This window comes from Bubalus bubalis, chromosome 11 (genome assembly GCF_019923935.1).
Source record: "Bubalus bubalis isolate 160015118507 breed Murrah chromosome 11, NDDB_SH_1, whole genome shotgun sequence".
Classification (NCBI taxonomy): Eukaryota; Metazoa; Chordata; class Mammalia; order Artiodactyla; family Bovidae; genus Bubalus; species Bubalus bubalis.
Genome location: NC_059167.1, coordinates 49,813,759 through 50,363,450, shown reverse-complemented (window position 1 = coordinate 50,363,450; position 549,692 = coordinate 49,813,759). Strand labels below are relative to the sequence as shown.

Below are 549,692 nucleotides of genomic sequence, written 5' to 3'. Positions count from 1 at the left end.
GAGACTTACTAGGAGCAGGGTGCAGAAACCATTCAAAGAGAAATAAGAAAAAAAATGAATGTAAGGGTCACTCCTGGGGACTTCAGGGCACACCACGGAGCCAGGCAGCCTCCACACCAGCCTGCCTCCCAGACTTGCCAGCTGCCCTACCCTCTGGGTGGGCGTGAAGCTGCCATTCCTCCACAGTCAGCCCTTTGCCTGGTGACCACCCAGGAGGGGGATACCCACTCTTGCCAGAGACTTTGTGCATTCCCCTTCTCTTTATCCTGAGTGCTCCACTCCCACTGTAAAATAATCTAGGGACTTCCCTAGTGGTCCAGTGGCTAAAACTCTGAGCGCCCAATGGAGGGGGCCTGGGATCGATTCCTGGTCAGGGAACTAGATCCCGCGTGCCACAAGTAAGAACTGATGCGGCCAAGTAAATAAAAATAGTTTGCTATTGCTAAGTCACTTCAGTCGTGTCCAACTCTGTGCGACCCCATAGACAGCAGCCCATCAGGCTCTCCCATCCCTGGGATTCTCCAGGCAAGAACACTGGAGTGGTTTGCCATTTCCTTCTCCAATGCATGAAGTGAAAAGTGAAAGTGAAGTCGCTCAGTCATGTCCGCTCTTAGCGACCCCATGGACTGCAGCCTTCCAGGCTCCTCCATCCATGGGATTTTCTCAAGAGTGCTGGAGTGGGGTGCCATTGCCGTCTACGAAAAATAATTTAGAACATTGTTAAGCCCCAAGAAGAAGGATGAAATTTAGGACACCACTCTAACAAGACGTCCTGGATATTTTCCTGGAATTACAAAATTCTTAGAAAATATAGAAGTGAAAGATGACTCTCACAAATCATTTCATCGCTTTCATACTCACACTTAATATCAGAAAAAGATCTCTCCAGTCAGCACTAAAATTCAGACACCTTAGAATTATAACTTCCTTAATGGTTGCAACAAAGGTTGAAAACATTTTAGGAAGGAAGTGACCTACACTTGATATTTTGTAGACTGCTAAGTATGACATTAAGGGACATAAAAAAGAACTGTGTAATGTAACAAACTGAATTTGGCCAGAACATTCTCCAGTAAGGGAGCTCTTAGGATCACACACCATCTATCTTAATTACATGCCTATCCAAAAGATAGAACACAACAGGAAGGCTGTTGTTTTAGCCAGCCTGGAGGGCTATAAATTAGTTACCTTGTTAATGTTATATATCATCAGGGGACAAGGCATTTATTTTCTGTTTTAAATTTTGTTTTCATAAGGCAACATTACTATGGACTTTGCAAGGAATGATAAAATGGGAAGAGATTTTTCAAAAAAGGATACTTTATTGCTTCTGAAATACAGTAGCATTGAGTGCCAATGTTGCCAAAGTCTACATTTCTTTCTTTAGCTGTTACAATTTGAAGGAAAGTTTCTTAATAAAATTGACAGTTTTCAAACATTGTGTTTTGGTGAAAATTTTCTGCAGATGGATGGTGGCGATAGTACAACAGTGTAAATGTACATGATGCCACTGAACTATATACTTAAAAATAGTGCACATAAATTTTGTTTTGTGAAAAAAAAAAAATTTTGTTTTGTGGATTTCATTACAATTAAAAAAAAAAAAAGAATAAAGAGAACGTGGGTCCAGATTGCAAGAGGAAAAAAACACAAAAGCATTGTGTTTGTGGTTTTATGTGTTGTGTGTGAGTGTGTATGTACATACATATGAAAAAAGGAAGAGAGATTATATTTACATTAAAAAATAGTTTTCTGATTATTTGTATCTGGCTGATGGAAATGTACAATATGAGCATCGGTGCATATTCACAAGACCTTGTGAGCTTGTGAAAGCACCTGAGAAATGTAGGAAATCTGAACCTTATTTTATAAAATATTACAGGCTAATTATACTAAGAAAAAGGAATCACAGAATCATTTATAACATTTAGCATCTTGTTCAAGACCCACCTACTCATGCTTTCCTCCAGTCTTATACCTGGTCCCTGCCATTCAAAGCACCCACACCCAAAACTCATCTTATGAACCCTCCAAAAGTTAACAACATATTTTAAAATTGTTTGCTATTCAGTTGAACTATTGGAAGGGACTCAACAAAGCAGTGTTAAGACACATAATACAATCTGTACATAGACCTGGATATTGTAACACAGTTTGTTGAGATGGGATTGATGATGGCATGAGGCATCATTTTCTGGAAGGATATCTATTACCTAATATTCCTATTCCCCAGCAACTCCACCAATAATAAAAATGCCAGTTCCGTCTTCTCTGCCTGATTCTGCTCTCTGTTCCAATAGGTAAAGACCTGGGAGGTGCGGGGGGCGGAGCTTCTCTGTGTCAGGCCCTGTCCAGGGCTTTACTTTCATTATTTCATTCAGTCTTAACAATAACCCAGACAATATTGTTATACTCCTTGTGCAAGGAGGAAAGTGGAATGCACAGTTTAGGGTAATTTATTCAAGATTGCACAGCTAGCAAGTGGCTGGAATAGGATCCCAAAGTAGGTCAGACCAACTCCAGAGGCTGTGAGTTTAATCTCTATAATACACCATATGTCTATATCACTAGACTGTCTTATACATAATGTCTATATTACAATGTATTTTCTTTTCCATGATAAAAGTAACTCAGAGCTTCCAGGTCAAGATGGCTGAATAAGCACAGACTGAAACATTCCCTTTTACTACAAACACAGAAATAAATGAAAGACAAAACCCCCAAATGGAATGGAAACTTGTAGCTATAATAGTTGCTACTGAGAACTCATAGGGAGCTAAGGGTGGCGCTAATGGTAAAGAACCCACCTGCCAATACAGGAGATGTAAGAGATGCAGGTTCAATTCCTGGGTCAGAAGATCCCCTAGAGAAGGGAATGGCACCCACTCCAGTATTCTTGCCTGGAGAATCCCATGGACAGAGAAGTCTGGCAGGCTACAGTCCATGGGGTCACAAAGAGTTGGACACAAATGAAGTGACTTAGCACACAAGGTCAGGTATGTGCTAAACTATGTGTAAAGCCCACAGCTAACATCATACTCAATGGTAGAAGATTGAAAGCTTTTCCTCTAATATTAGGAACAAGACAAGGGTGGCCACTCTTACCACTCCTATTCAACATACTACTAAAAGTCCTAGTGAGAGCAATTAGGCAAGAAAAAGAAACAAAAAGCATTCATATTGGAAAGAAAGACATAGAACTGTCTCTGCTTATAGATGACATGAACTTATATATAGAAAATCCTAAAGAATCTACCCAAAAAAGAGTTGAACTAATCATCGAACTCAGCAAAGTTTCAGTGTACAAAATCAACACACAAAAATCAGTTTTGTTTCTATACACCAATGATGAAATACCTGGAAAATACAGAAAAAACATTTAGAATAGCATCAAAAAAGAATAACGTGCTTAGGAATAACTTTAACCAAGAAGGTGAAAGATCTTTTCCCTAAAAACTATAAGAGTTTGAAGAAAGAAATTAATGAAGACACACATAAATGGAAAAATATCTCTGGTTCATGGGTCAGAAGAATTAAAGTTAAAATGTCCATACTTCCCAAAGGCATACATGGATTCAATGTAATCTGTATCAAAATTTCAATGGCATTTTTTACAGAAATACAAAAATCAATCCTACAGTCAGTGTGGAAACACAAAAGACTCTGAATAGCCATTCTGAAAGGAGCTGGAGGCACCACACTCCCTGATTTCATACTATTCTAGAAAACTCTATTCTAGAAAACTGTATTAACCAAAACAGTGGTATGAAAACAAACTCATAGACCAATGCAACAGAATTGTGAGCCAGAAGTAAACTTTCAAATATACAACATCTAATATTTGACAAGAAAACCAAGAATACTCAATAGGGAAAGGATAGTATCTTCAATAAATAGTGTTAGGAAAACTAGATAATCACAGGCAGAAAAATGAAATTGAATTCCTATCCTGCTGCTGCTAAGTCACTTCAGTCGTGTCCGACCCTGTGCGACCCCATAGACAGAAGCCCACCAGGCTCCCCCGTCCCTGGGATTCTCCAGGCAAGAACACTGGAATGGGTTGCCATTTCCTTCTCCAGTGCATGAAAGTGAAAAGTGAAAGGGAAGTCACTCAGTCATGTCCAACTCTTAGCGACCTCATGGACTGCAGCCTACCAGGCCCCTCCATCCATGGGATTTTCCAGGCAAGAGTACTGGAGTGGGGTGCCATTGCCTTCTCTGAATTCCTACCCTGCATGACTCACAAAAATTAAGTCAAAATGGATTAAATACTTAAAATTAAGACCTGAAACCTGAGAGTCCCAGAACAAAACATAGGTGAAAATATCCTTAAGATGGGTCTTAGCAATGATTTTTTTGGGATATGACAACAAAATCACAAGTAACAAAGGCAAAAATCAATAAGTGAGCTGTATCAAACTAAAAACTTCCAACTAGTAAAAGAAACTATCAATACAGTGAAAAGGCAACTTATAGAATGAGAGAAAATGTTCGTAAGCCATATATTAGATAAGGGGTTAATGTCCAAAATATATTGAAAACTCATACAACTCAATAACAAAAAACAACAATTCAGTTAAAAATGGGCAGGGGACCTGAACAGGCATTTTCCCAAAGAAGACATAAAAATGGCCAACAGATGCAGAAAAAGTTACTCAACATTACTAATATTCAGAAAGATCCAATTCAAATCTACAGTGAGATACAGAAAACAGTGTGGCCATTCCTCAGAAAACTAAAAACAGAATTAGCATGTGGTCCAGCAGTCCCACTCTTGATCACAGACTTCAATGAAACTGTAACTCAAAACGATACCTCTGTGTTCACAGCAGGCTTCCCAGGAGGCGCTAGTGGCAAAGAACCCGCCCTCTAATGCAGGAGATGTAAGAGATGCAGGTCGATCCTTGGGTCAAGAATATCCCCAGAGGAGGGCATGGCAACCCACTCCAGTGTTCTTGCCTGGAGAAAACCATGGACAGAGGAGCCTGGCGGGCTATAGTCCATAGGGTCGCAAAGAGTTGGACAAGACTGAAGCGACTTAGCATGCATGCACATGTGTTCATAGCAGCACTATTCACAATAGTCAAAACACAGAAGCAATCTCAATGTCAACTGACAGATTAATGGATAAAAAAGATGAGGTACATATATACAATGTAATACTGCTCAATCGTAAAGAAGAATGAAATAATGCCATTTGCAGCAATTGGAGCCCAAAAATACAAAAATACTAGAGATTATCACACTAAATGAAGTAAGACAATGCAGGCAGATTTTTTACCATCTGAGCCACCAGGAAAGCCCTCACATATATACAATACAATACTAGTCAGCCATAAAAAAGAATGAAATAATACCATTTCCAGCAACATGGATGCAACTAAAGATTATCATACTAAGGTGAAGTATGTCAGAAAAACAAATACCATATGATGTCACTTATGTGTGAAATCTAACATATGGCAGAAATGAACCTATCTACAAAACAGAAACAGACTCACAGACACAGAGAACAGACTTGCAGCTGCCAAGTGGGAGGGGGTAGGGAAGGGATGGAGTGGGAGGTTGGGGATCAAGATGCAAACTACTGTATATTGGATGGATAAACAAGGTTCTACTTCCCTGGTGGCTCAGACGGTAAAGCATCTGTCTACAATGTGAGAGATCTGGGTTCGATCCCTGGGTTGGGAAGATTCCCTGGAGAAGGAAATGGCAGTACTCTTGCCTTGAAAATCCCATGGACAGAGGAGCTTGGTGCAGGCTACTATGCATGGGGTTGCAAAGAGTTGGGCACGACTGAGCGACTTCACTTCACTTCACTGTATAGCAGAGGGAACTACATTCAGTATTCTGTAATAAAACATAATGGAAAAGAATATTGGCAAAACTAATACAGTTATGTAAAGTTTAAAAATAAAATAAAATTAAAAAAAACAACAACAATGTCTATATGTGTATAATCAGTCACTATATTGTACAGCAGAGATTGGTACAATGTTGTAAATCTACTATACTTCAATAAAAAACAAATTTTTTTTTTAAAGTATGAGGAACGTCCCTGGTTGAGAATCCACCTTACAATTCAGGAGATGTGGGTTTGATCCCTGGTTAGGGAACTAGATCCCACACGCCACAGGGCAACTAAGCCACACACCACAACTAGAGTCCACATGATCCCTCATGACACAGTGTATATCCCATGTGCTGCACCTGAGGTCCAATGCAGCCAGATAAATAAATAAGCATTTAAAAAAAAAAAAAAACTATGAGATATCGTCTCATGCCTATTAGAATGGTTATGCTCAAAAAGAAAAGATTTGGAGAGGATTTCAGTTCAGTTCAGTTCACTTCAGTTCAGTCACTCAGTCGTGTCGGACTCTTTGCAACCCCATGAATCGCAGCATGCCAGGCCTCCCAGTCCATCACCAACTCCCAAAGTTTACTCAAACTCATGTCCATCAAGTCGGTGATGCCATCCAGCCATCTCATCCTCTGTCGTCCCCTTCTCCTCCTGCCCCCAAAACCTCCCAGCATCAGGGTCTTTTCCAATGAGTTAACTCTTCACATGAGGTGGCCAAAGTATTGGAGTTTCAGCTTTAGCATCAGTCCTTCCAATGAACACCCAGGACTGATCTCCTTTAGAATGGACTGGTTGGATCTCCTTGCAGTCCAAGGGACTCTCAAGAGTCTTCTCCACACCACAGTTCAAAAGCATCAATTCTTTGGGGCTCAGCTTTCTTCACAGTCCAACTCTCACATCCATACATGACCACAGGAAAAACCATAGCCTTGACTAGATGGACCTTTGTTGGCAAAGTAATATCCCTGCTTTTGAATATGCTATCTAGGTTGGTCATGACTTTCCTTCCAAGGAGTAAGCAGCTTTTAATTTCATGGCTGCAGTCACCATCTGCAGTGATTTTGGAGCCCAAAAATACAAAGTCTGACACTGTTTCTACTGTTTCCTCATCTATTTCCCATGAAGTGATGGGACCAGATGCCATGATCTTAGTTTTCTGAACGTTGAGCTTTAAGCCAATGTTTTCACTCTCCACTTTCACTTTCATCAAGAGGCTTTTGAGTTCCTCTTCACTTTCTGCCATAAGGATGGTGTCATCTGCATATCTGAGGTTATTGGTATTCCTCCCGGCAATCTTGATTCCAGCTTGTGCTTCCTCCAGCCTAGCGTTTCTCATGATGTACTCTGCATAGAAGTTAAATAAGTAGGGTGACAATATATAGCCTTGATGTACTCCTTTCCCAATTTGGAACCAGTCTGTTGTGACATGTCCAGTTCTAATTGTTGCTTCTTGACCTGCATACAGGTTTCTCAAGAGGCAGGCAGGTGGTCTGGTATTCCCATCTCTACCAGAATTTTCCACAGTTTATTGTGATCCACACAGTCAAAGGCTTTGGCATAGTCAATAAAGCAGAAATACATGTTTTTCTGGAACTCTCTTGCTTTTTCGAAGATCCAGCGGATGTTGGCAATTTGATCTCTGGTTCCTCTGCCTCTTCTAAAACCAGCTTGGACATCTGGAAGTTCACGGTTCACATATTGCTGAAGCCTGGCTTGGAGAATTTTGAGCATTACTTTACTAGCATGTGAGATGAGAGGATTTAGGGAAAAGGAAATATTTGTGCACTGTTGGTGGGAATGGAAATTAGTGAAGCCTCAAAAAATTATAAGTAGAACTACCATATGATCCAGCAATTCCATTTCTAGGTATATATCTAAAGGAAATGAAATCAGGATCTCAAAGAAATAAACTCCCACATTCATCGCAGTATTATTCACAATCGGAGAACAACTTAAGGGTCTGTTGATGGATGAAAGGATACAGAAGATATGGTATATGTGTTTGTGGGTATATATACATATTTTTATATATATACACACATGATGGAATATCATTCAGTCATGAGAACAAAGGAAATCTTGCCCTTTGCCATAACATGAGTGGACCTTGAGGGGAATATGCGAAGTGAAATGTCAGACAGAGAAAGAGAAATACTATACAATCTCGCTTATATCTATAATCTTAACAAACCAAAGTCATAGCAACAGAAGGTGGTATGGTGGCTGCTAGGGGCTGGGCATTGGGGGAAGGGGGAGATGTCAGTGGAAGGCTATAAATTTCCAGTTAGAAAATCAGTTCTGGGGGTCTAAGATGTACAACATAATGACTATCATTATCAATTTTTTTTTTGCAAGTCACTCAGTCATGCCCAACTCTTTGTGACCCCATGGACTATACAGTCCATGGAATTCTCCAGGCCAAAATACTGGAGTGGGTAGCCTTTCCGTTCTCCAGGGGATCTTCCCAACTCAGGGATCAAACCCAGATCTCCCACACTGCGGGAAGAATCTTTACCAGCTGAGCCTCAAGGGAAGCCCAAGAATACTGGAGAGGATAGCCTATCCCTTCTCCAGAAGATCTTCCTGACCCAGGAATCGAACTGGGGTCTCCTGCATTGCAAGCAGATTCTTCACCAACTGAGCTATCAGGGAAGACCATAGTTATCAATACTGTATTATATACTTGAAAGTTGCAAGAGAGTAGATAAGTCCCAGCCAAACAAAAAGGTGTAATTATGCGAGGTAATGGATTACCCACCCTATTGTGTTAATCATTTTGTGATACATAAGTGCATCAAATCATCACAGGGTATACCTTCAGTTCAGTTCAGTTCAGTCGCTCAGTTGTGTCCGACTCTTTGCAACCCCATGAATTGCAGCACGCCAGGCCTCCCTGTGCATCACCAACTCCTGGAGTTCACTCAAACTCATGTCCATCAAGTCGGTGATGCTATCCAGCCATCTCATCCTCTGTCGTCCCCTTCTCCTCCTGCCCCCAATCCCTCCCATCATCAGAGTCTTTTCCAATGAGTCAACTATTCGCATGAGGTGGCCAAAGTATTGGAGTTTCAGCTTTAGCATCATTCCTTCCAAAGAAATCCCAGGGCTGATCTTCTTTAGAATGGACTGGTTGGATCTCCTTGCAATACAAGGGACTCTCAAGAGTCTTCTCCAACACCACAGTTCAAAAGCATCAATTCTTTGGCGCTCAGCTTTCTTCACAGTCCAACCTACACATCCATACATGACCACTGGAAAAACCATAGCCTTGACTAGATGGACCTTTGTTGGCAAAGTAATGTCTCTGCTTTTGAATATGCTATCTAGGTTGGTCATAACTTTCCTTCCAAGGAGTAAGCATCTTTTAATTTCATGGCTGCAATCATTAAACATACACAATAAGTCAATTGTAACAATAAGGCTGAGGGTGGGGGGAAGAATTTCCAAAATTCCTCACCCAAATCTCTCAAATGTTAACATCTCACTTCACCTATGGTACATCTATGAAAATCAGATAATTAACATGGATACAATACCACTATAGTCTACAGACATTATTACATTTTCATGAGTTGTCTCTAGTTATCCACTGTCCTTCTTCCTCTTAAGGATCCTTCAGGATGTCACGCTGCATTTGTCTCCTTGGTCTCTTCCAGTCTTGGATGGATCCTCAATCTTTCCCTGTCTTATAATCTTGAGACTTTTGAATAATATTAGTCAGTTATTGTATATATTGTCCCCCTTTGGTGTTTATCTGATGTTTTCTCGTGGTTAGACTATAGTTCTCCATTTTTGCCAACAACAATACAAAGGAAATGGGCCCTCAGTACATCATGTCAGGGGGTTATGATATTTCCATGTCTTATTGCTAGTGATATTAACCCTGACCATTTGGTTAAGGTGGTGCCTGCTGGGCTTTTTCACTCTAAAGTTACTATTTTTCTTTTTGTAGTTAATAAATAACTTAAAGGAGCTACTTTGAGGCTATGCAGATAACCTGTTGTTTCCCTTCAAATTTTGCCCACCAATTTTAATTTCTATGAATCATGCCTACATTAAACTTTTACTAATGTGTTTGTCTAATGATTTTATATGCACCTCATTAAATAATAATAATTATTGGTATTATGCTATTCTCTTATCATTAATGATTGTAAGAATTGAAACTCTCTCAACAGAAGAGTTGTCATTTCTCATCCATTTGCTTATTTGCTTATGAGTATGAACTCATGTATATTGATTTTATTCTATGGCTTATACTCCAGTGTTGTCATTATTTTGTCACTCTAATTGCTTCTGCCTTGGTCATTGGGAGCTCCTTCAGGCTGTCTTCTGCTCCCTTTTAACGTGTCCCTGACCTTTTTTGAGCATTTACTTACTTTCTGCCACAGGTGGTGCAGTGGTAAAGCCTCCAGCTACCAATGCAGGAGACGCAAGAGATGTGGGTTTGATCCCTGGATTGGGAAGATGCACTGGAGAAGGAAATGACAACCCACTGCAGTATTCTTGCCTGGAAATCCCATGAACAGGGGAGCCTGGGGGGACTACTCCATGGGTCGTAAAAGAGTCGGACACAACCGAGTGACTGAGCACGAACGCAAGATGCTCTAGGCTCTTCTTATATTTTCCCTGCCCAAGACCAGGAACCAACCACACCACAAAACACCTGGCTCCTTTTAGAAATGAAGACCTGAGCATCAGGTGAACTCATTCTCACCGGTGTCATGCTTCTAGGCCCTCTGAGTGACCGGAACATGTTATATATTAGCCCATACAGTCACACCATCCATATTCCTGTATCTACCTACCTGTCTGTATACGTATGATGTATGCTATATATATGACACACATATATGTATAATACATTCATACTGGTAACTCAGATTTCAATCCAATACCACAGGGTTCATTCTAGCCTCCCCCTTTTCTTACCTGTAATTTCCTTCTCTGTCAGTGAGAAACCTGGCTCTCATTATCTATCATGTATTTACTTAGCTGTTCAAGGCTCCCCAGGTGGCCTTGTAGTAAAGAATCTGCTTGCCAATTCAGGAGACGCAAATTAGATCCCTGGGTCAGGAAGATCTTCTTGAGGAGGAGATGGCAACCCATTCCAGTATTCTTGCCAGGAGAATCCCTTGGACAAAGGAGCCTGGTGGGCTACAGTCCATGGGGTCACAAAAGAGTTGGACACAACTTAATGAATTAGCACACACCGTCTACACCTAAGGTAGTTTCAGAATTACTAACACATACTCCTGTGAAAAATATATCCCAGGTGGCGCTAGTGGTAAAGAACCCACTTACCAACGTAGGAAGATACCCTGGAGGAGTGCCAGCCAACCCACTCCAGTAGTCTTTCCTGGAGAGTCCCATGGACAGAGGAGCCTAGCAGGCTACAGTCCATAGAGTCGCAAAGAGTCAGACACGACTGAAGCAACTTAGCACATGCGCACAAGGTACAAATACTAGAAATACAGTGTTTGCGTGCATTCTTTTTACCTTTAGATACCTATCTGATGGTAGTAAGTCAAAACCCCTGTTTTCCCAAGACACTTAGGTTGGTTCTTTTCTTCCCTACTCCCTTCAGTGTGGTCACATTATACATTGTATCATGATTAGGTTCATTTGTAGCAACCTACCTCCTATTCCAACAGACTGGTTCCAAACAGGAAAAGGAGTACGTCAAGACTGTATATTGTCACCCTGCTTATTTAATTTCTATGCAGAGTACATCATGAGAAAGGCTGGGCTGGAAGAAGCACAAGCTGGAATCAAGATTGCCGGGAGAAATATCAATAACCTCAGATATGCAGATGACACCACCCTTATGGCAGAAAGTGAAGAGGAACTAAAAAGCCTGTTGGTGAAAGTGAAAGAGGAGAGTGAAAAAGTTGGCTTAAAGCTCAACATTCAGAAAACGAAGATCATGGCATCTGGTCCCATCACTTCATGGGAAATAGATGAGGAAACAGTAGAAACAGTGTCAGACTTTGTACTTTTGGGCTCTAAAATCACTGCAGATGGTGATTGCAGCCATGAAATTAAAAGATGCTTACTCCTTGGAAGGAAGGTTATGACCAACCTAGATAGCATATTCAAAAGCAGAGACATTACTTTGCCAACAAAGGTCCGTCTAGTCAAGGCTATGCTTTTTCCAGTAGTCATGTATGGATGTGAGAGTTGGACTGTGAAGAAAGCTGAGCGCTGAAGAATGGATGCTTTTGAAGTGTGGTATTGGAGAAGACTCTTGAGAGGCCCTTGGACTGCAAGGAAATCCAACCAGTCCATTCTAAAGAAGATCAGTCCTGGGTGTTCTTTGGAAGGACTGATGCTAAAGCTGAAACTCCAATACTTTGGCCACCTCATGTGAAGAGTTGACTCATTGGAAAAGACTCTGATGCTGGGAGGTTTTGGGGGCAGGAAAAGGGGACGACAGAGGATGAGATGGCTGGGTGGCATCATTGACTCGATGGACATGAGTTTGAGTGAACTCCGGGAGTTGGTGATGGACAGGGAGGCCTGGCGTGCTGCAAATTCATGGGGTCGCAAAGAGTCGGACACGACTGAGCAACTGAAATTAAGTGAACCTCCAATTCAGGAAAACACACATCATCCCAGTTATTTATTTTTTTAATTTACACACAGTAAAGTTCACTCTTTGAAGCCTGCAGCTCTGTGGGTTTTCACAAACGTATAGCCTCATATGCCTACCATCACAGCCACGAAACAGTGTCATCACCCTCCAAAATCCCCTCATGCTGTCCTTTCATGATCAACCCCTATTTCTGGCAAATACTGATGTGTTTTCCATCCCTATGATTTTGCCTTTTCCATGATGTCATATAAGTAGATTCATGCAATATGTAGTTTTGGGGAATCTGGCTTCTTTCACTTAGCAAAATACACTCATTTGACTCTAGGGGTCATGATCCACTGTTATCCTTATTTACTTTGTTGCTCAGATTCCCCAGTTCTGGCTGTTCAGAGTCCTTGCAAGTTGGCTCCTGTGATCTTTGGATATGTCATCATGTTCCCAGCACTTCTCTATCTTCTGGCACCACAAGCAAGTCCTGGCTTATCTGTTCTTTCCCTTTCTCAATCTTGAAATCCCAGCCTGTTTCTCTAAGAAGCCTGTGTGCCTGGAGAATCCATGCCAGGGGTCAAGACAACCTGTTCTCAGAGAAGAAGGCCTGGGGAGAATCTTAACTCACCCACTGCAGTGCCCAAGAGAGGGCAGAGGAGAGGGCTGTCCTCATCAGAAGGCGCTGATGTGGCCAAATCGAGCAGCTAAGTGCAGACGTGGGTTCGCTGAATCATACAGGCTGGTGGAGGGCTCACCCCAGTGCTGCCATCATCACGCACCTGTGGCTCCTCTGATTCCGGGCATCATTTCCAAACAGCACTGTGCACAGAAGGCTGTCCAAGGATTTCAAACATGATGCTAAGTCTCAGAGGTTCCCTTCATCACAGGATAGAGTCTTAGTGCCTTTACACCGACTGCCCTACTGCTCCCAGCCACTGATCATCACACCAGAGTGCCTGTTTTCATGGAGTGAACCAACCAGCGACTTTCTCATCAAATTACTTGAGGTAAGGAACCCCTTGATGTCTACCTAAAAACTGGGTTTAAAACTCATGTCTAAAATATTTGATTCTTTCAAAACCCCTTGCTAAAGCCACATGTATCAAGGGCAGGCTGTGATAGTGCCCTGGGGTTGCTATGGGAACTGGTGTCTAGGGATTTCAAGTGACACCTAGTTAGCAGCTGGCTCTTAGCGGCTCTTTGGAAGAAGGGATGTTTCTCTTTACTTTGAGAATGGAACGTTTCTCTCTTCAGACTGTGAACAGCTAGCTGTGGGGGATTTTACTGAGGAGAGACAAGCCGTTGTGTGACAGGATTCCTGCTCACTGAAGGAGGGAGGGGCACCAGCAGGAACTGGCTCCCACGTGCTCGCTGAGGAGCACACACAAGCCAAGTTCGCCCTTCCCTGTCTGAGCTTGCATCTCTGCCTGAGGCAGGGAAGCCACGTGGAGCCTGCCGTGAATGACTGTCACGGGAGTGGGTGTGGGGGAGCTGTGGGTAGCAGTAACCACCTCAGTGCCGTGGCGCCTGCTGGGGTCCCCTTCCTGCCCAGGTCCCAGTACCAAAGATCAGCCTCTTGACCCTTCCCCCTTATACCCTGGGCTGCAGTCCCACCGCCTGTCTCTCCGGCAGCCTTTCAGCCATCAATAGTCACTTCAGATGAGTCGCATTTGTTGGCTGACTGATGTCAGCATGTTCCCACGATCCAGGTGTGACCCAGAAGCCCTGGCTCCCAAGAGCCTGCTGCTCGAGGGCCTCTCAGGTCCAGATGAGACCTGTAACCATCAGGCCTCCTTGCCCCCGACACATCAGGGATCAGGGCAGGACATGGACGTCTTGGGGCCACTCTTCTGCCCGCCATTCTCCCCAGGAGTTCTGTGAAAACCCGCTTGTGGCGAGAGACGGGCAGGGGCTCTGAAAGCTCAGGAACTGAAATAGGTGTCAGCAGAGGAAAACTTCCCCCGCAGTTCTCCCAAAATGGAGCTTGAGTAGAATCAATGCAGAGAAGGGAGGTTTGAGACATAGAGGATTTGCGTGCACCTCTCTCACCTGATCATGCATAAGCTGCATTTCCCAGAAAGTGGAAATGTTATGCAGGGTCAGGGAGGGTAAGTTCTCTCCCAGGGCCCAAGGCACAGTGTCTGGAATGAGCCAGAAGTTTAAAGGCTAACCTATTACGAAGTCAGCCAAGAGCAGAGAAGGGCAAAGCTTCCCAGCCCTGCCCCCACCGCACACAGACTTATGTACTTCTGAGCTGTGGCGGAGAGGCTCTGCACATCAGCCAGCAGGTGGACCTCAGAGAAACGTCAACTTGGAAGGACAGTCATGGAATGGAAATAGCCTCCCAGCCAGTCTCCCTGTCTTCCGCTGTCACTCCACCTTTCTGCTGTCCGAGGGCTCAGCAGCTCAGTTGCGCCCAACTCCTTTGCAATCCCACAGACTGCAGTCCTCCAGGCTCCTCTGCCCATGGAATTTTCCAGGCAAGAGTGCTAGGATGGGTTGCCATTTCCTCCTCCAGGGGATCTTCCCGACGTAGGGGTCGAACCCGCGTCTCTTGCGTCTCCTGCATTGGCAGGCGTGTTCTTTACCACTACTGCCATCTAGGAAGCCCCCTGCTGCCCCAGAGATATTTCCAAAAGCAAACCCGGGCACAGGAGTTCAGCTCAAGCCCTGCAGTGACTTCATGTATCCTTCAGAACCCATGCCTGCCCTTCCCTACAAGCAGCTCTCTTTCCTGAAAACACGACCATCTTTACTTCAAGATCTCTGGGATACACCCCGCTTCCTTCTCTTTCTGTAAACTTTAACTTGAGACCAAATATCACTTCCCCCAGGAATTCCCATAGGCGCTCAGTGACCCCTCCCCTCCCTGTTCTGGGCTGAGCACCTGGGCTACAGAGTGCGGTGATTTCCCTGCATCCCCCAGGACCTACTGAGTGAGGGGCTGGCACGGTGGGTGCTCTGGAAATGTTTGTCACTTGAAGAAGGGTTACAGAAGGCTGCATGCTCTGCTTTCCCAGTTCCCTAGGAATTAGGAATTTGGAAGTAGAATCTGAATGTTTCATTAATGTATGAAGTTCGACTAAGTCCACAACTAAAAGAAAAATTATGTTGGCAGTTCTGACAGATTGCTGGCATTCATGGGCACAGTTAATGACCCCCCTGTAGCAATCCCCCTGCCTACTGACTTCACGACTCCACCCATTAAGAGGCGGAGTGTGTGCTCTCCCCGCCGGAATTGGAGCTGACCTTGTGACTTGCTTTGGCCAACAGAATGGAGCAGAAGTGTGATGTGCCATTTCAAGTCAAGGACTCTGGTGATCTTGAATGCTTCTGCTCTTCTCTTAGGATCCCTTGCCTCAGCCATGGGAGCAAGACTGCTACAGGAAGAGAGAATAAGCCCAGGCTAGTCTGCAGAGGAAAACCGATTCATCCCATCTGAGGCCACACTGGATCCACCAGCCCCTAGCTCAGCCACCAGCTGCCCCTAGAGTAAGCCCAGCTGAGTTCAAAAAAGACTGGCCTAAGTCATCAGAATTCCCCATTTAACCTACAGACACATGAGCAATAAGAAACAGTTGTTGTTTGAAGCTTCTAAAACTGGGAGATTTACACAGCATTACTGTTGCAATAGATAACTGATATGGACAGTTGGCTCAGATGGCTGAGAAACAAATGAGAGATGAACAAATGAATAGGAACTCATCTATGCTATGGGAGTGGAAAGGAGGGAGTCAAGAGAGTCTATCCTCCTCATTAAAGTTTCATGTGAGGGAAAACAAGGCCCTTTCCTCTTTTGATTTACACGCACTAAAACTGCTTTTCATTTGTTTCTTACTGGAGTTCACTTGGGGACTAGAAGCAGGAATGGACTCCAGCATAATATTTTCCTGAGTGGAAATAATTAATCCAATGCTTCCCGAAATAAGGAAGCCATCCGAGACCTATTTTTTGAACCTGCTTGATGGATCTGATATTTGTATTCTGGATGCTAGTTTCAGGAAGAAGTTATGGGCCTGGTGGAAAAGATCACTTGAGGAAGCCTGTATTTGGAACATCATAACAAAAACAAAGATAAGAGCCAATCTGACCCTGCAGTTTTGACAGAAGTGGAAGTGAGAAACCAGGTCAGGAACTGCAGACTGGAATCTGACGGAGGAGGAGCATGGGGCCACAATGATCAGCTGGAGGCACCCTGAAGGCCTGGAGGCAGGGCTGTCATTCAGCACATTCTGAGCACATTTTTGTCTCCCTCTGATGGATCTGGCTTTAGTCCTGGCACTTCCTCGTAATCAGGCTTCATCCCTGGGCCTGATTCAGGCTAATATGAGAATTGCCCCAAAGCACACTTGAGAATTATCCTTAACAAAGATGAGGAAGGTGGCTTTCCTGGTAGTCCAGTAGTTAAGAATTCACCTTGCAATGCTGGGGACATTGGTTTGATCCCTGGTCTGGGAAGATTCCGTGTGCTACAGGGCAACTAAACCCATGTGCTACAACTACTGAGCCCACACGCCCTACAGCCTGTTCTCTGCAACTAGAGAAAGCCCCTTGCGCAGCAACAAAGACCCAGCACAGCCAAAAATAAATAAATAAATAAATAATTTAAAACAACATGAGGAAGGAGGTCAGAGGGATTGCTCCGCCCCTGAAACGTATCCACCACTCTAAGTCCAGCTCAAATCTCACTGCTACCCTGGCTTCCTAACTGGAAGGACTCGCTCCCTCCTCTGAATCTCACTGACAGTCCCCGAGGGCTTCCGGGCACACATCTCTGCTAGCCTGACAGGTAACACAGGCGTTCTCTAACTTCCCAAAGCTTGAAAATTGTCTTTGTTACTTCAGGTGCAAATGCTCAGCATTTAAACTGGCTGCATAAACTTTCTTTTTTATTTGAAGTCAATTTTCTTCAATAAGGAAAAAATTAATTTTCCTTCAGTTGATAAGATGATTTCATTGAAGATTCACAAATAACACTCAGATGAAACAAAATAATTGTAACTTTTTTTTTGTTAAATAATTGAATAGCTTTTCCTTGTAAACTCTGATTCTATGTATGGTAAAGAGGTAACATAAATCCATTTTTTTTTAAGGATAAATGTCTAGTCTTTCAGATTTCTTATCTTTTTTAAAATTGAGGTATAGTTGATCTATTGGGGCTTCCCAGGTAGTGCCAGTGCCAAAGAACCTGCCTCCCAATGCAAGAGATATAAGAGACACAGGTTTGATCCCTGGGTCAGGAAGATCCCCTGGAGGAGAAAATGGCAACCCACTCCAGTATTCTTACTTGGGAAATCCCATGAACAGAGGGGCCTGGAGGGCTACAGTCCATAGCGTGGCAAAGAGTCAGACACAATTGAAGCAACCTAGGACACACAGACACATGTCCACATGAAGTCATTGTGGTAAGTGCCACAGTGAATGTCAAATTTGCAGTATAGCACTAGGGTCATACCTAAGAGTCAGTGGTGTCTTTCAGCTAGATAAGTGTCTAGTCTTTCAGATTTCTTGTCTTTTTCTTATTGAGGTATAATTGATTTATAATAGTATATACATTTCAGGTGTACAATAAAGTGATTCACAATTTTTTGGGGGGACCACACCTTGAGGCATGCAGGATCCCAGTTCCTTGACCAGGGATTGAACCTGTACCCCCTGCAATGGAAGCACCGAGCCTCAACCACTGGACCTCCAAGAAAGTCCCTAGTGATTCACAATTTTCAAAGATTATATACAATTTTAAAGATTGATGGAGAGCTTAGAAACCCAACACCACATGTAGCATTGCTTCTGTGGGAAATGTGTTCTTTATCCTGAAACAGCCAGCTTGCCACTGATCTTCCACTGAGCCTCCAGTCATTTCTAAAGTGCATCTTCAAGCAAAGAAGAAGCATGTCTGCCTGTAGGGCTTTTTAATTTTCATAAAGAAATGAACTCAAAGATGGTTTGCATGATTTATCTGTCACTCTAGTTCAATTCACTCCTTAGACCAGAATTTTCCCCAACCTTTGACCTAAAAAGCACTTCTGCCTTCCCTAAACTGCAGGAGGTTCCTGGTCAAGAAGTTTCCTCCCTTTTCTCCTCACATGTCTCAACTCTTTGCTTTCGAGAGTGCTCTGATTATGGGAGGGCCACACTGTAAACTCATTCATCGTTCCATAACAGTGGTAGCCTCACATGGTCACATGTGCTCATCCTACCTTGGTCCATGGGAGTCCACAGGTCCAGAAGGGCATGGCCACTGAGAGAGTTCCCTTCTGGGAAAGGGCCCTTGGGGGCAGTGAGGGAGGGAGGGTGGAGACAGACACTTGGGTGCAGTCAGAGACCAGACAAGGCAAGCCTGGCAGTCAGCGGTTGACAAATGTCTGCCCCAGCACCCCACCTCAACAGCTACTTCATCACAACTTGTCTCTTTCAACACTTCTTCTTTTCTTCTAAATAATAAATTAACACGGAAATATGGAAATTTTCAAACAATTTCAAAATTTTTGAAAAAAATTTCAAAAAGTAGGAATATATAATGAGCACTCATATACTCATCACTCAGTTTCAGTAATTGTCTACTTATGGCCAATCCTATTTTATCAATACCTCCACTTATTTCCCTCCCTCTTAATTATTTGGTAATAAATCCCAAGTATCATATCATTTTTTATAAATATCTCAGTAATTCTAAAAGATAAGGATTCTTTAAAGAAACAAGAACTGACCACACACACAAAACCTAAAATACTATTATCAAATCTGAAAAGATTCACTAGAATCTATATCAAAATTCAAATGGCATTTTTTCACAAAAATGTTTAAAAATCTTAAAATTGCATAGAATTATAAAAAACAGAATATCCAAAACAATTCTGACCAAGAAGAACAAAGCTAGAGATACCAAACCTCCTGATTTCAAACTATATTACAAAGCTATATTAATCAGAGCAGTATGATACTGGCATAAAAATAGACACATAGAGCAATGGAACAGAATCAGGAGCCTGGAAATAAACTCACACACATACAGTAAACTAATATTTGACAAGGCAGCCAAGAATACTCAATGGGGAAATGAGAATTTCTTCAATTAAAATAGGTTACAGGCTTAAATGTAAGACCTGAAACTGTGAAACTTCTAGAAGAAAATGGAGGGAGAAAGCTTCTTGACATGTCTCTTAGCAACAATTTTTTGTATATAACATGAAAAGTACAAACAACAAAAACCAACATCAATACATGGGATTCCATCAAACTAAAAAGTTCTAATCAGCAAAAGAAACTATCAACAAAATGAAAGACAGCCTATGGAATGGGAGAAAGTGTTTATAAATCATATATCAGATAATGGGTTAATATCTGAAATATACAAAGAACATACAACTCATACAACTCAATATCCAAAGAACAATATGATTTTTAAAATTGCAGAGGATTTAAGTAGACAGTTTTCCAAAGAAGATATGCAAATACCAACAGGTACATGAAAAGATGCTCAACACTTCTAATTTTTAGAGAAATGCAAATCAAAACCACAAAAAGATATCATCTCATGCTGGTCAGATTGGCTTTTATCAAAAAGACAAGAGCTTAAGTGTTAGAGAAGGTGTGGAAAAAAGACCTTGTGCACTGTTGGTGAGAATGTAAATTGGTGTAGCCACTATGGACGACAGTATGGAGGTTGCTCAAAAGATTAAAAATAGAACCACCATAAGATGCAGCAGTCCCACTTCTGGCTTAATGTGCAAAGGGAATGAAAATCTCAGAAGTATCTACACTTCCATGTTTGGTATTACTAATAGCTAAGGGCAAACACACTGAAACCATACTCACAGAAAACTAGTCAATCTAATCACACTAGGACCACAGCCTTGTCTAACTCAATGAAACTAAGCCATGCCTGTGGGGCAACCCAAGACGGGCAGGTCATGGTGGAGAGATTTGACAGAATGTGGTCCACTGGAGAAGGGAATGGCAAACCACTTCATTATTCTTTCCTTGAGAACCCCATGAACAGTACGAAAAGGCAAAATGATAGGATACTGAAAGAGAAACTCCCCAGGTCAGTAGGTGCCCAATATGCTACTGGAGATCAATGGAGAAATAACTCCAGATGGAGCCAAAGGAAAAACAATACCCAGCTGTGGATGTGACTGGTGATAGAAGCAAGGTCCGATGCTGTAAAGAGCAATATTGCATAGGAACCTGGAATGTCAGGTCCATGAATCAAGGCAAATTGGAAGTGGTCAAACAAGAGATGGCAAGAGTGAATGTCGACATTCTAGGAATCAGAGAACTCAAATGGACTGGAATGGGTGAATTTAACTCAGATGACCATTATATCTACTACTGCGGGCAGGAATCCCTCAGAAGAAATGGAGTGGCCATCATGGTCAACAAAAGAGTCCAAAATGCAGTACTTGGATGCAATCTCAAAAATGACAGAATGATCTCTGTTCATTTCCAAGGCAAACCATTCAATATCACAGTAATCCAAGTCTATGCCCCAACCAGTAATGCTGAAGAAGCTGAAGTTGAACGGTTCTATGAAGACCTACAAGACCTTTTAGAACTAACACCCAAAAAAGATGTCCTTTTCATTATAGGGGACTGGAATGCAAAAGTAGGAAGTCAAGAAACACCTGGAGTAACAGGCAAATTTGGCCTTGGAATACGGAATGAAGCAGGGCAAAGACTAATAGAGTTTTGCCAAGAAAATGCACTGGTCATAACAAACACCCTCTTCCAACAACACAAGAGAAGACTCTACACATGGACATCACCAGATGGTCAACACCAAAATCAGATTGATTATATTCTTTGCAGCCAAAGATGAAGAAGCTCTATACAGTCAGCAAAAACAAGACCAGGAGCTGACTGTGGCTCAGACCATGAACTCCTTATTGCCAAATCAGACTTAAATTGAAGAAAGTAGGGAAAACCACTAGACCATTCAGGTATGACCTAAATCAAATCCCTTATGATTATACAGTGGAAGTGAGAAATAGATTTAAGGGCCTAGATCTGATAGATAGAGTGCCTGATAATCTATGGAATGAGGTTTGTGACATTGTACAGGAGACAGGGATCAAGACCATTCCCATAGAAAAGAAATGCAAAAAAGCAAAATGGCTGTCTGGGGAGGCCTTACAAATAGCTGTGAAAAGAAGAGAAGTGAAAAGCAAAGGAGAAAAGGAAAGATATAAACATCTGAATGCAGAGTTCCAAAGAATAGCAAGAAGAGATAAGAAAGCCTTCTTCAGCGATCAGTGCAAAGAAATAGAGGAAAACAACAGAATGGGAAAGACTAGGAATCTCTTCAAGAAAATCAGAGATACCAAGGGAACATTTCATGCAAAGATGAGCTTGATAAAGGACAGAAATGGTATGGACCTAACAGAAGCAGAAGATATTAAGAAGAGATGGCAAGAATACACAGAAGAACTGTACAAAAAAGATCTTCACGACCCAGATAATCACGATGGTGTGATCACTGACCTAGAGCCAGACATCCTGGAATGTGAAGTCAAGTGGGCCTTAGAAAACATCACTACGAACAAAGCTAGTGGAGGTGATGGAATTCCAGTTGAGCTATTCCAAATCCTGAAAGATGATGCTGTGAAAGTGCTGCACTCAAGATGCCAGCAAATTTGGAAAACTCAGCAGTGGCCACAGGACTGGAAAAGGTCAGTTTTCATTCTAATCCCAAAGAAAGGCAATGCCAGAGAATGCTCAAACTACCGCACAATTGCACTCATCTCACACGCTAGTAAAGTCATGCTCAAAATTCTCCAAGCCAGGCTTCAGCAATATGTGAACCGTGAACTTCCTGATGTTCAAGCTGGTCTTAGAAAAGGCAGAGGAACCAGAGATCAAATTGCCAACATCCACTGGATCATAGAAAAAGCAAGAGAGTTCCAGAAAAACATGTATTTCTGCTTTATTGACTATGCCAAAGCCTTTGACTGTGTGGATCACAATAAACTGTGGAAAATTCTGAAAGAGATGGGGATACCAGACCACCTGATCTGCCTCTTGAGAAATCTGTATGCAGGTCAGGAAGCAACAGTTAGAACTGGACATGGACCAACAGACTGGTTCCAAATAGGAAAAGGAGTTCGTCAAGGCTGTATATTGTCACCCTGTTTATTTAACTTATATGCAGAGTACATCATGAGAAATGCTGGACTGGAAGAAACACAAACTGGAATCAAGATTGCCGGGAGAAATATCAATAACCTCAGATATGCAGATGACACTACCCTTATGGCAGAAAGGGAAGAGGAACTCAAAAGCCTCTTGATGAAAGTTAAAGTGGAGAGTGAAAAAGTTGGGTTAAAGCTCAACATTCAGAAAACGAAGATCATGGCATCTGGTCCCACCACTTAATGGGAAATAGATGGGGAGACAGTGGAAACAGTGCCAGACTTTATTTTTCTGGGCTCCAAAATCACTGCAGATGGTGACTGCAGCCATGAAATTAAAAGATGCTTACTCCTTGGAAGGAAAGTTATGACCAACCTAGATAGCATATTCAAAAGCAGAGACATTACTTTGCCAACAAAGGTTTGTCTAGTCAAGGCTATGGTTTTTCCTGTGGTCATGTATGGATGTGAGAGTTGGACTGTGAAGAAGGCTGAGCGCTGAAGAATTGATGCTTTTGAACTGTGGTGTTGGAGAAGACTCTTGAGAGTCCCTTGGACTGCAAGGAGATCCAACCAGTCCATTCGGAAGGAGATCAGCCCTGGGATTTCTTTGGAAGAAATGATGCTAAAGCTGAAACTCCAGTACTTTGGCCACCTCATGCGAAGAGTTGACTCATTGGAAAAGACTCTGATGCTGGGAGGTTTTGGGGGCAGGAGGAGAAGGGGACGACAGAGGATGAGATGGCTGGATGGCATCACTGACTCAATGGACGTTAGTTTGAGTGAACTCCAGGAGTTGGTGATGGACAGGGAGGCCTGGCCTGCTGCGATTCATGGGGTCGCAAAGAGTCGGACATGACTGAGCGTCTGAACTGAACTGAATTGAATCATAGTGCAATATGTAAGTGTATCAAACCAAGACTGCACACCTTAAACTTACGCAATGTTACACGCCAATGTAACAACTTATACAATGTTATATGCTAATTATATATCAATAAAGCTGGGGGGGGATCTGAAAATAATTAACAATGTTGCATCAATATTATCAAATATCTAGTCAGTCTTCACATTTACAAAGTGTCAAATGCCCTAATTTTTGAAAACAGGTCATTTGACTCAGAATCAGGTAACTTTCACATATAGCAATTGGCTGTTCCCTTATCCCCCACGTTCTCTTTTTCTTTTTTCTTTTGGAATTTGTTTGTTGAAGTAACTGAGTCATTTTTCCAATTTAGTTTCCTGAAGTCTGGACTACTTCCCCATGATGTCATTTTACATGTTTCCCTGCCTCTCTGTTTTCTGTAAATTTGTGTTGGAGGTATGGGCTTGCCTGGACTCAGGTTCACCTGTTTTTTTCCTTTGGCAAAGCTCCTTCATAGGTGATGGAATCTCTTTCTTTCAAAGGAAGCTCATAATATCTGGTTGTCTCTCTTTTTACCATATCAGACATCATTGCTGCTTGGTGTTTAGATACTCAATCATTAGGGGAGCCCATTTTTTAAAATTGAGATATAATTCACACCCTATAAAATTCACCATTTTAAAGTGTACAATTCAGTGGGTTTCTAGTATAGTCTCAAGATTACGTAAACATCATCACTATCTAATTTCAGAACATTTTCATCACCTTCCCAAAAAAGTCTATTCCCATTAGCAGTCACTTGCTGTTTTCCCTTCTGCCCAGGTCCTGTTGACCACTCATATATTTTCTATAGATCTCTATGGATTTTCCTATTCTGGACATTTCATATAAATGGATTCATGTGTGGTCTTCCATGACCACATGGAAACACATGGAAGCTAAGCACATTCACTTAGCTCAGGGTTTTCAAGGTCCACCCATGTTACAGTATATCTCAGTACTTCATCTCTTTATTCTCAAGTAATAAACCATTGTATGGACAAACCACATTTTGTTTATTCATTCATCAGCTGATGGGGATATTTGGGTGGTTTCCTGCTTTTTGGCTATTATGAACATTGGTGCTTTGGGCATCTATGTGCAAGTTTTTGGGTGGATGTGTGTTTTTATTTTTCTTGGGTACAGACCTAGGAGTGGAATTGCTGGATCAAGGCAATGGCACCCCACTCCAGTACTCTTGCCTGGAAAATCCCATGGATGGAGGAGCCTGGTAGGCTGCAATCCATGGGATCGCGAAGAGTCGGACACGACTGAATGACTTCACTTTCACTTTTCACTTTCATGCATTGGAGAAGGAAATGGCAACCCACTCCAGTGTTCTTGCCTGGAGAATCCCAGGGACAGGGGAGCCTGGTGGGCTTCCATCTGTGGGGTCGCACAGAGTCGGACATGACTGAAGCGACTTAGCAGCGGCAGCAGCAGCAGCAGCAGAATGACTCTATGTCTAACCTTTTGAGGAACTGCCAAACTGTTTCCCACAGCAGCTGCGCCATCTTACACTCCTGCCAGCAGCATATGAGGGTTCTGCTTTCTCCACATCCTTGAGAATGCTCCTTACTGTCATCTTTTCAATTATGGCCCTCCTGGTGGGTGGTCAGTACCCATGGTTCGGAATCACTCCCTACCCAAGTTTGGGTTGCATACACTCAGCATTAAAGCGCAAACATACTGTGTTTCTGAGGCAGGCAAGTGGGTTAGGTTCCTACACGCCCACTCTGACATGCTCCTGTGGTGTGGGCTTCAGGGGATAAAAGCTGAATGAGATGAAGTTCTGCCCTGAGGCGCTCAAGTCCAGGGGATGTGAGCTAGCTTCTCTGTGGGCAGGAGCAGAGGCCCCTGCAAGTGGACTCCAGCAAGGGGCAGGTTGCTACAAGACCTCCCCGAGGGTCTCACAAATGAGGACAAGAATTGGTGTCTCTCTCTCTAGTCACTCCCATCCATCCATCCTCCTCTCTCTCCTGCCTCTGCTGACTACCTTTCTCCATTTGCCCACAGCCTGCACCCCCACTCCCAATTTTGATTGACAAGTCGCTCCTGACGCCATGTGGTCCCTCCGTGTGGCATCAGCCACGGTCACCTAATGGCTCAGTCTCCATTCTCCAGCTCAGATTCTCCAGTGGGCGTGGTTTCTGCGCCAGGACACAGAAGGCCATGAAGGGTCCCCTGGTCCATCCAGCTGTGGCCAGTGAGAGGAGCAGGGGCCTGCAAAGTGAGAGAGAGCCTTCCAGCCCCAATGGTCAGGGCACACACAGCCACATCAGGGCAGGTAGGCCTTCAGTAACTGGGAATTGGACTCCAGTGGTTAAAACTTCACCTTACAATGCACGGGGTGTGGATTCAATCCCTGGTGGGAGGGCTAAGATCTCATATTACATGCTTCCACAAAATTTAAAAAAAAAAACATAAAATAGAAACAATATTGTAACAAGTACAATAAAGGCTTTAAAAATTGTCTACATTTTAAAAATCTAAAAATAATAATAATAATAACTGGGAATTAGAAAGACAGAAAAGAGGGGCCAGGCAAAAAGGTGTGAAATGATAAGATGTTCTGAAGCCCCAAGGGGTGAATGGTTGAAGAGAGTGAGGAACGAAGGAAAACAGAGAAGCAGCTTTGTTCCCTGGCTCTGGGTCATAACTGCGAAGCTGGAGGGCGTGGTCCTATTGCACAGATCAGTGGTTTCTAACTTACTTTTATCAACAGACACCTTTTGTTGCCACATCAAATATTACCCAGAAGCTTCATGCATGAATTCAAGGAGAAGGCCGGGCCACTCTGGTCAGAGCAGAGGTGGGGAGAACAAAGTGACTTGTCCAGGTCCCCTCTGTCCCCTCATTCTTACCTCAAGGCCCCCTCATCAATTTCTGGAGCTCAGCAGAGCAAGGACAATTCTCAGTGAGAGCTGGGGGGCTGTGGGAGGGTTGTCACAGAAGAATGAGAGCGTCATTTGAAAAGGGAATGGATCGAGCAGGCTAAGAAGAAGGGCAGGGAGCCAAGGACCATGGATGGGGGCGACCAGAGGCAGACAGGCTTTGAGAAGGAAGATGGCTGGCTTCCCTGGTGGTCCAGTGGTTAAGAATCTGCCCTGTAATGCAGGAGACACAGGTTCGATCCCTGGTCTGGGAAGATCTCACATGCCCCGGGGCAACTAAGCCCATGGACCACAACTAGTAAGCCTGTGCTCTGGAGACTGTGCTCAACAATGAAAGAAGCCACCACATTGAGAGGCCCAAGCCCCACAAGGAAGAGTAGCCCCTGCTCACCACTACTAGAGAAAGCCCATGTGCAGCAACGAAGACCCAGTGTAGCCAATAAATAACAAATAAATTTTTTTTTAAAAAAGGAAGCTAGTGCAGGATTTGGTACAGTCTGAGGGAAAAGGAGAAGCCTTGTTAAGGGTGGTTCCAAGCCTGGAAGCCTGTGGATGGACGACGTGTGGTGGGGACCCAGGACAAAAAGAAGGTGACAAGCCTTCAGACACGTTGAGTTGGCAGCAACGGCAAATAAAAACAGAAAAACAGGTTACTCCATAAGCTGCTGAGCAAAAGTGGGGTTCCCACTGCTGTGCTGATGGGCAGAACAAGACCAGCCTTCTGAGAGGCCCCACTGCTATGTGAAACACCTAACCTGAGCCATTGACCAAGGACTTTTTGGTTTTAAGGAGGTTTAAGGCCTGACATGAAGTTAATTAAATCATACCAAATTACAGTAAAACCAGATTTCAGTGTTGGTTAATTAAAAATAGTGACTATTTCAAAGCCACTGCTAGTCCCCAACCCCAACAAGACGCCTTTTATTACTGTTTAATGAAAGTGCTGAGATAAGCTGAACCTGGTAAATGCAAAATCCAGTAGGGGATGGAGAATTTTTCTTTTTGTTCTTTGGATTTCAAATTAATATGGTGTTATTGTAGAAAAAGTTAAGGCACCTGTCTGCAGCGATGCCAGCAGGATGCCGACTCCCAAGCAACAAAGCTCTATAATAATTAATTTTTCTCCTTGGCCTGTCAACCTCATACACCGAGAGCTACCCATTCTGGAGATTTCTCTCCCAGAAAATTTCCTTTGCGTGTTAGGAAAACCCAGCCCATCCACACAAAACCGAATTTTGAAAAGCACTATTCAATCCATCAACTAATTATTTTAAAAACACTCAGCCAGTAGTTAGCCACTGCCTTAGAAACAGAGCACTGGCCAGGTGTGGCCCCCAGCCCAGTTCCGAGTGGGAGACCTTGGCTGGCACCAGGCACTCCTACATGGCCAGTGCTTCCTGACCAGCTTTGGTCTCCTGCCTGCCGCTCAGGGGCCTCGCCAAGTTTACTGCAGCTGGTCTCGGGGCCTGGAAGTCACATCGCCGTCTGGCTGGCCCTGCCCAAGTCCCAGGGCTCCCTGTGCCAGTTCCTGACACCTACCTCAGAGCTCCACAGGGCACAGGACCTGAGGAGTCTGTTCAGTTATCTTCCCAAACAGGAGCCACAGCCTCAACCCAGCACAGCCCTAACTCCTTAGAAGACAGGGGACTTGCTCACAAGGATGACGCCACTGTCAAACCATATACAGTGACATAGATACAAATGAACATGTTTGAAATTCGAAAATGCATGGTTTTCTCTTTGGTGAAAATAGCTACTTTAAGAAGACATGTACAGACTATTCTGTGAAAAGGAATTTATCACTGAAAGAAGCAGTCTTAGCTTCCTCTACCTTACTGCTCTTCCCTGTTAGTCTGTGTAACTCAGTGTATCCGTTTGCTAGGGCTGTTACAACAAAGGACGGCAGACTGGGGGGCTTAAACAACGGAAAGTTCTCTTCTCACTGTTCTGGAGACTAGACGCCCAAGATCAAGGTGTCAACAGGGCTGGTTTCTCCTGAGGCCTCTTTCCTGGGTTTGCAGATGGCTGTCTTCTCCCTGAGACTTCACAGACTCTTCCCTCTGTGTATTTGTCCAGACTCCCTCGTCTTATAAGGACACCAGTCATAAGAGATTGGGGTCTGAGCTAATGACCTCATTTTATCCTAATTACCTCTGGTAAAGAACCCAGAATGGATAAAGAAAATGTGGGATGTGTGTGTGTGTGTGTGTGTGTGTGTGTATAAGTAGCTCAGATGGTAAAGCATCCGACTGCAATGCAGGAGACTCGGGTTCAATCCCTGGGTCGGAAAGATCCCCTGGAGAAGGAAATGGCAACCCATTCCAGTAACCTTGCCTGGAAAATCCCATGGACAGAAGACCCTGGCAGGCTGGCTGTACAGTCCATGGGGTTGCAAAGAATCAGACACGACTGAGCAACTAACACACACACACACACACACACACACATATATATACACTGTAAAACAACTATACCCCAATTAAAAAAAAAAAAAAGGTTGGGAAAAAAAAGAACATATCTCCAAATACAGGTACATTCCAGGGTGCCGGGGACTGAGATTTCAACATATGAATTTTGCAGGGGTGGGGTGGGGGGAGGAACATTTCAACCCTTAATACTTGGAAGATGGCATCACCTCTACACAGACTAGAATTTTAGATTTAACAGCCTGAATGTACTTTGAGTTAGCAATGATATACAAGATACATAAAAATATTCAAAGTCCTTTAAATCCCAATTAAGTAAAAATAAGTATTTCTACAGTGTATAGAGGTTATGCTGTGTTTCTTAATCTTATTTGTTGATAATTTACTTTTATGTTTTCTTACAGAACAATTGTTTATGATATTTTATGCTTCCACATAAGCGAGGGTACACAGAAGGAAAAATTATCTGAGTTACACAATAAAAATACTTGAATGCAAATTCTGTTATAAACTTCCTTTGTAACTATATTTAAATAAGTGACAGCAATTATTTTTCTATGACAATTTAAATTACTCATTTTCATTCTTCATAGATTTTGTGTGGTAGTTTTAAAAATAATTGGACAGAAATGTAAATTGAGGAGATTTCCCTGGTGGTCTTATGTGTAAGACTCCACACTCCCAATGCAGGGCCCTGGGTTCCATCCCTGGGCAGGGAACTATGTCCCATATACTGTAAGTAAGATCCCAAAAGCTACAATGAAGATCAGAGATTCCAAGTGCCACAGCTAAGACCCAGCTTTTTAATTAAAACAAAACAAAACAAAAAAACCCATAATCTTTTAAAAGACGCAAATTGATACAACCACTATGGAGAACAAAACGAAGATTTCTTAAATAATTCAAAATAGAACTACCATATGGCCCAACAATCCCGCACCTGGGCATATACCTGGAGAAAACCATCATTCAGAAAGATACACATACCCCAGTGTTCACCACAGCACTATTTACAATAGCCAGGACATGGAAGCAACTTAAATGTCCATTGACAGAGGAATGGATAAAGATGTGGTACATGTAGACAATGGAATATTAGTCTTAAAAAGGAACACAATTGTGCCATTTGCAAAAGACTGTCATTCAAAGTGCAGTCAGAAAGAGAAAAACGAATACCGTATAATGCTGCTTATATGTGAAATCTAAAAAAATGGTATGTGTGCGTGCTCAGTTGCTCAGTCCTGCCGACTCTCTGCAACTCCATGACTGTAGCCCACCAGGCTCCTCTGTCCATGGAATTTTCCAGAAGAAATACTGGAGTAAGTTGCCATTTCCTCCTCCAAGGGATCTTCCCAACCCAGGGATGAAACCCCCGTCTCCTGCATTTCAGGTGGATTCTTTACTGCTGAGCCACCTGGGAACCCAAGATAAACTTATTTGCAAGGCAGAAACAGAGATACAGACATAGAGAATAAACGAATGGGAAAAGGTTGGATGAACTGGGAGTTTGGGATTGACATATACACACTGCTATGTGTAAAACAGATAACTAATGAGAATCTATGATATAGCACAAGGAAATCTACTCAGTGCTCTGTGGTGACCTAAATGGGAAGGAAATCCAAAAAAGAGGGCATATGTGTATACGTACAGCTGATTCACATTGGTGTACAGCAGAAACTAACACAACACTGTAAAGCAGTTATACTCCAATAAAAATTAATTTAAAAAATTAGACACCTGTCAGCATAAGACAATATGTTAGCTTAAAGAAGAAGAAAGAAAGAAAGGGCATCTCAAGCTGCAATTCAGTTTGTCACATCGCTTTACAACTTTATTCAACACAGCTTAGAATCTCTGCCCAGAACCCCACATTCCATCCAGCAAATTCTCCAATGCTGACTATTCATTGTACCAAGGGTTAAGGTTTCAGAGAAAATAAAAACTAAAAAATTCTGTTTGAGAGCCTTGGGCCCTCCTTCACTAAGACAGTTCCTCCCCAACAGGTCAGAGTTCAGCACTCAGCATTCCGAGGTGCACTGAGCACTCACCCCAAGGCCCTGCCTGGCCCCTCACTGGGAAGCTGGTCTCCATCCTGCCTCTGGCTCTGCTCCTTGGGCTACAGGCGCCTGCACTGCCCTACACTTGGTGCCCCTCTGACTCCTCTCCCGACCCCTTACCCTAGTTCTGACTTTTTTGGAGGTTGTTTAGTAGAATCTCCTTCTATTTCACCTGCTGTTTGAAGGTAACCCTGGGATTGTGTGTTCCTATGTGGACATCACCACTAAGGGTTCTGATTGCTCCATTATTTCTCTCCATCAGAAAAGACTCATCTCTTCACATTTAGTATCTGGAGCTGGGCTTCCCTGGGGATCAAGTGGTTAAGAGTTTGCCTGACAGTGCAGGGGACACAGGTTCGATCCCTGATCCAGGAAGATCCCACGTGCCTCAAAGCAACTAAGCCCGGGCACCACAGCTACTGACGCTCGTGTGCCCTACAGCCTGTGCTCCACAAGAGAAACCACTACAATGAGAAGCCCGCGCACCCCAACTAGAGAGTGGCCCCTGCTTGCCACAACTAGAGAAAGCCCATGCACAGCAATGAAGATGCAGTGCAGCTAAAGATAAATAAATAAGTAAATTTTTTTAAATGCCTGGAGCCTTGGTTTGACTTCCTATTTCTCCCAAGTGTCAGGGTCCTAACACTGCCTGTATTTGCAGCGTGTGTGACAGACACTCTTGAAGCCAGGGTGGAGCCCACCTGGAGACTTCCCTGGGCTCCTGCCCCCCCACACTCTCCCTAGGAATGTCCAAAATCCAAGAACCAGCTTAGCAATAGAGATGACACTGTCCATTAACAGTGTGAGAAGTTGTTTACTACCCACTTCACCCCGCTCCTCTCTCCAGTGCCAAAGCTTTCCAAGTCCCTGACCCTTTACAGAGGCCATGGGTAGACTGTGCAAAGCTTCCTGCCTGGCCCTCAATCTGGTCAAACCCTGCCTCTGCCCTTGCATGACCTCTGACCCCTTCACCTTCAACCCAGATCCAATACTTCTCCCTACCATCTTCTCAGGCTAAAAGGGAACTTTATTAAAGTTGCTCCCTGGACCTCCAGACAAAGAAGCATAACCTTTTCAGAAACAGATCAGGTTATAGTAAAGATCTAACATAGTCAAGATATTTTAAATAGCTACAAGGTACAAAGCACATGTTTGCTAAGTAGATGGGTTAGTAAAGGGACAGGAGCTGACTGAGCTCCTTATTCGCAGAGCAGCTCTGGACATCAGGGGAGCATGAGCTATGACGGGCCATGGACACGGCCTCATTAGACTTCCAGGTCATTCCAGTGACTTTCAATGAAAAGCAGGCCACTACCCTGGGTGGCGTCTTCCGGGTTTGGTGTGCTGAGCAGTTGGGTATGCAGCTGTTGTACAATGGTGCCACCAGGTGGTCCTTTGTGGAATGACCGCTGTGGTGGCTGCTTTCCCATCGTGGAGCCCCTGACAGATGGGAATGTCTGGTTGCCTTCCCTGTGGTCTACTGTTGGCTGGTGTGTCACCACAAATGAAAGCAGCAGACACTGGCATTGCCCTCCTTGCTTTTGTCGCTCTGAAAAATGAAATCGCCCAGTTATCTTGACTGATATATTATGGGAAGAACACGGGACTAAAATTGGGAAATTCACGGACTTCCCTGGTGGTCTAGGGGTTAAGAACCGTCCTGTCAATGCAGTGGACATGGGTTCAATCCCTGATTCAGGAAGATCTCACATCCCTTGGGACAACTAAGCCCATGCACCACAACTCCTGAACCCGAGTGCTGCAACTCCTGAAGCCCGTGCACCTGGAGTCCTTGCTCCGCAACAAGAGAAGCCACTGCCATGAGAAACTCACGCACTGCAACTACAGAGTAGCCCCTGCTCGCCGCAACTGGAGAAAGCCCCCCCGCAGCAGTGAAGTCCCAGCAGCCATAAATAAGTAAGTAATATATTAAATAGTTAGGGGTTTTTTTTGTTGTTGTTACGAGCTTCACTCTCATATTCTACACTGTCAACCTTCTTTTTAACTACAGGACTTGGGAAAGTGACTTAGCACTCTTAGCAAACTTTTTCTTATCTGGAGCAGGAAAGTAATAGTTGGATTCTTGTGGGGGGTGATGTGAGACAGTACACATACAACGGTGAGGATGGTGCGTGGGCCAAGAGAGGTGATCAGAATCAATCAAGCACTCCTAGGCTATAGAGTCCTCAGCGGTGATGCGTTCCTGAAGATGACTTAGCCTCCGTCTTCAGTGGCTGAATCGTCTCTTGGTCATGTCCTACCTGCTCACTGACCGTGGCTAAGGTTGTGACAGACGTGTGTCTCAGCAGGTGGGTGACTGCTTGGAGCTCTGTGGCCACAGGTCAGAGCAGTGCCCACCATCTGACACTGGTCCCACTGAGTAGTAAATGGTGGGGCCAGTATCTCTGCAAACTCTGATGTGAGGCCAAACGGCAGCTGAAGTAACTAACCCCTCTAAGCCTTGGTTTCCTCATCTGTAAAATGAGGTTACTGTAACAAGGTGAGCTATTTAGTAAAACAAAACAAACTGGTCTTTGGGATTTGGTTTTGTTTCAGGGGTGTGGGCAGAGGATGGGAGTGTCATTTGCTAAAGCTTTTGTTCTGAATTCTCAAAGGAAGAGTCAAGTGTCTTTTTTCCCTTGCCCTGTCTCCATTCTGGGAAGAAGAGGCCATTTTTGTGTTCATGAAAGGCTGAGCTCTCTCATCTACTCATCCCAGCTCTGCAAGTTAAGAACTGTTGTATTTTAGGTCCATGGGGAGAAGGTAGAGAGAGGAATCTGTGTGGTCCCAGAGGGAAGAGGGATGAGATTGGACTCGAGTTGAAGAGGGGTGTTGGGCATGCCAGGATGAGGGGGGAACAGAGGTTGTGGTCTCAGCAAATGGGGAGGAGTCCAGTGGGGCCGGGGTGGCCATGGTTGTTCACAGGGACGGGGCCTGAGGACCCCGGGGCTGAGCCAGGGACGAAAATGTCTGAAGAGCCAGACTCTCGGCCGTGCCATGGCGACCGGAGTCCCAGAGCTCCACTTTCTTGGACCTGAGGAGCAGAAAAGCTCCCCACACCCAACAGAAGGGGTTTCCTTTCAAGCCCGGGGGCTAGAAAACAAAAGGAAACTGCTCACTTTCGCACCTGAAGGTCACAGAGCGGATCCACAGCCCCTGCCACCAGGAGGGCCTAGTGCCCGCAACACGGCTCGGTGACCGCGGCTCCTTTCCTGGCCACGACGGGTTCGTGTTACAGACTCTGAACATGGAGGCCCCACATACAAGAAGACGCGCACTCAGAGAAGAATTTTTACAATCCACTTACTGAGGCACTGCCAGCAGAAGGCACTTTTTCAGAATCAAGAAATTCTGGCCCCAGGGCCCACATTTTTGGTGAGAATGTGGCCAGTCAACATGCATCCTCTGGACTGCTCTGGATCAGGATTTTCTCCTACCAAGGAGAAAAATGCCCTCCTAGTCAGAGAGAGGAGCTGGAGCCATGTCTGGGGACTCAGCTCACAACAGAGGTGTCTGTCACTCCTCGGGGAAGCCGCCTCCCCCTGACGTCAGTCAGAAGGGTCAGTGCCACCCGCCCCTCCAGGACTCAAGAGAACTGTGGAGATGGGCCCTGGATGGTGGGGCTTCCCTCCTCGCGGTAGAGGGGCTTGAGGCATCTCCTGGGGGCTTGGGCCAGCCCTCCTGCCCTTTTACTCTCAGAGCCTCAGCCGCACACCCCCATCCTAGCCCAGAGCTCTCTGAGTCCCTCCACTCTAGTAGGAAGTGTGCTGTGGTGGGGGGAGGGGCAACGGCCTCCACCAGCTCCCCAGCCCCTAATGTCCCCCACTAAGGCCCCAGGGCACCCCAAAGTGTCCCAGAAGAAAAGTGAACTCTATCTCAGAAACACTGAAAAAGCACTCAAGAATGTGAACTCACCTTTGTAACTTGGTAAACAAGCATCAATAACCTCAGATATGCAGATGACACCACCTTTATGGCAGAAAGTGAAGAGGAAGTAAAAAGCCTCTTGAGGAAAGTGAAACAGGAGAGTGAAAAAGTTGGCTTAAAGCTCAACATTCAGAAAACGAAGATCATGGCATCTGATGGGGAATAGATGGGGAATATAGATGGGGAAACAGTGGAAACAGTGTCAGACTTTATTTTTGGGGGGCTTCAAAATCACCGCAGATGGTGATTGCAGCATCTTTTTGACGCTTACTCCTTGGAAGGAAGTTATGACCAACCTAGATAGCATATTCAAAAGCAGAGACATTACTTTGCCAACAAAGGTCCGTCTAGTCAAGGCTATGGTTTTCCAGTGGTCATGTATGGATGTGAGAGTTGGACTGTGAAGAAAGCTGAGCATCGAAGAGTTGATGCTTTTGAAGTGTGGTGTTGGAAAAGACTCTTGAGAGTCCCTTGGAGTGCAAGGAGATCCAACCAGTCCTTTCTGAGGGAGATCAGCCCTGGGATTACTTTGGAAGGAATGATGCTAAAGCTGAAACTCCAGTACTTTGGCCACCTCATGCGAAGAGTTGACTCATTGGAAAAGACTCTGATGCTGGGAGGGATTGGGGGCAGGAAGAAAAGGGGATGACAGAGGATGAGATGGCTGGATGGCATCACCAACTCGATGGATGTGAGTTTGAGTGAACTCCGGGAGTTGGTGATGGACAGGGAGGCCTGGCGTGCTGCGATTCATGGGGTTGCAAAGAGTCGAAAAGGACTGAGTGACTGAACTGAACTGAACTGAAACAAGCATAGCTCTGTTTTTTCTGCAACACATTTTTTACCCCCAGGAACTGAGAACAAAGGATAGTTGTGAGAATCATGTTAGGAGAGGATCCCCACTCTCCCCACTTATCTCGGGCAGGCTGGGTTCTTGTCTGAATTCCCATGGCCAGGCCAGCCCTTCCTGGGGCTGCTGAACTTGCAGGACTAGACATGGCCCCTCTCCTTGCTCCAGGCCTAGCCCTGGAGATGCACAGGCCTCAGTCCCGTGGGGTCCTACAGTCCCTGTGGGGGCTGAGCGCCACAAGGAAGGTATGGACCTGGCAGGCCTCCCCTGGATGACTCCCAAACCCCAGCCCACCCCGCAGACTGCAGGGTGGGGAGGAGAGGGACAGCCCTGCCATTTGCTGGGCCTGTTCTCCCTCCAGTCTGATGCCAGGAGGGCCAGGATCCCAAGCCCTTCCCCACAGTGGCCCTCCCTGAGGGCTTCTAGCATCGTCCCATTATCCCATGACTCACAGATTACGTGTGAGACAGACTCTGAAAGAGAGCTCCCTTTTGACAAATGAAGAAACTGAAGAACAGAGAGGTTATGGGATTTGCTTCAAATCACACAGCAAGTTAGCGGCAGAACTGGGATGGTTCCTCTGCCCCCCGGACCACAGGCTCCGGCACAGTGATTCTTAGCTCCTGTACCTCTTAGAATCACCTGGGGGTGCTCTAACCTTCCCCTGCCTCTGCCAAGGCCCTGCCCATGAAATCGGACCATCTGGGGCAGCTGCGGGGGGGTTGGTAGTTGTAAAATTGCCCCTAGTGTTTTCCTGTGCATCTGGAGTCGAGACCCCTCTAGATCCAGGCATAGGCTTCCATCCTGGCTCCAGGTTGTGTGGCTGTGATCCTAAGAAAGTAACTTACCGTTCTGAGTCCTCTGAGCAAATTGCTATAGAATGACGCCCATCTTCCTGAGGAAGGGCAAACAGATGGCTCAGGATGCTGGAGCTCCCCTGGAGACCAAAAAACAGGCGCTGTGAGATATGATAGAATATGGAGAGATTTTTTACAAGCTTGGTGGACTGCGGTTATAAGATTCAAAAGAATGGTTTTCTGGGACTTCCCTGGTTAAGAATTTGCCTGCCGAAGAGCGGATATGGGTTCGATCCCTGCTCTAGGAAAATTCCACATGCTGCAGGGCAACTAAGCCCATGTGCCACAACTACTGAACCTGTGCTCTAGAGCCTGCGCGCTGCAACTACCGAAGCACACACGCCTAGAGCCCGTGCTCCACAGCAAGAGAAGCCACTGCGATGAGAAGTCTGCGCACCACAACAAAGAGTAGCCCCCACTGCTGCAACTAGAGAAAAGTCCACACAGCTACAAAGACCCAATGGAGCCAAACTTAAAGAATGGTTTTTGTTTGTACAGGAATCATTTAAAAGAGGGGTGATGGCCCTTCTTTACTAGAAACATATTTGGAATAAGCCTGTCCCCACAGAAACCAATTTTGAACAGTCTGGCCACAGCACAGAGGCAGGCACACAGTAGGTCCTCAGTGAATGTTGGCTTAGTGGGTGCAGATGGGGAGGGAGGCTGGTGGTCTTTGAACACACCCTGCTATGTTAACAGCCATTAGGCCTCCCGTGGAGGGCCACTAAGTCCAGACCAGGTCGGTGAGCACAGCCACGCTCACAGAACCGCAGTCTCTCGGGCCTGCCGCTCCCCGTGGGACAGGGAAGCGTCTCCACGTGCTGGGACAGCTAAGGCAGCATTGACTTTGTGGCTCAGAGAAGGTCAGAGGATCATTTTCTTGGGGAAAAATTATTCATTAAAGCAGGTCTTTCCCTCTTAGCAAAAAATAAACAAGTAATTTCCTCCAGCAGTCTTAGCCAACATTTTTTGGCAAATCATCACTGGACAGGGAGACCTGAGGGGCATGAGTGATCGCTGTGGCAAAGGGTCAGCTGAAGAGCAAAACAGCAGGCAGTACGGAGTCGCTGTGGGCTCTTGAGTAAAGGAGGGGCCTGGTAAACCAGGGCAAGAGAGCGGATGGGAGAGCCTGGGAAAGCAGAACCTCAGTAAGCCACTAGGGCCTTGGCTCCCTGACTGTAGGAAATCACGAGCCTGTCATCATGTGGGCCTCTGGCCCCTCTGACAGCTCCAGACTTCCACCCCAAGACCCCACCACCCCATTCCCAGTGCCTCGCCTCATGGTTTCTCTTACAGACAAGTTGCTGAGCATAAGACAGTGTGTGCCTACCCAGCCATGGGCTATCCCATTTCTTGTGCATCATGCCTTGGGGCCACCTCCAATATGAGGCACCTCCTCATCTTGGAAGACCCTGTGAATAGTGGCAATTGTCATCTTTCTAGGAAACCTGTTCTCCCCTCTGGTACTCTACCAGTACTAGAACACTGGTAATAATACAGAAAGCCATCACCCACATGACTCCGAGTCCATCCAGGTCCTCACCCTGACCTTACCTTGGTCACTCTCCCCTTGCCTACCCTTCCCCAGTGCACTGGCCTGATGTCGTCCTTGAAATTGAGAGGCAGGTTCCTACCTCAGGACATTTGCACATGCTATTCCAAGTCCCTGGGACTCTCCTCCCCTGGTGTCCTCAGAGCTCCCTCCCTGATTTCATTCAGGTCACTGATGAAACAGCGCCCAGCTCCCACCGCCCTCTCTTCCTCTTGATTTGTTCACCTACCGCTCCTGACATAGATGTTTCTTTGTCTTTTTTTTTTATCTCCAGCCACCCCTCTCTCTGCCTTGTTTATGAGCTTGTGGGAGCAGGAACTTGGTTTTGTCACCATTTCCTCTCCAGAGCTGATTGCTAGCTGGATCAAAGGCACACAGAGGACCTTCTGTGGAGTGACTGCCACCAGGGCAGGCACCGGGGAGTCACCCAGCCCTACATGAGGACCTTGGTAAACACCAACCCTCTAAAACCCAGAGGCGGAGGTGGTGACCTTGAGGGTCCTTGCAGCTCCAGGCCTCATGGCTCAGTGGGAGTCTGTCCAGCCCCCTGGATCTTTGCACGACGAGTCCTTTCTTCAGGACACAGGCCCTGGTACCTCTGCAGTGTGGAAAACGCCTTATTCTCATGGTTATAAGGGCTTTCTGCCTCTCCTTATTTGCTGCTCATGACCCAAGGTCCTGGTCGCCTGTGTCTACCTGCTGGCCCCTCTCAGCACACCACTTGCGTTATTTCTCCTCCAGCACTTTCCTCTCCCCCAAGTCGCCCCTCTTCTATATTTGTTTACTTGCTGAGAGTCTGCTCTTTCTATCCAGAGCAGAGCTGCTCCTCAGAAATATAATACAAGCCACACATATGAGCCATGTAATTGATTTTACATGTTTCAACAGCTATATTAAAAAAAGAAAAAATGGGAAATGCTATTTTTAAAAACATTTTTTCTTTAATCTACTATATCCCCAAAATACACAATCTCAACATGTGATCCACATAAAGTATAGGGTATTTTACATTCCTTGTTTCTTATGAAGTCTTGGGAATTCTGTGTGTATTTTACACTCACGGCACATCTCTACTCAGATTTAGCCACACTTCCGGTGCTCAGAGGCACACCCAGGGGGCAGGGACCTGAGCTCTCCTGCTTGCACTGGGCCCCCAGGCCCAGGGAGGAGCTCACAGGATGCAGAGCAGGTGCTCAGAACATTCCTACCGATGAGGGAAAGTAAATGTCAGTGTGCGGGTCAGTCACTGGGTGTCCCCAGAGCAGGGGCCAGTGGAACAGATGCATCTGTTCATGTGTGTGTGTGTGACCTGGGTGTGTGCGCCTGTGCCAGAGAGACTTTGGGGCTCTGGGATCAGACCTAGCTCGGGTCAATCCCTCCTCTGGCACTTCCTTTGGGCTTTGGCTTTCTTTTCTGTGAAAGTGAGAACAGAGGTATCCCCTTACCACATAGTATAGTTGGAAGGATTAAACGGATAAAAAGGACCTCCCTGGTGGCTCAGTAGTAAAGAATCTGCCTGCCAAGCAGGAGATGCAGGTTCAATCCCTGATCTGGGGAGAGCCCACATGGCACAGAGCAATGAAGCCCCATGCGCCACAACTACTGAGGCTGTGCTCTAGAGCCTGGGAGCCGCAACCACTGAGCCCATGTGCCCTAAAGCTTGTGCTCCACCGCAATAGAAGCCACTGCAGTGAAAAGCCCACACAATTCAGCTAGAGAGTAGCCCCTGATCACCGCAATAGGAGAAAGCCTGCACACAGCAATGAAGACCTAGTACAGTCAAAAATAAATAAAAGTATATAAAAAAAGATAAATAGTGTATGTAAAAGCATAGGCCACTGACCCATCACTTCATGGAAAACAGGTGGGAAAAAATGTTTCAGTGGCATGTTTTATTTTCTTGGGCTCCAAAATCACTGAGGACGGTGATTGCAGTCATGAAATTAAAAGATGCTCCTTGAAAAAAAGGTTTGACAAACCTAGACAGCATATTAAAAGATAGAGACATCACTTTGCCAACAAAGGTCCATATAGTCAAAGCTATGGTTTTTCTAGTAGTCATGTATGGATGTGAAATGAGAGTTGGACTGTAAAGAAGGCTGAGCACCAAAGAATTGATGCTTTCAAACTGTGGTGCTGGAGAAGACTCTTGAGAGTCCCTTGGACTGCAAGATCAAACCAGTCAATCCTAAAGGAAATCAACCTTGAATATTCACTGATGCTGAAGCTGAAGCTCCAATAGTTTGGCCACCTGATGTGAAGAACTGACTCACTGGGAAAGACCCTGATGCTGGGCAAGATAGAAGGCAGGAGAAGAAGGGGTTGGCAGAGGCTGAGATGACTGGATGACATCACCGACTCAATGGACATTAGTTTGATCAAGCTCTGGGAGATGGTGAAGGACAGGGAAGCCTGAAGTGCTATAGTCCATGGAGTTGCAAAGAGTCAGATACAACTTAGGGACTGAACAACTGACCCGGTAAACAGAAACTTCCTTTTCTTCCTTTCTTTTCCTTTCTTCCTTCTTTCCCAGCTCACAGGGCTGTTGTGAAAATCAAATGAGATAATACCCTGATGAAGCACAGAGAACTCCAGTGATGCTCTCTGTGTGATCATCACTGCAGTGACGCCCACATCACTCAGTCATTCAGTGGTTGCCTCACAGACGTGGGGCCTTAGCACACATTCCCTGCTGAATCGCAGCCCCTAGCATGCCACCTATACTGACTTAACAGGTGCTCAGTGTAAATATCTAATACAAGAATGGATGGATGGTGGGAGGTTGCAACTTCTGCAGCTTCCAGAAGCCACAGGAAGGCTCCACCTGTGGGGGACCCTGGGCCACGAGGCTACACCATCCTGGGGCCCCGGTCTGTGAGCTCCACCCCACCTGTGTCCCCAGACCTGGGCAGTGGTTTGGGGGAGTACAATTGCCAGGGAAGCTCACCCTCCCTGCTTGAAGGGAGGCAGAGCCTGTCCTTCATTCTTGGAACATTTCTGAGGGGAGAGAGGCCTCGGGCGTTGGCTGTTTGTCTTTGGAAATGAGTAAAAGGCATCACCCAGATTTGTTTCTAAAATGGGCCTGGAAAATGTTCAGGGGAAGATTTATTTTTGCAAGCAGGCTTCTGCCAGACAGAGATTGTATCTTCTGGGAAAATGTCCTGGCTGATGAGAGAAGAGCCGAGAAGCAAGGCTGGGTGTTGAGGTCCAGGCTGTGTCTGGACAGGGTTGGGGACCCAGCCTAGGGATGGTGGTTCGGGCTGTACAGGGCTTGGCCCGAGCACTTCCTTCCCATGGAGGAGCCCCCTCTCACTGCAGGGAATGGGGCCACCCCTGCTGCTCCCATAGCTGCTCCCACAGCTCTTCTGCGAAGTCCAGTGGAGCCTGGATCACAGGGCGCCTGGTCTCAAAACATACTAGGAGAGTCTCTATCAAGACCCCATGGTCCCTGCTGTCTGAGGCTGAGCTCCACGACACCCACAGTCTCCCAGAGGATCTAGAGGGGGACCGCTAGGCCGGGATGAGCTCCTTGGGCAGAGGCTCTTCCTTCTGTGTTAGGAGGGAGCCAGCTATAGAATAGAAGGTGGTACCTAGGGGTTGCAAGTCTCCAAGGGCTCCATCAATACCCACGGGGGTGACCAGATTGAGTTCAGGCACCTCCTAGTAGCTCCAAATGAAAACTACCTATGTCAGGGCGGCCCGGGGAGAGGAGCCTGGCAGAGCAGCCAGCAGCCCCGTGAAACACTCCTTTCCCATGCCCCACCTCCCTGGGCCTGCCATCTTCCTCAGCCCTTCTGGATATGGGGGTGTAGGGAGTGCATGGAGGGGAGAGGCTTTACCCAGGTTCTTGCCCACATCTGGGGAGCCTGATGTGTGTGTGTACCTTTGGCCAGGGGCTTCTCATCTGTTCATCAGGATCTGGACCCCATAATCCATGGACCCTCGGGCTTCACAGAGGCTGCAGAGGCTCCCCAACCCCCACGCTGCGGTCCTCACTACCCCTGGGCAAACCCTATAACCTCCGCTTCCCTCCCTTCCTCCCAACCATGTGTCCTCCTTGGCTTTTCACACAGTCCTGCTTCCCACCCACCCTTTGCTCTGGGAAGGCAGGGAGGGGGGTCTGTAAGCTATTTTCAAGATTTCAAAAAAGCCCAAAGGAAATCATACATTTACCTCAATGAGGTTCCCAGACTAAATAAAACATTAAGTTTATTTGCTTTGGGCTGGAGTCATATCAACTCAGTGTGGTAACAGTGGTTATCTTGACTGATCAGAAGCACTAATTGGCAGTTATATGTCTTTGATGAATAAAACTCAAAGGAACAAATTATTATTCAATAAATGTAGTTTGTTGGGTAGATAAAAGCTTTCAAAGCACGGAATCCCTTGAGGAAATAACTAAAAAGGATCTTTCTGGTGAAAGGGGTGAGGACCTCTGATCTACATGAATGTCATATTTTCATTAAAGCACAGCACACACATTTTCCCATAGGCCTTTGATGCCAGAGTTCTCATTAGTGAATTTTGACTCCACAGAATTTCTACAAATAGTACATTGTTCATGCCAGCTTTTCCCAAAGCGTAGTTCCCCAGACCCTGCTAATAGGTATTCCTTGGGAGTTCATAGGAAAGGGTCCATGATCAAAAAGGTTTTGGGGAAAACTAGCTAAGCAATGTTAAGCTATTTATTATGGAATTTTTCAGAGCTCTCAATAGATAATATGAACAGATAATCTCTGAGAGGAACCCAGAGTATGGTGCATTCCTGGTCATTGGCCAGGAATCTGATTTTTTAAAGATTTTTTAGAATTTTTTAAATTTATTGTAATTGGAGGATAATTACTGTACAATATTGTGTTGGCCTCTGCCATACATCAGCATGAATCAGCCACAGGCATACAGGTGTCCCCTCCCTCCTGAATCCTCCTCCCCACCCCATCCCTCCAGGATGTCACAGAGCACCAACTTTGGGTTCCCTGCGTCATATTGCACCTATGGTAATGTATGTGTTTCAACGCTATTCTCTCAAATCATCCCATCTTCTCTTTCCCCCAATGTGTCCAAAATTTTGTTCTTTATGTCTCTGTCTCCTTTGTTGCCTTGCACATAGGATCATGGGTACCATCTTTCTGGATTCCATGTACATGCATTAATAAATGGTATTTGTCTTTTTCCTTCTGACTTACGTTTTTCTGTATAATAGGCTCTAGGTAGGATCTGCTTTTTTGAGGTACATTCTCAAGTAAGTGTTCCACAGAGCACACTTTGGAACCCAGGAGTTTATGATGACAAAGGTGACCCAAGAGCCCCCTGACAGCCACAGGGACAGACAAAAATAAAGAGACACGTGGATGGAGAGACACTGGAGGTGGACTTGCTTGGTGGTCTAGTGGTTAAGAATCTGCCTTCCAATGCAAGGAATCTGAGTTCAAGCCCTGGTCAGGGAGCTAAGATGCCACATGAATCACGGCCAAAAAAATCAAAACATAAAACAAGCAACATTGTAACAAATTCAATCAAGTCTTAAAAAAAAAAAAAAGAAAGACCTGCTAGAAGAGCTGGACACGACTGAGCGACTTCACTTTCAATTTTCACTTTCATGCACTGGAGAAGGAAATGGCAACCCACTCCAGTGTTCTTGCCTGGAGAATCCCAGGGACGGGGGAGCCTGGTGGGCTGCCGTCTATGGGGTCGCACAGAGTTGGACACGACTGAAGCAACTTAGCAGCAGCAGCAGCAGAGAAAATATGGTTTTATCAGTTTATCAAAATAATGCAAATTCTTTGTAGTAAAACCAGGAAAATGCACAAAATTATGAAAGTTTATTTAAAATTTAATTCCTCATACTTCCACCATTGAAAGATGCTCATTACCTTAATATTTTGTTAATTTTCCTTGTAACTTTTTCTTAAAATATACATGTGTGTATATTATACATAGTGAAGTAAAAGTGAAAGTGAAGTCTCTCAGTCGTGTTTAACTCTTTGCGATCCCGTGGACTGTAGCCCACTAGGCTCCTGCTGCTGCTGCTGCTGCTGCTGCTAAGTCACTTCAGTCATGTCTGACTCTGTGCGACCCCATAGACGGCAGCCCACCAGGCTCCGCCATCCCTGGGATTCTCCAGGCAAGAACACTGGAGTGGGTTGCCATTCCCCTCTACAGGGGATCTTCCTGATCCAGGGATAGAACCCAGGTCTCCTGCATTGCAGGCAGATTCTTGTGTATACATAGAGTGAACATTCCATCTTACATACACAGCAATAAAAAGAAAAAAAAGAGAGAGAAAGAGACAGTGGAGGGCAGGAGATGGGGAGTGGACATCATGGTGGGTGGGATGCAGATGTCAAGGGCAGCACTTCTGTGATCATCCCTCTGCTCTCCTCCTGCTCCCTCTGCAGAATGGAGATGGGCGACAAGGACAAAACAGGGGTGGCTGATGGGCTGTGCTACCCCAGGGCCCTGGATTCAAAGGAAGAGCAAAAGTGGCTTGGGAAAACTTTGCTTAGCTTGATTTCCAGCCCTTATCATCTTTTCTCTTGTGAAAGCAGCAGGAAGTGGGGAGTTTTTGAGAAGTATGTCAACAGCCTTCAGTGAATGATCCTATCTGACGCCTCATCTCTGCAGGCGCTCAGCGTTCCCTCTTGCTTCCTCTGGGCCCACCCTCAGCACCTCCCAGCATAGAACACGAAGCCACCTCTAGGCTTGTCGGCAGCACACATGACGTGATGCTCAGTGCGCAGTCACAGTGTGGCTGGGTGACACGTCCAGACGCAACTGGAGAATTAGGGGCCACAGCCAGATGTTCCCCCCACCCCACAACTCCAAATGTGAAGACTCTAGAACCACACAGAGAAAGCCAGTGTGGATGGGAAGACTTAGCCTTGTGAAGGCTGCTCCAGGAAAATCCACAGACAGGTGGCTAAATCTGCTTTTTGCACCTCTTTTGCAAAGATGGTAAACAGAGCACCTAATCAAGAGAGAGGAGACAGTGACTTGCAGGCAGCTGAGTGGGGAAGGAACGCGGAAAGAAGGAAAAAGGAAAATAATCCATTTTCAGCTCCTACAATATGCCAAGTCTGAACTTCCCTGGTGGTCCAGTGATTAAGAATCCACCTGCCAATGCAGGGAACTTGGATTCAATCATCCCTGGTCCGGGAAGATTCCACGTGCCTTGGGGCAACTAAGCCCATGCACCACAACTACTGAGCCCATGCACCCTAAAGCCATGCTCTGCAAGAAAAGAAGCCACCGCAATGAGAAGCCTGCACACCACAAATAGAGAGTAGCCTCCACTCGCCACAACTAGAGAAAGCCCTCACACAGCAACGAAGACAACACAGCCCAAAATAAATAAATTAAATGCCATGTTCTTTCACCTATGTTCTTTTATTTCATCCTCACAGATTCCTGATAAAGTAGATTTATTACCTCCATTTTACAAATAAGAAAGCCAAAGCTCAGTAAGACTGCGGGATAATTAATAAATGATCTGTAACCCAAAGTCCCACAAGCTGCCCCATGCTCGGCTGCCTCTAGGAATTCAGGAGACTTGACTTGGTTTAAGGAAAGTGGTTGCCCAGCCAAGAATTCAAAAAGAAGATTCTGGAAGACACACTGAGAAACTGTGAGGAAGACAGTTTCAGGAGGAAGCCGAGAGGTTCATCCCTGTTTCTTGCTTCCCCAGTGTCAGGGGCAGAGAGTGTGAGGCAGTGACGAACCAGCAAGAAGGCCAGGCCGACCCCCAAGGAGCTGGCCAGAGAAGAGACCATTGGCCACTGGGCTGTGACGTTTGAACCGCTACAGGCTCAACAGCAAGAACATGCAGGATGAATTCCTAAATCTGTGATTGGAAATGACTGAAAAGTTTCATCAGAATCTAGAAATGATCTCCATTTGTGCTTTCTGTTTGTGTAGAACTTTGAATTTTTCATGGAAATTTCAAATCTATGTTCTCTTTTTACTCATGTTAACAGAGTAAAAAAGAGTACACTGGGAGGTAAGCAAGTAATTAGTGTTTCCATCTGACAGATAAGGAAAGGAGGGCTCGGAGAAGTAGGAGGGGGAAGGCACCCTTTATGCCTGACGACTGGTGAATGTGAACTCCTTACTTTTCTACACCTCTAGATTCAGTACAATGTCTAACCAAGAAACACCTCTAAGATGAGCCATTCAGCGACTTGAACTGCAGCTATTAATCACATCTGTTGTTATTAATGAGCACAAGAACCAGACTTTGAGCCTCCTGGCACCAAGAGTCACATGCGCCCTTCCTGCCATCCCTTTTCTAGATTTAACATAAGGAGTCACAGTCTACAGATTTCCAAGGTTTTACACACCAAAATGGCACCCTGTTTCTGCAAATACTTTCTGGTGTACTTCGAGGTGGTCACCAAAAGTCACACAGGCCAGGGTGCAGTGACTTCATGGCCAAGCTATCTGCAGCCCAGGCAGTGTCTGGAAATTACCCAGCGGTCTTCTGGAACCAGAAGCAGATAACTGTTTAGTAAATGAGCCCCCAGCATTAACGGGAAATTTAATGCCACTCCTTCTTCCCAGTGACCTCATTTGTTGAGTCAGACTTAATTCTATCACAATCCTCTGAGCTTGAGGATCCAAGTCACTGCCTGGCGTGCTTCAGAGGCATTCTCAGGCTGGGTACTGCACTTCATCGTCTTAAGGGATGGGAAAAAATTCTGTCAATCAACACTTGCAGGGTTTCAATGCTATATCCATTTGGCTGTGCCTCTTGCCCTTGTTTTTTACACAGCAAATTTAGCCAGGTACTTTGGAATGTAGGCATTAATTCATCATTAATTTTTAGATAATGTTGTCATCAAATGTTGGTAGGGTTGAGTGAAACTGAAATATTATTCTTAGAAGACCATTCTAAAATCTCTGCTAGGGATAGGAAGCCAATTTTGGGCAGCTGAATTCAGGGGCTCAGGGCTTTCTGCTTGTTATAGACATGGTTTCCATGCCATGGGAACAGAGATGGGCTGATTATGAAGTTCATTATTATGTTCCCTTGGCGACAGAGACAATGGAGATTTTGAGACAGGAATAGAGAGTTATGGAGTTATCAAGTCATGGGTTAAGATAAGGAAAAAAAAAAAACAAGAAGAGTGTTAAAATAAATATGCCCGGTGGAGCCCACATCAGGTAAACAATTCTTTGTAATTAAGGAAGAAATTTAAAGCACAAGAGAAGAGAAAGGGGGCTTAGAGACAATTTCTGTCAGTGTGAGGTATTTCCAGGAAAGAATTAGGACAACCAGGGATTATTATTTTCTTAAGCGTTTGATTGAAATCTCGGGACTTTTTATCCATCCTGCAGTTAGAAAATCAAGAGACGGGAGGCTCAACCTCCAGAGGGGGAAACCAAAGGCCAAAAATAAGCTGGAGGGACTGAAATTCCAGGGCAAAGTCAGTGGGAAGGAGGGGGCTATTCAGCCAACACAGTGAATAATCCTCTTTCTCCTTCTTAGCTTCATGTCTTGGCCACAGGGCACATCAGATTATATATATATATATATATATATATATATATATATATATATTTTGGCTGCACCTCGTGGCTTGTAGGATCTTAGTTGTCAGACCAGGGATTGAACTCCAGCCCTGGCAGTGAAAGCGCTGAGTCCTAACCCCTGGACTACCAGGGAATATCTGACTTGGTAATTTCTGACATCAGATAATTTCTGACTCTGCAGTTTCCTTCTAGATTGCCCTCTCACAGGGGGTTAAGTTGAGCCTTGGCTCCTGCAGGCATGAGTTTCAGGGACCACTGTCTAAGGACAGGGCTCCATCTCTGCATCATAACAGAGTGAACGCCTCAGAACAAAGCCCATTCTTTGTCTTTACCAACAAACTCACACACAGTGGGTGCCAGTCTAGGTTCTTGAACCATACAGGCAGTTTAGCTCCCTGCCAGGTAAACAGACCTCACTAAAGTCTCCAGCACTTAAAAAACAAAAACAAAAACAAAACTCTATTTTATCGTTGGGAAGAAAAATATCTTGTCTATGTAGGAGTGTTCTCTTAAGCCCATATCATGGAGTATAACATACCATTAAAAAGAAAAAGGTCTTTATTTGCTCATGCAGAGGGAGTTTCAGGATGTATTTATGGCTCAGGGAGCCAGACAAGTGGCAGAGAACTGTATACGGTGTGATGCAACTTTTGTAAAACAGTGTGAATGTGTTTGAATGTGGCTTCCTAAGTGGCGCTAGTGGCAAAGAACCCGCCTGCCAATGCAGGAGACATAAGAGACACAGGTTCAACCCCTAGGTCAGGAAGATCCCCTGGAGGAGGGCAGGGAAACCCACTCCAGTATTCTCGCCTGGAGAATCCCATAGACAGAGGAGCCTGGCGGGCTACCGTCCACAGCGTCGCAAAGAGTCGGGGACAACTGAAGCAATTTAGCACACAGGCACACATGTTTGAAGGCACAAGGAGAAAAGGGTGGGTTTTCAGACTGTTACCTAGAGTTACAGGTATAGTCTAGATAAAGGGACTGAGGGACATGAGAAAACATGTTTTGGGGAAAGCGCTAATCAACAAACACAAAAAGTGTATGTATTAGAGTAGTCATTACGGGTGTTCGTGTAGGAAGTAAAATGACAAATGAAAACAACTGGAAGTTCAACCTTGGAGTTTCACTCTAGCAGACACACCTACAATCTATGAGATAAACAACAGGGCTTGCTGTACAGCACAGGGAACCACATTCAATATCCTGTGATAAACCGTACGGAAAAGAACATGTATACAGACGTGTAACTGAATCACTTTGCTGTACACCAGGCACCAACACAATACTGTAAATCAACTATGCTTCAGTTAAAAAAAAGAAAAAGACAAAAGATAGTCATTGTGGTAACTACAATCCCTCCTGCCCACAGGTGCAGTGCGGGGTGGGGCGGGGGAGGCAGGCTTTCTCCTCCTCCCTCTCTTCCTGGCCTCCCCCACCTCTCCCTCTCCCTCCAGGAAACATGGCCAGGTTGCTCTTTGCCCGGAGTCTGTCACACTGCTAGAGAGCCGGGGAGCCTTCAGAGAGGGCCAGTCCGAGTCTTCCTCCTGCATCCGTCCCTCCCGGGATCTTGTGAGCTAAGTGACTTCCCCAAGGTCACAAAATCTGTCACCATCTCCCCCCACCCCAAACAAGCCTCGCACCCAGTTCCCTCAACTCCGACTGCATTAAGTAGCTGGAGGAAATGAAGGTGGACAGGTTTTCCAACTACTCTGCCATCCCTGCAGAGGGAACCCGAGTGAGCTGATGGCCGTGTCTGCCTGTCTGATATGAGGGGAGGCGCCTGCGGGTTCCCATCACCCTGTGGAGCTGGTTACAGGGAGCTTACTGCCTCTTCACTTTCCTGCCTGAAGAAGCCCCCGATCCAGAGGCAGCTAAAGCCCCGCTGACACCCACTCCTGGCCTGGGGATCACTTAGTACCATTACTCTTTCCAAATGTGCTGGAAAACTGGGCTGCCTGGGCTATGCTAGCCTGAGTGCTACTGGCCTCCAGGCCTCCCTCTTATCTCCACCCCCCAAGCCTCTCTGACCCACTCCGACTCCTGAGGGCAAGTGCTCCTAGGGGCTGTGGGGGGCCCAGCTAGGCACGGCCTCCAGCCCTGTGCAGGCACAGAGTATGGGAAGACGCCGTCCAGGCTAGGGTAGGAGGCTGGCATCTGCGATTCACTCCCTTGCCCCCCCAATACCCTATCGTTGCCCACATTCTCATCTCAAAATGCCACCCTTTCCATCTGCTTGCACATGTCGGGAATTCAGGGCTCAATCTTGACACCTCCTCCATCTCCAGGGGAGTCAACTGCCAGCCCCTGTCCATTCCAGCCTCCGTCCATTCCGGCCCCTGTCAATTCCGGCCCCCGCCCATTCCAGGCCCTGCCCAAGGTGCCCTCATCTCCCGGGTGCACACTGCAGGGTCTCCTACCGGGCCCCTTCTTTCCTTTTGCCTCCCTCCAGAATAACTGAATGGGGATGTCAGGAGGGGAGGCCATGCTGTGGGTCCTTCTCAAGCTTCTCTATGCTTCCAACACATCTGGGGCTACAAAGCACCACTCCAGGCCACCTTGCGCAGCAGCCAAGATAGCTGTTCTGAAACACATATTTGATCTGTCACTCCCGTCTTTAAACCCCTCCTAGGCTTTCCAGATGGTTCCCCTGATCAAGACAACACTCTCCACCCAGCCCTCTAACAGCCAACCCCTGTCCCCTCACGCTCCCCACCCCCACCACCCCACCCCTGATGTCTCTGGAAGTCCTCCCCTCACCCTGGCCTTCTTCCAGCCCCCTCATCCTTTACACTCCCTTCAGCCAGAATCAGCACGTGGTCTTCCCTCCAGAGAACATCTCCTTCTGTCTCCCACCCTCTCCTCCTCCCAGAACATCAGACAAGATCTCTGGAAACTCTTTCTTCTTCCTCTTCACACCTCTGTTTGCAGTTACGCACGCCTCAGCTCGATTCGTTGATTAATGTCTCCCTTTCTGCACCATGAAGGCAGAACTATGTCCAAATCTGTCATTGTCAGAGCACATGCTAATCATTCAGGAATATCTGATGGACTGAATGACTAAATAATTACAACACTCATTCAGGTGAAGGCAGCAATGGTGGATACAGACTTGGAAAGATTACGAGGCCAAGCTCAGAATTTTAGGAGGGGTGCCTGAAGAACGAGGCATCTTAACTGAGAGCTAAAGTACTAGCTGGACTTTCTCTGGCCAGGGTACTGGGGCAGGTGGAGGTGACCTCTGCATACAGGGTGCAGACAAGGCTGTGGAACAGGTAATCCATAGGAAGTAGCGAATGGGAGACCAGACTGGGAAGATGAGCTATGACAGATCACACAGAGCCTTGAGCTCCAAGCTAAGGGGTGTGGGCTTGATGCTGTGGGCCACGAGGAATCTTTGAACAGAAAGTTTAGCATGGAGAGGCCCTCACTAGTATTTCCAGCACAGGGGCAGTATACAAGCATGTCATCATGGGAAGGGATCTGAGCTCATTCAAGCTCAGCCCTTTTATTTAGCAGGTGAGAAAGCTGAAGCCCTGGGCTTCCCTGATGGCTCAGATCATAAAGAATCTGCCTGTAATGCAGAGACCTGGGTTCGATTCCTGGGTTGGGAAGATCCCCTGGAGAAGGGAATGGTTACCCACTGCAGTATACTTGCCTGGAGAATCCCATGGACAGAGGAGCCTGGAGAGCTACCATCTGTGAGGTGACAATGGAGTTGCACACAACTGAGCAACTAACAGCTGAAGCCCAGAGAGGGAAAGCGACTTCCTCAAGGTCACACAGCTGACTCCCAGTGGAATGCTTTTTCAAAAAGAAAAGAAGGATTGTTTCCAAAAGGATTATATAAAACAATGTTATACGAAAACAATGTTGTATGAAAACTTTTTGAACTTTTTGTCCTTCAGTTCAGTCCAGTCACTCAGTCATGTCCGACTCTTTGTGACCTAATGAACTGCAGCACACCAGGCCTCCCTGTCCATCACCAGCTCCCAGAGCTTACTCAAACTCATGTCCATTGAGTCGGTGATGCCATCCAACCATCTCATCCTCTGTCGTCTCCTTCTCTTCCCACCTTCAATCTTTCCCAGCACCAAGGTCTTCTCAGATGAGTTAGTTCTTCGCATCAGGTGGCCAAAGTATTGGAGTTTCAGCCTCAGCATCAGTTCTTCCAATGAACACCCAAGACTGATCTCCTTTAGGATGGACTGGTTGGATTTCCTTGCAGTCCAAGGGACTTTCAAGAGTCTTATCCAACACCACAGTTCAAAAGCATCAATTCTTCAGCACTCAGCTTTCTTTATAGTCCAGCTCTCATGACTACTGGAAAAGACTGGAAAAGAAAAGACTGAAGAAAGTATAATTTCAGCCCCTTATTATTTCTTTACTTGGTTCCACCAACCAATCTCCTTTCCTTTGTCAATTATCAGACAATGTATGTGTTCATAAAAGCATTCCTCCCAGTTCCTGCTCTGCTGGCCACAGCTTAGAAAGCCTGGCTTCTGGGACTAGCTCTGCCACTTACACACGGTGGGGCCTTGGGTCATTCCCTCCCCTCTTGTGGACACTTAGTTTCCAGTTGGCGCTGTTAACGGCAGACTTTTCAGAGTCAGTACAGGAAAGGCCCTCTGCTGGGCCAGTTAGATGGGGATGAAAGTTCAAGGGCCCTGTGGCACCCTCAAGCTAATAACTTTGTCCAGCCAGCAAGGCCCAGAAATGGCCATGAAGACACTTTCTGAGACCCTGACAGTAACTCCCTGGTGAGCCCAGCTGGGTATTTCTAACATTCTTTTTTAACACCTGCCCTTAGATGTTTCGAAGAGGCAAATGAGGTGTGGGGCACCAGCTAGAACTCTGTGTGCAGAATGAGGTTCTCTGAGGGAGTGGCTGGCGGGCCCCGAGCCTGCACAAGGATCCAAGAGGAAAGAGAAAAAGTACAGAAACTGAAGCCAGTCATCATTCCTCTTCTAAACCCTGTTACATCATACCTCCCCAAGGACCAACTCTGTTCCTCCTCAAAGAACTTGTGAATCATCCTTTTTTTCTGAAAACAGTTCCTCTACAAATTCAGGAATCCCCATAGCAACCACTTTATGTCCTTGGAGCCCTAGGAAGGAAGTAGAGAGGGAGCCCTCTCTACTATATAAGTAGGCCTATATATAGACGAGGCCTCTCATCTATATAAGCCTGAGAGACCAAGAAATTGGCTTAATCTTCAGCCTTCAGCTTAGGTGAAGGCTGAGCGGAGCCTCTGAGAGGAAACAATAATCAGAGCTGTCCAAGTGCAAGCCAGACCCACAGGCATCTGAGGAAATGTGGGAAGCACTGAGTGGGGCGGGCTTCTCCGAGGGCTGCAGGCGGGGGAGCCCAGGCCATCTGCTGTCCTTGGCGGCGGGGCCTTGGCTGCCACTCAGGCCTTTTCCCCAAACTATGCTGGGGGGACCTTCCCTTTCCATCCCTCCTCCCCACCCCTTCCCCCCATGTCAGAAAGCATCTCCTTTCCTCTGGACAAGATGGGAAAAGAAAGAGGAGAGCCGCCTCTGGTCAGACTCGGCCTCTAACACTCCATTGGCAGAGGAGAAATGGGGCCGGGCGCCCTGGTCCGGTGGGCAAGGATGTGTGGGCACTGGCCCAGGGGGAGTGGAGGGGAAGTGAGGGACCCTGCCACGGTGGCGACTGCCTGGAGCTTCTCTCTCAATCCCCTGTGGCTGTCCCCCTCGTTCTTCCTATCCACAGGGCATTCTGCTGGAATGACCTGGACCCATTTATAGCTGCAGGGGCTTCTAAGGCAAGTAGCTGAGGTGGGGTGCATCTGACTCGAGACTATCAGCGCCTCCCCCCATCCCCAGGCCCTCCCTGGACCGCGCAGCAGAGAGAGACAGGAAAGGCTTGGGGCATGCAAGGGCTGAGTCTGCACCAGCCAGAGGCCCATGGAGCTTCTCCAAAGCCGGGGACCTCTCTTGCCTCCTGAAACCCGGGACACTTCTGTCTCTTTCTGTCTGTCTGTCTGTCTCTCTCTCCTGTTCGGCTCAGAGCCTTCACCTCCATACCACCCACCTCAGCGTCCCATTCGGGCTGCCCTACTCACCATGTGCAGGACTCGAGAACCTTCTCTCTCCTCATTGGGAAGCTCTTTGCTTTAGAGCTTCATGTTAGGAATGCAGTGAAGCAAAACGACCTGATGACAGGTGGTCTGGGGCATGGGCTTCCCCGTCACAGCACGAGGGGCCACCGGCTGCTTCCCTCTCCGAGAGGCTCACCACAGCCAGATGGTCTACCTGGGGCGCTGGGTTTGCCCACCCTGGGGGCTCTGGGGAGCAGAGGGAGGGGAAAGGTGACCATCTCCAGTTTAAGGATAAAGCCAGTGGCTCCCTCGACCTCCTTCCGGCCAGACACCAAGAGGTCTGGGCTGCTGGCCATGCCCAGGTACACAGGGCGCAGGTCAGGTGGGTTCCGCTAAAGGCGAATCAGGTGCCCTTGGGCTTCGGCGTTAGTGTCTCGTGGCACGCACAATTCACTACTCACCGCCCGGAATAAAAAGAAAAATGAGACACCCTCACTCACCTTTGCCTCCACTTCAAACTCTTGAGATTGCCACCCTTCTTCCTCCCGATATCTGGATAACTGATGTCTGGGGCTTCGCAGGTGGCTCCAAGGAAGAGATTCTTCAGTCCATGAACATTTTTTGAGCACCTCTGTGCTAGGTACTGGGTCACCAATGAGTGCTTGGTGGGGCAGGGAACAGGGAACAGTGATGGAGAGGCAGAGAAGGAGGTGAACAGAAATGGGTGGGCACGAGCTGGACAGACAGGATCCAGAGGGGTCAGACGAGCAGCCAGGGCTGCGGCTACCCAGCCAGCATCTTCCCTGGGCCTGGGCACAGGAGAATCATGGGGAGCAGCATCTTCTCTGCCCTCAGGTGGGGATGGTTGGGGCACAAGGGTCATGTGGAGAGTCACCGATGGGCTGAGCCTAAGAGGATGAGTTCAGCCCCCTTGTCTGCCAGAATGGTGGCTCTGACTTCAAGCCAAGGAGGGTGGGTCTGAGACTTGAAGGGAAAAGACTCTGTCGGCCTTGGGAGATGGAAAGGGGGCCTGAGCCAAGGGCTGGGGCTGCTTCCCTGGAGCAGAGGGGAGTGAGAGCAAGCAGCATGCCCAGACCTGGCTCAGTGTGGCCTGAACAAGGTAAGACTGGGTTGAGATCACCCTGGCATGGCAGGAGAGCGGGGGCACGTGTGAAGTGGTGCTGTCAGGCCCCGCAAGGCCAGCAGGTGCTGGACTCGCTATGGAGCAGAAACCTCTCCTCGCATGTAAATTCATACTATGTCCCTTCCACACAGCAAGCCTGGGGGGCTTTTCCTGATTTCAAATGAAATGAAGTCATATCTTTGACAATCAAGAACTTCCACACTGATCCTCAGTTCCCTATATAAAAGATGCTACAATTCAAACATCCATCAGTGGCTGAATGGATAAATGAAATATGGTATATCCATACTATGGAGTATTATTTGGCTATTAAAAGGAATTTAAAGTACTGACACATACTGTGACATGGCCTAATCTTGAAAATCTTATTCCAAGTGATATAAGCCTGACACAAAAGTTCACATATGATTCCATTTATATGAAATGTCCAGGATAGGTAAATCCGTAGAGACAGGAAGCAGACTGGTGCTTGCCCAGGGCTGGTGGGGGTGGGGGTGGAGGGCAAGGTAGTGACTGCTGAATGTGTAGGGGGGTTCATTTGTGGTAATGAAAGTACTTTGGAAAAGACTCTGATGTTGGGGAAGATTGAGGGCAGGAGGAAAAGGGGGTGACAGAAGATGAGATGGTTGGATGGCATCACCAACTCAATGGACATGAATTTGAGCAAACTACGGGAGATAGTGAAGGACAGGGAAGCCTGGCATGCTGCAGTCCATGGGTCACAAAGAGCTGGACATGACTAAGCGGCTGAACAACAACAAGTACTTTGAAACTTGATATAGGAGGTAGTTGTACAACACTGTGAATGTAATAAGTGCCGCTGGATCGTACATTTTTAAATGATTTTCATTTTATGTTTTTGTGGGATGTGAAATTTGCCTCCATTAAAAAAAAATTGCAGAAGAAAGAAGATAAATGAAATGCTTCCACGGGTGCTCTGACGCAGGCAGGGCCCACTTCGGGAAGCTACATTGACTTACCTCCCCTTCCTGCCTCCTGGGATGCTGTCCATACACAGGCCTGGGCTGTCAGCCCCTCACAGGGCATCCCCACAACACCCCTGCTTCCAGGGGCCACTCTAATGCCGGACTGCCCTGGGGTATAAAGTTCTGACCCCCTCGGCCCCTGTGCTGCTCTGAGGGGTCACCCAGCTTCAGAGCACCCGAAGGTCTGCTGAGACGCACCCCAGCTTGATTCCTTCCTCCACCCACACCTGCCCCCTCCCAGATGACATCCCAAGAATCCCCCTAACGCCCCCAGCCGTTCCCCTCCAGAGCCCACCTCCTTCCTGGGCTGGCTCCCTGGGGACCATGGCGGTAGACTCCTGCGTGGGAAAGCATTGCGTGGCCACGCACAGCAGCCAGGTGACAGCCTAGACCACCTAGGGACCTGGGGCCAGAGCGTCCTCTTTGTGGCCATGTAAGACAGACCGTGGGGGTCTGGGAGCTTCTGGCATTTCTGTTTTTATCATGAGGAGCAGGACTGCAGAGCCAGCCTGCCCTGGCATTTTGGTTTCACAGTTGTGTTGGGACCCCTGCCAGGACAGGGAGAACTTTGGAAAGACATTCATCCAGCCACCCTGATCTCCCAGGTGACTTGTTCCCAAGGCTTTTAAAATAGAAGTGTGAAAACCATATCATTGCCAGGAAGCTGTGGGGTTCTGCACTTCTGTGGCCACGGTCGTGTTGGCACGCAGCCTCGGGATGCAGGAGGAAAACAAGTGACTCAGACAGCGCAGGCACACGTGGTCGGGTGCCAGGCCATGAGGCCTGCGCAAGCAGTGGCCATGGCCAAGCTGAGCTTGTGCTGTGATCACACAGGGCGGTGGAGGTGTCGGGCAGCCTCCTGCCACCCTGGCCTCTCCCTCAAGCCCAGGACTGTGAGCAGAGGCCACTCTTGCCCAGTAAACGAGGAGATGAGCGATGGGGTGTCTGGGAACTCAGGCAGGTCATGAAGTCACAGCCTTCACATTTCTGCCACTTTTATCTTCAAAAAGAAACATATCAGAACCACCTATTTCCACAGATCCAAGCAGTTTTCTTTAAAAAGCATGTTAAGAGCCTGGAATAAGGCAGGATAACATATCAAGAATTTACTTAAATGCAGCAATTTGAAATGTGTGATGTTTTGCAGAATCGGGGCTGACGTTTACTTTGGTGGAAATGATGAGGGTGGAGTGGGCTGAACGAACGATGGTGTAAACAAGATATCACTACAGCCTTTTCCAGAATGAAGAAATCTTCCATTTCCATGCACTAACTGATAAGCCAGTGATAAACCACTTTCCAGTCTTCATTAATGATCCCAAAGGAGTCTTCCCCCCTGAGATTTAACTTGCCTAAGCTTCTGCATGCTCTTGGAGCAATAAAGCTGTTTAGTTTAAAAGATGGAATTCAGATTTCATTTTACTAAGTTGCTGAGACTTCCTCCACTCAAGTGGGGCAGTAAGTAGTTGGTAAAATGCTACACCAATTATTTAAAATATTAATACATTGGTGATTTTGAAAATGATGTCAAATAACATGCGATGCTAATTCAGATAAGGGGTTGGGTCCGTTTTGTGGATGAAATGCAATCCCAACACTAGGCTCTGTGCCTGTGGCCATCGATTTGGAGGGCCACACTGTGTGATGAGTTACCACTTGCACACACATATATTGTGCCCAGCTCCTTGTCAAGGATAAATTGTAGTGTCTCCCAGGAAGATGATGGAGACCAAACATGCTGACTGCCTCCCTGACACCACCTCTCTGGGGTTTTGGACCTGATTTTCTTCTGGGGTTTCAGGAACTATATGTATTTTTGCTCCTTTTTGGAAGCCACTGGGGATATATTTTCTGGGCTTGTGACTTAGAAATAATCTTTTTCTTCCTCTCTCCATGGTTCCTACTGGAAGCGTTCAGGTCATGCCGACATTTTCACACCTTGAAAATGATTTTCCCATTGTCCTATTCTCATTAGGGAAGTGTACTTAGCCTTTTCCTTGGCTTTGAAAAAATGCTTTAAAAGAAAATCAGAAAGCCTCTGATTTGAGGAAAGACTGAGAAGTTTTCTTGATGTGTTCTGGAAAAATAGCCTCTTCCTGGAGAGGAGTGTCAGGACCTGTGACCTGTGCAGCCACAGGGGGCCCAGTGCCCATAAGGCCCCCATACTTGGTTTACTACTCAGCTGTCACATTGACAAGCCTTGGCACATTAAGTTCAGTGGAAGAAGGACAAGTACTGCATGATGCCACTTATCCAAGGCATGTAGAAGAGTCAAATTCATTGACAGAAAATAGAATGGTGGCTGCCAGGGGCCGGGAGGACCGGTAATGAGGAGCTATTGTTTAAGGGAAATAGTTTCCATTTGGGAAGATGGAAAAGTTCTGAAGATGGATCGTGATGGTGGTTTTACGACAGTGTGGATATACTTAACACCACCAAATTGTACATTCTGAAAGGGCTCACATGGCGACTGTTATGATGTAGAGATGCTACCACAATAAAAACAGAATTCTGCTGCTGCTGCTGTCTTGAAATGGTTAGTTTTTTAACGAGTCCCCTATTTTTGTTTTGTGTTGGGCCTCATGAATTATGTAGCCAGAACTGAGCAGTGTTTCTGGACCTGAACGGATACAGGTGTCCTCGGATCAGAAGATACAGGTTCTGAGTCAGTCTCTAGGACGAGGCCCAGGAGTCTGTATTTCTAACAAGCTCCCAGGTGCTGCCGATGCTGTGGTTCATGGACCACGCTTTGTAGCCAAGACAGACCGGTGAGATCTGGTGCAGGTCTGAGAAAAGTTCCGGGCGTAGTTCCTAAGCAGCTGAGTCATTTTGAGGAGGGCATGACTTTCTTGGTCCTTTGGGCCGCCACAGGATACAATGAAGTTTGAGCAAAACCTTCTGCCACACAGCCCCCATGCCACACACACACACACATATACACACACACATGTTAAGCAGCCAACTCACCAAGTCTGCTTGTCCTCTGGGGCTCCCTTTCTAGCTGGGTTAATGGCATCCCCATTACACTTCCAGCTCAAATCCAGTTCTTTTGTTGCCTCTGGTGAAACAGAACACTGGCCCCAAGGCAGGTTTGCCTTGGCTCTCTGCATCTTCCACAGGCCCCCAGCCCTCATAAGCCAGGCCTTCAGAAGCATCCAGGACCCGGGGCTTGGCTGGTACTAGGTGTCTCTTGTCCTGCTCTATCCCCTACTCCAGCTCTTGGGACATCGAAGCCATGTTCTGGTGTTTGGTTTCCCTAGACAATGGACTAAGGAGGGCATGACTTTCCATTGTCCATTATCTGTGCCCCTCAAACCCTGGGTCAGAGTTGGAATAGCAACTTCAGAGTTTCTTCCTACTTCGAGATCTCTTGGCCCATTTGACATGTATGCCTGAGTCCCTTTGCTGTTCACCTGAAACCATCACAACATTGTTAATCAGCTACACTCCCATATGGGCTCCCCCGTGGCTCAGCAGTAAAGAATCCACCTGCAGCACAGGAGACCAGGTTTGATCCCTGGATCAGGGAGATTCCCCGGGAAGAGGAAATGGCAACCCACTCCAGTATTCTGGCCTGGAGACTCCCACGGACTGAGGAGCTTGGAGGGCTATAGTTCACAGGATCAGAGTCAGACATGACTGAAGCAACTGAGCATGCACTCCAATATAAAATAAAAAGTAAAAAAAAAAGATTTCAAGAGTCATGGAAATTGAAAGCATTTGCATGCTAATATAATGGAGGGCATTGGTGTGGGGAGAGGGGGACTTGGGGCACTCAAGAAGTGATCCCTGCTGTTGAGACCACAAAGAACCCAGGCGGAGGTCAACTTACCAGTAGGCACAATGGTGAGATCCCTGGACAGAGGGACCTCCAGAGATGGAAGGGTCTCTAGCAGAACTAATTGGGGGGAGCCCCAGATGAGCCTAACCTGGGTTCCAGCATAAGTGCATCTGATGAATCTGTCAGCCCTTGGGGCTCATACCATCTACCATCTGTGTGAGGAAGGAAGCAAGAAGTGTGTTTGGATGAAGGTGCCTGGGAGCAGAGCTGGGAGAAGCAGGGAGTAAAAGAACAGCGTGGGAGCTGCTCAAGAACTAAGTCTGAGATTTCATGGGGGTCTCTGTGGGGCCCAGAGCACAGTTAGAGGGCGGCTGCCTCTGGGTTCAAACTCCATGTGCAGAGTAGTTTGGGGGATGTTGTTATTCTGCACAAGGGACTCTGGGCTGAGTGGCAATCAGGATGGGATTTAGTGTTCCTCCAAGGCCTGGTCAGCATCTGGAGACGTAAGCAGAGGGCTTTGCTTTGAAGGCGATGACACAGCTGCAAAAACGTCCCCCTCCCCCGTCTCTCTGTCTCCCACCGCCAGGAAAAATGTGGTCTGGTGAAGGGAGGCCAGAGAGGATTGCTGCCAGAGTGGGTAAAATTAAAAAGTGATCCTCCAGCTCGTTCTTATTTTACTAGCAGGAGAACTGATGGGCTCCGAACAGAGACCAGGAACTGTAATAATTAAGAGGAGCACCAGGCCTGGAATACACTGAGCAGCATTTTATCTCAGAAAATAGCATTTTAATTTGCATTTGGCTTTGGAATACAGGGAATTACCCTCTTTGGAAAAGATTAATCTTCCCCATAGTGTTCCTCTGTGGATGAACTTGACTCCTTGCGCATGCACCAGTCAGATGGGTGGGGTCAGGATTCTGGGGGTGGGGGGGCATGATGGGGGAAGCTGGTTGGAAGTTAGCATCCTTCCAGGAATGTTCTACCCAAGTACAGGATAGGTGCAGATTGGGTTCATGCCAGGTTCCCCTAGAAAAAAGAACCCTCTAGGAGGTTCTTCATAAACTCAATTTATGAATTTGGAGATATCACTGTTGAGTTACTGGACCAGAAATTCAGACTGGATCAGACCTTTTGGTTAAAAAGACAGATAATGTCTGGGCCGAGGCACCATGGACTAGGAAGGCCTAGGGGAGGGGGTGCTACTGGTCTTTACGATAGGCCTGGAATAAAGAATACTCACACATTTAGACTAAGAAGTACCAAATCCTTCCCATTTTAATTATGATTGCACGGCCATCAAGAGGCAGTCTTCTCCAGGGCTGGCCAGGTGGACACCCTCGCCTCAGCACGGAGAGCCTGCTGCGCCCTGGGCATGGTGTCCCCTCTAGGCCCGGATGCTGGCGGCCTCGGCAGCGCTTGGCCTGTTGCCAACCATGCTTCCCATCACCGTGGCCCACAGCCCGCAAAACTGTCTTTCTTATGACTTCTCAGACTGTCACCCTTCACACACGCATGTTCCGTAGCTCTGGCCACCATTTCTGTGTGGAAGGAGAGGTGGTGGTGGGTGTCGCAGGCTGAATGAACTGTGGCCCCATAAATCCCCACGTTGAGGTCCAGTCCCTCAGAATGTGACTGGAGCATGGGTCTTTCAAGAGACGATGAAGCTAAAATGAGGTCATAGGGCTAGTCCTAATCCAAAGACTGGGCTCCCTCTAAGGAGAGATGAGGACACAAGGAAAAATGGAAGGCCAGGTGAGAACACAGGGGCAGCCTGGCCGCCTACAGCCACGGTACTGGGCTGTCAGACTCTGAGCTTCAAGAGCTGCAGAAGGAGGCACTGCTGTGGTTGAGCTGCACGGCCTGCGTGCTTTGTTCTGGCAGCCCTGGCAAACTAACACAGTGGGAGAAATCATGAAATAGATACAGAAGAGGTTTCTGGAACCCCTGAGAGGACTCGTAGGAGGGGGTGGCCCGTGGGAAGAAGAAAGGCCACTTGGGCGTGGAACTGGGAATCATCGGATGCCCGAGGGCAGATGTGGGAACTGGAGGAGGGCCAGCCTGGAAGGCAAAGCCGGGATTCCAGGGCCATTAGTCGAGGTGAGGGGCTGGCAGGGGGACCTGCCTGCCCTCTGCACCCATTGCTGGGGGTTACCAGTGCCTATCCTAAAGGCTTCACACTGTGGGAATAGCTCTACTAAAGCTGACTTCTGGATACATGTTTTATTATTGGGGGGGGAGGGGATTGTTATATTTTAAGTGGCCTTTTGATTTTATTTATTTTTATGTCTTGACAGTACCTCACCAGCATCCTGAGGTACTGTCCCTCCGTTCCAAAGGGGCCGGATTATAACTACCAGGAACATGAGGGAACAGCCAAAAGTACACGAGACCCATTTCCTAAGACTGAAACACAAGCCAAGGTTCTGTTTGTTCTGCGACAATGTAAACATCACACATTTTTATTAAGAGAGAAAATAAAAAGCCAAGAATCCACATGAGGCCCTTTAAAGAGAATCCCGTCACTGCCACGAACGAGGAATCTGGCCTTCCCCAGCATCAGAACCTGGATGGGCCCTTTTCACTCTCAAAATAGTATTTGGAGTTATATTTTACGAGTGAGTTGGTATAAAGATGAAAATGTTAATATTTTATACCAAAATGTTTTCTTCAACCTAAAAGTTTATTTCTGCCTTCTGATTTTACAAGACATGGAAACATTCCCACAGGCTCTTGAGGTACGGAGGGCCTCTTTGGGGTTTCGTGGGTGAGTGGGCCCTGGTCCTGGCCTTGAGGCCACACAGGCTGGGGACAGAGCTTTGGTCCCTGGAAGGTGGAAAAACTGACTCAGTTCTGAAGCTGGGCAGGGAGCAGGGCCAGAATAGGGGGTCATCACTGGCCCTGATGGCCCGTAGGGAAGGAGCGTCTGGGAGGCGGGAGGGCAGGGTCTGCTAGGATGGGACCCTGATGCTGTCTCACTGGTCCTCCTCACCCAGGGGTCTCAGATTTCTCTTCTGCAGTGGCCAGGCTGGTGCGGAGCCTGGGGTCTTGCTGAAAGCTGGGTCAGGTGGCCTGGGGTGGGCCTTCCAGGCAGGAGGAGGGCAGGGTGCAGGCGACACCCCAGGTTGGAGTCCGGCAGCCATGGCCCCCGTCTTACCCTAGTTCCTCCACAATCCCCGCTAGCGTGCAGCCCTGCAGATAACCCAGGTTCTTTTCGGCTAACTGTTGGCCATTGCTTGCTGCCCCGTGGGGTGAACCCAAGCAGCCCCTAACTGAACCCTCTGCCCAGTGGTCACAATAATTTGTAGCAGCAGGGGGAGCCCCAGTGCTGAAGTTAAAGGTTGGCTGGGCCAGGTGTGCTAGCCCCAGGCTGGGCTTGGGTGACCAGGGGGCGGGCAGGGACTCGGCAGGGACTCCTGGGAAACTGGGTGGGGAGGAAAAGCCTGAGGGCGGGGCAGCTGGACTACACCCCAGCACTAAGGCAGCCCTGACAGAGGCAGCTTAGGGCTAGAAAGAGCCCCGCGTGGGAAGGAGAATCCAGTTCGAAAAGTAAATCAAATACGAAGAATAACTCCTCAAACGCACTCCAACTCCACCTCTGAAAAGTCCTTTTTTTGTCTCATGATCTTCCTCCATGGAGGGCAAGGAGATCATCTGGGCTTTGGTCTAGGAATATACATGTTCAGGTTGTGAGTGACAAACTCCCCACAAGGCCAGGAGCCCCTTCAATTGCATCTTTGTCTAAAAAGAAACATGGAGGAAATGGAAGGATACGATCGCCATTCAGAGAGCTGGTGGGGACCCTCTGAGAATGGGACAGGCCTGCCCCCACCTCAAGGATCTTATTGTAATTAAAACAAACACGGCCCTTTCAGCAGCTGAGGACAAACAGGAGACTAGACCAGTCAGGGCAGATGAAGAGCAACCTAGGGAGCGCGTGCAGGAAGCACAGAGCAAAAACAGGCAGAACAGGGACAGCAGCCTTCACCATCCCGCACATGCTGGCAAGCTTCCAACAATGCCCTGGGTCTTCAACACGTGCCAAGATTTCCTTATTTGCTTTGAAAGCACAGTAAGGAGTCCCACAGTTAGGCGGGATCACAGAAAGTGGGGTGACAGAGGAAGAGGAGGGGCTGAGTGCTTTGCTTCTACAGCCTGGGCCTAGTCCCCATCTCTCCACAATTTCCTCACGATTCACACAGATGAAATATGAAGCCCAGACAAGTCAGGAGACTGACTCAGGGTCACACAGCAAATTGGCAAAAAAAAAAAAAAAAAAAAAAAAACCAAGCCAAAAAACCCGGACTGAAAGATTCAAGTAACAGGAATCCCAGTCCAGTGTTGTTTAGCTCCCATTGAGCCATTCAGCCGATGACTAATAACTGAGAGCTCACTATGTGTTAGGCTCTACTCTGGTCTCAGTCTCCTGAGTGGTTTCTCAGTTGTCTGGTTCTTACCATATTTTTGATTTCCCTGGTGGCTTAGACAATAAAGAATCCACCTATAATGCAGGAGACCCAGGTTCGATTCTAGGGTCGGGGAGATCCCCTGGAGAAGGGCATGGCAACCCACTCCAGTATTCTTGCCTGGAGAATCCCATGGATGGAGGAACCATGGGTTGCAAAGAGTCGGACACGACTGAGTGACTAACACTTTCACTTACCACATTTTTATCATCTTTCACCAACATCTAATCCACACGCCAACCACATCTCTGGTTCTCTCTGACCAGCACCCTCTTGGCCAACAGGGCTGTATCTTCAGTGGCTCTGGGCATCCTGTCTCTGGACCTCGCCTCTCATTTGAGGGGCTCAAAGGAGGAGTAGAAAGCAGCCCAACACCATCCTGACCCCAAACTGCCCCTTGGAGGGGCCTTCACTGACCGTGTCTGGAGACCAATACTGACAGCTGCAAAATGGGCCAAGTTAAATGACTCCTGCAAATAGTTTGATGTGTCTTTGGATCATTCCTGATCATAATATTTATCCTTAATGTGGGAGACCTGGATTCAATCCCTGGGTTGGGAAGATCCCCTGGAGAAGGGAAAGGCTACCCATGCCAGTATTCTGGCCTAGAGAATTCCATGGACTGTGTAGTCCATGGGGTCACAAGGAGTTGGACATGACTGAGCGACTTTCACTTTCAGTGCTTACCTTGTAGCTCAGTGGTAAAGAATCCACCTGCCAATGCAGGAGACTAGGGTTCAATCCCTGGATTGGGAAGATCCCCTGGAGTAGGAAATGGCCCAGTACTCTTGCCTGGGAAATCCTATGGACAGAGGAGCCTGGCGGGCTACAGTCCATGGGGTTGCAAAAGAGTTGGACATGACTTAGCAACTAAACCCCACATTCCTCCCTGGTGGTCCAGTGATTAAAAATCCACCTTCCAATGCAGGGGACACTGGTTCCATCACTGGTCTGGGAAGATCCCACAGGCTGTGAGGCAACTAAACCCCTGTGCCGCAATTTCTGAAGTCTGAGAGCCCCAGAGCCTGTGCTCCACCACAAGCGAAGCCATTACGAGGAGAAGCCCACACACCACAGCTAGAGAGTAGCCCCTGCTCACTGCAACTAGAGAAAGCCTGCAGGCAGGAACAAAGACCAAGCACAACCAAAAAATAAATTAAAAAGTAACTTTTTTTTTTAGGATTCGCTCTCTCAGCAGGAGAAAAGAGAGAATGCCTGCGATCTGGAATAAAGAGCTGTCTGTGGACCCCAGATATTTCTGGAGGACTCCCCATTGAGAGGATAAATAAAACACCCCTCCCCTATTCCAGGCCCTCCATTGTTTTGAGCTCCCTCATTTTATCTGACCCACTCAAGTATTCTTGCCTAGAGAATCCCATGGACAGAGGAGCCTGGTGGGCTGTTGTCCATGGGGTCGCACAGAATCAGACATGACTAAAGTGCCTTAGCATGCATGCATGCATTGGAGAAGGAAATGGCAACTCACTCCAGTATTCTTGCCTAGAGAATCCCGTGGACAGAGGAGCCTGGTGGGCTGCCATCTGTGGGGTCGCACAGAGTCGGACATGACTTAGCAGCAGCAGCAGCAGCAGCATTTTATCTGACTTTGCTCACCCTCAATGGAGAAGCACTCACCGTTTCTAGACCCTGGGTTGGCAGTTCTCAGTGGCTATGCTCCTTTTCTCAGGGAATCAGCCAGCCAGTGCTTTTCACTAGGCACATTCAAAGATCCTCCCCTACACCTTTCTTGCTTTCTATAGGCCTTTCAGTCTGGATAAAGTTGAGACATTAAACATTTTGAAAAATGAATCTATGTGGTAAAAAATAGTGTAACATATCTAATTAGTCTAAATAACTAAATCCTTTATTCAATGATTGAGAAAATTTCCTGGCCCCAATCCACATCCCCATCCACCTGACGCACTGCCACCAAACTCTAGACAAGGGACTGAGCCACGCATCCTCGTTGCTCTAGAAAGGAGTGTGGGGGAGGGTGTGGGGGGGGTGGCGGGAGATGGGATTTCTCCCTCCAGGATAAGTAGGATCAGGTTGCCAGGCAGCAAATAGGAGCTGAGAGCCAGGCAAGGAAGCAGCCCAGTTGAAAACCCCACGGGGCTACTGGGTAAAGCCCACCACGAAGGGTTACCTGGTTGCAGGTTCCCGTGGTTCCTTCCACTGAGATATCCCCAAACTAGCTTAGAGAGACCAGCCTGTCCCAGAGGGCTGCCCGGCATTAATGGAAGACCCGAGAGTGTCTGCCGGGGCCTGGGAACCCCTCCTCTGCCCAGGCCTGGAGAGAGAGGGTGGGACAAGAATTCCTGAGCCACAGAATCATGAGAAACACAACTGCACTTTTAACTGTGGGGTTGCCTGCACCCTGAGTCACCTGATCCTCAAAGGACTGCCTTCCCTCCTCTCCCCTGAGTCTCACTGAGTACCTAGGGAGGGGAGCTGGCCCAGAGCCCTGTTTCCTTGGGCTGCCCCCCATTTTTTATAACCAGTGGAGGGGCTGGGGTGTGAATTCCAGACATCCCCATCTCCCCTCAAATCCTCAGCCTTTCCTGTCCACGCCCACCCCAAAGCTAGGACAGTGCAGGGGCCTCTAGTTACGCTGAGTGAAGTCTTGGCACCTGATCCCACCAGGGAGATGCACTGTGGGAGCCTTGACTTGGCCATCTCCCAGACACCCGCCTCCAGGATGTGATGGCCCTTCTCCTCTGTCCACCCACAACGGTCCTGGATGATTGGATCAGCTCTGGTCGGATACAAAGAGGAAGACACACGGGAAGAAGAGGAGGCAGGGAAGAGAGTCAGGAAGGAGAAGGGGCAGGGTGCCTATAACCAGGCTAGCTGCGGAATCATTGAGTCAGTCCAGTGGGCGGAGGTCCCAGGACTCCCAGCCCTGCATAGGCAGAGTAGGAGGCAGGGGTTACCTCCACACACACCTCGCCCTGCCCTGTGCCATCTGCATGTTGTAGAGGATATGACTTGAACTAGGAGTAAAGTACTGCACTGTGCATTCTCCAGACTCCATGTGGACTTAGCTGGCTAACACAGTAATATTGTTTAACTTGGAATCCTTTCATCCACTAGAAAGAACTCCTACCCATGAAGTTGGAAGGTGTGAACATTTCTTGAACTTGGTGTTAACCTATCTGACACCCCAACTAGACTGGAGCTCCCCCCAAGGATAGGGTGATCCCAGCCAGTGCCATGTGGAACAAAGGAACTGCCCAGCTGACCCCCGCCTGATTCCCTGACCCACGGAGTTGTAAGAAATTTAAAAAAAAATTATTTGTAACTGAAAAATTATATGAATGGGGGAATGGGAATGAGGTTTGCCCAGGAAACCTAATTTATTTCTAAGAGGACCCAAGGTCAATGGCTGGACTGAGCTTTGAACTTCCTGCCGGCTCAATGGCACGTCTGACTCCTCAATTATGGGTCAATCCGAATGTATTCAGTTAGAATTCAGCTCAGCTTAGCAAGTTTAAGAGACGCCGCAATATAGTGAACGGGCCTGTGCTCTAACCCCCCGTCACGTGAGGCCCACAGCCCCCTAGCAGCCAGCGTTTGCTGCCGCTGCTGCTATTACTTTGTCACTGTGGGCAGTCCTCCCTGACGTGCTCTCTTGTCTGAGTTAACTGTTCCCTTCTCAGATTCCAGAGCCCTGGGTCCACACCCTGGTGGGCCCTTACTATCTTATTGTTTCTCATTAATGGCTCAGCCTCTTCTGCGGGTCTGCATCATGGTCATCTCTGTGCTTCCCTCAGCATCAAGGGCAGGACCTGGCACTTCAGGAGACCCTGAATTTTGTGGGGAGAACGGGAGGGAGGAGCAGGGAGTCCCATCAACTCAGCTTCAGTCCCAACCGGCACGGAACTGGAGCTACGAGAACCTGAAATGCACTTTTGTAACTTTAACTTTTTCTTATGAAGAATGTCAAATGTACACAAAAGTAAGGGAGAATAAAATAAGAAGCCTTCATCTAATTTCAAAAATTATCAATATTCTGACATTCTTATTTGATCTACCCTGTACTTATTTTGTTGTTGTTGTTGAAATATCTTAAAACCCAGATATCATTTCACCCAAAAACACTTCAAAATGTGAGATCAAGAATGTAGCATCACTGGGGACTTCCCTAGTGGTCCAGAGGTTAAGATCTACCTTCCAATGCTGGGACGTGGGTTTGATCTCTGGCCAGGGAACTAAGATCCCACATGCTGCTGGGCAACTATGCTTACTCACTACAACTAAAGAAAGCCCTCACGGCACAAGAAGACCCAGCAAAGAAAAAATGAAAAAAAAAAAGTAGCATCACTGAATTTGGGGCTTAAATGAACCTCAAAAGTCATCCTGTGTTCTAACAAGCCAGCCAGAGCTGGCAGGCTGTGCAGTAGGTACCTGGCCCCTACTGGGTACCCAGGAGGGGCCCAGGAGGATGCAGGGTACTTCGTGGAGACAATAATCAGCTCTCTTCTAGAGTTCTGGGGAAGGTCCCCTGGGGTGACAGATTTAGTTCTTGTGCTCATCAGAGTTCATCCAAAGGAGCCTTTTCCCTTTCTCCAGCTTCCTTTCTCAACACTGTGCCCTTGTGACTTAAGGGTTACTGTTTCATCTTATAGGCAGTTAATGCTTAGCGAGGCTGAATGACTTGCTCAGGTTACCCAGTCAGTGGAGGCAGAGGCAGGATTCACCCAGTTCAGCTGAATCCCAGAGCTCCACCAGCTGGGCAGGCCCTCGTCCTGTTTATCTTCAAGAAAGAACCCTTTGTGAGCACCCTTTGGTAAACAGCGGAGGTCAGGCTCCTGTGTTTCTCTTGGTTGGTGGTAAACATTGCTTTTGAAAAGGTAGTTTTGGGGGAGGTTTTAGGAAGTGTGTTAACTGAGTGGGAGAAAGTCTTAGTGGGGAGGAGGCTTCAAAGCGATCCTCAAACACACACTATAGACAGCTCTCCTCCTCTACACCCAAGTCTCTGCTCTGCCCTGCCCACGCTGCCCATGGGCCTCATTCCCCATTGTGTCTCCTGTCCTTTGATGTCGGATAAACCCAATTCATCTCTTTCATATCACTACAAAGGAGCGTCCTAATTGCTTTGTTTAGACAGTCTCTTTTCCAAATATTAAATATTTGGTCTTCTCAGGCCGCCCTCACCCAAGCTTTTAACATCATTGAGCTTGTTGCAAAATCCACTTTTCCTCAAACTGGTTGGCAGAGTCATCTCTCCCCATTACCAGCCTCCCCGAGCAGATCTGGACACGTTACCCCAACACATTCTTTCCCCCATGCCAGCTGCTCCGGGACACGACCCTTCCTTGAGGAAGGGTCATTGCAGGACGCTTCTCAGTCCTGTGGGGACCTCAGGGAAACGGGGCTGCTCCAGTCCTCTGAGGGCTCGGGGTGCCTGTCTTCCCCAGGCAGGCATGTGGGGGAACTCTGCCCCCGATGGTGGCAGGCCCAGAGCCTAGAACCGGCGCCATCTGTCAGTTGGTGGGAGCATGGAGGGGTTGGGGTGGGGTGGGGGGTGCAGACATATCCAATTTCCAGACCACGAACTATTTTGAGTGGCCTGTGTCTCTCCAGATATATCCGCCTAGGGGTACAGTTGCCTCTCTTCCTCCTTCAGAAGGACCACATTAATCCTGGAGCACCCCACCCCGACCTTGCCACCCCCCGCCCCTTTCTTTCGGTAGGATGCTGACTTCATTGCTTCCTTCTCCACAGCTGTCGGTGTTCTCCCCTCTAATGCACCTTTTCTGATCCCGTGACCCTTAAGCCCCGTGTCATGGGCACCACCCGTGCTAGGCTCCACTGTCCATTGTCACCCTGTCCTACTGTTTCCAAGGCCCCCGCAGGGACTTTGCAGTTTGGGGCTGCTCTCTGGACGTCCCTCCTGTCTTCTCAGGGACCTCACTGCTCCGGATAAGCAGAAAACACACTCCGTCCCTGCCAGTGTGGGGATCAGGGAAGCTTTTGGAAGGGACACTCGGGCAGAATCTTTCCTCGCCCACTCCCTTCCCCCCTCTTCCTCCCTTCCTCCTCTCTTTCAACTTAAGAAAAATGTCAAACATCTCTACAAAATAAAGAGCATAACGAACCCCTGTGTATCTGTCACCCAGTTTTAACAATTACAACTCACAATCTTGTTTCAACTAAACCCTCTCATCCCATCCCACCCCCACTGCCTACCTTATAGTTAAGCTTATTCCAGACACCTCATCATTCCCTCTGTAAACACTGCAATATATGCATCTCTGATGACTCATTAGAAAAGACCCTGATGCTGGGAAAGACTGAAAGCAGGAGGAGAAGGGGACGACAGAGGATGAGATGGTTGGATGGCATCACCGACTAAATGAACGTGAGTTTGAGCGAGCTCCAGGAGATAGTAAAGGACAGGTGCCGGGGTCCAGCCCCGGCTGATCCAGGGTATTCGAAGGAGAGACGGCGTAGGCGAGGGTCAGCAAACAACTGCTTAATTAAACGTTAATTAAGGATATAAAGAGTAATAGAATGAGGATAGCTCAGTAGGAAAATTCAGTGGCAAAAAGAGGCTGAGTAGCTTGGTTTACGCGGGGGACCAATAAAACTTCAAGACAAGAAGTTTGCACCACTTACGTAGGCCACAGGCGTCCTTCCGTTCTCCCGAAGGAGAGGAGACACTGAGGCCTCCCCGGTCAGATCTTAGAAGCCCAGGCATAATTAGTAAGCATGGTGGGTTCCGCGCTCCAGATGGAGACTCAGCCAGAGTGAGAGAGAGACATGGGGAGACCAGTCTTTCGAGGAACTGATCCCAATTCTTTATTTTCCATGGTCTACTTTTATACACTGAGATATTATGCAAAAGTCGCGCGGGGTCAGCAGTCCTGACTTTTATCAAAGTCAGGTGCTTCATACAAATGTATACAGAGGTCTTAGGGATGTTACATCATCTTCTGGCCAGGGGGGCCTGCTGACAATTTATGACCCTCTCCTTGTGACAGCAGTCAGTCAACCAGGACACTTATTTCTCCAGGGGTGATTATTATTTTTTTTTTTTTTTTGTGATTATTCTTAAAACAGACACCACCCAAATAAAGTTACATTCCTATAGGGTGAGGGTGTAGTGGGTTTTAGTTAAGGAAAGAATTTACTTAGCCTAAGGTCTAACATGATTAATATCAAAGGTTAATACTTATTTCTTCTATATATTTATTAATGTGTGTAAGGGCAGGGGATATGGAGACTTAGCAGTAAACACTGGCTCAACAAATGAAAAAAGCCTTAACCAATACAATTTTGAATCAGCCCATTATACTTATACTAATAATTTTCTAACTTCTCTAAAGAACCTGTTTTTAGAAGGTTTAAAGCATCTCGTGCCTCTCACAGTTGGGAGGCTGTGAGCAATCACATGTGGCCGGACAAGCCTGTCAGGCAGGCTAGAGAACCTTCAGAGGAGTTTATAGGTTAAAACACTCTTGTCACGCCCAGGAGTTTTTATTAACTGGAGCTCTAGGTTAACTCCTTCTCCGAAAGAGGTGGTAGGGGACAGCCCCCTGTAAAGTCAGAGGTGTAGGTGAGAGCACAAAGTAGTAAAGTAGGCAGGCTCTGGTTATGGGGGTAGATGCTCGAGGATTTCCAGGGGGACTCCTGAGGCTCGATCCCGCCTTTGCGTATGTCAAGCCTCCTTCCTCATGACCTTTGCCATGGGCGGAGTGCCTCACGCAGGCCCCCAACAGACAGGGAGGCCTGGTGTGCTGCAGTCCATGGGGTCACAAAGAGTCGGACACGACTTAGCAACTGAACAACAACATATGCATCTCTAAAAGATGCATATGTTTAGAAAAACAATCACATCTAAAAATATAAACAACTATTTTCTTAACAGTTACATCATTTTCTGATTTGCTGTTCCCTTGGTTTGCTTTTGTTAGGTGGGTTAGAAAGTGCCTACTTGCGGCATGCACATGCACCGCTGAATCCCTCAGTTAATTCTCATAACCATCACACGAGCTAGTATTATAAATTACCCTCATTTTATAGAAGAGGAAACTGAAGCTCTGAGGGGTTAAGTTTTGATAGGGCAAATCCCACGGCTATTCAGTGAAGTCCCTCCTTCTTCCCATTACCCTCTCTACCCTCATTAGTCCTGGTTGGAAAGTTCTAGAAAATGCTAGTAGGGCTTTCTCTGGTGGTCCAGTGGTTAGAGCTTCCCTCGTGGCTCATACGGTAAAGAATCCGCCTGCAATGTGGGAGACCTGGGTTTGATTCCTGGGCTGGGAGGACTCCCTGGAGGAAGGTTTGGTAACCCACTCCAGTATTGTAGCCTGGAGAACTTCCACGGACAGAGAAGCCTGGCCGGCTACAGCCCATGGGGTTGCACAGTCGGAAAGAATGGAGCAACTAAGTACTGATATACCAGTGGTAAGGACTCCAAGCTTACCCGCCTGCTCTCTGCCCAGGCACCCCTTCCCAATATAGTCTCTTGCTTTGTCAGCACGTGTGTCTTCTCAGACAATTCACTTTTGAGTGTTAGAGCCCACTCTTGGGCCCTGGAAGGGGTCCCCCTTCCTGTAACAATAGAACAAGATGGCTCCTCCTTCACTGCTGCAGGAAATGGTTCCTTTCACTATTTCTACTTGGGTCTCAGGGTGATTTCCATCTCCCTAGTCAACCTTTCTCTTCCAGCCCAGTGGAGCTGTTCTCCCCTGCAGCATCCTCAGCTCCTGAAGGCTGAGCAAGCCTAGGGCAGTTATTTCAAAGCGTCCGGTTTGATCGCACCTTCCTGTGTGTGGTTAGGCAGGGAGCAAAGCAAAGAAACTAAACACACATTTTCATATGCAATCCTTGCAGGAAGACACCCCCTCCTCAGCACTGTTTGTGCTCTTCGGCGGGCTGGGAGTGGGCAGGAGGCACAGGGGTGCTGGGACATGTTTACCTGTTTCTTCCTTGGTTTCCTGCTCCTCCCCCTCCAGCTCTGGACAGAATAGTTCCTTTGTGCTTTCTTTCCTTTCTTCTTGTGCCTAATTAGGGATTATGCTAGGGAATCAGGCTAATTAATCTCTGCCAGTCTGGGGTGAGATCAAGCTCCTCGCACTATCAGGGTTGATCAATACCTCCCTGCCTGAGAAAGAGTCTGAAAAACAACCTGGCTCCTTTCAGCACAGGCTTTAATGAGGGCAAGGTGGGATGGCCTGGGGGTGCCCTGGAGTGAGTGGGTCTGGTGGTTTAGCCCCACAGGACAGAGGTGTCAGGAGAGGCTCCAGGGGCTGCAGCTTGAGTGTGGGGCGGCCCCACGGGAGGACCTCCCAGTTCCCACAGCCCTGCAAGGGAGGGGCCAGAGCTTCTCCACTGCGCTGCTTTGGAACACCATCCAGCTTCCCTAGCTGCAAGGGTGGCCACTGGGAGTACTCAGACAGACACTGTATGTATTTCAGGACAAGGTGATCCCTCCAGCTTGCAGACCAGACATCCTGTCCTGGACCAGCTCCCAACCTGAGCTACCACCTCAGTCCAACGAGGAAAACCAAGGCTTGTAAGACGGCTGAAGAGGGCCAGAGCAATGAGACAAAGCAAAGAATCTCAAAGGGCTGCACGGGACAGAGGAAGAAAGGCCTCACCGTGGGAGGAAGGGAGGTGCTTCTAAAGAACTCTGGCTCTCTGGAGGTCCTCATGGCCTAGGCACATTAGATCTTCAGAGGCACACTGGTGGCCCTCACCTCCAGAGGGGAAGACATGGCTGTATGTCTTCCCGGGACTATTAAGAAGCCAAAGACAAAAGTATTAAATGAGAGAGACTGGAATTGAAGGAACTGAGGATGTCAGGTCTTCGGAAGGTCTTTAAGTCCTTTCCATCATATTCTTTGCTCAGCCGCTCAGTTTGTGTCTGAGTCTTCAGACACAACCCCGAGGACTGTAGCCTACTAGGCTCCTCTGTACATGGGATTTTACAGGCAAGAATACCAAGTATATTAAATGAGCTCAAATCCAACATTAAATATTTGTTTGCTATAAAAATTTGAAATGATTTTTGTAATTGTTTTTAAAATTAATTTCATTTTTGCAGTTTTTTAAACTTTCAGCTTATTTTTAATCTTTCAGAACTTTTTCGGGTTGCATTTTCACAGGCTTTAACAGGCTCGGAGACCTTGGTCATTGTGCCTGCAGTGCCCAAGGATAAAAATGTCCAGAGCCTGAGAGACCACACAGCCAGGCACCCTGTCCAGGGGGGCACCCGCTGTCAGGAGTGAGAAAGGAGAAACTGGGCGCATACAGCAGTGCTCCGCATCAGTTCTAGATTAGCAGTCTAGACCAAAGGCAACAGAAAAGCCTTTTAAGGGTGTCTTTTCGAATGACTGGTTAAAGAAGGAAAGAAAAAGACAAGAAATTTCCACTTACACGAACATGCCCCAAGTACAGAGCAGAGATAAACACCTTAAAACAATGAGGACATTGTGGCCTTCCAAACCCAGGTGGTCATAAAGACCCCGTGGACCATTCACTGACCCAGAAGGCAGAGACCATCACAGTGTCCAGTGAAGAACAGCAGATTAACACAGCAACTTCAGGGACTCAGACCCAGATTATACCAGTCCACATCATGGCCCATGGAGACAGAGGAGCGGGATTATTCTTCTTGATGACACATGTAGGTTTCTTTGACTGCATAATGCCAGGGGAGAAAGAACTGCAGTTTTGGAAATTCTGATCAGGCTGTTGAGGTCAGCTGTGGTCCCAATGATTGCAGAAGACCCTCTTGTTTTGTTCTGCCATTTCTGTAGGAAGTAGTAATGAAGTCTTGTGGAAGCTATGGAGGTTCACCTCTGAGATCTCCCTTTAAGGGGTAACCTGTCAGGGGAGGGCAGTTAGCTGCCAGCCTCCAGGTGCAGCACCTTTGGAATGTTCAAACCGAGGCCTGTCTCCCCAGGTTACTCCCAGGTGACTGCTCAACTCAGGGACCCTGGCGCCATACCAAGTCCAACACAAAACTCAATGGGCAATCTTCCTGGCCCTCAGGACTGCCCAGGACTTTCTCTAGAGCTACAGAATCATGGTTCTCCCTACCTAATCCTCCTTCCTCTCTCCTTTCACAGATGTCAGATCCGCATTATGGTCTGAAGCCCATCCTTATTACTCCTGATTTTCTCACCACAGGTACTACTTCCAATAAACCCCCGCACTTCTAATTCCATCTTGGTATCTCCTTCCTGAAGACCCAAAGTGACATAGCTGTCAGCCCATGAAGTGTGACCGGGCAAAGCTTACTGACTCATTCTTTCAAATTGTGAAGTTTTTTTTTTTTTAAATAAAATGTACCCATTGGAGGGCATGGAATATAAATGTTTCATTGAATTGCCCCCAAAGAATGCAGACTCCTGCAAAGATGGGCTGACATTACCTTGCAGTTGATTTTACCCTTTATATTTCTTCACAAGATGGTTGGAGAAGAATCTTCCTGGGAGCTGGTTACAAGGAAAGCTACTATTTATTTTAAAAATATTAATCATTTATTGAGTACTTATGTGACAGGAACCAAGGTAAGAGCTTTCCATACATTGTTTCATTCAATACTTACACAATTCTAATAGGATCTCCGTTTTTCAGATAAGGAAATGGAGCTAATTAGATGTTGAGCTCAGACTGAATTGAAGACTGATGACAAAGCTAATACTCTTTAACCTTAAACACACATACACACATGCGCGCGCACACACACACACACAATGTGATGTACATTTAAATTTTTTGCGTTTCCGTGGAAGAAAAAGTAAATGAACTAGAAGAGAGAAAAAGAAAGAAAAAATGCAGTAGAGGAAAGAAAGTGAAGCTACTGAATAGAACTGGCCTAAAGATCTATCAAGACAAAGAACAGAAAGGCAAGGAGCCTATACAGGACACATTTTAAGTATCTTGGTCTGTTACTAGCTATGTGCTCTTGGAGACATACAACACCTCTAGGCCTCAGTTTTTAGAAATCTATTAACGAGGAACTGACGAGACAGTCTCGAGATTTAATTTCAGCTCTGACATTCCATATTTTATTCTGAGATGGAGCTTTTTATATTATCAATTTGTATAAAGAGAAATCAGACTAAAATGTTTCTTTTCATTAACTCCCACAGGTGAACTGATCCATTGGGTCTACAATATGAACAGCAGATTTTGTAATTCACCAAGAAAAGCAATTTGGCAGGATTCCAAGCGGGTGTGAGGATGACCTGGGTGTCTCACATATAGACCCTACAAATGTTTGTCCAAAAAAGTTTATCCATTGTTTCTTTTAGGCTCTTGCTTGGCATGAGGTCCTTGTGGATAATCATTATGCATATTTTTGGTGGGGGAGTGTTAGTGGGGGTTTATGTGGAAACTGGGATAAACGCAGAGCTTCTAATCTGAAAACAGTAAAATACCATCCCTTAATACACAGGCTTTTTGTGAAGAAGGGGGCATAAAACATATGAAAGTGCTTCAAAGAATGTTAATTTGAAAAGCTTCATCTGTGTCTTTTTCTATCTTCATTTTTGCTCTAAATCTGTAAATAAGTACATTTTAACTACTAATCACCGTTTGGTCAGCCTTCAGGAAAAGGCTAAGTGGCCACTATAATCAGTAGAGAGGGTTAAGAGGAGAAATATATAACCCAGAGAAGCTACAGACTTACATTATCAGCTTAGTTCTACAAACCTGATTCTGTCTTGATAGGTTTTCCAGATAAGGTCACAGACAATGCACAAAAGAAAAACAGTGTGGTCCTTAAAAATTCTTGCCCCCGCCCCCACACACAAGAACTACATTAAGCTAATGCATATGTTAACTAAACTTACTGTGGTAACTGTTTTGCAATATATACATATATCAATCATGAAGTTGTACACCCTAAACATTCACAATATCATATGTCAATTATATCTCAAGAAAGCTAGGAGAAAAGAAAAAAAATGCAGTATGGGCATTCCTGGGAGCAATGAGATGGTGGGGGAAAAAAAACCAACCAGAATGCATTACTGTTTGAGAGAGGAATGTAAAAAACTCACTAGTTTACTATGTTAAAAAAAAGATGGCACATTTATTGCTACATAAATGTTATATACATAATGTGTTTTCTGTTACAGTGACAGAAAAAATTTTGAACTTCTTGCTGCTGGTTGAAAAGGTTTATCAATAATACCTTGAATTTGACACAGGATACAAATCTGCAATAAACCAACAATGGAAACTGGAGAACAAGATGAGAAGCAATTCATCTCGAACAATTAGCTCTTACAATACTCCATAGGTACTACACGGTATGCTAGAATCCTACTATGGTCTTAAAATGCTATTGTAAATTTCTGATATTAATGAACAGGTTATGGTAAATAACCCTACATTTTTACTACCTAATATAATAAAATAAAGTAAGAAACTTTTTACTGAAAACTTTTCGATTTCAAAAATCTAGAAAGAGTAATATTTAGAATTCAAGAAATTTTCTTACAAGATTATTGTATAAAAGACTAGCTACAGTGAAAAATAAGCCAAATGTTTTTTTCTTTCTATTTTATGAAGGAAAGCTTCTGGGCATACTGCAGAGTCTAATATAGCGAAAAAGACAACAAGCTCCGAAGAAAAAGGCCAGGCAGTGGCATATGTTCACTCACACATCATAAGCAACAACTTCTGTTTAGCTGATTAACACTGAAATGAAGAACAAGGCCACAGATAAGAGTCTGATGTAATCGGAGAATACAGGCAAATTAAAGTAACCAAAATGTCCACTACATTTACAAAAGAATGATTTGTTAGGAACCATCCTGATCGGAGGATCTGAAGTTCTGTCTTAATTGTTTTTGTTCTTTCAAATTAACAGAAATCTTTAAGTTACATAGTGATTTGGGTCCTTTCTTCTGTGTGCTGATTGCCACTGTTGATATTGGCTATGAGGAATTATTAAGCCAAGACAACCTTGTTCAGCATGTTTTTCTCTCCCAGGGTTGTTGTGGTGGAAGACAGGTTTCATGGAAGTTCAAAGTGATTATTATGTCTTAAAAAACAACTCTTAAGGATTAGAGACAGAGGGGTGCCTTAATGCACAGTATTAAGATGGACTGACTAGGACTGGTTTGATGCTGATCTGGCTCATCTTCTTGGGACGGGGCAGACGATTTGCAGTTGATTACATCACCCGTCCAATTCCTCCCCACTGACCAGCCATCCAAATGACAGAGAAGTAAAGGTGAGGAGGAGGACACACGTGTGACCATTGCTCTTATATTCCATTAGGTAATTAGCCTCAGAGTGGTGTGTTCATTTATCACACTACCTGCCTTATTGACTACTGGGTTGTTATGTTCAACATAATCACAGCCTGAAAAATCTTCTTTGTATTTTAAATCCATTTTGTGCTTACTTATAGCTAACACTTTACAAGTACTATATGTAGTACTTACTGCTTGGAAAACAAAGCAATTTCTAAAAAGTAAATTCTTCACTTGTAATTTACACTTCTTGCTATTACAAGCTTTACTATGAAAACCTAGAAGCTTGAAAAGTCTTGGTTATTATTGGAAATAAAGCAAATATTTATTTTGGGGAAAATCTAGGGGACAAAATTTCCCCTTTTAAAATCTTAGCTAGGCTATGGTCACAGATCGTCTCTGCTTATCTTTGTAAGGTAAATATGCAAAGCACATAGAGCTACGTGGAGGACTCTGGACTGTGACCATAATCTATTCAGATTCAGAGACCAAATACAACAGCCACAACAAAAAAATAAAAACGAATGAAAAAATGAACACGAGAGAAATGCTATACCAAGTAATATTTTCCTATTTCATGGAAAACACTATTCATATGGCAAAAGGACAGGAGAGGGCAACAAAAGACTTTTCCCTTCCTTTTTAAGACACTAATAGGTATGCCGGGAATGCTAAGGGCCAATGGTTGTCACTGCTTTGTTCTCTGCACGTGAACAGCTTTAACTAATGCTGGCATCAGCTGAGTGGAGATCAGCTTTCCACATTAACTTTTTCCCTTTATATGTAGACCTTACAGTTCCATAACAATAAATAAAATTTGTAGTTACAATGCATTTGTCAATTCAGTTTAGGCACAAGGCAACTTCCACGGTGAGTGGAGAGATCGAGACAGTCTCTGATTGTGCAGAAGCGACACATGGCTTGCAACAAAATGATCTGTTGCAAACATCTCATGGGTTGACGTTCTATCTGATGAGCTTCCTATCTTCACTTCTGATGGAAGTGTTGACCAGTTGCTTTGATCGTAGGATTACATTTGCATTTCTTGCTTCAAGTGTTTTTTTTCTTCTCCCTCCTATCAGGTTTGTGTCTTCAGATAATCTGAGTTGTCCAAGTCCTTATGAGGAGAGGTCACCTTCTATCTAGCCTATTGATAACTCTGGAACTGTGGTAGGGAGAGCCAAGGGAGAGAAGAGAACCAATTAGGACATCACTGGTAAAAATAAACACCTTCCCAGAAACAAAACAACTTGGTATTCCTCATTTATGCCCAGGTTGACAAAAAATTCAGTTACATAACTTATAAATGTTCTTTCTTTAAAGGTATAACCAAAATGGTTTGTCTTGATGTGTGTGGTAAGTTTTTTAAAGGAACTCATGTAAGTATAGAATTCCAAAATATGGGATTCTGTAACAGCTGTGGTAATTATGCGAACCTTAGTTTTGGCAACATGCAGGTTGGCAATACCTGAGCTCTGAGGTTCTGCTTGTCCAGTTCTCAGTGGGGAGACACCGTTAAAACATATATTTATTGCTACATCTAGTTCACTGTACTGTGTTAATTGTTTACATATCTCTCATTTAAACTGAAAGTTTCTGAGGGCAGGGACCTCAGAAAACAAAAGTTTTGAATAAAAAGACTTTCACTTTGAACTCATTTTCACATTGGTTTCAGTTCCTGGTCCACAGTAGGTCCTCAAATAAATGTTTGTTCAACAAATTTATTAAGAGAATTTTACTCTATTAGTACAATTTTATATTTATATTCTTAATATAATATATATAGTAGTAGCTCTGAAATTTCCCATTTCACCCATTTTGGATGGAAACAGCTTTAGGAAGAATCATACCTTTCACTTTTTTATTAAACAAGGAGCACAGAATGGTTTTATATTAGAGTGATGCTCTTAGGGATGGATAACTGCCACAGTCAAAGCTACTTCGCCTTATATTACGTGGTGGCAAATTCTTGCACTTTTTAGTCAGTCATTCTGCTGTCATCCATTTTTATCAATCATTTTGATTCTAGTAGTTGATTATCTCTTACTGGTTTTAATCCGCTATCCAGTTCTATAAAGAACTGAAAGTTATCAGGTGAAACCAGAAAACTGACTTCATGAAATTAGCTAACTTTAAAACATATTTTAATTTCATCCACATGAGGCCTTTGAAACCTTACGGAACAAAGTGCATTTACTACATTTCTTATAACCTTGAACAACTCCCACCCCTCTCCCTCATACTTTTTTAAAAAAGGATTCTTTTTGATAGGTGACAATGCTCAAGGCTTACTTTTAACCTAAAGTTGGGGAATTTCCTCATAAAAGAGATAAAAATAGAACTACGAAAGCAGTAGGAGATACAGAAGCAATGAAAGAACAGGAAGTAAACAGTAGGAGAGAAGAGAGATGTGAGGTAGGGAAAGCTGACTGAGAAAGAGCTAGAGAATAAGAGGAAATGTGTGCAGCAAACGAGAGAGACACAAGAAAAGACAAAGCCTTTGAGGCAGGCGATGTGACACTGAATGTCAAATGCTCTTCTCACAAGAAGCAGGTTACCTGGTACCAGGTTACCTAGTACCTGACCACAGGAAGGTACCTCTACATAAGCTGCCAACTTACAAAGTCACTTTTGCACAGAAAAACACTGGCTTGTTTTTATTTTAAAGACCTTAAAACATATTTTTGAATAAAAATATTTTTTCATGATATTCTATAGTCTCCACAGGACATGAAGCAATGGCATGGGTTTTAGAGGATCTGTAATTCAACTAGCTCTTCTCTTGGACAAGCATAGTCTGTTATATTGCTGATTTTCTTTTTTTTTTTTGGTGGGAAAGGTGATTGAGAGCTTTTTCCAGTGTGCTAATGTTAGAATTATAGTTGACACCTAAATAATTACATCAAGACTTTCCTTTCTTTGTACCCAAATGAAATCATCCATTTCTGTCTAGTTTAATCCTAAGAAGGATACATGAAGAGGTGGTAGGAAATCAATTTCTTCAAGTAAAGTTGGTTTATTAACTAACATTTGTAGTTTACAAAATATTCTATCAAATTCCAAATGAAATGAAATTCAAAATGAGATACCCACAAAGTTAACAAAATGAAATTGCACTGAATATATTTTTCCTGCTCCAAATCTCACATCCATTTACTTTTACTTATTGCTTTTACTCTGCTGATTAAACTAGGAAAATAACTATACACTGGTGAAGGCAGGTTATAAAAATGAAGTTCCCATCTCTATACCTATTCCATGCTGCAAGCTGTATTTTGTTACTGATCCAAATATTTAATTATGTTCTATATTAATTTCTGTCACAGCAAACATTAACCTTACAACTTACAGATAAAATGAATGTATATATTTTAAGAAAAAGACGGTTCACATTATCCAACTACTTGGACAACAACCTGCTACCACTGTTGTCACTTTGTTAAAAAAAAAAAAATCACAAAGAAGCAAACTGTATTTAATTCATGAAGAGGAAGATAAAAAACCCAGTCTTTTAACAAGTAAATTCCCAAGAGAAGGATGCTCTGTTTCTGTTGTACACAACACCTTTACATTCCTGAATAGATTCCAGAAGGTGTAACTGATATTCTTACAGGAGAAGGAATATGAGTATTACAGAGTTGCATTAATGATTCAAGTGGAAGAAAGCACTGTTTTATGTATGAAGATCTCATGATAAAGAAGAGGCAGATGGCTAACAAAAAAACTGGTTGATGATGCCACCAAGTACTTCTGGGTAGGGGAATGAGGACCACCAGTGGTAGCAAAAGTATTATTTGACAGATATATCATAGTACTGTCTTTTTCTTGGATCAGAATAATATTCACGTGAGGGAGTATACATGATGATCTAGAACATAACAGTCCCAAATTCTTTATAAATCAAAGTATACTTCCCTGGTGGCTCAGATGGTAAGGAATCCGCCTGCAATGCAGGACCCCAGTTTTGATCCCTGGGTTGGGAAGATCCCCTGGAGAAGGGAATGGCAACCTACTCCAGTATTCTTGTCTGGAGAATTCCATGGGCAGAGGAGCCTGGCAGGTCACAGCCCATGGGGTTGCAAAGAGTTAGACATGACTGAGCCACTAACACACACACACACAGTATCACATTTTGAAGAGAACAGTAATTTGGTACAAAATGGCACAGCAGAAAAATAAGCTGCTGGATTCCAAATTACATGTGACCTTTATCATGACCAGTGCCACCAGAGAACATACAGGTTAGAATTCAAAGGTTCTAACTCAACTTTGAGATGAACTGGGGGACTTCCATGTACTTTTTCACACACATACTTACCTGGCTGCTGTTTACATATGACCCATAGGGTTGGTAGTTTCACTAAGCCCAGGATGGGTTCCTGGCAGTGTGGTTGGTGGCTCTGCCGATACGGCAGAAACTTTTTCTTCTTCCCTTCGCTTAAGGCAGGCTGCTTTGGGGTTAAGGTTCCTCTCTGAAATAAGGAAAAATAATTTTCTCATTAGAGTCACAAGTTATGAATCATGGACTCTTGGGTCTTAAACTGAACAAACTGCTGCTATTTTTTCTTTCTGTGGGGATTAGCAATCTCTCTGTAATTTCATTCCCATGATAAGTAACACTGCAGAGGCAACAATGATATGCTTACAAAACACCTCAGCATTAAATGAGCCTTGAAACTTATACCTCTTACTGATCATATTGTGTATTCTTCTCATGACTCGGGTTTCCAGGATTTGACTTGATCTACATTGGTATCTAAAAGCCGTTCTTCTACTGTTTCATCCAAACACTGTAGCAAGTGCTGTTATTAGACTACTGAATCTCCTCAATGTCCTGCAAAGGTATGATACTCTGAAGTGCTATGAATGTTGACACTCTCTATGTACTGGAGAGGGACATCTGTGCTTTATCCAGAATTCTGCCAGTTCAGAAAATGATAAACTAAGAGATACTCTCAGCCATTCCTCTATAGGAAAGTGTGCCAATTCCTCCAGGAAGAGAGGTAGCCTGAGTATATCTGTTTTTCTTCTTTGATTTATATGTAGGACGAGATGACTGAGATGTTCTTTCTACAGTTGGGGTTGTGACTGAGAAGGTTATAAAAACCTTTACCGCTTTGTATATAAATTAGATAGCAGAGAAGACCAAATGGAACTTCTGATGCGGGCATTTTCAAAGGCGCTTATAGTATGGGATATTACCATATAAAATAAAGGTAAAGAAAATCCACTGAACTAAAGACCCACTGGATGAAAACCTACTTAGGAACAACAGTTCCTCTGTAATTTCTTTAAATGAGTTGTAAGTACAAGATATTTAACTCATGGTGCCTCCTGGTATAGTTTTTTGTTTCAGTTTATAATATACAGTATAAAAGTTGCTACATTTATTCTTATAAACTGATTAAAATGTCTTAATGAATATAATATAAAAAGATCACTTAGTCTGTAATGAAAACAATACTTTGTATAATTTGTGGTTTTTTTTTTTTACATATTAGATTTTCTTAAAATGATGGCTCAGCTGAATGCAACATAGCAGAGTTTTTTTTTAAAGGCATCTCCTCTTTCAGGGAAAGTGAAAACATATTTGAATATGCATATATCAAGATGCATTTATAGTTCACTTCTGAGTTTAAAAAAGTAGATAAAAGACTTTACTATATGGTAAACCTACTGACTCTATTGACTATTACTCATACATGATAACACTTCATCATCTAGGCCCCTGCATTTAGGAAAAGACACGAAGCCTATACAACTCTGGGGAGGCAATGAAAGAAGGAAGGTACTTAATTTGTCAGGATAACTTATAGTAGAAATTGGCATGTCCATCATTATGTAAAAATACTAGGAGCTGCTTTCTTAACAAGTGATTGTACACCTCTGACTAACGAGAAGCTTGTCTTTTATGAGGTGTCACATCCCCTTTATTGTGTAGGCAAGAGTCTCATACCATGACCAGAGAGACTGAAAAGAGGGCACAAATTAACATGTAAAATCCAAACAGGATTTGAACATTTCCTAATCGAAACATTCTCACATTTCTCTTACCATGGAACATCACTCTTAGCTAACTATGACTCTGTGTCACACTTGATCTAGGAGGTATGATTAAGATAGCTGGAAAGGAAAGGACATGAGCCCAAAACTCAACTTAGACAAGATATTGTCGACTCCTACAATGAGTCAGACAACACTTAGGACTGGAAGAACCAAGAGAATATGCTACAGTAAGCTCTACTAGTAGCTCAGACAGTAAAGCATCTACCTGCAATGCAGGAGACCTGGGCTCGATCCCTGGGTCAGGAAAATCCCCTAGAGAAGGAAATGGCAACCCACTCTAGTATCCTTGCCTAGAAAATTTCATGGACAGAGGAGAATGGTGGGCTATAGTCCATGGGGTCCCAAAGGGTCAGACATGACTGAGTGACTACACACACAAGCTCTACTAAATGTGAAGTAAAGTGAACTTTGATTCAAAAAAAAGCAAAAGCTGGTGCTGTTGCTTCATACTTCCTGGTCTGTGTGAACAGCCCATGGCAAACATGTCATGTAGTCAAGAAGGCCTGATGTAAAGCTAAGAAGACTCTTTGTGACCCCATGGACTGTAGCCTGCCAGACTCCTCTGTCCATGGAATTTTCAGAAGTCAGACATTCCCTGTGGGGCATGAGAAGTGATTGTCATTCTCACATTTCTATCAGGTGTCTCTCTCTTACCCTCTGGTGGATGGCTGAGAATTTGCCTCTTTTATAATACCATCTTCTTCTTAACATGTCTATTAGCACAGTTTTTGGCTAATTCAATAGTTACTTCTTATCATGGTTAGGTAAATATGTGTCATTACATCTATGTGGACATACATATAAGTTAATGATTTTATATTTGTTTCCTTGTTCATATGACTGTTTTTCCTGTAGCTTATAGTTGCTTTGCTTTTCATTTGTTAATAATGCTAATTTTCCCCCTTAAAATGATCTAATAGATCTAGCAAATGCCTCTCAACATTTCTTCCTAAAATCTCAAACACATCATTATATTATTTATTAATTCTATCTTATTTCCAGGGAAACCTTTCTTCTAACAGTATTCTATTTTCACTATGGACTGGTTCTTTTCTAGGCCTAGCAGTTCTTGTTACAGGATTTTCTTCTGCTACTCCTATGTGGTAGATCTGTTCTTTCCCAGGTGCTATGCCCTTGGCTTTGCTGATTATGTCCTTACTTGGTTTAAGCCTATGTTCCAGACGCTCTTTCAGGAGGCAAAATTTTAAAGCCTTTGTATATCTGAAATATATTTATCTTTACATTTTAATAAATGGTTTGGGTAGGTACAGAATACTAGGTTGAATATGATTTTTCCTCAGAATTTTGGAGGTATTGCTCCACTATCTCCTGGAATCCAGCACTACTTCAGAACTCTGATGACATTTTGACTCTTGTTCCTTTTTCTGTGAGCTATTTAAATGTTGTCTCTAAAAGCTTTAGGATATTCTTTTGTAACTCTGATGCTCTGAAATTTCATAATGATATACTTTAGCTTGAGGTAATTTTTAAAATCATTATTCTTTTTTTTTTTTTGATTTTTTATTTAAAAAAAAATTTTTTTTTTATTTTATTTTTTATTTTATTTTATTTTTAAACTTTACATAATTCTATTAGTTTTGCCAAATATCAAAATGAATCCGCCACAGGTATACATGTGTTCCCCATCCTGAACCCTCCTCCCTCCTCCCTCCCCATTCCATCTAGGTTGTCCCAGTGAATCTTGAGACATGTATTCTTCAGTACTTATAAATTTTCTGTATTATTACCATGATAATCCCCTTCATTCCTTTCTGCTCTTACACTATAAATCCTATTGGTTAGATGCTGCTGCTGCTGCTGCTGCTGCTGCTGAGTCGCTTCAGTCGTGTCTGACTCTGTGCGACCCCATAGACAGCAGCCCACCTGACTCCGCCATCCCTGGGATTTTCCAGGCAAGAATACTGGAGTGGGCTGCCATTTCCTTCTCCAATGCATGAAAGTGAAAAGTGAAAGTGAAGTCGCTCAGTCGTGTCCAACTCTTAGTGACCCCACAGACTGCACCCTACCAGGCTCCTGTGTCCATGGGATTCTCCAGACAAGAGTACTGGAGTGGGTTGCCATTGCCTTTTATCCTCTCTAATTTTACTAGTTCTTCTCTTCTATTTTTCATCTCTTTCTAGGAGATTTTTTCAGCTTTATCAGCTAACCTCTCTACTATATTTTTTCTGCTATCATATTACCTGAATATTCCTTTTTCACGGTTTCTCTTTTATGCATAGCTTTTCTCTTAGAAGATATTTAGTTTTCAAAAAAGTTTCCTAATGCGTTTTGTATGTTTTTGTTTTCTTCTGAGTTTCTCTTTGGTTTGATCTCAAATTTTTCTTTTTCATGCTGGTTTTTCTTAAATCTTTGGTTGTCCTTTAACATTAAAGTAAGACAGTAACCCGTGTGGGCTTTACTCTACAGTAATCTAAAAGTGAGTCATTATTACTCAGGAACTCCTAAACCTGGAAGTCTTTTCTCTAGAGTATTTTATTTTTTCTGGAAAAGAGTTACCCCATTTCCTTGAGGACAGCATTAATATACTCTGCTGCTGGCATTAGGGAAGCAAGGCAGAATACAGGGCTAGGGGTCCCACTGTTCAGCTTCACGCTTCACCCATTCCCTGTTATTCTTCATGTTCCAGATCTGCAGTCTTTTCAGATTTCACTTTTTACAGAAAATAATCCCCCTGACTTCTATGGTAGAAGGGAAGAGAGGGCAGAAGTAATATGTAGTACAGAGGAGACTTAGGGATCCAGCCTTACACAGCAAGCTCCAATGAATCTTTGTTTTGGTGTCTGATGCCTGACTTCTGCTTTTTCCCAATAATTAGTACCTCTAAAGTCCAGAGGCTTTCAGGGGATGGGCTATCTGCTTCTTGTTGGTATTCCTCTCTGCTCCACTTAATTTCTTTTAAGTCAGTCAGTTATCTACTCTATCTACAATCTTACACATATTTTTTACTCTCTTACTGGCTATTATCTCCCCTTTATCCTTGTGGGTTAATGCCATTTTTATTTATTTCAGTGGTGTATTATCAATGAATATTTTTGACCACTTATTACTATGTTTGACCATCTCACTGCAACTGAATTAAATCTACTGAGGGTAGGAAATTTGTCTGGGAAAAGGAAAAGCCTCAGGTGATTCTGAGACCAGTGAGATTTGAGAATCACTGTCTTAGTTTATTCATCTTCAGATTCACTAAGAGACCGGGGAACTAAAATTCTAATGGTTCTATTGTCCCTAAATTATCACAAGAAGAGAAATGAGTTTATCAAGCTGATCTATGAAAGAGTTTGAGGAGGAAGTGTTTGACCACTAATTTAATCTTTAGTAAAACTGAGAGGACAAACTTGAAGGTAGTCTGTGAAATCTGCTGAGGAAAACAGTAATGATAAAATTATAGTCATGATGATGAAGAGGTTTAAACTGCCAATGACAGACCAGATGGGATTCTGATATATGGGGCACCAAGGCACAAAACGTGCTCTGGGAAAATCTGAGGCTTGGACGGGAAGCCACTTCCTGTTTTTAAGGATGCACTTAGACCCAGGTCTGGTTGCCCTCCTGGTATAACTACTTGTCTAAGGATGACAGGATGTGCATAGCTAGATGTGGTCTTGGAACACCACCCCATACCAAAGCAGGTATTCAGAGAGCCTAGAGGATGTCCAAAGTAGGTCATGTACATCTTTATAGAAATTGCTGGGTCCAGGGGCCACTGGGTGGGGCTCCTGCAGCGATGAAGAGACTTTCAAAAGTGAACATGTTACCAAAAGAAGTCAAAACTGCTGCAGATAAAGTGCAGAGAAAGAAAGCAATTACACCAAACTCTAGAGTGCTTCTGTAGACAAGGAACAGGCATTATGGGCTACATGAAGGGTTCAAACTCTGTGAGACAGCCAGCAGTGTTTTCCAAGGAGTCTTACATGGATCTCATGGTTTTTACATAAACCTGTAAAATAAGCGCTCTGGGTTTTGAAGTCCAGAGTTTAAGGGTAGGAGGAAGATAGGCTTTTATAAATATTAAAGGAGTCCCTAATGAAGTTACAGTTCAGTGTACTTAAGTTTTATTCATTCTAATCAGTCAATGGCTCCTTATATAGTTTTCCAGAATAGTGTGGAAAAAGTCAGTACCCATAACAATGACCAGGAAGTTAGCAGGCAGCTGGATAAGTCGAGATATTAGATACTCTTTCAGACTAAGGTTTTCTATTGTAGGGGCTTGCATGGAATTAAGACAAGGTCAGATCTTACAAATGATTGCGTAAGATCAGGTTTCACTAACATCTACACTCTACAGATACTTCAAAAGTCTTAAGACAAGAGCAAGCATCTGGTTTTAGTGGTAGGTGTGTTACTTATTGATCTTTCTTATTTATTAAAAACACTGGAGGAAAAAATAGATGAATTACTACTGTATGTTTTTCTGAAAATGTGTTCAAATTCTCTAACTCTGGTTTCCTTAGAAAGAGTATTCCTTCTATGATCAGTGTTGAGAGTTCCTGTTGTAGTTATCAAGCATCTGTCCATTCCTACTCTTTTTTCTTTTCCAACTTTCTTTAAATAAAGTATCATAAATAGCCAATAAATAAGGAAGAAAAGTTGCTCTCAATGAGAGAGGTTAGCGATGGGGTCTGGAACCAAATGCCACAATCCATAAATTTTTTGCAAAGAAGCCTAGGATGAGGCATTTGTAGCTTCAAATAAGATATATACATATATGCAAAAAAGCAAGCTTGATGATAGAACTGCTCAAAGGCTGGAAGCTTGTACTAATTGATAACCCATGGTCTAGAACATAGCTGCCTGTGACAGAGGAGATGTGCAATAAATACTTTGTTAAAAAAAAAGTTTCAAAGCTTCTTTAAGAATCCATTAAGGGAGTGCCTGGTGGGTTAGCGATTAGGGTTCTGGACTTTTCACTGTCATGGCCTGGGCTCAATTTCTGGTTAGGGAACCAAGAACTTACAAGGCATGCCGTGTGCCGCACCCCCCGCCCTCCTCCCAAAAAGATTCTATCAGAATAATAGTTGGGAGAGTTGTCTGAGTCAATCAGTTGGGAGAGTTGTCTGAGTCAACAATGGATAAGTCTGTGTAAAGCACACTTTTGTCCTTAGGGACATAAAGGCATGCCAGTACACATTCATCCAAGAAGCTTATGGCATTCCTGATGAGGGATCAATAAAGCAACTCTTGACACCTTACTGACATGCATACAAAGGACATTCATAGGAAGCAAAGTGAAGAGAGGCCATGACCAAACATCCTATTAACCAGCAGGGCCTCACAGATGCCCCAGGGGAAAGCAGGCAAGAAACTGACTACAGAAAAGTAGGGAAGACAGGAAGGAGCAGGGAGAAGGACAAGTGTAGGCAGGTAAATTCAACAGCATGGGATTCCAGAGTCAATAAAAACTAAGAGGCACAAAACACTAATGCTGAGCAGCAGGCTGGCTGTTCACTGCATTGTTTCATAGCTTTGCTCTCTACTGGTTTGTGGGAAGCACTGAACCTACAGATACTGACCAACATAGTGAGACATATAGGTGAGAGAACCAGGGAAAACCTGATCTAGATGATGCGGTGGCAGGAGTACTAGGAGAGCACATAAACAACTTGCCCAAGCGGAAGAGTGAACAGACACACAAATGTCTGCCCACCAGAAGCAGAACAGTTCATGTCTCTGCTGAACCTACTTACCTCTGACTTGCTGTTCTAGACTAAGGATAACTGCCACGGCCTGATGAAGAATAAGGAGTTTTGTTTGGGGTTTTTCACTCTTTAAATGAAGCTGACACATTCGACCAAGCTCCTTGAATGCCTCATTAATATCTCGTACACGCAAGCGTTCTCTGGCATTGTTGGCCATCCGCCTTTCTTTCTCCCTTTCTATCTTCTGTTCTGGGTTCAAATCCTCATCTTCATTAGTACTGCTGGAAATGAAAGTAACAACAATGTCCATTAGGTTCCCTATAAAGTAAGATATGCTAATTGCACGAAATTATGAAGTATAAAAATTAAAATGACCTTACATTTTATCAAATGGTAACAGCTACACTTAAAGAATGTGTATTAATTTTCAATCTTTCCTTGATGTAAATATATAGCTATATAGTTGAAATTATACCACACACACATTTAAATGCATTTCCACTGTACATTACTGCATAAAGACTTCAAACTAGTGAAACACTTCATAAATATAATTTGAATGACCACATATTATAGCACCCTGCTTTTCCAAATATGATTAGCAGCATCAGCATTATTGTTTAAAAACTTTACTTTTTACTTCACTGTAAAAACAGTGTTGCATTACTGTTAAAAATATAACATCTCAGGTTCTACTGAAAACCTACTGAATCAGAAGCTTCATTTTAACAAGATTCATATGTACATTAATGTCTGAGAAACACTGTCCTATTATAGTAATGTATTATAGTTTATGTTCTTATGTTCTTCTCCCCAGTCCACTGAGGAGGAGGAAGAAAAGCTTAAGATACGGCATGAAAGAAGTATCTCAGAAAATTACTAATTTTGTTCCAGAAAAAAATATTACCATCAATGGTGATGATTTTAAAACATGGTTGAACTAGAACAACCATGGAAGGTTGTTTGCTTATTCCTTGGAAGGAAAGTTATGACCAAACTAGACAGCAGAGTAAAAAGCAGAGACATTACTTTGTCAACAAAGGTCTGTCTAGTCAAGGCTATGGTTTTTCCAGTAGTCATGTATGGATATGAGAATTGGACTATAAAGAAAGCTGAGTGCCAAAGAATTGATGCTTTTTAACTGTGGTGTTGGAGAAGACTCTTGAGAGTCCGTTGGACTGCAAGGAGATTCAGCCAGTCCATCCTAAAGGAGATCAGTCCTGGGTGTTCATTGGAAGGACTGATGTTGAAGCTGAAACTCCAATACTTTGGCCACCTGATGTGAAGAGCTGACTCATTTGAAAAGACCCTGATGCTGGGAAAGATTGAGGGCAGGAGGAGAAGGCGACAACAGAGGATGAGATGGCTGGATGGCATCACTGACTCAATGGACATGAGTTTGGGTAAACGCCAGGAGCTGGTGATGGACAGGGAGGCCTGGCATGCAGGGTTCATGGGGTCGCAAAGAGTCAGACACGTCTGAGCAACTGAACTGAACTGAATTGATACAGCCTCTAAAAAGAAAGCTGAAGATTTTGCAGCAAAAGACTATATGTGCTGTATGATTCCATTTACAGAAGCTTCTAGAAAACACAAAACTAAAGTAAGGGAAAGCAGATCAATGTCTGCCAGAGGATGACAGAGATGACTGATTATAAATGGGTATGAGTATGGGTATGAGGAAACTTTCTATGCTGGTAGAAATATTCTACATTATTAATATCTATGTATATATTGATATCTATGATATCTATGTATATCACCATATACATTTGCCAAAGGACAAAAATTGTGCACTTAAAATTGATATATTTTACTATATTTTGAATTAAACCTCAATAAAGCTGCCTAAAAGCAAAAAAAACAAAAAGAAAAAAAGATGTTGCAGAAAATACTCATGGATAGATGAAAAGGTTAAAAATACATTATTAAATTTAAAAAGCTGAAATTATAAAACTTATATCCAGTTTATTTCCAATTTAAACTGTATTTATGGAAAAAACATATTCCTTGAAAAGTAAACAACAGTTAATTCAAGTGTTTTTTTGTGTTTTCTTGGTGTGCTTTTCTATAATTTTCAAATTTCTGTAATGAAAATGGACTAATTAATTGGAAAAATATAGAGAAAAATGCTTTGGAATAACTTATAGAAAATTCTATTTATATTCAACATTTCAGTAAATTACTGGGTAGAGTCTCTTAGAATCTGGAAAATCTGTGCACAAAGAATAGATGTTCCACCTCTTCTCTAATACCTTGAGTACTTTAATAATTAAAGAACAAGTAGACAACAGACTTTTACTCCTAATTGTCAAGAAATACGTAAAAGTATTCTTTTGATAATAGAGAATCACCAGCTCGTTGACTTCAAAGGAACCTTTCCAGATTATCTAGTCGAGAGGTTTCCAAATGTGGCCACTCATCAGCATCTTTAGGAGTTCTTCTACAGTCTTCAAAGGCCCCACTGCTGGGGATGCTTGGGCAGTGAGCTTGGGTGAGAAATGCACCTGCATTTCTAAAATGTTATACAGGTCTGCGGCGCAGGGTTGAGAACCAGTACAACATCAGTGACCTCCCTAGGGTTACACTGCTAATTGGTTGTAGAGTGGAGAAAAGAACCCAGGTAGTGCTTCGTGGAAGAAAACCAAGAACACGTATATAAAATTATCATCACCATAAATTATTATAGTACCTTTACTGATATTTACAGCATGGGAGACAGTATGAAAAGAGCTTTATATGTATAATTTTCAGTTTATTCCCACAAGAATCCTAAATAGAAAATTTCCTTTAAGATGGAACCAAACCTCAGCAAATTTTACTAACCTGCCATGGTCATTTGACAAAATGTAGTGAAGCCATGATTCAAGTCCAGGTTAGCCTTATTTTGTTCAAAGCCATGTTTTAAATTTACTATTATTAACTATCAAGTATAGTTCTTGCTAACCCATTATACTGCATTCTCAGTTTCTGATGACCTATAACAGAGCTCAGCAAACTGGCTCAAGAGCCAGCTACCTGTTTTTGTAAATAAAATTTTATTGGAAGATCTGTTATGTATTTGGCTGCTTTCATGCAACAATGGCAATGTTCAATAGTTGCAACAGACCTGCATGACCCATAAAGACTAAAATATGTACTATCTGGCCCTTCACACAGGAAGTTTGCTGACTGACCTGTATGATGAAAGGATGAATGATGAGGAGAGGTGTAAATTATTCCCCTAAAGTTCTATTTGAATCATGAAACTGAAAGAATTAAGATGCCTCAAAGGAGTGGCCTTGGGATTCCCTGAGCCAGTTTTGTCTTCTTCATACCCTTGCACAACTGAATACAATGCATATTAAAATGATAGAATTATTTTAAAAAATAGGTAGTATTAGGTTGTAAGATTTAATTTTCCCAAGAGAAACGTTAAAGTATTGAAAATAGTGAAACTATCAAATATAAAAAGACAACTTTTAAATATATGAATGACAGAAAGGACCATGCTGGTTTTTTGTTTTTATTTTTTAATTAATTAAAAAAATTTTTTTTGGCTGTGCTGGGTTTTTGTTGCTGGGCAGGCTTTTCTACAGCTGTGGGAAGCAAAGGCTACTCTAGTTGCAGTACACGGGCTTCTCATTGTAGTGGCTTTTCTTGGCACATGGGCTTAGTTGTTCCACAGCATGTGGGATCTTCCCGGATCAGGCATCGAACCCATGTTTCCGGCATTGACAGGTGGATTCTTTATGGCTGAGCCAATAGAGAAGCCCTACGCTGGTTCTTTTAGTTAACCTAGCATACTTATTGAACTTTCCTTTGTACCATACTTCCACACAAAGAACAATTAAAATTTTTTTTTATTTATTTGGCTGTGGTAGGCCTTAGTTGCACCATATGGGATCTTAGTTTCCCAACCAGAGATCAAACCCGTATCCCCTATACTGGAAGGCAGATTCTTAACCACTGACCAAGAGGGAAGTCCCAAAGAACAATGTTTTAAATATAAATATATGTGATATATACTTATTACTGATAAATAGATATATATCAAGAAACAGAATGTACCACGTGCATGAGTGCTCAGCTGTGTCCGATTCTTTTGTGACCCCATAGACTGTAGCCTATTAGGTTCTTCTGTCCATGGGATTTCCCAGGCAAGAATACTGGAGTGGGTAGCCATTTCCTCCTCCAGGGAATCTTCTGACCCAGGGACTGAACCTGTGTCTCCTGCATTGGCAGGTGGATTCTCTACCACTGAGCCACCAGCAGAAAAAAAAAAAAAAAAGACTAGGAGGAGGATGTATCACAAATAAATTCTCTCTTTTCATGTAGAACTAAAAGAAAAATCTGATGGAAGAATTTAGAAATCATTTGAAACTAATCTCATTATGTGTTCAATATCCATATTTCAAAGCAGTCAAGTCCAGTTTCTAGAACTCATTGCCCAACAACAGTGCATGTGGAGTACTTCCTTTTCCATACTCTTTTCAAATTATTGTTTAAAACATGAATTCACAAATTTCTTTTATAAAGAGCCAGGCAGTAAATATTTTCAACTTTGTGGGCCATCTCTCAGATCTACTCAAATCTGCCACTGCACTATGAGAACAGCCACAGACAATATGTAAATGAATGGTGCATGGCGGTGTTCCAATAAAACTTTATTTATAAAAAAGGCAATAAACTAGATTTGGCCCCTGAGCTATAGTTTGCCAGTCCCAGGTTTAAATCATAGAAGAGGTCTTAATTTAAAATAATATGCTTAATAATATATAATGTATTATATATTAATATATAATAATATACTTAAAATAATATATTCAAATAATTATTGACAGATTGCATCTACCTGTACTTGTACAATTTAACTTGCTTTAGCTATTTTGTTCTCTAGCTGTTGTACAGACTATAAGCACTGAGGGGAGAAAAGTAATTATTTTTTATATGCAGACCCTAAAATATTGTTGGAAACATGGAAAACAAACTTAGAATCAGCCTCATATGTCTCCTGTTTAGGGATGCTGTGAGGATTAAATGAGATGACAGACATAAAAGTCCCAACACAGTATCTACAACACAGCTGACACTTTTCACCCATGGCAAGTGAGTGAAATATGACCTGGATGGTAACAAATACCTTGTTCTGCCTCTAGATGAAACTTTGATATCTTTTTGGGAGGATTCATCATCTGATTTCATGTCATCTGATGAAGGAGGTTCATGAAGGTTTTCATCTTTCTCTTTATTTTCAGTCTTGATTTCTGTTGGAACAACAGTTCCAGACTGACTTTGCAAGCCACCTAACAAAGAGGCAAAGAACAAAATAAACATCCAGACTCATTTGTGAATTAGAATTAAGACAGTAAAAAACTTTCTTGATGGCAAATATCCTTAGTTGTTTTAGAGCTATAATGGAAATCTGAAGATTTAAAAGGGTAAGCTATTCAGAGTTGCACAGAGCATGTCCACAAACTTTAGAAAAAAAATGCTTTCTAAAGCATCTGTATTAAAAAAAACAAACAAACAAGGTTGACCCCGATGGTGAGTGCAATGTTCACTTTCAGGTACCATTTAAAAATTAAACAAGGTATGAGAAACATGATGCATTTTAGAAACCAACTTTTAAGATGCTGCCAAGGTAAAGGAAATAAGCTTTAACATTTTCCTGGACAAACACAATAAAACAGGTATCATGGTTAAATATAATTGGGAAAACTTTACTTTGATGGTCTTTTATTACCTATATATTTGTACTTATTTATAAGGTCTACTATAACATTGGCCACAGTTTGCTTTTTACAAGAATTATCTGTCTCTCCAATTAAATTATAATCTTCTAAACAACAGCTATTATCATTCAGAACTCTAAACATACCCAGAAATATCTTTCTCACTGCCTCTAGGGACCATGAAGACTCATCCATGAGGGGAAGTGATTTAAAAAGAGACAGGACAGGGTCTTTCCTGGCGATGCAGAGGTTAAGACTCCGTGCCTCCACTGCAGGGGGTATGGGTTCAATCCCTGGTTAGGGAACTAAGATTCTGCACGCCTTGCAGTGCGACCAAAAAAGGGGGGAAAAAAAAAGAACAGAAGCTAAGAAGATGGCCAGTAAACACTGAACAACAGTTTGTACAGGGTTCCATCCATCAATAAACATCTATAATTGGATCAGCTAAACCGATCAAAGTACTGAACCCTAAATGTCTACCCTGCACATTCATGCAGTAGTACCATTGTTTGGAATTCTAAGATGACTTTTGATGAACAGATGTCAATTTGACTGTGAAAAAGGTGACAGAGCTCCAAATGATACCTCTGTCTGCACTACTGCTGAAAACCAACAATACAGTTACCTCTATAATTCTCCTGTGTTTTATGGTTCAAGTCTGTGCTTGAAGCAGTGACTGTACTAGACAGGACTGAATGATTGCCATTGAGACTGACAGAGTCTTCTCGATGAGTTCCAACCTAAAGTAAACAAACAAACAAAAAAGTTCATGGGGCAGTAACTGTTCAAATTCTTTCACTGAGTTTAATAGAGAAAACAGTATCACTTATCTAAATTTAGCAACTGTTTTTGGATGTCACTTTTCTGGGTTTTGAACTGTAAAAGACTTGATAGTAGTAGTACTGTTTCTGAGCAAAAATATTAAAAAAAAATTTTAACTTTCAAAGTTTATATTCCACAGAGGGTTGCTGTGAGAAGCAAATGAGCTAACAGAGATAAAGCACTCTATATGCTATGTGCGGTGCTGTGCTTAGTCACTCAGTCATGCCCAGCTCTTTGTGCGAGCACAGCATATTATAAGCTCTATTCTGTATCAATCTGAAAACCTATTCTACATACTACTTAAATATGTTAAAGTATCCATGAATTTGTATTTCTTCTCAAAAAAAATTAAAAGAGCAACAAAAGCAATACAAAATTAAAGTAGCTTAGAAGTTCTACATTTCCAGGAACCAAAATTGCCATATATTTTTATTCTCAGTTTTAATCAGATTTAGACAAGTCACAGTTGACTTAAACTGAGAAGCTATGGCATGTAATTTTAGCTAATGCAGTATTTTTAGAAAAACTGTTACAAATGAAGCTTTTTATTAGAACAATAGCAGACGAGTCAACTAGAAGATTAAGCTTTTGATTAAATAGATTTATTGCCTGGAGTTATACATGAGAACCACTGTTTTTCAACAAATCCTTCAATCCCAGTAAAACACCATGCTTTGAATCCCTCTTGAGTAATTAATATAGCTTTTATCTTTTATGACTTTGTATGGATTTTACCCTAATATAAATACCCCTATGCAGGTTTTTCCTTTGGTTTCCTGTGAGCCAAACAAAAGACACAAAAATTTCAGGCAATGCAGGCTATTGGTACTGGATCTGATCAGAACATACCAGGTCTTCCACCTTACTTTTGAAGAAATGTCTGTCCTCGGCCTTTATTCTTACCTTTAATGTAGTTAAACAACAAAACAACAACAAAAACCATTTAATGTATTCCACAGCTACTTTTAAAATTATTTGAAGATTAGGTGTGTCACTGCTCCCCTGGATGATCAAGCATTGACTACATCCTTTTTCTAACCCACACAAATTCATCACTCATTAGAATCATAAAATCTTAAAGCTGGGAAGGGACCACAGAAATCAAAGTAGCCTTCTACACCCTTACTACTTAGGAAATCTTTCTTTATCCCTTAACCTTTACTTCTACACTGAACTTCAACACACCCCCAATAAAAACATCTTGAGAAAAACCTGAAGAACTAAACCTAATAACAAGTGAAGTAGACAGTGAAAATTACTTTCAAGAGAGGAAATCATTTTTTAAAAAGTTTATGATATCCTATCTCTAGGGAATCCTAGTCATGTTTATTCTTAACACATAGGTTGCTTTCAAGCTAGCTATAACTACTTGTGATTTGAGGGGAAAGTTGGTTCAAAATTCCTTTTTATAAGAATAGACAATATAGATATAACACGTAGCTAAAAATTCTTTGGGAACTTAGGAGCCTCAGCCTATTTTAAAGATAATGTATTTAAAGATAATGTAGAATAATGTATTCTAACGATAGAATAATTTTTGACTGGCTGAGGAAGTCATTGCAGGATAAAGCAAAAGCTAAAAGATTCTATGTTTGTATTTATAACGTGGACTTAAAACTTCCTATGTTCTTTGGTAATATGTGTTAATTTTGCTCTTCTATAGTATTTTGAGTTATCATACCAAGTATTTTTATTATTTAATTTAATTTTATTTTATTTTATTTATTTATTTATTTATTTATTTTTTAACTTTACATAACTGTATTAGTTTTGCCAAATATCAAAATGAATCCGCCAGAGGTATTTTTAAAAATAGGCTTTTAAAATTTAAACATAAGTATATTTACTATGTATTTTATCTGTGAAACCTATTTTAGAGCTTCAGAAGACAATACCATTGAACAAACTGAATTTCACTCAGTTGGTAAGTGATGATACATTTGTGAAATTCTTATTTTTTTTACTTCATTAGTATAAATAATTCTTTGATTTTCTAAATCTCAACTAATAAAAATGTTCTATCACCTCCTTTCTGATGAAAGGATTGGCAGACAAAGGATCATTACCTAAACAATAAACCTTGGGGATTTTGCTTTTCCCTGAAGGAAAATCAGAAAGGTTACTCAATTTGTTTTGTGATATAAAATGCCGGTAAATATCTTTGTCTCTATGGAATACTATAAACTCAATATTCTCTCACACCAACCTTGAAAAAATTGAACCTTTAAAAAATGGTCTCAGACTAGCAAAAACTTTTAAGTCTGGAGTTTTTCATATTAATGAAGTTAGCAGGAACTTTTTGTTTGTAACTTGATTCCCCTTGCAAATGGGCCTCATATATTTTCTGGAGAATTTGACTTTCACAGTTCTTACAGTTTTCTTTAACCAATGCTCACCCTGGCTCCCATGTCCTCCCTTTAATCTGCAGCTACACATTCAAATGGCTCTGTCCACACATGCAACAGGTGTATAAACAGTTCTTTGTCTGAGCTCAGAGTCTGTGGGGCCAGCCAGATAGGACCTTGTTTAATTGTTCATCTCGTTAGCATACAGCTGACAGGCTGCTTCTCTTGGGGGACTAGCAGGGGAAGGAAAACTTCTAGGCCTGCTATGCTCTAAATCTCGATTATTATGAAGAGCTCCATTTCAGAATAAAAGGCCCATTCCATTAAATGACGTCATCTTGCATTCTGAACCTTTACAATCTATGTATGGCCTTATTTTTGTGGGAGCATCCGACAGGGACTTGTTTTCATTTAATTTGGCCAATGGCTTCAACACCCACAATGGAAAGATGTTAAATCTAATTAGTTGATGAATAAGAGGTCTTGTGAATTAAGGGACAGACTGAAAAATACTCAGCATGAACTCCTCTCTGATTCTGAATTCTATTCTAATAATTTTCTCACTTTGTACCATTCACTGAATACTAGTGATTTGACTTAAATCACTATTAATCTACAGAATGGTTAAAGGATCTTTATGTACTGTATGTATTTTGTTTTACCTGAAGAGGGTTTTATGCTAAAACTTGGAAGAATTCTATTTGTTATGGTTCCTTTTGCATAATATTTCCATAAATATATAAGCTGTCTGATTTTCAAGCTTAAAAGTTGACATTTAAACAATTCTGAGTTAAAAAAAATGGCATCAAAATGCTTTAAAAGCACTATAATGTGTTCTTAATGAAAATAAAAAAAATTAAGATGCCCATTTAGGAAAAAATTGGTTAGAAAAAGTAAAGTACAGTTAAAAACCAAACTCCTTTAGTTTAGCTGAAACCTACACACACAATTTCTACTGTATATAAATCCTTACTAATAAAATTAAATACTGTTCAAACATATGGCTAAAATGATTCCAAATTTACTCTGATATGTGACAAAAAGTGCTTAAAATCTTGAATAAAATATTACTCTTTGTTAGTCTTTAATAACAATCTTAAATCTTTTAAAACTAGGAAAAATATAGTTTAATTGCTTTAGGATTTAGAAATCAGATATGATTTATATTTTAAAATCATTATGTAAGGTAGCTGTAAGTTCTACAATTGAACATTGTTTGCTTTCATACAAGACACACATTTCTAACTATAGCTTAAGCAACAAAAACTCAAGCAATACAAAAAAAAAAAAGACATGCCAGAGTTAAATTTCCTTATAACAAAATCAAAAGATCTCATGGATGTAATTTCATCTGGTATCATAAATAAGGAACTTTTAAAGATTTGCATCAACCTTCCATTAATATAAAGCTTTTAATCCAACTTAGTTTGAAGTTGAAATCATGGTCTGAACAATAACTGGGTACTTTGTGTTAAAGATAAAAGAGCTACAGAGCTATCTCATTGGGCCTTGGTATTTTAGATATTACAGCCATAAACAGATGTGATGTACGATAACTTTATATTGCTGAAACCTCTTTGCAATGCCTAAATGAAATCAATGAGTCTTATTCCTTTTTAGTTTTCCACTTATTAACATTATTTTTTCCAGTCAGCAGTTTATTCCAAGAGCTCATTCTTAGACTAAGTAAATGAGAGCAAAACTATAGTCTGTACAGTGCTCACATTTCAGTAGTTCTAAAAATCCTGATTTTGTGTTTTAAATGATACATCACATTGATTAAGAGGATATGGAGAATCTGTCAAAAATACTAAAAGGGAATAAGAAATTAAGTAAATGAAAATGTTAACCGTATTCAAAAGTAAGAGGAAATGTTGAAACTAGGGCAGACAGGCTACACTAATTATATGAGAAGAAGTAGGAATTATCCACTTACTAGCTTTTTTTTCCTGATATAATAATCGTCAGGAAATTTAATTATTGTGTATATTGATACCTAAAATATGTTATTTCTGTGGTTGGAATCTCTTTTAATCCTAACCTTTTGTGCTAGTGAAGTTTGTTCAGTTAAAAGAAACAACAATCAGGGGGCTTCTCTGGTGGCTCAGTGGTAAAGAATCCGCCTGCCAATGCAGGACACAGGTTCGATTCCTGATCCAGGAAGGTCCCACAATGCTGTGGAGCAACTAAGGCTGTGCGCCACAAGTACTGTGCTTTGGAGCCTGAGAGCTGCAACTACTAAAGCCCACACACCCTAGAGCCTGTACTCCACAAGAGAAGCCACACAGTGGGAAGCCCCCGCACTCAGAGTAGCCCCCACTTTCCGCAACTAATGAAAAAAGCCCGCATAGACTTGCTGCAACTAAAGAAAAAGCCCGCACAGCAACGAAGACCCAGCACAGCCATAAATAAATGAACAAATAAATAAACAACAAAGTTAGGTCTTCTGATATTGAGCCCTATTAATATTTTTGGCAGGTAGTCGTCTTATTATCTTTGTGTGAAATAAAAAAAATAGTAATAAAAATAGTAATTATTTCATCTATGAAAGACAAATGTATCTACAAATCATTACTACAAGCTGCAGATGATCTTACTGCTTTTGTTATAACTGATAATAATGTCAGGATAGGTTCCCAGGAACAAAGCTACTTCTTTGATCAAGGAGACTATTTGGTTAACCTGCCCATGTAGAATTCATACCACTAGTAATCTTGGAAGCACTTGGAAGGTTGAGAGCAGAACTTTCTGTATTACTTTTATCCTGCCATCAAGTCTTCTTCTTCTACTCTCAGTTAATTCTGGCTCACCTCAAATATTTCAACTACTTCACAAAACTCCCAAACTACTGATTGAAATGAAAGATGAAAAAAGCGATAGGTGCCAAGAAAAAGAAAAATAAACAAAAAACCTGCTAATTCTTACTTCCTACATTGGGAAGCTAATTTATGTTCTAAACTAGGGACTGGCAAAGTATGTCTGTGGTCCAAAGCTGGTCCTGTGTTTTTTTGTTTTTTTTTTTTTAAACTAATAAAGGAGGCCCTTTCTATAAATAAAGCTTTATCAAAGCACAGACACACCCATTTGTTTTTGTAACACCTATGGGTGCTTTCATGTTACTGAATCAGAGTTAAGTAATTGTGATACAGAGCATATATCCTGCAAAGCTGAAAATCTTTACTATCTGACCTTTTACAGAAAAAGTTTCTGGCTCTTCTCATCTATAACGATAGGAGAGAAAGTAACATCATATTCAAAACCTGGAATTAAAATGGTGACCTCTAATAAATGCCCAGGAGAACAAGAATCCATTACATCAAAAATTTTATTTGCATTTTCTATGGAGTTCCTAGAAAGGTTTAGCAGACTAGTTCTACTCTCTACAGAAAAATAAATGGAATGATGAAAATTAAATATTGAGGGAAGCTGACTTTACAGATTCTAAATGGTGATACAGAATTGCTGATAAACTGCTATTTCTGTGGTTACTTTGTAATTGGGGCCATGTAAACCTCCATTTTTAGGGGTCTAAGAAATATTAACTTAGGTTAATAGAGAGGAAAAGTATCTTTGCGACCCCATGGACTGTAGCCCACCAGGCTCCTCTGTCCATGGAACTCTCCAGGCAAGACACTGCAGTGGGTAGCCATTCCCTTCTCCAGGGGATCTTCCCAACCCAGGGACTGAATCCAGGTCTCTTGCACTACAGGCAGATTCTTAACTGTCTGAGTCACCAGGGAAGCCTCTCAAATAATAATTTATGTTAATACAGAGGAAAAATACATAAACTACCAGAAAGTTAAGCAAGACAAAAAAAAAAGTGCTTCCAGAATGTAAAATTTTGTCATTTCTTAGTCATGAACAGTTAGAATACATGAAGGTGAGATACATACAGGCAGGAGATTAATTCTTGGAGATCGCTGGCAATAGTTACAACAATATGTTCTCCAAATCACACACTCTCTCAGAACATGAAAAAAGCTGTCAGGCATGTAAGCAAGGCTCCTGGTAGTACTGATGGAAGCCCTCAGACACGAATAACAGCCACCAGGATAAATTTTCCTCAACAATGTGCCTAACACTTAGCTGGGACAGTAGATGGCTGACTGTGATTTTAATTTCATTCCATCCTTTGGTCTTTTGCTGAAACTGAGAAATGAGTATTCACAGCTAAAAAGTTCATTTCAGACGGATGGGAATTTAATACTGACTCACTTGACACTGTCAGATCTTGCCAGTTAATAATATTTGAGGGTAAGCCTGGCAGAAACATCTGCATCTCCATCTCATTAGTGATTACATCTGGATGGGGTGGATATAGCAGATCCTGGTCGATTTTCCCCAGCTCTGTGTTCTCTAAGAAGGTTGTAAAAACTGAAAGAAGACCTTGATAGATAAACTAAGCAACTAAGTTGCTGCAGCACTGGTGCTGCTTCTCAGACTATGTCAGACTCACCTCATGTTTCAGAACTCTATTTTTTCTATATTACCTTCAGTTTTTTTCCTTTTTAAAGAATATCTCTGGCAACTCTGAAACAGGCAGCATATTCCTAGTGGATATAATGGAAGCTACTTTCTTAATTACAAGTTTCAGGGCAATATCTAATGAAACAAATTTCCCCTCTACAAGTCCTTTTAAATACTAGGTTTTTATATGGCTTTGGAAGAATGGATTTTGAAAAATTTCTTTTCCAACTTGTATCCAAAGTTGATAAAAACAACCTCCCAAAGACAGAAGTTCCATTTCATACAAACTCTACATTTATTTAAGAGGATCCAGAGATATAGCTGGTAGGCTGCAGTCCATGGTGTCGCTAAGAGAGGGAGACGACTGAGCGACTTCACTTTCACTTTTCACTTTCATGCATTGGAGAAGGAAATGGCAACCCATTCCAGTGTTCTTGCCTGGAGAATCCCAGGAACGGGGGAGCCTGGTGGGCTGCCGTCTATGGGGTCACACAGAGTCGGACACGACTGAAGCGACTTAGCAGCAGCAGAGATATATCAAATGTTGTAGCAGATAAATTGAAGTAGGAGCAATGAGCTATTAACAATGAAGAATTAAAAATGATTAAGAGGTGAGGATTTGCAAGTCCTTCTTCTGAATAAGGATAGATGGTATTTCAGCAAAGTAATAATTTATATTTGCAACAAATGCTACCTTATTATAATATTAAAAATTTTTTGCTACTATCACTAGTAGTGATAAAAATACTGCCTTAAATTTCTATGAATTCAGTAATTTATAAATGTTTTTGCATTTATTAGTTTATCAACAGCAACAAAAGTTAATTTTAAAAAAGCCTGAGAGTCCCTTGGACTGCAAGGAGATCCAACCAGTCCATTCTGAAGGAGATCAGCCCTGGGATTTCTTTGGAAGGACTGATGCTAAAGCTGAAACTCCAGTACTTTGGCCACCTCATGCGAAGAGTTGACTCAATGGAAAAGACTCTGATGCTGGGAGGGATTGGGGGCAGGAGGAGAAGGGGATGACAGAGCATGAGATGACTGGATGGCATCACTGACTCGATGGATGTGAGTCTGAGTGAACTCCAGGAGTTGGTGATGGACAGGGAGGCCTGGCATGCTGCAATTCATGGGGTCGCAAAGAGTCGGACACGACTGAGCGACTGAACTGAACTGAAATTTTAAGATCTTTTGACATTAAAAAACAAAAACACAGTTGTTAAGATATGCAGGCATCTAATGTCACCCATGTCGCTGAAAACATTGTTCTTAGGAAACCAGGCGGCCTTGTTTGATGTTTACTTCAGCAGCTCCAGAATGAATATAAATGGCTCCCTGACATGTGAATGCAAAAATCTGGAACCAATCCTATTTTACAGAAAACAAGACTTCAGCATTTGGGGCGCCTAATTATTTCGATGATAGCTGAGTGTTAGCCTTGATCACATGGCTTACAGTCAGAAATCTGTTTCATAGGAGAATATTTCACAGCATGCAATGAATCTTAAGAACCATGACATAAACATGCAAACACATGGTTTCAATTAAATAGCAGGTTCAAAAAAAGCTTCATTACTTTAAAACATAACTTATATAAAAAATAATGTAAGACATTCAACACAGAATTTTCGATTTGCATGGCTGCAGAATGCTACTTTTCCCTACTTTAAAGAATTACCATGCTTTTAAAAAGATGGAATGAATGATTTTATTCTCTTCAGGCGTTAATCTAAAATTGTTTCCTTTCATTGTCACTTAAATTACAGCCATTCTCAAAATTACCTCACATTTTTTTCTTTGGGAAAAAAAACTTAAATTTGGACCTGTACAAATACTATTGTGTTCCGTTCTACTGAAGGCTGGTTCCAAATTTATTAAACAGTTTTTCTAGACCAGAACCCGTGAAAATCAGTCTTGCTTTCTTGCTTTTGCTATTAAGACTTTCTACACATTGTTTCAATGTTCCATCAATTATTATACATCTGAAAAAAAAAATTCAAGTTTAAGCTAATATGATCTCTGTATAAAGTTTCTGTTTTTTGCACATAATCATAGCAGGATTTTAAGGTCAAATGCTCAGCCAATGACCCTGTCCAAAACAGTAAAGAAATTCTTAAAAACCACTCTACCTTGTTTATAAAAAGAAGGACCCTCTCCCTTAAAGATTTCACGAGAAACATTTAGGAAAACAGGCTTCAGGGGTTATTTCAAAAAGCATGAGCACTATTTTACCATTGAAGCAGATCGACTGCTTGTAACAAGGCTTGATCCACCGTAGTTTGAATTGAGGCTTCCGATTGGTGCATTATGCGATGGTCCCAATAAACTGTGTATATCACTGTGACCAGCAGGCAAACTGGTAGAAGGTCCCACGGCATGGTTCCTCAGCACATGGATAGCATCATCCAGTCTGTCCAAACGATCCTCCATCCGAGATTGCTGTAGGGATTGAAAGAAGACATGGAGGTTACTGCTTTTATCTGTTGCATGCATTAAATTGCTATGATTTCTACTTTGGGATATATAGAAGACAGCAAGTGAATATGCAACATCAAGTAGCTTCAAAAGAAACTACCTGTATTATAAATAAACAATCAAAGAAAGGATATTTTTAAACTATGCTAAATTACCAAAGCTTCAGAAGCAAATCACTGCTTCATAAAAATCTATTTATCAATCTAGCATGAGGTTATTTCTTTTAGCATCTACAAAAGCTGAAGGCTACTCTACAGTATCTGGCACTCAATTATCATTGATAAAAAAGATAACCTGTATTTTAACATCAAAACAAGGGCAACTTGGGGAAGGGTCTTCAAATCCATCAGATTTAAGTTGTAATTCTGTTTTAAGTGAATATTTAATACCTATCTGAAATGGTGACCATATCCAAATGTGTTCTTTTCACAAAACTGATGAAATGGTATCTGTCTGTGGATATATACATGCCCCATACACAAACATATTAGAATTAAAAAAACCAAAAGCACATGCCAGTAGAGCTCTTTTAAAAAGAATCATAGTCAACAATATATGAGAACAAAGGCCTATTCTTACATATTGTTACAAAAACGAAAATAGTCATTGTTTGATTTTAAAAGACTCTGGAGTCTGCACAGGCTTGAAGATTTTAAATGGATAATAGGAAGTATAATTAATTGAAACACAAAAAAGGCACCATCTAAAAGAAATAGTACCTCACAGACATCCTTTAAGAAGGACATTGCATCTTGCAAATGCTCGTGAAGTTGCTGCTCAACTCGATTTTTCTGGCAAAGTCAAGACAGAACAGGAGGCAAAGCACAGGTTAAGATTAACTCCAAAAGAGATGAGGAAATAGCTGATGTGCATGTCAGCATAACATGTTAGTAAAGTTAACGCGGAGACCTGCAAGATCTACTTTGTATTAAGGTATGAGAAGGCTGGGATTTAACAGCAAAGTTATAAGGTTAGCATCTAAATAGCACACATTGCTTATATTTGCTTAAATGTGAGAAGAAAACTTTCCTTTAATTTAAAATGTTCTGTTAGTCACAGAAAAAGAACTTTTCTATTTGCAACCTGGAATTACTGAATAGCATGACTTAGCATTCCATCAAGTCATCCTTAGTTTGTTTTTATAATGCTTCGTAATTCTGTGGTAAGCATAGAAAGGCAACAGTAGTTAACATCCTACCACAAATTCTTCATGCTCAATACCTAGACAGGCTCCTTTATTCTACTGCCTTGTTTATCTATGGTTCTATCAATACAATTTACACATTTTTTAATAAAAAGAGAATGTGGAAAATAATACTCTTCATGACAAAAATAACTGATGTTGCATTTAAAACTTTTAATAGAAATGTAATCAACTATACGCAGTATCATATGAGAAAGTAAAATACAATCATTTTGCATTGCTCAACTAATTTTCTCTTACTTGGTCTCTGGGTTTTTTTCCCTTTAAATTTCCTTTACATATAAACATAAAATTACAGTAAAATTAAACCCTAGATCTGTCAAAGAAATAAGAATCCTATAACACTATTTTAAAACCAGCTGTCCTAAAACCAATGTCCCAAAGAACAGATGGCAAAAGGCACACCCGATGTGTCTCATATTGTTCAGCTAAATCAGGCCATTTGTTAGCAAAGAATTCGTGTGTAATGCTATCCTACTGTTTTTTCATTGTTACTCAAGATTTTCTGGGGAAAAAAAAAAACAAAAAACAACTCCATACTATTAGATGAAATAGATCTTGTATGTTTCTCAGAGGCTCTTACCAGGGAGTGGAGTGAGTTTTCATAGCTTGGGGATGAAGGAGCTTGACCTCCAGGTCTGGGCCACTGACTGGTTCCTGTTAAAACAAAACCCCAAAGCACCCACACACCTTGGTTAACTCAGTGATCTTGATAATGTTCTGAAGGAAAGGGCAAAGATATACTATTGCTAAGTGTGTACAAATTTATGTGAAAATTTTTGTTCAGTCTTCAGCATGGTATTGGCTACTGATAAGCCCAACGCATTAAAATTTTTTTCATTATTAAAATAATGGAGGGAGTTGAGGGAAAAAACTAGACTTTAACGTGTAACTACTTTTATGTTTACATGTTCTTCACACTTTGTCCACATGCACATGAATCTTGAGAAAATGTACTTAAAATATACATAATTTAAATTCTGCCCTTCCATCATATTTTACAGTCTTTATGATAATGCTATTAATGACTTACATTAATATTCACCTGATTCTCTACATCATAATTTGCTTCACCACCATTACCTCACTGCTAGACACTTTGGTTCCTTTCATTTGGCTATTATGAATAGTAATTGAGTATCACTATATTATGAATGATAAAAAGTGCTGTGTTTTCCTTTTGGGGAACATGTCTAAGGATAAATAGCATTTCTAAGTTAAAAGGTACGAACATATTTATGATCCTTAATTCGTTAAGGCCAAAACTACTTTCTAAAGGGTTATACTGATTTGTGCCTTTAGTAACACACAAATGCACCAATTTCAAAAGACCGCAAACACATTTAGGTTTTTTTGCTAAAAATTTTCCCAACATAATTTATATAAAAACATATTATTTAGGTTGGAAAATATTATCATGAAAATTTTGTTAAACATTTACTCTTCAACTTCAGAAAAGCAGCAATATTATTAAAAAGGGATACAAAAAGAAAGGATACAAGTTTAGAACAGAAAAAATAAAAAGAAAAAAAACACAAGAAAAAAAAAAAGACTAATTTATGTACTGGGGAGAATGCAGTGTCTTAAAATAGCTTTAAAAAGAAAAAGATAAAACAGCTGATCAAAAATCTTTACTATTTCATAACTGCATTTGAAAATAAATTATTTATAGAAAATAATGAAGACCATTCAATTAAATACATAGTATTGTTCTTAACCAAAGCTTCAGTAACAAACTGAATTATATTAGAAATCTAAAGTTAGAAAAGTTGAATGTTTACTTAATCTGTCTCAGTTCAGTTCTGCTCAGCCCTGTCCAACTCTTTGGGACCCCATGAATCGCAGCAACTAAGTTGCACCACAGCTTGTTGTTTTAGCTTAATTTGCCACATTTAGGAAACTAAAAACTTAAGGTAAATTAGAACTATTATAGTTCACTTTAGCTGAACAATCTAGTATTTGTATTCCTATTAATCATTTATATTTTAAGTTGAAAAGTTGGATACACAGGATTCCTAATAACTTGATTATATTTTCTAATCATATGGATATTACTAAATATGATTTACATATTTAGTAAATATGTAAATTATAAATGCGATTATACAAAACTTTTTAAATATTAAAATTATAAGAAAAATATATGCTATATATACGTCATCGACTAACAATTTTTTTTACTTGGAAGCAAATTACAAATTATTCTGTCCATTAAAGGTAACCTGCTAGACATACAAATATAATCATAATTTAACTACACAAATTATGGACAGTCTAAAATTGCTCATTGAAACAGAAGCATGTGGGCTAATTTTACATTTAGCAAATAGAATTTAGCAATCAGAAAAATCCAGTAACTGACTACATGAAGAATTCATATAAAAAGAACCAGGAACTTTCTTGGTGGTCCAGTGGTTAAGAATCCACCTTTTCAGGCTGGGGATGAAGGTTCGATCCCTGGTCAGGGAACTTAGACCCCACATGCTGCGGGGCAACAAGGCCTGACTGCCACAAGTAGGGAAGTCAGTGCACCACAACTACTAAGCCCGTGTGCTTTAGAGCCTGTGCTCCGTATCAAGAGAAGCCCGAGTGAGTACTGCAACTAGAGAAAGTCCTCTTGCCACATCAAAGAGCCAGCAGAGCCAAAGACAAAATCTTTTAAATAAAATAACACTTTACCATTGATTTCAGTATATCGGCTCAGTTCAGTTAGTCGTGTCCGACTCTTTGTGACCCCGTGGACAGCAGCACGCCAGGCCTCCCTGTCCATTACCAACTCCTGGAGCTTGCTCAAACTCATGTCCATCGAGTTGGTGATGCTTTCCAAAACTAATGTAGGATTTTGAATTTTTATATAGATAAGAGGTTAATCAATCTATTTTTAAAAAGAACTGAAATTATTTTAAAAAGTTTCCCTTAATGTTTACTATATAAATATATATATATATATTTAAACAAGGGACCGCAAGACTAAAAGAGTTTCCCTTAATGTTTTTTTTATATATATATATATATATATATATTTTTTTTTTTTTTTTTTTAAAGAAGGGACCGCAAGACCTTTTTTTTTAAAAAAAAAAAAAAAAATTTATCTGTTTATTTTTGACTGCACTGGGTCTCTGTTGCCGGGTGCAGGCTTTCTCTAGTTATGGTGAGCAGGAGCTACTCTTCATTGTGGTGCACAGGCTTCTCAACATGTGGTTTCTCTTGTTATGGAGCCCAGGCTCTGCAGTTGTGACACACGGGCTTACAGCATGTGGGGTCTCCCTAGACCAGGGATCAAAACTGTGTCCGTTGCTTTAGCAGGTGGATTCTTAACCACTAGACCACCAGGAAAGCCCTATAATATTTTACTTTCAATCATTTTGCTCCATTTTGCCCAACATCCTTGGGTGATCAGCCTGTGATAGGACATTTAATCTGTGTGGATCATTAATGCAAGTTTTATGTTTAAATACTCAGAACTGTTAGCACACATTTGCTTTGCAAAACGCAATTTTTGTGGTTCTTTGGTAGCTTAGTATTGAGGAATGAGATGTGTGCACAGAATTACTCAGGTAAGAAATCACCTATATTCACTATTTTTTGATAGTGACATGAAGTATCTATGCTATGGTCTACTTCCAAATGTTAATTTATTAAACTGGAAAAACATACACATACTCAAACCTTTTTAAAAAAATTATAGATTAGGCTGCCCCACTTGAGACAAACTTGATTAAAGTAGAATACTAACATGGTTAAATCATCTATATCTGTTTGAATTTTATACAAATGCCAAGCTGTATTTCATGAACTGAGCTCTTTAAAGCTCAGTCATTAAAAAAATTCACGCTATTGGTCACAAAGGGGATGGCTGGATAGTTAAGATAAGACTGCATTAGTTCAACAAAGGCCATCCTATGTCTGGTAAAGCTCAAAAAAGAGCATGGAAGTTTAATGGATACTGAGAATCAGTGGACCTGCATTCTGGTTGATCTGTATTATCAATTAGTTTAGAATACTCACCATAAAATAGGTACTCAGTTTTTTTTAGTTTTTGTTTTTAATCTGCCTTTACAAGGCCAATGAGGTAAAAGATATGAACACACAGGGTTTGTGAGCCTAAAAGATCTTTCTGACAATGAAATATTATTATTTCTTTGTGATGAAGAAACCAATCATGTAACCAATGATGAAAAAAGACACACAGACTTGTAATTCTGGCCTGCTGCTGCTGCTGCTAAGTCACTTCAGTCGTGTCCAACTCTGTGCGACCCCATAGACGGTAGCCCACCAGGCTCCTCCGTCCCTGGGATTCTCCAGGCCAGAACACTGGAGTGGGTTGCCATTTCCTTCTCCAATGCATGAAAGTGAAAAATGAAAGTAAAGTCGCTCAGTCGTGCCCGACTCTTAGCGACCCCTGGACTGCAGCCTACCAGGCTCCTCTGTTCATGAGATTTTCCAGGCAAGAGTACTGGAGTGGGTTGCCATTGCCTTCTCCAAATTCTGGCCTACTGATGGCTTATTAGTCATGGATAAGAACTGTGGGGTTGTGAAAGGAATTCAAGTTCTACACAGAGACCACAATGCTACAGAATACTTTTGACACTAGACAGATCTGGATCATTGTCTTTTTAAAAACTACTGGATGAATAAAATATACAGATCGATTTAGAATCATTTTGATATCATTATCTTTAGTTTGTACTCACCAGCTGTAGCACTGTTACACAAATAATGGAAAAAAAGTGCAAAGGGCCGAAACCTAAGGGGTTTCCCAGAGAATAGGATTTTTGCTTCCTTCCTTCCCTGCCACGTGATACCTGGCTGTAGACATATGTAGAGGTTTTGGGCTTATACATTCTTCTATTAGATAAGGGCAGGCTTTCAACTGTTTATATAGTTAACAGATTTTGTAATTGTCCCGGGCTTTGCCCTGAGCTTTATATTAGTGACCACCCCCAAAAGTTAGCTGTTATCCAAGAAGGATTATAATAAACTTATTACCTAGCACTGAAATTTATTATTTTCAGAAAACAAGTTAGCTGACAAGGATAAGAGAATCGAATTATTTGGTTAGAAAATATGGAAATGCTTTGTGTAATCACTAAATCTAAAATTCACCTAGTATTTTGGATCTGTTTTTGCTCTGACTGGGATTTAGTAATACACCACCCTAATAAAATTGGTTAATAAATTTAAAGAATAGATAACATCATTTTGTGTGGCCGAGAGAAATTCTGATGACTATTTACCATGCGTTTTCTTATTTTGTTAGTTGTTTCTCTTTGTAATCTCACCCTAAACTCAAATTTTCATGATACACTGCAACCTTAGAAAAGGTTGAACAATCCTCAGTGCAGCACTGAATGCTCTGCTTTCTGCGATCTGGCCCCAGCCAACCTTCCCATTTGAGGCAAAGCTCTTCATATATGAAGAGCTCATGATCAGTCATCTCAGTAACTCTGAATGAACAGGTCATACACTTTCCACATCTTGACCTCTGTAGTACTTCTTCTTTTAAACTCAGAAAGTTCTTTCTCCTTTATACTCTCTTTATGAAATGTATCTGGATAACTGTAGTTTAGAGTGAATTCTGATGGTTCTATTTTCATGTGTTTATTTCTTATTTTCTCAACTAAACTGAAAACTTGCTGAAGTCAGGTTAACTGCTTTAAAAATAGGCACACTGACAGATGACAAAAATAAGTATCTCATTGATGAAATGAGTCCAAACTGAGGAATCTTCCCTATCTCCCCCCGCCCCCATCCTCTTTGCTTTTATTGCGGATGTTCCAAAGATTGCTACTGAGTGCTGCAGTTACTAGACTTTTATTGACTGATATTCCAGAATTAGGTAAAGAATGGTTTTGTCTGCTTTCCAAGTTTCTTTAGTAAACACATTCTCTTAATTGAAATACTCATGTCTTTTCTCAAATGACAACTGTATTAGACACAGCCAGACTTCTCTTATACCTTGCTGCTAGAGCCCAGATTTTGTTCAGAAGGTGGCGGGGTGTCTATCCTTTCCTACTGTGAACCTGCAAAGAGTAATTCTATTCTCAGCTCTTGGGATAACTCCTAACAACTAAGACAAATATGGTGGTCTCATTTCTGTTAAGTAACTGTTAGGCCCAGTACTGATCAATGAATCATGAGGGAAAACCTGTTGAAGAGGCTTCCAGAAAAAGATTCTGACAAGACATATAACAGATGGTCCTTTGACTTCCCTGGTGGCTCAGACAGTAAAGCGTCTGCCTACAATGTGGGAGACCTGGGTTCAATCCCTGAGTCGGGAAGATCTCCTGGAGAAGGGAATGGCAACCCACTCCAGTATTCTTGCCCCATCCCCCAAAAAAGGGGCTCAAAGAAATATTGTAGAAGGAAATAGCAACCCACTCTAGTATCCTTGCCTGGAGAATCCCATAAACACAGGAGTCTGGTAGGCTACAGTCCATAGGGTCACAAAGAGTTGGACACAACTGAGCGACTTGACTTCACTTTTCACTTTTCTTACAGGAGACATGGTTATGTCTACATGTAGTACCTTTAACTGCTGTCTTGCCACCATCTTGAGAAAGAATTTCAAAGAAATAGAGCAGGAGTCCAGACTGGTCCAGGAACTTGCCCTGCTATAGGCTTTATACAAGATACCCCAAATCTCCTTACTATGTAATCCACTCCAGACAAGAGTTTGTCTTTCTTTCAGCCTGAAGTATCTTAACTAAAATATTATAATCATCTTAGATGTTTTTTTCTCATAAGCATTTTCTATTATTACTACTACTGAAAAGTTCCCAAGGAACATGGGCAGGATTTAAACAAGAATGATGAATGCCTTAGAAACTGCCTATGTTGTAACTATTCTTACATGGTCTGTGTTGAGTTGGACTGATGTTCAAGCACAAGAAATAGGGCAAGTGTAGAGAGCACATGAGGAGAAGGCAATGGCATCCTACTCTAGTACTCTTGCCTGGAAAATCCCAGGGACGGAGGAGACTTGGGGGCTGCAGTCCATGGGGTCGCTAAGAGTCGGACATGACTGAGTGACTTCACTTTCACTTTCATGCACTGGAGAAGGAAATGGCAACCCACTCCAGTGTTCTTGCCTGGAGAATCCCAGGGATGGGGGAGCCTGGGGGGCTGCCCTCTATGGGGTCAAGCAGAGTCAGACACAACTGAAGTGACTTAGCAGCAGCAGAGAGCACACGGGGTGGGATGTTTTACTCTCAACAATGGGCCACTGCCACACAAGGTACAAAATAATTTGCACATATTATATAGGAGCTCTGGTTTGCTCTGTCTTACTCATTTTTCCTTCAACTGCGAAAACTTTATTACACAGTGCTTTCCCTTTTTCCTCCTCCCTTTCCATGTCTGCTCTGTCAATCCAGGATATGTGTGTGGGAATATGTGTGTGGGGATATGTGTGTGTATATGGTTATAAGAAGAAAACACTAGATAGGAGATGAGAGAGAGATGCACCTGTATAAAATTAGTCTTTGATTTGCCACTTCAACATGAATATATAAAAATATTTTTCAAGTATGACAACTGAGTTGAAAAAGAAATCTATTATTACCTTCACTACATAATCCAACAGTTCACAGATTTTCATTTATCAGCTGAATTAAAGGCAGAAAGAGGATACCATTCATTAAACATCAAATAAAAATGAAGGCAGAAATGTGAGATTTTACTTTGGATCATTAGTTTTTGAAACATGTCTAAGTCTCTGATTCCTCATTTTTCTGATATTCCTTCACAGATGCTGAGCATCTCTGCTGCCTGCCTTCCCAACCAATGTTCAGGAAAACCAAAGGACACTTCTATAGCTATCTTACTGGGCAGAGGAGAAGAGGCAGTGGGAACATATAGTAAGGGCCAACATAGCTACCTGAGACGAAAAAGTGGAATGGGCTGTGGCAAAAATAACACTGATAACTTCAGTAAAACTCTGCCATGGTTGAATGGTGAATGGTTGATGGTGAATATGGTTCAAGTTACATCATTGTTCCTGTAATTTCATCCCTCTGTTAAACAACAACTCTAAGTCAATGGGTCTTTCATAGTCCTGTCTATACGGGGAACAGCTGTTCTACTTTTACTAGACAGCTGAAGCCATGGTGTCTGAGAAAGTGGCAGAACCACTAATAGCTGAAAGCAGCTGCCAGCAGTTCATCATTTCCACACTGGAATGCTTCTTAGCAGAGTCACAAGGCTAACTCACAGAGCACAGGTGATAGCCAGAGCCCTGATATATCAGAGCCCTGAATTTCAGAAATCCTGAACAATGCAAGAAGGCTTGACAACAACAACAATGCCACATGGCCTGAATTAGTGACCTGATCAGGAATACAGAATTGTTTCTGAGGTCAACTGTTGGAGGAAAATGGCAATTTTTACCCAGTTGTCTAATGTCTTTTCCTTAGAATGAATACATTTCTTCTTCAGCATGCTTTTTCTCCAAACAATGCTCAGGAAAATATATTCCAAGTTTTATAGCTTAACAAATGCAAGCATTTCCCTGTAATTTTATTTCTAATAAATTGAAGTATTCCTATTTGCATGAATAACAATTGTATCTCAACAAATTTATACTGTAGGATACTATCTGGAACTTGTTAAAGCTGCTGTTTAAAAAAAAAAAAGGAAAGCACAATACAAGACTGAACATTTATTTAACTCTACTAACAATATTCACCCACATTCACGAGTTATTTTCTTCAGCAAAAAACAAACGAACAAACAAAAAACAACCCTCCAATATTCCAAATAATATATATATATATATGTGAAATATAACTCAGTGGACTTAAAAATAAGGAATAAGTCATATGTACTTCTAAATAGATTATTTTATTTTCTATGCTAGCTTATCAAAATTTTAAATTTATCTCCTTCTCTATATTTTACTTTCATCTCAATTGCCTGGCCTTATTTTTTATCCTGTTGCAATAATTTAATTATTGCAAATTATTTTAAGAACCAAAGGAGATACAAACAAATAATTCAAATAGCAAATATTTGAACATTCTCCAAAATGAACTCAGGAGAAGGCTCTGTTTACATGCTTTCTCAAAACAAATGATTTTTTTGTGTGTGAGTCTTTACTATATTTTATTGAAAAGTAAACTTCAAATATTTTCAAGTAGCCCCACATATGTTATCAAGTAGTTATATAAAACAAAAGCTTACCTGTGAGAGGTGAGGGTGATCCAACTGGTGTTGATGGATTTGATGGAAAACTACTGCTGGTATGGTCAGGAGAATAAATCTAACCAGAAAACAAAGACAAACACATCAATATGTGACAAAAGCAAAAATGTAAATCCACTGGCACAGAGATATTTTTGTAGTCTAAGATGCCACCCTTAAGACTCATGAGTGAGAAATTGTTTAATAAATTTTAGGACTACTCCATTACATAAAAAGTATAGAAGTCTCAGTTTTAAAACTAGGATTAAAGAGTATCATAAATATTCTAAAACAAGAGGAATAAATAGATCATAGCTACTTCTTTATTATCCTAGTTGAAAATAATTTAAATTTCCAATTGCTAGAACAAAAAAGAAGTGACTATAAATATAAAATCAACAAGTTTGATAAACAATCTTTCTAGAATATACTATCTAAATAAATTTTATCTATTAGAAATAATCTTTGTTGTTGCTGTTTAGTCAGTAAGTAGTATCTGACTCTTTCATGAACCCATGGATTGTAGCCCTCCAGGCTCCTTTGTCCATTGGATTCTCTAGGCACCGCCATTCCTTCTCCAGGGGATCTTCCCGACCCAGGGATCAAACCTGCATCTCCTGCACTGACAGGCAGATTCTTTACTACTGAGCCACCAGGGAAGCCCCAAAAATAATTTTAGGAAACTGTTCTTTTTTGAAGGGACTAGTTCTTGCTTGGAGAATCCCAGGGACAGGGGAGCCTGGTGGCTGCCGTCTATGGGGTCACACAGAGTCGGACACGACTGAAGCGACTTAGCAGCAGTAGCAGTCCTTGAAAACAGTTTTAAAGGCCAAAAAAAAAAAAAAAAAAAAAAAAGATTTAAAAAAAGTTACCCCTTATTTCTTTTAAAAAGTTCTGTTTGATTAACATTTTTGCTAAATTTAGCTCCTAATGATGTGGATTGTAAAAAAAAAAAAATTAAACTTGCTTTTAAAGGATATTTTGTCACCTTTGATGAAAGTGAAAAAACGCTGGAAGTTCTTCAAAAAATGTTCCCCAAGTAATTTATAGACTTTACCACCTAAGACTTTAACATATAGGGATGCATATATTTTTGTATTTTGGCTAAAGGTTTTGTTGCAATACTTTATTTCACATTGCTGAAAAAAAAACAGTAACAGAAATTCATTCAAGCTACATAATTAGCCATAAACATTTTAAAATGCCTCCCTAATCCATATACCAACAATTCCCAGGAGCTCTTCTCTAGGACAGTCCCATTACTATAATAGGAATCCTAAATCATCTCAGCACTTAGGGCAGATAAATCAACTTCTTTGGAGAATCTGTGGCCAAATATTTTAAAAAGGAAAACTACTTGTGGATGCAAAGTGTCATCCAATAGAAATAATCTTGCTCTGAATAAGTTGAGAGCTCTAATAAATTTAAAGATGCCCAAATTACAGCATATAAGAGGTCTCAGCACTGGTTTTAAAGACAGTGTAATACGCTGAAAAAGCCAGATACTATGAAAGGCTCATGTAAAACAAAATTCCACAGGCCATAATCATCAAACACTAGCACTAATTAAATTGTTAAGCACTGATTATAAATTAGTATTTCTATATCAATTTGCTTGATGTTATTAAATTGTAATTGGAAATCTCTTTTACACACCAACTCTTTCTGAAGAGCCAATCTAGAAGTCATATATACAGATTGGAAAGTAGTTTTATTTTTTTGCCACACCATGCAGCTTGCAGTTCCCTGACCAGGGGTTGAACCCAAGCCCCCAGGAGTGGAAGTGCTGAGTTCTAACAACTGGACTGCCAGGGAATTCTTCAGGTTGCAAAGTCATTTTAGAAGAACACAGTTATCAAGAAGACATCAAAAGACTTTGTAGGAAGACTTAGTAATAAGGAAGTGGTATGCTATAAGATCAGTGTTGTTGGTTTTAAGCTGTCAAAGTGGTCACCTTTTAAAAGTTGTTACTTTTCACACATGTGAAAATTAACAAAAAGGTTATACTTTGGTTCCTAATACATACAGTGATTTATTTCAACCATAAGTAAATTAGGTGAGGTTACCAACTCCAACAAAAACATCTCAACATATCCCTTTATTTTTGTAAATCATTATTTCCTGTATTTAAGATGCATATAATTACAACTTTTATGAACAACTGATGCTGACTACTATGAAATATGTCTTGACTATAATATTGGTAAGGGAGGGAAGGATTGAGAGCACTGATGGTGGGTGGCTGAGGAGTGAGTGAAGTTCCAGTTCCATGCAAAACTCTGACTATCATAAACTAGACCTACTTGCTGACTTTCAATTTCCTTGTCTGTATGAATTAACTGCATGAAAGCACCGGAGAAATAGCATTCCCTCTGCGTCATACCTCCCCGCTTTGTTTTCTTCACACTGCTTACATTAATCCCTAATTGTCTAAACTTGTTTTCTTGTTTATCATCTCTTTTACCCTTTTCCCTAATAAAACGTATGTTCCAGAGAGTAAGGACTTCTCTATCTTATTCAGACAAATGTGAATTACACAGCCTTCTGCACTAGCTTCTGATTCTAAAATGGTGCTGGTAAACAAACACTTGCTAAAAGAATGAATGGTATCTTCCGCTTAACAAGTTGCCATTTGAGTACCTCTTAAACCCTTGGATGTATTTACCTAGGGTCCTTCTTGCTTTTACTCTTGCAGTTCACTTAATGTATGTTTTCTGAGCACTCCAGGCTCAGTTTCCTTTTCTATTTACCTGTGTTTTATCTCTTGGTAATACCATTCTTTATAAAGCATCAACTATGACATCTCTGTGAACGATTCCAAAATGAACACCTCTATCTTAGCTGCTGTACAGCTCCATCTAGGCCTATCTTTCTTTCATCTCAAGCTCAGTATGTCCAAATGCAAACTTTGCATCACTGCCGCAAGCTTCCCCAACTTTCCATCTCTACTCTTCTGTTTTCTCCATCTCAGTGAGCACCAGCATTCTCACGGTCACCAAAACCACTCTCACTACCCTCTCCCTTCTCCTGCCCCTCTGCGCTTCACACCAGACACCAATGCCCACAACTCTCTATAGTGTTTTTGGGAGAAGCATAAACATTCTCATCGCCGTGACACTACTTCAAACTTTTACTAGAACTTGTAGCCCTAGTAAAAGAAGCGGCTGAGCTATTCAATATTCAAGCCTTTACATTTTCAGTTACTCCCTCTCTTTCAGCCACACACAGTTCACTGAGCTACTGCCCTCAGCCAGTTTTGAACAAACCCCACATAGCAATTCCCGTTGCTGACGACAGAAAACAGAGTGACATTTGTCGTATTTCACAATCTGGTCATAAAAAGCCTTTCTACCTTATAATTTACATAAAGCATTATATACAACGTATTTTTTTCATTTTTTGAGCACAGTTTGTCCTTTCAAAAGGCCTGTTTCTTAACTTTTCCCTGATGGATTCTAAAACACGTCAAGGCCCAACTTAACTATAATGTTCCCATTTACACTCACTTTTACCTCCCTTAATATTCTTAGAGTAACTTGTTGTTATTGTTTTAGTCACTAAGTTGTATACAACTCTTTGGTGATCCCATGGACTGCAGCCCACTAGGCTCCTCTGTCCACTGGATTTCCCAGGTTAGAATACTGGAGTGGATTGCCATTTCCTTCTCCAGGGGATCTTCCTGACCCAGGGATCAAACTGGCGTCTCCTGCATTGCAGGTAGATTCTTCACCACTGACCTAGCAGGGAAGCAATCCGTTACCTCTCTGGTCTTTTGCTTCACAGTATGCTTTGTATTACCATTTTTGTATCTCTCTCCTCAACTACAAAGTCTTTGAAGGCAGGGACCTTACACTGTTCAACACTGAATCCATCACTGTCTGTCACTATCTTGCACAAGTAGGTGCTCAACATTTAAACAACAAAAACCCAAAAACTTGAGCGATTAAATCGCACTTGGAATTTGCTACAATACTTTTCGATAAAAAGCTGGATTCAGCAAACAGTAGTATTTATTTCAGCATTTATATAGTGGGGTTCAGTAATAGGAATACCTAAGAGGAGAAACAAGTACTATTACAAAGATGAATTCACTTACATATTAGTTTTATGGTATAAGCTTTGAGAACAACAATACAGTAAGGTTCCAATATTTTGGAGAACTAGTGTTGATGTACTAAGCTGTCCATACCACATCATTAGGCAGGTATGGGCTTTTGAGGGTATAAACAGACTATTAACCCTTATTTTCCCTGATAACTTTGCCATTACAGCTAAATAATCCCTAAGCATGTGAAGAACTGGTTTCTTCAAAGAAGGAAGTTTATATTTTAGAGTTATTTATCACCATCTTGCAATGACTAAACAAAATGATATTACATATAAAATGGGTGTGAGCTTTAAAAAAAAAAAATCACTGTGAAAACAGGAGAAGCAGGACCAAAAACATTATCAACATATAATTTCTGATATTTTTATCAAAAACATTCTCCATTTGTATAATAAAAGCCATTCTCTCCACTCACTCATCACACTCCCTGGTTCTACTTTGCCCTAAATTAAAGTGATGACAGACAATTATTATTAATACTTTTCCTGAACTGACAGATAGCCTGGAAAATTACAGGACTTTTTCTTGTCCCTTTTACTTTCATAAAAGGAATGTGTACGTGAGCAACGATATTAAAACAGCAGAATAACACAGTCTTATAGATCAGAGATGATTTCATTAAACTTAACCTCTGTATATTTATTCTATTACCAAATCACATACAGACTATACAGATTCCACAGAAACTGTTGTGCTACTTTAAGAAATTCTAAACCTAGGCTTTTCTTGATGAAGAGCATTCTAAATCAGGAATACATTACTTTTTGTACTTTCTGACCTTGAAGAACTCCTACATAGATGTTTCAAAAGAAAATAAAAAGAGAGAAGAAAAAAGTCAGTTCACTTAAAAAACGGGGATGGGAGTGATTTAGAATCTGGAGCATAAACACAAATAAGAACTCATTCTGCATGCAGTCCATGGTCCTCATACTGTTAAATGACCAATGATGAATAACTCCCAATACCTTCTGCCAGGCTTAAACGGTAATATGCCTCATTTTACTACAACAAATGAGGCTCCTCCTCCTATCAGTCATGGTCTATTCCAATCAGCAGGGTGCCAATAAGCCAGAGGCTAATGAAAAGGGCCCCAGACAAAAAAGAAACAATGGAGTGCTCCCAAGCCCAACCCTGGAACTGTGAGCCCAATTTTTTAAGCACTACAGTGCACATTTCAGTTAATCTTTATTATGCTAATGTTATTGAGTCTAAGGAACAAAGAAACTTATTTCATGAATAACTTTTAAACGTCAACTTCCCTGAATTTTCTTTTCTTTTGTTAGAGACTACTGAGCATTTAACTATCCAGATTAAAATACACCCACACACACATACACACTCTCTATCTCATTTCTCTCTCTCTCTCTTTCCTTTGCTCTGAGGTAGAAATCAAAACATAAATTATCACAGAGAAGTCTGATATAATCAACAAAGTTAAACAGTCCTCTTGTTTGATCTCCTCTAAATTAAAGACCAAGTGTTTTGATATGGTATTAGGCACTGAAATAAACCAGATGTTTCTTCCTCCATATAACTCTCCATGGGCACAATCTTAAAGGGTTATTGTCTGGCAAACGTTCAGGGAAACACTGAAATGGCACGAATATCCAGATTTTCCTTCCCTTCTATCTACCCTAGTTTATTATCTAAACTAATGCATAATCCATAGGGCTTTGGGAACTTTGTGTAAATACTTTCATGTACAATTCTCTTTCTAGCTATCCTGAGATTAAGACCACAATTATCCAGGCTTAAACCTAAAATAAAGGAACCTTTGCAAATGTATTATCTGGCCTTCCATGTTTAATCACACAGTATTCTGTGTGCTCTTTAATACCTAAACTGAAGAACAAAGGTTGTACCCTCTGATGTTTCACACATGAAAGACCATCTAAGACATACATCAGACATTCAGGGAGCTAGAAATAAGTACTAAAGACAATAGCATAGCATTTCTCCATCTAAACCTGGATGTTGTATTTAAAACATCACTTTCTAAAGAACTTAAAATTTCAAATACTCATGGTCACAATTTCCAAAGATCTGTAATACCTAACATCAAAAATTCTGATATGAATGTCAGACTTTCAACTGTAATTCTCATAAAATTCCTTCTCCTCATCTCTTCTAATCCTTCCTATCCCCAATGTAATGCTTTTGTTTTTCAGGACATTTTGACAGCACTAAAGCGAATATGAGTTTGCAATGGAAGTTAGGGAAAGAATACGTTGGGGGGAGGTGTCTGGTGTGGAGCAGGGAAGGAGATGGATTGAAGGAAAGGATTTGAAGTGTGCAGACTATGGCATGCAGTGATGGAGCAGATGGAATGCATCACCGTCAGCTATGACAGAAATGATTTATGGAATGACCTGGCTGCTCCTGCCTAGTAACAACACAGGATGACAGAGCTGAGTTTCCATGACAACCAAAGCCCACCCACTAACTAGATTAAACATTCTTCCCTATCTTCCACTTACACTGGATTTAGATTTTCTTTTCCAAATGCCAACTGGTTCAGCTAGTATATTGGTTATAATATAGGAGAATAGTCAAGGACTTCAAGGGTAACTGAAAAGGAGCTTGAAGGACCACTAAGAACATCACAAATTCCTGCCTGTCTATCTGCCAAGGACCCTTTAAAGAAGTTTTCCTTGAATAAAGTGAACAAAATAATTTTGAGAAAAAAGCCCCTGAAATGTAGGTTGTATTTTTTTTAAGTTGCCTAATATTAAAGGTTCAGATGTTATTTGTCTTTCTACATGTGAAATATTTGCTACTGAATTCTTACAAATCAGAGGAAGAAATTAGCAAGTAAATTAAATACCCGAGAGGCACTCATTTAATATTACAGAATAATTTTCTTTCCAAGTAGGTAGTTTTCACCATGTGGGATAAGTTCAGAAAAAGTGAGACAACTCCCTTTAACCTTCATCAACACCTTATAAAATAACAGTCACTGTAGCACTGGTCTTTCTGGAAGTACAGAGTAAGTGAAGCTAGCCAGAGCAGATCTAATCTAATACTAGGCCTTACCCTTCCTAGCTAGGTGATCCCGAGAGCAAGTTATTTAATCTTTCTGAGCCAAAGTTACTTAACCTTTTAAACCTTAGTTCCTCATCTGTAACATGGGAATAGTAATGCCAACCTCACAGCGCTTTCCTGAGGATTAAATGAAATGAAGCATGTAAATGCTTAGTGTAGTGCCAAGCACCTAGTAAACATACAAATTACAGATGATATTTTTGTGGGTTTTGTTATCATCATCATTTTTCTCATATGATGCAAGAATGAATTCAATGAACATTTACTGAGCTCTATTTTGTGTGGGCCACCAGTATGTGGGAGATGAATCTGACCTGGCTTCATTTCTCAAGAAAAACTTGTAGTGCTGTGGACAGAGAATATTTACATAAAACCATACCCAAAGAGGTTTATCTCCTTAAATGTTCAACAGCTGCTTCCTACTATCCACACATTAGGTTCCCTATGAACAGCAGCAAATATGTTTGACAGAGTTAACTGCATTTGATAGTAGAACATAAGTAAGACAACTCTGAGAAACCTGAGAGCCATATCACTCAGGAGGAAACAAGAAAGAAAACGCCTTAGGAGAAAGTTTGGAAAATACAAAGCAGAAGTGCCTCTTAAAAAATTAGATTTGGAATCTTTATGGATTACTAGTAAACATTCTCCCAAAAGAATAGATTTCAGTTTAATGTTTTAAGGATCAGATATTAAAACCAATCACTGCCTTTATTAAAGCAAATCACTGCTTTGTCATTAACATTCTGGTTGTGATGTAAACTAGTCGCTGAGGAAAATATTATGGGGCTCCTTCAAACCAGTTCTACTCATTTTAGCATGGGCTCCTCAGTGAATCTGTTTTTTTGCTTTTAGGAAAGGCTCTCATCTCCTATGCCTTGAATGAATCAGCAGGAGATGATTATTTTTTCCTTTTAAAAAATATTAAAATACATTCCATCTTAGGAAAAAAATCCTTATAAAAGCACTTCCTTCTCTGGATCAGAAGAATAACTGAGCTACGTTTCTTGGCTCCACTTGGCTTATTTTAACGCGCAACTCACAAAGTATATGTTTAAAACTAATAAACAGATTTAACAATTAATCTCAGTAATCTGTCCTTTAGGCTTTAAAATGACTGAGTTTTTAAAATTTTCCCTACATCTGTTCCATTAAGACAAAAACAGATATTTAAATTGAAATTAGAAGGACAGTTCTTGTGGGAATCAGGTGGGAAGTATTCTCATGAGTTATTATAAGGGCAGTACAAATCAATACAAACTGAGAATAGCTCTAAATGAGTAATGAAATGGTCCTGTTATAACTATACCCTTTAACTATGACACACACTGCCCACAAAATCAAATCACTGCAATTCAGCAGTGTAAAAATCATTCAGCAAAATACGTAAAATCAATACTCACAGATGCCAAAGCTTTTCCAAGTGCATCACCTGTCTGTGAGCTTCCAGCAGCATTTCCTCTGGTTCCTGAGTATTTCAAATAGGAAAACAAATCAAGAAGTTTAGCAAGTGAGCAGGCATGCTTTGTAGCACTCTGGCATTTTTTCAATGGTTTTCTCCATTGTTATTGCACATCTGTCACAATAAACCAGCAAACAGTAAACTAAAGGAAAGATGGATTCCTTACCAGTTTCTGCATTAATGAAAATCAGAAACTTTCTTTTCTTCCTTTCTTTCACACTTAAACTCAATACTAAAAAATATGTTGAGTCAAAAGGTACAAATTTCCAGTTATAAGTAAGTACTGGGGCTGTAATACACAATATGATGACTATAACTAACACTGTTGTATGTCATATAGGCAAGTTGTTGAGAGTAAATCCTGAGTTATCATCACAAAGAAAAAAATTTTTTTCTATTGCTTTTATTTTATATCTATATAAGATGATGAATGCTCACTAAACTTACTGTGATAATCATTTCAAGATGTCTGTAAGTCAAATCATTACGCTGTACACCTTAAACTTATACAGTGTTATATGTCAATGATATCTTGATAAGTTGGGGAAAAACATGAAAAGAACAAGTGTGTGTGTGTGTGTATATATATATATCATATATTAAAAAATGGGATTCACTAAAAATGCCTAAGTTCAGTTTTAGGGAGTTCTGCCAACCCAAAAGAGCTCACCTAGAATGCTATCTGATCCATTGATGGGAGGAGTGTGTGAGGCAGCAACGTAAGGTGAACTGCTGGTACTGGCGCGGTGGAAGCTGGACATTGGTGGAAGACTTGTGTTTATGTCTGTTGGTGAAACTGAGTGTGGAGGATAACTCTAAGAAAGAGGAAAAGAGATATGATCTAATAAATACATTTTCTCAATAATAAGCACACAACTGGGCAACTGCTATAATAGCTTATAAAGAACATCATAAATTAGTAGCTGAAGACACCTACTATTGTCATTTACTTTTTTCAAAAGGCATGAAGTAAGCCTAGAAGTATTTCAACACTCAGAAGTTTTGGCAGAATCAAATCTTACACTTGTAATCCAAAAAGAAACACAAGCAAGGACAAAGTATTGCTGCACCCTAGTCATGTGTTAAGGCCTACCAAGCGGTCATGTGAATGAAGGCTGCCATAACTACTGGATTGAGACATGTGGGAAGTGGAGGTCCCCAGAATTCCACCAAAACCAGGCTGGCTCATCCCATTTGATGAACTCCAAAGGTCAGAAGAATTGTGGGTCCCATCTAAGACAAAAAAGAGAAATATAGAACTTTCCTTAGCCAAAATTTTTTCTTTTATTTTGATGATACAAAAAAACTTCAAAGGGTACTCTCTGGATATGTCTTTCCTCCTTTTTTCAATCTAGTCTTCCATATAGTTTTCTTCTCTCCAAACTGTACAGTTACTATTTTAAATGAAGGAATAAAGCTTTATAGTTGGGGAGGTGGGGAAGAAATCTAAACTGTAGGCAGGTCATTATAAAAATCCTCACAAGATCTGAATTCATATCAGGGAGGATAATACAAATCCAAAATTTGGGGAGAGGCTGGATTAAACTTTTGCTTAAATGGTATATCCATAAATATACAAAAAAGTTCTTAATCTATAACAAGCAATGTATATTTTATCAAACATTCTCAAACTAGAATAAAGAAGTTTCTCTTATAGAGAAACTAAGTAATTGATAATGACTCTATTATAGTCAGCCTTCAAATGAAGTGTGCTGGCAATGACTTCACTCACCAATATAAAGTCAAGGACCAATTTATGTAGCAATTTATTGTTCTCTATAGTCTAAAATCACAGATCAAATAAAAATGATTTGCTAGGCATGAACTAAAAGAATTACAACACTTTTTCTCTCTTAAAAGTCTTAATTCTGTTCTATGATATTCACCTTTTTATTTGCACTGATAATTCTAGGAGTGTTATGAATCTGTCATTTAAACAAGAAACTAAAATTGTTTATAGCTTTTATACATTTAAAAATCCTAAAAAAAGAAAGAGCAGCTCTACGCACTTTTTTCAACTGAAGTCCTTTTTAAATTCAATTAATACTAGATGAGCATGCCAAAGCTTTGCTGAATAATTCAACTACATTGCACTCAACAATAATTAGCAATAGAAAATTTTAAAATTAAATTTTAACTTGCTTCAGCCAAACATATCTAGATAAAAATGTCTGAACTTCTATATAGATATTCTCCTTCTTCACAACTTAAAAATATTAGCTAATATATAATAGATAACTGTTGTAATATTTGACAACTAGTTGGTAGTACTTACCTTGCATAAAGAAAGTGCTAGCAAACATACTGGTTGGTGGCTTGGGAGATGGATAACTAGGAGATTCACGGTTGAAGTCATCTGAATTTGGGGATGGTGCATATACCTTAAAATTAAACAGGAAATTTAATTAAAATGTAAATTACTCTCATACCACTTATGTAAAATGAGTGCTACACTTCCAGAAAGGCCTAAAAAGGCCTATCTCATATCTAAAAAGGCCTATGACAAATTCAAAGAAACTGCTTAAATCATCATAAATTATGTCTAACTTGGATATTATCTACACGTTTGTTTTTAGCTGGTTACTAGAGAAAAAAACCATTCTAAATATCCCTGGAATGAATCTTCGTGTAACAATTATACCAAGTGACTAAATAAAGTCTCAAATGTTGACTCTGCTCACAAAACATAAATTCATATAGGCTCATGATTCAAAACCTAGTGGAAACAAAAGTCTTTTGACTATAGCATGAAATAAAATTTGGGTTCATAAAATTCATTCTTTCCACAAGAGTTATCAAAATCAAAATGAACTGGATTAAATGTTATTATTCTTTACTATTATTAAAAGTTAACTGTGAAAAGCACAATGTAATTGTTCAGAAACTTCCTGAACTTAGTAGGGTTGGCTAAAGTCTGAGCAGTTTTAACTCTTTAATTTCTAGTAAATTTTCAACTCTGGCACAGCTTTCAGAAAAATGTCATTTAATCTGTCAGAGCAGTATTAATTTCCTTTGGTAAACCTGTGCTTCAGATAAGCAAAGCATAAACATTTTGAATTGGCAAATGGCCAACACTGTCATTTCTCTGAAAAACTAAATGGGCAGCCAAATAACTATAATGATCAAAACATGATCAAACCACTTTTATGACGACTACTGAAATCAAGAAGAACAAATATGTAACACTTAAGGTGATGATGATCTGTAAAAGTGAACCAGAAATCCAGAATGGAAAGGAGTCCTATTTTGAGCAGTGGATGAAACATTTCTTTTGTTTAGTCTGATAAGGGTACATCTATTTAATTTTTAGCCCCAAATAAAAATTCAAAGTGTTCATTTAATGTGGAAAAAGCAATTAGCTCAGTAAAATTACGGGAGCATGTGTGAAAAAAGCATACACATTTATTTCATTTCATTTATATTCATTTATTCTTTCTCTGAGACATTAACTAACTGCAAAGATTTCTGGCAAATTGTCTAACCGTCTGAAACTCCATTTCCTCATTTGTAAGACAGTGCTAACAGTACCTGCATTGAGGGTTGGATTTATGGGAAGATCAGATGAGATAGCACATACAAAACCTTTAGTGAATCCCTGGCAGTCCAGTGGTTAGGACTCTGCGTACTCACTGCTGAAGGCCCAGGATTGATCTTTGGTCAGGGAACTAAAATCCCACAAGCCACACAGTATGGCCAACAAACAAACAAACAAAAAACCCTGCCTGGATTCCTCAAGATAGCTAAGGGACTCAGAAAGCTCTAAAATGTTTAGCAGATAAGCACTCGCTAAGTATTAGCTTACAATATCATCTTTCTAATTCTTAGAGGCATAGTTATACTGCTACATATTGTCCCTGTTCAGTACTGAACTACTATTTCTTACAGTTTTGGTCCAATATCATCCTTACATGTACAGTTCACTCTAAATAAAAGGTTGAAAAGTTCATTTTTAGTCTTCTGTCTAGCCATGCTATTACTAGCGCAGGTGTGTCTTTTTAATGAACTGGCATTCAGGTTAGTTTCCTTCTTCTTATATCCCAGAGGGAAAAACACACATCTGTGGTATCTGAGAAGTTGGGGATAAGATATATTTCTAAGAATTACCCATAAAGGATTCTAGATAGGAGATTATACATTACACATATTAAACATTTTTCTATGCTTAATGTGCTACTACATAAAGAGCTATTATGTAAAGACAGAGTTAGGAAGAAAGACTTGGGTATACATAAATGTATTTGCAATGTATGAGGTACACTGACAGGCACGTTATCAGGAAAGGAATTTTGTACTTTTTTCTTTTAATCCAGTTTCAGCATCTAAATTTAGCTTTAGCTAGATATCCTCTGTCCCCCTAATATATAGATTTTCTCAAACTAGGCTGAAACCACAAATAACAAAAAGAGAGTATATCCACAGATGTAGAAAGAAAATATAAATGAGAGTAAAATTTAGAAGACACAGTTAGAACATGCTTTTTCATAAATGCTTATCTACTATGTATACCATCACTGACCTGAAAGTATAAAATATAAAATTCTCTAATTCCATCTAGGCTATAGGTTAAGACAGTATGTAAATCTCACAATGATAACTATGAAAAACTCCACTTTTGATGTGTCATTTCACACAAAAAAAATCTATTCAGTTTGTCAGTTTAAATTTATATATAATCTCTTAATATATATCTTTATTATTTAATTAACTGTATTCCATAAAGGTAAACTTACACTTCAAAAAATTTTTAATGTATATAATTATAAAAGCAAAGAAAGGGATAAACCTGACTTTACTGATTTACAAATCGCTATAAATAAAGGAGAATATGTTGATGAGACAATGGTTATTGATAACTATCATGGAAAGCAACAAAACCAAGATAAACCACACAAAGCAGAAGAGGCTTGCCTCCTCATACATAAAACTTTTGAAGCTGTATTGGGAACACAGGGCTCATTTTGGAGTCAAAGTTTTTTTTAATGTTGTTATTGTTGTTCAGTTGCTAAGTTTTTAATGTTAGTCTTTACAGACTTCCAAAAAATAAATGGGCTTTTAAAGAATAGATCTTATAAGTGAAAATGGTAAAGACTCTAAAAATACTATAACTTTATCATTTATTTATTAACATAAATTCAAAGTTTTTATCATAATACAGATGTTTTGAAAATCATGGTTCTAAAAGAGGCCCATCTAACAGCATTTCTAACACAGGCCAAAAAACTTTACTTTTGGTATCCTAACTGTGGCTTGCAGAAACATAGATGCAATGTTATGAAGCAGCAGTTGTGCCAGTTTCGATTTTTCAGATCAAAGAGTTCTTGCGGCAAAGCACAACTGATGTGGTCTTAAAGACTTTATTAACTCCAGATGTAGGGAAATAGTCAGCCAATTCCACAAAAAGAGCAAGTCTCTTTCAGTTACAATCAGTACTGGCCGCAAATGAAAACCAGACTGCTTATGTCATCTGATCACCTGCACATAGATGCCAGTTTTTTTCTAGTTAATGATCTAATCATACATTTAAATCTTAAGTATGATTTTGTATCACAACAAACCATCTTAAAATTAAGAAAAAGAAATATGTGTGCTTAAGCTGATTAAAAATCTACCAGGAGTCACACTATTTTAAAGAGGAATAGGAAAAGTATAATTAAGTAATTTGAGAAGTTCTATTGAAATGTGGTCATTGGAAATTTTCTTTAAAATTCTAGTCTCCATTTCAGAATGTCAGGCTCAAAGGTGTTATCATGGGAATGTCCTTCTTTCTCAGGTACTTACACATTTTCTCCTCTAGGAATGGCAATGAGAGAAATTTTTGAGTCTTGAGTGAATAGAACCATAACATGTATCCAGAATTAAATGAATGTAACTGAAAATCTAACAAGATACCTCCCTTTCATTGTTAAGACTGGTTGAAAAGAATAAATTCACAGTAATATCTTTACTGTCCTCATTCCATCAACCCAAATTTACTTTTTAAGAGTGACAGAGTACTTCGAGCATGAATATTTACATTACCCTATACAATGATTACACAATTATCCTTGGAATGTCTTAGCTCAAACAACCAATTGGAGTCAAGTTAGCAAAAACATTCCTTTTTTCCTGTTTGGATGATTCAGTTTAGTCATATGGATCATCCCAATTCAGGGCAGTCCACTTTCTGTTTAGCTTTAGAGGCTGGAGTTGTGTACTGTGTTCTTACTTCAGAGCATTCTTCTTGTAATTAATATCAGAAACATCTCTGAAAGGCAGAAAGGCATCATTTTCTTATAGTTACTCAGAAAAGATCCAAAAGTGTCTAAGTTTTTGCTAAAAAGATAGTTTATCTTTTTATCTTGTCACATCCAGTGATGAGTTAAAAGATGATGCCATTTCCTATGCTTTTAAAAATAGATCCAAAACCTATGTCGTAGCTGGTATCTTTAAATGTTTTAAGTGATGAGGAGACGAATTGAGAATTTTCTTTAGAATGTGAGAATAGCTAGCTATATACGTTAATGAAGATAGCCTTCCACAGAAAATGAGAGTAAAGCTTTAGACAAGCACTGTTCAGTGAGTTTCAGTGATGATGGAAATGTTCCATATCTGAAAGGATGGTAATGTATGTATGTCTGTACAATACAGTAGCTACTCGTTACATCTGAATATTGAACACCTGAGATGTGGATAGTACAACTGAGGGACTGAATTTTAAATTTTAATTTAAATAGTCATTGTGGCTACTGGTTATTACTGAACAATACAGGATGAAATCACTTTTCCTTACCTAGCAGTTTAAAATTACAAAAACTATTTTGAAAGAAATATTCTAGAAGCCTCATAAACTCCAAAGCCTATGAAAACCCAAACTCTCAAACATTTTGGGAATACCTTTATCTAATTTGGAAAGAAGACACAGAAGCTTATCAATATTTCTGAACATGCTCTAACACAGAAATTATTACCAATATTTCATTATGTTTAGGCTTCTATTAGCACTTTTGTCAAGATGGTTTTACTAGCAGTTTTCCTTAAGTTCTAATATGTTAAATACCATTAAAACAGTTTACTGTTAAGATTAAACTTCCAATGTTTGAAAAGTTTATGCTAATAGCAGAAATCACCTCCATCAAAATCTTTATCAACTTACCAAAATAGCAAAGCAAAACAAAATTATTTGGCTAACTTACCCTATCATCATGATTTTAAAATAAAAATGTAATATTATATTCAGGAAAACTAAACTTAATTTATCTTGTATTTTAAGAACTATATTTTGTATTAAGCAATAAAAATTTTACAAGATCTAGCTGAGCATCTAAAATCTGAAAACAAACAAAAAAACCAAAACAGTCTAGGTCACTGGGAAAAAAGAAAACCTCAACCCAACTCAAATTCTGGCTTTCAAAACTGTAATTAAACCACTGGGCCATCAATTTAAAAAACTGGGCACATTTAAGGGTCAACACTCAAAAACTAAGAAAGAAAAACTAGGTAAATATTATAAGAAGTTTTTAGTTACTGTTGATCAACCTATGAAGTCCCATATCCAGTAATACACCCAAAGTTTCCTTCTAATTCTGTATTTTGAGGGATCTGAATTTAGTAAAAAGAGGTTGTTTTAAAACAAGTAAAATTTTTGCTTTAATAATTGGACTCAATGATAAGAGTGGTAGAATTTAAGAAAGAAATTTTTAAAAAACGATTTACTATTAATTTTTCTGATCATTTTGGATCCATTGTTTTCTATGCATACTGACCTTATATATAAACTCAGACAAAGAGCATATCTTTAACATAAATTTTAAAATCTTAAAGTTCCTGAAATTCAGGTCTTCCCACTTTCTTGGTTCTTTCTTTAATCTAAATTAAAACAAGTATAACCTCAGTGAAGAAGACATTAAAAAAAGTAAGTACATGAAACAGCAATTTAAGAATTTCCTAAAATCCAAGAATATTTAAACAAATGACAAATTTGATAAATATCTCAATATTTTTAGTATTTTAATATTACATAAAAGTATCAAATTTTGCCATAAAATCCAATCTAGTACTTAAGTTTTTATGGTAATAATTCCAAACCTAAGGTGCGGGACACACACACACACACACACACATATATGTAGTTTCAGTACTAAATATTGTAAGAACTGAAACCAAAAAGCAACATAAAGCAAAATAAAGTAGAAGGACTAACTCAGGGACACATAAGCTATCTATGGAAGATTCTTTTCATCTAATTAGTTAGCCTAATAAAATAACATGAAATTTCTGTAAAAAGCATACATGTTTATATTTTCAAAGTATCACCAATAAAAGGATCAATATCTTTCCAAGAATTTCCAGAGGATGTTTAGGGGTGAAATACTGTAAAATTTCCTTTCTAACAAACAATAAGAAAAAAATTCTAGCTTTCAGTACAAAGTAGCTTAAAATCGATTACTACTTCCACTGTCTAAAAAGTATAGTTGAGTAACAGTGGTTTTCAAATGCGAGAATTTCTTCTTAGGTAAGTCAAACACATTTTAATTAATCTTAAGTTAACATCACTAGGTTTGTCTCATCAGTTCTTTATTGTAACCAGTATCATTTTTGCAATAGGTACAATTTTTTTTCCCAAAGAGATAAACCATGAAATTTTTAAGGGACTGGGTTTGAAATTCACATGCTAGGAAGATATACTGAGCACATCAATGAGTGTCACTTCTTAGCTATCTACATTTTAAAAATATTTAGACATAACAATAAAGTACCTGATCCCTTTCTTTAACATGTTCATAAGCTAGTGGAAAAGGACATAAATTTCTTTAAAACATTAACAAACCTGACCAGTGACAACATACTCTCCTGGCAGGGGTTTTAGTATTAACTTCCTGTTATTTGTGCTCACTTGAATCAAAAAAAAAAAAAAAAAAAAAAGACCTTCTTGGATTCATACCTAGAATACAGTCTCAGATAATCTTGGTAAAGGAAAAAAAAAAATCAAAGCAGATGGAAGCTAAACTTGTCATTTAATGTCTCTAAGCATTGTAACTTTAGAGAATTCTTAAATGACTTCATGTTTTCCTCATCATACAAATGTAGATTTAACTCTACTGGGTCCACAGATAGCTTGGAAATTTGAATTAATTTAATTAAACTTTCCTCTCTCATGTTAATTAGAAGTAAATCCCCAAAAGAACAGAACTGTGGCTCTATATGGTCTCATACTGGTTTCTGTGCTTTTATCAACTGAAAATGTTTATTTGAAAAATAAGTCTTAGAAGTATTCATAAGGCAATTTTAGCTCCATGCTACTCTAATTCTTATGAAAATATAAATTATGTGGAGAGGCAGGTGCCAAAACCATGGCTAAACCAATTTTCAATACTATGAGTTCTATTAGAAGAGACCTGCTAATTTCCTGCATTTAAAATCATATCTAGGATAGTTTTAAGTTCAGTTTAAAAAGAAACTAGTAAAAAGCTGCTTGACAGACTATATCAAGTAGCATTCATAAAACTGTAAATCTGATCAAATATGTGAAACATATTTATTTGTAAGAATAGCCTACTACTTTTCTCAGTGACATTTTCTTTCCAATGTAGTACTTTGATACGACCAAGAGTAAGGATTAGTGAGATCTGGCTCTCTGCTATGGAGACCAGTTTACTTGTCCTTGGATAATATCAGAGGAAAAGTTGCTACTGGGAGAGAGACCTGGGTTCAGGTCTAGCCTCAAAGCTTACTAATTGGGGGGGGGGGGGTTGGGGGTTGGGGAAGATTATACAAGTTACTTAACTACTCAGCACCTCATTTTCCTTACTTAGAAAAGGAGGCTAGTAACAGCTAAATGACAGAGTGGTTGGGAGAATTAAATGAGGTAAACATAAAGTTCCCAGCAGAGTTCCTGAAACAGAGTAGTTAGTTCCTATCTCTTCTTCCCCAGATTCCATACAAAGAAGCTGAATGTTCAAAATGCGTTTCTAAGCTTTGGTTTTAAAACTTGGATTTCTGTGTTGTCTCTAAAAGATTAAAATAATTCCCTGATATAATGAAAACAGCATCATGTCTGTACTTGCTGCAATTTTTGTACCTGGAACACTTTGTAGCATCTTCAGTTCAAGGTCTAGAAAATGGAGGCTGATCAGATCAAAGGAAGGCTAAAACTCCAGAATACCAAGGTGAAGAGAGCAGGAATCCTCTCTTCCCCAAACTTTCCTTTCTTTACCTCTACCATTCTCTACCTTTCTGCATAAAGGACATAATTTAGTCATATCTATGAGAAAACTGAGTGCAGGCCCTCAGAAACTCATTATTTTTTCTTGCTATTTTTCAAAGTTCAGAAAACAGATAATATTCAAAGTGATTTTAAGTCCTCTATTTATCATGAACACATATTAATATCTTACAGCATGGTATATAATACTTCCACACAAAAATTATGATACAGAACATTAACCCTTTCTTTTTTCAAACAGTGAGGAAAATAGGGTTAACATTTTTGCCTTTTCTGCACAAAGATGCCCAAGCCTCTTATATTTCCAGCAATACAATATGGCCACATAATCTTAAATATACCAAAATATGAAAAGGCTCTTCTCTGATTAATCTAGCATTTTTCCTAGAGTCTGTTCAGTCTATTTATTAAATTATCCCAAGCATCCTTAATTACAGGGAATCAGTTTGAAAATGTAAAAATAAAAATCAGAAAAAGAGCAAAGTATTTTCCTGAAGCTCAGTATCACTCAGGATTTTTCACTCTATCATTATAATATCCATAAAAGGATTTTAAAAATGAAATCAATGTGAACTTACTAGCATTTCAAAATATTAATGCCCTATCATCTTAAAATAAATTGATTAAATGGAGTTATTAATAAAAAGTGGGCTTAAACTTAACTGGCTCATAATGAGAATTATATAAAAAAATTTCATAACTCAAGTGAAGAAATATTATTTCAGACTCTGGCAATATTAAAGTGCTAGCTTTTATTATGAAGCATTGATGGGTAGATATTTCCCAATATATAAAAAGATGAGATTTTTAACACAGTCTTTGGATAATAAATTGTATACTATATGATTTTCTTATTGAAGAATAATAATCGTAATAATAATAATAATAAAAAAAATAAATTAGATGTGGTAAAAATAAAATACAGAGAGGAAAACACATGTAAGAAAGACTAAGGCCTTATGATAGAGAGGACTAAGAAAATATACCATTCTTTATGCATTTTTTAAGAACACAGAAGTCACCTTTGACCCATATCAAACACAGGCTATCAACTTTCAGGCTACACTTCTCTAACATACCAGCCATGTCATCCACCGTAAGCCTGGAAATACTTAATACGATCAAAGCTGTTACCCACCCCCGCAATGTAGAACAAAGAGAAATGCTGTAATAGAGTGATCTGTGCTCGCAAAAGAATAAAATCTAAACTCAATTTGAGTTATAGTCTATCTGCTTCAGGGGTCCTGTATATATACTATTTTCAAACAGACTATTTTACTTAAAATTGGACACAGAAGAAAAATATTTTCATACTTGAAAGACAGTTGGCAAGGAAATTATATAGACATCAAATTATTTCACCTATACTATGCATCTAAATCTACCTCTTACATTCTCCAAAGTTCTGTTTACATGGGTAGTGTGAACACATACTTTTTAACGAGTTTATGAAATTTTGGCTTGACTGTCATCTATTAAGAAAGCTTAGTCAAAAGTTAAGAACCAAATGCTAACAAAGTCCAAAGAGGCCTTACCAAAGCAGTCAGAGAATGAAAAAGTACTTTCTTTAGTTCTCATATACCATGGTTAAAGCCATATGCTACTTTAAAACATTTTCAAGGGGTAAAAAGGAAGGGACGAACATAAATGTGATTAATTTTTTGGTAACTTCAAAGATTAACACTGAAAATGTCTACATTAATGATAAAAAAAATCACTGAAGTCATTTATGATTTTAATAAAACACCTGAGATCAAACATTGTTTTGGGATGTCTAAGGAGGAAAAAACCAAATTCCTGACATAAACTCAAGACCGTTATTCACTAATAACATTTTTATGTTTATCAACTATTTTAAAAGATAACTTCTACTGAATATTCCAGAGAAGTTTACTTTCTTTTTAGAATATACAAAATCCTCTAAGATACTGCCTGTGGAAACAGTATACTATATAATTAATACTGAGAAATTAAAAAGTAGAAAAGTTTTACTTAGCAACACAGAAAGGTATTATTTTAAAACACTGAAGCATGTGCTATAAATTGGCTAGAAATAAATTCTTTGGAAGATGTATAAATGCATTCTTTGAAAAACAGTGATTTATTTTATGAATCTGTACAGGGTCAAAATTCTAGTCTGATTGGAAACAGATGGTATCCGAGTAAAGTCAGGCTCTGGACCCGAAACTCCAAACAGGAAATACGGACCTCACTAGCTGACTGCTTCCCTAATCATTCCCAGAGCTTCATACTTGTTATTTTTATGAATATCCAAGATGACTTTCATCTTTTCCTGCTATCTACAAAGCATCAAGCAATCTTCCTTTTTTCTCTTTCTGCGTTAAATATGTATTTTACATACAAATTATATGTTTACAACATAAGAAAACATTGAAACTAATGTACTTTGAAGCTCACTGCTAGTAAAGACATCAGGCATTAACAATAATATAAAAAATAAACTTGAATTTGTCAGATATTATTTTAAAAATAAAAGTAAGAAACTATTGTAACTGTGTCAAAGACAACTTTCTAACCTTACTTACAAAGAAACATAGGTTGTTAAGGTACTGTAGAAAATGATAAAAACAAACCTCACAGGTTTTAGTAAAAAGTAATCAATCTACCCTGCTTTCCCTTAAACAAGCCACTAAGAAGCTATCGGAACAAAGAAAAAGACTTACCGTTTTCCCATTGTAGTAATACATCAAAGAACTGCTGCCCATTCCAGGGACAGGATAGGCACAATACATGTTGATTTTGAAAATGTTATTATTTGCAGCTAACACACACAGCTTCTCTCCAACACATACATCCACACAGCCCAACAGAGTTAAGTCTTCAGCACTATGCATCCACACATGGATCTACTCAAAAGGAACTTATGCAAAATAGGACTGAACCAACTCACAGAGCAGAGAGGGAGGGTTTATGCTGTAAGTAACCTCTTTCAATATCTATCAAGTTCTTGCATGGGTGGTGGACACCGATAAAACAAGTTTTGGAATTTAAAAAAATACAAGTCACAAGTGCTAAATAATAAAAGCAATATAATGTCCTGGAGGCATACAGACCAAGGAATTATTAATATTGTCATATTATGGTATATATGTCTCTCTCAAAGAAAGGCAAACTGACAGATACGCTAATTTGTTTTTAGTTTTAATTAAATTAGAGCACTTCTAGCAGGGAAACCTAGCCTGCTACACTTCTAAAGACATTACCATCTGGCATGGCCTAAAGTTGCTTCCAACTTTGATAAACCATGATCAAGCAATCAGGATTTGGAAACACTGAATCATGTGTAACAAGAAGGATCTAAACAGTTAAGCCATGTACAAAGTCACTTCCTGGAGAAAGCAGACCTGACATGTAAGTACCTCTCAACTAGCTAGAACCATGATTTTTTATGTTATAAAAATTCTATGGAAAAAATTTGAGAGGAACACATTTCATGAAAAAGCTCATTCCAACAATTCAAAAAATTATTTTGAAAATAAATGATCTGTTTTTAAAACATAAATATTTAATACAGGTTTTCAGTTCTAAAGCTCCTTAAATTCCTTACTCATAATACCAAATAAAAGTTTATAATGGATTACACTGTTCTAGGATATGTACGAAGCAAATGAATAATTAAAAAGAAAAAACAAACCAGGTTCTGTTTTTCCTTACATAAAAAGATGAAAGGCTGGTATGTATACACAAAATGTTCACTGTTGCTAATAAACTAAAACGGATTTTTCAGAAGTCTTTCCTCCAAGTTTACTATCATTCTTAACTAATATTTAATATATTCAAACTTTTATGCTAATGCTCAAATTTCTCAAAAAGGAAAAATAATCAGTGTGGTAATAAATGTCTCATAGATTTTTAAAATTCATTATACTTAGAAGTCAAAAGGTCTTAAACATTTTTTTTGTAGATACTTTGTTTCTTACACACAAACATATCTTATTTAAAAAGTTTTCAATTTGTCTTTTGGTGTGCACGCTAACCCAGAAAAACAGAAAACAACTTTTCTTTCCTCTCATCCTGCGTTGCTGCCCCCCATCCCCTCCATCAAAACCTCTTTGTACTATCTTTTCTCCCTGAGCCTAGGAGGTTCTCCCAGAACTGTGTTAATTACAGGAGGGCTCACAAGCTGCAAAAAGGGGACACATCACTTTTTTTAAGGCACCTTTCATGAAGCAGAATTCCTCTAAAGGAATATTCCAGAAATATTTTGTGAGGGGCTGCCAAACTCTCCATTCTTATGAAAAATATTGATTAAAATATAACAATAAAACCGAATAAGATAATAAGGCCAGCTAAGTTCATAATGTTTTAAAAGCTGATGGTGTCGGAATAACAATAAAACCTCCCTACACTCTCCAGATATAGAATAGGCTAAGCAGCAGCTGCAAAAGAACATCACTGTACAACAGACCATTAAAATGCCAGTCTGCAGAGTGGTCTGCAACTTCCTCCCTCCTGAGAGACCACAAAGACTCATTTCAATCCTCAGAGAGCTGTGTAAAAAGCATTGACTTACAATTAACAATGTCATGCCTTAAAACCATTCAAGTAAGTTTTCATCTTTTATAGACATAGTCTCTCTCTGACAGAGCTTAAAAAAAAAAAGGACAATCAACCATCCAAAATAAAATTTCCTTTTTTTCCCTGAATGATTAAAAATGTAAAAAATCCTATTCTTAACTAAAAATGTAGAGAACTGGGGCAAAGGGGGAGCCACAAGGCACTTTCAACAGTCTCTTCCTACAACCAGTGCTCCAAACAGAAAACTTACGTCGATTAAAAAAAAAGAAATCCACCTAGAGTAGTTAGGCTCATTTCTTTGGGGCTTGCCAAAAAAGAGAGACAGTACTATGATGTTTGTTAAACAAACAGCATAATAATAAATCCAACTATGCAATCTTTACTATTAAAGCACATTGAAAATTTGAGTATTTCATTAAAAACAGTTCCTTTATTTTAGAGGCAACTATAAGGTATAGAAAGCAGAAACAAATATCTAAGTTAAAAAAGATCAGAGTTAAGGTCAGACAGTATAATACTCTTTTGCTGGTCTAAAGCAGTTTATTAAGAACTGGCTAAGATCTGTTGTTAAATATGAAACCTGAAGGTTGAAACATAATAGTTTCTAAGCAGAGCTGAGTAATTAATTTTTTGCTTCTAACTGAAATTTTCATTCCTCTCAAAAACACAGATACAAAATACATATATTAAATTAACCCCCCATAACACAATCACTCCTATATACTACTGTCTAAATTGAGAGTGGATGTAGAAACTTCAGAAAAGAGAGACAAGGGAGTTTACATACACATGGCATTAAATTTATTCCTCAAAAACAGCAAATCATCAAGAAAACTGGCAGTAATTTAAATAAAATGTTCCTGTGTTTTACTTGTATGCTATGGTAAGGTCTTCTAACTTTGTTACTCCAAAATATTATCTTTTTTAAGTCTGCCTCACCCAAAGGAAACTAAAACTGGTTGATGGAAACAGTCATTTTTCTTATCACAATTACAAATTATCTTCCATGATAAAGTCCTTTGTTGCTTCCTCAAAAATATTTCTTGAAAAAAAATCTAATTTAATCTATGTAACAGCTGCAGCACAATTTTTTTCCTAGGCAGAATCATATTACAGGAAAAAATGCATATAGATGGATCAAGTGCTGCTCTAGTCAATGCAGTTGTTTAATCTTTGCCTGTTTTTTTTTTTGAAGGAACATGTCAAGGGTTAATCCTATGACTCAGTCTGACAAAACGAGTCAGCTGGAGACAGGGCCACTTTTTAAACCTGATTTCAGACAGACGTGCAGTCTGCACAGGAGCTCTGAACTGTCTTATTTCCACCCACAATTCTATGTAATCACTTATGTGTTCTTCTAAGATTATGTGACTCAACATTCATACACCAAGGCCAACAATCTAAAAAAAAAAATCACCAACTTTTATAGCAAAACAGGCATTACTGTACACACTGGCAACATGATTAATGAAAACATCAAGAGAACCCTGAAAAAAGTATGACTTGGAGCCATACATCTTTTATTAGTAAACTGATGATTCCTGGTTTGAGGATTACTGCATTTCACTGACTTTTTAAATACACTTCCCCACCCTCAGTAGTTCAGGATGTGATGTTTATTTACCATTCCAATAATCATCAAGTACAGACCTAAACTAGATAAGAAAAAGCTATTATGTGTTTTGCTTATGCAATTTACTTCTTCCCTGAAGATTTAGGGGAAAATGTTTCCAAAAAACCTACTAGGTAGAGACTTTCTGGCAACATCAGATTAAAATCCAGGCCTCCATTTCCTTCTTACTTTTATGTTGACTGGGAAATAAATCTTCCTTAGAGAGCTATGCAATATCTCCTGGGATTACACACCCAATATTTTAATTTATTTTATTAGCTCTTCTTTATCCCTGATATTCCTGATCACTGTAACTCTCAAATCTGTTTGTTAAACTATCCACAGCAAGAATGTTTCCAGAGTGACCTAAAATTCTAAAAAGTTTTTAAACAAAATTTTCAATTTAACTTTATTACATATCTTGAATTAATTAATTAATAAAGGCCAGTTAGCGGTCAATCTTACTGTACATTTTTCTAATACAAGCAGGCAACATTTCAGTGTAACAAAAGGCCAGAAGATCTGGCGAGAAAAGTAAATCTAAAACCCACTCACAGGATTCCTCATGAAAAGTCTCAACATTATTTCTAAGGGAATTAATTCCTGGAAAACAAGACTTCCAGAGTCAAAAACAAAGCCAAACAAAGTTTACAAGTGAATAATCCCACAGATGAACTCAATATATTCCTACTTTATGAAAACTCAGTAAAATACTAATACATTATTGGCTGTAAGGAAGATGGGAGGGGTGGAGTGAAGACAGGTTTAAAAGGACAATAAATAAGAGAATCTACAAGTGGGCAGATACAAAAGCAAAACACCCTTCCCTAGTGTCTCCTCTTTCTTATTTAGCATGTAGAAATATGACTGGTGAATGAATGCTCTCTCCTACATGTGCAGTATTTCAGCGGGCCTGGTTAACTAAATCGGATGCCAAATCAGATACCCAAAGAGTCCAGGCTTTTCTATCTGAACATTATATTGCAAATTTTTCTAGTATATGCTGTTTTGTAAATAAAATGATTCCCAAGGGTCAGGAAATTGGTCTTCTGGTTTTTTCTAATGTTCTCACAATATAGAAAATTTACTTTTGCAAAAAACAAAGAACATAAAACTCTAGCGAAATAATGCATCTCTTTCAGACCAATCCACTGACAATCAGTACCTATTATTTAAATATAATAATGCTATTTATCTGGAATCATATAATGCCTCTTCTAATTCAATAATATTACTCTCATCTTGCTGGTGCTAATCCATCAGTAAAAAGGCTCCTAAATTCTGTCTTTCCACTGTATGAAAAGATTAAACATCAAAGACCTGATTTTGTGATCTTTCCTCAGATGATATTTTCAAACATTTGCTTCAATTATGACTTAATTTTGAGTACCTAAATCTCAGTCAAACCAATCATCAGTTGCAACTGACACATACACATACACCAACTTCTGAGAGCAGAGTAAAATTCATGCTATAGTTCACAAATCACATCATCTGTCTCGGACACAGAACATCAGATTTCTGATCATCTCTTTACAAAAATCTCTAATATGAGTATTAGAAATGCGTAATGATTAACAAAATAGAAAACACTTATATGTATAACCAATGTAAACAATCAGCTATATAAACTGTGCTTATAGGGCAAAAGAACACTTGTTTAATTCCTCTTTTGACAACCATATGACCAAAATGAGGATGTGTAAAAAAGAGTTATACCTCCTGGAAGAGAAAAGAAAATACATGTCCTTTTGAGCTAAATAAATAGTATCCCTCTGTCATTAACATGAACAGAACTAATAGATCATACAAAGCTTCTAAAATGCAATCACTAAATACCTTTCAACAAGACAGAACTACAACTAGTGAGAATATGTAAAACCTGAAGCAAACTGCATGTTTCTTTTGATCATGAACTCACTATGACAAAGCAGTTTTCTTTGAAAAATTAAAGTGGGGAGTCCCCCTACCTAGTAATTCCTGCATCTCTTGGCTGTCCATTTCTTTCCCCACAGGAACTGCAGTTCGTCACTTCTCGTTTACCAATTGAAATAACATGGTAAGAGAATCATTAACCATGTTGCAACTTGGTAATTTTCCTGCAGATGGCTCTATAATCACAGCACTGCCTAATGACATGTGTGAGGGTAAAAAAAAAAAAAAAATTGAGGAGAGTATCCTGGTTTTAAAATTCTTTAATAAACCAGCACTTTTGAAGCACTTTCAAGACTGGGACAGGGTACTGCAGCACTACTGACTGGTCAGGTAACAACAAAAAAACTAGGAGCAAATAAAGCTATTGTTTGAAACCATACATAATTTGATCTTGGGTCCAGTTAGCTCTCCATTAAAGAAAGTGCTACCTTTTTTTTTTTTTTGGTTTCTTCTTCGACCTGTGTAATTTTTTTCTTCTGAGCAGGAATGCACCACTTCCTTTCAATTTTTGAGAAATGAAACAGTACCATGATAGTCTAGTCTAGTCTATTTTATTTTTAAAGAGACCAGAAGTAACATCTGCATCTTAGCCCAAAACCATTTCAAGACTCTGCAACTGGAAACTTTAAGTACCTTATACATTAAGTTATTTCTGGCCCCTAATCTTTGTTTTGTTCCAATAAAAATTCTTGCTAGTGGTAGTAATTTTTTAATACTTCATACCTGTAATTAGTTAAGTACTGAGAATCCACCAAATCACTCTGCCTCATATACTGAATGATTAAGTAGAGTTCATTTTGGCTATAATCACTGGAAGAACTCATGCAGACTCTGAATTTATGAAAAGATCTATCCTAAAAATAATAATTTCTTACCACTAAATTCAGGTGACCATTCTCAACAAAAACCAAACAATACTTCAGTTTGAAAATACATCTGAGGAGGGTATAATAAACAAGGGAGGAGGTGGGAGATGGTGTTAGTTCAAAGCAAAATCAATTAAAAGTTTCAGTAATGCTTAGTATGCTTCACTGGTAAAGGCAATACACCACCCCAACAAGTGGCCCTTACCAGAAAGATTGAGAACCAGTCATAAAACTTTGAAAGAAAAAAAATGCATTAAGCTACTTGTTCTATATATCTTTCTCCCTACCATTTATTAGTCCTCTGTAACATGAGATAGGCTGCTTAGGTTCCAGACACTGAGTCATACCATATGATGAAAAAGAGCACTGGACTGGGAGTCAGAAGACAGGGACTTAGGTTTTAGCTCTGCCTCTGAGGAGGCATGAGAGTATAGGCGAGGTCACTGAATTTCCCTGAGTCTAAGTTTCCATTTCTGGAAAACTCAGGCATTAAACTAGGCCAAAGATTTCCTAGCCATTTCACCACCAATAAAACCTTTTATTATCTACTCCACCCCAAAGCACTGAATTTTTATTTTGAAAGATTTTTTTTCTCCCCAATTTTTTTTTATTGAGTTATAATAAATATTTTTCCCTGTTTAAAAAAAAAAACAAACATGCAACTTCCATTCAGAACTTCTGATTAAAACGAAGCATTGCCATGCTGGGCTGAAAGAATTTTAGTGAAAGAAATCTGATGTTTTCAACAGCATGGATAATTTATTTCAGTAAGTTACACAATTCGTTAGGTTTTTGAAAGATTTACATCTTCTATTATTAACTTTGAAAACTCAGATTAAGACTCACTGGCATAGATGATAACTAAATGTTAACACGCCAATTTTAAATTGTATTTTTATAATCATACCTTTGAGTGGCACAGTTAAAAGCCTACAGTCTCACATAAAATGAAAGACTGATCAGGAAGGGAATCAAAAAACATTACAACTTCTCAATTCTAATCTAAGAATCCAAATGCTTTTTGTCTTCTAACAACATTTATACACTTGCAAATAAATTATCTTTACAAGGGGTTTATATATTTCCACTAATAATATTTTCATTTAAAACTAAAATCTTTTTAAACAGTTCTATAGTGTCTGTAAAACAAAACAAAACAATTAAGAAGAGCTGACATCTTACCAACAGGTAACAACTCCTACCTAACTCTGTCATCTAATCAGCTCAATAACAATTCTGATTTCTTAATAATGTGCAGTTTGATCTACAGGTCATTTTATGTTTACTACAGCATCACAACAAAAATTTAAGATTTTTGGCCATATTCTTCAAATAAACATGTAAGCCTCTACAGAGATGGCTTTGTTATAATTTCAGCAGGCAACAGAGTTAAGGAGTCAATCCTTAATTCAAGAGAGCCCATCTTAACTAAGCAGGCTGTGGCCTCTGCACTCTTCTGTAATAAAGAACTTGGGCCTGTTATTTGCTACTTTGTGCCTTTTGGCTGGAGAACATTGTAGATCATAACAGAGACTGTTCTGTGGGTTATGAACAAAGGTGGCTGTAATGAATGTGCAACGTGGACAGTTGACAGGGTGTAACAGGAGAACACAGAGTGAAAAGCAGGTAGAGGGCCACAGCACCTTCACAGCTGTGTGATCTTGAGGAACACTGGACTGCTGTTAACACTGATTATTTCAGACTGAAATGACTGATATCTATAAAAAATTTAAACTGTGTTACTATTACTAAAATTGGAATAAAGGTAATATGAATACAGGATCACAAGTATTAAATGCTAAATGCTTAGACCACATATGAACAACCAAATGCAGGTCTTCCTAGCTGTGATGTATCTAACTGAGAGAAAGACTAGGTCTATGTAAATGGGAAGAATTTCAGTGATCTTTGCCACAGAAAAGACTTCCACCTTTCTGATGAAAAACCTGGAGCTTTTTCTTCCATCACTCCCTGAAAAGCTTTTACAAAGTCTAAGTATGCTAAACATTTTATAGTATATAGCTAAAATATATCTAGTTCTTCTGAAGGATATTTCAGATTTTCCAGTATGTTGTTTATACCTCCTGAGTCAAATGTGTATGATTCAGGAAGAAAGAACTATGGCTGTATTGCTAATCATCTGAGTTTGTTTATTTATTCAACAAATATTCACTGAGCATCTATTATGCACCTAGGAGTTGCTGATAAAGCAATAAACAACATAAGTATTCTGATAAAGCAGTAAACCATGTAAGTACCAAGATTCTCCTGGGTGAGACAGATAAAGAATAAACAAACTACAGTACATCAGATGGCAGTAAATGTTTCCGAGAAAAACATATCAGGAAAGGAAAGAGGGGAATATGGGGCGTGTTGCCATTTTATACAAGATGGTCAGGAAAGATTCTCCACTGATAAATTGATAGGTGATCAAAGAAAAAAATATTAAGGAATATAGCTATATAGGTACTAGCTATATAGGTACTATGGAGAAGGCAATGGCACCCCACTCCAGGATTCTTGCCTGGAAAACTCCATGGACGGAGGAGCCTGGAAGGCTGAGGTCCATGGGGTCGCTGAGGGTCGGACACGACTGAGTGACTTCACTTTCACTTTTCATTTTCATGCACTGGAGAAGGAAATGGCAACCCACTCCAGTGTTCTTGCCTGGAGAATCCCAGGGACAGGGGAGACTGGTGGGCTGCCATCTGTGGGGTCGCACAGAGTTGGACACGACTGAAGTGACTTAGCAGCAGCAGCAACATATAGGTACTAAGGGAGGGAAGGCTAGAGGGATAAATTAGTGGAAGATGAAGTCTGGGGGGATAGCAGGGAACAGATAACAAGGGTCTTGAAAGCCATTTTAAGGACTTTGGTTTTACAGTGATAAGAGATGCTCCTGGAGAATTCTGAACAGAAGGATATCATCTGACTTAAATGTTAAAAGGATTGGCCTGTGCTAAAAAAAAAAAAATGATTTAAGAAAAACTGGGAGGCCAATTGGGAAGTGCGTATGTGCTTGCTCAGTCACTCAGTCGAGTCTGACTCTTTGCGACCCCATGGACTGTATGTAGCCTGCCAGGCTCCTCTGTCCATGGAATTTTCTTTTGCCTCTCTCCAGACAAGAATACTGGAGTGGGTTTCCATTTCCTCCCCAACCCAAGGATCAAACACAGGTCTCCTGCACCTTCTACACTGGCAGGTAAATTCTTCACCACTGAGCTACCTGGAAAGCCCCACTTGGGAAGATGCTTCCTTAATTCAGCAGAGATAAAAGTGATTTGGATAATGAAGATAGCAACAGGTGGTAACAAATGATCATTCTTGAAGCTAATTTTAGTATGGGAAAATAACAACTGTTTTACTTTTATATCAATGAAACTGTAACTTTTTTTCCTTTAGAGAAAGGTTTCCTGTATTATGGTTTTCCATAGTGATCTGTCATATGAAGATCATGATCATGCGTTGTTAATTACATCAGTCCTTGCACACTGCAGAGTTAAGAGCTGAATTACTGTTAATTTACCATTTGGGGCACAAATTTATTCCTATTATTTTGTGTAACTAGGAGTTAACTGCACAACTGAGGGAAAGTGAAAGTCACTCACTCCGACTCTTTGAGACCCCACGGACTATACAGTCCATGAAATTCTCCAGACCAGAATACTGGAGTGGGTTGCCTTTCCCTTCTCCAGGGGATCTTCCCAACCCAGAGATCAAGCCCAGGTCTCCTGCATTGCAGGCAGATCCTTTACCAGCTAAGCCACAAGGGAAGCCCAAGAATACTGGAGTGGTTAGCCTATCCCTTCTCCAGGGGATCTTCCCAACTCAGGAACTGAACTGGGGTCTCCTGCTTTGCAGGTGGATTCTTTACCAACTGAGCTATGGGGAAGCCACAACTAAGGGAAAAATATAGGACAAATAGTTCAGTGTTTTGTACCAAAAAACAAATTAACTTATTTTTGATGATCTGAATAGTCAGAGTAGGAGGAAGCTGAAAGGTACAGCTTAGAGCAGAAAGTTGTTAACAGATGATGTTCCCTGTTATAGATAACATAAAATAATTGCGTCGCAGTATTTATTTTTATCCTCTTAATTTAATTCAAAAAGCATGTCCTGGATACTCCACTACATTCCCAGAGGGTAGTAATTTCTCAAATGAAATAAATTTTAAAGTTAGCTTATTTCCAAAGGTCAAAGTTATCTTTTGACTATAAGCATCTTGAAGACAGAGTATGAGATCCATGGTTTATTGTTACTTAAATATCTAAAGCCCAGAAGAATTTTTAATTCACGATAAGCACGCTATAGTCACTAGCTTTAATAGAATGAATTCATTTGAATGAATTTGAATGAATTAAATTTCTCAGTGGAGATTTACTAAACACATTCCACTCTAGTAGTAATGAATTTCTAATTCTCATTCAAATGACTGATTTTAAAAATTTACAAATATCTTTTGGTGATATTGAAAAGATATTGATAGACTGATTTCAAATAATGTCAAGTTTTACATTTAAAAAATTATCAAGTTCAAGTCAGAAAACTTGAGCTTTATTCAGTTCACTACAGTTGCTGAGTCGTGTCCGACTCTTTGCGACCCCATGGACTGCAGCACGCCAGGCTTCCCTGTCCATCACCGACTCCCAGAGACTGCTCAAACTCATGCCCATTGAGTCAGTGATGCCATCCAACTATCTCATCCTCTGTCGTCCCCTTCTCCTCCTGCCTTAAGTTTTATTACTTATTATTATTTCTTATTAATACTAGCCATCAATAAACTAAAAAACAAATAAGAACTATAAATATTCACTCAAATTATAGAAGTTAACAACAAAAAAGTTAGTTTTCTAGTCATCTAAGTACAGACTCTCAAGTTTTGAATGCAGCTTTTATGTTTAGAGAGAGACACGTCTTGTTTGAACGCAATCTGTTTCACAAGCACATGTGGGTTCAAATTGATTCTCAAGCTGCCAGGAACTACCTTTTTAGCTTTGGGTTCTATGAGGAAGTTGAACCAGGATAAAAAATATGGTGACTGGGGACATGTATATGTAAGTTCAAGGAAAAAATTATAGTAGTTTATATAAAAGTTAAATTAGTTTTTGAACTTAACTGTTTCAAATAAACATTTAATAATGTATCTCTACGTGGACTTATTTTTGATGCCATTAACTATTCTGTATATTATTACCTAAAATGACATTTAAATTCTAGAAAAATTATGACATCATAGGACCTACTTTATATATGAAGGTTCTTCAACTATCCTAATCAGGTACATTTTAGGGCAAATAACTGTCCTGGAAAGTTTGTATGTGCCCAGGAACTTAAGCAAATGATGACGGGACTAATGAGTATTAAGTAATGGATCTGCTGCTGCTGCTAAGTCATGTCAGTCATGTCTGACTCTGTGTGACCCCAAAGACATCAGCCCACCAGGCTCTCCTGCCCCTGGGATTCTCCAGGCAAGAACACTGGAGTGGGTTGCCATTTCCTTCTCCAATGCATGAAAGAGAAAAAGTGAAAGTGAAGTCGCTCAGTCGTGTCCGACTCTTAGCAACCCCATGGACTGCAGCCTACCAGGCTCCTCTGCCCATGGGATTTTCCAGGCAAGAGTACTGGAGTGGGGTGCCACTGCCTTCTCCGAAGTAATGGATCTAAAAGCAAGCAAACAAAAAACACGGTATATGTCTAAAAAAAATACTTAATTTTATTTATTTTCTCTTTGGGTCTGCTTTTCATAGGAAGTAGATTTATGACGGTAAGACTATATCTACTCTAGGCATATACTTGACTTATGTTCTTTAAGTCTAATGCAGGGGTTCACAAATCATAGTTGCGGCCAAATATGGTTCACCACCTGATTTTACAAGTGAAGTTTTACTTTCTAAGTTTTGGTCGTGCAAAATTTCCAGAAACAACTTCAAGAACCAAATTATTTTTGAAAATTAATAAAATATTCCCATATTATAGATATATTGGGTCATTCAGTTCAGTTCAGTCACTCAGTCATGTCCGATTCTTTGTGACCCCATGGACTGTAGCATGCCAGGCTTCCCTGTCCATCACCAACTCCCAGAGCTTCTTCAAACTCATGTTCATGGAGTCAGTGATACCATCCAACCATCTCATCCTCTGTCACCCCCTTCTCCCATATTGGGCTATATATTTTATTTAATTCAGTTCAGTTCAGTTCAGTTCAGTTCAGTTGCTCAGTTGTGCCCGACTCTTTGCAACCCCATGAATCGAAGCACACCAGGCCTCCCTGTCCATTGAGTCAGTGATGCCATCCAGCCATCTCATCCTCTGTTGTCCCCTTCTCCTCCTGCCCTCAATCCCTCCCAGCATCAGAGTCTTTTCCAATGAGTCAACTCTTCACATGAGGTGGCCAAAGTACTGGAGTTTCAGCTTTAGCATCATTCCTTCCAAAGAAAGCCCAGGGCTGATCTCCTTCAGAATGGACTGGTTGGATCTCCTTGCAGTCCAAGGGACTCTCTATCTTACATCTGGTTTGTAATGTCTCAAAAATCTAAAATATAGCAGCTGAGGAGTTCAATACATTGCAAAAACTGGTGAAATTCAGCATGTTCTTTCTTCTTAACAAAGAAAGGTCAGAAAACAACAAATATCAATGTGGCTGTACCATCAAATCAGTACAAACAACTGGATCACTGGACTCACTAGCTAGTAAGTTTTCATTCTTTTTTTTAAAATTTTATTTAAAATCATATCAAATACGGGCTGGCTTGTCACAAAAATGAACATCTTAGAAATATGGATTAAAAGCCTGTTATCTACACTGATACAAGTCTGACACTGTTCTGAACAGTAGTTACTGTCAGTATAAACAGTGGCTATTTTTTCTCACTAATGTATGAAGAAAATCTTTCATTCAATGACTAAACTGAATACAAGTTTGGAATGGATTATAGAACCATTCCCTTTAGATACTAAGATTTTTCTGCTCGAAGGATCTATGAGGTCAGAGAATCAGCCACTTGAAAATTTTATATAGAGGTAGCCTTCAAATAGAGACAGATTATCTAACAGTCTGAAATAAGACTCTTAAGTACCTAGTTGTGTATCCTACAGGATTGTCAGCTAAAGGAGCTAAGCAAACAGCTATTCCAACACGTGTTCAGAAACTGGAGTGTTCACTTTATGAAGTTCAGCTGAAGCTGGTGCTGCCTGTAAATACTATTTATTCTAGAATCACTAGGATTCTTGCTAGTTGGGACTCAATCAACTGTCTACACTGTTACTCTAGCTTCCTAGTGACTTCCAGAGAACATTCTCTTTTAAAAGTATAGTACTTGCTGCTCATCTCACTATTTTTGTGGATAAACTGGAGGTAACAATATCTCTGTAGTTCTCTAACCCTTGATCTTTTTCTTACTGGTTCAGATAAACACCAATCTTTTAAATGGTGATTTTCTAAGTTATTAATTTCTATCAGCTCCAGCGAGTTGTATTTGTTCTCTTTCCTATTAAAATTCTCACTTTAGCCACCCTCAGAATTTAATATTCTGACTTTATCTAATATTTTTACTAATTATATTTAATATGTACATGCAAATGCTAGATCTTTAGACATGTTTAGTGGTCTCTGAGATTTAGAAACAACTCAGAACACCTCCAGTTCATCTCAAGGGGTATCCCTAAAAGAGAAAATTCAGTATTAAAAATGACAAAATATCCACATTAATTTAAAAAAGCCATTCCTAACAAAATTAATTCCCACAAAAGTTTGGGAGAAAGGAAGGCATCATTTCCTAAACTACATTCAATGACCAATCCAAAAGTTATAGAACTCTACACCTGTCCACGGCAAAGCAAAAAAAAGTGGTGTTTAAGTTACTTTATCTAAGAAACAAAAATTTCTTATGAGGTAAGTATCATAAAATTTTTTTTTCATAATGGCAGGGGAGATAAAATACACTTTGGAGTTTAACTCTCAAAAAAATTAAAGCAAAGAAATTATTTGATAAACTGTTATACCTTTTGTTGAATAATATATACATACTTACAGACAGAGGACAAAGACTAGCATATTTGACCAAGAAACAAATAGTCATCAGTCTATGCATGGGACTCTAAACCAGGGAGAAATGGGGTATTTCCTGCCAAATCAGTAAACAAGGATGTCACAGTCATTGAAGTCCTAAAAATCTCTACCAAATAAAAAATAATTCTTAAATTTTAGGTTGTGACTACTTTTTAAGTCAACATCAATTACAGTGAAAATGAATTAAGATTTGCCATTTTGATGCAGGGCATGACAAGTTGTTCAAAAGATGTTTTCAAATGCTATTGAACAAGATCACAATTTGGGTTTAAAGGCATTCTGAAATATGACTAGGTGTTTACTTTCTGGTGATAAAAATCTGCAAAGTGTATCACACCTTTCTTATTTCAGGATTCTGCATTTTCTGCAGCATATTAAAAAAAAATCTGTTTGGAAATACTAATATCAAGTCAAGAAATAAAGAACAAATAAACTTCCCTCCATCTGAAAAATGCTTCAGAGGACCATAAAGATGTTCAACCAATGACAGAATAAAGGGAAGAAGAAAGTACAGACTCTTGATATTTCAGAAAAGAAAAAATAATTAGCATGAATTCTAAGCAGGTATTGATTCAACAAATTTTCCCTCCTTTTATGGGTTTCTTTTCTGAAAAGAAATACTTTCTTAACAACAGCGGCTGCAATTTACTACCCATAATGTTCCAAGTACATATATTGCTTTTTTTTTTTTAATAATCATAATATTTATGTTTTCACTTTTCCTTGCTTTTCAACAAAGTATGGTATGGGAATGCCCTGGAGGTCCAGTGGTTAGGACTCTGTGCTCTCACTTCTGAAGGTTCAATCCCTGGTTGAGGAACTAAAATCCCATAAGCCTCATGAAGCAGTCAAAAAAAAAAAAAAGAGGGGTAGGTAACATGAAATGGTAAAAATTCCTTTAAACTTCTGGCTGTAGTGGTAGGAACTAGAAAAAAAAAAAAGGAACATTTACTGAGTGTCTACTATATACCAGGCACATGTTAGGCACATAATACCCTTGTACTAACATTTGAGATAAGCATTACTATCTCCTTTCACAAACAGAAACTTGGTGTTCAGGGAACTTAAAAGCATTCTCTAAGACTACAAAACAAAAAGCAGCTAAGGCCAGACAAAACCCATCTGCTTGAGGAGGAAGTATGTGCTAGTTTTCTATATCATCTTTTCAGATGGTGATAGGTCTTTAAATAAGAAAGCAATGAATAAATTTGATCAAGAAAAACATAACTGACAGAATAAACAGTTTTAAATTTAATATACCAAGGCATATTATGAGTATGCCAAAATACACAATATGCTTTAACATTCAAATTAAAAAGAAAATGGTCTTTGATATTAAGTTTGGTTGTAATTTTTGGCTGTATGTGTAATCTTGGACAAGTTAATATCTAAGTCTCAATTTCCTCATTTGTAAGAAGAGGATATTAGTTACATATTTGTGTGACAAAGTTAAAGATTAAGATGACACAGATAATGGTTAGCACAGAACCGCACACATGTAAGATAAACTTATTCTAACAAAGTGACATTGAGACTGTAAAGGATGGTAACAAATACAATGCAAATGTTTCAACTTTTCCCACAAATTATTAGGAAACAAACCACAATTGCCTTCAATCCCTATCCAGTGTTTCAAAATTTCCTCAAATGTTTAATTTCAGTAAAGATCTGATACAGATGAAAAACAGCTTAGGTACATACAAAGAACAAAGACTAAAGTTAGTGGTTAGAGGAGGAGAGGGTAGGTTCAGGAGCCCTAAAAAGGAAGGATGACATCCTGCAAAGTCAAAGCACACCCATGCCTTCAGAAAGACTCCCAGATAACCTTAACAACTACAAATGCCTCCTATTATCTATTGGCCAGGAGGCTTTACGCTTTTATCCAAGCTAGACTACGATAACAATTTATCCCTTTTCATATCTGAGTTGGTCTTACGTATTATTCCTCAATCATCTCTAGATGGGAGAGTGGGCCTGCCTTATAGGAAATGCATGAAGGCTGTATCAGGTATAGAACTCAGTTAAGGCTGTACTTCTAGATGTGGCTTCAGAATGTGTTTATTTTTTTCACATGTCTATGCTTTTTATCTGTATCAACTGCTGCTAATCTTGTCAGACAGAGTTCAAATGTCAACTCTTGATGCCATTAGTACTTCCTAAGGCAGGGTTAATTCTACTTACTGTTTCCAGAGTACTTGGTCCACACTTTTACTTGACTCACTGAAATATATACAATTAATTCACTAAATGCTTGTTTGTCATACTAGTTCCCTGCAGGCAATGATGGTGTGTGTATAATCAAATTCAATTTCCAGGTATCACTCCACAGTTTCTGCTGCAAAAGTTCACTTTGTTCAATATTTCAACCTGTCTAGAGAAACAAGTGGAAAACTTACATGCTTAATTTAAGAATACCATTTTTTTCATTGGTAAGAAGAAAACTATGCCCATTATGCCTTTTGGTTATGTACTGAGCATATTAATTTTAAAACCCTAAGAATGTAACACTTTAGACCTGAAAGAAACTTAGTCCAAACTTCTCAAGGGCTAACTGACAAGTCCAGGGTCACACAACCAATCAATAACTCAGACAGCAGATCCGAACATACTGTTTTCTTAACCTCACTGACCATATTGCTTTAATAATGTCAATACACAGTTAACAGACCTTTATCCACAGACAGAAATTACCATTCAGTTGTTCTGCGGAGAGGAACAGAAGAGCTAAGGTTTGTAACTATGATACTCAAATATGTAGCATGGCTTACAAAAAGAAAAGGCCTCTAGCCAACGGTCTGTGGTCAAATTATGTAGTTATCCAACATTGGCATGTTAAGTAACCCTGCCTGCTTTTTCCAGAGCTGTGTGAGCGATGCAGTACTAACCTAGCTCTTCTACTTTCTTTGGTAAAGGTAACATGCATTTTACAGATGACTAAAGAAAGAATGGACCAGCAGCAAACCGGGACATCAGAAATATCATGGTGAAGTTTCTAGTTTGGGAAGTAAGATCTACAAATGACCATGAAATAAAATATACGTAGTCCATTTTCATTTTTATACCCATTTTAAAACAATTCACACTGTAAAAGGCCTATGAATTAAATATATTCAGTAAAAGCATCCAAATAGAAAACCAATATTTTAAATCCCCTTTGTTTTAAACATTGAAAAGGTAAGCAGTGTAGCCATAAGTGTTCTTAGTTTGTTATTTTAGTATTTATCAAAGTACTAGTTTTTAGTTTAAAAAAATTCTTTTTTTAAAACTTGAGATTTAACACAGCATTTAATCTAAAATATATTTTCAATTAAAATTCATTTATTATTTATATATTCTTAATAACTTTTAATATGCTTGAAAAACTATTTTCAGCATGGTTTCAAAGCAATATGATCATGTTCAATGCTGATGTTAAATATAGAACTGAAAATAATAATTTCTAATCTTTTTTATAGAAACATATCTAATAAATCCTAAATAAAGCAGCTAGTAATACAATATATATAAGTAGGCTTGACTTGTGAAATTGCCTAGTGGTTCTCAAAGAAATCAAACTTTCATCACAATTCATTCACTTTCTCTCTCTCGGTGGCTCATCCTTAAGACCTGAGACAATATAGAGAGCTACCTCCAGGTAGAGAATGCAGTTACTATTAGGACATAAAGAACACTGGTGACCTCCAGTGTCTATTCTCTTTCCAGGCTGCTCTGTCCTTTTTGCCTTTTTGTTTTAAAAATGAAAGAACTATGAAACAGCAAAAAGATAATGTTTCTTAAAATATTATAAGGCAAAGAAATGAGATGAATTTTTCATCTACTAATTTGGTATTTTTTAAAACCTGTATAGTTCTACCAAATATTAATATGTAATTTAACTTGTTACTCTTATAGAATTATAGTAACAAATTACCAGAAAGACTGCATACTTTCTTCCATGTTTTAGCAGTTCTGTCAGATTTAAATATGACTTCTGTTTATCTAGCAGAAATCATGTTCTACTGTGGAACCACCTACCCCTGCAAAGCACACAACTGTTAAAATGTAAATTGCCCAACTATTTTTAGCTGTTGCGGAAAAAAAAAATCCTGTCTTCGGGAATAATGATTTGAGGCATTGTGTTCATTTTGTTTATCAAGCAGCTATTCAGCCTCCAGTGGGTCCAAGTGCTTATGCAAGCAAAAGCTTTTAAGAATGCCTGCAGCTGCAATGCAACCTTCCAGGTAGGCTGCAGGTTCAGAGCACAGCTGCCCTAGGCTGCATAAAACTCAGATCCATCTGGAAGTGAATTTCAAAGAGGATTTCAAATTTGAGTTTTCATGTATCATACAGAAGAGAAGGCGGGGGAAGAACATAGGAAAGAAGGAAGGCAAACAACCAAAAAGATGATATCTCTACTTCAGCCTTAATAAAAACTAAAAAGCTCAGACCCATGCTGCTCCTTCTAGATTACTACTTGCCAAGGCGGATATTCCATTCAGTGTATACTTGGATGAGCTGTGACTCACCCAGCAGCACCTGCGCTCATGTGTTAAGTACTGCCAAATAAAAGGCCAACATCCATTTACACAACAAAGAGATGTACCCTACAAGGCATGTGGCCTCAATCCAAAAGCCCCACTCCCCATTTGTTCTAAGCAAAGGGAGAGGAAGAAAATCTCCCTGGGATTTTTAAATTGTAGGTGGATTTATGATGCAGGTTCATTTACAAATACTTTTACTCTTTAAGAGAATAAAGTATATTTAACAGTGCAAACATCCCTACAGCATCAGATTATCATGGCCATTAATGATTGTTCACCAAACCTTTCCAATCTTTTTATTCTCATGAAGCTCTTTATTCTCAGAGGATACATTTTTGAGCAAAGAGGGATCAACAAACTAGTTGCTCGAAAGCTTTCCTGATGCTAGGCTGAAGTTAGGAAAGGCTTAATGAAGGCTTTAAAATCCACAAGAGATTCACAATGAACATCTGACTTGGTGATTTATGCATATTAATAACCTCAGTCCTACTGAGGCAAGCTGAGCCGAACATGTCCGTCGAATCCTAATGTCTTTAGCTCCATTGGGATTATTACAAATGTAAATTTCTAAGATTCTCAGCTATTAATCTCTGTCTGTCCTCCTGTTCAGCAACATAATGACTAATTAAACATCAAAAGACCTGTACAGGAGATATTCTTTGACAGCTACCGGCCTAGTCCTCTTCCCAAGAGGGGAATTCAAATGACAGGGACACGGAGTGAAAGCATATGAGTAAGCTACAAATCATTGCAGAGAAATCTAAAAACCTAACACTGAATTCAGATTTAACTCAATCAATGATTCTGTGAAGCAGAGAACAATTACTATGTGAAGTATGCCTACTGACACCAACTGAATGTATCCTGACAGTCTGCAGATACTGAATACCTGAAATTAATTTGCTTACCACAAAGTAAAAAAAAAAAGAAGTGGTACTTACAGAAGAAGGCAAACCAGGAGGTACTTTTCTGACTTTCTTTGCTTGCAAAGGATCTGTACATGGGAAACAGTATATTTCATCAGCATTTATTTTAGAAAAGTTCAGACTTCAAATGAGCAGGAAAGGATTTTCCCTCCTAGTACCTTCCTCGTTTTCCAGGATTTAGGAATAAGTAAGGGAATACAGGGACAGGAGTTCCATTCTTCCTAACCAGTTCTAGTGTAAAACACGTACTCCTAATGAAGTGATGTACTCTGAAATACATATCCTGTAAGTCTGGGAAGATGGCAGCAAACAAAGTAAAACAAGAGAGAAAACAACAAACCAATAAGCATATTTGAGAAAAGGGAATAATATTTCTTAAGTACCTATTATGTACAAGGCTTCATACTAGGCACTTTTCATCATTTATCTCAGTTTCATCTGCAGATGGGCATCTGGTGCAACAGGTCAGTTTAGTAATATGACTCCTTAAGGGAGACACAAATCTAGTGTTCATATCACACTGAGAATTAGGTTTAAAAGCATATTAGACTAAAAGCTAACGTTATGCTACAAATTATGTTAAAAATTTGAAATATTTAATAACTGAAAAGTAAAGGTTATACTAATACCTGAAATATATTACATAAACTATTAAACACAAGCATTGTCATATATGATATCATCCTATAAGTATTCTACAAGAATATTTCCTGTAACAATATGTGGTTAAAATGGAAACTTCAGCACTAATTTCTATACAATTTATTCTTGAATGTTTATATTTATTTCCAAGAAACAATTAAAGTATATTTCTTTCTAAGATACAGATTATTTATTAAAGGATAACATGTATATTTTCACATGCCTACCCAGCCTCACTTGGTACTATTTGTAAAATTTAAAATTTAATACTTGTTCATTTTATTGTAAAAACGGTGTTAAATGCAGCCTTCCAATCATACACAAATAATGGATCAAATTCAGGATCTCTCAGATGGGTTTGCTATTAAAAAGAGAAAATACGTAAGAAGGCTAACATTAACTACAATGCTTTTGAAAACTATAAAAGTTAGAACTGCAAAAATGGTATTTTCCTGGGTCATAAGTAATATGACAGTAAAACATGCAATTGTTTAAGAAAGAATGAAATTCATTTAAATTAGGGCTGGGATTCTTAGTAAATATACCAGGAGGCTGCAAAGCTAAAAAAGCAACTTCATAAGTAGTATGCGGAAAAATTATGTACAATAAAGAGAGGAAAAAAACACTCATTAGCATCTGGTTCCTACCAAGAGGCAGCCTATATTTCCTTAAAATAAAAGTGCCAAAGATAAACAACATCTGGCACACTCTTTATTTATAAAACTTACTAGCAAAATTTTTGTTCTTTGGGAGGCTTTTTCTAAAACCCAACTCTTCACAACTAATACAGTATCCCTTGAGCAAAAGACACAGTCCATATAAATAGAGACAGTCAACTGAACTGTTCCTATAAATCTAGAGCCCATCACTCTACTTTGGGATAACTAGAAGTAGAATACATTGCTCTTTAGATTAGGTCAGTTTTTTCCCTGCCCTAGGAATGGAAATTCTTTTATATTTTTAATCTAATCATTAGTTGCCATTATACAATTACATGCATCAATGTTGGATTCAAAATCATGAATTTAGAATACAAAGTTCACTTTTGGGAGGTTTCAAAGTGTAACAGTTAAGAGAGTAAGCTGATTGGATTCAAATTTCAGCTCCATCATATAGCAGCTGTGTGAGCTTGGGCAAGTTACTTAACTTCTTTTAACTTCAGTTATCTACAATAACTTCCTGGACCTGTTGCAATAAAGGGAATACAGAAAGATGCTCAGGGCAGTACCTAACAGAAAGTGACATAATAAATTTTAGCCATTATTATTAGGTTTATATTAAAATTTGTGGCAAAACTATTATCAATTGTTAAGTTAGTGTTTTGTAGAATGTTGATTTTCTAAAGCATCTAAATATCTTGAAAAGATGCTAAAATTGGTATAGATTATCTCTGAAATCCTTCCAGAGATTTTATGAGTAACTGCAATACCAAGACAGAGTGTCTAAGACTGAGAAATAACAACGAAGAGTGGAATAATAATTTACTAGATGGTATTTACACAGGAGATGAGTGGGCCTCCTTGAATACCAAGCTTTGGCTAAGTTGCTTACTTTCCTGCATATTGGTTCCTCATTTGTTACACGTGAAGTGCAAGTAGGTCAGTCCACCTCTGCGACCCGCTGGACTATACAGAGCATGGAATTCTCCAGGCCAGAATACTGGAGTGGGTAGCCTTTCCCTTCTCCAGGGGATCTTCCCAACCCAGGGATTGAACCCAGATGTCCTGCATTGCAGGCGGATTCTTTACCAGCTTAGCCACAAAGGAAGCCCATGTAACATGACGTTAATATTATAACTTACTAGAATTTTTATAAAGATATAGTATGTATAACACTGTACCTGGCATAAAAGAGAGAATCCATAGTATCTAACATCATAATCAAAATAAAAATGAATATACAAGCCTTAATTTCTGGGAAGCTTGAGTTTTTAATGAAATCAACTCCCTCCCCTCACCCTCAATATTCCAGTGGTTCATTTCCTCCCTGAACTTTTAGTAGTAGTGTACTAGTCTATATTAGTGCTTTTTGTCATAGTGTGTGCTCACACAGCATTCTAACAAGGTATTTTTCTAGAGTGACACTAACACATCTAGAGTCAAAAGAACATTTTTACCCTAACTGATTTGGTGGGAAACAAAAGCGGAGATGGAGAAAAGATACTATATCTTACCATTTCCTTAATAAGTATATTGGTCTAAATCACAGGGGCTTGTTTCAACAGCACAAATACTCAATTACCTATAAGCAGAGGTGGGCACATCTAACCAGAGATCTCTATGACTAATATGACAATCCATCACTGTGCCCTTTTATACCTTTAAGCATATTCTAGACTCAAAGGCTAGGAATATTTTACCAAATTTTGGGTTTGACAGAGGTGCCTGTGTGCTAAGTCGCTCCAGTTGTGTCTGACTCTTTGCGACACTATGAATTGTAGCCCGCCAGGCTCCTCGTCCATGGGATTCTCTAGGGAAGAATAATAGAGTGGGCTGTCATGCTCTTCTCTAGAAGATCTTCCTGATAGAGGGATTCAAACCCATATCTCTTATGTCTCCTGCATTGGCAGACAGATTCTTTACCACTACTGCCACCTGGAGAAGCCCTTGACAGAGGTAGATATAACAAATTAGAAGCATAACAAGTATTTGAGGAATAAATAGCTAGGACCTATTTTCTTTTGGTTTATTTTAGAGGGTGGCCTATCCTCAATATAAACATGCTTTACAGTTTCAATTTTCTCATATAAAGGATTCTTTGTAAGACTAATCCAAAATTCTCACATTTAAACATTGACTGGATAGGGTGTCTGAGTATACCTGAGGCTTGCTGTAGGCAGCAACATGAAAACAGACTGGCCTGGTTAGGCTACACACAAGACATGAAGGAAAGAAGTAAGGAAAATGAGAGGTGTATGCTTGATAGTTACTGAGTTGCCTTTTGAGGTAGTGTTTTGGAACTAGATAGAGAAAATGGTTGTACAGCATTGCGAATATACTAAATGTCACTGAATTGTACAGTTTAATAAAGATAATTTTATGTTAATTTTACTTCGATTTTTAAAAATTGAGCAATAGATGCAATGAATGCAAAGAACATTGGAATTGGAGCCAGAAAGTCTGCATAAACCACCTACTAGGTATACGAATATGCTGTCCTTTGAGCCTCAGTTTTATGTTAAAGCCTGTATTACGCCCACTGACTAGTAGGACTGCTATATGAATGAAATGAGAATGTATATTATAAAACCATTTTGCAGACTGTTCAGCATTATATCAATTGTAGTCAAGAATAAGGTATTAATATTAGTACATGACATTTTTATTACAAGAGGGAAAACCAGTCCCATTTTTAAAGCTCAATTTTCCACTATTCAGTTCCTCTTAAGGTGATGACCAAATAAAAATATTAAACTGTTTATTAAGTATATACTGCTTTATGCAAATAAGCCCTAATATCATCATGACACCCAAGAAATCAAATTTCTTCTAATTAGAAGTGTAGCCAGAAGCATAAACTAATGGGGGTGATGGTGGGGAAGAAACATTTTTAAAATGGGATTTGTTGTGTGATACACTTACCAAGTGCTGCAGAGTCATGGAGTGGTCTTCTCCTGGAACTTGTGGCAGAAAATGAGTAGTAGGGTGTCCCAGGTTTTCCTGAAGAAGAGAGTTGTGCTGGGCTTCCAAGCCCTAGATCTTGTCTCAGGAGACTAGACTATAAAACAAGGCCAAGGAAACGAGTTATCTTCTCATTGATTATGGACCCAAATCTGAAAAATACATCACTTTCAAATTATTTATGGTAACTTGAACAATGCTTTGAATTTAGGAAGTATCTAAGTACTTGTTTGAATTTTATTAGTTTAAACCTGTGTTTTCTCTTTTTGCCCATCCTCATGTACTCATGTTGCTTGCTTTTTAGAAATTATGTAGATTCATACAATCTTAGAGTTGAAAGAATATTTTAGTTGGCATGTAGTTCCACTCTTTTTAAAAAATAATTATTATTTATCTGGCTATGTTGGGTCTTGGTTGCATCATGTGGGATCTTTTATTGTAGGACACAAATTCTCTAGTTGTGGCATAAGAACTTAGTTGCTCAGTGGCATGCGGGATCTTAGTTACCCGACCTGGGATTGAACCTGTTGTCTTCTGCACTGCAAGGTGGATTCTTAATCACGGGACCACCAGGGAAATCTCCTGTAGTTCCACTCTAATCATCAAGATCATTTTTGAAAAATGTCCACCCAGTCTTTGCTTGAATGCTTTCATGAGCACACAAGGGAGTCAATTCTGTTCTTTTTTCCATTTCTTTTTTCTTTATGGAGAGCTCTCATTGTTTAAAAGAGTACCAATATTTTCAAGACTAGCCATTCCCGTTTTCATCAACTGTGTCTCATGACATAGTTTGAATGTCCTCCCCACCATTCCTGACACAGACCTCCAAATTTATTTTCCATTTGTCAAAGTCTCTTGGAAAAGCGAATGGAGAACAATGCCCCAGATGTAGTCTTATTAATGTAGAGGAGTTTCTGAGACTACATTTTAAAACACATTTGTGCTATGTAGCTCATATTGAGAGGTCAAGAGAGATCACACCCTGTTACTCTTTATTATATAAGTTGCGATTAAGTAACATCCCTCCAATGGTTTCCTTGTTCAGTTTGTGTTCTTTGGTTCCAAGTGCAAGACTTAACATTTATCTCTAATAAAATCCATCTTGCTATATTTGATCCATAATAAGCATCTGTCCAGGATGACAAGGCTGAGGAGAGAGCTCTAACATATGCTGCAGAGACATCATGAGATTCTATTGAGTACTGCACCGAAATCCAGAGATTTAGCAGCCCTGACCTGCTAATCAACTGACCCTATCATAAAGCAAATGAAGTCAATGCAGCAGAATTTGTTTTCAAGCTTTCTGAAAGCTGAGGGAAAAAGAAGACCTCAACTGGAAAGCGTGTTAGATGCAAGTGAGGTTCTCAAATGAAAACAATTGTGATTTCGCTAACATATTTAGTATTCTCCCACCCCATATTTAATAACCTTTACAATTATCACCACACTCTGGGTGGCTGTCATTCTGGCTACGAAGTATCATAAAGACATGGAGAAATAAATCTCAGCTCTGGTGAGAAAGAATCAGTAGAAGTTTATAACACTAGTCATGGTAGTCCAGTCCATGCCTCCAGAAAAACTTTCATTTTCAGTTTATCACACTACTTAATAATCTTAAATAATATTTATGTTTCAGATTAAAACTCTGAGATGGAATTAATATAACATAAAATTAATAATTATATTTCCAACCAGTGACATTTCAGTTCAGTTCAGTCGCTCAGTCGTGTCCAACTCTTTGTGACCCCCTGAATCACAGCACGCCAGGCCTCCCTGTCCATCACCAACTCCCGGAGTTCACTCAGACTCACGTCCATCGAGTCAGTGATGCCATCCAGCCATCTTATCCTCTGTCGTCCCCTTCTCCTCCTGCCCCCAATCCCTCCCAGCATCAGAGTCTTTTCCAATAAGTCAACTCTTCGCATGAGGTGGCCAAAGTACTGGAGTTTCAGCTTTAGCATCATTCCTTCCAAAGCAAGCCCAGGGCTGATCTCCTTCAGAATGGACTGGTTGGATCTCCTTGCAGTCCAAGAGACTCTCAGGAGTCTTCTCCAACACCACAGCTCAAAATCATCAATTCTTCAGCGCTCAGCTTTCTTCACAGTCCAACTCTCACATCCATACATAACCACAGGAAAAACCACAGCCTTGACTAGACAGACCTTTGTTGGCAAAGTAATGTTTCTGCTTTTCAATATGCTATCTAGGTTGGTCATAACTTTCCTTCCAAGGAGTAAGCGTCTTTTAATTTCATGGCTGCAGTCACATCCGCGGTGATTTTGGAGCCCCCCAAAAATAAAGTCTGACACTGTTTCAACTGTTTCCCCATCTATTTCCCATGAAGTGATGGGACCGGATGCCATGATCTTCGTTTTCTGAATGTTGAGCTTTAAGCCAACTTTTTCACTTTCCACTTTCACTTTCATCAAGAGGCTTTTAGTTCCTCTTCACTTTCTGCCATAAGGATGGTGTCATCTGCATAACTGAGGTTATTGATATTTCTCCTGGCAATCTTGATTCCAGCTTGTGCTTCCTCCAGCCAGGTGTTTCTTATGATGTACTCTGCATATAAGTTAAATAAGCAGGGTGACAATATACAGCCTTGACGTACTCCTTTTCCTATTTGGAACCAGTCTGTTGGTCCATGTCCAGTTCTAACTGTTGCTTCCTGACCTGCATACAGGTTTCTCAAGAGGCAGGTCAGGTGGTCTGGTATTCCCATCTCTTGAAGAATTTTCCACCGTTTATTGTGATCCATACAGTCAAATGCTTTGGCATAGTCAATAAAGCAGAAATAGATGTTTTTCTGGAACTCTCTTGCTTTGTCCATGATCCAGCGGATGTTGGTAATTTGATCTCTGGTTCCTCTGCCTTTTCTAAAACCAGCTTGAACATATGGAAGTTCACAGTTCATGTATAGCTGAAGCCTGGCTTGGAGAATTTTGAGCATTACTTTACTAGCATGTGAGATGACTGCAATTGTGCGGTAGTTTGAGCATTCTTTGGCATTGCCTTTCTTTGGGATTGGGATGAAAACTGACATTTTCCAGTCCTGTGGCCACTGCTGAGTTTTCCAAATTGCTGGCATATTGAGTGCAGTACTTTCACAGCATCATCTTTCAGGACTGAAATAGCTCAACTGGAATTCCATCACTTCCACTAGCTTTGTTCGTAATGATGCTTTCTAAGGTCCACTTGACTTCACATTCCAGGATGTCTGGCTCTAGGTCAGTGATCACACCATCGTGATTATCTGGGTCGTGAAGATCTTTTTTGTACAGTTCTTCTGTGTATTCTTGCCACCCCTTCTTAATATCTTCTGCTTCTGTTAGGTCCATACCATTTCTGTCCTTTATCGAGCCCATCTTTGCATGAAATGTTCCCTTGGTATCTCTAATTTTCTTGAAGAGATCTCTAGTCTTTCCCATTCTGTTGTTTTCCTATTTCTTTGCACTGATCACTGAGGAAGGCTTTCTTATCTCTTCTTGCTATTCTTTGGAACTCTGCATTCAGATGTTTATATCTTTCCTTTTCTCCTTTGCTTTTCGCTCCTCTTCTTTTCACAGCTATTTGTAAGGCCTCCCCAGACAGCCATTTTGCTTTTTTGCATTTCTTTTCCATGGGGATGGTCTTGATCCCTGTCTCCTGTACAATGTCACGAACCTCATTCCATAGTTCATCAGGCACTCTCTCTATCAGATCTAGGCCCTTAAATCTATTTCTCACATCCACTGTATAATCATAAGGGATTTGATTTAGGTCATACCTGAATGGTCTAGTGGTTTTCCCTACTTTCTTCAATTTAAGTCTGAATTTGGCAATAAGGAGTTCATGGTCTGAGACACAGTCAGTTCTCGGTCTTGTTTTTGTTGACTGTATAGAGCTTCTGCATCTTTGGCTGCAAAGAACATAATCAATCTGATTTTGGTGCTGACCATCTGGTGATGTCCATGTGTTGAGTCTTCTCTTGTGTTGTTGGAAGAGGGTGTTTGCTATGACCAGTGCATTTTCTTGGCAAAACTCTATTAGTCTTTGCCCTGCTTCGTTCTGTATTCCAAGGCCAAATTTGCCTGTTACGCCAGGTGTTTCTTGACTTCCTACTTTTAATGACATTTAGTACATTCTTAATATTGTGCCACCATCACCATCTAGTTTCAGAACACTTCATCACCCCAAAAGGCAATTCCATACCCATTCAACAGTCATTTCCATTCATTTTTTTTTGCTCGAGCTCCTGAAAACAACTAATTTGCTTCTGTCTCTCTGGACTTATTTTGAATATTTCAAATAAATGGAATAATGCAGTTTGTGACCTTTTGTGTCTGGCTTCTCTCAGTATAACGTTTTTGAAGTTCATCTTGTTGTAGCATGTATCAGAACTTCATCCCTTTGTACAGATATACTGTAATTTGTTTATGCATTTATCCACTGATGGAACATTCTGGCTTTATCCAGCTTCAGACTATTGTGAATAGAGTTGCTATGAACATTTGTGTGCAAGTATTTATTTGAGTAACTCTTTTCAATTCTTTTGGGAGACACTTAAGAGATGAATTGCTGGGTCACACAGTAAATCTATGTCTAACTTTTAGAGAAACTGCCAAACTACTTGTTTTAATTCTATTCAGATTTTGCTATTTCTTCAGTTTTCCTGGTGTACATATTTCTAGGAATTTGTCCATTTCATCTAGAGTGTCAAATTTTTAGCATAAATTGTTCACTGTATTCTTTTATAATTCCTTTTATTTTTGTACGATTAGTAGTAACACCCCTATTTTCATTTCTGATTTTTGTAATTAGACTCTTCTTTTTTTCATAGTCAATTTAGCTAAAGATCTGTAAATTTTGTTGATCTTTTCAGAGAACCAACTTCGGATTTTGTTGGTTCTATAGTTTTCCTATTCTCTGTTTTAAAAAATTTCTGCTCTAATCTTTACTACTTCCTTCCTCCTGCTAGTCCTGGGTTTGGTTTTCTTTTTCTATGTTCTTACAGTATAAGTTAGATTACTGGTTTAAGATCTTTCTAAATGTAGGCATTTACAACTATAAACTTTCTTCTGATCACGGCATCTCATGTTTTGCTATATATTCTCTTTTTCAGTTTGTTTTGTTTTGTTTTAAAGAAAAAAGCCTATTCAACAATGCTGGGGTACACATGAAGTAATCAGTGTACTAAATGAGCCAGAGATCACTGCATCTTTTCAGAAATGTTTATAGTTAAGAAGACAACTTTCTCAGACTTCTTGAAAGATAAGTGATTCTTTGAATGGAGTTGATATCTTCTTTTACAAGAGAAAAAGTGAGGAAAGGAGAGTTTCAAACAACAGATAATATGATGTATATATGAAAAAACTGCATAATATCAATGTAATTACTTAGAATTAATCACACAAATTTCAACAGATACAAGATTCAACAGATAAGGAAAGAAAGGTGTTGACTAACAGGCATAAAGGAGAAATAGTTCCCCTTAAGATAACTAGGAGAAATGATAAAAATGAGGAAACAATAAATATAAATAACACATGCATCCTTTCTATTTCTATAACAAACCATTAGAAATGGATCTCCTGATTACGTTATTGTGTGAGAATAGTGTGACCCAGGAATCATCAAGTCTCCCGCATGTATTATACTAAAATTTCCATTGTCACATCTGTTTTGTGTTTCTGTTTTTTTGCCTGTGCTAGGCACATTCAACATTCCTCAAATAGCAATCAGAATATGGCTAGAATATGGTAGATGGAACATATTATTACCACATGTTTTAGGGCAGGGGTCATGTACCTTGAAATTTTTCTTTTAAGAAATCACTAGTCTTTTAATAGGATGTTCTCTGTTCACTACAAAACTGACTTTCATGATACAATGTTTTAAGGTGCCTGATATATTTATTGCTTCATCTGTGTTTTCTAATGCAGAAGGTACATATGAAACTGGTCGCTGCATTCACATAAACAAGTAAATACATGAGAGGAGATGGGTATTCATATGTCACTTAACAATGTTCCTTTCAACATTTCCCTGGCATATAAATTCTAATGGGCATATAAGATGATGATGATTAATACCATGGTCAACAAACCATGGCCTACAGGTCAAATAGGACCTGTTGGAAAATACTTTTATTGGGACACAGTCTCACTCATTTGTTTATGTATTTGTTATGGTGTTTTTGTGCTACAATGGAAGAGCTGAGTAGTTGCAACAGAGTCTGTAAAGTCTAAATTATTTACTATGTAGCCTTTCTCAGAAAATAATAATAGACCCCTTATGCAATGTATTGATGGAGAAACCAAGGACTGTGTTTGGAGTATGGTAAAGAAGTCTGTGTGCTTAAGTTGTAAGATAACAATAGGTACTTACAGGTGAATGAAATGTAGCTAGTGAGTTGTTTCTTCCAAGAATTCCAGTAACAGTCATAACAAAGACTAAAAGAGGCATAACTTAATCTAAAAGGTGAACAGGAAATGTATTTCTTATATTCCTAAAAGTAAATGTCTGTAAATGCTCGGATGTCCTGGAGGCAGCATGAGCTTTGAAGTTAGGTACCTGAGTTCAAATCCTCACTATAAGATCCTAGGCAAATTATCTAACATTAATGCATCTGCTTTGTTTTCTATATATGGTTATATTACTAACTAGTTCAGAGGGTTACTGGAGAAGTAAGCAAGGCTTAAGTAAAAGTAAGTGGCATGGTTGTAGCCCCTTGTGAAAAATAAAAACTTAATTTCATTTTTCTTTCCCCATAGGTTACCACATTCTAAGTATCATAAAAGAATGAAAATAAGATGAAGGGCATTTTTTATTGTTTCCTGGGTACAAAGTAAGGAGACCTCAGCTGCCCTGAATCCAAGATGGCTGAGTTTTAACTCTCAATGGTGAAGGTAAGATAGGATGTTGGAAATAGAAGAGAGAATAAACAAGCCCTTAGAGAAAGGGCTGACAATTAGAGGCTAAATCCAAAGAGCAAAGTGACTAAAGAGGAAAGATTTAAACTGTATCAACCTAGATTAATAAGCAGAGAAATGCCAACTTATTCTCAGAATGATTCAGCAGAAGTATGTATGTTTATGTGCACAAACCCATATACAGCTTATAGACCAACAAATATAGGCATATATCGAGTGAAAGAAAAGCAATGCATGTGCACTAATATGGTGAAATGTTAAATGAAAGGCACTGGCACCCCAGTCCAGTACTCTTGCCTGGAAAATCCCATGGACGGAGGAGCCTGGTAGGCTGCAGTCCATGGGGTCGCTAAGAGTCGGGCATGACTGAGCGACTTCACTTTCACTTTCCACTTTCATGCATTGGAGAAGGAAATGGCAACCCACTCCAGTGTTCTTGCCTGGAGAATCCCAGGGACAGAGGAGCCTGATGGGCTGCCGTCTGTGGGGTCGCACAGAGTTGGACACGACTGAAGTGATTTAGCAGCAGCAGCAGATAATATTTACTGGAACCGTATTAAGCATTCAGTTCAGTTCAGTCCAGTCGCTCAGTCGTGTCCGACTCTTCGCGACCCCATGAATCGCAGCAAGCCAGGCCTCCCTGTCCATCACCGACTCCCGGAGTTCACTCAGACTCACTCACGTCCATCGAGTCAGTGAATGCCATCCAGCCATCTCATCCTCTGTCGTCCCCTTCTCTTCCTGCCCCCAATCCCTCCCAGCATCAAAGTCTTTCCCAATGAGTCAACTCTTTGCATGCATAGAGATATTATACAGATAGCAAGCAGTGGGACCCAATTTAAATCTATTTCTGTTGAAGAGGCTCTTTCCTCAGTACAACAAAATTTCTGTAGCAGTCTAGGAGTCCAATTACCATTTTTAAAGGTAACTTGAAAAAATGTTAAGTGACGTATAAATGAATTTGTGAATTACAATCCTAAAGTTGAGTCACCTATAAAATACATACTGTAGATTTTTGTACATATGCATGAAATAGAGGAAGAAAAAGAACAAGTTTTTTTTAGGGAAAAAAGTTTACTTGTTACCAATTTTACCGATGATATACTTTTCTCCTTCCTCTTAGACAAATCTGAAGATGTGGTTGGGAAATACCCTATCTTCTTTTTCTCCAGTTAATTTCAAGAAAGCCACAGAAGTTGTTCTTCACCCTGCTGTCCTTCACCCAGTTGTCCTAATCACAGAAATAATCAGTTCCCCTGTTTTATCTGTACCATGATCGAAATGATTAGGCAAAGTAAAGGAAGGAGAAATTGTTTCTTCTTACGAATACAAGATGATATTTCATCCTGCCAACTAAAATGAAATGTTTATTACTGTAAGAAACACAAAAGAAGTTTAAGACAAAGTTTTCTCTACAAGGACTTGATACACTAACTAAATCATATATTTTTTTCCTTTATTTGATTCTTAAACATTTTGGTAAAGCTAAAGTGCACATAATAATCTATTGAATTTTTTCCTAAAATAAAATTACATATCAGCTCATACTATTGATTTTTCTGCCTGCCTATAACAAATGAGAAGCATTATTGATCTTGTCCTGAAGGTATCTCAGGCAAAAAGAATACCCAAGTATCCCAGAGGATATAGAACCAGACAAAGCAGCTTTATTCTGCTGTCTTATGCAAGGCAGAATTAGTATTCTGAAACAGCATTGCACTAAATTTCTTAACACATGCTTCAAGAAAAAGAACCTTTTTCATAGTCATCTAGAAACTCCATCTGTGAAAAATCAATCTAATTACCAAGGAATAATTAATAAAGGGTTATTCCTAAAACACTAAGATAGCATAGATTATTATCATAAAAACCTACAGTAAGTTTCATTTTAAATTACATATGACATACTTTTAGCCTAAATAAAAATTCCCATTTCTTTACATGGAACTTTAATAGCCTGTGCAGTACTTTTTAAGTTCCCTCTTCCTCTTCATGTGCATGAGAAACTCGGGGGACTCTAAAATGTGAACTGAAAAGACTATTTAGTGTTCTTCATAGTGATCAGACAGGAAGTCCGCCTGCAGTGTAGGAGACCTGGGTTGGATCCCTGGGTAGGGAAGATTCCCTGGAAAAGACAATGGCTACCCACTCCAGTATTCTTACCTGGAGAATTCCATGGACAGAGGAGCCTGGTCAGCTACTACAGTCCATGGGGTTGCAAAGAGGTGGACATGACTGACTGACTAACAACAACAACACACTTCATGTTGATACTGACCAAAAATGTAAAGAAGAGGTATAAAGTAGTGGGCAAGGCCAGCATCATTTACTAATGCAACTTCTTCATAATTACATTGGAACATACTGTGAATGTAATTTAATAGGACCACAGGAAAACATAATATATAAAAATGGTACTGATAAGTAGCCAGGAGGATTCAAAATCACACTGTAATAATTTGGATACTCTTTACTCTTAAGAGGGAAGAATCTGAAATCTTGATAAACAGACTTCCTTCCTCAAAACTACTTTTTACCATTAAATGGCTTAGTCCAAATGCTGTACTACATATATTTTCACATCTATTCACAATCAGATTAAATAAGCCTCATTTTATGATTAAAAATTTGAAGCACGAACTTAACAATAATTTGCTTTCTAGAAAAGTAAGATGGGAGTATCTAATGTTATAGTTACATATGTCAAAAAATTTAAATACTTAATATGGACTGTTGGAACCTTTGCTCTTTGTTCATTCTACAGTACTCCTTAATTTCATGCCTATATTACACCCCTGAAATAGTATGCAGTTTTAATATATTATGTATTAAAAGCAAGCAGCTGTTCCCAAATTCGCCCTTTTGAGAGGGGACATGTTAAAGACACAGAAAGATATAAAACAAAAATCATGATAAAACAGAATATATACATTGTTGAAATGTCCCAGATGAATTTTTTTTTGGGGGGGCTGTGCTGTGTGGCTTGCAGGATCTTAGTTCCCGACCAGGGATTGAGCCTGTGTACTCGGCAGTGAAAGCAAAGAGTTCTAACCACTGGATCTTCAGGGAATTCCCTCAGATGATTTTTTTAGACTATACTATGTGCTTCTTTTGTTACTCAGAAATAAAGAAACAAAACTGTTTTAAAAGCAAAATTAGTACAGTATTGTTATATTTGCAATTGTTCTTTAATTTAGAAACATCACAGTACATTTCAGCTGTTGAGTCCATTTGAAGTTTCAGAGACAGGACAACTCAAGAGTGACAAAGTGGCATCTCACCTCATGTCATAACCAAATCAAAATCTCAGAGAGTGAAGAGGAACTCAGCAAAATATAAATGCTGGGCTTTAATAATATATCAGTCTTCTGTTAACTTTCTACAAATGATTTAAGGAAGGGCTGTAATAAAACTCAAATTTGGACAACACCGACATTTGCAAAATAATTGTATTATGATGCAAATTCATTTACATTGAAATTCCAGGGATATGTTAGCAATTATCAGTAAGTTGTTAAAGAATTCTATCCTGAGAATCTCATTAGATAGCAATGCAAACTACAGTTGTTATCATTCTGAGAACAAAGGGATCTTGAATGAGTAATCAATAGCAACTGGCAGAAAATGAGACATTAATTATGATCCTCTCCAGTGTTTTGTCTAAGACAAGATTTCATTAAATGCTTTGTGCAACCTGAATAGTTCCAAGTCATTACCAACATTTTGGACAATATATTAATTGGGGAGGGAGCAGGAGGGGTGTACAAGGAAACAAAGTAAAAGAAAACCTGAGATGCCTCTATTTCTTTCCTGGGTCAATAAAAACACACTGGTCACCACTAGCCAACTGTTATGCTCATTCTTTTACAAGTCCCAAATCTTATAAACTCAACATGGTCTCTTGAAAATTTAATTATCATTTTCGATACTTAAAGTGTTGTGCAGGTTTGATAGGATAATGACAGTCATCCATCAAATGCATCCTGCCAACACAATCAGCCCAATCTTTCTGCCTTAAAAAGAGAAAAAACAAAGATGAGAAGAAGCTACCTATGTACTATTAAGTTACTAAAACATGGCAATCTTAGCAGTTTAAGTTTCTTAATCTTCTTTAACAGTAAACTAAAGGAAAATTTACCATCTTAATATTTCATTTTCACTATTTTTTTTCCTCTGAAGTTTTCTCCTGAATCCTGCACCAGCTGACAGATAACAAAGAAGGAAGCTCTGGGAGGTAAACTGATAAAGACAGACCTACCAGAAATAAAAGAACTATTAAAACACAAACAGCTAAAATTAAAGCTATTTTAGTACATTCACTATTCAAATAATTGTAAACATGAAATAAGAATGACTTTATGATTTTACAGGTTCCCATAAAGAGACTCCCCCCCCCTTTCAAAAAATGCTATTAGGGATGTTCTGAAGGCAGACTCTCAGGACGTTAGTAGTGAGCATACTCTGAGCAAGTCTTCATCTAAGTGAGCAGCTTTTCCGACTGTCTGAATCTAGAAACTTCCTTGATAAATAGGGCCCTCTGGAAGACTTCCTATAAAGATACCAGTATGCCTTTGGGCCTTTTCCTTCATGAACACAAAGAAGGCAGCTATATGAGATGCTAGCTAACATTAGAAGAACAAGATAGAAGGAAATATCATTTCTCTTTTGCTTCTGTGGAAATGGTGTGACGTAATCCTAAGATTTTCAGCAGACTTCTAATACTCTGAAGCCACTCTTCTTTCCCTTTAATGTTAGGCTTTCATATCCAGTAAATGAGTGCACCCTCTTCCCCATCCCATGTATTTCCAAGAATACAATTAAGAGTAACACAAAACCCAATAAAGCACTAAGCTATTACTTAGGTATATAATATTTTTTGACCTAAAACATTCTATACTGGACATCTTTTTAAAAATTAAAACTTTCTTTTTTGGAATTTTCAAATATAAACAAAAATAGAACAAAATATAATGAACCATTTTTTATATATCTTTTACTCAGTTTCAACAACTTTCAGCATTCTGCTGTTTCTGTTTCATTTATTCTACTTCCTCTCAGTTACAATCCCCAAACTGACAACAATCCCTTATTATCATGTAATACCCAGCCTGTGTTCACCTCTTTCTTCACTTTTTCCCCCAGGATAGTGTCTAATCTTTAGTCATTATTTAACAGACTCCTTTCTACTGAAATAAGTTTACAAAAGAATAAAATGATTTTTTGAAACAATATTCTGAAACAGCACCATATTCTGAGTAGCACCAAAACTTAGCAAGTTTTACAGCGGGAATAGAAACAAAGAAAACAATGACTTTTCCCTCTGCCAAATTACCTCTACATACTCTAACTCTCTGTGGCCTTTTAAAAGAAGCAGGAAATTAAAACTGCCTACTGTTCATACTTCAGGATATTCCTCCCACAAAACAGTTTATTTTACCTCTGTTCCAAACAACTCACAAAGCCCAGCTCACCCTGAAGGCACCTGATGGCTTTTTACCTTCACCAAATTGCTCTTTCCTGGATTACAGGATTTTGATTCAAACATTTTTTGAATGCCTACTGTGTGCCAGCCACTGTGCATGCCCCTTTCACATGCTCCTTCATTAGTGAATCTTCTCCTGAATAGCTTCAACAGTTCATCCATCAGCCACTTTTATGTCTTAACATTCTTAATTCCAAGAATGCTCCATCACCATCAAATATCTACTCCTGAAAAGGTGTTGGTGTGAGGAACCACTTGACTTCTAAAATCTTTAAGTTCAATATTCAGTTCTGACATAACCTATTCTTAAAGCACCATCACTTCCCTATTACAGAACCTGTAAAACATTTATAAACAAAAACCTCAATTAACAAGAGTTGAGAAATGACATGGGAGGGCTCTCACAATCTGTGATGATAACAGAGAACCCAAGAGGAAGAAGAAAGATTCTTCTTTCCTAACAAGGACTCAGCCAATGAAAAGCCATGAACTCTTATTTACTTTTTAGCCCTCCCAATTTCCTTTTCTCCCTCGATAAAAGCATTTTCCTTCCCTGCTGTGGAAGACTTGCATACAGCTAACCATGGTTATAGACCTAGAACTACAGTTCTTTGCTGATCCCAAATAAATCCATCTTTGTTGGAGAAATATGTGGTACTTTATTTGTTTTGGGCCAACATTTTGATGGCCCATGGAGGATCACAAAAGACCTCCAACGACTTGGGCTGATAAGCGAACAGGTATGGTACCCACAACTGAATCCATTGTGATGATTTTCTTGCTGACCCTGAGGTCTGAAGCTATGTCTTTCTCCTGGATCCATGTCTTTACCCTCTTTGTATTTGAAGGTCTCCTGGCTTTATCTGGGATCTATTTTAAGGTTTTACTTTTATGGTTAAGGCTTTGCTCTGTATATGAGTACTTGTTTGGCACTTCAGTCTGATTTTGAGAACAGACTGATTCAACTAAAGCTGGCTGAGAAGCCGTCCACCCACTGCTTTGGTAAGAGGAGCTGCTTCACTGAAACCACATCAGTTCAGCCACTGGCCCCTTCCTATGAGTACACAATTGCACTCATCTCACATGCTAGTAAAGTAATGCTCAAAATTCTCCAAGCCAGGTTTCAGCAATACGTGAACTGTGAACTTCCAGATGTTCAAGTTGGTTTTAGAAAAGGCAGAAGAACCAGAGATCAAATTGCCAACATCTGCTGGATCATCAAAAAAGCAAGAGAGTTCCAGAAAAACATATATTTCTGCTTTATTGACTATGCCAAAGCCTTTGACTGTGTGGATCACAATAAACTGTGGAAAATTCTGAAAGAGATGGGAATATCAGACCACCTGACCTGCCTCTTGAGAAACCTATATGCAGGTCAGGAAGCAACAGTTAGAACTGGACATGGAACAACAGACTGGTTCCATATAGGAAAAGGAGTACGTCAAGGCTGTATATCATCACCCTGCTTATTTAACTTATATGTAGAGTACATCAAGAGAAACACTGGGCTGGAAGAAGCACAAGCTGGAATCAAGATTGCTGGGAGAAATATCAGTAACCTCAGATATGCAGATGACACCACCCTTATGGCAGAAAGTGAAGAAGAACTCAAGAGCCTCTTGAAGAAAGAGGAGAGTGAAAAAGTTGGCTTAAAGTTCAACATTCAGAAAACGAAGATCATGGCATCTGGTCCCATCACTTCATGGCAAATAGATGGGAAAACAGTGGAAACAGGGGCTGGCTTTATTTTTTTGGGCTCCCAAATCACTGCAGATGGTGACTGCAGCCATGAAATTAAAAGACGCTTACTCCTTGGAAGGAAAGTTATGACCAACCTAGACAGCATATTCAAAAGCAGAGACATTACTTTGTCAACAAAGGCCAGTCTAGTCAAGGCTATGGTTTTTCCAATAGTCATGTATGGATGTGAGAGTTGGACTATAAAGAAAGCTGAGTACCGAAGAATTGATGCTTTTAAACTGGGGTGTTGGAGAAGACTCTTGAGAGTTCCTTGGACTGCAAGGAGATCCAACCAGTCCATCCTAAAGGAGATCAGTCCTGGGTATTCATTGGAATGACTGATGTTGAAGCTGAAACTCCAATACTTTGGCCACCTGATGCGAACAGCTGACTCATTTGAAGAGACTCTGATGCTGGGAAAGATTGAGTGCAGGAGGAGAAGGGGACGATGGAAGATGAGATGGTTGGATGGCATCACTGACTCAACAGACATGAGTTTGGGTAAACCCTGGGAGTTGGTGACAGACAGGGAGGCCTGGCGTGCTGCAGTTCATGGGGTCGCAAAGAATTGGACACGACTGAGCGACTGAATTGACTGACTGACTGGGCTCCTCCAGGATAAAGCTGTTTCCTTAGAACTGGATGATATAAGTTTGCTTGGTGTTTGGGCAGTGTGAAAATTATTCTTTTACCTCAGAGAAAAACCTGAGGAATGGTATCCCAGTTACTTAAATATTTTTATAATATTTAGATTACCACCTCATCTTATAAGAAATCCAGAGATTTTATGTTTAAAAAACCTCCTCAGGCACATTTTAAACTAAATGGACCTATCTGACCAAATGTTATTATGGAAAACATATGAAATCCCCAACTTTAATTTCCTTAAAACTGAATTTGACAACAGCTCAAAAATTTTGAGAACTGAATGGAAAACCTGTTTTAATTGGTATTCTGAGGCTTCCCACTATGATCAGAAGTCTGAAACTGCCTCTCTGCAAAATAAGATTTTAAGGTAATATTTGTCAAATTTCCCTTTTTCTCAGAAACTCTCCCTACTCCCTTTTCTTCTGAACTTGTCGGAACTTACCCCTTTAAAATTAAGCCTTCTGAGGTCCAGAGGCTAATTTCTTATATTCCCTGGACCAAAGCTGAATTGGGAGCCACCACCAAATGCTTTTCCAAAGTAACTAAAGATCTTCACAGGTTTGCAGAGGAATTTAATATAGTCAATCAAACTTATCAACCTGGTTTCTGTAATTATATCAGCTAGTTTTTATACTTGTCACTGAAGGCCAGACTCAGTACTGAAAACTATTAATTGGGAAAATCTTAAAAGGTCTCTGGAATTATAAAAAGGTCTCTGGAAGTCCAGGCCACTAACTCATTTATTAAATCATAAGGCTAAGGCAATCTCTAAGTGACTTCATCAAGCAATTCCTGAAGCTTTTCCAAATCCTGTTGACTAGAATAAAATTCAGATTTGTATACAAAAATATGATGAACCTCTTTATGACCATTACAACTGACTTCAAATTGTTTAAAAAGACAATTCTAGTTTTCCTTCATATGTTGATTCCACCTAAGGAGCTTTTAACTCTAACACAGGCTAAAGCAGGACCTTTTCCTTCTACTAAAAGAGGCCAGAATAGAATGGGAAACTATGTCCACTCCAGATTTAGATAATCTGATAAACCAGCTCTCTTGCACTCTAGACAAACCACATAAAAGGAAAACCAACAAAATTACTGATCTTCAAGTGTAGCGAATCAAAGTTCCTAAATAAAAGCCCTCCTAGTTTTTGTTATTATTATAAAAAGGAAGAACACTGAAAAAGACATTAAGTACTTTTATCACCTTTAGCTCTCTAATGAGCTTTTCCAACATCCTGCCAATTCTCAATGGGAGGAACTACAGGGGCTTCCCCCAATTCTCCCCTCTAATCATCTTGGGAGAAATGTTTCTCAATATTTGGGCTGAATCTCTTCCAGTACTGACACTAGAGCCACACTCTCAGTGCTCAACTCAACTACTATAAAGCAGCCTGTGCTTCAGAATACTGAGACAGCTCAAACAGTGAAGCTCTCTAGTGAACCTCAAGAGTTACTGTCTTTCAACCTATTCCCATTTGTCCAGGCCCAACAGAGTTACATGCTCTTACCTGGCCTTGTACTTTAGCCAAGGACAGAGTTGCCAATATTTGTAATGACAGCAGACATGCGTTCAGAGTACCTCATGATTTTCAAATGCAGAAGCAACATGGCTTTCTTACTTTAACCAGAAATAACATTTAAAATGTCCCCTAGGTTTAGGGATTACTGGATGCAATGGTTTTACCTGCCACTTTAGTTTCATCAAGATTATGGGGCATTCTAAACTGGATTTGCTGGAAGCTGAGGGAAATCACCTTGCTGATATTTCCAAAAGAAATGCTGCCCTCAAAGGTACCAGCAGAAGCCAAATCTCTGTTATGGTCCAAAGGGATACTCCCCCAAATGAGTTAGGAGTTCAGAAAAACCTCAGAAAAACTGGTTAAGAAAACTCAAAAAATGGCCTCAGAAAAGGAAAAACAAGTTTAGAAATTCAGTAATTGTTAGTCTGATAAAAAGAGAAAGCTCTGATTTGGACCAAAAAACATCCCAGTCCTAGTGGAAAATCTATTAATAAAATTCCCATTCCTTACCACTGTACATGCATTAAGTCAGTCTACTGACAAAATGATAGCATTCCTCAATCAATACTGGTAGGGAAATTAGAACATGTATTGATATAAAATCATATAGATGAATGTTGGTAGTAATTTCTGGTCTCCAACCTCAGAGGGATCATCAATGCCACTTGGAAAGCTTTTCACTTGTCACTAGAGAGCTCATGGAATTAGAAGAAAATTTTAAAGTCTTTTATTTCAATCAAACAACAGATGCTCTAATCCCTCTAGCTTAAAATTTTCAGTAAAGCAAATGTCTAGCTTCTGCTTAAATACAGCCACTGAGAGGGAAGTCATTATTTACCAAGGTTGAATATTCCATCCTCTATGACTGGGTTCTTTGGTAGCTCAGATGGTCAAGAATTTGCCTGCAATGCAGGAGACCCAGGTTCAATCCCTGGCTCAGGAAGATCCCCTGGAGAAGGGAATGGCTATCCACCCCAGCATTCCTGCCTGGAGAATTCCATAGACAGAGAAGCCTGGCAGGCTACAGTCCATGGGTTCCCAAAGAGTCAGACAGGACTGAGCAAGTTTCATTTCATTTCATTCTAGGAGGACATTCCTTCTCATACTAAGTTAAAAATCAGAATTACTTTGTCCAAAGTTTTAACCTTAAAAATTACAGAACAAGCCAAATTATGCTTCAAATATCTGAAGATGCTTTTCAAATTACTGGTGTCGTCTCTTCTTAAAACTAAATAGCTTTCTGTCCTTCAATCATTCTCTATATGCTAGAGTTGCAAGTTACTTTAATATTTGCAAATTCTTCTCTGAATAGGTATGTTTACTTATGCCTATTTAGAAATAATTTGCTCAGAATGGTATACAATATCAACTTCCTTGTTCTAAACATGTTCTAATAATTTAGCCTAAAGCTAAGGTCCCTATAATTAGGTTTGTTGTTATATTAAAAAACATCCAACATGCCCTTTGAAACAACTAGCTTTAATTAATCCTCTAGGGGAAACAGTAGGCTTGGCTCTATATATTTGGCTCTATAGGATTGGCTCTATATGAAAACCCTGATTTGCTTCATTGTCAGAAACATATACCTTTGAGGAATATTATGCATTATCTGTAGTACGGTCAGTTCAGTTAAGGACTGGATAGAAAACATTTAACTTTTGTGGGCCATACTGTCTCTGTTCTAACTACTCAACTCCACTTTAGAAGCCAAAAAGAAACCATAGCCAATGCATAAATGAATAAACATGGTATGTTCTGATAAAACCATCCATAAAAAATCAAAGTGGTAGAGATTTTGGCTGGAAGCTGTAGTTTGTTGGTCCCTGGTCTAGAGTATACCTATCTAGGTTATCTGACTCTCATTCTATGGGAGCTATTTTACAACTCTCTAAATTGTAGATAACTTGTAGCAATGAAAAATAATTCTTATATGTATATCTGAAAAAAATCCTGTCCAGTAAAGAGATGAATAACATTTCTCCACCCTCAACAGCTCTACCACCCTACTCCAAAGGAAAAAAAAAAGTTTTTCCTCTATTTGAATATTAATTTCCATAATTATGGTCAATGAATGTGTCTGTTTTTGGATTTTCCTTTGAACTGGTTCTAATACCTTACAGATTTCTTCACCGATGAGATAAAATCTGTATACCTGTTCATTTTTATATCTACACAAAAGTCATGATTTTATTTTTAAAAAATTATCTCTTAACACCTGCAATGTGCTGTTGTAATGTAACTAAGATCTATCTAAACTACCCATCCCACTGTTCTTGATATGTAGCCTACTGCTGCTGCTACTGCTAAGTCGCTTCAGTCGTGTCCGACTCTGTGCGACCCCATAGACGGCAGCCCACCAGGCCCCCCCATCCCTGGGATTCTCCAGGCAAGAACACTGGAGTGGGTTGCCATTTCCTTCTCCAATGCATGAAAGTGAAAAGTGAAAGTGAAGTCACTCAGTCATGTCCGACTCTCAGTGACCCCATGGACTGCAGCCTACCAGGCTCCTCCGTCCATGGGATTTTCCAGGCAAGAGTACTGGAGTGGGGTGCCATTGCCTTCTCTGGATATGTAGCCTAGAGTAATATAATTTCAAATAGTTTCCTTGTTGCCATTTTATAAATTCTCTTGTAAATCGTAAACCCACAGCTTAACTTTTCTAAGAAACACCTGTATTTTTTTAATCGTGCCATGTGTCCAATCCCAAACCCTTAATCTTTGTTTAGGTATTCAAGCATCATCCTTTTAGTTAAAACATCTTACACCTTTTCCCTAAATAAACATTCCATTCAAGCCAAGCTAAAATGCTACTATTCTGAGAAAACACACTCTCTTCTTTTTTCATTCCAAATACATTTGTTCAAAAGGTATTCACTGATAGCTTCTTGTGTATCAGGAACAGAGGGAGGACCTGGAAGTAATAAACAAGAAGCCACTGACTGCCTTCACAAAGTGGATAGTTTTTCCGGGAGAAAATCAAGGAAAACAATATAATGTGTAGAATACTACTGTCTCTATTTTGTAAGTCATATTTTCTCTTTGCCCAAGATGTTCTCCTGTTAACCCTGTCAAATTGTATCCAACGAAGATCTTAAGAGTTTTATACTTTCTTTGCAAAATCTTCTCTGTATCAATATCACATTCCTTTCTCTTCTAACTTTTATCTATGCTACTTGAGATTTAATATGGATCTTTTTAGTTAATTTTGTGTGTATACAGTTGGTCTTCGCAATTAGTTTGTAAGCTTCCTGAAGATTAATACCAATTCTTTTATTCTATTGCCTGGCCCAGTTCCCTTCATATGAAAAAATAAGCAAATACTTATTGATAAGATTCTGTATCTTTTACACAAGTTTTGTAATGTGTGAAGTTGTCTTTTTTTTTTTTTTTGACATTTTTAACCCAGTAAGAAAGAAGTATGAGAAAAAAAGATGAAGTATTTAAATTGTAAGTGAATCTGGTCTGCATAAAACAGAAGTGGTAATAAATTTTTGTGAATTGGAAATCTATAATTTCTAAGGACACAATAGTCCTTAGAGAATAAGAGATTATTTTCATTAAAAAAAAAAAAAGACAAATAAACATTGAAAAAAAAAACTGGTCAATAAATGTTAAAATATAATGAACACATTACTGCTGTGGGATATAGATCTGTATAACAGGTCCTATTAAATCAGTGAAAACTCCTATTATTTGATTAAAAGCACATTTGAAATAAAGCAATTCATCTAAATACTTAAGGAATTTATTTTAAATTCATAGAAATCTATAAAAGAACTACCCCAAACCAAACTATATCTAGAGATTAAACAATTAAGGACACTAAAATAATTTAAAATGCATTAAAAATTCCATCTTAACAACTTAAAAACCTAATTTTAGGAATAAAAGAAAGAAGGAGTTCAGGATTGTCATTGTTGTTTAGTCACTAAGTCATGTCTGACTCTTTTGTGACCCCATGAACTATACCCTTCAGGCTCCTCTGTCCATGGGATTTCCCAGGCAAGAATACTGCAGTGGGTTGCCATTTCCTTCTTCAGGGGATCTTCCTGACCCAGGGATCGAAACTGTGCTTCCTGCATTGCAGGTGGGTTATTTACCAATCGGCCACGAGGGAAGCCAGAGTTCAGGATCCAACACCCCCAAATACGGTACTATGACATACTGAGTATTTTAAGCTGAGGAGTTTGGGAAACTGAAGCAGGAAGGTCATTCTGATGCCCTCATCCTGACCCCAACCCGATATTCCTGAAACAGTCTCTCCTCATGTGAGATGTGTACTCCCTACAACCAGAGAAAAGAAGCATCCTTATGTTCAAAAAATAGGGATGTCAAGAAGAATCCTAACAAACAGGCTTTACTAAGTTTCTCCCAGTTTACAATTACCTCATACTCCTTAATATATATCATATTAATCCATAATCGCCTATTCTTCGTCAGTCCTAGCATGAAAAGAAAGTACATAGGTCTGTTTCTTTTAGTTTTCATCCCTTATAAAGGCTCCCATTTATGCAGAACTTATATTAAATAAATTTGTAAGCTCTTCTCCTGTTAATCTTTGTCAGTTTGCTTTTCAGATCCAATCAGGAACCTTAAGAGGATTGAAAAAAACTTTCCTCCCCTACAGAATTAAGACTTTAAAAAATATACTTATGGATATCTTAGGCTAGATAATTACTCCATTGGTCTCATTCTTTAGGGATTTTCTATAACTGTGCTGTCAGAAATCATCTCATAAAGTAACTGTTCAGTCTCCAAAACTGTCAGTTGTCATGGGCAAAGGAAACCTGTCCTTAAAAAAAAAGTTACTAGGGAAGCGAGGGGAGGAAGGAAGAAAGAAAAAGAAAGAAGTAGCTACAACACAGGTATATTTTATATAACAGCTTATAGTCATGTCACCAACTAAAATGATTCCATTAATTACCATAGACTTACTGATCTAGAAGGGACTGGAAATTTGTTTGACTGTAGTTAACCCTGTCATAAAAAGAAAAACTGTAGAAGCCTTCGAAAGCCTTATAGAGTTGTAGGAGTCCTTTTTATATCCTGGATACCCATCCTTTGTTACATGTACAGTCTTCTTTTTTTAAACCTATGCTTTTTAAAAAGCAGAAGTCTTTAATTTTGATGAAGTTTATCATTTTCTTTCTTTGTAGTTTTCTGTGTATTCTATGGAAGAAAGTTTTGCTTACCCCCTAATTGAAGAGAGATTCTCTTCTGTTTTTCTCTTAAAGCTTTGTAATTTTAGCTTTTACATTTAGGTCTAGATCCACCTTGTAAAACTTCTGCTTTTAGTGTAGGAGAAAGACTAACATTCGTAATTATCCATAGGAATATCCATTTGTTAGTGCACCCTTTTAAAAAAAATCTTTCCTTTTTCCACTGGAATACTTTGGCAAACACTGTTAAAAATCAAAAGAACTGCGTTAAGTGTGGGTGCATTGCTGGGCTTTACTCTGCTCCAGTGTAACATTTCTCAGTCACAGCAGTATGGTGCTATTTAATTATGATAGCTTTGTGCTGCTGCTGCTGCTAAATCACTTCAGTCGTGTCCGACTCTGTGCAACCCCAGAGACGGCAGCCCACCAGGCTCCCCTGTCCCTGGAATTCTCCAGGCAAGAACACTGGAGTGGGTTGCCATTTCCTTCTCCAATGCATGAAAGTGAAAAGTGAAAGTGAAGTCGCTCAGTTGTGTCTGACTCTTAGCGACCCCATGGACTGCAGCCTACCAGGCTCCTCCATCCATGGGATTCTCCAGGCAAGAGTACTGGAGTGGGGTGCCATTGCCTTCTCCGGCTTTGTGCTAAGTCTTATGTTAAATAGAGTCCAGCAGCATAAATTCTCCAGCTTTGTTCTTCACTTTTCCACACTGCTTTGGGTACTCTAGGTCATTTGTATTTCCAAACAATTTAAAAATTAGCTTGTAAATACCTATGCAAACACAAAAAATCTTGGTGGGGTTTTCAGTTCAGTCTAGTTGCTCTTTGCGGACAAAGAGTCTTGTTCGACTCTTTGCGACCTCATGGACTGCAGCACGCCAGGCCTCCCTGTTCATCACCAACTCCTGGAGTTTACTCATACTCATGTCCATCAAGTAGGTGATGCCATCCAACCATCTTATCCTATCATCCCCTTCTCCTCCTGCCTTCAATCTTTCCCAGCATCAGGGTCTCTTCAAATGAGTCAGTTCTTCGCATCAGGTGGCCAAAGTATTGGAGTTTCAGTTTCAACATCAGTCCTTCCAATGAATATTCAGGACTAATTTCTTTTAGGACGGACTGGCTGGCTCTCCTTGCAGTTCAAGGGACTCTGAAGAGTCTTCTCCAACACCACGGTTCAAAAGCATCAATTCTTCAGCGCTCACCTTTCTTTATAGTCCAACTCTCACATCCATACATGACTACTGGAAAAACCATTGCTTTGATTAGACGGACCTTTGTTGGCAAAGTAATGCCTCTGCTTTTTAATATGCTGTCTAGGTTGGTCATCACTTTCCTTCCAAGGAGCAAGTGTCTTTTAATTTCACGGCTGCAGTCACCATCTGCAGTGATTTTAGAGCCCCCCCAAATAAAACTAGCCACTGTTTCCACTGTTTTCCCCATCTATTTGTCATGAAGTGATGGGACCAGATGACATGATCTTAGTTTTCTGAATTTGAACTTTAAGCCAGCTTTTTCACTCCTCTTTCACTCTCCTGAAGAGGCTCTTTAGTTCTTCTTCACTTTCTGCCATAAGGGTGGTGTCATCTGCATATCTGAGGCTATTGGTATTTCTCCGGCAATCTTGATTCCAGCTTTTGCTTCATCCAGTCCAGCGTTTCTTAAGCAGGGTGACAATATACAGCCTTGATGTACTCGTTTCCCTATCTGGAATCAGTCTGTTGTTCCATGTCCAGTTCTAGCTGTTGCTTCCTGACCTGCAAACAGATTTCTCAAGAGGCAGGTCAGGTGGTCCAGTATTCCCATCTCTTGAAGAATTTTCCAGTTTGTGGTGATCACACAGTCAAAGGCTTTGGCATAGTCAATAAAGCAGAAACAGATATTTTACCTGGGATTATATGCAATCTACACATCAATCTAAGAATTAACACTTTAAGAATATTGTCTTCCTATTCATGAACATGGTACATTTCTGCATTTGCTGAGGTCTTTAAAAATTTCTCCAAGCAATGTTTAGTAATTGGGCAGTTTTCAGTGGTCTTGTATATCTTTTAACATTTACTCCTAAAGTATTTAAATAAAGTTTCTTAGCTGCTACTGTAAATAACTAGTTTTCATTTAAAAAAACAAACAAAAACTAAGCTGTTTTTCACATACAATAAAATGTTCAGATCTTAAGTGTCAGTCAGTCAGTTCTGATGAATGCATATTAAGACACAAGATGTTTCTATCACCTCAGAAATGTAACCATCATAGGAGAACTTCCAGTGGCAACCACTGATTTGATTTTTTTTTTTTATCAACACAGGAGTTTTGCCTTTTATTGTTGTTCATATAAATGGAGAGACAGCATATTTTTAAGATTTGGTCTCTTTCACTCAGTGTAACATTATGAAATCACTGTTGTTGTGAGTTGCTCAGTTGTGTCCAACTCTTTGGGGACTGTAGCCCACCAGACTCCTCCGTCCATGGGATTTTCCAGGCAAGAACACTGGAGTGGGCTGTCATTTCCTCCTCCAGGGGATCTTCCTGACCCAGGGATTGAACCCGCACCTCCTGTGTCTCCTTAATTGCAGGTGGACTCTTTACCTGCTGAGCCATTGGGGAAGTCTATGAATTCATTAGATCATTCCATTTTTTTTGTTGAATAGCAGTCAATGTGTGAACATAATACAGGTCATTTATCTACTCTCCTGTTGATGAGCATCTGTGATATTTCCCGTTTTACGTTATAATGAATAAGCGGCCACACATATTTTTTTTTTAGTTGCATCTTGCAGCATGCAGAGCTTCTCTTACCAAGGATCAAACCTGCGCCTCCTGCAGTGGAAACATGGAATCTTAGCCATTAGATCATCAGGGAAGCCACTGCTATGAACATTTTTGATGAAAGCTTTTGATGAACAACTTTTTCTGGAAAAATGCCTGGGAACAAGACTGTTGAGTCATGGGGTAGATGAATATTTAACTTTAAGAAACTGTCAAATAGTTTTTTAAAGTCATACCATTTTACAGTCCAATTAGCAATTTAAATTTAGCTTTAAATTTTTTTAGTTATTCTGTACAAGGTCCTAATATATAGCAGAGGGAACTATATTCAATATCCTGTAACAAACCATAATGGAAAATATAAAAAGAATGCAAACATGTCTATAACTGAGTCACTTTGTTATCAGAGACTGGCATAACATTGTAAGTCAACTATATTTCAATAAAAAAATTTAAAAAATAAAACTTCAGCTCTTCTGGTAGTTGTGTATTACCATGTCACTGTGGTTTTAATTTTCATGTGCCTGAAAGCTAGTAATATGGAGCATTTTTTAATGTGCTGATTGCTCATTTGTATATCTTTTGTAAATGTCTACTCTGAAAATTAGATTGCTTCTTTCTTATTACTGAGTTATGAGGGATAATTATATAGTCTACACTTAAGTCCTTGTTGCTAATACTTTCTCTCATTCTGTGGCTTCTCTTTTCCTTTTCTTGATGGTGTTCTGGAAAGAACACAAGTTTTAAATTTTAATTAAGTTCAATTCATCAATTTTCTTTCATGTTCTATACTTTCTGTATCTTCTGAAAAAAATTTTGTCTTGAAGTGATATATTAATCTATATTTTTCCCTTGCAGCTTTATTATTTTAGCTCATATTTATCTCAAATTTACATCTATGAAATAAGGTAGGGCTTCCTTGTGGTTCAGTGGTAAAGAAATCGCCTGCAATGCAGGAGATGTGGGTTCAATCCCTGGGTTGGGAAGATTCCCTGGAGAAGGAAATGGCTAGCCCACTCCAGTATTCTTGCCTAGGAAATCTCATGATCAGGGGAGCCTGGCAAGCTACAGTCCATGGTGTTGTAAGAGTTGGACATAATTTAGCAACTAAAACAACAAAAGCAAATGAAATAAGTTAAGAATTGAAGGACTTCCCCCCTCAATATTGATATAGTGTTCCAGCACAATATATTAAAAAAGAGATGCTTCTTTTCTTACTGAATTGCTAGAATGCTCTTATCAAACATCATTTTCCATATAGGTATGGGTCTCTTTTTGGACTCTATATTCTGTTCCGTGATCTATTTGTCAGTCTTTATATGAAAACTACACTATCTTGATTACTATTGCTTTACAGGAAGTCTTGGGCTTCCCTTGTGGCTCAGCTGGTAAAGAATCTGCCTGCAATGTGGGAGACCTGGGTTTGATCCCTGGGTCGGGAAGATCCCCTGGAGAAGGGATAGGCTACCCACTCCAGTATTCTGGCCTGGAGAATTCCATGGACTGTATAGTCCATGGGGTCGCAAAGAGTCAGACACGATTGAGCGACTTTCACTTCACAGGAAGTCTTAAAGCCAGGTAAAGTCCTTCCTCCTTTCTTCTTTTCAAAGACTATTCTGGCTCTTCTTAATCCTATATTTTTTTGAACCAACTTTTAAATAAGCTTGTCAATATTTGACAATAAGCTTGTCAATATTTGACAATAATCTTGTCAATATTATAAAGAGCCTATTGGGAGTCTGACTGGGATTGCATTAAATCTATAGCCCACTGGAACTAAAATCTAAATGATATTATCTTCCAAATCATAAACACAGTATACTTATTTATTTAGATCTTGTTTGATTTCTATCAGCAATATTTTATAGTTTTTATTGCTGAAGCCTTATAATCTATTAAATTTATCCCTTAGTATTTTATACTTTTTGATGTGACTATAAATAATAGTTTTTTTAACTGAAGTATACCTGATTTACAGTGTAATGCCAATCTCTGCTGTGTAACACAGTGACTCAGGTACACACATATACATTCTTTTTTAAATATTCTTTTCCTTTATAGCTTATCACAGGATAATAGTTCCCTGAGCCATACATTAGGACCCTGCTGTTTATCTATTTTAAATGTAACAGTTTACATCTACCAACCCTAAACTTCCAGTCCATCTCTTTCTCCCCGTTTCCTCCCCTTGGCAATCACTATTCTCTTGTGAGTCTTTTCCTGTTTCATAGATAGGTGCATTTGTGTCATATTTTAGATTCTCCATATAAGTGATATCAAATGGTATTTGTCTTTCTCTTTCTGACTTACTTCACTTAGTACGATAATCTTTAGGTGCATCCATGTTGCTGCAAATGGCATTATTTCATTTTTTTTTTTATGGTTGAGTAGTATTCCATAAATAGGAGGCACTTGCTGCTATGAATACGGGAGTGCATGTATCTTTCTGAATTATAGCTTGGTCCAAGTATATGCCCACAAGTGGGATTGCTGGATCATATGGTAATTCTATTTTTAGTTTTCTGAGGTACCTCCATACTGTTTTCCATAGTTTGCTGTACGACTTACATTCCCACCATTTTCCTTTTCTCCACACCTGCTCCAGCATGTTATTTGTAGACTTTTAAATGATGCTCATTCTGACCAGTGTGAGGTGGTACTTCACTGAAGCTCTCATTTGCATTCCTCTAATAATTAGTGATGTTGAGCATCTTTTCATGTGCCTAGTGGGCATCTGTAAGTCTTCCCTGGAGAAATGTGTATTATGGTCTTCTGCCCATTTTTCAGTTGGGTTGTTTGTTTTTCTGTGATTTGTAACAGCTGTTTGTATATTTTGGAGATTAAGCCCTTGTGTGTCAGATCATTTGCAAATATTTTTCTCCCATTCCATAGGTTGTCTTTTCATTTTTTCTTGTAGGTTCCTTTGATGTGCAAAAGCTTCTAAGTTTGATTAGGTCCCATTTTAAACAATACTGCTTTGATAGTTTCATTTTCTAATTGTTCACTGTTAGTATATAGAAATCTAATTGTTTTTTAGACTGGCTATGTAAGCTGTGACCTAGCTAAAAGTATGTATCATTTCTAGAAGTTTTCTTGATGATTCTTTATGACTTATGTACACAGACATATCATCTGCCAATTCAGCTGAATTTATTCCTTTCCAATTTTTATCCCTTTTCTTATTACACTCACTAGAATACAAAATCCAGGTAGTAAGAATAGAAATTCTTACCTTGTTCCTAACAGGAAGAAAACATTTAGTCTTTCACCTTTAAGCATGCTGTTACACTTAACAGCTAGAGATCTTTCATGCAAGTCTTTTTATCAAACTGAGGAAGCACCTATCTGTGCTTAGTTTCCTGAGAGGTTTTATTATGTATATTTGATTTTGTTGAATACTTTTTCTAAATCTTTCAAAATATTTTTCTCCTTAGTTCTGTTAATGTGCTGAACGAAAATGACTGATTTTCAATGTTGATTTTCAACAATTAAGCTACTCTTTCACCACTGATACATACACCATGTGCATTTTGAGTACCAGGGTGTTGTTCACCTTATAAAATGAGGTGCAAAGTATTCCCTTGTCATCTATTTTCTAAAATAGTTTGTGTATGATTGGTATTAATTTCCCCCCTCAGCATCTGAAAGAATTCACCAGTGAAACTATATGACCCTCAAACTTTTTCTGTAAAAAAACTGAGATGAATTCACTTGCATTAATAGATATTCAGTTCAGTTCAGTTCAGTTGCTCAGTCATGTCCGACTCTTTGCGACCCCATGAACTGCAGCACGCCAGGCCTCCCTGTCCATCACCAACTCCCGGAGTTCATTCAGACTCATGTCCATCGAGTCGGTGATGCCATACAGCCATCTCATCCTCTGTCGTAGAGCTATTCAAACCCGTGCTTCATCTTGTCTCCTTTCAGTAAGTAATTTTTAAGAAATTTGCTTATTTCACCTAAGTTTCAAATTCATTAACTTATTCCTAACACTTTCTTATTTTTCTTTTAATGTATATATGACCTTCAGTGATAATCTGTCTGCCACTTCAGATACTGGTAACTGGCTGTTCTTTCCCCACCTCCCTGTCCCATGTTTATTAGTCTAGCTAGAAGTTATTCATTTCATGGATCTTTTCAAATAACCAAATTCTGGCTTCATTAGCTTTTTCTATTATTTGTGTAATATTACACTTTTACTGCTCTTATTTGTACTGCTTTCTCCCTTCTTTTTCTAACTTCAAAGGGCAGAACCTCAGGTCATGCACTGCAATCTTCTTGAATACAAGTATTCAGACCTATACATTTTCTTCAAGGCACTGCTTTAATTGCATTAACAAATTTTGTTATCTTATTTCATTATAATTTACTTAGGAATACTTTCTAAATTCCCTTCTGATTTCTTTTCAAAATCATGGGTTATTTAGACATGTCCCTGTCTAAATGAAACAGCCCATTTCATTCCAAATATTTGGCATTTTTCTAGGTATCTTACTGACTTCTAATTTAATTCTTTTGTGGTCAGAAAAAATACTTTGTATGATTTTAAGCTTTTTCAATTTATTGACATTGATTTAAAGATCAGCATATGGTTCAATCCTGTCAAGTCTAACATCTACCCTTGAAAGGAATTTATATTCGTCAGTTGTTGGGAACAGAATTTTATAAGTATCAATTACCTCAAAGTAGTTTACAGTGGTTCCTTTAGTTCTATGTCTTTACTAAGTTTCTGTCTAGTTATTCTGTCAATTGCTGAGACAGAGGTATTCAAATCTTCAACTATGATTATGAATATCTCTCTTTAATTGTATCAATTATTTTTCCCTTCATTTTGAAGCTCTGTTATTAGATGTATACACAGTTTATCATTGTTTCTTTATGTATTGACTCATCATTTTATCATAATCAAATGTGGTATATAATGGGATTGATTATAATGGAAAAAGAAAATGGTAAAGAAACAAATGGTATGGTTAAATTTCTAAATAACTGTTAACTGAGTTTTGAAAGTTAATTGCTATTTTTTCAAGGGTAAATATCTTAACTCTGATGAAAATTAAATCTCTTGGGGAAAAAACACAAGACATTGCCTATTCTAGGCTGAGCACTTTGAATACATACTTGTTTAAGAGGTATCAATGACAAATAGTCATAATCATAAAAAGAATTTCTCATTTCATGGTAGCAGTTATTAAAATATTATATCAATTGAGTTTTTCTTGACAGTTAATTTTTATTGGAATATAGTTAGATTTACAATCTTGGGTTAGTTTCAGGTCTACAGCAAAGTGAATCAGTTATACATATACATATATCCACTCTTTTTTACATTCTTTTCCCATATAGGTCATTATATAGTATTCAGTAGAGTTCCCTATGCTATAGGTCCTTATTAGTTATCTATATATAGTAGTGTGTATATCTCAATCCCAATCTCCCAATGTATTGCCTCCATACCTACTGTTAATAAAGATGTTGGCTTCTATGATCTGTGTTAAATTAAAAAAAAAAATTCAATTGCAGAATGATCTATCAATGTTTCCAGTAATACTGCAACACCAGTTTCCTTTTAATGGCTCATCAGTTATGCAATTGCTGTGAAGGTAATATGAGCAGACTCATTTAGCAACATATTATTACATCATCTTTACATGAAGTAAGGCCCATCAGGCACTATTAAATTAGCCTGAATTTTGCAGTATGTCAGCAGCATTTTATGTACATTAATAGCAAAGTTAATGTTCCTTGGGGATTTTGTTGAGAAAAAATGGTTTCAAAGTGGTGTTTAGATATATTTGTGTAATATTTTGTAGCCATTATTTATATTTTCCTCTATTATCATTGTGTGATTAAGATTATTATGTTGCTTGTGAACAGGTAAGACAAAATGGCAGCCAATTGTTTTCATGTATTTTTTTTTCTTTGACCCATTATAGTAAGTACTGTTTGAAATACAGGGTTTTTTTTTTTTTTGAATGGGAGTGATATACTTTTTTAAACTCTTGAATTTCCTGAATTTACTACTTAGGCCTCAAATCAGCTGGTGTGATCCACAGTAACTTCTCCCAGCAACTGTAGCATAGTCAGAGTTAAGTAACAGTAATAAATAGCAAAGCCATTGTTCCATTCACAGTAAGGAAACCTTTTACTTAGAGACCTCCAGTCTTCACTGATGTTATTTACTCTTGTTGCAGTATTATCTTCTCTGTGCTCAATTTTGGACTTTCTTTTTGGGGCTCAAGCATTGCTTCTGTGAATTCTTCAAAAGCAAGTATTTTCCCGATTTGAATATCTATAAAACTTCCTGATACAGCAATATCATTATTTTATATATTCCCATAACCTCCTTCTCTTTTCCATGGGCCAGCCTGATCTCTCCAACGTAGGATAATTATTAAACAATGATCTTGTAGTTCCTTTTTTAATACTCCATATATGCTTACATTTGGGGTATACAGAGGAAGTGGGGTTCACAAAGCATAATCCCCAGTTCATGGGAATTAAAATCACCTGAGGCACGTATTAAAAATACAAGTTCTCAGGCCCCTCCTTGACCAAACAAATTAAAATGAGGGAAGTAAGAAATTCTACAGTAACAAGCATGAGTTTAGAAGGCCTACCACTTTGCTAAATGTATGGCTCTGAGGAAATTACAAAATACCTATGGAGAACACTCAATTTCTAACCTGCAAAAATAGATGCCGTTAAAAGAATTAAACGTGGGAGTTCTCTGGTTACCTAGTGATTAGGCTTTCACTGCCAAGCTGGCCTGGGTTCAATCCCTGGTTGGGGAACTACAGAAAAAAACAGAGGGGCATTAAATGTGTAATTCAATGCCTGGCTTAGTTAGTGCTCAGTGAATGATAACAATTGTTATTAGAATGCTATGCATCTAGGTTTAAATAATTGTTTTGATATGAGAATTAAATCTGGTATAACACATTAATCATTGGTAAAAAGTTAAGATTCATTTTTGCAAAACTGGAGAATTACATACATGGAGCTAACCATTGATTCTAACTAAATAGTGATTCCTTTGGTAAGGGAGTATAAAAAAAACTAAGTGAAAACTCATTAATATAAGCATTAACAATAATTTAATAGTTGTAGTTTCAAAGAGCTTACAATAGTTTTTATTTTCAAGTTTACAAGTAGTGTTAACATTAGACAAATGGTTCTCAATCTTCTTGGTCTCTTAAAAATAATATTAAGGACTCAGAATAGCTGTTTTTGGTGGGTTATATGAATTGAAAACATTTTAAAAGGTACATTCATTTTGCAAAATATTTTCATTTTCAAGTGTATGCAGTTTAGCCTTCTGAGACTTACATACATGGGGAAAAAAATCGCTAATTCTGTTTTCCAAATGAAGAAGTCAACATAGAGATTGTATTTAAGGTTAAATGACTTGTCTTAGAACCACAGGTCAGTAACTCAGATATGATATTTGAACACAGGTATTCTGATTCTGAATGGCACAACTATGGGATAGTTACTAAATGATGTAGTATCAGGAAGATCTCCTGGAGAAGGGAATGGCAAACCACTCCAGTATTCTTGCCTGGAGAATTACATGGACAGAGGAGCCTGGCGGGCTACAAACCATGGGTCTCAAAGAGTTGGACACAACGGAACGATTTAACACTTTCACTTTACTTTCCATTTTCCCTGTGATAGTTAAGTGCCCATGTCTAAAGTTAAGGTGGGTCTTATGAAAGGCATGCAGACAGCAGAAAACACTTAAATGTATTCTGCCTTTCCTTTGTATGCTTTTTGGCTTGATTCTGATGGGAATCTGCAGGCAAACTGTATATTTAGGATTCTCAGTGTAAAGATGTGGGGGAAAAAGCAGAGGAAATGGCCATTAGTAGAAATGCAACATGCTAAGGAATATGAAGACTTGAAAGAACATTTCCAAGTCAAAGAGACTGGAGGAAACTCAAAATTGTTTCACTGCAGGTTTGCAAGGAGGTCTTTCCAAGAAATTGTCCTCAGCAGGAAATCCTTTGTGTCTTGTCACTTTAGCAAAGCTATATTATAACTAGCAGAGCTATATTATAATTACCCTTAAACCAGGCACCTGTCATGCTCTGCTTATCTTTGGCCCAAGCAGTTTTCAAATCTTTTGATCATAAAATACCTTGCCTCACCTGCTGGTTCTTTCCATAGATCAATGATGATGAAGAATAAGTAACAGATGACCATGAGACCTCCTTCCTAGCTTCCCCTTTAGTAATCTCATGGACAAACTCCATGAACAAACTTGTGAACAGGATAACATCTAAGGGACTTCCCTAGGAGTACAGTGGTTAAGATTCCATGCTCCCATTGCAGGGGGCAGGTGTTCGACTCCTGGTCAGGGAATTAATATCTCACATGATGTCCTGTGACCAAAAAAAAAAGACTGCCTCTAAAGAAAGATCACAAGAAGTCAACAAAACTACATGCAGTGGAGAATAGCAATGACTCTGATTCCTCATCTCAATGATTAACTGAAATTAATTCCCCCCTTCTTCCCCCTTTATAAACCGTCATGGTTGAACAGCATCTTCAGAATTAGTTTTGGCAGGGGGATTCAAGTCTGCCTTCTCCCCAGATTGTCAACTTTCTGATCAAAAGCAACTTTCCTTTCTACCAAAACCTGCTCCTCAGGTATTGATTTTCAAGTAAAAAACAGCTGGACCTGAGTTTAGTAACAGATTATGATGAAAATACTTCCAACATTAGTAAGTTTAACCCAAGATAGTCAAGCCTCACGGAGCAATTTCATGTTCTTCTTGTAGTTTACCAGCAACACTGTTCTTTTTATGAGGAAATAAACAGACATCATCTTCAGAAATCAGCATTTTGGAAGATGGTAGGAAGGTAACTGGTACTTTGCCTCCAGTTGAAATGGAGGTGAGTTATGAAATTCTTTTCACGATAGAGAAATACAGTTTGGTGAACCATGGAATGGAAACCATTTCAAACAGAGGAGCAGAAAGAAAATGTTTAATTACTAAAACCCCACTACATTTAGTCACAAATTAAAAGCATAAAAAGGGTGAAATAAAATGGATAAATTTCCACCTCCTCTGTTAACGTCTTTATTTACATGTTAAGAAATTATCTCACTGATTTTGTATTTATTAACTTACTTGACAGCCTGGTAATCCAGTATCTCTGCTGTACAGGGAAAATGAGCCTCTCTCTGACGTTTTTCCTGTAAAACAAAGAAAGTAACTTTATATAGAAATCTTCAATGACTGACACACAATCAATTCAACTTCTAGACCATTTATGAGAACAAATGATAAACAAGAATATAAAATCCAATAAACAAAATCTGAATAGCTTACTGCTGTTTCAGTCATGTGACAAAATGAAAAAAAAAATTCAAAAGAATGGATATCTATACAGCCAACAGTATGACCCATATACCTACAAGTGAGCATAACGTTTTCCCATACTTGCTTCAGATTCAACATCTTCCCCCTCTCTCTCCAAAATTAAAACATTATCGATATAGTGCACATCTTACCCCAGACTCAAAGGTAACCACTACCATAAAACTGGTATATGATTCCCATGTATATTTTGAATCTATTAGCATATATTTATGTACTCAAACAATACACATTACTATCTGTGTTTAATACATTTAAACCGATGGGATTACACGGTATATAACCTGAGATATACATTAAAGATAAGACATCTAGTTCACTCGTTTTTGCCGCTATAAAATGTCCTAATATACAAATAAAAAGGATAGTTGATCTATTTTCCTACTGAAAAACAGAAAAATAGTTTCTACTTTTTCTGTTGTTATCACGAAGACTGCTTAAACAAATATCCTTGTACATATTGTACACATACAGAAGAGTTTCTCAGGATAGACACAAAGAAGTGGAACTGCTGGATTAAAGGATGAACACATTCAACTATGCATTACCTTTCTCTGAAGTTTTCATGCAGATGTATACCCTTCCCAGAAAAGAATTAGAATTCTGTTGGGATTATATCTGCAGTTCCAAAGCTGATGGCCAAGTGTCAGGAATGGTATAGGCCAGCGCTAGAGGGAGAGCAGATGTCTCAAAGTGCTGACAACTGACAGCAGTGCTAATTTGCTTTTTAATACACAGGAGCTTAGTAGGTTTAGTAAAGTGAATTTTCAATTAGCATATAGTTTTAAACTAAACGGTCTCTCACAAATAGACACATTGCTTAAAAAGACTTCTGCAAGGATCACAATTTGATGCTAATATCAAAAATGGCAATACAAACAAACAATGATAATGGAAGAGCTAATTCTTTTTCTCTGTTTCAAAGTATAAAAAAAAAAAAATTAAATCTGACAAGTTACCCAAAATATTTAAAGTTACTGAGGCTATATGAACTTCACCATAACTGTGCACTACACAATGAGATATTGGCTCGTGATTATATAAAACTATAGTTTATTAACTAAAAAAAAACTCCACACATAGTTGACATGCTCAAAATTGTTTACTGATATGGTACACAATTTTTAAAAAACTTAAGAGATGCATGTATTAATATTTGATCATTTTCACTGATGTATGCATGCTACTGACATACTCAACTGGCCAACTGATACAGAAATCTTAGAACTCTGAACTTGGCATCTACTGAACCTTTAGATACACAAAACAATTCTTGTAATAACAAAGCAAGTTATTAGAAAATACTCTAATAATTAAGGATATAATTTCTGAGCCCATTAGAATATGTCTTAAGAAGCACTTACTGTTTACTACTGATGAAGTACCTATTACAGGCCAACACATAAAAATTACATGATTTATGAAAACAGGTTAATTAATGTGGTTTATTTGCCTCATTCTCACCACCAAGTAATACGCTCTATATAAAGAATTTTAATTGGCAAAATATATGAAATTAAAGATGAAAACATCTGTAACTCTTTAAATATATCCTTTACAAGTAAGACTACTTATATAAGTCAAAATAATATCTTACAGTTTTGGATTCTACATTTCAGCTCTTGAAACCTGCTTCATGAAATTCTTAACGGATTATATATTTTCAAGTCTGACACACAGCCTTCCCTGTTGAACCAAGATGATGTCATATACCTAGCAGGACAGAACTGGGAGACAGTAACATTTTAAACCAATACCATAAAGTTTTTTTTTTTTTTTAAAAGACTGTTCCAATGACTTGTCATTCATGACAATACACTATCAACTTATTATTAGTTGAAATAGTCACTAAGTCCTTTTTACCTTGCAAATTCTTCCTTATACATTATCTCAAACAGTAAGGACTTAAAACTAAATAACTGTTATACTTTCATTCAACTGTACTGCTGCTGCTGCGTCGCTTCAGTCGTGTCCGACTTTGTGCGACCCCATAGATGGCAGCCCACCAGGCTCCCCCGTCCCTGGGATTCTCCAGGCAAGAACACTGGAGTGGGTTGCCATTTCCTTCTCCAATGCATGAAAGTGAAGTCGCTCAGTCGTGTCCGACCCTCAGCGACCCCATGGACTGCAGCCTACCAGCCTCCTCCATCCATGGGATTTTCCAGGCAAGAGTACTGGAGTGGGATGCCATTGCCTTCTCCACAACTGTACTAGTAAGGATTTTTTTTTTTAATTGTTGAGGTGGACAGAATGAGAGATATTAGGTCTTTTTAAAAAATAAAGTACAGATTTCAAATGCAATCTTAATATCTGTGTGGAAGCTACCCATTAGATAAAGACTGTTTAAAAATAATGTCAAGTTTTAAAATTTACTTCCTGTACCTATTTAAATTTCTAAACTTCTTCCTTTCAGAGGAAATTCAAACCAGAAAGAAAGAAAGTCATTTAATATTAGCCCATAACATTTCAAAGTTTCCTCTAAAATGGAAAGTTGAGAGCTTGTTTTTAAAATGACACATATCCTATTCAAATGAGATTCAAAATGTAAATACATTTTAGTTCACCTTTAACTTGTTAAAACTATTTATTTCTTAGGGACTTTAGAAATCTGGGTACTCCTGAAATATAATAACACATATCATGTCTGAGATTTAAAAGACAATAATCTTTAATTCTTACAAAATTACTTTTCACAAGAACACTCTTCAAGAAGTAAAATGAATCCTATGTCTTTTTATTTTATCTTAGATGTCTGATAAAGAACAGAAACTTCTGATTACAATTTAAGAACTACTAGTAACAACATATATCTCATTTCCTTTGAAATACCTATTAAAAATATCACCAAAATTTTACTGAGATATTCTAGTAGAGGGGTTTTATTTGCGTGTGGGTATGTATGAACCATGGGCCTCTTTGGTATAACTACTCTTCATTTTTTAAAAAAATAATGCCACTCTTCTCACTGGTTTTATGTTTTTTCTTATAGTCTGTTTATTACTTTTTGTTAATTTAATATTTTTAAAATTTATTTATTTTAATTGGAGGCTAATTACAATATTGTAGTGGTTTTGCCATACCTTGACATGAATCAGCCATGGGTGTACATGTGATCCCCATCCTGAACCCAGAACTACTCTTCAGAATAATGTTTTTAAAAGTATAAAGCAAGATATGTACTATTAAAAGTAATCTAATGTTATTAAAATATTAAACAAATGTGCTGCACAGTAATACCTTATTATTAACACATTAAGTACAAGATCTAGAAGTAGGCCTATTAACAATGGTAATTTCAAATCACAAATGACAATTTAAGATATCTGCAACAACTATATTATGCTATGAGAATATCTATCCTATTGGTGACAAAAATCATAAATACTATCAGGTCTCTTTTGCTACCCTCATTCAAGGAAATTCCTCATTAGCACTCCTCATTTAAGGAAATGCTAAATTTCACTTGGAGACTGGGAAAATTACAATTCTTTTTCTGTCCAAGTTAACTGATTTTGCTTCCATTTTGAGAGTCTCTGGACTCACTTTAAGAACCCCAACACTAGTGGAAGAGAAACATATTATTGAAAGATATACATTTATATATATATTTGTATATTGAGCCCAACACGTATTTCATAAATATTTTGTGTGCAAAAGCTTTTTATTTAGACTTGTACGGTATATTATACATTAATCAGCCTCAGTATTTTCTGACCCCAAACAGAAATGTTCAAGACATGACAGAAGATGTTCAATAATTTGGATAGGATTTGTAACTACTGTTTAAGAAAAAGCAAATTACCGATTCAAGACATTATTTTACCCAGGTGTTTGTGAAAGATATATAAACTATTAGAAACAGTCATTACTGTAACAAATTTTCTTGGATTAAAAAAAAAAAATTCTAAGTCATCTTGTTCCCTAGGAATAACATACATGTTTTAACAGCAAGTTGAAACTCTCCACTGCTTGCCTAAACTCCAGAAACACAAACTAATGCTAATATTAGTCTATAAAGAACTCTTCAAAAGATCGTTTCACCTATATTCTTTTGGCACAGGACATAATCAGCAGTCAAGCTGAGGCTGAGAACAGACAGGCAAGTTTACCTTTCCATTCCTTCCCAACCCAAGCACAAATATGCAGGAGTTGACTAGATAGAAGAATCTGAGTTTGATAAATTCCATCAAACATTTATGGGTTAATCACTCTGAGAGAGCGCCTGTGCCCTTAATAGGTGTCAACAAGCAGAAAAGCTTATAGCCTAACTGGATGAAAAACAAGTTTCACAATTAAGGTCAGGTGTCTTGAGATCCAGATCCAAAACATACTAGGTGGTTCTAGAGGAATGGACAGAGAATTGTCTGGGGCTAACACAATCCATAAGGGCTACTGAACAAGGAAGGAGAGTCATATTCAAACCTGAATGAAGTAATAGACACCATCTGGTAATACTCAGGGCTTCCCTGATAGCTCAGTTGGTAAAGAATCTGCCTGCAATGCAGGAGACCCTGGTTCGATTCCTGGGTTGGGAAGATCTGCTGGAGAAGGGACAGGCTACCCACTACAGTATTGGGCTTCCATTGTGGCTCAGCTGGTAAAGAATTCACCTGCAATGCGGGAGCTAACTGGAGGAGGGCATGGCAACCCACTCCATTATTCTTGCCAGAAAAATCTTATGGACAGAGGAGCCTGGAGGGCTACAGCCCATAGGGTCACAAAGAGTCAGACACAGCTGAAGTGATTCAGCATGCATAGTCACACTAAAAGTAGAGATGAAACCACCCACCCATTTTACAGAAGGATCTTCTGAGCACCAAAGAAGGGTCTTCTGAGCACCGAAGAAGGGTCTTCTGAGCAGGTGGCCCAATATAGCCTTTTAGGCAAGTGACTTTCCAACAAAAGGGGTCTGGGAAATAAGCTGTGTTTTGCCCTACATAAAGCTTAAGCGTTGTCAGATTGGTTTCCATTTAGACCCAGATCACGCTATCTGTAGGCTGTGAGAACAATCAGTCTCAGGGATAAAAGCGATATGCACTGATTGAACAAGTCAATCAAATACCGAGTTGAACATGTTTTCTTTACTGAAGGACTAAAGAATGAAAATCTAGCTAGTCTTGGGATTTTCTAGTGTGGTGAGAACCAAATATAAACAGAGGACCCCATCTTTCATTGTACAGTCACTGATTTTTTTTTTTTTTCAAAAGCAATTAAATGCTGTTTCCCCCAATCAGCAAAAGAGAAAAAAGAAAAAAAGAGTAGAAAGGTACAGACTGAAAACACAAAACAGCAAAGAGATAAGGAAATGTAAAAAGACACAACAAAAAAGAAACAAGGAAATGTGCCTTCCTCTACACCTCTACTGGAATTTAATTATGCCATAACTGCAGTCCAGAATACACTGGCTTTTTTAAACAGTCATACTACCTTGTTGGGCACAAATTAGACTTTTAAAAAAAGAAAGCCGAAACACTGTTAAACCAAGCCTTCCTATTCTGTACTTATACAAATGATTTTTCTAGATGTAAATGCAGGATTTCATTTCCTTTAAAGAGTATTTTAAATTTCATCTTTGATTCATCACATTACCTGAACCTATCTGAATTTATGCTAAGTACTTGGAAGCCCCAGAAAAGAGAGGTAGGAAGAACAAGACCAGAAATTTCTAACGCTTACTCCACCTCAAAAATTGAAGGCATGTCCACTCCCAGAGGAGTGGAGGAAAGAGTTGAAATGACAGGAATCCTCTTGGGAGGTCATTTATGTTGGTGGAATGCACCACACCCAATTTTGGGAACCCTGGTTTAAAAGGGTTCAGATTTTCAGCAGGGTAAAAGTAAACTCCAATTTTGGAAACTCCTTGAAGTGCAGGTGAATTAAAGGACACCTACGTCATTTCTCAGTAATCGTGAATACTAAATAAGACCACATGATCTTTCCCAGGATCAGAGATTAATTTTTCAGTGAGACTTCAGAGGTTACCTACTCCAACTCCTGCCCAAAGCAGTACTACTTTGAACATAAAAAATGTCAGGAAAAAAAGGTCCATGATGATTGCCTTCTATTTTGTATCACTCACAGTTTAAGAATAACACTAAAAAGCCAAAGTGGGGGCTGTTGAGGGATAACACTAAGAAAATAGAATTTCCAACAGTGAAACAAAAACTCTGCAGAAAATAATATGACATTCCAGTTTTTCTTATTTGTAAAGAGATGTGTGGAACAATTAGCTCTTTTGTTGCAAATTTATTAGTGCAGAAGACCTAAAAATAGATATTTTTAGCAGTCAAGTGACTACTGGTGAATCACAATGGGTTCATGTTTATTGGACATTCGGGTATTTTACTGTAAAATGATCATTCACAATTTTGCTCACTTTTTCCTTACTGCATTGTTTGTCTTACTGATTTGTAGGAGTATACATATTTCATACAAGACATTTTACTGTATCTATATATTTTATGTAGCTTGCCTATTCACTCTCGTAATGGTGTCTTTTGACAAACAGAAATTCTTCATTTTAACATAGTCCAATCTGTCCATCTTTCCCTATATGATTAACATTCTTTGGTGTGTGTGCTATTTAAGAATCTCTGCTATTCCAAGGTTAGGAATCTGTTTCTCTAAGCTCTCTTTTAAAGGCTTAATCTTTCACACACTTCAATCAGACTTTGTGTTTTTTTTGTATGCTGCTAAAAGGTCAAGGAACAAGTTTTTTCTATTGGGATATCCAATCGACTTCAGAACTGTTCTACTGAAAAGATGATCCACACTTTATTCTCCACATCCATCACTGTGGCTGCTGTGTGGAGAATACACTATGCGGGAATAAGTGTGAAAACAGGAAGACCACTTAGAAGACTACTGAAATAAGCCAGATGAAAGCTAGGGATGGCTTTACTTGTTCTGACCCACTGAGGGAGGTACTATTAAATCCCCATTTCACTAATGAGGAAAAATAATTTGCCCGAAGTCAAAGAATTGAAAGATCTACAATGCAGGGTTGTCTGACACCAAATTCTTAACATTCTTTTATACTACCCTACTTTCCAGTGGAGGTTTAGGACACAATTCTTATATTCTGATCATATATGCAGACACTTGGCAGATCCCAAATATATGATTTTTTTTTCTCTTTTGAGCCTTCCAAGCAGCTTCTACCAATCAACTGATTTAGCACTGGATGTGAAATGTATTCCTAATGAAAAGAGGGACCAACAACAAATCATCCCCCAAATGATTGGCAGCAAAGCCCAACTACTCCCAAGGTTGGCTCTGGATACGAGAACAACGTAGTTATGCTGGTTTCACTCAACTGCTTTTAGTTCTCACAAAGAGCACATGATGATGTTACTCTTGTTTGAAGTGCCTTTTAGAAAAATATTTATTCTTTTCATGTCTTTCTGGGCCTCAGTTTCATATCTGTAAGAATAAACAAGTTGGACAATATTAGAAATTGCATAAAAACATCCTGCAAGATTGTTCTGTGTGGCCAATGAGGGGATTTGTTTGTGTGTGTATGTTTTAAACAATTTAAAAAATCAATTGCTATGCCAGCCAAGAGAACACACCTTGTGGAACACTCCTGTTTTGGGGGATGTAACGAACTCCCTGAAGTCAGGTCCTTTAGGGAACTGCTCCACCTGCGGTGCTCTAGAATTCAGGGCTGCTTTTGTACTGAGGCCCACTTGCTCCAACACATCTGACAGAGTATGGTGCGAAAAGCAAAACACACTCCTTCCTGGGAGACAGGGCTTTACTCTGTTGACCAACTTGGGCTCATGAACTCTCCAGCTGCTTTGTTGAACCTTCCTTAGAGTACACACTAGTGTAGGACTCTTTCACTTTCTCTTCTTCACTCTCAATGTCTTGAGGTTGCTGTTGGAATTTGCTGACCAGCTATTACATGCAAAGCACTGTGAAAGGTGCTTTACTTACACTGCTGGTAACACTGCTAGCTTTATTTTTCATCTTACTAGATATCCTGTTAATACCAAGGAGTCACTGAAGGAAGCTGTGAGATATGACAGTAAATTTTCAGGGTCTCTCAATCTACAGGTTTCTAGAAACCTGCCCCAGTTGTATGTGTTCTTTTCCTACCAACGTGTGCTGTCTCTTTAGGTATATTTGACTCTGCAACCCTATGGACTGTAGCTCGTCAGGCTCCTCTGTCCACGGGATTCTCCGGGCAAGAATACTGGAATGGGCTGCCATGCCTTCCTCCAGGGGATCTTTCTGATGCAGGAATTGAACCTCTTTATGTCTCTTCCATTGGCAGGCAGGTTTTTTACCACTAGCACCACATGTGAAAGTCACTCAGTCGTGTCCGACTCTTTGCGACCCCATGGACTATACAGTCTATGGAATTTTCCAGGCCAGAATACTGGAGTAGATAGCCATTCCTTTCTCCAGGGGTTCTTCCCAACCCAGGGATCGAACCCAGGTCTCCTGCACTGCAGGCAGATTCTTTACCATCTGAGCCACAGGAAGCCCAATAATATTTTTACGAGCAAATGACCAGAGAAAGAGAGATCATGGAAGATGTAGCTGGCTCAGTATTTATTTCTGCAGCAGTTTAGTGAGTACTTGAAAATTTCCAACAAAGTTTAGTAATTTCAATGAATAGATACTACTCAAGAAACAATTGTTGACTTCACAAGTAACAGCACAAATCAGAACAAATAGCTTCCCAATCTGCCTGAAAGCCAATATTATTTCAAGTTCATTCAGGCCTACTGATTTATATTCAAATTCAAAATCTATTAAATAAAAAACTCCATCACCATATCTTATTTTTTAAAAAATCTTTATTTATTTGGCTGTGTTGCATCTTAGTTGCGGCATGTGGGATCTAGTTCCTGACCAGGGATCGAACCCAAGACCCCTGCATTGGGAGCTTGGAGTCTTAACCACTGGACTAACAGGGATATCCCTATCACTCTATTTTCAATGAGCAGCATTAGACTATTTTTCTTAAAAGATAAAGGCTTAACCTAGAAAAAGAATTCCTGGATATGTCAAAAATTACCTAGATCAACACTGTCCTTCAGTCACCCAGTTGTGTCCAACTCTTTGTGACCCCATGGACTGCAGCACGCCAGGCCTCCCTGTCCCTCACCATCTTCTGGAGTTTGCCCAAGTTCATGTTCATTGCATTGGTGATGCTGTCCAGCCATCTCATCCTCTGACACCCTCTTCTCCTTCTGTCCTCAATCTTTCCCAGCATCAGGGACTTTTCCAGTGAGTGGTCTATTTGCATCAGATGACCAAAATACTAGAGCTTCAGCCTCAGCACCAGTCCTTTCAGTGAATATTCAGGGTTGATTTCCCTTAGGATTGACTGGTTTGATGATCTTGCTGTCCAAGCGACTTTCAGGAGTCTTCTCCAGCACCACAGTTCAAAGGCATCAATTCTTTGGTGTTCTGCTTTCCTTACATTCCTGCTCTCACAACCGTATATGACCACTGAAAAAACCATAGCTTTGATTATATGGACCTTTCTGTCAGCAGAGTAATGTCTCTGCTTTTCAACACACTGTTTAGGTTTGTCATCGCATCCCCAACAAGAAGCAATCGTCTTCTGATTTCATGGCTGCAATCACCTCCCACAGTGATTTTTGAGCCCAAGAAGAGGAAATCTGTCACTACTTCCACCTTTCCCCCTTCTATTTGCCATGCAGTAATGGGGCCAGATGCTATAATCTTAGTTTTTTTTTTTAATATTTAGTCTTAACTGACTCTTTCACTTTCCTCCTTCACCCTCATCAAGAGGCTCTTTAGTTCTTCACTTTCTGTCACTATCAACATTATAATGTTTCAAAATATTTCAATAAATGCATCATGAGAGCTTTTCTATATTTAGTTTTCAAAGAAACAATGTAAAATCCTTACACAGGCAAATCTAAATATCTGAGCACAAATCTGAATTTGGTCACGGTTCTATGAGGAGAATATCTTCGTCCCCCTTGGGTATCTTTGAAAACTCATCAATTACCTAACTCATTTACGTATAGAGATGCTTTTCCTCTCTTCTTGTGGACGAACACTACCAAAACTGTCATTCAATTTGAATCATACTAACCATCTGGAGAAACCTAAAATACTGTCCTACAGAATGGGAAAATCTGTAATGCCTTTGGGTATATCTAAGCAGAGACTTAGGAATTCTGACTGCTGGATTCATATCTTGGCTCTTGTTTCTCTCTCACTCAGTGAACTGGCCAAGTTACAAGTCACTGAACATCAACGGCCCCAACTCACTCTTTCAGTAAAGCCAACTCAGTAACATGTATTTCACACAGTCCTGTACAATTTAATTAATGCTTATAAAGTAGTTGGAAATTCTTATCTGAAAGAACCTAGCACAATGCTAAATATTAGAATCACAACCTTCATTTTGGAAGCAACCTCTTTAAACTTACAGGAAGAAAAAAAGAGCCTAAAAAGGAACTCAAACTAACAGATTTTTTTAAAAGGGAAGGAAAGAGAGAGAAGTTTTTAACATAAATGCTTGCCTATTTTCTTCACAACAATTTGTTTAAGTATTATTGGCTAACATTTGTGCCAAGCACACTGCTGACTACATTGAAGATATTTAAATATCTAGTGCCAACAAGCACAGCTGCTGGACTCTCTATGCCCTCCTCTTGTTCACTCTGTGCCAAATTACTCACACAGCAATGAATGATGAGGCAGCAGCATAGGAAAATGCCAAGTGTGAGTGAGATTAGTGATAAACCAGAAGATCCCTACAGAGGTCAGTGATTAGCAAGTTCCCAGTCGTAATCACTTTTCTAACCCAGTCTTTATCTTATCATTTTATTCCACCTTAACTCTGCATCAACTTCTAGTGACAGGCATCAAACTATAAGTGTCTTCCCAATTAATCCTGCAGAATTGCTACCGTACTAATAAAGGATCTCATTATCCTTGATAAGAACACACTGTCAGACCTGGGCAATTTGAACAGGCTTTAGAAATGACTTTTTGCGACTAAATCCAAGAGAAAGTAGTCCAGGACACAAACATTCACCAGTCCAGCTGTTCTTCCCATGCTCTCCATCCCTCCTCCTAAAGTCAGATTCACAAATTAAACAAATAGGCAAGGATGAGAAGGTTTCTTACACAAAACAGTTTACTTTTCAGTCACTGGAAAGCTGGAAGAGAGAATATTAAAATGCAGGATTCAATATGAGAAGGTGAGGTAGGTAGAAATTGGGAATGAATGAACACAGTAGAAAAAGAAAATGTATCGATCAATTTTAGTCCCTTATCAAAACTTTCTAGACCATTTCATGGTCCATTTCAGAATCCATATCACGGTATTCACTACAGGTAGCTCAAAATCTGAACTCCACTTCTCTCAGAGATGTTACTTAATAATTACCTTTCTAACTTGTATCTGAAAATGTATTCATATCTATATCGCAGTGTTGCTTTTCCTTAGATTCAGATTTTAAGGGTGTTTCCTCATTTCTCCAACCTCATGAAGTTTAAAACTTAGATAAAAAGATACTTCATTTTTGTAATAATCCAACAAATTATAGAAACAGGAATTATCTCTTCACCTTTGGCTGCATTTGAGGAGAAAACATGGTAAATATGTATTCTCTAACAATAATCAAGTAACCACAATATCCTAATGTTTATGCCATTTCTTAAATGAAGGATTCAAAATAATTCAACTGATGCTTTACAACTTTCCAGCCAATTCTACTGAGCCAATCCTTCAACACACCTCAATCTTGTTTACTCCTCTTACTCCAAAAATAAAGGAAAAAAAGAGAATCAGGTAAAAATCACACCATCAAAAACTGGGCTGGGGGAAGACAGAATACAGCATGTTATCGAATTATCTTGGTAATCACATACATAAATTTCTTGTATATAGAATGATAAACAAAACATTAAGCTCATTATTGCTAATTCCTGTGATTTTCTCAGATGTTTCTGTATTCTGGCTGTTTAATTTAAACCATGACCTTAACCAGGCAAGGTCAGTGTCTGAGTCTGTTTTTTATGGCACCCAGGGACCAGAAGGCAGATGCCACTTGTTCAGGGAACACTGGTCTGGAATTCAAGACTTGTTTTGTTTGCATGCCAGGAACAGATTCTACTCCAAGGCTCTATCTATGGCATACAGCCACGTGGAGGCAGAGAGACAGTTTAAGAGAACCATGCTCTAAAATAGCAGATAATGAATGACTGTTAATTAGCTAGTTTCCCTTGACAGCAAGAAATGGAATAAAAAAAGGAACTAGTCAATGGAACTGCGAACATGTACCAACTATCTAGTCAGAAACAGGGCAGTGAAATGAAACTAGCATGGAAATGAGAGCCAGGAGGGTCCTGTCTTTGTGTGAACTAGCAGTGTGACATGCATATATCATTAAACCTCCCCAGGAATCAGTTTCTTTACCTAAAGAAAGGAGTGAGGTGGGGCAAGTTTGGACTGGATGATCTTTATTTCAATAGCCTATGAAACTGACATCCTCATCTACTTTGTTATCATCAATCAGGCATCCTCTTCTGACAGAATGTAAATTTTGGTACTGTTGGCACTAAAAGGAAGACAGGCTGCTAAAAAAATTTAGGGACTTACGTAATGATGACGTGCAGTTATAAAAATGAATTATATAGGCAGTTCATCATACCTCTGTTTAGTACACTTTGATGTATTTCGATTGTGAAGTTGGTATTTGACTGTAGGAAACTGAAGTTAATATACTCAGGATTATTAAGACTTCATCCCACTCAGATTAAGAAAAACTAAATGGTAATACAATTTCTCATTAGGGCTGAACATTCTCCACCTATACACTGTAGGAAGGTAAACACATTTTGTACACCAGAGAAAATGTACAGATATGGAGCAACTGAAAGGAGACTATTTTCTTGAAACAGAGAAAGCCTCAAATAAAAGCCTTAAATCCCTTTTACGGTCTACTAAGATTTAAATAAGGTTCTTGCTACATTTGGGTAACTATGAAGGCAGAGTATAAGACATTTCAGTTTTCAGAATGGCCTCCTATACAGCAATTTACGGCCAACAGGAAGCTTGGGGCTGGTGCACTGGGATGACCCAGAGGGATGGTATGGGGGGGAGGTAGGAGGTGGGTTCAGGATGGGGAACATGTGTACACCCGTGGCGGATGCATGTTGATGTATGGCAAAACCAATACAATATTGCAAAGCAAAAAAATAAATAAATAAAAGAAACCAAAGGAGGAAAAAAAAAACAACAAATTGCTAAAAAAAAAAAAAATCCAAAATAAAAAGTATGTAGCCAAAAACAACAAAAAAATTAAAAAAAAAAAAAGTTTGAAAACAGGTAAAGGCTTGCCTCATATTCTCAATAGGATATAATCCAGAGTTCATTTGTGAGTCACAACTCAAAATAAGTTTTTTTCAAACACTCTGACTCATAAATGGCTATACAAATCAATTTAAATTACTCACTGTATGTAAAACATTTGTTGAAGGGAGAAACAAAGAAATTAAAGAATAAATGAAGTAAGGAAAATAAGTGGGGCTTCCTGGTAGCTCAGTTGGTAAAGAATCTGCTGCAATGCAGGAGACTGACTGCAATGTAGGAGAACTGGGTTCAATCCCTGTGTCAGAAAGATCCCTTGAAGAAGGAAATAGAAACCGACTCCAGTATTTTTGCCTGGGAAATCTCATGGACGGAGAGGCCTGACGAGCTACAGCCCATAGGGCTGCAAAGAGTTGAACATGACTTAACAACTAAACCACCAAAGGAAAAAAGAGTAGGTATGGGGAAGTGGTGAAGAACAGAGACTCTGGATGCAGGATAACTAGGTTACTCCACTTCTTACTAACACTGTTACCTAACTTCTCTATCCCTTAGTTGCCTCAATGCTGTAATGGTGTAATAAAATTTTACTTCACTGAGTTTTTGTGAGGATAAAATGTATTAACATACAATGTGCTTAGAATAGGGAAAAACACAAGCACTATTTAAGTATTAGCTACTATTTTAAAGAAAAATATATTGACTAAAAGACCCATAATATTTAGGATATTTATATCCTAATATCTAAATATTAGTGCTTGAGGAAAAATAGAGAAGAAAAAGAAGGTAGATTCCTGGGAAATAACTTAAATGGAACTAGTAGAAACTTTCAAAGATTTTCAAAATTCTTTATGCCTTTCATTTCGTTCAAAGTCATTAAAAGCTAATGGCTTCTTTCCTTAGCATTAATGAATGGGCAACTCTCTAGCACAATTTGCACACTGGGTCACAAACAATCAAGTTTCTGTTCAACAACTGAATAAGGAGAACGATGTAGCAAAAAAAGCATGCAAGGCATGAAAAAGGTGATAAAGAATTTGAAGCGATATGAAAGCATATAAGGACAACCTAAAGTGGATTTTAACAGAGTTGTAGATTCTGCAACATAGAGGATACATGGTAGATGTAGTCCTTTACCTGCTTATTCCTTTCTTCCTCAGGAGTTGGGAAAAATGGTTATGGGAGATTATCTTGGTTCTAAGACATTGGTTCAACAGAGCTTGGTTGCTGTCTGAAGCTAATACGAGACAGAGAAGCAGATCATCTTTATTAGGTAAAAAGAAAGAATCAGCATTGTGTGGAGAAGGAAATGGCAATCCACTCCAGTGTTCTTGCCTGGAGAATCCCAGGGACGGGGGAGCCTGGTGGGCTGCCGTCTATGGGGTCACACAGGGTGGACATGACTGAAGTGACCAGATGCCATGATCTTCGTTTTCAGAATGTTGAGCTTTAAGCCAACTTTTTCACTCTCCACTTTCACTTTCATCAAGAGGCTTTTGAGTTCCTCTTCACTTTCTGCCATAAGGGTGGTGTCATCTGCATATCTGAGGTTATTAATATTTCTCCCGGCAATCTTGATTCCAGCTTGGGTTTCTTCCAGTTCAGCGTTTCTCATGATGTACTCTGCACATAACTTAAATAAACAGGGTGACAATATACAGCCTTGACGAACTCCTTTTCCTATTTGGAACCAGTCTATTGTTCCATGTCCAGTTCTAACTGTTGCTTCCTGACCTGCATACAAATTTCTCAGGAGCAGATCAGGTGGTCTGGTATTCCCATCTCTTTCAGAATTCTCCACAGTTTATTGTGATCCACACAGTCAAAGGCTTTGGCATAGTCAATAAAGCAGAAATAGATGTTTTTCTGGAACTCTCTTGCTTTGTCCATGATCCAGCGGACGTTGGCAATTTGATCTCTGGTTCCTCTGCCTTTTCTAAAACCAGCTTGAACATCAGGAAGTTCACGGTTCACATATTGCTGAAGCCTGGCTTGGAGAATTTTGAGCATTACTTTACTAGCGTGTGAGATGAGTGCAATTGTGCAGTAGTTTGAGTATTCTTTGGCATTGCCTTTCTTTGGAATTGGAATGAAAACTGACCTTTTCCAGTCCTGTGGCCACTGCTGAGTTTTCCAAATTTGCTGGCATATTGAATGCAGCACTTTCACAGCATCATCTTTCAGGATTTGGAATAGCTCAACTAGAATTCTACCACCTCCACTAGCTTTGTTCGTAGTGATGCTTTCTAAGGCCCACTTGACTTCACATTCCAGGATGTCTGGCTCTAGGTCAGTGATCACACCATCGTGATTATCTGGGTCGTGAAGATCTTTTTTGTACAGTTCTGTGTATTTTTGCCATCTCTTCTTAATATCTTCTGCTTCTGTTAGGTCCATACCATTTCTGTCCTTTATCGAGCCCACCTTTGCATGAAATGTTTCTTTGGTATCTCTAATTTTCTTGAAGAGATCTCTAGTCTTTCCCATTCTGTTGTTTTCCTCTATTTCTTTGCACTGATCGCTGAAGAAGGCTTTCTTATCTCTTCTTGCTATTCTTTGGAACTCTGCATTCAAATAGAAATATCTTTCCTTTTCTCCTTTGCTTTTCGCTCCTCTTCTTTTCACAGCTATTTGTAAGGCCTCCCCAGACAGCCATTTTGCTTTTTTGCATTTCTTTTCCATGGGGATGGTCTTGATCCCTGTCTCCTGTACAATGTCACGAACCTCATTCCATAGCTCATCAGGCACTCTATCAGATCTAGGCCCTTAAATCTATTTCTCACTTCTACTGTATAATCATAAGGGATTTGATTTAGGTCATACCTGAATGGTCTAGTGGTTTTCCCTACTTTCTTCAATTTAAGTCTGAATTTGGCAATAAGGAGTTCATGGTCTGAGCCACAGTCAGCTCCTGGTCTTGTTTTTGCTGACTGTATAGAGCTTCTCCATCTTTGGCTGCAAAGAATATAATCAGTCTGATTTTGGTGTTGACCATCTGGTGATGTCCATGAATAGAGTCTTCTCTTGTGTTGTTGGAAGAGGGTGTTTGTTATGACCAGCGCATTTTCTTGGCAAAACTCTATTAGTCTTTGCCCTGCTTCATTCCGTATTCCAAGGCCAAATTTGCCTGTTACTCCAGGTGTTTCTTGACTTCCTACTTTTGCATTCCAGTCCCCTATAATGAAAAGGACATCTTTTTTGGGTGTTAGTTCTAAAAGGTCTTGTAGGTCTTCATAGAACCGTTCAACTTCAGCTTCTTCAGCGTTACTGGTTGGGGCAAAGACTTGGGATTACTGTGATATTGAATGGTTTGCCTTGGAAACGAACAGAGATCATTCTGTCGTTTTTGAGATTGCATCCAAGTACTGCATTTCGGACTCTTTTGTTGACCATCATGGCCACTCCATTTCTTCTGAGGGATTCCTGCCCGCAGTAGTAGATATAATAATCTGAGTTAAATTCACCCATTCCAGTCCATTTCAGTTCACTGATTCCTAGAAAGTCGACATTCACTCTTGCCATCTCTTGTTTGACCACATCCAATTTGCCTTGATTCATGGACCTGACATTCCAGGTTCCTATGCAATACTGCTCTTTACAGCATCGGACCTTGCTTCTATCACCAGTCACATCCACAGCTGGGTATTGTTTTTCCTTTGGCTCCATCCCTTCATTCTTTCTGGAGTTATTTCTCCATTGATCTCCAGTAGCATACTGGGCACCTACTGACCTGGGGAGTTTCTCTTTCAGTATCCTATCATTTTGCCTTTTCATACTGTTCATGGGGTTCTCAAGGCAAGAATAATGAAGTGGTTTGCCATTCCCTTCTCTAGTGGACCACATTCTGTCAGATCTCTCCACCATGACCCGCCCATCTTGGGTTAAGATAAGAACCTCATACAAGTGTACTTCCAAAATCCTCCCTCCCATCTTTTGGGTAATTGTTGTTATACCTCTAGCTTTTATATATTTTATGTATCCCACATACAGTATTACTATTTTTGCTTAGACATATAGTTATTTTATAGTGTGATTAAAAATGAGGGAACACATGCCTTTTGTATTTATTTTTACCATTTTTGGAGTCCTGATTTCTTTGTATAAGCCATGAACCAAAGCTGCCCTTCCCATTTTTCTAAAGAAAGTTTTACTGGAATACAGCCATCATCTATGGTGGCTGTGCTGCAGAGGCAGAGTTGAACAGTTGTGACAGAGACTGTCTGACCTATAAAGCCTAAAATACATGGTATCTGGCCCTTAACAAAAAAAACTGGTGTAGATCTAAGTATCTGCCCGGTGTCACATTCTCTATGCCTTAAGAACTTTGTTTAACAGGTATTGCAGCATAAGTCTGCTGGGAACTGATTCAGCTTTTCACGTATCTGTAAAAGATTTTACCTTGTCCTCACTGGGGGGAAAAAAAATTCAATGGATATATAATTCTGGGTTGACAGGGTTTAACACTACAGCAATGTCTTACTTTTCATGCTTGCAATTTTTCTAATGACAAGTCTACTGTACATTATTTTCATCACTCTGTACATACATGGTTTTTCTGCCTCTGGTTGCCCTCAAGATTTTCTCTTCATTGCTGGTTTTCAGCAGTTGGAACATACTTCTACAGATATGTGTCCATGTTGTTTTTTTCAAATCCTCTATGATTTTTTTTTTTTCTCTCTCCATCTCCATCCAAGACTTTAGTTGTAGACTGACGGCGTCCCACAGATCTTTTATCACTTTTTTCTCTTTGTGTTTCGGTTTGGATTTATGTTAACCATACTCAAATTACTGATTTCTTTTGCAACTGTGTTATCTATTGACAGTTCTGAAGGAATTCTTCATCTCTGATATCATGCCTTTTATTTCCAGCATTTCAATTTGACTGTTACTACCTCCATCTGCTAAACATTTTCCATTACTTTGTACATGTTGTGCACCCTTTCCCATTGGATTCTTTTAATATGTTAACCAGAGCTACTGTAAAGCCCTTGTCTGATAGTTCCAACAGCTGAGTCATCTTTAAGTCTTGTTCTATTATTTTACCTCTTGACAGTGTTTTTTTTTTTTTTCTTCTTAATGTTCCTGTCTCATAATTTTGACTGAACACAGAATGTCATATGTAGAAGAGTAGAGACTGAGGTAAATAGCATTTAGGCTTGGAAATGAGTGTGCCTATTCCAGAATAAGGCCTTTAGTGTGAGAAAAACTAGTCAATCCAATCAGACGTTTAGCTGGGTGTGACTGTTGTTGCCACTGTTACCTTCACTTGACCAGAAGTGTCAAATCCTCCAGTGATTGGCTGCTTCTGCCTAGCGCCTGGCATATGGCTGGGCTGCTGTAGGATGTTCCTTAGAGTTAGTTTTTCATTCTCAACTTTCAACAGATCCTATAAACCTGTGCTTCAGAGTGGAAGGATCTCTCCATGCTTTTGCCCCTTTCCCAGTAGTAGATTGCTGCTGCTTTTCTATTCTTCATCCTTTCCTATCTATAAGAGCAAAACTCTGCTTTATATCTAAAGTTGGGCTGGAATTTTCATCCAACCCAACTTTCATATTTTTCATCCCTTCCTGATAGGCAGGAGACTTGTACTTAGTATAGTATAGGTTTTTAGGTCTAAGAAGGGATTTTTGTCTTCTCTTGACCACAATGTGTCTTAGCTTATGTCCTTTGGGCAAAAGGCTTTGTTGTCCCACCCAAAGCAGCTAAGTACCTAGGATCCAGGGAAGTTGGCATACGTTTCTTGCCTTGCCCATAATAATAGCTGATCAGCACCTGTAAGCCTGTACCATCAACAGGAATCTTCAGTCTCTTGCACTAACCCCAATCTTTCTTGTGAGTACTCAGTAAAGGTTTGAGGGGGGGAAAAAGTTTGAGAATAAGTGTGAAGTCCCCTTTTGAACTGTTCTTCTGTTAGATGCCCCCAGTTATTTCAAATTGGTATGGTGTCAGTCCTTGGCCTTCTGCTAACAATTGGACTTCTGTTGAACTTTTTCTGATTCCTCTTTCCCGCTTGTGTTGTGATACTTTATCCTCCTATGCTTTGCCACAAGTAATACCAATTCATATATACCATTTCTCCCTGAAATTCAGGTCATACGACTGCCATGTAATTTCAGCTCGCTGATGGATTAAAAAAAGAGTTCTGTACTTTATTAGGTCCTTCCATTTTTTCCTCATCAGTAACAGAGAAAATGGGAGTTTCCCTGGTTGCTCAATGGCAAAGAATCCACCTGCGAATGCAGGAGAAACAGGTTCAATCCCTGATACAGGAAGATCCCACATGCCATGGAGCAACTAAGCTCATGCGCCGCAACTACTGGGCCCGTGCTCTAAAGCCCACATACTGCAACTACTGACACTGGTGGGCCCCAGAGCCCACGCTTCCCGCAGGAGCAGCCACCACGATGAGAAGCCTGAGAGCTGAAACAAGAGAGGAGGCCCCGCTAGGCACAACTAGAGAAAACCTCACACACAGCAAAGACCCAGCACAGCCATAAATACATAAAATTATTTAAAAAAGAAAAAGTGAAAATGGTATGTGCTGGAGCTCTCTGTACCCTAAATAGAAGCTATATATCCTCTAGCTTCATTTTCGATAGTTTCCAAGTGTGTAAATTCATCAACCTTTTCTTTTTAAGTGAATAATCTGTTGTTAATCTCATCCAGTGTATTTTTCATTTAAATATTATATTTTTCATCTCCAGGATTTTCTTTTTCTTTTTTATACCACTTGTTCCTATACTCATCACATTTGTCCATATTTTTGAATTATGGAGCCTATTTACAACAGCTATTTTAATACCTTTGTTTGCTGACGCTCTATTGTTTATACTGATGAGTTTTACTCCTGATTATAGAATTTAGTTTCCTGCTTCTTCTCATGCCTAGCAACTTTTGCTTTGATGTCAGACGTTTATGAAGTTCACATTTTGGGGTGCTAGATTTTGCTGTATTTCTTTAAACAATGTTGGACTTTGTTCTGGTAAGCAATTAAGACACATAGATCAGTTTGATTTTTTTCTAGGGCTGCCTTTAAGCTTTGCTCAAGTAGGTCCAGGAATAGTCTTTAGCCCAGGGCTATTTTAGCCTCACCAACACAATACCCTTCTGAGGACTCTACACAATGCCATTTATTAAGAAACTTTTCCACTTTGGTTGGCTGGAAGAACTAATTCTAGCTTTGTGCGACTTTCAGGAATTTTCAGCCTACTCCTTTCGTGATTCCTTCCTCATTTCAAGTTAAGTTTCCTCTCACACATGCACAGAACAGTATTTAGCCAAAAAACCCAAGGAACCCCTCTGCAGATCTCAATCCCTTTGTACTCCCCTCATTTTGCCCTGCAAATTTGGGCTTCCAGAATCCTTTGTCTGCTCAACTCAGTAGGACTATTGGATTCTGTCTGACTTCCTCTTCCGACTAGTGTGGCCTAGAATCTTCCTCCAGGGAGTAAAATGAGAGCTGCAGGACTCACCTTGATTATTTTCCTTCTCTCAGTCACTGCCTATTGTTCAATGTCTGAAAACTAATGGTTTATTGAGAACTACTATGAAATTTTCTGAGCTTTTTATATACTTCTTGGAAATCTTCGGCCAGTCCCTCTTCCCAAACCCAAAAAAAGGATAAAAAGAAAAAGCATTTATACCAAGTCTTTCTCTAGCAGAACTATTTTTATAGATCAGGAAGGTAATAACACAGCAAAACTTGATTTCCATTAATAATCAGATATTCTGACTAAAGAAACTACCCAAAGGAGTTCATATGGTAGAAGATAACATAACAGATTCCTAATTTGTTACAATATTTACATTTTGAGTATTCTAAGTTAAATACATCCAGCTCACCTAAACTCGGAGAAGGCAATGGCACCCCACTCCAGCACTCTTACCTGGAAAATCCCATGGACAGAGGAGCCTGGTAGGCTGCAGTCCATGGGGTCGTGAACAGTTGGACACGATTGAGTGACTTCACTTTCACTTTTCACTTTCATGCATTGGAGAAGGAAATGGCAACCCACTCCAGTGTTCTTGCCTGGAGAATCCCAGGGACGGGGGAGCCTGGTGGGCTGCCGTCTATGGGGTCGCACAGAGTTGAACATGACTGAGTGACTTAGCAGCAGCAGCAGCTCACCTAACTATACCATAATAAAAATTGGGTTTGATAGCCTCTTGGGAAATCTAAACTACTTCTGTTTTTATGACACTGTAAAGAAGTTCTCTAATTTCTAACCTCGGATGTTTTATTTCTAAAATACTTTAAATTCTACCAATTCTGCTATCTAAATCTGGAACACACTGTTCTAAGAATATGATCTCCTGTACTAACTACACATACTGTTATTTCTAAAAGGTTAAAAAGCTGGCAATTTTCCAGTTCTTTCTCATTAGTTCAAGTTATGGAATACAATGTCCAGTTCATAGTTTATCCTATATTTTCTTTTGGCGTGTTGACTAGTTCTCTAAATTCAGTCTCAGGTATCTTGTTGTATAGGACTTCAATTCTTTGTCCTATTGTATGTGCTATTATATACACACACACACACACACACGCTCCAGACAGCTGCTGCTACTGCTGCTAAGTCGCTTCAGTCGTGTCCGACTCTGTGCAATCCCATAGACGGCAGCCCACCAGGCTCCTCTGTCCCTGGGATTCTCCAGGCAAGAATACTGGAGTGGGTTGCCATTTCCTTTTCCAATGCATGCATGCTAAGTTGCTTCAGTCATGTCTGACTCTGTGCAATCCCATGGACAGCAGCCAACTAGGCTCCTCTGTCCACAGAATTTCTAGGCAAGAATACTGGAGTGGGTTGCCATTTCCTTCTCCCACATCCATACATGACTACTGGAAAAACCGTAACTTTGTCTACAAAGTAATGTCTCTGCTTTTTAATATGCTGTCTTAGGTTGGTCATAGCTTTTCTTCCAAGGAGCAAAAGAATCTTTGAATTTCACGGCTGCAATCACCATCTGCAGCGATTTTGGAACCCAGGAAAATAAAGTCTGTCGCTGTTTTCCACTGTTTCCCCATCTATTTGCCATGAAGTGATTGGACCGGATGCCATGATCTTAGTTTTTCGAATGTTGAGTTTTAAGCCAGTTTTTTCACTCTTTTCTTTTACTTTCATCAAGAGGCTCTTTAGTTCTTTGCTTTCTGCTAGAAGGGTGGTGTCATCTGTGTATCTGAGGGTATTGATATTTCTCCTGGCAATCTTGATTCCAGCTTGTGCTCATCCAGCCTGACATTTCGCATGATGTACTCTGCATATAAGTTAAATAAGCAGGGTGACAATATACAGCCTTGATGTATTCCTTTCCCGATTTGGAACCAGTCTGTTGTTCCATGTCCAGTTCTAATTGTTGCTTCTTGACCCGCATACAGATTTCTCAGGAGGCAGGTCAAGTGGTCTGGTATTCCCTTTAAGAATTCTCTTGAAGAATTCTCCACAGTCTGTTGTGATCCACATAGTCAAAAGCTTTGGCATAGTCAATGAAGCAGAAGTTTTTCTGGAACTCCCTTGCTTTTTTCTATGTTCCAATGGATGTTGGCAATTTGATCTCTGGTTCCTCTGCCTTTTCTTAATCCAGCGTGAACATCTGGAAGTTCACAGTTCACAAACTGTTGAAGCCTGGCTTGGAGAATTTTAAGCATTACTTTACTAGTGTGTGAGATGAGTGCAATTGTGTGGTAGTTTGAACATTTCTTTGGCATTTCCTTTCTTTGGGGTTGGAATGGAAACTGACCTTTTGCAGTGTTGTGGCTACTGCTGAGTTTTCCAAATTTGCTGGCATATTGAGTGCAGCACTTTCACAGCATCATCTTTTCGGATTGAAATAGCTCAACTGGAATTCCATCACCTCCACTAACTTTGTTTGTAGTGATGCTTCCTCAGGCCCACTTGACTTTACATTCCAGGATGTCTGGCTCTAGGTGAGTGATCACACCATCGTGGTTATCCAGGTCATGAAGATCTTTTTTGTATAGTTCTTCTGTGTATTCTTGCCGCCTCTTCTTAATATCTTCTGCTTCTCTTAGGTCCATTCCATCTGTCCTTTATTGTGCCCATCTTTGCATGAAATGTTCCCTTGGTCTCTCTAGTTTTCTTGAAACTTTTCATTTCCCCCCTCAGGCCTCTATTTTATTGCATTAGCTAAGATAGTAATGAATAATGTTTGTATTCAATTATTCACTTAGTTATCTGAAAAACAGTTACTGATATCGGCATTAAATACGTTTGTGAAAACTGCTGTTATTAAACTACATTCTGGACCAGCAAAGTAGCACAGAATGAGCACGCTGGGTCCATAAACTATATTGTTACAGATTATTTCTTAAAGTCTTAAGTTAAATCATATCTATATTTTGATACATATTTTTCTGAATAGCTCCTTTCCTACATCAGATTATATTCAACAATAAAAAACACTGATTTTATTGAAATATTTTGAAAACCAATACTAAGTAACAGTAACACTTATTCTTAAAATTATTATTTTGAAACCATCCTATTCTTCTGAGAGATTCCTAAATCCTAGCAACTTGAACTTTGATTTAGGGCTTTAATACTAGACCTGTCTCATGTTAGAAAACTGGTCATATGTTCTAGTTAATCAAATTGTTTTAAAGTCCATTTGACATTGTTTTTCTTTTCAACTTTTCCATAAACTTGTATTCTGTTATTTCCCTTAAACAGTCTAAGCCAAATCCTACTAAGAGTTGCTGGACTCGCTAGCCTCTCTGCATGAAATGCTTGTGTGCAAGAGCACTCATGCCTCTGCTCAAATGTTACCTCCTCAGAGAAGCCGTCTCTGAATATCCTATCTAAAACAGTCCACTCTAACTCTTCTTTCTCTAGTATTTTTTATTAAGTCATAAGATATGTCTTGTTTTTCCTGCAGAGGTACAATAACTTAGCTGGTTACTGTTTCAACTCACATTTTCCCCTTTTCTTAATATAAGTTTAGAAACTGCTTTAATTTACATTGCTACTTTATCCACATTTTATTATTTCTCAAATATATTTTGCAGCATCATATTTGCTATAATTGAAATTTTAAATTTCTTTGCATTTTCTGTTCCTCTGATGTCTCTACAATTTTATAAAATATGTCTAAGGATTTATGAGATCTTCACATTTTAAAAACAATTTTATACTGTCTTTTTTTCAGGCAATACAAATATCTAACTATTTCAAGGAAGAGTTTCTCAACCTGAATAAACCACTTTTTTAAGTACAAAATGCTTTAAAATATTCTGAATGGATGATTACAGCAGGTAAGTAGAATGAATGGAAAACAAATCATTCATGGATCAGAAATAACTGTTTAATAAGATGTAAGTTTAGCGTTCCTAATAGATATATTAAGATCAAGGAAGAAGTATAAAAGAGCTCCTAAAGGGCTGGTTAATTAACATATTGATGTTAAACAAATAGTACGCTCCATGGAATTCAGCTTTCTAGCAGCAAATAATAAGCTTAATAAGTAAATATACAGTTAAATTCTTAGTACTGAGAATAGATGTGATCCAGAAACCATAGGATTTATTCCATATTCACTTCTTCAACTTTTCTGGATTACATTCAGCCTACATCTATTTTAGGAACGGCTTTGGAAGGTCCTTATGTTTTATGCAAGGAACTGCTATTTTCCCAGATGAATAGAATATCCATTCTCTGACTCCAAGTTTCCATGACAATAAAAACAAAACATTCATCAGCACCAACTTGGTATTTGATGGCAAATGCAGCTGCAGCTTATAACAGTTCAATCTTTATCCCAACTCCTTTCTGTAGAACAGAGACACTATATTTCTCCAAAGGAACTGAATTGTTTTCATAGTGATTTTCCCCCTACCACTAGAGCTAAACACTGACAACCAAATGTGCTACACAATCTCCAATCTTAAAATCAACCACCCTTTTCAAACGCATGCCAATACAATGAAAAGTTTCTGAATTTTGCTAACAGCACATTTGATTTGTGAATTCTGAAAGATTAGTTGGTTTACATATTAGATTTAGAGGAACATAAAAGTTTAAGCTTTCTCTGGGAGAGACATTCACAGTAAACAAAAAGCTGTTAAATTCAATCACATTATGGTAAAACAGTGCCCCCTTGTGTCTTGGTGTTTCTACCTTGTCTAAATCCAACATTCATTTCCCTACAGTTAATGGTATGGGTTTATATAATTTTTATATCCCCAAAATAAAAAGGATTTAATAACTAGCAGTTCCCCAAGGCAAAAATTCTAATTATAAATATATTGGCTATTCAATATCAATGATTTTAACATTATGATCTGCAATATGAAGAAGATGTAATGACTTTAGACAGATTCAGTATTTTTATTTTAAATTTCATATATAATTTACTGTTAGAGAGATCCAAGTTTTTAAAATGAAAAGAAAAACTCACCACCATCAGTTACATTTTCCTCTGGTAATGGTTCTCCTATGTAACCACTTTATCCTAGCATCAGTTACCTTCATTATTATCTTGGGACAACTAGTGAGTTCCAAGCTTTACTCAGGTATCAAACAGTTTTGACTAAATGGAGGAAATGCGCAATTTTAAAAAGTATCTGTAATGACAATGTGAGCAATTCTTATATATTTTAGAAATGAAGCATATAGAAAAACATCCATGTTTCATTTTTAATGCACTCAAAATGTAATACTCAAACTAGAAGCTTGGGCGAGAAGTTTATTAAGAAATCAAATCTCAGGTCCCATCCCAGATGATCTGAAATTTGAACTTGCACTTTAGTGAGATCCCCAAATTTAACACTTGACACAGCTCTAAATTCTCTGCCCTCCTACCTCCAACCACTACGGGAGTGAGAGGAGAGGGAAATTGACTGACTAGGTATGGGAGATAGCTTTTAAGTGAATTCTAAGGGAGGAAAAGAATCAGAAATAGCTTTGGGAAGGCAATCCTGATACATAACCTAAGCCAGGTTGCCTGCTTTACCGAACTGATCCCTACCTACAGCTCTGTTTTTCCACTTTCTCAATTACCCGAAAAAGAAACAAACAACTAAAACTCTGCCAATTAAGAGTTTAATTTGGCTGATAAGTGCTTATAAAAGTGCAAATAATTAGGTCATAATAAAGCCCATCACTCAATATCAATGATGCCTAGTAATTTTTTACATATCACAATCTACATTTACCATACATTATCTCATATGACACTCACCACAGCTCCAACAAGCAAGTGCTATTACTCCCATTTTATAGATAAGGTGACTAAGAATCACTAACATCAGCTAAGTTACCTAAAGGTCACACAACTAGTGAAAAGTGAGCAGACTGCTAAAATACAAGTCCTGAATCCAAGCCTTAGGTTCTTTGATTTGTACCATGCTACCACTACTCATTAATATGAATGAGTTGCTTTATGGGTTTCCCTCGTAGCTCAGTTGGTAAAGAATCTGCCTGCAGTGCAGGAGACCTGGGTTCGATTCCTGGGTCAGGAAGATCCCCTGGAGAAGGAAATGGCAACCTACTCCAGTATTCTTGCCTGGAGAATCCCATGGACAGAGGAGTCTGGCAGGCTACAGCCCACGGGGTCGCACGAGTTGCACATGACTTGGCGACTAAACCACCACCATCTCTTAACAGTAGCTGAGGTCAGTATATTGGGATCTGGTAAAACACTGGAGAAAAAAGCCAACTCTAGACAGAGCACTCTGGGGAAGACTCTCATAGCTGAAGACTAAAGTTGTTGTTCAGTTGCTAAGTCGTGTCCCACTCTTTGTGACACCATGGACTGTAGCACGCCAAGCTTCCCTGTCCTCCCGGGAAAGACTCTTCCAGAGTTTGCTCAAACTCATGTCTATTGAGTTGGTGATACTATCTAATCATCTCATCATCTGCCATCCCCTTGTCCTCCTGACCTCAATCTTTCCCACCATCAGTGTCTTTTCCAGTGGGTCAGCTCCTCGCATTAGGTGGCCAATGGAGCTTCATCATCAATCCTTCCAGTGAATATTCAAGGTTGATTTTCTTTAGGATTGACTGGTTTGATCTCCCTGTAGTCCACAGGACTCTCAAGAGTCTTCTCCAGCATCACAAAAGCATCAATTCTTCGGCCCTCAGCCTTTTTTATGGTCCAGCTCTCACATCTGTACATGACTACTGGAAAAACCACAGCTTTGACTATGTAAGACCTTTGTTGGGAAGGAGATGTCTCTGCTTTTTCATATACTGTCCAGATCTGTCATGGTTTACCTTCCAAGGAGCAAGTGGCTTTTAATTTCATGGCTGCAGTCACCATCCACAGTGATTTTGTAGCCCCCCAAAATAAATCTGTCACTGCTCCATTTTTCCCCTTCTGATTGCCATGAAGTGATGGGACTGGATGCCAGGATCTTAGTTTTTTTAATGTTGCATTTCAAGCCAGCTTTTTCACTCTCCTCTTTCACCCTCATCAAGAGGCTCTTTAGTTCCTCTTCACCTTCTGCCATTAGAGTGGTATCATCTGCATATCTAAGGCTGTTGATATTTCCCCAGGAAATCTTGATTCCAGCTTGTGATTCATACAGCCCAGGATTTCCCATGAGGTACTCGGTATAAAATTTAAATAAGCAGGGCGACAATATACATACAGCCTTGTCAGACACTTTTTCCTATTTGGAACCAGTCAGTTATTCCATGTCCAGTTCTAACTGTTGCTTCTTAACCAGAATTTGATCTTACTTGTATTAAGTATCACGTTTATTTTTCTGTTCATTTTAAAAGTGAACAAATTCCAAATTCCTTAATTTGTGCCTCATATCCATCACTTTCTTTCCACCCTCAAGACTATAATCTCATTTCAAGTTTCTGCAGATGAACAACTAAGCAATTGACACCAACAACTCCCAAATGATACTTCTGCTTTTGTCTCTCTTTGCTCTCATCTATCCACACATTGTTGATAAACTCATATTTCAAGAGCACTTTCATCATTACATCCCAATGTGTGGAATACAAAATACTTTTTAAAAAATTTTGACATTTCAAGTTCTCCACATTCCAATCTAAACTTTTATGTTGTTTTAATTTTGGAAAAAGTCCAAAGCTTACAAAAAGCTGCAAGTCCAGTAAAAGGAACTTTTCTCCCCTCGAACCATTTTAACACACATGCTGCCCCACAATCCCCCAATTCTATAATATGTCCTATTGTGTACTGTGCAAGTAGCTACAATACAACCATCAAAATAATGAAATTAACATTTATACACAGACATGGAATAACAGACTGGTTCCAAATTGGGAAAGGAGTATGTCAAAGCTGTATATTGTCACCCAGCTTATTTAACTCATACACATAGTACATCATGAGAAACGCTGGGCTGGAAGAAGCATAAGCTGGAATCAAAATTACCAGGAGAAATATCAATAACCTCAGATATGCAGATGACACCACCCTTAAGGCAGAAAGTGAAGAAGAACTAAAGAGCCTCTTGATGAAAGTGAAAGAGTACAGTGAAAAAGTTCATTTAAAACTCAACATTCAGAAAACTAAGACCATGGAATCCAGTCCCATCACGTCATGGCAAACAGATGGGGAAAAAATGGAAACAGTGACAGACTTTATTTTGGGGGGCTCCAAAATCATTGCAGATGGTGACTGCAGCCATGAAATTAAAAGACGTTTGCTCCTTGGAAGAAAAGCTATGACCAACCTAGATAGCATATTAAAAAGCAGAGATATTACCTTGCGAACAAAGGTCCATCTAGTCAAAGCTATGGTTTTTTCCAGTAGTCATTTATGGATGTGAGAGTTGGACTATAAAGAACGAACTGATGCTTTTGAACTGTGGTGTTAGAAAAGACTCTTGAGAGTCCCTTGGACTGCAAGGAGATCCAACCAGTCCATTCTGAAGGAGATCAGATCAGATCAGATCAGTCGCTCAGTCGTGTCCGACTCTTTGCGACCCCATGAATCGCAGCACGCCAGGCCTCCCTGTCCATCACCAACTCCCGGAGTTCACTCAGACTCACGTCTATCGAGTCAGTGACGCAATCCAGCCATCTCATCCTCTGTCGTCCCCTTTTCCTCTTGCCCCCAATCTCTCCCAGCATTAGAGTCTTTTCCAATGAGTCAACTCTCCGCATGAGGTGGCCAAAGTACTGGAGTTTCAGGTTTAGCATCATTCCTTCCAAAGAAATCCCAGGGCTGATCTCCTTCAGAATGGACTGGTTGGATCTCCTTGCAGTCCCTTGGACTCTCAAGAGTCTTCTCCAACACCACAGTTCAGAAGCATCAATTCTTCGGCGCTTAGCCTTCTTCACAGTCCAACTCTCACATCCATACATGACCACAGGAAAAACTATAGCCTTGACTAGACGGACCTTTGATGGCTAAGTAATGTCTCTGCTTTTGAATATGCTATCTAGGTTGGACATAACTTTCCTTCCAAGGAGTAAGCGTCTTTTAATTTCATGGCTGCAGTCACCATCTGTAGTGATTTTGGAGCCCAGAAAAATAAAGTCTGACACTGTTTCCACTGTTTCCCCATCTATTTCCCATGAAGTGATGCGACTGGATGCCATAATCTTCGTTTTCTGAATGTTGAGCTTTAAGCCAACTTTTTCACTCTCCACTTTCACTTTCATCAAGAGGCTTTTGAGTTCCTCTTCACTTTCTGCCATAAGGGTGGTGTCATCTGCATATCTGAGGTTATTGATATTTCTCCCGGCAATCTTGATTCCAGCTTGGGTTTCTTCCAGTCCAGCATTTCTCATGATGTACTCTGCATAGAAGTTAAATAAACAGGGTGACAATATACAGCCTTGACGTACTCCTTTTCCTATTTGGAACCAGTCTGTTGGTCCATGTCCAGTTCTAACTGTTGCTTCCTGACCTGCATACAGATTTCTCAAGAGGCAGATCAGATGGTCTGGTATTCCCATCTCTTTCAGAATTTTCCTCAGTTGATTGTGATCCACACAGTCAAAGGCTTTGGCATAGTCAATAAAGCAGAAATAGATGTTTTTCTGGAACTCTCTTGCTTTGTCCATGATCCAGCGGATGTTGGCAATTTGGTCTCTGGTTCCTCTGCCTTTTGTAAAACCAGCTTGAACATCAGGAAGTTCATGGTCAGCCCTGGGATTTCTTTGGAAGGAATGATGCTAAAGCTGAAACTCCAGTACTTTGGCCACCTCATGTGAAGAGTTGACTTATTGGAAAAAGACTCTGATGCTGGGAGGGATTGGGGGCAGGAGGAGAAGGGGACAACAGAGGATGAGATGGCTGGATGGCATCACTGACTCGATGGATGTGGGTCTGAGTGAACTCCCGGAGTTGGTGATGGACAGGAAGACCTGGCGTGCTGCGATTTATGGGGTCGGAAAGAGTCGGACACGACTGAGCGACTGAACTGAAATGAACTGATCCTGTTACTGATCTTCATTTTATTTCATTAAGGTGGTGTCTACTAAGGTTTCGCAACTAAAATTTTACTTTTTCATATTGTAATTAAGAAGTCTTTAAGGGCTGGCAACCCACTCCAGTATCCTTGCCTGGAAAATCTCATGGACAGAGGAGCCTGGTGGGCTACAGTCCATGGGGTCGCAGAGTCGTGCCTGACTGAGTGACGAACACTTACTTACTTACTTAAAAACTATGTACAAATGCTGCTCTTTGCAAAGCTTTCAATTTTTTGTATCAGCACAAACTTACGATTTTCAATTTTTTTCACTGACTTTTAATCTATTACTATCATTTATTTTGTTGTTCAAAATGTCCAGATTTGGCCAGAGGGGGCTCTTCAAGCTGGCTTCTGTGACCCTCTGCAAGTCCTCATCATTCTTTCCAGCATAACAAGATGTTCCAGGCTCATTTTGTACTCTCCTTGCTCTAACCCTACGATCAGATGTTTCTCTGAGAAGCCCTGGTTTCGTTGGTGGAGAACAGTATTCTGAAACCCAGTTCTAGACACATGGGATATTCATTGCTTCCAGGGTTTTGCTACTTCTAGACTAAGAGGAGATAGCTGAGGGAATATATTCATACATACACACATATATATACAACACATATTTCTATTTTTCTACCTCTCACGACATATATTGAAAATTATATGAGCTCACACCAACATCTCCAAATTCCATCTGCTGCTAAGTCACTTCAGTCGTGTCCAACTCCGTGTGACCCCACAGACGGCAGCCCACCAGGCTCCCCCATCCCTGGGATTCTCCAGGCAAGAACACTGGAGTGGGTTGCCATTTCCTTTTCCAATGCGTGAAAGTCAAAAGTGAAAGTGAAGTCGCTAGTCGTGTCCGACCCTCAGCGACCCCATGGACTGCAGCCTTCCAGGCTCCTCCATCCATGGGATTTTCCAGGCAAGAGTACTGGAGTGGGGTACCACGGCCTTCTCTAATACCCGTATTTAATCAATTTCCAGTTGCTGCTGCAGCATCCTCTACCCTTTTGTATGAATGCCCTCCTGCACATATAAGTTCTTACCTCTCTTCCTCTTATTTGCCGTGACCTCTGGCTTCCAAAGTGGCCACTGCCCGAAACCAAGCAGGGCCATGCCTGTGTCCTCCCTCTTTCAAGGAGTTAAATACCCTAATTAATCCCCTTGTTTTTGCCTCTTTCCTTTATGATTTTCAACCAAGAGTTTCTGAATCTTTTTCTGCAACCAGCCAATCTTCTTATTCCAACATAGATGTATCTATGTTGATTAATTTCTAATACTTAAATGCATAATTATATGTCCCATGCAGTATAAGAAAAAGGTGGTTCTTTCCTGGGCTGTAAATATTTCAGATAAATATACAATTTTGCTTCTAAAAAAACAACTCTTAAATAAATGAGAGTCTCTAAGAAACAGGAGTGAGATGGGGAGCTAATCCCTGCCTTTACCACTTTAGGTAAAGAGTGTTCTCTTTTCTCTACATCCAGAGATAACAAAGCAATTTCTGAGTTCACAGTAAAAAAAAAAAAAAAAAAAACAAAAAAAACCACAACAAAACAAAGCTGCAAGCAATCTGAAACTTGTTCACAGTAGTCACTGGGACAATAAAGACATCTGAAATCATAGGATTTCAGTAGAGAAGAATTTGTGAGTAAAAAAGGTGATTTGTTTTTTAAATGTGTATTTTGTGCTAGTCACCCAGTCATGTCCCACCCTTTAAGACGCCATGGACTGTAGCCAGCCAGGCTCCTCTGTCCATGGAATTCTCCAGGCAAGAATACTGGACTGGGTAGCCATTTCCTTTTCCAGGGAATCTTCCTGACTCAGGAATCAAATCCAAGTCTCCTGCATTGCAAGCACACTCTTTACAGCCTGAGACACCAAGAAATCCCATAGAAAATGTGAAAGTTTGCTTTAAATATCGAAGGGCTGCCAGTTTGTGTGATCTCAAGAACACATCTAAGGCCCAAATAAAAATTCCAGGGAGACAGATTTTGTTTTTTAGTCATGTCATAAACCAGTTCTTTCTATTAGATACCCAAAGATTAGAGAGCTACCTTGGGGGAGAGCAAGTACTACATTATTGAAGGCAGTCAACACACAGGCTGAACTACATCTTGATGTATATGTAAGACACACAAAAGAAAAAGGAGAGTACTGGACTTGGAGTCAGAAGACAAAATATGCTGGTGAAAAGCACAAGGGAGTCAAACAGACTTGGGTTTCCAATGTAAGATCTTAATCCTGGGCAAGTTAATTACCTCAGTTTTCTTACGTGTAAAATGAAAACAATCATGTTTATCAAAAAGAAATGTTGTGTGAACTTAGTACACTAATATACACAAAAGGCTTAGCTTAGTGTGTCACAAATGAATGCTTAACAAATGTTTTCTTTTATAATTAGGTATACTTTGTAGTCAACGAACCCTAAGTTATGGAAGGCTTTATGACTAAGCATTAACTCTATGAATGCAGTGACTTTATCAGTCTTGTTCCTTTTGTTCTCCCAGCCTTTAGCACAATGTCTGGCATTGTGCACATGATCTATAAATATTTGTTGAATAAAAGGAGATTAAAATACTAATGGATTGTCGTATAAAGAACCTTTGAAAGTTCCCTCCAATGCCGATAACTCTATGACCCAGCAATGTGATATTAGTAAAACAATATCCTTACATTAATATCTATAATCCTTGGCAACCTTCTCTTTTGTCTCTCTAGAATGATCAATAAAACAATTCAATGAATACCTTTTATCAGCCAAACACATTTACCTACAACCTAGTTGATTAAAGAAGACAAACGTATGACAAAATATGTTTAAATCCGGACTATAAGCTTCACGAAACAGGGCCACAGAGTTTTGCGCACTTCTATTTTTTCACAGGACTTAGCACTATTGATTGAATTAATTTCAAAAAAGGAATTGTAAAAGAAAGCTGGGTAGATGAGGCCTGTTACACAGTGTATCAGAAAACACGTAGAAAAGAATGGGGAAGAGTAGGAAAGAAGAGGGGGTGAGAGGAGGAAAGCGATGAATGTGTAAAAGACTTGTGAAACCAATTACAAAAGAGGAAATAAACCCTGTCTAAATGGCTTTGCCTATTTAAAACAAAGACAAAATGCTAGGGTCTAATGAAAAAGAGCACTGTGTATATTCAACAAACATCAACTGAGGACTCAATACATATATCTCAGGCACTGGGTTCTCTCTAATATCTGGGTTTGGGGAGAAAAGGATGAACAATCTTATGTGAATCAGATGTATCAACAACATGTGTATCTGAAAATCATTGAAAACACTCATACTTTTGGAAGAAGCAAATTCTTAATATTAAAACTTTATGCTAGGAAATAACCAAGTTAGGACAAAATTTTAAAAATAAAAGATGTTCAATACAAAATTGTTATAAACAATTTAAATGGCTCCAAACAGGTGAGAAGTGGAGAAAGTTATACCACATGATATACTACATAGTAGATTATCAGAGAATCCTTCAAAATCATGTTTATAGTAAGTGCTTATCATATAATATTAAGTGAAAAAGCCCAATACAAGAATTAACTAAATTCTCTCTGAAAAAGTATGCCAAGGAAAAAGACTAGAAAGAAAGAAACTGGATAAATAAACTCTCCAGATTAATCAATGTCCTTATACTCTCTCTAGAAAACATTGTGATTGATCTCTACAGCATACTCAATGTCATGGTTGACAGGCTGTTCTCTTAATACCATCACGTGTCTACTCTCACCAGTTGAATTTTATGCTTACCAAGAGCTAGTTTTAGTCCTCTGCAAAATTCTCCAAGCCAGGCTTCAGCAACACATTAACCATGAACTTCCAGATGTTCAAGCTGGTTTTAGAAAAGGCAGAGGAACCAGAGATCAAACTGCCAATATCCGCTGGATTATCGAAAAAGCAAAGAGAGTTCCAGAAAAATATCTATTTCTGCTCTATTGACTATGCCAAAGTCTTTGATTGTGTGGATCACAACAAACTGTGGAAAATTCTGAAAGAGATGGGAATACCAGACCACCTGACCTGCCTCCTGAGAAACCTATATGCAGTTCAGGAAGCAACAGTTAGAACTGGACATGGAACAACAGACTGGTTCCAAATAGGCAAAGGAGTATGTCAAGGCTGTATACTGTCACCCAGCTTATTTAACTTCTCTGCAGAGTACATCATGAGAAATGCTGGGCTGGAAGAAACCCAAGCTGGAATCAAGATTGCCGGGAGAAATATCAATAACTTCAGATATGCAGATGACACCACCCTTATGGCAGAAAGTGAAGAAGAACTAAAAAGCCTCTTGATAAAAGTGAGAGAGCAGAGTGAAAAAGTTGGCTTACAGCTCAACATTCAGAAAACGAAGATTATGGCATCCGGTCCCATCAATTCATGGGAAATAGATGGGGAAACAGTGGAACCACTAGCTGACTTTATTTTGGGAGGCTCCAAAATCACTGCAGATGGTGACTGCAGCCATGAAATTAAAAGACGCTTACTCCTTGGAAGGAAAGTTAGGACCAACCTAGATAGCATATTAAAAAGCAGAGACATTACTTTCTCAGCCAAGGTCCTTCTAGTCAAGGCTATGGTTTTTTCAGTGGTCATGTATGGATGTGAGAGTTGGACTATAAAGAAAACTAAGTGCCGAAGAATTGATGCTTTTGAACCGCGGTGTTGGAGAAGACTCTTGAGTCTCCTGGACTGCAAGGAGATCCAACCAGTCCATCCTAAAGATCAGTCCTGGGTGTTCATTGGACTGATAAGTTCATGCTAAAGCTGAAACTCCAATTCTTTGGCCACCTGATGTGAAGAGCTGACTCATTTGAAAAGACCCTGAGGCTGGGAAGGATTGAGGGCAGGAGGAGAAGGGGACGACAGAGGATGAAATGACTGAATGGCATCACCGACTCAATGGATATGGGTTTGGGTTGACTTCAGGAGTTGGTGATGGACAGGGAGGCCTGGTGTGCTGAGGTTCATGGGGTTGCAAAGAGTCGGACATGACTGAGCGACTGAACTGAACTGAAACTTTTTTTATAACTCTTTTTGTTGTAATTATATAACTAAAGAAATCTATAAACTGACAAAATTAAAATGCAAAAAGAAAGGTAGTTATTTATATGAAATTTTGTTCAATGTGTGAGGAGGTTGAATGTGTGAGGAAGCTGCCCCTAAATTATCATCCAATGATTTGCAGTAGCTAGACAACTGCAAAAGATGGGAATGGTGGGTCAAATCCATAAAAATCTAAAGGAATGCACACAACTGCTCCAAAAATATTTGAGTTTACCATAACTTTGTACTTTATTTTTCCTGCTAAAACTATACTCACAATTCACCACCTGTGATTTTCATTTGGTGAACTACAGGAAGGTTTTAAGCAAGAAAAGTAATCTAAAACCCAATCAAATTGTCCCACCCACTAAAGACAGACCTTGTTCTTACTTCAGAAAGCTGGTGACTGAATATACATTGATATAGTTTATCCCTGTTTCATTAAAATGCTTGCGTGTTTTCACTTGTGGTAAAATATATACAACATAGTATTTATTAGCTTATGGGAATACCAGACCACCTGATCTGCCTCTTGAGAAATTTGTATGCAGGTCAGGAAGCAACAGTTAGAACTGGACATGGACCAACAGACTGGTTCCAAATAGGAAAAGGGGTACGTGAAGGCTGTATATTGTCACCCTGCTTATTTAACTTCTATGCAGAGTACATCATGAGAAACGCTGAACTGGAAGAAACCCAAGTTGGAATCAAGATTGCCGGGAGAAATATCAATAACCTCAGATATGCAGATGACACCACCCTTATGGCAGAAAGTGAAGAGGAACTCAAAAGCCTCTTGATGAAAGTGAAAGTGGAGAGTGAAAAAGTTGGCTTAAAGCTCAATATTCAGAAAACGAAGATCATGGCATCCGGTCCCACCACTTCATGGGAAATAGATGGGGAAACAGTGGAAACAGTGTCAGACTTTATTTTTCTGGGCTCCAAAATCACTACAGATGGTGACTGCAGCCATGAAATTAAAAGACGCTTACTCCTTGGAAGGAAAGTTATGACCAACCTAACTTCAAAAGCAGAGACATTACTTTGCCAACAAAGGTCCGTCTAGTCAAGGCCTGTTTTTCCAGTGGTCATGTATGGATGCGAGAGTTGGACTGTGAAGAAAGCTGAGCGCCAAAGAATTGATGCTTTTGAACTGTGGTGTTGGAGAAGACTCTTGTGAGTCCCTTGGACTGCAAGGAGATCCAACCAGTCCATTCTGAAGGAGATCAGCCCTGGGATTTCTTTGGAAGGAATGATGCTAAAGCTGAAACTCCAATACTTTGGCCACCTCATGCAAAGAGTTGACTCATTGGAAAAGACTCTGATGCTGGGAGGGATTGGGGGCAAGAGGAGAAGGGGACGACAGAGGATGAGATGGCTGGATGGCATCACTGACTCGATGGACATGAGTCTGAGTGAACTCCGGGAGTTGGTGATGGACAGGGAGGCCCGGCGTGCTGTGATTCATGGAGTCGCAAGGAGTTGGACATGACTGAGCGACTGATCTGATCTGATCTGAACAATTTTAAGTGTACAGTTCAGTAGTGTTAAGTACTGTACAACCATTATCCAAAATTCTTTTCATTTGGTTCATCGGTAGGCATGTGTCAGAATTTCTTTTCTTTTTGAGGCTGGATAATGTATCATTATATGTTTATATCATATTTCATAACCTGTTGACAGGCACATGAATTGCTTCCACCTTGTGATGATTTTGACTAATACATCTATGAACATGGGTGTACAAATATCTGAGATTCTTTTAATTTGGGTGTATATCAAGAAGTGGGGCTACTGGCTTGTTTTTAATTTTTTGAGAAATAAATTTTTAGTTAAAAAGACTAACTTTCACCTTCCTATGGCAAAGAGAATTTCTACTATCTCCAAATGTTAACACTGAATGAATGATGGGATTATAAGTGAATGAAATTTACTGTCTTCCTTTTAGCTTATTATAATTTCCAAATTTTCCAAAGTGAGCATGGTTATGGTACTCATCTAACTTTCAAGGTGATGGTATAAGGAGGGGGAACTTTAGGAAGTGATTAGGTCATGACAGTGGAGTTCTCATAAATGAGATTAGTGCCCTTATAAAGAGGCTTGACATGTGAGGATACAATGAGAAGTCTGTAACCCAGAAGTAGGCCCTCATAGACCAAACTGGGACTTTCATGTCCCAGCCTCTGCAGCTGGGAGAAACAAATGTTTGTTGTTCACAAGGCACCTACTCTGTGGTAATTTGTTACAGCAGCTCAAGTGGACTGAGACAGCAAGTGTACCTTTCTCTATGAGCATGGCCAAAGCTGTAACTCGCTTCTTTAGAATCTACTTTTCAGTCACTGCTAAGTCATGTCCAACTCTGTGCAACCCCATAGACAGCAGCCCACCAGGCTCCCTCGTCCCTGGGATTCTTCAGGCAAGAACACTGGAGTGGGTTGCCATTTCCTTCTCCAATGCATGAAAGTGAAAAGTGAAAGTGAAGTCAATCAGTCGTGTCTGACCCTCAGCGACCCCATGGACTGCAGCCCCCCAGGCTCCTCTGTCCATGGGATTTTCCAGGCAAGAGTACTGGAGTGTGGTGCCATTGCCTTCTCCATTTCAGTCACTACTAACACCCTAAAAGTATGTGGGGGCATATTAAAGACAGGCAGTTGCAATCAGGTTACACTTATTATTAAGATTTCCAAAAATATCCATGTGATAGGACATGAGGCCTTTACTTTTGAAATTTAGTGTATGTAATTAACTAAAAGCCATAAATGTTTTATTAAAGATCATCATTCATGTGGTACATAAGAATAAGAAACCTGAGAGCAGAAGGGAAGTAAACACCAAAGAAAAGAGAATACCAAAACAAGGGAAAAAACTACTGGGAGAGAGGGAGCTAGAGAGTAATGGGTAGAGAAGGAGAGAAAAAGAAAGATTAAAATGCGGAGAAAGAAACTAATTTGAGTTTGGGTGATCAAAACACAATCTAAGCTAAAGGACCTTTTAAGGTCTTTTCAAAAAGTACAACTTAAATTTGAACTCAGGCTTTCAATTAAAATGAGTTAAATGACCTCAGCTATGAGTTAATACAATCATAAATTCACTTACTCAAAACTTCAGAATTTCAGAAATATTAGCTAGAATACTCTAAATAGAAAACTTTGATCATTTAATAACGGAAGAATTCTTAGTAATGTAACGTATCAACTGGTAATGTGCACCTGAAAAAGAAACTATTTTAACAGCTTATAATTTGTTTACGTATAGACGTGCATTTTGTTTTACTGTGCTTCACTTTACTGTGAAGTGAAGTGAAGATTTTACAATATCTACTTTGTAGATATTGCACTTTTTAACAAATTGAAGGTTTGTTACAACCCTGTGTTGAGCAAGTCTAAGGGCACCATTTTTCCAACACCATTTGCTCACTTCATGTCTCCATGCTGCCTTTTGGTAATTCTTGCAATATTTCAAACTTTTAAATTATTATTCTATTTGTTAGGGTGATCTGTGACCTTTGATGCTACCCACTGTGATTGTTACAGGGTACCATGAACTGCGCCCATGTAAGACAACAATCAGTAAACATTATGCATTCTGTTTCACTGACCTGCCATTCTCCATCTCTCTCCTTCTCTTCGGGCCTTCCTACTCCCTATCCCCTGAGACACAATAATACTGAAATTACGCCAATTAATTAGTCTACAATGGCGTCTAGTGTTCAAGTGAATGAAAGAGTTGCAAGTCTCTCACTTTAAATCAAAAGCTAGAAATGATTTAAGCTGTGATGAAGGTATGCTAAAAGCTGAGATAAGTTGAAAGGTAGGCCTCTTGTGCCAAACAGTTAGCCAAGTTGTGAAAGCAAAAGAAAAGTTCTTGAAGAAAATTAGAAGTGCTAGTCCAGTGAACAACACAAATGATAAGCTAAATGGCCTTACTGCTGATACGGAGAAAGTTTTAATGGTCTGGGGAGAAGATCAAACCAGCCACAATATTCCCTTAAGCCAAAGCCAAATCCAGAGCAAGGCTCTAACTATCTTCACCTGTATGACGGTTGAGAGAGAGAGGTAAAGAAGCTCCTGAAGAAAAGTCTGAAGCTACTAGCACAGGCTGGTTCATGAGGTTTCAGGAAGTGCTGATGTAAAAGCTGTAGCAAGTTATCCAGAAGATCATTAATAAACATAAACTACAGTAAACGGATTTTCAATGTAGATGAAATAGCCTTACCAGAGAAGAAGATGACCTCTAACACTTTCACAGCTAGAGAGGAGAAGTCAATAGCTAGTTTCAAAGCTTTGAAGGACAGCCTGGCTCTCTTATTAGGGGTTAACGTAGTTGGCAATTTGAAGTTGAAGTCAGTGGTCACTGCACAGTCGCCCAATCCTAGAACACTTAAGAATTTAGACTGCCCGTACTCTATGCGCTCCCTTGGTACTCTATAAATGAAACAAGGCCTGGATAAACCCATCGCTGAGACCTGCTGCTTAGAAAATAATTCCTTTCAAAGTATTACTGCTCACTGACAATATACCCGTGGTAATCCAAGAATTTTAATGGAGATGTACAAGATTCATATCATATACAAGTTTAATGGAGATATACATGCCTGCTAATAACACAACATCCATTCTGCAGTTCATGGATCAAGGAGAAAATTGGATTTCTGAGTCTTCTTCTTTAAGAAATACATTTTTATTAGATTACAGTTGCCATATACAGTGATTTAGCTGCTGGATCTAAGCAAAGTAAATTGAAAACCTTCTGGAAAGGATAAAAAACAATTGTGATTCATTGGAAGAGGTCAAAATATGAACAAGAACAAGAGTTTGGAAGAAGCTGTTTCCAACACTCATGGATGACTTGGAGGAATTAAAGACTTCAGTGGATGAAGTAACTGCAGAGATGGCAGAAAAAGCAAGAGAATTAGAATTACAAGTGGAGCCTGAAGATGTATCTGAATTGCTACAATTTCATGGAGGAAAAAAAATAAACTTGAATGGATGACCAAAAAAGTGGTTTCTTGAAATGGAACCTATTCCTGGTGAAGATGTTAAGAAAGAGTGTTGAAATGACAACAAGGAGATTTAGAATAATCTTAGTTGAAAAAGCAGCAGCAGGATTTTAGAGGACTGACTCCAGTGTTGAAAGAAGTTCTACTGTGGGTAAAACACTATCAAACAGCACTGGATGTGACAGAGAGTCACATCAATCAATCAAAGTCAATCAAAGCAACAAACTTCACTGCTATTTTAACAATTTGCCACAGCCACCCAACCTCCAGCAACTACCACCCTGGATCAGTAAGCAGCCATCAAGACTGAGGTAAGGCTTTCTACCAACAAAAAGATTATAACTTGCTGAAAGGTCATATAATAATTAGGATTTTTAAAAAGTACAGTATTTCTAATTAGGGTATGTACATCTTTAAAAACAGATATAATGCTGTTGCATACCTAATGGACAGGGAAAAGGTAAGTTTTACATGCACAAGGAAACTGAAAAATTCATGTCACCTGCTTTGCTGTAGTGGTCTGGAACCAAGACTACAGTATCTCCAAGGTATGCCAAGAGCAACAATACTTTGTCACCTGTTTTTATCTTTTATTCCCATTAAATGTGATTAGGCCTCTGCTAATCCCAAATAAGGATTTGGCAATCCTTATTGCAATGGCACCCACTCCAGTACTCTTGCCTGGAAAATCCCATGGACGGAGGAGCCTGGTAGGCTGCAGTCCATGGGGTCGCTAAGAGTTGGGCACGGCTGAGCGACTTCACTTTCACTATTGCCAAATTCACACTTAAATTGAAGAAAGTAGGGAAAACCACTAGACTACTCAGGTATGATCTAAATCAAATCCCTTATGATTACACAGTGGAAGTGAGAAATAGATTTAAGGGACTAGATCTGATAGACAGAGTGCCTGATGAACTATGAACGGAGGTTCGTGACATTGTACAGGAGACAGGGATCAAGACCATCCCCAAGAAAGAGACATGCAAAAAGGCAAAATGGCTGTCTGAGGAGGCCTTACAAATAGCTGTGAAAAGAAGAGAAGTGAAAAGCAAAGGAGAAAAGGAAAGATATACCCATTTGAATGCAGAGTTCCAAAGAATAGCAAGGAAACAGAAGAAAGCCTTCCTCAAGATCAGTGAAAAGAAATAGAGGAAAACAATGGAATGCATAAGACTAGAGATCTCTTGAAGAAAATGAGAGATACCAAGGGAACATTTCATGCAAAGATGGGCTCAATAAAGGACAGAAATGGTATGAACCTCACAGAAGTAGAAGATATTAAGAAGAGGTGGCAAGAATACACAGAAGAACTGTACAAAAAAGATCTTCACGACCCAGATAATCACGATGGTGTGATCACTCACCTAGAGCCAGACATCCTGGAATGTGAAGTCAAGTGGGCCTTAGGAAGCATCACTACAAACAAAGCTAGTGGAGGTGATGGAATTCCAGTTGAGCTATTTCAAATCATTAAAGATGATGCTGTGAAAGTGCTGCACTCAATATGTCAGCAAATTTGGAAAACTCAGCAGTGGCCACAGGACTGGATAAGGTCAGTTTTCATTCCAATCCCAAAGAAAGGCAATGCCAAAGAATGTTGAAACTACCGCACAATTGCACTCATCTCACATGCTAGTAAAGTAATGCTCAAAATTCTCCAAGCCAGGCTTCAGCAATACGTGAACTGTGAACTCTCTGATGTTCAAGCTGGTTTTAGAAAAGGCAGAGGAACCAGAGATTAAATTGTCAACATCTGCTGGATCATCGAAAAAGCAACAGAATTCCAGGAAAACATCTATTTCTGCTTTATTGACTATGCCAAAGCCTTTGACTGTGTGGATCACAATAAACTGTGGAGAATTCTGAAAGAGATGGGAATACCAGACCACCTAACCTGCCTCCTGAGAAATCTATATGCAGGTCAGGAAGCAACAGTTAGAACTGAACATGGAACAACAGACTGGTTCCAAATAGGAAAAGGAGTACATCAAGGCTGTATATTGTCACCCTGCTTATTTAACTTCTATGCAGAGTACATCATGAGAAATGCTGGGCTGGAAGAAGCACAAGCTGGAATCAAGATTGCTGGGAGAAATATCAGTAACCTCAGATATGCAGATGACACCACCCTTATGGCAGAAAGTGAAGAGGAATTAAAAAGCCTCTTGATCAAAGTGAAAAGAGGAAAGTGAAGAAACTGGCTTAAAGCTCAACATTCAGAAAACGAAGATCATGGCATCTGGTCTCATCACTTCATGGCAAATAGATGGGGAAACAGTGGCTGACTTTATTTTTCTGGGCTCCAAAATCACTGCAGATGGTGACTGCAGCCATGAAATTAAAAGACGCCTACTCCTTGGAAGGAAAGTTATGACTAACCTAGATAGCATATTCAAAAGCAGAGACATTGCTTGGCCAACAAAGGTCCATCTACTCAAGGCTATGGTTTTTCCTGTGGTCATGTATGGATGTGAGAGTTGGACTATAAAGAAAGCTGAGTGCCGAAGAATTGATGCTTTTGAACTGTGATGTTAGAGAAGACTCTTGAGAGTCCCTTGGACTGCAAGGAGATCCAACCAGTCCATCCTAAGGGAGATCAGTCCTGGGTGTTCTTTGGAAGGACTGATGCTGAAGCTGAAACTTTAATACTTTGGCCACCTCATTCGAAGAGCTGACTCATTGGAAAAGACCCTGATGCTGGGAGGGACTGGGGGCAGAAGGAGAAGGGGATGACAGAGGATGAGATGGCTGGATGGCATCACCAACTCGATGGACATGAGTTTGAGTCGACTCCAGGCGTTGGTGATGGACAGGGAGGCCTGGCGTGCTGCGATTCATGAGGTTGCAAAGAGTTGGACACGACTGAGCTACTGAACTGAACTGAATGAATCCCAACTCTTTTTGCCTATATCCATGTTCCAATCCTCATGAATTCCTTTGATGATGTCATTTCTGAAATAAACCTTTTTCTTTTCTCTTAGAACTAACTTCTAGAATGGCTTAAAAGGTGATGCACAAGAGTAACACCCATAAAAGCTGTATCATTTGGGGATGTTTTAGATACAAAATAGATTTGGTTATTTGTATTGTACAGTTACCCGAACCTCCACTGGAGGCAGCAAACTCTCCAAGCTATCCCAAGTGCATTGACTTTCCAAAGATTTTTGTAAGCCAGGATTGGTTTAATAACACAGAATAAAACAAAGGGCTTAAGCTAAGGCCAATTGCAAGCTTAGGGGAAAACTCTCCAAAATCTGATTTAAGCAATGCAAGTCAGTTCCCACTGCAGAGACACTGTGTTAGAGGAAAAAAAAAAAAAAAAAAACACCCCAAAACAGAAATCCTCAGAAAGTCCTGAACTATTCAGACATGAGCATCAAGGTCCAATCTTATGAAATATTTAGTCATCCACTGATGCTAACAGGTAAAAAGAAAACTGGAACTCTTTCTCCTTTCTCTAGAGAGAACTGGCTTAAGGATAGCCTGCTAAAAGAGAAGAAAAAGTAGAATTGATGGTGAGTAGCCTATCCCTTTTCCAGGGGATCTTCCCGACCCAGGAATCAAACTGGGGTCTCCTGCATTGCAGGTGGATTCTTTACCACCTGAGCTATCAGAGAAGTGAACTGATGGCAATATTCTTGAGATCAAATGTTCTTTATGATGAACACTTTACTGTCACTGAAGAAAAAGCACAGTACCTCAAACTGTAACTTTTGCCATATTAAAAAACTTTTATAAAATTATCATACTCTATAATTTAAACAAATCTAGTTACAGCACCACTGTATGATAGAAGCAATGTCATCACCATTATGAATGGATGGTGCAAAAATTCTTGTTTCAATGTTCTAAGTTAATCCAAAAATATTTTTAACAATAGTATATTTAGACATATAATTTAGACTAGCAACTTTCAAAAGTATTTTCTTTTAATACTGTATACCATTTTTCAAAATAATACAATAAAAGCCCTTCATACTTTTACCAAATTAGAAAAAACAGGGTTTTATTATATCACATAGCCTTTAAAAATTACCAAATCTTTTTAATATTAGAAAACATGTGTTTTATTTCTAAGCACATGCTAAGTATCACATAAGTTAAGAAGCCCTCAAATTTAAAATAAATGATTTTGATGTTCCTCAAAATTCTACTATTTTTAAAGGGAAAATTCACATATTTTTTTCCTCTATGCAGCTTACCAATGTAAGATAATACACTGGAAATTGAAATCCATTTTTGTATACTTTGGAATACAGAGATAGGAAGTACCTATAGATCTGTTAAAAAAGATGTGATATAACTATAGCATGAGGATATTACTGTTTTATGTTTAAATCTTCAACCCACTGTTCTAAAAGACCAGTGTGAGTTTGTAAGACGCATAAAGAAAAGATGCCTCCCCAGAGCAAAAACAAAAGGAAACAAAACAAAACCCAGCATGGTATTCCATATGGCTAATCTTCCTTGAGACTTCTAGTGTTTTCTGAGAGAGCAAAGATGAGTAAAAAGCTCAGCTTTTGACTCCTCTGTATATCTCAAATACTCAAAATAAATTTTCAAAAATGTTAGTAATTTGAGAGTTAGAGTTTAGAGGGTGCAGGAACCACATTTCTTTACCCCCCTGTGCTCAGCTCAGGGAGGGCACATTACCTAATATGTCAAAAGATTCTAGCTCAAAATCATGGATCAATAGTTTTATTTAGGCAGAAAAATGTAGGATTCCACATGATTTAATTGATGACATCAGTTCTACATTTCACCTAAATACAGAGGGGAAAATTTTAAAAAGGTCCGAATGATTTTAAAAGAAACTGAAAATAAGCAAGTTTCTTAGCTCAAGAAACTGTTTTCATGAAAAAAATGTTCTAAATTTTTTCCTTCTGAGCTAAAATACATATCAGTTCTTAATAACAATGTACTTGAGCTTTTATTCTATAGCTAACTTACCTTTGGTTACACTGATCATTCTGCCAAAGTGGTTTTAGTTCTCCTATTCTCAAAGATAAATTATACAAAATCAAGGAGCTACAGTTACATATTTTATTACTGTTTAACAAAAAACACAAAATTCATCCTTTACTATCTATAAGATATTTCAGTTACAAGACTGGGTACATTTTTAAAAGGTTTTTCTATCTTAAATCTAACAAGTTCAATTCTTTTCATGGAGGGCTACTGTTTAAGCAATACCAAATTTCAGAAATGACACTGCTTGCTCCTTTGGGTCTACAAACCTGAGACACTAGCCTATAAGAAGGCTGATAGAGACAATTTTCTAATCCTATAAAAGGAAAATTCATTTTAGACATTTCTTTAAAAAGAATAAATAATACAAGATAATGTAAACCATGACTTTAAAGCAATGTGCTATATATACACAGAAGTAGTCTCTTTCATAGCATAGCACAAAAGATTGCACAGAATCCATTTTTCTTTTTTGAACAATCTTTCCTTCTTTGTTTACTTCTTTATATTTTGCTTCTTTTAAAAAAATGTTCTTTTTCCAATTACAGAGAGGAAATAAAAAGAAATGCAACTCTTTTATGTAAAGTAAATCCATCTGGATGTTTGCTGCATCCCATACTATAAACCTGTGATCCCCAACCAGAATGAGTTATAGTAAAGCTGCAGGCAAAATTGTCTCCATATACCACAATCCATTATCCCTGTCAAGTTAATGTTCCATGTTGAGCCATATGGCACGGGTACACATTCAACAAAGGAAATTCCTTAAACTTGTTATAATCAGCACTTGCAGTCATCCAAAAAACTGACATAAACAGCTTTATTGTGTTTAGTGCATTTCAGTTAATATCCATGACAAAAACAGGAAACAGTACAGGAAAAGGAGGAGGAATGTGGGAGAGCAGAGTTATTAAAAAAATTGTACATTTTATAATTAGATTTTTTTTCCTAAGCAAGTGATTTTCAATTACAGTTTGCTCCAACCCCTTGACCGTGATCCATTGGGCCATATTTAAGAAAAAACAAAATTTAATGACATCAATTTTCCATGGTATGAACACACCTAAATCTTAAAGTCTTACAGTATCTGATTCATATAGAGCATCTTTGGCAAAATAATGAATGAGTTAAAATTTCATGTTTGTTTTCTTTTCACAATTGTTTCATAATTGCTAAAATCTAACAGTGCATTAAAAAAATAAGGCAATTTAAATAAAGTGTCTTTATATGCATTAAGTGTAGGTCACAGATGAATCAAGGGCTCCCAGAAGCCTTTAGTACCTGGCACAGCCCAGCACATCAAACTCCAGTCAAGGTATAAGTAGAGCAGAACTTCATTTCGGCCCCCGGAGTGACAACAATAAAACGCTGAGAAAACACACTATCAAATACTGAACTCAGCATCAATTTCTGTTAATTACAGCCTTGTCAGCAACGTGATTATTCAAACAACTCATGCAAATGTTAATGAGGCCTTATTTGCATATTTATTTTTTCCTTTGTTGAAATGTCATTGATTATTACATTCTACTATGATGAATGTGGCTGATGATGTGCTCTGATATGTAATTAGTCATTAGGTGGAATGAATAGATCAATTATGAAAAAGGACTAAGATTAAGAAATATCAAACAAGACCGCCCAATATAACTACAGAATCTTTTTTAAAAAGAACCTAATAAATAATTTCTTGACATTTAAACTGCAACATCAGTAGTTTTCAATAAATAAACCACTACTTTTGTGAGGTTAAATGAAGGCTTAAAAATACATCACTACTTTGATAATCCAATTATGATCACAGAAACCATCTTTTTAAAAACCACAAACCACCTCAAGTGGCAATGTCAGAACAACAAACAGCAAAAAAGAGCAGATTTTGCTTTAGATTTGCACAAATTAGAAATATACAAAGTACACTTAAATCTAGTATGAAGGGTAGAGGTGAAAACAGGTCAAAGAGAAAGGAGTATAACATCCTAGAGAGAAGTGGTAGGAACCTGAAAGAGAATGACTACCTTCATAAAAACAAGGCGAGCAAAAACATACTCCTTCAAATCCCAATTTGTTCTTAGAGGAAAAGGATTATTTAGCCTCTGAAACTGTTTGCTGTAACTATCCAGCCAGCAATTGCTATTCACAGATGAAAAAAAAAAAAAAAAAAAAAAAAACCACATTACTGCAGACCAGATGGGAACATTCCACATGACCAAACCAATCAATCACCTCAGTGGGGCGCAGGTGCAACACAGCCGTGTAGCAACACACCATTTCACAGTCTATCGGGCACAAACACATGGCCACCAATCAATGGCCCCCCGAGGACCTCGAAGGGGGCAGGCTCTCTGGAGTCTTACTGGTCCATGCCTGATGACTTCATAATCACACATCATTTCATTCACTAGAGGATACAAACTAGCATTCTAATAACCTTCTACTGAAAATGGTCATGTTGTGCATATTAATACAGTGCTGTTTGGAGAGAAGCAACTGACTTTACACGGCAGGCTACGCAAGGCATGCAGGGCTAAAACAACCTGAAGCTAAAAACTTCTTCCTATTAGAAGATGGCTGTTCTGTTCAGACAGATCAATGGCAATATGATCCATTCTCTCACATCAAAGTTGGCATGTAAGTCTCCTATCTTACACAAAGCAACTGTTAAACAATAGTAAGCCTGAAGAGATAAAGGAGAATGAAAATAAAAAGGGAAGTTGCTAATTGTGTATGAAGGATAAAAACGTACTCCATCTTTCTAAACTAACCTAACTAAAACTGAAATGCAAATAAAAATTAGGTGACCATGAATAAAACTTACATGTATTTCATTGGCTTTATTTTCCTCACATTTTCCCAGTGCTTGAGGGGTGTCTCTGTACAGTGCATAATTATAAGAGAAGTTAAATAGAACAATTTCCAGCAAACACTGCTAGAATGCCACCAAGGCACAGTGCCATGCTCTGTTAGGTCGCATTCACAGAGCTCCTGTTGGCTCATTTTTCAGAGAGGTTGTAGGCTGGGATATCCTTGAAAACTGAGTATTGTGCGTAACTGATTAACCACATACCATGCAAACAGGATCTAATTTAAAAAAAAAAAAGGAAAAATACGTTTTGTTATAAAAAGGAAGCCAGTCAACTCAAATCCTTATTGGAACAAGGCTGGGTGTAAATCTGTTTTTAAAAAGCAGCTTTATTTGATAATTCACTGGGCAGCTGGGGACCTTATAGATCCTTATATCCCATTAGGAACATCAATCACTAGAGCCAGGGTTCACATGGAAACCAGTGCAAGGCAACTCACAGAGTCTAAACTGACCTCTGATAACACTAAAAGTTGGTTTGGGTAATTAATTTTTGATGCTAATATTATCATTTTGTCTCTCATAAAAAAAATATAAGAAGACTACATTTCATACGTGGATTCTGGATACATGGGTGTTTACTTCCTTACAAATATGAGTATCATGCTTTGCCCATATAAGGCTAAAAGTGATTATATCTTCTACAGTCTAAAAGAAAGAATACACGTTTTACAAAAATACACTTACTAGAACAGAGGTCAGTTCCTTTGGGAAATAAATCTCGTGATTAGTCAAAGGAATTATTACTCCACAGAGAGGTAACTGGCAAGATAATCTCACTGATAGCTTATCACATACAATTCACTTTAGAAAGCAAGCCTGACTTCTTTCTAAATGAAGATATCTTAGACTAGAAGAAGACGCAAGATTCAAGTCAGAAGACTAGAATTCTAGTTCAAATTCTTACTAATTAGTTGTGTAGTCTACATCAGGTCAGATAACACCAGTTACTTCCATTTACTAATTCGAAGATTGGCTAGATTACAGAGGACCTTGGAATTCCTCCTAATTTATGACTCCCTTTGTGGCGCGACAAAGCCTCTACCTAGTAGTTTGCAGAGTACCAGGTAAGGATGAACAGAGATCAGGTGTCCTAGTTCCCAAAATCTAGCAGATAAGCCTAATAAAACATGCTTATTGTTTAAATGGAAAAGTAGTAATTTTAAATGTATGATGTGAAGTCACTCTTATGAAAATACAAAAGACAATTATTCCTTTGGCTTATAGAAGTATGAGTAAAAATAATCAATATTTGAATTGAAGTTATCTTGCTCCCCGAACAGAATACAACGTCAAAATTGTATCATGATATATAGGAAAACACCCACAAAGGTAAGAGTGGTGACTTCTCAGAAAATGAGGAGGGACTGAATGGTATTCAAAGTTGCTGCCACCAGACATACCTTGGGTGGCCAAGAAAACACATTTTCTCTCTTTCTTGATTCCAAAGTTCAATCCTAAGTGAAAGCACCTATGTTTGAACCTTTCCCCCTAACTCAGGAAACATATAACTAAAAACATTCCTAAAAACGCTTTGAAAAGCAAAGTAGCAAGCTGCACTTTCACCTTTTAACTACCATGAATACAAAACTGTATTTAAAGGCATTAAAGATAAAGGCTCAGAGAGCAGTTTTGGAATCAGACAGTATTTGGTTGAAATGCCAGTTCCATGACTTATTAATTTTGTGACTTCTGGATGAGTTACCTAAACTCGCTAAACCTCAATTTCTTGATTTGAAAAAGATGACTAATAATAGAGGCAATACCTACACCTTAGAGGTTGTTGTGAAAATGTAATGAGTTAATACATGTAGTGCTTATCAACAACAAGCTTAACACAGAGCAAGCAGTCTGTTTTTCTTTTCTGCTACTATTTAATAACTGATAAAAAAAATCAGAAAATATCAAAATCAGGAAAAAGTTAATCTCTTTAATGTTCTAGTCTTAATTCATCAACAGTAGTGATCTAAATTCTGTTTGCTTAAAAAATAATAATTCACAAGAAAATGGAAGGCTACCTTATGATAACCATTAACTGCAGATACTGGTCAATGTATTTCTCAACTGGCCCCCTAATAATACATCCTAGAGAACCTGAATCAAGAAAATCTACCCTAAAGAGTAAAGGTTTCTGCTTCTATCTAGAGATGTTTCTCCCCTTTCTCTAGATTTGTGCAAAATAGTACAGCCACTATGGAGAACAGTGTGGAGATTCCTTAAAAAACTGGAAATAGAACTGCCTTATGACCCAGCAATCCCACTGCTGGGCATACACACCGAGGAAACCAGAATTGAAAGAGACACGTGTACCCCAATGTTCATCGCAGCACTGTTTATAATAGCCAGGACATGGAAGCAACCTAGATGTCCATCAGCAGATGAATGGGTAAGAAAGCTGTGGTACATATACACAATGGAGTATTACTCAGCCGTTAAAAAGAATACATTTGAATCAGTTCTAATGAGGTGGATGAAACTGGAGCCTATTATACAGAGTGAAGTAAGCCAGAAAGAAAAACACCAATACAGTATACTAACGCATATATATGGAATTTAGAAAGATGGTAACGATAACCCTGTATATGAGACAGCAAAAGAGACACAGATGTATAGAACAGTCTTTTGGACTCTGTGTGAGAGGGAGAGGGTGGGATGATTTGGGATAATGGCATTGAAACATGTATAATATCATATATGAAACGAGTCACCAGACCAGGTTTGATGCAAAATTTAAAAAAAAAAAAAAGATCATCTTTTGCATACAACTGATCAATGTTGTTTCTCTAGAGTCCACAAAAAACCAAAATGGTCAATAAAATGTCAGCTGTCCTGCTTACTGTAAACTACATTTAAAAACAAGCTAGCTTTAAGGTAGCACCATCATCCAGAATGGCTTCCCAGGTGGCATAGAGGTAAAGAGTCCTCCTGCCAGTGCAGGAGACACAAGAGACAAAGGTTTGCTCCCCGGGTCAGGCAGATCCCTTAGAATAGTAAATGGCAACCTGCTCCAGCATTCTTGCCTGGAAAATTCCATTGACAGAGCCTGCCAGGCCACAGTCCATGTGGTCTCAAAGAGTCAGACACGATTGAGCACAGCACAGCACATCATCTGGAAACCAGAGATCCTCAATTGTTTTAGCTGAAATATCATTTGATGGTCACACATCCACATTCTTGCAAAACTGAGCCTTTCATCCACTAGAGACATTTTATACTAGAGAGACAAAAGTGTACGAGAGTCTTGTATTTACTTGACTTCTATTATCTTGTATTTACTGATCTAAAGAACTTAATTGAGGAGTCAATTAAATTCCTTGAAAAGTTTAAAAATTAACTACATTTGTTTTTATAGCAAAGATATAAAATACAATATCATGTAACTAAGTTTGCTGACTCATAGTAGCCATTTCATAGTCTAGGTTTTTCAGCAAAGGTAAAAAGGAGAAACTCTTGCAAGGAATACAGTGTTGAATCTACTAGGACTCAATGATAGATTTGAAACTAGCATTTGCCAACTAAGTATCAAATGAACTCTGGAGGACTACTTGATCCTGTGGCTAGATCAGTCACATGCTTGCTCTCTCTCCCTCTCTCCCCCTTTCTCTAAGCCCCAGTTTCTTCATCTGTGGAATTGGAGATAAAATGGGAAAGAAGCAATGAACATTTAATAAATGTCTTTTAAGGATCAAACCCTGTGATGGATATTAGATACATCCTCTCATTACATCATCCTTAAGGACAGAGCAAGGCCAGAATTACTACCTCCATTTCAGAGATTAAAGTATGGAATCTCAAACAGACATTTCTCCAAAGAAGATATACAAGTAGCCAAGAAGCACATGAAATGATGCTTAATATTATGAGTCATTAGGGAAATGAAAATCAAAACCTCAGTGAGGTTTTCTCACCCACAAGGGTGGCTAAAATAAAAAAGACAGAATAATGTTGGCAAGGATGTGAAGAAATTGAAATTCTCATAAATTGCTAGTCAGATTGTAAAATGGTGCAGAGTCACTTCAGAAAACAGTCTGGCAGTTCACCAAATGGTTAAACATAGAGCTGTATTACTCAGCAAATCTACCCCTACATATAAACTTAAGAAAACTGAAAACATGTCCATATAAAAACCTGTATACCAATGTTCACAGCAGTATTATTCACAGTAGCAAGAGTAGAAACAATTCAAATATCAACTGATGAGTGGATAAATAAATGTGGTACATCCATCCAATGGAATATTATTCAGCATAAAAAGAGATGAAGTACTGACACACGCTAAACATAGATGAATCTTGAAAATATACTAATTGAAAAAAAAGTCCAAAGACCACATATTGGATGATTCTATTTATATGCAATGTCCACAACAGACAAATCCATACTGACAGAAAGTAGATGAGTGGTTGCTAGAGGGCAGGTTGCGGAGAGAATGAGAACTGATTTTTAATAGGTACTGGGTTTCTTCAAAGAGTGATAAAAATGTTCTAAATTAGTGGTGATGGCTGCACAACTCTAAGAATACACTAAAAAACATTAAACTGTATACTTCAAAAGAGTGAATTTTATAGTATCTGGATAATATCTCAACAAAGCTATTATTAAACACATTGAGTATCAAAGATTTAAAAATAACAACAAAAGCACTTTCAAGGGTTATGAATATTAAATGAATTAATAAGTTAAAGCACTCTGCATGATGTCTCAGACACACTGAAGGTTCTTAATGAAACATGACCTCCTTTTTGTCAAATGCAGAAACAATAGAAGTTAATATGATTTTGATTTTAACCTGATAGCTTAATGAAGCTATTCAACTCTTGTCATCTGACTAGCACAGAAGGAGCAAAAATACATCATATTTACAGATATACAGTTACAGTCAAGAAAATTAGATCATACATACCTATCATTAGTTTGAAAGAAAAGGACTTATTAACTGGCCTACATCTGAAGCTAAACTAAATATAATGACAATGTATTGAAGACAACCTAATTAGTTATACACAACTCTGAAGAATCCCTCTGAAGTCTATCAGCAATCGTCTCATGAACAATGAAGCTATAGCCACGAACGTCACTTCCTTTCTAAAAAATAATACCTTGTTCAAAGTAATTTATCAGAATTAGATATTCTAATATTCAGGAAAGAACTTATTTTTTAAATCTCTAAACAAACAAAAATTGGTGTTTCAGATGGCTCTTCTGAGAAATGGCAATAGTGATCAAAACAATACACCAGGCAGATCCTTATAAGCCTATTCATTTATCACCCTTAGTGACAGTGAAGAACAGACAGGGAGACCTCTCCCTATGGGGCACCTCCAGGAAGAGTGCTCTGTATTTATTCTTATACCTTCACTGCTGCTGCTGCTGCTGCTGCTGCTGCTAAGTCGCTTCAGTCGTGTCCGACTCTGTGAGACCCCATAGAAGGCAGCCCACCAGGCTCCCCTGTCCCTGGGATTCTCCAGGCAAGAACACTGGAGTGGGTTGCCATTTCCTTCTTCAATGCATGAAAGTGAAAAGTGAAAGTGAAGTCACTCAGCCGTGTCTGACTCTTAGCAACCCCATGGACTGCACCCTACCAGGCTCCTCCATCCATGGGATTTTCCAGGCAAAAGTACTGGAGTGGGGTGCCACTGCCTTCTCCGACACCTTCACTGGGGGTGACCAAAGAACGATTTTATTACTGATTAGTCTATTCTCACATTCATTCGATCAGCATTTCACAAAACTTCTCAAACTTGGTAGGAGTTCCCTATTTTGCTTAAATCAGTGTGGGAAGCCCTGTGAAGAGAGCCCAAAACCTAAGTGGACCAAAAATTTCTAAGGTGATTCACAATTTTTAAAGATCATATTCCATTTATAGTTATTATAAAGCATCGGCCATATTCTCTTTTATACAATATATCCTCAAAGTTTGTCTCATACATAATAGTTTGTACCCCTAATCCCCTATTTTATAATGTCCCTCCCCATTCCTCCTCCCCACTGGTAACCACTAGTCTATTTATTGTGACTCTATTTCTTTTTTGTATGGTCATTATAATTTGTTCAGTACATACCTATGGGCCAGATGTTATAAGAAGTGTTTACATTAATCATTTCATTCATTACTTACAGTGACACTATTTTATGAGTAAAGGAACAAACTTGAGAAGTCTATCTAGCAAACCTGCCTGAACAATTAAGAAGTTTTTAGATTCCACACATAAGTTATATCATACAGTGTTTATCTTTCTCTGACTTATTTCAATTGACGTAATATCCTCCAAGTCCATCCATGTATGTTATTCTTTTTTATGGCTGATTAGTATTCCCTTGAGATATATACGTATCAGTTCAGTCGCTCAGTCATGTCCGACTCTTTGTGACCCCATGAACTGCAGCACACCAGGACTCCCTGTCCATCACCAACTCCCGGAGTCCACCCAAACCCATGTCCATTGAGTTGGTGTAGCCATCCGACCATGTCATCCTCTGTCGTCCCCTTCTCCTCCTGCCCTCAATCTTTCCCAGCATCAGGGTCTTTTCAAATGAGTCAGCTCTTTGCATCAGTGGCTAAAGTATTGGAGCTTCAGCTTCAACATCAGTCCTTCTAGTGAAGGACTGATCTCCTTTAGGATGGACGGCTTGGATCTCCTTGCAGTCCAAGGGACTCTCAAGAGTCTTCTCCAACACCACAGTTCAAAAGCATCAATTCTTCTGTGCTCAGCTTTCGCTATAGTCCAACTCTCACATCCATACATGACCACTGGAAAAACCATAGCCTTGATTAGATGGACCTTTGTTGACAAAGTAATGTCTCTGCTTTTTAATATGCTGTCTGGGTTAGTCATAACCTTCCTTCCAAGGAATAAGCATCTTTTAATTTCATGGCTGCAATCACCATCTGCAGTGATTCTGGAGCCCCCCAAAATAAAGTCAGCCACTGTTTCCCCATCTATTTGCCATGAAGTGATGGGGCCAGATGCCATTATCTTAGTTTTCTGAAAGTTGAGCTTTAAGCCAACTTTTCCACTCTCCTCTTTCACTTTCATCAAGAGGCTCTTTAGTTCTTCTTCACTGTCTACCATAAGGGTGGTGTCATCTGCATATCTGAGGTTATACGTATACATAGCTCTCTCTCTCTATATATATATACACACACACACACACATCATAGCTTCTTTATCCTTTCATCTGTTGATGGGTACAGAAATTGCTTCTATATCTTGGTAACTGTAAATAACCCTGCTATGAACATAAAGACAACCTATCGAATGGGAGAAAATATTTGCAAATGACATTGTCAATAAGAAGTTAATATCCAAGATATATAAACAGCTCATATAAGTCAACAACAAAAAAAACCAAACAACCTGATTTAAAAATGGACAGAAGAACTGAAGAGACATTTTCCCAAAGAGGATATGTAGATGGCCATCAGGCCCATGAAAAGATGGCTTAACGTCATTAGCGAAACACAAATAAAAATCACAATGAGGTATCACTTCACAACTGTCAGATGGTGACCTGACACTTCATCAAAAAGAACATAAAAAATGTTGGTGAGGATGTGGAAAAAAGGGAACTCACATACATTGTTGGTGGGAATGTAAACTGGTTACAGCCACTGCAGAAACAGTATGAAGGTTTCTCAAAAAACTAAAAATAAAACTACCACATGACCCAGCAATTTCACTCCTGGGTACATATCCCCCCCCCCCCCAAAAAAAAAAGAAAAACACCAAACCACCAAACACCAATTCTCTTCCTTTAAAAGGCAAACTCAAGAGTTAGAGAATCAGTAGAAATGTTAGTAGCAAATAAGAGACTGTCTACCTAATCAGAAGAAATGAAAACGATTTTAAAAGGATTGAAAAGGAATCTCACCTTGGGATTCAAAGTTATTTAACTCTGTAACAATATCCCAAATAACTAATTTCAGGAAATTAAAAAAAAAAGTTTTTATCAGTCTCTAGGAGAAGGCAATGGCACCCCACTCCAGTACTCTTGCCTGGAAAATCCCATGGATGGAGGAGACTGGTAGGCTGCAGCCATGGGTCGCTAAGAGTCGGACACGACTGAGCGACTTCACTTTCACCCATTGGAGAAGGAAATGGCAACCCACTCCAGTGTTCTTGCCTGGAGAATCCCAGGGACGGGGAAGCCTGGTGGGCTGCCGTCTATGGGGTCGCACAGGGTCAGACATGACTGAGGCGACTCAGCAGCAGCAGCAGCAGCAGCAGTGGTTTCAGTTTCAAAGTAAAGTTAATCATAAAAAATTATGCTAATTAAAAGACACTCCTTGGAAGAAAGGCTATGACAAGGCTAGAGAGTGTATTAAAAAGCAGAGACATCACTTTGCCTACACAGGTCTGTACAGTCAAAGCTATGGTATTTTTTAGTAGTCATGTATGGGTGTGAGACTTGAACCATAAAGAAGGCTGAGCGTTGAAGAACTGATACTTTTGAACTGTGGTGCTGGAGAAGACTCTTGAGAGTCCCTTGGACAGCAAGGAGATCAAACCAGTCAATCCTAATGAAATCAACCCTGAATATTCACTGGAAGGACTGATGCTGAAGCTGAAGCTCCAATACTTTGGCCACCTGATGCAAAAAGCTGACTCAGTGGAAAAGACTCTCATGCTGGGAAAGATTGAGGGCAGGTGAAGGGGTGACACAGGATGAGGCGGTTGGATAGCATCACCAACTCAATGGACAAGAGTTTGAGCAAACTGTGAGAGATGGTGAAGGACAGGGAAGCCTGGCATGCTACGGTCCATGGGGTCACAAAGAGTAGGACATGACTCAGGACAGGACTGAATAACAACAACAAGATAATTGTGTACTTTACTACAAAAGCCTCTGGCTTTCATTCACTTAAGAAGTCCTTTCATTCATATTCATCCACTTCATTTATATAGCCAAAGCAACGTAAATCAAAGTAGCAAAGAAATAAAAGTCTTAATTTAACAAGAAAAAATGCACAGAAAAGCACGTTTTAGTAATGAGTTTCATCTTTCATATTGTAAATGTGAATCGTTTTTTGTTTTAATATTAGTCATTATTTTAGTATTTAGCTTGTGCTTCATTTTCTCATCCATTCAATTTCACCTCCACAATAATTTAAGATATCTTTCCATTAAATCATTTAAAACAGCTATTTTTAGTAAGTCTGTCCTGCTTGACTTACACAACCATATAACATAACTACTGCTGTTCTTCACCTAGAAATTCTCCCCAAAAACCCATTAGCAGACAGAATAAATCTCTCTAAAATCCCTAGTGTTTTTGTTTTTTTTTTCCCCTAGAGCTAATGAACACACATTCAAATTTATAAGCCTTGGTTTCACAAGGTTTAATTTATAAGGGGGTTTACTGACTACACATTTTCTGAAAACTGCACTTCAAATTTAATTTTATTTAAATGATACATTCCAGTGACCCTAATGAAAATGAAATCAGGAAAGAAAATGATAAGGTGAACTGATAGGTTCTTTGGGTGGTTCTATCTGAAGCTGAGAAATTCCAGCGGCAGTATAACATTACGTTTTAAGAGTACAGACTCTGTCGTCAGAGACAGCTGAATTCTACTTCTCAATTCAATTACAAGTCCTCTTAGTTGATGAGGCAGGTTTGCTGGTTGACTTTCAAGTTTGCTTCTTAACCCATGAAACAACGCTGCTGTAATTAACAAAAGAAATGATTAATATAAACACTTCTCATAATGTCTGGCCCAGAGGTATGTGATGAACAAATTGTAGTTGTTATATAACCATCATTATGAGAAGTACAGTCTTTTCCGCGCCCCCCCCCCCCTTGGTTTTGACTCAAGTGTAATCAAAGCTCTGTGATGGTGCTTCAGAAAAATCAAAAGGAATCCCTCTACTAAAATGGCTTGAAGTCTGATGAAACAGACTTGAAACTAAATGGAAATTTCACATTTTCTTAAAGATGCCATTGAAAAGATAAAAATGAGGGAAAAATCAAGCAAAGGCTTTTTAAAGGAAGTGACATTTGACTCTTGCCTTGCAGGCAGATGCAGAAGGGAATGGCTACCCACTCCAGCATTCTTGCCTGAAGAATTTCATGGACAGAGGAGCCTTGTGGGGTACAGTCCGTAGGGTTGCAGAGTCAGACCAACTGAGTGACTAAAAAAAATTGAAGCATGAATAGTTTCTGGCAGAAGGAGACAGGAAGATAAGAAGTATGAAAAATGAAAACATCTTAGAATGAATAACATACAGATGACAAAAAATGTTGACAAATTAAGAATATACGAATAAAACTATTTTATTCTGAGATCACACATGGACATACTGTGTTCATCATAATGCAAATATCCTGATGACAACCAAATTAGTTATCAATAATTCCACAAAACTTCACAGAATCCCTCACAAATCATTCCAGGAACAGAGGAGCTGTATCCATGAACATTTCCCTTTTAAAGAATAACATTTTTCAAATGAATTTGGGTAAGCTTTTTGGAAATGCTCTAATTTCAGAATAAAATGAATTCATATTGACTACACTTACCAGAAATGTGATCTGTAAGTAGTGACAAAGTCTGGCTTGCCCATCAATGAAGTTAAGCTTCATTTCAGGTAACCTCATTGGTGTATCATCATTTATACATCCTCTGAACATTTCAGCTCTAGACCATGCCTTTAAGTATGCCACTTCTTCCAGTTTCAAAACTGTCCTTCATAAAAATTCCTATTTCAGATTATTTTTCAGTATCAGTTCATTTCCAGAGCAGAGCTATCAGGCATCTTGAGTTCTCTGAACTCTTTCAGTCTCTCATTAAAGAAGCTACCTGTTTTGCTGGGCACTACCCTGACATCTCACTCAGGTAGCTCACATAGGAGTCATCAATTAGCAAACATATTCGTAAGAAAAGGGTCAGTCACAGCTGCCATGAGTAGGAATTAAGTTATGGTGGGGCCTACCAATTTAAATGTGACAGCATTATATTCTTCAAGAAGCTGGCAATTTAGTGGGAAAGATGGATATGCGTGCAATCATAAAAAGTCAAAACACATACACAATTACAAGTCATGAGAATTCACCAACAGACAGTAATCATTTTAACTACAGTTTAAAAGTAACTCAACAAACAATACAGAGCATCTGCTATTTTCTATAAGGTGTTGAAAAGAGCACAGGGCGGGAAATGAAACATCCATCTAAAGCAAGTGCACACACAGGGAGCTCTAATTAGTGCTCTGTGGTGGCCTATGGGGAAAGAATCTAAAAGAAGAGTGGATGTATATGTGTCTGTAGTTGATTCACTTTTCTGTGCATCTGAACCTAACATAACATTGCAAATCAACTATATTCCAATAAAAAAGTTTTTTTTAATGTCCAACTAGAAAAAAACATAAAGTAAGTGCACATAAAGAGTAAGTTTCAGTATAACATGTATAGGACGCCAAGTACACAGAGAACAGGAGCACTGAGCTCAAGCTGGGAATTTAAGCAAGGCTTCTTAGAGAAACTAAAATAGGTGCTGAAAATTCCAGGAGGCCAGGACCATAACTGCTTTCCATATCAACGAATATCCAAGTAACTAACACAGCATCTGGCAAAGGATAGAAACTTGCTAAGTTCTGAAATGAAGTGGTAGAATTATGAGAACATGTGTATGTATGTACTTCCACTTACCACATCACTCTACTTAACCCACCAAATTATATGTAATTATTTCATACTGTTAGGTTAATCATGTTTCCATTATGGCTTGCAATTGTAATTGTCTTTTATTTTTTGTCTGGCTATTGATTGTTAAAACTGATAAACATCTTTTACTATTGTGATTATGTAACTATTATTCGCTTAATATCATTTTATCATGATTGGTCTACAGAAAATAATAGAATTCTATATCACTAAAACTACCATTTAAGAGAAAAACTTGTAATCACTTTTTAGAATCCAGAGGCATAACAGAATTACCTTGGAATTTTCTGAAAAATACAAATGCCCAGGTATTGCTATTCTTCTCCAAAGTTTCAGATGTGTTTCTCATTAGCAGCCATGAGAAAAACTAGAACATATGATGATCTTTTACTTTTATCAAGTCTGTTTCACTTTCTCTACTTCATTTCAGGGATCCCATTTCATTTAGTTTATGATTTTCAATTTCTCTTTTTGTTGTTTGTCTTTCTCAAGCATTAAGTGTAATAGAAAAGTTTTTGTATACATGTATATAGTATGTATAATAAAATATATATTTTAGAAAATTTATGAATTTTTGCCTAGCTAAAAACATCTATGACATTTTGATTCCACTTGTTTGACTTTGTATGAATAGAATGCTAGATATCTAATTTATATTCACTCAAAAGTCTGATATAGTTCCGTGTATTTTGGCATCTAGTATTACTGGTAAAAGTCTAGAAAATTTATTATCTTAGTGATGTTAAAATTTTTTTGAACGAGGCTTGAAACTTCTAATCCAATTCTGAGACTCTAAAGAAATACTATGTTGTTAAAAAAAAAAAAGTTAATTAACTGATACAGTATTATTAACTTAAGTACATATTTTGTTCAAATTTCACAGAATTTTATGCTAGTGTCCATTATTTGTTCACACCTCAATCAAAGCTACACATTGTATTTAACTGTATTGAACAGCTTCAGCTGCATGCAACAAATTCTGGTAAGTTCTCTGCTCATTTTTATAAGAAATATTTTCTAACTTTCCTTGTTATAACTTCTTAGCTACACCCATCATTTAAAAGTGGGCATTTGATTTCCAAATATATGCGATTTTGTTTAAAGTATCTTTAGTATTAATTTCTCATTTAAATGCTTTCTTCTCTGAAATCAACCTCTGTGTTTTCTTTTCAGTATAATTTTATTGAGGCTTTTGATGGCTAAGTCAAAGATCTCTCTTGGTAAATGTCACATTGCACTTGAAAAAAGGTGGGTTATTTTCAAATATCTTTTGATATTCATTTTTAACATAATTACGCAGTGATGAGAGAACAGACTCAGTATGATTTCAATACCTTAAGACCATGAAGTTTTTGCACCTTGTTTTATATCCCTGGATATGTTCCAGTATCTCCTAGTTTACCGTCTATGGGAACTTGAATAGAATTTGTATCCTATTGTTGTGTGAAAATTGTATAAATCTTAATTATGCTGAATTGATTCACACTGCTTTTCAGGTCTACTATATCCTTCTGCTGCTGCTAAGTCACTTCAGTCGTGTCCAACTCTGTGCGACCCCATAGACGGCAGCCCACCAGGCTCCCCCATCCTTGGGATTCTCCAAGCAAGAACACTGGAGTGGGTTGCCATTTCCTTCTCCAATGAACGAAAGGGAAAAGTGAAAGTGAAGTCGCTCAGTCGTGTCCGACTCTTCGCGACCCCATGGACTGCAGCCCACCAGGCTCCTCCATCCGCGGGATTTTCCAGGCAAGAGTACTGGAGTGGGTTGCCATTGCCTTCTCCAACTATATCCTTCTACTTCTCTGTATATTCATACTATCAATTTTTGAGAGTTTGATATTGAAACTCCAACTAAAATACTTAATTTATCTGCTTATAAAATAATATATAGTGGAACTATATGCAACTTTGTTGTGTATATTCCAAGTCTCCTGTAAATGTGTTACCATACTTTCATAATTTAAAAAAATAGAGAGAGAGAGAGAGGTGTGGGGTGCATTTTAGTTAGAAGAAGTGTGAGAAAAAGCATGCAAACATGAAACTGTCTGAACTAAGCAGGTAACTATAAGCAAGTAAACAGTATTAGGACCTAAGACTCAAGGTAAGAGGTGATTGGAAATAAAGATGAGATATGTGAATACCCTGGATTTCACTGACGATCTGAAGCAGAAACCATGTTGCTGGTCAAAAAATGTCCAATGTGGTAATGTAAACAACTGACTTTATTCTACAAGAGATACAAAGCACTATGGAAAAAGAAGAGGAAGAGATTAATTCCAGTTTATTACTGCCAAAGGAACACATAATATTTATTAAATCGATGCTAAATCAATGACATTGTAATCATACTGCCCATTTCTTTATGAGTTACAATATATGAAAATCAAAAGAATAAAATGTTCATATGGAGAGAGGGCTGCTGGATAAAGTGGGAAGAAGAAAAGATAGTCTAGCTCTTGATTCTGTGTCCAAACAATACAAATAAGTAACAAATTATGCTAGCTGGTTTACAATTATTTGAATAAGTTGTCTCAAAAATAACATAGTATAGAGTCCAGCATGCAGAAGATATTAAAAAAATTCTGTGGAGTTACACACGAAATAAATAGTCCCTTATTAACTGCAAATTCATGATTACCCCATCACAAGATAGAATAAACATATGAGTTATTCTGGGAAAGTGGTGGGTAGGTAATACAGTCAAAACTAGTTAAAAAAAAGAAAAAAGTAAAGAAAGAAAAAAATTGCTAGCTTTGAAAACCTGAAGAATTTCTTGTAAGTGTATCTTATGGAAAGTACAAAATATTTTCAAGTATGTATTATGTAAATACACAGACATGCAAGTTCCAGTTTGAGCTAAAGAAGCATTTAAAATGAATTTTAAGAATGATAACAACATGAAAAACAGGATGATTTGTGGGTCTGAGAAAGTAACACACACATGAACAATACAACTACTCACTGAAATATCTAAAATAAAAAAATTTCTCCACAGATATGAAGTTCATAATGTTTCTGACAACTGCTCTGTAAATTAAGGTAAATATCAGTCTAAAGCTGATTAAATTGGCTGGATGTCAAAGTATAATTGAAAAAAAAAACCCAGATATTTCAAAAGAACAGCACAAATCCCAAATTCAAAGCACCCACTAAAGGGAAGAGAGGCCTTCATCTCTCTCAACTCAATATGATTGACTTTCCAGTTCAATCATACTCAAAGACTCAAGAGGCAGTGATTTTTTAACATGGGTTAACAGGAGTAAGAGTTAATTTGCTCAGACAAAATTCCTTTCTAAGGAATCGCTGCCCTTCAGTTAGCTCTTTTATTTAACATTTACAAAGGTTGATATTGACATCTACTGTTTGCCACTGCCAGGGGACCAAGTTGCCTCTGTACTTAGAAATAACACAATGGAGATGAGGCAGAATCATAATCAACATTGAAGCTTGCCTTCCTCATACTGCCAAATACATCCTGGCCTGGCAGCCTCATCTTAAATACTGCAGAGCCAATTAAACTGATCACTGTACTAAATACAAGATAAGCCTGCTGCATTGAAAGAACTGATAGAACAAAGATAGACAAAAATGATTCAATAAAAATGATCAACAACAAAACTTTATTTAATATGCCTCCCTGCTATTTTTCAGTGGACAGGTTATGTAGTTGAACATGATCTTTTCACAAAATAAAAACAATTTTTTTTAAGTATCTCTAAACTTCCCTAGTCAAGGCTATGGTTTTTCCAGTGGTTATGTATGGATGTGAGAGTTGGATTGTGAAGAAAACTGAGCACTGAAGAACTGATGCTTTTGAACTGTGGTGTTGGAGAAGACTCTTGAGAGTCCCTTGGACTGCAAGGAGATCCAACCAGTCCATTCTAAAGGAGATCAGCCCTGGGATTTCTTTGGAAGGAATGACGCTAAAGCTGAAACTCCAGTACTTTGGCCACGTCATGTGAAGAGTTGACTCACTGGAAAAGACTCTGATGCTGGGAGGGATTGGGGGCAGGAGGAGAAGGGGAAGACAGAGGATGAGATGGCTGGATGGCATCACTGACTCGATGGACGTGAGTCTGAGTGAACTCCAGGAGTTGGTAATGGACAGGGACGCCTGGCATGCTGTGATTCATGGGGTCGCAAAGAGTCAGACACGACTGAGCGACTGAACTGAACTGAAACTTCCCTAACTCTTGTGATCCATAAACTGCTTTTGAAATTATACTATTTTAACAACAGTTCTCATATTAAGAGCTGTAGTATCCAAACAGAAATAAAGTGACCTTATCCAAACTTAGGGAAATGTTATTACAAATTTTAATTTATCAATAACAGAGAATGTTTACTAAATATTATTAATGAACCAGGTACTATGTTAAGCTCTTTGCACTGAGTACCATCATTTAATTCTCAAACCAATTCCTCCATTTATAAATAAAGACTCTAAAGAAACGAGAGTCAGAAATTGAACCCATGTAGTCTGACATCAGACTTGCTGCAGGAAAGTAGCTCTTATCTATATAATGAAGTAGTTTTGTTCATTCAAAACAGATTTTAAAATTATACTAAAGTGAGAGGTCATTTTCTATCAAATTCATTAATACCTAATTATAGACATGATTTTTACTATAAAGAAGAAATTAGTGTGCTTTTTTTTTTTTGCTTGTATTTTATTTTATTGGGTTTTGGGGAAGCTGGAAGTTTAATTTCAACATAAAGCATGTTCTTCTACTTGTTCTGTTTTTCCTCATAAATAAAATGTGATTAAAAGAACAAACTTACATTGTTAGCAGTTTGATATTCAGGGCCAAAAAATGATAACACATTCTCTGGCAAGTGGAAACTTTGAAATTTGGAAACTTAAATACTCAAATCAACTCACACTCAGAAAAGGGAGTCAATAAAAGTTATTAATAAATCCCTTTATGTAAAATTAAAAAAAAAAAAAAATAAATCCCTTTATCATTCTGTCCCCAGACTTCTCAATTACTCTATTACAACTAAACAAAATAGAAAATGTGCCTCCCACCATGAAATTATGCAGGAAGAAGTAAAATAAAATAAAGCTGCAGTAAAAATATAATGAGACTAGTAATTCAGTGCAGTTCAGTTCAGTCGTTCAATCATGTCCGACTCTTTGCGACTCCATGAATTGTAGCACACCAGGCCTCCCTGTCCATCACCAACTCCCGGAGTCCACCCAAACCCATGTCCATTGAGTCAGTGATGCCATCTAACGATCTCATCCTCTGTTGTCCCCTTCTCCTTCTGCCTTCAATCTTTTCCAACATCAGGGTCTTTTCAAATGCATCAGCTCTTCACAAAAGGTGGCCAAAGTGTTGGAGTTTCAGCTTCAACATCAGTCCTTCCAATGAATACCCAGGACTGATCTCTTTTAGGATGGACTGGTTGGATCTCCTTGCAGTCCAAGGGACTCTAAAGAGTCTTCTCCAACACCACAGTTCAAAAGCATCAATTCTTCAGTGCTCAGCTTTCTTTATAGTCCAACTCTCACATCCATACATGATTACTGGAAAAACCATAGCCTTGACTAGATGGACCTTTGTTGGCAAAGCAATGTCTTTGCTTTTTAATATGCTGTCTAGGTTGGTTATAACTTTCCTTCCAAGGAGTAAGCATCTTTTAATTTCATGGCTGCAGTCACCATCTGCAGTGATTCTGGGGCCCAAAAATATAAAGTCAGCCACTGTTTCTCCATCTATTTGCCATGAAGTGATGGGACCGGATGCCATGATCTTCGTTTTCTGAATGTTGAGCTTTAAGCCAACTTTTTCACTCTCCTCTTTCACTTTCATCAAGAGGCTTTTGAGTTCCTCTTCACTTTCTGCCATAAGGGTGGTATCATCTGCATATCTGAGGTTATTGATATTTCTCCCAGCAATCTTGATTCTAGCTTGCGTTTCTTCCAGCCCAGCATTTCTCATGATGCACTCTGCATAGAAGTTAAATAAGCAGGGTGACGATATACAGCCTTGACGTACTCCTTTTCCTATTTGGAACCAGTCTGTTGTTCCATGTCCTTGCTTATAACTCTTGCTTCCTGACCTGCATACAGATTGCTCAAGAGGCAGGTCAGGTGGTCTGGTATTCCCATCTCTTTCAGAATTTTCCAGTTTATTGTGATCCACACAGTCAAAAGCTTTGGCATAGTCAATAAAGCAGAAATAGATGTTTTTCTGGAACTCTCTTGCTTTGTCCATGATCCAGCGGATGTTGGCAATTTGATCTCTGGTTCCTCTGCCTTTTCTGAAACCAGCTTCAACATCTGGAAGTCCATGGTTCACGTATTGCTGAAGCCTGGCTTGGAGAATTTTGAGCATTACTTTACTAGCGTGTGAGATGAGTGCAATTGTGTGGTAGTTTGAGCATTCTTTGGCATTGCCTTTCTTCGGGATTGGAATGAAAACTGACCTTTTCCAGTCCTGTGGCCACTGCTGAGTAATAGTAATTACTGTAGTTTATATTTTATATTTTAAACTATAGTTTAGTATTAATAAACTAAACTATAATCTCTCAAAGGACAAGATCTTACAGTTTTATATATCATGTAGAGTAAGTTCTTATCACGTAAATAAGAACTATTAAAAGAAAATCATATGAGGAAAATACTACGCAACATTATTTACTGGGGGGAATATATTTTTATATATATATATATATATATATATATATATATTTATGGTTAACAAGTCCCATAATCTTGTTTACAAACTATCTATATTAAGTACCTGGAATTTAGCTGTATATGAGAAAATGTGTCTATGTGGAACCCACAGTAAGTACAGTGTGATGGTTTAAAAGGACAGGCTTTGGAGTCGAGGAACCAACATCTCCCTATCACTGGTACTTAAACTTACTGTGCCTCAGTTGCCTTATCTGTAAAATGAACGTAATAATCTCACATGTTTTTCTTGAGGATTAAATGAGACATTGTTAATCCTCATCTACAGAACAGCATGGAACATAGTAAGGTCCTATGTAAATCAGTCTGGGAACTAAACAGGCGATAAGAAAAATGGCATTTTCTTCCTTATCTGAGTACAGGTGGGAAACAGGTGTATCTTTTTCTTCTTAGATCTCACTATATAATCCTCTGCTCCTCCCTAGCATACCCCTGCTCTCCTTGTGCCCAGGGTACTCAACTCTTCACTACAGATCCCTGCAGTGATTTGTCATCCATGGTATATCACACTACAAAATGACTGAATTCCCTCCTCTCTCAATTAAGATTGTCTGATAGGAAGTAAGCAATCCAACTTCACCAAGTTTTAACAATACATTAACATTCTGACTGATTATGTTTATTAACCCAAATCAATTGCTGGTACAATATAAGGCACTGAGACAGAATTAAAAGTTAGGCAACAATAGACCAGTCTTTCCTAAGAATCTGTCTACAGACTTGCTCCTTTGAGTCATTTGTATTAGTCATACCTTCTTCCAATATAATCCAATGTCCACGAGGCTCTAAATATTTTCAAAACAGGTTCTGAAGGTAGTGCACAAAGGATAATGCTGTGGAAAGATCTATAACAGCTTCTTGTCATGAAAATGAGAAATTTACAATTAAAAACTTAAAAAAATATTCAAAGTGAAAATTATATTTAAATAAATTAATCTGAATTTTACTTTTCTCTTCCCAATTAAATCAAATGAACTATATTCTCACAGCTTGATCTTGGGCTTAATGTCTAGACAATATTCTATTTTATATGTATCAAATGAAAGTGAAAAGTGAGAAGTCGCTCAGTTGTATCTGACCGTTTGCGACCCCATGGACCGTAGCCTGCCAGGCTCCTATGTCCATGGGATCCTCCAGGCAAGAATACTCAAGTGGGCTGCCATTCCCTTCTCCAGGGGATCTTCCCAACCCAGGGATCAAACCCAGGTCTCCTGCATTGCAGGAGGATTCTTTACTGTTTGAGCCACCAGGGCAGACCCACCATATGCATCATTAACTTGTTAAATACAAAGTCTGAGTCCAGAGTAGTTCTTTTGCAGATAATGCTGTCTTTTTCATCATGCTATTTCTCACACTCACAAGCACAGTGTTTAACACTTAGAAGGCACTCAACGAAATATATACATGTGGTATATTAAAACTCTTATGGGAATACAATCAGAATTTGTGCTGTACCAAACCAGTTTCATTAAAATGAACTGCCTGCCCAATGGTTTTTCCATAGAAAATCAAGGCCACCTAGGTCTTACTGAAAGGATGGCAACTCAACTGCTACATTCCAAAAGAACACTAAAGCTGCTTTACAGAAGCTCCTCTGAATCTGAACAGTTGTTGAGATCAAGTTGCAGCCTGGCCAGGCACAATCACTCACAGTTAGCAGAGCTCCTTAACGGCATTCCAAGTGAATTACTTCCCACCTCCAATTAATCTGCCAAAACAGTGATCTACCTTCTGGCACAGCTAACCCAGGGCCAATCCCTGAAAAAGCTACTTGAGGCTTGGCTCCTTTGCACTCTGGTGTCAGGTCACTAAAAATTCAAATCACCTGGAAATTCAAGTGAAATCAGGTCATAGGGCCAGTTTGGCATGGAGGAGAGTCCCAGACCTAGGGCTTCCTCAAATTGAGGGAGCTAGAACCTTCAGCTGTGAGCAGGCTCATGCTTCGGAACTGAAAAATTCCCAGAGCAACTCTCAATTCCACCTTCCCAAGATTTAAGAAGGAGCAGAGGATATTCCTTCCTCTGAAGCACATTATAGAAAATATAAATATAAACTATACCCTCCAGAAATATTCTTGTGATCAACCGGAAGGTTTTTAATTTTTTTTTTTAATGCTATCTAAAAGAAGTAGAGGAGTTAGCTTCTTGTTCCTATGCTGCTTTTGATAACCCCTCTCGTTTGGCCCTCTCCCCACTTATAAGGACTTCCTTGGCGGCTCAGACAGTAAAGAATCTGCCTGCAATACAGGAGACCTGGGTTCGATTCCTGGGTTGGGTTGGGAAGATCCCTTGGAGAAGGGAATGGCAATCCACTTCAGTATTCTTGCCTGGAAAATCCCATGGACTATATAGCCCACTACTGGTGGGCTACAGTCTATGGGGTCACAAAGAGTCAGACAAGACTGAGCAACTAATACTTTCACCTTCATCTTTTCAAGATACATAAAGCAAACCTAAAAATTCCTCTATGTCATATAGGCAAACTATGAAATCTTATCAAGGTCTGCTAATGAAGTCTCTCTGTGTCATCTTCACTCAAACCCAGTATACCAAGGGCCTCGGTTTGAATTACTCTCTCTTTAGGTCTTAAGGAGGATAAGCAAGTGCCACTATCCCTAGTGAATCCAAAATTTCTTTTTTATGCCTGCAACAAATCTCTAAGAAAAGTTGTGGGTAATATGATTTAATAGAATTTGGCCTGAAACTCCCTGGGATTCAGCTGTTCCACGCCTCTGTTCACAGAGACATAGAAGCCAACCAGAGGTAAACTCAATTCAGGCCCAGCCAGCTCTGCCACAGGTGAGCTCCATCTTTTAAAAAAAAAAAAAAAAAAAAAAAAAAAGGCGAACAGGATCATAACAAGCCAGAAAAGGGAAGATATTCAAATATGTCTTCACCTTAATGTCCTACGAATGGTACTAACACCAAACATACTGCATCTGGGACAGGATATTAATGTGTTTTCAGTCACTGAAAATCTACATTTCTGTCTACAATTTTTAGCCTAGTAAAACCCACACGCTGAGATCTGAATCTCCTTCTATCACAATCAACTCTTTTTTCTTTTCACTTAACAACTCAGTAAATGTTAAGAATATTCTGATGGCAAGGCTTCCAAGTACCTTAATTTTAAACATCTCAGTTTCTTTACTTTTTGACATGAATCAGGTCCATTTTTAGCTTTCAACAGCCAATGCATTCATTCTATCTGGCCCAACCCAAATAGCCTATAAACACAGACTAAGCTTCTCAAATTAAAGGATTTATAGAACTGGAAAGACGGTAGCTGACTGCATTACTACACTTGCATTTTTTTTCTTTCTTGTATTCAAAAGTCTAATTTTCACCAATTAAAAATAAACAAACTTTCAAGCAAATTCCTAACAGCCTAGTCATAGAGGAAATAAGTAATGGGCATTACAAAAAGATGGCTCCAGTTTCTCAAGTGTATAAGCACTTGCTTAGATTCTGTATTAAAAGCAAAAATGTCATACACATTAGATGAGAGCTGTTAGCACAAGCCAAGATTCAGTGTCTTATAGTTTCGTACTATTTGTGATGTTACTCTATTCTGCCAGGGCTTTCAAAGGCTAAAGCACGGTCGTTTCTCCTGACTATGGTACTCTTAAAATGTTTAAAAACAGAATTCTGTAAAATAAAATCTAAACAATCAGATGAACACAAAGTCTCAAGTTTCTTTGAACCTTGATTGATCATGTTAATTAAATCTTTCCTATCACGTGCTTTATTGACCCTTAGAATCATTATCTTTCAAGGCTACCCATTATGACACTAATCAGATATATTACATACTGTTATGTTGCCTTGAGTATGCAGGCTGAGAAAGCTACAGCTTTACAATTTGCTGGGTAATTTAGAAATCATTTTGACTTTTCCCCAAATTTCCTCAGTCAGGTTTCCTATGACACTAAATTATCTCCATTTTTTTCTCATTACAAATACCAGGACCATGTGGATACTGAATCAAATTATTATTTAATCCATTATATATGGCTTGGTGGCCATTAACAACTTCTCTAATTATGTTCCTTCACAAAGTAATGCTTTCTAGATACTTTACATGTAAACTTGCTTTGAGTTGGGATTCCTAATGGTTGACTTCAGTACAAATGTGATGTCAATAACATACAATAACATGTAAAATTAAAAACACTATATATGACATTAGGTTAAAGTAAATAATATGAACTAGTTTAATTAGCAGTTAACCTAGGCCATAGGTTCAAATTAACTAAATATAAGTTATAATAATTGATGTTAAGATGAGATAAAAATTCTAATATTCTTATAGATAAAGCCTAAGTTAACTACAAATAATTACAGAATTATCCTTTAAATAGCACAGGACTTAATAGACTATCCTGTTTACAATATTAACAAACATCACTACTGTATAAACTTCCAACTGCTTCACAGGAAATAAGAAATATATTTTTTAAAAGATCAGATGTCCCATTCCCTTCCTAAGAAATGATCTTAGTACCTTTACAATAGCTGACATCTTAGCCCTTCTAGCTTTCCCCAGCTGACCCCACACACTGAAGCACAGATACAAATGCCCAAAGAAAGAAGACCCACTGGGAAAAATTGCACTCTGCTCAGTTATGCATGCATCAGTGGACTTCACAGTAGATAAATACAACCCAGAGCAAGATTAACTGACACAATGAAGCAAAAAAGGGAAATTTGAGATTTAGCTACTTCATCTTAAACCTCTTTTTAAGTAAGGGTGGTTTGTTTCTACCTGAGCTTTCACACATACAAAAAAATATGCCCTCGAGGACTCAACCACATTTCTAATACTAATCATTTTTTAGATATTAAAAAAAAATCTTGATGTATAGTGCACTATATTTTATTATTATTTTAAAAGATCCACAAATATAGCCTTTGTTTTTCACAAATGACAAATTTTGACAACACAAAGGTGAGTTTTGGAAGATTTATTATTGGCTCTTTGTACAAATATTTAAAATAAGACTTCTATAAAAGCTTAGAAAACAATATGACAAATTATGTAAAATCTTTAAAAATCCAAGAAGTTAGAATTAGCCTACTAATTCTACTTTTTTTTTTTTTTTTTAATCAACTTCATTTCTAAGAACCCTCCCCAGTTCTCTCCTACATTTACCACAAGAGACTCTAGGCCAGAACTTCCTCCAAGGAGTTGTTTATCTAAAATATCTAACCCCAGGGATCACCAGAATAGCGTCTCCTAGATTCTCAAACTCTTCCTGTGGAGCCAGCTTCCTGTGACTAGTGAAAAAGTGAAAACTGCAGAAGAGTTTCCTAAGTAGGATTAGCATTTTAGAAGAGGAGGGAGTTTTTCTCATCTAATTGAGATTATAAATGGTACTCAATCCTTGAACCTCATTTCTGACTAACATAAAAAGTGAGGATAGCTCCAGTCACAAAATTTGTTGCATCTTTCTACTTTGCCTCTTTGGGAAAGGTGTCAAGGATCAGCTCTGGGTGAAGTTTATCACTAAGAAATTACCTTTCTGACTTTCTAATATTTTTCTTCTATGGATGCTACCTTCCTTCACCCCAAGCCCTTTTGCTAATATTTTTCTAAGTAAATATACAATTCTAAGATACAGATTACCTTGCTTCCTAAATATTCCCAAGTTGCTGACGTCCTCAAGAACACACATATGGCTTCTGGCCATTGATGTTTCCCACTCCCTCTTGCTCAAAGGTATAATAGTGCTGTGCAAACGAAGTGAAGAACAAATGTTGATGACTGTCTTTACTTGCTAATGTCACCTATGAGAGCTGTACAGTTTCCTAAAAATAAAAGTTAAAGAGACATTCCAGCCTTAGAAATACATTAATTTTCAGTGATAGGCCACAAGGGTGACTGTTTTGATCTAAATTTCCATTGTAAATGTTTCAAAAAAAATAATCTCTGCACATCCCTGACCATTCTCTTCCCTCCTGTATTTCCTAACATACTCTCCTATAATTTTTAATTTCCTTCAATTAATTTATTTATATATTCAGCTATCTATTTGCATACATATTTTTAAAAAGATTTTTTGAATGTGGACCATTTTAAAAAAGTTTACTGAATTTGTTACAGTATTGCTTCTGCTGTTTGTTTGAAATGAAGTGTTAGTTGCTCAGTCATGTTGGACTCTGCGACTCCATGGACTGCTCCATTAGGCTCCTCTGTCCATCGAGTTCTTCAGGCAAGAATACTGGAGTGGGTAGCCATTCCCTTCTGCAGGGGATCTTATGTTTTGGTTTTTTTTGGCCCTGAGGCATGTGAGATCTTAGCTCCCTGACTAGGGATCGAACCTGCACCCTCTGTACTGGAAGGTGAAATCTTAACCATTGGACCTCCAGGGAAGTCCCAAACAGTAAAGTTAAAACTTCTCTCTTGAGGGAACTATAGCTTTACACACAGGTGTAAGAAATAATGGAGAGATCTTGGGTCCCCTTTCACATATTTTCCTTTATCTTTTAGTATCACAACCAGGATACAAACATTGCTACAATCTACTGATCTTGTTCAGATTTCCCCAATTTTTAAAAAATCTATGTGCACACACAAATGTAGTTGGTTCTATATAATTCCACCACAGATGAAGGTTCAGATATTCATCACCGTATCATGATACAGAACAGTTCCATCAGCACAAAGATCCCTCCTGATGCCCTTTATAGTCACATCCTCCTGTCTCCCTAACCTCTGGCAACAATTTGTTCTTAATTCTGTAAGTCTACCATTTCAAGTGCAGTATCAGCAACTCAACGGACATGAGTTTGAGTAAACAGGAGTTGGTGATGGACAGGGAGGCCTGGCATGCTGCAGTCCATGGGGTCTCAGAGTCAGACACGACTGAATTGAACTGAACTGATATAGAAGGTGACATCTTTGATAAAGATGGAATCAAACAGTATGTAAGCTTTTGAGAGTAGTTTTTTTTTTTCCACTCAGCCTAACTCACTCAAGATCAATCTCAATTATTATACTGATAAGAATTTATTCCTTATTATTGCTGAATAGTATTCCATAGTACGAGTATACCACAGTTTGCTTAACCATCTACTGAGTGAGAGACATTTGGACTGTTTCCAGTTTTGGCTATTATGAATCAAAGTGCTATGAACTTTCATGTTCAAATTTTTATGGGAACTGAAATTTTCATTTCTCTGGGATGAGTGCAACTGCTGAGTTGTATGGTAATTGCATTTTAGTTATATGATGAATTAACTGTCAGAGTCTTCTAAAATGGCTGTATCATTTTAAATTCCCAATGAACATTTTTCTTTACATTCTTAGGTTAAATTCCTTACTGGTGGAGATATGTAGAGCCACAACGTATTTTTTAGTGAAAATTCATTTTCAGAAGTATATTTGGGGTACTGTTTTCTAAGTGATCATGATAAATTGAAAAGTTAAAAGCACACTGTATGAAGAAAACAGCGGGGAAATTCAGATGAGCTGCAATGTCCTAAAACTGTTCAGTATAGCAAGTGTGACCAAAGAGGTCAGAGACAGATTTTTTAAAAAGATGTAAACAGAAACAAAGGATACACATTATGACATTCAAATTAGGACTGTATGTATACATATATCCCTCCAATAACTCTAGGGAAAAGTAAATTACAAGCAGATACCTGCTACTATGCCTGTACTTGAAGATGTTTTCTAGTAACTTTGTAAAATACCTAAAGATAATACTTACAATTTTTTAGAAAACATCTGATTGAAATCTTACTGTAAAATAATTAAAACAAAAGTTTATGTTTAATGTGCTCCTATCTGTCTAAATATCCAGATGTGCATGTATGCATGCATGCACGTGCACATATACACACCAAGAGTAAAAACACTTGGTGCACTTAATCTTGTCATTAAAGAATGGCACAATTTAAATTCCTTGAAACCATTAGTATGTATGAAAGAAAAATAAAAAGTAGACGAGATTCATTGGTGTAACCATATTTCATGTCATGTAAACCTGAGAAACATTTATAAAAATGACCACATAATAGAACACCACATTTTCTTAAATCTTTCAGGTAAAAGAGAGCCTTAAATTGAATATGAATAGGATATCAAGTCAGAAATCTTCTCAAACACAAAACATTAAGCCCTGTATATGAAAAATTTTAAATATATATTTTATGTTGTCATGTTAGTCACTCCGTTGTGTCCAACTCTTTGCAACCCCATGGACAGTAGCCCACCAGGCTCCTCTGTCCATGGAATTCTCCAGGCAAGAGTGGATTGTCATTTCCTTTTCCAGGGGATCTTTCCGACCCAGGGACCAAACCTTTTTTTATATATCTTATATATTCTATAAACTGTAACAAAAATACATAATTTACAGAAAATGTTGAGATACAAGCTAGAGAATGTGGTAATCTTTTTATTGCATACATCTTTGGGGATGTCCCCCAGTTGGGAGTGCAGATTCTCACTGAGGCAACAGTACTATTCTGATGACTGTGCCATTCTCACCTTATCCTGTCATCATGGGTTCTTTCTACAGACCTTTCTCCACAGCGATTCTCTGAAGATTTCTCTCTGAAGAGCAGCCTCACTGCCACATCACCAAACTGCCTAATTTTTCCTTTTTCCTCTCCTAATGTGGTAGGTTCAATTCACTACAGCTACATTTTCATACTACTATTTTGAGAAACAGATTTTTTAAAATTTCCAGAAGTATAGAAAAGTAAGGGAGTAACAAGGTTTCAGATAAGGAAATCTGACATTTGCCTTAAAAAGCAACTTTTAATATCACATTTGAAGACAAAACAACAGGAAAACAACTCACCTAATGAGTAACTTACCATTCTGGATCGAGGCAATGAAGCCCTGGCATTTTATAGATAATTTACCACCACCACAACCCCCAATCACCATGTCTGATATTAAAAAAACAAAAACACATACAAAAAACCCAAAACAATCCTGGTTCATTCCACACAATTTCAAGTATATGATTTATTATCTTATCAAAAAATGAACAGTGTTGCTGTTTAAATTTTTTTTTTTTTGGCTAAATTACTTAGAACAAGATTGGCAAACGACAGCCAGCAGAGAAAATCCAGGCCACCAACTGTTATTTTTGCAGCTCATGAGCTAAAAATAGTTTCTCACATTTTTAAATGTTTATATAAGTACCTATATAGTATCACTGATTTTGCCTTCTGGGCTGTAAACACTATTTATTATATGTCTTCTTGAAAAAAAAAAAAAAGTTTGCTAACCCCTGATCTCAGGGATCAGTATAGAAAAATATGTAATAGAAATAAATAAAATTTATAACTATAAATAAAACTAATTGATTTAATTTGCTGTGAAGTGGCCTTGAACTCTACTCCCATTTAATTGTGACTCCCTAGAAATTTCATATAATCTGGGGAGTCTGACAACTCTCCAGAGGTATTCTCAAAGTGAAAAACAAGTATGCAACTTAAGAATGATTGTTACATACTTCATCACACTACACCATACATATGCCACTAGCCAAAAAATATTTTTAAGAGGACAGTATTTACTGAAAATATAGTAATATATACAAGAAAGCTCCCCCATACAGGTAGAACAGCAAATGCTGCTACTCTTAAAAACCTAAAATTCCAAGTAACAACACTACCAAAACAAATTCAAGCTGGAAGTCATAGAAAACGTGAGCTATGAAAAGCAAAATCTGAATTTTTTAAGAAAAAAAGAAATAACCTGAGATGTGCAGGTGATAACAAAAATAGTGGACACTAAAATTAAGCAAGTTTTTTGAGGGACTTTAACTAAAATGTGAGGCTTACTAAGTAGCAGTAACACAGTACAACAACTACTCAACTGAATGATAACTACCATAAATACCTCAAACGATTAACATTTCTGTAACTGAAACCAAAGCAATTCAGGATATGCTTTCAAATTTTTTAAAAATTCACTTTCATCTGGTAGCTGATTAAAGCTTCCATAAACACGGTGACCACTAACCAACGTAGGACTAAGCCTTCACTTTGAAAACTACCAGAATTTTCAAGGTATAAGGAGTACCAGGCATACCTCTTCCCTACTCCGAGTCCTTATGACAATCACATATCTTTCAACACTCCCAATTGAGAACCGTTGAGCTAGATGACCTGTAAGATCCATTCCAGAGCAAATATTCTATGAGAATTTTAGTTAATACTTAGTTAGCATTTATTTTTAACAAAATACTCAGAAAACCTATAGTAAATGATATAGATATTATTATAACCATAAGCAGTGAATCTGAAGCATTACCACATTGAAGACACAGTCTGATGCTGCTGCTCTAGGACTTTTCCTAATCAAAACAGTGTCACAAATACTCATGTGTGCCATGGTGTGGTTCTGAGATTATACACATCATGGAAGACTGTCAGGTTTACAAAAGTTCCTTAATAAAAAAGTATAATGCTTTTGTTCTCCAGTAACCAAGCAGCCACAGCCTCTTTCACCCACTGCACTAAAAGCAGAACTCAGAATATCCTCAGAATTCAGATTCACTCGTTGAGAATCAGACACAAACAACAGGAAGATTCAAGGAAGAATCATTTAACAGATCTATGCCACTGATCCACTATGAAATTCTGCAGATTAATGAAGATTACTGTTGACCACAGAGCACATACACACAAGTGATGATGAACAAATGAACTGGGTAAATAAATAAAAATAAAGGTGATCATCTTTATATAAGACAGTAGAGATACCATTTTGCAAGGTTGCAGAGTTGAGCCAACTCTGAGTTGTGGCCGGATGAAAATATTCACTAAAGACAGATAACTTAGAAAAAAAATACCAGTGAGATATGAGTCAATGGCATTGTTGGTCAATTTTTTGCTAAATAACCCATGAAAAGTGAAAGTGAAAGTGTTAATTGCTCAGTAGTGTTGACTCTGAGAACCCAGGGACTGTAGCCTCCCAGGCTCCTCTGTCCATGGGATTCTCCAGGCAAGAATACTGGAGGGGGTTGCCATGCCCTCCTCCAGGGGATCTTCCTGACCCAGAGGTACAAAGCAAAATACAAAAGAAATTCACTGAAAGCCGAAAACCATGCAAAAGACTGAAAATTCCATCAAGTATGACCCCATGGACTGTATAATCCAGGGAATTTTGCAGGCCAGAATACTGGAGTGAGTGGCCTTTCCCTTCTCCAGGGGATCTTTCCAACCCAGTGATAGAACCCAGATCTCCCACATTGCAGGTGGATTCTTTACCAGCTGAGCCACAAGGGAAGCCCAAAGAATCCTTTAAATAAACACAAAAGCCACTGATGGATTAAGACAAATGAATTAAGAGTCAATTAAAAACTGAAGGGAAAATTAACAAGATTCAAATGTGAAGTAAAAGACATTTTCTATATTACCATAAAATTTTTCTGAAGAAAAAAATACACTAAAAAGTTCAACAATTAATTCTTTGCTCACTTAAAATATAGTGGATAATATAAATTTTGCTTTATTAATATTACTTTCTAATTGAAGTTTTTGCTTTCAAAATAAAGTCCTAATCAAATATTTTCCCCTCTATCTTCTGAAATCTTGACATCTCTTTTCAGCAATTATTTATTTCTCTTATATACATCACTCCAGGACTAATTACTCATAGGTAAAAGGGACCTGGGTCTACACAGGAATACCCTTGAAACTCTGAAACCTTTTTCAATGTCAGGTACTAGTTTGGTCTCTCCTAGACTGGGCAAAAGGAGAAGACAATGGCAACCCACTCCAGTACTCTTGCCTGGAAAATCCCATGGACGGAGGAGCCTGGTAGGCTGCAGTCCATGGGGTCGATAAGAGTTGGACACAACTGAGCGACTTCACTTTGACTTTTCACTTTCATGCATTGGAAAAGGAAATGGCAACCCACTCCAGTGTCCTTGCCTGGAGAATTCCAGGGACGGTGGAGCCTGGTGGGCTGCAGTCTATGGGGTCACACAGAGTCAGACATGACTGAAGCAACTTAGCAGCAGCAGCAGCAGCAGCAGCAGACTGGGCAAAAAGGAAACCATTAGCTCATCTCAGGTTACAGGAATGGTTTCAGAAAGAACTGCTATCAAGTCATTTTAACTATGAAAAGAGGCTGCTTTTCAGACTGAGGATGCAGGGTAGGGGAATGAAAAGAAATTATTTCTGGAATAGAGTAGTTAGAAATAAAGTGCATATATGCACTGAAAGAAAACATCCCAAGCCACTAAGGATAAGGTAACCTATAATAGGGCTTCCCTGGTGGCTGACAGTAAAGAAACCTGCCTGCAAGGCAGAGACCTGGATTCAATCCCTGGGTCGGGAAGATCCTCTGGAGAAAGGAACGGCTACCCACTGCAGTAGTGCTCAGTCACGTCCAACTCTGCAACCCCATGGACTGTAGTCCACTAGGCTCCTTTGTCTGTCAGATTTTCCAGGCAAGGATATCGGAGTGGGTTACCACCAGGGGATCTTCCCGACCCAGGAATTGAACCCACATCTACTGCATTATCAGAAATGGCAACCCATTCCAGTATTCTTGCCGGGATCATCACATGGACAGAGGCTGGCAGGCTACAGTCCGTGGGGTCGGAGAGTCAGACGCAACTGTGCATGCATGCACACACACCTCTAACACAAGCTACAAATATGTCCCAGTGTGTCCTCCATGGAAAACTAGTTCCCCACAGGGTAATGATGCTTTTTTATTTTAAAAGACTTCTGTGCATCATCTGAATCTGGAATGTGATGGGCTGAACACAAATAAGCTACCCCGGTTTTCCCCAGTGTCTTTAATATTTCAAAGTACAATCTGAATCTCTAAGAGGGGACATGTGATATATTGCTTCCCAAAGTTATGTCGCTATGGAACTTTTCTTCATTATTACCTCTCAAAAGCTGTGTCTCCATACTTATAGTTCAGGAAAATGCTGAGCTAGTAAAACCCTGAAGGCATTACATAGAAAGAACTAATACTTTATATGCCTAATGTGCCTAATGGAAAGAATACTTGATTAGGAGTCAGAGGACATGGGTTTTGTTTTGCCACTTACTGACTCTATGTCCTCAGAGAAAAAAAACACAATTTTATTGCACCTTAGTTTTATCATTTGCACAAAACCAATTATAATTCTAGTTGTAGCCTTTTCCAGGGTTGAATAAAAGATATTACATAAGGTTATAGAAATAAAAAAATTCTAGAGCTACAGAAACTTTTTAGACTATCCAGCAAAACCTTATCTGAAAGATAAAGGTTATTTTTCAAGATATGAATTACAATCCAGATCTTTTAACTCTCAGTCCTGTACTTTTTCTATACTACCATATGTTGTTTCCGGTTTTAAGAGATAAAAATACTAACCAAGCATCTCTAGAGGCAAAACAGGCCTCAGAAAGGAACACAAAAGGTGTCAGAAAAAAGAAAAACAGAGGGTACTATCTTAAGTTTACCATTGACAACACATGCACATAGCGTCTAAAGTAAGTAAAGCTTTAATAGACATGGGGGATAGACAGGTAAGAGCAGTTTACAGTAACTTGGAAACCAAAGGGAGGCAATTTTATAAAGTAATTTGTCTCTATGTCCAATTAATAAAATGGCCCGACCATCACCAAAAATACATCTAATCAACAATAGGTAAAGGGAAGCAAGTATTAATGAAATCAATGAAGGGCCCAAGGGTAGAAAAATGGACCAAAGTTGGAAGAGGCTAGAAGTAAATAAGACAGTTTGGTGATACTACTGCAATTCACTGCTCTGCAGTTTTACTATAATACAGAAATGTTTGATGCTAATTACTTAGTGATATGCCAAAAGGATGTACTTATTTCACTTGAAACGTAAGAAAGAAACCCTTTTCCATACTGACAAATCAACAGGATAATTCTGGAATTCATTAAAAAGAAACACTAACTGATTCAACATAATAGCCTTCCTTCCTGTGTAAAATGCTTCAAAATATCTAAATGAATATAGAAGTGCATGTTTCTATGGCAAATTGTTCATTATTGAATCATTATCAACCCTTGTTAGAAAAAATTTCTCATTTTTGCAATGTACAAAATAATTAGTGTTTGAGAGCTTCATCATGAAAGATAGTAGCACTTTACAATCCACTATTTCTTCAGGCAAATGTGCTTATTATGGCTGAACATAATACGAAAAACAACATTCCCTAGATGTACAATTTCACTGCCCCCCACCCTCGCTTAAATGGTGTTTTTACATGTTGACAGCAATGATGAAATATGTTACTGCTTTCCAGTTAGTTGTAACTGTTTCTCAGCACTCATCATTCACAGAATCACTCTGAAGGTTTTACCTATTATGATGATTAGGTATCAACAGTTCCAAATGCTGCTAATACTGCCATATACATCTCAGTCCTGCTTTAACACTGCAGGTTTTCAGCCTGAAAACTCCCCTAAAATGATCAAATGGCTAACAAAGTGCATCTATCCACTGTAACTCTACTGAGTGCTACAGACCCACCTTCTAGGGTATTAGTTCAATTCAACTCACACCAAGTGGGATTAATTGCTACTGTTTGGAGCTGCTCCGCAATTTAAAGGACACTCATTTCCCAAAGCTAGCTATTGTCATGCAGATTGCTTGGACTCAACAGTTAGATATCTCATGTGATCATTTTTACTAAAAATAAAAGGAAGGAAGTGTAGTAAATCAGATATTGCCTAGATCACTGCAATTCTTTTGAACCTATCTGTCTAACCTTTTCAAGGTCATTCCCCCTTTCTTAAAAGTAAATTAACATTTTTAAGCTTAGATAGTTAAAATGTACAATGAAAATGTACCCTCACAATTTTAAGTCACCTTTGCTCAAAGCTACAATAACGAAGCAATTCTTCTAAAGAGTCAGCTTTGTAAGCTAAAAATGAAAGTAAGAACATTAATATAAAAAAGGGCAATTTCTGAGTTTTCACAATTCAGTTATACACTTAATTAAGAAAGCTTAGCTCAATGTAAAATTACAAAAACACTGCCTATAGTTTGGTCTACCATACGTACTATAAATTAAACACTACTTGGGGAAAAGATATACTACAAAAGGAAAGGAAACTATTTGGAGTATCACATCTATTTTACTTTGATAGCAAGTTCAATAAAAAATTTTAAAGACAGATTAGAAAGTTCTCCCTAGCCTAATGCAAGGATAATTATTTTGTTCTAAATTTAATTCTGATTTTTACCTAGATGATAATATATTTAATACCAGGATTCCCAGTTTCATTTATGGTTGAAACAAATTGTCATTCTGAATACAATTTTTACCACTGATTTTAGCCTTATGTCATACTCAATGACTCTGGCTTTAAAATGGTAACTGCCTTAGGCAAAATCCACATCCGAATCTGTCTCCACCATACTTTATGGAGGATAAGGGAAACAAACAAAGACTGCGAAAAATAAAACCATTTATAAAGAAATTGCCGACCACCAGGATTTTGGATTTGGGTAATCCACTTAGATTAGCATGGCTGTGTCTTAAAAGGACAATTCTAAGACCATAATATAGGTCACGTCCTTAAGAAATAGAATAAGTAATGAAATCAATGTCAATTACACAAACCTTCCATATTAACATGACGCCACTGACAACCAGTAAGACAGATTAAATAAAGCTTCTGTAATGTGCTTAGACCCAGCATAAACAAGATGGAAAAAATAATGTCATAAAACGGATTCTTTTGAATCAGGTTCTGCAGAAAGGTAAAATATCACTTAAAAAAAAGAGTGGCATCCAAACTCGGGGAAAAAATTGAGGGCTTCTCATTTCAGACTGAATAGCTATAAACTTTGATACGAGAGAGAGAGCGGAGGGAGTGAGAGGAAGGGAGGGCAGGTTTGCCGGGAGTAGGGGGAGATACAGAGAATGGTTAACGTTAAAGGTTATGCCAAAAATAATCAGTTTTAGGCGGTGGGTAATGTCGTTCAAAATGCAAATTTACTACAGAAAAAGAAAAAATTTTAAATCCCCAATATGAACCAAAGTGCTTAATACAAATGCTGCAATATTTAAATGTACTATTAAGTTTTTATCAAACTGTCAAAAGAAATATTGTCCAACATGAATAAAATTTGCCTAAAATCACTACTCCGTCATATTTTTATTTACCACACAAATACAACTGTTAAGACAAATAGTAAATTAAAAGCAAATGTCTCTGAAATGCTTCTCTGCCCAGAAGGTAGAAAATATATAAAGCTTGGTGTCACAGACACTGCCAACACTGACAGTTAAAACACTGCTGCTTCCTGTATTGATAGCAATGACAATAAAGCTCTAAGAGAAGGACCCACATTTCTGAACGCTTGCCCCGCAAACTTGGCTGAATAAAGAAAGCCCAGATGCTCCTAGAAACTTAGGAAGTTTCTTTTAGATACTTATGTGTCCTTCCTGGACAAGGGGATAAAAAAAAGTCTCTGATCCAAGAGGCTCTGTGAAGACTACTTGCAGAGAATCACCAACTTACCCATTAGATTTGAGTTCATGAAAGGTGTTGGGGACAAGCCTTCGTGGGCCCCTAAACGACTGTCATTCAAGTGATCACTGTAATGAGGGCTGTCTGTAAAACCCTAGAGGAAAAAAAAAAAAAACAAAAAAGACCGGAGTATTAAAAAGATTATTTGGCAGTCCTGCTAATTGAGCATAATGACACTCATCTAATTAATATACAGACTTACAAATGGTCATTCCTAACCAAGTTTCTGGTTCATTACTTGAAAAACTAAACAGAAGTGCTGCTTTTATTCTTTTTAAGATTTTAAAGTCAAAAAGTTCCTATATACAGTTTAAAGAAAATGAGCCCTATGATCTCTTCATATGCCCAAAAGTAAAATTCTAAATGGATGAACTAAGAACGTATACTTATGAGTTATAATAAACTAGAAAAACATTTATCCTCCTTTCTCTACTTCCATACACCCTATCAATAAAGGGTTGGGCAATTATAAGATTTACTTAAGATGTTAAAAATAATCAAAAATCAATATACTAGAAATGAATCCTTTTCTAAATGGCAAACAAATATTTAATAAAAGAAGATCTGCTTATATTCCCTTTTAATACTAGTATAATAACTATATATACTGAGCCATGTATACTCTTATACAAACTGAGCCATGTAAAATAGAAAACACAAAGATAGCTAATTTAAATTCTTAAGAATCTAAAAAATGAAACTGCAAACACCATGAAAACAATAAAGCTAGTGCTATTATTTCACAATGGCTGTTACTAAATTCATCCTTATAACTTAAAGCTTGCTTTTTAAAAGCAAAGGAGCCTAAAAGATACCAAAGTTTACAAATAAAGTAAGTGTTACAAAAGCTCAGTGTTGATTAAATAACTGTTCTGGTTCTCAGATTCTTATACATACCAAGTACAGCATCACCTCCAAAATCATACTTTCTATACAAGGTTTTGAACCCTACTTAAAGTGTAGGTGGTACCTACCCTTTTGCCAACTTAAAGTGATTTTAGTAAAGATGAGAAAATCGTACAAGAGGCCCAAACAAGAACAAAAACTCACTGCCTTGGCTCACAGAAGCAACCCAGAATCCCCTGGGACTATAAAATCATCAATCACTGAACATTTATCATTACCCAGACTGCAGGCTAACATTCAAGAAGACATTAATGGGGCTGAAAAAGGCCTCACTATCTTTGCAGGGAAGCTGTCAGTTCAACCAAAGGGCTAGGAATTGAGGGCTAAATAACTGTCAAGTCATTACAATTGCTTATGGATGCATGTCACAACTCCTTCTGCTATTCTGTTTAAAACTAATCTGCTGGGAGTGCTAACTCCCAAATGAATCTTTGTTTCATTTTTATCTACTTTAGAATCACTGATACACATGCGATAGGCATTCAAAAAGAATATTGGTGACATTTACAACTTGGTTATGACTACAAAGGTGTCCTCTGCTCACCACAACCAGAGTCCTGTCTGTCACAGCCACATGCAGCAGGAGCTATATACAAAACAGAATGGCTCCTGGCTAAGGTCACTTCTTGAAGTTTACTTTTGTTGCTCAAAATTAAACACTCTTGAAGTGCTAAGAAACATCCTACTATCTCACATTTATCTCAGTGTTTTCCTCTGCCACTCCCTCCCACTGTCATTCTTAGGTATAGAGTCAAATAAGACAATAACGCTTACAAAAAACTCACTGAAATATTGCTTATCATCATTAAGTAACCATTACTCTTGAAAAATGCGAAAAGAAATGCATTTCTAGGTCATCCATACTGTTCACACTTCATTTCAATGTTAAAGGATAAGATTAATTTTGTATATTTTCAGTTCTCTTCATTCTTGAAGTATAATAAAAAACTTTTCCCCTTAATGACTATAAAAATAAAAACATTTAAAAAATTTAAAACTCTAACGTACAAGTATATAATAAATCTAAGTTTCAGGGTATCATCAAATGACTTTTATACACATTAACTTTATACATCACATATACTGCAGTTAAGCAAAGACTCTAAACCATATTAATATATGTTCAGAAAACACAACAATTATTTTTCTATCAATCATAAATAAAAAAACAGTAAGTACTATCTATTATCCACGTGCACCCACATATAGCAGGGAACAGTACAGAAGTTACACAAGATTATATCTTAGTCCACTAATAAAATCTGAGACTGTCATATTCTACCACAGAGGATCTATACCTGTGTCATCATATATAAACAAGATTTGAATATAGGCCCTCAATATCTGTTTACTCATAAACATACACTATTAACCATAGTGTTAATAGTGAAATTTGATGGAAGTCATTTCGAATTTCAGTAAGTCATAATTTCATTCATATAAGACAAAAATTAAATAGAAATTTGAATATATTTTTTTACACCTCAAAGGTTCATCTTAGAGCATAGAATTTTTGAAAAGCCACAGCCTAGAAGAAAGGAATCTTCATCCATAGATGCAAAGCGATGATGGAGGATGGAACAATGAAACTGGACTTTAAATGTTTGTCAGTTTTAGATCGATGTATGCCAAGTGATAGCCACTCAGTTGTGTTAGACTCTGCAACCTCATGGACTGCAGCCTGCCAGGCTTCTCTGTCCGTGGAATTCTGCAGGCAAGAATACTGTAGTGGGTTGCCATTTCCTTCTCCAGGAATGTATGCCAGGACCTTACTTAAAAAACTTGGACTGGCTACTGTTTCAGACTATTCTTATCATTGCTTCCTCATAGTGGAAGTGATACCCACCCAGAAAATAACTTTTAAACAATTTACAAACAATTAAATAAGATCGGTTCCAGAAAATGAACATAGGTATTTCTCAGTCAGCATGTTAACTGTGTCAACTAGCTGGGTAATACCTACAACAGTGCTTTGCAAACCTCAATGTTCATATCCACTGACTAGTTTAGTTCATTTCAGTCACTCAGTTGGGTCCAACTCTGCCACCCCATGGACTGCAGCACACCAGGCTTTCCTGTCTGTTGCCAGCTCTCAGAGCTTGCTCAACCTCATGTCCATAGAGTCGGTGATGCCATCCAAGCACCTCATCCTCTGTCAGCCCCTTCTCCTCTTGCCTTCAATCTTTTTCAGCATCAGGGTTTTTTCCAATAAGTCAATTCTTCACATCAGGTGGCCAAAGTATTGGAGTTTCAGCTTCAGCATCAGTCCTTCCAGTGAATATTCAGGACTGATTTCCTTTAGGATGGACTGGCTGGGTCTCCTTGCAGTCCAAGGGACTCTCAAGAGTTCTCCAACACCACAGTTCAAAAGCATGAGTTCTCTGGCGCTCAGCTTTCTTTATGGTCCAACTCTTACATCTATACATGACTACTGGAAAAATCATAGCTTTGACTAGATGGACCTTTGTCAGCTAAGTAATGTCTCTGCTTTTTAATATACTGTCTAGGCTTGTCATAGTTTTTCTTCCAAGGAGCAAGTGTCTTTTTAATTTCATGGCTGCAGTCACCATCTGCAGTGATTCTGGAGCCCAAGAAAATAGAGTCTGTCACTGTTTCCACCACTATCTGCCATGAAGTGATGGGACCAGATGCCATGATCTTCTTTTTCTGAATGTTGAGTTTTAAGCCAGCTTTTTCACTCTCCTCTTCCAGTTTGATTCTGCATTTATAACCAATCGGTGATAGTTATGCTTACTTATCCATGCACCACACTTCTAGCAGCAAAAATCTAGACCATCTAGAAATAAAGATCTTTTTCATATATAGAAAGGAAAAATTCAAGTCTACAAAGGTGATAGCTGAGTTCCCCCCGCCCCAACTCCACCAATCAGAACTACATTAAAACATGCTAAGTTTCCAGGTAAGTAAAAATTAGGGGGAAATATCAAAGTTAACATAAAAATCTAAAGCAATTAGAGTAACATAATATTTTTATACATGTAGCTAAGTACTCATCCATTTAGTTTTCAGTAGAAGATAAATGTCAAACAGAGCTTTAATGAAAGAAATGAGCTGGTTAACCAAGAGTTTAAACAGCAGACCCCTTAAGTACCACATATAGTTAAACAAAAAGCATGGATGTCTATTAGGAGGAAGGGCAAAAGGTATAATGCTGAATGGAGTTGATAGAAAAGCAAGGAAGGAAGCAGAATAGCCAGAACATCAAAGGGCAGGAGAAAATGAGCAGAAGGTGATTGCCTAGAGGGAAAGGTTGGAGTAACAAGAAAGGAACAAAAGCCAAACAAGCAACTGTTAAAATGGAGCCCAAGGAGATCAGTCAAATGGTACTGAACAATGAATTCTTTTTCAATTATGGAATATAAAGTAAACCAGTGAGATCATTAAATATAGAACTTTCATGATGCGTATTTTTAACTGATAGAACATCACTGTGGTAACAAACGGGGGCCAAACCTGACCCCCTGGAGCTCCTAATTAAGATCCTAAATTCTGGGAAATGGTTTACCAGGAAAATAGATAATAATTTGATTAATAAAATGAGATTTTCATACATGAGATGATAAACACTACATTATGGAGGACCAAGCAGAACTATCAGAATCATCTATCATACTAGCTTTTTGGCCAAAGTATGCTACTAACCACAAAAATATTTCCCAACACACCTTAAAAAACGGTTTCTGCCTTAAAATAAAAATGGAAAGCACTCAAAAGATAAATCACTGATAAAATCAGTTGATACACAGAGTTTACAAAAACTGTTCATTCTGTATTTAATATCTAAATTATAATTTAATTTCCAATTTTTAAATACTCCCATCTATGAATGAATAACACTTCATAAAAGGTTTAATATTATGAAGTATATTCTACAAAATATTTCACACTTTTCTCTATGTTCATTTATGGTACAGAATTTAGAAACTTTAATCCTTGCCACAATAAGACAACAATCAATTAAAGCTGCTATCCTTTTTAAACTAATTTAAACAGCACATAAGCAAACCAATCTTTTGTTCTATAGAAACAAAACAGGGCTTCCCTGGTGACTCAGTAGTGAAGAATCCACTAGCTAATGCAGCAGACATGGGTTCAATCCCCAATCCGGGAAGATCTCACATATCACAGAGCAAAGTAAGCCCGTGTGCCACAACTATTGAGCCTGTGCTCTTGAGCGCAGGAGCTACAACTACTGAGCCTATGCACCACAACTACCAAAGCCCATGAACCCCAGAGCCTATGCTCTGCAACAAGAGAAGCTACCACAATGAGAAGTCCAAGCACCACAACTAGAGAGTAGGCCCTGCTCACCACAACTAGAGATGAGCCCACGCAGCAACAAAGACCCAGCACAGCCATAAATAATAAACAAATTGATTAAAAAACAAAGCAGCTAGTGCTATTTACACAATACTGATCTACTGTCCTCTGTCTCCTCAAAAATACAAGAACTTTTTTTGCTGCCTAATGTTTTAAATAGCTCTTTTAAAAATTTTATTTCATTCAACCAGTAAATATGGCATAATCATCAGAGAACTCTCCCAAGAAGGGTTTTTTCCTAAACCTTGTGGCTATTTCTTTGTATGAAAACCACTGTCTAATGCTATTTTACAATATTATTTTCAATTCTTTTCAATAGATAAAAAGGAATGGGGAGAAAGGCTCTTTCAATAAAGATTTACTTTCTAAGAAAAGCTTTCCCTGCCCCTAATCAAACTGGGCGAATTCATTTTCGGCTCCCATAGTGGCAAGCATTTCCATCATATCACTGCTCACACTTACTGAATCCATCTATTTAATCATCCATTTAAATTATACCATAATTATGTTATAATTGCACAGTATAGGTATAGTGGATAAACGTGGAATTCTTGAAGCCAGACTAACAGGCCTGCATTTCATCTTTGCCACATATCAGCTGTGTGACTTGAAACAAAGTAACATTTCTTGCCTCAGCTTCTGTATCTGTAAAATAGGGATAATAATAATATATTTATCTCACAGGTTGTTATAAGGATTACATGAGTTTTTCTATGTGCAACACAACATATGCTAGCCATTATTATTATCATAGCAGTTAGCGATGGTTATGTCTTACAAATTCTGAAAAGGCAGGCACCATGTCTCTCTTTCTCACAATTATATCCCAGAACAATGTTTGTCACATACATAGCAAGTGCTCAATAAATGACAGATGGATGAGAGGGTTCAGTTGCTAAATCCTTAAAATGCTTCAGGGCTTCAGATATCATAAAGGTTCAATTAGTTTTTCCACAGAACACCCAATAATTAGCAGAAAGAAAGTTGATAAGGTGCTAGCTTATCTAACTGGACTGAAAAAATAACCACAGACTTTTGGTAGTCAAAGAGCCACAAGATTTCATACCAAGTATTGAAATAGCTCTAAGTGGACAAGACTAGTATAGTCAGCCAAAAGTCATAAGACACCAGAGAAAGCTCAGAATGAGGCCTGATACAAATGAGTGGTCACACTTCAAAGAGAAGTAAAAACAGAAATAAAAATAAGAAATAATACATGAAATTTAGAAGAGGAAAAAAGAGTATACTTATTGTATTTCTGTGTGGAACACATTAAACTGTGGAAAATACTGAAAGAGATGGGAATACCAGACCATCTGACCTGCCTCTTGAGAAATCTGTATGCAGGTCAGGAAGCAACAGTTAGAACTGGACATGGAACAATAGACTGGTTCCAAATAGGAAAAGGAGTACGTCAAGACTGTATATTGTCACCCTGCTTATTTAACTTCTATGCAGAGTACATCATGAGAAACGCTGGGCTGGAAGAAGCATAAGCTAGAATCAAGATTGCTGGGAGAAATATCAATAACCTCAGATATGCAGATGACACCACCCTTATAGCAGAAGTGAAGAGGAACTAAAAAGTCTCTTGATGAAAGTGAAAGTGGAGAGTGAAAAAGTTGGCTTAATGCTCAACATTCAGAAAACTAAGATCATGTCATCTGGTCCCATCACTTCATGGGAAATAGATGGGGAAACAGTGGAAACAGTGTCAGACTTTATTTTTGGGGGCTCCAAAATCACTGCAGATGGTGACTGCAGCCATGAAATTAAAAGACGCCTACTCCTTGGAAGGAAAGTTATGACCAACCTAGATAGCATATTCAAAGCAGAGACATTACTTTGCCAACAAAGGTCCGTCTAGTCAAGGCTACGGTTTTTCCTGTGGTCATGTATGGATGTCAGAGTTGGACTGTGAAGAAAGCTGAGTGCCGAAGAATTGATGCTTTTGAACTGTGGTGTTGGAGAAGACTCTTGAGAGTCCCTTGGTCTGCAAGGAGATCTAACCAGTCCATCCTAAAGGAGACCAGTCCTGGGTGTTCACTGGAAGGACTGATGCTAAAGCTGAAACTCCAATACTTTGGCCACCTCACGAAGAGTTGACTCATTGGAAAAGACTGATGCTGGGAAGGATTGAGGGCAGGAGGAGAAGGGGATGCCAGAGGATGAGATGGCTGAATGGCATCACCAACTCGATGGACATGAGTTTGAGTGAACTCCAGGAGTTGGTGATAGAACTCCAGGGAGTTCCTGGAGGCCTCTTCCCAGGGAGGCCTGGAGTGCTGTGATTCATCGGGTCGCAAAGAGTCGGACACGACTGAGCGACTGAACTGAACTGAATTGTATTTCCTGACTTACTCCTATGACAGACAAGGAAATAAATGTCTATGTATATAAAGTTATAGTTTTTAAACAAATCCTTTAAAGTGTCTCTTTCAGTTAAATATATCTATGAAAAAGACAAGTGAGTTGATCTGATCACAATAGTTTGTTACCTGAAAGTAGAAACTGTGTCTATATCACTTATTATCTTATCACTAGTGACAGGGACATTAACAAACACATAGTATGTGACTAATGAAATCTGTTCATTTAATGAATGAAAGAAAAATGAACAATGCTCTCAGTTAATCAGTCAGGTCTACCTCTGAAAAAGCTACTTAATAATCAATACATTAAAGTTCTGCTATTCTTAAATAGATCAGGTGTTAATAATAAAATTTCTTGATAGATCTGGGTTTTGTCAACCAGATCCATGAGTTACTAAAAGGTAACAAAGTTTTATTCCTTTTTATCACTACAAGAGAGACCAGCACAGAACTTCGCATGCAAACTAAGAGCTTAAGTTTTTCTTGAGAGGATGAATAATCTCTCCAGGTAACTTTTTCTTTATGAATGCTAAGAAGTGGTTTCACAGAACTACCAAAACCTCAGACTGAAGAGCAAGTCTTGAACTACCACGGGTGGGGAGGATAAGAAGAATCAAAATCTTACAGAGGTGGAAAGGATCCTCAGAAAATATGATAAATACATGAAATACTGCTTAAGCACAATGACATAAAAATACTTCTGAACGTAAGATCACAAAGGATCACCGAAAAAGTTCACTTAAGTTTCATTCTAAGTTGAGCCATTCATGTTCACAAATTTATCCAAGTAACTGTTAATATTATCTTTTAGAAACAATCAGACTTAATCCTGGCAGACAATTTCTGTAACATAGATCTCCATTTCTCGATTGTTCAATTCTATATTCTCTTATTCAATAAAAACTTAAAGCAGAGTATGTCTTTGGAATTCATCTATCATCCCCCCTCATAGATTTTGAAAGTCAATTCCTCAAACGATGACTACATCAAAATCAGAAATCCATTAACATATAATACATAAAAAGTGAAAACATTCTTCTACAAGTACAAAAAGAAGTAAAATAAACTATTTTATTTAAAAAATATTAGCCCGTCTATGCTACTTTAGTTTTTAAGGTTATAAACATACAGTACCAGAAGAACTGATGCTTGTAAGAACACAGAAAACAATACTTAATTAAAAAAATAAAATTTAGCACCAAGTATTATCTGGTTCTCCCCAAAACTATAGACACTAAGTTCAGACAAGAAATAATATTTTGTTGATGGTTTCTAACGTATAGATTTTTGCCTTCTTCCCATTAACTGGCAAAACTTACAGAGGCCAGTAAGTTCTAGTTCAGGATCTGATGTTCCATTAAGCAAAAAAATTTAAATAGTGAAAAGAAAAGTGAACTCGATTAGAAAATTATCTATCTTAAAAAATTATACTATGAAATACAGTGCATTATACATAAAATTTTCAGGAAATTTTACAAATTCAGTTTATTCCTAAACAAACATAATGACTTTATACTTGCCTACAAAAGCTTTATTAATAGATCATTAGTCATATTATACATAGCTTTTTAAAAAATTTCATATATTTTTAAAGGAGAAAAATAAGTCATGAGGCAAAAGAAAAAACTGCTTTCCCATGTAATTTAAAACCTGTATGCAATTAAAAATTTTCACTCTAATGTTTTTATAAGTCTTCTAATTAGAATTCATAGGAGTGGTTACAAAACAATACTGAATGTGTTTTAAATCACATTACTTATGGATTCTTTAACAACTCCTTCCTTTCTAATAAATTTCTGATCCTCTTTGACAGTCCTCAAGGCATACATAGTCTGTGGACTGATGCTGGATCAAGAATGGTATGTTACCAATCAACAAAAAGGCAATAGAGAAGAAGCTTTTGACAATGGTTTAAAGTAATCTGGCAGAACAATTTTGTTTGCTGTATATAATAATAAAAAACTAAATGTATTTTATGAAATTAACTACCTTAAAAATTACACTATATAATATAATGCAGCATATGTAAAATGTTTTTAAAAATCTGTTAGATTATATTATTCCTAAACATCCTAACTTTACACATATAAAGGTTTACTAAATTAACTCAAAATGGATTAAAGACTTGAACATAAGACCCGAGACCATAAAACTCTTAGATGAAAGCATAGGTGATAAGTTCCTTGACGTTGGTTTTGGTGATAACTTGGGGGGTTTGATACTAAAAACAAAGGCAACAAAAGTAAAAATAGACAAGTAGAACTACATTAAACTAAAAAGTTTCTGCATACAGCAAAGAAAACTGTTAACAAAATGAAAAAGCAACCTATAAAGTGGGGGAAAATAACTGCACATTATATATCTTCTGATAAGGGGGTTAATATAAGGAACTCATACAACAGTAAAAAAAACAAAAACAAGCAATCCAATTAAAAAATGGGCAGAGAGTCTGAAAGAATACAGATGGCCAACAGGTACATTAAAAGGTGCTCAATATCAGTAATTGCTGGGGAAACACAAATCAAAAGAGGTATCATCTTACACCAGTTAGAATGGCTGTTAACAAAAAGACAAGAAATAACAAGTGTTGGCAAGGATGTGGGAAAAAGAGAACCCTGTGCACTCGTGGTGGGACTGTAAACGGGTGTAGCCACTACAGAAAACAGCATGGAGGTTCCTCAAAAAAACCTTAAAACTAACAAGAAAAAAGTGAAAGTGTTAGTCACTCAGTCTGGTCCGACATTTTGCGATCCCACAGACTAGCTCACCAGGCCCCTCTATCCATGGGATTCTCTAGGCAAGAATCCACTTGCCCAGACAATGGACACTGGAGTAGGTAGCCATGACCTTCTCCTGGGGCTCTTCCAGACCTAGGGATCAAACCTGGGTCTCCTGCATTGCAGGGAGATTTACCATGTGAGCCACCAGGGAAGCCCCAAAACTAACATGATCCTACAATTCCACTTCAGGGTATCTATCTAGGGAAATGAAAACACTAATGTGAAAAGACACATGTATCCCCATGTTCACTGCAGCATGATACAGAATAGCCAAGATACAGAAGCAATCTAAGTGTCCATGGATCGAACGACAAAGAAAATGTACATATATACAATGGAGTATTATTCAGCCATAAGTAGGAAGGAAATCTTGGTATTTCTTACAACACAGATGGATATTGAGGCATTATGCTAACTGAAGTAAGAGAAAGACAAACATCTAATGATTTCACTGATAAGTGGAATTTTAAACAAACAACTGGAACTCATAGGTACAGAGAACAGAGTGGTGGTTCCCAGAAGCAGGTGGGCAAAACTGGTGAAATCTTTCAGTTTAGCTTACTCATAGACAAACATACTGATTTTACACTTGTCTGAGTGTATCCTAGGCATAAAAAAATCAGAACGTGTATTTTGAGATCTTTAGGAGATTCATATGCAAATTAACATGAAAATTAAAGTCAGAGAAGAACTAGTTTGTATTATCTTGTAAGTCATAGGGACTGCTAAGTCGCTTCAGTTGTGTCCGACTCTGCGCGACCCCATGCACTGCAGCCTACCAGGCTTCTCCATCAATGGGATTCTCCAGGCAAGAACACTGGAGTGGGTTGCCATTTCCTTCTCCAATGCATGAAAGTGGAAAGTGAAAGTGAAGTCGTTCAGTCGTGTCTGACTCTTAGTGACCCCATGGACTGCAGCCCACAGGGCTCCTCCATCCATGGGATCCTCCGGGCCAACAGTACTGGAGTGGGGTGCCATTGCCTTCTCCATAGGGACTAGTACATGCTAAAATCCTCTACACCACAAGCAACTCATTTAGTCTGGTAAAGCTCAGATTTTTAAACAGTAATTCCTCCACCCTATCCACAAACTACACAACCAAGGAAAATTAGATAAAAGAAAGATAAACTGAGGTTCAGTTGCAAAAGAACCTCATAATTTACATATTTTAAACCTTTTATCTTTTGCTATTACATGTGAAAGACTGAACACATAACTTCTCAATAAATATGTAAATATACTTGATGTTCATGAAATCAATTCAAATATATCAAACCTAGGAATAAAGTAAATTTATTAAAATCCATGCATTAAGAAACAATAACTAACTGTAAAAAAAGACATCATACCAGTCATTGAGCAAGACAATGTTCTTATAGTCAATACAATAGCCTATTTTAAAATAATTTCTAAAAAACCTGTCCTATATGTTAAAAATTTATTTTAAAATATCAGGTGGGAAAAATAACAATAAAAGTTAAATGGTATACAGTATAATAATATACTTTTGGGCTTCCCTGGTTGCTTGGCTGGCAAAGAATCCGCCTACCAATACAGGAGACCTTGGTTTTGATTCCTGGGCTGGGAAGATTCCCTGGAGAAGGGAAAGGCAACCGACTCCATATTCTGGCCTGGAGAATTCAGGGTCCCTAAGAAGAAATGGAGTAGCCATCATAGTAAACAAAAGAGTTCAAAATGCAGTACTTGGATGCAATCTCAAAAACAACAAAATGATCTCTGTTCATTTCCAAGGCAAACCATTCAATATCACGGTAATCCAAGGCTATACCCCGACCAGTAATGCTGAAGAAGCTGAAGTTGAAAGGTTCTATGAAGACCTGCAAGACCTTTTAGAACTAACACCAAAAAAGATGTCCTTTTCATTATAGGGGACTGGAATGCAAAAGTAGGAAGTCAAGAAACACCTGGAGTAACAGGCAAATTTGGCCTTGGAGTACGGAATGAAGCAGGGCAAAGGCTAATAGAGTTTTGCCAAGAGAACGCACTGACCATAGCAAACACCCTCTTCCAACAACACAAGAGAAGACTACACATGGACATCACCAGATGGTCAACACCGAAATCAGACTGATTATATTCTTTGTAGCCAAAGATGGAGAAGCTCTATGCAGTCAGCAAAAACAAGACCAGGAGCTGACTGTGGCTCAGATCATGAACTCTTTATTGCCAAATTCAGACTGAAATTGAAGAAAGTAGGGAAAACCACGAGACCATTCAGGTATGACCTAAATGAAATCCCTTATGATTATACAGTGGAAGTCAGAAAGAGATTTAAGGGACTAGATCTGAAAGACAGAGTGCCTGATGAACTATGGACGGAGGTTCATGACATTGTACAGGAGACAGGGATCAAGACCATCCCCAAGAAAAAGACATGCAAAAAAGCAAAATGGCTGTCTGGGGAGGCCTTACAAATAGCTGTGAAAAGAAGAGAAGTGAAAGGCAAAGGAGAAAAGGAAAGATATATATATCTGAATGCAGAGTTCCAAAGAATAGCAAGGAGAGATAAGAAAGCCTTCCTCAGAGATCAGTGCAAAGAGAGGAAAACAATAGAATGGAAAAGACTACAGATCTCTTCAAGAAAATCAGAGATACCAAGGGAACATTTCATGCAAAGATGGGCTCAAAAAAGAACAGAAATGGTATGAACCTAACAGAAGAAGATATTAAGAAGAGGTGGCAAGAATACACAGAACTGTACAAAAAAGATCTTCATGACCCAGATAATCACGATGGTGTGATCACTCACCTAGAGCCAGACATCCTGGAATGTGAAGTCAAGTGGGCCTTAGGAAGCATCACTACAAACAAAGCTAGTGCTGCTGCTACTGCTAAGTCACTTTAGTCGTGTCCAACTCTGTGCAACCCCATAGACAGCAGCCCATCAGGCTCCCCAGTCCCTGGGATTCTCCAGGCAAGAATACTGGAGTGGGTTGCCATGTCCTTCTCTAATGCATGAAAGTGAAAAGTGAAAGTGAAGTCACTCAGTCGTGTCCGACTCTTCGCGACCCCATAGACTGCAGCCTACCAGGCTCCTCTGTCCACGGGATTTTCCAGGCAAGAGTACAGGAGTGGGGTGCCATGGAATTCCAGTTTCAAATCCTAAAAGATGAAGCTGTGAAAGTGCTGCACTCAATATGCCAGCATATTTGGAAAATGCAGCAGTGGCCACAGGACTGGAAAAGGTCGGTTTTCATTCCAATCCTAAAGAAAGACAATGCCAAAGAACGCTCAAACTATTGCACAACTGCACTCATCTTAGACACTAGCAAAGTAATGCTCTAAATTCTCTTAAGCCAGGCTTCAACAGTACATGAACCATTAACTTCCAGATGTTCAAACTGGATTTAGAAAAGGCAGAGGAACCAGAGATCAAACTGCCAACATCCGCTGGATCATCGAAAAAGCAAGAGAGTTCCAGAAAAACATCTATTTCTGCTTTATTGACTATACCAAAGCCTTTGACTGTGTGGATCACCACAAATTGTAGAAAATAGTGAAAGAGATGGGAATACCAGACCACCTGACCTGCCTCTTGAGAAACCTGTATGCAGGTCAGGAAGCAAGAGTTATAAGCAAGGACATGGAAAAACAGACTGGTTCCAAATCAGGAAAGGAGTACATCAAGGCTGTATTCTGTCACCTTGTTTGTTTAACTTCTATGCAGAGTACATCATGAGAAACGCTGGGCTGGATGAAGCACAGGCTGGAATCAAGATTGCCGGGAGAAATATCAATAACCTCAGATGTGCAGATGACACCACCCTTATGGCAGAAAGTGAAGAAGAACTAAAGAGCCTCTTGATGAAGGTGAAAGAGGAGAGTGAAAAAGTTGGCTTAAAGCTCAATATTCAGAAAACTAAGATCATGGCATCTGGTCCCATCACTTCATGGCAAATAGCTTGGGAAACAGGTCCCATCATTTCATGGCAAACAGCTGGGGAAACAGTGGCAGACTATATTTTTGGGCTCCAAAATCACCACAGATGGTGACTGCAGCCATGAAATTAAAAGATGCTTACTCCTTGGAAGGAAAGTTATGACCAACTTAGACAGCATATTAAAAAGCAGAGACATTACTTTGCCAACAAATGTCCATCTAGTTAAGACTATGGTTTTTCCAGTAATCATGTATGGATATGAGAGCTGGACTATAAAGAAAGTTGGGCCCAAAAGAATTGATGCTTTTGAACTGTGGTGTTGGAGAAGCCCCTTGGACTACAAGGAGATCCAATCAGTGTTTCCTAAAGGAAATTAGTCCTGAATATTCATTGGAATGACTGATGCTGAGGCTGAAACTCCAATACTTTAGCCACCTGATGTGAAGAGCTGACTCATTTGAAAAGACCCTGATGCTGGGAAAGATTGAAGGACGGAGGAGAAGGGGCCAGCAGAGGATGAGATGGTTGGATGGCATCACTGACTCAATGGACATGAGTTTGGGTAAACTCTGGGAGTTGGTGATGGACAGGGAGGCCTAGTGTCCTGCGGTCATGGCATTGCAAAAAGTTGGACACAACTGAGCTACTGAACTGAAAATATACTGCTGGTATATGAATAATAATATTAACCTCTTTGTAAAAAAAAAAAAAAAACTAGAAAATTATAATGTAATCTTACTTGCCTATTATTTTCTAAAATTTGTATGAAATTCATTTATTTTTCCTAAAAATATAGTTTGTTTTTTTCTTTAATATGATTGAAATAACATACTCTTATTGTAAAAAACTGGAAATGTAAACAAAAAGCATCAACTAAGTAGAAGAAAAAAGACTCCCTTTTTACCTACAGTGAAATACCAACAACATTTTGACACACTTTCTTCCAATTTTTAAATATTTCTAAAATAGTTCTGACATAGAGAGATGTATGTAATACATAGTCATGTATGTATCCACAACTCAAGAAATAAAACTGTCACTATTTAAAACTCTATGTAATTCTTCCAAATTCTCAGAAGTAAACACTATACCTGTTCTTTTAAAAATCATTTTCATGTATTAGTTAATACTTTTTTTAAATATGAATATTCTCTAACTAAACGGAGCACCACTCCCCATGTTTTAAAATGTATCTAAATGGTATACTTTTTTCTATACTCATTTAACAGTCAATATTTAAGACTGATATGTTGGAAAAGTGCAGCACTGGTATATGCATTTTACTAATATATTAACATCTTATTTATAAAAATACCACAATTTATCTATCCAGGCCCCTTTTGATAACATTTAACTTGCTTCCCATTTTCCACAATTAACAAACAAGGCTGCTATAAACATTTTAGTAATATGTCTATACAAGGATGATGCTTCCTGGGGGTCTCAGACCATAAAGAATCTGCCTGCAATGTAGAAGACCTGGGTTCAATTCCTGAGACCAGAAGATCCCCTGGAGAACGGAAAGGCACCCCACTCCAGTGAGCCAATCTGCAAGTATCGGTTATAGCAACTTTGCTAGTCATATGCACTATTCGACCTCTTTTTCTTCATTCATCCCTATCTAATCCTCTTTCTAAATCCAATTTTTTTTCATAGTCTTCTGTATTCCCTGGTGGCTCAGATGGTAAAGAATCTGCCTGCAATGCAGGGCAGCCGGGGTTGATCCCTAGGTTGGGAAGATCCTCTGGAGGAGGGCATGGCAACTCACTCCAGTGTTCTTGCCTGGAGAATCCAATGGACAGAGGAGTCTGGCGGGCTGCATACAGTACATGGGATCACAAAGAGTTGCACACAACTGAATGATTAACACACACACATACAAGTATGAGAACTTATGTGAAATTTTTAGGGGTTAAAACCTAGGAATAAGATTATTGGGTTACAGAGTATGTACAACTTTAAATTTACTAGATATTAGCAAACTATTATCTAGAAAAGAAATGTGCTGTTGTTTAGGGGAAAACGTCTCCTGTTACAGAATCAGCAAGTTCTCTACAGACAGCCCCAAACTTCTGAAAGAAAGCTTCCAAAAGTTCACTTATAAACTGTATCTAATTTGTGATGTACTTTCCAGGTGGCAAAAAGCAAAGTAAAGACCATTACATTTCCTCATTAGTTCACTTAACCCTTATATAGCTACATTCTTATCTGAAATAGTCTGACCTGGGTACAAAGGCAGTCCTTTACCTCGATAAATGTTCAAGACATACTTGTTAAATGAGTTAATCTGCATTAGGTTCTTTAGTTCATCTGAAGATTCTATAAAACTATATCCAGGTGTTGATACAGCAAATTTGAGAGAAGTAAGATATTTTAGTTGCCAGTATCTTGTCTTGATGCCCAGTTTTGTGTAGGCTCTTACTGCCATGACAACAATGGTAGCTGATGCTGATTTTTAGAATCTGACTCACAGACATAATAATTCATAGTTAATGATTAAATCAACACTGCATATCCTAGTAGAATACTTGGGACAATACTTTTGGATTATGTAATGATCCATGGTGATATGGACCATGTGTCATGTACACTACCTCTTCCCACTCCTATGACTAAAGCCACTCATTTTTTCGTTTTTAATTAGTAGAAAATTGCTTTACAATTTTGTGTTGGTTTCTGCCATAACAAGGCTAATCAGTCCTTACTATATATCTGTATCTATCTATCTATCTATCTATATCCCCCTTCCCTTTTGAGCCTCCTTCCCCTTCCCCATTCCACCCTTCTAGGTTATCATAGATCACCAGACTGGGCTCCCTGTATTATTCAGCAACTTCCCACTGTCTTATCTGCTTTCCACATGACAATGTATATATGTCAACGTTACTTCCTCAATTTATCCCACCCTCACCTTTTCCTACTGTGTCCACAAGTCCATTTTCCACTAGGTTCATCAGAACCATTTTTCTAGATTCCATATATATGTATTAATACACAATACTTTTCTTTCTCTTTCTGACTTCACCCTGTAGGCTCTAGGTTCATCCACCTCTCTAGAACTGATTCGAATTTGTTCCTTTTAATGGCTGAGTAATATTCCATTGCATAAACATACAACTTCTTTATCCATTCATCTGTTGGTGGACAGATGAATGGACATCTAGGTTGCTTCTACGTCCTGGCTACTGTAAGTATTTCTGCAATGAACACTGGGGTAAATGTTTTTTTTAGAATTGCGGCTTTCTCAGAGTCCATGCCCGGTAGTGGAACTGCCAGGTCATATGACAGATTTATTCCCAGGTTTTTTAAGGAATCTCTATTCTCCTTTCCACAAAGGCTGTATCAATTTACATTCCCACCAACAATACAGGAGGGTTCCCTTTTCTTTACGTCCTCTCCAGCAATTACTGTTTGTCGATTTTTTGATGATGGCCATTTTGACTGGTGGTGAGGTGACAGCTCACTACAGTTTTGATTTGCATTTCTCTAATACTGAGTGATGCCGGGCATCTTTCTCCATGTGTTTATTGGCCATCTGCATGTCTTCTTTGGAGAAATGTCTATTTAGTATCTTCTGCCCATTTTTTATCGGGCTGTGTGTTTTTATGATATTGAGCTGTATGAACTAATATATTTTGATGATTAATCCTGTTAGTTGCTTCATTTGCAATTATTTTCTCCCATTCTGAGGGTTGTCTTTTCATCTTGTTTATAATTTCCTTTGCTGGGCAAAAGCTTTTAATTTTTATTAGGTCCTATTTGCTTATTTTTGTTTTTATTTCCATTAATCTAGGAGGTGAGTCAGAGACACTCTTACTGTGATTTATGTCAAAGAGTGTTCTAGTTTTCCCCTAAAAGCTTTATAGTTTCTGGCCTTACATTTAAGTCTTTAATCCATTTTGAGTTTATTTTTGTGTATGGTGTTAGGAAGTACTCTAATTTCATTCTTTTACATATAGCTGTCCAGTTTTCCCAGCACCACTTATTGAAGAGGTTTTTCTCCACTATATATATTCTTGCCTCCTTTGTCAAAGATAAGGTGCCCACATAAGCGTGGATTTATTTCTGAGTAAAGCCACTCATTTTTAAGAGGAAGTCTGGATTAAAAGTATAACAGTGAAACAATGTTCTCCCCCCACCCTCCTTTTGCTGTGTGGCATGGATCTTTATTAGTTCCCTGACCAGGGCTTGTTCCCATACCTCCTGCAGTAGAAGCTCAGAGTCTTAACCACTGGAAGTCCCAAAATAATGTTTCTTTGCTAACTGGCTCATATGGGTGCTGAACCACTGACCTAGATTTATTTTCTTAAAGGTGAAAGTAAATAAGCCATAGTTGAAGGATCAGTGAATGATTCCTTCTAGGAATAATCAATTCTTCATTCAATTTATCTAATTTAAGGTTTTCTATGCCAGCATTAATAATAGCATCAGCATACATTTAATGATCCTATATGCCAGAACTTGAGTTACAGGCTTTACTAAATACTCTTACAACCTATGAACTATTATTCCCAAGCCATACATAAGGAAAAAGGCACTGAAAATTAAACAATTCACCTGATGTACAACAGCAAGTAGCAGGATGGGAATTTAAATCCAGGCAGTCTGACTCCAGAAACCACAATGCAATGCTGTCTCTCTAGAAATAACTGTTCCTCTCTAGAATTGTGAATTGAGTAGTTCGATGATAAGCTGAAGCCATGCAAAACAAAGAGTGTATTTATCTGAATAACAATTCATAGATGATAAAGGAATATAGCCAGGAAAATGGAAAAACAACAACAAAAAAATCCTAATAACGCAATTTGGTTAGTGGTGCTCAAAATAATGGAGGCAGTCATAAAAGCTTTTGAGAACTTTTTAAACATACAGATTGTGATAGGGGGAAAAAGCAAACAAAATGGGAAAGGGAAAATCCTTTGGTAAGTGAATATCAAATACAGGCATTCATTCCTTCTGCAGAATGTTCCACTTGCCCAAGGTGGTAATAAACTGCAGCAATCTATTGTAATGTTGACTCAATTCCTACAAAGAATGAGAATAGAGACCCCAACAAATCTAGAAGCAAATTTTTATACCATTAGGACCAGTAGTTGAGTGTCCTCCTGTAAAATGGAATTTATGATAATAACTTGGCAATTACAGTTAAGAATTATTATTCATTGTAACAAATTGGGGAGAAAAAATCTAGAGAAAAACTGTGTAACTCCATTCCAGTAAACTAAAGGGGGCATCTGAATGGCCTGGGTGCAAGACTGAAAATACTAAAAAAAATTAAATCATTCCCACAGAGATAAAAATCTTTAGGGTGACAGCCTGAAATCCAACTTCAACCTGAGGTTCAACCAGAGAAAAAGTATCAGAGGCAGCATTAAGTCTTATTCAGAGAATCCATGATTTGTTCTGAAGCAATGAAGCTACCCAGACATAGAAACTGAATATAAAAGTACTAGTTATAAACAAACCCATCACCCCCTTCTTCAGTTCCTAGATCCTCAAAGCCCATGGTGGTTACAGGGCTAGAAGACCACAGGTACCATATTAATATTCCAACAAAGAGAGGGCAAAATAAGAAATGTTTATTTCTACATAATACCAACGGACAACAAGGCCCCCGTTTTCTGACCTATCCAGTTTTTCCTGCAATATTTTTAGCAGCTGAAATGTCAGGACTTCCTTTGAAAAACAGAAAGGCATCATCATCAGATATAGAGGTAGGTATAACTACTCTGAATATATTTAATAAAGAAAACCTAACTTTCAGACATGACTTTTTAATGATAAATGGGCTTCTGAAAACTAAGCATGGTTCTCTTAACAAAGACTTCAATATTAAATGACTAGCTTAGAGAAAGAACACAGCAAGTTTTTCTTGGATTCTGAATGATCCCCCGGTTTTAACTTTAGAATTTTTTAGTTGACAAAGAATTTAAAATATTTCTGACAAAGCCAACTAACTCTTTCTTAGTTTAAGAAATTTTAAAAATTGTATCTGTCTATGCTGCTGCTGCTGCTGAGTCATGTCCGACTCTGTACGAACCCATGGGCTGCAGCCCACCAGGCTCCCCTGTCCCTGGGATTCTCCAGGCAAGAAGTATCTGTCTATAAATATCCCACAACTGCAGCTTCAGAATCACTATTAGAATCACTATATTTTCCATCCATATGTTAACATTTCAAAGATATATTTAAAGAAACTTTTCTAGATTAGCCTTTACTACTATGAAGATCAGAGGAATTAAATTCTAAATACATTACCCCCCCTTCTCATAGCACTTTTATAAAAAGACTCATTACTCATTTCTGCGTGTCTGTCAATCTTCTTGCTTTTAAGAATCAGTAAGTAAAGCTATCTACTCCTTCATCAGGTGTCTAACTAGCAAGGCCTCTGAGTAATTCCAATATACTGCTGAGGAATGATCCCTGGGGGAGCACTCATTCATCAGTTCGCAAAACATGAACAAAAGCAAACCAACTTTTTTTTTAATAACTAAAAGGAGGATTTATGAAGCTACTCACATGTCTAGATATCATAATTTACTCAAATCGTACATATATTTATCTAACCAAATTATGTGAACTCATAAAAAGGAAAGCAGAAACCCTTCTTTCACTCTAAAGAAAAAGCATGTACCCTAGAATTAGTATGAGAAATAGGGGTGAACCTATTGTTCAGTTCATATGAGTTCTGAATGCTTCTAAGTGGAAGCATCTCACTCCATGACCATGATGCTATTGCATAAGGATAGTATTCTTCATGCAATACGGTAATAACACACAAAACAGCAACTTCATCAAGTACAGTATCAAACAAATAGTTATAAGATCTATTATCAGAGAAAACCTTTGCTCTGATGTGTGTATGTGTATTCTAAACCTGGTAGTTAAATGAAGGGCTTCCCTGGTACCTCAGCTGGTAAAGAATCCATTTGCAATGCAGGAGACCCTGGTTCGATTCCTGGATTGGGAAGATCCCCTGGAGAAGGGATAGTCTACCCACTCCAGTATCCTCGGGCTTCCCTGATGGCTCAGACGGTAAAGAATCCGCCTGCAATGTGAGAGACCTGGGTTTGATCCCTGGGTTGGGAAATCCCTGAGGACATGGTAACCCACTCCAGTATTCTTGCCTGGAGAATCCCTATGGACAGAGGAACCTGGAGGGCTGCAGTCCATGGGGGCTGGACATGACACAGTGACTAAGCACGGCACAATTTAATGAAACTGACAAGGAAATTTAAACAGTACTAATTCATTAGAATACTTATAGCTAATATATCTAATTAAAAGGAAGAATAACAAGATAGTTATTTCCTTAAAAGTAAAATTACAGTGTAATTCAGACATTTAGTCTAAATCGATACTGTTTTACTATATTTTCATCCAGTACCAATTTTTCAGATAGTTAAAAAAATATAAGATTAGTTAAGTACATCATGCAAAATTTTCAGATAATGAACAACATCAGAGACTGGCTTTCCTTTTATAATCAATACTAGTTCACAATAAGACAAGTCTTTTTTTTTTAATATATATATGCCTCCTAAGAGAGACTGGGAGATGTGCCACTTGGATACTAAGGCTAATAGTGGCAGAAACTGACTTATCATCTTATTGATCAAATCTGCCAATTTCATTCATAGGAATAACTAAATTGATTTTCTCTCTTGTTTGCCTATCTGCTTCAACTTCTTATGTTTTCAGTGTATACTATTAAATTCTACTATAGATGCCACCAGGTGGGTTTATCAACACTTCTGAGAGGGGATCTTCTTGTTTCTACTCCTCCTGACTTCCTTCTGGCTTTCTTCTTTCCTCTAACCATCTCTCTTTTCTTTTACCTGTCTTCTCATATCATTTTAATCTAGCTATTTACAAAATTAAAGAGGTAAAAATGTGTGAATGAAAGCGTGACAATGCATATATAAGTATTACTGCCAAATAATATCAAGCACTGTGCTAAGTGCTAGGATACAAGGATGAATAAAACAGTCTGCTTTCAAGGAGTTCAACGTTTGGAAGAAGAAAGAGACGGTATCTGAAAACATTTTAATATACTTTTGTATGAGGTCTGAGCCTCAGATGTTTCTTTTCACAATATAGCTTCCAAAGGTTTGATAGTAATATTAGACTCCCTATTAGTTTAAGGGACAAGTTGGCATGACCAGTGATACTTTGAAAGAAGCCAAAGGCAGTCTGCCAACCTCCAAGTTAAACTTCCTGGGTTGAGAATAGTTTAGAAAATGGCAATATACCAGCACAGCTTCAAAGAAGAATAAGCAGTGACAGGCAGGCAGAAAAAAGTGAAACAGTGATAATCAGATAACAAAAATATCAATACGCTTGCCTCCGGTGGCATCGTAAACATCACAGCTAGCTTTCAATGAGTGACTACTATATGCTAGCGAGGGCTGTCATGCATTCTATCGGCTAATTTAAACTATGCATAGAAACCAAATTTTCTTCATATCCTAGATGAGGAAATTTTCCCCTAGAGAATTTAAATAACTTTCCCAAGGTCAGACAGTGGTATAGAATTTATTTAAACTTGGGAATCATGACAGCAGATGACTTACTTTTAGCCACTAATTTTTTTTCCCCATCTCCAGCACTAAGAAACCTGGCAATAGAATACAAACTTAAACAGAAAATAATTTTTATTAGGCCATCCATTTTCAGGGTCTCAGAATCCCTTGGTCAGGACCTCTTGTATAAAAAACATTTTCTCTTAAAAGACAAAGAACCCCAAAAGGCTTTTGTTTATGTGGGACATCAGTCAGTTCAGTTGCTCGCTTGGTTGTGTCTGACTCTTTCCACCCCCATAGACTGCCGCCCTCTAGGTTCCTCTGTCCATGGGATTTTCCAGGCAAGAATACTGGATCTGGTTGCTATTTTCTACTTCAGGGGATTTTCCCGACCCAGAGATCAAATCCACGTCTCCTGCACTGCGGGCAGATTCTTCACCACTGAGGCACCAGCGAAGTGGGACATATTCACTGATAATTACCATATGAGAAATTAAACCTAAGGAATTTTAAAAACACAAGAACTGTCAGAGCTGACATCATCATATAACATGTAGCATTTAGAAACCCCACATTAAACTCAGGAAAGAATAATTGAAATGGCAAAGTTTTAATATTATCAAGTAAATTGATTTAAACTTTCAACACTCTAAAGGGGTCCCAGGGACTTCAAGAGGTCCCTAAAATACACGAAGTAAACTACTGGATGCAACTATTTACTATATTTTAAAATAAATCATGAATCCCTCATTACCACTATCTTCTCAGAATCTGGAAACCTTGGTTGAAAATAATTTATTTAATAGAGAGAGGACTTATTTCAGAGATGAGGAAAGATTCAGGAATGTCAAGGGGCAGGCCTAAGATCACACAGTTAGTAGCAGATATCTAACCTTATTATACTAATAGAACATTATTTTTGGTTTCTGATTACAAAGTATCACTAGACAAATATTTTGGGATAGTTGGTAGTAAGGAAAGCAATTATACAATAGTGAATAGAGTATCAAAATCCAAAGATCTCTTGAATAAGCCAGTATTTTCAGTGTTGTGTAGGAAAAGCTAACAGGGCTGGTTTCCCTTCTCCATTTATTTATAATGTGCTGCTCACAGGGCTCCTACTGATGAACCAAATCCATGGTCCCTATCAGATTAGCCTAATTAAAAAACTACATTTTCACTTACACTTTCAGACAACACAAGGTTCAGATTAACGGAAGCCAGATTAACCCTCACACTTGGAATGATACCAAAAAAAAAAAAAACTCTAAATAAAATACATTAAGCAATACCTCTGAGACACTGGACATGGGCAGTATAGGACTGTAACACCTGAGATAGAGGAAACAAGGTGAATCCCAGTATTACTGGGGAGACGGAAAGGGCAGGGGACAGGGAGAGGAGGAGGAAAAGGAAGAAAGGAAGAAGGAAAAGAGAGCTCATAACTTAGAACTCTATACATTTTGTAAAAAAATATTAAGAATATTTCAGACACATGGAACAAGAAAAACTTATCAGCACCAGACCTACACGATGAGGAATGTTAAAGGAAGTTCTTCAATCAAAACGAAAATAATACCAGTTTAGAAATACGAATTTATACAAAGAACTAAAGCATAGATTGGGAAACAGTGGAAACAGTGTCAGATTTTATTTTGGGGGGCTCCAAAATCACTGCAGACGGTGACTGCAGCCATGAAATTAAAAGACGCTTACTCCTTAGAAGGAAAGTTATGACCAACCTAGACAGCATATTGAAAAACAGAGACATTACTTTGCCAACAAAGGTCCGTCTAGTCAAGGCTATGGTTTTTCCAGTGGTCATGTATGGATGCGAGAGTTGGACTGTGAAGAAAGCTGAGCCCCAAAGAATTGATGCTTTTGAACTGTGGTGTTGGAGAAGACTCTTGAGAGTCCCTTGGACTGCAAGGAGATCCAACCAGTCCATCCTAAAGGAGATCAGTCCTGGGTGTTCATTGGAAGGACTGATGCTGAGGCTGAAACTCCAATACTTTGGCCACCTCATGCGAAGAGTTGACTCATTGGAAAAGACCCTGATGCTGGGAGGGATTGGGGGCAGGAGGAGAAGGGGACGACAGAGGATGAGATGGCTGGATTGCGTCACTGACTCGATGCAGATGAGTTTGGGTGAACTCTGAGAGTTGGTGATGGACAGCCTGGCGTGCTGCGATTCATGGGGTCGCAAACAGTCGGACACAACTGAGCAAATGAACTGAACTGAAAGCATGTACTCTGGCTACAATGGAATGAAATTAAATATTAATAATAAAAATACCTGCAGATAATCTCCAAATATTACAAATTTAAACATACACTTCTAAATAACCCAAGGATCAAGGAAGAAATCAATAGGAAAATTGGAACAGAGCAGAACCCTGCACCCCACCCCAAGTACAAAACTGAGAAGTTAATGATTAGAACCAATACAGAATTGTTTTATAGATACTATAACTGCCACTACAGGAAAAAAGTTAAGTGCATGATAATCAGACTGTAGCCATGACATAAGCTGTTTCATTCTGAGCAGAACTGAATCTATGGCCAGCAAAATTCCAAGAACTGGCCTCAAGAGAATGGGATTAACATTATTGCTCATAATCATCTTTATCTTTGTGAACATCAAAATAATTGTAGCTCACTCTGCCCATATATTTAAGCAGAAAACCAAAATTGTCAGCAAAACAGACGCACATTGACACCTTCCACTCTGAGAATACAGCACCTATGTCAGCATGAAGTTATAGAAAATAGACCTTCACCCTATTCCCATAGAAATGGAATGATGTTCTGACAAGTGGGGATTTGCAAGTGGCTCTTTGCAGGAAACCACCCTCAGCCCCTTTTCTTGTCACTTTAGCAAAGCTGTATAATAACTAACTTTTACCAGGCACTCCCCCATGCTCTACTAATCTAAAGTCCAAGCACACCTTTCAAAGCTTTTAATCGCACAATACCTTGCCTAACTTGGGGGTTCTTTCCATAGATTAAAGAAGTAGAAATGAAGAATAAGGAATTAAAAGATGACCAGATCTCTTCCCTAGCTTCCCCTTCAGTAATCTTCTGAACAAACCTTGTGAACAAGGTAACATCTAGAGGAAGATCACAAGAAGTAATGAGTCTGTAGGCAGTGTGGGGGATGACGATAACTTTGACCCCCTATCTGAATGATTAACTGAGATTACTTCCCTCCTTCTTCTTTAAAGTTTCATGGCCAAGCAGAACCTTCAGAGTTGGTTTTCAGGGATGCTGAGTCTACCATCTGTACAGATGGCTGGCATTCTAATTAAAGCCATCTTTCATTTCTTCCATTTTTGAGTATGTAATTTATCTTGTAAATGAAGAATGGTGGGACCCTAGTCTTTTGGTTACAAAATTATAAAGTATTTTTAACTGAATGAAATGAAAATACAAAATGGGAAAAACTGTGGGATACAGGTAACATCATGATCAGAGGAAAATTTATAGTACTAAATGCCTGTTAGAAATCAATGACCACAACTCCCACCTTGGTAAACTAAAAAACAAAAAGCAACCTAAATTCATAGTAGAGGTAGAGTAGAACTCAAACATACTGAAAAGAGAAAAACAATTGAGAAAACCAATGAAACAAAAACAAGTTCTTTGATAAAGTCAGTAAAAGAGACACGCCTCTAGGTATACTGATCAGGAAAAAAAAGAAAACAGTTCACCAAAATCAGAAATGAGGTAGGGATTTTAACTACAGATCCTACAAACACTGTGCCAAGAGGACTCTAAGATACCCCCCCAATAATCTCTGCCTTCTGGTATTCATACCCTTATATAAGCCATTCTTGTGTGACCTGACCTATTGACTTGCTTCTAATCAACAGAATACTGCAAAGTAATAGAATGTCATTTCCATAATTAGGCTTCATAATACTGTGCATTCTATATTGCTAGCAGACCCCTCCACCTTGACAGCTTTCATGAAGCAAGCTGCCATGATGGAAAGGCCCAGTTGGCAAGATACTGAGGGCAGCTTCCAGCTAAAATGGAACATTCATCTTCAACAAACCAAAAGGAACTGATGACCAAAAAACAGATAATCTCAGAAGGGGACCCTTCCCCAATCAATCTTTCAGATGAGACCCCAGTTCTGGTGAATACTTTGTTTACAGCCTTATAAAAGACCTTGAGGCAAAGGATCAAGCTAAGCTATACCAATTCATCACCCACAAAAGCCATGAATCCATATATGTGTACTATTTCAAGCCACTAAGATTGCAGTAATTTGATATTATAGCAAGAGATAACCTAATATAAATATATAAAAGTAAAGAAAATTATTAACAACTTTATGCCATTAATTCAATTTAGATGAAATGGACAAATAGATATATTTCTTAAAATACACAAACTAACAAAGCTCACTCAACAAAAAAACTGAACAGTTCTAATCAATTAATGAAGTTAAAATTAAAAACAATCCTCCAAAGAAAACTCCAGGCCCATGTATCTTCACTGGTAAATTCTGAAAAATATTTGAAGAGGAAATAAGAGCAGTATTACATAAATTCTTTCGAGGAATTAAAATGCAAGTAATATTTTTCAACTCATTCTTTGAGGTATTATTGTGATACCAAATTCTGGCAGGCAAGATAAGAAAAAAAACCACTACAGATCAGTATTACTCAAATATAAAAATTCTTATATTTATATTCATTTCAGCAAATTGAATTTAACAATATATAAAAGAACAACAATAATAACCTAGAGCTATTTTTCTCAGGAATGTCAGGTTGGTTTAAAATTAAAAATAGTAATCATAAAATTTTACACATTAATAAAGAAAATCCATATGATCACCTCAATAGATGAAAAAATTTTGTAAATAAAGTCCAACATTCAGTTTTGATAAATATTCTCAACAAATTAAGAATAAAAGGAATCTTCCTCAATCTAATAAATCATATGAACAAAACCTATAACTAATATCAAGTTTAATGGTAAAAGACTGATTGTTATCCCAATAGTAAGGACAGGGCAAAGAAATCACAATCAATTCAAAAAATGGGAAAAATTCAGGTTGGAAAAGAAAAAGTTAAATTCTCATATTCAAACAGAAAATCCTTCAGGATGTACAAAAAAAGCTACTACAGCCAGTGAGTTTAGCCACGTGCAGGATATAAGGTCAATATGCCAAACCTATTATAGTTTTATATAAGATATGAACAACTAAAAATTGAAACTTATAACATCAAAATATTTATTTAGTAATTAACTAAATGAAAAATGTGCAATATGCGTTCATTGAAAACTATAAACATTACTGAAAGAAATTAGAGTAAGAGAGTTATACCAATAGTCACTGATCAAAAGATTCCACATTGTTAAACTATCAATTCCCCTTAAACTGATGTGAGTCCTTGCAATCCTACCAAAAATCCCAGAAGATTTTTGTAGAAACTGATATGCTGATTTCAAACTGTTCATTGTCTATGCAATGTATCTAAAATAAGAAAAACAACTTTGAAACAGAATAAATAAGACTGCATGACTTATACCACTTGATATTAATCTGTATTTTAAAGGTACAGTAATCAAGATAATATAGTATTGATGCAAAGGTTAAAAAAAAATCAATGGAACAGTGTCTGGAAATTGATCCTCCCGTACATGGTTAATTGATTTTCAACAGAGATAACAGGTGAATTCAATGGGGGAAAAGGACAATCTTTTCATTGAACACTACCAACAAAAATAAGTATATATGTTGTCAAATTTACTATTTATTGAGACTGGTACTATCAAACAATTCATAGGTAATAGGATTCGACAGTAGGAAAAAAAAAAGAGAAGTACTATATTCTATCCCTTTCTTAAAGATTTATATTTAGAATAAATTCTGAGACACTTAATACCAACAAGGAAATATGTCTAATTTTCTTTTAACTCAATAATATATAAATATATTGGATCATGGAGCTCTGTATTTACATACTGTTTATTAATAACCTAAGCCCAGTTTGAGAAACTCTGATCTTGTTAAAAAATTTCTGTTTTACATGTTAGGAATTAAGTCCAGAATAAGTAACTCATTTGACCAAGTTTACTCATCAAATGGGAGAAGTCTCTAGACTGAAGATCTCTATTCTTGTATTACAAACCATCTTTGTCACCTGATATGTTTTGGAGGTTTTATAACCAAGTATTGCTTCTATTTTTGTGCTTCCACTCTCCCTGGGCCTTCATGATATAACTTCTATCATTCTCCGCTTCCGTGTGAGAGTGAACGCTCATTTTCCCCAAGAAACATGGACTGAGCATTTTTGTTTTACCCAACTAATGCCAGTGAAATCTCAGTAAATCTTTCATAAATGAAAAAAAGTGGAAGAAAAAATGTGAACAGCCCACAAACTAAAATTTGGACACCCAAGAGAAGACTACAAAATTCCAAACTGGGAAGAAAGACACTGAGGAAAAGTATTATCTACAAAAGCAAGGTAGGGTTCTTAGGGGGAAAGAAATTCAAGAAAATTTTTACAGAGTAAGGACTCAGAAAAATAAACAATGAGATTTCATAGTATCACCAATGTGGAGAAGACATTTGGTTAAGGACAGCTGATGCTCCACTGGTTAATCACTAAGTAATTTCCTAAACTTAACACCAAGAATATGAACTGCTCCATGCAAAATGCTATAGATTGCTTATGACATAAAACCACATGAAATAATTACTTCACTTGACAGCAAAAAGGATTAAGTGTCTATTCAATATGTCACAGGATAACAGTCCAAGCTTGTCATTCTCAAAATAAAAATGTTAGAGTGTACAACAAAAATATATCACAGGAGGAACTGATATTACCTGATCATGCTAAACCTTTGACTTTTCTGGAGTCCAAAGACAAATGGGCCTTAGGTAGCATTACTACGAACAAAGCTAGTAGAGATGATGGAATTCCAGCTGAACTATTTCAAGTCTTAAAAGATGATGCTATTAAAGTGCTGCACTCAATATGCCAGCAAATTTGGAAAGCTCAGCAGATGGCCATAGGGATGGAAAAGGTCAGTTTTCATCCCAATCTCAAAGAAAGGCAATGCCAAAGAATGCTCAAACAACTGCACAATTACACTCATTTCACACACTAGCAAAGTAATGTTCAAAATTCTCCAAGCAAAGTTTCAACAGTACATGAACCAAAAACTTCCAGATGTTCAAACTGGATTTAGAAAAGGCAGAGGAACCAGAGATCAAATTGCCAACATCTGTTGAATCATCAAAAAAGCAAGAGAGTTCCAGAAAAACATCTACTTCTGCTTTATTGACTACATCAAAGCCTTTGACTGTGTGGATCACAACAAACTCTGGAAAATTCTTAGAGATGGGAATACCAGACCACCTTACTTGCTTTCTGAGAAATCTGTGTACAGTTAAAACTGGACATGGAACAACAGACTGGTTCCAAATTGGGAAAGGAGTACGTCAAGGCTGTATATTGTCACCCTGCTTATTTAACTTATAATCAGAGAATGTCATGTGAAATGCCAGGCTGGATGAAGCACAAGCTGGAATCAAGACTGCTGGGAGAAATATCAATAACCTCAGATATGCAGATGACACCACCCTTATGGCAGAAAGCGAAGAGGAACTGAAGAGGCTCTTGATGAAAGTCAAAGAGGAGAGGGAAAAAGCTGGCTTAAAACTGAAGATTAAAAAAACCAAGATCATGGCATCTGGTCCCATCACTTCATGGCAAATAGATGGGGAAACAATGGAAACAGTGACAGACTTTATTTTCTTGGGCTTCAAAATCTCTGCAGATGGTGACTGCAGCCATGAAATTAAAAAACACTTGCTCTTGGAAGAAAAGCTATGACCAACCTAGACAGTATATTAAAAACCAGAGACATTACTCTGCCGACAAAAGTCCGTCGACTCAAAGCTATGGTTTTTCCAGTAGTCATGCATGGATGTGAGAGTTGGACTATAAAGAAAGCTGAGCACTGAAGAATTGATGCATTTGAACTATAGTGTTGGAGAAGACTCTTGAGAGTCCATTGGACTGCAAGGAGAGCCAACCAGTCAATCCTAAAGGAAATCAGTCTGAATATTCATTGGAAGGACTGATGCTGAAGCTGAAGCTCCAATACTTTGGCCACCTGACATGAAGAGCCAACTCATTTGAGAAGACCCCGATTCTGGGAAAGATTGAAGGCAGGAAGAGAAGGGGCCAACGGAGGATGAGATGGTTGGATGGTATCACCGACTCAATGGACATGAGTGTGAGCAAGCTCCCGGAGTTGGTGATGGACAGGGAAGCCTGGCGTGCTGCAGTCATGTGGTCGCGAAGAGTCGGACGTGACTGAACTGAACCCTGTGACATACATAAGCTCACTGAAGTCTCATCACTACCTTGTGAGGTAGATACCTTTCAAACAGATTTGAGGAATTATCTGAAGCCTCTTCTGTTAGAATTTACATTCTGTCTTTAAGAATGTAGACTAATAAGAATCTATGTTCATAAGAATCTGGGTTGCCCAATTTTATTTCTCCTAATAATCTCCAAATCCCAAGATCTGTTTATCTGCTATGAACTTCTCCAATAGTTTCAACTTTTTAAACATAATTACCTTCATGTGACTTACAGGACCTCTTGGTGGGCATTTAAAAACTGCAATAGGTCCCGCATTTTGTTCAGGACATACTCCAGGAATTCACAACAGCTGTCTCTCTAAGGAGTACTTAAGACTTACAAAATTCTTAGGGTTACTTTCTATGAGACTGAATGTAAAAAGAGGAACACTTATAGACTTTTTAATAAATTACAGATATGTGCTGAATATGTTATTCTTTTATTTAATTTTCACACACTTCTTATTCGACAAATCTCACTTCAGATGAGAAATCTGAGGCTCAGAGATTAAGTTATCTTACCTTTTCCAAGGTCAAATACAGTGGTGATACCAGGAAACAAACTTATCTGACTTATTCCATAGCTTATATTTTTTATGTCTAAAATGTGAGTAAGATTCAATAAATAATGATAGTAACCATCATCTTATAGCATCTACTCAGTGTCCAACTCCTAGATAAATAGTAATAACAGCTATTTTGCGGTCTCCCTGGTGGTTCAGATAGTAAAGAATCTACCTGCAATGCAGGAGACCCAGGTTTGATCCCTGGGTCAGGAAGAGCCCCTGTTGAAGGGAATGGCTACCCACTCCAGTATTCTTGCCTGGAGAATTCCGTGGACAGAGGAACCTTGCAGGCCACACAATCCATGGTTCACAAAGAGTTGGACATGTGTGACTGGCTTTCACTTTTCACTTTGGTGTCTCTTTTAAACTATAGCCAGTGTGATATGGTCCAAAGGGACAGTAATTTAAAATCATACTGCCTGGTTACTAGTCTTGGGTGCTTAATATTTGGTTAGCTATCTACCTTAGCTATCTACCTTCTCTGACCCCCCGTTTCTTCACCTCTAAAATGATGACTTTTCCAATGGTTTCTTGATGAGCTGGTATGAAGCTTACAAAAGGTAATATGTGAAAGGTTTTAAACCATACAGTGGCAAATGGTGTTGTAAATATTGCTATTAATTAAAACAGGCTAACCACACCTAAAGATGTATCCTGCCAGAATCTACCCTCCATTATTTTTTCATGAATAAGAAACATCTAAATTTACAGAAAATAATTAAAAATCCGTCTAAAAAATTACAAAAAGGGACAAAGAAGAGATTCAAAGATTAACTTGTTTTGACTCCCATTTGCTAACTTTAAAGACAACACTGGGATAAAAAAAAGAGAGAGAACCGTAAAGATGAATCCTGATAAAGATGTTATTTCATAGACAAACAAAGTTAAATGAAACTCACAATGAGGTGAGAAACTGACCTGCTAGCCCACAAGATCTATGGTAGAACATCTCAACAGACACTGTCCCTGGAAGAATAGCTAAACTGAAAACACAGGTCTGACTAGCTTAAAAATGGAAAAGTAGACAATCTGATAGCTATGTGATTTCTTTCACTTTAAATATCCACTAGCAAGAAATTTAAAGGAGTGTATATCATCTTAATTCAATTTTTTTTCTTAACCAAAAACATTAAGATCATAATTTACAGGGAGGTATTGTTTTGAATAAGACCACAAGTAACAAACAAAATTTTCTCTCATGGGTTTATCTGAACCTAACTTTAAGACACACCTTTTTCTCACCCACAGTTTTCTTCATGTTCAGAACATTCAGAAGGAGCAGTTACCTAACAAAACAAATTAATGGGAACATAGAGGCAATATATAGAAAACACTTACTTTAATTCTCTGTCCCTCCTGTCTTGCTTTGCTATTTAACTGCTTCATCTCGTGTTTTGTACCTGAGATCAAGAGGCATAAAATACTATTTCAAAATTTGTGTGTCCTTTCTAATTATTGCATTTGATCTCATAGTAGCTATAAAACCTATACCATTTTCCCGTTCAAAAATAAAAACAATTGCAAACAGAAAACAATCTAGAAAAAATATGTGTTCTAAGGGAGAAAACTTCATTACCCATCAATACTGACAAATGGGGGACAATGAGAAAAAAGTATTTTTTTATTTACACAACTAGGTTTTCCCATTTATAAGGGAAGCTATTTATCAAAATCAAACAATCTGGTAGTGGTATAACACAACCACAGCTAACTTGTCAAAACCTAAATAAAACACATGGAGTTTAATTCAGGAGTCATCGTTCTCTGGGGGGGAGTGAGTCTACATGATTTTGTATCTTTCTCAGTCACTAACTGTGCCAGTTTCCTTTTCCTTTGTGACATCTCTTCTCTTTCAATTATTTTGTGATCTTAATCCTATTATCTCAACATAAGTCTTATTTCATTACAAGTGAGCCTGTGTAGTAACATCGAATCAGATCATCCAATCTCTTGTCACTTTTTCACTTTGAATCCATCCTTCATACCCAATGTAACCCTTTGTGCCATTTCCCATGTCAAAGTCTATATTTAATTGGCTCTCTATTCCCCAAAGGACAGACTTTATTTCTTCTACAAAAAGGTTATCTGCCTTATCACACTAATCACCTACAAAGCAAGGGGTTATTTGGTATTTATTGCATTTGTGATTTTGGTGCCTCTGTAACTTGTGGTGTCATCATTCTATATTTCCAAAAAGTTGTCTTCCTTTCCACCTTATTTGCACAAGTACTGTTTCTCCTACAGTATTCTATTCAAACATTTCCTATTCTAATAAGTATTTCCTGACCACCCAAAGTAATTTCTCCCTCTCATGTAATCTCATGGTAATCAATGAAATTACCTTGGTAATTAGTTATCTGTTGCCTAATTAAAGCTTCTCACTGTGGCCTTAAAGAGTTAAAGTTCTATAGTTTACTTAAAATAAATATTACTTGTATTACTAATCATATTTCCTGAACTCTAAGATACACATCCATTCACTTAGGACATTAAAAAAAAGCAGTGCATCCACTAATCTCAGCATGGTAAAACTAGGGAACCACAGTAAATGCAAATTGCGAAAAAGCAGGCAGACAACACTGTCATCCTTATTTACAAGCATAACTCTCATGCCACTGTGCTCTAGTGGGAGAAGAAAACAACATGTTCTCTCTACTCCTAGATATTCCCAAGGCCTCTACTGTCAAATGTAAATTAACTACACACCAAGTTCTATCAAAACTTCACCCAGTATAACCCCTTCTGGGGTCAGAATTACCTCTATTTTTTGGTCTGGTTTTTTTTTTTTTTTTTTTTTTTTTTTTTGGATAGACAGCATATGAGGGGAGCTACGCTTCTGTTTGCCATCTCTAACTTGCTACCCATCAAACTTTAGAGTGGCTCTTAGCCAAGCTATTCCATATATATGAAGAAACAGAGATTGAATACCTGCTAAGAATGGAGAGAGCACTAAGGAAAATTAAGATCCCTTTAGCCACATCTAGCACAGTTCAGAAGTCGTTAGAGAAGTAACATTAAACGAACACAGATAACTTTATGGACTCATTTTAGTGTTCATAGAATCTGAAAGCTCTATGTTTATTCTAGTTGAATTTTTAGTTATTTTTGCTTCCCTTAACCCAAATACCCAATCGATGGATTTGTGTATGATGCTTAGAAGTCTAGAACAACCTCTGAATCTTTGTACCCTAATATTTTCATTTTCTATTAATACCTGATCTGGTCAGTCAAGCTGCCATCCATGTATTTTCCTAACAAGTGATCTGAGAAATGACCACTGATGGTGCTTTTTAAATAAACTGAACCCTCATATCCCTTCACAGCAACAGGTAGCACAAGCCACAATATGTATTACAATGAAAGACCTCAAAACATACCAACTATTTATCCTTCAACAGAAAGTTCCTGACATTATTTTGCGCTGAGTCATACACAGCAGCTAAACTAAGTATTTTAAAGCCAACTCATCACCACATAACTGGTTTTCCCCTTCTCCACTAATAGGTCTAAGTCCGGAACTGCAGTAAGGTAGTTATTATTAGTATCCACCCCACCCCATCCCCCCCACCAATGAAAAAAAGAAAAAATGGTTCGAGGCAAAGAGAAGTAACATGATTAGAGTCATATAGCTAACAAACAGAAGTGCCAGAAACAGAGCACAGACATCTTGAGTTCAACATTCAAGCTCTTAAATTCTACACTATTCTGTCTTACAAAACACTATACTTGCTAGGCAATTCTTTTTTTTTAAATCAAATAATGTCCAATGTCTTCTTTAGAGATATCACTTGCAGATGCTCTTCTTTTTTCACCTTTGCCTTCTCTCTTCTCCCATTCCTTTAGTATACAGCCGAAAATTTTAGATAATTCTTTGAGCTGGGAATACTAAGGGGGTCAAAAACACTAGCACAGAATTTAGAATATGTGAGTTCTAGGCCAGAATCTATCATTAACTAGGCAATGTTTCTAGCCAAATCTCGTGTGTATTTTGTATCAGCAGCACACATCTCAACCTAGCCAAATCTCAAATTCTGTTAGTTTCCTCATTTAGGAAATAAAAAGACTGGATATAAATAACGAACACACTTTCCAGTTTTGAAAATTCTATATTGATATTGCAAAATGGGGAGGGAAAAAAAGAGCAACACACACAACTATTTCATTCTGCAAACCACATTATAAAGAGAAAGTAACACCATGGTAGAAATTTAGCAATTAGAAAAAAATAAGCACACAAACTCTACTCAGTTGAATGGTGTTTCTTTTCCAAAACAACCACCATGATGGATTATATGTAATTTGAAAATACTCATGATTAAACAGCCAGCTCTTGGTCATTGATGGTACCAATAAATATAACTTCTATTAGTAGTGACCTATCAGTGAATTCATACCTTTTAAATTGAGGAATGCAAACTCTATATCTTAGGAAAGAGTATCAACAAAAGACTTCTTTTTCTTATGAGCCCTCTCATAACCCCTAGACAGGATATAAACTCCAATGGTACAATAGCATCCTGAGCTCAGTCTAGGTTGGGTAGCAGAGCTTAAGATGGCAGGAAAACCAAGATGACATGGTCCCTTGGAATTTCCATAAATTAAAATGATTAAACATTTTGAAACAGAATTTGTACATCAGAAAATATAAGCACAAAAACACATAATGAAATATTAGATATCTGGAGAAAATAATAATGCTGATAATAATAGTAGCTTTCATTTATTCTATCAATAAATGAAGTACTTCATAGCTATTATTGCATTCCATCTCTTCCAAAATCCTACAAAGTATGTGTAAGATTACCATAATTACAGACATTAAAGACCTGAACCACAAAGAGGTTATGTAATTTGCCCAGTCATGGAGTACAACTCTTTAGAGGCTGTGATCTTAAATACTTCATTAAGTAGTGTCATCAATTAGAGCAATAATTTATAAGCACAGAAGAAAAGTCTATTACCATTAATTAATACAACCCTGTACTTCAAGCTTAGATCAATTTTGGTTCTTTCCCCTCCAAGGGGGAAGATCTTCAAACACAATCATTAGTATATCTAATGATTCTTCTTTAATTTGATTATGTTCAGCAAACATATAGAGCATTCATTATGTATAAAGTATTAGAAAGACAAACTTTTCTATGAAAGCTTGACAGAAGATTTCTGCTTTCTCAAGAAAGAAACTGAAAGGGAAAGGAAATCAATTTTACATCCTTTACAAATCTAAAAGAAGTAAAAGTAATTAAGCATGACTGAATCAGAAAACAATTCCTACTGTCAAATCAGAAAACAATACAATTACACTTACAATTTACAATCTGCAAATGTATTCATTCATTTAAATGTTTGTTACAAATAGATCTAGTTGATAAATTTTGACATATATAATTAAGAGTCAACACTTATAGAACACTCATTATGTACCAGACACTGATCTAAGCACTCTACTGATCTAAGCACCTCTTGTTTTATGTGTATGTCTTTTAATTCTCACAACAATTACCTTATAAAGTAATTATTATTATTCCCCTTTCACAGATGAGTAAACTGAGGTACAGTGAATTTAAGTAACTGGCCCAGAATCACACATTCAGTAAGTGGCAGAGCTGGGACTCATACCCAGGCAGTCTGGCTCCAGAGTATGTGCTCTTAATCACTGCCTTCAAAGAAGAGGGGAAAAATCTGAAACTAGAATAAATCATTAACACTGTAGAAAATAAGAAAAATCATAATACTCTCTGGCCTTTATACCTGGTTAGAAATGTCAAATATAGAAAACATTCATTTGCAGGAAAGGATAAAAAATAAGGGAGGGAATGGACAAACTCATTCATTATACCTCTGCCCATGAACTGAGATTAATCACTCCTTTCAGTTTCTGGTGCTTTAAATTCAATCACACCTTCACAAATTTTTGAAACTAGAAGTGCTATTCAATCATCTTCATGCTTTTTATCTGTTCACGTGCATGTTTTTGTTCTGCACAGGTGGGGAGTAGGTCAACAGTGCAGAAATCAGAACTCTAATAAAGACAGAGGAGGCTGAGAGAGATACCACAAATATTGTGTTACTTCCCTTCAAATGTCTCAAACATGTTCTGTCCCATCTTCACATTTCCTAAGAAATGTCTACCATTTCCTCCATAACCATTATTAGGCATGGTGTTTATTTCCGTGTCTGCTTAACAAAAACTCTGCAGTGAATGATGTGCAGTGGGTAGTTTTGATAACCAGAAACTCAACCAATCACTTGTACCCTATGAGGCTACTTTTCTGGTGGATTTGGCAAAAAAACAGGGCAGACACACCAGAAAGAACTTTACTGCAGTGACCTTTCTTACTTCCGAAAGAACAGGCATAAGGCTAATGCAGGATAAGAAGCTTGTGGCCTCTTAACCATACAATGCCAGTGGAACTCATGCATCAAGTTTACTGGAGCAGAATGGTATCTTCATTAGAATTAAAGTCAAGACCTATTAGGCAAAAAGTATAAACAACAAAAATTCTCCTTAGAAAAGTTGTTAAATAAACATTGAGCTCAACCTTCATGAAATTTTGCATAGCCAATCTTGTAGCCTAAAATGCATAGTGGTGCTAAGTCACTTCAGTCGTATCCGACTCTGTGCGACCCTATAGACGGCAGCTCACCAGGCTCCCCCGTCCCTGGGGTTCTCCAGGCAAGAATACTGGAGTGGGTTGCCATTTCCTTCTCCATAGTAATGCAGTATTAAGAGCTTTCAGGTGCCAAATGCTGTTTTACAGTACTGCAAAAAATTCTTTCTTCCTTATAGTTTTGATAGTGGGGGAGGGAAGAAAACAGCAACTCAGATAGTTGAATCCATCTAAATTAAAAGCATATGCTTCACAACTCCACCAAACTACTCATTCTGCCATTTTTACAAACCTTTTTATCACAATTTATCACAAAAAGTAAAATTAAAATTTTTTTCCATCAGTAATGTAAAATCAAATTGTTTATTTAAACAATGTAACTTTTTATGAAGGAAATGTGTTACTTATACAATTTGATAAAGTCTAAAAAAATCTCATTTATATAATTTCTACAAAGGTACCTAATATTTCACAAAAGTTTAAACTGACTTGCTAATTTTACTTACAATGTGTCAAAACTAGCTTTTAGCCAAAGTCATTATTTATTTCTAAATTTTAAAAACTCAACCTATTAAAATATTCAGAAGAATTAAGTATTTTGTTCAACTGAAATTTCTACTAACAAACTTATATTCATATATACTTATGATTAATAAAAACATGGTCAAGATGGTGGAAGATATTTAATAGTAAACTCAAAAAGTTGAAAATACTCTTAAAAAGGAGTGTTGAAGGCAGTTGCAAAGATAACCATAAATGTCGCTCTCCTTGGTGAGAAGAGTTCAGGGGATAAATAAATGTTTTGAAATTATAAATAAAATTCAACATCTTGACTAACTCAGAATCATGACTAGAATAAATAGAAGAAAGTTACTGGAAGAGTAGATTTTACCAGGAACAAAAAGAAAGAAGGGTAGTAAATCCCTGCTCTATCTGATCACTCGGCAGATCAGTAGGGAAAAAAAATGTGTGTGTAATATGTGTGTATGTGTGGTTCTATAGGGTATCTTGAGATTTATCTGGATTTTTATAACAGAAAACTACTATAAAAATCAATGTAACTTTTCACTGTACATAATATACATTGGAAAAAAATTAAGAGTAAAAAACAGCATTTCAATTTGACCTACAGATCAAACAGCAAAAAAAAAGCAAGATTTGCTTTGAAGTACATCTCTAAAGGAAAACTTAATTTCAGGAGGATAAAATACATAAATGTTTGGATATATTATTAAGGTCTCTTCTCTTAGAATTCTATTTGTACTCCAGTGAACCACTCTAATACTCTTGCCTGGAAAATCCCATGGGCGGAGGAGCCTGGAAGGCTGCAGTCCATGGGGTCACTAAGAGTCGGACACAACTGAACGACTTCACTTTCACTTTTCACTTTCATGCATTGGAGAAGGAAATGGCAACCCACTCCAGTGTTCTTGCCTGGAGAATCCCAGGGACAGGAGCCTGGTGGGCTGCCATCTATGGGGTCGCACAGAGTCGGACATGACTGACGTGACTTAGCAGCAGCAGCAGAAAGCTTGAAAGTGAAGTAAGGTACAAAGGCACCATTTAATGCATATTAAGAAATAACATGTTATCACACAGCAACTCAAGGCTTAGAAAGAAAATAATCCAATATTAATTAACAAGTAGTACTGTGTCCTCCAATATATAAAATTCCTACTTCAAAATCAATATAGGAAACTTTTATTTCAAATTCACAGTATTACTCACAAAATAAAAAAACTTTTAAAGGTGGAAGGAAATTGGGACACCAGCCAGTTTATCCACAGATAAAATATCGTGCCTAAGATTAAGCAGCAAGTTCAAAGCAGAGTCAGTAGTAGATCCTATGATACCCAGAACAGTGCTGTTTACACCACAACCCAGCTTTCACAGCACTGATTCCAGAAAAGGAAACACTAAAACCCATGTTCAACAGTCTCTCTGTCTAGTTATTTGGATTCCACTTGGATATTCCAGTTCTTCCACAAAGTATTTAAAATAAACATTTACAGCCAAATAAAACAGTAAAACCACATACTTTAATAAGTATTTTCATTTAGCATTTTTCAATGCAAAACAGTGTAACCCATATGGAGACTATGAATTCCAATCACATTATTCAGGTTATCTTCCATTTATACCAAACTACTTCTGGAGTTAAGTACCCATAAATTTTGTGCTTGTCTATTTTTTCTAGGTTAATTCTGAGGGAAATAAACAGTTCATCATTTTTCAAAGTATGACTCTTCAGAAAAGGCATCTCTTAACCTCAGCAATTTACTACGGAATCTGGGAACACAGCACTTAATTTTACTGTCAACTCTTTGGTCTACTTTTCAATCTCTCAGTCTCATCTTTTAAAGTTCTGGGGGATTTTTTTTTGGTTTATCTTAATTGTTGGAAAAGGCTCTAACCTTTTACCCTTTCATTGTGTAGAATGTTAATTTGGTCTAAAATTGGTACTTTGAGAGCTCTCAATGCAAAATAAATACAAGAAGAAAAATGATGATGTTTGGAGAATACTTAGTGAGGCATTCCAAGCTCTTCCAACTTTAGTAAAAGTATTATAAGTAGTTAAGGTATAGAATAATACCAAAAATAATTCTTTCTTTGTAGGAGACAAAATAAACTCCCAAAGTGTGACCGCTAATGGAAAGAAGTAAAGCTACTGTGAAGGTACTGGGGATTCTAATATACTCCCATAAAATAAGATAATCTTCACTTCTCTTAAGATATAGAATTCATATATGAAAGAACTTACTTATTCTGCCAAATTATCTTTATAGTTTCAATCAAGGGTTAATGAGCAAACTTACTCTAGATGAGTCGTAAGAAGGACTTGGTTGACCACTTGTTCCCCAAGATGTCGTACCTCCTCTTTCATCCATACCTAAGGAGAGAACAAAGTACACAACATAAATCCAAGAGGATACTATGATGGGTTCTGTTTGGTACAGCAGAGACTACAATTCAGTCAGTGGTATCTGCATTTGATTGGAACTGTCTGTGTATCAATCTCTGTCTCAGAAATCTGCAGAAATAAGTCATTTAGGAGTATCTATCACTGCTGTATACAATGCTCTAGAGCTTCCCTGGTGGCTCAAATGGTAAAGAATCCGCCTGCAATGCAAGAGACCCAAGTTCAATCCCTGGGTTGGGAAGATCTCCTGGAGATAGGAATGGCAATTCACTTCAGTGTTCTTGCCTGGAGAATCCCATGGACAGGGGAGCCTAGAGGGCTATACTGTCCATGAGGTAGCAGAGTTGGACACAACTGAGTGACTAAGCACGCATGCACACACACACTCACACATACAGCTCTATATACACTGCAGAATTTTAGATCCAATGTAGGTCTTTGGACACTTTCAAACAAAGAATAATCTAGGTCTCTCCACCTGTGTCTGCACCCATTCCAAGAGTAGATGAAATCTCACTTTCAAAGTTTAGCACTGCCTCCACAAAAATATGAAGTCAATAAAGGTTAGAAAATGAAGGAAGTTAAACAATTGCTCAAGTTAATAAACTGGTTTCTACCAAAGCACTGAGTATTCTTAACTGAAGATATCAAACTAAATCAAGCTATATCAAACCATATCATATCAACATTAATGATATTAAAATGATGTGACAACTTATCCTAACAAAATCTCCCCGAAAATCTGATCCTAAATGAGTAGATCCATTCTCAGGGAAAGTGCAAAGGAAAACTCAATGTGAGAAGGATAAGTTACCATGAACAACCGAACAATTCACTGTTTTCCTTAATAGACCTTCTGAAGTTTTGGTGCCATTATTTTCATCTTCCAACCAACCTCCAGAAAAAGCTGAAAGAGTTGGAGATCTCTCAATCTAGCCATTTATCCCTTGTCTGTTTTGAGAACAGTCTTTCTTATCCTTGACACTTTCCCAATCATTTCTCACCTTCTTTCTATGGTGAAATACAAATGCTTGGCTTTTTTTTGCTTCATTCTTGCATGAGAAACTCTAGATGTTACAAAGACAGCTTTTTATTAAGTTTAGAATCTCTTTTTCTTAAAAAAAAAAAAAAATCCTTCATGTCTTCTGTGATTTAGGTGAGAAGTGGTCTGAACTAAGTTAAATACTACAAATTCTCCCGTAACTAGCCACAAGCCCCAAAGCTCTCTCATACGGACAAAACTGTCATTTAAGTACAAGGTGACAACAGGAAGGAAAGGAAGTCGGTACCCAAAGTGGAATACACTAATTACTAATTCATGTAATAGGACCCTACTTTATTGTTTTTATGATTCCGTACTTCCTACATCAAAAGCAGTATAGAGAAAAGATGGGTACTACTACAAATAGCACACCAGACATAATTTCAAATGAAAAAGAAGCTTTGAAAACATACAGACTACATGTAGGAGAAAAAAAAAAAGTGTCCTGTTCATTCTTGGAGAATTCTCATTAAAATTCTAGATTTAAAAAAGATTCTACAAGTTCATGTAAAGAATATTCTTGATATAAGAACACAAGAATAAAGAATACAAGAATATCATGTAAAAACACACTGTTACCATCTTTTCAGTATCCATTTATCTGTGATCTGTTTTTCAAACATTTTAGATACGGTTCCAATCAGACTCAATCCAAGACAAAGACTACTACTGATCTATAAATTCCATTAATATAAAACTACTTATGAAATTGCATATAACTTTAGGAAAAGTTTTATTTAAAAAGATCCATTTGTGACTTTCCATTTGTGACTTTTTCTATATGTGTTACGATTTTTAAAATATCATATAGCAAAAGTAAAATGTGAACGTAAATTGGTTCCTAAAAACAGGTTCTCAAATATTTGTACACCCATAACTCATAAGAGCATTATTTATAATAGCCAAAATGTGGAAGCAAGTTCAACAAAATGTGGTACATACATACAATATAATATTATTCAGTTTTTAAAAGAAAGGAAATCCTTACACATGCTATAACCTGAGGACATCATGTTAAGTGAAATAAGCCAATCACAAAAGGACAAATATGGTTTGGTTTCATTTACATAAGATACCTAGAGCAGACAAATCCATAGAAACAGAAAACAGAATGGTGGGCCCAGAGGTGGGATGATTCTCACTGAACATTTAGAACATATACAACAAACTTATTTTGATGATCCTATTCTAATGAAAATAATTCATTTTATGATTCTGAACTGTCTTATATCAAATAATTAAATATGAGGGCTATGTGTTATTTTCAATACATTTATTTTTAAAAAATAGGAAAAATAGGTGCCTGCTATTGAAAACATCTCAGACAAAATGTTAAAGTCATAAGTAAGATTTTGAGAAAACACATACTTAATTTTCATCATGTGACACTAACTACTTACTAAACATGTAAGAAGAGCAAAGATTAAACAAAATGGTAATTAATTAAGCCACGAACTAAAGAGTACTACATATCAGTGATACTAAACATGTAAGGGACTCAAAAGATGCTATAGAATTTAAAGGATTGACTAGGGTTTAAACTTAGAGCTCTGCAGCTTTATTGTTAAATGTATCCAGACTCTGAGTAGAAGAAGGTCGTGGCTGGCACTGACAAAGCAAGAGTCATCCTTTAGCACAATGACTCCTTTCTGCTGAAGACAATAGCTGTGCAAACTGAAATATAACAGGAATAATAAACTTTCCAAAGCATCAGCCATAAGACCAAGGTAACCAGGAACAAAGAAATTAAACACAGAAAACAAACAATAGAGAAATTGATAAAAATCTGAAAAATTATTTATCAAGAAAATACATCATAGTTGCAGTACAGTAATTAGAAGGGAAACATTTCTATTAAGATATGTCTGAACCACCACTGCCATGTATTTTTCTTTCCTTCCTATTTCTAGCCTACACATGCCAATTCAACAAATTCTGATATGTTAGTGCCTCAACTGACAGATTAAAATGGTAGATTCAACAGAAAATTTAGCAATAATTAAGTAGAAACACTTCTGAGTTTTGCTTAACTTTCTAATTAACTTATTCTATTTCTATTCAACAAAATTAAAAAGATTAACCAATGATTTAACTAATGTAGAGATTTAAATGACACTTTTTTTATCTTTTATATACAGAATCTAAGTACTTGCTTTTCTGAATGGAACCAATTAAAATCCAAAATATATTTTGACTCCATGTGTCTCAATATAAAAGGCATACTATTTTATTTAGTATTTTCCAGTAAAGAGCAAACATTACATTTTAGACCCAGTATCTAAAAATACTGGTTTGTGAATCAAATGAAACAATCTGCTTCCTTCTTTTGTAAAACATTCAATACAAAAAATAATTGAAAGCAAATCATAAATTATTATACATACAGACACTTCCCTAAGAGGTGGGCCTGGGCTTTCTGGCCTGGGAACCTGAAGAAGGAATAAAAGGTGTAACCAAAGTTTTGAGATGTCAGAGAGCAAGACTCATAAGGAGAAAGTAAAACATCTAGCGTTAATTTCTTTTCTATGAAGGACTCAGATACTAGTCTGCTTGCTTCTTCTCCACTCCACCACCATTTTCTACTGAAAGTATTCCCTTTCTTGAGTCAATATAAACTTATGTCACAGCTTCTATCCCACTCCTTTCATTTTCCTAGCACAGAGTATTAGAGACTTCTCTAGGTTTTTAACAATGAGCAAAAACTGGAAACGAGTTTTTTTTTATTAATGACTTGTTTTATACCCTATATGCCTGTTTCCCATCCCATCTGGGCCCCCAGAGGCTCAAACAGTACATAGTTTGTGTATATAAAGCATTATTCAAGGCTTAGTGAGGCTCAGACAAGAAATGTCTGGAGGTAAAAGAGGTGAATGACAAGTAGAGCTGCTGACCAGCTCCTTCTCTTCCACCTGCCATCACCAGACCTACACCACCTAGACTCTGCCACCCTAGACTACAAGGAGGGTAAAGGGAGAAACAGGTCTAGATCTGGAAAATATTTCAGGTACTGGTGGGGAGTCTAGCGAGCAGAGGACTGAAAGGGAAAGGAGTGCAATACAAAGAATATCCCTGCAGAAAAGCTGTAAGAAGGCAACACAGCCACTTGGCCTGGTATTATGCCACAGAGCTAATCCTTGTGGAAAAGGGACATATATAAAGTTGGGAGGAAGGGCACAGGGGATGACTGTATACTTTTCTGTCTCTGTCACACATACACACAGAGCTTTAGTAGCCTTGAAATCAAGTTTTTATTCTAGCAAATAAAATGTACTTCAAAAATACCAAATCCCAACACTGTTATAAATAAGGAAAAGATAATATACTTTTGTAGGATTGCCATCTGCTATAGGGTGATTCAATAGATGATTTGATAAAAGAAACCTGACTAGAGATAGCTATATCAGATAACTGAAGCCATGGATGTATCTGTTCAGTAGTTTCTTCACTCAATTTTATCTGCAGAGTAATGATATTCCTTTAGATCAGACTCAAAGGCTGCAATCAATTGTAAAATAATATACACTTAAAAACCTACCATCATTTTTCATTATATTTTTTCAAATTTTAGATCCTTGTGAAATAAATCTACTGATATGCTTGTCCAGAAACTGTGAAACAGAAATAACTAGAATATAGAAGCAAATCCTTTGATTTTATGCTACAAATGCATGAAAAACAAACAAGATAGAAAAGCTATGGAAATGTAGAAATTGTAAAGACATTTAGAGAGGACCTTCTGCTTCATAGGCATACACATAGCTTACAGAAGCTTTTATTTTACTAATAAAAACGTGAGCTTCTATACAATGAATTGTCAAATTAGAAAGTTTGATTCTTTTTAAAGTATGCAAGAGGGCTTCCCTGGAGGCTCAGTGGTAAAAAAATTCACCCGCCAATGCAGGAGACATGGGTTTGGTCTCTGATTCAGGAAGATCCCACAGGCCAAGGAGCAATTAAGCCCATAAGCCACAACTATTGAGCCTGTGCTCCAGGCTGTGCTGGGGACCTCAGAACCTTCCTGTGCTCCAGAGCTCAGGAATTGCAACTACTGAGCCCATTCGCCACAACTACTGAAGCCTGTGTGCTCTAGAGCCTGTGCTCCACAATAAGAGAAGTCACTGCAATGAGAAGCTGGTGCACTAGTTAGAGTAGCCTCTACTTGCTGCAACTAGAGAAAAGCCCACGCAGCAACAAAGACCCAAGCACAGCCAAAAATTAATAAAACATGCAAGAAAATAAGATCAGTAAAAAGATTTGAAGGAAGGATCTTTTTAGCTCATCTTTAAAATTTAATCAGAATTTTCGTTTGGTATTGATGAGAACAAAGATTTACAAGTAGGGATATTCTAGTGCCAAACTACACTGCTACTGCTGCTAAGTCACTTCAGTCGTGTCCGACTCTGTGCGACCTCACAGACGGCAGCCCACGAGGCTCCCCTATCCCTGGGATTCTCCAGGCAAGAACACTGGAGTGGGTTGCCATTTCCTTCTCCAATGCGTGAAAGTGAAAAGTGACAGTGAAGTCACTCAGTCATGTCCAACTCTTCACGACCCCTTGGACTGCAGCCGACCAGGGATTTTCCAGGCAAGAGTACTGGAGTGGGTTGCCATTGCCTTCAAAGATAATTAAGCATGACTTATTTCAATAAAATGACTTATTTTGAAAATAACTTCCAAATAGTGATTTTTGCTATGCTATTTTTACTAGCCACATCATTCTATATAAATATCCTGTAAATATACAATTAAACAGGACATTAACAGCAATTAAATCAATGACGTAAGAGTAGAAGATCAAAAGGAAAAAGGTAGACGATCAAAAGGCAGGTCTATCTGTTTAGGAAAAATAAAAAACTGTCTAATGCCCAGGGAGCCCAAAAAAAATAAAGTCTCACAATGTTTCCACTGTTTGCCCATCTATTTCCCATGAAGTGATGGGACCACTGCAGATGGTGACTGCAGCCATGAAATTAAAAGACGCTTACTCCTTGGAAGAAAATTTATGACCAACCTAGACAGCATATTCAAAAGCAGAGATATTACTTTGCCAACAAAGGTTCGTCTAGTCAAGGCTATGGTTTTTCCAGTGGTCATGTATGGATGTGAGAGTTGGACTGTGAAGAAAGCTGAGCGCCGAAGAATTGATGCTTTTGAACTGTGGTGTTGGAGAAGACTCTTGAGAGTCCAAGGGACTGCAAGGAGATCCAACCAGTCCATTCTGAAGGAGATCAGCCCTGGGATTTCTCTGGAAGGAATGATGCTAAGGCGGAAACTCCAGTACTTTGGCCACCTCATGCGAAGAGTTGCCTCATTGGAAAAGACTCTGATGCTGGGAGGGATTGGGGGCAGGAGGAGAAGGGGACGACAGAGGATGAGATGGCTGGATGGCATCACTGACTTGATGGATGTGAGTCCGAGTGAACTCCAGGAGTTGGTGATGGACAGGGAGGCCTGGCGTGCTGTGATTCATGGGGTCACAAAGAGTCGGACACGACTGAGCGACTGAACTGAACTGAATGCCCAGGGAGTGAAAGAAAGTTAAGCTTTCAGAGGGCAAGCAGGTATTTTGTACCACCTTTAGAACTATCTAGTGATGTGATATACTGAGGATTTGCTCTGATTGTCTGAAGAGCCATTCTAACCCTGACAAAGATCATGAGCCATCTCCAAACCTCCTCTCAACTAGCTGGCTGTCAAATTTCTGGAAACAAGGCCCTCTCTGTGCATCTGAGAAGCAACTGCGGTACTCCTCTGTAGTCTCAACAATGAAGCCCTGCACCTAAACAACAATAACAGATATTTTCTTCCATAGAGGCACAAAAGAAGTATACCCAAAAAATGCCAAATGCTTCTTCTCCAACTCTGGATAAGTCTCAGCCAAAAATGTCCCTATTCAGTTCCTCAATGATACAATCCCATTAGATTTACCTTGTAAACAGTTCCAAAATCTGACTATTTTTAACATGATCATCTTAGTCTGAGTCACCATCATCTCTACCTGTATCACCGCAACAGTGTCTTGAAAAGTCCCCCTGCTTCTTGGCCCTGCAACAGTGTGTATTCTCTACATAGGAACTAGAACAACCTTTTCAATACAACTCAAATTCTGTCAATCCTATGTTCAAAACCTACTCATCTCATTCAGTATTAAATCCACTGGTCAACAATGTTTCACGGTTTCCACCTCCTACCTCTCTGACTTCATCTCCTACTATTCATTCTCTTAGATCACTCTTTTTCTTCAACTACATGAATCCCTGTTTTTGCTCAAACACACCAAGCATGCTCTCTCCTTAGAGCCTTACCACTTGCTCTTTCCTCTTCATAAAACGCTTCCCCAGATATCTGAATGGTCTGTTCCCTGAATTTCCTCCAGGTCTCTCTGTTCAAATGTCATTATTATGGAGGGACATTACAATCTGGGTTTTTTCCCCCAGTACACTGACAGCTCCATGAAAACAAAAGAGTAGTCTATTTTATTCAGTGTTTCATTTCTGGTGCCTGGAACAATGCCTGACACACAGTAATCACTAACAAACATTTGTGGAAGAAATAAATGTATCAAGTAGAATAATCAGTTTCATAAAAGTGGGGATGAAGCTGGTTCCCTATTTATTAGCTTATCATTCTTAATTAGACAATAATAAAAACCAATACTCTAAATATTTATATTGAACAGTAGTTTGAAAATAACAGTAAGAAGCAATTAGGCTGTAAATGACTCTATAAACTAGACAGCAACTAACCCCAAAGAACAAAAATTATTTTAAAAGTTATAGAGAAACCTAAATCCTCATTAGGCTTGGTAGCTAAACAACACACAGATATTAAATATCATAGCTCCGAAATGAACTCATCACATGTCCTTTGAAAAATCATTTTGTATTCACTATAGCACTGCCTAAAGTATATTGTTACAAAAGGAAGTCTAAATAAAAACTATTCCCAGAAGTTTCATAGTCAGCATGATGTTGAGACATTTACAAATGTGGTTAGAAGTGTAGTGATTCTCTTAAATTTGCTAACACATCTTTCATATTCCCTTAACCAGTTACTCACTGTATTAATTTCTACCTCGGCAATATTTTGAGCAACTATCCCTTGTTCTCACATATACAATGCTCTGGTTCAGATCCTATATACTGCCTATTCTCCTATTATGTTCCATTCCAATCCACAGTTAACACTGCCAGCACACTTACCTTGCTATAAACATAAGCTGGATCACATCCATTCACTTTTCAAATATGATCCTCCATTGCCTGAGAAATAACACTCACACTCCTGAGTATGGCATGCTTCAAAGTGGCCTCAATTTCCCTTTTTCAGCTTCAGTACATACTATATCCCTCAGAAAACTCAATGCTCCATCCTCACCAAGACATTAATCACTCCCCAAGTATACCATAACTTGTCACACATTCATTTTCTACTCCTATTGTTTCCTAGTCCTAGAATACTCTCCGTTACCTTTTCTCTCACCTATTGAATTTCTAATTCTGAATCAGACTAAGATAAAATATCCCCTCCTCTGAGAAGTATTTTCCATCAACTAAGTCAAAAATTAATCACACTTCTTCAGAAAACAAATTGTACTTATTTTGTCTTCAACATTGATAGCCGTTTTTCATGAATATCCAACCAATAAAACTTTGAAACAGGAACATACCTTGCTCATCTCTATGTACTTCTGGTACTTTGCAGAAGTGTGGCAATTTGCATTCAAATTGCTCCTGCTGCTGCTGCTGCTGCTAAGTCGCTTCAGTCGTGTGCGACTCTGTGCGACTCCATAGACGGCAGCCCACAGGCTCCCCCGTCCCTAGGATTCTCCAGGCAAGAACACTGGAGTGGCTTGCCATTTCCTTCTCCAATGCATGAAAATGAAAAGTGAAAGTGAAGTCGCTCAGTCATGTCCGACTCTTCACGATCCCATAGACGGCAGCCCACCAGGCTCCCCCGTCCCTGGGATTCTCCAGGCAAGAACACTGGAGTGGGTTGCCATTTCCTTCTCCAATGCATGCAAGTGAAAAGTGAAAGTGAAATCACTCAGTTGTGTCCGACTCTTAGTGACCCCATGGACTGCAGCCCACCAGGCTCCTCTGCCCATGGGATTTTTCCAGGTAAGAGTACTGGAGTGGGATGCCATCGCCTTCTCTGATTCAAATGTCTACTAAGTGGTTAAGGAATATAAAAAATCAGAGTGTTCACATGACAGTCTGTCATTAAGAATTCAGTAACTAAAGATGGGTTAAAAAAATTCAATATAGAAGAGGGATGTGTAAGAATCTAAATAGCTCTTCAAGAATTACTAAAATAATATTATTTTTAAAGTATTATTTTTTAAAGCAGACTGCAAATATGCTAGAAGAAATCTCAAAACTGAACTAGTGAGTTCAGCTTCCAACATGATACACTAAGCTCCTACAGACAGCTACTATAAATTCCCAGAAAAAATATAAAAATTAAACAAACTACCTAAAGGTTCCACCTTAAGAGTAAACCTAACAGATCTACCAAAAGAATGAACAAAACTTGGCTGCTTTTTGGATGGAAATATAAACTTGGAAGAAGAGACCAGAATGAATTTTTCCTTTTAACAGCTTTTGTATGAGTTTCCCTAAAATTCAGTTCAGGTGAGTTTCCCATTTTAAAGCTTTATACTGGAGGCAAGCAGCAGCCACAACATGCAGGAACTAAAATTTCAACAGAAAACTCACTGTCTTTCTGAATAGAAGGAAAAGAGGACAGAACAGGACAAACATAATCACCAGGAAATAACGAAAGACTCCCAGAAAAGATGAGGCCCAAATCATGGGCACGTCTCTGCTCAAGTCTTTGGCTGAGTCCTAATGTACACATCCATAGGGTACTTTGCAGCTGAGGCTAAAAGAATCAAATCAAAAAGCAGCTGCCAATCTCACACAAGACAAAGAGTTTTCACTATGAGAGTCTAATCCAATTAATGGCTATAAAACAAAGAAATCAAAACTCCTTGGAGGAGGATGAAAGAAACCAATATTTCCACAAATAACATTCATAATATCTATACAACAAGCCCAAATTCCTTGACAATGACATGTGACTCAATCTCAAAGAAAAAGATAATGAACAGAGGCCAACTTCAAAATGACCCAGATACTGAAATTTTCAGACAAGGAAATTAAATCAAATAACTACACCCAGTGAAATAAAGGACATATGCTCTTAATGAATGAACAGACTGGAAATCTCAGAAAACACATACACAAAAAATTATAAGTTTAGAAATAAAGATTACAATATCTGAAATCTTTAAAAACAATTTTTGGATGGGTTTAAGAAAGGAAACAGGTGATAGAAGCAAGGTCCGATGCTGTTAGGAGCAATATTGCATAGGAACTTGGAATGTTAGGTCCATAAATCAAGGCAAACTGGAAGCGGTCAAACAGATGGCAAGAGTGAACATCGACATTCTAGGAATCAGCACACTAAAATAGACTGGAATGGGTGAATTTAACTCAGATGACCATTACACCTACTACTGTGGGCAGGAATCCCTTAGAAGAAATGGTGTAGCCATCATGGTCAACAAGAGTCCAAAATGCACTACTTGGATGCAATCTCAAAAACGACAGAATGATCTCTGTTCGTTTCCAAGGCAAACCATTCAATATCACGGTGATCCATGCCTATGCCCCACCAGTAATGCTGAAGAAGCTGAACGGTTCTATGAAGACCTACAAGACCTTTTAGAACTAACACCCAAAAAAGATGTCCTTTTCATTATAGGGGACTGGAATGCAAAAGTAGGAAGTCAAGAAACACCTGGAGTAACAAGCAAATTCAGCTTTGGAATATAGAATGAAGCAAGGCAAAGGCTAACAGAGTTTTGCCAAGAGAATGCACTGGTCATAGCAAACACCCTCTTCCAACAACACAAGAGAAGACTCTACACACGGACATCATCAGATAGTCAACACCAAAATGAGACTGATTATATTCTTTGCAGCCAAAGATGGAGAAGCTCTATACAGTCAGCAAAAACAAGGCCAGGAGCTGACTGTGGCTCAGATCATGAACTCCTTATCGCCAAATTCAGACTTAAATTGAAGAAAGTAGGGAAAACCACTAGACCATTCAGGTATGACCTAAATCAAATCCCTTATGATTATACAGTGGAAGTGAGAAATAGATTTAAGGGCCTAGATCTGAAAGACAGAGTGCCTGATGAACTATGGACAGAGGTTCATGACATTATACAGGAGACAGGGATCAAAACCATCCCCATGTAAAAGAAATGCAAAAAAGCAAAATGGCTGCCTGAGGAGGCCTTACAAATAGCTGTGAAAAGAAGAGAAGTGAAAAGCAAAGGAGAAAAGGAAAGATATACTCATCTGAATGCAGAGTTCCAAAGAATAGCAAGGAGAGATAAGAAAGCCTTCCTCAGTGATCAATGCAAAGAAATAGAAGAAAACAACAGAATGGGAAAGACTAGAGATCTCTTCAAGAAAATTAGAGATACCGAGGGAACATTTCATGCAAAGATGGGCTCAATAAAGGACAGAAATGGTAGGGACCTAACAGAAGCAGAAGATATTAAGAAGAGGTGGCAAGAATACACAGAAGAACTGTACAAAAAAGATCTTCATGACCATGATAATCACGATGGTGTGATCACTCACCTAGAGCCAGACATCCTGGAATGTGAAGTCAAGTGGGCCTGAGGAAGTATCACTACAAACAAAGCTAGTGGAGGTGATGGAATTCCAGTTGAGCTATCCAAATCCTGAAAGAAGATGATGCTGTGAAAGTGCTGCACTCAATATGCCAGCAATTTGGAAAACTCAGCAGTGGCCACAGGACTGGAAAAGGTCAGTTTTCATCCCAATCCCAAAGAAAGGCAATGCCAAAGAATGCTCAAACTACCACACAATTGCACTCATCTCACATTCTAGTAAAGTAATGCTCAAAATTCTCCAAGCCAGGCTTCAGCAATATGTGAACTGTGAACTTCCAGATATTCAAGCTGGTTTTAGAAAAGGCAGAGGAACCAGAGATCAAATTGCCAACATCCGCTGGATCATCGAAAAAGCAAGAGAGTTCCAGAAAAACATCTATTTATGCTTTATTGACTATGCCAAAGCCTTTGACTGTGTGGATCACCATAAACTGTGGAAAATTCTTCAAGAGATGGGAATACCAGACCACCTGACCTGCCTCTTGAGAAACCTATATGCAGGTCAGGAAGCAACAGTTAGAACTGGACATGGAACAACAGACTGGTTCCAAATAGGAAAAGGAGTACGTCAAGGCTGGATATTGTCACCCTGCTTATTTAACATACATGCAGAGTACATCATGAGAAACGCTGGGCTGGAAGAAGCACAAGCTGGAATCAAGATTGCCGGGAGAAATAGCAATAACCTCAGATATGCAGATGATACCACCCTTATGGCAGAAAGTGAAGAGGAACTAAAGAGCCTGTTGATGAAAGTGAAAGAAGAGAGTGAAAAAGTTGGCTTAAAGCTCAACATTCAGAAAACTAAGATCATGGCATCTGGTCCCATTACTTCATGGAAAATAGATGGGGAAACAGTGGAAACAGTGTCAGACTTCATTTTGGGGGGCTCCAAAACACTGCAGATGGTGAGTGCAGCCATGAAATTAAAAGATGCTTACTCCTTGGAAGGAAAGTTATGACCACCTAGATAGCATATTCAAAGCAGAGGCATTACTTTGCCAACATAGGTCCATCTAGTCTAGGCTATCGTTTTTCCAGTGATCATGTTTGGGTGTGACAGTTGGACTGTGAAGAAAGCTGAGTGCCGAAGAATTGACACTTTTAAACTGTGGTGCTGGAGAAGACTCTTGTGAGTCCCTTGGACTGCAAGGAGATCCAACCAGTCCATCCTAAAGGAGACCAGTCCTGGGTGTTCATTGGAAGGACTGATGCTGAAGCTGAAACTCCAATACTTTGGCCACCTGATGTGAAGAGCCGACTCACTGGAAAAGACCCCGATGCTGGGAGGGATTGGGTGCAGGAGGAGAAGGGGACGACAGAGCATGAGATGTCTGGATGGTATTACTGACTCGATGCACATGAGTGTGGGTGAACTCTGGGAGTTGGTGATGGACAGGGAGGCCTGGCGTGCTGTGATTCATGGGGTTGCAAAGAGTCAGACACAACTGAGCAACTGAAGTGAACTGAAGAAAGGAATGGACAGAGTAAAGCATGAATGGATCCAATGACAGATCAATAAAAATAATTCAATTTAACAAAAAGAGAAAAAATTAAAAGAAAATAAACTGGCCCTTAGAGACCTAAAGGAAGGTATTAAAAAGTCTAACACAGGCGTAATGAGAGAACAAAGAGAAAAGGGTACAAAATATTTTGAAGAAATAATGGCCAAAAAAATCCACAAATATTGTAGAAAGTGAAAGTTGCTCAGTCATGTCTGACTCTTTGCAACCCCATGAACTATATAGTCCATGGAATTCTGTAGTGGGTAGCTTTTCCTTCTCCTGGGGATGTTCCCAACCCAGGGATTGAACCCAGGTCTCCTGCATTGTAGGTGGATTCTTTACCTCCTAGAGAAAAGGGTAGAAAATATTTTGAAGAAATAATGGCCAAAAAATCCACAAATGTAGTAAGCGACACATATTTATCAATTAAAGATAATGAATACCCTAGTAAACCCACACAGGATAAATATTAAGAAAACCATGTGCAGGCATACCATAGTCAAATTTTTGACAAACAAAAATACAGAGAAAACCTTTAAAGTGGACAGGAAAAAACACACACATTACATACACAAGAACAACAATTCAAATATGGCAGACTTACTTTTAGAAACTATGAATGTCAGCACGTGTGGAAACACATCTTGCAAGTAGTGAAACACCGAGATCTCAGCCAGAATAAAAATATCATTCAAGGGCCATCATTACAAAATCTATACACAATAAATGTTGGAGAGGATGTGGAGAAAAGGGAACCCTCTTGCACTGTTGGTAGGAATATAAACTTACACAGCCACTGTGGAAAACAGTATGGAGATTCTTTAAAAAACTAGGACTAAAACTACCATATGACCCAACAATCCATACTGGGCATATATCCTAAGAAAACCATGACTGCAAGAGATACATGTCTCAGTGTTCACTTTTTAAAATAGCTAGGATATGGAAGGAACCTAGATGTCCATGGACAGATGAATGGATACAGATACTGTGGTACATACATACAATGGAGTATTAATCAGCTATAAAAAAAAGCACACATTTGAGTCACTCTTAATGAGGTAGGTGAACCTAGAACCTACTGAACAGAGTGAAGTCAGAAAGAGGAAGACAAATATTGTGTATTAATGCATGTGTATGGAATCTAGGAAGATGGTACTGATGAACCTATCTGCAGGGCAGCAATGGAGACATAGACAGCGTGGAGGGCAGGGGGGAGGCAAATTGAGAGGGTAGCATGGAAACATATACAGTACCGTGTGTAAAACAATTTGCTACATGACACAGGGAGGCCAATCCAGTGCTCCGTGACAACCTAGAGGAATGGGATGGGGTGGGGGATGGGAGGGAGGTTCAAGAGGGAGGGGACATGTCAACCTTTGGTTGATTTGTGTTGATGTAGGACAGAAACCAACACAATATCATAAAGGAATTATACTCTAATAAAAAAAATTTTAAGATCATTCAAAAATAAATATGGGCACTTCCCTGGTGGAGAAGGCAATGAATGACAACCCACTCCAGCACTCTTGCCTGGAAAATCCAATGGACAGAGGAGCCTGGTTGGCTGTGGTCCATGGGGTCGCTAAGAGTCGGACACGACTGAGTGTTTTACTTTTCACTTTCATGCATTGGAAAAGGAAATGGCAACCCACTCCAGTGTTCTTGCCTGGAGAATCCCAGGGATGGGGGAGCCTAGTGGGCTGCCGTCTATGGGGTCACAAAGAGTCGGACATGACTGAAGTGACTTAGCAGCAGCAGCAGCTGGTGGTCCAGTGACTAAGACCCTATGCTCCCAAAGCAGAGGACCCAGGTACAATCCCTGGTCAGGGAACTAGATCTTACATGCCACAAGTAAAGACCTGGATCTACAGCTAAGACACAATACAGTCAAATAAATAAAAATATTACAAAAAAAGAATAGAGATGAAAAACATTTTCAAATAAAATAAAATTAAGAATTTGTTACCAGCAAAATTTCAGTATAATAAATACTGAAACAAGTTCTTCAAAGCTGAAGGAAATGTTACCAGAGAGGAACTTGGGTCTTAGGGAAGGAAAAAAGAACATCAGAAATACTAAGAAAACTTTTTTTTTTCTTTTTAACTATTTTAAAAGTTGTTTATATAAAAAATGCAATATTCTCTCAAAGGGGTTACAATATATTTAGCTGTAACACATATGACAAATATAGCATTAAAAAAGGCAGGACTGGGGGTACCTATAAAGTTACAAGATTTCTACATTTTTTGTGAAGTGGTATAATATTAACTCTAAATAGACTGAGAGAAGTCACTGACATATACAACCTGAGAGAAAATACCAAATTGGGGGCTGGGGAGGAAGCAGAGGCATCACTAAAAAGCCAACCAATAAATTAAAATGGAGTCTTAAGAAATAGTCAAATCCAAAGAAAGAAATACAGTTGAATAAAATATAGGAAGAAAAAAAAATCACAAACAAATAAATTAGAAGATCTTAATCTAAGCATACAATAAACCATTCCAATTTTGTCTGAGCGAAAAGACAGAGAAGCAATCCAACAGATAACCACTCCTTTCAAGGAGAACACACCTTGTTGTTCCGTGAGCTCATAAAGTTCACACTGTTGCTCTTCTTCAACAAGACAATTATATTTGGGTTTGGTGTGGGAAAAGGAAGATGAAAATATTACACTGTCCTTGCACATTAAACAAAAAATACATAGTACCACACCACTGTGAAAACTGCATTCAGAGGTGTTTTTTGTTTGTTTTTACAGTACCCATCAGGATCATAAGTCAGTACCAATAAAGCAGCTTCTGCTTAACTATCAAGTACATTTTGGTGGCTTTTTGCTGATTATATAACACAATTTGCTATTTAAAAACAGCTGTGTGAGCAATTACTATTCTTAACTTAATTCCACAAACAATTCTATTCATTTCCTGTAATGAAGCCTGTGGACTCCCTGCGTTCAAGTTTTAGATCATTAATTCCTGTAATGGCAACACATTCTGCCTCTCTCAAAGGAGCGCTGTAAGAATATTTCCATCGCATTTACCTCATGTTTTAAAATCTCTTCCTCATATACTGTTAAAACTACCCCTCACTTCTTTCTAAACTCACAAAACAAACATTTATATTGACTACCTTCACTCCTTGCAATTTATGTACTTATTAATGAATCTCTTACTAAAGAGATTCTTCATAAACCAGAGAAGCAAAACCCAATGCCAGTCACAAAGAACGCTCTCAGTAAACATTTGTTTACAGGATAAAATGGAACTCTTTCATGTCATCAAAAGTTATCCTAATTATAAAGCATAAAGGCCCCTTCTTGGTCATTTCTTAGATCTCTACTGCAGACATCCTATAAATTGCCAGACACTAAATATTTTACATTTTTGGGTCATACACTCTATTTACCAACTATTCAACTTTACTACTATAGCACAAAAAGGCCAAGAGATACGCAAATAAATGAAAGTAACTGTGTTCCAATAAAACTTTACAAAAACACGTGATGAACCACAGGCCATATTTTGTCTACTCTACGGCATCCAATCCTTTTAACTAACCACCTTGCTCTCTGGGATTTACTGACATTAATCTTTGGGCCCCATGTCTGTATGTTAACACTTCCCTTTCTGTGTGAAAAACTGAAAGTACCTGCTCTTCATTCCAAATCTTATTTTACGCTCTACCCCTTCAACTGTTCATGCAATTTAATGATTTTTGACTCTTCTATCTGAATGATCAGTTTCCAAACATACACTTTCAGCTTTAAGCTCATTTCTGCATTTTGCATCTTGAATCATCAAATTCCTTACATGCCTCTGGACGCTAATTATTAGTATTTCTAATACTACAGGCAGTACTATAATAGTGCAGGTCAATTAGACTTGCACGTTGGCACCGTCTTTGACTCTCCCTTCTCTCCCACTATTCTGTCCCCACACTGGATACTCCCCATGTGTCTCCTGGAGCAGCCCTTCCATTCCTACCACCACTGTTCCATTCCGAGTTCTTCATGATATCCTATTTAGACTTTTTTGCTAGAATCTCTCTGAATCCCCCTAAAATACTACTTCAAAATATTTAACCTACTTATAATAGTCTGCCAGTGTAATCTTCCTGAAGCTATCCTTCAAAGCACATTACCCTCAGATTTAAAAAGTAAATACTTCCAGTGGCCTACCACTAACAGAATAAATCCCAAATTCTTTAACCTGAAACTGAATATTTACTCCTCTTTTCCCCAAATGCCTAGGTTTTGTGCTAGGTTTTTTCCCTCCTATGTTTAAACCATTTGAAAACAGTTAAAATTGCCTTACCACTTTCAACCCTAATAATAAAAAACACTAATTTCCTACTATGGCATATACAGTGTCATGGTCTAAAGAGGATTCTAGGCACAAGACACAGAAATCCTGCCCTCAAGGAGCTGTCATTCAGTGTTTTGCATACAAACTCTTAACTGTAACCATGGGGCATATTCACTGTGGTGGTGGTATAGTCCTAAATTGTGTATGACCCCTGCCATCCCATGGACTGTAGCCCTCCAGACTCCTCTGTCCACAGGATTTTCCAGGCAAGAATACTGGAGTGGGTTGCCATTTCCTTCTCCAGGGGATCTTCCCAACCCAGAAATCGAACCCAGGTGTCCTGCACTGCAGGCAGATTCTTTACTGACTTCTTTACTGAGCTACCAGGGAAGCCCTGAACACGTAGTATTCATGAACATTTACTGCTCTTACTATCCCTCTCAGCACTTCTATCTCCTCTACACTTAATTCTTACTGATTTTATGCTCACTTTAAATTCTACCTCTGCTGTAAATCATGACCAAACTCCTTAATCCTTATTAGCTCCTCTATTTAATACTTATCATATTTATAAATCTATGTCGCACAGCATAGAAGTTATATTGTTCTTAAGTGAACACCATCTAACATGTGGTCTCAAACTAATTTAGGACCAAAGGCCACATTCACTTCTCATTCTGTTTCACCTACAGTGCTAAATACACAGGAGACAATGAAAACATTTTGTACACAAACTGACACTGTTAACTAAATATATGGACAGGTTTTCTAGTAGCAGCTACAGCTGTTTATTTACCTACCTACACTTACTTTTCCCAGTCCCACTGATGAACAGTATGAATTTACAAAAGGGCATTCATAAATGATACAACTGATGACCAAAGCACAGAACAAAACTAACCATATCAAGAAGACACTCAAATGAAACAGCTGAAATGCTCTAAGTGCTCTAAGGGAATGAGCTAAAACTCTCTTGTTCATATTCACATGTATTTATTGCAGTAACATGTAAGTAAAAATTACTGCCACGTAAATATTTCTAAATTTCAAAACTCTCATAATTAGTGTCCAGCAATTAAAAAATTGAATTTAAGTATTCTAAAAACATTTACAACTTACAAGAATGAATAATTACATCAAAACACTCCCCCGCTATTCAACTTTTAGGGCTATTAAACTAGTGGAAAAAGTTGAACGTTGCTGACATAAATAAAGCATAACCCTCTTCTTAAATTGAAGCAGAGCTGACTTACGGTACTGTGTCAGTCTCAGGTGGACAGTAAAGTGACTGTTACACATATGCATTTTTCAGATTATTTTCCATTATAGGTTACTGCAAGATACTAAATATAGTTCCCTGGGCTATAAGTAAATCCTGTTGTTGATCTATTTAATATGTAGTGATCTATTTAATGTTGTGTTCATTTAGTGATCAATAGGTTGTTGATCTATTTAATAATAGATACATACTATTACCTATTAATCCCATACCCTTAATTTATCCTTCCTCCCACCCTTTCCCTTTTAGTAACCATGTTTTCTATATCTGTGAGTCTATTTCTGTCTTGTAAATAAGTTTATTTGTATTATTTTTCAGATTTCATATATAAGTGATAACATATAATATTTGTCTTTCTCTGTGTGACTTCACTAAGCATAATAATCTCCAGGGCCATCCATATTGTTGCAAATGGCAATAAGTTTTTTCTATGGTTGAGTAATATTCTATTTTATAAACGGTTGCCCATCAGGGCAATTAATTATATCTCAAGTTCCCCCCCCACCCCATTTCATTGTTGTTCCTTCTTTTATATCTTTGTTGTAGAAAATCTTTTCTGGTAGGTTCTATTCTTTTTAATTGATGATTTTTCTGCAGATATTTGTGATTTTGGTATGTCTGTGAGAGGAGGTAAGCTCACGGTCTTTCCACTCTGCCATCTTGGCCCTGCCATGGTATCACTCTTGAAGTCTCTAACTCAGAGTCCTTTTAGTTTAAAAATAGAGAACTGCTTATTAAAATTATTTCTTAGAAATTTAAAACATACACTAAAAAAATCTCAGTTATATAACAATATAATCTGGACAGGAAATAAGATCTGCACCCTAAATTTTACATATTGCCTGAGGGCATGGAAAAACATACAAAACTGTATCTTTAATTCAGAACTTTGCAAAACTGGAAGTTTCTTAAAAGGTAAACATATATGTATCTTTTGACACAATAACACTATTCCTAGGTACTTATCCAAGATAAAGTGAGAAAAAAAGTACAGTATTTTACATGAATATTAAGGACGATATTTAGAAGAGCTAAAACCGGAAATAATCCAGGTGACAATCAATAAAAAAGATGAACAAACTGTGATTTATTTCTTCAGTGCAATACCACTCAACACCACACACACAAAAATAGACTAGTAGTACATGCATGACATGCATAAATTTTTAAAACATTATGCCTAACAAAAGATATCAGCTATAAAAGACTGATTTATTTATATATTGACCTACAGCAGAAAAAACAAAATCACAGTCATAAAAATAGAGACTGTGGTTGCTTCTCAGCTAGAGAATTGACAAGAAAGGATGATGAAAAGGGATATAAATGGAGTGAGGAAAATGTTTTATAAAATAACATTTTCCTAGGTTTATTCAACTGAAAATATCAATCATAAACTGTGGACCACATTTTTTAAAACAACTATTTGAAGAAAGAATAAACAAAAGGAGGCAGAAACTGAAAAGGATTTGATCAGTGAAAAACAAATCCAAACTCACTAGGTAAGATCCAAATCTTTATGATTTGTCTGATGAGGGCCCTTCCCAGTCAGCATGGCATGTGGTGGACAGACAAGCAGAAAGCCACATCTTCTTTGCTTAAGGAGCCAAAAAATAGAATTTGGGAATACCAGTGTGGCTGGAAATTAAGGAGGGAAACAAAGAAAGGAAAAAGTCACAGTTGGGTTTCAGCTGCTGGGTACCACAGAGCAAAGTAATCAGAGAGCTTGATAAATAATTTGAGCTTTCTACAGACCTGCCTTAACAAAGCATAAAATAAACCCTCAAGATAATTGACCAAAGATTTAATTTTAACTACTTACAAATAATTTATAAGTTTGTTTTGCATGGCAAAACCAAAACTGTACAGATGAAGAGAAACTAAAACCTCTAAACGTATCCACACAGACAATACCTCAGTAACACACAAACATACCAACACACAGATGTTGGAATAAGCAGGAAAGGATTTTAAAGCAGTTATTTTAAGTATTTAAAGACTTCAAGAAAAAAATGGTCAAAATAAATGCACAGATGGAAACTCAGTACAGAAAATCCTTTAAAACTGGAAATCACAGAATTTAAAATTACAATATCTGAAATAAAAAACTTGCTGAACAACTTAACAATGAACTGAACAAGAAGAAGAAATGTTAAATGAAACTGAAAAGAAGAAATATTGGAAAGAAAGAGTAGAGCTTTAGCTTAAGGGGAGGGGGTCTCCAATCTCCACATCTAATGCCACATGATTTGTAGTGGAACTGATATAATAATAACAGAAATAAATTACACAATAAATGTAATGCTTTGAATCATACTGAAGTCATTCCTCCCACCTCAGTCTGTGGAAAAACTGTCTTCCGTGAAATGAGTCCTTGGTGCCAAAAATGTTGGGGATTGCTGTGTTTGACCATATTAAGTGGTCTAAAATACATGTAATTTGAGTATTAAAAGGAGTTGAAAGAGAAAATGAGGTAGAATATATAATTGGAAACAAATTAGCAATAATTTCCCCAAATCTAAAAGGTTTTTCATTTAAAAACAAGTGCAAAATACAAGTGTTACCTTTTCATTATCTTTCAAAGATTACCTATTCCTATAATCAGTATCTCTTTTTCCAGTTTTGGAACGGGCAGTATGGAATAAAATGAATGATTATTACCAATGCAAACAACACAATGCTATCATATACTTAAATTTATAATGTTTTGAAAAACTGTACAGAGAACTAGAGGAAAGATTGTTCAGATGATTAATTCTTTCAGAGGTTCCTGAGAAATTAATGCATTAAAAACTACATTGTAAAAAGCAAAATACTTTTTAAAGCAGTATAAAATAAAAAGTGAATTTTACAATATTATGAGCATATTTGGTTCTGTGTATATAAAACTAAATCTGAGAGTTCCTAAAGAATAGGGGTGCATATATAAGTAACAGCAGCAAATTCTGTTCATCAACAGTGTTGGGCTATGTGTGTGCACGTGTGCATGCTCAGTCGTTCAGTCTTGTTCAACTCTTTGTGACCCCAATGACTGTACCCTGACAGGCTCTCTGACCGCAAAATTTTTCAGACAAGAATAACCCTGGATTGGATTGCCATTTCTTTCTCCAGGGTTCTTCCCAACCCAGGTATCAAACCCACATTGGCAGACAGATTCTTTACCACTGTGCCACCTGGGAAGGAACGTTAGGTTGGTACAAACCAAAATGATATAATGAAAAAACTACCCAAATAATAGAGAGCCCAAATAATAGAGAGTGCATGCCTTTTGCAAAACAGGAAAGAGATCTTGATCTTTCACCATGATATTAACTTGAGTGGAAGATTATGAGTGGCAGTTTAAGGTTGGTAAATTCATCCAATTATACCATGGAGATAAACTAAATCTAAAGGGTGAGAAAGTAAATACAATGCTATTTTTGAAAAGTTAATGCAAGTCAAAAGTGGAAAACTTTATGTTGTTAATATGTGATTTATATCCAGAGTTTAAAAGGAACAGTTTTTTTTTTTTCACCTGAGGGTAAATTCTGTCTATAAAGTTTTCAGAAATATTTGCTTTCCCTCACAATCCAAAAAAAGTGAGAGAGGGTAAGCCCTGAATAATTTTGTTATATTTTTGCACTACTGCAGTAAGATACAACTATCTAACACAAACTTATCTTCAATTTCTGCTCAAGGTGAAGCTCTCCATAACACAATCACCTTGTGATCATTCACCAGCATTATAATTTCTTACATTAAGACCTCTATCAAAGTACTAAAATTATTATTTTTGAATAGTCTTAAGTGTATGAAATCATTACCTTGCTCAAGCTTCCTGAAAATAAGATGGCAACTGATGTACAAATGAATAGAAGAGAGCGTCACCTAACAGAATGGTTTACAGACCTGCTTCTTTGCTAATTTTCAAATACAAGTGTAGACGTAAAAATCTCAGTTTTGCTCTATAAATATCTATGATAAAATAACCTATTTGTACCTCTGAGTATAACTTAAAATGTTTTAATTTAAAAGTATCATTCAGAATGCCTTTCAAGAATTTAAAGCTACGTGGAAAAAAGTGATGCTAGTGGTAAAATGTTATGAAAATACTTTGACAGTATTTCCCGAAGTCAGAATCGATTCATTCTAACTGTGCTCTGTGGCCTTTGGCTGAGTTAGCCATTATCTGTCCCTTAAAACCTTAAACCCAAAGAAGTTGTAAAGATAAAATTCATCATTTAAATGGATTTCTCCCTATGAGCATGTAACTAGACATAGCTTTGTGACTTTCTCAATTATGTCATTAACAAAATAGGGGAAAGGACAGGTAAAATATGAGGAGTGTATAAATTGTTTGGAGCTGTTTTAAGAGAGAAGAGGAAGAGAAAATAAGTATACTTCAATTTCACGGTGATCAAAAAACAGATCTGTGTCTTCCATCAACTTGTCAAACACACACTCAATTCTACATAAGATATCCTATTGTTTTATACATCCCTTTTTAGTCTCAAAGGTTTGAAATGCATTGATTATCTGTACGTGATGACTTTCTCTATAAAATGGGGTCTAATAAAAGTATATAATTCACAGACTGAGAATGAGAATTAAGTAAGATGATACGTATTAGGTACTCAGTATGGTGTCTATCACACAGTAAAGATTCAATAAATACAAGCTGTCTGAAACTTCAGAGATACTCTTTTCATTCTCATTTTTGGAAAACCCATTCGGCAATCTAGCCACATGAGGAAAACCATGGAAGGTGAGTATCTATTGTTTAATGAAGTGACTGGGTCTAGACTGTACTTTCCATGTGTGGTATATTGTCTTTTCCAGTATCAGTTCCTCTCTGAAGGGAATAATGATAGCCTGCTGAAGCAAAAATCTATATTTAAAATTCCTCAGCATGAATGACTGATTACTCTAGTAAATGACGTCATCACACAAAGTCTGAACACAGAGTAGAACACTGACATGATGTGGAGCCCATTATAAAGGTACTCATGCTGCAAAGACATTCAAGTTTATGTCAAATCAACTTCATTTTTATGAGACAAAAATCTAGAAAATAAAAAAGAAATGGTACAATCAGTTCTCTGAATCTGCGGGCTTTGCATCTGCAAAATCAACAAGCCACAGATGGAAAATAGCTGAGGAAAAAAATTCCAGAAAGTTCCAAAAAGCAAACTTCAATTTGTTGTGCACCAGCAACTACTTATATAGCATTTACACTGTATTAGGTATTATACATAATCTAGAGATGATTTAAAGTTTATGGGAGGATGTGCATAGATTACAGACAAATGCTATGCCATTATATATAAGGGACTCAAGAATCCACAGATGATGGTATTCCAGGACAAACCTAGAATCAATCCCCTGCAGATACCGAAGGATGATGGTCTTTTCATAGACTGGGGGAGTAGAGGAAGGATTCAAGGTAATAGGCCAAACAATTCAAGTTGTATTTAAATGTCACATCTTTTTCTTTGCCTCAGTTTACTCATTTGTGAAAATCAAGTAACAACGGCTCTGCCTACTTCAATGAGATAGCATACAAAACGTTTGTAAAGTATCTTGTATGTACTAGTTTCTAATGATCTACCCAGGAGGAAATAGCAAACCACTCCAGTATTCTTGACTGGAGAATTCCATGGACAGAGAAGCCTGGTGGGCTACAGTCCACAGAGTCGTAATGAGTTGGACACAACTGAGTGACTAACACATGGCACATTCTCAAACAACTGTTTCCCTACAATATTTCAGTGCATTACCTTCAGTTACCTTAAAAGATTAAGGCAACATAAGATAGAAAACATTAAGTCACTCTTTTGTACAGCTACCTAATTATAACTGTTTCCATAATTTAACAATTTTTATTCAAAAAGCATTCACTGAAGATCAACTATGGGTTAGGAACTATACTTTGTATCATTCACTCCCTCACTGTAAATTCATTAGCAGTTCCTGGGGCCAAATGCATTGTTGATGTTGCGAGTTGAATAAAAAAAGAAATTGCTCAAATTCGCTTTTTGTCAAACATCATCTCCATAGGCCAAAATAAATATAAAATAAACAGCAAGTAATAAGTCAGCAAAAAACATAAAGTGAGAAATGTGCATTAAAAATGATGTATAACTTAACCATATTTATTAAGAATGTATTCCGATATCAAACAGCAAATTTCAACAACAGAAAAACCACAATTATGTTTGCACCAACCCAATTAATATTACAGGTACATAAGAAGCTACTTTTCTTTTTTCTTAACTTTATTTATTTTTGGTTGTGCTGGATCCTCGTTGCCACACAGGCCTTTCTCTAGTTGTGGCATGTGGAGGCTACTCTCTAGTTGTGGTGTACAGGCTTCTCATTGCATGGCTTCTCTTGTTGAGGTTCATGGGCTCTAAGGCAGAAGGGCTTCAGAAGTTTGGGCACAAATTTCTCTTATTTGCTTTTTATGTCTTCCACGCAATAGGCCATCAGCCCCACAAATGACGAAGTAAGCTCAAGTTGTTAGAACAGATGAAGTCCTTTTTTACATTTTTTAAAATAATTTTATTTATTTAATTATTTCTGGCTGTGCTGGGTCTTTGTTGCTGTGCAGGCTTTTCTCTAGTTATGGTGTGTGGGGCGATTCTCTAGTTGCAGTGCACAAGCTTCTTACTGCAGCGGCTTGTCTTGTAAGCTTCTCACTGCAGCGGCTTGACTTGTTGTTGAGCACAGACTATAGGGCTTGCAGGCTTCAGTACTCATGGCTCCCTGGCTCGAGAGCACAGGCTCAATAGTTGTGGTATATGGGCTTAGTTGCTCCGTGGCATGGGGGATCTTTCCAGAACAGGGATCAAGCCTGTTATCTTCTACACTGGTAGACAGATTTTTTATCATGGAGCCACCAGGGAAGCCATCCTTTACATTTTTATATTTACTGACTTCCAGGCAAATATTTATGTGGAAAACATAACAAATCTATGAACATTTTCAAGCATATAATAAATACTGAAGGAAAAACATACCGAACTCTTTTCAAGCATAAGATGTTGCCTCAAAAATGATCACAGAAGAAATTAACCTGAAGATCACTTGTGACTGCGAGAATGAAAAGCTTTAATTCTAACAAAGTAAAGTTAAGAACGTATTTAATTCTGTCCACAAAAATGTGTTAAAAGCAAGACTGATTTTTAAAACTTTAGAATAGTTTTAGAAAAGAAGAAAAATTAATAAACTGCATCAGTCACAAATCTGTAACACTCTCCAAGCACGATTCATTCAACAAGTAAAAGGTATGCCTCAGAAGAGCTTCCAGAATGAACAAAAAGTTCATTAAAATGCAAATAATTAAGCAATATATGTGTTAAACTGTATTTTTAAATCCACAGATAAATTCTTACACAATAAAACATATAAAGCCCAGTAGAATCATGTGGCCCATTACTGAATGTTGTTCAGTTGCTAAGTTGTGTCCTATGCTTTGTGACCCCATGAAATGCAGCACATCAGGGTCCTCTGTCCTCCACTAACTCTCAGACTTTGCTCAAATTCATGTCCATTGAGTCAGTGATGCTATCTACCATCTCATCCGCTGCTGCCCTCTTCTCCTTTTGTCTTCAATCTTTCCCAGCATCATTGTCTGACAGATTATATAGATTTAAAATAATGTGTTCTTACTCACGACTATGTCACATAAATGCAATAATGCAATTGTTATTTCCCACACTCTCCTCCTAGCAACTATCATCTCTGCTTTTTCACTTTCCCCATCTAGTTTAAACGGTTTTTTTTTTTATTTTTCCAACTTGAAACTGTCCAATCTGAATGGAGAAAACTATTCTACCTTATTTTTCTCCTTTATCCATTAATATTATCCACTAATAAAAATTTTCTTTCCACTACAGTCCGAGATAAAAAGCAAGATACAAATTGCATGTTTACTATAACTCCATAAAAATAATGCTTAAGGGGGAAAAAAACTAGAGGAAAATACAGAGGTACTAAAAGTTTCATTTGGAAAGCTGGATTAGTTTCTTCCATTTTACTATTTTTCTATTTCTCTGAAATAAGCTTATATTATTTGAAAATCTTTAAGTGAGTTTATACAATTTGAAAATAAAGTTTAAAAAAAAAAACTAATGAAACAGAAATACAGACACAGAAAACAAACATCATTACCAAAGGAGAAAGGAGAGGAAGGATGATTCAGTAGTTTGGGATTAAAATATACACAATACTACATAAAAAATAGATAACCAATAAGGACCTACTATATAGCACATGGAACTATACCAAATATTGTATAATAATCCCAAATGGAAGAGAATGTAAAAAAGAATATATATTTTTACATGTATGTGTAACTGAATCACTATGCTGTACACCTGAAACATAACATTGTAAATCGATCATAATTTAATAAAAAAATTTTTTAAAGAATGCCTTTTCTACAGGGAACTGTATTCATATCCTGCAATAAATCATAATGAAAAATATAACATGAAAAAGAATATGTATACATATATAACTGAATCACTTTGCTACCTACCTGAGATTAACACAACATTGTAAACCAACTCTATGTCAATAAAATTTTTAAAAATAAAAACAAGGTTTAAAAAAAAATCTCAAGTTAAACCAAAACAATCACAAGGCAAATAGAGAATTTCTTCCAGTCTAAAATACATTATTGTTTAAACATGTATATATTTAAATATTTTTCTTAATTATATACAATTTAAGTGGAATCAAAACAACATCAAGAAATTAAGTATCTTTAACTTCATTGAAATTTCATTTACTTAAATATTGGACTTCCCTGGCAACTCAGAGGTTAAAGCATCTGCCTGCAATGCGGGAGACCTGGTTTGATCCCTGGGTCAGGAAGATCCTCTGGAGAAGAAAATGGCAACCCACTCCAGTATTCTTGCCTGGAGAATCCCATGGACGGAGGAGCCTGGTGGGCTACAGCCCATGAGGTCGCAAAGAGTCGGACACGAATGAGTGACTTCACTTCACTTCACTTACTTAAATATTTCTTTGAATGAATTGAGAACACATACAAATGGCCAACAAATGTACGAAAAGGTTGTAAAGATCATTAATCATCAAGGAAATGCAAATCAAAACCACAATTAGATATTACTTCACACCTGTTAGGATAGCCATTACAAAAAACAAAAAAACAAAACACAGAAAATAAGTATCAGAAAGGAAGTGAAGAAATTGGAACCATGTGTAATGTTAGTGGTGATGTAAGAATATGGAGAAAACAGTACAAAGGTTTGTCAAAAAATTTAAATAGAAAGATCATTCAGTTCAGTTCAGTCACTCAGATGTGTCCAACTCTTTGAGACCCCATGGCCTCTCTGTCCACCACCAACTCCCGGACTATACTCAAACTCATGTCCATTGAGTCAGTGATGCCATCCAACCATCTCATCCTCTGTCGTCCCCTTCTCCTCCTGCCTTCCATCTTTCCCAGCATCAGGGTCTTTTCAAATGAGACAGTTCTTCACATCAGGTGGCCAGAGTATTGGAGTTTCAGCTTCAGCATCAGTCCTTCCAATGAATATTCAGGACTGATTTCCTGTAGGATGGACTAGTTGGATCTCCTTGCAGTCCAAGGAACTCTCAAGAGTCTTCCCCAACATCACAGTTCAAAAGCATCAATTCTTCAGTGCTCAGCTTTTTTTATAGTTCAGCTCTCACATTCATACATGATTGCTAGAAAAACCATAGCTTTGACTAGACGGACCTTTGTTGGCAAGGTAATGTCTCTGCTTTTTAATATGCTGTCTAGGTTGGTCATAGCTTTTCTTCCAAGGAGCAAGCGTCTTTTAATTTCATGGCTGCAGTCACCATCTGCAATGATTTTGAAGCCCCCCAAAATAAAGTCTGTCACTGTTTCCATTGTTTCCCCATCTGTTTGCCATGACGTGATGGGACTGGATGCCATGATCTTATTTTTCTGAAGCTGAGTTTTAAGCCAACTTTTTCACACTCTTCTTTCACTTTCATCAAGAGGCTCTTTAGTTCTTCTTCACTTTCTGCCATAAGGGTGGTGACATCTGCATATCTGAGGTTATTGATATTTCTCCCAGCAATCTTGATTCCAGCTTGTGCTTCATCCAGCCCAGCATTTTGCATGATGTACTCTGCATATAAGTTAAATAAGCAGGGTGACAATATACAGCCTTGACATACTCCTTTTCCTATTTGGAACAAGTCTGTTGTTCCATGTCCAGTTCCAACTGTTGCTTCCTGACCTGCATACAGACTTCTTAAGAGGCAGATCAAGTGGTCCAGTATTCCCATCTCTTTAAGAATTTTCCAATTTGTTGTGATCCACACAGTCATAGGCTATGGTATAGTCAATAAAGCAGAAATAGATGTTTTTTCTGGAACTCTCTTTCTTTTTTGATGAACCAATGGATGTTGTCAATTTGATCTCTGGTTCCTCTGCCTTTTCTAAATCCAGCTTGAACATCTGGAAGTTCACGGTTCACATACTGGTGAAGCCTGGCTTAAAAGAATTTTGAGCATTACTTTGCTAGAGTGTGAGATGAGGGCAACTGTGCGGTAGTTTGAGCATTCTTTGGCACTGCCTTTCTTTTGGATTGGAATGAAATGCCAAACTATCAGAACTATCATTATTCTCCAGCAATCCTGTTTTTCTGCGTATTTATACAAAAGAACTAAAGACAGAATCTCAGATATATGCACTTTCAAGCTGACTGCAGCATTATTCACAATAGCCAAGAGGTGTAAACAACATATACATCCATCCATGAATGAATGGATAAAGGAAATGCAGTATATTTACACAATGGAATACTATTCATCCTTTTAAAAAAGGAAATCCTGTTATATACTACAACATAGACCTTGAGAACATTTTGTTAAGTAAAGTAAGGTGGTCACAGAAGGACAAATTCTGCATGATTCCATTTATATGAGGTATCTAAACAGGAAGGTTGAATGATGGTTGCCAGTAGCTAGTGTAAGGGAGAAATAAGGTACTGTTAAATGGATACAGAGTTTCAATCATGCACGATGAAAATGTTCTAGAAATCTGGGGTGCCACAATCTACATAGTTAATAATACCTAACAATACTATACCTAACACTTAACATTTTAAGAGGGCATATTAATGTGTTTTTACAACATTTAAAATAAAACACCTAATGTTTTCTGAGAAATTTTATATGTAAATAATATCATCCAATGAAGATGGGGATATTACTGTTTTTTAAACACATGGAAAAGTGATGCTGTTTTTTTTAATCTTATCTCTGTAAGAATGACCTCTTCTCATTCCTTAACTTTATCCTCAAAGAAACTTTCCGACTTTTGTTTCTGTTTACCCACGGCCATCTGATAAGCCACAACTGAGTCAGACCCACAGCTAGCTAGGCATTCATTTTATTCCTTGCCATAAAATTTTCATTCATAAAACAAGGTAAAAGGCATTTCTGTAATTACATCCAGTAAATGCCACAAAGGCAAAGGCTAGAAAATGACAATTATATTCACAATATAAAGTATGCTGCAAACATACCAAAAAGGATTCTAATTATGGGTCCCAATCCAAGACTTTTTTTCAAAAATGTGTTCAGTATACTTTTGATATAATGGTCATGTCTTCTTATGTCCCCAAAATAACTTTCACGAATATGAAGAAGGACAGTATACTAGTAATGAGATTAAGTAAACAATAAGTGGATTTTAACAAAAGTGAAAGGCAGCATTCTTCATACAAACTAAATGGTTACTATAAATTTCGAAAGACCATTTTCTTTAAAAACAAAACAAAACAAACTCAATTACTTTTACTTTTGTGTAAGTGATGTCTTTTGTATTTTAACTCCAGTGGTTGCCAAAATAAGCCCATTTACATGTGATGCCTGTCAACTAGCAAATTTACATTTGGATTTTGTTGGCTTTGGACCCTGCATTCTGTTCTCTTCTCTGTGCCATTGTTGTTTTTAGGTCTGGCAGTAGCTCTAGATCTTTGTTTAACTTAGTTCCTTTGTCTAACTTCTGCAGTATATATACACATTATAAAATTAGCATGAAACAACATTTTAGCTTTCATTGCCACAATTAATTCCCACTGTGGCAAAGGCTTGCAATGTATGTTTATGTGGACCCAAAAGAAAACCACAGAGAACACAGCACCTAATTTCTCTATCTGATGATTTAAATAGTAGTTAAGAGAAAGAATTATTTGGTTCAATAGTATGCACCAAAGATTGATCATGAAGATCTTATCCAATTTTAATGTATTAAAAGCTGAGTAATCAGAGATGACCTCAGCAGTCACAGTTAAATTTGTTTGGCTGCCAAAATTCCCATCTTTGTTTTCAACTGTATGTCCTTCCAATGTATTTTTAGTTTTATCTAATACTTGATGTCAGATAGAGTCTCCTGCCTCAAATTCTTTACCTGTGAAAATGACAGCTTAATTTGTTAAAGTTAAGACCTGAGAGCCTCATTATAGACTCACATGAGTTGATCATGCAATGGATCAGTAATTTTAAAGGGATTAATACAGTATTATAACTTTGAACTTCAGCATTCATGGTGAATCTTAAAAATGTGCATGGGTACCCTACATGTACATAAAGCACAGAATGTGACTATAATAACTTTCACAATTCTCATTTTTAAATCATAAACTCAACTTCCTTCATATTCATATTATGAGTAAGCCAATCACACTACATGCAATTTTTCATCCTAATCAAGGCAGCAATGTTATTAGATAAAAATCAGAAGACTTTTACTGGCTCTGAGCTATGCTTTTTTTCATCTTGATATTTACATCTGATCCTGAGATATCCTCAATGTTCTGAGAACTCACAGTCCTTCAAAAATAAATAAATCATAAGGCTAGGACTTTATTTGAAGGGCTTTTATCTCTTCCTACTAAACAGCATCCTAAAAACAGCTGCTACTTCAATTGAAGGTTGAGTTCTTCTTCATATACTCTTGGTGGAAAGGAAAGCCAGTAAAGCTATCCCCCTGCACTCTTCCCCCACCCCGGAAAGTCATATTCCTACTATTCAGCCAATTCTTGTGGAACTCCTTTCCATCTGTTCCCTGACATTTCAGTCAGGTTATGCACTTGCCAAAGAACTTTCTTTGGATACTGAATCCATTGGTGAAGACAAACGGGAAAAGAATCAATTTACTTGTTACTAAATATCACTAATTAAAAATATGAACAGCCAGCATGCATAAATGTCAAGATAGGCCTACAATCAAATATACAGTCCATTTTACAAACACAGTCAGGAATCTAGAATGAACAAGAAATTAATGGTTCAGAGTATTTATGCTACTTGGTTGCATTAAAATTTTATTATATGAGGGAAAACCAGTAAGAACCAGTACAATCATGTTTTCAAGAAGAGAAGAATGCTTCTTAAAAGAAAATCATACCACTGGAAAGGAGTTTGGGAATTATTTTCCAAGTAAACTATCTTAGTAATAAAAGTTCTTATTCAGGGAATAAAGTGAAAATAAATACTCATGAATTTCATGATTCCATATTTATTGAAACTGATTAAGAATGATGTAAATTTCTGAAGAAGTTTAAAATACTAGATCAAAGAGTAATAAAGATAATTGATACAAAGAAAGTCCAGGTTTAGATAACAACCAATCATGACTTCTGACAATCTGAAAAAAATGGGATTGCTAAGTGATTAGACTACTGTGTCAGATGGTATAAGATTAATTAACTCTACCTGTTCTTAAGGAAGTCTAGAAGAAAGCTTAACTGTACAGAGAAATTGGTCTCATGATACTTAAAGAGCTGGTCTGAAAAAAAACAGAAGGTCCACTGACTCAGTCCCACAGACAGTTCCCACAAGGAACAAAGCTACTGAGGTTGGAATGGGAGAGGATGGGAGAGGATGGAGAGTGCCATAAGACTAGTCTCTCTTCTCTTAGACTTCTTCCTGAGACAATGTGGAAGTAATGTCAAAAGCAGCACTTAGGTATAATTTTTTTTCTGTTTCTTTTCAAGTGCAAGTGAGTTTACTTAGAAAGATACCATAGGCAGAAAGTGGTCCATCTCAGAAGGTACAATTTATTTAGTTTAAAAAGACTGGTCAGTTCAGTTCAGTCACTCAGTCGTGTCCAACTCTTTGCAACCCCAGGAATCGCAGCACGCCAAGCTTCCCTGTCCATCACCAACTCCCGGAGTTCACTCAGACTCACATCCATCGAGTCAGTGTAATATGGCCCATTAAACCAACAGCAAAAACAAAACCCTACGTTAGATGGAATAAAGGATATCTTTTTGTCCTCCTTGAAGGTTTCACAGAAAAACAAAACCAAGAGTAGCAGATGAGTTTCAATATGGGCAAAAAACAACCCAAGCCCTGTTTATATAGCATTACTCATTAGTGAATTCTCAATTAAATCATTAGTTACTCAGACAAGTGAAATGAATAGATCCTCACTCAACACTAAGATATTAGAAGTAGAAAACAGTCTACAATGCACTTTGAGACATATTGATTAAAATAAAAGATAAAAAAAGTACTTGAAGACTTCAGATAAATTTTTGAGAATAAAAGATCCAGAATGCATAGGAGCATGCCAAAGCAGTCTGGTCCAAATACTTAAGTTAGTTATATGTGTGTCAGGAGCACAGGAGGTGTAGGAGAGGGAATCACTTGGCAAGCAAGAGCTAGGCAAAGTACTCCACCACAGAAATAATGGTACTTTTCCCCTTTCCTCATTTACACGTGAAAAAAACATGCTATAAAGGCTAAATCATCTATCTAACCTCCCAAGTTTCAACCAGTTAGAGTACACAGGACATGCATACCCTTGCATATGCCCAGGGAACCACTGTACTTCAAATATAATTCCAAGTTTTACCTCTATGTCTCCACTATACTTGAATAATGACTAGCTAAAGAAAAATATAGATCTTTCTAATCTTCCTTTCCCCTGTTCCTAAAACTGATGTTTTCTGTTAAAGACAACAAAAAAAATGTTTAAGTATTTTAGATAAACTCCATGGCTTTTCTTTATATTTCCATGCCAATTATACTTTAATTGTCCTTTCCTGATTAAAGACATGCTTCCCCAAGAATGAAGACATAAGAATAGATTTTCATGCAAGTTTATTCACCTCTGGAAACCTGAAAGAGTAGATTTCAAAAACTCAACCTGTGAGTAGTACAAAATAGTGCCTAGATACTTTTCTATTATTGACAACTTTCCCTAACTCAACTTCCCAGTCAGACATTGAGTCAATAGCTATTTTATTTAAACTCTTTTCAACAAAACTGAAAGAGAAAAATTTTACTTAATTTTGATTTTCCTCAAATACATAATAAATATTAGCTCAAAGACTTCAATTTTGTATTTAAAATTCCATTTCTCTAGAAATCCATTCAGCTGTTTTAAATATGGCTTATATCATATTACAGTGTTGACTGTGATATACCATTTAATTTGGGTCAGTAATATACACGTTTAACACTAGAGAGAAAGTCTTTCCTGAACAAGAAATAATGATTTTGTGTTATGTCTAATTATAGTGTGTGTGTGTGTGTGTATACAATCAATTACATATTCATAACAATGAGGATGGGGCAGAAATCAGGAGTAAAATGGATTCTACATTTCAGTTAATTTGTTCATTAAAAGCAAGGGTACTTCTTATAACATTAGAGAATCAGAGAAATGAAACACATGTAACTAAGAAAATGAACAATCTTCCAAGGTAGCAAAAATTGCTACCAGGACTCATGATTATAAGAAAATGTCAGCCAGCACTGCTTCTTTTTCTCTCTCTCATCTGCTCTCTATCTTCTGGATCCCTTGACCCAACTTCTATGCCCACCCACCTCATCTTACAGTTTGGAAACTTGTATTATTTTTTAAAATCTGTAGAGGAACTAATTTCCCAAACTATTGTGGTTTTATTGCTCTATATTTTATTACTTCACAACCATCAATTTAAGGAAATGATCATTTTTTAAATTTTTATTTCTTTGTCTAGGGAAAAACAACTGACCTCTCCTTTTAATTAATTGACCTCCGCACCACAACTGAATAAGCACATCATCCCAACATGCTAGTTACTTGCAGCTGCCCAAATCCTAGGACACTGTAAGCCTCAAAAAAATCCCTTTACACAGGGGACAATGATACAGGGCTTGCTTCTTTCCTGACTCTGCTCCATTTAAAAGTCTCTCAAACATGACACCAGGAATACAAGCAATAAAAGAAAAAGTAGGTAAACTGGACATCATGAAAATTGAAAGAAACTGAAAAGACATCAGAATCATGTCTAATAAAGGGCTTGTATTAAAAATATATAAAGAACTGTGACAACGTAGTCATAAAAAATGGCAAACAATTTGAACAGTGCTCTAAAGAAAATATATAAATAGCCAATAAGCAACTGAAAAGATGTTCAAAATCATTATTAGTCATCAGGTAAATGCAAAGAGAGACCAAACTAAGATATCACCTCACAACTACCAGGATGGCTATAATCAGAGACAGATAATCCCAATTGTTGCCCAGGATTTAGAGAAACTGGAACCCTCAGACACTGCTGGTGAGAATGTGAAATGGTGAAGCCATTTGGAAAGCAATTTGTCAGGTTCACAAAATATTAAACAAGGAATCACACCATGTGACCCAGCAATTCCATTACCAGGTAATGCCAGGACGAAGTAAATGTCAAATTACAAAATACAGTCTAGCTGCCCTTTAAAATAGATTCTCTTCAACTATTTTATTCCATTACTATTATTTCCCTAACCCAGACCTTTATCTACATGAAGATGCCCTCATTACCCTCCCTCACTGGTATTCTTATCAATCCAGTTCACATTACACTTAGAAAAACTTTCCCAAATACCACTTCAAAATCTTTCAATGATCTTTCAAAGCCCCAAACTACTGAGTTTGTCAGTCAAGGCTTCTCACAGTCTGATCCTGATCCACATGTCTAATAATATTCCATGAGATTCCACTAATAAGTCTTCTAATCATGTCAGGCCAAGATCATCAGTGTCTTCTTTTTTGTCCAGAATATAAACAAAAAATAAAATTAATGGAAATTTCACTTATCTAAGCCACCCTTCAGAGTCCATCAAAAGCAACTGTAATGACATGACTGCAAACACTTTTCACACTATTATTTGAATAAAATTATTCTTCCAGGAAACACTATCATTTTAACAAATCAAATTTCTATATACACTGTGTATATAACCTTGTATTAATACAAATCACATAGATATCAAACTCTGGTTTCTTCATCTGGTAAGTAAGGAAAATTACCATCTCATGGAGAGGGTTCTAAGGATAAAACATAATTTCCTAATATGAAAATAATTCATATTAAGTACACACAGAAAGCACTCAGAAAATGTTAATTAGCATGATTATCATTATTTCCTAACACATGTGCAAAGGTCTGAGAACTTACACATTGAAGGAAATATTTCATGTGTTAATATTGTTTTTCCTAAGGTACCCACACAATGGGGTATTGTATGTCACCTAAAAACACTAGAAATTACAGCAAATAGAATTTGAGGTGACAATATTCCTTTTTCAAATAGTAACTTAAAGATTCTCACTATGGTTTAAAAGGTATTACTACTGTAAATGAAATAACAGTGCTGGAAGTCAACGCTCTAGATCCATGTTCAAGTTACAATCCCACTGTTTACTAACTGTATGATTTTGGGAAAGTCATCTGAATTCTCTGTCTTGGATTCGTATATATAAAAAAAAGAAAACAGCAAGACTAAACTGACTCTATTGTTGTATGAAGTAAAAAATAGAAATATGAGAAAATGTTTTGTGAACTATTTACATATCCTTATAAATCATAATATATAAGCTTATTAAAAGTCCTTTGTTTACATTAAATTAGTTTTTCATAATTTATGAAGTCATTCACAGTCATAAGGAACAGAGACAAACATACTGAAATTCCTGCGTGACCTTAATTAAAGCCACTCAATTATCAATTCCACTTCTGCCTATCCACCATTACAATCGCTTTCACAAGGGGAAACATTTTATTGAGATGAACTCCAAAACCTCTTCCTGTTCACCTAGAAATAGTCAACCGTAGTGACAAAACATAGTGCAAAAGAAGAAAAAAAGGCAATAGATAAGGATAACCTGTAAACTAATTTGTTTATCTTGAATTTCAGTAGCTCATAGCTCAAGTCCACTAATTATTTCATAGCTAGCCATCAATTGGAGAAGGCAATGGCACCCCACTCCAGTACTCTTGCCTGGAAAATCCCATGGACGGAGGAGCCTGGTAGACTGCAGCCCATGGGGTCGCTAGGAGTTGGACATGACTGAGCGACTTCACTTTGACTTTTCACTTTCATGCACTGGAGAAGGAAATGGCAACCCACTGCAGTGTTCTTGCCTGGAGAATCCCAGGGACGGGGAGCTCGGTGGGCTGCCATTTATGGGGTCGCACAGAGTCGGACACGACTGAAGTGACTTAGCATAGCATAGCATAGCCATCAATTAACAAGAAAAGCAGAATATTAAATATACTTCCACTCACAGTCTAATCAACAGCAATAACAAAAAATAGCATTGGAGACTCAAGCAAATCTAAAATTTTGATCAATTTCAATACATATCACTTAGCCAAGCACACCCCAGAAAAAGAATAGTCATTTGTTTAAAGAACTGGTGAAAAATGAAAGTGAAAGAACTGGTAATTGTGTCCAAATTCAAATGGGAATTACCAAAATTAATATGATGATCAATGATGCAAAGTAGATCACTAATAAAACAAACTGAAATATACATTATTTATTCCTCAATTTCATTACCACCATGTCACTAAAGAACACTGCAGAATGAATAGCTTAGTTAAGCATTCTTTCAGAGGGCAAAGAACATTTATATGGCATGCCAAATCATGGCATCCAATTCTGAACCATTTCCATTTCTTTTCCCTTCTTATAGATAACCTGGTGCTTCCTTCTGAACCTGTACAATCTCTTCCAAATGAGTACAGAGCTGTGAAATTAGAGGTATTTAGTTAACGGCACATTTTTAGAATTAAATAAGCAAAGCTTTCTATTTTCACTAACATTCCACAAAATTCTATATGCAGAAAAATAAGTAAGACTCTACTTTCTATCTTTCTCAGGGTTGTTCACATCTTTCCAATTTCTTATAAGTAGGAAATTTCTATAGTCTAGAAAAAAGATAGAAGAAGCCAAATTATCATATACACTAAGACTTGCTCAAAGAAGAAGAAAAAGAAAAAAAAAAACAAACATCTTGCCACCACTACTCACACCAAATTATTAAATCACTTCAGGTAAGGCAGAAAAAGAAGGAAAAAGACTAAAACTGTCCCCATCACCAACTGTGAAATCAGTAATTCCTAAGGTCAAGAGTCCAGGAATTACCGTTGCTAATTAAAAATTCTACATTATCACAATATACCACCACCCACTTTCAAATTTATTTTAAATTCTCACAAAATAAAATTGACTTTTTTTCCTTTGGGTGTACAGTTCTATGAATTTTCACACAATTATAATTTTAAGCCAGTACATCTGCAAATATGTTTTTCTGCATCACACTCTTTCTCCTCTCCTTCTGGGACTCCAATGACACCAATGTAAACCCTTATGTTACTGGCCCACTGTTCTCCAAAACTCTGATAATCTTTTCTTTTTTTTTTTACTGTTCAGCTTGGAAACTTTCTATTTCCTATGAATTCAGTGACTCTCTCCTTTCCTCTCCATTCTGCCACAGAATCTACCCAGTTCAGTATTTTTTATTATAATTATCATTTTTTCCGTTTTAAAACTATATTTGATTCCTCTCTATATCATTTATTTCCTTGATGATACCTGAAGCTTAACACTTGTTGAAGGGGTATTTGAAATGGTTTATTCATACATTTGTACAGTGGTTAAAGTCTCTGTCAAATGATTCCAACATCTACACTGCTTTGTCACAAGGGTCTGTTACTGCCTTTTTCACAAGGGTCTGTTACTGCCTTTTCCAACATGAGTTGAGATAGGTTCTTTGCATATTGATCCTTGAAATTTTAAATAATATGCTATATAACTTGGATTCTTCCTCATTCCTATGGAATACTTTGATAATTTTATTTACACAGGCAGCTGACCTGGTTAGGTTCAAGCTGCAAGTTCCAATAGGCTTTCTGAAGTTTGTGGTTCCAATGTCCAGTTTTCAAAGCCATGACGCTGTGAAAGTGCTGCACTCAATATGCCAGCAAATTTAGAAAACTCAGCAGTGGTCACAGGACTGGAAAAGGTCAGTTTTCATTCCAATCCTAAAGAAAGGCAATGCCAAAGAATGCTCAAACTACTGTACAACTGCACTCATCTCACAAGCTAGGAAAGTAATACTCAAAATTCTTCAAGCCACGCTTCAACAATACGTGAACCGTGAACTTCCAGATGTTCAAGCTGAATTTAGAAAAGGATCAAATTGCCAACATCCGTTGGGTCATTGAAAACACAAGAAAGTTTCAGAAAAACATCTACTTATGCTTTATTGGGGCGCTTCCCTGGTGGCTCAGATGGTAAAGAGTCTGCCTGCAGTGCAGGAGACCCGGGTTTGATCCCTGGGTCAGGAAGATCCCCTGGAGAAGGAAACAGCCACCCACTCTAGTATCCTTGCCTGGAAAATTCCATGGATAGAGGAGCCTGGCAGGCTACTGCCCATGGGGTTGCAAAGAGTCAGACACGACTAAGTGACTTCACTTCTGCTTTATTGACTATGCCAAAGCCTTTGTTTGTGTGGATCACAACAAACTGGAAAATTCTGAAAGAGATGGGAATACCAGACCACCTGACCTGCCTTTTGCGATATCTGTATGCAGGTCAGGAAGCAACAGTTAGAACTGGACATGGAACAACAGACTGGTTCCAAATTGGGAAAGGAGTATGTCAAGGCTGTATATGGTCACCCTGCTTATTCAACTTCTATGCAGAGTACATCATGAGAAATTCTGGACTGTATGAATCACAAGCTGGAATCAAGATTGCCAGGAGAAATATCAATAACTTCACATGTGCAGATGACACCACCCTTATGGCAGAAAGTGAAGAGGAATTCAAGAGCCTCTTGATGAAAGTGAAAGAGTAGAGTGAAAAAGTTGGCTTAAAACTCCACATTCAGACCCATGGCTGATTCATGGCACTGTATGGCAAAAAACACTACAATATGTAAAGTAATTAGCCTCCAATTAAAATAGGTAAATTAATTAAAAAAACAAAACAACAAAAAAAAAACTCAACATTCAGAAAACTAAGATAATAGCGTCTGGTCCATCTACTCCAATACTTTGGCCACCTGATGCAAAGAACTGACTCATTTGAAAAGGCCCTGATGCTGGGAAAGATTGAAGGCAGGAGGAGAAGGGGATGACAGAAGATGAGATGGTTGGATGGCATCATCGACTCAATGGACATGAGTTTGAGTAAGCTCTGGGAGTTGTTGATGGACAGGGAAGCCTGGTGTGCTGCAGTCCATCAGGTCACAAAGAGTCAGACACGACTGAGGGACTGAACCGAACTGAGCCAGCTCTACTGCCTAAAATCTCACCATAGTGACTCACTTACATAAACATGTTATCAGAGTTATGCACATGCCTGAGACTATGTCATATGCTAATTACAAAATTACCACCTAGTGAGTCATCTTATGTAAATAGTACAAGAGAAAGAAATGGATAGTAAATTATTTTTCAGTATGATTAAATGTTAGATAAAGACAAGATGAAGAGAAAGAAGGGAAAAGATGAGGAGGGGGAGGGGGGAGGAGGAGGAGGTAAGGAGGAAGAGGAGATCAGGCAAGGAAGGGAGGGGGAGATGAAGAAAGAGGAAGAACAAAAAGAAACACTGAAATTTTTACTGTGTTTGGGTTTCAGCAGAGATACCATGAACAGTATTCCCAGTTTTACTTTCTGCCCCCACTTTCAAAAATCACTCTAATGAATATAATTATTAAATAAGAAACATTTATTTAAAATAAACCAAGCTGCACACAATTAGTACATGACCCAGAAGTTAACCTCCTGGGAAAATGATAACCTTAATCATAGAAAAACTGGCATAAAAATGTTCACAGCCATCCTAATCATACTCTTAAAAATCCATGAACTACATAAATGTAGTTTAAAATGTATAAAGAAACTATGGCACATCCACATAGTATAATAATAATACTCAGCAACAAAAAGGAACAAACTACCCACAGATTCAACTACATAAGTGAATCTCAATGATAACATGCCTAGTGAAAGAAGGCAGTCTCAAAATGTTAGGTACTGTATTATTACAATCATAAGAACTTAAGAGAGAGGAAAAGAGAATGGAACAGCACAAACTAATTTTGGGGGTAATAAAAGTATTTTGTATTTTGTGGTCAGACCAGATGAATCTACATGTATGTTAAAATTCATGAAACCCAACACCAAAAAGAAAACATTTTTCCTATATGTTAATTTAAAAAATAAAATATAAAACAACTCTACTGTACAATCTATATAGTATGCTATTAAATACATTTTTTTTCAAACAACAAGTATTGCGGAGTAACAAAAAATAAAGCAAATACAGAATCAATAATTCTAATAAAATTTCCAGCAAGCTTGAAAGTGAAAGTGAAGTCAGTCGTGTCCAACTCTTTGCGACCCCATGGACTGTAGCCTACCAGGCTCCTCAGTCCATGGAATTTTCCAGGCAAGAGTACTGGAGTGGGTTGCCGTTTCCTTCTCCAGGGGATCTGCCTGATCCAGGGATTGAACCCGGGTATCCCGCATTGCAGGCAGACGCTTTACCGTCTGAACCACCAGCAAGCTTACTTGAAATAATGTATACAGAAATGCAAAGGTCCAGAATAAGCTAAATAACTTTTAGTAAGAGAATCAAAGTTGGACTGATTTATATAAGTATCCAATCTCAAATTTACCATAAACCTACAATAATCAAGAGAGGAATTGATGTTTTTGAATTGTGTTGCTGAAAAAGACTCTTGAGAGTCCCTTGGACAGCAAGGAGATCAAACCAGTCAATCCTACTGGAAGTCAACCCTGAATATTCATTGGAAGGACTAATGCTGAAGCTCCAGTAGTTTGGCCACCTGATGCGAAGAGCAGACTAATGGAAAAGACCCTGATCTGGGAAAGACTAAAGGCAAAAGGAAAAGGGGGAGGCAGAGGATGAGATAGTCATACAGCATCACCAACACAATGGACATGAATTTCAGCAAACTCCGAGAGATACTGGAGGATAGGGAAGATTGGTGTGCTCTAGTCCATGGGGTTGCAAAGAGTCTGACACCATTTAGTGACTGAACAACAGCAACAGCAAATCAAGATATGAAATGGGCATAAATTACAATGGATATATTAATTAATGGAAGAAAATGGAGTCCAGAGAGAGAAACAAACATGGTCAAATGATTTTCAACCAAAATTCAATGAAAAAAGGACAGTCTCAAACAAATGGTGCTAGAACAACTGAGTACCATATGTGGCAGGGAGGGGAACAACTCAATTCTTATCTCACACACTGCATAAAAATTTTAAATAGTTCATAAACCTAAATGTAAAATCTAAACCTATAAAACTTTCGAGGGAAACACAGGGGGAAAATATTTGTAATTTTGGATCAGGCAAGATTTTTTTAAGAAAGGACAGCAAAAACTTTAATCCCCAAAAGAAATCTGATATGATTTCAGCAAAATTAAAAACCTAATGCCCTTCAAAAGACTGTAAAAAAAATGAAAAGGCAAGACTCAAAGTGGGAGAAAATATTCATAATACAAGTGACCCTTGAACAACAAGGGGATTAAACTCAGTATAACTTTATAGTTAGTCTTCTGTATCCATGGATTCAGCAAACTACAGACCGTGTTGTACTTCAGTCACTCAGTCATGTCCAATGCTTTGTGATCCCATGGACTGCAGCACGCCAGACTTCCCTGTCCCTCACCATTTCCCGGAGTTTGCTCAAAATCATGTCCATTGAGTCAGTGATGCCTCCAATCATCCAACAGACCATGTAGTACTACAGTATTTACTACTGAAAAATATCCACATTTCAGTGGACCATGCAGTTCAATGGACATAAACTTGGGCAAACTTCGGAAGATGGTGAGGGACAGAGAGGCCTGGCGTGCTGTAGTCCATGAGGTCACAAAGAGTCAGACACGACTGGATAATTGAACAACAACAACATGCAGTTCAAACCCTCAGTGTTCAAAGGTCAACTATACATATAACTTGACAAATCTTATATACAAACCTGTAAGTTCAAAACTTTCAATAACAAGTTCACAACTCAACTTTAAAATGGGCAAGGAAGATACCTGAATGAATAATAATAAGTAAGTACATAAAGATAGTCAACACCATTAGTCATCAGGCAAACACAAACTAACCCATAATGAGATATGACAACTACCCACATGCATAGCTAACAAAGAGACTGACAACAGCAAGTGTTATAGAGGATGTTAAGAACTGAATACTCACGTGCTGCTTGTGGGAATGTAAAAGCTCTAAAAAGCAGTTTCACAGAATCTTAACCATACTCTTACAACCTGACCCAGAAACTCTACTCCTACATATTTACTCAAGAATAAAGAGAATAAAACAAATGTCCTTAAAAAGCCCTGTATAGTAACATCAAAAGTTTTATTTGTAACAGCCAAAAAAACTATAAACCATCCAAATACCATCAACAGATGAATGAATGAATAATCACTAGTATATGGAAAACTAGTATTCAGCAACTCAAACAACTAATTTCTGATACATGCAACAAACTGAATGCATCTCAAGAACATTGCTTTGAGTCAAAGACACCAGATACAAGAGTTTACTCTGTATAATTCCATTATTTTGAAGTTATTTCTAGAACAGGCTAAAACTAATTGACAGTAATGGAAATCAAATGAGTGGTTCCAATGGACAAGCAGTGAACAACACTGGCTACAAAAGGATGTACAGCAACTTTCTGGAATGATGGATATCTTCTACACATCTGTCAAATGAACCTCAAAGTATTCAATTATATACTTTAAATGTGTGGATTCTATTGTGTATATGTTTATATACAGTACTTACTATGTTTACAATAAAATATATATTATATTTTATTCATGGCAAACAGATGGGGGAACAGTGGAAACAGTGTCAGACTTTATTTTGGGGGGCTCCAAAATCACTGCAGATGGTGACTGCAACCATGAAATTAAAAGACGCTTACTCCTTGGAAGGAAAGTTATGACCAACCTAGATAGCATATTCAAAAGCAGAGACATTACTTTGCCAACAAAGGTCCATCTCGTCAAGGCTATGGTTTTTAAAGTAGTCATGTATGGATGTGACTATAAAGAAAGGTGAGCACCAAAGAATTGAGCTTTTGAACTGTGGTGTTGGAGAAGACTCTTGAGAGTCCCTTGGAGAGCAAGGAGATCCAACCAGTCAATCCTAAAGGAAATCAGTCCTGAATATTCATTGAAGGACTGATGCTGAAGCTGAAACTCCAATACTTTGGCCACCTGATGTGAAGAACTAACTCATTTGCAAAGACTCTGATGCTGGGCAAGATTGAAGGCAGGAGGAGAAGGGGATGACAGATGATGAGACGGTTGGATGGCATCAATGACTCCAGAGACATGAGTTTGAGTAAGCTCCAGGAGTTGGTGATAGACAGGGAGGCCTGGAGTGCTGCAGTCCATGGGGTTGCAGGGAGTCAGACACGACTGAATGACTGAACTGAACTGAATAAAATGCATATATACAATACATACATATATTAAATAAAATAATGAATCACATTCAATAAACTGAAATTGAGCAAACTTATATGAGGCAAAGCTTAATACAGACTTATTTCTGGTCTAAATTTTTTACAATTAAATTTTAACTATTCAAATAACTGGCTTCCCAGGTGGCTCAGTGGTAAAGAATCTGCCTGCCAACACAAGAGCCACAGAAGACGTGGGTTTGATCCCTGGGTTGGAGAAGAGCCCATGGAGTAGGAATTGGCAATTTTCTCCAATATTCTTGCCTGGAAAATTCCACGGACAGAGGAACCTGGCAGGCTAAAGTCTATGGAGTCACAAAGAGTTGGATAAAGAGCAGTCAAAGAGCAACTGAGCACACACACACCCCCCCAAATGACTAAATCAGAGAACTTTCAGAAACACATGGAAAACTGATGGAGAAAATCTGGGATAAGTCTAGGATTCATGTAGTCTATCTTCCTATTCAGTGTCAAGTCCTACCAATAGCATACTAAGCTGATGGCTGTAATACATCACTAACCAGAAACTCAGACTTCTAGAGACAGTCTTTTCCACTGGTGAAACACAGAATCTCCTGCAAAATTCTCTCCTAAATTTAGATGAAAACTATGCTCCTCTAGAGTAGTAGTTGTTGTGTGGAGGTCTGTGTTTACAAATAAGTTTTATTGGAATACAGCCATGCCCAGTCATTTACCACAAACTGTTTATTGTTGCTTTCATGTTACAACAGCTTATTTGAATGGCTGCAACATAAAATATCTCTCTGGTCTTTTACAGTTTTTCTACCAATGTACCAGAGGAACACCACAGAAGTCGACACTTTCTTTTACATGACAGTAGTCAAAAACCTGAAGCATATTAGTCCCACTTGTGTTTAGTCTTTCCACCTCATTTACTGGCTACTACTCCTATGTCAATTATAGTAGCTCAACTCCTCAACAACCCCTTCAAGACACTACAGTTGATAAGTATCCTTCTTACAAATATAAAAATGAATTCATCACCTTATCAAAAATGACAATGGAACCATTAGCATCTATGATTTTGATACCACATTTGTATTAATTCAGATTAAGGTTTAATTTACTTCCCTTTATGCTCCATCACATATTTCACAGTAACAATTTTTTTAAAAAAACAATGCACATATATTACTTTTGTAAACAAAAACACTTTATGAGGATATAATCACAAGTTCTTTCAACATAATTTGTCTGTATTTGGAAGACTGGACAGTATTTCAGATAGTTAAAGCTCAAGGTGACTATTTTTTCTTTCTCTTCACTTATAGTTGACTACAACTCTATTCTAGTATGCTTACTGGATAAGAGCTTTTCAGTTAGAAGATTATTTTCCTGAATGAAACAAAATAGGCCCTTCAGTCAAAGTCTTAGGGGAAAAATTTAAGAAACCAGTGCATCAATAAAGATAGAAAAAAGGAAGCAAGAGGGTGCCCACAAGAAGCCTCAACAAGTATGAGTTAGTGAAAATAACCAAAGGCTTATCAAGCAGAGAGAACTAGTCTTGATTTAGATTCTGTTCCTTTTTAGCTATATCATATACAACAATAATTTCAAAGGCAGATTAAAGTGAAGGTATAATCAATGAGCTAAGCACTACCTTAAACACTTTCTAAACATTAAGACATAACCCAGTATTTTAATACAGGCATCACCTTCACCTAGCTTCACGCCTCTTTCTGGAAAAACTCCCTTCCCTCCCTAAACTATTCCAAGGAAGACTGAGTTCCTGACTAGTGTGCACAGTTCTTGAACATGTGTGGCTAATATTATACAAAGCTGCTAATACCAGTGATTGGCACTATTCTTCCAATCAGGTCTTGGAACGGTGTAAGGCAGAAATTCTGGGTATTTTCTTGCAGCATTGGCAAGCCCATCTGGCAGCAGCAGCTCTAAACACATGAACTCTAATCGTTGTATCATTAATAAAACTGACATTTCAATCTTCATATGCTACTCTCTTGTGTCTTATTTTTCATTTCGTTCTGAACTCAGATCAGTACTCTCTTGAGTATGGATCGCTTCATTAGAGTTCCATATTACCCTTCTTGCATAAAGTCATATTCCTAGTGCATTCTCCACGGTGTTTAGAGCGTGCTTCTTTACAGTGAAAACTAAAGCATGTGCAAAGAAATAAACTCAGAAGCTTTTAGAATTTTTCTCTTACATTCAGTAACAAGTATTTTATAGCTCCTTGTTCATTCTAAGTATTTGACTCAGCTTTCATAAAATAACCTTCTTTATGAATTCACTGGTTTAATTTTCAATAAGCATTAACAGGTTTGGGAACAAATACAACTGATTTCCTGGTAAGGATACAACTCATGTGGTTGGAGCAGAAGTACAGAAGCGTACCAGAATATACTTGGTTAGATGTATGTGCTAATGGAGCCACTGTCATCCGTCAGTTTATTTTCCCGGGGGGAATAAAAGGATTCATTCATTAACCTGGTTGGTAAAAGACAGCATCAATACCCTCAGCTTTAGAACAGGGATACCACTATCTTTCTTTTAAAGTTCCCATGTGCATTAAATAAAGTGTTAGGTAAAAGTACCTAGGACAGTATCTGGCACATACCACATGCTCAATACAATAAATAAATAAATAAAATAAATAAATAAATGAAGTCAGCACTGTACAGATCCAAGTTACATGTCAATACAGAATCTCTATAACACAAGTCAATCTTCCCTGAATAATCTATTTCAGGAAAAAACTTGAAATGCTGTTGGAGATTATTTTTCATAATTTCAGCTAACCTTCAGCATGGAAACCAAAACAAATTTTTAAAATTCCTTAATAGCATAAATGACAGTTAATATCTCTCCATATCAACAGAGAGAGGAAAAGTATTAACATCCTAAAAGACAAGGAAAACCAGCTGGTGCCATGAAGGTTATTTACTCCTCTCCCACCTGTGTGAGCCACCAACAGTAACCTGTTCTTTCAGTTCAGAAATCCCATAAAATCAGGGTATTACTATTTCCATCTAGCAGTCCCATAGCCTGACAAAAGAGGACCAGCACACACACACACAACAAAAAAACACCAGGGTCTAAGACTATTAAAAGAAAGAAGGAAATTTAAAACTACTCATAATCACACTTCCTATCATTATAGGTCAGTACACCAAAATATTGGAGAAGGCAATGGCACTCCACTCCAGTACTTTTGCCTGGAAAATCCCATGGACGGAGGAGCCTGGTAGGCTGCAGTCCATAGGGTCACTAGAGTCGGACACGACTGAGCGACTTCACTTTCACTTTTCACTTTCATGCACTGGAGAAGGAAATGGCAACCCCCTCCAGTGTTCTTGCCTGGAGAATCCCAGGGATGGGGGAGCTTGGTCGGCTGCCGTCTACGGGGTCGCACAGAGTTGGACACGACTGAAGTGACTTACAGTACAGTACAGTACACCAAAATATAGTATACTAAATATGAGTTCATATCTGCTAGGTTTCAGCCACTGAAGTTAAGTTATATAAGGGCCAAACTCACTTCTTTAACCTGACTCCAATCCTACATAAAAACATCTTTCTGTTACTACAGATTTCTAGCCATGGATCTCATCCTGAACAGGACTCTCAAATTTTTTTCTTGAGACACAGTCGATGCCAGTGCTTCCTCTCCCACCACTAGTCTAACCTGCTGCCCTCAGGAGCAGGTACACTGCTACACTCGGTCTTCCAATTTCAGCATGACACTCTGACCTCAGCTTGCCCATCAGAGCTAAAAATACTTTAAAGGTTTTGCTCAGCTCTTGGTGCCAAGTCTTCTCTTTATTCACATTCTGCTCAATAGCTAACAAAATGTTTGAAACTTTTCATATTTGATATCTTAATTTTTAAAAATTTTGTTCTATATGGGGCAAAAAAAAGGCAGCAGAAAAATAATTTCCACCCTCAGAATACTCAATCTGACTAGAGAAAACATGGAAAGGAGTAAATATAAATCAGTGTAACACTACTTCAAGTCTAAAAAATACAATCCATCCACCTCATATAACACAAAATGTAAAGCTTGTTATCCTTAATCTGAAAAATCATAAACTGTTCCTCTTGATTTTGAAGCTCGTCACAAGATAGCCATACCACCCTCAGCATCTTAACCACACTTATTCATCCTCTTTCATGAAGTCTTCCCTGATTAACTAGAAGGCGGCTCAGCATTGTTCCACCTCCACACAGTCCCAAAATTCTTCCATGTCCGCCACCTGAAATAACATGCTTTCCTAACTGCCCATATAGAAAATAAACCATTTAAACAATCTATTTACTTAACTGAGTACATTTCCCAAGTGACCTTATTCAGCTAATTGGCTTGTATTAGCTTTGAGTAAGACGTGATGATTCTCTATATTGCTTGTCTACCTGAGTTGCTTGTGTATTTGGAAATGTAATGTGTCAGGGCAAAATAAAATATATATATTAGGCAACAAATTAAATAATAATAGGTCTTCCCCTCACTACTTCTACATTTTTTCAAAAGGAGAAGAAAGCACCTTCTAAAAAGACAGCCTTACCAATGAGTCAAACATTGCATGTAAGACATTTCACACTTGAAGAAATACAAACACAAGGTTCACAACATATTGAATTCTTTGCAAAAGGACCTCAAAATGCACTCAATAGATTCACTTCTGCTCCTCCCTCAGTTATAGACAGTTTCATCACTTATCTCCTGACCACAATCTGTAATACTGTGCTACACACATATGTCACACATCTCCTAGATTCTGAAGGAAAATCCCTATCTCATATACCCTTTCTTCCAATGAGGATATCAAATGTACAATTAAACATGACTGAATTTTTCTAAGTTTTTAAGACTGTGAATAAAAATAATTTTAATTTCTTTGTCTAACCAAAGGAAATAAATAATACTAATCTGCTGTTCAAAACATTTGGTTTCTACACATTTATAGCTAAAGGGCAGTGAAAAAATACAACTCCTTTAGAGGCATTGAGTAAAATATTTTTTAAACATCTTCAATATTGGTCACTAAAAAACTACATTTTGGCCAATGCTGGCCACCACATATTAGAACTTTGCCTTCTTTCTCCTTATACAGATTCTTAAATTCAAGTTCCTACTAGACTATCAACACATCCCCTTCTTAATAGGCTACCAAACTCCAAAAACAGTTCGGTCTTATTACCTAGCAAAACCTCATTTAAAAAGTCAATTTAATTATCTCTGAAACCTCCGTCAGTACAGGCCTTCCACTCATTTAAGGTTCCTATCCTCACACCTGAGCACACAGAGAGTTCCTCCCCCTCCAACCCCCACCATTCCTCAATTGAAAAGAATCAGTACTTAGTGTGCCTTGCCAACATCAAAAACAATACCTTGGTTGTTGCTCGAGTTTTTCCAATCTGTTTTATTTGGTTTTTATTTTGTTTTACTTTGTTCTTCCCAAAGACTACCTTTTGAAGGGTTTGCAAAGATTTTTGGACTAAAATAAACAGCAACACCATAGCTTCTTACTGGGTGATCTCTGCACTCCCTGGAGCTTACTATATGCAGAGGCTTGCCAAATTAATCTGGTGTCCCTTGCCTTCTCTCCTGGACTGCATTATCTGACAAACTCTTATTCTGGGTGATAAAGAAAATGACATGAAGAAGAAAACTGCATTTCATATATATTGAAGTTTGTAATGCTGTGCCTCGGATTCACTGGGAAGAATTCAGTCAAAAGGATGATTTCTGAAAATCTATAAAACAAGTCAATGTTCAGGCAATAAATCTAGACCACATAATATCTGAAGCTATTAGTTTTTAACTGCTTTTTTTTTTAACAATCATAAACAACCCTGCAATATCTTTGTACATCTATCTTGACACATTTTTGCAAGTATATTTAAAGGAATTAATATTGGGCTAGAGTGCTAGAGCAAGGCACTATAAACTTTTTTTTAAGGGACAGATTACTTTTTACTTCATGGACCACATGGTTTCTGTTGCAACTACCCAACTCTGCCTTCCAGTGCAAAAGTAATCATAAACAACACCAATATAGATGAGTGTGGCTTTATTACAATAAAACTTTATCTGCAAAAAACAGGCAGTGAACCAGATTTTGCTCCAAGGGCTAGGGCAGTAGCTGTGATGCTGTACATTTAAATAGCATCGATAGGCTGAAAGTTATATGCTTTTGACCTGTTGCTGCTGCTCTTTGCTGTTGAGTCACTAAGTAGTGTCTGACTCTTTGGGACTCCATGGACTGACTATACCATGCCAGGTTCCTTTGTCCTTTACGATCACATGGAGTTTGCTCAAATTCCTGTCCAGTGAAATGGTGATGCTATCTAACCATCTCACCTGCCCCCTTTTATTTTGCCTTCACTCTTTCCCTTTTTCCCCTCAATCTTTCCCAATGAGTCTGCTCTTCACATCAGGTGGACAAAGCATTGGAGCCTGGGCTTCAGCATCAGTCCTTGTAATGCATTTCAGGGTTCTCCTTGCAGTCCAAGGGACACTCAAGAGTCTTCTCCAGCATCACAGTTTGAAAGCATCAATTCTTCAGCACTTAGGCTTCTTTATGGTAAAATTCTCACACCTGTACATGACTACTGGAAAAACAGAAGATGTCTCTGCTTTTTAATACGCTGTCTAGGTGTGTCATAGCTTTCCTTCCAAGGAGCAAGTGTCTTTTAATTTGATCTTTACTGACATTCAAACAGAGATATGGGGCCCTCAAATGGACACTCCAGAGCCAGAATTCATGATTTCTTTGTTAAGAATTGTGACATGTCTGAGATTCTGCCCTATTTGTAAACTAACAAGGTAGACTGTCAAGATTTCATGGATGAAGGCAGAAAACATGAGGTTCCCAAGTCAGAGATGAACTACTTTATGAGACATGTCTCAGCAAGCACCATGAGCAACAGCATATGTGCATTAGTCTCCCTTTCCCCCAATATCCCACGGCAGCGATGTGGATGAGCCCAAATGGATGTCTACACACAGTGCGTCTAAAGGAGAAGATGTGAGTTTAGCAAGCCCACGTCTTTTACAGTATGCATTGAGTACCTCTGATCTTAGCTCTGAAGAGAGATGTTATCTCTATTACACTGAACAGTAAACATACTTGCCCTTTGCTCCAGAGAGAGGCACTCTATTTTCCAAGGCTGTTTACCATACAGCATCCTTGAAAGCACAGTCTAAAACAAAGGCAGTCAGTGCCTCTGCTTGCAAGATATGAGGAAATATTAAGAGGCCCTTAGAAAATTACCTCCAACACTATGTATTTGTTGTCCTACACTGTCTTGGACTCTGGAAAATTTTTCCAAAGCATTCCACTCTATCAACCAAGATGATTAATCTGAAGGACAAAGGAAGGCTCAAATTTATTTATCTTATGCATTGTGTAACTAAGCATAGATACTATAAACAGAACTTAAGCAGCAAGATGAGGCCAACCTATAGTACTGAACTCTATCAGGTCCTCAAGGGTCCTGGGCTAAATTAGGATCATGAACACAGAAGTCGCTCAGTAGTGTCTGACTCTTTGCAACCCCATGGATTGTAGCCCACCAGGCTCCTCGGTCCATGGGATTTTCCAGGCATGAATACTGGAGTGGGTTGCCGTTTCCTTCAGTCAGGATCAATCTTAAGAAATTCAGACGGTTTTCTCTTTTACGTGTCTAAAATGATCTTTTCACTCAGATCATTAATCCAGGAATAGGATTATATACTAGCAACTACAGAGATTCTTTCTTGTAACCTGTCTGGCTCACAGGAAAATCTAAGGCAATTCTATCATCCATGACAACCCTAGCCAGCGACCTGAGGCTGAACTGAATACCTTCTAGAGATGATCTGGTATTACTGATCACTTTAGCTAAAGTTAGGGACCCATTTCATAACACCTACCCTAACACCATCCTAGTGATAACTGCCTGCAGAGTGTGTGAAGTAATGAATTAGCTGTCCCTCCAAGGAGTTCCCCTAACTAATCAAGATTAGCCTAATACTGGAGAGAACTCTATAATCATTTGAAAATTATATGATGTTTCAGTAAGCACATGATGGTCTCTTAACAACTCTCCATATGATGCAAGTCACTATATGGAGGCAAGTTAATGCCTGGCTTCCAGACAAGAAGTACAATGCAGGGAGCACTTGGGGTATCCCTGGAAAGAGTTGTTTACAACTGGTGAAGGTCCCCAAGAGAGATCTAAATCAGTCAAGGGGCAAAGGCTGACAGTACATCAAATGTGGTCTTTTAACAGGCTGGTATGCCTTAGAGTTCCCTGTTTAGTTTGAATAACTGAGTGTAGTCCTTAATTTTTGGATACTGCCTAAGAAAAGTGCTGTTTGTTCAAACATTAGCCAGATGACATTCAGCCACTTCACAGAATGACTGAGCAATGGCTACTAGAATGGAGGCCGGGAAGGCACCTGGAGGTGCTGACAGGTGTTTTGTGTGGGATGTACAGGAGTCGGGCCCTCCCCTGCTGTTCCCTACAGAACTTTTAGTAAGGTAAAGAGGAAAGTATTAGTTGCTCAGTTGTATCTGATTCTTTGGGACTCCATGAACTGTAGCCACCAGGCTCCTCTGTCTATGGAAATCTCCAGCAAGAATACTGGAGTAGGTTGCCATTTCCTTCTCCAGGGATCTTAACCCAGAGATCGAACCCAGGTCTCTTGCATTACTGGCAAATTCTTTATCATCTGAGCTACCAGAGAAGCCCTATGATTAAGAGGAATGGCGATCAAATCATGGTCAGAGCCACCTGGAGATGAACAGCAGACTCAGCACGCAGTTAAATTTAAGGTATTTGCAACAGTTTGGGAGAGCTGCACTGGAAGTTTCTGTGGGCAGTTTTGAAAGATAGAGATCACTAATAACCCCACTCCATCCCAGCTTACTTCCCATGGCCTAACATATTCCCCGCCTAGGAGCCAAGAAAAAACTAGTCCTCCCATTTCAGTAGCTATAAATTCAGCTTTTATCTAGTAATTTCCTCCTCAGATCCAGACTCATCATCTGAAACAATCAAATGCAAGAGAAATAAGCATTTATTAAAAATATTAAAATTTCAGAGAATAATTATATGTCCTCTCAATTTGACCCATATAAGCCATCATAGGGGGACTTAATAATCCATTTATTTGACCAAATGGTCATTATCCTTATAATCTAGGGCACTAGAATCTGACAAAAGAATCTAGGTGGCTGAAGGAGAATTAAGTTTGAATCACCTAAGACTCATTTAGATAGGCTGCCACCTCGAGGGAATACCAACCAGGCTGTTCTCAGACTACTTTCAGGTTATTTTTTTTTAAAAACATCCACCATACCCAGGAATTGTCAAGATGGGGCTGAGTAACTCCCTACCCCTTTCATCCTGATCATTATCCAGAAAGCAGAAGAAGCAAAAGAAGATGATCCATTTCTGAGGATACCCCTATCCAGTAACAATACCACTTTCTAGATGTGTGAACCAGGAGGAAGTGAGAGACCATCAAAAATGTTTTGAGTCTTTTTTTTTTAACCATTCCAACAATCAACAATACTGGATAATACCATGGATGATTGGGAATATGGAAGATCCACTGGATACTTTGACTACCGGCCAACTGGAGTGGCTCTGCAGATTAAAGGCAAACCATCATCAAGACACACATGGTTTGATAAGCTGAACATACAATAGAGTAGTTTCAAGGGCCACAAAGGTGTGGTCAGACTTGGCTGATCAGACTGGAGTGACACTACTATAACCTGAAAATGTATCAACAGCACTGAGGCATGACCAATGGCTTCAATAGGGAGTCAAAGGTGTTAACGTCAACCTGTCAGAAGCAGGCAGGGATAGCACTGGACATGGAACAACAGACTGGTTCCACATAGGGAAAGGAGTATGTCAAGGCTGTATATTGTCACCTTGCTTTTTTAACTTATATGCAGAGTACATCATGAGAAACGCTGAGCTGGATGAAGCATAAGCTGGAATCAAGATTGCCGGGAGAGATACCAACAACCTCAGATACGCAGAGGACTCCACCCTATGGCAGAAAGCAAAGAACTACTAAAAGTGAAAGTGAAAGAGGAGAGTGAAAAAGTTGGCTTAAAACTCAACATTCAGAAAACTAAGATTTGGTCCCATCACTTTATGGCAAATAGATGGGGAAACAGTGGCAGACTTGATATTTTTGGGCTCCAAAATCACTGCAGATGGTGATTGCAACCATAAAATTAAAAGATACTTGCTCTTTGGAAGAAAAGTTATGACCAACCTAGACAGCATATTAAAAAGCAGAGACATTGCTTTGCTAACAAAGGTCCGTCTAGTCAAAGCTATGGTTTTTCCAGTGGTCATGTATGGATGTGAGAGTTGGACTATAAAGAAAGCTCAGCACAGAAGAATTGATGCTTTCGAACTGTGGTGTTGGAGAAGACTCTTGAGAAGTCCCTTGGACTGCAAAGAGATCCAACCAGTCCATCCTAAAGGAAATCATACTGACTCTTCATTGGAAGGACTGATGCTGAAGCTGAAACTCCAATACTTTGGCCACCTGATATGAAGAGCTGACTCATTGGAAAAGACCCTGATGCTGGGAAAGACTGAAGGCAGGAGGAGAAGGGGACAACAGAGGATGAGATGGTTGGATGGCATCACCGACTTCATGAGTTTTAGTCAACTCCAGGAGTTGGTAATGGACAAGGAGGCCTGGAGTGCTGCAGTCCAATGGGTCGCAAAGAATCAGACACAACTGAGCGACTGAACTGAATATATAAATTTAGCATATTAAACATCAGGTTATAATCATAATCTATGTGATTTTCATATTTTAATTCTAACCATAATATAAATTCCAAATGTAAGCATTCTATTTTCTCTAAGCAAATTAAAATTCAGAAAACTATTCCTCCTGCTTAAGAGGAAGGAAATACTCTCCTGAAATATTATAGCAGAATGCAAATATTTGGAAATAATTTAGATACCACAGGATCATTTCATATAATCTCCTGCTAAGAAGCAAAGTTGAAACATTTTATAATTTGCATTAATCACATGAAGAAAAATAGGAAAACACTTACTATGTCCACTTTCATAGCTGGCTTTGAAAATACAATCAATTCTCTTAGAAGTCCTTGAAATCATAAAATTCTTTAAAAATCTGATAGAAAGCCTTCATATTCTTTGTAAACATCTGAAATAAAAATTAATTTTTTCCAACACAAGAAATAAGGAAATAGAGTGATGGGGAGAAAAACATTCTTCAGTAAAACACAGTTGGTTTTCTCTTTTCTTTAACATTTAATCATTTCTAAAATTTCAAATGACTACCAAGATGAACAAAAATTTTGTTAAAACATTTTATACAATATCTATATTGATGGTATCAAGCTGAGTCCAGCAGAAAGCCAGCACAAACTCAAAGGCCATCCTCTTTTACTTTAAGAAGGATCTCAGGCATTTTCCAATTCCTAAAATCTTTAAGAACCAGCTCATGGCTCTACCTGTCCAGCTCTCAGATTCAAAGCAATATGACAAAGTAAAAATGAAGACACAAAAACTGCCAGAAATTCTATTGTGGGGAATACAACATCAAGAATATCTGAGGACTTATTACCCAGAAGGACACTTGTTAACTATCCTCTAAAATTAAGGTCTCCAAACATCTAGGACTAGACTAACCATATCAGCCCTCTCTATATACCCCAGTATCCAGATGGTTGTCACTGTTTTTAGATAATCAGTAAATTAGACAATAAGTATTTTCCTTAAGAGAAGGAAAAAGATTTCCTTTATAAAAGAAATCAGCTTTGACCAACTGAGTTAAAAAACTCTTCTACAAATGAAAATGAACTGATTCTACTGTATCTCTCCTTCTTCCTATTCATCTGTCCTGTCAGTGGTAAGGTAGACTTTTTGTTTTTTTTGTTTTTTACAAAGAAGTTTTGTTTTTATGAAGAATTCACTGAAGAATTTTCATTTTAAAAAACTAAGTTGTATATTTTGTATTTAAGCCTCAGAGTTTAGCAAGTAACTGTCTTGCATTACCCTACCTTTGCTTCCCCACAAGCAAATAAAATGAACATTACTAATGTTCTCTACTTGGGTCCAAGTTTTAGATTTTGCACCTTTCCTGGCCTTCACTTACTGTCAAAGAGTTTACAAAAAGTGGGGTGGTGGAGAGTAGGAAGAACAATAATGTAAAATCTATTGCATCTAAAAGGAAATAAAAATCATACATACAAAGAAAAGAGTCATAACTTGCTAATACATTTATGCCAAACATACAAAACCACATCAGGTAAAGAAACCATTACCTCTAAACCTGAGTGCCAATGTACAAAGTCCCTATGATTTATTCCCAACAGGCTACTTATTAATATATCTACCTTCCAATATACATGTATAAGAAGCTCATTTCATCAAAAAATGCTCCAAATACCAAAACCAAAAACTGATTTTACATACGGACACATGGGGTTCATTTTACTTTCAAATTGTATATGGAAAATTCTATGGAAGTGTTTACTTTCAACTTGGGCTAAGTATATGAGCCAGGCAGGATGATAAGGACATCTCCTTTGGGAGCATGAACTTCACAGAGCACAGAATAAATCTGAGTTGAGAAATTCAGCGATGTCCCACATGAGCTTAATCTTTTGCTGTATAGCCCTAACATATTTATCAGTGTTTCTTCTGTTCTCACACTCTGCAAAGCAATCAAGCTTAATTAATATGGGCTCCCCTGGTGGCTCAGTGGTAAAGAATCTGCGTGCCATTGCAGAAAGCGGCAGGCATGTTCGATTCCTGGTCTGGGAAGATCCCCTGGAGGGAATGGCAACCCACTCCAGTATTCTTGCCTGGCAAATCCCATGGACAGAGGAGCCTGGAAGGCTACAGTCCATGGAGTCGCAGAGCTGGACACAAGTTAGCAACTGAACAACAAGTCCTGAAATATTTATCAGTGTTTCTTCTGCTCTCTCTTCTCTCTACAAAGCAATCAACTTAATTAATACACTTATTAACGCCCAACAAGCAAAAAGAGATATACAATCAATGCTTTGTAATAGTGATATCAAGAAAGGTGTTGCATACTAAGAAACCTATCCTTCTCATCTCTGGTTATAAATCTACAGACTTCTCAATACCCAAAGATAGCTGGTGCTCAATTAAAAAAAAAAATCCATCTAATTAACCCATGTAAAAACAGGACCAAATTTTCATAGTAAACAGGATAAAAAAGGCTTTAAGATTTAAATTCCAAAATGAAAATTATTTTTTAAATAATTTATTTCATTTTATTTAACAAGATTCAGGTTATCATAAGCATGTGCTAATTCTGAGGAGAATGAACAAAAATGAGAGGGAGGTCATAATTTAACTGACACTGTACAATAAACAACATCCTTTACTTCCCACTGACTCTCAAAATACTGACTAAACAAAGGTGATTTTTCCACAAAGGTTTCTCTTAAATCTTTGATATCTAAACCACTCCCTAGTGAAACAGCTATTGAGTCATTCTCTTGGCAACTCTCTCACCTACAATTGTTAACTAACTTAATTCTGTCAGAAACTCACCTAAACATGTCTCTGCATATACCTGGAACTGTTCTCCAGTGATCCTTTCATGGACGTCATGAAATATTGCACTTTTTGCAGTATCTACAATTTTTCTCTATGCTCAGTTTGTATAGCACTTTCAACAGAAAGTAACCAATAAAGATTCTGACCCAATGGACATGGCTAGACATTCAAGCTGGGGAATGTGTTTGAATGGAGATAATTTTGTAGATGATTAATATCCTTGGCCACAAAAACTTTCACTTCTTTTTGCAATCTCTATCTGTGGAGATTTAAGATTATGAATACTTATATAACAAGTACTTCAACAAAACTGACAAATGAGGGATTTAAGACAACTTAAAAAAAGTAACCTTTCATTAATCAAGAAGAATAAGTTGATTAGTAAAAATAGTGAATGTGACAACCACATACCATAAATAATATAATAAAATACAATAAAATACATTCAAAATATTTTAAAAAGAGTATTTTTTTGGTTACATCATTTTCTTCAATAATTCAAAAGATACAACTCAAATCTGGCAGTACCTTAGACTTATTTTTATGTTAGTTGGTGATCATCATATATAAAACCACAAAATGTTAGCGCTCGAAAGGACATTGGGGATGATCTAATACTGCCTCCTCATTTTACAAAGTAAACAACCTAAGTCTAGAAAGGTAAAGAGACATGTAGAATATTAACAGTTAACAGTAGAGCAACAGATCATCATTCTTCCTCTTAGTGTATCATTTTTCCTGTTATTACAAAGTGGAGAATACTCAGTGTACTTGAGAAAACTCTCTTGAATAAATCTCTCAATTCACATTTTTACTGACTTTACTGTTTCCTTCAAAAGAGTAGAATATGCTGGTGGGGACAATAACTCACATGTCAAATGGAAGGCATGACCTCAGTTTGCTAAGAATGCCTTCCTGCAAATAACTGTGGAGAAAGGCAGAAAATACTGACCTATACTTACCTTTCTGAATGGATTTTAATGTTGGAAGATCATAATAAAGTAGCTTTGTTTTGACCTATAAGTTTACTGTTTCTTGCAGAAAAATATTTAGTTATGTGCCAAATACTTTTCTTAAAAAAAAAAAAATTCAGATGTGATGCTTAACACAATTATATGATGTAAATTACCTATACTTTGCAGAAAACAATATCTAGACTCAAAAAGAAAAGCTAAACTCTGAAAGAGATTTCATTAACCTCATAATGACACACCACTATGGAGCAATTACCAAAAGTATTTACCTAGAAAAAAATCTAACGAACATGACACTAAATATGCCTCATCCAGATTGTTAATTGCCAAAATCTCATTTTTGTTTCTTGTGGTTTTTTCCTCAAGCATTTTAAACAGCAATCTTAAATCAAGTACTGGCAAAACCATAATTTTTGACATACAGAGTTATTTTTTAATTACAGTAAAAACCCTATCTGATCTCACTGCAAAATGCCAAACATCTAATATATCACTGATTCCCTTGGACTTACTATGGAGACAGAATAATATAATTAAAATGACAAAAAGATTCATTCCAATTTGCAAAGTATTAACTAAGTGCACAGTACATGCACAGTACTCTGCTAAACACTGCAACCAATATAAAGAGGTGGGCATTCCTAGTCATTTTAATCTCTAGTCTAATAAAGGTGACACCAGTATGTCCAATAAAATATCATAGGTCTGATAAGCAGTATAGAAATAAGAGTATCAGTAAGAATCCAAGGAGAAAGGCATTTCACCTGTAAAATAAAAAGCTTATAGAGTGACAGCTTCTTTAACATACTCAAAGGGCTATTATATATAGAAGAGGAAATTGTGTTTTGTTTTGCTGCAAGAGCAGAAATGAGATCTACGGGAGGGAGTTGTACGGAGACTTATCAAAGTCAGCACTTCCCCAAGTTTATTCCATAGAGCATTAATCCCTCAAGCTACCTCTTAGAAAGCATTCCATGTTCCTATAAATTTAGTAAACATATGCAGGATATATACACAGTACATGTAATATTAGAGTTCCTCTGGGAGATAAAAATGTACATGAATACTAAGAAGTCATATACTAAGAAAGTTTATTTAACTTTGCATAATTAAGTGTTCTTCAAATATTTCATCATGAGTTCTGCTGTTGCTGTGGGGCTTCCCTAGTAGCTCAGACGGTACAGAATCTGCCTGCAAGGCAGGAGACCAAGGTCCGATTCCTGGCTCAGGAAGATCCCCTGGCAAAAGGAATGATAACCCATTACAGTATTCTTGCCTGGAGAAACCCATGGACAGAGGATCCGGGCAGGCTTCAGTCCATGGAATCGCAAAGAGTCGGACACAACTGAGCGACTAACACTTTGCTGTTGCTGTACCTATTTCTGTTTCCCAAAATACTGAGAAGTGTCAATAGAATAATGCTTTTCTAAGGATGTCATACTGATCATAAATCTTAGAAAAGAAGGATTTCCCAAAAAACAGTAGAGTGATAGTGATTTTATATTATGCAGCTGGTATCTATCTTCTAGGTACAAAAATAAGCATAAAACATTTTCAATAAACAGAAGAAAAATAGTCCTCTAAAATAACACATGGCATAGCTAATACTTTTAGGATTAAAATGAATTTCTAAATTTTGCTGAAAAGTTAAGAGAACTGAGTATAACTCACAATGTGAAACTTTAAAAAAATGAACAAATGAGTTTGGGAAAAATAAATGTTAAGTCTTATGTTTAGATTTTGGTTGGATTTTTAATTATTAATATTCTGAGGAGAGAATGGAAAAAACTATGTAATTGTTTATATAAAGTCAGAATTTCAGTTTATTATAAATTGAAGTGAGTCAATCCTTAAAGGAATTTCATCACCAATATCATAAGCTATTTTCCTCAAGAAAGATGAATAGCCCATCAAGCCCTTAAGAGAAAAGGCAGATTGATATATTACCACATGAGCAGCCTGAGTCAACAAGCCTTTACCAAATGGAAACTCATAAAAAGTTCTATTGAAATCTAAGTTTGCTTGTAAGACCAACCAAGTAAGGAGAGATGAGGCTGCTGAAAGCACAGAAGAGAAGTATTCAGCTCTTTCTTCTCTCTGCATAGGTACCCAAGGATCATTAGATTCTGTTGATTCTCCTTATTCATGGATTCTATATCTGCAAATTTGCCTACTTACTTATTTGTATTTTGGCTGGTCTTTCCAGTCATTCATGGACATGTGCAAAGAAGCAAAAACTGGGAATACCCAATGTGCACATTCCCAGCTGAGGCCAAACAAGGTCTTCTTGTTTCAGGTCTCATACTATGAACAAGTATCCTTCTTGCAGGCTATTTAAGTGCAATGTTTACTGGATTTTTGTCCTTTTTTATTGGTGATTTCACTGGTGAAAATGGCTCTCAAGCCATCAAGTGCTGTCTAGTGTTTCAAAGCAAAAGAAATTTATGATGTGCTTAATGGAGAAAATATGTGTGTTAGATATGCCTACTTTCAGGCATGAGATAGTGTCATTGAGCAAGAGTTCAATGTTAATGAATCAACAGAATATACTAAATAAGGAGTCTTTAAGCACAAGCACGGCGAAGGCAATGGCACCCCACTCCAGTACTCTTGCCTGGAAATCCCATGGATGGAGGAGCCCGGTGGGCTGCAATCCATGGGGTTGCTAAAAGTCGGACATGTCTGACTTTCACTTTCACTTTTCACTTTCATGCACTGGAGAAGGAAATGGCAACCCACTCCAGTGTTCTTGCCTGGAGAATCCCAGGGACGGGGGAGCCTGGTGGCCTGCCGTCTACGGGGTCACACGGAGTCGGACATGACTGAAGTGACTTAGCAGCAGCAGTAGCAGTAAGCACAAGCACACATAAAACAAAGTTACACATGATCAGTTAATAAATGTGACAAGAGGTTTGCAGGAACCTAATCCTGTACTTCTTCTAGGAACAATGGGTTCCGTATTTGTTAATTTAGTATCCAGGATGACTTCATAGAACATAACTACCTTGAATGAGAATGATCATAGTCATCCATTACCCTATAACACACTACCTTCAGGTTACATCAACCCATAAAGTTGGGGTTTGCTGAAAAGTTTTCAGAAATGAATGAATGTTGGTTAAAGTTCTCATATAAGAGCCCTCATGCAATAATCATGTTCCTCTTGTAGAAGAATGGATATTTCTAAGTTTGCTGTTAACTAAGTAGTGGTATACTCTGGGAAAAGTACATTGCTTTTAAATGGTGAATTCTCAGCTTACCAATCCAATTCATTGTCTTCAAAATTGATCCTCTTTTCTCAGATGCAGAGTTCATGCACTCTTGATTTCCCAGATGTGAACATGATAAAAGATTAATGTGAATCAATCACTATCCACAGAGTGCTAAGTATTATGTATAAGTAGTACAGCATGAGATCCATAGACCATGCTTGCTGTACTTTATCTGTTCAAACTTGAAGCTTTTATAGAGACTTACTGAATGGAAATCGTGTTTCCCTTTAGACTGACAGTTTGTCAGTCAAAAGAAAAGCTTTTAGGAACTTATCTCAAATCAGTTAGTTTTCTTTTCAGATGGGGATATATCTCTGTAGGACTTCAGAAATGACATGCTTGACTGGCAACTGTCTTTTGCTAGTCAAGATGACAGAGTCAATTAACTGAAGCCAATCAATACTGGTAGGTGTCTTCATGTAAAGTAATACTGGGTTTATAAACACAAAATATATAGATGTTAGGTGGATTACTGGAGAAGGAAATGGCAGCCCACTCTAGTACTCTTGCCTGAAGAATTCCATGGACAGAGGAGCCTGGCGAGCTATGGTCCACAGGGTTGCAAAGAGCTGGACACAACTGAGCAGCTAACACTTTCACTTTTCAGGTGGACTATATTTTTGTTTTAAAAGACTTGATAAGTAATCTAAAACTTAATTGTGATCGAATACGGCTTTAAGGGTGATCACCTAGAGAGGAAAAAGAAAATGTTATTTCTTTGAAGACATATTTGGTTACTCCTCTATGTGCTCAGTTTTCTGGAGAGTGAAAAGTGGAAGAAGTACTGGCTTCTGCCATACGTCATGAGGAACATCAACCCACCCATCTCCTGAACAGAACCATGACCACCATGTCTTTGCCTACAGAGTTAGCTCTCAGTTTTTCTCTTCTGGAGAAAGACTGTCACCTTGAAAGGTGACACCTCAAGAATGTCACCTTGAACTCCAGGACTGACTTCTCAATGCAGACAAAGAAAATACTGTATACAAGAAATGGAGAAAGAGACCTTACTTTTCAAACTCAAAATAACCACATTTGAAATTCAAGATTCACTAATCCCTCTCTTTTATACTCTCCTTCAGTCCAGACGGTAACACTAGAGATGTTATAAAACTTTCTATACCTGTACCCACTCTTGTGACTCTCAAGGGACAATAGCATTTCTTCCCTTCTATAATTCCCCTTGAAACCTTATAAGACAGACAACTCTCAGGACAAACTATGTGAACAGCTCAAATTAAGAACCAGTCATTCAATAGTATGCACCTCCTAATGTTATATATAACATCAATTACAAAGTTTTACTGTCAAAAGATGTTTCATGAATGTTTCAGGAAAGATGGGAGATAGTGGAACAGATTAAATGACACATCAAGGAAAATCAGACAAGTCCAGAATGTGAGCCATTAACTAGAATGCCATTCCACTAGAAAGGTGTTTTCTTTAAAAGGTCAATTGCAAGGAAAACTGTTTTAAATCTTTTGGGACAATTTAAGAAATGTAAATAGGAGCAGTATTAGAGTAACTGCTATTAATTTTCTTTGTCATGAAGATTATGATGCAACTATACAGGAGCAAGACCTTTTTCATGAAATGCTTACTAAAGAATCGTAGGCTGATGTTTAAAACTGACATGAAACCTATAAAAACCAATAAAACTTGTGGGATTTCTGGACACTGAAATATTAATTACTGCATTAGAAGAACTTCAGGAAAAAAAGTAAAACTTAAGGCTAGAAAAAATATGGCTACAGTCACATATTAAATGTATATCTGCAAAATAAAGCACTAAGGTAGAAATGCAGTGGTAAAAGACAAAAAAGAAGAAACAGAAGTCAAGCCCTGGTCATTGGCAAATGTTACAGTAGGGATAATAATCAGGATTAATGTGCAGAATTAGAAATCATTAATAAAAAGATATAGATAATAAAAACAAAAGACTCTGAAAAGTGGCACTGGAAAAACATCAGGTTAAGCAGTCTTTGTCTTTTCAAAGAAACAGCTTTTGGTTTTCTTGATTTTTCTCTATTGACTTCCTATTTTCAAATTCATAGATTTATTTCTATCATTTTTACTATTTCTTTTCTTGTATTTACTTTGAATTTAATCTGCTTTTCTTTTTCTAGTTTCCTGAAGTAGAAGCTTCTACTACTGATTGTAGATACTTCTAATATATGCATTCAATGCTATAAATTTCTATATGAGCACTATTTTCACTGAATCCCACAAATTTTTATAAATTGTTTTCTCTTTCATTAAGCTCAAAATAATTTAAAATTTCTCTTGAGATTTCTTCTTTGATTCATATATTATTTAGACATGTATTATTATTCTTTACTAAAAAAATTAAGACCCAAGAAGTAAGGTAGCTTATAAAGGTCAAAATGAACATTGGTCATAGATTTTATATACATATGTTTTTTCTTTCAAATTTTACTACACAGGTGAATAAACATTCTAAATTAAAAACAAAAATTAGTAAGTTTAGTAAAATATTATGAAATGAAACACTGTTAAATATGTCTTTTAAAATAATAACTTGTAACTGACTTTACTATGTAGAAAACAGTATCCTTAAAACCAGCACTTTATCTTCAGTGAGAAACAAATTCCTGAATTTTCGTGCAATTCTGGTCCATATCACCATGTTCCCTGCCCATTTTCCCTAACTTCTATTTTTAACTCTTTAAAAAATTATATCACCTAAATTATTATACAGTAAAATGAAATTTTATTTGATATTGATCTGTATGAGTTATATTGAAACACAAAGACCTCAAATAACCAAAACAATCTGGAGACAGAAAAACGGAGCTGGAGAAATCAGACTTCCTGACTTCAGACTATGCTACAAAGCTACAGTCATCAAAGCATTACATACAGTACAGGCACAAAAACAGATATATAAATCAATGTCACAGGATAGAAAGCCAGAAATAAACCCACACACATATGGTCAATTACTCTATAACAAAGGTGGCAAGAATATACATGGATAAGACAATCTCTTCAATAAGTGGTGCTGGGAACACTGGAGAGCTACACACAAAAGAATGAAATTAGGGCATTTTTTAACACCATACACAGAAACAAACTCAAAATGGATTAAAGACTTAAAGGTAAGACTGGATATTATAAAACACCAAGAGGAAAACACAGGTAGGACACTCTCTCACATAAACTGGAACAATAATTTTTTGCATCCATCTTCTAGAGTAATGGAAATAAAAATACAAATGAGACCTAATTAAACTTAAAATCTTTTGTACATCAAAGGAAACCATAAACAAGACAAAAGGGCAACCTACAGAACGTGAGAAAATATTTGCAAACAATGCAACCAAGAAGGGATTAATCTCCAAAATATATAAACAACTCATATAGCTCAATATAAAATAAAACAAACAACCCAATTAAAAAATGGGCAGAAGATCTGAATAGATATTTCTCCAAAGAAGACATAGAGATGGCCAAAAAGCACATGAAAAGATGTTCAATGTTGCTAATTATTAGTGATTTAGTTACACTTACACACACACACACTCTCTCTCTCTCTCTCTCTCTCTCTCTCTCTCTCTCTGCTGAACACCTGAAATGAACACACTGTAAATCAGCCATACTTCAATTAAAAAACTGTTTTGATAAAATCTACTTTTTAAAAATTTAAATACAATAAATCACTTTTTCTTTTGCTTTACACCACTTCATTTTACAAAAGACCTACATTATTAGTACGTGTTTTCACTAACCAAAAGAAAAAACAAACCCAACTCTGAAGAGTATTTTAGCTTTTATTTAAAAAAAGGTAATTGCCTTTTATTTAGACCATTTCTCCTTACAAAGGGTTTCACAACACAGTCTACTTTTGCATAAGAAGGAAATCTGTAATGTCATTTCTTCTGTAAGTATTGGCCAAAACTCACCAGAAAAACCATCTGGGTCTAGACATTCCTTTTTTGAAAAGTTTTAAACTATGAATTAAATTTCTTTAACAGTTTTAAGACTTGTTACAATAATCTTTTTCTTCTTGGGTGAGTTTATGTACTCTGCTAAGGAATTAATCTATTTCAAAGAATTGGTCCACTTCACCTAATTTGACAAATTTATGTCCACATAGTTGTTCTTAGTATTTCTACTATCCCTTGGATTCTTGTGGGGTCTGTAGCGATATTCCTTCATTTGACACTGGCTCTATATGTCTTCTCTCTTTGTCAATTTTGCTAGAAACTACCAATTTTGTTATCAATTTTTGGTTTTATTGACTTTTGTTGTCTTCCTGCTTTGAATTTCATTCATTTCTCCTCTTATTTGGGATTTATTTTATTCTCTTCTGTCTAGTTTTTGAGACAGAAACATACAGATTTATGCGCTTTTTCTTTCCTAATGAAAGCACTAAATACAGTAAGTTTTCTTGTAAACACTGATTGTACAGCATATATTTTGACATGATATATATTTTCAGTTTCGTTCAGTTCAAAGTATTTTTTAATTTCCTCTGAGGCTTCTTCTTTTAGCCAATAGATCATTCAGAAATCTGCTATTTAATTATCTTGGAGCTTGGAGATTTTCCTTTTATCTCTGTTTTTAATTTTCAGTTCATTTCCACCATAGTCTGAGAACATACTTTGCGTTCAACTCTTTTAAATTTAAGATTTTTATTATGACCAAGGTACATTTTATCTTGATAATATCCACGTGTACTTGAAAAGAATGTACACTCTGCTATTGTTGGGGTATTCTTGTAACATCAATCAGATCTAGTTGGAGGACAGTGTTGTTTAGTCACTCTGTACCCTTATGATATCTGTCTGCTACTTTGATCTGTTCCTAAGAAAGTCATGTTGAAGTCTTCAACTGTAATTGTTAAGCTCTCTTATTTCTCCTTTAAGTTCTGTCAGATTTTGTTTCATGTATTTGTAAGTTCTGTTGTTGGGTATGCACACATTTAAGATTGGTAAGTTAATCCTTTTGTCAATGTATATCATCCCATTCTTTATCCTAGATTGTTTCAAAGTTTATTTTGATTGCTTAATATAACCACTAGTTTTCTTTGGATTGATGTTTGCAAGATATATCTTTTCCTATCATTTCACTTTTAACCTACCTATATTATTTTATTCGAAGTTTCTAAAGCAAATAATGGGGTCATTTTTTTTAATGGACTCTAATGATCTCTTTTAATTGACATGTTTAAAGCATTTAAAATTTTAAAGTAATTACTGACAGGTGAAAATTTACATCTACCATTTCATTGTTTCCTGCTAGTTCCCTTTTGTATTTAGCACTTTATCCACTGTGATTCTAAATCATATTTTGTAAACAGTGATTGCAGAGACAACAATATACATATTAATATTGAACCTTTCAGCATCTACTTAGAATCAGTATTTTACCACTTAATAGATGTATTACATTATATTCATTGAAAAACACATCAATGTTGTCATTCTTGTTAACTATCAAATATATTTTAAAGAACTCAAACTATGATATTTACACAGATATTTACCATTCCTGTTGATCTTTTATTTCTGATGTCCAAGTTTCCTTCTGGTATCATTTTCCCTTCTGTCTTAAGGACACTCTTTAGCAAATTTTAGATCTGGTCTTCTGGCAATGAATACTCTCAGTTTTCCTTCATCAGAATATGTCCTTATGTCACTCTCATCCTTAAAAAATATTTTTGCTGGTTATGGACAGTTCTTTTCTTTAAGCACTTTAAGAAATTTTGCCTCTGTCTTCTTACCTCCATGGTTTCTGATGAGAATTCCTTAATCACTGTTCTCGCACAGGTAATACGTCATTTTTCTCTGGTTGCTTTCAAGATTTTTTCCCCTGTTTTTTCTCCCCCCCCCCCCAAGGCTCTGTTGAATTTTTAAAATTTCTTCCCCCCTGCTATTTAGTCATCCAGTGGGTTTTTCCCACTTACTGCAGTTTTCATTTCTAACAATGCCTTATCCTTTTTATATATTCTCTTTCTCTGCAAAGACTTTCGGCTTTTCCATTTATCTGAACAGCATCCACAATAGCTCACTGGAACATTCATAAAATAGTTTCAATAAAGTCTCTGTCATATAATTTGAACATCTCTATCATGATGGTATATGTTGATCACCTCTTCACATGTCAACTGAAGTTTTCCTGGTTCTTCATATGTTAGATAATTTTGGATTGTAAATTGGACATTTTAAATACATAATTGTGGTTCTTGTTTAAATTCAGTGGTTAATGTTAATATTTTTGTTTTAATAGATAATTAGGTTCAGAATGCAAGTTTTAGCATGGCTTCTATGGGTATGGTTCTATTATCAGTTCAATTTTCAAAGCCTTTGCTGTGCTATTTGAATTTGTGCCACTCTGTATTATCCAATAATCAGTCTAGGATTTGGGCAGTAGTCTGTTACTTCCATATATATACAGCTGGGGCACAAGCCCATTAATACATAAAAAATTTAATGGAATTGTTTTCCCAAATTTCTCCCTCTACATAATCTCAGTACTTTCAAATTCCACTAGGCATCCCTTTCCATTTCTTCAGTCAGAACCTGGGGCTTCAGGTAATCTGCTTGCCCACAGAGTTCTGTTACTATACTTGCTTTGGGGACCAATCAGCAGAAGGACAGAAAAAGCAGGGTGGTGGGGCGGGGGGCACCACCACCACTAACAAACTGTAGGTTTGTTAGCTGGTTTGTTAGTTCAAGAGGAAGATTCTCAGCCCTCAATGTCACGGCTGCAGGCTACTGCCATCACTGCAGGGTTACTTAGGACTTCAAAATGAGAACAGAGAAAAACGGGGAAAGAAAGACGGAATTTCCACATTTACACTAAGCATTATCTTTCCCACACTGTGAGCCAGAACTAGGGGGCTCTTTTTTGTAGCTCTCTGTCCATACCTAAGTGCTCGCTTGTAGCCTAAAGATTATGTTCAATTCAGCTTCAGGAATACCAGAGGGAAAAACAAAGGTAAACTAAGCGCCAGTTTGACATTTTACATTCTAGTCTTCTTTCCCAATCTAACATGTTATTATTTATTCTTCAGAGTCCTCAAAATAGCTGCTTCATCCATTCTTTCTGGGTTTTATAAATGCATTCAGAAGGAGAAATAAGGTGTGCATGCTTAATATATCAAATATGAAAATGAAACTAACCTCTAACTTCTATTTTCAATACTCAATTCTAACACATGGACTCTCTAAATATCCTTATCAGAAGATATCAGTAATCTAGAATTTAAAAAAACAGTCCTGTAAGTTCTCCTTCCATTTAAAAAAAAATCTCTAATTCACACAGTAAGTAATGAAATGATAGTCATAACACTACTAAAAAGTTTTTATGATTATAGACTATCTCTGCAAGCTTCAAAACTTTATAGAGCACTATCAGAAAAGAAGGACTCCATTTAAGACAAATTATTGAAAGGAAATCCTACATTCATGGATCAAAAGAATTAATATTGATAAAATGTCCTTACAACTCAAAGCCATCTACAGATTCAATGCAATTCCTATCAAGATTCCAATGGTATTTTTATGGAAATAGCAAAAAACAATCCTTAAACTTATGCAAAGCACATATCTGATTAGGCATTAATATCAAAATATATAAAGAACTCATATACTTTAAATAAATCCAATTAAAACTGGGCAAGGACCTGAACAGACAGTTTTTCAAAGATGATATCAAAACAGCCAACAGGTACATGAAAAGTGCTCAACATCACTAATCAGTCAGTTCAGTTCAGTCACTCAGTCATACCTGACTCTGCAACCCCATGAACTGCAGCACACTACACTTCCCTGTCCATCACCAACTCCCGGAGCTTGCTCAAACTCATGTCCATTGAGTCAGTGGTGCCATCTAACCATCTCATCCTCTGTAGTCCCCTTCTCCTCCTGTCTTCAATCTTTCCCTGCATCAGGGTCTTTTCAAACGAGTCAGGCTTCACATCAGGTAGCCAAAGTACTGGCGCTTTAGCATCAGTCCTTCCAATGAATATTCAGGATGGATTTCCTTTAGGAAAGACTGATTGGATCTCCTCACAGTCCAAGGGACTCTCAAGAGTCTTCTCCAACACCACAGTTCAAAAGCATCAATTCTTCGGCACTCAGCTTTCTTCACAGTACAACTCTCACATCCATACATGACCACTGGAAAAACCATAGCCTTGACTAGACAGACCTTTGTTGGCAAAGTAATGTTTCTGCTTTTGAATATGCTATCTAGGTTAGTCATAACTTTCCTTCCAAGGAGTAAGCATCTTTTAATTTCATGGCTGCAATCACCATCTACAGTGATTTTGGAGCCCAACTAGAGCCTTAATAAAGGCTTATTAAGGCTTATAAAACAGCAACTATATGAGTTGCCCTCCTCTTCCTCTTCTCTTGATGACAAGCAAGCACTGAACAAGAAACTTAAAACATCTATTCAGAAAACAAAAACCACACTCTGCAGCCTCTGTTAGAATAATTCAAAAGCAAAGACTTAATTTCAATATTGAATTATAAGCTGACATCAAAAGTCAAGTATCCTCAAAAACTTATCTTACATACATAGACTAATATTACAAATCCTGATCCTTTTGTTATCAAGGAGAACCAAATACCATCAAAAATTCCAAAGATAAGTTACTCATTTAAGTGAAAACAGATTTTTTAAGACTTCTTGTTTCATCCAAAATAAATCTATCCTGCTAAATTTTACATATAAACAAGTTCTGTCAGAATTGTATTTAATTGGTTTGTTAGATTAACAACTTCTCTCACATAACAACATCTCTATACTAAACAGAAAATTTTGTCATTTACTCTAGGCTTACTTTTTTGAAAAAACTGCAGACGTGTATTCAGTAGCTCAAGTAAAAAGGACCCTTCATGTACAAGGATATACAAAGGTAATTCAATTCTATAGTCAACAACCTTGTTTAAAACTTTTAAAACTAGCTTATTCTAAGATATGGAGAAATTTAATAGATTATAAAACTGTTGGTCGTCTTCTATTTCTGGTGTCTGCCATAATAAAAACTAAGGGTTTAAGCCGAGCTGCTTCTCTTACTTAAAAAAATTTTCCACAGTCAGCAACTTACAACAGGACATACTGTAATACCAAAATGGAAACTACTTAATCAACATTTCCTCATGGAAACACAGATCATACATAACAGTCTATAAGGGTAAAGTTTTATTTTTAAAAGTAGTACTTAAATTTTATTTAGCAACGCAAGTTCAATTTTTTTTCTGTGGTTCTGTCAACACACCCAGTTACTTTTAGTCAACATTGAAAATACACACATCAAAAAACTGAAATGTAAGCAGTAAAATAAAACATATAAGGCAATTTTTTATAATGTTGAATAAAACCGTACTTCCACCTTTTTAGAATACAGGTCACTGTTTCTCAAGTCCATGGAATAAACATTACTCTGTCCTCTTGCTATGTGTCTATAAAACTGTTTCTACAAAGAATTTAAGCCATGTGGAAAATCCAACAGTATGTGAATCATCCAATCCACAAATCTTTCACATTTCCAGTTTCAAATTACCGTCATCTACAGCATCACAAAAAGCTGACAAAAGATTGAAAACTGTAGGGCATAATTTCAAAATGTTCCTCTTCCCTTTCTGCCCACTCTCCAAACCACGCAGTTTAACAAACAACAAAAACCTCATAACTAAAATTCTCTCAACCTTGTGTGTAGTTAGTTTTACCACATAGTAATTTCTAAATTCTATCATTTAAAAAACACTACAAGAAATAACTTCTTTGGTCACTGAGCTCCTTATTTAAATAGGAAAACTAATTAATCAGAATTAAACAGGTTATAGTACAATTCATAAGGCTTTGTATTCCAAAAGGAATAAAATTTTAAAAAAAGTAGATTTCAGTTAATTAGACATCATGGGATAAATAAAGATACACTATAGGGTCAACCTTCCTTCACTAAGTGCTATCTATTTTGTAACCCTAAATTACATGGCTTAAATTTTTTTAGCACATTTTTTCTGAAAATAAGAACTATAGTTACAAGCATATGTATTTAGCTTTGGGCTATGAGAAAAGAGAGAATTTGATAATGCAAATTTGCTACCATCCACATATCTAGATAAACAAACCAGGTAGGCCAAAATAAATCACAATATACATATGAAGACTGGGGAGACCCAAGGGAAGTAATATTAATTTGGTTTCTGACTCACACTTTTAAATAATCCCTTGCAATACTTCTCATTCAATTGCCTCATTCTTTCTGCTTCCTCTTCACAACTAAGCTCATTTCCTAAGAGCTTTCATTTTGCAGAAATCAGCATTTATTGACCTCGCAAAACATACAATTGCTGTTGTCAGCAAAGAACACAGGGACTGGAGAAAAAACACCATAGAAGTACTGGAAGGATATGCAAGTTTATCTTCTCATACAGTAATGTTTAAAAAGGTTCAGGGTCTTAAATTTAAGAAATACTAAAGATTTTGATATTTAAAAAGAAATACAGCATTCTAACCTAACAGTTCATTTCATCTGACTGATTCAGGGTCTAAAATCATTTGTTTTACAACTGAGTAGAAAAGTAATTTCTATCACATTTACTGATAAGCAATATTATAGTTTGAGTATTTCTCAGTGTCTTAGAACAATCTTACAAAGGTCTTTACCAACAAAAGTGCAAGTCTCTTGAGGTCATCTGACATCTCATGCAACTTTTCATAATGGGATGGTGTTAATACCCAATGCCCTGGTCTATTTCCAATTTGGATCATTAGTTTCTGCTTACCTAAATTATTACTACCACTAAAACTGGCTCAGCCATTCTTCACTTCCTGTGTTCAACTTTGGTCCACACAGTAATTATTAAACAAGCAAAGTGAAACTGCTTCTTTGGGTAACTATACATAGCACCAAAAACATTTCATACTCCTTTAGGATTAGTAAAAGAGTAGTTTAAGACATGGTCTGTTTTGATTGTTGGTGGTTTTTTTTTTTTACTATTATTTTGTATGGCACACACAATGTTCTAGTTGTAATTTTACACAGAATTTTCAGGTAAATCTCTTGCAAGAGAATTTGTTAGTGATAATCTTAAGTGCTAACAAAGCTGTGAAACTGCAATTAAGGTTTTATTTCACACCAAGTTACTAATCAAACCTGAGTCAACAAAAGGAAGAAAGAGCTACACAGACCCATGTAGCCACTCCCTGTCTCCCCATCCCCACTCCCTGTCCCCCACCCCTACCTGTCCTTACCATCCATGAACACACTTCTCTACCCCTTTCTCCCCGCCCCCACCTTCCCTCTCTCCCACCCCTGACACACACACAAACACAACAGGCACATGCTTCCCTAAATTTTTATATAGGTACACATATGTATACTGAATCTATTTTTTATATATACACATCATCTCAGACATATATACAGTTCATAAAACTGAAAACATAAAGATCTTCCTCTCTGCATAGGAAAATGTTCTACAGATCTGTGGGAATATTAAAACAAAGAGGAAGAGCTCCATAATCTTTTATTGAAAAATTCTAAAAATCAGATCATCCTGAAACCCATACTTTTATATAACTTATTTGGTGGTAAAATCTGACCTTAACTAACAAGGATAGTCCTTTTTTGTCCCACTCAATGGGCATGTTAGGACATTTCAATTGAAAAATACAGCTGTATATGATTACAAGGGTCATCCATAGATCTCCCCAGGGAATATTACAAAATATACAGTCAGTTCAGTCGCTCAGTCGTGTCCGACTCTTTGCGACCCCATGAATCACAGCATGCCAGGCCTCCATGTCCATCACCAACTCCCGGAGTTCACTCAGACTCACGTTCATCGAGTCAGTGATGCCATCCAGCTATCTCACCCTCTGTCATCCCCTTCTCCATCTGCCCTCAATCTTTCCCAGCATCAGGGTCTTCTCCAAGGAGATGGCTCTTCAGGTCAGGTGGCCAAAGTGTTGGAGTTTCGGCCTCAGCATCAGTCCTTCAAATGAACACCCAGGACTGATCTTCTTTAGAATGGACTGGTTGGATCTCCTCGCAGTCCAAGGGACTCTCAAGAGTCTTCTCCAAAAACACACTTCAAAAGCATCAATTCTTCACCGATCAGCTTTCTTCACAATCCAACTCTCACATCCATATATGACCACTGGAAAAACCACAGCCTTGATTGGACAGACCTTTGTTGGCAAAGTAATGTCTCTGCTTTTTAATATGCTATCTAGGTTGGTCACAACTTTCCTTCCAAGGAATAAGCGTCTTTTAATCTCATGGCTGCAGTCACCATCTGCAGTGATTTTGGAGCCCAAAAAATAAAGTCTGAAACTGTTTCCACTGTTTCCCCATCTATTTGCCATGAAGTGATGGGACCAGATGCCATGATCTTTGTTTTCTGAAAGTTGAACTTTAAGCCAACTTTTTCACTCTCCTTTTTCACTTCATCAAGAGGCTCTTTAGTTCCTCTTCACTTTCTGCCATAAGGGTGGTGTCATCTGTATATCTGAGATTATTGCTATTTCTCCCGGCAATCTTGATTCCAGCTTGTGCTTCTTCCAGCCCAGCGTTTCTCATGATGTACTCTGCATGTATGTTAAATAAGCAGGGTGACAATATCCAGCCTTGACGTACTCCTTTTCCTATTTGGAACCAGTCTGTTGTTCCATGTCCAGTTCTAACTGTTGCTTCCTGACCTGCATATAGGTTTCTCAAGAGGCAGGTCAGGTGCTCTGGTATTCCCATCTCTTTCAGAATTTTCCATAGTTTATTGAGATCCACACAGTCAAAGGCTTTGGCATAGTCAATAAAGCAGAAATAGATGTTTTTCCGGAACTCTCTTCCTTTTTCCATGATCCAGTGGATGTTGGCAATTTGGTCTCTGGTTCTTCTTCCTTTTCTAAAACCAGCTTGAACATCTGGAAGTTCATGGTTCACGTACTGCTGAAGCCTGGCTTGGAGAATTTTGAGCATTACTTTACTACCATGTGAGATGAGTGCAACTGTGCGGTAGTTTGAGCATTCTTTGGCATTGCCTTTCTTTGGGATTGGGATGAAAACTGACCTTTTCCAGTCCTGTGGCCACTGCTGAGTTTTCCAAAGGCTAACAGAGTTTTGCCAAGAGAATGCACTGGTCATAGCAAACACCCTCTTCCAACAACACAAGAGAAGACTCTACACATGGACATCACCAGATGGTCAACACCAAAATCAGATTGATTATATTCTTTGCAGCCAAAGATGGAGAAGCTCTATACAGTCAGCAAAAACAAGACCAGGAGCTGACTGTGGCTCAGATCATGAACTCCTTATTGCCAAATTCAGATTTAAATTGAAGAAAGTAGGGAAAACCACCAGACCATCCAGGTATGACCTAAATCAAATTCCTTATGATTATACAGTGGAAGTGAGAAATAGATTTAAGGGACTAGATCTGATAGACAGAGTGCCTGATGAACTAGGGACAGAGGTTCATGACATTATACAGGAGATAGGGATCAAGACCGTCCCCATGGAAAAGAAATGCAAAAAAGCAAAATGGCTGTCTGGGGAGGCCTTATAAATAGCTGTGAAAAGAAGAGAAGCAAAAAGCAAAGGAGAAAAGGAAAGATATAAGCATCTGAATACAGAGTTCCAAAGAATAGCAAGAAGAGACAAGAAAGCCTTCCTCAGTGCTCAATGCAAAGAAATAGAGGAAAACAACAGAATGGGAAAGACTAGAGATCTCTTCAAGAAAATCAGAGCTACCAAAGGAACATTTCATGCAAAGATGGGCTCAATAAAGGACAGAAATGGTAGGGACCTAACAGAAGCAGAAGATATTAAGAAGAGATGGCAGGAATACACAGAAGAATTGTACAAAAAAGATCTTCACGATCAAGATAATCACGATGGTGTGATCACTGACCTAGAGCCAGACATCCTGGAATGTGAAGTCAAGTGGGCCTTAGAAAGCATTACTACGAACAAAGCCAGTGGAGGTGATGGAATTCCAGTTGAGCTATTTCAAATCCTGGAAGATGATGCTGTGAAAGTGCTGCACCCAATACACAATATACAGTACATACCACTAATTCAGTTTTTAAAATTCAGGAAATTATGAATTCTAAATAAATCCAAGCTCAAAGCCTAGAGCTAAGAAACTATGTAAAATTTTATATTAAAAAATAAAGTTTATATAATTATCTGCATTATCTCTTCAGTATTCACTAACTACAATCCTCTATAAGTTCAGAAGGAAAGAAGGGAAGAAGAGAGGGAGGAAGGAGATAGGGGCATCAACAATGAGGTTCCATGTCTTTAACTCTTCTGTTTATCTTATATGCAGAGTACATCATGCAAAATGCCGGACTGGATAAAGAACAAGCTGGAATCAAGACTGCCAGGAAAAATATCAACAACCTCAAGACTGCCAGGAAAAATATCAACAACCTCAGATACACAGATGACACCACTCTTATGGCAGAAAGTGAAGAGGAACTAAAGAGCCTCTTGATGAAAGTGAAAGAGAGTGAAAAGGTTGTCTTAAAACTCAACATTCAAAAAACTAAGATCATAGCATCTGGTCCCATCACTTCATGGCAAATAGATGGGGAAACAATGACAGACTTTATTTTCTTGTGCTCAAAAATCACTACAGATGATAAATGCAGCCATGAAATTAAAAGATGCTTGCTCCTTGGAAGAAAAGCTATGATCAGAAACTGGGCAGCATATTAAAAAGCAAAGACATTTGCCAACAAAGGTCTGCATAGTCAAAGTCATATGGTTTTTCCAATAGTCATGTATGGATGTGAGAGTTGGACTATAAAGAAAACTGAATGCCAAAGAATGGATGCTTTGAACTGTGGTGTTGGAGAAGACTCTTGAGAGTCCCTTGGACTGCAATTCTAAAAGAAATTATTCCTGAATATTCATTGGAAGGACTGATGTTGAAGCTGAATCTGCAATACTCTGGCCACCTGATGTGAAGCCTGACTCATTTGAAAAGACCCTAACGCTGGGAAAGATTGAAGACAGGAGGAGAAGGGGATGGCAGAGGATGAGATGTTTGGATGGCATCACCGATTCGATGGACATGAGTTGGAGCAAGCTCTGGGAGTTGGTGATGGACAAGGAAGCCTGGCATGCTGCAGTCCATGGGGTGGCAAAGAGTTGGACATGACTGAGGAACTGAACAGAACTGATACCAACTGAAGTTTAAAACTTTGAATTATTCAGCATACTCATGCTGTACCTTTATTCTTTTTCTTTTTTAATAAAGCTCCATGAAATTATACGTTTCTTACTCACCATTGTATCTTCCAAAGCCTACCTCCCTGCCTAGAGATTTCAGCAGACATTCAATAAATATTTGCTAAATGAATGAATTTAAAAATTATATCTCAATTTAGAACTAGTAAAAAACTGTATATAAAATCTACTGTTTAAAGGCTAATATTTCAGTAAACTCTGCTGAATTTAGTCTTCAGTTCAGTTCAGTTCAGTCGCTCAGTTGCGTCTAACTCTTAGCGACCCCATGAAACGCAGCACACCAGGCCTCCCTGTCCATCAGCAACTCCCGGAGTTCACTGAGACTCATGTCCACTGAGTCAGCGATGCCATCCAGCCATCTCATCCTCTGTCATCCCCTTCTCCTCCTGCCCCTAATCCCTCCCAGCACCAGAGTCTTTTCCAGTGAGTCAACTCTTCGCATGAAGTTGCCAAGGTACTGGAGTTTCAGCTTTTAGCATCATTCCTTCCAAAGAAATCCCAGGGCTGATCTCCTTCAGAATGGACTGGTTGGATCTCCTTGCAATACAAGGGACTCTCAAGAGTCTTCTCCAACACAACACTTCAAAAGCATCAATTCTTCAGCGCTCAGCCTTCTTCACAGGCCAACTCTCACATCCATACATGACCACTGGAAAAACCATAGCCTTGACTAGACGGACCTTTGTTGGCAAAGTAATGTCTCTGCTTTTCAATATGCTATCTAGGTTGGCCATAACTTTCCTTCCAAGGAGTAAGCGTCTTTTAATCTCATGGCTGCAAGCACCATCTGCAGTGATTTTGGAGCCCCCCAAAATAAAGTCTGCCATTGTTTCCACTGTTTCCCCATCTATTTCCCATGAACTGATGGGACCGGATGCCATGATCTTAGTTTTCTGAATGTTGAGCTTTAAGCCAACTTTTTCACTCTCCACTTTCACTTTCATCAAGAGGCTTTTTAGTTCCTCTTCACTTTCTGCCATAAGGGTGGTGTCATCTGCATATCTGAGGTGATTGATATTTCTCCCGGCAACCTTGATTCCAGCTTGTGTTTCTTCCAGGCCAGCGTTTCTCATAAGACTAAATAAGTGCATGACTTTCATAAGCTCATGTTGTTAAATCAATCACCATTAGCCCTGAGTTTCTTTATTACTGAATAAATGAAAGACGAAGACTTATAGCTATAAACCTAGATATATCTGCGAAAAGTGATGACCACATAATTTAATTTTCTACAAATGTCAAAAACCAGTCACTAGATCTGGAGTATTAAGAATTTAAGTAATTCAGGAATTTATTCAACAATTATCTACTACGTGCCAACATTATGCTGCTGCTGCTAAGTCACTTTAGTCGTGTCCGACTCCTGTGTGACCCCATAGACAGCAACCCACCAGGCTCCCCTGTCCCTGTGATTCTCCAGGCAAGAACACTGGAGTGGGTTGCCATTTCCTTCTCCAAGGCATGAAAGTGAAGTCACTCAGTCGTGTCCGACTCTTAGCGACCCCATGGACTGCAGCCCACCAGGCTCCTCCATCCATGGGATTTGCCAGGCAAGAGTACTGGAATGTGTTGCCATTGCCTTCTCTGAACATTATGCTAGGCATCCCAAATACATATGGAAAAAAATATCTATCTTCAAGAAAAGCATCAATGTGAGAAAGGAGTCACATGAGTGAATAACCAAACATGACTGGCAGGATGAATAAAATCTTACAGGAAAAAGAAGGTGAATGAACCTGGAGATAAGGTTTAAAGATGAGATGACAAGTGATCCAGTTGCACAGGAATGTGGAGTAGGTTGTGGGGGCTGAGAGGGTGCTAAGCCGATGCTGTTAGAGAAAGGCATTATGAGCAGAGGTACAGAAGTAAAGAATACATACACATACAAGGTGTTGTGTTGTGCTTAGTTGTGTCAGACTCTTTGCGAACACAAGGGAGATATTAAAACTTCTTTCTTAAAATGAAACATTAAACTATTTTGTGATGGACATCCCCTTTTGATAAAATATTCTTACAAAATAATTTTAATGAAAGATTATTCTCTGAAGGACCTAAAATTCTAGGACTGGATTAAAATTTATGAAGTATTCCCAGAAAAGTAATTTGACTTGCTATTATCTAAATAAATACAACAAACCTTATATCACTTCCTTTAATATTTAGGCTCAAGTAAAAATCACATGAGCAACAGCTTTAAATTTCATTATTTAAAGTACTTTGATGTACTTAATGTCAGTTACTCTAAAACTCCTGAATATAAATTCTTTCTTAGTTACTAACCGTGTCTCTTCAAAAAGGACCATAAATTTCCTTAAGGGCAAACACTATTATTGTAATAGTCTTTGAAGGTCCCCACAGAAATCTACAAATATAGTAAATATTCAATTAAATATTTATTGACTAATTGTTGAGATTTGGAATTTCTACCTTTTTAAAAGCAAATGCTATTGCTTCTCAGCCTTGTGACTAAGATGAAGTGTAAAAGCATATGTTACCTTAAAATATACTTGGTATTTTATCATTCTGAAGTTTTTCATTCTCAGAAAACTTTGATAAGAAACTTGATAAGAAAATCAGAAGAATGGTTAGGAATTATATTTTGAGGAGTGTTAATCTGTACCATGCCATCATAACCCATCATCAGGTTTGATTACAACCTTTGTCCTTTAGAGGAAGTTTATTAGTCAACAAGCTCACTTACAGCAACCACGAGAGAAATTCTGAGGGTAATATCTGTAACTTTGAGTTTATATATTAAGCTAATATTCTAAATAAAATAATGCAATCTTAATGTTTAGATGTTTTCACGCTTTGTAATTTTCATACTATTATGAAAAACTAAAAAAATAACATGTGAAAAGATTACTTTTTCTGTAGAAAGGCACAAATAGAAGACATGCCAAAATATTTATTGAAGGAGTAAGTAAAATAAATTACTAGAATTAAAAATTCACTAGGTAATGTTAATGATAACTCATCACTATAAAAACATATGGGAGTAACTTCCGGTTCAAGATGGCCAAGTAGAAGGGCCTGAGCTCATCTTCTCCTGCAAGAGCACCAAAATTGCAACTAGCTGTTGAACAACAACCACTGACAGGAGGATGCTTGAACTCAACAACAAAAAAAGACATCTCACACTCAAAGACATATAACTGCTGCAGTTCATGGGGTCGCAAAGAGTCTGACACAACTGAGCGACTGAACTGAACTGAATCATGATGAAAAAGCAGAAAGTTATGTCCAGATAAAGGGACAAGATAAAATCCCAGAAAAACAACGAAATGAAGTGGAGACAGGCAGTCTTCCAAGAAAAGAATTCAGAATAATGATAGTGAAGATGATCCAGGATGTCAGAAAAAGAATGGAAGCAAAGATTGAGAAGATCCAAGAAATGTTTACCAAAGACCTAGAAGAACTAAAGAACAAACAAACAGATAAGTAACACACTAAAAGGAATCAGTAGCAGAATAACTGAGGCAGAAGAATGGATAAATGACCTGGGGAAAGAATGGTGGAAATCACTGCCACAGAACAGAGTATATAAAAAAGTGAAAAGAAATGAAGACAGCCTAAGAGACCTCTGAGACAACATTAAACATTTGCATTAGAGGGGTCCCAGAAGACGAGAGAAAGGACCTGAGAAAACATTTGAAGAGATAATAGCTGAAAACCTTCTGAACATGAGAAAGAAAATAGTCAACCAAGTCTAGGAAGCACAGAAAGTCCCAGGAAGAATAAACCCAAGGAGGAACACACCAAGACACACAGTAATCAAACTGACAAAAATTAAAGACAGAGATAAAATAGTAAAAGCAGCAAGGGAAAAATGACAAGTAACATACAATGAACTCCCATCAGGCTATCAGCTGATTTCTCAACAGGAACTCTACTAGCCAGAAGGGAATGGTATGATATATTTAAAGTGATGAAAGGGAAGAACCTATAACCAAGAATACTCTACTCAGCAGGACTCTCCTTCAGATTTGATGGAGAAATCAAAAGCTTTCCAGACAAGAAAACGTTAAGAGAATTCAGCACCAGCAAACCAGCTTTACAACAAATGCTAAAGGAACTTCTCTAGGCAGGAAAAAGAGAAGGAAAAGAAAATAAATCCCAAACAATTAAGAAAACAGTAATAGGATTATACATATCAATAATTACCTTAAATGTAAGTGGATTAAATACACCAACCTAAAGACACAGACTGACTGGGTGGATGAAAACACAGTGCATGTATGCACTTCCACTTACCACATCACTCTGCCTAACCCCCCCCCCCAAATTGTATGTAATTATTTTATATTGTTAAGTTAATCATGTTCCCATTACAGCTTGCAATTGTAATTGTCTTTTTTTTTTTTTTTTGGTCTGGCTATTGATTGTGAAAACTGACAAACATCTTTTATAATTGTGATTATGTAACTATTACTTAATACCACTCTATCATGATTGGTTAACAGAAAAACAATAGAACTCTTTATGACCAAAACTAGAATCTAATAGAAAAACCTGTGATCACTTTTTAAAATCCAGATGCATATCAGAATTATCTTGAGATTTTTTGAAAAATACAAATGCCCAGTATTGCTTTTTTTCTCCATAACTCCAGATATGTTTCTAATGAGAATTTGTGTTTAAAAACAACTAGACTATACAGTGATCTTTTTACTTTTATCTAGCTTGTTTCACTTTTTCTATTTCATATTCAGTGCTCCCATTTCATTTAGCTTCTGTTCTCCAATTTTTCTCTTTTTTTTTTATGTTCTTCCTCAAGCCTTTATTGTTTCAGAAAAGCTTTTCTATATATATATATTTTTTAAAAGAAAACTTATGCATTTTTGCCTAACTAAAAAAATTATGACATTTTGATTCCACTTGTTTGACTAAATGTGAATACAATACTAGATTTCTAATTAAAAATAGATATGCAACAAGCAACAAAGGTTAACTGTATAGCACAAGGAACTACAGTCAGTATCTTGTAATAACTTATGATGGAAAATAATTTCAAAAATAATATATGTGTATTTGTGTAACTGAATCACCTTGCTGTGCACCTGAAACATTGTAAGTCAACTATACTTCAATAAAATATGTATTAAAAAAAATATGGGTAGGGAAAAAGCACTTGATGAGCTTTAGCAGTAAAAGGAACTATTCTTTCTGTAACTGAAGGACAAATGCACAATTGAAAAGGTGATTATGTTTAAAAGACTGGGTCCATGAATATACTTGAGTATTTAAAAAAGAAACAGCCTGAGGTAAACATGTGTTAAGAATATATGTGAAATAATACACATTACTATAAATATTAAAAGATAAACTAAGGATATTTCCCATATGAGGAAGAAAATGAACTTACTTATTCAAAAGCTTTGATTATATATACCTTGCTTTCAGAAATAAAAATATTCCTTGAAGCTGCCTATAAAGTGATTTTAACTGAAAAACCAATCCTCATTAATTCTTAATACCAATTTTTAAATATTACAAGACAGGATTTAAAAGAGAATGCAAATAATAAAATATTACATACATTACAAAATATTTCTAATGATTATTTAGGCTTGTAATCTTGGTGTGTATTACAAGAATTTCATATCAATCCTTTCATTTTACTGAGGACTACAACCAAAGTCATTCTTTAAAAAAAAAGAAAAATCAAGCTTTTATTATTGGGGGCAGTTTATTTCAACTGATTGTTTGCACCATAGCCCTGTCTATAGCTGGCTGAACTTGAAGCCTGATTTCTTTTGTCTTTGTTGTTTTGTTATCCTTTGAAAACTCCTATTGATAAAGAAGTGAGGGCCCAGTATTACCTGGGTAAAGGGAAAGTACCCTCAAAGAAGGATTATATAATTCACACAATAGCATAACCATGAGGTTCTGAAAGTACAGCTACAAGTAGTGTCCCCACCAGTATATTTCCACTCAATTTACACCATGATCTATTCGTGAAAGGAGTATCTTACAGGTAAATAAAACTGACCTGAGACTATTCAGCTAGCTTTTCTTTTCCCTTTTCATTTTCCAGTAAGCCAGACTGTTGTATAATAACTATCTCAAAAGCCATAAAGTCTGTTTTTCTTTGAGTTACCATCTCATGAACACTAGAAGCTTCAATTTTCTTTCAGACATTATAGCATGTATAATACCTGACTTTAAATGCATTAAGCAACTTGTATTTTTATTAAAATAATAATCCTCTGATCCCTCTACATTATTACTTCTGAGACTTCAACAAGCCCCAGTGTGTTTGACTTCAGTGGTGGCTAGAATCAAAGACAGCTTGATACTGAAAACTGGACCACGAGTTCTATACTTCATCATGGAATCATGAGTAGCAACCAACAGCTGTTCTACTCATCAGCTATTTTAAACCATTTAATATGATCTGTAGCAAGACTAATTCTTTTCTAAATAAGCATGTCAACACTTAAACCAAAACTATGCTGTTCTTCAAAACCGTCTTCTTGAAAAGTTTAATACTTTATGTATGCTGCTACTTTACAAATAATTTCAGAACTTTCTTTTCAGAAATCTCCATCATAGAAAATTTACTAATCATATAAAGAAATCACTCTCCTTACTGTGTAAACATTGGATTAATACTCCTGGCCTGGCTTTTCCAGCTGTCCTTCCCACTAGCCCCTCTATTCCCACATTCCCTTAAATCTGACCCCTGCCTTTTCCTTTCTTCTGGTTTTTGAAATCAACACACTGAGATTTTAAAGAGTGGGAATGAACCTTGAAGCAACCCAGGATAATGGACGGTGAAACGAAAGAAATAGATCTGGAAGTCAATGATCATACTCATGCTTCTTGCTTGCTTCTATCATGGGAAACAATTTGCTAATGGCCATGAATGAGTTTTTTTTCTTTTTTTTTTAAATTTTTTTATGATATCCGTATTTTCTCTTGAAAGAAGTGTCTTCCAGGCCAATAGTTTTCAAGTTAACATTTGGGGGTTTAAAAGAGGTATGTTTCAAAATATTAACTTAAGTCCGTGCATTCTGAGTTCTGCCCACCTGGGGTGACTTATACCTTACCTCCTCCCCTCCAACACTCCATAGTCATTCTTATCATTGCTCATCAAGCCTTGCCATAAGACGAACCTCCTCCACAACAGTCAGTACTCTAACTTGAGGCCAACCCAAACCATCAAGAGTGCTCAAATACAAATGAACGATGCTCAGGAATTATTTCCTAAACTTAACTTGGGTGGAAGGGTTAGGAAATAGCATGAATTTTTGGTAGACAAAGCAACCTCAGTTATTAGGACAGGTGCCCTTTTTATCCTCTACTTTCTAAAATGATAGCATATTCTAAGTATCTTAGGGGTCAATAACCAGAGTAGATGATGGTGATTTGGCCCAATACTGAGCAATATAACTGATTTTTCAACTAAATCATGATTATGAAGAAAAATCTACATTTCTTAAGAAAACAGCTAAAAGATCATTTAAAACAAACAGAAAGTAACTGCTTAAGATTAAATTGGATTGGAGAAATTTTCCTTTTGTCTCTGTAATGCTACTTTTGTAACCTGATAAATCAAGGTCACCTTCTATATACTGATATATTACTGTGTTACGTGTAAGCTTATACACATTCTTTCCAAACCATAAACTCTCCTTACCAGCTAATGGGCCACTAATTAACTGTATACATGCAGATTCACTTCTGATTGCATTTGCCTCAACTAAGAGATTCAAATTCAACTATTCAAGTGAGGTATGTTTAGAAAATGAGGTACCTAAAGATTGTTTATATATATGTATATGTCTTGTACATATGTACATATACATATATGACAAGGAGTATGACCAAGCAGGTGTAGAGGTTTTGTAATTAAAGCTCAGGAAAGAAAATGAAAACTAGGTATTAGAAATAGGACTCCTAATGTCTGATGTGGAAGGGAATTTAAATAAGGAAAAGATACCCTGATCCAAGTCAGAGAGCTCAGACTTGCTCATGCCTTAGGTTTTAAAGAGCACAGCAAAGTATCAGATATAATTACTGAATAAGGAAGATTTTCCAAAGCTTTCCCCTTGCTCACACATCCACACCTGTCTCTGGGTCCATAATGAGAAATGAGCAGGCATCCATTAGTCTTAAGTGATAGAATCAGAAAAGTAGTAAGCACATGAAGAAAGAAGACATAAACTACTCAATTTAGATAAAAGAAGAATTAATAAAACCACTCCACTGAAACTTTTGGGGAAGGAGTACAGTGTTTTCAGTAATTAGGGTTAATAAACAAATTCACTGCATAATGCTCATCTAATTTGAAATATGTAAAATTTTCATAAAATTTTAAATACTTTTTTAAAATTGAAAGATAATTGCTTTACAGAATTTTGTTGTTTTCTGTCAAACCTCAAAAAATATGAAACGCTTCACAAATTTGTGTGTCATCCTTGCATAGGGGCCGTGCTAATCTCTATATGTACTTCCGAAGTAAGCACTATAAATCATTTCTATTTAAAGTTTATTTTATTGTCCTGGGTTAACAGATACAAAGATATGTAAGGACTCACCTTCGTTTGCAGTTTTAATCCATAAACCTGTTTTTCCAAAAATCAAATTTCACAACTGTAAAATCACTAATGAGATTTTCAGAAATATAAGTTTTAAGGTTCATACTTCCTACTTTGTTTTTAGATACATCTATTAATATTTCCATGTTTCAGTAGTCTGTGGATTTTAAGATTTGGTATGATAAAATCTATTAGCACTTTCCCAATTATTTATACAAGGCAAAGTAAGAAGCAGTGAAATTCAAGTTAATATACTGAAATGTCAAATCTCTCAGGAATCCATTTTCTTAAATAATCATTAAAATATTTTGTACTCCACAATATGCGTTTCTCAAAATTGAAACACATGGTGATCTAGACTTTAAGTACTGACCTTGTAATTAAAACTTTCTAATTTGATCAATAATGTTCCTATCAATACAATGTAAGGGACGCAAATGGTTCAACAATGCACCTACTTCACATTTTCCTTTTTAAAGAAAACATTATTTTAAATGTTTTATTAAGTATTTTTAAAGAAAACCCTAGAGATAACTTGAATTTATACTCAAGTAGATTATCACAGGCTACAGATAATAATGGCTTTCCAGGTGGTGCTCGTGGTAAAGAATCCACCTGCCAATGCAAGAGATCTAAGAAACGGGTTCAATCCCTGGGTCGGGACAATCCCCTGGAGAAAGGAATGGCAACCCACTCCTGTAATCTTGCCTGGAGAATCCCATGGACAGAGAAGCCTGAAGGGCTACAGTCCACAGAGTCACAAGGAGTTGAACGGACTAGCACAAAGATAATAGTATTTGTGGACCTAAGTAAATCTAGATTTCCTTTTATTAATTTCCCATAATTTAAGAAATGTGTACATAGGTAATTCCTGAAAACTCTTCTAGTCTTTGAACAAAAAGGAAGATGAGGACAAAAATCATTCAATATTTGTAGTTACCATACTGATCTGGTTAAAAGATTATTGAGAAGAGGAGTTTATATTGTAGCTAAATTTAAAATTATGAGCTTACTTAAAATACAAGATATAGAGAGCTGAAAAAAATTAAAAAGATACAGGATATAAAGGAATAATCTAAACAACACCAACAGGACACAACTGAACATGCCACCTCACCTGCCCACCCGTCCCCAGACATGCACAACAGACATGCACAACCAAACAGACATGCACAACAGACATGCATAACCAAAGCAATGGCCAATCAGAAAGTCAGCGCCAAGAAAAAGGTGTGTGTGTGGTGGCAAGGGGCAGTGCTGGGCTAGATGTAAAAGACCTGAATAGTTATTCTGGATTGGACCTGGTTTGAACAGATCAACTGCAAATAACAGTTTAGAATAAACTGAAAAATACAAGCATGGATTAGGTAAAATAAAAATCTGCTGATATGGAAAAGCAGAAATTAACATAAAAAAGCATATATTAAAAGAACATGTACAAAATAATATATTACCAGTAAAGAAATACAAGTATACATATATACACACAGAAAAATATCTAGAAGAACACTAAAGTATTAACTATGTCATCTCTAGGTGATGGGAATATGGTGTTTTTAATTTTCTTATTTTTGCTTATTTATATTTTTTCACTTTCTGTATGCATGTGTGTATATATTACTTTACAAATGACATTTTCAGTACTGCAAAAGAAAAATGTATATGCTTTTTTCATATTACTGAATGCCACTGTTTAAATTCTAGACCCCTTAACTATACTGTATCATTCATTACACAAGATACATGTAATAAATAAATAACATATATTTATCAGTCACCTTTTCGAAGAGCTAATTTTGCTGAAAGCTGTCAATGTAAAATGCCAATTATCCAATACAGTAGCCATCCAATGTAAGTGATTACTTTATTCAACAATACAAGACACCTGGCACTAGTGGTAAAGAACATGTCTGCCAGTGCAGGAGATGTAAGAGATGTAGGTTCAATTCCTGGGTCAGAAGATCCCCTGGAAAAAGGAATGGCAACCCACTCCAGTATTTTTGCCTGGAGAATCCCAAGGACAGAGGAGCCTGGTGGGCTACAGTCTACAGGGTCACGAAGAAGCCGACACGACTGAAACGACTTAGCATGCACGCACACACGACTTACAATCAGTGGCATGTACCTGCCTCAAATGAAAAACAAAATAATCGTTTTCATATTTCCAAACAGAGTAAACTACAGAAAGTAATGTAACTTGAAAGCATAAAAATATCTGATTTCTAAAATATAAAACCTGTAGTTGAGTTGGAAGGAAAAATACACAGATTCACAATGACACAAGTAACAGATGCCTTTCTCCTGACTAATCAATTAATAATGATACATCAATATAAACTTGAGTTAATACAAAACAATAGCAACAATATTGATTTTAAAAAATAAAGCAACTTAGTAGAAATACTATACACAAAGAATGCTTATGTATAAAAGTAGAGCTTCAAATATTTGTATCAAAAGTAAAATGTTAAATTCAAAGAGAAAAGTAAAAATACAGAAAGGCAAAAGGATGTACAAGGAAAGAGCCTGACAAAATAGCAAAATACCTATCAGAAGAACTAAGAGATCAGCAAGTAATATGGAAAAGGCAATACATTAAAATTCACAACAAAATTTACATCCACATGAAAAAGAAAGCAAAAGTCAAGTTTCAAAAAGATGACATATCCTCCAAGGTTACAGCAGCAGGAAAAAAAAAGATTAGTCTTTCAAAAATTACTAGATTACACTAAAACTGAAGGTAATGAAATAGTTCAATAAAACAGTTATAACATTTTTGTTACACTTCACACTTTCATGTATGTTATTCTGGGGTGACACAATGAAATTGTGCGTCACTCTCTTTTTAAAGACTGGCACTTTGATATTTTAAGAAACTTACTCAAGGTCACACTGTTTATTGCAGGGACAGAAATCCAACTCTACATCCTTACTTGATGTGACTATTAAGTAGTCTACTTGTATCAGTTACCTACTTATTATCACTGTATTACATCATTTTTATTGTTTATGTGTCACTCCCATTCCCTTAGTTCCACTAGGACTATAACTCCTTGGGGGCAAGGAGTTATAGGTATAGTAATAGGTATAAACCTACCTCTAGTCATCTTTGTAGTACCATCACCTGTCACTGTATATTTTTATAAGTACTTAAAAATGTTAATGAACATACATAAAGGTAATCAAAGAAACCTAACATATGGAGAATTTATTTAATTACATGTATAATATAACATCACAAATTCCTCTCAGTTAAATGTGCAGCATAGGCAGCCATACCAATCAACGATCACATTCCCTAATCCCAACTAGACGAGACAGGGGTGACTAATCTGAGACTAGTCAATCCACTGGCTTATTAATAATCAAATGTTCTCTCCTGTGAACTGGACCCAAAAGTCAGATATAAAGGCAGTACTTAAGTTACAGATATTGTGAATTTGGGCAAAGTGATAAATAAGTAAAGGAAGCTGGTCTGTAAAACGAACAAGAGCAAAAAGCAGACATCCATCCGGGGAATCTGAATCAAGGATGCTATTGGCTCCAAACGGACAGAGAAAACAGATTCACTTCTAAGCACTTCATGACAGGTTTCAGATATTTGGATAACACCTATTACTATAATAAGCTTTCAACCAGGATGAAACATGAGGACTAACATGTAACGCTAAATAGGTAAAACCAATAACTATTGTTAGACGTTAGATGTTTCATACAGAAGCAATCAGTATGTAGTGTTTTACTTCAACTGGCTTAATGCTTTTGAGATGTAATCATGTACACGCTTATCAATATTTTGTTTCTTTTGATTGCTGAGTACTTTTCCTTTATGTAGATGTGAGTTATCTGTAATATTTTTAAAAACTGCTCGCCAGTTGATAAACATTTGGATGTTTTTCCATTTGGTATTAATATGAATAAGTCCTCCATGATGATTCTCCAAAAAAAAAAAAATGTATATACACGTTTCATTTCTCTTGGATGAATTCCAGGGAGTGGGAATGTTGGGTTATATGGTAAGTGTATGTTGAATTTGTAAGAAAGTGTCAAGCTGTTTTCCTAAGGTGTCTAGATTATTTTTCATTTCTATTTGACACAATGCAGCCATATTTGGTATTATGATTTATTGTTGTTGTTTTAGTCATTCTAACTGATTATAGAGTGATTCACTGTGGTTTTAATTTGCATTTCTCTGATATCAATGTTAATGATACTGAACATATTTACAAGTACTGTTCACCATTCATGTATCTTCTTTGATGTAGTGTAGTTTTAGATAATTTTGCCTTATTTTTTTAAAAAATTGAGTTGTCAGATATTTGGTTATAAGTTCTTTCTGTATTACAAGTCCTTTGGTGAATTAAAAAATCACATTTATACAGTAATAGGAACACTGTTAAGAATTTTGATGTACAATCTCCATTACCATCAAGTGACAAAATAACAAAATAAAAATATATAAATATTTTTGTTTGGTCTCTTCCCAGTCATATACTATCTTATTCTCATTCCTCCAGTATATGACTATCCAGTGTTTCTCTCAAGCACACTGTGCTTGCTTTCTAAAAATACTACCAAATATGCTCACATCATAAGTCAGAGTCTATTTCCTCTATTATTCCCCAATTCTCAAGAATGCATGGTTCATAACAAGTAATATTTGCTGAATAACTCAAGTTACAGAATAAAAAGAATTTTGTTTGGGGCTCAGAAAAGTCAATGGATTAATATTTTAAGTAGAAATCAACAGAATATCAAGTCACAAAATTCTGATATAAAAATAACAACCTATGAAACTTTCAAAACACATTATAACTAATAAAATACTATGTTTTCAATAAACTTTAGTTCAGGAGCTTCTGATCCTGAAGACTCAATTTTTGGAATATAAGGCACAAGAGAAGTAAATCAAACTGCTACCATTCAACACAAGAAGCATGAGTCAAAGCACACAAGATAATAGACAAAAACCAGTGACCTAAGCAAAATGTCAGCAAACCAAACACTGAATATTCTATAGGAGAATTATTAACAGATTATTAAATCAAGAGCTAAACCATGTTCTAAATTGTCTGTTGAAATACTATGGTAAACATCAGTCACATGAGCCTATTTAAATATAAATTTCAAATAATTAAATTTTAAAGCACTGCCTCAGTTGCACTAGCCACATTTCAAGCACTTATTAAGCACATTTAACAAAGATTTTTAAAATTTTCATCACTGCAGAAATTCTAACATACAGTGCCAGCCTAGGGTATTTGGCAGACCCAACTGAGAGTTTAAGGGAGTCTTACTCTTCTCAAGATTTTTTTTCCTATTTTTTTCCTGTTTGAAGGAAATAGAGCATTTTACTTTAGGATTTAATTATTCTTACTGAATATTATTATTTTAAAGTATTTACACCATATAAATAAGGTAATAAATACAAATAATGGAGTATAAATACCTTCCCTTGGGAGGTAACTACAATATTGAAATTAGCTTTATCATTCCCTTGCTTTTAAAATAACTTTACCAAATATATTTACCTAAAAATGTAGTGTTTTATTATACAGAGTGAAGTAAGCCAGAAAGAAAAACACCAATACAGTATACTAACGCATATATATGGAATTTAGAAAGATGGTAATGATAACCCTGTATGCGAGACAGCAAAAGAGACACAGATGTATAGAACAGTCTTTTGGACTCTGTGGGAGAGGGAGAAGGTGAGATGATTTGGGAGAATGGCACTGAAACATGTATAATATCATATATGAAACGAATCGCCAGTCCAGGTTCAATGCATGATACAGGATGCTTGGGGCTGGTGCACTGGGATGACCCAGAGGGATGGTACGCGGAGGGAGGTGGGAGGGGGATTCAGGATGGGGAACACGTGTACACCCGTGGAGGATTCATGTTGATGTATGGCAAAACCAATACAATATTGTAAAGTAATTAGCCTCCAATAAATAAATAAATTTATATTAAAAAAAGAAAAATATGTAGTGTTTTGCTTTGCCTGTTTAATTTTATATCAGTAGAATGTAGATGCAGATGTAAGCTATTATATATAGAACGGATAAACAAGATCCTACTGTATAGCACAGAGGACTATATTCAATATCCTATGATAAACCATAATGGAGAAGATTTTAAAAAATAACGTGTGTATATGTATACATATACCTACATCTGAATCACTTTGCTGCACAGCAGAAATTAACACAACATTGTATTAATAAATCAACTATACTTCAAAAAAATTTTAAAAGCTCAGTATTGTTCCAAAAAGTTAGGCCTAAATCAATGAAAACATCACCTACATACCAAAGCTATGGTACACATACAAAGTTTAAGGCTCCAAATGATTCTCTTAAAAAAAAAAAGAGGAATTTTTTCATATACTGTATATTCAACTGATCATAACACCTTGTGTACCAAAGACAGTATTATAAGATATTGAATACAATCCTCTGTATATAGTTGCTATATACAAATATCTCTTTTTCCTTTCCTTCTCTTTTCTCTTCACTGTAGAGCAGCAATTATTAAAGTGTAGTCCCTCAAAATCAGCAGCATCAGCTCACAGGGGAACTTGTTAGAAATGCAAATCCTTTGCCCCATCCCTAACCCAATGAATCAAAACCTCTGGGGATGAGGTCAAGGGTCATGTTATAGAACAAGCCCTCTAGGTGACTATGATATGTGCTAAAGTTTAAGAACCTCTAGAGAAGTATTTCAACAATCAGTATACACAAGAGGTTAAACATGAACAGAAATTTCTGTTGACCAACAAACTCAATAATGAAAAATAGATTATATACCCTTTCTTCACTTGTTAAACTTTAGAAATTTCAACTTACCCTAAAATATTACTTTCAAAACAACCTGACTGGCCAAAATATACACAAAAAACAGCAAAGCTACAAATTTAACTTTCTCCACATACATACATAGTTCTCCTCCCTCCCCGTATATAGTGGTGAGAGATTTTATATTTACATATATATTTTTTAAATCTTAACAGTGTCTATTTTTCTATTAACTTTTCTCCTTATGGTCTCTCTCTTTTTTAAACTATTTTTCCCATATGCACATTGCCCAACTGCCTTTATTGGCAAATACTATATGTGTCCTTTTCTAATTTTTCTAACAGGGAGATTTTTTTTTTTCTTGGAAATTTATAAAGGATGTGTATATATTAAGGCTCTCAAACTGCTGTTATATATTATAAATTCTTTCTCAAATGTTTAGTTTGCCCTTACACATTTTAACTTACATTTATAACATGTGAGTTTGGCTTTTTTTAATTAAAAATATTTTAGCATACAGATAAACACAAAATAATGTGAGATGCATGTTTCCAACAGTCAGATTGAACAAATGTTGTCTTTTTACCATAGTCATTTCATACCTCAAAGATAAACTATCACAAGGATACAGGATGCTTGGGGCTGGTGCACTGGGATGACCCAGAGGGATGGTACAGGGAGGGAGGTGGGAGGGGGGTTCAGGATGGGGAACACGTGTACACCCGTGGCAGATTCATGTTGATGTATGGCAAAACGAATACAATATTGTAAAGTAATTAGCCTCCAATTAAAATAAATAAATTTAAATTAAAAAAAATCACAAACAGAACTTTTTCTAGAATAAAATATTTGCATACTTTCCTTTGAGTTTTTCTCTTTTTTAAGACATAGTTCTTTCTTACTCTCAAATCAGAGAAACACACAACTATTATTTTTCAGAAAATTTAACATATTATGGGACATTTCAAACATATACAAAAATGAGACAGCTTTAACTATTATCAATTCATTGTCGACCTCTTTTGAACTATACCAGGCAGGGGTCCAGAAATGTCATGCAGTGCATGTTTTCAGTTTTCCAAGGCCCATGGGTCTCTTTTCAAATTACTCAGTTCTGCCTTTATAGCACAAAAGTAGCTATAGGTCATACGTACTTGAATTGGCATAACTTTGTTCCAATAGAACCTTATTTACAAAAACAGGCTGTAAGCTAACTGGGTTACTGCTTGCAGCCCCTGATCCATAACCTATTCATTTCCTCATTCCTGCATTATTTTGAAAATTTTCCAATATATCATTTCATCTCAACTGTAAATATTGCTCTACTTCTAAACAATAAAAGTTCTTTCTTTAAAAAGGATTAAACACTATTACTACCCATAAAAGAGCTAACAAAGTTTAATATAGATATTCATTATCCAAATGCACAATCATTTCATAATTTTTATACAGTTTTTTGAAGTGACATTTTCCCCCCTTTGTCATACCACATGGCATGCAGGATCTTAGTTCCCATACCAGGGATCGAACCCATGACCCCAGCAGTGGAAGAGTAGTATCCTAACCTCTAGACTGCCAGGGAATTCCCTCATTTCATGATTTTTAATTTTATAATGTTTCCTTGCATCAGAATCCAAAGAGTCCAAACACTGTAACTGTTCGATATGTCTTAAGTCCCTTTTAATGTTTAGTAGTCTTGTTGTAGTAGATTAAAATTCTGTCTCTTAAAAAAACTTATGTTCAAATTCTAACACCCAGTATCTGCAAACATGACCTTATTTGGAAATAGGGTCTTTGAAGAAGTAATTAAGGATCTCAAGATCATCCTAGATTTAAGAGTAGGCTCTCAAATCCAATGACTGGTGTCCTTAAAAGAGAAAGGGTAAATATGCTGCCACAAACCAAAAACATCAGAAAGCCATCAGAAGCTGGAAGAGGCAAAGAAGGATAAGCCCCTAGAACCTTCAGAGGGCGTACAGCTCTACCAACACCTTAATTTTGAACTTCAGGCCTCCAGAACTGTCAGGGAATAAGCTTCTGTAATTTTAGTTACCCAGATTGCGGTGATTTATTTCGAAGCCCTAGGAAATTAATACAACTATGCAACAGAACTTTCTGCAAAGATGGAAATTTTTCATCCCTGCCATGTCTGATATGGTAGCCATGAGTCACATATGGCTAGTTAAGCACTTGAAACATGGCTAAAGAAAACTGAGGATCTGAATTTTTAATTTTATTTGACTTTAATTTTTAAATGTGTCCCCTCCTGTTTGTTCTTTGAGATTTTGGGAGGAGAGGAAAAAAAAATTTTGTTATTTTGTAGCTTTCTATACGGAGAAGGCAATGGCACCCCTCTCCAGTACTCTTGCCTGGAAGATCCCATGGACGGAGGAGCCTGGTGGGCTGCAGTCCATGGGGTCATGAAGAGTCGGACACGACTGAACGACTTCACTTTCACTTTTCACTTTCATCATTGGAGAAGGAAATGGCAACCCACCCCACTGTTCTTGCCTGCAGAATCCCAGGGACGGGGGAGCCTGGTAGGCTGCCCTCTATAGGGTTGCAGAGTCGGACACAACTGAAGTGACTTAGCAGCAGCAGCTTTCTATACGCTGGATTTTTCTGATTATATCCAGCAAGGAGTTGCTATTAGTATTTAACATTTTCTTCTGTATTTTCCATAAATTAGTAGTAGAATTTAGATGCTTGATCAGATTGTAGTTCAATCCTTTCTGGCAAGGGCAAGAGTTTTTCATGGGTAGTATTTTGTTTTACATCAAGAGGCAAATGTTCTGGCTGCTTTTCTCTGGCAGTGTTAAAATCCATGATATTTAATGCTTACATTCATTAACTTACCAAGGTTTACAAAGTGATGATACTCTAATTTCATAATTCCTTTCCCATTTGTAGCTAGAATAGTTCTATAAAAATAAATTTCCCCCTCATCATCTATGTAGTTGCCCAAGGGTACAGTTCGCAAAGGAAAGACAGGATAAGGAATTCTTTTAACTTTTAAAACAATGACTGGTTCAACAGTATCCCCAACAGTATAACTAGTTATTTTTTAAAAAGTCATTATGACTCTTGTATTTAAACATATATGTTGTGTCTCAAACCACTGTAGAAATTATTAAAGCTCAAACTGTTCCATTTTCAGCCCATGGGAGTCTTTCTGACAAGATTCCAGTAGTCTTTAACCTTCCTTATCACCTGGTATAACAAGATGTTCCAGGTTTATCTTGCGAATTTCCTGCTTCAAATACAAAACCAGCCATTTTTTCTAAGTATCTCTGACTATTTTTAGTGAGAAAGAATACGTAGAGGCTTCAGTTTAGATGCAAAGAGAATTCTTTTTAAAAAACCTAATTCTAAATTTTTATCAAAATTGCTACTTGTAATTGGTTATGTGTCAGTTGTCTGCCATAAATGCCTAGAACTGCCTCAAATTATATAGCAGTAAACAAAAAGTTAGTTTGGGGTTTTACAATACTTTCTTTTTTAATATATTTACACCAGCTATAGAGCAAGACATACTTTGTTATGTAATTTCATTTTTTTCAGGATGAGATTCTAATACTTTGAAATCACCAAAAGAAAATTCAATTATAACATAATTAATAATCATTAACTACCTAAGATTCACACATATTTTCTTCCTCAAAGTATAGGATTATGGTTATAAACAAAGTATTAGGTTACGATTATATTTAATAATTATACAATGGTAACTATATACTTTAAATATGGTGTTCACTAGCAAATCCAATGACTCCAATACAGTTTTAATTCTTAAGCCTACATTTTGTCGACTATAGATAAAAACATGTTGATTGCTAATATTTTACTATTACCATATCCTAATTATTAGAGCATGCCATGAGCTACATGCTAGTTCAGTTCAGTTCAGTTGCTCAGGTGTGTCCGACTCTTTGCGACCCCATAAACTGCAGCACACCAGGCCTCCCTGTCCATCACCAACTCCTGGAGTCTACCCAAACCCATGTGCATTGAGTCAGTAATGTCATTCAACCACCTAATCCTCTGTCGTCCCCTTCTCCTCCTGCCCTCAATCTTTCCCAGCATCAGGGTCTTTTCAAATGAGTCAGCTCTTCGCATGAGGTGGCCAAAGTAGTGGAGTTTCAGCTTCCAACATTAGTCCTACCAATGAACACCCAGGACTGATCTCCTTTAGGATGGACTGGATGGAACTCCCTGCAGTCCAAGGGACTCTCAAGAGTCTTCTCCAACACTACAGTTCAAAAGCATCAATTCTTCGGCGCTCAGCTTTCTTCACAGTCCAACTCTCACATCCAGACATGACTACTGGAAAAACCACAGCCTTGACTAGATGAACCTTTGTTGGCAAAGTAATGTCTCTGCTTTTTAATATGCAGTCTAGGTTGGTCACAACTTTCTTTCCAAGGAGTAAGCGTCTTTTAATTTCACGGCTGCAATCACCATCTGCAGTGATTTTGGAGCCCCCAAAAATAAAGTCTGACACTGTTTCCCCATCTATTTGCCATGAAGTGATGGGACCAGATGCCATGATCTTAGTTTTCTGAATATTGAGCTTTAAGCCAACGTTTTCACTCTCCTCTTTCACTTTCATCAAGAGGCTCTTTAGTTCTTCTTCACTTTCTGCCATAAGGGTGGTGTCATCTGTAAATCTGAGATTATTGATATTTCTCCCGGCAATCTTGATTCCAGCTTGTGCTTCCTCCAGCCCAGTGTTTCTCATGGTGTACTCCGCATATAAGTTAAATAAACAGGGTGACAATATATAGCCTTGATGTACTCCTTTTCCTATTTGGAACCAGTCGTTGTTCCATGTCCAATTCTAACTGTTGCTTCCTGACCTGCATACAGATTTCTCAAGAGGCAGATTAGGTGGTCTGGTATTCCCATCTCTTGAAGAATTTTCCACAGTTTATTGTGATCCACATAGTCAAAGGCTTTGGCATAGTCAATAAAGCAGAAATAGATGTTTTTCTGGAACTCTCTTGCTTTTTCCATGATCCAGCAGATGTTGGCAATTTGATCTCTGGTTCCTCTGCCTTTTCTAAAACCAGCTTGAACATCAGGAGGTTCACGGTTCACGTATTGCTGAAGCCTGGCTTGGAGAATTTTGAGCATTACTTTACTACTGTGTGAGATGAGTGCAATTGTGTGTTAGTCTGAGCATTCTTTGGCATTGCCTTTCTTTGGGACTGGAATGAAAACTGACCTTTTCCAGTCCTGTGGCCACTGCTGCATTTTCCAAATGTGCTGGTATATTGAGTGCAGCACTTTCACAGCATCATCTTTTAGAATTTGAAATAGCTCAATTGGAATTCCATCACCTCCACTAGCTTTGTTCGTAGTTGATGCTTCCTAAGACCCACTTGACTTCACATTCCAGGATGTCTGGCTCCAGGTGAGTGTGAGTGATCACATCATCATGATTATCTTGGTCGTGAAGATCTTTTTTGTACAGTTCTTCTGTGTATTCTTGCCACCTCTTCTTAATATCTTCTGCTTCTGTTACTGCTAAGTCACTTAAGTCATGTCCGACTCTGTGCGACCCCAGAGACGGCAGCCCAACAGGCTCCCCCGTCCCTGGGATTCTCCAGGCAAGAACACTGGAATGGGTTGCCGTTTCCTTCTCCAATGGGTGAAAGGGAAAAGTGAAAGTGAAAGTGAAGTCGCTCAGTCTTATCCAACTCTTAGCGACCCCATGGACTGCAGCCTACCAGGCTCCTCTGCCCATGGGATTTTCCAGGCAAGAGTACTGGAGTGGGGTGCCATTGCCTTCTCCGGTCCCTACTATTTCTGTCCTTTATTGAGCCCATCTTTGCATGAAATGTTCCCTTGGTATCTCTAATTTTCTTGAAGAGATCTCTAGTCTTTCCTGTTCTGTTGTTTTCCTCTATTTCTTTGCACTGATTGCTGAGGAAGGCCTTCTGATCTCTCCTTGCTACATGCTAGTACATAAATCCAAATGTTGAAACGAATTCAATCTATTAATCAGTGAAGACTGCTAGACATGTTGTTTCCTATTTGTACATACTAGAGATGTTTATTACGGGAGGTTCTTTACTAACATTTTATTAATATTGCAAACATTTTCTTAAAGGAAAATTTAGGGGGACATTTACAAATTAAACTAAATATATTTCAAGGAGGTCCCTATGAATCAAAATTAAACAGCTAGAAGTCTAATGTTTTTAGCAAATGTATTTAACAAATACATTCTGTAAATGGCCAAACTTCAAAAACAAAGAGAGCATCTAAATGATTTGTTTTATAATACTCTACCTAGCAAGTTTAATCAGTGATAAAATTACTGACTAAAATCATCTAGGAAGCAGATTTATACAAAGGGTTGATATAGAAGAGTATGAATTAAATTAATATATATACATACACACACATATTCATAGACATACATTCACTCATACACACACAACCCTGTCTCATCTATAATTATTTTTATACATGGATGGATGGATGGATGGAAGAAAGAAAGATGAGTTTATCTGTACTTCAAGTTCCAATCAAACACCATGAGATCCTCTCCTTCTAGCCTTCTTACTTTGCATATTTAAAACTCCCTCCTCCAACAATAAGAAATCTGGCTTCTATTACTCACAAAATATTTATTTACCATGTACTCGACCCTGGTATACAAAGAAAGTAGTTTTGGATTTGTTAACCCATAGCTCTGCATGAAAAAGGAAAGCCTATAAACTGGGTATTTTTTAAGAGGTCTCTTGGTCTTCAGCCTTTAGGCCATACAGTGCAAATACTGTGTTCAAAAGTTCAAAAGTTGCCCCCACACCAAACCACAAGTAATTACGTAATTCTTTTGAAATCCAGTTGAGTTTATTTGTTTCTGTTTTAGCCCATTTTTGTTTTCGCTTTCTTCCCTCTAACTTTATAAATTTTTTTTTTTACAAACATGTGAAACACTGCATAGTTCCAAAACTCAGAAAAATACAAAAAAGTGTACTCAGTAATGTCACAATCTCCTCCATTCCTTTAATCCCACCACCATTCTCCATTTTTTCCACCCTGTTCCTATTCACTGTGTCTGTAGTTTCTGGGTTATCCTTCCTGTATTTCATTTGCAGATAAGTGTAATTTCCTATCCTGCCTTCTTTCTTATATAAGGTAATATAATATAGATGCTTATTTGTACTTTGCTTGTGGCACTTAACCATATAATTCTAAAAATCACTAAGTATCAATTTATAGAGGTTTCCTTGTTCTTTTATACACAGGCATTTTGTTTTCACTATTTTACGATTTATAAATAATGCTGCAACGAATAATCTTGTCCACATGCACTCTTATATTGCTGGAAGCAAATCTTCAGGGTCGATTTCCAGAAGTAGAACTGCTGGGTCAAAATGTAAATAGGATACTGCCAAAGCCCCTTTCAAAAGAGTTGTGCCAATTTGCATTCTCACCAGCAATGTATATAGGAATGGGTCACAGACATTTTAGTGATGCGGAAAAAAACTTATTAGTTACTAAGTATAGATAATTCACTTCTTTCCTAACAACTTCACTAAGATATAACTCACATACTTCACAATTCACATTTAAAGTTTCCAATTCAAAAGTTTTCAGTATATTCATAGCTGTGCAACCATCAAATCACCACTGTAATTTTTAAAACATTTTTGCCACACAAGACCCTCAAGAAACCCAAATCCATTAGTAGTCGGTCCCCTTCCTCCCTCAAACTACTCCTGCCACCCCTCATGGCCTAGGTAACTACTAATCTATTTTCTAGCTTTATAGAGTTGCCTATTCTAGACATTTCATAGAAATGGAATCATGTGTGATCTTTTATAACTGGCTTTTTTTATTTGTCATGTTTTCCAGGTTCAGCCATGTTGTAGCATACATCATTACTTCATTTTTATGGCCAATTAATTCTCCTTTATATGGTATACAATACCTATAATCACTAGTCAGCAAATATTTGGCTTATCTTTTCTTTTTGACTACTATAAACAATGCTGATACAAACACTTCAAGTTTTTGAGTGGACATGTTTTCAACTCTCTTGCGTATGCACTTAAGAGCAGAACTGTTGGGTCATATCGTAACTCTAGGATTAACATTTTAAAGAATGGCCATGCTGATTTTCAAGGCAGCTTGTACCATTTTATATTCTCACCAACAGGATAACTCAATATGACTTATTACTGGGCTTCCCAGGTGGTCCGAGTGGTTAAGAATCTGCCACCAATGGAGAAGATGAAAGAGACAGGGGTTCAATCCTTGAGCTGGGAAGATCCCCTGGAGTAGGAAATGGCAACCCACTCCAGTATTCTTGCCTGGGAAATTTCATGGGCAGAGGGGCCTGGTGGGCTACAGTCCATGGGGTCACAGAGTCAGACACAACTGAGCACAATGTTATTATCAACTGCCACATCACCATCTATTCCAGTTCTAATAACTGTGTGTGTGCTCAGTCTCTCAGTTGTGTCCGACTTTTTGTGACCCTATGGACTGTAGCTCACCAGGCTCCTCTGTCCATGGGATTTTCCAGGCAAGAATACTGGAGTCGGTTGCCATTTCCTCTTTTAGGGGGATCTTCCTGACCCAGCAATCAAACCAACATTTCTTGGGTCTCCTGCACTGGCAGGCAGATTCTTTACCACTGTGCTGCCCCAGAAAAACCCTCTAATAGCTAGCACAAACAAAATAATTCTAAATGTGATAACATTTAATATATGACATCTAATACATATATAAAATACATGGCTTATGCAATGACAGTTAATGAGGATTATTAAGTTAACTAAATAATTTTGGCCTTTCCAATGACCTGACCTTTGCTCTCACATGCCTGATGAATTCACTTACTGAAAGAGCCCCATTACTTGCTACCAAAGGAACAACACAGAGTTAGTGAATATTCACTCCCCTACAATCAAAAACATTTCCCATGTTGTAGTCCCACTACTATCTTGGGAAAGGATAATTTTTGTCCTTTAACTCGTCTTTAGCATCTCAAAAGCCAGTCTTAGTGAGAGAGATCATAGTTTTGAGGCCCAGAAAGGAAGGGGACCACAATTCTCACCTCCTTCTGACTTCAGGGATTTGTGGGAAAAAGAGGAAAAGGGATCTAGTTAAGTGGTTAGATCTATGTCCTGAAGTGCCTTAGCTAACGGACTCCTCTTCCCTCACTCTCTTGCTCTGCAAGGAAGCCAGTTCTTGAGTCATCCTATGCTAACTGGGCGTTCAGTGGTATCAAAATACCAGTTGTATTACCATCACCAAAGTATGAAAATACCCCTTTCCTCACAGCTAAGAGTGTTTGTACTTTTAAATTTCTGTCCATCTCACAGGTGAAAACTGGCAACTCAGTGCAGTTTTACTCAGATTTCTACGTGAGAGTGATTACCTTATCTAATGTTTAAGGGAAATTTTTATAGCTTTCTGTGAGAACTATCTGTCCATGTCTTTTACGTGTCTTCTATTTGTGGGTTAGTTTTCTAGTTGATCTTTTTCTATTTTATCTTTACATGAGGTATATTAGCCTTTTATCTATGATATATAATCCATATTTTCTCCAAGTTTTGTATCTTTTTGGCTTTGTGGGTTAGTGGGGTTTTTCTGCCGTGCAAAAAGTCTTAGTTTAAATTTTTATAAACTCAAGTTTACCAGTTTTTCCTTTTCTTGCTCCTGGATTCTGAGTCATAGAAAACCTTCTTTTTACCCAGGTTACAGAAGAATCCATCCATGTTTCCTTTTTGTATTCATATGGCTTCCTCATTTACATTAAGATCTTTGGTTCATTTGCAATTTATTTTTCTGTATGATGTGAGGTATGAATTTAATTTTATCTTTTTCCAAATGATTAATCATTTCTTAAAAAGTCCACCTTTACCTCTCTGAAATGTCAAGTTTGTCATGTACTAAATTTCCGTTATGTCTTGGGTCTATATCTCAATTTTCCTATTCAATTTCACTCTTCTGTCTACAGGACATTAAACAAAAATTGAATCTGCAAATGAGATGTAGTTTAAGATTCCTTCCATTCTAAGAGTATGGAGGTTTTTCAAAAAACTAAAAATATAAATGCCCCATGATCCAGCAATCCCATCCCAGGCATATATCCAGACAAAATATAACTCAAAAAGATACATGCTGCCCTATGTTCACAGCAGCACTATTCCCAACAGCCAAGATATGAGAACAAGCTAAATGTCCATCGACAGATGAGTGGATAAAGAAATTGTGGTATATGTGTGTGTGTGTATATGTACATATATGTATAGTGGCTATTACTGAGCCATTAAAAAAAAAAAAAAAAACAGATGAAATAATTCCATTTGCAGCTACATGGAGAGACCCAGAGACTATCATAGTAAGTGAAAGTAAGTCAGAAAGAGAAAGACAAATACCATGATATCACTCATATGTGGAATCTAAAATATGACACAATGAACTTATCTATGAAACAGAAACAGACTCACAGACAGAGAGAACAGACTTGTGGTTGCGGGAGGAAGGGTGGGCAGAGGAGGGCTGTATTGGGAGTCTAGGACTAGCAGATGTAACTACTATATATATATATAACAGATAAACTACAAGGTCCTACTATACAGCACAGGGAACTACATTCAATGTCCTATAATAAACCATAATGGAAAATAATATGAAAAAGAATACATATATTCATTTGAATCACTAAATCACTTCACTGTACACCAGAAACTAACACAACATTGTAAATCATTACTTCAATTAAAAAAAAAAAAATCCTTCCATTCTATAGCCAACACTTTAAAAATAAACTTATACCACATCCATAGTCAGTCACTATTAAGTGAACATGATAAAACTTATTGGCTTAATCATATACAACTGACTGTTAGGATTTGCTGATTTATAAATATTACCTTAAAACTTTTGTCCATCAAATGATAGTTAATAGAACCACCAGACAGGTACTGGCTTAGTTTGAAGAGCTAAATTATTTAATTAAATGTATTTGAACAGTTTTCTTAACTCTAAGCATAAACATTTTATAGCTCTTCCCCACCTTTCAATATCAATTTTAACCATGACAGTCACAGATTTATTACTAGATTTAATAAAAGTCATATAGAGAAAAGTAGTCAAATGAAGACCATGACAGTATTTCACTCATGTAGATTTCTAAAACGGGAGTCATACTAATAACCTCACATACATCATTTTCTCTCCTTTTCCTATGAGCTGTCCTTGCTTAGCTGTAAATCCATTCCCTCTACCTGTACACCTGATGCATCTTCCTCTGACCTACTCAAACAATTCTCCCTCTCCTTATATCATCAGTTCCTTTTTCTTCCTCGTGACTCATTCTCATGATCATATAACATGCTGTTAACTCAATCCTAAAAAAGATGAAAAATTTAAAATTGCTTTTAATCCACTTACCTCTCCCCAACATCACACAGCTATACCCCTTTTTTATCCTTCCTACAAGAGTAAAATTCTTGGGTAAAGAACCTATACTTGCTGTCTTTACTTTATTTCCCCTTTCCCAAATCCCCTCCCACTAGACTTTTGTCCCCTCTACTCTACCACAATTGCTTCTTCGGGAGTTGAAAATCAAGTGGTCAACTCTCAATCCTCATCCTAACTGATTCATCAGAATCATTTAATACTGGTAGTATCCCCTCTTCCTTGAAAAACTCTCTTCATTTGCCTTCCATGATTCCAAACTTGCCTGGTTTCCTCCTGTATTTCTGGACATGCATTCTCAAGTCTCTCTTGCTCATCACCCTAACTTCTAAATGCTGAAGTACATGCACAGTCTTTTGATCTCTTCTTCATCTACATTCGCTCTGATTCCATGGCTTTAAATTCCATTTATACTCAGATGCGTACAATTCAATAGTTTTTAGTATAATCACACCTGTGCAACCATCAAATCATCACTATCCATTTTAGAACATTTTCATCAAGCCACACCCCCCCAAGAAATCCATATCCTATTAGCAGTCAGTCCTCTTCTCCCCACAATCTATCAGCCCAAAGCTCAGTCTAGATAACCACTAATCTATTTTTCTATCTTCATGAATTTGCCTATTTTGAACACTTCATCTATGAATTGTACACCTTAAATGTGTGAACTGCATGGTATGTGAATTATATCTCAATGAAGTTGTTATAAAAGAAGTGAATTACCTATACTTGGTGACTAATAATCATTTTTCCCATCACTAAAATGTCTGTGACCATTACTAAATATCACTGGGAAGAATGCAAGTCGGGCTCAACTCTTTTGGAAGAGACTTTGGCAGTCTAACAAAACTATGTATGTATTTGCTTTTTGACCCAGAGGTTCCACTTTAGGAAATATACCTCGAAGATGTGCATTCAACAATACAAGAGTACATATGAACCATTGTACATTATTCACTGCAGCATTATTTGTAACTGCATATTGTAGAAACAATATAAATGTCAATACAGAGAAGAGTGACTTCCAAGTTGGGACTGCCAGCTCATACCTCTAAGAGTATCTCAGAATAGAATATTCAATTACCTATTAGCATCTCCACCTGGATGTCTAATAGGCATTTAACATGTATCAATGTGGATTCCCAATCTTATTTCTAAAAAAAAAAAAAGGAAGGAAGAAGAAGAAAATGGATGTGTTCCTCCTTCAGTCCTCTCATTCCCAATTAATAGTAGTTATTCCTTCTGTTGTTGATGCCTAACATCTATCAGTCCTACTTTCAACCTACATTTAAAATTTAACCATATGTTCCACAGTCTCTTAACTGGCTTCTTCTTTCTACACTATTCTCTATACAGCAGCCAAGGAGATACTGTTAAAGCATTAAGTCAGATGTCATTCCCTCCAATAGCATCCCATTTCATTCAGTAAGTCAAACTACATTACTACACTTTGAGATATCTCCTATTTTTTCAAATTAACTGAAAAGCAACTTATCAATAATTCATCTTAAGTTAGTGTTCTAGGAGTAATATTATATGAATAGATCAAAAAAAAAATAATGGGAGCCACCTTTTTCAAATGCTTCTAATTAAGCCCAACCCAAAGAAATAGGGATCAAAATTATATTCTTGCTTAGTAACCAATAAGTAGCTCAAAAATTGATATATATTTTTATCTAGAAAAGATAACTTCTAGATATCTAGAACTTAAAAGAGAAGTTCCTCAATTAATTAGCTTAGTATGAAACAACGCACACTTCTTGGCAAATCCACTATGGTTACTGTGTTCAAGTTTCCTCAGATAACAAGAGCTCCAATGGTGAGATTATCTACCCTGATATGATCTCCATTTTTCACCCTGGTGAGGCTAAGCTGAAAAAGCTGGGGCAGTACCCCTATCCAATCCTCAGTAAGGAATATCCTCTCTCCCTTTAAGAATTTTTTTGAACCCAGAGTAAATCCTATTCAGTTGGCTCCCCACTTCCTCTCCTCTGAGTTTAGCCAAATCCCTTATAAATACAGGTCAACAAAAAGCCAAGAGAACTGCAGTGAAGGAAGAGACACATCTGGTCCTCGGCAGACAGCTCTGCCTGTCCTCCTCACTCAATGAACTAGACAGTTTCACAAACACACAAGATAGAAAGGTAGAGTTAAAGAAAGGCTTAAGCAAGCACCATGAGTTTCAGGAACTATACATAACTCTACAAATTAGGAAACTAATTATATTCCATCCAATACCAAAGAATGTTTCTGACAAGAATTTCTCATCAACACAGTCCTCACCCTCAATAATCAAAATGGATGATTTGAATTTTTTTTCCTCTTTCATTTACAGAAAAAGGCTTCTTCACATCCAGACTGACTAGAATGTATTCAAAAGGATATTTCTTATCATAGCATATTAGAGTTTAATGCAATAATATCATTACCAATAATTATAAATTCAATCAACTTAATCCATTTTATGCCAGAACATTTATATTATTAAAAAGCACCTAAGCATCTGATATACCTTTAATTCACAATTGGCTGGCTTTAAAGTTCATGTTCACATTTAATATGTACAAACCATTTACTTTTATATTTTCTTAAATATATTTTGCTACCATGTAAGAAAAATATGTTTAAAAATTTTAATATCAAAGTCATCTAAAGGAGAAATGACAACAGCCTTTATAGTTCATATTCAATGTATCAAGTGACTGCAATCAACTATACCCAGAGACAAAGAGAAAATAATCCAGAAAAAGCTTAAACAGAGGGGTGAAAATCACTCCCAGGTTTATTTTCAAATAGTTACACAGTCTCCGATTTTAACAATATTTACCTTCCTCATTAACCATAGATCAGTTTTTAACAGGTTAGGTTCACAGAACTGAATTTCATAACATTAAAAAAGTCAAAAATTGGTTAGCTCTGCTAAAAATTCACAAATAAAAAATTAAAATGCCACATGTAAGTGTACAGTAATCAGGAAAAGATTCACATAGACTCAAACAACCCTACCAACCTTCACTGTAAAACAATACACTGTCACTCTATTAGAACAAAATACAACAAATATCCGTGACCACAATAAAGATATATATTTGGTAAGGTTTAAGAAAATAAAATTTGCAATATAGTTTATAAAGATTTTAATCAAAACTATTAAACAAAGTATTACTTCTTCAAGAAAATTCATCTAAATATAACTTATGCTATCAGAAACAATGAAGAACTATATGTAAATCATTAACCATCAAATGATTAACTACAAAAGCTTCTTTAATCCACCCGCATTAAGGGACTAATAGCTATCCTGTCAATGGTGAATATCCCTTTAGACTTTTATCAGACCCAAAGGATGCTGGCACTCCCCTAAGGCTCTAGGCATTTCAAAACCCTAGACCTGCTCAGTAAACAAAAACAAAGAGCTAAACACAAAGTATTAATTTAATTATATATTTCAGATATTTCCTCAATTAACAATTACTTTTAAAAATAAAAGATGAAGTTTAACATTTCTAGGTATAAAATGCAAGCAAATAACTAACGAATTCTTTTTCAGATAGAAAATAAAATAATCCTAAAATACTTGATTCAGTAGATAGCATTTTATCTCCCTCTTCAGTCACAGATTAGAGGGAGAAAATATTTTAAGAGTTTTTATAATATCAAAAATTACCCTATTTTACATTAGTCTAAAAGTGGGAACTGTAATTTTGCATCTGTAGACAACAGTGCTGCTTAAAACTGGGCTATCATTTCAATAGCTTTTAATAAACCAAAACAGCAAATCTTTCATCTGGTTCCTGGTTCCTTTCATCTGGTTCCTTAAGTTTTATCAGCATTTATTTCTTCAAAATGAAAAGAACAAAAAAACTCAACATATAGAAAGATTCAAGCTAGTCATTCGTACATGAAGAAACTGAATGTAATATAGAAATGACATATGTCCCATTCTAAACTGTCTTTCCACATAAAAATTAAGTCCTAGTACCTGAAGTCATTCACTGAATTACTAAATTTACTTGTTTCCTAGGCATCAAGAATGATACCAACTATGTATCATTCTCTAAAAAGAACTGAGAAGTCATTCAAATCATTTTCTGGGTTCTTCAGTTTGGATGAAGAATTGTGGTTGGAAAAAGATCTATATAGATTATTAGCTCTGGGAACAAGCATTAAAAATAACACAGTATCCTCAAGATAGTACACTGTTTATGACAACTATATATACAACCTAATAAAAAGCTAAAATCTATTTGAATATAATTTCTGATCATTAATAGTTCAAATTAAAACCACTAATGAATTAGTTTTCACTAAGTACTAACCATGATTCTGGTCCTTTATTATAAGACACAGAATAGAGAGCACAATTCCTGACCACAAAAAGCTTATTACTAAGAAAATTAGTCCAATCCACAACACAAAACAGAAAAACAAAAAAAATGAGTAAAATCATATTAAGCTATAAATGATTCAATATGTAAATTCTAATTAAGAGTCTGGGAAGGAAAAGATTCCTGGAAGTTACAGTGGTCTGTGAAAGCTTAATTAAAAAAAAAAAAGAAACCTGAGAAGGAAATTATGTGAAATGAGAAGGCATTTTGTTTAGAAAGAAAGAAAAACGAGAGTTCAGAAAGAAAAATGAGAAAGCATGCCTCACAGGAATGATGGCTCAGAAGCAGGTCTGAATAGCCACAAGAGCAAAACCATGATGAAGGCTGAGATAAGTGGAAAACAGGGAAAGTTGGTTAGATAAGGATCTTGAAAAGAGTAGGCCGATCATGGAGTCTGAGGAATTTTTTTTCATTAGCTTTTAAATAATATCAAATTCCGAACTGAATACTTGGTTTTACACTGACTTTTACCTACTCTACTTTTAATATCAGAACCTATTAATATTAGAACGCATTACACCACAATGATCCAAAAATTGAGACAATTTTAGGCCAGCCAAAACATCACAAGCACATGTTTGGAAACTTACGTTCCTGAAACAGCATACACGTGATAAGAAAACCTCATGTAAATATTTGTTTTGAAGGAAGATTAGCATTGAGGGTGAAACAAAATGTATTTGCCCTCAAGTTAAAGCTAAAAGTGAAATGCTTATTTTCCTTGACTGCTGGCCAACAGTTGTGTGCTTACTGCTGACTGGATCCTTTCCTATCAAAACACCCAGCACTTCAAAAGACCCAACCACTCTGCCAAGATTTCTGCCTTCAAAGAGCTTTTGTTGCCATGGCAATCTCATGTTCTCCAGGAACCAACTTAGTGGCACCCTACCATACATATATGAACAATATTCAAACTCTGATTTCTCCTTGAAACACAGGGTATATCCCCTTTCACAACTGTACCAATTTTCACTTGCTCTAAATACAAGGAATCAACAATGCCTGACAGTTCATATAGAACCAGAGTTAATTCAAAATAAACAGCTGCATCCAGAAAGAGGGAGGGCAGGTTGAGGATGGGAACTCTCTTTCATATTATAAGGCAGATGTCCTAAAGCATGAAGGCCAATGAAATAAAACACTGAGTCCAACTCAAACATGATCAAAGATTTCTCTCTTTTCAAATATCTCAAAACATTTTTCCTAAAAAAAATTAAAGCAAAGATAAAAAATAGTATAGGCATAGTACTGTGGTTGAGAATGTCTCCTACCCTGACTGAAGATTTAACACCTTATCAAAACAAAGCTAAATTCAGCCTAGAATTAAAGCTTTCCTTAGTTAGAAAGAGCAGAGGCTTACACTCTGTCAAAGTTTCATAAAAAAAATACATTTGCTAATAAATGACACATGTGGAAAAACCACAGCGAGAGTTCAAGAGTACGTTTCTATATGTAAAATACTTCTGACCTAAAGAAATTGTTTTTTCATCTCTATTCAACTTATACCACTCCACATTTCCAAATGGAGTAAGCTGACTTCTATACTCTAGTAGTCCTCAAGTTTGGCTCAGATGGCAAAGAATTCACCTGCAATGTGGCAGACCCAGGTTTAATCCCTGGGTCTGAAAGAGCCCGTGGAGGAGGAAACTGCAACCCACTATAGCATTCTTGCCTGGGAAATTCCATGGACAGAGGAGCGTGGCAGGCTACAGTCCATGAGGTCGCAAAGAGTTGGACATGACCAAACGCCTAACAGTTCTCAAGATAACAGCAAAGACTGTGAAAACAATACGCAAAAATCAAAGAGGGTAAAAAAGCAATAAAGGCAATGACCTGTTAAGGATTCCGAAAATAACTTCATTCTAAGAACTATATGTGTTCCTAGAAAATAAAAGTTAGAGTAAAGGGAACTTAAATGCTGAATTATCTTTTGAAATATATTTTCATTACAATTTCAGAAAATGATCCTACAGAGGGCCAAAAAAAAAGGCGAGCTTCAATACATCATTACAAATTAAATTTGTAATATTTTTTCCAATATGCAGGCTAAGAGCATTTAATTTTCCTGTATAAACTTTATCAAACAGTATAGACTCTCTACTCTTGTAATTTTAATGCACACACATTAATGAACACAATTCACTTTCACTTCATTAGGAGTTCTGAATTCCTAAAAGTGAAAAGCTGTTTATATTATTATTCCAAATATTTGTAGAATTCCAGAGCTGAAACAGAGTTAAAGATGTCTCAAGTGTTCCAAATTTATATCAGAAAGTAACCTGAGTGATTTACTGACAGTAACAACCTCCTCTTTCTTCTCAAAATGAGGGGTCCAGGGAGGTTACATCAGTAACTGGAAGAACTTTCACCTTTTTGATGTTGTGGTTTTTGCTTTTGTTTTTATATAATTATATTCTAGTTTCTCTCTTTTCATTTCTGAGATATTATGGATTAATGTGGATTAAAATGTCTACGGGTTTCCCGGGTGGCTCAGACAGTAAAGAATCTGCCTGCAATACAGGAGACCTGGGTTCGATTCCTTGGTTGGGTGGGGAAGATCCCCTGGAGAAGGGAATGGCTACCCACTCCAGTAATCTTGCCTGGAGAATTCCATGAACAGAGGAGCCTGGTGGGCTATAGTCCATGGGGGTCACAAAGAGTCAGACACTACAGAGCAACTAACACTTAAGCTGCCTTTTTTTCTTTAAATGTAGCAGTCTGTCATGAGTTAAAGGTCCTACTCTCTGTGACCCCGGGGACTGTAGTCACCAGGAATTCCATGGAATTCTGTCCACGGAATTCTCCAGGCAAGAATACTGAAGTAGGTTTCCATTTCCTCCTCTAGGGGATCTTCCCTAGCCAGGGATCGAACCTGGGTCTCTTGCATCTCCTGCATTGCAGGCAAATTCTTTATTGTCTGAGCCCCCAGGAAAGCCCAAGTTAAAGGTCAGTGACCCAAAAGACCAAAGGTATTTGCAACAACAACAAAAATTTGTAAGAGATCTTTTATCAAATACAGGAAAATCTGGAGTGGAGTTTAAACTCCAGTACCTCTAGCATTTTGCAAAGCAGCATTAACAAAGACCAAACCCATCACATCAGACACGCAAATCCAATCATTTTCACACCTTGCAAAATAGTAAAGAGAAACTGGCACTTTGCAAACTTTTAACTACTAAAGCTGAGGCTTTCAATTTTTTAAAAACCACAATCCACTGTTAAATACATTTTATATCACCATCTAGTGTACACAAACGTATATTTAAATAACAAACTAAAATTTCATAAAAAACAATCCTCTAAGTAGAAATTACATTGTCATGGCTTCTGTTCCATTTCTTTATCATGCTGTGTGAGATGGACTGAAGTGCCTTCTTAACCCACTACAAAGGTAATGGTCTCCAGTTTGAAAAGTTTAAGTTAGTTACTGATACACAGCCTCAAGAACAGTTCTCAGAGGCATTCATTCCCCCACATATCTATTAAGCACTATGAGCACAACACTATCTGTTTGACTATAGTCTGCTAGACACTGATTTAAAGATTTAGAGACAGCTTATACAAGTTTAACCATAGAGTCTTGTACTTCAGTGCTTTTTAACAATAAGGTTAGATATATAAGGGGGAAAAGACAGACATGTTAACCCATTTACTCATGAAGAGTTTTCACAGGCTTTTTTCCTAAAACATGTTTACAAAGACCCAAAAATGTTTATATTTCTATTACAATTATTAGCATAGTATACATATTCTCTCTTGATTAGATATATGGAGCTACACTGACTATATTTAAAACATCTTTATTATCCTCAAAGTACTTTGCACAGTGCCGAACATACAGTAAACACTTACTGAACTAATGGTTTTATCTAATCTCAAAGATTAATTTATATTGCACAGAATTAGGATAAGGCACAATAAAACACCTTTGCATTAACAAAAGTACTTTGGATATAGCTATCAAAATACCTCAAATATCAAAGCAGATCTCTGAAAGTCTACATTTTGCTCCATTCATTTGTAAGACCTCTCAAATTACTTAAAATAGAACTTATTGCAAAACTGACTTAAACAGAATTCCACAGTACTAAGATAGATGGGGAAACAACAGAAACAGTGACAGACTTTATTTTCTTGGGCTTCAAAATCACTGCAGATGGTGACTGCAGCCATGAAACTAAAAGATGCTTGCTCCTTGGAAGAAAAGCTATGACCAACCTAGACAGCATATTAAAAAGCAGAGACACTACTTTGCCGACAAAGGTCCGTCTAGTCAAAGTTATGGTTTTTCCAGTAGTCATGCGTGGATGTGAGAGTTGGACTATGAAGTGTGGCGTTGGAGAAGACTCTTGAGAGTCCCTTGGACTGCAAGGAGATCGAACCAGTCAATCCTAAATGAAATCAATCCTGAATATTCATTGGAAGGACAGATGCTGAAGCTGAAACTGCAGTACTTTGGCCACCTGATGCAAAGAACTGACTCACTGGAAAAGACCCTGATGCTGGGAAAGACTGAAGGCAGAAGAGGAGAAGGCGAAGACAGAGGATGAGATGGATGGATGGCATCACAGACTCGATGGACCTGAGTTTGAGCAAGCTCTGGGAGTTGGTGATGGACAGGGAAACCTGAGGTGCTGTCAGACAAGATGGAGCAACTGAACTGAACTGAGTGCTAAGTCACTTTCAGTCGAGTCCTGCTCTGCTATCCTACAGCCCATAGCCCACCAGGCTCCTCTATCCATGGTATTCTCCAGACAAGAATATTGGAGGAGTTTGCCATTTCCTTCTTTAGGGGATATTCCCAACCCAAGGATCAACCTGTGTCTCCTGAGTCTCCTGCATCAGCAGGTACTTGGGATGCCCATTGTACAATGCAGTTATTATTAATAAATCACTATTAAAGAAATGTGTACTAGTTAGGAAATTTTAATCATTTCCTTTCTCTTGCAAGTTAATTTATCCAATTCAAATTCTTTTTTAGATACATGAGAATACAAATAAATTACATATTTGACTGATGGATTTTTTTAACAACTTAGAGGTAGTGATTTTATCTGTAAAATAGATACACATTGCATTTTGTAATAGATATTTATTTTTATTTTTCAGATTAATTTGGTTGTGTCAAAAAACTGAACAGTAATCCTGCTGTTTCTAAGACCAAAGTTAACTGAAACAAATACCTGTGAACATCTATTCAATATTTGCTTGCATCATCACCAACACATGACCTGTTTTTAAACAATTTTATTAAATGGTACGGAGAAGGCAATGGCACCCCACTCCAGTGCTCTTGCCTGGAAAATCCCATGGATGGAGAAGCCTGGCAGGCTGCAGTCCATGGGGTCGGGAAGAGTCAGACACGACTGAGCAACTTCACTTTCACTTTTCACTTTCATGCACTGAAGAAGGAAATGGCAACCCACTCCAGTGTTCTTGCCTGGAGAATCCCAGGGACAGGGGAGCCTGGTGGACTGCTGTCTATGGGGTCGCAGAGAGTTGGACAACAAGCAAACCTAATCAAGTAATAGCATAAACATTTAATACTTGAATGTGAAATCCTTTTTAACAATTACATAGATTAAACAGCCAACTCAAAACAAGAAGGTGGCTCAGCTGGTAAAGAATCCGCCTGCAATGTGGGAGACCTGGGTTCGATCCCTGGATTGGGAAGATCCCCTGGAAAAGGGAATGGCTACCCACTCCAGTATTCTGGCCTGGAAAATTCCAGAGACTGTATAGTCCATGGGGTCACAAAGAGTCAGACACAACTGAGCCACTTTCACTTTCAAAACAAGAAACTTAAAATATTGACTAAACTGTCCCTAATTTCTCAATTTTTAATAGACTAGACTAAAGAAAATCGGTTTCCTAAGTGTGGAAGGTTATTTCTCCTATAAAAACTGAATTCTTGCTTCCATTTTTCATGAAGATAGGTGCTTAACTAACCTTCACAGACAGTCTTCAAAAGTTCTTACCAAACCTTTGGACATTCTCTGAAGAAAGGGGAGCACTATTTTTTGTTAGATTGTAAGCTAGCTCAGCTATGCCACTCCATATCTCACCTGCAAGAGGTTCTCCTTGAGAAATGACAGCATATGCCTGTAAGGAAACTACCTGAAGTTGAAGAAAGGATAAGCCCTAAAGATAAAGGTAAAAGTGCCAGGCACAGCCAGTAACAGTATCTGCTCCCAGCAGTGAGACTGGAAAACTTCATGAATCTCGGAGTAGAGTACACAAAACAGACTCAGTTGTGAGGAATAATCAACTCAGACTGAGCACTGTTCTGGACCCACCTAACAAATCTAAAAAGACCAAAAAGTATTAAGATGTTTCAAAGGAACTTAACTACATGCAAAATAAGGTTAAATAATATTTTTAGTAATATAAAAACATACTGCACCCAGCAAGGTAAAAGCACAATGTCTGAAATCTAATAAAAATACTAGCCATACAAAGATACAAAAAGGTACAAAACATACATAAAGGGAAAAAAATCAATTAACTCCAGCCAAACTGACTAAGATGTAAGAACAAACAGAGCAGGACATTAAATCAGTTACTATAATCTATCCCATGTGTTCTAAAAGTTTAGAGATGTAGAAGATATTAGAAGACACAAATCAAGCTTCTAGAGATGAAAACTATAATGTAGGAAATGAAAATTACACTGAACAGAATTGATGGAAGACTGTCGATTAAACACTGCAGAAGTAAAGGCAGTAAACTTGAAGACACAACAAAAGAAACCATCCAATATGAAACACAAAGAGAAAAGAGAACTTTTTTTAATGAAGTCAGCTGTGGCTCAACTCCACGTCCTTCTCCCATATAACTGGAATTTCTGAAGGTGAAGGGCACAGTAAATTATCTGAAGAAATAAGTTTCCAAAATTGCCCAAATTTTATGAAAATTATAAACCCACAGATCAAAGAAGTTCAATAAATATAAAGCAAAAGAAACATGAAGACATGCATATACAAAGTCATGTAATAATCAAATTGCTCAAAGCCAGTAATTTTTTTTAATCTTAAGAACAAATAAAGGAAAAAAAAACACATTACACGGAGAGAAAGAAAAATAAGAATGACATTAGATTCCTCATTGGAAATTATGAAAGCAAGACGACACTGGATTAAATCTTTAAAATACTGAAAGAAAAAGGTGCCCATGTGGGTACAGAATTCTATACCTAGCAAAAATACATTCTTAAAAACAAAGGAAAAAAGGCAAGAATTTTTGAGGTATGCAAAAGCTGAAAGGAAGTCAATACCAACAGATCAGCACTACAAGAAATATTAAAGTTCTTCAAGCACAAGGAAAATAATGCCAGATGGAAATGCAGATCTACCCTAAGAGCAACAGGAATGGTAACTTCATTAAGGAACATATATGGGCTGTTCTTATTATCTAAATTTCTTTAAAAGATGATGGAATAAACAAAAACAACAAGTGTTGAGTTTCTAGTGATGAGTTTATTACATATGCAAAAGTAAAATGTACAGCAACTATAACACAAAAGTTGGGAGAACTGGATGTACATTATAGTAAAGTACTTGAACAGTAATCATGAAATGACATAATATCACTTAAGGTACACCAAGGTAAGTTGAAAAGATATACTATAAATTCTAACACAACCACTAAATTAACAACATAAAAGTTATTCCCAATAAGGTGACAAAGAATACAAAATAGAATCATAAAAATATTCAATTTATCCTCAAGAAGGCAGAAAAAGAAGGAACAAAGAATGTACTAGATAAACAGAAAATAGAAAGATGACAAATTTAACTCTAACCATATCAAACACCACATTAAAATTTCCAGTTTAAAACCAAAGATTTCAGGCTGGCTAAAAATGCAAAACCTAACTACATGCTGCCTACAATAAAGGTACTTTAAATAGAACAAAGTGAAAAGTAAAAATAAGGAAAGGGGGTACAACTCTAAAACATCAAAACTAAGCTGAAGTATATTTATTAATATTATGTAAAGTTATGAGCAAAGAATATTATTACCAGGGATAAAGGAGGCCATTTCATATTGATAAAATAGTCAATTAATCAAGAGGATATAACAATCGTAAACATTAAATCACATAACAGAGCTTCAAAATATATGAATACAACCTAATAAAACTGCAAGGATAAGTAAAAAATTCATAATTCTTGTCAGATATTTCAATTTCCCTTTCTTAATAATTGGTAAATCAACCTGACAGAAAGTAAGAAAGGATATAAATGACCTAACTGATACTTACAAAAGAATACAAAATAAATTCAAGAGCAGAACACCTGTCAAATCAAGTCATATTCCAGGCCAAAAAATAAGACTCAATACATTAAAAAGGGCTCAATTCATACAAAATATGTTCTCTGACCATAATGCAATTAAAATAGAAATTAGCAACAGAAATATCCCTAAAATGAATATTCTCCCTGAACATTTGGAAACTGAATAACAATCTCTTCTAAATAATTTGTGGGTGAAAGAAATCAAAAACAAATCAGAAAACATTTTAAGCTAAATAAAAATAACTACTCAACATATCAAAATCTGTTGTGTTACTAAAAAGGAGTACTTGAGGAGGCAGAAATTTATAGCACTAACAGCCTATATTAGAAAATAAGTCTCAAAGTAATGACACTGTAATCCAAAACTAAAAAAGAAAAAAATACACCTGAAGTAAACAAGAGAAAGCAAATAATAAGGTCACAGTAGAAATCAAGGAAATGATAAAAAGAAAACCACTGAATCCAAGACCTGGTTCTTTGAGAAGATCTAAAACCACTTTTAGTCAGAGTGATCAAAGGAGAAAACAAAGAAGAAACAAAATAGCAGTATCAAGAATAAGAACAGGGACATTACTACAAGCTCTACAGATATTAAAAAGATAATAAGTAAACATTATGGAGCAACTCTATTTAATACATTCAACAACTTAAGTGACATAAACAAATTCTTTGAGAAACACAAACTACCAAAGTTTAAACAAGAAGAAATCAATCATTTAAACTGCTGAATTTGTAGTTTAAAATCTTTCAACAAAAACAACCTCCAGACACACATAGTTTCACTGGTGAATAACAACAAATATTTAAGGGAGAAAGAGAATCAATTATATAGAAGCTCTTCTAGAAAATTTAAAAAAGAAGGAATACTTCCTAACTCATTCTATGAATCTAGAATTAACCTGGTGTCAAAATCAGACAAATTAGAAGAAAAAAAACTACATATGTTCATCAACATACGTGAAGAAATTTTAACAAATAAATGCCAACAATATACAAAAAGAATAATTCATGACCATATGTGGTTTTTCTGAGGAATGCAACTTGATTTAACAATAAAAAATCAAACACTGTAACTCCATATACAGTAACAAATTTAGAAAGAAAAGACATTTATTCATCACAACAGATTTTAAAAAAGCATATGGCAAAACCCAATATCCACTCCTGGAAAAATCTATTAGAGTTTTAACAGAAGGAAACTTCCTCAGTGTAATAAATAACACATTAAAGCCTACAGCTAACATCACATTTAACAGTAAAAGACTAAATACTTTCCCTCTGAGATCCAAAACAAGACAAGTTTGTCTGTTCTCACCACTTCCTTTCAAAACTGTAATAGTTGCAGAAAGTACAATCCCAGAAGAGAAAAAATAAATAATAAGGTATCCAGATTACAACCAGGAAGTAAAAGTGCAATCACTCACAGATTAAATGATCATCAACAGAGTATCTCATGGAATGGAATCTACAAAAAATGTATTAGAATTAAATGAGTTTTTAAAATTTGTGCAGGTGACTCCTCTGGTGATCCAGTGTTTAAGAATCCACCTTGCAATGCAGGAGACCCAGGTTTTGATCCGAGTCAGGAAGATCCCCTGGAGAAGGGAATGGCAATCCACTCCAGTATTCTTGCTTAGAAAATTCCACAAAGAGCCTGTAGCCCATGGGTCGCAAAGAGTTGGACACAACTGAGCAACTAACACTTTCACTTTCATTTTTCATATATAAAATTAGACTACTGTGGAAAAAGAATTTGGTATATTAAGCTTATAGACAGCTACCATATAAATATCCCACAAATACTTGTTTAAGCATAGTCATAAGAGCTTTTTTTGAAATAATCAAAAATTGGAAATAACCCAGTTCAGTTCAGTTCCTCAGTCATGCCCAACTCTTTGCGACCCCATGAATCACAGCACACCAGGCCTCCCTGTCCATCACCAACTCCCGGAGTTCACTCAAACTCATGTCCATCAAGTCGGTGATGCCACCCAGCCATCTCATCCTCTGTCGTCCCCTTCTCCTCCTGCCCCCAATCCCTCCCAGCATCAGAGTCTTTTCCAATAAGTCAACTCTTTGCATGAGGTGGCCAAACTACTGGAGTTTCAGCCTCAGCATCAGTCCTTCCAATGAACACACCCAGGACTGATCTCCTTTAGGATGGACTGGTTGGATCTCCTTGCAGTCCAAGGGACTCTCAAGAGTCTTCTCCAACACCACAGTTCAAAAGCATCAATTCTTCGGCACTCAGCTTTCTTCACAGTCCAACTCTCACATCCATATATGACCACTGGAAAAACCATAGCCTTGACTAGACGGACCTTTGTTGGCAAAGTAATGTCTCTGCTTTTCAATAGGCTGTCTAGGTTGGTCATAACTTTCCTTCCAAGGAGTAAGCATCTTCTAATTTCATGGCTGCAGTCACCATCTGCAGTGATTTTGGAGCCCAAAAAAATAAAGTTTCCTTCTGGACTTTATGATCATGGCAAATGATCTATTTGCCATGAAGTGATGGGACCAGATGCCATGATCTTCGTTTTCTGAATGTTGAGCTTTAAGCCAACTTTCTCACTCTCCTCTCTCTTTCATCAAGAGGCTTTTTAGTTCCTCTTCACTTTCTGCCATAAGGGTGTCATCTGCATATCTGAGGTTATTGATATTTCTCCCAGCAATCTTGATTCCAGCTTGTGCTTCTTGCAGTCCAGCGTTTCTCATGATGTACTCTGCACAGAAGTTAAATAAGCAGGGTGACAATATACAGCCTTGATGTACTCCTTTTCCTATTTGAACCAGTCTGTTGGTCCATGTCCAGTTCTAACTGTTGCTTCCTGACCTGCATACAAATTTCTCAAGAGGCAGATCAGGTGGTCTGGTATTCCCATCTCTTGAAGAATTTTCCACAGTTGATTGTGATCCACACAGTCGAAAGCTTTGGCATAGTCAATAAAGCAGAAATAGATGTTTTTCTGGAACTCTCTTGCTTTGTCCATGATCCAGCAGATGTTGGCAATTTGATCTCTGGTTCCTCTGCCTTTTCTAAAACCAGTTTGAACATCTGGAAGTTCACAGTTCACATATTGCTGAAGCCTGGCTTGGAGAATTTTGAGTATTACTTTACTAGCATGTGAGATGAGTGCAATTGTGCGGCAGTTTGAGCATTCTTTGGCATTGCCTTTCTTTGGGATTGGAATGAAAACTGACCTTGTATGTTACTAATAGGAAATTACACAAGACTATGGCACAACTCCACAAAGGCAGGCAAATGACCACCGAGTTTTAAGGTCAACAACTCCCAGAGCTCAAACAGGACTGGGAGATGTTTTAAAAGCTGGAAGCAGAGTGGAACATAAACACTGAAAACTCAAGGCATTCAATAAATACCTCTCAGAGTTATGACTTAGTAAAAACTATTCTTGGCATAAAAGTTACTCTATACCCACTCTAACAAAGCTTAAAAACAAGACTTAAAGGGATTACATTGATCTCCAGTAACTCAATCCCCTGACATAACAAAATCCTGTATTATTTAAGGCTTTCCTGATGGCTCAGTGGTAAAGAATACTCCTGCCAATGCAGGAGACACAGATTCGATCCCTGGGCTGTGAAAATCCCCTAGAGAAGGAAATGCCAACCCACTTCAGTATTCTCACCAGGGAAACCCCATAGACAGAAGAACCTGGCAGGCTACATACAGTCCATGCAATCACAAAAGAGTAGGACATGACTTAGCAATTAAACAACAAATATTATTTAAAAGAAGACAACAAAATCTACTCAATAGTGTAAGATTCAAAATGTCCAGAATTTAATCAAAAATTTGCTAGACATGTGCAGATGCAAAAAAAAAAAAAAAAAAAGACCCATAATCAGAAGAAAAAAATCTCTCAATACAAATTAGCCTAGCATAAAACGATGATGATATTAGCAAACAAAGACTTGGAAACAGGTATTACAAATTATTCAATGACAAAGAAAATCAGGAACACTGTGAAGAGATGCAAAACAAAACAAAAAAAAGAACATAATTTCTAGAAAAAAACACAGTATCTGAAAAATTTATTGGATAGGATGAATAGATTAGATACTGGATAGGATGAAAAGATTAGACACTGCAAAAAAAAAATCAGTAGCTTGAAGACACAATAACAGAAATTATTAAAACTGAATCATAAGAGGAAGAAAGCTGAAAAAAATGATAGAACCACAGTAACCTGTGGAATAATATCAAGAGAATCAACATTACTGTAATTGGAGTCCTAGAAGAAAAAAACATTTAAAGATACAATGTCCAAAACATTTTAACTATAAACATACATATCAAACATACACATACATACACAGAAATATTACAGCCAAATTACTAAAACAAGGAACTCTTAAAATCAGCTAAATGGGGAGGAAAAAAAAAACAACTATTACACAGAAAGGAACAAAGAAGAATTAGCGCAAACGTGTCATGAGAAACAATGAAAGCCAGAAAGTACAATGAAGAGACATCTTTAAATTGTCCAAAAAAGTCAAGATAATTCTATATCCAGCAAAAGTACCCTTCAAAAATAAAGGCAAAAAAAAAAAAAAAAAAAAAAAAACTTTTTAGAGCAGCAAAATATAAACAGAATTCACTGTCTCCATTTCTGTACTATATGAAATATAAAAAAGTTTTCAGGCAGAAGGAAACTGAGAACTGAGACAAGATAGAAAACTAGATATACACGAAGGAAGAATAATGGAAACAGAAAATATATGAATAAATACAAACTCTCTTAAGACTAATTAAGAAGAAAAAGAAAAGACAAAATTATCAGATATCAAGAAAGATGAAACATGACTACATAGCCAACATGATAAAAGGGTAACAGAATATTATAAATAGTGTTAGACCAATAAATTCAACAACAAATGAAATGGACAAATTCCTTGAAAGACACAAATTACAAAAACTGATTTAAGAGGAAATAGAAAACTTGAATTGACTTAAATCAACTAAAAAAATTAAATTCACAATTTAAAACCTTCTTATACAGAAAATACTAGACCTAGCTCTCATTGGTGAATTCTGTTATATATCTAAAGGAGACATAACACCATTTCTACAAACTCTCAGATAACAGAAAAGGTGGGGACTTTCCTGGTGGTCCAATGGTTAAGATTCCACACTTCTCATGCAGGGGGTGCAGGTTCAATCCTTGGCCGAGGAACTAAAGTTCCATATGCCTTGTGGCCAAAAATAAAAATAAAACAGAAGAGCAACAAGGGAAGCCCAGCATGACTCTGATGACAAAACCAAGACATAGTACCCCAAAAAAGAAAGGAGTCTACAGCTCAATATCCATCATGAATACAGATATAAAAATCCTGAACAAAATATTAACTAATTCAGTAATGTGAAAACAATATGACTAGGCAGAATTTATTTCAGAATGCAAACGATTTAGCATCAAAAAAATCAATCAATGTTATTTATTACATGAACAGAACAAAGGAGAACATTCATCTGATTACAGCAGATTGAGAGAAGCCATTTAACAAAATTTCAACCCATTCATGATTTAAAAAAAAAAGAAAACACTCAGCAAACTGGGATTAGAAGGGTATTTCACCACAATCCAGGTGGGCATTTGTTAAAAAAAATCCCTAGGTGATGCTAAAACACTTGAGTTTAGATTCACGGAAGAGCCAATCCCTCCAACAAATACATTATAACAATGATGACTTGACCAAATTTTGGTATTAAATCAGTACGGTATTTGATAACTGGATAATACACAACTTGTCCATGAGAGTAGTTTTTCTTTAAGTAATCTGAATAACTAGCTACCACTGCATAAATGTATAGATAACTTATGAAATCTGATTCTGCCACTTAGTGGCTGTTACTCAACCACCTGAAGCCTGTTTCCTCATCTGCAAAAAAAGGAAGTAAAAGTAAATCTGCCTCAAAGAATTATTACAAAGATTACATTAAATAATTCATGTAAAAGTGTGCCCCGTGAACAAGGTCTGGTACATAAGAAACTAATATCTTACTGAATGCCTTCTATTACAATAAAATTGTTTGTTTTCTAAAGGGGAGAAGTTATTTAAGTTGTTGGAACTGAAATCTTAAGACTTCCAACAAACATTAATTTTTTTAGGACTTTTGGCTTCATGAAGTCACATGTACTGTACAATTATGTCACTTTCAGGTCAAATCACTACACATACTTTAGAAAATCAAATATTCTAGTAAAATCAATATGGGCTCAAGAGTACCCTTTACACAGTGATCTCCTGTCCACCTTCTCTGTTAAGTGAAAAGGTTAAGTTGCAGAATTGTTGTTTCCTACAATGTAAAAAAAACAAGAGCTATGTATCACTAGCACATGCATGAAAAACGCTGAGAAGAAACTGAACAGAGTAAATCTCTGCCAAGGGAGAGGACATGTGGAATAGGAAGGAATAATCAGAAGAACTTTTGCTTTTCACCATATATCTTTCTATGCTATTTAGGTTTTTTTTTAGCTTTGACTTGTATTTTTATAATTTTTCAAAAATAGTTAATAAAAGAAAATATTTTCAGCACTCACTTACATATAGGCTTCAAAATTAATTTAAAATGTAAGACTCCCGCTTCTCTCAGTGTCACCTAGGATGTTAGTGAAAACCACTACAAATAGAAAAATACACTTCCTCTGGAAACAGTACTTCCATACCAGTACAGAAAACTTCATTCAAAGGTCAACAAGCCTTTAAAAGAAGAAATTGGAGTGGAACATAAAATTAACCAGTTCATTTTACAATCTCAGAAGACTCAACTCTGGATTTTCCTGAACACTTTTATACTGCTTATTTATACCCAAACCAGCTGAGCCATACCAAAATACTTCTGTGTTACTCATCCAATACCACAGCAACTTGTTCATCTTATATCACAGCACTAAAAAATGCTTTCCTAGAGTTTCCCAAGATGATTCTTACACTGAAATACACTGCTTATAATACATTCTTCTAAACCAAGACAAGAGCTGAAAAATCCAACTTATAGGAGTACTGGATACCAAAAAAGTTTTTTCCTACCACAAACCAGTCTCAGGATTATTTGCAATACAAAAAGTTCTAAAAATCAGGTACTCTTTAATCAGTGAGATAGTCAATGTAAACAGTTAGATTATTATTAAATGTTAACAAAAGATCCCTTTTTTTCTGAACTTTCTTGCTATTCAGTGAACATCTTCACCAAAGTGTCATTTATATTTTTGAAATGTATTTACAAACACAGCTTTGTTTCACAAAATTCAAAAATACAAAGCCTCCATTCAAATCATAAAAATACCAATTACCTCATCTTAGACTCACTGAATAAATGCAAACCTGCTCCTTTCACAGGGAGCAAATGGGCACTTTCAGAAACCTAAAAATCAATCTCAAGTCTGTAAAGGTGACATCTCAAAATTTTGCAGATTTCACAAGCAATGACAGTTTTTCTTTGAAATAAGTAACTAAAACAAGGCAATATATTCTATACATTTCAGAGGTAAGCTGAATGAGAGCTGAGAATGTCACAGCCACTATCTCATTATCTCAGATAAAGTGGTCTGAAGGTCAGTGAGACGCTTACAATGCACAGTATTTGTTCTGAGGTGGATTAATGCAATGAGAATTTTTACCATCTTTATCACAAAGATCACATCTCCAATTTGATATAGCCCTAGATCTCTCCTGGCAAAACTCCTTCACTTTCTATTGATGTTTCCCTCAAAACAAGATTCTCCCAAATTCCCATACAAGGGTAACATTTTAGTTCCAAAGTACATTAGACTGGCCAACTCAATTCTCCTGGCTTCAGAAAAAATAAAAATAAAAAATACAATTTCCAAAGACTTCATGTTGAGGTTTGCAGCCTAATTTCAAAACACAAACACAACATATTTTCTACAGTTGACAAAAAACAGCTTTTGCCCCAAAAATCTGAGGATGATTTTAGAAGCATTAAATAAAAGGTGATTGTTCACTCTTGCACTACAAATTAAGCAGGCGAATAGACTCAGTTCCATTAAGATTACCTTTTTTCTGCTCTTACAGATGTTTCCCCACATTTATTTTAATGCTAGGTCATATAACCTCTCTTCTGTGGTTCAATTGGCAAAAATCCGGGTTACTGTAGGAAAAGTATCACTTCCAAGGTTTTGGCCACCTAGTGGTTTCCAGATTGTGACAGAAGGGTTCCTATTGGCCCTCATACAACAGAGCTCCTCTACCCAATCAAGGCCAGTAGCAGAGAAGCCATCCTTCCCACAATACGAAGTTACTAAAGAACAAAAATGACACATGCCCTGAGAAAAGAAAACACTATGAAAGTATCACTTCTCTTTGCTCTTCAGAGCTAGGGCTGGCTGTGGTTCAGTAGAGACAGCTGTACTCACATACAACCTCAATGGCTTTACCACTTGGCCACTTCCTGCTCATCCTTGATGGTTAAATGTGGGGTTGTGGATGAGCTAAGATATTCTCAGAAGAAATAAGAGAACAGGTGAAACATACTAACAAATGAACACCACAGGTCTCTGGTCAGCTAATCCACACAAATTCAGTGCTCCCTTAAAACTTCCCTATGAAGCTGATACTAGTGAAAAACGCAAATCAGGGCATTTATCTTAAGAAATTTAATTTAGGCGATTTAATCTTTCTTTCCACCAATCTATCACATACCCCAAATCTAAAAATAATCAATCACCAGGTACTTGACCTAAAAGCAGGGCCAGTCCGTTCAGTTGCTCAGTTGTGTCCGACTCTTTGCGACCCCATAAATTGCAGTACACCAGGCCTCCCTGTCTATCACCAACTCCCGGAGTTCACTCAGACTCACGTCCACCGAGTCAGTGATGCCATCCAGCCATCTCATCCTCTGTCGTCCCCTTCTCCTCCTGCCCCCAATCCCTCCCAGCATCAGAGTCTTTTCCAATGAGTCAACTCTCCCCATGAGGTGGCCAAAGTACTGGAGATTCAGCTTTAGCATCATTCCTTCCAAAGAAATCCCAGGGCTGATCTCCTTCAGAATGGACTGGTTGGATCTCCTTGCAGTCCAAGGGACTCTCAAGAGTGTTCTCCAACACCACAGTTCAAAATCATCAATTCTTCAGTGCTCAGCTTTCTTCACAGTCCAACTCTCACATCCATACATGACCACTGGAAAAACCACAGCCTTGACTAGACGGACCTTTGTTGGAAAGTAATGTCTCTGCTTTTTAATATGCTATCTAGGTTAGTCATCGGAGAAGGCAATGGCACCCCACTCCAGCACTTTTGCCTAGAAAATCCCATGGACGGAGGAGCCTGGTAGGCTGCAGTCCATGGGGTCGCTAGAGTCGGACACGACTGAGCAACTTCACTTTCACTTTTCACTTTCATTCATTGGAGAAGGAAATGGCAACCCACTCCAGTGTTCTTCCCTGGAGAATCCCAGGGACGGGAAGCTTGGTGGGTTGCGTCTATGGGTTGCAGAGTTGGACACGACTGAAGCAACTTAGCAGCAGCAGCAGGTTGGTCATAACTTTCCTTCCAAGGAGTAAGTGTCTTTTAATTTCATGGCTGCAGTCACCATCTGCAGTGATTTTGGAGCCCAGAAAAATAAAGTCTGACACTGTTTCCCCATCTATTTGCCATGAAGTGATGGGACCAGAGGTCATGATCTTCGTTTTCTGAATGTTGAGCTTTAAGCCAACTTTTTCACTCTCCTCTTTCACTTTCATCAAGAGGCTCTTTAGTTCTTCTTCACTTTCTGCCATAAGGGTGGTCTCATCTGTATATCTGAGGTTATTGATATTTCTCCTGGCAATCTTGATTCCAGCTTGTGCTTCTTCCAGCCCAGTGTTTCTCATGATGTACTCTGCATAGAAGTTAAATAAGCAGGGTGACAATATACAGCCTTGACGTACTCCTTTTCCTATTTGGAACCAGTCTGTTGATCCATGTCCAGTTCTAACTGTTGCTTCCTGACCTGCATATAGGTTTCTCAAGAGGCAGGTCAGGTGCTCTGGTATTTCCATCTCTTTCAGAATTTTCCAGTTTATTGAGATCCACACAGTCAAAGGCTTTGGCATAGTCAATAAAGCAGAAATAGATGTTTTTTTTGGAACTCTCTTGCTTTTTCGATGATCCAGCGGATGTTGGCAATTTGATCTCTGGTTCCTCTGCCTTTTCTAAATCCAGCTTGAACATCTGGAAATTCACAGTTCACTTATTGCTGAAGCCTGGCTTGGAGAATTTTGAGAATTTCTTTACTAGCATGTGAGATGAGTGCAACTGTGTGTTAGTTTGAGCATTCTTTGGCATTGCCTTTCTTTGGGATTGGAATGAAAACTGACCTTTTCCAGTCCTGTGGCCACTGCTGAGTTTTCCAAATTTGCTGCATACTGAGTGCAGCACTTTCACAGCATCATCTTCCAGGATTTGAAATAGCTCAACTGGAATTCCATCACCCCCACTAGCTTTGTTCGTAGGGATGATTTCTAAGGCCCACTTGACTTCATATTCCAGGACGTCTGGCTCTAGGTGAGTGATCACACCATCGTGATTATCTTGGTTGTGAAGATCTTTTTTGTACAGTTCTTCTGTGTATTCCTGCCACATCTTCTTAATATCTTCTGCTTCTGTTAGGTCCCTACCATCTCTGTCCTTTATCGAGCCCATCTTTGCATGAAATGTTCCCTTGGTATCTCTAATTTTCTTGAAGAGATCTCTAGTCTTTCCCATTCTGTTGTTTTCCTCTATTTGTTTGCATTGATTGCTGAGGAAGGCTTTCTTATCTCTTCTTGATATTCTTTGGAACTCTGCATTCAGATGTTTATATCTTTCCTTTTCTCCTTTGCTTTTCGCTCCTCTTCTTTTCACAGCTATTTGTAAGGCCTCCCCAGACAGCCATTTTGCTTTTTTGCATTTCTTTTCCATGGGGATGGTCTTGATCCCTGTCTTCTGTACAATGTCACAAATCTCCATCCATAGTTCATCGCACTCTATCTATCAGATATAGTCCCTTAAATCTATTTCTCACTTCCACTGTATAAACATAAGGGATTTGATTTAGGTCATAGCTGAATGGTCTAGTGGTTTTCCCTACTTTCTTCAATTTAAGTCTGAATTTGCCAATGAGGAGTTCATGATCTGAGCCACAGTCAGCTCCCGGCCTTGTTTTTGTTGACTGTATAGAGCTTCTCCATCTTTGGCTGCAAAGAATATAATCAATCTGATTTCGGTGTTGATCATCTGGTGATGTCCATGTGTAGAGTCTTCTCTTGTGTTGTTGGAAGAGGGTGTTTGCTATGACCAGTGCATTTTCTTGGCAAAACTCTATTAGTCTTTGCCCTGCTTCATTCCGTATTCCAAGGCCAAATTTGCCTGTTACTCCAGGTGTTTCTTGACTTCCTACTTTTGCAATCTAGTCCCCTATAATGAAAAGGACATCTTTTTTGGGTGTTAGTTCTAAAAGGTCTTGTACGTCTACATAGAACCGTTCAACTTCAGCTTCTTCAGCGTTACTGGTTGGGGCACAGACTTAGATTACTGTGATACTGAATGGTTTGCCTTGGAAACGAACAGAGATCATTCTGTCGTTTTTGAGATTGCATCCACGTACTGCATTTCGGACTCTTTTGTTGACCATGATGGCCACTCCATTTCTTCTGAGGGATTCCTGCCCGCAGCAGTAGATATAATGGTCATCTGAGTTAAATTCCCCCATTCCAGTTGATTTTAGTTTGCTGATTCCTAGAATGTCAATGTTGATTCTTACCATCTCCTGTTTGACCACTTCTAATTTGCCTTGATTCATGGACCTGACATTCCAGGTTCCTATGCAATATTGCTCTTTACAGCATTGGACCTTGCTTCTATCACCAGTCACATCCACAACTGGGTATTGTTTTTGCTTTGGCTCCATTCCTTCATTCTTTCTGGAGTTATTTCTCCACTGATCTCCAGTAGCATATTGGGCACCTACTGAGCTGGGGAGTTCCTCTTTCAGCATCCTACCATTTTGCCTTTTCATACTGTTCATGGGGTTCTCAAGGCAAGAATACTGAAGTGGTTTGCCATTCCCTTCTCCAGTGGACCACATTCTGTCAGCCCTCTCCACCATGACCCGCCTGTCTTGGGTGGCCCCACGGGCATGGCTTAGTTTCATTGAGTTAGACAAGGCTGTGGTCCTAGTGTGATATGACAGCACACATAGCATAGTTCAGGAGGCTGCAACGGTGCACATAGCGCGACCGAGAGGAGTTACCCCACATCCGAGGTCAGGGGCAGTGGCCGAGAGTGCCAGGCTGCGACGGGGCAGGAATGGCCGGGAGGAGCTACCCCACGTCCGAGGTCAGGGGCGGCAGCCAAGAGGAGCTATCCCGCGTCCGAGGTCGGGGCGGTGGCCAAGAGTGCCAGGCTGCGACAGTGCAAGATCAGGTGAGAGGAGCTACCCCCCGCCCAAGGCCAGGTGTGGCGGGCCGGGAGAAGCAACCCAACGTCCAAGGAGTGGTGGCTGCACGGGCGCAGGAGGGCCTAGAGGAGCTATTCCACGTTCAAGGTCAGGAGGGGCAGTGGTGAGGAGATACCCCTCGTCCAAGGTAAGGAGCTGTGGCTGCTTTTTGCTGGAGCAGCCGTGAAGAGATACCCCACATCCAAGGTAAGAGAAACCCAAGTAAGACGGTAGGTGTTGCAAGAGGGCATCAGAGGGCAGACACTTGAAATCAAAAGCTGGGTATTCTGCAGAAATACAAGTGTAAAACACTATTTTTGCTCTCAGAAAGCATATACTCTAAGATATGTATATTCTAAAACAGAAATCCTTTGTTCAATACTCACAAAAAGCAGTCTTCAGTCTTCTTTTAAATTTATAGGACTAACCCATTAGCTGTCTAGCTACAGTAACGGGCTTGAATCAAAGATCTACTGGTCATAACCACCTTAATGGCTTTAGCTTTGCCTTCAGGAGCAAAAAAGAACAAGTATTTTCCTTTACCCAAATATCCTTTAAATATCTGGGAGCCATATTTTTTGAAAATTATGACCCAAAATGGCTGGAAAAGATTTCATGAAGGAAAGGGGGTTAAAAAGACACAAAATCAGCAAGTAAGTATTCCAGTTAGTAAGAAAAAAAAATAAAAAAACGGAGGCAGGAAGTCAGGTGAAAAACCAGTGCAACTGAACCATACAATTTAGACTGGGAGGTACTGAGTGTAAAACTGGCTGGTGCACTGGGACGACCCAGAGAGATGGAATGGGGAGGGAGGAGGGAGGAGGGTTCAGGATGGGGAACACATGTATACCTGTGGCGGATTCATTTTGATATTTGGCAAAACTAATACAGTTATGTAAAGTTTAAAAATAAAATAAAATTAAAAAAAAAAAGAAAACTGGCTCAAGTAAGTTTCTATCACGTTATTAAAGAACTTAAATGCCAAGGTGGAGCTTCCGTTTGTTTTGATACCCAATAGGGAACAATGTAGACTCTGAGACAAACCATAAGAGAAAGATGTTTTAAAGATATGAGGATTGTGTTTTGGACTAAACATCTGCATCTCCCTCCCACAAATTCCATCTATTGAAGCCAATATTTGGAATGAGGCCTTTGACAGGTAATTAGGATGAAATGAGGTCATGAGGCTGGGGCCCCTGCAAATGGCATTAGTGCCCTTGTAAGACAACACTGGGCTTCCCAGGGGGCACCAGTGGTAAAGAACCCGCCTGCCAAAGCAGGAGACACAATGAGATGCAGGATTGATCCATGGGTCAGGAAGATCCCCTGGAGAAGGAAATGGCAATCCACTCCACAGTCTTCTTGCCTGGAGAATCCCAAGGACAGAGGAGCCTGGCAGGCTACAACCCATAGGGTCACAAAGTCAGACACTACTGAAGCGACTTAGCACACACCCATGAAAATGACACCATACAATTTTCTCTCCCTCCTCTCCTGTCATGCACACACTGAGGAAAGGCTATGTGAAAACACAGCAAGAAGAGATCCTGTAAGCCAGGAAGAGTTCACATCAGAACCTGACAATGTCAGTACCCTGATCTCAGACTTCCAGTTTCCAGAACTGTTGGAAAATGAATTGCTGTTGTTTAAACCACTCAGCCTGTATTATTTTGTTATGTCAGTCTGAGCAGAATAAAACAGAGCAAATGGCAGTAAGGAGGCCAAGTAAGGAGACTACTATGACATCCAGTAGTGAAGTAACAGATTACAGTGGTAGCAACAAGAATGCAAAAGCCATGAAATATCTATTAAAGAAAAGTAAGCTACTTCATCTGGCCCCAGGGTTCTTAGAAATTATATTTAGAAACCTACCTATCCATTCCTAAGGTCCACAGTTTTCCTGTCTCACCTATAATCTACTCTCACATCACTGCAATTTAACACAGATCTTTCAAGATGGAATAGGAACTGTTACAACCAGAAAGCCCCAGTTTTCCTGACACCAGTCAAATGACTGTCAAATCATCCTATAACCCCTCTCACCTAAACCCAGCCATTGTTTTCTCCTAAAGAAAAATCAGAAAATAGCTCCAATGAAGTTCACCAGTACACATCCTCCATCAAAACCACCCCAACAGCCACACTGGCTCTGGGTTCCTGAATCTGCTCATTTCTTTCTTTAAAATAAAGTGAAAAGTTCCAAACAATACAATCCCATTAACACATACATACACAGAGTAAGTAAAAACCTCACTATTTCCCAATGAAAAGTGGCCTAGGTGTTTTGTATGTCCAGACAAGCACACTAGAAAGGGGCAGCACAGGGCCTGGGGAAGCGCATCGTCCCTGAGCACAAAGAGCACGGCAACAGAAGCACCAGCGCACAGCGTCCTGGCCCTTCATGATGAGACTAAGCTAACACTTCCTGCTGCAAGCACAGGCACACGGAAGATGAGAATTCCACTTCTATTTCCCAATTCCACCCTTGCATCCTCCCATCCTCACTCAAGAGCATACAAAGGCCACCACATCCAGTACTTCAAAATCTTCAAAAGGTTAACTCTTACTGACACTAAAATGTTGTTTGGATAACTGCTCATCAAACAAAGCAAAAACTTTCCTAAGAACTATTCAGCTGCCACCCTGCTTAAGCCTAGGGTTAACACTGTCACTACAACAGATCCTCAACAAGCATTTAAAACTAAGCTGAAAATACAAGACTCAAAGTTACTAATAAGTTTACTTTATTGCTTTAACTTCCTTCATCTAACCAAAAAGAGAAAGAATTCATCTGAAGAATTCTGAGATTCTGAGGGGTCCCTACTGTAAGGTGGTTCCTTAGATTATCATCCCTCTCAATCACCTGAGCTAAACTGACTGTCAGAAATGAAGTTTTGCATGAATAGTCACTCATTGCCCATAAACTTGTGAGCTTGGAAACCCTTCAAGAGTTGCTGTGCCACCTAACATTGTAAGACAACTAATATTAGTAAGGATGATGGTTGTAGTACATTAGTACAGAGATAGTTCCATAGCATCACCAATTCAATGGACATGAACCTGGGCAAACTTGGGCAAATGTAAACAAAATGAACATGAACTTGGGCAAACTCCGGGAGATGGTGAGGGACAGGGAGGCCTGGTATACTGCAGTCCATGGGGTCACAAAAAGTCAGACAGGATGTAGCGACTGAAAAGCAACAAAAATTAGAACAGAATCACAAACCTCCACATTTCAGAAATAATTTCCCTAAAAATTATTTAATTTGATCACTATCACAACCCATTAGGCAGTATTTTTATTCTCCTCATTTTAGACACAAAATAAACAGGTTAACATACTGTTGTAGGATCACAAATCTGGTAAATGATAAAGCCAACAATGAACCAAACGTTGTGACTTCGAACCCCTCCTCTCTCCAGCATACCACAATGTGACTGTCTCTGTTCTCCACCACCTTAAAGTGAACAAACCATTCTACATAGACCAATAAAAAACAGCACATTAACATATTCTCTCCTATGCCTACTGATGTGCTTCAACAAAATGAAAGCCCAGTCTACTTTAAATAAATAAAAATACAAAATTCACTAGACTGGCACCCTCTCAAATATATCTTTTCATTTTAATGCTTTTAAAAGTCCGTTGTCAAAATTAAATTTTAACAACTTCCATTAAAACCTCTTCTACATGTTTAATAATATTTTAAACTACCCTTGGAATAACTATTTTCTATCTGCTTTTACTTGCCTTTGTAGCTAAATAAACACTAAATCTTTGAAAAGGGGGAAGTGAAAATAAAGAATTTTCTATACTATGAAATAACCATTCTTTTCTATGGCCTCAACTAAATAATACCTGTGAATATTCCAGTATCTTATAACTATCAAATTTTATCTTCTTCCCAAAGCACAAAAGCTGACAACAGCTGAACAACAAGAGAGGACCTCACACAAAAAGAAGAAACTCTCCTAAAGACATTTTAGACTGTAGTTGTTTATATTTAATATTGTGTAATACTAACAAGAAGAGTTTTATTTTATGGAGGCGTTTGATTATCATTTTCTTTTTAACAATAAATAAATCCTGAAGCACTTTCTTCTGAAGATTATCAACTTGGCACCATTTAAGCCTCCAGTTATAAGAACAAATTTTAACGATTTCTAGAGATATTAAATTCCTCCTGACAAACCGTACTCTGGTGTAGATTAGTATCAGTGCAGGTGCAACTACAACTGATCAGTTTGCTACTTCTGAGGGGCAATAAGAAACCACAGGCAAATGTATATCACTGTTGATTTTTCTATTTCCTCTGTAAAATGAACACTTACCAACTTCCTACAAGAATTATGAAGTAAATAGTGAATGGGTAAATATTTATGAAGTACGTTTATTATTATTGATTTTCTTTTAAATAATAATAAGACTCTTCTCATTCCCTGAATCATTCACTGGGCAAAGTCCCACTGCTATATAACTTGTTCAGCAAGTGTCAGTCTCAGTCTGGCAATACTCTATTCACTCTGGCAACACACTGAAGTTTGACAAGAGAGGTTAAATAAATATGAAGGCAAGACAGACCTGAGCTGTATAGCCCGTTCTGTGTTCCCACAACAGGGTACCTCAAACCTCTACAAACTTAATGTCAATTTAATTATTCAATATTATGTAAGGATTCTTCAGACAGTAACACTGGTAATACTACAGGAAACAGGTTTGCAAGGAAACCAGAAAAGTCAGAATAGCCAATGGACCTGACTCTCAAAACAACAGGTATACAAGGACTAGTTTATTACACACGCCCTTCATTGCTACTTTCATAGCTACGTTAAACAATAATAGCACTGAGCCAATGACAGGCTCCTGAGGAAAACTTTATCCACTCATTAGAATCACAATTTGTTTTGAAGATGCCTTTAACGAGTACACTGCAGGAATAAACATCACACTGCTGCTGCTGCTGCTAAGTCGCTTCAGTCGTGTCAGACTCTGTGAGACCCCATAGACGGCAGCCCACCAGGCTTCCTCGTCCCTGGGATTCTCCAGGCAAGAACACTGGAGTGGGTTGCCATTTCCTTCTCCAATGCATGAAAGTGAAAAGTGAAAGTGAAGTCGCTCAGTCATGTCTGACTCTTCCCGACCCCATGGACTGCAGCCCACCAGGCTCCTCCGTCCATTGGACTTTCCAGGGAAGAGTACTGGAGTGGGGTGCCATCGCCTTCTCCGAAACATCACACTACGAACCTTTTAACCAATATAAAAGGAAAGAATAAAACTACCAAAGACTGGTTTTATTGTCTGTCCTCTATGAAACCAAACCTTAGCACCTCCTTTTCTTCATGCATATGGCTTGGTGGGATTTTCTTGTTTGTTCTCACACAGTTAAACTTGGATATGGGCCAGGGTTGAGGCTTTCTCTTGCACACAATCATAGGCAGCTAGTTTTATATACACATGTATATATACGTAACTATTTCTTACCTGGTTTTATAAATATTATATATATAAGAACATTTCTATTAGCACACTGAAAATTTCCATGCAAAATGACCAGGCAAGTATCACTACACTCCTTAGCCCAAAAGATAAAAAGCTTATCCCTACTTAAAATAAAAACTGATTTCCTAAAACAATATATAAGGCAAACATCTCAAAGCACAAAGCTCAGTCCGAAAAGGCTGTATTACAAGAAGAATTTCCTTTTATATTAACAAGTCCACTAAAATTTTTTTTCTGTATTTAAAATAATTCAGTCTCTAGTCTATAGAGTTTTAGTCCAAAAAACAAATTTTTGAGTTGAAAACAACAGTGAAGGAGGGAGGGAGGCTAATTCTCACTCACCCACACACACCCCCGTGCCCACTCACTCCCACATCCACACACACACAAAGGGAGGTCTGTAATACCTTTTCAGAAATCCATGGAGCCAGGTGGGTTTTAGAATTCCGTTTTTCACATTTTAGAAAAGAAAGAGTATATATGCTGTATGTTAACATCATCCCCAGAACCTGGTAATTATACAATAACTAGGAAAACTGTTGTTTTTTAGTCGTGAAGTCGTGTCCAACTCTTTTGTGATCCCATGGACTGTAGCCCACCAGCCAGGTTCCTACGTCCATGGGTTTTCCAGGCAAGAATACTGGAGTGGGTTGCCACTTCCTTCTCCGGGGGATCGTCCCTACCCAAGGATCAAACCTATGTCTTCTGCATTGGCAGGCAGATTCTTTACCACTGAGCAAGCAGGGAAGTTCCAACTAGAAAAATAGGGAATGTCAATGACCTCCCTTCAGAAAAGAGCATATTTGCCACTACAATAGTTTATGCTGAATTTAAAGGGAAAATTTTGACTCAGATCTTTTTGGATGTGAAAATGGCAGATCAGTGATTGTGAACCTTTGGCAGATGAAGGGTGGTCTTGACATATAATAAATAAACCATGTTATCAACTAGAATAAAAAGAACTAGTTGATGGTTAAGTAAGAGATATTTAGGATATTTAATAAAGTCTTTAAATGAATCTATTACTTGCCTAGTTGGAAAAGCATAATCAAGTTGTCTGTAAGTTGTGACCAAGAGATTCAACAAGCAACAACCAACCCCCGCCTTTAACTTTATTCCAAATCAGAACCAACACTGAAAAACATTTTCCAAAGCCTAAGTAGGTCAAAGTCAGTTGGATACAACAGGGTTTCCAAATAGCAAAAACCAGAGAGGACTTCCTCACTCAGGAGAACTAAACAATGTTCATCCCTTGTTTATGAATGCCCATATAAACTCAAATTCTCTAACCTGTGGCCAAATCATGCTTCTGCCATAAATCCAAAGTGAGCCAAGCAAACCTAGTGGCACAGCAAACCTTTCGTTTATTCCCAACAATCTCAACACACACCTCAGGACCAAGAGGCTGATGACTATAATTCCCTCCAAGCAAGGTTCCCCGTGGTACCCTACCACTAACTCACAACTCTTGCTGAGAACAGCAGCACACCTGCTCACTGACTGGCGTTGTGTGATCATATTAAGTTCAATCTGCATTCTCTAATTACCAACGAAGTGGTGGGAGAGTCATCATGAGGTAATCCTGCTCATTTAAAAGCCTCACAATGGCTCACCAGCAAAACCACCAGAAGAAAACAAATCAGCAACTTCTGAGGGAGGCTACTTCCAAAAAGACTTCCTTTGGAGTACTGGAATAATTTCCCAAATTCAGAGTATTCCCTCAGTTCAAATTCATGCACTATCTTAATGTCTGAAACAGATCTGAGAAAATGACATCTTGAGCCATTTTTTTTCATTTGTAATAGCCAAAGATAAGGTATGGTAGTCTTTTGTTTCTTAAGAAAGCTAGTGTTTCTGTCCTGTGCCTTATCTCAAAATGTTATTTTATTTTAAAGGTTTTATCCCTGAATCACTATTCAATGCAATAAAAATTAGTAACCAATCCCTAATCCGTTTTCATTTCTGTGCGATCTTTAAGTCCCCAATCAGCTTATAGTAGCTTGGATGACTCACCATGGTCTTTATAAGAGCACATTTTTAACCTGGAACACGTGAGAGCACATTTTAAACATGGATTAAAAACCAAAGCTCTGTCTGTAAAAACATACATTTTCTTCTTGAGTCACAGATATGCAAAAAAATTATAGGATGATCTGGCTAGAAAAAGAAAACAGAGGTTCAATGACAGTTACATATATTACAGCAAATCTCTCTATGCATTACTTATGAAATAACAATTTCCTCCCTACCAAAACCACTCCCAACCAGTGTAACAATCCTTTTTCAGAGATTTCTGTGGCAACCAGAAAAGATCCAGGACCAATAACAGCCAAAAAAGAAACTCTAAGGCTGGCCTTCTCACAAAAGAAAGGATAGCATAGGACTGCATCCCATTCCACTCCGGCCACTGCTGCTGCTACTGCTGCTAAGTCGCTTCAGTCGTGTCCGACTCTGTGTGACCCCACAGACAGCAGCCCACCAGGCTCCCCCATCCCTGGGATTCTCCAGGCAAGAACACTGGAGTGGGTTAACATTTCCTTCTCCAATGCATGAAAGTGAAAAGTCAAAGTGAAGTCGCTCAGTCGTATCCGACCCTCAGCGACCCCATGGACTGCAGCCTTCCAGGCTCCTCCATCCATGTGATTTTCCAGGCAGGAGTACTGGAGTAGGGTGCCATTGCCTTCGCCTCATTTTTACTCAATGATTAATTAAAACACAATTATATTACAACAAATATGTCTGTGCTAGGGAATACAAAGCAAAATGCATGTGAAGACTTTTAAGATTTCTTCTACTCACGTAAAATGTGCTGCTTCAGGCTATCAGGGAAGTTTATGATCCTTCTCTGCCATTAAGAAGAAACTGAAGAAGCTCTACCCCATAGACTCTTAACATTCTATCCAACCTGTCTCCCAGCTATTCTATCCTCTCAGGTCACATCATTTTTAATTTATTAATTTAATTAGACTACACTTCACTCCAGAAAAGAAAATTTTCAAGCAACTAGAGACAGAATATAGAGAAAACACTTTATCCAAGTGGTGATATTAACATGGAAAAAGTTTTCAATAGGTATACACATTTCTGTACACCATTCTGCATTATACAATATGTAGTCCATAAAATAATAGTATTAAGAAGAAATCAGCTACAAAAATATAAAGGTAAGGTTACTAGGCACCTAATGATAGAGTGCCTGAAGAGCACTTTACATTTTAGAGGATTGCAAAGCCAAGTGGGCCTTAGGAAGCATCACCACAAACAAAGCTAGTGTAGGTGATGGAATTCCAGTTGCACTATTTCAAATCCTAAAAGATGATGCTGTGAAAGTGCTCATTCAATATGGCAGCAAATTTGAAAAACTCAGCAGTGGCCAAAGGACTGGAAAAGGTCAGTTTTAGTTCCAATCCCAAAGAAGGGCAATGCCAAGGAATGTTCAAACTACCACACAATTGCACTCATCTCACACACTAGTAAAGTAATGCTCAAAATTCTCCAAGCCAGGCTTCAACAGTATGTGAGCCGTGAATTTCCAGATGTTCAAGCTGGATTTAGAAAAGGCAGAGAAACCAGAGATCAAATTGCCAACATTTGCTGGATCATGGAAAAAGCAAGAGAATTTCAGAAAAACATCTACTTCTGCTTTATTGATTACACCAAAGCCTTTGACTGCGTAGATCACAACAACTTGTGAAAATTTCTTCAAGAGATGGGAATACCAGACCACCTGATCTGCCTCCTGAGAAATCTATATGCAGGTCAGGAAGCAACAGTTAGAACTGGACATGGAACAATGACTGGTTCCAAATCAGGAATGGAGTATGTCAAGGCTGCATATTGTCACCCTGCTTATTTAACTGATACGCAGAATACATCATGTGAAATCCCAGGCTGGATAAGCACAAGCTGGACTAAGATTGCCGGGAGAAATATCAATAACCTCAGAAATGCAGATGACACCATCCTTATGGCAGAAAGTGAAGAGGAACTCAAGAGCCTCTTGATGAAAGTAAAAAAGGAGAGTGAAAAAGCTGGCTTAAAATTCAACATTCAAAAAACTAAGATCATGGCATCCAGTCCCATCACTGCATGGCAAACAGATGGGGAAACAATGGAAACAGTGACGACTTTATTTTCTTGGGCTCCAAAATCACTGCAGCCATGAAATGAAAAAGACACTTGCTCCCTGGAAGAAAAGCTATGACCAACCTGGACAGCATACTAAAATTCAGCACATTACTTTGCCAACAAAGGTCCATCTAGTCAGGCTATGGTTTTTCCTGTGGTCAGGTATGGATGGGACAGTTGGACCATAAAGAAAGCTGAGCACCAAAGAATTAATGCTTTTGAACTGCGGTGTTAGAGAAGACTCTTGAGAGTCCCTTGGACTGCAAGGAGATCCAACCAGTCCATTCTAAAGGAAATCAGTCCTGAATATTCATTTGAAGGACCGATGCTGAAGCTGAAACTCCAATACTTTGGCCACCTGATGCGAAGAACTGACTCACTGGAAAAGACCCTGATGCTGGGAAAGACTGAAGGTGGGAGGAGTAGGTGATGACAGAGGATGAGATGGTTGGATGGCATCACCAACTCGATGAACATGAGTTTTAGCAAGTTGGTGATGGACAGGGAAGCCTCTCATGCTGCAGTCCATGGCATCGCAAAGAGTTGGACCCAATTGAGCGACTAAACTGAAATGAATGACCTTTCAAAACTATTCTTCTGCCTGATATCTTTTTAGAATTTTAACAACATGTACAATTTTATGGCACTAAAAAGCAACTTTGACATGCTGTCCTTGATGGGCATTTCTTCACACTATCTACCACCATAAATATCGCATTTTACCCAAAGCAAAATGAGGTAATGCCTATAAACAGCCTAGCATAGTACCTAGCATATGTTAGCATACCTAAGAGCTCAATAAACATTGGCTATACAACTGGTTATAATTATTGCTATTAATTAATAATATTACATTAGTATTATTTAAGAGGGTACTGTAACAATGGCAGCTACTATTTTTGAAGCTGCATAGTATAGTAAGGCAGTGGCACCCCACTCCAGTACTCTTGCCTGGAAAATCCCATGGATGGAAGAGCCTGGTAGGCTGCAGTCCATGGGGTCGCTAAGAGTCGGGCACGACTGAGCGACTTCACTTTGACTTTTCACTTTCATGCATTGGAGAAGGAAATGGCAACCCACTCCAGTGTTCTTGCCTGGAGAATCCCAGGGATGGGGGAGCCTGATGGGCTGCCGTCTATGGAGTCGCAGAGATCGGGCACAACTGAAGCGACTTAGCAGCAGTAGCAACAGCAGCGTAGTAAGCAATATACAGAGATCTTATTTGATCCTCATATGGATTCTGAAGGTAAGCATTATCATTCACTCTTCACAAAGGAAAAAAGTATGCTCAGATCATTTAAATGACTTTTCCAGGGCCCAGCTAATAAGTTCCAATCCAGTCATCTGGCTCCTGAGACCAATTCTTCCCACTATACTCCACTGCCTCTTTTATAAAATGCCAAGAATTCAAGGGCTCTCTCACATTTTCTACATTAAATATAATCATGCCAACTCACTCCACTCCCTTCACCATCAGAGGAAAAAAGTGAAGAACTTTACACAATTTGAAAGATGGAATGCACAGAGTAACACTTGGATGCTTTTGTATCCAAAAGTAACAAAAAACAGAGAGAGAACAAACAGTAGATGTATCAGAAATGTATAGAATCCAACTAGATTCCACTCCATTTCAACAAGCATAGCTCAGAGAATGACAAGAATTCCCTCCAGTCACCACACAATCAAATTATATACAAATACAAATCTGCACCAAATGTCATCAAACACTCCATCTATAAAGTAATAAATAATCAACCAAAGTAACTAATTTTATATATTTAACTCCACCATTAACATCAATCCTTGACCTTTCCCTAGGGTACACATTCACTCACTTAGCTTTACTTGTGGGAACAAAACCCCAAATCTCCACCCCCTAGCCAAAGTAAACTGAAGTGTAGATAAAAATGTATGGATGTACAAAAAGGTATTCACTATCATATTTTTTATAATACCAAGAAGCAAATCAACAGACTCTCTAAGCATCAAGCAATATGAGCCACTAACAATTCACTTCACCACGGTTCACTATGTGCCAGATACTGTTCCTAGAGCTTTACTTCTATCAACTCAGTTAACACTCATAACAACTCATGAGGCTTTTACAGGTTAAGAAACAGAAGCATAAAAAGGGTAAGAAACATACCCAAGATCACCAGCTCATAAACAGCAATGGTTAGATTTGAACCCATGCAGTCTATAAACATGAGCTCCTCTAGGAGCACAGGAGCTGTCATCAATAAAAATCAGTTTCTCTTTTCCTGAATTGTACATACACAGGCCCTTGAAGCAAGCCTCCCATTTCCAGGTCTCTGTTAATGAGAAGGAAGACATTTGGGAGGACAGGTCTTCTCTTCTCTAACTCATTTTTTGTATCTCCTTTAAAGTCAACTCTAAATTCAACACTTCTGATTTATCTTTAAACCAGTCCCCTCATTCCTCAACACATCCTTATTCTTATGGACTCAATATAACCTACACTGATGTGCAACTGTTGACATTTTTTGTTACAGATATTTATCTGCCTCATATTTTTATGCCTTATCTATCTAGATAATGAAATGCCTCCCCCTTTTCTCTATATCCTTCTCCATTTGCCACCTTCCCAAAAGCTAGGAGAATACCCAGATGTGCAAATACTAAAATAAATATGGGTTTAATTGATAAATCTATGATAAATGTGGCTCAACTATTTAACAAAGCAGAAAGTCTTTCTAACTGATATAGTTAAATGTCCATCTTCTTTTCATTTTATTCTATAAGCACAAAAGCATTAGATTCAAATTTCAACATTCCTTTCCAAAACACCATATTCAAGCAATACCCAAAAGCAGTCCTATTAAAGGAAATTTTTTTTTTTAATTATCCCACACACTGTCCAGAAACTACTTTTTTTTCCAGGAGACTTTTTCTGATAGTGTTATTTTACTTTTTTGTGGAAAGTCATTCCAGTCTTTGACAACACTAGGCAGACAATGAAATTCCACATATGATTATCAATTGTTCAAGAACAAAAAAGACTATTTGGCTTTAATAAGAAATTACTGGGATTTCCCTGATGGTCCAGTGGTTAACAATCTGCCTTGCAATGCAGAGGACCCAGGTTCAATCCCTTGTCTGGGAACTAACCAGAGAGCAGCTAAGCCTATGAGCCACAACTACTGAGCCAGAGTGCTCTGAAGCCCATGTACCACAACTAGAGTCCGTGCACCACAACGAAGGAAGACCCTACTTGCTGCAACTGAGACCCAATGCCCAAATAAATAAATACTTTTAAAAATGATTTAAAAAAAGAAAAAGAATATACATATAAAAAAAGAAATTACTGTATATAGCCCCATTAAATATAAAATGTGAAAATGAAAACAATTGTGTTCAAATTTAAAGTTGAGTATCTTCATCTTTGGGCTTCCCTGGTGACTCAGTGGTAAAGAACCCACCTGCTAATGCAGAAGACACAGATTTGCTCCCCAGGTTGGCTCCCTGGGTTGGGAAGATTCCCTGGAGAAGAAAATGGCAACCCACTCCAATATTCTTGCCTGGGAAATCACATGGATAGAGAAGCCTGGTAGGCTACAGTCCATGGGATCGCAGAAGAGTCAGACACGACTTAGTGACTAAATAACAACAGCAATCTTCATCTTTTTTACAACAGCAATAGCAATAACAATAAATAACAATACCAATTTTCCTATCCAAGAGAATGATTTTAAAACTCAAATAAAAACACAAACCAAAAGATAGCATAAAAGAAAGTTGAATCTGTATTTAAACTGTTAATGAAAACAGAAATAATAATTAATCAAAAGTATGGCTCACTGTAAAACCAAGCCTCTAAAATACTGTGACCTAATCAAACTGCTTTTCAAATCCATTATAAGCCATGACTACTTAAAATAACTCTATAGGAACTACTCCTAAAAACACACAATACTCATGGTTATAATCTTGTATCTAATTTTTCTGTTTTCTAAGATTATATTCTCATATACAGATTCTCTAAAAAAACTCCTTTACTACTTAACTTTTACTTTAAATAAGCTGCTTAACAATAGACTATATTTATCCTAAAATATTGTATTTTTCTTCATATGCCTGTTGACTCTGCAGTAACTTTAACTGATCATTACAGCTTGCCAGAAGCAAATGTCTAACATGGCTCAGTTATCCAAATAGCAGTATTAAATTTGAGTAAGTCTGTATTACTACACACTGTAGTCAACAAATTTCAATATTGATAGGTACACAATATGAAACATACCCTACTCATAAGTTTATAATACCTTAAGTGAAAAACCCAAACCTAGTTTTGCCTTTATTTAAAATTACCATTCCTACTTATATTTACAATTCAGTTAAAAAATACATTGGTAAAACTTTGGTGCTCTCTTTTTTGATATCTTGAATAATGCTGTGGCAATCTGTGAGTAAGTATTGACTAATTTTTCCCTTTTTTTCTTTTCAAATTACTTTAAAAATAGATAAAGCTACATTAGGGAAACATCAGGACATCAGGAATCTTTGTGATGATGAAACTGCTCTTATATCTTGACTTTATCACTGTCAGAAACCTAGCTGTGATGTTGTACCACAGTTTTACAGGATGTTACCACTGTGAGAAGCACGGTAGAGTGCAAGTGGGATCTCTGTATTGTTTCTTACAACTGCGTATGAATCTACAATTATCTCAAAACAAAAGTTTAATTTAAAAAACTGAGGAGAAATTTAATGAGAATTCATTTTTCTGCCCCTATTATCGATGTTTTCAAAAAATCTCTATGTACATATGAAAATACCCCCAAAAAATGAAATCCTGCATCCCTTTTAAAAATTAAGAGCTAGAAAAATAGTTATAATTCTTTCCAAAAATCCTCAGCAAGAAGAAATTTATAGTGTTACAAAAGTCTGATTTGAACAAAGAAAAGTGAAAGCTTTACTTGCTAGCTAAAATAACTATAGAAATATAAGAGACAAACTCAATATGTATAGGTTGCTTACAAAACAAATGTATCCCACTTCCTTTGGACACCTCTTATGACTTGGATTCAAAAACTAACAAAGGAAATCTTTCAGCTATCATGTAAATATTTAAACCACTAAAATCTAAGCCCAATATCACAATTTAGTTCTACACACTCAAGACCTAAAGTTGGAGGGGAGAGTTGATTTAAACACCGAACTATTTCCACTTTGTCAATCCTTTCAACAAGCTTTCCTCTAACAGGACCATGTTGTCCTATAAAGTGCCTTACCTTTGACTCTTAAAGAAAGAAGCCCCTCTCTCAAGGTCACCATAAGAATACCTCAGAGATGCTACACTATTAAGTGGACAAGTTCGGTCTTATTATAATGCAAAGAAAATTAACACCCTTGCTGAAAAAATAAAAATTATGACTAATTTTTATTGCCATATTTTTTGACATATTACTTATTGTCAAGGCAAATAAGTAATATAAAATATACATTAACTTTTTCCACGGTGACTTTTGATAGTGTCAGCTATCATACAAGTTATATTTTCCATTCAGAATAAGATTTTAAAATAACATCACATACTATAGCATTTATAGTGAAATTAAGTCAGCATCAAAAAGGTCAATCAATAAGGGAAATTATACTACACACTTACAGTTTTCATGAGGCAAAGCCTTGGGATTTTACAAATGTTATTTCAAAAACAAGGTAATTAGTCTTTAAGTCATGTCTTCAGAAGGAAAGTCAGATCTTTAGCTCCTTATACATTGCAAATAATCAGTCACTAGGATGCATTACATATCCTTTGACATCAGGACAGAAGATTATTAAAGTGTCAATAAAATACATAAATAAAACAATACTGTCATACCAATTTCTTTTAAACATTTCCTTTAAGATAAGAAACGGCTATAAGGCCATATCTACCAGTATACTTTCACATAAAATAATTGCTTTGCAATTTCCCCTTCCCCCAAAGCTAAATCCATTCAAAATTACTAAAGGTCACAGCTTTTTTTAATTATAATTTTTTCCTGAAATTTAAAAAAAAACACAGAAAAATATTTGTTTTCAATGGATACAAAACCTAACAGTTTTAAAACTTAAAATTTCCTGCTCCAAAGAAACAAATACTATGAACACTTCTACAATGTAGAAAAATAATTTTTTCTTTATATAATGCATGCTACAAAAAGGACCCACAACTGCTCCAGTCCATGCTAGTAATACACATCAAGTCACCATACTTTTTAATTTTAAAAAGTAAAAAAAATACATAGTGGACATTATTCCAAAAACAGAAAAGTATTTCTAATAGCAAATTTCTGAAGCTCATGTCCCTGATATCAATGTCTGTTACATATATTTTCTACAATTCAAGCCAATCTGAAACAGCAATATCATTTTTAATGAAATATACTAAGCATCTACTACATAGTCAACAAAGTTAGTTTCAAAGTTCTTGAGTATATCAACTGCAAAAATTGATAGGTACTCAAAACAGTAGTAAAGAAAGAGAAAACAGGCTTCTTCTATATTAACAAATAATTTTCTCTCCCCAACCCAAAAAAACAAAGACTTTCCAAGCAATTACCAATAAACAGACAGAGGTGGGAGAAGAGCTGAGGTTTGGCTGACATTTTATGATATTCTTTTGATTAAGAATAATATTAGTCTTTAGAATATTTAAAATCCAAAACATTTTTATTTTACTTGAGATGTAAAACATTCTATATTTTCCCTTTAAGTTGTAATTTCATAATTAAAAATGAATTCTAGTAAATTCAAGTAGTGTGTGATTTTTAAATAGAAACTTTTTTTAATGTAAAGTGGTATAAAGGGTTAAACTGGTTATGAAATTAACCATTTCTGATGTTTTGCTTTCACATTTAAGAAATCAACTATCATTTTATTAGGGGAAAGAAAAAAGCAACAGTCAAAAAGAAATATACTGAGTTTCAGCCTACAGATTTGACAGCTGGTTTTCTTAGGATGATGCTGTCTTGGCTTTCGTTATTTTTTTCTCATCTCTGAGCACTAGGAATAATCTAAGTTAAACAGAAAATTATAGCTTTTCTACACTAGGATGAACCCTGCTTCTGAAACATTTATTTTCTTAAATCATGAGTATAAAGAGGAAAATGCATTCTTAAGAAATACGGGATAAATGTTAATAATGGAGCAGAGTAGTTATAAATATACAGGAGATAAATTTAAAGAGCAAAGCACTACCGTAAGAGTAGGAATTTAACTTATTCTCAATGTTATCCTACTGTAATGGGAATGTAGGACAGAATTCAGTCATCTGTGTTATTTGAAAGTAAATCTAACTTTCTATTCATTTATTTGCAACATTTTAAATAACTGTCTACAAAACTGTTAATTTCCTGCAGACTTCCAAAGGAATAGCCATCTTTTCAAATAAGTCTTACTAATTACTGCTTGACTCAATTTCAGTTTTCATACGCCTATTTTAAGTAATATTATTTTACCAAGTCTTTATTTCCAAAGGTTTAATAATGCTAAAGTCTTTATTTCCAAAGGTTTAATAATGCTAAAGTCTTTATTTCCAAAGGTTTAATAATGCTAAAGTTTTTATTTCCAAAGGTTTAATAATGCTAAAGGGCTAAAACTTAGGAAAATTTTAAAATACACACACACATATATATATATAAACAAAAAAACAACACACATAGACCAAAGAGCATTTTCTTCTTGTACTTTTCTAAATACAGAAGCATGACACAATCCCCTGTACTCTAACAAGATGATTTTCAACTTAAAAATTCAGAGAAAAGAAAAAATTTTTAATTCACATTGAAATTCTCAAAGAAATGTCAATGGATCCTTAGAGCTACAGCCCACATTTGGGGCTTGTTGTTTTTGTTGATAGTTTTAACTAGATGCTAAAGAATGGCATAAAGAAAAATACTAAAATACTTAATATTTTTCTACATAAACGTATCATAACACCAACATATGAGTTTGTGATTTTAGACATGATCTTACCTGATCCGCTGAACTGACTGCTGCCCAGTGTCGTTGGTCTGGTTTTCCCACTATTAACAGGTGGGGAAAACATCTGCAAAATAACCCAAACGTTTCTATTAGTCCTGAAATTCTGCTAGACTCCTTGCAAACAGAAGTTCATCAAGCGTTATCAATTAGTTACTGTATTTCAGAGAGAAGTTAAAAATGGAGATACACATTCAGATCCAGAGAGGCAAACACACTTGGTGATACTATTTCCTCACACTATTTGGAAATACTGGCTATTTTCTGTTCTGAAAATTCAGTCACTTGTATGAGAGATTCTAAGATTATTAAATTTAAATGGTAAGTTTTGGTCAATGATCTTCATTTTGTAAAAGCAGTTAATAAACGAATTCAACCCATTAGAAATAACGGCAATAGGCTCTTTGATTTCAGGTGATATTTTTCCCTATGTTAAAAAAATTTCAAACATATATATATATACACACATACACTTCTTATAATATGTATACATTTACACACACATACACGTGTAAAGTCCATATACATTTATCTTAGGAGGGTTCAATCCAAAAGGCTGGAAATTTTAGTCCTTGACTAGCTTCTTGTAACTGACATCGTTCAGGTACCATAAACTATACCACATCTTGGGAAAGGAAATGGTTAGGAGTGTTGAAGAAAAAAACAATTTTCTTTTTTCATATGAAGTTCAAAATCCCTAATAACCATCAGGGTCAGAGGGTGACTCAACCAAAGCTCAAGATTAAGTTGTTCTCCTTTTCACTGGTTAAATCAAGTGACCCCTCTGGCATTAAAGTTTTAAATCTGCAAGTCTAGACATTACATCAAAGTTCAGGTGTCCAACTTGGGGGAGCTGGACTCCAGCCCTGAAAACTACTGCTCAAAGCAGATGGAGTTCACGCTGCTTAGTCTCCACGTCGCTCTCCCCCTTTTCTTTTTCTGTAAACCTCAGCAGAACCCCAAGATGCCGCGGAAAGCTCTCATACCGCACTGAAGTCCAGCAGGTCGCTCAGCTCCTTGTCGGTCCCTATAGCGGCCATGCGCTGCTGCTGGGGATTCATCTTCGGCCACTTTTAACAGGTCCTAAGGCAGAGAAAAAAGGCTGTGCTAAGAGACAAGCCAGAGACCGCCGAGGCCCAAAGTGTGTTCGGGGATGGAGAGGGGCGTAGAGGAAGAGGAAAAGCGCCAGGCTGACTTCCAATACCCTCCTCGTTCCCCACCGCCGCGCGGGCAGGGGGCAAGAGAGCCGGGCGCCCGCACGGGTGCGTGAATCCACGCGTTTCCCGGCCCGGCCCGGGAGCGAGGCGGGGGCTCCCGCAACTCGCCACCTCTCCCGCAAGTTTCCGAGCCCGTCCTGCCTCCTCCCCGGCGCCCCCTACCCCGCGCCGCCGCCGCCGGGTGCCCAACGCGCGGGGCCAGGCCGGGGCGGGGGTCTCGAGGGGCGGGGTGAGGGCCGATTGGGCATCCAGCGAGCGGAACGGCGGCGAGGGGAGTAGCGAAGTGACTCACTGGCTCTGCAACAATAGAACTGACAAGTTGCAGGGAACGCGCCGCTCTCAGGCCCGCGTCTGTTGCCGCCGCCTCCCGGACGTCCCCCGCGGGCCCCGGGGGTCGGAAAGCATCCCCCGCGCGTCCCAGAAGCGTTTTTAAAAAGAAAACAGAAACACCGACAACTAGTCCCGCTCTCGCCCGGCGTCCTCCTCCCCCGGTTCGGCCTCCTCCCACTTTTGCTGCCCTGCCTGCGGACGGCCGACCCCGGAGCTGCTTAACAATGAGCCTGGCTCGGTAGCCGAAGAGCCCGCTCTCCCGCGCGCCCGGGAGCCCCTGCCGAGCGGTGAGCCGGGCGCGCAGGCCGAGCGCGCCGCCCGCGGGCCTGCCCGTCCGCGACTCTCGCCTCCACCCCCACTCTGCTCCCCAACTTGGAGGGGACCCCGGGTTCGCTTCTGTACAAAGGGGTGCGGAGTTGGGGCGCGGGCCAGCGGCGCCTCTGCTCCGGCCGGGACACGGCGGCGCCCCGCAGCCCCCAGCCTCGCCACGGCGTCCCCCTCCCGTTCGCCGGCCCGCAATTACCTGCCGCCCCGTCTCCGCATCCAACCTCCTCGATTAAAGTTCACTTTGGCCGGGAGAGCTGGCTCGGGCTTCCCCTTGCACCGCCCGGCGGTTCAGCTCACTTTGCCCCGCGCGAGCTCTCGGATCCGGGCCGGGGAGGCGGCTTTCGGGCCTGGCCGCCCCTTCCTCCCGGGGCGGGCTGGCGGTCCCCCCGAATAGAACTTGTGGGTCTCCTCAGGCGGACATTTTTTTCGCTGAGGCAGCCTCAGCACCGCGCTCGGCTCGGCTCCGGATCCCTCCGCGCCGGGAAGAGCCCCGGGTTAACCCCTTCGTCCCCGTCCCGCTCCCGCCGCCTGCGCCGAGGAAGTGGGGCCAGCGGAGGGGGCGGGGAGGAGCCGACGGGAACGGGGAGGGGCCGCCGCACGGCTGGCGGACAAAGCCGGCGGTGGGGTGAGGCGGACCGGAGCGGGTGGGGAGGGGCGGGAGGCACGCGCAGGCACCCCGTGAGGCAGGGCCGGGCCGCCTGCGAGGAAGCCTGGTCGGGCCCTCGGGAGATGGGCGGCAGCCGCCGTGGCGCCTCCCCCAGCCCGTTCTGCTCTGGCCTCTCTTCCCGAAGCCGAGCGGCGGAGACGCAACAGCGGGTGCATCTGGATCTGCCGCCGAGGCCACCTAGCCCGAGGCCGCAAGAATCCTGAAAGGCTTTCCGGAGCAAGCCGCGCTGGACGCCGGACGCCACACTTGGCTTGGCCCGGAGGCTCCGGCCCCAGTAGGCTGCGCAGGGCTCGCCGCGGAAGACGAGTGCGTGGGGAAGAGAGACCGGCCACCTTGGCGGGCTCTTGGAGTAGGTACGGGTGGTCAAATTCACTGGTGGGCGGAATGCAGAAGAGGCAAGACCTCCCTCAAACCACACAAAGCAACGTGGGGTTCAGGTTTCCAAACACTCCACTCACTCAAGCTTCCACGTCTGCAGTCCTCTCTTGTTATCCGATTTCCAATCAAGACTACCGCATCGCACCGCAAGAAGAGTTTTTGTAATGGATCAAGCCAGTCCCTTCGTTTTAGAGACGGCCCAGGTAGGTTCTGTCGCACAGCCGCAGTCTTGGCGCAAGTACTGAACTTGGCCTGAAGAACCCCGAACGGAATAGAAAGACGACAAAAATAATTAAACCTCAATTTCTCTCCGGATATCAAAGTAAGGTTTTCTCCAATATCAGCCAGGGTTTGACTCTTTGGGGTCAGTGAATGTAGTAAAGACCATTAAGGCCCCGGCAAAAGAAACAGTGAGGAAAGAAGACATAGCCAGAGTAACACTGAAAAAGGCAGCCTACACCATGAAGGCAAGAAGGAGCCTTTGGAGGCCAGATTTGCATGGAAACAAGAAGATAGACTTAGTTGCAGATATGCGATTACTATACATTATTACAAATAGAGCTGTCCAGCGGAAGAAGGCAGTTGTAACTTGAGGGTAAAGGTTTCCATGACGTCATCTGCCACACTCGGTATTTGTGCCAGATTCTGTAGCCTCCCCTGTATCTGCTCCCCCTTACCTGGGTAAACAGCCATCCTGCTGCTTAGCATCACATCCCTGGCCTAGCTGTCTACTATAGAATGTGGTTCCAGTGTAAGCAAATTAGCAAAATTCCAACCTAAATAACTTAGCATAGTTCCATTCCCTGCTGCAGTTACTTGTTGGCAATGTGCATGGCACAATTTGGGCCAACTCTGGGGGCTTCGGGGAGAGTTTTTGTTTCATATTCCAAGAGAGCTTCAAAGACAACCTCCTGTTTCTGCGTGTGCTCAAGAAATCCAGGAGCATTTAAAAGCAACCCCAAAATGTGAAAATATCACCAGCATATTTTATGGGAAGAAAAACCAAGGAACTCCTGGACTTTGGACTGCCATCTTCCAACCAGGAGGTCCTGCCAGGTGAAAATAAAGTAGACGTGGAGAAAGCATAAACAGAAAAAGATACCCTTCGGTGATGTTTTTGAGTCTCTGATCACAGCTTCTGAACCCAGGTCTACCGTCATTGATGGAACCGACAGGGTTAGAGTACTCTGCTGTTTGTAATCTAATGTGTTCTAAGCGATGTAAGTCCCAGTGGCCATTTTTTGTAGCAAAGCCCCAAACATCAAGAAGAGAAGTCTAATGAGAACTGTTAGGCCTCATTCCATCAGAAATAGTCTCAGTGGTAAAACTGAAATGCAATCTTCAGGAGAGGAGAAAGCATGTAATCTCATTCAAGGATTTATGCTATTTTCAAGAGAAAAGAAGAGCCAGTTTCTTCTCATCCTTCTCATACAACTAATTTAGAAGAAGAAATCACCGCTCAAACCCTCAGTCATGGAGGTTCCCTCACTCCTTTGAGGGACAGACTGGTAAAGCTTTTCATAGCTATTATGACCCATATTGTTAAACAGTTTATTTTCCTCAGTAGATTAAACACTCCTTAAAGGATGGGGCTGCCATACATCTGTCTGTAGTGTGCACCTAACATAGGGCCAGGTGTATAGTACACACTCAAAAAAGGGAGGCTGGAATTAAATCTGTCAAGTATTTGACATTAAACATGAATTTATTCTTCATTCTGTAGTACAGTGTTTTCATGTATCATTTTTACTAGGGGAATGTGTTTCCCACAAACAGATTTTCTATAATCTACAATACATATATGGAAGACAAAAAATATTTTTAAAAACTGGAGGTTTGTTATTTGTAAGTCATTTCTGAGCTCTTGCCAACCTTGCCAGATACAGCCAGAAGACTTTATTTAAAAGCTGAGAGAAACAGCCAGTAACACCTATTCAGTGGTAATTAATAGTACTGTTTCTATAGTGTAAGCTAATCAGCCTCGATAAATAAACATTGAAATATATTTAATGAACACTTCTTATATGCACGGCATGGTACTAAATGCTGTTTAGGAACAGAAAGTATCAAACCCCCTGTCCTCAAGAAGGATATAATCTCATAGATTTTAGTTTACCACTCATTGACCTTAACTGGCAGACACAGAAATTCTTGTTGGCATAGTTTCAGTCTCTTCTTTCTAAGAGCCCCCCAAATCTACACTCATACACCCAATTTCATCAGGGAGATCTTTATTGCCCAAAGAAACTTTTCAGTCAAAAGGAAAAGCAGCCAAAACAATGGGCTTTGCTCCCTTGGGAGAAAGACTTGACGTTGACCTCTTATTCAGAAGGCAAGAATTCTAGAAAGCTCAGAGAAGGAGAGAGAATAGAGCCAATCAAGTCAAGTGGTAGGTTGCTATCTAGATGGAATGACTGGCCTGCTAACATTTTCCCCTTAGAACCAAGGGTGATGACCAGTAGACTCCCTTGTAGCTGCCTGCGCTATAGAAGAGCAGCCAGGAGTTGGTGCTTTATTTTCCACAGCTGTCTCCTTGGGAGTGAAAGAAACAACATCATGTAACAATTAATTTAATAAGTATTACCTTCAGTTCATGGCACTCCCATCAAAGATGGATTAAAAGCCAAGATTTTCCATTTTTATCCTAAGCCAGATTCTACTAGTCATCAACAATCCACTCTTATTCTCTTCTATCAGCCAGCAAAAATCCCTCAGCTTTGAGGAATTTCCTAGTACAGATTTCACCTTTCCTCTCTGGTCATAGCTAAAAGGAGTTCTCTACTCCTTGATAGTGTCATTTATTATTTAAGACATTAAATGCCTGTACTGAAAACTTATTCTCTGCAGAAGGTGAAACTGGAGATCTCTAGAGGCTAGGGGGATTAAGTGAACATTTGGATATTAGACGCTGAGGCTCCTAAATGTTTTTACCAACTCAGTTCCCAGATTCCAGCAGCCAGACCTTCAACTTCCAAGGAAGAGATTAGAAGGTCCATCTGTGTGGAACCTGATTAACCTCTTTCCAAGAGGAAAGACCTGAAGATATTGACATGGGAGGTTCCCACCTATTGGCCCAAACAAATCACACTATAGGGACCTTTATAGCTGACAACCTCTTACCAGTCATTCAGAGTTTCCAATCAGCATTTTATTGTCCTGTTTTTAAATATTATGGACAACCAAGGATCATCAGACATTTGAGGTAAGGCTCTGTCATGTGAGACATTTAGATCATTTAGAATTGAAAACCAGAGAGTATAAGTGGGGAAAAAATTGGTAAAAGCTTTGGAAGAGAAAATTAAGGAAATTTCTTAGAAAGTAGAGAGGACCAGTACAAAATCCAAATAATAATGGCTCCAAAAACAGAGATAAGAAGGGGAAATGATGAAAGTCATCAGTGAAATAATCTAAGAAAAATCCCCAGAACTGAAGTACATGAGTTACCAAATTATATGAGTTCACCAAGTGCCCACCAAAATGGATAAAAATAGATCTATACCAAAGCATGTCATCAGGAGATTTGAGCATACAGCAGACAAAGATAAGACCTTCAAGCTTCCAAAGAGAACACAAAACAGGGCATCCATCAGTCAACAACACTAGAAGTTAGAGAGCACTGGATCAAAGCCTTCAAACATTCTGAAGAGAAAAACACTGAAGTAATGATTTGGAAGTATTTTTTAAAATAACTGTATATGTAATATCATTTTAAAAGCAAATATTACTTTTTTCTGGTCAATGTTACTTTATCAATGTGATTAATTCCATATGACTTACAGATAGAGATACACCCAACTGAGTCCCAGATAGAACACACGGTGGCATCACCTGCAAATACACATACAGTTCTTGTTCTCTATTTTCTCGACATCACCGAAGAATTTTTAAAATATTATTAAATTCTGGCAAGAAAATAATCCTCTTAATTATTATATTCTCTTTTGACTAGTCAAATTTAGCATCATATTTCTTGTAGTTCAATCTCAATTATTCACTGCAATGAGGTAAGCATTTTGGTTTTGTTTATTTTGGCCACAGCACATGCTTTCAGGATCCTAGTTCCCCGACTAGGGATCAAACCTGGGTCCTCTGCAGTGGAATTGCAGAGTCCTAACCACTGGACTGCCAGGGAATTCCCAGTATTTTTTAATATATCAAAATTTTAAATATTTTCTACCAGATTTTAAAATATCTTTGTCATGTATTTTGAAGAGACAGGTGCCTACAACAAACCAACAAATAGAACCATCCTGGAAAAGCTGACAAACAGCTTTTCAGACTACTGATTCTGCTTCATCCATTTATTCTGTCCTTTATTACTAGGAAATCAACACAAAGACTATGCCCCACCATTTCTAACTCAGAAATATTCCTCTTTTTCCATTCACCTCACCAATGTCCTATTTCAGGTCCTCATATCCCTTGCCTGGACTACAGTCTCCCAATGGTCCACATTCCTTTCTGCTCTTCCACCACCCTGCCTGTTTATGCATATGTGTGTGTGTGTGTGTGCACGTGTGTGCACATGCACACACACGTGCACACACACACTCAGTCGCTCAGTTTTGTCTGATTTTGCAACCCCATGGACTATAGCCTGCCAGGCTCCTCTGTCTTTGGAATTTCCCAGGCAAGAATACTGGAGTGGGTTGCATTTACTCTTCCAGGGGACCTTCCTCACCCAGGGATCGAACCCACATCTCCAGTGTCTCCTGTATTGGCAGGAAGATTCTTTACCACTGAGCTACCTGGGAAGCTGTGCTATACAGTAGGTTCTTATTAATTATCTATTTTATATAGAGTATTGTGTATATGTCAATCCCAGTCTCCTAATTTATCCCTCCTCCCCCTTTTCCCCTTGGTAACCATAAATTTGTTTTCCACATCTATGACTCTATTTCTGTTTTGTAAATAGGTTCATTTGTACTATTTCTTAGATTCCACATGTAAGTGATACTGTATGTTTATCTTTCTCTGTCTGACTTAATTCAGTTAGTATGACAATATCTAGATCCATCTCTGTTCTGTCTTTTATCTTGTTATCTATTTTGGAAACAATTAATCCTTAATCTGTGAGTGTAGTCGTGTTGCTGCTGCTGCTGCTAAGTCGCTTCAGTCGTGTCCAACTCTGTGCGACCCCAGAGACGGCCTCCCACCAGGCTCCCCCGTCCCTGGGAATCTCCAGGCAAGAACACTGGAGTGGGTTGCCGTTTGCTTCTCCAATGCATGAAAGTGAAAAGTGAAAGTGAAGTCACTCAGTTGCGTCCAACTCTTCATGACCCAATGGACTGCAGCCCACCATGCTCCTCCGTCCATGGGATTTTCCAGGCAAGAGTACTGGAGTGGGTTGCCATTGCCTTCTCTAAATAGATAAGCTGACTTCTATTATACCATTATGAGCATGCATGTCAGGAGCTACCTACCTTAAAAAGACGCTCAGTATCAGAAGCTTCCAGAAAGGAAGAAATTGGGCTTAAATACATGGACAGAGGCAGGTCTGAGATTTTCATAGGAGTAAGAAAACTTTCTTGATTTCCTCAACTCCTTGTGTGACTTGACCTCTCTTACTTACTCCTGAGAAGAAGCAGATAGATATCACTTAGAAAAGTGTTCTCAAAGTGTGGTCCTTGGGCCAGTAGTATGACTACCACCTGGTAAGCAATTAGAAATCCAAATTCTTGGGCTGCATCCTTGATCTACTCTGTGGGTGCAGCTCCATCTCAGAAACTCTGAGGGTGGGGCTTATTGGCAGTTTGTCACTAAGTCATGTCCGACTCTTCTGTGACCCCATGGACTGTAATCCACCAGGCTCCTTTGTCCATGGGATTTCTCAGGCAAGAATACTGGAGTGGGTTGCCATTTCCTTCTCTAAGGGATCTTCCCAACCCAAGGATCAAACCCATGTCTCCTGCATCGGCATGCAGATTCTTTACCACTGAGTCACCTGGGAAGCCCAAGGGTGGGGCTAGCAACCTAATTTTTAACAAGTCCTGCCTGTGATTCTGATGCATAATAAAGTTTGAGAAACAGTGCCTTAGTAGGATGTCCCTATGGGACCATAATGCCTCAGAATAATAAAATTGAACATGAAATGGGCTGCTAGAGTATAGTTACCTTGAATAAATAATGACCACTGGAGAAATGTAGTGAATAAGGTAAAGCAATGCTGAAAGGAATAAAGTACATATAATTTAACCATTTTAAAATGGTTGCTAAAAGATAAAGTTTTTCCTGGTAAAAAGTCCAGAAAAACGATGCTAGGTGACACCACGTTCAGCTCTCATCACGTGTGGATCTTATAAGTCTTTTCTTACAATCGTTGGTATCTTTGACCATTTCAACCTATTACAATTTATTGTTTAACATTTATGAAAAATCAGGAGACTACATGGTCAATATTCAAGTTCTTCGGTGCATATTCTCAGTTTCAGCTAGGAGCTCTTCAGGAGTAAAGGGTGTATTTTCTTTTTTTTCCCCCTCTTTTTCATATTTATTTTTATTTATCTATTTGACTGCACCAGGTCTTAGTTGCAGCACCTGGGATCTTCAATCTTTAGTTGCAGCATGCAGCATCTAGTTCCCTGATCAGAGATCTAACCCTGGCCCCTGCAATGGAAGCACAGTCTTAGCCACTGGACCACTAGGGAAATCCCCTGTATTTTCTTTTTCTTATTAATATCTGTATCTTTACTGTAACCCCAATAATCCCTCAGTAACTGTATAATTAATTAAATGAGAAATTGTGTTTTCAGTGAAAGTTGCCTTGTCTTGAGTTCATTCCCCTGGGTGATTTGATAAAATGAACTGACTTGGATGGGATGGTTTAGATTGCACTTAATTATCCACACTTTCACTTGAGAGGAGTTAGGAAACAATTGTTCTCATATATTGCAGAAGTATTTTATTTTGGGACCATCTGTTGAATTTCTAATTTCACTGCACCAGCATTTTTATGCAATTACACATTAAGTTTTGGTGCTTGGCACATTCTTCTCTAAATCCAAAATATCTTACTACAGTTTTCCCTGTTTCATTTGCATTAAAAGCCTACAGGATTTTTCTTTATTGTTTCCAATCTTTAAACATATCACCTTAAGCTTTCAAATTATATTCAGTAACTTGATAAAAGGATGCCACTGAATATTTTAAGTATTGCTTTCTTCTGGAATTGCAAATGAAACCTGAGGAAAACACTAGATGGGACTGACTCATCGTTTTCCACGTCTTTGGCTACCCTCTTCTGCTCTCTTTCTAATGGTCTGATGGTGTTCCATTTTAATTTTACTCTATTTTTTACGAAGTGTGCTTGATGGGATTAAAACTGTTAAAGATAAAAATTCGTTGCTTTTTGAATCTCTAAGGTTGCATTTAAGCTGTGGCTATGAGTTAATCTAGGATTAAAGAAAGTGAAAATGAAAGCATTAATAATCATCTAGAATATACTCTCATTTCCTTCACTTTTTTTTATTTGAACAAGCGATTTAGAATTTTATTTCTCTTCTAGCCCAAGAATGCAGTTTTCTTAGAAATACAGCTTCATTACACTCATTTGTTGAATCAAAAGTACTCTGATTTGTTTTACTGATGAGCTCCGTGAGAATGGAAGCACTAATCTGTAAGAAAAAAAAAATCTCTAACTTGTCTCTCCCAAAGTGCTCCTGTATTGACTTGTGTGACTGTCAGTCACAGTTGAATGAAGCTCAGAATACTAATAAGATCAAAATCATAGTCTTATCCCCAAAGGATCCGTTAACTTCTCTCAGAGAAGCAGGGATCTCTTCACTACAGATCAGTCTTCTATTCCTGACTATCTCAAAAGTATCGGTCCCTGAAGGACAGAGCACAAGAATGCAACTGGCCCATCAATAATGCCATCTGTGTGTTGCCTTTTTTTTTTTTTTTTTTTGCTCCATCTGTGGAATTGAACTGATTTAGTGATAGGTACACATAGAAATTAAAGAAAAGAACTATTTAAAACATTAAGTTGACTGAGTAATTGGTAAGACTGTGGGGATTGGGGAAAGACAGAATTAGTGGGAACTAATTCTCTGCACTTAAATTACAAATTTAAAATTGAGATTATACCCCCAAAATAATTTTAAAACCTAATTATTTATTTCAAACACATACAAAAGTTGAAAGAATGGTATAATAAATGCCCTTGAACTTATCACCTAGCTTCAACAATTATTCAAGCATCCTTACCTCCATATTAATTTGAAACAAACATCAAATTATTTCATCCACAAATAGTTCAGCACTTATATCTAAATAGGATGCTTCTAAAAATTGACACTATCATTACCACATCTACAATGTTTATAAAAATGTTTTAATATCACATATTCAGAAAGTAACTGAATATATATGCATACTTGAATAACACTGCAATTAACACAGGGATGTAGATATCTCTTGAAGACAGTGATTTTCAAATCAGATTTCCCTAAGTTGTTTCACAGATGTTTTTTCCTTACAGTTGATTGTTTAAATTGGGATCCAAAAAAATCCAGAGTGAATTGTCTGATGTGTAAATCTGTTAATCCATGGCTTCTCCCTCTTATTCCAACTGATTTGTTGAAGCAAAACTGTGTTCTTTGTCCTGTAGGATTTCCCGTAGTCTGGGGTTTCTGACTGTAACTCTCCCGGTGTCATTTAATATGCTCCTTTATCACCTCTATTTTCTGTAAATTATTGTTTATATATATATGTATATATGTCTGTGTATACGTATATGTATATATGTGTATGTATGTGTGATACATGTGTCTGCATGTGTGTATGTGTGTGTACACATGTGTATGTGTGTATGCGTATGTATGTATATACATATGTGTGTATGTGTATATATGTGTGTATCAGATTAGATCAGATCAGTCGCTCAGTCGTGTCCGACTCTTTGCGACTCCATGAATCGTAGCACGCCAGGCCTCCCTGTCCATCACCAACTCCCGGAGTTCACTCAGACTCACGTCCATCGAGTCAGTGATGCCATCCAGCCATCTCATCCTCTGTCGTCCCCTTCTCCTCCTGCCCCCAATCCCTCCCAGCATCAGAGTCTTTTCCAATGAGTCAACTCTCCGCATGAGGTGGCCAAAGTACTGGAGTTTCAGCTTTAGCATCATTCCTTCCAAAGAAATCCCAGGGCTGATCTCCTTCAGAATGGACTGGTTGGATCTCCTTGCAGTCCAAGGGACTCTTAAGAGTCTTCTCCAACACCACAGTTCAAAAGCATCAATTCTTCAGCGCTCAGCTTTCTTCACAGTCCAACTCTCACATCCATACATGACCACTGGAAAAACCATAGCCTTGACTAGACGAACCTTTGTTGGCAAAGTAATGTCTCTGCTTTGAATATGCTATCTAGGTTGGTCATAACTTTCCTTCCAAGGAGTAAGCGTCTTTTAATTTCATGGCTGCAGTCACCATCTGTAGTGATTTTGGAGCCCAGAAAAATAAAGTCTGACACTGTTACCACTGTTTCCCCATCTATTTCCCATAAAGTGCTGGGACCGGATGCCATGATCTTTGTTTTCTGAATGTTGAGCTTTAAGCCAACTTTTTCACTCTCCACTTTCACTTTCATCAAGAGGCTTTTTAGTTCCTCTTCACTTTCTGCCATAAGGGTGGTGTCATCTGCATATCTGAGGTTATTGATGTTTCTCCCGGCAATACATATATGTATATGTATATGTGTGTATACATATTGCTCAAATTTGATCAATTTGCATTGATCAAATTCTAGTTCGATTTTTAGCAAAAGTATTCCGTACGTGATGTTATATGCAGAAGGCAAGTAATTTCTGCTTGTCTTTTTGTTAAGTTAGCCATCATTAATAATCATTTTCTAGTTGCATCATTTCATTATGGTCTACAATATGATGATATTTTATCATATCTGCATCTATTACTAGCTGAAATGCTCTGTAAAGAGAAACTTCTTCTTAACAACTATTAGGTTAAAATCTGTGTATGAGAAGTGACATAGGTGCTTGATTTATTCTCTTTATTTATCAGTTTTCAAAATGAGTTGGTTCCTTAGCATTTTCCAAGGGTACCAATAGAGTTTTTTCTAGAATATCAATCTGAACTAATAGACTGAAGCCCACAGCATTACAATTATCCTGATTCATATTCAGATGGTCTCTTCTTTGACCAATGGGAGCATCTGCAAGTTGACTCCTGAGTCCTTTTTGACATGACCCAGAAATCTCTGACACTTACCTTTGACAAGATGACAAGATGTTTCAGGATCACCATGTAATTTCCTGCTCCAGTCCCAAATTTAGCCCTTTTTCCAAGGAGCCCTGGAAAAGATTTGTAATGGTTGCATCCTATGCATATACCATTATTTATTTAACCAGTCCACTACTGGGGAGGAAGAGGCTTTAAGTAGTTTCTAACTATTCTCTATTATAAATTAACTACTTAGCCGTTTTGTACTTAAATAATTTTTTCTATTTTTAAATTTAAGAAAGGTTAGTCAGTTGGCCCATTTATGGCCTGGCATGTAAATGAGGGTATATCATTCACCTATTAAAGTCATCTGTAATAGGAGACAGCTTGTGAATAGTTAATTAAAAGGTGACAGCAAGATAAAACCTCTGGTGGGAGGGAGAATATGGATATTTATTTAGTCTCTAACACTCATCAGCCCTTAAGGATATTACCTTGGAACTGAAGTCCTTCTCCTAGTCCCTAGACATTTCACTACCAACCAAGAGGATGAGACTTTGTGGGAGTATGATAAATGGAAGATTTTTACTGATAAAATGTATTGGAAGTGGCCCACTGATAACTATGCAAAAGATTTCGAAATGAAATTTACAATCTCTCAACACCCAAAATTCCTCACTTGACTGACTGTAAATATTTTGATAGACTAAATGTTAAAGTGAATTAAACTATCTTCCAAATAAATGCAATTGGTATCTACAATGCAGAGATCCAGGTTCGATCCCTGGGTCAGGAAGATTCCCCTGGAGAAGGGAATGGCTACCCATTCCAGTATTCTTTCCTGGAGAATCCCACAGATAGAGCAGAGAATTCCTTTCCTACAATCCATGGGGTCACGAAGAGTTGGACACAAGTGAGCAACTAACATACAAAAAAGTAAAGTTTCCTTTCCGTTTTGAATGTGATACAACCTGCCTTTTGCCCAAACAGAATTTTTTAAGGTTTTATTTCCTTATTTATTATTTTTGGCTGTGGTGGGTTGCTGCACGGGTTTTTCTCCTGTTGTGATGCACAGACTTCTTATGGTGATGACTTCTCTTGTTGCAGAGCACTGACTCTAAGGCATAGGGGCTTCAGTAGTTGTGGCACAAGGGCTTAGTTGCTCTGCGGGATATGGGATCTTCCCGGACCAGGGATCAAACAGGTGTCCCTTGCATTGGCAGGAGGATTCTTAACCACCAAGCCACAAGGGAAACCCCCGAAACTGAATGTTTGAAAGCTACTTTTCTAAAACTCCTGGGTATAGGCTGCAACCCTTTTCTTTAGGAAGAAAATTAAAGTAGCTGTGTCCAGAGGGAGGCTAACAGTGATTATTGTCGCTTATTTCCTGTTTACTTAGTTCATGTGGTCAGGTTCTATGGGATAAAGGTGATAGTGGTCAAAATTCATTAAATTAGTTAGTTCAAAGGTATATTTAAAAATTAACTCATCCGACAGAATATTTTCATTTAGGATTAACAGAATCTTCACCCTTCATTTTATTAGGGGACCTCAGGCATTAAATACTTTTTGGACTTAAACTGTGTAGAGTTTCCATGTTCTGATTTCAACACTTACAGTCTACCATGTAAAATAGAAAACTGGTATGAATGTTTTCCTGTAGACTGAGGGCAGCTCATGAACCTGAATCTAGGGTGGAAGGGAGGACAGTAAAATATTTGACAACTTCTACCAGTTTACTAGTAACACAAAGAAGGAGCTTCCCTGGTGGTTCAGTGGTAAAGAATCCGCATGTCAATGTAGGAGACATGGGTTCCATCCCTGGGTTGGGAAGAACCCCTAGAAATGGAAACAGCAACTCACTCCAGTATTCTTGCCTGGGAAATCCCTTGAACAGAGGAGCTTGATGGGCTGTAGTCCATGGGATCGCAAAAGAGCTGGAAACAACTGAGCAACTAACCAACAATGACACAAAGAAGCAAGGATAGCAGCCAGTTCTCTCTCTTGCAGCATTACAGTTGCCAAGTTAAGTTCCCAGGGCAGTGATGGTGGCAGAGAAAGGGGGCAGAGTCCAGCATGCTGAGCAGCATCAGTAATAGCAATCTTCTCCCTGGGGTGTTTCTGCAGTATGATTTAGGGGAGTTCTGGGCTTGGTTTTCAACCCACATAATGATTCCATGATATACTTTTCTATTGAATCATTTGATTTTTGTTGCTTGAAACTAAGAACCCCGATGAAGCCAAAGCATCCACCAGAAGCTAGCTGACACAGCCCATCACCTGGCAGTACATGTATGGATGTCACCTAGGTCACCACTCAGGATGATCTCTGCTTCACAGGGTGAGGACAATTCTGAGACAGGTGTAACCTCTACTCAGTGGAAGGATATCTGTTTTCTGGCGTGCATCTCTGTGCCTCCTCTGTCAATGAGTTTTCTGAAAAGGACCCATCTTGGCTTGATAGGACTAGATTTATATGCTAATCCTATTTAACTAGTTATATGACTTTGGGCTAATCACTGTGTCTTTGAACTCCATTTAGACTACATGTTTATTATTACATTTGTTTATGTTATATCATATTATTTGGATAAATATTTATGATAGATAAATGGATGTTTCATAAAAATTAGAATCACACATCCATAATTATTTCTCATAGTTTTTTTCTGCTATATAGTGAGTTTCTAAGAGGCCTATAGCTAATTGAACTGTTTGTTTACAATGGTAGCACAGTGCTTATACATAGTAACTGCTCAAGATAATAAGATAAACACTTATACACATCTTATACTGTTGTTGAAAGGATTAAGTGAATCCATCAGACTCCCGCTCCTCCAAGTGTGGTCTCAGCATCACCTGGGAGCTGGTTAGAATTGCAGTCTTGGGCTCCATCTCAGATTTAGAATCCGCAATTTCATAAGATCCTTGAGTGATTCATTTTTTTCATTTAACTATGAGAAATACTGCTGTAGACTGTACATTCAGTGAGGACAGAGATATGTGCAGCATACAGTAAGTACTCAAGTCTGAGAAACACTAATGTAGAATGTACATTCAATGAGGACAGAGATATGTGTGGCATATAGTAAGCACTCAATACTATTTTTTTGTATGAGTAAATGAAAGGTGATAAATATGAAAGCATTTTGTAAATGGTTTTAAGCTCTATATCACAGGATTGCCAAAGAACAAAAGTATGTTGTTTTGGCTTCACTAAAATCTTCTGGAGAAATAGTTTGAACTGACCCTTTCTAATGCCAGTTTATATACTGAAGCAAGTATATTTATTTTTTGTACAGTTGAGTGACAATTCCATGAAGAAACCCAGTTTTAGATTAAAAAATAATAGCCCCTTAACTGAAATGGACTTTATAGTGAGTTTATTAGCATGACAGCTAATTATAGAACTTCTTCTGAAGATTGACAAAGAACATTTATTGCAGTTCTATTTCCTATGAGATAACACCTTGATCAAGAGCTAGGATGCTAATGTCAGACTTTAAGAGATGGGATTTGTAGATGCTGTATAGTTAGCGTCAACTTCTAAGAAAGAAAACTCATCTAGTTTCTCACTTAACATCTATATGAAATGCTTTATTCATTTAATCATTCTTAAAGTCATCAAACATTTATCAAATCTGTCACTATTTGACAGGTGCTGTGCAAGGACTTTCTGATGGATTACCAAGTACAATATTCTTAAGGAGTTCCATATCAATACAATGATGATAACTTTTTAACTACATAGGCTAACAAAAGACTTTTGTGATTTATGAATTCATGACCGTTAAAGTCTTCGAGTGCTCCAGAAATGAAACCACATTAGTTTTATATTTAACAAATTTATTGGAAAGGGTAAAATTATTATTTTCCAGGTAACTCCAGCATATAGCCTGCTGTATGGCTAAGACATATAGAATTGTTTTTAATTAGGGTTTCTCTAAAGAATATAACAGGGATGTCCTGGTTATTTTTCATTTGCTTCTCCAGATCCATTTTCCATTTTTCATCCTATTTGCTTTGCTCTGTGTTGGAGGCTGACCTCTATAGATTCTACTACCTAAGCCCTCTAGCTTCTGGTTGAGTTTGGCCAATGGGAAAGAGTAGGAGAAAAAGAGGACAAGTACTTTATTTCCCATTCTTTGCTGGGCCACATTTGGCAGTGGCTGCATTTCTCTATTTATAGTCACAGCTTTTATCAGGCATCCCGTTCCAAACTACAGCTCTTACTAGGTTCCATTAAAAAGCTGCCTTCCCCAGCTCCTTCAGGCTTAAGTCTTCTCATTGTTACCAGTCCTTAATTGCTTTACCATTATTAGTTGGTTCCCTTAACCCTTCCCACCCACTATATGCTTACCTCTGTAAATTGAACCTTTATTAAGCTCTTCTTACCCTTTGAGTGTGCCGTCTTCAGTGTTAGGAGAGGAGGCAATCAATCAGCCAGTATCTAAGGTCTGCCTGCTGGGCTGGCACTGTTAAGACATATAATACACGATCCTGCTCCCGAGGCGCTTACAGCCCAGTGAAGGAGATAAAACCAACACATGTGAAGCAATTAGGAAACTCTACACATTGGTATTTGAGAGACATTTGGTTTTTTGCCACTCAGCATCAATTCACTCTTCTGATAACCACACCCTGATTTTCCTCTTCTATCTCTCTCAGCCAGTGTCTTCTAGGTGGAGTGAACTCCACTTTCAACAACATGAGTAATCATTCCTCTGGCCACATGTCCTAATCAAAGCCAATAAAATATAAGGAGATTATTGCTGGTGCTTCTGGGAAAGAGGTATGCACTCTTCCACTGAGATTGCTAACAGTAAGGATTATGCGAACTGGAGCTGCCAGGAACCACCATATGGAGCCTGAGAAAGAAGCCAACACAGAATGCAGAGCCAAGAGATGAAGCAGAATAGAATTCTAATGACATTGCTTAAGCCCTTGGATCAAGCTATGCCTTAAGCTAAATATATCACTACTTCTTTAGTTATATGAGCCAATAGCCAAAATATTTTTTTTTTGCATAAGTCAGTTTGAGTTGTATTTTTTTATTTTGTCACCTGCAACTAAAATAGTTCTAACAATTCATAAATTGGTAGTGGGAGTGGAAATTAGTAACAGAAAGATCTTAAACTGTTGAGTCAGTTGATTCAGAGGAGGCTCCATCTATACTGGGCTGGGAATTCAAGAGCAAAGTAGTAGGTTAAACTGGCACCTGTTGTATACTAGGATTCAGAAAATGTGCCTATCAAGTATGAAACACAAAAGGACAAGATACTAGAGTATATCAACTCTTACGTGCTGGCTTTTAGTTAGATCCTATGAGAAAGACTCAAGATTAAAGTTGAGCTTTATTTATCTAAAGCAGAGTGGAAATAATACTGCTTTGTTATAAATGATCTTTTCTTTTTTTGGTTGTACCGCACAGCATTCAGGATCTTAGTTTCCTGACCGTAGCTTGCCAAGCTCCTCTGCCCATGGGATTCTCCAGGCAAGAATACTGGAGTGGGTTGCCATGCCCTCCTCCAGGGGATCTTCCCATCCCAGGGATCGAACGCATGTCTCCTACGTCTCCTGCATTGGTAGGTGGTTCTTTACCACTAACACCACCCGCGAAGACTTCCCAACCCCTCACTGGCAGGGAAGTCCCTAAATGATGATTTTTCCTTATAGGCTGCAATCAAATATGATGGAAACCTCAGTAATCTGGAGCCATTAAGAGTAGGAAAAGCCCCCAAAGACTGTTAATACCATTGAAAGCAAGAAATGGAAAAGACTGGAACTTGGGAGAAATCTGAACACTCCCTGGCCTCTCTCAAGCAATTCCTGCCTGCTTCAGTTCAGTTCAGTCGCTCAGTCGTGTCCAACTCTTTGCGACCCCATGAATCGCAGCACGCCAGGCCTCCCTGTCCATCACCAACTCCCGGAGTTCACTCAGACTCATGTCCATCGAGTCGGTGATGCCATCCAGCCATCTCATCCTCTGTCATCCCCTTTTCCTCCTGCCCCTAATCCCTCCCAGCATCAGAGTTTTTTCCAGTGAGTCAACTCTTCGCATGAGGTGGCCAAAGGACTGGAGTTTAAGCTTTAGCATCATTCCTTCCAAAGAAATCCCAGGGCTGATCTCCTTTAGGATGGACTGGTTGGATCTCCTTGCAGTCCAAGGGCCTCTCAAGAGTCTTCTCCAACACCACAGTTCAAAAGCATCAATTCTTCGGCGCTCAGCTTTGTTCACAGTCCAACTCTCATATCCATACATGACCACTGGAAAAACCATAGCCTTGACTAGACAGATGTTTGTTGGCAAAGTAATGTCTCTGCTTTTCAATATGCTCTCTAGGTTGGTCATAATAATTATCACTCTGTTCCTCTACCACTACCATGCCATTCCACCCTTACATCCCCTTTCTCTCCTCCAGCCTCTTTACAAAACCAGTGGCTATTGTTTTAAATTGTTCTCAGGGAGAAACCAAAATGAGAGAGTACCAAGGCCTATTACCAAAAGATAAAAATAACTATATCAAAATCTAGATGCAAAGACTACAGTTTTAAATGATCTCTGACTTTGGAGTTTTTTTCTCCCATGGAATTGGCCACATACAAATAGACTAGAAGATTACTAAGAAGGAAAGGAAACTGCATTGTGAAAGAAACCTAAGTCTAGAGAACAAAACCCAGGTTACTTACTGCTGCAAAGGTAAACATAAGCCTGAGTAGCCTAACACAACAGATATTTATTTTGCAATTTTGTAGAGTGCAATGTCAGTATTCCTGATTAGCGAGTGGTTTTCCATAAGGTCATTCAGTTACCCAGATTCTTTCCATCTCATGGTTCTCTTATGTATTCTTCAGGGTCTTAGAGTTCTTTCAGTGCAGCTTTAGGAAGATAAAGAGACCAGCAAAGGCTTACCTGCTTCTGAACCACATTAAGTGATTCAGATCACTTCTACTCATAGTCCAATGAGACAGACATAAGACTTTACCAAGATTAACAGGGAAGCTGGGAAATGTAGTCTCTGGGTAAGAAGCTACTTCTAGCAACAACTCTACTTAACAGAACAGCATCCAAGCTATTTGATGGTGAAAGCTAGTTATCTCTACCATAGCAAATGATTTTTCATTCCTCACTGTAGCAAGAAGCTGGATGCTAAAGAGGCATGGCCCCTAGAAGGATTATCCTCCCCATTGTCTATTACAGTTATGGCATGGGAGAACAATGGATGAGAGATTCTCCAAGAGCAGAACATATGGCAGCCAGATGGGTTGATCAAATAACTTTCTCTTCTCTCATGGTAGGAAGCCTTAGCTATTCCTGTCCAGCTAGATATGATATATCCTATGAATTGGAGACCACAGTGTATTTGCCATAGCCCTTTTTCTAAATATGAGTTTTCTTTGCAGGTGTTCATTTCTTTTCTTGTTCTTACAAATTAAGTATTTTGTAGCTGATTTTATCATGTAGCCTTATTGCTAGACCATGAAGAACTGTATGGCTGCAAACTGGAGAAATGCTTTATCCTGCTATTTTGGACTTCAAGTTATCATCAGTAACTAGATGATCTTTAGATCATTTCTCTTTGCAGAGGAAGTGAGTATATTTGTGGTGGTAAATATTGTTGAATTGAGTAGGCATAAACATTTTAAAAGGCATATATACAAGAGGAATAAACTGTGGAAAATTCTTAAAGAGATGGGAATACCAGACCACCTGACCTGCCTCTTGAGAAATCTGTATGCAGGTCAGGAAGCAACAGTTAGAACTGAACATGGAACAATAGACTTGTTTCAGATAGGAAAAGGAGTACGTCAAGGCTGTATATTGTCACCCTACTTATTTAACTTATTTGCAGAGTACATCATGAGAAACACTGGGCTGGAGGAAGCACAAGCTGGAATCAAGATTCCTGGGAGAAATATCAATAACCTCAGATATGCAGATGACACCACCCTTATGGCAGAAAGTGAAGAGGGACTAAAAAGCCTCTTGATGAAAGTGAAAGAGGAGAGTGAAAAAGTTGGCTTAAAGCTCAACATTAAGAAAACGAAGATCATGGCAACCGGTCCCATCACTTCATGGCAAATGGATGGGGAAACAGTGGCTGACTTTATTTTTCTGGGCTCCAAAATCACTGCGGATGGTGATTGCAGCCATGATATTAAAAGATGCTTACTCCTTGGAAGGAAAGTTATGACCAACCTAGACAGCATATTAAAAAGCAGAGACATTATTTTGCCAACAAAGGTCCATCCAGTCAAGGCTATGGTTTTTCCAGTGGTCATGTAGGGATGTGAGAGTTCGACTATAAAGAAAGCTGAGTGCCAAAGAACTGATGCGTTTGAACTGTGGTGTTGGAAAAGACTCTTGAGAGTCCCTTGGACTGCAAGGAGATCCAACCAGTCCATCCTAAAGGAGATCAGTCCTGGGTGTTCATTGGAAGGACTGATGTTGAAGCTGAAACTCCAATACTTTGGCCACCTGATGTGAAGAGCTGACTCATTGGAAAAGACCCTGATGCTGGGAAAGATTGAGGGCAGGAGGAGAAGGGGATGACAGAGGATGAGATGGTTGGATGGCATCACCGACTCAGTGGACACAGGTTTGGGTGGACTCTGGGACTGGGTGATGGACAGGGAGGCCTGGCATGCTCTAGTTCATGGGGTCGCAAAGAGTCGGACACAACTGAGCAACTGAACTGAAGAGGAATGCTTAGGGACATCAACAGAAGAACAGGGATAAGTTGTATGTCGGCTGTTTCCTTTACCCAGGACGTACCGAGCCTTCCTCTGATAACCATACTCCCATTTTCCAAAGTGGAATCACCTTCTTGTGCTATTCATGTGTTATTAATAGGCTGAACTTCTGGTATGGGGTTCTGATTCAGACCAGGACAATCTGTGTATCTTTTTCTCCGGGCAACAGTGGCTGGTTTAGGAGTGGACACAATGTTCACTGGTAGTGAGGATAGTGTGAGCCTAGAGCTGCAGGCTGCTGATTTGTAAAGCTTGATAATGAAGCCAGTGACAGAGGAATTAGCCAACATTTCAGGGAGAATCCCAATCTTGATGATGTAATTTGAATTCTTCATCCAAGCCATGTTTAACAAAACCATCTTGAACTTTCAGTTACGTGAACCAATAAATATTCTTCCTTATTTAAGCCAATTTGAGTTGGACTTTGTCACTTGCAACCACAGATCCTTACTGAATTAATACCAAGTTGTCTGAGGGTAGATACACACGCACACACACACACACATATATTGGGTTGGCCAAAAAGTCCACTTATGTTTTTCCGTAAGATCTCTTTGGCCAAAAGAAAACAAAGGTATAAATGAATATGAATATACTTGGGCAGATCCAACTAAAATTGAAGGGTAAGATTGAGGAGTGGTTTATAGCATAAGAGGGAACTAGACGGGGACAGAAAAAATCAGTCAGAACAGTAAATTTAATGTACTAGAAAAATACATGAAATTATTGAAGCATGAAGAGATATGCCAAAAGTAAAGATTTAGAATGATTATTCTGGCATGTGATTGATGCAGAGCTGGAAGGAAGTCAGAAATATCATCTCCAACTGTTCTTTCTGCTCTCTGCACAGTATTCACACTAGTAACTCAAACTCACCCACTGTCCTGCCTCTGCATTTCTGCACTTGCTCTTGTCTCTGCGTGGAAAATTCTTCCCCAAGAGTTTTGCTTGGCTTTCTCCCTCATTTCATTCAGGGCACTATTTAAACATGACTTCATCAAAGAGGTCCTTCTAGATCAACTTCGCTAAAATATAAACTCACTACTTCCACCTGCATCCTTCTCAGTCCTTTGTCTTCACAGCACTGATCGCTACATGACATTATACTGTATATCTGTGTTTGTAAATATACTGTCTGTTTCCCCACTGGAGGAACTGTAGTTAAGATTCCCGGCGCAGGTACTTGTTTTATTCACTGTGTATCCTTGTTAAGTACAAAGAGTCCGGCACATAGAAAGTCCCCAGTGAAAGATTGTTTGATGATGAGCGAATGAATGAAATGCAGTAAAATGAGATGGGGGGGAAAAATCACAAGAGGGCTGTGCTACTCTCTCAAATTCCTAGAACATTCCTATCATTTCAGCCAAAAATTCTGCTTAAAGTTCGCACTTTTGCTCCACCTCCGCAAGGGAAAGGGAATTAGGGAAGTTTACTACTGCTGAAGCGAGGGCTTAAGATATTCTTCTTTCCCAGAGGATTCTGGTAAGAATGTTGCTTTCTCCAGAATTACTGCGTTAAGACATATCTCCAGTCCCAGACTGGATAGGGTTCTTTCATCATCTCAGCTCCAAGAGAAACACGATGTGGTGGTGGTGGCTGAAAGTCTCAAAGCTTCCAAAATAGTTTCTCTTCCCAGGGATCGGCAACCAGGTGAATTTCAGAACGATGATCTCCTTGGAGAGGGCGGAAGTCCCATGCCAGGCAAAAAAGCGGACGGGGCGGGGAGGTGGGGAGGGGACGAGCAATCTTCACGATGCTTCGTTACCACTCAGCTTTCTGGCGCGGCCTGCACAGAACCAGGAACGCCGACACTTCAAGGCAAAGTGGTGCTTTCAGCAACTTTCCCTCCCCGGCGGTTTCTACCCACCCCCCCCCCCCCCCACCTCAGGCTCAGCCTCAGCCTCTGATTTCCGCTGATCCCGGCTGGAGGGAGCCCGGAATCCAATTACGTTTCCCGAGGGAGCGCAATCCACCGGTCCGATGGCGAAGAGGGGGCGGGGGTCTAGGGGCCTTGGAGGCCGCCCCTCCCCCGCCGCGCGGGCCTCTGGGCCCCGGCAGCCTCGGGCGGGGCAAGCAGAACCTTGGAGGGGCGCGCGGCACCGCCGCCGGGACTATTTGTCCTTCCGCGCGCGGCGCTGCGGCCCGGCGCCGACGTCGACCCGGCTGAGTGGCAGAAGATTAGCCAAAGGTTTCCCCCGACGCGCTCCCCCGGCCAATCGGCGCCGCGCGGGCGGTGCTCGGGGGCCGCGCACACGCACATTCCAGAATCCACGCCTCACACGAACACTCTCACCCCCGCGCCCGCTCTTTTGCCCGCCCCGCCGTTCCGGCCGCACGCGCGCGGCTCCTGGGGCCTTCTTCAAGTCTGGGCCCGGACTCTGCTTTCTGGGCCCCTCAGTACAGTTCTCCAAAGTGAAAGTGAAATGAGGAAGGATGGCCGATGGGCTGTAAGAGAAGCGTAATTAGCATCTGTGTCAAGGTTCAAGCTAAGCCTTCACCACCCTCAGGCTCGCTTAACAGACTTTGAGTGACGCTACAGAAACAATGGCACCCCACTCCAGTACTCTTGCCTGGAAAATCCCATGGACGGAGGAGCCTGGTGGGCTGCTATCCATGGGGTCGCTAAGAGTCGGACACGACTGAGCGACTTCACTTTCACTTTTCACTTTCATGCATTGGAGAAGGAAATGGCAGCCCACTCCAGTGTTCTTGCCTGGAGAACCCCAGGGACGGGGGAGCCTGGTGGGCTGCCGTCTATGGGGTCGCACAGAGTCGGACACGACTGAAGCGACTTAGCAGCAGCAGCACAGAGACTGTGGTTGAGGAGGAAGAAAGAGGACAGCCCTCTTGATGCTTTAGAGATTGGGTGGAGAACTCTTCCCATATCCTTGAGTATTCTCTACTCAGAGAACGTTCTCATTGGATTTCTCATTGATTCTTAGTTGTGGTCAGAACACTTGGTACATCCTCTCTCCCTCCAGGGGGCTGAGGGGGGAACAACATCTCCTGCTCACAATTGTCATACCAATGAGGCCACAACTGACATACACGCTGGAAGGAGACGGTGCTGTGTGGTGCCTTGTTTTCTCTTTCGAATTACATCCTCCTGAGACGGCGGCTGACCCTAGGCCCATGGCGTTCATGGATGTGATTGACATGCGTGATTAGCGGACTAGTGAGAGAGAACCAGGGAAATTACTGTCAAAACAATTACATACAGGGACATCAAAACAATGACTTGAGAGCCTCCAGGGACTTAGAGACCATCCTAACGCTGCCACGATGCCCTCTGGGACCGTAGCCAAGTCACATCATCTCTTTGTGTCTTTTTTCTTCCTGGTAAGTTAAAACTATTGTTACTGCTCCCAATCTCAAAGTTTAAAAATAAACTTGGATAAGGAGGTGAAAACATTGAAAGTTTCGTTTTGGAGGGGAAAGGTAGTGGTCCTGGTTGAACGACCACTCTGGACGGAAGAGTCTGTAAAAGGAAACCATTTGATCTTAAGCCGACCACCTGGTCATTTAAGTTAAATTTAATTACACATATATTGACACTAACTCTAGATGCGGAGTTCTAAGCTTGGTGCTGTGTGGTCTTCATAAGAGTTATGTACATTTATTGAAAAATAAAAAACAACCCAAACCATGTATAACTGGATCTATGCAGTTCAGACCTGTGTTGTTCAAGAGTCTATGCTAAATCCTGCATTCCAGATCTTATCCCTTGCCTGTGCCAGTTCCCATCATTAATCTTGACCATTTTTATTTTGTAATTTCTGCTTAAGAGCCACAAAACATTGTTAGAGATTGGTACAGAATGGTGCTGTGTTTGGCGCTCCCCACTTGAGCCTAAGCTGTGACTTGGGGTTCAGACATGTCTGGATATATCTGTGGAGCTATGGGGAAGTCACCAGAAGCCTGTTTACTGGAGTGAATGAAGAGCTTCCTGAGACAGAACATGTCCTCAGGGAAAGAATCAAACCCAGTAAGCTTGAGCCAGAAACAGAGACTAAGTCTTGAGAAGAGAGAGGTCCCTTTGCATCCAATCCTGTGTCTCCTGGCCCTTGTCTGAGTCCAGAAAGAGTGGGGAAGGGTGAAAAAGATGGAGTCTATGGGTAAAAGCTAAAGTATCTTTCAAATTTTTCAAGTCCTACATTTCTCATTCATAATGCACACTCTCACCTTTACTAGAAAAGTCAGATCAGATCAGTCGCTCAGTCGTGTCCGACTCTTTGCGACCCCATGAATCGCAGCACGCCAGGCCTCCCTGTCCATCACCAACTCCTGGAGTTCACTCAGACTCACGTCCATCGAGTCAGTGATGCCATCCAGCCATCTCATCCTCTGTCGTCCCCTTCTCCTCTTGCCCCCAATCTCTCCCAGCATCAGAGTCTTTTCCAATGAGTCAACTCTTCGCATGAGGTGGCCAAAGGACTGGAGTTTAAGCTTTAGCATCATTCCTTCCAAAGAAATCCCAGGGCTGATCTCCTTCAGAATGGACTGGTTGGATCTCCTTGCAGTCCAAGGGACTCTCAAGAGTCTTCTCCAACACCACAGTTCAAAAGCATCAATTCTTCAGCGCTCAGCCTTCTTCACAGTCCAACTCTCACATCCATACACGACCACAGGAAAAACCATAGCCTTGACTAGACGGACCTTTGTTGGCAAAGTAATGTCTCTGCTTTTGAATATGCTATCTAGGTTGGTCATAACTTTCCTTCCAAGGAGTAAGTGTCTTTTAATTTCATGGCTGCAGTCACCATCTGCAGTGATTTTGGAGCCCAGAAAAATAAAGTCTGACACTGTTTCCACTGTTTCCCCATCTATTTCCCATGAAGTGCTGGGACCGGATGCCATGATCTTCGTTTTCTGAATGTTGAGCTTTAAGCCAACTTTTTCACTCTCCTCTTTCACTTTCATCAAGAGGCTTTTTAGTTCCTCTTCACTTTCTGCCATAAGGGTGGTGTCATCTGCATATCTGAGGTTATTGATATTTCTCCCAGCAATCTTGATTCCAGCTTGTGTTTCTTCCAATCCAGCATTTCTCATGATGTACTCTGCATATAAGTTAAATAAACAGGGTGACAATATACAGCCTTGACGTACTCCTTTTCTTATTTGGAACCAGTCTGTTCCATGTTCAGTTCTAACTGTTGCTTCCTGACCTGCATACACATTTCTCAAGAGGCAGATCAGGTGGTCTGGTATTCCCATCTCTTTCAGAATTTTCCACAGTTTATTGTGATCCACACAGTCAAAGGCTTTGGCATAGTCAATAAAGCAGAAATAGATTTTTTTCTGGAACGTCAAGGTATCAACAAAAGTGCAAGCATAGAAAACCAGACTAGAGGTGACTTTTGAAAAATAAGGAATTTATTATCCTATGAAATAGCAAGGTTCATTTATTTGTTAATTGAGTAACTCAAGTATGTCACCGGGCTTCCCTCACAGCTAGTTGGTAAAGAATCCACCTGCAATGCAGGAGACCCTGGTTCGATTCCTGGGCTGGGAAGATCCACTGGAGACGGGATAGGCTACTCACTCCAGTATTCTTGGACTTCTCTTGTGACTCAACTGGTAAAGAATCTACCTGCAGTGCGGGAGACCTGGGTTGGATCCCTGAGTTGGGGAGATCCCCTGGAGAAGGGACAGGCTAACCCACTTCAGTATTCTGACCTGGAGAATTCCATGGACTGGATAGTCCATGGGGTCACAAAGAGTCAGACACAACTGAGGGATTTTCACTTTCAGGTATGTCACTGAGGACCCAAGTAGATTTCTTTCTAGTCTGGCATCTTCAGACGATGGTAGTTTCTCCTGCCATCTCCCTTCAAGGCACCATCATAGCTTTAGCATTTCTTGGCTTCAAATGCAGTCAAGGGTATCCAACAAACAGGGATGTTGTCTCCCACTTCTTTCCAACCTGTCTCTTTCATGGTAAAGTAAGGTTAACTCTTTCTAGAGTCCTCTAGTAGAACTGAGTCCCACTGCACAGAGTTAAGTCAAACACACATTGTAAACTATTTGTGGAAAGAATGATGCTGAACATAATCCACCCCACACGCCGGCATGAGAAATTACCTTCCATGAGCAGGAGGGTATAATCATCATCAAATTTTGTCAAAAAAAAAAAATTGAGAAAATTGGTTGTGGCTTAGATCTCAAAAGTTTCTTTCATTTTTCTTTTTCTCTACTTCAAAATATTTGTGTATCTACTCTATCTACTCTCCTTTATGACTTCTAAATTTTTAAATCTTCCTTCATATTCTATCCTTGTTAGTGCAATGAAGAGGTAACCCACCTCCATTTCAGGACTTGGCCCTCTGTCTGTCTACCTGTCTTAAGAACTTGCTCTTGTCCTGGCCCCTCGCAGTGGTCCCTAAACCACAAGCTGTCTCTTGTAGGCTGTTGCACCTAGCACTCCACTAATGGGAATTAGAGGAGATCTGAAGCCCCTTCTGTTGTCTTCAGAGAATCCAGATTCAAAGATGCAAGAACTTGTCTAAATCCTATCAGGTGAGGGTGGAGAGGTAAGGAACATGGGCAAGCTTTTTCTTTCCTAGCAGAATCCTGTATCCAGAACTTTTCTGTCTGGCTCAGCAATGGGTGAGTGCCACATGGCATCCTCAGCTATTTGATTTCAGACTGCTTCCATTTCAGCCTTTCCCTCCCCATGAGTACCGATCTCCTAGAGACTGGGTCCCACTCTATTTTTCCAAGCCACAACCTGCAGGAATTCTGATAATGGTTCAAACTTAAAACTTGTTCTATTTCTTTTCTGTACTCAAATTCATTCATTTTTTTCATTGAACAAATATTCAGTGTTGATTCTCTTGCAAGTATTGTGTTATGTGCTGGGGAAACACTCGTGAATAGTCAGAGTTACCTGCCTTCAATGGGTTTACATTTTGTTGGGGGAACTTTGTTTCTCCAACAAGGCTTGGCATGAAATTCCACATTATCTAGCAGGAACCAGAATGGAAGTAAAACTTAAAAACAAGGCCGAGTCATTAACTCTGCTGCACAACCCATGTTTTAATCCTTCACAAACAGCTACCATTAGTACTCTAAATTATCTTGATTAATTATTTTGATCTTTACACAGCTCATAACATATCTTTTCACAGAGGCCATTGTTTCAGACAATTACAGTTTCCAACAGTAATAACACCATGTAGGGCAAAGCACTTGCAGTACAGTAGGCTTTATTAATAACATACCTTGTCAGCTGAACAGGCCAGGCTATAGATGGATGATTACAGCAAAAATGGAGGCTGTATCTGATACAAGTTTATGTCTCATCAGAATTGTTATACCCTATCTCTGCTCCTAGTCAGGAACCTGCCAGATCTTATTCAGCAGAATGGTTTGTAGATGCATTGTGAGAGACAGAAATATTTACTGTTACCTGCCTTTCTTTGGCTATGCTTGCCTGAGGCTGTATAGTAAAATAAAAAAAATTTTTAATGCTTTCAAAATTCACTCAGGTTTGTTATTCCCACTTTATTTATAGTAAAAAAAAAATAGGTTCTCTAAAAAAGTGCTACACTATATTGAAAGTAAACCTGTTTATATATTTTCTACTAAGAGCACTTCTGTTTCAGATGGTGTCATGGGCCCTCAGTGTCTAATTTATCTTGACAGTGTCTGAAATGGAAGTCAACTGATTCAGATGGCAGGGCCTGAAATATGAGTCAGAGAAGTGAAATGAGAGCATTTAAATGAAATATGAACTCCAGTCAATCTGAATGAATTCCCATAGCACCTCAAGTCCAGGAAAAAACCTGTAAGGGTTTTAATCCTCACTCGACTCATGACAAAGTGCGTGACCCTAAGTGAGGCAGTTAATTAATTTCTGTGTCTTGGTGTCCCCATTTTTACAACAGGGTTAATCAGACTTGTAGTGCTTCTGCACTTGGAGTTCAGAAGAAAAGAGAATTATCCTCTTTCTGAAATATAGCTGATAATGATCAGTTATCAACAGGAATATACTGAGCCCTGTATCTACACATCATTATGCAGCCAGAGTCTAGCAAGTACATTACACATAAATGATAAAGAAATCTTTGTTACACAAGTGAATGAGAAAATGAACCAGTGATCCATGACCTGCTGCATGCCAGGTCCCTTGCTATAAAGACTCAGGATACATCCCTGCCTTTAAGGAACTAACCTTCTAGTGAAATGACATACACAGATTAAAATGTACTTAACAATTCAGGTATGAAATACCAAGTGAATGTTATAACCCACTATCTTCAACCTAGAATTTCCAGATTCTTAGCTTCATTATGAATTCTTCCCTAAGGCTGACTTGCTTGAGAATGTGCCTAGATATATGACATAAAAATATTAGAGGATGTTTAATAAAAGACTTTGAAATATAGCAATATGTTTCATTAGGATAATATTCTGTAAGAAAGTAGAATTGAAATATAAGTTCAAGGGGAGAAAGACATAAAACTGTTTAAAAAACTTGTTTATATTGCTTTTTGTATTTTTATTGAGGTATAACATCCATACAGTAACATACACAGTGGGTGCATGCTAAGTTGCTTCAGTCATGTCCGACTCTCTGTGACCCCATGGACTGTAGCCCTCCAGGCTTCTCTGTCCATGGGATTCTCCAGGCAGGAATATTGGAGTGGGTTGCCATGCCCTCCTCCAGGGGATCTACCCAACCCAGGGATTGAACCTGCAGTTCTTACATCTCCTGCATTGGCAGGCAGGTTCCTTGCCACTAGTGCCACCTGGGAAGCCCAACATACACAGACCACCACCTAAATAAAAATATACTTGATGCCCTTCCCATCATCACCCTCCCCAGAGTTAACCATTATTCTGAGTTCATATTCTGAGAAGTAGCGTAGCTTGTTCTTGGAAGTTATGTAAGTGGAATTACATGATATGTTCTCTTTTGTTCCAGGCTTCTTTTGTTCAACAGTATATCTGTATGATGCATCCATTGTTGCATACATCAGAGTTCATTCTTTTTAATTATTGCCAAACAACTATTCTCAAAGTGTGATCTGAGAATTCCTGGAGGGGTTATCTGAGAATTTTCAGGGGAGTCCATGAGTCAAAATTGTTTTCATTAACAATTTAGCATTTTATTTATTTGCCTTTTTCAGTGCGTTGATATTTTTGTTGATGGTGAAAAAGCAATGATGGTTACAACTGCTGTAATGTTGTACATTACATTGGCATGACTGTTTTTCCTTAGAGTCATATCTTTATGTTTCTTTAAATATCTTTGCCAAATCCAAGGACACAAATATTTTCCATGATATTCTTTTCTGTAAGTTTTATGGTTTTAGGTTTTACATATAGCACTGTGATCCATTTTGAGTTAGTTTTGGCATATGGTGTGACTTCAGGGTTGATAGGCCCCTTGCTTTTAAAAAAAATATATAGATACCCAATATCCAGTTGTTACAATACTACTTATTGCAAAGTATTCATTCTCCCTTTCTCCACTGAATTAACTTGGCACTTCTGTCAAAATACTTCTCTCTATACACACATATGCACACACACCTCCTCTGTTTTTGACTTTGCATTCAGTGTCATTCATTGATCTATATGTGTATCCTTTTACCAGTACTACAGTTTGGGGAGAATTGTTACATTAACGATGATGAATCCTTTCATCTATGAACATTGTAGCGCTCTCTTTTATTTAGATATACTTTAATTTCTTTTAACAATGTTTTGCAGTTTCCAATATAAAGATATTTTGTTCGACTTATTCATAATTTTTTGGTGCTATGTAAGTGGAATGGCTTTTAAAATTTCATTTTCCAAGTTTGCTGTTAGTATATAAAGATATATCTTTAATGTTTGCTTTTAGCAGATTCTTTTATATGAACCTGTATCCTGCAACCTTGCTAAATTTACTTAGGGGTTCTAGTTACTGTTTTCTATTAATAGATTCCCTGTGATTTTTTAACATTAATAATTATTTGCAAATAGAGAAAATTTACTTCTTTTTTTCATCTTAACACAATTGATTTCCCTTTCTTTCCTTCTTACAATGACTGGGACCTCTAGTACAATGTTGAATAGAAGTAGTTATAATGGTATATTTGCCTTGTTCCCATTGTAAAGGAAACAATCCTATCTTTCACCATTAGTTATGCTATAGATGCCATATATTCATCTGGGGAAGTTCCGTGCTATTTTTGGTTTGCTGGAAGTTTATGTTAGGAATAAATGTTGAATTTTGTCAAATGCTTTTTCTGTATCTATTGAAATAATCAAATAGGTTTCCTCCTTTTGTCTGTTACTGTAGTGAATGAACAATTGACTTCAAAATTGTAAACTAATCTTGCATTACTGGGATCAATCCTACTTAGTCTTAAAGCTTTATTCTTTTTTTCTTTAATTTTTGTTTTATTTTTAATTAGACAAGAAGTATTCCACAATATTGTGATGGCCTCTGCCATACACCAAAATGAACTGACCCCAGGCACACACATATTCCCCTCCGACTGAACCTTCCCCTCACTTCCCTCCCCATCCCATCCTTCTCAGTTCAGTTCAGTTGAGTTCAGTCACTCAGTCGTGGCCGAGTCTTTGCGACCCCAATGAACTGCAGCACGCCAGGCCTCCCTGTCCATCACCAACTCCCGGAGATCACTCAAACTCACGTCCATCAAGCCGGTGATATGCCATCCAGCCATCTCATCCTCTGTCGTCCCCTTCTCCTCCTGCCCTCAATCCCTCCCAGCATCAGAGTCTTTTCCAATGAGTCAACTCTTCGCATGAGGTGGCCAAAGTACTGGAGTTTCAGCTTTAGCATCAGTCCTTCCAATGAACACCCAGGACTGATCTCCTTTAGAGGATGGACTGGATGGATCTCCCTGCAGTCCAAGGGCCTCTCAAGAGTCTTCTCCAACACCACAGTTCAAAAGCATCAATTCTTCAGCACTCAGCTTTCTTCACAGTCCAACTCTCACATCCATACATGACCACTGGAAAACCATAGCCTTGACTAGACAGACCTTTGTTGGCAAAGTAATGTCTCTGCTTTGAATATGCTATCTAGGTTGGTCATAACTTTCCTTCCAAGGAGTAAGTGTCTTTTAATTTCACGGCTGCAGTCACCATCTACAGTGATTTTGGAGCCCCCAAAAATAAAGTCTACCACTGTTTCCACTGTTTCCCCATCTATTTGCCATGAAGTGATGGGACCAGATGCCATGATCTTCGTTTTCTGAATGTTGAGCTTTAAGCCAACTTTTTCACTCTCCTCTTTCACTTTCATCAACAGGCTTTTGAGTTCCTCTTCACTTTCTGCCATAAGGGTGGTGTCATCTGCATATCTGAGGTTATTGATATTTGTCCCGGCAATCTTGATTCCAGCTTGTGCTTCTTTCAGCCCAGCGTTTCTCATGATGTACTCTGCATATAAGTTAAATAAGCAGGGTGACAATATACTGCCTTGAGGTACTCCTTTTCTTATTTGGAACCAGTCTGTTGTTCCATGTCCAGTTCTAGCTGTTGCTTCCTAACCTGCATACAGGTTTCTCAAGAGGCAGGTCAGGTGGTCTGGGATTTCCATCTCTTTCAGAATTTTCCACAGTTTATTGTGATCCACATAGTCAAAGGCTTTGGCATAGTCAATAAAGCAGAAATAGATGTTTTTCTGGAACTCTCTTGCTTTTTCGATGAAACTAAGCCATGCCGTGTGGGGCTACCCAAGATGGGTGGGTCATGGTGGAGAGGTCTGACAGAATGTGGTCCACTGGAGAAGGGAATGGCAAACCACTTCAGTATTCTTGCCTTGAGAACCCATCCTTCTAGGCTGTCACAAAGAACTGGCTTTAGGTTCCCTACATCACATAGCAAATTCCCCTGGCCATCTATTTTACACTAGTGGAGGTGATGGAATTCCAGTTGAGCTATTTCAAATCCTGAAAGATGATGCTGTGAAAGTGCTGCACTCAATATGCCAGCAAATTTGGAAAACTCAGCAGTGGCCACAGGACTGGAAAAGGTCAGTTTTCATTCCAATCCCAAAGAAAGGCAATGCCAAAGAATGCTCAAACTACTGCACAATTGCACACATCTCACATGCTAGTAAAGTAATGTTCAAAATTCTCCCAGCCAGGCTTCAGCAATACATGAACCGTGAACTTCCTGATGTTCAAGCTGGTTTTAGGAAAGGCAGAGGAACCAGAGATCAAATTGCCAACATCTGCTGGAGAAGGCAATGGCCACCCACTCCAGTACTCTTGCCTGGAAAATCCCATGGACAGAGGAGCCTGGTGGGCTGCAGTCCATGGGGTTGCAGAGTCGGACACAACTGAGCGACTTCACTTTCATTTTTCCCTTTCATGCATTGGAGAAGGAAATGGTAACCCACTCCAGTGTTCTTGCCTGGAGAATCCCAGGAACAGAGGACCCTGGTGGGCTGCTATGTGTGGGGTCGCACAGAGTCGGACACGACTGAAGTGACTTAGCAGCAGCAGCTGGATCATGGAAAAGACGAGAGTTCCAGAAAAACATCTATTTCTTCCTTATTGACTATGCCAAAGCCTTTGACTGTGTGGATCACAATAAACTGTGGAAAATTCTGAAAGAGATAGGAATACCAGACCACCTGATCTGCCTCTTGAGAAACCTATATGCAGGTTAGGAAGCAACAGCTAGAACTGGACATGGAACAGCAGACTGGTTCTAAATAGGAAAAGGAGTATCTCAAGGCAGTATATTGTCACCCTGCTTATTTAACTTATATGCAGAGTACATCATGAGAAACGCTGGGCTGAAAGAAGCACAAGCTGGAATCAAGATTGCCGGGACAAATATCAATAACCTCAGATATGCAGATGACACCACCCTTATGGCAGAAAGTGAAGAGGAACTCAAAAGCCTGTTGATGAAAGTGAAAGAGGAGAGTGAAAAAGTTGGCTTAAAGCTCAACATTCAGAAAACGAAGATCATGACATCTGGTCCCATCACTTCATGGCAAATAGATGGGGAAACAGTGGAAACAGTGGTAGACTTTATTTTTGGGGGCTCCAAAATCACTGTAGATGGTGATTGCAGCCATGAAATTAAAAGACGCTTACTCCTTGGAAGGAAAGTTATGACCAACCTAGATAGCATATTCAAAGCAGAGACATTACTTTGCCAACAAAGGTCTGTCTAGTCAAGGCTATGGTTTTCCAGTGTTCATGTATGGATGTGAAAGTTGGACTGTGAAGAAAGCTAGCACCGAAAAATTGATGCTTTTGAACTGTGGTGTTGGAGAAGACTCTTGAGAATCTCTTGGACTGCAAGAAGATCCAACCAGTCCATTCTAAAAGAGATCAGTCCTGGGCATTCTTTGGAAAGAATGATGCTAAAGCTGAAACTCCAGTACTTTGGCCACCTCATGCGAAGAGTTGACTTATTGGAAAAGACCCTGATACTGGGAGGGATTGGGGGCAGGAGGAAAAGGGGATGACAGAGGATGAGATAGCTGGATGGCATCACCTACTCGATGGACGTGCATTTGAGTGGTCTCCGGGAGTTGGTGATGGAGAGAGAGGCCTGGTGTGCTGCAATTCATGGGGTCGCAAAGAGTCAGACACAAGTGAGTGACTGAACTGAACGTATATTTTTCAATGCTATTCTCGCAAATCATCCCCCACCTCCTTCCCCACTGTGTCCGAAACTCTGTTCTTTATGTATGCGTTAGGATCGTCAGTAACATCTTTCTAGATTCCACGTATATGTGTTTATTTATGATATTTGTATTTCTCTTTCTGACTTACTTCACTGTGTGTAATAGACTCTAGGTTCATCCACCTCATCAGAACTGACTCAAATGCATTCCTTTTTATGGCTGAGTAATATTCCATTGTGTGTATGTACCACAGCTTCTTTATCCATTCAGCTGTCCATGGAGATCTAGGTTACTTCCTTGTCCTAGCTATTGTTAAAAAGTGCTGCAGTGAACATTGACATACATGTGTCTTTCTCAATTATGGTTTCCTCAGGATATTTGCCCAGTAGTGGGATTGCTGGGTCATATGATAGTTTTATTCCTAGTGTTTTAAGGAATCTCCATACTGGCTGTGTTCTCCATGGTGGCTGCATCAGTCTGTACTCCCACCACCAGTACAAGAGGGTTTCCTTTTCTCCACTCCCTCTTCAGCATTACTGTTTGTAGACTTTTTGATGATGGCCATTGTGACTGGTGTGAGATGATACCTCATTGTAGTTTTGATTTGCATTTCTCTAATAATGAGTGATGTTAAACATCTTTTCATGTGTTTATTAGCCATCTGTATGTTTTCTTTGGAGAAATGTCTGTTTAGGTCTTCTACCCACTTTTTGATTGGATTGTTTTCTGGTATTGAGCTGCTTGTATATTTTGGAAGTAAATCCTTTGTCAGTTGTTTCATTTGCTATTATTTTCTCCCATTCTGAGGGTTTTCTTTTCCCCTTGCTTATAGCTTCCTTTGTTGTAAAAAGCTTTCAAGCTTAATGAGGTCCCATTTGTTTATTTTTGTTTTTATTTCCATTACTCTAGGAGATGGGTCATAAAGGATCTTGCTGTGATTTATGTCAAAGAGTGTCTGCCTGTGTTTTCCTCCAAGATTTTTAGTTTCTGGTCTTACATTTAGAACACTGTGTTCTAATTTGAAGCTTTATTCTTTTTATATACTATTGACTTGGCTTGTTAGTGTTTTCTTAAGAATTTTGCTTTTATATCCATGAAAGATTTTAGTCTGCAGTTTTTTATACCATCTTTGTCAGGTTTTTGGTATTATGCTTATGTTGGTGTATTTGTTTGCTAAGACTGCCATAACAAAAAACCACAGACTGGGTATCTTAAACAACAGAAATTTCTTTTCTCAGCGTTCTGAAGGCTGGAAGTCCAAGATCAAGTGGTGAGCAGGTTTAATTTCTCCTGAGGCCTCTCTCCTTGGCTTGCAGATGGCTGCCTTCACATTGTGTCCTCAGATGGTCTTTTCTCTGTGCAGATCCTTGCCCTCTTCTTTTAGGGACAACAGTCATATTAAATGAGAGCCTTACACTAACAGTATCACTTTAACTTAATCACCTCTATAAAGCCCTTGTTTCCAAATATGGTTATATTCTGAGGTACTGAGGGTTGGGACTGCAACATATTAATTTTCTAGGGGACACAACTAGACCCATAATACTTGGCCTCATAAAATGAGATGAATAATATTCTCTCCTCTCTTTTCTGAAAAACATTTTTATATTAATAACTTTGGTGTTTTCATCATTGAAATTATCTGGCCTTGGAGTTTTCTTTGAGAGAAGGCTTTTTGTAATCAATTTAGTGTGTTTATTAGAGGTGGACCTATTAGATTTTCTACCTTTCTTTGTGTATATTTTGATACAGTGTGTATTTTAAGAAACTTGTCTTATTTATCTGTGCTGCTGAATTTGTTGGCATAATGGCGTTCATAGCGTTCTCTTTTCACTCTTTTAATGTCTGTAGAATCTATGTGACAGCCTCTTGGTTTTAAACTCTTGCTTAAAGGGCTTAAATAGGCATGTCCCAGTCATGCCTATTTTAAAGAACTTTAGAAGAAAGAGTAAAAATTTCACATGATTATTCTGGATGCTTGGCTTTTCTGTATATAATTTAGAGTTTGTTTGTCATTTTCTACAAAAAGGTTGGGATTTTGATTGAGAGTGCATTACATATATATACTTGTTTGGGAAAATTGCCATCTTAACAATATTAAATCTTTAGCTCTATCAATATGGTTTCCTTTCTGTTTATTTACATTTAAAATTTTTTCTCTCATGAGTATATTGCAGTTTTCAGGATACAAATTTTGCACAAATTTTGTTGGATTTCTTTTTAAGTATTTTATGTTTTTGAAAATGATATTGTTATTTATATTTCAACTTTCAATTGTTAGCTGCATATATTTTTATATATTAGCATGATATCCTGTGAAGCTACTAGACCCACTTATTAATTCTATGAGGTTTTTTGTAGATATTTTGAAAATTTTTAGTGAATATAATTGTCATCCATGAATAAAAACAGTTTTTTCTTTCCTATCCAGTTCATATGCTTTTTTTTCTTCTCTTATTACACTGGCTAGATTCTTGAGTACAGTATTGAGTAGAAGCAATGAAAGCAGATATCCTTGCTTTGTTTTCAGTCTTTGGAGGGAAAATGTTTACTCTTTTATCATTAATTATGATAACAGACGGAGAAGGCAATGGCACCCCACTCCAGTACTCCTGCCTGGAAAATCCTATGAACGGAGGAGCCTTGTAGGCTGCAGTCCATGGGGTCGCTGAGGGTCGGACACGACTGAGCGACTTCACTTTCACTTTTCACTTTCATGCATTGGAGAAGGAAATGGCAGCCCACTCCAGTGTTCTTGCCTGGAGAATCCCAGGGACGGGGGAGCCTGGTGGGCTGCCGTCTATGGGGTCACACAGAGTCGGACACAACTAAATTGACTTAGCAGCAGCAGCAGCATGATATTAGAAATAAGTATTTACTAGTCTTTTATCAGGTTGAGTAACTTCCCTGGTGGCTTATATGGCAAAGCATCTGCCTACAATTTGGGAGACCCAGGATTGATCCCTGGGTTGGGAAGATCCTCTGGAGAAGGAAATGGCAACCCACTCCAGTACTCTTGCCTGGAAAATCCCATGGACGGAGGTGTGTGATAGGCTACAGTGCATGCAGTCACAAAGAGTCAGACACAACTGAGTGACTTCACTTCACTTTATCAGGTTGAAGAAATTCCTTTTGTTCCTAGGTTGCTGAAATTAATACATGTCTTAACTTTGCAATTAAATGGGAAGTACACATAAACCACTTCTGCATATTTATGTATGATGATTGTCTCAAGAGAAAGCACTTGTGCAATTGAAGTAGTTGTTTTTTCATAGAACCCCATTTTTACTTTAAAGGACCAAGAACTAGGATTACTCAGATATTTAGTAGGTATTTTGTAAAAAAAAAAATTGTTTTGAGTCTGCCACTGCAAGACTATATTTGTTGACATTGATAAAATTTGCATTTTCAAACAAAAATTAGAATTTTGGAGTGTTTATATTCACTTAACATCTTCTTGGTACTTCATGACTTTTCTCTTGAGACTGGTGGTGATATTAACAAATGCGACTTTTCTGCTATAGTGAAGTTGTCAATATTTGAAATATATATATATTTAATATTTGGAATATTTTGACCAGTATTTTAAGAAACTACCATTTATCAAGTTTTGATATAGTATTAAAGAAGACTGTTTACAATTTTCTGAAAAGACTATTAGAATAATCCTTTTCTTCTCCATTATGTATCTTTCTGATGCTAAATTTTCTTCATATACTTCAGCCTAAAGCAACATATTGTAGCTGATTGAAAACAGAAACAGATATTAGAATCCAGCTGTCATCTATTAAGCCAATCTTTAAAGAGATTTGCAAAATCTAAAATAATGCTACTTCTTACTAATATGTTTGTTTAGAAAATATAGTCATCATGAAAATATGTACATTAACATGTAATGGATTTATTGTTGTTACTTTTTAATTGTGGTTAAAATCTAACAAAACATAACATTTACCATTTTAACCATTTTTAGGTTAAGTGACCTTAAGTTCCGAGAAAGTGATGGCACCCCACTCCAGTACTCTTGCCTGGAAAATCCCATGGATGGAGGAGCCTGGTTGGCTGCAGTCCATGGGGTCGCAAAGAGTCAGACACGACTGAGCGACTTCACTTTCACTTTTCACTTTCATGCATTGGAGAAGGAAATGGCACCCCACTCCAGTGTTCTTGCCTGGAGAATCCCAGGGACGGGGGAGCCTGGTGGGCTGCTGTCAATGGGGTCGCACAGAGTCGGACATGACTGAAGTGACTTAGCAGCAGCAGCAGCAGCAGCAGACCTTAAGTACATTCACATTGTTGTGCAGCCATCACCACCATTCTTTTCCAGAACTTTAAAAAAATCTTCCCAAACTGAAACTCTTTGATATTGAATAAGAACTCTCCATTTGCCTCTTCCCACTGCCTATGACAATGGCCATTTTATTTTCTGTCTCTCTGAATTTGACTACTCTAAATACCTTCTGTATCAAACAATATTTTTCCTTTTGTGTCTGGATTGTCTCACTAGCCTAATGTTTTCAGGATTTATCCATGTTACTGTTATTTTAATAATAAATTAATACAAAATTTAAAGATCTCTCAGTGTTAATTTTTAATATGACAAATATTGATAGAAACACCCAAATAGACTAAAACAATTGTGTTCTCAGTTAAGTTTTAAGAGCATAAAGGGGTCCTGAGACCAAAAAGTTTGAGAATACACTGGGTTCTTATATAATAACCAGTTATATAACCCAGTGTATATATGTTTGTATGTACCATTATTTAGCCATTTTACTGCTGAGGAATAGTTCGTTTTTCTCCAGCTTTTGATTATTATTGATAAAGTTATGAATATTCTTGTACATACACTGTGGAGAAGCTGTACACTTTCTCTCTGATGTCTAGAAGTGGTATGGCTGAATCTTTGTGCCTTTTTTAAATGGACGGTGGTAGATATAAAATCTCTATTCTATTTAGGTCCCACTGGATACATTTCCAGAATATTGTGTAATAGACTTATTTTAAATGCTAATATTTACAATATGTAGGATGTTTATCTTCTGCATTTGTTTAAACTTACAACAGATTTTAAATATCAACTTAAACATGTGTGAGGGCATATGTCATTTAAATACATTATTTTAGGAGGTAAATGTGCAAAGTGTTTTGAAGACTACTAGACAGTTTACCCTTTAGGATTTCAGAAGAAGAGCAAGATGATTGCAGGTTGGGAGGTCTCTCTCTCTCTCTTTTCTCTCTCCCTTTGCTTTCTTCCTCCTTAATTTTCCTGTTATCTGACAAACATTTACTCAACACCTATTATATGCTAGTCACTCTGCTAGGCATTGGGGATATGGCTCTGGACAAGACAGACAAGGATTTGGCTCACAGTCTAGTGAGGAAAACAATCCATTTGAAAACAAGCAATTGAAATGACGAAAAACTGTGTTAAATATTACATAGGAAACAAACAAGTCTTATGATAGGGAATAGTGGTGGCATCGACTTGATGGACATGAGTTTGAGTAGGCTCCGGGAGTTAGTGATGGACAGGGAGGGCTGGCGTGCTGCAGTTCTTGGGGTTGCAGAGTCGGACACGACTGAGCGACTGAACTGAATTGAACTGGCTAATATGTCGGGTAGTTATAGTGGCCTCATGTTGGAAGAGCTAACAATGCCTAAGAGCCAAGAGAAGAGCATTCCAGGCAGAGTCTCATACATACTAAGATCATTAACAAGGCTTTGAACAAGAAAAAGCTTGGAATATTTCCAAAATTAAAAGCAGGCCATATGATGCAACCACAGTAAGACTTTGAGTCTTTATGCAAAGAAGTTACATAGTTAACCCTTGAAGATGTCTGTACACAATATATAGTTAATATAAACTGTATAATAAGGTATGATAAATAAATTTAAAAGACGTAATGATGTTCATCTTTGAGAAGTGATAGAAGTGAACAAGCCTCTACTTTCCTCTGAGAACAGGAGGCAAGGAAGAAAGGTTTCAGGGAAAAAGAAAGCTACTCTATCTGCATCAGTACCCACACTGCCTTCAGCCAGGCAAGAGAGTCAGAGCTTTGAGAGAAAGATTGTGTCTTGTTAATATTTGTATCTCCAATGCCCAGCGTCATGCTTGATCTAAAATAGATGCTTAATCACAGTGTTTCATAAGGGAGGGAGAAATAGGAGCTAACATTTTTATTTAGTTCCAACCCCTGTACTGGAGTCAACTAAACAAAACTAAAGACAAATAGAATACAGGGGGGAAATGCAGCATCTATAACAAACAATAGGTTGATGTGCTCAATGGACTTTAAAAACTGGCATATAGGTTAAGACCATACACTGGAGTGAGAAAGATATACTGCAATGAAGGCAAATTAAGGATAGGGTAAGTGTTTAGTTGGCCAGGGGAAGTCAAACTTAGAGAAAGAGATGGAGAGAGACAGCCAGCCAGACAGAGAATGAATGAATGAGAATGGGAATATGATAGATTTGTAATGTCTTAGAAGCTCATTCCTAATTTGGTGCTCCTAGAGCTGGCCTTCAGTTGTTTCTTTACTGTGTTTGTTCTCTTTTTCTGATCTCATCCTGAGAGTGAAGATACAAACAGAAGAGACATATCCTTTCCAAACTGTCCAGTTTCAGAGAGAATGAGTAACCTGAGAATTGATAACTCCCTGAAATGCATACTATCTCTTAAAAAACGTAGCCGAAACTTGTGCTGACACACAAGTATATTCTGTGTATTTATTATAATGATTATATTCACTACATGATATACTCCTCTTAATTTTGAGGAGGAAACGAACTAATTTTTGCACTACTTGTGATTTTTTCAGTTTCAACCAGGCTACTTCTGACAAGTTCATTTGTTTAGCAAAATTCGGTACCTAGTATGTGCCACTGGTCTAGGTAGCAGATACAGTTGGGGTAACTAAAGCAGGTGAAGTCTATGACTTTATAGAGCTTTATTCTACATGGGGTTGAGGTAGGAATATAATAAAAGATAAGGGAATAAATAGTATAACATAATGTCACATAGTGATGGCTTTCGGGAAGAAAAATAGAAGCAAGGAAAGGAGCTCAGTTAATGTGTGACCAATGTCGGTAGAAGCAAAGTGGAGCCAAGGGTGATGGAAGAGCTCTAGTCCAGCCAAGAACTTCACTGCTGTGAGGACTCTGCTCTTCTCATCCTCACAGTTCCCAGGCTGATTTTCACTTAATCAATGTGAATTTGTCAGGGAAAGACTTGGAGATCGAATGGTAATAATAGATGATGTAAATGCCTGGAAATAAGAATGTCTCAAATGTCATCAGTTTCCATCTGTGCTTTCAATTTGCTGACAAACCAACAGCTGAAGTTAAAAAACACAGTACCAAGTGGTTTATTGTCATAATGAGATAGTTTGCTTGAAGGAACAGAAGATATGTGTCTAATAAATAAGATTTGAAAAATGCAACCCTCAAAGACTAAGAGCTAGTGCTAGTTAGTGTTAAACTGGTTTTGTTTATATCGGTGCCCTTGAAAAGTTTCTTACTGACCATGTCAACCAATGAAAAACTAATACCATGGCCAATGGTTAGTTCTATCTCCTAAGCTTACTCTTTTTTTAAAAGAAAAATAATTTTATTTGTTTATGGCTGTGCTGGGTCTTCATGGCTGCATGGGCTTTTTCTCTAGTGTGGTGGGCCAGGGGCTACTCTCTAGCTGTGGTGCTCAGGCTTCTTATTGCCATGGGTTCTCTTGATGCAGAGTACAGACTCCAGGGTGAGTGGGATTCAGTAGCTGTGGCATGTGGGCCGGGTAATTGTGGCTCCCAGGTTCTAGAGCACAGGCTCAATAGTTGTGGCACATGGGCTTAGTTGCTCCTCAGCATCCTGGATCAGGGAGCAAACCCATGTCTCCTGCATTGGCAGACAGATTCTTTACCACTGAGCCATCAGGGAAGCCCCCTAAGCTTACTCTTAGTTCATCCCAAAGCACTCTGTGCTCCCCATCTGGACTTTCCTCTTTCCTTCCCCTCTTCTCCATTTTCTTTCTTTTTTTTTTTAATTTAATTTAATTTTTAAACTTTACATAATTGTATTAGTTTTGCCAAATATCAAAATGAATCCGCCACAGGTTGTAATCTCATCCAGAGCCATCACTATCTATACGCTGATAACTGTAGTTTTAGTCAACATTATTTTCTCTCCTGAGCTCTTTGTTAGTATATCCTATGGCTTACTTGATTTCTCCACTTTTATGTCTTTATGTCTTGTATGTCAAAATTCTTTATGACAAAACATTATTACAGCCATACTAATGCAGCAGTCCATGGCTCTAGGATACAAGACCAAGCAGGAAAATACATGATTAAGGGTAATTTAAGCCCTTCGGCCGTTTTAGCCACTATATTAAACCAAAACTATCAGTTGCAAAACTGATTTAGGATGCATAGAAAATTCCCCTTATGACTATTTGGAAGTAATACTAATAAATGAAGTGGCTAAAATGTGAGTAGGAGGAGGAGGTGTGAAAAGGAGAAAATGAATGTTGCATGGACACAGTCAGATACTACTCACCAGTGCTGAACTGGATGGTAGAAAGACAGACCTCACTTTGCATAGTTCTGACATGCACGATTTCCTGTTACCATGGTTTAGTTAAATAACCCAGTCCTCCATCGTCACAGTTCTCATTTCAGTTACCATGGTTCAGTTCAGTCCAGTAATTATATGAAGTACAAATTTCGCTGCTCGCTCTTCAGTCCACAAAGCACTATGTAAATAACAAATGCACACCACGATCAGTGACCAGTTGTGGCACTTCTTTCAGTCTTGTCAGCTATTGGTCACTCTGCATCTGTTGTTCAGTTCACAGATAGTGAACTGAAGCGTGTAGTTTTGTTGTCATCTTGTCTCCCAGTGATCAATCCATGTGACATTTTACAAAAATCAAAAGAGAGAATTGGCCAATAGAGATGAAAGTACAGCAAATAACCCAAAGTGATGCTGCTGGAAGTGAATTTTGTCACAAACATAAGAGGAATTATGGAATAAATAACTGGCAGTGGGAATGTTAACACTGCCATTTGAGGGAGTCTAGATTTTCTGCCAGAGACAGTTAGTAAAGGCACATTTATCAACATAAAGAAGAAAAGTAGTTGTGACAAAAAGGATGAAGATGTCCCAGAATACAGCCAAAATTCTCATGTTAAGGGAGCTTTTGCATTATTTCACAATATGAACGTGCAAAAATGAAATGTTTAAAGTTGATCAAAACTTAGGAAGAGGTATAGCAATTCACTGCTGCTGCTGCTAAGTCACTTCAATCGTGTCCAACTCTGTGCGACCCCCATGGCAGCCCACCAGGCTCCCCCGTCCCTGGGATTCCCCAGGCAAGAACACTGGAGTGGGTTGCCATTTCCTTCTCCAGTGCATGAAAGTGAAAAGTGAAAGTTAAGTCGCTCAGTCGTGGCCGATCCTCAGTGACCCCATGAACTGCAGCCTACCAGGCTCCTCGGCCCATGGGATTTTCCAGGTAAGAGTACTGGAGTGGGAGCAATTCACTAGGGGATGCAAAAGATCTTTGCTCCCTATACAGTAGGTTATCAACAAGAGGAAGGCGGTTCAGTTCAGTTCAGTTCAGTCGCTCAGTTGTGTCCAACTCTTTGTGACCCCATGAATCGCAGCACGCCAGGCCTCCCTGTCCATCACCAACTCCCGGAGTCCACCCAAACCCACGTCCATTGTGTCAGTGATGCCATCCAACCATCTCATCCTCTGTCATCCCCTTCTCCTCCTGCCCTCAATCTTTCCCAGCATCAGGGTCTTTTCAAATGAGTCAGCTCTCCTCATCAGGTGGACAAAGTATTGGAGTTTCAGCTTCAACATCAGTCCTTTCAATGAACACCCAGGACTGATCTCCGTTAAGTGGACTGGTTGGATCTCCTTGCTGTCCAAGGGACTCTCAAGAGTCTTCTCCAACAGTTCAAAAGCATCAATTCTTCTGCACTCAGCTTTCTTTATAGTTCATCTCTCACATCCATACATGACTACTGGAAAAACCATAGCCCTGACCTGACTAGACAGACATTTGTTGGCAAAGTAATGTCTCTGCTTTTGAATATGCTATCTAGGTTGGTCATAACTTTCCTTCCAAGGAGTAAGCGTCTTTTAATTTCATGGCTGCAATCACCATCTGCAGTGATTTTGGAGCCCAGAAAAATAAAGTCAGCCACTGTTTCCCCATCTATTTGCCATGAAGTGATGGGACCAAATACCATGATCTTAATTTTCTGAACGTTGAGCTTTAAGTGAACTTTTTCACTCTCTTCTTTCACTTTCATCAAGAGGCTCTTTAGTTCTTCTTCACTTTCTGCCATAAGGGTGGTGTCATCTGCATGTCTGAGGTTATTGATATTTCTCCTGGCAATCTTGATTCCAGCTTCTGCTTCCTCCAGCCCAGCGTTTCTCATGATGTACTCTGCATAGAAGTTAAATAAGCAGGGTGACAATATACAGCCTTGACGTACTCCTTTTCCTATTTGGAACCAGTCTGTTGTTCCATGTTCAGTTCTAACTGTTGCCTCCTGACCTGTATACAGGTTTCTCAAGAGGCAGGTCAGGTGGTCTGGCATTCAAATCTCTTTCAGAATTTTCCACAGTTTGTTGTGATCCACACAGTCAAAGGCTTTGGCATAGTCAATAAAGCAGAAATATATGTTTTTCTGGAACTCTTGTGCTTTTTCGATGATACAGCAGATGTTGGCAGTTTCTCTGATTCCTCTGCCTTTTCTAAAACCAGCTTGAACATCTGGAAGTTCATGGTTCATGTAATGTTGAAGCCTGGCTTGGAGAATTTTGAGCATTTCTTTACTAGCGTGTGAGATGAGTGCAGTTGTGCGGTAGTTTCAGCATTCTTTGGCATTGCCTTTCTTTGGGATTGGAATGAAAACTGACCTTTTCCAGTCCTGTGGCCACTGCTGAGTTTTCCAAATTTGCTGACATATTGAGTGCAGCACTTTCACAGCATCATCTTTTAGGAGTTGAAATAGCTCAACTGGAATTCCATCACCTCCACTAGCTTTGTTTGTAGTGATGCTTCCTAAGGCCCACTTGACTTCACATTCCAGGATGTCCGGCTCTAGGTGAGTGGGAATGATTACATCTTTGTATTTATCTGGGTCGTGAAGATCTTTTTTGTACAGTTCTTCTGTGTATTCTTGCCACCTCTTCTTAATATCTTCCGCTTCTGTTAGGTCCCTACCATTTCTGTCCTTTATCGAGCCCATCTTTGCATGAAATGTTCCCTTGGTATCTCTAATTTTCTTAAAGAGATTTCTAGTCTTTCCCATTCTGTTGTTTTCCTCTATTTCTTTGCATTGATCTCTAAGGAAGGCTTTCTTATCTCTCCTTGCTATTCTTTGGAACTCTGCATTCAAATGGGTATATCTTTCCTTTTCTCCTTTGCTTTTTGCTTCTCTTCTTTTCACAGCTATTTGTAAGGCTTCCTCAGACAGCCATTTCGCTTTTTTGCATTTCTTTTTCTTGGGGATTATCTTGCTCCCTGTCCCCTGTACAATGTCACCAACCTCCCTCCGTAGTTCATCAGGAACTCTGTCTATCAGATCTAGTCCCTTAAATCTATTTCTCACTTAGCAGTGTTCAAAATACTTGGTACATTTTTAACAAATAAAATACTTTAACTCTCTATGTTACTCGTGTCTTAAATTCCAATATACTAAATAAATAATAGTTTTACTATTTTTTTTCTGTTCTCTCCACATGTATAACTGAGTTTTAAAATTTGACAAAAGTTTTAAAGATCATGAAGCCATCATAATTTTTCCATTGATTATTTAAGTCATTTTGCATAATTTCAGTTTCCATGCTCATTTTTATGGTTCTGCATTGCCATGCCAAATAAAGATTGCCTTCAATGATTCAAGGTAAAGTGCAAATTAAATGCTGAGAAATGAAAAATAGAAAGTTCTTAACCATAGTCATGATCTGAAGAAAATTGAGCACCACTGACTTTAAATGATAAGCTGTGGACATTAACCTCCCACTTGGATCAATTTCAAATCTATATCTCTAGCTTGGGTTTCCAAGTGTTTCTGGGTGTTCCACCTCACATACAACATATTCAAAGCCGAACTTCCTCTTAACCCTGACACCTACCAGAAAGGCCCAGGTATCTTGATTCTCTATACTGGAGTATCAATCAGGATTAGTTTTGATGGCTTGCAACACAGACCTGAAATAATAGTAGCTTAAATAGATAAAGATTTATTTTTCTATCAAAATAAAACTTCAGAATTGGGTAACCTAGGACTAACATGGTGACTCACTAATTACCAAGAATCCATCTTTGTTTTCTACAATATTTATTATGAAGTGTCTAGCTTCAAGTTACCTCATGGTTGCAAACTGGCTGCCAGTGCTCCAACCATCACATTCCAGGCAGAAAGAAGAAAGGTAAAGAAAAAGTGCTGCCACCCTGCTGAGTCAGTGTACCTTAGAGAATTTTCACAAATGCTCCCTGCAAAGATATCTGCTTATGTTTCGGGTCATTATGTCCTATTAGACAAAATTGGTAGAGTGGATATTAGATAAGCAATTGGTGGTCTTTGTCAGACATCATTAATGGTTTAGTCATCCGGCTAGTCACGAAGCCAGAAGCCTAAGGATTATGTGAAACTCCTCCCTCTCTCACTGCCCATGTCCAAGGTTAGTTTATTATGCTTCCTAAATTTCTTTCAAATTTGTAACTCCATTTTTTTCTTCCAAGCTCCTTTGCCTAAATTAATGCATGATGCACACTGCTATGTTTATAAATGTTTGTGGGATGCTAATTCAGTGACTGCTGTTCATATAATTCAGGGAAGTTATCACAATGAACTTTAAATTGGGTCTCCAATAATATTCAGAGTATTCCTACTATATTATAAAATATAATTCCTGGAGTTCTTCAAGTCACAAAGTAATTTCCTATTTGCTAACATTAGTGGGGTTTGAATTAATTATTCAACTTTAATACTATAGAATTTGAGTAAACACCGTCTCTTCTCTAGTATTTAATATTTCTTAATTGTTATTATTTTGTTAAAAGTGACTATCTCTTGTACTCTCTCTTCCAAGTGACCTCTATGAGATGTTCCTCAGCATGCACACACACACACACACACACACACATGCACACGTACACACACTCACATAGAGTGATGGCCTCAAAAATCTTATTCCTTAGCAAGTCAAATGTCAAACATCTCAGTGGCAATTATGAAAAAACAGTAAGCCTGTCCCTGCTGAGCCACCTGCTGAATATTCCATATGCCAGGTGCTAATTTTAGGAGAAAGAAAGGAAAGTTTTAAAATGTATTCTCTTCTCACTGCTCCACAAGAGACTTCTTTCCTTTTCTTCTGAAGCAGCTGCAGCAAAAGCTTACATGAATGCAAAATGCAAGCAGTACTAGAAACAAGGCATAGTTGAAGTGAATTCACCAGATGACAAACAAATAAGCCTGTTAGGTTAAGCTTATTGTTCTCAAGAGAATAAACAATGGGACTGGCCTTGGATTGATGAAATTCACTGGAATACAGCAGGACTGACAAATTGGGATAAAATATTTGGTAGTTGTTCTTTATCTTGGGGCAAATGACCAACAAATTTTAAATTTATTTCCTGCAGTTGGTGAGTGGGTGGCCAAGTCTGCATCCTACCCCTTGTAGGCAAGTAGCATTTCTTGACATTGACAGGTTGGCCCCATTTGATTAGATTTTCAACAAAACAATGTACATTGCAGATCATTTTAAAAATATTTTCATTTCTCCAATTCATGACATTCTGGTATAATTGAAGACCTCAGCAAGCTCTGAACATGCTTAGAAAATGGGTTGTTTTGACAAGCTGGAGAATAGACTATTTGCCAGCAATCTGCAGGCCAGTGTCTTAATAGTGGTCATATTGCAAATGCTATTTTAGCTTCACCTATAAAATTTTTCTTTGTAGCAGTAAATATTTCAGTTGTGCAAATGACTTAACACAGTAGTACTGGGATGGGACATGGGAGCATATACACAGAGATAATTATTTCAATTTCTTATTATGTTTGAAGTCATAATTTCATTAAGTTTTTCAGATTAAATTTCACACCAAGTTGAAGTTGTGTCAAGATTAATATGATCTGTTAATAAATTGGATGTGCAGAAATTCAAATATTCAAAAGTTATGAAACAAGAGATCAATTAGATATACAAAGGCTAATGACTCACTTTAGAAATATTTTAGACCTCTTGCTGTGTATTAGTAACTCTGCCCCACCCCCAACTCTCATTTCCTTTAGTTGTAAAGGCTCTTGTGACTGCTTCTCTGTATGTGATGACTCCTTTTTTTTTAAGTCAGTGCTTCTGTGATGTTTCCCCATCTCTTCCTAATATTTTTCATTATTCATTCTAAAAGTCAGAAGTTTTCACAAAATGATCAATTTAAAATAATTGTTTATTCCTTTAGTATTTGTGCTAACCACAGATGTAACTTCAGTTCAATTCAGTTCAGTTGCTCAGTCGTGTCTGACTCTTTGTGACCCCATGGACTGCAGCACACCAGGCTTCCCTGTGCATCACCAACTCCCGGAGCCTACTCAAACTAATGTCCATCATGGCGGTGATGCCATCCAACCATCTCATCCTCTGTCATCCCCTTCTCCTCCTGCCTTCGATCTTTCCCAGCATCAGGGTCTTTTCCAATGAGTTGGTTCTTTGCATCAGGCCAAAGTATTGAAGTTTCAGCTTCAGCATCAGTCCTTCCAATGAACACCCAGGACTGATCTCCTTTAGGATGGACTGGTTGGATCTCCTTGCAGTCCAAGGGACTCTCAAGAGTCTTCTCTAACACCACAGTTCAAAAACATTGATTCTTTGGTGCTCTGCTTTCTTTCTAGTCCAACTCTCACATCCATGCATAACTACTGGAAAAACTATAGCTTTGACTAGGCGGACTTTTGTTGGCAAAGTAACGTCTCTGCTTTTTAATATGCTATCTAGGTTGGTCATAGCTTTTCTTTGATTTCATGACTGCAGTCACCAACTGCAGTGATTTTGGAGCCCCCCAAAATAAAGTCTCTTGCTGTTTCCATTGTTTCCCATCTCTTTGCCATGAAGTGATGGGACCAGATGCCATGATCTTAGTTTTCTGAATGTTGAGTTTTAAGCCAACTTTTTCACTCTCCTCTTTCACTTTCATTAAGAGTCTCTTTAGTTCTTCTTCGCTTTCTGCCATTAGGGTGGTGTCCTCTACGTATCTGAGGTTACTGATGTTTCTCCCAGCAGTCTTGACTCCAGCTTGTGCTTCATCCAGCCCAGCATTTTGCATGATGTACTCTGCATATAAGTTAAATAAGCAGGGTGACAATATACAGCCTTGACGTACTCCTTTTCCTATTTGGAACTAATCTGTTGTTCCATGTCCAGTTCTAACTGTTGCTTCTTGACCTGCATACATATTTCTCAAAAGACAGGTCAGGTGGTCTGGTATTCAAATCTCTTTTAAGAATTTTCCACAGTTTGTTGTAATCCACACAGTCAAAGGCTTTGGCATGGTCGATAAAGCAGAAGCAGATGTTTTTCTGGAACTCTCTTGCTTTTTTGATGATCCATTGGATGTTGGCAATTTGATCTCTGGTTCCTCTGCCTTTTCTAAATCCAGTTTGAACATCTGGAAGTTCATGGTCACGTATTGTTGTAGCCTGGCTTAGAGAATTTTGAACATTACTTTGCTAGTGTGTGAGATGAGACGGGTCATGGCGGAGAGTTCTGAGAAAATGTGGTCCACTGGAGAAGGGAATTGCAAACCACTTCAGTATTCTTGCCATGAGAGCCCCATGAACTCCCTTGTATGAAAAGGCAAGAAGATATGACACTGAAAGATGAACTCCCCAGGCTGGTAGCTGCCCAATATGCCACTGGAGAATAGTGGAGAAATAACTCCAGAAAGAATGAAGAGATGGCATCAAAGCAAAACCAACACCCAGTTGTGGATATAACAGGTGATGGAAGTAAGGTCTGATGCTGTAAAGAGCAATATTGCATAGGAACCTGGAATGTTAGGTCCATGAATCAAGGCAAATTGGAAGTGGCCAAACAGGAGATGGCAAGAGTGAAGATCGACATTTTAGGAATCAGTGAACTGGGACGACCCAGAGGGATGGTATGGGGAGGGAGGAGGGAGGAGGGTTCAGGATGGGGAACACATGTATACATGTGGTGGATTCATTTTGATATTTGGCAAAACTAATACAATTATGTAAAGTTTAAAAATAAAATAAAATTAAAAAAAAAAAAGGAATCAGTGAACTAAAATGGACTGGAATGGGTGAATTTAACTCAGATGACCATTATATCTACTAATGTGGGCAAGAATCCCTTAGAAGAAATGGAGTAGCCATCATAGTCAACAAAAGAGTCCAAAATGCAGTACTTGGATGCAATCTCAAAAACGACAGAATGTTCTCTGTTTTCAAGGCAAATCATTCAATAAATGTACTTCAGGCATTTTTATTTCAATTTGGGGGCTTATTTTGGAGAATTTTTTTTTTTTTTTTGGCCAGAATTACGTTTAGATCTTTATTTATTTCTTTTTTCTTAAATCTAACCTTATGACTGCTTTTCCCCATAAACATATTTATTTTAACAAGAGCAAATAAAGATTTAAATGAAAGGAGCCCCCAGTTGACTTTCTACTGATAGTCACAATTTTGCAAAGCAAAGGAGCCAATCAGCTTTCACTCTCTCACCTCCCATCTTTCACCCTAACTGCTGTGTGGTGTTAAACCAGTTATTTAACATCTCTGGGCCTCAATTCCTTTATTTGTGAAATGTGGAGAGTAAAAGTACCTACTCCTACAATGGTTGTGAGGATTAAAAGAGTTAATATGTTCAAAGTCCTTTGAACCACCTAGCATATAGTAAATGTTCAGAAAATTTGAGCTATTGTTATTTTATAAAAGTATATAGATACTTTTTCTATTCTTTCTACTTTTCTTTCTTTTTCCCCAATCTCCTTGTGAGGGAACAAGTTATTTCCAACCATACTAGGAGATGAAGAAGTCTGATTTGGAGCTGTAGTTCCAGTCTAGTTCCTTTTATAAACCAAAATATTTAAATCCCAAAGAAAAGGAAATCCACCAACACTGCCATACAGCACAACAACAGAAGGCACCATCCACTCTGTGGTCAGAGTAACTGCCATCCCTAAGGTGATAGAGTTGAGGATCCATGCAGCTATACACAGTAGCTCTGAAGCCCACCACTCAGTCACTTTTTTTTTTTTCTTTTCCTCACTTTTTGTATTGTTTACTTTTTCATGTATTTGTAAGTGTATACACTCACTAGATGACATAAACACATTAAAATTTTACACACTGGTTCCCCTATACAAGTCTTATTTTTTTGTTCCGAAAGTTTTGACATTCAAATGGAAGTTGTATGTATTTGTGTGCATAGAAACTTATATTCACATCTAATATCGAGTATTAATAGTGATAAAAATATAAGTAAGAATATAAAGAGTAAGTTATATTTACTAGGATTAAAAAAGCTCATTAGTTATAAACAGGATTGCTTTTTTCTTACTTTTACAATATAATTACAGCTAGATCAAAGCAAAGGATTTAAATATAACTAAAACATTAAATTAATTGATCACTAAGTGATAGGGGCCCATAGTAGATTTCCCACCACTAAATGAAAGACCTCGGCAAGCTGGGATAAGCCTGACTCACCAGATCTTTCAATGATGTCAACATCTGCTTTCTGTTGTGTCTGCAGACACTGCCAGTGATTTGAATCAATATAGCATTTTTATTATTATAAATGCTTCATTTAGTTATTTCTTTGATAGATAGGAGGAAAAATTGTTCCCTGATGAACTGCTTCAAGAAGTATCCTTTGAATTTTGAATACTGTGACAGTTCTGTTTCAATACAATATATGACCAGTAATAGAACTACATACAGGTGGTATTGGATTTCTATGCATCCCTTACTGCCATTTGAACATCACAGATGTTTCCTTTATTCATAATGAGTTAATCCCACTGCCATTCACGCACAAGGAAAGGAGAAGGCACTCAAAGGTCTGCGTAGCTAGAGGGAGTAGAAGCAGCAAAAAGCCTAACTAATCTACAAATTTGGTATTTCACCTTTGAATAATTGAAAGTTTGATGTATTTGCATTAAAAAATGTGAATCGTGAACACTAAAGTTCAACACATTCTGTGTGAAAATTGAAACAGCACTCTGATGGACTAAACTATGTTTTATGATGTGCTTTTTTTCAGTCTCTGGTATAGAATTTCCCTACTTACAGAGGAAAAGCAACTGCAAATAAATTAAAACTGTAACCTTACCTCTAGAGCTAAATATTCCACATGCAGTGATCTCTTCCTTCTCAAAATTACCATTCAGTTCACTTCAACAGTCATCTATTGAGCATTATGTAGTACTATTTCTGAGAATTTAGAGACGAATAAAACGTGGTCCCTGTTCTTTAGTAGTTTTCTCTGAATTCAAAGGACTGAAAGAAAGTCAGAGGATCAAGATATGGGTGAAGGAAGCCTGGTGGGATGGAGGGGGAATATTTGAGTCTCAGCAGACCTTTTAATAATCATTGACAAATTGTTCTTCTGACAGGATTGCCTCCCTATTTTTTGCTAACTCTTAGTATTGCTAATCTTTCTTGGTTTTGTTTATAATTAAAATATTAATCTGATTAATATGTATGGTGAATTCTTTCATACAGGTAACTTTTGGGGTTCTGTAAGAGATACAAAGTGACTGTTCTCTAACAGCTTACAATATATTGATTGAGAAGCAGGTTACATGAAATAAGTCCAAAATAAGTCAAATTATGGTTAATATAATCATAGAATTATGTATAGCATATAGTCGGAACACTGTGAAGTCAGGGTTTTGCATAAAGAATTAGGTTCTCATGAAGATTATACCACTGGGGACTTCCCTGGTTAAGAATCCACCTTCCAATGCAGGGGATGTGAGTTTGACCCCTGGTCTGGGAACTGAGATCCCACATGCTGCAGAGCAACTAAGCCTGCGTGCCCCAACTTCTGAAGCTTGTGCACTCTGGAGCCTGCATGCCACAACTAGAGAGCTTGTGTGCTGCAACGAAATATTCCGAATGATGCAACGAAGATCCTGCATGCTGCAACTAGGACCTGATGCAGTCAAATAAGTTAATAAATATTCTTTAAATAAAAAAATATAACTCTGATAAGCAGTAGACCTGGGATTTGAGATCAAATTTTTCTGTCTCTAAGACCAGAGTTGTTCTTATTGCAACATATAAAATCATAAATATCAGGGCCTATCACAGGAATATGCAATGTTAAAATTTTTTTCAGCATTTTATGTGGAACTTCTACTAATTATAACTTTAATCAACTGGCTGTCCTTCAGAGCCTTTTGTATAGTTTGATTTGCAAATGAGCTGGGGAAAATCCACTGTTTCTTTATAATACAGTGGAGAAAGTAAGAATACTGAAGTATATTGTAATTTAGGTTCTCTGAGCTTCAGTTTTCTCATCTATAATAACCTTACAGTGTTGTCGTAGAGATGAAACAGTTAAGGTCCATGGCATAGCATTTGTCACTGTGTGGCCACTCCAGAAAGGTGAGGCATCTTCCCTTGAGTTAAGAGAAAATATGCCTTTAAGTCAATCCGAGGTGATCTATTAGAGTTGGCAAGGACTGAGGGAGTATATTGTATAGCTTCCTTGTTGCTCAGAATGAGCATGGAGACCCAGTACACTGATGTGTTTTTCTTAAGGTGATAGAGACAGATGTAAACAGAATAAGTTTTATGATGTTTCAGTTATGTTTCTGTGCCTAGAAATGGACACCCCACTTGTAAGAGCACACTGGAGAACTGGCCTGGGTTTGGGGGACTGTTGTTAACCTTTTATAGGATAGTGATAAGTTTATAGGGGAAATAATGTGTTTCTTTAATCATTGTTGTTGTTCAGTTGCTAAGTTGTGTTTGACTCTTTGTGACCTCCATGGACTGCAGCACATCAGGCTTCCCTGCCCTTTACTATCTCCCAGAGTTTGCTCAAACTCATATCCATTGAGTCAGTGATGGCATCCAACCATCTCATCCTCTGTCACCCTTTCTCCTCCTGCCCTCAATCTTTCCCAGCATCAGGATCTTTTCCAGTGAGTCTTTCCATCAGGTGGCCAAAGTATTGGAGCTTTAACTTCAGCACCAGTCCTTCCAATGAATATGCAGTGTTGATTTTCTTTAGGATTGACTGGTTTGATCTCTTTGCTGTGCAAGGGACTCTCAAAAGTCTTCTCCAGCACCACAATTTGAAAGCATCAGTTCTTTCGTTCTCAGCCTTCTTTAATCGTCAATGATGTTGTACAACTTCTCTTTTATTTATTTTTCTCAGCTTTATTGAGATATAACTGACATATATGGCTGATAGGAGAAGGCAATGGCACCCCACTCCAGTACTCTTGCCTGGAAAATCCCATGGACGGAGGACCCTGGTAGGCTGCAGTCCATGGGGTCACTAAGAGTCGGACACGACTGAGTGATTTCACTTTAACTTTTCACTTTCATGCATTGGAGAAGGAAATGGCAACCCACTCCAGTGTTCTTGCCTGGAGAATCCCAGGGACGGGGGAGCCTGGTGGGCTGCCGTCTATGGGGTCGCACAGAGTCGGACATGACTGAAGCGACTTAGCAGTAGCAGCAGCAGCAGTATGGCTGATATAATTTTGTAAGTTGAAGATGTAATGTAGTGATTTTATATATGTATATATGACAAAATGATTACCAAAATAAAGTTAGTTAACATATCCATCACCTCACATAGTTACAATTTGTTTTGTGGTGAGAACTTTAAAAATCTACTCTTTTAGCAACTTTCAAATACACAGTACAGTCTTATTAACTGAAGTTACCATGCAGTACATTACATCCAGGAACTTATTCATTTTGTAAATGCATCCCTTAACCACCTTCACCTTCATTTCCTTTACCTTGCCTTACCTCCCAAGGCACTCCTGGAAACCACTAATCCATTTTATGTTCATGTGCCTTTTGAAACTCTAATTCAAGATAATATTTTTTTCCTCCCATGTCCTCTGCTCATTTGTTGAAAGCAATGTCCTTTCTCCAGTGAATTACCTTTGCCCTTTGTAAAAAATCAGTTGTTCCATATATATATATGATTCTATTTCTCGACTCTGTTACATTCCAATGATTTCTTTGTCATCTTACACCAATGCCACACTATATTGATTATAGTAGTGTATATAAGTGTTGAAATCAGGTGGTATCAGCTCTCCAATTTGTTCTGCTTTTCTTTTTTACAGTTTATTTATCTATTTTTATTTTTAGCTGTGCTGGGTCTTTGTGGCTGCATGTGGGCTTTCTCTAGTTGCGGCAAACAGGGTCAACTCTTCTTTGCAGAGCTTGGGTTTCTCATTGCAGGGCCTTCTCATTGTAGTGGCTTCTCTTGTGGGCTCCAGTAGTGGCAGCACACAGGCTCAGTAGTTGGGGCTCATGGGCTCTAGAGCACAGGCTCAATAGTGGTAGCAACAGGCTTAGTTGCCCCTCGGCGTGTGGAATCTTCCTAGATGCGGGATTGATCCTGTGGCCTCTGCATTGGCAGTTGAATTCATAACCACTGGGCCACCGGGGAAGCCCTCATATATTTTTAAATTACACTTAGCAATGTTTTGAAGTTTCTAGTGTATGAATCTCTCCTATCTTTTATCAGTTATCCCTAAATATTTCATATTTTTATGCTATTATAATGTTATTATTTTTCCAATTGTTCATTGCTAGTATATAGATATATGATAGGTTTTTATATATTAATCTTGTATCCTAAAGGTTTGTTAATCAAAAACTTACTTATTAGTTTTAGTATCTTTTTTTCCTTGAGGTTTTCTACATAGACAATCATGTCATACAAATAATGGATTTTAATTATTCCTTTCCAATTTGGATGGCATTAGTGTCTTTTTCTTGCCTTACTGCATTGGCTAAACCCCCCAATAAAATGTTTAGTAGAGATGGTGAGAGCAGTCATCCTTGTCTTCTTCCCAATCTTAAGGGAAAGGATTCTGTAAAAAGTAAAGGATTTTTACTTTTAAGTCTGATGCTAACTGTAGATTTTTTTGTAAATGCCCTTCATAGGGTGATGAAGTTCTCTTTTATTCCTAGTTTGCTTAAGGATTTTATTAGGACTTGATGTTGGATTTTTTTCAAAGGCATCATCTTTGTCTGTTGAGATGATCAGATGGTTTTCTTTTAAGATTATGTTAATATAATGAATTATATCATTTGATTTTTAAATATAAATCAACCTTGTATTTCTAAGGTAAACCCAACTTGGTCATAATGTTTTATCCTTTTTACAAATGGTTGGAGTCAATTTGCTTAATTTTATGTAGAATTTTGCCTCTCTGTTCATGAGGAATATTGATTTGTAATTTTCTTTTTTCATAATGTCTTTGGTGGGACTCAGAATAAGTTGCAGTTTTCCTCTTCTTTAATTTTTTTGGGACGAGTTTGTATAGAATTAGTGTTACTTCTTCCTTAAATGCTTTGTGGAACTCATCAGTAAGCCATTTGGGTCTGGAAGGGAAAATTTATGGGAAGAATTTAATCAAAACCAACTTCTTTAGTAAGTAATCATATGTTTAGGTTATCTACTTCTTCCTGAGTGAGCCTTGGTAGCTTGTATCTTTCATGGGTTTGTCTATTTCATTTGAATTGTCAAATTTGTTGGTTTAAGTTATTCATAATATTCTCTTATTGCTCCTTTGGTATCTGTGGAATCTATACTGATGTCACTTATCAATTCCTGATATTGATAACTTGTGTTTTCTCTTTTTTTTCCTGATCAGGTTAGAGATTTATCAATTTTGTTAATCTTTTCGGTGCACTAGCTCTTAGTTTCACTGATTTTGTCTATTATTTCTCAGGTTTTTATTTCTTTGATTTCTGCTTTTATCTTTATTTCTTTTCTTTTGCTTATTTTGAGTTTAACTTGCTCATTTGTCTAGTTTCTTGAGATAGAAGCTGAAATCATCAATTTGAGATCTTTCTTCTTTTCTGATAACTTTAGTGCTGTGAATTTCTCCCAAGTGCTGCCTTAGTAAAGATTACAAAGCTTTATATGTTTGTTTTTACTTTATTTCAGTATAAAATTATTTGTATTTTTCTTGGAATTATTGCTTTAATCCATGTGTTACTTGTATGTGTTTTATTTTGTATCCAAATATTTGGAGATATTCCAGAGATCTTCATTTACTGATTTCTAATTTAATTTCTCTGTTATCTCATTTATGTATATAGTCATATATACTATATATTACTTGAATATTGTTGTATTTACTGAAACATGTTTTATGACAGAATATGGCCTACCTTGGTAAAATATTATGTATGCACTTGAAAAGAATGTGTATTCTTCTGTTGTTGGATGGAGTTTTCTACATATGTTGATTAGGTCAATCTAGTTGATAGTATTACTGATTTTCTACTATTTTGTTACTGATTTTCTGTCCACTTGTACTATTAATTATTGAAAAAGTGTTATTGAAGTCATGTGGATTTTCTTTTTTTTTAATCTCAGTTTTATTTATTTATTTTACTTTACAATATTGTATTGGTTTTGCTATACATTGACATGAATCTGCCATGGGTGTACATGTGTTCCCCATCCTGAACCCCCCTCCCACCTCCCTCCCCATCCCATCCCTCTGGGTCATCCTAGTGCACCAGCCCTGAACATCCTGTATCATGCATCAAACCTGGACTGGCGATTCATTTCACATGTGATAATTTACATGTTTCAATGCCATTCTCCCATATCATCCTGCTCTCGCCCTCTCCCACAGAGTCCAAAAGACTGTTCTATACACCTGTGTCTCTTTTGCTGTCTCTCATACAGGGTTATCATTACCGTCTTTCTAAATTCCATATATATGTGTTAGTATGCTGTATTGGTGTTTTTCTTTCTGGCTTACTTCACTCTGTATAATAGGCTCCAGTTTCATCCACCTCATTAGAACTGATTCAAATGTATTCTTTTTAATGGCTGAGTAATATTCCATTGTGTGTATGTACCACAGCTTTCTTATCCATTCATCTGCTGATGGACATCTAGGTTGCTTCCATGTCCTGGCTATTATAAACAGTGCTGTGATGAACATTGGGATACACGTGTCTCTTTCAGTTCTGGTTTCCTTACTGTGTATGCCCAGCAGTGGGATTGCTGGGTCATATGGCAGTTCTATTTCCAGTTTTTAAAGGAATCTCCACACCGTTCTCCATAGTGGCTATACTAGTTTGCATTCCCACCAACAGTGTAAGAGGGTTCCCTTTTCTCCACACCCTCTCCAGCATTTATTGCTTGTAGACTTTAGGATAGCAGCCATTCTGACTGGCATGAGATGGTACCTCATTGTGGTTTTGATTTGCATTTCTTTGATAATGAGTGATGTTGAGCATCTTTTCATGTTTGTTAGCCATCTGTTTGTCTTCTTTGGAGAAATGTCTGTTTAGTTCTTTGGCCCACTTTTTTGATTGGGTCGTTTATTTTTCTGGAATTGAGCTGCAAGAGTTGCTTGTATATTTTGGAGATTAATTATTTGTCAGTTGCTTCATTTGCTATTATCTTCTCCCATTCTGAAGGCTGTCTTTTCACTTTGCTTATAGTTTGCTTTGTTGTGCAGAAGCTTTTAATTTTAATTAGGTCCCATTTGTTTATTTTTGCTTATATTTCCAATATTCTGGGAGGTGGGTCATAGAGGATCCTGCTGTGATTTATGTCAGAGAGTGTTTTGCCTATGTTCTCCTCTAGGAGTTTTATAGTTTCTGGTTTAGATCTTTAATCCATTTTGAGTTTATTTTTCGGCCTGGTGTTAGAAAGTGTTCTAGTTTCATTCTTTTACAAGTGGTTGAACAGTTTTCCCAGCACCACTTGTTAAAGAGATTATCTTTTCTCCAGTGTATATTCTTGCCTCCTTTGTCAAAGATAAGGTGTCCATAGGTGCGTGGTTTTATCTCTGGGCTTTCTATTTTGTTCCATTGATCTATACTTCTGTCTTTGTGCCAGTACCATACTGTTTTGATGACTGTGGCTTTGTACCATACTGTGACTTCAGTAGAGCCTGAAGTCAGGCAGGTTGATTCCTCCAGTTCCATTCTTCTTTCTCAAGATTGCTTTGGCTATTCGAGGTTTTTTGTATTTCCATACAAATTGTGAAATTATTTTTTCTAGCTCTGTGAAAAATACCGTTGGCAGCTTAATAGGGATTGCATTGAATCTATAGATTGCTTTGGGTAGTATACCCATTTTCACTATATTGATTCTTCCGATTCATGAACACAGTATATTTCTCCATCTATTTGTGTCCTCTTTGATTTCTTTCACCAATGTTTTATAGTTATATATATATATAGGTCTTTTGTTTCTTTAGGTAGATATATTCCTAAGTACTTTATTCTTTTTGTTGCAATGGTGAATGGAATTGTTTCCTTAATTTCTCTTTCTGTTTTCTCATTGTTAGTGTATAGGAATGCAAGGGATTTCTGTGTGTTGATTTTATATCCTGCAACTTTACTGTATTCATTGATTAGCACTAGTAATTTTCAGGTGGAGTCTTTAAGGTTTTCTATGTAGAGGATCATGTCATCTGCAAACAGTGAGAGTTTTACTTCTTCTTTTCCAATATGGATTCCTTTTATTTCTTTTTCTGCTCTGATTGCTGTGGCCAAAACTTCCAAAACTATGTTGAATAGTAGTGGTGAGAGTGGGCACCCTTGTCTTGTTCCTGACTTTAGAGGAAATGCTTTCAATTTTTCTCCATTGAGGATAATGTTTGCTGTGGGTTTGTCATATATAGCTTTTATTATGTTGAGGTATGTTCCTTCTATTCCTGCTTTCTGGAGGGGTTTTTTTTTTTTTTTTTTTTTATCATAAATGGATGTTGAATTTTGTCAAAGGCTTTCTCTGCATCTATTGAAATAATCATATGGTTTTTATTTTTCAACTTGTTAATTTGGTGTATTACATTGATTGGTTTGCAGATATTGAAGAATCCTTGCATCCCTGGGATAAAGCCCACTTGGTCATGATGTATGATCTTTTTAATATGTTGTTGGATTCTGATTGCTAGAATTTTGTTAAGGAGTTTTGCCTCTATGTTCATCAGTGATATTGGCCTGTAGTTTTCTTTTTTTGTGGCATCTTTGTCAGGTTTTGGTATTAGGGTGATGGTGGCCTCATAGAATGAGTTTGGAAGTTTACCTTCCTCTGCAATTTTCTGGAAGAGTTTGAGTAGGATAGGTGTTAGCTCTTCTCTAAATTTTTGGTAGAATTCAGCTGTGAAGCCATCTGGACCTGAGCTTTTGTTTGCTGGAAGATTTCTGATTACAGTTTCAATTTCCATGCTTGTGATGGGTCTAAGATTTTCTATTTCTTCCTGGTTCAGTTTTGGAAATTTGTACTTTTCTAAGAAGTTGTCCATTTCTTCCAAGTGTCAATTTTATTTGCATATAGTTGCTGATAATAGTCTCTTATGATCCTTTGTATTTCTGTGTTGTCTGTTGAGTACTCTCCATTTTCATTTCTAATTTTGTTGATTTGATTTTTCTCCCTTTGCTTCTTGATGAGTCTGACTAATGGTTTGTCAATATTATTTATCTTTTCAAAGAACCAGCTTTTGGCTTTGTTGATTTTGACTATGCTCTCTTTTGTTTCTTTTGCATTTATTTCTGCCCTAATTTTTAAGATTTCTTTCCTTCTACTAATGCTGGGGTTCTTCATTTCTTCCTTTTCTAGTTGCTTTAGGTGTAGAGTTAGGTTATTTATTTGACTTTTTTCTTGTTTCTTGAGGTAAGCCTGTATTGCTATGAAAGTTCCCCTTCAGTTCAGTTCAGTTGCTCAGTCGTGTCTGACTCTTTGCAACCCCATGAATCGCTGCACGCCAGGCCTCCCTGTCCATCACCATCTCCCCTTAGCACTGCTTTTACAGTGTCCCACATTTTTAGGTTGTTGTGTTTTCATTTTCATTTGTTCCTATGCATATTTTAATTTCTCTTTTGATTTCTTCTGTGATTTGTTCGTTATTCAGCAGCGTGTTGTTCAGCCTCCATATGTTGGAATTTTTAATAGTTTTTCTCCTGTAATTGACATCTAATCTTACTGCATTGTGGTCAGAAAAGATACTTGGAATGATTTCAGTTTTTTGAGTTTACCAAGGCTAGATTTATGGCCCAGGATGTGATCTATCCTGGAGAAGGTTCCGTGTGCACTTGAGAAAAAGGTGAAATTCATTGTTTTGGCGTGAACTGTCCCATAGATATCAATTAGGTCTAACTGGTCTATTGTATCATTTAAAGTTTGTGTTTCCTTGTTAATTTTCTGTTTAGTTGATCTATCCATAGGTGTGAGTGGGGTATTAAAGTCTCCCACTATTATTGTGTTATTGTTAATTTCCCCTTTCACACTTGTTAGCATTTGTCTTACATATTGTGGTGCTCCTATGTTGGGTGCATATATATTTATAATTGTTATATCTTCTTCTTGGATTGATCCTTTGATCATTATGTAGTGTCCACCTTTGTCTCTTTTCACAGCCTTTGTTTTAAAGTCTATTTTATCTGATATGAATATTGCTACTCCTGCTTTCTTTTGGTCTCTATTTGCATGGAATATCTTTTTCCAGCCCTTCACTTTCAGTCTGTATGTGTCCCTTGTTTCAAGGTGGGTCTCTTGTAGATAACATGTATAGGGGTCTTGGTTTTGTATCCATTCAGCCAGTCTTTGTCTTTTGGTTGGGGCATTCAACCCATTTACATTTAAGGTAATTATTGATAAGTATGATCCCATTGCCATTTACTTTATAGTTTTGGGTTCAAGTTTATACACCCTTTCTGTGTTTCCTGTCTAGAGAAGATCCCTTAGCGTTAGTTGGAGAGCTGGTTTGGTGGTGCTGAATTCTCTCAGTTTTTGCTTGTCTGTAAAGCTTTTGATTTCTCCTTCATATTTGAATGAGTTCCTTGCTGGGAACAGTAATCTGGACTGTAGGTTATTTTCTTTCATCACTTTAAGTATGTCCTGCCATTCCCTTCTGGCCTGAAGTGTTTCCATTGAAAGATCAGCTGTGATCCTTATGGGAATCCCCTTGTGTGTTATTTGTTGTTTTTCCCTTGCTGCTTTTAATATTTGTTCTTTGTGTTTGATCTTTGTTAATTTGATTAATATGTGTCTTGGGGTGTTTTGCCTTGGGTTTATCCTGTTTGGGGACTCTCTGGGTTTCTTGGACTTGGGTGATTATTTCCTTCCCCATTTTAGGGAAGTTTTCAACTATTATCTCCTCAAGTATTTTCTCATGGTCTTTCTTTTTGTCTTCTTCTTCTGGGACTCCTATGATTCAAATGTTGGGGTGTTTAACATTGTCCCAGAGGTCTCTGAGGTTGTCCTCATTTCTTTTAATTCTTTTTTCTTTTTTCCTCTCTGTTTCATTTATTTCTACCATTCTATCTTCTACCTCACTTATCCTAGCTTCTGCCTCTGTTATTCTACTGTTGGTTCCCTCCAGAGTGTTTTTGATATCATTTATTGTATTATTCATTATATATTGACTCTTTTTTATTTCTTCTAGGTCCTTGTTAAACCTTCCTTGCATCTTCTTGATCCCTGTCTCTGGGCTATTTATCTGTAACTCCAATTTGTTTTCAAGGTTTTGGATCATTTTCACTATCATTATTTGGAATTCTTTATCAGGTAGATTCCCTATCTCTTCCTCTTTGGTTTGGTTTGGTGGGCATTTATCCTGTTCCTTTACCTGCTTGGTATTTCTCTGCCTTTTCATCTTGTTTATATTGCTGTGTTTGGGGTGGCCTTTTTGGGCCACTTTCTGGGGTGGTATTCTGGCAGTTTGTGGTTTTTCTTTATTGTCGAGGTTCCTCACTGTGGATGGGGTTGGATGGGTGGCTTGTCAAGGTTTCCTGGTTAGGAAACACCTGTCAGTGTTCTGGTGGGTGGAGCTGGATTTCTTCTCTCTGGAGTGCAGTGAAGTTTCCAGTAATGAGTTTCAAGATGTCAGTGGGTTTGGTGTGACTTTGGGCAGCCTGTATATTGAAGCTCAGGGCTATGTTCCTGTGTTGCTGGAGAATTTGTGTGGTGTGTCTTGCTCTGGATCTTGTTGGCCCTTGGATGGTGCTTGGTTTCAGTGTAGGTATGGAGGCATATGATGAGCTCCTATTGATTAATGTTCCCTGGAGTCAGGTGTTCTCAGGTGTTCTCAGGATTTGGACTTAAGCCTCCTGCCTCTAGTTTTCAGTCTTATTCTTACAGTAGCCCCAAGACTTCTCCATCTATACAGCACCAATGATAAAACATCTAGGTTAAAGATGAAAAGTTTCTCCACAGTGAGGGACACCTGGAGAGATAAATAGAGTTACATGGAGAAGAGAAGAGGGAGGAAGGAGCTAGAGGTGACCAGGAGGAGAAGAGGGGAAATCAAAAGGGGAGAGAACAAGCTAGCCAGTAATTTCCCTATGTGCTCTCCACAGTCTGGATCCCTCAGAGATGTTCACAGAGTTACACAGAGAAGAGAAGAGGGAGGAAGGAGACAGAGGTGGCCAGGAGGATAAAATGGGGAATCAAAAGGAGAGAGACAGATCCAGCCAGTAATCAGTTCCCTAAGTGTTCTCCACAACCCGGAACACACAAAGAGATTCAGAGTTGGGTAGAGAAGAAAACGGGGAGGGGGGAGATAGAGGCGACTTGGTGGAGAAAAAGGAGAGTCAAAAGGGGGAGTGAGCAATCAGGCCAGTGATCTGGCTCCCAAGTAAAAATGGATACTGAAGATTAGGTTCTTAAAGGTACAAAGTTGATAACAAATACCAAAAAGCAAAGATTAAAGATCTAGAATAGAGGCTAGATTCTCAAAAATACAATATTAAAAAAAAGTCACAAAAATTATAAAATATATATATATATGAAGTTTGCTTTAAAAATAGGGTCTTTTTTTTGCAAGATAATCAGATCAGATCAGATCAGTCGCTCAGTCGTGTCCGACTCTTTGCGACCCCATGAATCGCAGCACGCCAGGCCTCCCTGTCCATCACCAACTCCCGGAGTTCACTGAGACTCACATCCATCGAGTCAGTGATTCCATCCAGCCATCTCATCCTCTGTCGTCCCCTTCTCCTCCTGCCCTCAATCCCTCCCAGCATCAGAGTCTTTTCCAATGAGTCAACTCTTTGCATGAGGTGGCCAAAGTACTGGAGTTTCAGCTTTAGCATCATTCCTTCCAAAGAAATCCCAAGGCTGATCTCCTTCAGAATGGACTGGTTGGATCTCCTTGCAGTACAAGGGACTCTCAAGAGTCTTCTCCAACACCACAGTTCAAAAGAATCAATTCTTTGGCACTCAGTCTTCTTTACAGTCCAACTCTCACATCCATACATGACCACAGGAAAAACCATAGCCTTGACTAGACGAACCTTTGTTGGCAAAGTAATGTCTCTGCTTTTGAATATGCTATCTAGGTTGGTCATAACTTTCCTTCCAGGGAGAAAAATAAAGGAGTAATAGGGGACTTGAAAAAAAATTTTTTTTAACTTAAAAAGTGATAAAGGTAAAAATATATCTAGGACTTTCTCTGGAGCTGTTGTGGACATTGTGGGGTCAGTTCATTTTCAGATAGTTCCTTGGTCCAGCTTGTATTTTTCAAGGTCTATAGGCCCGTTCCTATGTAGTCGGTGCTAACTACAGGGTTTTAATCGATTGAACCTGTCACTTCCAAAGCGGTTCCCTCTATTTTAGCTTCTTCTGTTTGCTGGTCTCTTCGGTGTCTAATTTCTGCCCTGACACAAGGAGGGCGGTGGTGGTCACTTTTTTTAGGCTCACTTGTTCAGTTGTGTTGTGGGGAGGGAGGAATACTATAAACAAATATCACTGGCGTGTGCTCACAGTGATTCACCCACACTGGGTTTGTCCCCACTCACGGCGTGTGTGCTTTCCCAGTCTACACTGCTTAGGCTCTAGGTTGCTCTGCCAGGAACTGTCTGATGCTGGCCCTGGGTTGCATGTACTCCCCAGGTCTAAGCCACTCAGGTTCAGGTTCTCGGGTACTCCACAAAGGCGCAGACTTGGTTGGGCCTGCATTTTGTGCCCATCCCAGGTCCGAGCAGCTCAGGTGACCAGGTGCTTGGTGAGCACAGTTGCCCCCAGTTGAAGGCTGCAACTTATCACCTCCCCCATCCCAGCCGCTCAGTTTTCTGGGTGTACAATGGGCATGCCTTCTCAGGTGTGCCGTGTATGTCTTCTGGGGAGCTGATCTCTGGCTTCAACCCTCCCAGCGGATGTCAACCATCCAGAATCCCAAGAAGTCTTGGTTAGCAACGAAGTCTGCTTGCAGTTTGGTATAGGATGCCTCTCTGGGGCCCCGATTGCCCCCTTCTGGCTCTGGCTGCCCTCGCCTGCCTGTCTCCTGTGGGGGATGGGCCGATCCTCAGCCGGCTAGCTCTGCTCAGTTGTTTGTTCTGTGAGCGGGCCTGGTGGTGTCTTAGGTTAGGGCTTTTCTCGGGATAGCTATCCCACAGTCTGGGTTGCTGTCTCAAGCTAGTTCCCTCAGATTGCCTTTGGGGCATTCAGGCCCTATCCTTACCCTAAGCAATGCAGCCCGTGCCTCCCTGTCCAGCCCTTGCTTGCTAGTCGGGGATGCGAGCGTCTGGGCTGCTGCTCCACTGGGATTTGTTGTTAGGCATGTAATCTGTGGGGTTTAATTATTTATTTATTTTTCCTCCCAGTTATTTTGCCCTCTGAGATTCCAAGGCTTGCCACAGACCCGCCAGAGAGAGTGTTTCCTGGTGTTTGGAAACTTCTCTCTTTTTAAAGACTCCCTTCCCTGGATGGATCTCTGTCCCTACCTCTTTTGTCTCTCTTTTTATCTTTTATATTTTGTCCTACCTCCTTTTGAAGACAATGGGCTGCCTTTCTGGGTGCCTGATGTCCTCTGCCAGCATTCAGAAGTTGTTTTGTGGAATATGCTCCACGTTCAAATGTTCTTTTGATGAATTTGTGGGGCAGAAAGTGGTCTCCCCATCCTATTCCTCCACCATCTTAGGACCACCTCCATGTGGATTTTCTATTTCTCCTTGTAATTCTATTAATTTTTGTTTCATGTATTTTATAGCTCTCTTATTAGGTGAATAAATGTCTTTAGATTGTTAAATTCTCCTGATTAATTGACTCATCATTTAAAAATAATGACCTTGACCAATATCTCTGGTAACATTCTTTGCTCTGTAATCTATTTTGCTGGTATATATTTTCTGCTCTTTTGCTTTTAATGTATTAATGTTTTGTCTTTGAAGTATATTTCTTATAGACAGCATACAATTATCTTGCTCTTTTTACCCAATCTGACATTTCTGTCTTTTGTTTGGGTGTGTTTAGACCATTTACATTTAGTATTATTTTAGGCCAAAACTCTTTTTGCATTTTTTAATACTTAGGATTTACAGTATACATTTAAAATTCTCTCAGTTACTTTTAAGGGATATTAGTCCCAGGGAGGGGGAGTCTGGTGGGCTGCCGTCTATGGGGTTGCACAGAGTCGGACACGACTGAAGCGACTTAGCAGCAGCAGCAGCAAGGGATTTATAAGGGATATTATTATAAAATACTTAGGGTTTATAGTATACATTTAAAATTCTTTCAGTTACTTTTAAGGGATATTAAGAGCCTGTGTATATTAATATTGTTGCCATACTTTTACATAAATTAGAAATCCCACAATATATTGTTATTATTTTTGTTTAAATAATTATCTTTTAGAGGGACTTAAATTTTACAATTGTTCATATTTATCCAAGGAATTATGATTTTCATTGCTCTGCATTTCCTTCTGTAGATCTCTATTTCCATTTGGTATTATTTTTCTTCTGCTTTAAGAATCTCCATTAGTCCAGGTCTACTCATGAAAAATGTTTTCACGTTTTGTACATCTGAAAAAGTCTGTATTTAACTTTTTTTCCATTAAAAATATTTCTTTATTTACTTTTGGACCTGCTGGGTCTTTGTTGCTGTGCATGTGCTTCCTCTGGTTGCAGTGAGTGGGAGCTACTCTTTATTGCAATGTGAGGGTTTCTTATTGCAGTGGCTTCTGTTGCTTTGGAGCATGGGCTCTGAAGTGTGTGAGTTTCAATAGTTGAGGCTCACCAACGCTAGAGCATGTGCTCAGCTATTGTGGTGTATGGACTCCATGGCAACTAAGGACTGGAAAAAGTCAGTTTTCATTCCAATCCCAAAGAAGAGCAATGCCAAAGAATGTTAAAGCTACCATACAGCTGTGCTCATTTCACATAAAACAAGGTTATCTTCAGAATACATTCAAAAAAATTCTGACAGAACGTGGTCCACTGGAGAAGGGAATGGCAAACCACTTCAGTATTCTTGCCTTGAGAACCCCATGAACAGTATGAAAAGGCAAAATGATAAGATACTGAAAGAGGAACTCCCCAGGTCGGTAGGTGCCCAATATGCTACAGGAGATCAGTAGAGAAATAACTCCAGAAAGAATGAGGGGATAGAGCCAAAGCAAAAACAATATCAGTTGTGGATGTGACTGGTGATAGAAGCAAGGTCTGATGCTGTAAGAGCAATATTCCATAGGAACCTGGAATGTCAGGTCCATGAAGCAAGGCAAATTGGAAGTGGTCAAACAGGAGATGGCAAGAGTGAATGTCAATATTACAGGAATCAGCAAACTAAAATGGACTGGAATGGGTGAATTTAACTCAGATGACCATTATATCTACTATTGTGGGCAGGAATCCCTTAGAAGAAATGGAATAGCCATCATAGTCAACAAAAGAGTCCGAAATGCACTACTTGGATGCAATCTCAAAAACGACAGAATGATCTCTGTTCGTTTCCAAGGCAAACCATTCAATATCACGGTAATCCAAGCCTATGCCCCAACCAGTAACGCTGAAGAAGCTGAAGTTGAATGGTTCTATGAAGACCTCCAAGATCTTTTAGAACTAACATCCAAAAAAGATGTCCTTTTCAAAATAGGGGACTGGAATGCAAAAGTAGGAAGTCAAGAAACACCTGGAGTAACAGGCAAATTTGCCTTGGAGTACAGAATGAAGCAGGGCGAAGGCTAATAGAGTTTTGCCAAGAGAATGCGCTGATCATAGCAAACACCCTCTTCCAACAACACAAGAGAAGACTCTACACATGGACATCACTGGATGGTCAACACTGAAATTAGATTGATTATACCCTTTGCAGCCAAAGATGGAGAAGCTCTATACAGTTAGCAAAAACAAGACCAAGAGCTGACTGTGGCTCAGATCATGAACTCCTTATTGCCAAATTCAGACTGAAATTGAAGAAAGTAGGAAAACCACTAGACCATTCAGGTATGACCTAAATCAAATCCCTTATGATTATATAGTGGAAGTGAGAAATAGATTTAAGGGACCAGATCGGATAGAATACCTGATGAACTATGGATGGAGGTTCGTGACATTGTACAGGAGACAGAGATCAAGACCATCCCCATGGAAAAGAAATGCAAAAAAGCAAAATAGCTGTCTGGGGAGGCCTTACAAATAGCTGTGAAAAGAAGAGAAGTGAAAAGCAAAGGAGAAAAGGAAAGATATAAGCATCTGAATGCAGACTTCCAAAGAATAGCAAGGAGAGATAAGAAAGCCTTCCTCAGTGATCAATGCAAAGAAACAGAGGAAAACAACAGAATGGGAAAGACTAGAGATCTCTTCAAGAAAATTAGAGATACCAAGGGGGCATTTCATGCAAAGATGGGCTCAATAAAGGACAGAAATGGCATGGACCTAACATAAGCAGAAGATATTAAGAAGAGGTGGCAAGATACTCAGAAGAACTGTACAAAAAAGGTCTTCATGACCCAGATAAACACAATGGTGTGATCACTCACCTAGAGCTAGACATCCTGGAATGTGAAGTCAAGTGGGCCTTAGGAAGCATCACTACAAACAAAGCTAGAGGAGGTGATGGAATTCCAGTTGAGCTATTTCAAATCCTGAAAGATGATGCTGTGGAAGTGCTGCACTTAATATGCCAGCACATTTGGAAAACTCAGCAGTGGCCAGAGGGCTGGAAAAGGTCAGTTTTCATTCCAATCCCAAAGAAAGGCAATGCCAAAGAATGCTGAAACTACCACACAATTGCACTCATCTCACACGCTAGTAAAGTAATGCTCAAAATTCTCCAAGCCAGGCTTCAGCAATACATGAACCGTGAACTTCCAGATGTTCAAGCTGGATTTAGAAAAGGCAGAGTAACCAGAGATCAAATTGCCAACATCCACTGGATCATGGAAAAAGGAAGAGAGTTCCAGAAAACATCTATTTCTTCCTTATTGACTATGCCAAAGCCTTTGACTGTGTGGATCACAATAAACTGTGGAAAATTCTGAAAGAGTTGGGGATACCAGACCACCTGACCTGCCTCTTGAAAAATCTGTATGCAGGTCAGGAAGCAACAGTTAGAACTGGACATGGAACAACAGACTGGTTCCAAATAGGAAAAGGAGTACGTCAAGGCTGTATATCATTGCCCTGCTTATTTAGCTTCTATGCAGAGTAAACCATGAGAAACGCTGGGCTGGAAGAAGCACAAGCTGGTATCAAGATTGCCGGGACAAATATCAATCACCTCAGATATGCAGATGACACCACCCTTATGGCAGAAAGTGAAGAGGAGCTAAAAAGCCTCTTGATGAAAGTGAAAGAAGAGAGTGAAAAGATTGGCTTAAAGCTCAACATTCAGAAAACCAAGATCATGGCATCTGGTCCAATCACTTCAGGGGAAATAGATGGGGAAACAGTGGAAACAGTGTCAGACTTACTTTTTTTGGGCTCCGAAATCACTGCAGATGGTGACTGCAGCCATGAAATTAAAAGATGCTTGCTCCTTGAAAGAAAAGCTATGACCAATCTAGACAGCATATTAAAAAGCAGAGACATTACTTTGCCAACAAACGTCCATCTAGTCAAAGCTATGGTTTTTCCATAGTTTTGGTCATGTATGGATGTGAGAGTTGGACTGTGAAGAAGGCTGAGCACCGAAGAATTGATGCTTTTGAACTGTGGTGTTGGAGAAGACTCTTGAGAGTCCCTTCGACTGCAAGGAGATCCAACCAATCCATTCTAAAGGAGATCACTCCTGGGTGTTCATTGGAAGGACTGATGCTAAAGCTGAAACTCCAGTACTCTGGCCGCCTCATGCGAAGAGTTGACTCATTGGAAAAGACCCTGATGCTGGGAGGGATTGGGGGCAGGAGGAGAAGGGGACGACAGAGGATGAGATGGCTGGATGGCATCACCGACTCGATGGACATGAGTTTGAGTGAACTCCATGAGATGGTGATGGACAGGGAGGCTTGGTGTGCTGCGATTCATGGGGTCGCAGAGTTGGACACGACTGAGTGACTGAACTGAACTGATGTTCAAAATCCTTCAAGCTAGGCTTCAGCAGTACGTGAACCAAGAATTCGCCTGTGTAAAGCTGGGTTTGTTTTTTGTTTAATTGAAGGATAATTGCTTTACAGTATTTTGTGGTTTTCTGTCATACAATAAGAATCAGCCATAGGTACACTGATGTTCCTTCCCTCCAAACCTCTCTCCCATCTCTCTCCACATCCCAGCCTTCCAAATTGTCACAGAGCCCCTGTTTGAGTTCCCTGAGTCATACAGCAAATTCCCATTGCTATCTATTTTACATATGCTCTTGTAAATTTTCATGTTAACTCTCCATACATCTCACCTCACCCTCCTCCCCTCTCCCCATGTCCATAGGTCTGTTATACATCTCTGTTTCTCCTGCTGCCCTGAAAATAAATTTATCAGTACTATCTTTTCAGATTCCATATATACGTGTCAGTAGACGATATTTATATTTCTCTTTCTGCCTTACTTCACTCTATATAATAAGCTCTAGGTTCGTCCACCTGATTAAAACTGACTCAAATGCATTCCTTTTTATGGCTGAGTAGTATTCCTTTGTATATGCATATCACACTAAATCTGGGCTTTGAAGAGGCAGAGGAACCAGAGGTCAAATTGCCAGCATTTGTTGGATCATGGAGAAAGCAAAGGAGTTCCAGAAAAACATCTACTTCTGCTTCATTGAGTATGCTAAAGCCTTTGACTGTGTGCATCATAACAAACTGTGGAAAATTCTTACAGAGATGGATATACAAGACCACTTTATCTGACTCCTAAGAAACCTGTATGCAGGTCAAAAAGCAACAGTTAGAATCAGCCATGGAACAACTGACTAGTTCCAAAATGGGAAAAGAGTATGATAAGGCTGTGTATTGTCACCCTGATTATTTAACTAGTATGCAGAATATATCATGCAAAATGCCACACCAGATGAATTGCAAGCTGGAATCAAGATTGCAGGGAGAAATATCAACAATCTCAGATATACAGATGATACCACTCTAATGGCAAAGTGAAGTGAAGTGGAACTAAAGCACCTCTTGGTTTGAGGAGAGTGAAAAAACTGACTTGAAGCTCAACATTCAAAAAAATAAGATCATGAGATTCGGTCCCATCACTTCATGTTAAATAGAATGGGAAATAGGGGAAGCAATGACAGATTTTATTTTCTTGGGCTCCAAAATCACTGCAGCCATGAAATTAAAAGATGCTTGCTCCTTAGAAGGAAAGTTATGACAAACCTAGAGAGCATATTAAAAACTAAAGACATCACTTTGCTGACAAAGGTCCATATAGTCAAAGGTATGGTTTTGCCAGTAATCATGTACAGATGTGAGAGTTGGATCATAACGAAGGCTGAAAAGTGAAAGTGAAAATCACTCAGTTGTATCTGACTCTTTTTTGTGACCCCATGGACTATACAGTCCATGGAATTCTCCAGGCCAGAATACTGGAGTGGGTAGCCTTTCCCTTCTCCAGGGGATCTCCCCAACCCAGGGATCAAACCCAGGTCTCCCACATTGCAGGCAGATTCTTTACCAGCTGAGTCACAAGAGAAGCCCAAGGATACTGGAGTGGGTAGCCTATCCCTTCTGCAGCGTATCTTCCCGACTCAGGAATTGAACTGGGGTCTCTTGCATTTCAGGCAGATTCTTCACCAACTGAGGTATCAGGGAAGGCTGAGTGCTGAAGAAGTGAAGCTTTTGAATTGTGGTGCTGGAGAAGACTCTTGAGAGTCTTCTGGCATGCTGTGCTCCATGAGGTAGCAAAGAGTCGGGCACAACTTAGTGACTGAACAATAACAACAACAATATGGGATCCTCCTGGACCAGGATTGAACCCCTGTGTCCTGCATGGCAGGTGGTTTCTTTATCATTGGACCAATAGGGAAGTCCATAGCTTTGTTTTTGAGAAATGTTTTTGTTAGGTCTAGAATTCTAGGTTGACAGTGTTTGCTTTTACTGCTTTAACAGTGTTGCATCACTCTCTCTTCATTGCATTGTGTCTGGGGGAAAAAAAAAAACACAACTCTGCTGTCATCCTTGTCTATATTTCTTTCTACATAATGTGTTTCTTTTTTCCACTTAGCTACTTTTTATATTTTCTATTTTTCAGTATTTTTGAGCAATTTGAATATGATGTGCCTTGGTGTAGTTTTTCTCAAGTTTCTTATTCTGGAATTAGTTAGGCTTCTTGAATGTGTGGGTTTATAATTTTCATCAGGTTTGAAAACTTCTAGACTTTTATTTCTTTCGATATGTTCCTGTCTCTCTCTGTTTCCTCTCTTTTTAGGACTCCAGTTACACATATATTAGGCACTTGGAGTTATTCTTTGGGTGACTTATGCTCTGTTCAGTTTCACAGTTAATCTTTTAATATTTAGTTTTGGGTGGTTTCTATTGCTAAATGCTCAAGCTCATTGTTTTTTCTTCTACCATGTCAAATCTGCTGTTAATATAATTCAATATATTTTTCATTTTATCTTTTTCATATCTTCCATATCTTTACTGAAAATGGAACATGTCGCATACAGTTTTAATGTATTTGTCTACTAACTTTCATCTCTTTTAGTTCTCACTTCAGTTCAGTTCAGTCGTTCAGTCATGTCTGACTCTTTGTGACCCCATGGACTGTAGCACACCAGGCCTCCCTGTCCATCACCAACTCCTGGAGTATACTCAAACTCATGTCCATTGAGTCTGTGATGCTATCCAACCATCTCATCCTCTGTTGTCCCCTTCTCTTCCCGCCTTCAATCTTTCCCAGCATGAGGGTCTTTTCCAATGAGTCAGCTCCTCACATCAGGTGGCCAAAGTATTGGAGTTTCAGCTTCAGCATCAGTCCTTCCAATGAACACCCAGGACTGATCTCTTTTAGGATGGACTGGTTGGATCTCCTTGCAGTCCAAGGGACTCTCAAGAGTCTTCTCCAACACCACAGCACAAAAGCATCAATTCTTCTGCACTCAGCCTTCACTATACTCCAACTCTCACATCCATACATGACTACTGGAAAAACCATAGCCTTGACTAGACAGACCTTTGTTGGCAAAGTAATGTCTCTGCTTTTTAATATGCTGTTTAGGTTGGTCATAACTTTTCTTCCAGGGAGCAAGTGTCTTTTAATTTCATGGCTGCAGTCACCAACTGCAGTGATTTTGGAGCCAAAAAAAAAAAAAAAAAAAAAATCTCTCACTGTTTCCATTGTTTCCCATCTCTTTGCCATGAAGTGATAGGATCAGATCTTAGTTTTCCATTGTTGAGTTTTAAGCCAACTTTTTCACTCTCCTCTTTCACTTTCATCAAGAGGCTCTAGTTCTTCTTCACTTTCTGCCATAAGGGTGGTGTCATCTGCATATCTGAGGTTATTGATATTTCTCCTGGAAATCTTGATTGCAGCTTGTGCTTCATCCAGCCCAGTGTTTCTCATGGTTTACTCTGCATAGAAGCTAAATAAGCAGGGTGACAATATACAGCCTTGATGTACTCCTTTTCGTATTTGGAACCAGTCTGTTGTTCCATGTCCAGTTCTAACTGTTGCTTCCTGACCTGCATACAGATTTCTCAAGAGGCAGGTCAGGTGGTCTGGTATTCCCATCTCTTCAACAATTTTCCACAGTTTGTTGTGATCCACACAGTCAAAGGCTTTGGCGTACTCAATAAAGCAGAAGTAGATGTTTTTTCTGGAAGTCTCTTGCTTTTTCAATGATCCAACAGATGTTGGCAATTTGATCTCTGGTTCCTCTGCCTTTTCTAAATCCAGCTTGAACATCTGGAAGTTCATGGTTCATATAATGTTGAAGCCTTGCTTGGAGAATTTTGAGCATTAACTCTTGGTTGGTTTCTATGGATTGGATTTTTCATCATTATGAACCATATTTTTCTCTCTGCTGTTTTTCATGTCTGACAAGTTTTGATTGGAGTCTGGTCATTGGGAATTTTACTTTATTGGATGCTGGATGTTTTTGTATTACTATAAATATTCTTGTATTTTGTCCTTGGACATAGTTAAGTCAGTGCAAAATAGTTTGATCCTTTCTGGTCTTGGTTTTAAGATTTATTAGGCAGGACTGAAGTAAAGCTTAATTTGTAGCCAACCATTCCCTAGTTTAGAAGCATGATCCTCTGTGTACTCTACCTAATGCCTGTGATTCATTAAGTTTTCTAGTATGGCTGATGGAATGCTCTTTTGTGTCTGTTTTTCTCTATTCTGCATTATGTTTGTAAGGTTTTATCCATTTTGTTTCACGTGTCGGTAATTTATTATTTATTGATGTTTAGCATTCTAGTGTATGGATAAACTATAACTTATTTTTCAATTTTATTACTGGTGGATATTTAGGGTGTTTGTTATTATGAACCAAATTTCTATGAACGTTCCTATGCAGAATGTTTTGACAGTGCTGTCAGAGACGTATGTACTAGATGCTGTGGTATCACAAATGGTTATTTCTGGAATAGGCACATGTTGAGCTGAGTTTTTAGGGAAGAAAGAGATGACTAGATGAGAAACCAAAAGACTAGTTTCTAAACAGAAGGAAGGGATTGGAAAGAGAATTAGCAAGAAATTGTAGAAAAATGGACAGAGAGGAGACCAAGGTAATAGGTAGACATTGCCATGATAAATTAGAAGATCCAAACACCACGCTGAAGTGTTTCAAATATGTAGTCACATAATCAAAACATTTTTTAAAGAAAAATATCTCTGATCACAATGTGGAGAATGGATTGAATGAAGGTCAGATTGGAGATTGGGAAACGTGATGGGAGGTTATTGCAGTAATTCAGTTCATAAGTGGTGAGGCCTGAACTAAGGCCATGATTGTGGGAACAGTGAAAAGAGAAAAACTTTGAAAATTTAAGAAGATTAAACTACTGGAGGGAGAAAGGAAAAGTGATTTGACATGGTAGTCCATTCACAACATTTTGAAAAAGAGGAGAAGCAATTTTCATTGAAATCTGGTAAATTAAACAGGAAATGCAGAAAGTGAAGGCATTAAAAAAAAAAAAAGTGTTGAGAATGGGCTTGCCATACCGGATAGCAAAAATATTATGTTACAAGCTATAGCAGTTAAGTGTCCAAATTAAGTACTCTACCAGAAAAAGACATTTTTTATTTTGAAATTTGCATATGGTAAAAATACCATAAACAGTGTTAAGAAACAAATAACAAACTGTGGAGAAAATATTTCAACATATTTAGTAGGAGAAAAGGTAACTACCTATGTTATATCAATAATTCCTTCAGATAAATGAGAAAAGTAAAAAAAACTAACAGGAAAATAGGTAGAGGATATAAAGGGCAATATACAGATGAAATACAAATGGCCAGTGATTATAAGAAACTGTTAAATCATTGCCCAAGGGGTTATGCTTAAAATTCAAATAGTGAGATAGAATTGTAACATATCAGCATAGCAAAGGTAAAAATATTTAGGATATCAAATGCTGGCTTGAGAATAGGAAAACATTCACATGTGAAGAGAATGTAAATTGGTATAATCTTTTGGAAAGCATTTTGGCACATATTTTGTGGCCTTGAATCTGTTATAGGACTTTATCCCTCAGAAATATTTGTACTACAAAACAAAGATATATTTCCAAGGAGACTCATTTCACTGGAGCTTAAAATAGTGAAAAACTGGGATAATCTAAGTAGAGGGCTGATAAATTATGTTACATTTGTACAATAGAATACCATTCATATTCTTTAAAAAATGAAGCAGCTCTATATATACAAAGAATAGAAAGATACATACAATTTATTGGTAGAAAAGCTCAAGTTTCAGAAACTAATGTCAGGTATGATGCCATTTTTACAAATAAATATGTATTAAAGGCAGTATATACCAGAAACTGGGCCATTAACCAGGAATTCAGGAAAGAACAAGATAAAAGCCCTGCAGTTGTGGAAATAAAAGATTGTTAACAGTGATTACCACTGGGGAATGAGATAGTGGCAGTGGGGGTGGGGCAGGAAGGATGTTTACTTCTTACATGTTTGAACTGTTAAATTTTTGCCCAAAAGCAGCTTTTGCATTTGTAATTTAAAAACTAAACTTTAAAAGAAATTGTACAATTTTAAATTATATTTTCAAATATTTAAAACAGGGATAAACTAATTAATGTTTTAATTATGTGTGAAAAATAAGTGCTCTCATACTCTCCTGGTGAGAGCATATATTTGCTTTAACGTTTTGGAGGATACTTTGGTAATATGCATTTTTTTTTAATATTACAAGTTGGCTGTGATGCAAACACTCTACTTCTAAGAATTATCTTAAGGAAAAATTAAGGAATAGGAATAGGAAAAAGCTACAGGTATGTTCACTGCAGCCTTCTGTATAACAGTGTAAAATCAGCAACAACATTAATTGCCTTCTACATGGATTTTTTTTTTTTAATTAGAAGATAATTGCCCCCGCAACATTGTGTTTGTTTCTGCCTACACCAACGTGAATCAGCCACAGGTATTACACATGTCCCCTCCCTTCTGAACCTACTCCCATCCCCCATCCCATCCTACCCCTCTAGGTTGTCACAGAGCACTGGGTTGAGCTCCTTATGGCAAATTCCCAGTGGCTATCTATTTTACATACGGTAGTGTATATGTTTCCACACCATTCTCTCCATTCGTCCACCCTCTCCTTCCCTTACCATGTCCGTAAGTCTGTTCTCTGTGTCTGTGTCTCCATTGCTGCCCTGCAAATAGGTTCATCAGTACCATCTTTCTACATTCCATATGCATGTGTTAATATACAATATTTGTCTTTCTCTTTCTGCCTTACTTCACTCTCTATAATAGGCTCTAGGTTCATCCACCTCATTCGGACTGACTAGAATGCATTCCTTTTTTTTTTTATAGCTGAGTAATATTCCATTGTATACATGTACCACAATTTCTGTATCCATTCATCTGTTGATGGACATCTAGGTTGCTTCCTACATGGATTTCTTAATTCAGTTCAGTTCATTTCAGTTCAGTCACTCAGTCGTGTCCGACTCTTCGCGCCCCATGAATCGCAGCACGCCAGGCCTCCCTGTCCATCACCAACTCCCGGAGTTCACTCAGACTCACGTCCATCGAGTCAGTGATGCCATCCAGCCATCTCATCCTCTGTCGTCCCCTTCTCCTCTTGCCCCCAATCCCTCCCAGCATCAGAGTCTTTTCCAATGAGTCAACTCTCCGCATGAGGTGGCCAAAGTACTGGAGTTTCAGCTTTAGCATCATTCCTTCCAAAGAAATCCCAGGGCTGATCTCCTTCAGAATGGACTGGTTGGATCTCCTTGCAGTCCAAGGGACTCTCAAGAGTCTTCTCCAACACCACACTTCAAAAGCATCAATTCTTCAGCACTCAGACTTCTTCACAGTCCAACTCTCACATCCGTACATGACTACTGGAAAAACCATAGCCTTGACTAGACGGACCTTTGTTGGCAAAGTAATGTCTCTGCTTTTGAATATGCTATCTAGGTTGGTCATAACTTTCCTTCCAAGGAGTAAGTGTCTTTTAATTTCATGGCTACAGTCACCATCTGCAGTGATTTTGGAGCCCCAAAAAATAAAGTCTGCCATTGTTTCCACTGTTTCCCCATCTATTTGCCATGAAATGATGGGACCAGATGCCATGATCTTCGTTTTCTGAATGTTGAGTTTTAAGTCAACTTTGCCACCCTAACAGTCATTTTCATTTTCTTCATTGCTGATGGAATTGCCTAGTGGTTTTTTCCTAGCTGTTGAGTGGTAATAGATCAAGCAGGAAAGCCATAGTCCAGGAATGAATTGTGATGATGATGGTTGTGTGTTTGTGTGCAAAGTCACTTTAGTCGTGTCTGACTCTTTGTGACCCCATGGGCTGTAGCCCACCAGGCTCTTCTGTCTATGGGATTCTCCAGGCAAGAATACTGGAGTGGGTTTTCATGCTCTCCTCCAGGGGATCCTTCTTTTCAAAGAGATCAAACCCAGGTCTCTTATGTCTCCTTCATTGACAGGTTCTTTACCACTAGTGCCACCTAGTTTCAAAACATTTTCATCACCCCAAAAGAAAACCCTGTATATACTTAGCAGTCATTCCTCATTCTACCCTCCCCCTAGTCCCTGGCAACCACAACTCACTTTCTGTCTGTATAAATTTATCTATTATAGACTTTTTATACTACTGGCATATGTGACTTTTTGTGTTTGGCTTCTTTCACTTAGCATAATGTTTTGGAAGTTCAACCATATTACAGCAGTTATCAGTACTTCATTAATTTTTGTGGTTAAGTAATATTCTAAGTAATATTCCCATGGAAAAGAAATGTAAAAAAGCAAAATGGCTGTCTGGGGAGGCCTTACAAATATCTATGAAAAGAAGAGAAGCGAAAAGCAAAGGAGAAAAGGAAAGATATAAGCATCTGAATGCAGAGTTCCAAAGAATAGCAAGAAGAGACAAGAAAGCATTCCTCAGTGATCAATGCAAAGAAATAGAGGAAAACAACAGAATGGGAAAGACTAGAGATCTCTTCAAGAAAATTAGAGATACCAAGGGAACATTTCATGCAAAGATGGGCTCGATAAAGGACAGAAATGGTATGGACCTAACAGAAGCAGAAGATATTAAGAAGAGGTGGCAAGAATACACAGAAGAACTGTACAAAAAAGATCTTCATGACCAAGATAATAATGATGGTGTGATCACTCATCTAGAGCCAGACATCCTGGAATGTGAAGTCAAGTGGGCCTTAGAAAGCATCACTACGAACAAAGCTAGTGGAGGTGATGAAATTTCAGTTGAGCTATTTCAAATCCTGAAAGATGATGCTGTGGAAGTGCTACACTCAATATGCCAGCAAATTTGGAAAAGTCACCAGTGGCCACAGGACTGGAAAAGGTCAGTTTTCCTTCTAATCCCAAAGAAAGGCAATGCCAAAGAATGCTCAAACTACCGCACAATTGCACTCATCTCACATGCTAGTAAAGTAATGCTCAAAATTCTCCAAGCCAGGCTTCAGCAATACATGAACTGTGAACTTCCAGATGTTCAAGCTGGTTTTAGAAAAGGCAGAGGAACCAGAGATCAAATTGCCAGCATCCACTGGATCATGGAAAAAGCAAGAGAGTTCCAGAAAAACATCTATTTCTTCCTTATTGACTATGCCAAAACCTTTGACTGTGTGGATCACAATAAACTGTGAAAAAATTCTAAAAGAGATGGGAATACCAGACCACCTGACCTGCCTCTTGAGAAACCTATGTGTAGGTCAGGAAGCAACAGTTAGAACTGGACATGGAACAACAGACTGGTTCCAAATAGGAAAAGGAGTACGTCAAGGCTGTATATTGTCACCCTGCTTATTTAACTTCTATGCAGAGTACATCATGAGAAATGCTAGGCTGGAGGAAGCACAAGCTGGAATCAAGATTGCCAGGAGAAATATCAATAACCTCAGATATGCAGATGACACCACCCTTATGGCAGAAAGTGAAGAGGAACTAAAAACCCTCTTGATGAAGGTGAGAGAGGAGAGTGAAAAAGTTGGCATAAAGCTCAACATTCAGAAAATGAAGATCATGGCATCTGGTCCCATCACTTCATGGGAAATAGATGGGGAAACAGTGGAAACAGTGTCAGACTTTATTTTGGGGGGCTCCAAAATCACTGCAGATGGTGACTGCAGCCATGAAATTAAAAGATGCCTACTCCTTGGAAGGAAAGTTATGACCAACCTAGATAGCATATTCAAAAGCAGAGACATTACTTTGCCAACAAAGGTCCGTCTAGTCAAGGCTATGGTTTTTCCGGTGGTCATGTATGGATGTGAGAGTTGGAATGTGAAGAAGACTGAGCGCTAAAGAATTGATGCTTTTGAAGTGTGGTGCTGGGGAAGACTCTTGAGAGTCCCTTGGACTGCAAGGAGATCCAACCAGTCCATTCTGAAGGAGATCAGCCCTGGGATTTCTTTGGAAGGAATGATGCTAGAGCTGAAACTCCAGTACTTTGGCCACCTCATGTGAAGAGCTGACTTATTGGAAAAGACTCTGATGCTGGGAGGGATTGGGGGCAGGAGGAGAAGGGGACGACAGAGGATGAGATGGCTGGATGGCATCACTGACTCGACGGACGTGAGTCTGGGTGAACTCCGGGAGTTGGTGATGGACAGGGAGGCCTGGCATGCTGCAATTCATGGGGTCTCATAGAGTCGGACACAACTGAGTGACTAAACTGAACTGATAGTTAAATATGTATATGTGGTATGCTTATGTATATATATCACATTTTGTTTATCCATTCATATGTTGATGAACTTTGGACTGTTTCCACTTTTTGACTGTTGTGAATAATTCTGCAATGA

At 38.5% G+C, this 549,692-nt stretch overlaps 1 protein-coding gene and 1 non-coding gene across 11 annotated transcripts; both read right to left on the bottom strand.

The window, feature by feature from the left end:
• Nucleotides 1-77,040: 77,040 nt before the first annotated feature.
• On the bottom strand, nt 77,041-469,681 carry TCF12 (transcription factor 12). Of its 10 annotated transcripts, none has more exons than XM_025295665.3 (21): nt 469,444-469,681; nt 468,360-468,456; nt 467,368-467,440; nt 320,011-320,084; nt 278,788-278,890; nt 195,077-195,141; nt 161,667-161,802; nt 157,459-157,511; nt 127,052-127,157; nt 125,870-126,009; nt 125,447-125,591; nt 124,718-124,782; nt 116,165-116,243; nt 107,568-107,641; nt 106,500-106,571; nt 105,538-105,744; nt 96,297-96,411; nt 95,080-95,242; nt 90,006-90,235; nt 82,550-82,703; nt 77,041-79,396 (listed from the first exon to the last, which is right to left on the bottom strand). In XM_025295665.3, exons 2-20 carry the CDS (start codon nt 468,432-468,434, stop codon nt 82,561-82,563), a joined length of 2,118 nt encoding a protein of 705 aa, XP_025151450.1. In that variant the 5' UTR covers nt 468,435-468,456; nt 469,444-469,681; the 3' UTR covers nt 77,041-79,396; nt 82,550-82,560. The 10 variants fall into 10 exon arrangements, with proteins under 10 accessions (XP_025151450.1, XP_025151448.1, XP_025151449.1 ...); XM_025295663.3 differs by having other exon boundaries at nt 90,006-90,238; nt 469,444-469,678; XM_025295664.3 differs by lacking the exon at nt 469,444-469,681 and adding an exon at nt 468,883-469,005 and having other exon boundaries at nt 90,006-90,238.
• Nucleotides 406,222-406,325, bottom strand: LOC112577852. Its single transcript, XR_003102054.1, has one exon. It is a non-coding gene; the product is annotated as a U6 spliceosomal RNA (small nuclear RNA).
• Nucleotides 469,682-549,692: the final 80,011 nt, after the last annotated feature.

Excerpts from the sequence above, each read along its gene's own strand:
- TCF12 (XM_025295663.3), bottom strand. The coding sequence starts at position 468,434 with ATGAATCCCCAGCAGCAGCGCATGGCCGCTATAGGGACCGACAAGGAG. Across the intron at positions 127,158-157,458 it reads CTCCTGGTTTGCCTTCTTCT|GTATATGCACCATCCCCAAA; the intron begins GTAAGTACCACT and ends TTTAATTTTAAG. Across the intron at positions 126,010-127,051 it reads TAGCACTTTCTTTATGCAAG|ATGGGACCCACAATTCTTCT; the intron begins GTAAGTACTACC and ends TTTTTGTCTTAG.